This window comes from Phocoena phocoena, chromosome 3, assembly GCF_963924675.1.
Source record: "Phocoena phocoena chromosome 3, mPhoPho1.1, whole genome shotgun sequence".
Taxonomy (NCBI): domain Eukaryota; kingdom Metazoa; phylum Chordata; class Mammalia; order Artiodactyla; family Phocoenidae; genus Phocoena; species Phocoena phocoena.
In genome coordinates this window covers 132724192-133218062 of record NC_089221.1, presented here as the reverse complement: position 1 = coordinate 133218062, position 493871 = coordinate 132724192, and the positions used below count along the sequence as shown (strand labels likewise).

Sequence of the window (493871 nt, the reverse complement as noted above, 5' to 3'; positions counted from 1 at the left end):
AATTTAGTGGCATTTAATACATTTACAATGTTGTGCAACCATCACCATTGTCTAGCTCTAGAGCATTTTCATCACCCCAAAAGGAAACCCTGTACCCATTAAACAGTCACATCCCATTCCCCCTTCTCTTTAGCTCCTGGCAACCAGCAGTCTACTTTCTGGCTATATGGATTTGTCTGTTTGGACATTTTATATAAATGGAATCATATGTGGTTCTTTGTGACTGGCTTCTTTCACTTAACATACCAATTTCAAGGTTGGTCCATGTTGTATCATGTATCCGTACTTTATATGGCTGTGTAATATTGCATTGTATGCATATACTACATTTTGTTTCTCTGTCAGTTAATGGACGCCTAGGTTGTTTACATCTTCTGGCTATCATGAATAATGATAACTATCAATTTTTTGTGTACAAGTTTTATTTGAATCATTCTTTAATTCTTTTTGGAATGTACCTAGGATTTGTATGGTCAGTATATGTTGAAAGTATTGAGGAGCCACCAAACTGTTTTCCCCAGTGGCTGCACCATTTTACATTCCCTTGAGCTGCGCCTGACGGCACCAATATCTTCACAACTTCACTTACACCTGTTATTTTCTATTTCTTTGAGCATAGTCATTCTAGTGGGTATGAAGTGATATTGCATTGTGGTTTTGATTTGCATATCCTTAATGACTGTGATGTTTAGCATCCTTTTATGTGCTTATTGGCAACTTTATTATTTTCTTAGAGAAATGTCTATTCAAGTGTTTACCCATTTTAAAATAAGGTTGGTGGTTTGTTGATTTTGAGCTGTAGGTATTGTTTAAATATTCTGGGTACTAAGCCCTTATTAGATTTATGATTTATAAACATTTCTTCCTGTTTTTTGGGTTGTCTTACCACTTTCTTGATAGTGTCCTTTGCATAAATGTTTTTAATTTTGATGAAGTTTATGCTTTTGGTGGCATAGAATTAGAAATATTTTGCTAAGAATTTTTGCATCTATCATCCTGAAAGGGATTTGTCTATAACTATTTTTCTTGTAAATTCCTTGTTATAGTTTGGAAATATAATAGGTTGTGCTGGCCTCAAAAAAAAAAAAGTGAAGTTACTTTCCTATCATTAATATTTTCTAGAAAGTTTTGCAAAATATTGGAGTTATTTCTTCCTTGGATGTTTAGAATTCACTGGTGAAAACTTCTGGGCCTTGAGAGTTCTTGGTAGGGAGCTTTCACATAATGGATTCAATTTCTTTAAAAGATATTTAGTTATTCAAAATTTCTATTTCTTTTTGTCTGCTTTGGTAAATTGCATTTTTGAGGAATTTCCCATTTCATCCAGATAGTCAAATTTATTGGTATAAAGTCATTCATAATATCCTCTGGTGACGTTTTTCATGTCTGAAGACTCTGTAGTAATAACCCGTTTTTCTTTAAATATTGTTAATTTGTGTTTTCTCTCTTTTTTCTTTAATTAATTTTGTAAGGGGTTATCAATTTATTAATCTTTTCAGAGAAAAAACTTTTCTGATTTTTTTCTGTGTATGTTTGTATCTACTGATTTCTGTTTTTATCTTTGTGTCTGTCTGAAGTTTGATTTGCTTTTCTTACTCTAACTTCTTGAGGTAGATGCTTACATATTTAGATTTCTGGATTTCTTCTTTTCTATTATACACCATTAAGATTATACATTTCTGGGGCTTCCCTGGTGGCGCAGTGGTTGAGAGTCTGCCCGCCGATGCAGGGGACACAGGTTCGTGCTCCGTTCCGGGAAGATCCCACATGCCGCGGAGCGGCTGGGCCCGTGAGCCATGGCCGTTGAGCCTGTGTGTCTGGAGCCTGTGCTCCGCAACGGGAGAGGCCACAACAGTGAAAGGCCCGCGTACCGCAAAAGATAAATAAATAAAATAAAATAAAATTGGTTTAAAAAAAAAAAAAGATCATACATTTCTGTATAAATACTATTTTACCTATAGCCAACCACTCTCAAACTTTTTAAATCATAATTTTATTGAGAGATAAATCACAAAGCACAAGATTCACACTTTGGAAGTGTACAGTTTAGTAGCTTTTAGTACATTCACAGTTGTGCAACAATCACCACCATCTAATTCCAGGATATTTTAATTACCTCAAAAAGAAGCATATACATTAGCATATACATTAGCAGTCTCTCTTCTTTCTTCTTTCCCCCAACCTCTATCAACCACTGACTAACTTAGCTTCTGTTTCTATAGATTTGCCTATTTGGGACATTTCATATAAATGGAATCACAATATTTGGCTTTTTGTGTCTTGCTTCTTTCTGTTAGCATAATGTTATCATCATTCATCCATGTTGTAGTATGTATCAGTAATTCATTCTGTTTTATTGCCAAATAATATTCCCTTGTACAAATATATATCACATATTTTGAGAAACTGCCACAGTGTTTTCCAAGGTGCCATCCCACCAGCAACATATGAGGGTTCCAATTTCTCCACGTCATTACCAGTACTTGCTATTGTCTATCTGTTATAGCCATTCTATTAGGTGTGAAATGGTATCTCATTGTGGGTTTTGGTTTACATTTCTTTAATGGCTAATGATATTGAACATATTTTCAAGTGCTTACTGTTCATTTTTATATCTTGTTCAGAAAAATGTTTATTTAGCCATTTTGTAATTGAATCATCTATTCTTTGCTCCTTTTTTTTCTACTTTCTTGCCTTTTTTTTTTTTTTATCCTCCTACGGTAACTTTTTTTCTTCTATGAGTTCATCATTTGGTAGCTTTTCCAGAAAGGTCTTCTAGAGCAGGGGCCCCCAACCTCCAGTCCGTGGACCAGTACTGGTCCGCGGCCTGTTAGGAACCGGGCCGCACAGCAGGAGATGAGAGGCAGGCGAAGGAACGAAGCTTCATCTGCCATTCTCCATCGCTCCCCATCGCTCCCCATTGCTCCCCATGGCTCGCATTACCACCCAAATCATGCCCCCTGACCCCGTCCGTGTGAAAATTTTCTTCATGAAACTGGTCCCTGATGCCAAAAAAATTGGAGACCACTGTTCTAGAGGGTTTCCCATCATCCTATATGTATATAAACAAACACACGCATACATACACATACACATACATAGTGTGTGTGTACATTTTCTCCTTCTCTATGTCTAATGATAGTTTAACTGTGTAAACCATTTTATCTTGATAATTATGTTCCACCAGCACTTTAAATGACACAAGCTGATTGTGTTTATCTCAGTGTTATCTCCTTGTGGGTTATAACACTTTTTTCCCTTCTCAGATAGCTTTTAAGATTTTCTCTTTATACATAATTTCTGCAGTTTTATTTAAATGTCTATAAATTTATTTTTATTTATCTTGCTCAGTACTCTGAGTGTATGTTAAAATTGATAACTCTTGTTAATCTTTTACTAGAAAATCCTTAGTGTATCTTCTTTAATATTCCTTCTCCAACAAATTTTCTATCCTTCTGACACTCCAATTAAGTGTATATTTGTACTTCTGCATCTAATCTCCATCCCTCTTAATACTTTAAGAATTACTCCTTCTTCGTGCTGTACTCTAGCTGAATTCTTTAATATCCAGTTTGCTGCCTCTCTTTTTGACTGTGTCCATTCCAGAGTTTATCTTTTCCATTAACTTTTTATTTCAGTCGGTGACTAATTTCTATTTCCAAAAGTTCTACCTGATACTTTCATAGAAGTCTTTTCGTTTTAGCTTCATATCTGTTTTTCCATTTTAAGGATGTTTTTGTTTTGAAGATAATTACTTATATGAAAATCTTTTCCAGACTATTCTATAATATTAATTCATCTATAATATTAATTCATTTTAAGTTGTTGGCTTATTGCTTACCTATTTACTCTTTGTGTTTTTTTTGTTTTTTTGTTTTTTGCACGGTATGCGGGCCTCTCACTGCTGTGGCCTCTCCCGTTGCAGAGCACAGGCTCTGGACATGCAGGCTCAGCGGCCATGGCTCACGGGCCCAGCCGCTCCATGGCATGTGGGATCTTCCCGGACCGGGGCACGAACCCGCGTCCCCTGCATCGGCAGGCAGACTCTCAACCACTGCGCCACCAGGGAAGCCCCCTATTTACTCTTGGTTTCATTCATATGTTTTGATTCCCCACCCTCCGCCCCCCACCTCAGCTTCAGATTTCTGTTTTGGTGGTTTTCTTTGACTGAAATGATTTTTTTATCTGAGTTGTCTAGGACCTGAGTCTAGAACTAAGTGTTACATTACTTGCTAAGTCTTCTCCCCGAGAGCAACATCAGGGAAATTTTGGATACTTCCAGGTGCTTGTAATGAGGCTGTATCTAATTCTCTTTATGCTGTAGGCAGGAAGCTTCTCATTACCTCTTATGCTGCAAGCTTTCCCCCTCTTCTTTCATCCTTCCTTCCTTAGTTTTAAGCAGTGAGGGTATTGCCCACAGACAGCCTCTGTCTGCTTCTGGTCCTGGGCATCAGCAACTCCAAAGCTTTAGCCTCCCATGCTTTGAATTTCCATCAGTTTCTGCTTTACGCTATATTTATCTTGTTTTAGGTATCACTTGAAATGTGTTTAGAGCAGAGTGTGGGCATTAAAATGTAAGCTCAGTACATCACCTTGACTGGATGTTGAAGCATAGGAATCTTGGCTGGAGTGGGGGATTCTGGTCCCTGGAGTCCAGCCTCCAATCCCTGGTATGGCGTAACGTGTTTTTGGAAATTTTGGCCTCTCCTTGGCATGGTGTAGTGTGAGGGGTCTGCTACGAGTGATCTCCGACTTCTGTTCACTTCTTATTAACCTCACAGAATCTCTGTACTCTCCCTTCTTGTTGGCCTCCAAGGCTCTCCCTGTACCCTTTGTTTCTTTCATTAGAGTCCTTGATGGTCAATTAAAGAAGCCATCCTTAGTACCTAAAAAGAGTGTTCTGTCCTGGAGGGAAAGATAATATTCATACTCTTCCATCAGGTAAAAGACAGTCATTACGTTCTGTATGTCTAATTCACAGAAGAAAATGAAGAAGAGCAAAGTAGTTGAATGTTCAGTCTTTCTAAGTAATGAAATTAATGACCTGCTGCACCTTTCTAAGAACTTTGTTTCCTCTGCTGGAGTGCCCTTCTCCTAGTTCTCTGTGTGCCTGATTTCTCATGAAATCTCAGCTCAGATATCACCTTCCTCAGGGAGGAGTTTAATTCTGTTACTACTATTACTGTTACTATTTCCAGTGTCTGGAAATTATCTGTATTACATATTTTTGCATTGCCCCTTCCCACTAGATTATAAACTCCATGACGATGGAGGCCATGCCTGTCTTGTTGATTATAATCCCCAAACACCTTGAAGCATGGCCAGCACTTAGCACATATTCATTAATTACTTGGCCAGTGAATGGATGGGCTAGTCCTGTCCCATTCAGAACTGGCCACTCTGATGAGAAATAGCATACAGAGCACTATGTGAGATCACTAGACGGGAGGGCTAGTGGAGATCATTCAATGGACACCTTCATTTTACAGAGGAAGGAGGCAAGACTCAAGGCTTGTCACAGTCACATAACTAACAAATGTCCAGACGGGAAACAAGGTTGATGTGCCACATTGTGAAGGAGCAGTGGTACTTGGGCCTGGAACCCCTTGCACATGGTTGGTGCTCAGTAAATATAAATGCACTGAAGAGACTCTAGATCTTCCTCTGCTGGGCATGTAAACTGGGATAGTCACTGAGTCTTTCTGGGACTCAGTTTCCCCATTTGCAAGATGAAATATGTGTCCTGCTTATTTTATAAAGTTACTGTGACAGTTAAGTTGGATAATTTAAAAGGATTATTTGGCAATTCATGTGAAGACCATGTTTGGCAGAGGCAGGAAAAAAAAAGCTTAAAAGAAAGGTCACTGCCTTCATGCCAACGGTACTCATTGTATAGACAAAGAAAGATTGATGTCCAAAGAGAAACAAGAGCTAAAGAAAGAGTCAAAGGCAAGGAGAAAGTATGAGGAAAGGCTGGTGGTATAAACTTAACATTGTGGTGAAGGACTTGGGCATGGACCCCTTTCTGTTTCTCTGTGGCAATGTTTTTGTAACTCAGAATCTTGATAGAGTTGTCAGAGGAATGAAATCAGTAGTGCAAATTTTGAAACATATGTCAGAGATCTGTCTGGGATACTGTGAAATCATCAAAATGGAAAACAAAGACTGAGGAGTCGTAGGTGCTTTGGTTTAATTTACCCATTATTTATTGGTAACAGTTCCTGTTTCCTGGAGTCATGTGGATGTCATGGGGCAGGCTGGGTGCCTGAGCCACATGGAGGTCTGGAAGGAAATAAGATGGGTAAGTGGGTGCTGTGTAGCCATCATCATGGTCTTAAGAGTGTGGACTCAGGACTGGATGGGGTCAAAATGGAGAAATAGCCACTGGAAAACCTGATTTGACTACTAGGAGGTCAGTGGTGACCTTTTTAGAGATCAACATCATATTAGACCTAGGGACAAAAATTAGATTGAAGACTATAAGTGTGCAAACTGAAGAAGTGAGTGTAGACTGTTTTCAAGAATTTGGGTGGTGAATTTTCTTGAGGTGGGCAGGGTTGAGAGAACACATTTGGGTCTGTACGTGACACAGGAGAGATTTGACTGTGTTGGCAGGCAAAATATAGCAAGGTGTAGGAGAAAAAGGAAGAGGCTCAAGAGAAGGAATATTTTTCCTTCAAGGAAAAGAGTAAACTATACACACAATATTAAGGAAATCTAATGAAAAGAACTGAGTGGGAATGGATAAGATTATTGAGATCAGAATTCACTGGCATTCTTTATGAGGGAACCTGGTCTTAGACACCGGTCTAGCTCAGACACAGGTCTAGTTGACAGCCAAACCAATGACCTTCCTCTGTATCTATACCCATCACTCTAAGTTTATCTCTTTTCTTATTAAGAAATATAATTTTATTAGAGAATACCTATTTGGCTAGAGAGGGAAAGATTAAGGAATATAAACTAGTTGGGTCAGATTATAGTGTATAACAGATAATTCACTTTTAAAGAGTAGAGAAGAACCCCTGTGGTAACTGTCTGTAGTACTGGGGAAGGGATTAATTATCAGGTTCTGAGCACCTTGGTGGGTTATCTATGATGGAGTCTATTACAGAGAGGAGAAGTCAGATGTTGAAGGAGGAATCATGAATTGCAGTATCATGGGAGCTAAGGAAGGTGGGTTATGAAGCCTAGAAATCATGGGAGGGATGGATTCAAGATGTATTAAGGCTGTATGAAACCACTTGAAATCAGAGAATATAAGGTCTAACTTGACAAACAAACCTAGAATGTTGAGGCAGGAGGAATTTGGGGGAGTTTGAGGGATGAGAGTAAATGAAGAGAGCAGTGATGAGAAAGAGCCTCCAGGACTGGACTGTATCAATTATTACCCTCACAATTTAAGGTAGCTATAAATTTCAAGTTGTGGTAAAAGTTTTCTCTGGGTTCCCCCTTCAAATCTCTTAAAAAGGGGAAGGGTTGGGCCCTTCCTCACCTGGTCCTTACTTGAAGTCCAGCAGGGGAGCCAAGTTCCTACATTCTTGGTGCCCAAATAAGGCTTAGATGTGTGGTCTGTTCTCTGATGTCAGATCCATAGTCGAGCTCTGTAACCATCACAGGGCCCAGAAGAACATTTTCAAAGATCTCATGAAAAAATGAGAATATGTGAAATGGAAGGAGAGACCACCTTAAATCCCCAGGGTTCTCTGTGTTCAGAGGTTTTTTCAAATTTGACCCGTTGGTAGACTTGAAGAAATGAACTGAAAATTGAAAATTAATAATTTCTTTGGCTAAGCTTGAAACTGATTTCTGTTTGTCCATTTTACAAAATTAGCTATTAAAAAGTCACTATACTTAAAGTTTAGGAAAACAGAAATAAGCAACCATATTCATATCACCTTAACAATGAAACTTAAAATTATTAGTGGTTCCTTTTCATCTTTAACAATACATATATATGTTTTCACAGCTGCAGTTAGCTTTCGTGTAATTATAGGTCTTTTTGACTTATTTTAAACACGTGATATTGTCCTGTGGTTTCCAAAATTATTTTAACGTTTACAATATTCCATTGATTGAACGTGCCATGATTTATTTACCCATCGCCCCTACTGTTGGGAAAAAGGCAAATTCCAAATTTAAAAAAGAATAACACTGCAGTAAACAATTTTGGGTCATACATTTTCCTTCTTGTCGATTATTTGTGGGGTCAAAGTATGTGTTATTAATTCTGTTTTACAGAAAAAGAGCGGATACTAGTCTCTTTTGAAAAAGTTTATTATACAAACATGAACACAAAAATGATAAGAGAACTATAGCTACAGTATCACCATCCAAATAAATCAGCTTGCTTCGTTTTCAGTTTCCCTAGAAGTCTTGATTCAGATGCATACATCATTTTACACACTCAACATTATAATTTTGCTTTACTGTAAAATCCTCACAACCCTTTGAAAGACAGCATGCTAGTCCATAAAGTTGAACTAACCATGATCTAAGTAGCCTTCCCTTTCAACTGGTTAGGTAGTGCTGCTAATTTTTCCCATCTTTAAATCCTGTTGCAATGTTTATCACTGTCACTAACAACTTTTTCCTATTCAAATGTTGTTGCTTGGATGAATTTTGAAGATGGAATTACTGGGCCAAAGGGTATGAAGATTTTTATGACTCTTTAAAACTACTGACCGATTACTTTCTGAAAACATACACCAGTGTCCACTCCACTGCACCAGTGCAGAGATGTGTATTTGTCTTACCTTTCCTTTTTGATAGACAAGGTAGGCAAGTTCCTTTGTTTTTCTTGAAAAGCAGTTATTCATTCTGTGTTACATCTTCCAGTGTCTTAGAATGGAAAAAAGAGTGTATATTTTTGTTTGTGTGGATTACATGCTTATTATTGGGTCATTTATTTAGTGATGTCTTGATGGTTTTCTTATTAATTTGCATGAGTTCCTATGAGTGCATACTTTTTAACCATTTCTCTTATTTACTGCTACTATTTTAAAAAGAGCTCTCTGTGTGGCATGGTGTGAGAGAAGCGAGAACTTAGAGAATCGCCTGTTTGAATGTCTTTCCTCTTGGCAATTTCTTTTGTCATTGTTCCTCAAATCATAGGTAGGTTGCTGGTCAATTTCCTTTTTTTTTTTTTTTTTAATCTTTTCCACAGCTCTTCCATATTATGTTGTAATTGGCCTTTTTACATTTCTGTCCATCTCTAGACTCTTGAGATATTCACGGGCAAGGAGTGTGTGTTACTCATTTAGAAGAGAATAAACATTCATTAGACACTAGATGAACAAAAATATTTAACTCTGATCCACTGGAGGTATTTTAAGGTGGAATCTGAAACTTCTCGCCAAAACAACGGCCGATCAGTCCTCCTAGTAACTATCAAATAATCAGTACTTTTTCTATTGGTTCGTAATGGCATTCTACCTACCTGCTTCCCTGGCACCATGTACACCTCATTATTGTTTATTTCATATCCGCAGCTATTTGTTTCATTGTCACGTTTGCCCACTTGTGAGCTGAAGGAATGCAGGGATCACCGTCTGGTTCTTGCTCTCTGTTCTGAGGTACTTAAGAATAAATGGTAGATTCAAGTGATACATTGATATAAAACAAATTTGTAAATACACTTGCGTCTATTTCTGGGTTTTCTGGTCTGTTCGACCATTTCCACTTAGGTGCCTGGCACTTGGCTAGGCTTAGGTGATAAAATAATGAGGAAGCCGTGCCTTTGTTCTTGAGCCCTCATTCTAGTGGCGTGAGCAGAAGAATTGATAGGTTGCTTCAGTACAATGTAAGCCGTGATAGATGTATGTCCAGGGTTCCCTAAGAGTACAGAGAAAGGGCTGCTTACTCTGTCGAGAATGCAAGTCAGAGAAACCTTCCGGGAGGGAAGATGTCTGAGCCAGATCTTAGAGGGTGAGCAGTGGTAAGCCAGACAAAGAAAGGAGAGGGTGTTTTCGAGGTAGGGAAATAATGCCAAGTACAATTGATCTGTATTTTTGTTTTTGAAACATTACTATCTTCATTATTGCTATGTTGTGCTTTTAAACAGTCTGTTAGGTTTTTATCATTTTAGTGGCTTTTTGTATGGAATATTCCTTGCCTTTTTAAAAAAAATTATTTTGCCTAATAAAATTTAGAATTATTTTGTTTACTTCTTAGAAAATTTCTGTTGGGATTTTGTTAAACGTGCAAATTAACTTGAAGGAAATAAAAGTCAATTTTAGTTTGTTCAGCTAAGAGTTTGTCTCTTCATTTTATAGTTATCTCTCAAAAATTTACATTTTTTAGCATAGGTTACAGCAGATCTCATGATAGGTTTTCTTTATGCATAAATTTATGAATGCATGCATGTGCATTATATGTAAAACATATGAGTTAATGTCATAAAAGGCATGTTTTGAATAGAATTTCCTAAATAAAACTATTTTACTTAAGAAACAAGCACAGGTGTTTGCGTTGTTAATTTGGGCTAATTTCACATTGTACGTGATTGAGGTTTTCTGTTTTTCTTATAAGGAAATATCACGTTGCTATAACATTTAAAATTTTATATGCGTCTCAAACTTTTGTTCTCATGTTTTTCGATATTTATCAGCAGTTTTGTCTCAGATTTTTGCTTTCTACTTTTTAAGATGTAAAATTTAGAATTATTTAGGCCACCTTATATTTATTTCTGATATTTGCTCTTTCGTTGATTATTCTGAAATCTTAAGTTGAATGCTTTGTTCATTTATCTATGGTAAGTTTAAATGCTTTTATCATGACAGAAGACTGCTTTGGCCAAATTGCATAATTTGTAGTGTTTTTAATTCTTTAAATAGGCTGGGTTCCTTTCTCAAATCACTAATTACTTAGGGAAGTGTTTTTCAATCTGAAATTCCTGGGGTTTTATGTTAATATAAAACATACCATCCATTTCTACTTTCAGAGAATATAGTCGGAAAAGTTTTCTTTAATGTTTTCATTTTGAGATTATATTTCTTTCTTTTATATGATCATGGGACAAAGAGAAGTTTCTTTGATGCCATGTGTAGGGGTGTGTGTGTGATTATTTTTAATGCTTTTCCAACTTGTAAGTTATAAGATAAAGAGCAATTACGTTTGTCAATTTTTTCCTTATTCTTCAAAGTTGTGGATTTTTGGCTTTTGTTACTCTCCTGTTCAGTATAATGGTTTAATTATGTATAATCAGCAAGACAGGAACTTCATCATTATATATTATTAAGCGTAATCTCCCCTAATACTTTTTACCATGAAGTCTACTTTAAAATATTGATTTTCTTTTTATTCAAGCTTCATAGGTTAATTTTTGCCCACCAAGTCTTTCAATGCAATTCTTGACTTGGTCTTTTAATAGATTAAAACAGATGGTTTAATGTTATACTTTCTACCTTGATTTAATATCTATTATCCTAGACATTGCCATTCCAAAATCTTACTTCCAATTGAAATATACCATAATTTGGAAGATCCTGTTCTCACATTTTATATACCCATTTTACATTCTAACAGGTTCCTTGTAATATCTCACAAGGATTCTATCATTATGTTTAATTACTTATGCCACGCAGTCTCGAAGGCTGATCTGCTCTTTCTCCATTGATGGGTTAGGAGGGTCTTCGGTGGGGGCTGTACATTGATCCTGAACCACAAACGTTTAGTGTTATTGAGGATAATTAAAATCAGCATCCACAGACTAAAATTAACCTGTCATTGGACTTAATTGGAGAAGCTAATTCATACATGCTACTCGCAAGCTTTTTCTGAAATGTGTTTATTTCTCTGCACTCTGACCCCCATTCCCCAGCTCTGTATCCTGGGCTCTTTTCCTTGGATAAAGTGGGGCTTGGTTGCTAATTGAACTACAGAGTTTTTACATCTTTTTCAAAGGAGTCAAGTTGGAGGAAATGTAAAAGTTGCTGATTTACACCTACTTGCCTGTTAGAAAAAATTTCCTTCCATGGAGGAAAATGAATACAGCTCTTTTTTAGTTGACTGGTGTTTCATCTGTTTTCTAATTTTGTAGTAACAATTATGTCAATTAGTTTGACTCATCAGTAACAGGCTTTCCCTCTCATTAGTGTTTATCATTTTAGCTCTGCTTCCACATGTTTTTTACCAATGCATCTTGAAAGGTGATCTCTCTGATTTCATTCTCTGATTTAGATTTTTTTGGGTAAGTTTTCCCCAAAAATGAAACCATGTAATAAAATTATGGCATCTTTGGAGATAAATTGCACCCTGCCTGTGAATAAAATTTTTGTCATAGCCTTTTACCTTTGAGGATTCTGTAATGTTGCTTCAGCGTCATTTGTAGTCAGGAGCTAAATGTGACAGGATGTAGCCTACGGTGAAAATACAATTGAGAAGGCACACAGGTTGTGTCGTGTACTGGAGATGTAAAATTAGTCTTCGATTTCCTAGATGAGGAAATGATCTCTCTACCTTATCACATAATTATGAGAATCTATTGAGGTATGTCATTACTCCTTTATAAACTTCAAAAATGAATAACAGCATTCTGGAGTCCCAGGCTGATAGGTAAGTAGGTAAATCATAGTATCAATACAATGTAGGATTATAAAAGAAATGAGAACAAATTAATGGAGGGTTCAAGGGAGAATGATAAGGGTGATAAGAGAAAAGATGATATGAGAATGGGATCTTGAAGGATGATATCCTGTGATAGGGTGGTGCTACGTGGAAGGGCATTCTAGGTGGACGGAATAGTATGTGCAAAAACATGACACTCTGGAAGGCCAGGAGAGGTGAGAGGCTGAAATGGAGGATTGAGTGTGGTGTATTCTGCCATGATAGGGGATTAGGGTTAGGGTATTGTGTGGAAGAGGATGAAAACTGGACCAGGGACGGGCAACGGGCTTAAAAGGTGGCTCATTCATAGGCTGACCAGGAATGCTAAGGTAGCCTGATTAAAACTATTTTACCTGATAAGAGCAAGCAGATTGGCTTCTTCACTGATTTAGAGACAGGAGTGGTAAACTATAGCAAAAGGAGCCTGTCCAGGTCTTTAGGAAAGCAGTAGAGGATGGCTGTTCCCTTACCTTCACCAAGTGCTGGGGACTCCCCAATTCCAGGCCATGTATTACCTTATAATAAGCTCTCTTTTATAAAGCAGCCTGTGTGACTCTCTTCCCAAGAACCACAGTGGCTTAACTAACATGCTAGGCCACTGATCAAAGAGATGCAGAAGAGAAGTTAACCTGAAAATTTATTTCTGCGGCAGAGTCAATAGGAGTAACTGATTTATCAACTGTGAAAGTGGAATTCCCTAAAGAAGTGGACAAGGGTGCTTTCCTTCTTACCAATCATTATTTTTATTAATATATTTTACAAGACTGCAGTTGAAATAATATTAAATACAAATTTTTTTATACAGAAAGTGTAATAAAGTTAAAATAGTTCCTTGTAATTCATAGCATTATTGCAATGCTTACAAAATTTTTGCATAGAGTGTGCAAGGATTGATGTTATTCAGAACAAAACTAAAAAGCTCTTCTTACATCACACCCAAACCCAGAGAAAAACAACCAAAGCAAATAAAAAAATAATCCAAAGGCTGAACTCAAGTGCTTTATGGGAATGGGGTTCCTTTTTCAAAAGCTCCGAGCAAATGGGACTTGTATGACCTTATTTTTATTGTGTAAAGCACCAGAACCTGGCTTCTCCAGGAGTGCATTTAGCCAGTGCAATGATGGACGGTCCCCTACCTTTCCCTTCTCAAACACGACCTCTTTAAGAAATGTGTCTCTGCTTCTTCGTGGCCTCAAAAAGAGAGGAACTTGATTGGGGAGGTGATTAACAGATGGAAAACTCTGTTCCCCCCATCACCAAACACTGGATATAAATTCGGTTAGTTTTGTGTCCACCCCACATTCAGGTTTGCCGACTCTTCCTTCAACTTTGCCAGGATCTCTCCTCTCTGCTAGGGAGCCTGATTGCTGGCTCTGGTGATGTTAGTTCCATGAGACCCTTTAAAGGTAGCCCTTCCTGATTTGCCATCTGGACACATATACCAGTAAAAGAAAATCCCCGAAAGACTTCCCCTGAAGCAGGAGATTTGACGTTTTTTAGCTCATGCCATTACTAAGGTTTAAGGGGTGGCTGAGCTACAGGAGCATGACAGGACCCTGGGTGGGACTGGGGTTGACTGTGTTAGGAGCAGTGAGGGGCTGTGTCCACAGCCCTCTAGGGGATCAGACATGTGCTGTTGTGAAAGCACAGAAAAGCCAGGTTGGACCCCACCCTCTGCTGCTGTGGTCACTCAGCTCTGGATGGGGGCAGGTGGACAGCAGGACCTGCAGGAGGGTCTACTGGTTTAACCTGTTTGGATGGTCCTCGGCTGAGTTAATTCCTCAAAACGATTTTCTCTTTTAACTCTTAGAGATCAAACCCTGATCCCTTGGCTTAGAAGATGAAAGTGCCCTAAAGCCACCAAGTTGTAAGGAACTTCAGATGCACTCATCTTCTCCCTCAGTCGTTGGAATGCCACAAACCTCTTTTCTGAAACTAGGACACCAAGTGTCAAATGTACAGGTTCAAGGTTAAAGGGCGCCACTGTTGCAACAAGAATTGGCAGGTGGGTCTCATTTCCAACTCAGATCAATTGATAGTGATGGCCTGAGTGCTTTGGTGAGAAAAATTCTGCACATGGGGAGGGTGATAGGCCATTCATGATGACTGACAAGGTATGAGGTATGGGACTCAAATGATTATCCCACAGTGGCCAGCTTGGGTCTCGAATGCCTAATGCTAATTGAATTCTTTCTAGTCTTATTTTCTTGTAGGGAAATAGGGATGATCGAGTTCCTTTCTATTTATTTGATTCTTTCCTGGAGTCTTGCCACAACTAAAAGTAGGGAAGAATAATAACCAAATGGCATCAAAGACCTCACTTAAAATAAGACATTTGTCTCTCGAAGTGAGGTATAGTGGAAGGAGAGGTATGTGAGCAGAAATGCTGATTTGTTTAGCCGCAACTATAGATCACTGAGTATTAAAGTTTTCTCTTAAATGTAAGGCTGACAGCCCAGGCATCTTCAAATTTGTAAGGACAAGAAGCCTGATTTACTTAACAAGAATCATAGACCAAACTATTGTTTTTTTTTTTTTTTTTTGGTTCCAGATTCTATTCCTCAGGCAGATCTTCTATATTTTCACTGTAGGTATCTCTCTTTCAGTACTATATGCTGGCACAGATGAGAAACGATAGAAAGAAGGGAGATAAAAGTTTTATAGCCTGATCCACCCAAGAAGGACTCTTCTAAAAACTGGTAGGAGCTCGAAAAATAGTTTGACACGTTGGTGACTTCACAGCATAGTGGCCTGGAGTTAGACCTGCATTCCAGCTCTGCCTTTTTCTGGCTTTGAGTAAGTTTCCCAGCTTACATAAAATCTACTCTGCACTCCTAGACTCGCCTAGTAGTCGCACTTCTTCCACTGTCCCACTTCTTCTACTTCTCCAAACTTACTCTGGCTTTGAGTAAGTTTCCCAGCCTTTCTAAGCCTCAGTTTCCACATCTGTAGATTGGAACTATCATGGAATCTAACTCAAAGGATTGCTTTGAGGATGAAATAAGTGAATGTGCATAAAACACTTAGCACAGTGGCTAGTACATAGTTAAGTGCTCAATGAATATTAGTTAATAAAATATTATAATTGGAGAAATAGAATCCAACTCTTGCCATGTCTTAGTGGAGGCTTTGCGTCCAAGGAGACCTCTTCGACCTTATGCAGAATTCATGGGTGTGATTCTTTTTGAGGAGAAGTTTCAGAACTTTGCTCAGACTCTCAAAAGAACCTATGACCCCCAAAATGTTAGGACCTCATGAATTACATGAATATGGGGACCAAAGAAGCACCAACGTCTTCTTTGTCAACGAATATCATCTTCCCGCCCTCAGACAGTCCTTTGCTATACTGCTGCTATGTAACCTCATGGATCAGCTTGGGATTTAGAAAATCGGAGCTCTCTTTGGTTTAACCAAAATAACCCAAATGGAGAAGTAGAAGAAGTGGGACAGTGGAAGAAGTGCGACTACTAGGCGAGTCTAGGAGTGCAGAGTAGATTTTATGTAAGACACACGTTTCCTTCTCTCTTCTCCCAAAGAGGGCAGCCTCATTTTATTTATCTGACCTTAGCTGATGTTCAGCGATGAAGCAAATCCCTTCAGTCCCTAGTGAGGGTGTCCAAACGCCTCATGAGGCATTTTGGAACACTATTCTGGTTTCCCATTGCGACAGCTGGATTTGGACTCTAAAAATACTTCTTGTCTATAGCAACTTTTCCTCTGTTTGGTTGCAAACCTCACGGAAGTGGAACTGATATCACTACTTGTTGGGCAGAAGTTAAGGAGACAGCATTGCTGTTGGTACGTTTGAGACTGTTTACTGATGGATTTAATAACATCGTTAATGCTGTTCCGACATCACACCTCCTGTCAGCTCTTTTTTTTTCAAGGGAAGATGCTAACTTCCTACTCTGTTAGTATCTATAAAAGAAAGGGGGGGGGGCATAAAACCAAAGAAACTAGCCCATGGAGCATGGGTCACCCCACATGGGATGTTTTCTTTTATCCTTGTGCTCTAACAATGCTCAAAGGAGGACCTCCCACAACTAATTCTTTTCCCTTTGCCATTCAGACCTGTCTTGAGAAATTTCAAGGACTCTATTATGAAGAAAGCTTTTAAGAACCACAGAAATCACATTGCTTTTGAAAGTGCTAATGCATGCGGTGTGCCTTGCCGGCTGAAGCAGCGGCTTCAGAGTGCTTTATCCCTTATCAGTGGTTTAGCTTTGTGAATGAGAAATTCAGAGGCAACTGTGTAATTTTAAATTCTGATTACCACAAAGAAAGAGATGCATCTGGCATCCCAGTGCAGTAGCTTTGACTATTTTTATTTATTTATTTACTTTTGGCTGTGCTGGGTCTTCGTTTCTGTGTGAGGGCTTGCTCTAGTTGTGGCAAGTGGGGGCCACTCTTCATGGCGGTGCGCGGGCCTCTCACTATCGCAGCCTCTCTTGTTGCGGAGCACAGGCTCCAGACGCGCAGGCTCGGTAGTTGTGGCTCACAGGCCCAGTTGCTCCACGGCATGTGGGACCCTCCAGACCAGGGCTCGAACCCGTGTCCCCTGCATTAGCAGGCAGATTCTCAACCACTGCGCCACCAGGGAAGCCCCAGCTTTGACTATTTTAATGGAAATGCGTTGGGACTAGGGGAGCCTTCCAAGGAGGAGAAAGTGATGAAAGACCAAAAGAAAGACATTTTCTCTTTGAGATAAAAGGCCTGTTTTCTATGGTTGTTTCTTTTATTATGACTTTTTCCCCCCACCTGCTACTGGGGCGCCATGCAAATGTATCATTCCAGGAACTGCTTTGTTACCCTTTTTGTGCCTAAGATTTCCTGGAGCAGAGGAAAGAGAGGAAAGGGGTTTTGTTTACAACTCAAATTAGATTTTCACCTTTCAGAGAGCCTTAAAAAATACGGATCAAGTGCTCAGACGGATATTTACCTCCTTGGTCTAAACATCAGGCTACCTTTTGCCTAAAATAAACAAATGCAAGATACTGTCATGTAGCTCTTCCTGTGAAAGGCCAATTTAATCCTCTTTTAGTTGAAAATAGATAAAATGCTGAAGGACTCCTTTAACTAATGTTGATTAGGGTCTGGTAAATGGTATTTTTATTTAAAAAACAAAAACAAAAAAAAAAACACCTTTCCTCCCTAACAGGAATACTCATACTTACAAAGAATCATTCGTAACTGATGCTATTTTAACAATATTAAATATGAGTATAAAGCTTTAGATTAGCAATAGGGATGCTGAGTGAAGGGACAAATCTCTGGTAGGAACCTGCCTTACCACACAGAGGCAGTGATGCTGGAATTCAAAATAGATCTTTTTTTTTTTTTTGTAAATCTCCTACACCAAAGAACAAAGACCCAGATCCTTGGAAACAACATCAAACTGGCATTAATCTGGTCCCCCCCTCCACAAATCCCAGCAACAGATTCATGAAATAATTCTACATTTTTTTGTCCTACATATTTTCAGATGTTTCTTTGAATATTTCTAATTATTTGTTGGTCCCACCAACCCTTCAGGCCTCATGTGGTTGTAGTCCTCTGTGGGTGTGAATAACCGAGGTGATGGATGCCAAAAAGATATGTTAAGTCAAAAATATTCTTCACGGGACCATGGAATGGGCATCTTTCTGGAATATGGGAAGGTGAGACGAAAACCTCTAGGCGGAGATTGCAGAAATAGTCTCTTCAGGAAAGAGACTCTAAATCAAAGGACCCCTGCTTCACTTCTTGTCACACAACGATGCTGACTGAAGGAACCCCTTATATTTATATAGGAAGGGTTCTAGGAAGAACCTTTTGGAGGATCACAGCTTTCCTCTTCCACTAAACCCTTCCCTAATTCCGTCTTCCCTGTTTCCAAGAATCCTGTGAGCCTGTGTCTCAGACAAGTGGATCTCTTTTACATGCAGTGTAAGGCAGACCATCTTTTCTATAACCACATATTTATATACCCAAGCATGCATGGAAATGTAGTGCTGTCGTCTGCTTTCTCTCCTGCTGTGTCCAACACAAATAAGGCTACAAATGACCTCTATGTCAGGAGTCAGCAAACTTTTACTAAAGAACCAATTAGTAACTATTTTATGTTTTGTGGGCCAAGAGGTCTCTGGCACAGATATTCAACCCTGCTGGTCCAGTATGCAATCAGCCATACATAACAAGTAAGTGGACGGATGTGGCTGTGTTATAATCAAACTTTATTCACAAAATCAGGTGATGAGTCCCATTTGGTTTCGGGACCAGAGTTTGTTGACCCCTGTGCTAGAGTCAAGCCTCAAGCAATCTTTGGTCTATGGTGCTGGATATACAATGGAAATGATCCAAGGGAAAACTGACCTAAAGCAAGTTAAAAGCCAATTCAAGTTTATAGGCTCTGTCTCTTGGGTGACAGAAAGATACAGCTTTGTATCAAGTTTCCACCTGGACTGATGTCACCAAAAGGGCTTTTGAAAATCTCTTAAGACTAAACTTTAACAACTTATTGAGCAGATATCCAGTAGAAGTAGGTGCTAAACATATTTGGAGATCAACTTTTAATTTATAAAGTTTTCTGAAGAATATTAATGTACTGGAACTTCTAGAATATTGAAAATTCATGTAAACTCTGTTATGCCACCCACTGCTTAATATACTAAGAGATGTGATTTTCTAGAAGATATTGTATATAAGATTAGAAAGGATCTCATTTTTATAAATCAAAGGTATCACACTTTAATGTAAAAGAGATTTTTTTTCCTCCAGAATTCAGGTAAAGCTGTTTCTCATGACCATGGACAGGTATTCTAGTTGGAGGAAGTTGGGAGAAAAAAAATGTACATTGAAGGACTTAATATGTAATTACTGAATTCTAAAGTCTGAACTGAAATACATAATTTAATCCACGCCGAACTTCCTGCTCATTACCTGATATACCGTAGTCACTTAGCACGAATGAAAATCAGAATTTTCTATCATGTCTGTCCCCATAGGTGCTTGATTTCTATCCTTGGTTGCTATTGTTTTTATTCTATTTGTGATCTGAGTATATTTAGGATTAATTTTTGCAAGTGGCATCACACCAGTCTTTTTTTTTGGCATAAACTTTCCAAGGGGCTGATCTCAGACTTTCATTTAATGATTAGAACAAAATTAGATGAAAGAGGTTCAGGGAACCTTCCGTTTCTTTGTCATCCTTAGAATATGTACTTGAGGTGATAAAATGCAAAGATGGTCTGTCTGCTTAAAAAACAAACAAACAAAACAAACAAACACCTTCGTCTTCAGGTATTTAGCCACAAAGGACCTTAGAGGTACTACTGTTGATCTGAAAGATACGGGGTAGATGCTCCCAGTCGCCAAGGAGGGCCTTTCCTGGCTTGGAGAAACTCTGGGGTGTGGTACATGCAGATTCTGGCGGTGTGATCCTACAGGATATAAGTACTACTGAGCCAGAGCAATTGCATATCTCTTTATGGTTTTCCTTTTTAGACCCTAGTGCTACACACTAAGCAATCTCACGGTCTCACCCTTGAGCAACCCAATTCTTCTGTACGGATATTAAGCAGGAGTGACTGGAGGGACCCTGGGGTCCGGGAGCCAGCAGGGCTACTGGTCAGGCTGGAACCATCCCTCCTCCCCCCCCCACTTCTAAGTGACCAAGCAACACACAGCTTGCTTTTACCTTCCACATGTGCAAAACTCAGCCCGATGCTTGAGTGTCATCTCAAAAATACCAAACCTCTTATTCATTTCCTATGGCACATCTCCCCACTGCTTGTGGAGTAAGAAAAAGCAGAACCCTGTTGAAGAAAAAAACAACAACAAACAAATGCCATTCAGGCCCACAAATATGACCTCGTTTAGGACTGTGGGGCTACTGCTTGCCAAGTGGTATCCAGGATGGCTGAAAGCAGTTACGTCTCCCTTCCAGGCTCCTAGGCGTCCACATCTGTCAGCCACTTGGTTTGCCTACTAGCTTTTAAGATGCCCCAGTCATTGTGAAACCCTTCCCCTCCAATCACTCAAAATAAACTACAGGTAACACAAGATAAATATTGGATGTGCTTCTCCTTGCTGAGTGCATTGTCGTAAGGCATAGGCACGTATCCCCCTCTTTGAACAGAGATAGTGTAATCCCCTGTCCCAGCACAAGAGCTGGCCAGGGTGACCCTGGAGCACGATGATGAAAGTGGGGTGATGGGAGGTAGCTGATGGCGGGAATTAGGGAGCTGCTTCCGCATACGGGGGAGTGGGTACCGCTGGGTCCCCCGGCGACCCAGTGATTCTAATAAAGACACTTGACTCAGTCTATATTAATTTTCAGCGAGCATTTCTGGGGGCATGTGGTACTTTAGATCTGTGATTCTTGGGTCACTGTTCTTAGAGAAGACAACGGTCAACTGAGGAAAATGAATATCCCCATACTGAAAAGATATATAAGAAGATTGCAGGCAGAGAGTTTGTGCATACCTTTAGAAATGAAACGCATGCCTCTAAATTACCTACCAGTCCCCAGAAACGTATTTTAAAATAATTTGGTTTCCTTCGCCACTCTTTGATTTCCGTCTCCAAATAGCTCCTCTTGGGGGTAGGGGTTCCACTCTTAAAGATCTGGATTGACGTGATCATTTTGGGTAGGAGTCTGTTGGATAAAGTCAACAGGAGTGAGGATGTAACAGGTTTTGAGCCATTTTTTCACTTCAAACAGAGACCTATTTCCCATTTATTCTTAGTCTGTCAGGCCACCGAGGAGCTTCTAGCCGACCGAGGAGCAACTGTTTTCCTATTTTGTGCTGACTTACAGCTCCTGTTTTGACTGTGGGATAATACGTGAGTTTGAAGGAAGTAATAAGCTCACAGGAGTTGGGTGAGCCTTTCAAACTTTGCTAAAATCCATCCTCCTAATTCATCCAACCACAAGAGCCCAATACATTTGGATGCAAAAGTAGCACAGCCATGTTGAGTTCCTCTGTCTGACTTCTACGGCACTGCCCCATGCCTAACTTGAAGGGGGAGAAGTTGGCCAGCTGCACAAAAGCTAATAAAGTGTCTGCTTTTACTACAAGGGTCTCAGCCCTTGTAGCGTGACTTGCAAATTCCCGCCATCACTGCCTTGTAATGACACTAGAGGAAAAGACAGGCTGTTACTCACACGTGTAGGCGAATATTCACTAAATGTCGATACACTGTGTGATTCTGCAGGGTCTGGGGAATATTGGGCCCCAATTAGTGTTTTGATTTTTATCATGTATGTGGTGGGGTTGGGATGGCAATGACAGTGGATATCACAGGGTCACCCATGGTTCCTTTTGTACTGAAACCTCATTTTATACAGAGGATATATATATTTATTTATATATATTTATATATATTTATATCACCCACACACGCAAACTCACACACACACACACACACACACACACACACACACACACACACAAAAGGTCTTTGATAGGCTTTCTGTGTTCTAGTAAAAATAGCTGGCAGCCAGGGTCTAAAGCCGAAAAAGGCCTGGATGCTGCCGACAATGTCCACTATGCATCGTCTCTCACAGGCAGACGCTCGTGTTTATCTGACAAGTGGAACCGGTTCCTGCCTGGGACAGGAATAATCTCCCATTGGCGCAGACACAGATCTCGAAGACCTTCTGCCTTGTTCCTGTGGGCGTGTAGGATCCATGAGGCAGTCTCGGTAGTTTGATTTTCGCAGCATCTAACTTAATCTAAAGAGAAGAAACAGGAAGGAAGAGTTAGAGCCTGTCATTTATCCACTTGACATTCCGAAACAGGGGATGAATGTTCAGTTGAAATCAAACGAGCACCTACTATGTGTTTAGAATTGTTGGCACTGGGAATTCAGGGATGAACAAGACAGATAAAGTCTCTACCCTCCCAGAAGCTTGTATTCTAGCCAGACAGCGTTGCACTGGCAATGTCATGTATATATTAGCATTTCGTAAAAGTGTATCATGTAGAACGTGAAGGGATTCCTAGAGTGAAGTAAACTTGGAAATGACAGGGTAACAATCTTCTTTACTATGGGACTTCTCAGACCCTAAATACATCTATGTGCACGGTGGGCCTTCAAGAATATGCAGTACTTCCAGTCTTAAATGATGGTCAAGATTATAACTGATTCCTCCAGGGTCCACATTCTGATAGCTGTTAAACCGTATCTGTGATGTAGTTGCTACTTCTAAATGTATGTGGTTTGGAGTCTGCAGCTGTCTACAGAGACAGTTTTGATAACTGAAAGCTCTATCTGACTAGCTCTTTTGAAACAAATATAGCATATTAGCACATGCCAAACCAATCAAAAGGCAGGCTTGGTATACAGAGGCAGGTGGAGACTGATAACCTGTTAGTAGGTATGGAAGGTGGAACAGAGTTTTGCTTTAAAAACACATTTTTTCTCTTTTAAATAAAATCTTAAGTAGAAAAAATCACTTATGAACACGATAAAGCCACTTTCAAAAGTTTGCATTCGAGTCATATTTTCTTTGGGGATTTGGCTTACCTCGCTTGTGAAAACACGAACAGCTATTCTGTTCACCAAGGCGGGACTGTGTTGGGCTAAGAGAATGAATGTTTGCAGTCTCTCATCTCTTAGCCTCTTGCCACCTACTTAAGTTTTGGCTTGTTCTGATTTGGGATAGCTGTTAGATCTGACTTTTCCATTTTCAGTGAAAGTAGAAACATACAATGTACACTTAGAAACGTCTACCAGGGCTTCCCTGGTGGCGCAGTGGTTGAGAGTCCGCCTGCCGACGCAGGGGACGCGGGTTCCTGCCCCGGTCCGGGAAGATCCCACGTGCCGCAGAGCGGCTGGGCCCGTGAGCCATGGCCGCTGAGCCTGCGCGTCCGGAGCCTGTGCTCCGCGGCGGGAGAGGCCACAACAGTTGAGAGGCCTGCATACCGCAAAAGAAAAAAAAAAAAAAAAAAAGAAAATGTCTACCAGTAAACTAAGTTCCTCTTTAAACAGACGTGTGTGATATACAGTTTAATTATACCAGCCAACTAAATCTTACTTTAAGGTGATGAGAGAGTTTGGAAATAACATTCATTTTTACAGATGTCCTTATAGTTCTGTTCTTGCGATACACACTATTACCTCAACACTTTTACAGATAATGAATTCTAACTTTTATGCGTTGTGGGTTTGGCTTATCATCATGCCGTTCAACATATTTGTTCCAGAAATAAAACCTTCCGATTGGCTCTTTTTGCTGTCACACTGTAGGATCATTACACTGTAGGATAAACTTCAGAGGCAAAGGGAGTGATGCGTCTTAGGAAACACTGGGTCGTTGGAGCTGTGTCTCTCTGGGCTTCTGTTCCTCTCATGCTTACCTCTCCATCTTTGGACTCCAGTCTCAGCTCTGTTCTGCAGGTGGCTTCCATGTTGCCAGCTTCTGCATTTATTTCTACTCCTTTTGGGGCCTCCATCACCAGAGACCGGGTGGGGGACTCCAACCTGAAATATGCACAAGAGTAAGATTAAAGATCCCATTTCACTGTTTTAGTAAAGTTAGGAGGAAGTTGGTGCTCTGAGCATGGAGACAACATTTCAGCATCTGATCAGGGAATTCTAGCTTTGCATGCCTGATCAGCTTTATGAGGGTGGACATAACGTATCTGGGCTTTATCTTCACTGCATATCACAAAGATTGTACGGAAGGTGTTCTAGGATCCTGGCTTCATTCTGTCTTGCACCCAGACAATTATTGCTTCATTAACCAAATTCTTACATAAGTGCTGTTTATTTCTAGAGTAAGGCAATCTCAGGTCTAAACTGAGCTTCCTGAAATTAGCAGATATTCTTTCCACGTTGCCCTGCTTTCTTTGTCTTCCTGGAAGCAGAATTGGATAGAGGTTAAGAAAATAGGCCTAGGGGGCTTCCCTGGGCTTCCCTGGTGGCGCAGTGGTTGAGAGTCCGCCTGCCGATGCAGGGCACACGGGTTCGTGCCCCGCTCCGGGAAGATCCCACATGCCGCGGAGCGGCTGGGCCCGTGAGCCATGGCCGCTGAGCCTGCGCGTCCGGAGCCTGTGCTCCCCAACGGGAGAGGCCACAACGGTGAGAAGCCCACATACAGCAGAAAAAAAAAAAAAAAAAAAGGAAAATAGACCTAGGAGTTGTACATGGCTAACTCAAACCATGGGGCTGCCACTGTATGACCTTGGGCAAGCCCTTCTTCCCTCCTCTCTTTTCCAAGATTTCTCAAAGCCTCAGTTTCTTCATCTCTAAAGTGCTTGAAATGGTGCCTGGCACATTGGAAATGTATAATTAATATGTGTTAAATATTACTATTACTGCTGTTACTGTCGTTATCGTAAAGAAATCGTAAAGAAATCTCAGGCCTTACTCAAATAGGCAATTGTCAAAAGAAAACTCAGAACAGGTAAGTTAGAGGAAAGTGATTTGACTACAGAGGGACAGCGTGAAGAATAGATGTTTTTTGGTGATAGAACTGTTCTGTATCTTGATTGCGGTGGTGGTTATGTGCCTCCATGTGTTTATGCAAACTTACATAATTATACCTCCCAAGAGTGAATTTTATTGTATGTAAATTAAGTAAGTTGAGAGAAGGAGACTCAGCCACATTCTATGCTAATTATTAGGGCAAAAAGAGGATAATGCTTCACAGAAAGAGTTTTGCCTAACTCATTTTGTGCAAAAAATATGAACTAAAACCCAACCATCCTCTAAATATTCCAGATTTTAATACTATCACCAAATTGAACTGAATGAAGATCTCCTTCTCTGTTATAAAGAAAGTATCCCAACTTAGGAAGCATGGACCTCAGGAGTGGCCGCCAAGCCACTCTAAATCAGACCACTTTTCTGCATTTTATTTCTCCACTCCTAACTTTCAGACACTTTGAACGTGTTTAAAAGGAACATCATCTTCTCTGCCAACTGCTGACTCCATGTTCTGCTTCGACCAGCCCCCACGGGTAGGACACACCCTCATGGGCATCAGTAAGCGGCGGGCAGAGCAAGGTGATCTGTGGGGCGCCACCCGGAGCCATCCCAAGCTACATTCCACAGGTGCCAAGACAGGGCTCTTCCCCACTTCCCAGGTCTGGGTCCCTGAGGTGTGCTTCAGAGAGCAGGCTTCTCCACTGATTTTTGTGCTCCCCCTGCAGTGGCTCATCCAGAGTCTAAAAGAGAAACAACAGGTGTCTAGTCCTAAGCAAAGGATTGGCTTGAGCTTCTCTTTCACTCCTTCTTTCCATTCGGACCTCACCCCTTTGTGTGTGGCAAAAATCCCCTATCCTGCCATCTCGTCCTCACAAGACCTTCGCCAAGCTGGTGCTGAGCCAGGTGTGGTTCTACCTCGAACTGTGGTTGACTTCCTTTGCCTGTGGTTCTTCTCACTATAACGTCAGCTCAAGGAAGGGGGTCTTGTTGCTAGAGTGGCAGGGAATGATGTCTGTACAGCACAGCCTTGTCTAGGACCTTAATCCAACGCATCAAGCTCTTCCTATAGCTCACGTCTAAAATCTGAAGATGGTTTTCCGCCATTTTCTTTGCTTCTCTCCTATAAGGTCTGGCTGACTCACATCCCTTATCCTAGTGTTGTCTAACACCTTCTGTTTTCACTGCTATTGAGACCTTTCCCCTCAGGGCATAAGCTTCCCTTCTGACAGTACTGCCAGCTCTCTTCCACATTTGTTCACCCTCTTCTCCAGGGCACTGCCATCCTCCACCTTCCCCAGGGGAGAGCCCTCACGCCATCTTCTCTGTTCCCCTTCTTCCCTCCCTCTCTCCCTCCCTCCGTCACTGCATCAGTTAACGCAGTTTTTAACTCACGACTTCTCCCTACGTAATATATTAGTTCATCTCTAACCTGGACTGTTGAAACCTCCCAAGTTTTGTCTCTGATTCTTCCTTTTTTTCCCCTAATGTACTTGACACATAAAGTGAAGTCAGTTGTGTGTACTTCACACACACCTGAAGTCAGCTTTGAATATGTCACTTCTCTTACCAAAACCGCCACACATTTCTAAGAAAAGATAGGAACTCTTAGACTTAGTTGCCCATTTAGAGCTTGATCTGACCTACTTTGTTAGTCTTATTTCTTGCCATAAACATCAGCTATGCTTTATTGAATACTCACTAGGTGATGGACACTGTGGAACGTGCCTTATATGTGTTCTCTCATTTAATCCCCACAAAAATCCTATGCCTTTGGCACTCCTTCAGTCCTGATTGTACAAGCAAGGACGCTAAGGTAAATGACTTGCTCAGGGTTGCACACCTAGTGAAAGGGCAAAACTAAGATTCAAACCCAAGCGTGTGGTCCAGTATTCCGTATCACTTCCAGAAAAACTGGCTTCCTTTCCTGTCTCTCATATCTTCACGCCATTCTTCGTAATTAAATGTCAAATCTCTCTTCATGGAATATGTACTTGTAGTTCCCAAACTAGCCTCCATAAATAAGGGTAAGGTGGTGGTACTACATATGGCTCAGTGAGACATACTTCCTTCCCTGCAACAGTCCTTACAACTTACTGAAAAGGTTGACATCAAATTCAGGATATGGTGAATGTGTTCATACTTGGTATGTAGCCTTCAAAGTGGATGATTCATACAAAAAGATAGTTGAGAGGGAAAAACTCAAAATAGAAAAAAAATGTTTGGAGCTGGGAGAACTTTATCAGATGGAGTGTTGGCATTTCTGTCATATGAATTCACTTTATTCTTGCCACCTCCCATGGGCTTTGAAATCAGCAGGAGGGCTCCCAGGCCAGAGAAGTGGACTCAGAAATAACTGCTTCCTTTTCCCCCCTCACAGCCTTGGAAGTACCAGGATGACAAGGAAGGGCGCTACTCTGAAACTGTCTCCCAGTGTGAGAGGCTAAGATAAGGTAGAAATGAGAATTTCCTGGCAGCAGGGACAAAACGGTAACTGGCTTTGTGTTTCATACCTCATCTTAACGCCCTTTGTCCTTCAGGCAGACTTAATAGTTTGTTCACATGCTAAATCTTTCCACTGCAAAAAAAAAAGCTCCTACAAGAGCCCTGTGGGGCCTGCAAAGAGCAGACAAAGCACTCTTGCAGTGAAGTCAGTCAATTTCTGACCATAGATTAACAACCAAAACACCACTGCTTAGATGGTATTGAGCAAGGAAAATGGAGGGAGGCTTCCTCCTGATTTGGGGGGCGCTGGTGACAATTGAGGGTCCTGCTGGCTCTTGGAAATGAATACTGCTCCCGTTAGGAGCACATGTGACTCCCGTCTGGGAGGACTGAAGGATCTGAGAATGGAAGAAAGTCTAGGAAAGGAGGTCCAAGGCTGGGCCATGCCCTCCAGAACAGGGGTTCTCAAACAGGAGCAGCAGAATCCCCTGGAGGGCTTGTTAAAACTTAGGTTGCCGGGCTCCACCCCTGAGTTTGATACAGTAGGTTAAGGGTGTTGCCTGAATGCCTGCACTTGCGACAAGTCACGGGTGATGCTGAAGCTGCTAGTTTGGGGACCACACTTTGAGAACCACTGCTCTAAAACAACGTCGTCATATCAGATGCCCACAAAGACTGGAAAGGTGATGTCAGTGAGTGACCCATAAGAAAGCTATAAGGAAAACGGGAGTCTCTGCACAGTCATATATGGCAAGTGATGGAGATGCTCTGGACAGGAGGCAGCTGCTGTTCAAACCTGGCCGATTACTGCCCGGGTTTCTGATGAAAAAACATTTTATTCCAAATCATTACATTTTTGGAATTGATGCAAAAGATTTCTCTAAATAGAAATATGTTATAAAGGATGACATTGACATGAATCTTGTATAGTCACCATCCCTTTTTTTTTTTTTTTTTTTTTTTGCGGTACGCGGGCCTCTCACTGCTGTGGCCTCTCCCGCTGCGGAGCACAGGCTCCGGACACGCAGGCTCAGCGGCCATGGCTCACGGGCCCAGCCGCTCCGCGGCATGTGGGATCCTCCCAGACCGGGGCACGAACCCGCGTCCCCTGCATCGGCAGGCGGACTCTCAACCACTGCGCCACCAGGGAAGCCCCATCCTTTTTTTTAAAAAAAAGAAAATTCTTAGCTTTGTAATTCCCTGAGCTCTTCCTAATCCTAACCACTTCCTTCTCTCAAGAGTAACTACTACTATGAATTTTGTTTACTGTTTTCTTGCTTTTCTTTATAATATTATATTACTACATTTGCCTCCTTAAATGATAAATTGTTTACTACCATGTGTTTTTGGGCTTTATGCACAGAATAATTCCACTCATGTATTCTTCAGTGATTTACTTATTTTTGGCCTCAACATTCTGTTCCTGAGATGCATCCATGCTGTAGCACAGCTGTAATTTATCCTATTCCCCTGGGGTTATCACACATCACGATTTCTTTGTCCATCCTTTTGTTGGACATTTGGCTTGATACCAAGTTTTTGTTTCTACGAAGTCATCTCTGCACATTCTTGTATGTGGATCCTGGTGTTCACTCGTAAATTTTCTTTAGGACACATAGGTGAAGAGTGGAATTGCTAGCTCCTAAGGTATGCTTATCTACAGCTTTATTACTTTCCCACTAGTAATGTATAGAGTTCTGTTTTTTTCTACTTTCTTGCTAGCATTTGATATTGTTTATTATGAGCTGAGTGTGAAATGGGATGCTACTGTCTTTTAAATTTGCATTTCCCAGATGAGTAATGGAGTTAAGGCTCTTTTCATTTGTTGGTAAGCCATTTGGGATTCTTCTTCAGTGAAATGTCTTTTGTCTCTTTTAATTTTTTTTGATTTTGTATGTATGAATTATAGTCATGCTTTTTCTCTTCTGAAAAATAATTGTTTAGAAGTTCTATGTATTGATAATTTCCTTTTTTGAGGCCGTAGTTTATCTTTTCACTCTATGCTTAGCATTTTGGGGTGAAAAAGTTTTATATTTTAATGTCAACAAATTTATTATCTTTTCCTCTAGGGTTTGTGCTTTCTGTGTCTTGTCTGAGAAATCCTTCCTTACACTGAAACCATAAAGTTCTTCAATATTGTTTTTAAAACTTTTATGTTTTGCTTTTTCTAAGTCTCTAATTCTTGGGTATTCATTTTTGTGTGTAGTCTGAGGTTGGGGTCAAAACAGATGCAGATGAAGGATCTCAACATCATATATTGAAAAGCCCATATTTAGCTCTGTCATAAATGATGTTTCCATACACTTATGGGCCTCTTTCAGGGTTTTCTGGTCTGTTTCGTTATTCTATTCATCTATCCCTGTGACAATAATTAATTAAATATTTTAGCTTACTATGATTTTTAAATTCTTTACATTTCATAAGGCAAGTTCTCTTGCCTTGTTCTTCCAGACTGTCCTAGCTATTCTTGGTCTTCCAAATAAATGTCAGAATCAACTGAAGTTTCAACTGAAGGAAGACCTGTTGGAATTTTGATTGGATTTACGTTCACTTCATGATCATTCCATCTGTCACTAGTTTGTTATGTTTTCTTGGATGTATTTCAAAAAAGTTAGTCTTCTCTATGTGGATTCAGCATATCTCTTGTGGCTGCTGAAAATGGTATTTCGGTAAAAATGTATTTCTCTTACACCTATTTCGTTTTCCTGTTGTATTGAGATTCAGGTTTTTGTTTGTTGTTTTGGGTATGTTGATCTTGCAGTTAACACCTAGGTAAATTATCTTATTTTTCACAATTTGTACGCAGGTTGATTTAGGTTTTCTTGGTAGGCAGTAATTATTTTGACAGTTTTATGTCTTTTGATTTCTTATACTTCTTATTTCTTTTACTTTTCATACTGTTCTGTCTAGGACTGTCCAATACAGTGTTGACTAAAAGTAAGGAAACAGCAATCTTGCCTTTTCCTGAACTGATAGCGGTAGCAGTCACCTGAGCCCTGGGGCTTTGGTTTAAAAGACACACACGTACTTGTACACACAGGGGTTTGGAAATACGAGTTGGCTGGTCAACTTGAGCATGTTACTGACATGGGGGTTTTGGGGTTATTTTCTGGTGGGACTAGCATGTCACTAAAGCAGGCCTTCTGATATATTAAAAAAAATTTTTTTAAAGCAAAACAGAAGTTTAGGTTTTAATCATATTTGTAGGGTTTCTAAGTCTTTGTTTTACAGAATTGCCTGTTTGCTTCAGCTGTCTCCTTCCCATCTCTGCTGTTGGAGGAGATGAGGACAGGTCTGGAGTAAAAACACTTGTAATTTTGTGTCCTGGTGTCTATTCTCTAAGTGTGAAATATTTCCTTCCTTTGTTAAGATTCCTTAGGAGTTTTTTTTTTTCCTTTTATGATAAAAACAAACCCCACCTTTGTCCCTTAAAAAAAAAAAAAATTATCATTCAGATTCTTTCATTCTACGGTTTTTATTTTTTCCCAAAATACTTTTTATTGTGATGACAGAGTTCCCTTCTATTCTTATCTTGCTAAGAGTTTCTATCATTCATTGCTATGAATTTTATCAAGTACCATTTTATTCTTCATATATTGAGATAATATACTTCTCCTTAATATATTAATGTGGTGAATTATATTAATTTTCCAATAATAACCCACTCCTAAATTTTTTGGTATTAGTTCGACATTGTCATTACGTATCATCTTTCCTATCAATTTCTGAAACTTAATTTTTTTTAGGATTTTGCACCTGTGTTCGTAAGTGAGTTTATCCTGTAATTTTTCTGTCTTACAATATATTTGTCAGGTTCTATCAGTTTTCTATATTTTGGAATTTTTAATGAAAGATTAGAATTATTTACTCCTTGAATATTTAAATCATTCATAAACCTTCTGGGCATGGAATGACACCTTATTTCCATTTAAAAAATAATTATAGGATTATACAGGTTTTATGTTTCTTCTCAGGTTGATTTCGGTGAGTTATGTCTTCTTAGTATTTTTCTATTTCATAGAAAGGTTTAAACTTCTTGGCAAAAGCTTTTCATAATATTTTCACTTAAAAAAATGTCCCCAACATTTGTAGTTATGTCTTTTGTTGTTCCAAATATTTTTATTCATGTCTTCTTTTCCTCTTTAGCAGTACTGTCAATTATTCATCTTTTCAAAGAGCTAACTTTTGCTTTTGTCAATCCTGTGTTATGTTTATTTCTTGTCCTTAAATTTTCCCTGTCTTTTGTTCTAAATAGAACAACTGCAGAATTATCCTAATCTAAGTTCTAAAATGTGTTGCCACCTTAGTTACTTAAAATGTTCTGCCTTCTTAGTTAATATATTCATTTAAGGACGTGTATTTTTTTGGCAGCATCCCAAAGGAGTATTAATATAGATGTAAATGTTTTGTAATTTTAGCATAATTTCTCCTGTGGTAAGTTTTACAGAAGGATTTTCCTTAATTTCTAAATATGTAAGATTTTCTAGGATTTATTTCTAGTGTATATTTTATTCATCAGTTTTAAACTGATAATGTTATGATAGTTAAAAAACATTCTCTTAAAAAAAATCAATGATTTAAAAATGGAGGCTAGGTTTTTGGCCCAGTATATGTCAATTTTTAAAATATTCATGCCTGTCTGAAAAGAGTGTGTGTTCTGCAGTTGTTGGTGCCATGTTCTATGTGTGTCTGTTAACTCAAGATATTTAATTGTTCTGTTCAAATTTATATATATATCTGCCTGATCTATCAGTTACTAAAAGAGGTATTTTATTAAACACATATCAGCTTAGAATTGTTCTGTCTTCCTGATTGTCTTTTCTTATCAATGTGTATAATGATCCTATTTCTTATAATGTTTTTGCCTTGAAATCCATTTTGCCTATTAGTATAGTTGTTCTCACTCTGTATTTTCCTTGAACGCATTTTTCTACTCTTTTAAGTATCATCCATTCTGTATGGTTATATTTTAGATGTGTCTCTCATGTAATTGGATTACTTGTTTATTTCAGATGACTTTTTACTGAGGAAAAATTTACATACAGTGAAATGCACAGATCCTTTAATTTTATTAAGAAATAAACATTGTATATATTTAAGGTGTACAACATGATGTTTTTTTTGTTTTTGTTTTTGTTTTTTATTTTTTAAACATCTTTATTGGGGTATAATTGCTTTACAGCAACATGATGTTTTGATGCATGTATACATTGTGAAATGATTCCCCAAATTAAGGTAATTAACCTGTTCATCACCGCACATATTTACCTTTACCCTCCATGTGTTAAGAACATTTAAGATCTACTCTTTTAGCAAATTTCAAATATATAATACATTGTTATTTATTAACTATAGTCACCACCACGCTGGACGTTAGCTCTCCAGAACTCATTCAGCTTATAACTGCACGTTTGTACCCTTTATCCTGTTTCCTGTTGGTAGAGATTTGGCTGTTTTGAGTTTGGGGCTATTTTGCACACGTCTTTATGAGGATAAAGTTTTCATTTCTCTAAAATAAGGAGCTATGAATAGAACTACTAAGTTGTAGCATAGGTGTGTCTTTAATAAACGTGGTAAGGCAGTATCTAAAATAATCCTCAATGATCCTTGACTTCTGGTATGCATGCTCTTAGGTGATTCTCTCTCCTAGATGTGGGCTGGATATAGTGGCTTGCTTCTATACAAGTAAAACATTGCAAGAGTGATAGGATGCCACTCACGAGACTAGGTTTTAAAAAGACTGTGGCTTCCATCTTGGGTTCCTGCTCTCATTCCCTCACTCAAAGGGATGCCAGCTGCCATGCTGGGAACTGCCCTATGGAGATGTCTGAGAAACTGAGGGATCCCATTAGCCCATGAGGAACTAAGGCCCTCATTCCAATAATCTACAGGAAGCTGAGTCTTGCCAACAACCACTGCAGTGCATTTATAGACAGATCTTCCCCAAGACAAGCATTTGAAAAGATCACAGCCCTGGCCAACAGCTTAAGTGCAACCTGATAATTGATCCTGAGTGAGAGGCATCACTAAATCGCACCCAGATTTCTGACCCACAGGAACTGAGAGATAACAAATGTCTGGTTTTTTAAGCTGCTGTAGACTAATACAATAAGAAAACTGACACACTGTTTTCCAAGGTAGTTGTGCAGTTTTACATTCCTGGCACCAATATTGATGTAATTAAAACTATTCCAGTAGCTATAAAATGGTTCTTCATTACAGTTTTCACTTCCCTGATGACTAATGAGGTCGAGCAGCTTTTCACATGCTTATTGGCTATTCAAAGATGTTCTTTTGGGAGGGATCTATTTAAATCTTTTGTCCAACTTTTTTTCTTTTAACAATTGGGTTATTTGTATTTTTGTTACTGATCTGCTGTATATTCTAGGTAAAAAATTTTGTGTGTATACATATCTCTGAAATTTCAGATATATTTTCAGAAAATTCAGATATAAATATCTCTGTGTGTATACATATACCTGAAATCTATCTATATATCTATCTATATCAAGTATTTTCTCCCAATCCATGACTTACCTCATTTTTAAAGTGTCTTTTGATGAATGTCAATTTATCATATATTTTATGTTTAGTATTTCTGTACCTTCCCTAATAAACCATCACCTACCCCAAGGTTACAAAGATAGTCTCTCATGTCTTTGCTAGAAGCTTTATAGTTTTAGCTTTACATTTAGATTTATGATCCATCTTGATTAGTTTTTTTTTTGTTTGTTTGTTTTTTTCTGCGGTACGCCGGCCATTCACTGTTCTGACCTCTCGTGTTGCGGAGCACGGGCTCCGGACACACAGGCTCAGCGGCCATGGCTCACGGGCCCAGCCGCTCCGCGGCATGTGGGACCTTCCCGGACCGGGGCACGAACCCATGTGCCCTGCATCGGCAGGCAGACTCTCAACCACTGCGCCACCAGGGAAGCCCCATCTTGATTAGTTTTTAAGAATAGAGTTGAGGTTCACTTTTTTACCAGTAGGTTTATTGACTTGTTCCAGCACCATTTATTGAATAAATAATCCTTTCCCTATTGAATAGCACTGGTGCTTTTCTTGAAAATCAATTAACCATGTACATACAGATCTATTTCTAAACTCTCTATTTGCCTAGCCTCATGCTAATACCGGACTGTCTTGGTTACCATAACTTTATAAGAAGTCAGAATCAGCTAGAGCAACTCCTTTAGCTTTTGCAAAAGGAAAACAGATTGGTTTAGCTCTTCTAGATGTTTTCCTTTTCCATATAAGTCTTAAAAGCCTGCAGGGAATTTGATTGGGATTGTGTGAATCCATAGATCAATTCTGAGGAAAGTCAATACCTTCACAATATTAAGTCTTTAATGGATTTTCTTTTAATAGGTAACAGTTCAAATATACTATTTTTGATTTATCTGTACTGTTAGGTACTTTGGTTCTGTGTTTTTTAACCTGGGAAGATTGTTGTTTATTCCGTGTTTATTTACATATTATATCCATGTATTGTCCACTTTACTTATTCCTTCTGTCATCATACACCTCCCTTTTTTCTTAAAATCAAGAAAGTTTTTGACATGTTCTTTTAGTGAGGGTTTGCTGGGGCAAATCCTCAGTTTTCTTTTTCTGGAGTAATTTTTTAATTTGCCCTCTCTTGTAAAAGGGCTTTTCTCTGGATGCAGAATGCTGTGCTGACAGTTATTTTCTCTCAGGGACTGAAGATATTATTCCTCTGTATTCTGGTTCTCACTGTTGTGGTTAAGAAGTCAGCTCTCAGTCTAACTTCAATTCTAGAACTTCTTTTTTCTTCTATTCTCTCTTGATGCTTTTGATTTTTGATGTTCTGAAATGTCATTCGATATGCCTAGATGTAGATTTCATTTTATTTACTCTACCTGAGGTTTTTTTTTTTTTTGGACTCTCTAAATTTGTACTTTTGTGTCTTTCATCACTTCTGGACAACACTCAGCTGATATGTCTTCGAAAATTGTTTTTGGTCCATTCTCTCTCTTTTCATGCTGAAACTTAGATTAGACATTCTCATCCTAGCATTCCTGTTCCAGAACTCCTGTTATTCTGCCTCTCTTTTTTCTGGATGATTCTGTAGGTATAGTCTCATGTTCGTTTAATTTTTCTTTGTATTATTTTTCATCACATCCATTGGAGTTTTCCTTTTTGAGATTATGTTTTCATTTCTAGAAATTCCTTATTGTGCATTTTCTAATTTGTCAGCCATTTTTATATTCCTTTGGTTTTTACTCTTTCAATTCTCTTTTGTTTCTCAACTCATAGTAAACATATTATGTTATATTCTTTCTCTGCTAATTCCCATATCGGAAGCCTCTGTGCATATAAACTGGCTGCCTTGTTTCCATGCTTCTCTCTTGCTCCTGGTGCCTTGTTTCTGAGTATGCTTCATATTTCTTGCCTCTGTGGGTTCATATCTCTTGGGTCTTTATTTGCTGAACTTATTTGAGACCTACTTTTAGGGTGATTTTTTTTCTAGAGAGGGTTTGTGTCTGTTTCCATCAGTCACTGGTGCCACCTTCAGCCTGGGTCAAGTGTAAACTAATTTCTTTGCTGGATGTCTTAGGACCAACCAGGTAATATGAATTCAGGCTACAGACAGAGGGAGGGCCAGTTTGAAGTTACCAGGCCTTGGAGAAATTTTTTTCTTTTCCTTCCATTCAGTGCTGAGGTTCAAGACAGGCTATTTCCCTTGTAGTCCTCTGGGTGGAAAGGGCAGAGGAGGGCAAGACCAGGTAGGTACATTCTATTTCATCCATACACTGAAGGTTTGGTACACTGGGGTCCCAATTACATCTGTGGGATCTTTAGATAGACTACCTGTTTTCAGTGAGCCCTGAGATTTGCTTTGTTCCCATGACCCAACAGACCATAAAACTGAAGCTGAATTTCATCTAGTTTAGCAAAATCTGTAAAGTTACAGCTGGCCTCAATGCTCAGGTTACTTCTCTGGGTTCCTATGGTATTTTACCTCTTGGACTAATCATAACTAATTTCCAGCTCATTGATGCGTTTAAAATATTTTTACCAATTTTTTGTTCTTTTCAAGGAAAACAGTTGGTCAGGATACTCAGACTATTGTACCGCTGTTCTCTAGAGGTCCAGGTTTCTGATTTTTCAAAAGATGGATTTGGAAATTGTACAGTAAAATCAACTCACCTTTAAACTTGGGCAAATTATTATTTTTTTTCATTTCTCATGTCAAGAGGGAGTATGGTTTCTCAATGTTTCTTTTTTTTAAATTCTTATTTTATATTGGAGTATACTTGATTAACAATGTTGTGTTAGTTTCAGGTGTACAGCAAAAGTGATTCAGTTATACATATATATGTATCTATTCTTTTTCAAATTCTTTTCCCATTCAGGTTATTAGAGTATTGAGCAGAGTTCCCTGTGCTATACAGTAGGTCCTTGTTGGTTATCTATTTTAAATACAGCGATGCGTACATGTCAATCCCAAACTGCCAATCTATCCCTTCCCCCCACCCATTCTCCCTGGTAATCATAAGTTCATTCTCTCAGTCTCCGAGTCTGTTTCTGTTCTGTAAATAAGTTCATTTGTATCTTTTTTTTTTTTTTTAGATTCCACATATAAGCGATTTCATGTATTTGTCTTTCTCTGACTTACTTAGTATGATAATCTCCATATCCATCCATGTTGCTGCAAATGGCATTATTTCATTCATTTAAATGGCTGAGTAGTATTCCATTGTATATATGTACCACATCTTTATTCATTCATCTCTCGATGGACACTTAGATTGTTTCCATGTCTTAGCTATTGTAAATAGTGCTGCAATGAACACGGGGGGCGGGGGGGTGTACGTATCTTTTTGAATTATGGTTTATCTGGTTATATGCCCAGGAATGGGATTGCTGGATCATATGATAACCCTATTTTTAGTTTTTTAAGGAACCTCCATACTGTTCTCCATAATAGTTGTACCCATTTACATTCCCACCAACAGAGTAGGAAGGTTCCCTTTTCTCCACACCCTCTCCAGCATTTATTGTTTGTAGACTTCTTGATGATGTCCATTCTGACCAGGGTGAGGTGATACCTCATTATAGTTTTGATTCGGATTTCTCTAATAATTAGTGATGTTGAGCATCTTTGCATGTGCCTTTTGGCCATCTGTTTGTCTTCTTTGGAGAAATGTCTATTTAGATCTTCTGCCCATTTTTTGATTGGGTTCTTTGTTTTTTTGATATAGAGCTGCATGAGCTGTTTGTATATTTTGGAGATTAATCTCTTGTCAGTTGCATATTTGCAAATATTTTCTCCCATTCTGTGGGCTGTCTTTTTGTTGTGTTTATGGTTTCATTTGATGTGCAAAAGCTTTTGAGTTTAATTAGGTCCCATTTGTTTATTTTTGTCTTTATTTCCATTATTCTGGGAGAAGGATTGAAAAGATATTGCTGCAATTTATGTCAAAGAGCGTTCTGCCTATGTTTTCCTCTAAGAGTTTTATAGTATCCAGTCTTACATTTAGATCTTTAATCCACTTTGAGTTCATTTTGTAAATGGTGTTAAAGAATGTTCTAATTTCATTCTTCTACATGTAGCTGTCCAGTGTTCCCAGCACTGTTTATTGAAGAGACTGTCTTTTCTCCAATGTATATTCTTGCCTCCTTTGTCATGGATTAATTGACCATAGGTACATAGGTTTATTTCTGGGCTTTCTATCCTGTTCCACTGATCTATATTTCTGTTTTTTGTGCCAGTACCATACTGTTTGGATGGCTGTGGCTTTGTAGTGTAGTCTGAAGTCAGGGACCCTGATTCCTCCAGCTCTGCTTGTCTTTCTCAAGATTGCTTGGGCTATTCAGGTTCTTCTGTGTCTTCATAGAAGTTTGAAGATTTTTTGTTCTAGTTCTGTGAAAAATGCCATTGGTAATTTGATAGGGATTGCACTGAACCTGTAGCTTGCCTTGGGTAGTATAGTCAGTTTGACAATATGGATTCTTCCAATCCAAGAACATGGTATATCATCTTTCCATCTGTTTGTGTCATCTTAGATTTCTTTCATCAGTGTCTTACAGTTTTTAGAGTACAGGTCTTTTGCCTCCTAGGTTTATTCCTAGGTATTTTATTCTTTTTGATGCGACGGTAAGTGGGACTGTTTCTTTAATTTCCCTTTCTGATTTTTTGTCATTTGTGTATAGCAATGCAAGAGATTTCTGTGTATTAATTTTGTATCCTTCAACTTTATGAAATTCACTGATGAGCTCTAGTAGTTTCCTGGTAGCGTCTTTAGGATTTTCGATGTATAGAATCATGTCATCTGCAAACAGTGACAGTTTTACTTCTTCGTTTCCAATTTGGATTCCTTTTATTTCTTTTTCTTCTCTGATTGCTGGGACTTCCAAAACTATGTTGAATAATAGTGGCGAGAGTGGATATCCTTGTCTCGTTCCTGATCTTACAGGAAATGCTTTCAGCTTTTCACCATTGAGAATGATGGTTGCTGTGGGTTTGTCACATCTGGCCTTTATTGTGTTCAGGTAGCTTCTCTCTATGCCCACTTTCTGGAGAGTTTTTTTTTATCAAAAATGGTGTTAAATTTTATCAAAAGCTTTTTCTGCATCTACTGAGATGATCATATGGTTTTTTTTCTTTAATTTGTTGATGTGGTGTATCACACTGATTGATCTGCAGATACTGAAGAATCCTTGCATCCCTGGGATAAATCCCACATGATCATGGTTCATGATCCTTTTAATGGATTTGGGTTCAGTTTGCTAGTATTTTATTGAGGATTTTTGCATCTATGTTCATCAATGATATTGGTCTGTAATTTTCTTTTTTTGTACTATCTTTCTCTGGTTCTGGCATCAGGGTGATGGTGGCCTCATAAAATGAGTTTGGGGAGTGTTCCTTCCTCTGCAAGTTTTTGGAATAGTTTCAGGGTAGGTGTTAACTCTTCTGTAAATGTTTCATAGAATTCACCTGTGAAGCTATCTGGTCCTGGACTTTTGTTTGTTGGGAGTTCTTAAATCACAGTTTCAATTTCAGAACTTGTGATTGGTTTGTTCATATTTTCTGTTTCTTCCTGGTTGAATCTTGGGAGATTGTACCTTTCTACGAATTTGTCCATTTCTTCTAGGCTGTCCATTTTATTGGCATATAGTTAGTGGCTTGTAGTACTCTCTTATGATCCTTTGTATTTCTCTGGTGTCCACCGTAACTTCTTTTTCATTTCTAATTTTATGGATTTGAGCCCTCTCCCTTTTTTTCTTGATGAGTCTGGCTAAAGGTTTATCAACTTTCTTTATCTTTTCAAAGCACCAGCTTTTAGTTTCACTGATCTCTTTTTCTTCGTCTCTATTTCATTTATTTTTTCCTCTGATCTTTATGATTTCTTTTCTTCTACAACTTTGGGTTTTGTTTATTCTTTCTCTCATTGCTTTAGCTGTAAGGTTAGGTTGTTATTTGAGGTTTTTCTTGTTTCCTGAGGTAAGACTGTATTGCTGTAAACTTCCCTCTTAGAACTGCTGTTGCTGTGTCCCATAGGTTTTGGATCATCGGGCTTTTGTTTTTGTTTGTCTCTAGGTATTTTTTCATTTCCTCTTTGATTTTTTCAGTGATCTGTTGGTTGTTTAGTAGCATACTGTTTAGCCTCCACGTGTTTGTGTTTTTACAGTTTTTTTCTTGTAGCTGATTTCTAATGTCATAGCATTGTAGTTGGAACAGATGTTTGAGATGATTTCGGTTTTCATAAATTTACTGAGGCTCACTTTGTGGCCCATCATGTGATCCATCCTGGAGAATGTTCCATATGCACTTTAATGTGTATTCTGCTGCTTTTGAATGGAATGCTCTATAAATATCAGTTAAGTCCATCTCATTTTATATGTCATTTAAGGCCTGTGTTTCCTTATTGATTTTCTGTCTGGATGATCTGTCCATTGATAAAAGTGGGGTGTTAAAGTCCCCCACTATTATTGTGTTGCTGTTGATTTCCCCTTTTATGGCTGTTAACATTCGTCTTATATATTGAAGTGCTCCTAGGTTGGGTGCAGTCATATTTACAACTGTTATATCTTCTTGGATTGATCCCTTGATCATTATGTAGTGTCCCTCTTTGTCTCTTCTAATAGTCCTTATTTTAAAGTCTATTTTGTCTGATATGTGTATCGCTACTCCAGGTTTCTTTTGACTTCCATTTGCATGGAATACTTTTTTCCATCCGCTCACTTTCAGTCTGTATGTGTACCTAGATCTGAAGTGGGTCTCTTGTAGACAGCATATATATGGGTCTTGTTTTTGTATCCATTTAGCCAGTCTATGTCTTTTGGTTGGAGCATTTAATCCATTTACTTTTAAGGTAATTATTGATATATATGTTCTTATTGCCATTTTATTAATTGTTTTGGATTTGTTTTTGTAGGTCTTTTTTCTTCCCTTCCTCTTTTGTTGTCTTGTGATTTGATGACTAACTTTAGTTATGTGTTTGGATTGCTTTTTCTTTTTTGTGTGTATCTATGGTAGTTTTTTGGTTTGTGGGTACCATGAGGTTTTGATATAGCAGTCTATATATAAACAAGATTGTTTTAAGTCGCTGGTCTTTTAATTTCCAATATCCTGCATTTGTGCTCTGCTCTTTGAACAATTGCTGGTTTTGCTATGATATTTGTGTGTGGATGATTGCCTGCCTTTACTCTGTGTTGCCTTGACCAGTGAGCTTTTCCATTTGTAATTTTCTTGTTTCTAGTTGGGACCTTTTCTTTTCCACCTAGAGAAGTTCCTTTAGCCTTTGTTGCAAAGCTGGTCTGGTAGTGCAGAATTCTCTCAGCTTTTGCTTGTCCATCAAATCTGAATGAGAGCCTTACTCGGTAGAGTATTCTGGGTTGTAGGTTTTTCCCTTTCATCACTTTAAATATATCCTGCCACTCCATTCTGGCCTGAAGAATTTCTGTTGAGAAATCAGCTCATAACCTTATGGGAATTCCCTTGTATGATATTTGTTGCTTTTAATATTTTTTCTTTGTCTTTAATTTTTGTTGGTTTGATTAATCTGTGGCTTGACATGTTCCTCCTTGGGTTTATGTTGTATGGGACTCTTTGTGCTTCCTGGACTTGGGTGAATGTTTCCTTTCCCATATTAGGGAAGTTTTCAGCTATTATCTCTTTAAATATTTTCTCAGGTCCTTTCTCTCTCTTCTCCTTCTGGGACCCCTATAATGCAAATGTCAGTACGTTTAATGTTGTCCCAGAGGTCTCCTAGACCGTCCTCAGTTCTTTTCATTCTTTTTTCTTTATTCTGTACCACGGCAGTGATTTCCACCATTCTGTCTTCCAGGTCACTTTTTCATTCTTCTACCCCAGTTATTCTGCTATCGATTCCTTCTAGTGTATTTTTCATTCCAGTTATTGTATGTTGATCTGTTTGTTTTATATTTAGTTCTTCTAGGTCTTTGTTAAACATCTCTTGTATCTTCTCGATCTATGCCTCCATTCTTTTTCTAAGATCTTGGATCATCTTTACTATCATTACTCTGAATTCTTTTTCAGGTAGATTGCCTATCTCCACTTTACTTAGTTCTTCTGGCGTTTTATCTTGTTCCTTCATCTGGGACATACTCCTCTGCTGTCTCATTTTGTCTAATTTTCTGTGATTGCAAGTTTCCATTCCACGTGCTGCAGGGTTTTACTTCTGCTGCTGCTGTCTGCCCCCTGGTGGACGAGGCTGTCTAAGAGGCTTGTGCAGGCTTCCTGGTGGGACTGGTACCTGCCCACTGGTGGGTGGAGCTGGGTCTTGTTCCAGTGGTGGGCAGGGCCATGGCAAGGGGTGTGTTTATCAGGCGGCTGTGTTGGCAACTTATTATTACTTTAAACTATGAATAGGCCAACTTTCTGAGAGCCAGATCTGGCCTAAGAGTTGCCCGTTTTCCATCAGGATTCAGTCAGATAAAGAGAGCCTCTATGAGTGAGATGTATACAGGTTCATTAAAGCAACAGAACCTCATACGGTTATGGGAGTGAGATGTATACAGGTTCATTAAAGCAACAGAACCTCATACGGTTATGGGAGCTGGGTAAATAGTCTGTGTAAGGCTGTTGTCTTTGTGTTTGATGCTGCAGTCTGGAGTCAGCAGGGCAGGCAGCTGGACGGGAAGATGGGTGTGAAATGAGGAGAGTGAGGATGAGTGAGAATCCACCAGGGTGAACTGGTAGCAGTGACGGTCTCTGCCTCAGTGAAGGCAAAGCTGCTGTCCTTCTTCATGAAACTAAGCATGTACCTGGCTCAGGCAATGGAAGAGAGAAAGAACCTAGGTTGCCCACACTAACAAGGGGAGCCAACAGGTGATCTCCAACAGCCTGGTCCTCTGCACTGACCTTCCAATGCCAAAGGAGTATGACTGCCACTTTACTCCCACCTTCCAATCCTCACGCAGCCTCCTTAACTCAGTGAAGGGAATTTTCAGGAAATATCATTCCAGCTTAGCTAAGTCCATATGATACATATCTATCCCTATCATCCTGTTTTAAATGACTGTTTTGACTTGAATACACTGTACTCAGTGGAACCAACTCCAACTTCCAGTAAAGACTGGTTGAAATAAAATAAGCACCTGCAAAAAGTAAGGGAAAACTTGGGCTTTTCTAATTTTATAGGATTTACTTTTTTTTTTTTTTAACATCTTTATTGGAGTATAATTGCTTTACAATGGTGTGTAAGTTTCTGCTGTATAACAGAGTGAACCGGCTATATGTGTACATATATCTCCTCGCTCTTGCGTCTCCCTCCCATCCTCCCTATCCCACCCCTCTAGGTGGACACAAAGCACCAAGCTGACCTCCCTGGGCTATGTGGCTGCTTCCCACTAGCTATCTTTTTTACATTTGGTAGTGTATCTATGTCCATGCCACTCTCTCACTTTGTCCCAGCTTACCTTCCCCCTCCCCGTGTCCTCAAGTCCATTCTCTACGTCTGCATCTTTAATCCTGTCCTGCCCCTAGGTTCTTTAGAACCTTACACAGAAATAAACTCAAAATGGATTAAAGACCTAAATGTAAGGCCAGACACTATAAAACTCTTAGAAGAAAACACAGGCAGAACACTCTATGACATAATAAATCACAGCAAGATCCTTTTTGACCCACCTCTTAGAAAAATGGAAATAAGAACAAAAATAAACAAATGGGACCTAATGAAACTTAAAAGCTTTTGCACAGCAAAGGAAACCATACACAAGACGAAAAGACAACCCTCAGAATGGGAGAAAATATTTGCAAATGAAGCAAATGGCAAAGGATTAATCTCCAAAATTTACAAGCAGCTCATGCAGCTCAATATCAAAGAAACAAACCAATCCAAACTGGGCAGAAGATCTAAACAGACATTTCTCCAAAGAAGATATACAGATGGCCAACAAACACATGAAAGGATGCTCAACATCACTAATCATTAGAGAAATACAAATCAAAACTACAATGAGGTGTTACCTCACACTGGTCAGTGTGGCCATCATCAAAAAAATCTATAAACAACAAATGCTGGACAAGCAAGTGTTACTTTGAAATTCAAGCCCCTCATATCTGCAGTAGGTATTTAAATTTTATGAATGAAGCTGATTTTTTAGAGATTTTAAAAAACTGACATATTGTTGATTTACCATGTTGTGTTAATTTCTGCTGTACAGCAAAGTGATTCGGTTATACATATATATACACTTTTTCATATTCATTTCCATTATGGTTTATCACAGGATATTGAATATAGTTCCCTGGGCTACACCGTAGGAGCTGTTGTTATCCATTCTATAAATAATTATTTGCATCTGCCAACCCCAACCTCCCAGTCTGTCCCTCCCCCATTTCCTCTCTTCCTCAGCAACCACAAGTCTGTACTCAGTATCTGCTCTAGAGGACAGCATATCATTGCTTAGATTCTGAGAGAAATGGCCTTCAAATGAGAATATCTAATCCATTTCTTAAATCCTTAGAGCAGAACCCTAGAATACTCCGGTTAGATTTTTTTCAGCTCAGGATTTAAAGATAGATCGAATATGCCTAGAGATCAGAAAAGCAGTGATATTCTCTCACCTAGAGCAAAACCATTTTGAAGTTTGCTTTTATGAAGGCAAGCCAGACCATCACAAAATATTCTTTTGCATCAACCCTTCTTTCCCAGGGTAGATCTTGTTGATTTATTTAATAAACATATTATACTAGGCTAAGGGGACACAGAGAGGTGGCCTACACCCCAGAATGGTACAGTCTTTAGGAATTGGCTCATTTATTTATTTATCAAACACTTATAGAAATCCTGGTATATGCAAAATGTTGGTGTTAATTGTAAACAAGATAGACCTGATCCTTATCCTAGGGAGTTTATCTGCTATTGAGGGTAAGATATATTAAGCAATTGTTTGTATATGGTGGTGAGGAGTCCCTGATGGAGAAGTACAGGGGATTATAAAAATTTGTGACTGGGGCCTGGGCCATGGGAAGAGTTGGGGTCTGGGAATGCTTATGGTGACATGGGAAAGATGACTGTCCCAAGCAGAGGGGGCAGCATGCCTGAAGTGTTTGATTTTAGGAGGAAAATAGTTTTGTGGGTTAAAAGGAATTGAAAGAAGGTTGACAGAGAATGTGGTATTAATAAGAAGAGGTTAGTCAGAATATGTTGCAGAATACGGTAAGACTAGAAAGGAGTTAAAATGGAGAAGTGCTGTAGAGGGGCAAGAAGATAATGGGTAGCATGATCTGATGTCCACACTGCAAAGATTACTGCCTTGGTTATTATTTTTTTGTCACCTTGACTGGGTCCATGGGGTGCTCGGACTTTTGGTCAAACATTCTGGGTGTGTCTGTAAGGGTGTTTCTGGATGAGATTAACATTTGAATCAGTGGGTTCAGTAAAGTAGACTGCCCTCCCTAATGTGGGTGGGCCTCATCCAATCCACTGAAGACCTAAAGAGAACAAGCATGCCAGGTAAGAGGGAATTTCTCCTGCCCTCAGACTGTAACTTACACCATTGGCTCTCCTGAGTCTCCAGGTTGCTGACTGTACATCTTGAGCCCCCATAATCTTGTGATATACTTCTCAGCCCCCATAATCATGTGAACCAACTCCTTATAATAAGTATTTTAATCTAGATGGATATATATTTCCTACTGGTTCTCTTTATCTCGAGAACCTTGACTAATACAATGTATAATACATTGTGTGTTATACAACCCGGACTAATACATTGTATACAATACATATAAATTTTATTCTATAGTATTTACTTATTATTTATATGTTACTTATGTATTTGACTACAGAGTAGAGAGTGGAAGAGAGGGTGCAAGAGGATTGCCAGAAAAGGAGCTAGGAGTCTGTGGTTATGCAGGTGGGAGAAAACTCATTCCATCACGAAACCCAAGTCAGCATCAAGGATGATTTCCAGTGTTGTGGATTTTGTGAGTGGTAGACTGCATGGGTCAGCCACTGAGATAGGGAAGAGTATAAACAGAACACTTACAGAGTGTACTGTGAGTTGAGTTTTAGAGAAGTTGATTTGGAGGTGTTTGAGAACGTCAAGTGGAAATGTGGCCATACAGGGCTAGAGATAGGAAAGTGGGAGGCATATTCGATCATGGTTGGTGCTGTATTTCTGTACTGCTGTGGCAATGGTACTGTTGTCTGTACAATCTAGAAGACATATTTGAAAACATAGTCCGAGTCCATGGAGTGGCAGCTGACTTGGCTCGGCCAAGTCACGATGTTGGTGGTATCCTCTGAAATCATCTCTTTCTACAGCTGGGGACAAAGAAAAGTCCTGACCACAGTCCAAAGTGCCCAGAATCTGTTGGCTGTCCTCTGAGGTGGCTTCCCAAGTCCAGTGTGGCCCAGGGAATACGACAAGGAGGAAAACTGGTTGTGTCTCCTAGCTTAATGAAACCCTGGAGAGATGTTTCCTCTATCAAGCCACTGTTTCCTGGCACATTTCTGCATGCATGTGAAACCTCTTCTTCTCCGCTCACATTCCATTTCAAGGACCTGTGGAACATGGGGCGGTGATACTCGGGACTGTCATGAATCAGAAACCTCCTCAAAACTTTAAATGCTATCACAAGGTCTGTTTTTAAAACTCAGAGAATAATTTATTTGCTGTTGGCATTATCAGTTTGTTCTCTCTGTGTCAAGCTCATTGTTTGTTGATTGCTTTTGTTGAAACAGTGATTACTTATCCAGATTTCTCGCTTTCATTTCCTTCATCATAAGAATGTACAGGAATCACTTCCAAACCTAGACAAGTTTTTAGATCATGTTTTTGCTCCCATCCTCAAAGAATGGAGACAATGGCTTTTGCTACTTTGTTACCTTCAAAATATCATAAAAACCGAGTAATATATGCAGTAACTGAAATAGAAGGTTAGCACCTGTCCTTCTTAGGAAATAGCAGGTTCACACTGACACCGACACCTAAGATGACTGTTTGAGGAAAAATATGACACAAAGTTATAATAGAAAGGAAAACAATTTAGAAAAAACGGGTGGGAGAGGCTGTAAACGTCGTGGTGCTTTGGTCCATTAAAGTAGCTGCTTTTAGGGAGTTCTTGGATTGGCTGAGGTCGGGGGCTAGGAAATTTCAATTTGGTTGGAACCACATGGGGAGCTTTCAAAGCTTGGGTCACATCCCATACAAACTAAATCAGAATGCTGGGGCATCTATATGGTGATGGTTGAAAAGCACTGACTTAGCAGATCTATGTGTGAGTTGTAGATAGACAACCTTTTCTGTGGAACCCTACCATCCTACTGATGGGAACAGAATAGCAACTCAACTTGTGACCAGGGCAGCTAGTTGATAAACGAAAATCTGCAGTGCCTACTTAAGGGGTCCATTGTACTGTCCGGGCCAACTGCATTTCTGTGTTGCTGATCCAGTGATATTAAAGCTATAAAACTTTGGTGGGATTCTTTTTACAAATTTATTTATCTATTTATTTTTGGCTGTGTTGGGTCTTTGTTGCTGCGTGTGGGCTGTCTCTAGTTGTGGCGAGCGGGGGCTTCCCTTCGTTGTGGTGTGTGGGCTTCTCACTGCGGTGGCTTCTCCTCTTGCGGAGCAGGGCTCTAGGTGCGTGGGCTTCAGTAGTTGCGGCACGGGGGCTTAGTTGCTCTGTGGCATGTGGGATCTTCCAGGACCAAGGATCGATCCCGTGTCCCCTGAATTGGCAGGTGGATTCTTAACCACTGTGCCACCAGGTAAGTCCCTCGGTGGGATTCTTTACTCAGAAAGTGTGTATACTTATCGAACACTTTCTTCACTGATCTGAAGTTCATTAGCTCTCACTGAATCTCGAAGAGCTCAAAGGTGAATTCCTCTTTCAAGAAGAGTGCTTTAAAAATTGCTCCTATATTTTAGCTGGGCTGTTTGAGAAACACTAGTGAACCGACAGCCATTCTGAAGAACCTGATTTGTATCAGTGTAATGGGCCATTTAAAGTAATGCTGAGCGAGCTTTTGATGCTAGACAACTTTCGGAGCATGGTATTGGGTACCATCATGTTAAACAACGTGGCTCATTCTGTTTTCAACTTGAAAATTCATAATGTGACGTCTGACGTCAGTTTCCTGCCAAGCCCTGTGACTCATCCCGTATTTCTGAGTTGGGCTTTTACACAGCCTGATTCAAAGGAACCTCAGAGGCCTCAAACGAAAGCCCAGTTTCAAGATTCAGCGACATAGTGACATTCACATACCATCAGTGAGTGCCTATTTTCAGCCCTGCACGTTGGGTGCTTTTCATGTATTTTATCCCATCTGGTATTCACTACCAGCCCCAGGGAGGTTCAGAGAGGTTAAATGTCATGCTCCAGGCCACGTACCTAGACAGCTGTAGATCAAACCCAAGCATCCCGATTCCTAGCCAGTATGTTTTATAATATTCCATGGTTTGGGGCAGTGAAAATTAGTTCCATGTACTGGGTGGAAGTCTCATCCTGTAACTTGCTGTGTAATCTTGAGCTTCCACAGTAGTACTCCACATTTATCAAGACAAGCATCCTAGTTATTCTGAGGTTTCCTTTGTCCAGGCTAATGACGATCTTCAACGAGACCTTCCTGTGGACTTGAGCAACCTCTCTGTGTCCCCTGGACACCTGGTAGGTCCACCTGTTTCCATCCTCTAATCTGCTTCTTGGTATGTCTGTTCCCTTCTCGTCCTTCAAGTCTCACTTAAATGCCACCCTTTTAGAGAGGTCTTCCCTGACCACCCCTTCTATCCATCACTCAGCAACGTTCCTGCATGCCACTGAACACAATGTGTAATTACTAGTCTCTTTCCCTCTTTTAATCTCTCTCTTCCTCTAGAATAAACTGTGTAAGGGCGGTAATTACACTAGATTTATGCCCAGCACCGAGGATGTTACCTGGTATTCAGAAGGTATTTGTTGAATCAATGTCCCTCTTAGATTCCACTGCCTAGCATTGAATACAGGGCTCCTGTTCTGTTCTGAGTAAGATCTAGGCCTAAAGAAAACTCTCCCCTTACCTTCTTGGTATGATTCTGGACAGTTTATTACTGCAGTCTAATTACATTAAATTGGACATCACGTTAGTGTTATCTCTTACTGAGATTAGACCAAACCCAATGTTATACATTTATATCTATCATCTATCTGTATCTCCCTTAGTTTGTAGCCCATTTTGCTAGTAGCTAACCTCATTCTGTATTTGTGCTGTTAGGGCCATAGTTTGCTCCATGTAATATGTTCCTTTTAGATTGCTCATGAAGGCCATAGCTTCCCCCTCTTGAATATTTTAGTCTAACTTTCTTGGGTGGGAATGGCAGATAATGGTTTAAAGCTTGGGCTCCAGAGTCAGGATTTTGAGTCCAAGCACCTCCATCTGCTGGATGTTTGACTTGGGAAAAGTCGCTAAGCCTTCTTGAGGCTCAGCTATGTCTCGTGTTCTAGAGGGATAACAGTATCCCCCTCACGAGACTGTTAGGAAGCTGGAATGTGGAAATGTAGATGAAGCCTTCATCAGGTACCTTGGATGTGGTGATAGTTTCTATTACTGTACTCATTCCCACTCCTAAACTGATTAGAATGGATGATTTCTTTTTTCCCTTCTCTAATCCCCTCTGGCTTTTGTAACATTTCATTATCCACAAGAGGCATCCTGATTTACACAGTGGCCACATGCAGACACTGCAAAAAGCCTGAATGTCAAAAATTTCAAAGGTAAGTGGCCTTAGAAGTCCATTCGTCCTCCACACACTGTTTTTACTGTTACCAGATTTACTAAAATGTCAGTGGCTTTGTGAGGGGAAACTCTTGACAGGTTCTGGGTAGAACAGAGGTGAAAACTGATCACAAACAAACATGCTTAGTAGTCTAACAAACATGGACTTCTGAATGGTGATTAGACGCTTGGATTTTGTAGCAAACCGTGTTTCTCAGAACCTGAGGTTTCCAAGGTGACTGCATATAAAACTACAGACATCGTAATTGCTCTGTCCAGAGGAACACCCTCACTAGTCCGTTCTGTACCCTACCCTCTCCGAACTATTACATTCTTCGCACTTGGAGATTCTTTCTCAAGCGAGATAAAAACTAAATAATTGACTGGAATATCAAAGAATGATGAACATTTCCATGCGATTAATGAGAGTAATCACTTTCAAGTCTTTTCAGTAAGACGTAATGCTCTCAGAACATTTAATGACCCATGCAGCTAACCTGACTCCAAGTGTACAGACAGCTAGGTCGTCAATTATTTTAATTAAGAATAAGAAATGTTAGTTATTTAGGTTTCTCCTTTAAATGAAATTGCTAGCTTTGATCAGAGTTGGAAGTCAGTTCAACCGCATGGCGCTAACTTGCCATGCGGCCCCGGGGACCTGCTCTCCTTTACACAATGAGGAGGCTGCGGTAGCGAATGGAAGGGTGCCTCTCCCAATGCCAAATATACCTCATGACAGATTTTGGAAGATGAAGAGCCAGTGAGTGTGTTGCCTGCCCTATGATTATAATGAAAGAGATCTCCTGCCCTGAGTGAGGTGGTCATGATCTCTTCATCCTCAGTGCTAACACTCGGTAGACATCTTAAAGACTACCCTGCATCTGTTTCTTTATAGGTTATACAGGAACCTCTCTCTGTGGGGACCAAAACAGGTGAGCTACAGAGTTCTAAGAAGGTGGAAAAGTGGAAATTAATGTCTCATATGTGAATAACTGTGCTTAATTCAAGTTTAATTTTGTAAAAGCTATTTTATACAAAATCATAGCTAAAAATTATTGCATACTTACTATGTACCAGGCACCGCACTCAGTAAAACAATTCTAGAAGCAAGTCATTACACTATTAATATTGTTAATGATCCCCGTTTTCAAGTAAGCCTAAGGTCACATCGCTAGGAGGAAGCAGCAGAGAGGATGTTCCAACCACAGCTCTAGCTGCAGAACGCCTACTTCTAGACGCCACCCTAAAACTGCCATTATTTACTGGCAATGAGCAAATGTTAGAGTAACAGGATGAAGTGTCAGGGCTCAAGGGGAAAAGTAAATTACAGTCAAAACTTAAGGAGCACCATATTTGTGTTGAAAGACATTTTGGATAACGTTTTACATTATTACAGGGATGTATCCATGTAAAACGAAAGTGAGTGGTTTTCTATTGGGTATTAATTGAATATTTCTATCTTGGGTCCAGCCCTAAAATAAAGAATTTAGTTAATATCTAGTTTATATACTTTGCAATTTTTCACAACCCACTTTAGGATCCTCTTTTAGTGAAGATGATACCATAGGAAGCTGGAAATAGTTTTGAAAGCAAAATGGAGAGAGGCCAGTGGTTCTGTCTTGGGCTCAGCGTAGTTAGCGGCGGGATTACCTGTGAGCCAGTGGCTAAGCAAGCCGGAGGGTATGTTTTGAGAGTGATTTGTGCATGTTTAATAATAATGATTACTAGGTACTGAGCCCCTACTGTGTTTTTGGACTTTCACATGGTCCAGGGAAAAAGTCCTCAGGACTTGCTACACAGTAGGTGGTAGAACCCCTCTTAAACAGATGAAGTTCAGTAAGATAGAGTGACTTGCCCAAGGCTACCCAGGTACTGACTCACAGAGGTGGGACTCAGGTAACCAGGACCATGTGGCTTCAAAGTAGCCCTCTCAAAGCCTTCCACTGAATTATCAATTATCCTAGAGGATTCATACTTTCCCGTGGGGCACCGGACCCACTAAAAGGCCAGTGTCTCTTTGCAATCCCTTGTGTTTATCTTCGAAAGTAATACGATTTAGTGTGCTTTGCAGCATAAAATATCCCGATTTAATGGAAAAATAGTGATTTAGTTAAATTATTTGATTTCTACCTTAACATCTTTAGGCAAAATATTCTCCGGGAAGGTGTGTCAGGTTTGTCCTATGGGCTTCTGGATCCTAATTCGAGAAGCAGAGCAAGGAAACGCAGAACCTGGGGCCTGACCTCCACGTGGTAGCTGTGTGATCTCGGGTAAGAGCTCACCTTCCTCATCTATAAAATAAAGGTAATGAGGATTCTAATAAATAGTCACATTACAGAGCTATGTTTATAGAACACAGATCTGGACGATTCTATCACGGTACAGTTGTCACAGAAGGCAGAGAAAAGCTCTCAAACACGGCTTGATCATCGGAGATGTAGAATGAAAATTATTTCATTCACTTCCCTGCTGCCATTGTTTTGCTATTTCAGATGGTTCCCTGTTAAAAGCATGATATTATTTCAATCTGGAGATTGAAATCTTTTCCATATTTTGAAATATTTCAAAATATTTTGGGGATTTTTTTTTTCTCTTCAACAAACTGAGATGAAGAACTAAGTGGAATGGTTTTACTCTGTAAAGTATCGCACAGAGTCGTAAAACTCTCGAAATAACTGTTGCTGTGTTTTCACTTCAGAGCCTTTAGTTGGGGCGAGTGAGAAGTTCCTCTTTAGTCATGGCTACAGCTAGTGTTGAGAAGGGTGCACCTTTCACCGTTTTTCATGTGCTTGTTAATTTTACCACATAAACGCTCGTACAAACTACCGCTGCCTTTAGAGTGCAACGTAACTAAAAGCTCACCCTGGAACTCAGGATGTCTCCTTAAAACATCAGGGTAGCAAGACACTGAGAGAGATGGTACTCATAATCGTGGCACGAATTATAATATTCATTGAGTGCTTCCTGTATACCAAGAAGTTGCTTCACGTCTTTACGTGTATGAACCCATTAAATGCTTGCTACAATCCTAAGACCTATGTCTGTCAGCATGTCCATTTAGCCACAGTGACAGACCTCACAGCCCAGTCTCTTAGGCCTTTGCTCCAACGCACTGCTAGAATAAACCAGGGTCTTGCTGTAAGGCAAATCATTAGAACTTTTAAGGCATGTGGCCACAAAGAGAAGGTCTTGATCCCACAGGAAAGATGACAGTATAATATAATGGGCTATTCTTTCCTCAGAGTCACAACAAAGTAAGCATAAGCAGAAACTTCTTAGAAAAATCCAAGAATGATATATAGTATAGTCCATATTTTGATGTAAAGTAAATTACATGGTGCAGATCTCTCTGCTAACAATAGTCTTTATCCAGATTATTTATTACAAGGCATTAAAATAAATCTTTTCTTCAATTACTTTCTAATGAAATGTACCAATTACCTTTTGAATGGTGACACATGGCTGCAATCTATTCCCGTGGTGGTAAATCTTAGTTACTTATACAAGGTTTCAAGGGCCCCCTCCTGAACTACATTAATTGCTCATGTAAACAAAGGTAGAGGATTATTATCACATTTATCAATAAATCCTGAACTTCATCGCAATGTAGTTCCCTGGGTTAGACAACATTAATCATCAGGTACTTTCCAACAGTTACGGTACAAACCTATTATAAAAGGGATGTTTCTGCAACCCAGCTGATTTTACAGCAGGTTATTAATTTGGTTGAATCCTGGGGTAATCGGGGGAGAAGTCACATAGCACATAGCCGTTATGCACAGTGAAGTTGAAAACCTAATGCTCTTAAGCAACTGGTGGGCCATCTGTTGGCTAACAAATGAATAACAAGCGCTATTTCAAAGAGCCTTGTTTGGGGGCTGCTGATGAAGAACTAGGCTTCTTCCAAGGCCAAGTCTTTGAAGTGGCTCCACCTCTTACGATAACTTTGTCCTTATGGGCTATTATTTTAGTAGGGAATTAGGAGGGGAGACAGGAAGAAAGTACCATTACTGTGAGAAGTCCAGTTTCTGTGCAAAGGAAAATCTATCGACCTTGGTTGACTGCTTCCTTCCTATTCTATGATACCAGGTAATCATGAGTTTCAGAACAGACCTCAGTATTTGCCAGGAAGTCATTTTTCCTGCTTTCTTAAAACCTCCTGCAAGCTTTGGTTTACTCACTGCTATCTGACGATAATATTGGTACAGACCTTATAGGAGTTGGGGGAGGATTAAATGAGATACTGAATGTAAAACAAGTAGAACAGTGCCTGGAACATTTTGAATTCAAAGATGTAAGCTATTTAATGGAGCCAGGTCACTTAATGTTCGTGAGAAAAGAACAGGTAAAAGTTTTTATCTCCTCACAACTACCTTCTGTGTTTTTACTTTGGAAAGAAACGTCTGTAAAAGACAGAAGGAGATGTGTCAAGGCAGATACATTGATTACCTTCCCTGTTTGCCACTGAGGTAGGTAATTTATACATATAATCTTATTTATAGTCCATGACTTAAAATGTATAATATCGATTGATACTGTTTATAAAGTAACTGGGACAGAGAAAAAACGGATTTACCTTATCGAATATGCAAGTAAGCAGCAGAGACAGGATGCAAACTCAAATCAAACTTCAAAGTTCGTATTCTTTGCAGGGTGCTTAAGAACTTAATTAAGTTCTAGCACCTATGTACCTGGAAATACCAATAATCTGACATTATTTTGTCAATCTCTGCTGAATTTTTACCAACATTTTGAATCACTCTAAGAACTTAAGGGTTCTTGAGTCGTGTATGGCTTAAAGAATTGACTAGAGGATAGTATTGGTCTAGCTACATTCTATCACATCGGCCTTTACCTGTGTTAGTCAAATATTGAGCCCTGGCTGTTCTACAGAAACTTGCGGAGGCCTGGCTATGTACTAGGCATTGTGCTAAGTGCTGAGAATATAATCAAGTACTGTTTAAGAGGTTCTATTACTCTCCCTGTTTTGCATTTGAGGAAATTGAGGCACAGAAAGGTTAAGCAACTTGCCCACGTTCACATAGCTAAGAGTAGCGAGACTTGAATTGGAACCCAAGCACTCTGGGTCTATAATTGGTGCTCTTTGTACCACCTCTCCTGGAGGAGACAGACACACCTGTAAACTGAAATACAGAAGAAAGAACATTTATTGTAAGAAAGAGAGGTAGAGGATATGAGCTGGGAGTGGGGAGCTTAAGAAAGTCTCCCAAGGAGAAAGTAACAGGAGATGGGAAGGCAGCTTCTCCAGGCAGAGCAGGCATAAGGAGTTTGTTATGCAAGGAGAATAGGGTGGAGGTGAAACATGGGCTAAAGAGGTGAGAAAATGCCTTCAGGACCTTGTGGACCAAGGAAAGGGGTGTGGAATCTGTCCTCTGAAGGGCCTTTAACAGGGAGTGACATGGTGGGAGTGTGTTTGGATAGACCCTCTGACTTAAAATATTGCAGGGGGGTGATGGCAGGCAGGTTAAGGGGCTGGCCTGTGGCACTCTCAGGAAAGATGAGCGTCTTCCAGGGCAGCTGTATCAGGGTCTGAGGCTCACCACCCTCACAGGTCTTTGAAAAAGCAATAAGGATGGAAAGCTGTCTAAAATATTGTCAGGTATAGCCACCTTCAAGACGGATTACATAAAAGTAATACTTAGGCACGAAACAAGATCAAACAGTGACACAGATACAATCGAGAAGTGTAAAATTCTTGGGAGGTGACTAGAACTTGAAAAGGAAATATGAAGATCCAGTACTGGCTTTTAATTAGATGCCAGGAAAGTGACTGACAGAAAGAATAAGATTAATAATTAACCAAGGAGAAATATGGATGTACAGATTAATAACCATCAAGATAACTGAGTTGATTGCAAAGTAGAGAGCTTTTTTTTTTCTTCAAAGACAGATTGGATGAGCATTAATTATACTTTACTGCAGACATGGTAGTCAAGTGGTCAGGCTTACCTCTGTGCTTTCTCAGAAATGCTGCTACCACAGCCTCTGCAGTGGGCTGTAGGAAAGCGCCCTGTACTGACACGTTTGCACTAGGAGGGGGGCGCACTTGGCCAAGATGTGTCAATAGGATTTTTTTTCCCCTGGAGACTTGGAGTTGATTGTGGGACTAGCCAGTCTCTGTTTGTTTGTTTCACCTACAACAGAAGCAGGGAACGCTCATGTACAGAAAAAGGGGTAACTGCCTTACTTCCCGATGGAGCCCATCAGGCCCACGTGCCTTTTGATTCTATCTGATATTCCTCTTTCTTTATAACCAATTCATTCCGTGCTAAGACATCTTTAATCAGATGCCCAAATGGTTCTAAGACCATCTATTAGTGAATCACAGGAGCTAAGAATAGGGAATTTCTAGCCCAGCCTTCCTTGGATAAATTATGCAACGCTCCTTAATCAAGTTTGAGACCCTTCTTTGCAATAGCCAAAGTCATTCTTAGTGTCATCATTCTAGATAATTCCTTAGAATTCCAGACTCATTATTTATCGACACCTGCAATTATTGTTTCATCTCAGACAGACATCCAGTTTCCTCCCCAGGTCTGGCTCGGTTACAGTGCTTGCGGTCCCAGCGAGCGGCACTGCCACTCTTAATCACTACCTAGGATGCATTCTCGATACTGCAGAAGACCTGTGGAGCACTGCATGAAAGGCTTATTAAAAATGAGCACCCTAGCAGAAAAATCTTAAGAGTACTTCTGTTGCACTACGACACACACAAAAGACAAATTCTCAGCAAAGCTCACTGGGAGATCTCAAGCTGGAGGAGGAGATGTAAGGAGAGAGATTTCTCAAGTCAAGTCTCTCCATATCCTTCCTGAAGGATGGGCTTGGGTTGATTACTCTGTTCAGGGTGAGGTCTTATAAGTTTTCAGAAAGCCACAAGTGGGGGCTTAACCAATATTTATACCCTCTAAAACTAACACTTTAAAATGCCAGCATAGAGGATGGGCTCGAGATGGCAGAGGAGTAGGATGGGGAGCTCACCTTCTTTCTCCCACTAAAATATTTAGAAATACACCTATGAGAGGAACGATTCACACAGAACGTCTACTGAATACTGACAGAAGACCTCAGACTTCCGAAAGGGCAAGAAAACCTCCATGTACCTGGGTAGGACAAAGAAAAAGAAAGGAATCCGGTTGGGACCTGCACCCCAGGGAGGGAGCTGTGAAGGAGGAAAGGTTCCTGCACCTTGGGAAGTCTCCTCACCGACGGGGAGAGCACAGCAACGGGTTTGCAGAGGGCAAAACGAAGAGTAACCTGCTCCCCAGCCTAAGATGCTTCTCTGCTGGTGCCGGTGGGGGCCGGGTGCTAAAGCTCACGCTTCGGAGGTCAGACCCAGGGAGAGGACTGGCCGCACGGAGAAAGCCTGAAGAGACTGGACCGTGTGCCCTCAGAAGCAGCCTGGGCTGGCCAGAGAGGCAAGGCACCATTACTGGGGGGAAGCGGGGGCATGAGGAGAGGGGCGGGATCATCATAAGAGCTTCCTTCCCTGTGAGCCCTCCCAGGCAACAAGACGCCGCCTACAGTAGCTCCAGGGACAGGCACAAGTCACTACTGTGAGAGACTGTGAGGAGGCACCAAGCCCAGCCCCCGCTGTCTCAGGAGCACATGGACTGCAGCCACCCCTAGGAGACCTGTGAGCAGAGGAACTCCTAGAGCATTTGGCTTTGAAGGCCAGCAGGGCTTGAGTGCAGGAGCTCCACAGGACAGGGGGTAACAGACTCCTCTCTTGGAGGGTGCGCAAAAGGTTTCACATACACTGAGACCCAGCACAGGGCAGTAACTCCATAGGAGCCTGGGCTGGACCTACCTATGAGTCTTGGAAGGTCTCCTGGGGATGCGGGGGTTGGCTATGGCTCACTGCGGGGGCTAGGACAATGGTGGCAGAGACCACAGGGAATATTTGATCAGTATAAGCTGTCCTGGAGGTTGCCATCTTGGCGACAGAACAGGATAGAAAGTCCAGAGATAAACTCACACACCTAGGGTCACCTTATCTTTGACAAAGGAGGCAAGGATATACAATGGAGAAAAGACAGCCTCTTCAATAAGTGGTGCTGGGAAAACTGGACAGCTACGTGCAAAAGAATGAAATAGAACACTCCCTAACACCATCCACAAAAATAAACTCCAAATGGATTAAAGACCTAAATGTAAGGCCACACACTATGAAATCTCCTAGAGGAAAAGATAGGCAGAATGCTCTGACCTAAATCACAAGATCTTTTTGAACCCACCTTCTGGAGTAATGGAAATAGAAACAAAAATAAACAAATAGGACCTAATGAAACGTAAAAGCTTTTGCACAGCAAAGGAAACCAAACCATAAACAAAATGGGACAAAATATTTGCAAATGATGCAACTGACAAGGGATTAATCTCCAAAATGTACGAACAGCACATGTAGCTTGATATCAAAAAAACAAACAACCCAATCAAAAAAAGGGCAGATCTCAAGAGACATTCCTCCAAAGAAGGTATACATACAGATGGCCAAAAAGCACATGAACAGCTGCTCAACATCACTAATCATTAGAGAAATGCACATCAAGACTACAATGAGGTATCACCTCACACCAGTCAGAATGGCTGTCATTAAAAAGTCTACAAACAATAAATGCTGGAGAAGGTGTGGGGAAAAGGGAGCCCTCCTACACTGTTGGTGGGAATGTAAATTGGTACAAGCACTATGGAGAACAGTATGGAGGTTCCTTAAAAAACTACAAATAGGATTACCATATGATCCGGCAGTCCCACTCCTGGGCCTATAGCTGGAGAAAACCATCACTCGAAAAGATACACGCACCCCAGGGTTCACAGCAGCACTATTTACAATAGCCAAGACGTGGAAGCAACCTAAACGTCCGTTGACGACAGAGGAATGGATAAAGATGGGGTACATACAATGGAATGTTACTCAGCCATAGAAAAGAATGAAATAATGCCATTTGCAGCAACATCGTTGGACCTAGATATTGTCACACTGAGTGAAGTCAGTCAGACAGAGAAACACATGTCATATGATAGCGCTTATATGTGGAATCTAATTAAAAAGGGTACGAATAAACTTCTTTATAAAACAGAAACAGACTTACAGATACTGAAAACGAACTTATGGTTACCAGAGGGGAGACGTGGTGGGGAGGGATAAATCAGGAGCTTGGGATGAACATACACACACCACTATACATAAGATAGAGAGCCAGCCTCAATATTCTGTGATAACCTATATGGGAAAAGAATCTGAAAAAGAGTGGACATATGTATATGTATAACTGAATCACCTGAAACCAACACAACATCGTAAACCAACTATACTCCAATAAAATTATTTTAAAAAATACAGTGCCATTAACTTACATGTTTGAAAAAAACGTGCTTTCTCTTCCTTGCCTCTCACTCAAATTCAAACAGGATACCTATTGGTTTTATCTTCTAGATCTCTTAAAATCTGTCATCTTGTTACTACACCCATTGCTATCACTCTGCTCCAAGTCACTGAAATCTTTCCTGTGAACCATTGCAATAATTTCCTAACTCTGTCTTCACCATGGTCCCCTCCAGTCCATTCTCTACATTAAACCCATTCTCTTCTAAATATAAACAAGATCGTTTTATACACACACACACACACACACACACACACCTGGCTTAAAACATTTCAGTGGACCCTCACTCCTTCTATGCCAAAGATGGAAACTCTTTACATGACCCACAAATCCTTACATTATCTACATTCTCCCGACCCCTCAAGTTTCATCGCTGACCTCAATCCTCCATACTACCTTCCTGTCATCGTCTGTAACTATTACAATTTTATATTTCTTCGTGAAGTTATTTAATTTTCCCCTTCCTAGAATATTAAGTGGAAAATGAGATTTTTTCCTTTCTTGTTTTGTTCACTGCTATATCCCTTTGGCAGGGTGGTGCTAGCAGCTTCTAGGTCCACAGGAAATATTTGTTGAATGAATAAGTGAAGGAATGTTCACCACTGCAACCCTAACACCTAGCTCAATGACTGGAATGTGCAGACACTGAGTAAAAAGGTAGAGGAGCAGGATTGAGATTACAGTTCAGTGGGATGCCTGTGAATGACTCCCTCATATTATTGCCTCTTGACTTCAGATAATCATAGTGCCCCTTTGCTTTCACTCCTTGTAGTAGTCGTGCAGGACATATCACTTAAAAATATAATTTCATCCACCTCTGATCTTCCCACGAACCCGTGTCCCCCGCATCGGCAGGCGGACTCTCAACCACTGCGCCACCAGGGAAGCCCCCATTCGCTTTTATAGCGCTGGCATTAAAGGAGCTTTTAATCCTCCTAAGCAAAAGGCTATTTGAAACTTCGCTTCAAGTAGGTATATTCTCTTTCTTTAACGTTTAATTTACTAGCAGGTAAAGCCTATGCAAAAAGCTTTCATTCTCAGTGTGGATAGATTTGTGATTCAGAGGCTGACTGAACACTTAGCAGGCAAGATGGAGGAAAGAAGATGGCTAGTCCCCTCCACAAAGGGAACTGGATCAGTTTGTTCTGTATAGCCCCAGGGCTTAGTCAGAGAATCAGGGGTTGGAAGTAGAGAGATTTCGTTGGTTGTAGTGTAAAACGTTCCATTAATGGGATGGGCTGCCTTAGGATGTAGTGAGGCCGAAGAAAGGCTAATTGTCAGGGAAGTTATAAGAATCATTCCAGAACTGGATGTAACGCTGGATAAGATGACCTCCATGCTTCCTTCTCGGAGGTTCTACGTTTGGTATAAAAGGTTGCATTTTAAGCTGGGGAAGAGGCAGTAAAACACAGTATGATAAGGGGAGCCGAACAGCCACAGAAGAATTTACTGTGGTAAATTCTCAGCCTGTAGCCCAGAACACAGACTACGCCCAAAGCCCAGAGTAGGGGGCTGTATAGATTTTGTGACAACACTGTCATCGGGGCTTTGATTTCAGTCGTGACAGGACAAAAATGATTAATGTGTGAGTGTTCACTGCTTTCCCTTCTCTCCATGTCAGCCCCCAAGTAAACTTGGCCTTGCCTGCCCTGTTCTCTTCCCAAAGAATTTGTCTTTGTTGCTTTTTTTTTTCCTTCTAGAACTTTCAGAATGGGGAGACAAAACTTAAGAGGAATTTGATCTACCTAATAAAATCCAGACAAAGAGGGGTGCCAACCACCGTGTGGGCTGTGGTGTTGGCAGAGTGGGTTTGGAAACAGAGGTGTGGAACAGCTGCCCCATGAGGTGCACCAAGAGGAGAAGAGGGGGGGGTAACAATATGAGACGCTAACACCATGAGATGGGTCCCCGTTATGTCCTTTGAGAAACGTAAGTAAAGAATAGAATTTCTTCTCAGTTACCTTTGCCTATCCAATGCGATCCCACTCTAGGAATAAACTATAGTACGTTCAAGCCTTATAAGGATTACTCAGTCATTCAAACAATAATAATCAGTTGCTTCTGTGATCAGTCACTCCTGTTTTTCAAGTGTCTACTACTTTTGTGATCAACGGCTCCTGTTCTTTGGGAGTCCAGTTTGGGAGATGCTGGGATCAAATGAGAAAGTGATAGGCTTCTTTTTCTTTACTAATGACCTTGCTTCTGTTTCACTAAGAAAAAGACATCAGAAGAGAACTTCCATATGTTCCCACCACCTAATCGACCTGCATCTATACTTTGTTTTCTCTCCCTCCACTAGGCACGGACTCTCCAAGCGTCCAGGGTTAGATCTTCTCTCCCTTAAGCACTCTCTCTTCTCTTCTGTTCCGTCCCCTTCCTTTCTCTTCTACATCATTTTCATCAACACACAGACTTGCTGCATTATCTCTGTTGAACCCAAATACCCCTCCAGCTACTGCTTAATATCTCTCCCTTTGATATCACAACCTTCAAAGATTTGATTATTTTTACTCTATTTCCATCATGGAGACAAACCCAATGGCCCAGTATCAGTCTCACTAGCCAATCTGGGCAGTAATGGACACTGTTCATCACTCCTTCCATCTTGAAACTTACAAGGCTGAGCTTCTGGGACACCTCTCTCTCTCAATTCTTCTCTTATCCTACTGGTAGTTCCTCTTTATTTCCCTGACCTCAATCAATACTCACTACCCAGGTGATTTTACCCAGTTTCCTGGCCTAGAAAAATTTTACCCAGTTTCCTGGCCATCTCTACCTGGATGACTCCCTCACTGACATCCGTCTGGGCTCTGCCCTGAACTCCAGACTTGTATCTCTAACTACCTACTGAATTTCTCCATCTGGATAGCCACAGGCATCTCAAACTTAACACGTTCCACCTAAATTCCTAACTTCTGCTGCCCCAGCCCCCACGCCTGTGACCCTATTGCAACTTACCCTATCCCTGTTGACTGCAACCTCATTTTTCCAGTTGCTGAGGCCAAAATCATTGGGGGTTATCACTGATTGCTTTCTCTTAGACTCACACAGTATTATATGAGAAAATGCCACCGTCTCTGCTTTCAATGTATATTTGTAATCCAAACACTTCTCGAAAGGTCTAGTGCTACCACCTTGGTGTGAGCTACCATCTTATCTTCCCTGGGTTTTGCAAGAACCTATCTAACTGGTCTCCTTGCTTTTTTCCTCACAGAAGCCAAAATTCTTTAAAGATGGCACACTGGAGCCAAAGCAATCCTTAGAAGGCGGGCCTCATGAACAAAAGGTACCTTTGAGTGAATTACAAAAGAAACCTTTCTTTCGAAGAATGGACTTTTGGGTCAGTGTGCTGCAGGGTGCCCTTTACTGGATCCCCTTTAATTCTTGAAAGCCCTGATTTCACTGCTGGGCTCAAAACCCACAAGTGGTCACCATGCCACCCAGAGTAAACACGCCAGTCTTCACAACCATACAGAATGCCTTACAGCACCTGGCCACCTGCTGCCTCTGCCCCCTCCTTGCTGGATAGTCCTATCTTTGCTCCCTCTGTTTTGGCCACATCAGTTACCTTGCTGTTTGCTAACCACACAAAGCTTGCTTCCACTTCAGGACCACTCTCCCGCTTAGAGACCTTATGAGGATGGCCATGACTAGTGGATGTTCTGAGAATTCTCCTTTCATCTGTAAGAACCATTTAAAATCCTGGCTCCTGGCTATCTCCTCCTTGCATCTTAACACTACTAAAACGTTCGCTTATAAACATCAACACCATCTTCCACTAACTAACTGTGCACTTAGGTGCTGCGACCTGCAGTGTTTCGTGTTCGCTCGTAATTTAATAAGGGCATATACGACGTGCTAGGTTCACCAAACAGCAGTGTTAGATGGAATCCTACCTTCGTGCAGGTTACAGTCTCAGACAGTTAATTTTATGTGTCGATTTGCTTAGGCCAAGGCACCCAGATACTTGCTCAAGCATTATTCTTTACGTTGCCGTGAAGGTATTTTTTAGACGAGGGTTAACGTATCGGTGGACACTGAGCAAAGGAGACGACTAGCCATAATGTGGGTGGGCCTCATCTCATTAGTCAAAGGCCTTAATCGAAGAAAACAATGGACCTCCCTGGAAGCAGAGAGAATTCTGCCAGCAGACTGCCTTTGGACTCAGACTGCAACTCTTCCCTGGGTCTCCAGTCTGTCGGCCTACCGTGCAGATTTTGAACTTGCCAAGCCTCCGCCACCGGGCGAACCAATTCCTAAAAATAAACCTCTCTTTATACCGTGTACCCGTCCTCTTGGTTCTGCTTCTCTGGAGAAAGGCAACCCATACACAGTCTAATGGGAAAGATCCCTTCAAAAGTCACGACGGTCAATTAAAAATTATGACGACAAATACTACTAAGGAGAATTGCGCAGGGTTAAAGAAGTCTGCATTAGGGAGATTTGCCCTAGTTAGGGACGTCAGAGAAGGTTTCCCTAAAGGGGTGGCCCTTGAGTTGTGGTGTCAAGGATAAGGAGAGTCAGGAGGTGAAGGAGGGGCAGGAAAGAGGACTATACGCAAGAGTTGGTGAAGACTTGTGGCCTTCCTCCTTTTAATCTTTCTAGCACTTGGGGATAGATACTAGTTTCACCCCTATTTTATACATGAAAAAGCACACAGAGGCGAAACACCTTGTCCAAAGCCACGTGGGTAGGATGTGGCAGCGCTGGAATTGGGGACTAACCTTGGAACTGGGGGACTAACCTAACTCCAAGCCTGTTCTCTGAACCACCATGCAGATTCGGGAGAGGTAGGGAAACATCCACATTGTACCGTTTTCCGACTCATCCCCTAATGGATGCAGCTTGAAAGGTTGTGTTATTTCCAGTTCATTCACTTATTCCTCATGTCTACTCCAAACATAAACACTGGGTCTTGTGGGCATTGAGAGATGAACGCGACAGGGAATTTAGGGAGACAGATGTGTCTGTGTTACAACACGGCTTGCACAGGCAGGAACCACCTTTGCAAGAGGAACAGGGAAGGCGTCACGGAGGAAGTGCCTTTGAGCTGCATTTTGGAAGATGCTGTTTTGATTGTCCCCGAGATTCGTTTCAATCAGATACGGTGAGCCACGCAGATACAGAAATGGTTGTCATGAAGGAAGATGCTTGTTATATTCACAGGTCCCTAGAAACGGGAGGCATGACATGCCACGCAGGGGTGCCAAGTGGGGAAGCATAAGAGTCGGTCGGGAGGCAGAGGGAGTGAAGGAGAAACATGGGCAAGAGTCTCTACTGGGGTTTCCATGGGAAGAAATGGGCAAGACGGGAGGGGTGGCTAGTGTGAAAAATCTCAGCAGGTCCCTGGGGGATGGGAGCTGTCTCTAGTTCTCTGGCACCCGGCCCTTGGGTGATGGCAGCAGGCAAAGAGTAGTCCAGAATATAAGAGTCTGACAAAGGAAGGGGGTGGGGGGCAGGTATGGACTCTAGATTGGTCGCTTTGCACGGGAAAGGTGTGCTTGCAGGCAGGTGAGCTACATCCTATCTCTAGGAATTAGTTAACCCTGGGAGGGGTGGTCCTTCCCAGCAAGGCCCAGGGATGTCAAAGCATCAGAATACAGAAAAGACAGACAGGGTTAATGCAGATGCAGAGGACCAGGCACTGCAGGGAGGGCTGCATCCTGCACAGAGCCATTGAAGCATAAAGGAGCCTGGTGGTTTGGGGGAATGACAGAGCAGGATATAGTCAGAGGAAAACATGCACGAGGTTGGGTGGGAGCTGGAATTGGAGTGAAATACCTTGATGAGGAACCTAGATTTTTTTTTTTTCTCCCGGTAATGAGGTACCATTAAAGGCTGCACAATTAGACTTATTAATTAAGAGACAGAGTGCGTGTCTTTGAGGCATCGCCTATAAAGTGACTCATTGGTAACCAGCCCAGCTTTTCCTAGCACAGCTTTAACTGGAACTCCTTCGAACGGGTATATTGGCTCTCAGCCTGACACCCAGGTAAATGCTTTCGATGTTTTCCTTCCTAAAATATCCACTGTATTAATTTCACACATGAGGGGAAATCGTATTAAATCTCACTACATAATTAGCCAAACCACAAATACATTTTCAGAAAGAAAGATGACTCATATCGTTTCCGAATTAAACCTTGAAAGGTTTAATTAATAAAAAGCACAATTTGGAGGGAACTCATTTAGGAGGAGTTGGGGCTTAGCTTCCCGGAGGCGTGTGCTCAGAGCATCCCTGCTCTCCCTCCATCCAGGGTGGAGGGGCAGCTGCTGGAATGGTACAAACAGCTCTGTGTAGAGAGATGGCCTGTGTTTTCCTCACCCATGACACACCGTCTCAGAGACAATGAGGGAGCTGCTTAATGATAAGGAGCTGCCTTTACAGGAAACAACTTAAAACCTCCTGTTACTTCAGTGCAGACACAGAGGACACACCGGCAGACCGGCAAGCCAGCAAAGGAACGTGCAACTTGGATGGAGAGGTTCCTCCGTGTCCAGCTCTGTGCTGGCCACTTTGCAGGAACACTGGCAGTGATTCCTTACAGCCCCCATGTGAGACAGGTGGTGTTAGTCCCATGTTTCAGATAGGGGCGAGACAGGTGGTGTTAGTCCCATGTTTCAAATAGGGGCGCTGAGGCACAGAGGTGTGAGGCAGAGCTGGGGCACTGACTTCAGGCCTGTCACTTCATCACACTCAAGTTCCCTCCGGAAATCGGGCAGAAACCAGGGAGCCCTGGGGCAGAAAACCAGCATTTGAATCCCAGCTGTGAGACCTGCAGCCTCAGTTTTGCATCCCTAGAAAGGGGATAATAATATCTTGCAAGGTAGTTGTGAGGTCTGAATAAAATAATGCATGTGAACCTGACACGGGTGAGCACGCCATAGGTACCGGTTACCGTACATCTTTCTTCTACCTGGGCGGTCATCATCAACATCTAGTGGGTCCCTTTGATGTCAGGGTATTTAGAAGCACGGTGGGGTAGCTCAGAGACCAATCTGAACTGAAGGGAGTTCAAGGTTGGAGGCTATGTTGCAAATATTTCTAGTTCAGAAGAGTATATTACAGAAATGATATTAGAACCGACACTGTTTTCTTCTAAACATGTTGTCAGTGTCCTACTTAAAACCATGCAAAAGCTTCCTAAATGCATTTAAGCATAAGTTTTAAAATCCTTACCTTGGCTACCTCTGAGGCCCTGCAGGATTTGGCCCGCCTACCTCATCTCGTACTGCTCTTGCTTTGCTAAGTAGTAAAGCAAAGCACCACTTTGGCGCCGTGGCCCCCCCCAACTTCCGTATCTCAGATGAGTACTCCATCTATGCCAGGCACTGTGCAAAGGACTGATACATGGATTACCTCATTTAATTCTCACAGCCCCCTGATGAGGTGGGTGCTAGTGTTATCTGTGCTTTACAGTTGTGGAAACTGAGGCCCTGACAGTTTAACTACTGGCCTAAGACACCACAGTTAATGAGTGGCAGGGTGGTAATTCAAACCCAGGCATTATTGCATCACAGTCCAAACGCTTAAACTTTACTCTCTGGCATCCCCAAAGTTTGAGCTTGCCGAGCTCCCATAGCCGCTCCAAGTAGATGTTTATTGGGTGAGGCCAGACTGATGAGGAAGTGGCAACACAGATTAGGCACTCAGGCTCTAGAGAAGCCAGCATGACGCGCAAGCCAAGTCTGGGCCCCTGAAGGAGACAATGCGTAAATCCTAAACATGCAAGCATGACGCGTCCATCACTCTTTCTGGCTGCTCCCTGCATAAACCTCATTGAGTTTGAAATCTGACTTCACCAACCAAATCGCCCTTCACTGATGAGCTTCTACCAGCTTTAAAGGCTATAATCTCCTGTCCTTTCCATTTCTTTTAGTCAGTCGATTTATGATGATTCCACTGAACCTAATCTTCATTATTCATCTTATCTATCTCCGACATCCCAATTCCCATTATTACTTCCTAATTATTTTTATGTCCAAGACAAGTGACAGGCAATACGAGGAATGACCAGACACGTTAGAAAGAATGTAACATGCAGCTTTGCCACCATGCAGGTTGAGTGGCTGTGTACCAAATGTCAACTTTCACAGCTCAGTGAGCTCTTTCCTGGGCCTGTCAACAGTGGACTCTAAGAAATACAACCTCCGTTTCTCTAGTCAGCAGTAGCAAAGCATAGACGTCCAGCCCCAAGTATTCACAGATGCATATACAGTTCTCATGAGCCTGACACCAATTACCTGAGATGAACTTAGATAAGTGACCAAGAAAAACAAATAACGTCATTGAAAGGGTGCACAGTCTTCATCAAAGATTTGTGCGCTGAATGGCTTGATTTGTAAAAAACAAAACAAAGATGTGCTTCAAGCAAACATCTGGAAGGGCTACTTGATATAGTCAATAAAAGACGGTATGAAAGCTCCTTGAAGCAAGTCTCACTAGATTAATATACACAGTCGATTCTCATTATTCATGACAGTTTCGTTCTGTAGAGTCGCCGTGAACGCTGAAATAACAAACACTGAACCACTGCTCCTAGGGGAAATACAGGATAGGTTCCTGCAAGCCTCCTGTCATAACAGTTTGGTCCACTGATCGATACCTCATCTTGTTTTATGTTTAAAGACACTTTATTTAATATATATTGTTGACTCATTAGCATTAAACTCATGGATAGCACTATAACTCACGCCTGATGAAGTTTATCTGACATATGTATTTTCTCCGTAAGGCACATCACAGCCTTCTGTACTTAGGAATACTAGATAGCACTTCAGCACTATGTTTGGGGACCAACTTACACAGGAAAAAAAAAAAAGGTGGCAGTAAAGAGAGTACAAAAAGGACACATGTTGCTAGCACGAGAGCTGACATAGTAAGGCAGAGACTCCTCTAGTTCAACCTCAGTTGGAAACATGTGCATCTGAGTGACTTAAAATTTTCACCACCCTGTGCACATCCATGAAATCAACAGCAGGTATTAACTTTTGAGTTACGAATAAATTTTAGTGAGTAGGCAAATTCACAAATAGGGGATCCAAGAATAACGAGGATCGGCTTTTAAGATTAATCTCAATCTTAAACTTTAATTAATCTCAAGCTTTAAGATTCCTTTCATATATGTTGGCGTGAGGAGGTAACTAGAGCAATGATTTGACAGGATTCAGGACCCACACCCTGATCTTCTATGAGTGGTGCAGTGACTTAGCTCCTTGAGCTAAACTGGTGAAGGGATTAGCCTACGGCCAGCATGCGATGCAGGTCCTGTTGCTTAGCTGAGAAAATACTAGAGGTTGGTTAAGGTAGCCAAGTGCTTGTGGACATTTTGGGGAGTCTCTCCTAGCTCACAATGGCCCCCTCTCCCTTTTAACTGCCTGGTGACCCCTAATCATAACAACTGAGCCTGTATTTCTACATTCATCCAGCCAACACTTATTGAGTACCTACTGTGTGGGGGCAATGTCTAGATGATGGGAATATAGAGGTGAACAAGCTCCTCATGAAACTTACATTCAAGTCTGGGGTAATAAACAAGTAAACAAGATAGTTTCCCATTATTTTAAATGCTGTGAAGGAAGCAGTGAGGGGATAGAGTGGAAAACCAGGCTACTGTGGAAAAAGGGATGGGGATGTGTATTCAAAGGAACCCATGAAAGGGCACGCCAGCCTAAGGGATGGGCACGTGCAAAAACAAGGACGTGGTGTGTACCATGACGACACAGGCTCATCCCACCACATGGAAGGAGGAGCAGGGAGAGCCCCTTGAGCATTGCATGCTGGGCCTTAGCTTCTGTGAGATACCCAGTAACCTTATAATACCTTTTTTTTTTCTTTATTTTTCTTAACATGAGTCTGTCTAGTTTCTTATATTTGCATTCAACACTTTCCACATATTAGGAAAGTTGACTGGAACAGGTAAGTGGGAACATTATGTTGGCTGGGAAAATAAACTTTATCAAAAATGAGTTGATAAATAATGACTATCTTATTTGTCTCCCATAACACTCGCGAGTACCAACAGCTCATTTTAAACGTCTCTTGAGATCTGCCAGACCTGTAGTGTTACCTCCTCCTGTGACAACTGGCCAGACTATTAGGCTATCACACCTCTGCAGAGATACTTATTTATGATGTATTTCACTTTGGGGAGTTTCAGGAAGTCATTAAAATATAAAACCTGATTTTAAAAAATGCATATACTGGGCTTCCCTGGTGGTGCAGTGGTTAAGAATCCGCCTGCCAATGCAGGGGACACGGGTTCGAGCCCTGGTCCGGGAAGATCCCACATGCTGCAGAGCAACTAAGCCCATGCGCTGCAACTACTGAGCCTGTGATCTAGAGCCCACGAGCCACAACTGCTGAAGCCTGTGCGCCTAGGTCCTGTGCTCCGCAACAAGAGAAGCCACTGCAATGAGAAGCCAGCGCACCACAACAAAGAGTAGCCTCTGCCCGCCACAACTAGAGAAAGCCTGCACGCAGCAGCGAAGACCCAGCACAGCCAAGAGTAAATAAATAAAAATTTAAAAAAATTTTTAAAAAAATGCATGTACTGGATTAAAGCTAAAATAGTAGCTTCTAGGACTCCCTCACTGAGCAAAGCCAGGTCAGGGCCTGGGGACAACCTTTTGCTGAAGTCTCAAGGTCGCTTTGCACAGGAAAGGTGGTAAAGTACAAGAGGTAAAGTACAGCAATTACGATGCTAACCGAAAGGGTCATCCTCTAACAAAATAAAAGTACTTCGAAACTGAGTTATTTGTAGTGAGGTGGATGGCCCTAGAGTCTGTTATACAGAGTGAAGTAAGTCAGAAAGAGAAAAACAAATACCGTGTGCTAACACATACATATGGGTTCAAAAAGAAAAATGGTTCTGAAGAACCTAGGGGCAGGACAGGAATAAAGACGCAGACATAGAGAATGGACTTGAGGACACGTTGAGGGGGAAGGGTAAGCTGGGACAAAGTAAGAGAGTGGCATGGATTTATATATACACTACCTAATGTAAAATAGATAGCTAGTGAGAAGCAGCCGCATAGCACAGGGAGATCAGCTCGGTGCTTTGTGACCACCTAGAGGGGTGGGATAGGGAGGGTGGGAGGGAGACGCAAGAGGGAGGGGATATGGGGATATATGGATACGTATAGCTGATTCACTTTGTTATACAGCAGAAGCTAACACAACATTGTAAAGCAATTATACTCCAATAAAGATGTTTGGAAAAAAATTTTTTAGATAAATAAATAATAAATAAATGGAGGCAGTAGTCCTTCAAAAAAAAAAGATTATAAGAGGAAAGAAATAACTGCTTATTATAAAATATGAACTAATATTCATAAACAAGGAACACATATTTCACGTTCAGTTTGTTGTGTTCTTTTTGATCTTTCATTTGATTGTGTTCATTTTGTCTTTACTCTTAAGTTATCTGGAATAACCCATAACACCTGTTATCTAGAATAACCATGAAATTTTTCTTGTTAAAAAAGACGGGTCCTCATTGTAAGATCTGATAGTGCACTAAAATATGTAAAATTCTCTCTTTCCTGAGAGTAATAATTAAAATACATAAATGAAGAGGATGTGAATCTAAGGAAATACTTTTATTGAACAGAATAAGTGTGAAACAAGATAATGTGTTCCTTGACACGTTGGGTGGCAAAGATTTATAATGTACTCTTCAGTACCACCCAAGTCTGCAGACAGGAATGGATGGGAGGACCAGTGAAAACAAATATTAATTTCTCCCCCCAAATATCTGGCCTTTGATGAAAAGATGCTGTACCAAGAGCCTAAAGTTTGTGTGTTTTGTTTAATCTATGACTATATATATATATTATATATGTATATATATATCTGTGATAGAATAGTATTCTGATATAATAATGATTGTGCGTTTCTGGAACACATGCTACCTCCTGTTGTTTTGTAACCCTTTTTCCTATTTAGGTAACAGGTACAGTATTCTATACAAACTACTTCAAATAAGGAATGACACGGCAGTATGCAGGCCTAAGACAGTCAAGTTCTTAGCTTTTGGATCTCAAAAGGATTAGTCTGAGTATAAACAATGGGTCTCAAAGACCAGTTGAAGAGTCAAAGTAACTATCACCAGACTGAATCAACAATATCCTGGATAAAGGAAGAAAGGGGTAAGTCACAAGAGAAGGACAGACAATGAGGAATTCCTGAGAATGTTCCCTTGTACCTATTTCATGCCCCAGCAAAGTCCAAGTGCAGGAAGGGGCAGACCATTGAAACCTCTGAGCAATACGTTCTACCTCCTAAGGGCAGCAGGAAGGTGACACAGAGAATGGACAAAGTGAACGTCTTACTGCCAGGATTAGGGGGTGTTCTAATATCCTGCCAGCACCAGTGACTGAGGATCAGGAAAAATAAAGTCATCTTGGCAGATGTCAGTGTAGGTGAAGGATGACAAGGACCCAACTGCCACTACCCAGAAGGCTTGTCATGATATTAGTACTCCTCCCATAATTGAGACATAAAACCAAAATGAGAATGGTGGAAGATAGTGATATCCTGAATTAAATAACAGATTTAGGCTATCCATAAGAATAGATGTTCAACATAAGTGAAAAAAAAGTCCATTTGCTTTTTATTCCAGGTTGGAAACTGTACCTGCTACACATACATATAATTTGAGATTATATATCCAGAAGACAGATAATTTACTATACTACTGTATCTTTCATTGAAATGGGAAAAAAAATAAGGGTTTAAGTATATCCTTCAGGTGACTTTTACTTTAAAATTTCTGACCGAATTGAATATGATTGCACCAGGTTGATTAACTGGAGTACTTTAGTAAACATAGTTGAACTCACTGTGAATAAAAACAAGGTACTACAAAATAGTCGTGAAGGGCAAGACCTAAGTCACATCACTACTGAAGGACTGGCTAAGACACAAAATCAAATATTAGAGTTATTTAAACTAAAGTAATAAGGGACTATTCAATACCTGTGATCACAGAGTCATGACGAAAGAACTATGCAATGTCTAGGCAGAAACGATGCAAGCTACTCACACACAGCTCATTACCAACACTCAAAATACTGAGTTTTTCCTAATTAGTACAGGCTATATCTCTCTGACCTTCAGGGGGCAGGGGCGTACAATGATATTTTTATTTTTATATATTTATTTATTTAGTGTGTGTGTGTGTGTGTGTGTGTGTCACTTATGCCTTAGATGTGGACTTTATTTTATTTTTTAGCATCTTTATTGGAGTATAATTGCTTTACAATGTTGTATTAGTTTCTGCTGTTTAAAAAAATGAATCAGATCTATGTATACATATATCCCCACATCCCCTCCCTCTTGCTTCTCCTTCCCACCCTCCCTATCCCACTCCTCTAGGTGGTCACAAAGCACCAAGCTTATCTCCCTGTGCTACATAGCTGCTTCCCACTGGCTATCTATTTTACACTTGGTAGTGTATATATGTCAATGTTACTCTATCACTTTGGCCCAGCTTACCCTTCCCCCTCAACATGTCCTCAAGTCTATTCTCTACATCTGCATCTTTATTCCTGTCCCACCTCTAGGTTCATCAGAACGATTTCTTTTGTTTTTTAGAATCCATATATGTGTTAGCATACAGTATTTGTTTTTCTCTTTCTGACTTACTTCACTATGTATGACAGACTCTAGGTCCATCCACCTCGCTACAAATAACTCAATTTTATTTCTTTTTATGGCTGAATAATATTGCATTCTATATATGTGCTACATCTTCTTTATCCATTCGTCTATGGAAACATAGATTGCTTCCATATTCTGACTACTGTAAATAGTGCTGCAATGAACACTGTGGTTTGTACATGACTCTTTTTGAACTATGGTTTCTTCAGGGTATATGCCCAGTAGTGGCATTGCTGGGTCATATGGTAGTTCTATTTGTAGTTTTTTAAGGAAACTCCATACTGTTCTCCACAGTGGCTGTATCAATTTACATTCCCACCAACAGTGAAAGAGGGTTCCCTTTTCTCCACACCCTCTCCAGCATTTGTTGTTTGTAGATTTTTTTGATGATGGCCATTCTGACTGGTGTGAGGTGATACCTCATTGTAGTTTTGATTTGCATTTCTCTAATGATTAGTGACGCTGAGAATGCTTTCATGTGTTTGTTGGCAATCTGTACATCTTCTTTGGAGAAATGTCTATTTAGGTCTTCTGCCCACTTTTGGATTGGGTTGTTTGTTATTTTAATATTGAGCTGCCATGAGCTGCTTGTATATTTTGGAGATTAATCCTTTGTCAGTTGCTTCGTTAGCAAATATTTTCTCCTATTCTGACGGTTGTCTTTTCATCTTGTTTAGGGTTTCCTTTGCTGTGGAAGTTTCATTAGGTCCCATTTGTTTATTTTTGTTTTTATTTCCATTTCTCTAGGAGGTGGGACAAAAAGGATATTGCTGTGATTTATGTCAAAGAGCGTTCTTCCCATGTTTTCCTCTAAGAGTTTTATAGTGTCTGGCCTTACATTTAGGTCTTTAATCCATTTTGAGTTTGTATGCCACAGCAATCAGAGAAGAAACAGATGGAAATAGGGGAGTGTGCAGAGTTTCTGATCAGCTGTAAATCTTATGGGGATTCCCTTGTATGTTATTCATTGCTTTTCCCTTGCTGCTGTTAATATTTGTTCTTTGTATTTAATTTTTGATAGTTTGATTAATATGTTTCTTGGCGTGTTTCTCCTTGGATTTAACCTGTATGGACTCTTTGCGTTTCCTGGACTTGATTGACTATTTCCTTTCCCATGTTATGTAAATTTTCATCTATAATCTCTTCAAATATTTTCTCAGACCCTTTCTTTTTCTCCTCTTCTTCCGGGACCCCTATAATCCGAATGTTGGTGTGTTTAATGTTGTCCCAAAGGTCTCTGAGACTGTCCTCAATTCTTTTCGTTCTTTTTTCTTTATTCTGCTCTACAGTAGTTATTTCCACTATTTTATATTCCAGGTCACTTATCCCTTCTTCTGCCTCAGTTATTCTGCTATGGATTCCTTCTAGAGAATTTTAAATTTCATTTCTTTTGTTGTTCATCAGTGTTTGTTTGCTCTTTAGTTCTTCTAGGTCCTTGTTCAATGTTTCTTGTATTTTCTCCATTCTATTTCCAAGATATTGGATCATGTTTACTATCATTACTCTGAATTCTTTTTCAGGTAGACTGCCTATTTCCTCTTCATTTGTTTGGCCTGGTGGGTGTTTACCTTGCTGCTTCATCTGCTGCATATGTCTCTGTCTTCCCATTTTGCTTAACCTACTGTTTGGGGTCTTGTTTTTGCAGGCTGCAGGTTCGTAGTTCCTATTGTTTTTGGTGTCTGCCCCTAGTGGGTAAGTTTGGTTCAGTGGCTTGTGTAGGCTTCCTGGTGGAGGGGATTTGTGCCTGTGTTCTGGTGGGCAGGGCTGCGTCTGGTGGTGTGTTTTGGAGTGTCTGTGAACTTAGTAATACTTTAGGCAGCCTCTCTGCTAATGGGCGGGGCTGTGTTCCTGTCTTGCTAGTTGATTGGCATGGGGCCTCCAGCAGTGGACTTTGCTGGCAGTTGGGTGGAGCTGGGTCTTAGCATGAGACAGAGATCTCTGGGAGAGCTCTCGCTGATTGATATTATGTGGGGCCGGGATGTCTCTGGTGGTCTAATTTCCTGAACTCGGCTCTCCCACCTCAGAGGCTCAGGCCTGACACCAGGCCAGAGCACCAAGACCCTGTCAGCCACATGGCTCAGAAAAAAAAAGGGAGAAAAAAAGAAAGAAGAAAAGGGAGAAAAAAAGAAAGAAAAAACAATTTTAAAAAATTTAAATAAAATAATTAAAATAAAAAATTTTTAAAATTAGTAAAATGAAAAAAAAAAAAAAAAAAGTAGAGAGCAACCAAACCAATAAACAAATCCACCAGTGACAACAAGCGCTAAAAACTATACTAAGAGCTTCCCTGGTGGCGCAGTGGTTGAGAGTCCGCCTGCCGATGCAGGGGACATGGGTTCATGCCCTGGTCCGGGAAGATCCCACATGCCGCGGAGCGGCTGGGCCAATGAGCCATGGCCACTGAGCCTGTGCGTCCGGAGCCTGTGCTCCGCAACGGGAGAGGCCACGACAGTGAGAGGCCTGTGTACCACAAAAAACAAAACAAACAAACAAAAAACTATACTAAGATAAACATAAAAATCAGAAACAAGTCAGTTGCAGACAGAAAACCCCAAGTCTATTGTTGTTCCCAAAGTCTGCTACCTCAATTTTGGGTTGATTCATTGTCTACTCAGGTATTCCACAGATATAGGGTACCTCAAGTTGATTGACTGTGGGGATTTAATCTGCTGCTCCTGAGGCTACATGGAGAAATTTCCATTTCTCTTCTTTGTTCGCACAGCTCTTGGGGTCCAGCTTCGGTTTTGTCCCCATCTCTGCATGTAGGTTGCCCTTAGGTTTCTGTTCCTGCCCAGTCAGGATGGGGTTAAAGCAGCAGCTGATTAGGGGGCTCTGGCTCACTCATGCTGGGGGTAGGGAGGGGTACAACAGTTATGACTGGAATGCGGGGCGAGCCTGCAGCGGCAGAGGCCAGCGTGACACTGTAACAGCCTGAGGCGCACCGTGTGTTCTCTCCTGGGGAACTTGTCCCTGGATCATGGGACCCTGGCAGTGGTGGGCTGTACAGGCTCCCAGAGGGGGTTGTGGAGGAGGTGTGTGGATAGTGACCTGTGCTTGCACACAGGATTCTTTGTGGCTGCAGCAGCAGTGTTAGCGTTTCATGCCTGTCTCTGGGGTCCGAGCTGATAGCCACAGCTTGCACCCGTCTCTGGAGCTCGTTCAGGTGGTGCTCTGCCTTCTGTGGGCAGACAGGGAAGGAATCCCCTCTCCTCACACACCCCGAAACAATGGTCTCTTGCCTCTTAGGCAGGTCCAGAGTTTTTACTGGACTCCCTCCCAGCTAGATGTGGCTCACTAGCCCCTTCAGGCTGTGTTCACGCAGCCAACCCCAGTCCTCTCCCTGGGATCTGACCTCCAAAGCCCGAGCCTCGGCTCCCAGCCTCTACCCGCCCCAGCGGGTGAGCAGATGAGCCTCTCGGGCTGGTGAGTGCTGGTCGGCACCGATCCTCTGTGCAGGAATCTCTCCGCTTTGCCCTCTGCACCCCTGTTGCTGTGCTCTCCTCCGTGGCTCTGAAGCTTCCCCTCAGCCCAGCCCCTGTCTCTGCCAGCAAAGGGGCTTCCTAGTGTGTGGAAACGTTTCCTCCTTCACAGCTCTCTCCCAGTGGTACAGGTCCCATCCCTCTTCTTTTGTCTCTGTTTTTTCTTTTTTCTTTTGCCCTACCCAGGTACATGGGGATTTTCTTGCCTTTTGGGAAGTCTGAGGTCTTCTGCCAGCATTCAGTAGGTGTTCTGTAGGAGTTGTTCCACATGTAGATGTATTTCTGGTGTATTTGTGGGAAGGAAACTGATCTCCACGTCTTATTCCTCCGCCATCCTGAAGGTGCCCCCCCCTACAAAGCTATGTTTAAACTGAGAGCATAATCACATTTAAGCGGCTGCAATACCCTTTTAATTATTTGGATTTGTATCAGTGGGTTTAGGCTAAGTTATGCCACAGTAACAAGGACCCAGAATTTCAATGGCTAACAAAAACAATTTGCTGATCTTGTGGCAGAAGGGAAGAGAGAAAATGGCAGAACCAAGCAATGGCTCTTAAAGTTTCTGCTCGGAAGTAGCATCTGTCCCTTTTACTCATACTTCGTTGGTCAACTCAAATCATGTGATTCCTGACACGGGCAGGGCAGTGTAAATCTCCAAGAAATGTTTATGAATAGTTTCTATATTTGAACATTTAAAAGAGGGACCTTTAGGGACTTTCCTGGTGGCACAGTGGTTGGGAATCCGCCAATGCAGGGGACATGGGTTCGAGCCCTGGTCCGGGAAGATCCCACATGCCGTGGAGCAACTAAACCCGTGCACCACAACTACTGAGGCCACACGCCTAGAGCCCGCGCTCCGCAACAGGAGAAGCCACCGCAATGAGAAGCCCGTGCACTGCAACGAAGAGTACTGCCCGCTCGCTGCAACTAGAGAAAGCCCACGCACAGCAACGAAGACCCAATGCAGCCAAAAATAACTAACTAAATTAATTAATTAAAAAAAGAAAGGACTCCTAGTCTTTTTTTTTTTTTTAAAGACCTTTAGGTTAACAAGAGACATATATTGTTTTTGTGTGTCCCCCGTTCATCTAGTTACAATAAGTAGAATTTCTTTGGGGATCCACCCCTTCCATATATTCAGGTAATATGGTTTGAGTGGATCTATCTATCTTTACCTCCAACTCCAGGGAGAGTCACATGACCCATCCCTGGCCAATCTGAGCATTGTACTCCCTTGGCATTACTGGTTCAGGAATAAGTATGTGATCTAAGTCAGGCTGCTAGGGTTTAATTCCGGGAATCTTATTGGAAATTCTGAGAAAAGATTATATCTTTTTTTTCCTTGAGTAAATTAAAGGATGGAATGGAAGCCCAGGAGGCATCTTGACAGAATTATGGGAGAGCCTTCTGGAGAACGGAATCCACACAGGGGAAACCAGAACTCAGAAATACAAAGAGTAAAGTGGATACTGGGTTCTATCATTTGAGTGCTTGGATCTAGAAATGTCTGGGCATACCACCCCCTGGACTGTTCAGTTATGTGAGCCAGTCATTACCATCCCCACATCCTTGAGAAAAATATGCTTGAATTAGGCGTTCTTTCACTTGCAACCAAAGTTCTTACTAATACACTTGTCCACATGGTAGACATACTTCATTTCTCCCTCTGTGGTATAAGATAATGGTCTAAGAAGGAGAGATGGGTCAGAGTCATAGGGTACCATATAATTCTAAATAAATCACAAAAGCTGTACAAAGCCATGGTTTGCAATGGTGGGAGAAGATTATAAAATCCATACTGGCATGGATCTTGTCTCATCTTTATCTCATTATTTTATGTTCCTTTACTCCTGTGCTTCATTATACTAAGAATTCCCTATTTCTGTGTCCTCAAGATCCAACACTGTACGTGGCACAAACTAGGTACATAACAAACGGTTGAACAAAGAAATGAGAGAATATTCCTTATTAAAATTGTTGCCTACCATAGTACAAAATGTGATTAAAGTCATATCCTTTTATTTCAATCAGTTTTTGCAACATGAGCTATTGACTTCTTTAGATATTAAAAAGTGACACTCTTCAGAAAATTTTCCAAATAACAGCTGTTAAATGACTTAGATAAATATGTGGAGGGTCTGAAATTCCAGGCAGAGGGAATAAATTGAGTAAAGTAAAAAAAAAAAGATAAAAGTATGGACAAACTCAGAGGCATATATTTCATGTTACAGAATCACTCCGTATAGATTTTAAAGCAATATTTTTCCTGTTTAAAACATTATTTAAATAACCAACATTATCTCATAGTTGTCAGTAGCTGAAGAGTCTGAGATTTCTCCTGACTTGCAAGCTAATAAGGTAGCCTGAAAAACACATGATACTCCTTGTCAGAGACAAGGGACCTTCACTGATGGCACAGCAAGGAGCACAAGCATTGTCATCCCACTGTCGATTTCCCTTACCCAAAATCCCATGGGTGGCAGGGGGGGCAACATACATGGGTCCGGACGGACGTGTGCAAATGCAGTGGCTTGTGTTACAGGAGAGGAACCCTGAACTTAAGGAACCCAAATCATTTTTAATGGGCAGCAACTTGCCTGTCCTTTGCTCTGGGGCGGGGGGGGGAGATAGTTATTATACTGGAGAGTAAGCCTGGCTGCCCTATGTTCTAGAGGAGACATTTTCTTCATTTCCTAAAGCTCTTCACCATATAAACATCCTTGAGAAGAGAGTTTGGAACAAAAGGAAGCTAGTGCCTCACTCACAAGACACGCAGAAACACAAGAGACCCAAGAGAATTGTCTCCCACCAGCAGTAACAGAAAACCTAAATTAAAATAGGACAGTCTGACTTTTTCTTTTTTGCGGTACGTGGGCCTCTCACTGCTGTGGCCTCTCCTGTTGCGGAGCACAGGCTCCAGACGCGCAGGCTCAGCGGCCATGGCTCACGGGCCCAGCCGCTCCGCGGCATGTGGGATCTTCCCAGACCGGGGCACAAACCTGCGTCCCCTGCATCGGCAGGCAGACCCTCAACCACTGCGCCACCAGGGAAGCCCTACAGTCTGACTTATTAAACTGTGGATATTTAATTTCCCTTCAAAAAGAACTCCTACCATATCAGAAAGAGAAGCTGTATAAAGTCAATTTGACTCTGGAGCTTCCTGAAGGATAAGATGCAAAACCCTTATTGCTTTTTTTTTTTTTTAAACTGAGAATCATTTTCCAAAGAAAGTTAGATTCTTTTGGCTTTGGTTTCACTAGGTTGAGTCTCAAAACATTTCTTCCTGAGTTTGTTTGGGGATGACTTAGGGAGGGAAAAAATGGGGTAGCCAGGAGTAATATAGAGGTTTTTCTTGGCTAGGAGATGAGAGTATATTTGACCACTCATAGGGATAATTCAGAGGGAAAAAGTTGAAGATACAGGGAATAGGTGGTCAATTGTTGGACTAATATCATCGAATAGGTGCAAGGGGATGGGATCCACTGCAGGAGCAGAGGGGCTGCTTTAATGAGAAGCATGGACCGTTGATCCCGGTAACTGGAGGAAGGTAGGTGAAAAACGCACATGTAGATGTAGTGGTTGAAATGTGTGGACATTCTCTTTTGATTGCATCTATTTTTTTTTATATGAAAAAGGAAGCAAAGCCATCAGAAGAGAGGGAGGCGTAGTGAGGGGGCTATGAAAGGTCTTAAGAGAAAGGAGTGGTATGCAGTAACTCTAGGACTATGATAGGGAACAGACTAAAGACATGTCCGAGGGTTTCTGCTCTGTACTTATAACCCAGCTGAGGTTAGGACTCATGACCTTAGAGACAGACTGGTTAATGTGACTGTATATTCTTCTCTGGCAGAGGGTATGCTGCCTTGGGGAAGAAAGAGGGTGGGCAGAGAATCAGATTAACCAAGGATGGCACATAGCTGGGGTGCAGGCAATGGTTAAGCCCACCCTGCACATTCCAACCAGACTGGACTTCTCTCATTCCTTCAGCCTCTCTTGTCGCGGGATCTTCCTCTGTTCCCCTACTTAACACTGCCCCCTACTGTTCATTTAGCTAATTACCACTTAAATAGCAATTCCTCAGGGAAGTCTTCACTGACCCTCAGACTAGACTGTAATAGGCTTCTTGGCCGTTCTCACTTCCCTCTTCCATGACAGATGCCCCTTTGTCGTTATTTGTTCAATCTATGTCTTTCATACGTGACATGGCTTTCCCCAGGGTCAGGGACACGTTTGCCTCCCCTACCCGTCTTACTTGGTGGCTGGGAGAGCATGGTCACATGCAGCGCAGTCACAGGATTCATACATCCGATGCAAACACTGTCATGAGAACTAAACTCTCTGCTTCTTGGGCTCCAGGATGCCAAGACCCAGGACTGACAGTGGCAGCCAGTCACTGAAGCCATAGTAAGAACGACCAAAAAAGAGGTGGTTAACTTCTTCTCTATAATTTTCAAAAACAAATGTGTATGTGGCTTCAATCAAGTAAGATATAAATTTCAATTGAGCAAACGTTTATGGAGCTTTCACAAGGTGCCCAGGACCTATGCTATTGTCTCATTTAGCTCATAAAACAAACATCTTTTTATGTGTTAAGACTATAGGGACTTAATAGTAAAAGAAACCTTCAGGTGAATAGGAACATTACACCCACACTCTGATTCACAGATAGGAACTTAAGTTACTTAAATGCAGAATGACTTGCCTGCCCAAATATATGCATTTAGGCAGCCCTTTGCTCCTTGTTTTAACTCAGTGGCTATCAAACCTTAGACTGCGTTAGAATTATTGTACAGGGTTGCACATAAAAAACCATGTACTACAGATACACTTTAAGAGATTTCCAAAGGTAATTTTTTATAACTATGATTCGTTCTCTCAGCCCTGCTGACTTGAGAACCTCTTTCCCTTACACTTTGCTCTTCCTTAGGTATAAGAGCTCAATAAATATGTGTGGAATGAGAAAAATAAATATCTCAATTAGAGTAGTTTGCTTTCTGCCCGAGCTACTGAACAAAATTATTATTGGGAAGTTATTAGGTACCATGAGGTTACAAAGGTGGAGTGCACAGCGTTCTGGGAACAGGTGGACAAGCACGTAAATTACAAGACAACAGTGCAGGCTTCATACAAAGATACAGCGATTCTGGGGGAAGTCCAGGGATGGGTGATGCTTCTAGTTAAGTAGGAGTTAACCTGATAAAGGGAATCAGGGGGTGAGACTATGTGTATGCCTGGTGAAGGAGTAACAGGTTCAAAAGCACAGGGTTTAAGAAAACTAAAACCAGCCATTGCAGTTCCTCTAGGAATTGTTGAGGACGAAATTCATTGAAGGAAAAAAAACGTGGATTTCCCTAAAGTTCTTTCATTCAGAAAAAGCCTTCATATTCTTCCCGAGCTTGAAGATGTCTGTGTGCATCCAGAAGAATGAGACCCAAATGTTTTTCTGCAGTTGGAAGCAGTTGGTGACCATAAAGTAATGACCTTACGGTCCTAAAAGAAAGTTTGAGGCCCTTGTTCTTAATTACTGGGAAGGCCATTTCATGCCAATCTTATGTTCAGCTCACGTGCACAAGATGTGCTGTAAACTAGGCAGGTGAGTCTGACTGAGATGTGGATTGTGGGAAATGCTGAAATGTCCTTGGTCACCTGAGAAGTACTCTTGAATGTTTCTGATTAGCTCTGTCCCCTGTATCTCATGGCCACTTTGAAGAAACAGGTTCTAGTGCCGACTCGTCCTTTAAGAAGTAAAAGTTGGTGATTATAGCTCTTGAAGAGTCAGTACCAATTTTATTCCTTTTTTGGTTTGCTAAACTGAGAGCTGGCCCTAATGCAAGACACTCTTACGTGCAAGGATATCTCTTGATTATAGTGCAAGGTAATTCAGAAACATCAAGAACAATGGTCTTTCGTCTGTGAAACAACAGCCAATTGCTTTTAGAGATCAGGCAGAGATTCCAATTAGCAGCTTGATGAGCTAGGTAATTTCAAGCTTTACAAAGAGAAAGAAATTAACTGAAATCACAATTGGAGTCATCAAATTCTGCATGTGGGTACTGACAGTAAAGAAATGGCCCTTTCTTCCAAATTAATTGATCTGTGTGATTTTGTGTCATCTAATGGTAGTCACTAGCTGTTGTAGTAGGAACAGAGGGCGTGGCAAAGCAAGGTGACCAAGAGGCGTAGATAGGACTCCCAAGGAGTTTTTACATATGAAAATGGAGTGTCTCAATATCTAGACAACTATGGAGCCATTTTCCATGCATTACTGTCTCTGCTTAGCAATACTTTACTCCTAAGTCTATTTAACTAGGAATGAGTTCAGAGTCCTTCATTTCAAATCCAAGTAGAGTCATAAGATGCCATACCTGTTAGTGTAAGGTATTGGCAAGACCAACAATCTTGGTAACTGTAGCTCATTCTCTTCTTGACTTTTACATGCAAATATATTACTCTTAGAACCTTTCAAAAACTTTCTTTGGTTTTATTTTTAAACTACTACTTATTAAATATTTCTTACATACCAAGTGATGCACCAAATGCTTTGCACACACTTTCTCATTTAATCCTAATAATATAATGAATCAGATAATTCTGACCTACCTTTTGTATAGATAGAGAAATAAGGTTTATCGAGGTTAAGTAACTTTCCCAAGGGCACCCAGCTGGTCAGGAGCAGAGTCATGAGTCCGAGGCTGGTGTGCCTCCAAACTGTGCCCTTTAGGACTCTGTTCCTCTGAAACAAACTTTCTATGCCATCATCAGTTGTCTCTTGAGGTAATGAGTAATTGTCGCCAGGGATGCACAAAGAACAAGCTGAATACCATGTGTTCAGAGAACTGCAGAAGGGATTCCTGCATTAAGTAGGAGGTTGCACCAGGTGGCCCCTGAGTCAACTTCCAACTGATTGTTACATACTGATAAAAGGTTGATATATTTTCAAAGCTGGGCTTGGGATGCTGAGTTGGTGGTCATGTTAGACCACTGTAGGTGCCATTAGGGAGGGAGCAGATGGACAGGAAAGAGGTGGTCATCCAGAAAATTCTTCATTTTTTCAACACGTTAACCCTGCTCCTGGCCTGCTTAAAAATGGTTGGTTCTTATGAATCACTATGTCGTACACCTGTAACTTATATAATATTGTACAGCAACTATACTTCGATTAAAAAAACTGTCGGTCCTGCAGATTAACTCTCATTCAATTTGGTCTTGTACTGGTGAGTGATTTCATGCCTTGAAAGAAAGTGTGGGGCATCCCATTTGAGTTGCAGTGATGTCTCTCAATTATCCTACACATATGCCATCCTGCTGTTCCTGTGTTAGAATACAGCACCTCCACCAAGTTGAAAGCTGTTCTCTAATTTACAGACAAGCAGGAAGAACAGCGGGATAGAACTAGGTCAATTATAATAGCAAATGTGCATGAGCCACTATCCCCAGGGAAAGCCTTCATTACACACCACTCAAAAAAAATTAAGATTCTGAAAAAATGAAATGACTGATCTGAATGGTAACATCCCCACCTGTCTCTTTCTCCTCACCTCAGAGTTGAAAAACACCTTCTTTATATTGTACCTTTCATCCGATTTTATCTCATAATAGGAAAATCCTAAACTGTATGTTAATGGGTGGATCATCCATCCATGCATGCATGCACTCATCCATCCACCAATCTACTCCGTATTATTTTCCAGGCACTGTTCTGAGCACTAGGAATATAACAGTGAACATGATGAAAGTGACTCCTGCTTTCACAAAGCTCACAGTCTGGTAAGGAGGCAATTATGATACAGAATGAAACAGGCTGTGATAAGGAGATTTCATGACATAGTACGAGCACATGGCAGAGGCTCGTAACTTGCATTCGACTGGTCAAGGAAAACGTCATGGAAACAGCTAATGTCTGAACTGTTTCCCAAAGGGTGAGTTGGAATTCTCTAGGTCAAGTATGTATATATAACATTTACAGGAGAGGAGCAGAGTGACAGAGTTTTGCAGTATAGGAAACGTGAAGAAGTCAACGAAGTACAGTGTGCGGGAAACGGAACATCTCATAGGAGCTTCCACTGACCTCCTCAGACACACAGTCACGGGTCCCGGAGAGCTGGGCCATTTCTTCTTTTATTTTTTTAATCTAAGTATTTTTTTAGACAGCTTTATTTAGACATAATTCACATACCATACATAATTCACTGATTTAAAGTATACAATTCAATGGCTTTTATTATATTCACTGAGTTGTATGACCATCACCATCATCCCTTTTAGAATATTTTCATCACCCAAAAAGAAACCCCATGCTCCTTAGCCATCTACCCCATAAGGCAATCGGTTTTTAAAACTGCATGTAGCCTTCAGGTATAAAAAAGGCACAACTTGCAATTGCTATCTAATAGGTCCAGATTACCAACAGCCAGAAACCTAAACTTCTGGAATCAAGGATGGCTTTCCATGTCTGCTGCAGTGGTGAAATCTGTGTGCGGGTATATGTGCGTGGAGGGTCGGGGCCAGGGGAGGGAAGAGGGTTCCAAGAGGCCCTAGAATAATGAGTCAGAAGCTTCGCTTTTAGCTCTAGAATAGGCTCTTGAAAGCAGAGGTTTTTAATTACAAGAGCTGATCTTTTGAGAGAGGGTTTCGTTTTCTGTTTGTTGCCTTCTTAAGCCAAAGATGTGAAGTTTTGTCACTCTGGTAGAATAGGAGCTAAAATTAGATATTAAGTTGCTACATAAAAAAAAACGATTTTATATCTTGCACATTTGAGTTGTAGTTGAAATGTGTACACATTACATGCCACAAAATGCTTGGGCATGTGGTAAATGCTCAATATTTTATCTATCAACCAATAACTGTTGCAACGACTACATTAGACAACATGTTTGGAGTGTGCTAGCAGAGGTCTGCAAACTATAGCCTATGGGCCAAATCTGACTCACCACCTGTTTTTATAAATAAAGTTTTATTGGAACACAGTCATGCCCACTTGTTTCACACTGTCTATGGCTGCTTTTGATCTACAATAACACAGCTGAGTAGTTGCAACAAAGATCATATGTCCCTCAAAACCTAAAATATTTACTCTCTTGCCCCTTATAGAAAATGTTTGCCAACTCCTGGTTTATAGTTTTAACTGTTTTAGGATATAACGCACACACAATCTGTCTCTCTAACGCACACGCACACACTGTATTAGTTAGGTTTTTCCAGAGAAACAGAACCAAAAACATGTATATATATGTATAGATAGATAAATAGATAGATAGGTAGACTGACTGATTTATTTTAAGGAATTGGCTTATGAGATTATGGACAGTGAGAAGTCCACACTCTGCAGGGTAGACCAGAAGGCTGGAGAAGAGTTGCCATACAAGTCCAAAGGTAGTCTGCTGGCAGAATTCTCTCTTCTTCTGGGGAAGTTAGTCTTTTTCTATTAATGCCTTTGACTTATTAGATGAGGTTTACCCACTGAATGGATGGTAAGCTGTTTTATTCGTCTACTGATTTAAATGTTAATCCCAACTAAAAAAAACATACCTTCACAGAAACATTTAAAATAATGTATCTGGGTACTGTGGCCCAGTCAACTTGACACATAAAATTAACTAACTACACACACACACACACACACACACACACACACACACACACACACAGAGCAATGTCCTCTGAAACCAAGGAGAGTACACCCTGCTCTCTGTATGTCTTCTAATGATTTCACGCAACTCATTTTGATTAGTTTGCCGTTAAATCAGTCAATTGGAATAGACAAATCCCGCATGATACTCCTATCCTCAGTGCTCTGAGAAACAATATATTTTGTTACAACAATTCATAGTTGTTCCCTGAGAATGATAAACGTAAATACTTCACATTTCACACCCTGGTCATTTTGGTATAGCACCAGGCAAGAAAAGGCTAAATCCAAGTGGATTTTTATTGAAATAGGCTGGCATAAAAGATGACACATTCCTTTATTCTCTGTGGGAAAACCAGACAGGCCTAAGTAATAAAATGTATCATATCTATCTTCAATTATAGCTCAGTGGGGAGGGAGAATAATGCAGTCTGAAAGTCTTTAGACCTCGCAGAATGATGCTTTAATTAAATAAACACGTATTTATTTTTGTATTTAGGAAATAGCTTTAAAAACAAAGTATTGGGGTCTGATTTAAGGGAAGAGGCTGAAATGTAAAAACCTTTGTTAATAAGGTTTTTGTCCTATTCTGTCCTCACTTTTGTAGAATAGGTATAGCAATACATGCTCTATCTCTCACAGGGTTAGTGTGAAAAGCAAATTATATTTAGGAGAGAATTTTGAAAATTATAAAAGACTATGCCAATAGATGATGATAAAACAAGTGTCCAGAACACTCTCGTTGGCCACAGTTCAGATTTGAGTATCAGGAGCCAGAAAGTTAAAAACAAAAAAAACAACCTCAGTGAATGCTGAAAACCAAGGCACAGCAAAGGTAGGGAGATGTAATTCAACAGAACACAGGACTCCAATGCTCTCACCTCATCTCCCAGATCCAGAGTCAGCATTTCCTCTGAAAATTACAGTGACCTGGGTGAAAAAGTTAGCTCTGCAGTTTGGACTCCAAAGCTCCCAAAGCTGGAAAACTTTAATTAGACAACATGTTGCAACCTTAGCCATCTGGGATGTTACCAGACAACCAGACAACCATGGAATCTCCGAGACCTTCGAGTTCAAAAAGTCCAGCTTATAACTGCAAAAGTCTCCAGGGACCAGGCAGGGAATGTAAGAGTGAAATATGTCAGAAGTCACTGCAAGTACACTGAGAAATGGCAACCGGCCCTCAGACTGTCAGGGAGACAATAAGGAGTGGTGGTGACTGGGGAGAACAAGAGACCATATATCCTTTCTGAAGGCAGTGGCTCTTTTGGAGATTCCAAATTCCTTCCATTTAAAATAGGGGTCCATGGGGCTTCCCTGGTGGCACAGTGGTTGAGAATCTGCCTGCTAATGCAGGGGACACGGGTTCGGGCTCTGGTGTGGGAAGATCCCACATGCCGCGGAGCAACTGGGCCCGTGAGCCACAACTACTGAGCCTGCGCGTCTGGAGCCTGTGCTCCGCAACAAGAGAGGCCGCGATAGTGAGAGGCCCGCGCACCGCGATGAAGAGTGGCTCCCGCTCGACACAACTAAAAAGCCCTCGTATGGAAACGAAGACCCAACACGGCCAAAAATAAATAAATAAAATAAAATAAAATAAAATAAAATAGGGGTCCAGAAAAGATGGGAAGTGTCCCAATGTTTCATTATTGGCAGCTGATTCAAATTAATGCAACAATAACAACAACAGCACAATCCATATGCCAAAGCACACATCCACGTGCTGTCAACTGAAATTGCTGATAGTCTACCCTTCTGATTTTATTAGCAAGGAAACAAGATCAGCGAGACCTGACGGGGGTGGAGGTGGCCACCAGCCAGTTAGAGGTCAAGTCCTCCCGCCTCCCCCTCCTTGCATTATCATACTATGCTGGCAGATGTACTGGTGTATCCGGCATGTGGATTTTTCGACCTAAAGGTCTAACTGCCTCCAACCGTTCGTGAAGTTAGGAATGTTTTCTCGTTCTCATTTCCAGCTTCCCACCCATTTCTCAAGGTAGAAATGAAACCACTGCAAAAGATCCTAAAGATGGTTTTGAGATCATATCATGCACTTCTTCTCTAAAGTCTGGGGATAAAGGACACGCTGGCAGTCAGAGCACGTAATAACATTTCTTGCCTTATTTCCATGGTCATAAATATTAGCTCTAAACTCACATGTTCCCCTCCAGGTGTCTCTTCGTGGTTTCTGTCAGGCTAGCCAACCTTCACGTAGTTACTGGACTTGGGTTTCAATGACAACTTTAGAAAAAGTGAAATCTACCGAAGGGAACATCAGAGTTATGTTGAATAAGGTAGAGGAAGCTCAGACATCTTGGAAGTCATGTTTCACTAAAACAGCAAATTATTTCCTCAGTTGCCCTCCCCTTCGGTCTGACTGGCCTCAGATCCATCACTTAGCACACGTGTGCCTCAGCCGGCCTTGTGATAACAAGGTCCTACAGGGCTCAGACAAAGAGAGGTGACTATGCTGAGTATGGTGTCTGACACATGGCTGGCACGTGGCAACTGCTGGCTGAACCTGAGGGTATGCATACATTATAAATCATGTCTTCAAGCTCGTACATACCAATGCCATAGGCTTATTAGATTACAATGTACTTAACTGAAGGTCTTGTTTTAATCAACCATTTATAGACCCTTTCAAAAAGAGCTCAGTCTGACTGTGCCTTAATATTGCACACTGAAAATAACACCAAACAATTTAAAAGCATTTACTGTATAACAACAGAGGCATCCTAGGTAGGGTCAGAAACTGTTCCAAAAAAGGCTTGTGAATGCTATGACGTCTGGGATTTCCTTCTTAATAATGCGGGGAAAGCAAAGTGAAGATTGGCTATGAGTTGATAATTGTTGAAGCTGGGTATAGGTACGTGGGGGCTCATTATACCATTCTCGTCTGTATATGTTTAAAATATTGCATAATAAAAGGTAAAAAAAAAAAGCCCATGTATAGTGGAATCAGATGTTCATGTGGTTCAAAATCTAATCCCCCCCCCCCGCCATTGTATCACACTGCACATACAGGGAGAGCAAATTTCTAGCACTTGTGCCATGTGTTCCCACACTCTCACCCATGCAGACATTAATAGTCAATCATGAGACTCCTCATCTCAGGACTCTGGGCAGCTACTGTCAATTAGGAAGTTGGTAAATGAGAAGAAAACTCTTTCCCACCAAGGTCCAGTAAACCAGGAAGGTCATTATTGCACTTAACAGCATTTTCTTTGAGGACCTTGTAGGGTCGTGGCATGATTAGTGTTCAGGGTTGCAAACATTGATATTTCAGGAAATTGGGCTGAATATGGGAATTTTCCTTACAGTGAGCATCTCGTTTGATTTTCATATAGCTACAAATCTCGTTACCTAGTCACAAGTTGAGATTCTAGCATATTAATGTCAACTCCACACATCAAAATTTCCTTTTCATCATTATATATTAACAGCCTCCCTTTTAACAGTCTAACACAGCTCATGTAATTTTTGATGTGTACTTTTATCTGACCTGCATTATCTATATGGATGATGAAGAGCAGATGAAGCTCAGTGCTACCATATATTCATTTTCTACTTTTATTCTTGTCCAGTCCATTTAGCACACACAGGTGCTCAGGCACGTTCTGTTTCTGTTGCTGAGATCCACAGAAGTCTAGCCTAGACATCAGTAAACTGCAGCCCACTGCTCAAATCTGACTTGACATCTGTGTTTGTGTGGCAGACAGGCTAAGAATGGGTTTTAAGTTTTAAATGGTTAAAATGAAAGCTAAAGAAGAGTAATATTTAATGAAGTGAAAATCATATAAAATTCGGATATCACTGTCCAACAGTAATGTTTTTTTGGGGGAGCCCATTTGTTCTCAAACTTTCTATGGCCGTTTTCAAGCGATAATGGCAGAGTTCCGTAACGGTGACAGAGACCACGTGGCCTGCATAGCCTAAAATGTTTACTATCTGACCCTTTACAGAAAGTTTCCTGACCCTTAGTTTAGCTCAACTCTGTGCAATAGGACTTCCTGCCATGATGGGAATGCTCTCTGTCTGTGTGGTCCAACAGAGCAGCCATATGTAGCTACTGAGTACTTGAAATGCGCTTCATGTGACTGAGGAACTGAATTTTTAATTTTAGTTAATTTAAATTTAAATAGTCACATGTACCTGGCCAAGAGTACAGTTCTTGTCTGTCTATAATGGCAATTTGGGTCCAAACTTGACCTTCGAAGAGTATAGTATCCTGCCACGTCCTTAACCTTCTGATTTTACCATTCATCCTATTTTTCTCCAAACCACTGACTTTCAAGTTACCAAATGCAGGGTACCATTCCTTTTGTCCCTTTTTTTTTTTGCAGGGTACCATTCTTGATCTTCACGTTGCTTGGCATTTTTTTCCCCACATTAAACACATATTTTCTCCTTCCTGTGCTTCGGAAATTTCTTCCTATCTCGATTTATTGCAGGCTCTTCTTCCTCCTTGTAAAAGTAGGCATTTACTAATGACTTGGCCATGTTTTCTATTTGTAACTGTTTTCCAGACAATAACTCTTACTCTTGTGGCATCAACTGTCACGACGAAGCAGATGGCTTTCGTATCTGAGCAGCATTCTCACAAGTATAAATGCTTGCTGTGCGTCTCTATGTAAATAACTTACCAACACATAAACGCAAGCTTATCTTTTGCCACCCCCTCTCATCCCCCTGAGCAATCTCTTTTTTCTTCACTTCTCAGAAAAACTTCCAGTGGCAAGGCTCATACACTTGGAGTCAACTTTTAGTTTTCTTTCCTTTATCCCCAGCTGTATTCAAGGAGTTGCCATCCTTTCGTCCTCTCTACACATGTCTATCCCATTCATCCACCGTCTCTAGCCTCACTGCTATTTCAGCATCAACTGTTTTGTTTTAATCACAATTTTTAAATAATAAAACAAAAACAAAAGAGGGTGCTGATTAAGAGCAAGGTCTCAAGCCAGGCTGCCTGCGTTGGAATCTCAGCTCTACCCTTTACTATCTCTGTGACCTTTGGTTAGTTACCTCACCTCCCTGTTCCTTGGTCCCGTCATCTGTAGAACAGGGTTAATATAGTACTAACTTCACAAGAGTGAGAAATATGAAGACTAAGTGAATTAATATTTGTAAAGCATTTAGGACCATGCCTGGCAGATAGTATGTTTTAAATATGCATTTAAATAAGAATGTCATATTTTTGAAACATGAAAATTATATTCTGAACATGATAACAGCTGTTTGATACGATGAAAGGGACGGTAATCTTTTACCAAGATATCACAGACAACTACAAGCAATGAGCCAACTTCCACATCCAGTTTGCTTCTCCAGGCTGCCATGAAGAACAGCAAGCGTTTGGTACCTCTATCAGATAGTTCTAGATATTTGGACAAAGGAAGGCTTTCAGTGGTGACTATTTCCGATGCTTAAGACACAGAACCGATTTTTTTTTTTTTTAGTTTGATGACTTTTAAATTGAAGTACAGTTGACTTACAACATTCTATGAGTTTCAGGTGTACAACATTTTTATAGATATTCCATTTAAAGTTATTACAAAATAATGGCTGTTTTTCCCTTACTGTACAATATATCCTTATTACTTATTTATTTTATACATAGTAGTTTGTATCTCTTAATCCCCTTCCCCTATTTTGCCCCTTCCCTCTCCCTGCTGGACGTGGAATTGATTTGAATTATCTCTTGAGTTTTGAATCATCTTCCCACCATATTTCCTACCTCCTGCTTCTCTACTCAGAATCTCTCCTACACATCAAGTTGGAGTATCCTTTCCAAAAACAGCTCTGAGGACTTCAACCAACTGCCAACAGAAAGGAAGAAACCCCCAATTCTCGGTCTGGATGGTGGGGCCTCCCATGTGCCTACTTCATTCCCCATTTCAGTCTCATTCTCTCCTTCGTCTAGGGATTATACTTCACACTTCCCTCTCCTTGGAGACCCGAATTTCACCATCCCTTCATGACCAAATCAAGTGCCACCTTTCCTATAACTCTGCCCTCAAATTTCCTTGCCTCTTCTGAGCCTTCTGAATATAATGCCTGTCCCTCAAATTCCTTTCTGGGATGGTTACTGCTCTTCCTGGACGATTTCTTCCTTTGGTACAGAGGCTGAGATTTTGAGAGTTTGGGGAATTCTACTGTACCCTGAATCTAGAAGGCTATCAATAAATGTGTGTCATTTTGTCCCAAAGAAGCTGAGGAGAGCTATATGCCTGACACTTTAAAAACCCTTTATATTTGGTGGACTAATTTTAGATTTCAAGAAAAGTTGTAAAGAATAATACAGATACTTCCTACATACCCTTCAGCCACCTTCCCCTAATATCGACATCTTACATAACCAAGTGTCCAGACTAAGAAATTAACATTGGTTCAATACAATTAACTGAACTATAGTCTTTGGTTTTGCCAGTTTCTCCCTATGTCCTTTTCCTATTCAGGAGCCAATGTAGGAGACTACATTGCATTTAGTGCCTTGTTTTGAGGTCTAGATGAACATATTGTATGACTGTGTTATGAAGGGGAGGATGTAGTATTTGCGAATGGATAGAAAATCCAAATGTGAGTCATGTTTTGAAGCACCATGTGTGTGATTTTGAAAGAAGAACAAACTCTGAGCTTCGGTGTTTCTACCTGTACAGGAATATGGTAGAACTGGTAGGCTGGCTTGGCTTCCCAGAATCCATTTTCCTTTCCCTACAGAACCTTGAGCTCCTTTTGGGATTTTCTTCTCACTACATACAGTTCAGTGGAGCTGTAATCTGGGGCCCACACTCCCTGAGACAAGGGGTGGGCATGGAGACCAGGACAGTTGGGCATGCCTGCCTGGAATATGCCTCTTAAGCAGAAGGACAAAGAGGTGGAAACCAGGTGGAGTTTGTCCATCCTAGTAGTGGCTTCCTGATCCTACTCTTCCAGGTCCCAGGATTTCTACTTCCTGGCCTTCTCACACCACCTTAGTTCTTTCTTGTCTTTGGGCCTCATTTTCTAGCCTCCTGTTGATTTTGGAAGCTCCTTGAAATCCCTTCCAAAAAACCCTCTTTTAGGTAAATAAGGCAAAATGTGTTTCTCTTGTTTACTACTGGAGAACCCTAAGTAAGAGGACAGGTACAGCAGGTGCTGCTTTTGCTGTAAAGATCAAATAAGCTAATATCTATGAAAATCCATTACCACCAGTGACTCCTTTGAATATGTTAGTTAATAAATCTATGTAGATAAAATCCATTAGGTCACCTTTTCATTCAGCATAGATTTAAATACCAAATATTTACATGGGCCAGCCACTCTGCTAAAAATAACAAGCGTTTAAAAATAATTATCAAGGTGATTCAATGTTGAAGCGTTCTGCGGTTCCTCCTGTTCTGCAACAAGATGGGAGGTGTGTGTGTGTGGGTGGTGGGGGCGGTGGGGGCATCAGGAAGGGGTGGGAGTAGATGTCAGCATAACTCCTCCAGCATCCTATAGTGGGTGAATCTCTCTCTCTCTTCTGGTCACTAATGTGCTAAAGTGCATATCTGGGAATTAGTCCCGCGATACGGTGGGTATGACCTCTCCTCTCTCCAGCAGGCAGCAACACAGTGATCAGCCTGGGAGAAGCATGACTGACGGTCACGGGCACTAGGTGAATGGCACGTTTCCCTGGCGCTGGAACCAGGCTTGAATTCCTAACAGCATAACTTGTCAGCGAATAGCGATTTACGTCGTCAGCTGATGCAGAGGGAAAGGAGGGTCAGCGAATGGAAGTGTTGTATATTTTCCTGGCTGAGGCTGCCAGGATAACAGTGACACTTTGGGTTCATTCAAAGTTGAGGAAAAAGAGTCTGATTGCTCTTCAGTTCAGTGACAGAACGCCAGCATATGCTGAATTTTCTACCTCCGGTCACTAGCTCCCCTCCCTCCTTCTCTATGTCCTGTTGCATGACCCTTACTAAATCGTTTTCAAAGAGGAAAAGAAAATCACAGGGAATGAAAAGATGCAAAGGAAAGTTTGTTCCACTTGAATGTCTGTCTTTATAATTCTGATCTCCAGACTGCCTCAATCCAGAACAGAGACCACGTCTCCGTCGTGGAGACCCTCCATTTGCTCAAAATGCCAGCTCCTCTGGTTGGGTAGCAGGGGACACTGAGATGCTACAGCCATATCAACTGTTACTACCGTGGGGCTTAGCTTTCTGGAATTTTGTCACCATCTTCCTCAGCCTCTGGCCTGCCCTACCTTTTCTATTAATCTGCCTTCTCACTTTGTCATGTTAGTGTATTTCTCCAAATCCATTATTTGTGTGCCGGGACCCGAGGGATTGTTGCACTGTCTGGTGAGGTGTGAGTGTCTCTGGAGCTGCTGATTGCTGAAGCAGGTGCCCCTGACGGACGGCCACTGTGTGAAGAGATGCTCCAGCATGGGAGAGCTTTGAAGAATGGATTGCCCCCGGAGGGAATCAGACAAGTTAATAAATCACAGACGCAGTTGTAAAATCCTGACAGAGGCTCACAAGGAGAAGGAGAAATGGTCAGTTTTAAGGACTGGCCTTGGGAAGTCCTCAAGATCAAATTCCCTGTGGCTGTGGCTTTGGCTTTGCCCATAGGATTCCCCAAAGCAAAGTGGATCAGGGATTCAAGCAGAACCATCCCCAATTACGCAAAGGAGTGAAACTGGTGACATTGAAGCACCATGATCAAATCATTAGATGAATCTAAAGCAAATTTAACCATCAGCCACAGCTTTGTCCCCTGGACATTTATCATCTTGTTAGCAACTGGGGAAACTTTGTACCAAGGACTGTGGCTGTTCGGTGTTCAGCAGGGATCCTGTTCCAGTATGAAGGCTGGGACCCACAGTGGATTAGATACTAGCCTGCCTAGAGGGACTATCCATCAGGGCCATCAGGGTTCTACTCCAACTGAGGTAGTGTCTGTGCTAATTACACCAACAACCCTGGCTTCTATCGGGACTGGAGGGCAAATGAGGGAAAAGGTTGGAAAGCAGTACCTTGTAGGTGACTATTATGGTCCTAACATTCTCTGGTCACGTGCCTTATGAAGGTGCTGAGAGAAAAGTGGACCATATGAGGAACAGTCTAGCCTAGTGGTCTTTGCATTTAGACAAACCTAAGTTCAAATGGCAAGGCAAGCCCTGTGTCATCAAAGAACACCAGCCCAGCGTGACTTCACTTCAATGAACACATGTTAAGTAGCTGCTGTTGGACAGAGGTTACTGCCAAGACACTAAAGGAAATGACAGTATCTCCGTTGTCTTCCCAACTGTACTATAACCTTCTTGATGAGGCATGCGTACACAAAGGAAACTGAGGAATGGGTCCAAGGCAGCACATAAGCCAGCTGGAGGTTCCGTGGATGCTGAAATAGTGAAATCCCTCGGAGCTACAGAGCAAAGCAAAGCAAAGCAAAGCAAAGATATTCAAGGCGGCCCTTTTCAGTGTTCTCCAACTATTCCATGGTATGCTTTATCAAGGGCTTGGGGACCTGCTAAAGCACCCTGCACAGCACTGTACCTAAGCCCATTTCCCTGCAGCAGAGTGGCCTAGCGACAAAGATCTAGAAACAGAACAGAATAACACCAACGACTTTCCACGTCACATCTACCTCCCTCAGTTTTTCCTCTGCCGTCTTCCATCTCTCGATTTTCACTGCCTTTCACAGGCATAGTTCTAACTTGTTTTGGTAACAGCTGTGCTTGGCCAAGTAGCCCATGAGAGTTCTTATCCGGCCCACCTTCTCCCCGCTGGAGCGCCAGAACAGGTGACCCCACCTACTTCCTTTCAGCATCTTCCCTCCGTTTTAAGGGCTTTTCAAAATTCCACTTGCAGGGTTTGACCACACCTACTCCTTTGAGAGACACTTTTTTTTTTCCTTCCTGGCTTCTGTAACTTAACTCCTTTGTCAGCTCCTTTTCTTCCTTCTGGTCCTGGTGCGTGTCTGTCTTTTCACTTTTTGTTCTCTTGAGATGCCATCCACGGTAGCCCCGCCTCCTCTCTTTCGCACCCTGTTCTATTGCTTCCTGGGTACTTTTATTCATCTGGCTCTCAATTACTTCAAAGAAAATGAAAAACTCCAATTATTCAGCCTTAAGCCCCAACCGTGCCCTACAAGCTTCCTATTTCTCTAGTGACATATTTCCCTATGATTCTTTTAGGCTTTACATCTTAAAATGATGTTATTCATTCAATAAATACCAGTATGTGCCAGGGGCTGGCGAGTGTGAAGGAGGCATGGACTGTCCCTGTCTTTCCTCAGCCTACCAGGGGGAAAGGAATGTCTCAGCAAGGAAACACAATGCAGAGGAATAATTGCTATGATTGTATTAAAGATAAACTAGCTTGAGGGTTCCAAGAAGCCTTACAGGAGGAGATGATGCCTAAACTCAGACCCAAACAATAAGGGACAGTTATGCAAAAGGAGGATACAGAAGTGTTCCAGGCAGAGGGTTACTGAAAGATCAAGGGAGCAGAGAAAGAATTCGAGAAACTGGAAATAATTTACCTTAGCTGGACTCTATACGGCAGGAAGACAAAATAGAGGTCAGGACATGAAAGACTATTTAGTCCCCATCAAAAGTACCTGTGGCAGCAGAAGCAAGAAGAACTACAATCCTGCAGCCTGTGGAACAAAAACCACATTCACAGAAAGACAGACAAGATGAAAAGGCAGAGGGCTAGGTACCAGATGAAGGAACAAGATAAAACCCCAGAAAAAAAAAAACTAAATGAAGTGCAGATAGGCAACCTTCCAGAAAAAGAATTCAGAATAATGATAGTGAAGGTGATCCAGGACCTCGGAAAAGGAATGGAGGCAAAGATTGAGAAGATGCAAGCAATGTTTAACAAAGACCTAGAAGACTTAAAGAACAAACAAACAGAGATGAGCAATACAATAACTGAAATGAGAACTACACTAGAAGGAATCAACAGCAGAAGACCTCAGGCAGAAGAACGGATAAGTGACCTGGAAGACAGAATGGTGGAATTCACTGCTGCAGAACAGAATAAAGAAAAAAGAATGAGAAGAAATGAAGACAGCCTAAGAGACCTCTGGGACAACATTAAATGCAACAATATTCGCATTATAGGGGTCCCAGAAGGAGAAGAGAGAGAGAGAAAAGACCAGAGAAAATATTTCAAGAGATTATAGTCGAAAACTTCCCTAACATGGAAAAGGAAATAGCCACCCAAGTCCAGGAAGTGCGGAGAGTCCCATACAGGATAAACCCAAGGAGAAACACGCTGAGACACATAGTAATCAAACTGGCAAAAATTAAAGACAAAGAAAAATCATTGAAAGCAGCAAGGGAAAAATGACAAATAACATACAAGGGAACTCCCATAAGGTTAACAGCTGATTTCTCAGCAGAAACTCTACAAGCTGGAAGGGAGTGGCATGATATACTTAAAGTGATGAAAGGGAAGAACCTACAACCAAGATTACTCTACCCAGCAAGGATCTCATTCAGATTCGATGGAGAAATCAAAAGCTTTACAGACTAGCAACAGCTAAGAGAATTCAGCACCACCAAACCAGCTCTACAACACATGCTAAGGAACTTCTCTAAGTGGGAAACACAAGAGAAGAAAAGGACCTACAAAAACAAACCCAAAACAATAAAGAAAATGGTCATAGGAACATACATATCAATAATTACCTTAAACGTCAATGGATTAAATGCTCCAACCAAAAGACACAGGCTTGCTGAATGGATACAAAAACAAGACCCATATATATGCTGTCTACAAGAGACCCACTTCAGACCTAGGGACACATACAGACTGAAAGTGAGGGCATGGAAAAACATGTTCCATGCAAATGGAAATCAAAAGAAAGCTGGAGTGGCAATAAATACTCATATCAGATAAAATAGGCTTTAAAATAAAGAAGGTTACAAGAGACAAGGAAGGACATTACATAATGATCAAGGGATCAATCCAAGAAGAAGATATAACAATTATAAATATATATGCACCCAACATAGAAGCACATCAATACATAAGGCAACTGCTAACAGCTATAAAAGAGGAAATCGACAGTAACACAATAATAGTGGGGGACTTTAACACCTCACTTACACCAATGGACAGATCATCCAAAATGAAAATAAATAAGGAAACAGAAGCTTTAAATGACACAACAGACTTGATAGATTTAATTGATATTTATACGACATTCCATCCAAAACCAGCAGATTACACTTTCTTCTCAAGTGTTCATGGAACATTCTCCAGGATAGATCACATCTTGGGTTACAAATCAAGCCTCAGTAAATTTAAGAAAACTGAAATCATACCAAGCATCTTTTGTGACTACAACGCTATGAGATTAGAAATCAATTACAGGGAAAAAAAACGTAAAAAACACAAACACATGGAGGCTACACAATACATTACTAAATAACCAAGAGATCACTGAAGAAATCAAAGAGGACATCAAAAAATACCTAGAGACAAATGACAATGAAAACACGATGATGCAAAACCTATGGCATGCAGCAAAAGCAGTTCTAAGAGGGAAGTTTATACAAGCGTACCTCAAGAAATAAGAAAAATCTCAAACAAACAATATAACATTACACCTAAAGGAACTAGAGAGAGAAGAACAAACAAAACCCAAAGTTAGCAGAAGGAAAGAAATCATAAAGATCAGAGCAGAAACAAATGAAACAGAAACAAAGAAAACAATAGCAAAGACCAATAAAAGTAAAAGCTGGTCCTTTGAGGAGATAAACAAAATTAATAAACCATTAGCCACACTCATCAAGAAAAAGAGGGAGATGACTCAAATCAATAAAATTAGAAATGAAAAAGGAGTGTTACAACAAACACCGCAGAAACACAAAGCATCCTAAGAGACTACTACAAGCAACTCTATGCCAATAAAATGGACAACGTGGAAGAAATGGACATATTCTTACAAAGGTATAACCTTCCGAGACTGAACCAGGAGGAAATAGAAAATATGAACAGACCAAGCTCAAGTAATGAAATTGAAACTGTGATTAAAAATCTTCCAACAAACAAAAGTCCAGGACCAGGTGGCTTCACACGTGAATTCTATCAAACATTTAGAGAAGCACTAACACCCATCCTTCTCAAACTCTTCCAAAAAATTGCAGAGGAAGGTACACTCCCAAACTCATTCTATGAGGCCACCATCACCCTGATACTAAAACCAGACATGAGAAAAAAAGAAAATTACAGACCAATATCACTCATGAATATAAATGCAAAAATCCTCAACAAAATACTAGCAAACAGAATCCAACAGCACATTAACAGGATCATACACCATGGTCAAGTGGGATTTATCCTAGGGATGCAAGGATTCTTCGATATACGCAAATCAATCAATGTGATACACCATATTCACAAATTGAAGAAGAAAAACCATATGATCATCTCAATAGATACAGAAAAAGCTTTTGACAAAATTCAACACCCAATTATGATAAAAGCTCTCCAGAAAGTGGGCACAGAGGGAACCTACCTCAACATAATAAAGGCCATATATGACAAACCCACAGCAAACATCATCCTCAATGGTGAAAAACTGAAAGCATTTCCTCTAAGATCAGGAACAAGACAAGGATGTCCACTCTCACCATTATTATTCAACATAGTTTTGGAAGTCCTAGCCACGGCAATCAGAGAAGAAAAAGAAATAAAAGGAATACAAGTTGGAAAAGAAGTAGTAAAACTGTCACTGTTTGCAGATGACATGATACTATACATAGAGAATCCTAAAAATGCCACCAGAAAACTACTAGAGCTAATCAATGAATTTGGTAAAGTAGCAGGATACAAAATTAATGCACAGAAATCTCTTGCATTCCTATGCACTAATGATGAAAAATCTGAAAGAGAAATTAAGGAACACTCCCATTTACCATTGCAACAAAAAGAATAAAATACCTAGGAATAAACCTACCTACGGAGACAAAAGACCTCTATGCAGAAAACTATAAGACACTGATGAAAGAAATTAAAGATGATACCAACAGATGGAGAGATATACCATATTCTTGGATTGGAAGAATTAATATTGTGAAAATGACTATACTATCCAAAGCAATCTACAGATTCCATGTAATCCCTATCAAATTACCAATGGCATTTTTTACGGAACTAGAACAAAAAGTCTTAAAATTTGTATGGAGACACAGAGGACCCCAAATAGCCAAAGCAGTGTTGAGGGAAAAAAACGGAGCGGGAGGAATCAGACTCCCTGACTTCAGACTATACTACAAAGCTACAGTAATCAAGACAACATGGTACTGGCACAAAAACAGAAACACAGATCAATGGAGCAAGATAGAAAGCACAGAGATAAACCCATGCACCTATGGTCAACTAATCTATGACAAAGGAGGCAAGGATATACAGTGGAGAAAAGACAGTCTCTTCAATAAGTGGTGCTGGGAAAACTGGACAGCTACATGTGAAAGAATCAAATTAGAACACTCCCTAATACCATACAGAAAAATAAACTCAAAATGGATTCAAGACCTAAATGTAAGACCGGAGACTATAAAACTCTTAGAGGAAAACATAGGAAGAACACTCATTGACATAAATCACAGCAAGATCATTTTTGATCCACCTCCTAGAGTAATGGAAATAAAAACAAAAATAAACAAACGGGACCTAGTGAACCTTCAAGGCTTTGGCACAGCAAAGGAAACCATAAACAAGACGAAAAGACAACCCTCAGAATGGGAGAAAATATTTGCAAACGAGTCAACGGACAAAGGATTAGTCTCCAAAATATATAAACAGCTCATGCAGGTCAGTATGAAAGAAACAAACAACCCAATCCAAAAATGGGCAGAGGACCTAAACAGACATTTTTCCAAAGAAGACATACAGATGGCCAAGAAGCACATGAAAAGGTACTCAACATCACTAATTATTAGAGAAATGCAAATCAAAGCTACAGTGAGGTATCCCCTCACACCAGTTAGAATGGGCATCATCAGAAAATCTGCAAATAACAAATGCTGGAGAGAGTGTGGAGAAAAGGGAACCCTCTTGCTCTGTTGGTGAGAATGTAAATTGATACAGCCACTATGGAGAACAGTATGGAGGTTCCTTAAAAAACTAAAAATAGAATTACCATATGGTTCAGCAATCCCAGTAATGGGCATATACCCAGAGAAAACCATAATTCAAAAAGACACATGCACCCCAATGTTCACTGCAGCACTGTTTACAATAGCCAGGACATGGAAGCAACCTAAATGCCCATCGACAGACGAATGGATAAAGAAGTTGTGGTACATATATACAATGGAATATTACTCAGCCATAAAAACGATCGAAATTGGGTCATTTGTTGAGACATGGATGGATGTAGAGACTATCATACAGAGTGAAGAAAGTCAGAAAGAGAAAAACAAATATCATATATTAACGCATGTATGTGGAACCTAGAAAAATGGTACACATTAACCAGTTTGCAGGGCAGAAGTTGAGACACAGATGTAGAGAGCAAATGTATGGACACCAAGGGGGGAAAGCCACGGGGGGGTGGGGGGGGCATGGTGGTGTGATGAATTGGGCGATTGGGATTGACATGTATACACTGATGTGTATAAATTTGATGACTAATAAGAACCTGTTGTGTAAAAAAACAAAATAAAATTCAAAAATTAAAAAAAAAACTAGTTAAAAAAAAAGTACCTATGGCCATGACGCCATGGAAGTCTACAGTATTAGGCTTTCTTTCTTGTCACAGCATTTGCACTTCATCATCTCCCCCACCCTTTTTACCTAGAATGCCATCACCCTTTCTTGTGCTAACCTTGATGGTCTGAACTCTAGTGTAGCCTATGAAGTGCTCTAACTGGTATTTTAACTAGTACTCTCGTGTAGACCATTAAGTACTCTAACCAGAACATAGTTTGGCAAGTCATAATGTCCTACCTTGGAATTTACTTATGCATCCATCCAATATTTATTAATGACCTACTGTGTGCCAAGCCCTGCGCACACGGTAGTAAACAAAACAAAGTTTATCCCTGGGTTATGAATCTTACACGTTTGTGCAGGACACAATTAACTACTAAACAAATGAGTTGCGATTCACTGCACTGTCATTTTTACTGTTTGGTCTCTTCTTTCTGTGCCGTGTCACTGACTCCATCTTAAAACTCTCTAAAGTTTCCCTTGAATGAGGATAATTAAATGTCTCTATGTGCCTGCACTTTGGTTTGCTTACCAAACTTCACAGAAAGCCTTACGGAATGAATGCATTCTGATTTTTCTTTTACAGATAAGGCAAGTGAGCATCCAAGAGGGTAGGTGATGTGCTGCCGCTCACATGACTAGTAAGTGGCAGAGCCAGAGTCTCAACTCACGTCTACGTGAGTCCAAAGCTCGGGGTCCTGTGTAGGTGCTTAGATGATGACCAAGTGCTGACTTTGTGGTTCTTGTTAATTAAATTCCCAGGGAGTAGGGTTCTGGGGTTGAGTAGAGACCTTTAGAACTATGTCAGGCACAATGAAGGTGACAGTGGTGCTCTCACCAGCAAAATATAATTGTGTCTGCAGGATACCCATCTCCTCTCAGAGTTAACCATCCTAGTTGGCTCTGATTTAATCTCATTTGTTTATCTCTCATTCCACTAGTATTCATTGAATAACTACTGTGTGTTAGGCACCGTGTTAGACACTAGGCATAAAAAAGAGAGAAAATCGTTCTGCCTTCACAGTTCTTCTGGCTAATCAGGAATGCAAACATAAATAAAACACGCCTACAAGTGAAAGTGCAATAGGACATGGAAATGAATGCTATGGAGGAGAAATGTGGGGCTGTAAGAGCTCAGGGCACGAGGTGGAGCCTGAGGAAGTGATGCTTAAGCTCCATACAGAATTTAATTAGGCAAAAGGGAGGGAATCTATGAAGTCTTTGATGGAAAGTTCTGTATCTGTTTCACTAGCTCAAAGAGCTTATCAACTCATTACAGTCTTACAGAATGAACAGTCCTACCTTCAGATATTTCCCATGATCCAGTGTGGTTCCCTTGGTAGAACTACACATCTTGATAAATTGGGCATTAGTCCCTTTAAAACTTTTCCTTGGCTGTCACTCACTCAGATACCCCCACTTCCTGCTCTTAGAGAAACATGGCTTTCCCTTCTTTTATCACAGTTTTTGGTGCCTCCCTTCTGCACTGAAATGCATCAACTGTTTTAATAGTTTTGCTTTCTTGGGGATTCCAAGTTAAGCTTCCCATGTAAATGGCACATGGGGAAGGGAAACACTGACATCACCTTTGTCAATCATCCGTCAGCCCACTGTGCTCGTGGACACATCCTCTGTCGATGCTCTGGAGACCCTCGGCGCTGATTCTGCACCCAAAGTCATTATTAAGTGCTCTCAAGTGTTAAACTAAGCTTCCCCCAGTCCTTGACCCCTAATACCTCAAAGCCACAAAGAACCCAGCCACTGCTGATCAAATGATGTCCTCTGTTTCTCTTCACAGGTGGACACGCTGGTTTCTCCCCACATTTCCAATTAATTTTCTTCCTAGTGCTTTAATGTCTTTTACCCGTACTGCATTCTTTTTCTTTAACTTTCTCACTGTGTTCAACTGTAAATCAGCTATTGTATAGCCTGAAGATACTGCTTTTTTGGCAGGAGCTGAAAAGATTTTTGTACTTACGCAGTTTGATTTGGGAGGACAAGGGTAAAGCAAAAGTCAACAATTTTTTTTGTTTGTTTTTTACTGTTCTACCATGAGTGTTTTCTAAAGAATCCCTTTCTTGCTACTTGCCCACAGTAGAAGCTATCCAACATCTAGTTTTCTACATATGTCTTCTATAATTTTATTTGAGAAATATTCAGAGGCCTATCACAACCTACGAGAAAACATAGCATTTTATTTCTCAATAACAAGGGATCTACAAACTTACTACTCATGTCTTTATGCCACTATAGCCACGGCACTACATCTTTTTTTTTTTTTTTAATTCAACTGACATTCTACATTATCCTTTCCCTTTTTAAAATTAGATATCCTCGGGCTTCCCTGGTAGAGCAGTGGTTGAGAGTCTGCCTGCCGATGCAGGGGACACGGGTTCGTGCCCCGGTCCGGGAAGATCCCACATGCCGCGGAGCGGCTGAGCCCGTGAGCCATGGCCACTGAGCCTGCGCGTCCAGAGCCTGTGCTCCGCAACGGGAGAGGCCACAACAGTGAGAGGCCCGTGTACCGCAAAAAAAAAAAAAAAATTAGATATCCTCAAATGTGTGAGCAACATGTTTCATATCTGATTTTCAGTAACTAATGTCTTGGGACAGGTGCCAGATAGACAACACACCAGACAGAGGACCAGGCAATGTGGCTTAGGGAATTCGTGGAACAAGAATATTTACAAGCCTATTCTTGTAAATATTCTTGTAGAGAGAGAGTGACCTGACTCAAGGCACAGAGCTAAGTGGAGTGCTCGGCCCTGCAAACGAAGTCTCCTAAATCCCAGGCCTGGGCAGTTGTTAGTACTAGACTATCTCCTACAGCGTTTCATCTGTACTTTCTACTCACTCACCTGCCAGCCTGGTATCACAACCATTGGAATCTTGACATTAGAGTCAGGTACTCCTAGCTCTGCTCCTTGTTACCAAGGACTTAAGCCCTCAGAGTTTCCATTTTCTCATTTGCAAAATGGGGATGCTATGAGCAAAGTAAGAAAATCTGGGTTGAAATGCATTTGTAAATATATTACAATATATATTACATATATTACAATATGTTCAAGCTATAATTGAATTTTAGCTTGTTTCCCTCTCTCAAAACGTTCATAAAATCTTCCATATACACCAGAGCTTTGCATGAGTAAGTCTTTTTGGTGAAAATTAAATTAAAAAAAAATACTGTGATCCAAGTTCCATCTAATGTGCTATACACAGACAACTCGAGCAGAAAGGCAAGATGCTCTTTCAGGGACTCATACATCGTTATCTAGGTCATGCACGTGTGTATGTGTGTGTGTGGAGGGGTGATTCACATCCTAGGTATCATTAATTTGTGCACTTATAATTTTCTAGTACATGCCGTAAGTGTCTTGTTCTTAAAAAATCACTATATTATGACAATTTTCTGATAGATGGAAGTGACCCAAGGAAGGGGTGTCTCTTTCTAATTTGCACAAAAGGGGTATACGGTCTAGTGGTGGTTGTTAGTCTTAAACTGAACACATTCACAGAATAAAAAGCCAAAGTCGGAGGTGATCACGAAACTAGAAGGTGGTCTGTAGGAAGGACATTACTTTTTGTTCAATCTGGCAAAAAGAGTTTTGCATCAGTCACTATTAGGTAGATATTAGGGGACAGAATAATCTCAGCTGGCATCTAAGTAACATTGGAACAAAGCAGTACTAGGTCCATCAACAGAAATCTATGCAAATGCTACTTTCTCCACTGGTCTTTCCACTGTTCCTTAGTAGAAACACAGACTCGCTTGTGCTTTTACATGAATAAGAGCTGGAATAAACATCGATGTGTGCAGCGTTGCACTGGCATCCACAGCATTACCCAGGGGTGTAATCAACGCTGTAATGAGGCAATTGTGGGTTGCCCAGGTGTGGAAGACAGTGAAGTGTCTTTCTCCCACCTCCAATTAAAACGTGAATAGGGCATAAACTACTCACTCTGTCCATTTTCTGCATTTGGAGGAGAGAGACAGAATTCTCAACTGCTTGCACACACTTCTCTTTCATTGCTAGGTTTACAAGCAATCACATCACTCCACACAAACTATAATCTCCTCTTTGTTACCTCTGCTCCCTTCAGACAAACATGATTCACTGAGGAAATGATAATGAACACTTACTTTTGATGTAGCGGCTGCCTGTTCTGTAGAGATGTGAGTGTGCCAAGATGGGAGATGGATGCTGCATTAAGGCAGGCAGAGTAAATTCCACTTCTAGATGATGTGTGTACCCTGCAGTTTGCTGTTTACTTCTTTATACTCATCTAAAACCTCTAATGATCTTTTCTGGCATGGTGGTACGTAGAATCTCAACTATTAGAAGGTCAACTGTGAACAGTGATCTAATAACAATTATCTTAAGAACTTAACTCCAGTAACTTATAATCACTGACGTTTTCTTTTCATTCATTCGCTTACTCAACCCACCCATCCTTCCATCTCTCCAGACACCCACTTATTCAACTTTTACTGAGTATCCACTGATGTGCAAGGCACTGCTTCAGAGTTTACAATAACTGGTGTGTATATGGCCATGAGGGTGTGTGACATGGTACCCATCCTCTTGGAACCCAATTTTTTTTTTCTTTTTTTTTGGCGGTACGCGGGCCTCTCACTGTTGTGGCCTCTCCCGTTGCGGAGCACAGGCTCCGAACGTGCAAGCTCAGTGGCCATGGCTCACGGTCCTAGCCGCTCCGCGGCATGTGGGATCTTCCTGGACCGGGGCACAAACCCGTGTCCCCTGCATCGGCAGATGGACTCTCAACCACTGCGCCATCAGGGAAGCCCGGAACCCAATTTTTAACTGTTGCTACACCCTGGAATCACCAGGCATGTTCTTGTAAGCAGGTCCTTTGCCTCCTTCCTTTTTAATCATCCCTGTTTTCTTTAGACCTTAATCATAAAGATGAGGTCATTAGGCAACAGTTAACTTAGCTCCGGATTTCTGATTTACTGAATACATGCAACACCTTACCTAACCTGTTGATTCCTTTCCTGGATTAGAAAGAGTAAGAAATGAAGAATTAAGTAGTTAAACAATGACTGACTCTCTACCCCTAGCTTCCCCTTAGTAAATCCGCAGGCAGAGCATGCGGGCAAGAGAACATCCAATTGCAGGTGGACCACGTGGGCAAGACAGCATCCCAAGGAAGATGGGGAGAAATCAGCAGGTCTGCACGCAATGGAAAAATGACGAAGCATCTGACCTCCTGCCTTAATGATGAACGGAGATGGTTTCCCCTTTTCCCTTTAAAGATTGTCATGGCTGAGCAGAATCTTCGGAGCTGGTCTCTGGACATTAAGTCCACCATCTCTCCAGATTGCTGGCTTTTCTGAATAAAGTACTTTCTTCTCTGCCAAAGCTTGCCCTTCGATTTATTGGCTGTTGAGCTGCAAGTGGCCGAACCTGCGTTCGGTTACACTCTAAACAATACCAACATCTGGGCTGTGGTTCTAATATGAGACTCACTGGCTTAGCGTTTCCAACCCAGTAAGGGAGATAAACAGCAAACAAGTGAACAAATGATGCCAGAGGCCACAGAGAGCAGTGTTTCATGCTTTCCGGTTGGCTCTAGCAAATCTCCATTCTGAGATTAGGCCCAAAGGTTAGCAGGCTGTGACTGAAAAGTAAACCTTATTCATCTGTTTTCGTGCATTTTCTCATACTGTGGTTGTGTTTGTAATAACAGACGTTTCCCTGTGGCAAAACATCAGTAAGGCAGTGGCCAGAAAGCTGAATTTTGGGGCTCGTCCTGCTACTGAAGGGGGACAGACATACCATCACAAAATATGCCTCTCTGGCCTAAGGATTATTTTTAGCTGGTTATTGTTAAGCAACAGCAGACAGGAAAAGCTCTGAAAACCAAGTAGAAGTTATCCTTTTGTAACAGACATTTAGATTTATAAAGGAAATCCCCATTTGTAAGGGTCATCCCTCCCTGTACCAGGAAGAGGAGGATGCTCAGATCAGCATTTTGACCTGTGTGCTATTCATCCTCTAGACCTCATTCAGAGAGTCTTGGCGAGTGACACCAGCCCTTTGGAAAATCCTCCTGGGGTTTGCTTTTCACGGTCATAGGGGTGTCTAACTAACTGTTATTACCAAAGAGAATTATTTCTATTCTACTACAAAAGCCACAGCAGCCACTATATCTTTACAGGTAAATCTTGCCCAGCAATAGGTTGCAGACAGGAAGCAAAGGTTCACTAGCAGCAGCCTGTGGTTGTGAGATAAAAATCCATCCAGACGCAGGGGACACGGGTTTGTGCCCCGGTCCGGGAAGATGCCGCAGAGCAGCTGGGCCCGTGAGCCATGGCCGCTGAGCCTGCGCGTCCGGAGCCTGTGCTCTGCAACGGGAGAGGCCACAGTAGTGAGAGGCCTGCGTACCGCAAAAAAAAAAAAAAAAATCCATCCAATCCACATTAAAAATAAGCACTTGTTGTGGCCTTCAGGGGGAAGAAAACAACATAACTCTTAATGGTATACTGCAATGGAGGATCAAAAACTTTAAGGATATACATACATATATATATATGTATGTATGTATATATATATAAAGGGCAAGAGTCAATGTGAAAATTAGAAAAGAAAAAAACCAAAATCTCATAAGAGTTTAATTGTGATTTCACTTTCTTGCTAGGATTATGAAAGAGCCATTGATTCCTGGTGGCAGCCGGCAAATGGGATGAAAGGTCCCCAGATGAGGCTTCTTGTTTCTGGGATTTTCTGCTTGGTCAGGTCTTCCAGGGAAGCTGGTCTAAGCCACTTTCTCCCTCCTACGAATATGGCTGAAGGAGCCAGGAGGGAGAGAGTATTTGGTCACTACAGTTAGAATTACACTACAGTTAGAATTAGTGGATTTTAAAAATATTTTGATACTTAAATGTTATTATTTTCCCTTTTAAACCGCATTTTCACAACTGTCACTCACCGCACTGCAATTAAATTCAGAAAAAGATCCAAAGCTCTTTGTATGTGTTTTTAAAACACTAATCTTTTCATCCATAACCATAATGGTTTCCACTTCATCTTGTCTGTGTAATGCTTAAGTCTCAGTTTTCTCTTCCTAAGGACAAAGTTCGCTTCTCTCATGGCTGAATATAGACTGCAAATGCCTTCGAGATAAGAAAAGTTCAAAAGCAGGGTTAGAGTTCACTTTTAAAATTGGCCAATTTCATCAACTCATACTTGTTTCACTGTTGTCTTGACTGTATTGATTGGTACAAAATAGGCTATTAACCTGCTGACCATAATCTGTGAGGCATATGATATAGCAAAACCACCCTATCATTGGACAGACTCCTTGGCCATAATCAAGAATGAGTAATAGGGCTTCCCTGGTGGCGCAGTGGTTGAGAGTCCGCCTGCCGATGCAGGGGATATGGGTTCGTGCCCTGGTCCAGGAAGATCCCACATGCCGTGGAGCGGCTGGGCCCATGAGCCATGGCCACTGGGCCTGTGCGTCCGGAGCCTGTGCTCCACAACGGGAGAGGCCACAACAGTGAGAGGCCCGCGTTCCGCAAAAAAAAAAAAAAGAATGAGTAATAATTGGTTGCTTCAACAACAGAGGCCCCAGAGCTAACATTTAAGTCCTAGGTTCTACGTGATGTGGGAAGTAGTTCATATACGTCATGCTATTCACGGCTCACAAGTCCTGCTCAGTTGGTACTGTTTTTATCCGCCTGCTCATAAATGAGGAAACGGCGACAGAGAGAGGTTTTAAAAGCTTGCCCAGAGGCACACGCTGGCAGGTGGCAAAACCAGGATCCAGGGTCTGGCGGTCTGACTTGAAAGTTTTGCTCCTAACCTTGACTCCATGCTGCCACCAGTGTCAGAGACTCTGATAAACCTCAAAATCTGACTGAGCCCTGAGAAAGGACAGGATCTTTTCATTATGCCAAACAGCCAAGTGTTATATTCTAACCCTTCAGTCTCCCCGTCTGTACAACAGGAGTGAAGTCCATCCCTCTCATCACAGTTAAGGGAGTTTTGGAGAGGGTATTTGTGAAAGCACTTTGAAATTTACAAAGCATGGAAAGAATCTGAATTGTTCTTCAAACACCCACAGTGCAAGGAAAAGTGAAAAGGAATCCATCAATACTGGTCACAGATTCTAACCTTCAACTACTCTATGAATAGAACTTTTCGAGAAATTTCAACTTAATGAGAGGTCCCTGGTAAAATCATATCCGTGAACAGCACTTAGAAGCCCGAATCTTTGTATCTTCCTATTAGAGCAGATCTGAAAGGTGGTTTAGTTAAAACCTTCCCTCCTTCTGATGCCTGACACACCTCTATAGCAGTCCTGACTGGACAGTTCCCCTTACCTTGAGTCTCTCAGTGACAGGAAGTTCATGGCTCTCAAGGGAGGTAATTCAGACAATTCGAAAACACTTCTTTATGGTGCATTATCTTACTCTTGGTTCTGCTGCCCTCACTTCTTAGCCATTCTGGGTCATTAGAGTAAAGAGCAAAATTATCTTTCTGTAGGAATATCGCCCCTCACACAAAGAGAGGGTGGTTGTGCCTTCACCGGTTCACTTAACGTAGTCACTGCCTGGCTCAAGCTGTGGGGTTATCATGTGACAGGAGGCAAAACCCTCCATGCATCATTCACTGAGAACTGACTTCTAGCTTTAGAATGAGCCACTGAAATACTGAATGTAGCATAATAGCTCCTCGGGTGCCAAGAGGAGGATGGATTCAATCCATTGTGGTTGTGTATCTCCCAAATGGTCCTCACAGAGCAGCCCAGCCATTCGCAGGGGCGGGTAATCAGAAGCCCAGGGCCTCCCGCTCTCCATTTTAATCTCACTCATCACGCACAGTTTATATACATTTGCATTCAAATGCTGAAGGGCATTTTCCTCATTTCCCAAAGAGCTTTCCATGGGGACCACAGAGAGAACCATAAATGAACAGACAGATGCATCATGTTAAAAAGGCTGTCTACGTTTTCCTTTAATCAGTACACAGTCAATATTCTCCATCATGAATAACTAATGAGTTTCTCAACTCCCTTCCTCAGATGTCATTGCAAAAATTTATCCGCGGAATGTCATCTGCACTTAATGAAGGGACAAGCAACATAATTAAGTTTTAAGCTATTTCTTCAGCATGAAGCTGCCATGAAGTGTGAAATGACTATTAATTCACATTTTTAAGACCCTGCATTTATTAGCATCTATTTTTTATTCAAGTTAGGGGTATGCGCTTGGATTGCCAAAGGATTTCAAATTCGTCTGGGCTTTGTTATTCCAGAGTGAGTGTGTCTGAACTCAGACGCCAGGCAAGGAAAATCATCATTAATGAGTCAGGCTGTATTTTTGAAAAAAATCCAAAGACCTGGAAACTAATCTTCCTTTGTGAATAGGAAGCAATGATGAAATGCAAAACTGGGTGAAAGAGGACTTGATTCCTCTATGAATTATGATAACCATGGTTGAGGAAATGAATAGGGATTGTAGGTCAGAGGCTTCACGTTAAAGCAAAGTTCTACTGGAGTGTGACTATAGCAGAACGCTTGGGCAAGACAGAAATCTAAAGTTTTGAAACTGCTTGTAAAAGAAAGAAGAAGAGATTATTCTCTTTTGGAAATGACTTAGGATGAATAGAAGAAAGAAAGAAAAGGGATAAATAAGCATATGGCCAAAATTAGACACTCCAGGAGACTTTAATGGCTCTCCTTTACAAACAAATGTCAAAGAGTCAGTTACTCATCATTTTGCTGGCTGAGCACACACTTCTGGAGGAAATGAACTTGTGATGATTCACCTAACCTAAACCCCTCTGTGGGCAATGGCAAATGTGGAAGACATCTGAGCCAGTGCATCCAAAAATGAAGATGTGCAGGGGCTATGTACAGGGGCTAACAGGGAGACCAGTATGATCCTGGGGTGTGCCAAAAAGGATTTCCTTAGGAAGTGAACTTTAATCTGAGAGTTAAAAGATGAATAGGATGATTCAGAAAGAGTAGAGAAGAATGTTTCAAGAAAGGGGAATAGCAAGGCTCTAACTGTGGCCTCTATGGCACTGTAGAGGAAACCAAGGGAGAATGGCTGCAGCCTGCAAATTGAGGAGGCTTCTGATTAAACAGTGAACTCAACACATATGTCTACCTCTGCTTCTTCCTGACATGCTAACACAACTACAGTAAATGGACCAAAAAAGACCCACACCCACAAAGATAAAGAAAAAGAAAAGCAGTGAATGGGAGCAGAATATACCATCCCAAAATATGCCTCTTTGGCATAAGGATTATTTTAGGCTGATTACTTTTAAGAAATAGCAGACATGGGAGAAGCTCTGAAAAACAAGCAGATGTTACTCTTTTGTAAGAGACATTTACATTTACAAGGAAAATCTCCATTTGTAAGGGGTTTCCCTCTCTGTACCAGGTAGAGAAGGAAGACTAAGTTTCTAGAAACTCTCATCAATGCAGAAGGCAATGACTTAAATCTGCAGAATAACCTTACCTTTGCTTACTGTGCTTTTCCTGATAACTTCCCATAACTGGCCTCTTCCCCCGTACCCCATCCTCAAATCTTTTGCTTTTCCGCTGGAGATGATATTTAAGGTGTTGGCTTGGGCCATTTCAGGGAGTTACTCAGTCTTCCTGGGTATCTCCCATGTATACAGGAGGTATACACATCATTGAACATTTTTTTCTGTATTAATCTGTCTTTTATTACAGGGGTGTCTCAGCCAAGAATCTAGAAAGATAGAGGAAAAATTATTTTTCCTTTCCCATAGTTTTGGCAACCCAGATAGAACTTTCTGAGATACCACACTTGTTCTGGAGCTTACAGATGAGATCCTGGAAAACTTGCAATAGTGACAGAAAGCTAAGAATTTTTACCAAAGTCAGGTCTCCTGGATTTTGCTCTGCAGTACTCTGTAGGTTGAGAGAGGAAGGTAAAAATTTCTTGTCCCTTTTCAAGTTTAGATTAGCAGGAGAAAATATATGTGTGAATAAGTTCCTTCGGTGTAGCAACTTTGGTAAAGATTTACTATGAGAACTCTTGTTTTCTACTGTTCCTTTTCCTCCCAGAGGTGGTCATTTTTTTTCTCTTGTCTCTGTCTTTTGTGCCTCTTGTCACAAGGAGGAGAACCACAGGTATGAGGAGATTTTCCTTTCATCTTGTTCTGTGTCCTGAGAGCCTGGCTTTGTGACCAGTGAGAATATTCCCCCTGGTCTTCACCAGCCAGAGGATGCATGTCCAGGCATGCCTCTGGAGAACAGCCAAATAGATTGTGAATCCAAGAAGCAGCATTCTCTTGGTTCAACTTTGCTACTGAAACCGAGCAGGAACCTGTGGGCACACCACCCACCCCAACACTAGTGCAGCGATGGGGCAAGGTCCTGGTTCCTTCTGAAGGAATATACCTCATAGTATCTTTGAGTTCTTCTGCAGGAACTAAGTTTCCCCGCACAGGTAGAGCTGAGCACAAGATTCCTGGAGCACCGCACTGTTACCTCACTACCAACCAATCAGAAGAAAGTTCCACACCCTGCAGCCTGCGCCTCAAATTTTGCCTATTTAAAAACTTCTCCCCTAAAACCATCAAGGAATTCAGGGTTTCTGAGCACAAGCCACCCATTCTCCTTCCTTGGCCCTGCACTAAACATATCTCTGCTCCAAACTCTGACATTTCAGTTTGTTTGGCCTCACTGTGCGTCGGGCACACAAACTTGTGTTCGACAACACCGGTTCTCAGGGGGGTCTGTCATAACGGGTCCTGGTCCATAAGGGGCCTTTGCTGTTTCAACTTTTGCTGCTTTGTTAGTATAAACAGGTCCCATTCCAGTGGCGTCTGGCTGGTGTCACAGATTAGCAGGTCTGGGACTGGAGGCTTCTCACGTCCTTGTGAGAAACCAGAGACACTGTTTTCACTACACCATTCTTATCTGCCTGTGGCAATGAAAGTCTTGGCAGAGGGAGAAACAAAAATAACAAAAGGTTGGAAGGAGAGGAAAGGGTAATGGGAGATGAGAGGCTGGGCCCATCATGCAGGGCCAGATCAGCCACTTTAAGGTGGTACGTGAGTGTTTTTATCTTCAAGTCAGTGGGAGCCAATGAAGGATAGCAGACAAAGGAGTGACCTTTAACACAACTTGGCACATAATTCAAGGCCAGAAGTCAGGCAAATTTATTTAGTTCTTTCTGAGATGGTCTTCCTTTCATTTATATTATAGTTGGTTCTTGAACAACACAAGTTTGAACTGTACAGGTCCACTTATACGTGGATAGTTTTCAACAGTAAATACTACAGCACTACACGGTCTATGGTTGGTTGAATCTGCAGATGCGGAGGACCAAATATAAGTTATGCACAGATTAACCCCTCCATTGTTCAATGGTCAACTGTATGTTTTAACAAACCATGGAAAATTCTGGACTAAGAATCTTCTGGCTGGTTTTATTTTTTTTAATTTACTTCTAGTTCCCAACTTATTTCAGGTAAAAACTGTCAGCTTGTTCCTCTAAACTCCCATTACTCTTTGTGTTGAAAAGGTTATAATTGGAATAAAATAAGGCTGGCTTCAAGCCAGGATCATGAAGGGTGTAATTAAACAAGATTTTCTGTCTATCCACCGAGCAGGGCAATCCCACGGGGCGGGGGGGGGGGGGGGGGGGAAGAGAGATTCTAAAGCAATTGCGTGTTTTTCAAGAATAATAGAACAATCTACCCCACACGTTTTACACAATACATGGCAGCTGCTGACATTTTAATCAAGATAGAAACAATAATAAAGTCAAGATGCTCCGTGTTCGGGCAGAAGGGAGCCCCAACTCTGGAATTTGGGCAGATATACACACATGCCCATTCTGCTCTAAACAGCTGGAAGGTTAGCACTTCTTTCATGATGTCCTGCCTGCCCTGACAACATGGATAAAAGTGCAATTTTATACACCCCTGCCAGTTATGATTTTACCTGCTGAATGATTTTCTTTTCACATTTTAAACCCTTAAGTTAAACAATTAATCGAAAGGATATAATTTTAATTTTTAAATAAAAGCCACTTGTCTTAGATAATGTTAACAACGTGTCGAGTTGCCTCTCTCAAATTCAGACAAAAACGGGCCGGCCGTTAATGGACCATCAGGTGCCTCACTGAACAAGGCTGATGGCTCTAGCTTTTGTAGATAGTCCAGTAATGATTTTGAGAGGGAGGCTTGTGAAATGTTTTGGTTATTAAGGCATTTCCCCCAATAACTTATTGGTTTAAAAAGATTAAAAATCCAGGACCACTTTTGGGGAGTATGTTGAGAGCATCAGATCTGGACTACAATTCCAATCAATGCTCACTCAAAACTCGCAGAGAAATGAACACTGATCGCAGGCATCCGATGATGGATTCTGAAAGCACCTTTTCCTTTTGCTCATACCCAGTGGTCCCTGCAAGACAGAGGGCAAGACTCACAGACTTGGAAGCTTGGCAAAGTCATGTAAGATGCCTTGTGACTGGAGTGATACCCTGTATTGCAAGCTGGCCAATGTACAAACCATGCTCATCCACGAAAACAAATGGCATTTCTTTATTGTTTTTACCTGACTTAATTTTTCTCTCAAACTTATCCTTATGGATTGTTGGGGAAAAAAAGAAATCTATTCTGGCATCCTCTCTGTAATTGAAAAGTTTCAACTTTCCCATTAGGATAAATAATTAGTCCAAATTTTCCTCTCCCTCTTTCAGATATCATTATGGATATGGCAGAAGGAGGCTTATGTGACCACGTGGTGACAGGAACAGAGCAAGTTTAGATTCCGGGAGATGTTGTTTTGACCTGCATCAGGCTAGACCCCCACGACCAAGTCCTCATTGAATAGACTCTCTCTGGGCTCCAGCAGTATCCACTGAATCGGGACTGAATGCTGTTGGTAGACCCTGAGACCTGGGCAGGTCTCCCATTCCACCAAACTGGATTGTGTTCTTTGGAGCCCTCAGCCCCCCTGCAGGGACGCTCCCCAGGACCAGCCAGCCTGCACCATCAGTTATCTATGTGCATTCCTCAACACACCACATGGACACTTCTACAAACTGCCTTCCCTCCTCCCCCACCCCTGGAATTAACAGAGATTCCAGAGTGTTGACCCAGGTCCTCTTTTCCTCTCCTTCCAGGGGGTTGTGAAACCACCCTACAAGTTGGTTTCCTCCTAGACTCCCAAATGAAAATGTACAATGACTCTTTGCTTTTTGCCTTTCCTTAAAATCTACTTAATTGGTTTCTTCCCTCCATGACCCAGAGAAGAAAGGTCATCAGGACATATATTTCACCACCTGCTTTTCCTACATTTCCTGTCTTCTTCTTCCCACAATTCACCAGAGACCAGAACAGAGGAGATCTCTACTTCCTCTTCCTGTCTGAATGGGACTTCCCCTATGTCCTAGCCTCAGCTTTCCCTGTGATGTTATCTGCCATCTTATCATTCTCTGGTCTCTAATGGTAGAATCATAATGTACAGAGGAGATGCATACAGACTCATGGGTTTAATATCTTTAAGCTGTAATTTCTATTACATGTGCAAAATAAGAGCTTTTGATAAACAAGGCAAAGGGAAAGGTGGTGATAACTCAAATATGGAAGTATCACTTTTCCTCTACCTCTTGTGCTTCTCCTTATATTTACTAATAGAACCATGGTGAAAGGCACCCGGGGGGGAAAGGTTGGAGATAAGGTAGAAAAGGGAAATACAGAGATAAATTCAAACTCTAGTACTGATACTAACAGAAAAAAAAAAAAGAGAATAATGATGGCATGTTGGAATATAGGAGGAAGAGGAAGAAAAGGCACATACATATGTATTGACTGGGCAAGATGTAATAGTTTTGGGAATTCAAACAGGACAATATTAAAGTCAAGTGGGCCTCATTAAGTCCTAGCCTGTGGCTTTCAGATCTTATTTTTTTTTCTCAGCAGGCACTATTAAATGTGTGAAGAGAAGAGTTGTAAGGTAGTCACTAGCATTTTTGGCAAAATGAGAAAATGGAGGCAATACAATGACATGTTAATATAGTTAAATGAGATTGTCTTGTATTCAATTATGAGACTGTCTTTTATTCTATATTATGTCTTCTTATATCCTTTCTCTTATATAAAATGCAGTTAATAGTAGATGGAAGTACTCAATGATTTTTTTCCTTTTGTCTTTAATTGAGAAATAATTGTTCGTCACCATGATTTGATGGAAACTTTTTAGGGGTTAAAGAAATATTAAACTCTGGGAACTCCCATCCCATCTGAGTTCTTGTGTCCCTGTGAGAGAGAAAGCTGCTTGCCTGTCCTCCCAATAGCTAACATGTGTTGAATTAGTATTCAGTGAGCTTTTCCTCCATTCTAGGCACTGGACCTAGGAGAGCTTAAGACACTTGCCCGAGTTCACAAAGCAGACAGGCATGGGTACCAAATTCAAAGCCAGAGCAGGGTACCTTCAAAGCACAAGCTCTTGACCAACAGGGACACTGCTTCACCATTATTCTATTTTTTAAGGCCATGGAGTAAGTAACTGCTATTATTTGGTCCACTACATTTTTTTTTTCATTTCTCCTTTGAATCACTTCAATATTTGTGCTATATGATCAAACAATTCTAAATCTCATACATGCAAAACAAAACTAAAAAAACGTAGTCTAAGTATTTGGAGTTGGGGGTGGAAGAGAGGGAAGAAAATTACAGAACATGTCTGCAAAATGTTTAAAAGGGAGATAGTTTAAAGATTACTTCTACGATGGTACTCCCCCTTTCACCATGTACCATAGCTAAAAGCTCAATACACAGCTTCTTGCCTCTTCTCTCCCTTCCCCCACTCCCACCTGTTCTTTCTCTGTTTTTCTGTCTTTGTGTGTGTGTCTCTCTCTTTACCTGTGTGTGTACATTTTTAGAAATCAGACTGTCGATCCATTATTTTTGGTATCGTGAATTTTGAAGAGGACAAAGAAGTGGAGGAGGATTGCCAAGCCTCCAATTAAATGAGCCCTGAAGCTCTGACAGACTATTCTTGCCACTTAAATTTATAAACCACTGAGAGCCAATAAACACTTAGCTGGCTATAGACATTTTAAAATACAAGTAAAGAATGAATAAATTCATTTTTGTCAACTTGTGGGAGGCTTGTCTAATCCCTGTTTCCCTATAAGACACACAAACTGTAAATTCCAATATTTCCAAAGGAGCCAGATTGAGTACCTACCCGGTTAAAAAAAAATTTGCAAAATGTTCAAGTGCATTATTGGGAGTAACAGATGTGTCATCATTTTTCAACTTTATCATTAAAACCCTGGTAATATTATGGAGAAAAGTAAACAGTAACAAAGTAATACCTTATTTATTTGGGGCTGTAGAATGGGTTTGCTATCAGTGAATCTTTCAGTTCTGAATTGAATTACATACCGATTTCTTTTTTTAAATAAATAAATTTATTTATTTATTTATGGCTGCACTGGGTCTTCATTGCTGTGCGCGGGCTTTCTCTACTTGCGGCGAGTGGGGGTTACTCTTCGTTGTGGCGTGCGGGCTTCTCATTGTGGTGGCTTCTCTTGTTGTGGAGCACGGGCTCTAGGCGCTCAGGCTTCAGTAGTTGTGGCACGTGGGCTCAGTAGTTGTGGCTCGTGGGCTCTAGAGCGCAGGCTCAGTAGTTGTGGTGCACGGGCTTAGTTGCTCCACGGCATGCGGGATCTTCCCAGGCCAGGGCTCGAACCTGTGTCCCCTGCATTGGCAGGCAGATTCCTAACCACTGTGCCTAACCACTGTGCCACCAGGGAAGCCCACATACTGATTTTTGCAGCTTGTAACTATCTTTAGTCTTTTGCGACCATATTTGAAACTGCCTTCACACAGTTTTTTAAAGAACACAACTGTCATGAGGAAATTACAATCCCTCATGTTTGTCAATAACACAGTAACATTCTTGGGAGCTAGAGAAATGTGTTGGGGTACTTTCCCCTACATTAAATGGCTGTAGAGAACCACACTTTTTGAATTCTGAGGTGTACTTTTGGGTTTTATCTTATTTCTTCTTGCAACTTAAATGTCACTTCCTTTGGGCAGCCTTATTTAACTCTCTTAGGTAAGTTTTGTAATTCTCTGTGTTTCCTCTGATTTGGTTCATACATCTATCCTACATTTCATTACCTTGTATTTTGAGGTTCCTTTCTGTCTTATTCTCCTTAACTATAAATTATTTGAGTACTCATTTAGCTCTACATCTCAAGTATTTATCACATGCCTTGACTCTTAATAAAGTGTCAAAAAAATACTTGGTATAAACAAAATGAAAAGAATGGGAGAAAATATTTGCAAACAAAGCGACTGACAACGGATTACCCCTCCAAAATATACAAACAGCTCATACAGCTCAATATCAAAAAAACAAACAAACCAATCAGAAAAATGGGCAGAAGATCTAAATAGATATTTCTCCAAGGGAAACATACAGATGGCCAAAAGGCACATGAAAAGATGCTCAACATCGCTAATTATTAGAGAAATGCAAATCAAAACTACAATGAGGAATCACCTCACACCAGTCAGAATGGCTGTCATCAAAATGTCTACAAACAATAAATGCTGAAAAGGCTGCGGAGAAAAGGGAACCTTCCCTGCACTGTTGGTGGGAATGTAAATTGGTAAAACCACTATGGAGAACAGTATGTAGGTTCCTCAAAAAACTAAAAATAGAACTACCATATGACCCAGCAATCCCACTCCTAGGCATATACCCAGAGAAAGCCATAGCTCAAAAAGACACATGCACCCCAAGGTTCATTGCAGCTGTATTTACAATAGCCAGGACATGGAAGCAACCTAAGTCAACAGAGGAATGGATGAAGAAGATGTGGTACATATACACAATGGAATATTACTCAGCCATAGAAAAGAATGAAATAATGCCATCTGCAGCAACATGGATGGACCTAGAGATGATCATACTAAGTGAAGTAAGTCAGACAGAGAAAGACAAATATCATATGATATTACTGATATGTGGAATCTAAAAAACATGATACAAATGAACTTCCTTTCAAAACAAGACTCACAGACTTTGAAAACCAAGTTATGGTTACCAAGTTGGGGGTGGGGAATAAATTAGGAGTTTGGGATTAACATATCCACACCACTATGCATAAAATAGTTAATTAACAAGGATCTACTGTACAGCACAGGGAACTCTACTCAATGTTCTGTAATAACCTATATGGGAAAAGAATCTGAAAAAAAACACTTGGGAAACAGCTCCCTATAGACAATGAAATGGAAAATCAGGTCACCACCCTTGTTATAATTGAAGATAGAGTAAAAGCGTATCAGCACGGCTGCTGATGAAGAATTCTTTTATGAAGACCTTCTGGCTTCTTGCTTTTTTGTGGTTCCTTCCAAGCTTTTAGTGATATTTAGGGGAACACAGTTGGCTGTCTGGGTACACTGGTCCATATAACCTTCTTCGTTTCTTTTACAACTGTCGTGGCATACATCTGGGAAACATGATTTCACAGTCCATTTCCTATTCTGGTAGGATCAGAATCCTACAAGGAAACTTCACAGTTGAAAAGAATGCTTAGAGCAAGGTAGTCATTCAAAGGTAGTCTCTGTTCTTACAGAAAATACCTATGTCCAACTGAATGGCCTATTTCCAGTCCCAGATCAGGCACAGCCTGAGATCAGGGATTTTTCTCCATTTGTCTTATATAGACTTTGGGGAAAAAAAAAAACAAAAACAAAAAAACAACTGTGTGAACATTTAAAATATTCAAATTTTAAGTCATGAATTTATTCAAATCCAGTTTCTATTCAAAGTTAGTTTTTCTTATTAGAGGGATGGGGGTAGTGCCTGGTACATTTTTAAGTATAGCCTTGAATCTAGAGCCATACGTCATGATTTCAGAATTGCCCTGCAGCGGCAGAGTCTAGAAATACGCCTGAGTTGGGTGTTGGGCGCAGACCTTACCAACACTCCTTGTTTGTCTGGAGAGAAACAACCCTCCTTTGTGATTTTCAGCTCAACCCTGGATTATTTACAAATGTCTTAAGCAAATACGGCAAATATAGTAACTATAGTAACTAATAAGAAAAGCAGTGAACCAAAATGCTCAGAGAGGTAGCTACCATTCCTTTAGCTGGGAGCTGAGATATTCCAGGAAGACACGTCAGAGGCCTAAAATTTGCTTCTCATTAACAAACGAGCAAACAGAAAACAAACAAAAAAACCCTCCAGCAGCCAAGAAAGGGGTTTGAGGAAACAAAAATTATCCCCAAAGAGGTGGTCTCTAAAATAGATGTCATTTTTCTCATGTTTGATTGATTGAGTAGCTGAGGGACATGGATGGATCCTTAAGTTTTACCTGTTTATCTGAGAAGTCAGTCTAAGTAGAAATAAGGGCAGCACAAAAAGACTTTAGTATGTAATTCGTAAGTTGGTCTTTTGTTTGCCCCTGTTCGGATTGTGTTGATGAGTAATAGCCTGAAGTGAGTCAGGAGCCTAGAATGTGATGACTTAGCTTCTCTAGCCCTCTGGACCTTTTTTTAAATGGTGCTTTGTGGCAGAATCTCTGACCAAAAAAGCCTTTTTTTCTTAGATCCCATATATATGTGTTAGCATATATGTTTTTCTCTTTCTGACTTACTTCACTCTGTATGACAGACTCTAGGTCCATCCATCTCACTACAAATAACTCAATTTCGTTTCTTTTTATGGCTGAGTAATATTCCATTGCATATATGTGCCACATCTTCTTTATCCACTCATCTGTCGATGGACACTTAGGTTGCTTCCATGTCCTGCCTATTGTAAATGGAGCTGCAATGAACATTGTGGTACATGATCGAGTTCAGCTCCTTTTAGACATCACGTATCTTTGGGCTGATCAGCACAAATCATTCACTAGTTCTGTAAAAAACAACCCCCCTCCCCCCCAGATAAAACCCCCTGCTCCTAAAGAGGACTGCGAAAAGACAGGGAACTGGGCCACTCATTAGCCTGCTTGAAAGAGTTCTTACAACACAGCCACAAGGATTCAGTGCATTCTCAGAGAATGAGCTCTCTCAGGGACCTAAAATGCACATTTCCTTGGGTGGATTTGCTTAAAAGATTCCAGCTTTAGCACATTAATATGAAACCCAGGATCTAACTGACAGAGAGTCAGGCAACTTCTGGCCTCTGGAAGACCCGGTGAAAATGGTTATTTCAGTAACATGTAAAACGTCACAGTGTGGTATGTAATTTAAAAAATATAGCCCACTGTATACGGGATTTTGCTAAGAAAAGGTTCTCACTCCCCACCGATTATCCTCTTCCTTTTGCCCGACTTATTTCCCTATACTCATAAAGACTTACAGGCCTGGCAGGAATGCTATGGTTTTGTAATGAGGTGATATATTCTCCACTTACTGAGGACATGTTTCTGTTTAGGGAAATGCAAGCTCCAACGTGGCTGCTGCTGTTTTCGCAAAACAGAGATCTCGGGGCTGGTTGTGAAAGAGGAGGTATGACTTGTGCGATACAGGTGCGTTTGCTTACAGTTGATGTCTTTATGCAAGAGTTATTCAGGGATGTTTATGAGGATTTATGATTGGCCTTAATTAAAAGAACTGTGAGAAATGAAGAAAGCCAATATTCACTGAATTCTTCATGGCTCTAATTCCATAGTGAAAATTAAAGTTATATTTGTATCATCATACCATTTTATATGTGTTTCATTTGGAGGGCTGGGGATAGCTCTTTAGTGGCAGGAATGGTGTTTAGGCTACACCTCTGTCTATTTGTCCGTCAGTATGTCTATTGTTCCTTTTTGCTTTCCATAAGTTGTTGGTAAGTACACGGCATCGCAGAGCCCTTTTCTGCTAAAAGCAGCAGGCTTATGGATATCTGATTAACATCAGTACATGGAATACACACAGAAGGTAGCTCTAGCACTGTATCATTCCAGAAAATGGGGAGCTTGTTAGATAGAAAAAAAAAAAAAAAAAGTATTGTATTTACAGCTCAGCTTCTTTTAAACACCACTTTTCTTTGGGCCGATCAGCGCAAATTACCGATTAGTTCTCTAACTGGAGAGGATTTTGGTACCACAAAACACATCAGGAAATACACACTGCAAATGAATGAATCCTAAATCTCACAACTCCAAGACTGGCAACCACTTCCTCCAAACTTTCAACTTTAAGTCCTCAGAGAAAATCTTCTCTTAGTTGTAGCTTATCTTCACGTCCTTTCTAATCTCTCCCAGTTCGCACACTCATGATACTGTTACATCACAGATATTCAAAATGGATCATCAACCAGTTGCACAAAGAGAGCAAAGAGCCACTTAATCAATGCAAACCATACTCAGAAGTTTACCTTAGTTCCTTGAAGGGATCTGCCCTGACATTAGGTGTCTCTATAGATTTAGGGAACACTGTGCCCTCTGCTCCTGTAAACAAAAGAAAAAAGCAAACAGAGGTTGGAGAGTTGGAGGTGTCACTGGGAGGCACAGTCAGCACAATGAATGGAGCTAAATGCAGTGAATCCTTCATACAACCCAGTACACAGGTATTCTGCCACTGGCTCTAGGGCAGGTCTCCGTGCTAGGAGAGCGTTCAATCAACTCATGCAAACAGGCTTTGAAAAAACAAGGAACTCTTTTGAATGTGTTCTTGCTGAGATCAGAGTGAGGCCATGAGGCAAATTCCATGTTGGCTTAAAAAAAAAAACAAAACAAGATGCCTAGAAATGGCATGGTCTGACTCGTGTCTCTCATAAACTATTAACAGTCACCCAACTGGAAGTGTTTTGAAAACCAGCAGCTGAAGTTCTCTTACTGCAGCATGGGGCACAAATCACATAACACATACAACATCTAAGAAATGGGTTAGACGGTAGAGAATACTGTAAGACTGTAAGGTATTTGCCTAAGGACAATTAGGCCAAAGTTTTTCAGTAAATCAAGTTTTACACGATAATCTTGAAAACTTAGAACAGGATGAGGGATCATTTGAAGTTCAGTGCTTCTACAATTAGAGTATTAACATTGATCCCCGACCCAGTCTAGACATTTAGCTCTTGACTTTGCTATAGGCTTTTATCTTTACAACTTGTCAACATCAGCTGAACCCCTCCAGCCGTAAAGATTGTGATTATCTAATTTGTCTGCTCCCAAAGTGTCTTCAAATCATTTAAGCCTCAGTTTATCACAGACAATTGCACTGGATATTTGTTTTTCAATTAAACTTAGCCAGGCATTATCCTGAAGTAAAGGTGTTTATTTTTATATGCTCAGTGTGCTTCTTTGATGCTGTAAGAAGGGATGGAATAATATCTTGCATTCATGTGTGAATTTCTAGAATCCTCCTGCATTGGTATAATGTCTAGAAATCCTCTACTAACCACTGTTATTCCAAATCCAGGTTTATCCCGACATACTAATGACTCTAGGAAAATGAAGTGATTTTTTTTGTAGCAACTATGGAAATATTTAATCTTTCTGATATGAGTAATAGACCACTGTAAGTAAAATCAGAATTCTTTTTCTGCCTTAACATAATATATGGTCACTGAAAGAATATTCTGGTGAATAATAACTATTATTCTCAGCTAACATTTTTGAGTGACTACCACATTGCTGGATACCATCATAGATATATCTCATTTATTCCCTGCAACAACCCCATAAAACTGACAGTTCCAGTTGGCACAGAGACACTCCACGTGGGGACCTTTAAGATCATTTTCTGCCCGTAGACACTTTTACTTTCCAAGATCCCAAATCACATCATTTCAAAATGTACCCAGAGCCCCGTTAAATACAGTTTTTGGTGTAAATTTCATAAGAATGTTCACTGTTTTACTAAGTATATATTATTTATTTTGCTCTAGTGATTGACACTTTACTGTGTTCTTGATAACTGTGATGCTTAATTGTACATGTCAACTTGACAGGATCAGAAGGTGCCCAGATATCTGGCTAAACATTATTTCTGGATGTGTCTGTGAGGGTGATTCCAGATGAGATTAGCATTTGAATAGGTGCGCTGAATAAAGCAGTTTGCTCTCTCCAATGTAAGTGGGCATCACCCTATCAGATGAGGGCCTGAATACAACAAAAAAGTGGAGGAAGGAAGTATTCCGCCCTTCCTGCCTCACCCTGTGAGCTGGGACATTGATCTTTTCCTGCTGTCCATGGTCCTGGTTCTCAGGCCTGCAGACCTAGACTGGAATCAACACCATTGACTCCCCTTGTTTTTAGGCATTTGGACTCAGACTAACTTACACCACTGGCCTTCCTAAGTCCCCATTTCACAGACAGCTGAGTGTGGGATTTCTCAGCCTCTATAATTGCGTGAGCCAATTTCTTACGATAAATCTCTTTCTCTGTATAGACCTTATTGGTTCGGTTTCTCTGGAGAACTCTGACTAATACAGTAACTGAGTAAGAATGGGGTGGATTACAAATTATAATGTAGTTTTTGTTACATATGTACTACATTTGGTTTTGCAGAATATCCACTTTCCCCTCTCCAACATTTTTGGGATCCTTTGAGGAGCACCTAGGTCAAAGGCACTGTGGAGGCTGCCAAGTGGATAAAACAGGCTTGCCGAAGTCACAGGACAGGGACTGACACATCGGAAGGTGGCTCTAAGCTGTGTGAAACCCAAGACCATGCCCTCAGCCATCTCCCAGTGCCATCTTGTCTGTCACTGAGCAACTCCCATCTGCAGCTACTGTAGTTAACAGGGACTTCTCTTTGACATTCTTAGAGATGCTTAGTTCTTAGCCACTTGAGCTCTATTTAAAAATATCTATAGCTACATATTTAAAGGAACAATTATATATCTCAATAAGGAGAGGAGAGTTATTTCTGTTTATTTACATTGTCTCTACTCTCTAGTGTCAGCTCAGATTTCCTCTTCCTCTACCGAGAATTCCATGAAAGCTGCAACAGAAAGAGCATTACCTCTTTCCAAATCAGCCGTAATTGTTTGACTCACCCAAATGACAATGAGTATTGCCCATGGACAGCTTTCATTATTTGAATTGTTTCTAGAATGCTGTAACACTTAATGTTTCACCTCTTTCTCACGCCCACTCTTTCCATCATTTTGTAAGATCTCTGAAGTCGAAGAAGATCTGTTTTGCAACTCTGGTGACTGTACCAAGTAGGTGCACACAGTAGGACATAGATTATACTTATTCAGAACAGTTGTCCAAAAATGAGGAATGACCGGCTCTTATGAAAGATGAACCTCAAAAGCTCGGGCCATTTTCTTTATCCCATCCAAACTCTGTACTGAGCCTGTTTCTTTATTTGTCAGATACAATGAGAAAACTTCATCTGCTACTTTACTTCTTACTTCTGGCTATACTAGGCTCAAGAGGGAACTGCTCTACTGCAGCTGGGGGCGCTGAGCTCTGCCACCCTTTGAAAGCAAGGCCAAGGGGGGAAAAGGGTGACAATAAAGTCATCCAGCACATTACAGACGCTCACTATCTGTGTTTGTGGAAAGAACATGGTCTCCTTTGAACACCTGAGCTCGGATCCTCAGCTCTCTGACCTGCAAGCGCGTTTGCTGTGCTCCTGGCTAGGAGTGCGTCTTGCTCTCTGTCCTGTCCTCGTTGTCTAGCACAGCGCAGGCACTCAACAAATACTTGTAAGATGACTACGTAACACTCATTAGGCACTGAGCACACACTATTTGGGATTTACCTCGCAGACATTCATCTTATCTCTTCAACTAGATCGTAAGCTCTGTGTGGGCAGGGGCAAGGTCTTATATAGAATATAACCAGATTTGACTTTAGGTTCCCAAGACTCCTCCTGGACTCAATTCAACTAGTACTACCACTTCTATGGGAGCACTAATTTACTGCTATAAAACTCCTCATACCTCACATATTAAATGAATGTCTAAAATCACACCCCGGTGCATTTTAACTACGCCACTAAAATAGAGGAGTATGCTTATAAAGGAATGCTATTGGGGCTGAAGAGAAATATCTCTTTAAAGTAGAATAAGATCAGAAGGCTTGTGTTCTCTTCCCCAGACCAAGGAACCTGCTTAACCTACAGGTAAGAGAACTGGGGCTAAAGACGTGTGGGGCTCATGGTCCTATGGCCAGTGGGCACTAGAGCTGAGATTCACATCCGGGCATCTGACTAAAGAACCCACATTTAGACCCAGTGCCCTAGTGCCTTGTTTTCTCAGTGCCAGGCCAAAGTGGCACTCATTAAATGACAAGCAAGCAAAATCCAGAGGGGATGGGCTCTGACAGGTGGAGGAGATGGGTAACTGACAGGCTCTGGTTGTGGATGAAAGTGAAGGGCAAGACACTCATGTTCCTTTAGCTTCCATCGTCCAACCAGATGCCCTTTGATTGTTTTTTTGCTGGACTTTGGCCACAGGGGTCCACATGTCCCATACATACTGGAGGACAGACTCATGCCTGTGACTTCTCAGGGGAACTTATCAAAATCTCTCAGTAGCTGAGTGACCTTGGGCATGAATCTCTCTGACACTCAGTTTCCTTCTCTGAAAAGAAGAGATATGAGTAGTACCCTCGTCTCCCAGGGATTTTGGAGACTAAATGAGATCTCTGGTACATAGCAATCATCAAATGACAATTAATAAAATACTACTACTAGTACTAAAATGTTCATGAACCCTATTCTTTCTTCCTCTTATTTGGGTCCTCTATGACTCTTAAAAAATAACATTTTAAAAGCACTTACTACAAAGTAGAAACTATTGAAACTGTCTTCATTTGATCATGAAAATAACCCTGTGAGGGAGGGACTATTAATTTCTGTTATTACGGTTGTGGAGTATGAGATTCAGAGAAGTCAAGAAACTTTTCTATGGTCACACAGTGAAGAGGGGGAGCCAGGGTTTGAACTCTAGCATTTCAGCTCTGAAACTGATGCCCTTGACCCTACTCTAGACCCTCATTCAGCAGATTAAGTAACTCTCTACTTGTTGATCTTTTTATGAAACATGAACAAATACCCATGTTTATAGCCTCAGGTAATAGCTGCTAAATCCCCTATCACTCCTCTTCTAAAAACTATCCCCATATACAATGAAATGAGATATTAATACATTTCAAAAAGACTATTTCTTTCCAAGTCCTAACAGATTTCTGATTTCCACACCATTTTTCACTTTCCCAAAAGCTGCAGAGTGGACAATCATTCATCAGGATGAATTCCCCCATCCCATCCTCTATCCATTCTTAGATAATAAATTATTCTCAATTTTATTATTTCAAAAAGGTTTCTATTAAAGCCATGCCTACTGATTCCTTCTTTTAACACAATATAACTTACTGGCAATAAATGTTCATAAACAGTTTGTGTGAAAAAATCCATAAAGCCATTTCAGCTTTAAGTTCCATTTAATGTCCCTCAGAAACGATTTCATCAATGTGTTTCCATTAGCTGGTTCTCTGCCCAGTAACTTAATTCCACACAATCAATCAGGGACTTATAAAACATGTGACAGGATCTCTGTAAAGTGTTTTGAATCATCATAAAGATCAGCTCAATGGCTCTTTTTCCCGACTAGCACAGGTAGGAAGTAAACGCGTCAAAAAATCTCTAATGCACTTTGTTGCCATAGTAATAAAAAAGCCAGTTTCTCCTCTCTAGAAAGTATGCTCAAGTTCAGAGGTCAGTTTGGTCATGCTTTTCCCTCAGAGTGTCCTGGATGTCAAGAGCCCTGAAATCCAGTCATATCTCTGTGATGTTGGGCAAATCACATAACTCTCTCTGGCCCTTGACTTCCTTCACTGTAAAATGAGGGATGGGATGAGAAGTGTCAGAGCTAAAGTGTTTTCTCCCCAAATTTAAAATTTCATAAGGTAACAATCTAATCTAAACAGAAGATTATCTTTAGCCACCTCCAATCCCTGCCAGGAAAACAGAGCAACCCTGGGATATCAAAGGAAAATGTTAAAAATGTTCTCAGTGTTTAAGGAAGAAGCAAATTAAAGCAGACAGACGTTTGTCCAATTCAAATTACAATTAATTGGTAGAAATAATCACCAGAAAATAAACCTCATAAGCGATAAAATGGTGAAGAACAAAATTTACTGTAGATGAGAATAACTAAAAAAAACCAAAAACCTGGTTTGTAACTCTTTATGATCTGGGGAAATTCAATTTTATAAAAATAAGAAACATTAAAGTGCCTAAATCTGTACCTGTTGAAAATAGCCATGGACTAAATACTGGAAGAAAAATTTAGATATGCAAATTATGATACAGGAAAATTGGACTCCAGAGAAACATAAGACACAAAAGAAAAAATTACCATGATAGAAGTTATAATTAGTAACACTGGAGTTTAAGAAATTTATGATAAATCAAATCTTTTTTGTACACAGAAAAGAACTACTCTTACAGACACTAATTTCAAGAAAAGCTTTTAAAAAGGGCGGACATGGTTTAAGACTACTGTTTAGAAAACTGATGAAGGAATTAAACTAGCTGAATGGAGTTTGCTCTGGTAAATTATTTCTAGACATACATTCATTAACATGGGCATAATTATGATTAATGCTTTTGTATAAATGAAAATAGACTAAAAATCATCTTTGGGTTAAAACCATGGAGCTAAAATGTTTAATAGGTTCCATATGTGAGTTAAAATATCTGATGACCATTGTTTGAAGTCAACGTTCTAAGTTTTCCAATTCTTGTTCCTTGGGTAGATATATCCTGAATGACAGTCCTTAATAACAACCATATTTTATTTGATAAGATAAGGTTCTATTTTCATACCAATATTAGATTATAAAACAGAGAAAGGATGTCAATCTAAAAAATGGTGATAAGAAAATGGGAGAAGGAAGCACATGGAAGCAACCTAAGTGTCCATCGACAGATGAGTGGATAAAGAAGATGTGGCACATATATACAATGGAATATTACTCAGCCATAAAAAGAAACGAAATTGAGTTATTTGTAGTGAGGTGGATGGACCTAGGGTCTGTCATACATAGTGAAGTAAGTCAGAAAGAGAAAAACAAATACCATATGCTAACACATATATATGGAATCAAAAAAAAAAAACTGGTTCTGAAGAACCTAGGGGCAGGACAGGAATAAAGACGCAGATGTACAGAATGGACTTGAGGACACGGGGAGGGAGAAGGGTAAGCTGGGACGAAGTGAGAGAGTGGCATGGACATATATACACTACCAAACGTAAAATAGATAGCTAGTGGGAAGCAGCCGCGTAGCACAGGGAGATCAGCTCGGTGCTTTGTGACCAGCTGGCAGGGTGGGATAGGGAGGGTGGGAGGGAGACACAAGAGGGAGGGGATATGGGGATATATGTATACGTATAGCTGATTCACTTTGTTATACAGAAGAAACTAACACAACAATGTAAAGCAAATATACTTCAATAAAGATGTTAAAGAAAAGAAAATGGGAGAAGGAATGATTCAATTTCCTGAAATATCAGAGAACTGGGAAACCAAAGACCTGATTTTTTGTGCTGATTTTGCATAAGCTTATAGCTGACTGCTGGCCATTTGCCCTCAGGTCTTATTTCCCCATTTGTTGTACAAAGCGGGGTTGGGGATTAGATGGTCCATGAGGCCACCTCCAGCCCTAATGTTTTCGGAACCTCCAGATAACCTGGTTGGATGAACCCAACGGACCAGGAGAGGAGCACGGTAGGTTTGATAAACCCAAAGTTAAATGTGTTTAACAAATACGTATTGAGCAGCGGACTGTAGAGGTGAACCAGAGAGACATGGAGCTTATAGACCAGTAGAATGTAGTACTCTCCAGTAGGGTACACTGGCTAGTTCAAAGAATCAGTAATGAAATAAACTCAGAAATAACATACAATAGTGACAAATGGTGATACAGACTTGAAAGGAAAATCAAACATATCTTTGAAAGTATAATACTTGGGGTCATAGATTGGTCTGTCAGGTATGTTTCCCTGAAAAAGTGAAGTTTTCCTGATATTTGTTAAGTGATTAGGAACAACCTAGTTAAGGGGGGGGGAAGGAACGGTAGAAGAGATTATGCAAAGGTGGCAGGGTTGGGAAGCTGAGGTCAATAAAGAAGATTGGTGTGGCCAGACCATATTTAGCAAGGGTGAGCATTGTGGGATGAGACTGGAGAGGTGGGTTGGCCCAGGTAATGCAGAGCCAAGGTGAAGGTTTTTTTTCTTTTGGCCGTGCCACACGGCGTGCGGGATCTTAGTTCCCTCACCAGGGATCAAACCCACGCCCCCCTGCAGTGGAAGAACGGAGTCTTACCCACCGGACTGCCAGGGAAGTCCCACAGTGAGGGTATTAAGCAGACCCGAGCAAACTGGCATTTTTCAAAGATTACTGTGGCGGCATGTTACGGTCTGCATATTTGTGTCCCCCTAAAAGTCACATGCTCCAACTGTAACCTTCACCAGAAGCAAACCATGCTGGTGCCCTGATCTCACACCTCCCAGTCTCCAGAATAGTGAGAAATAAATGTCTGCTGTTTAAGCTACCCAGTCTGTGGTATCTGTTACAGCAGCCTGAGCTGTCTCAGACACTGTATTGTGGAAAAGACACTTGAAGAGGGCAAAGATAAATGAGGCGAAGCAGAGGAGACATGATGACAGCTTGGACTAAAGAACTGGCAGCCAGGACGGAGAAGTGCAGGTGGGTTAGGAAATATGTTAAGAGGAAAACCAGTGGGATCTAGTGATGTGCTGGACAAGAGGGAGACAGAGAATGACCACAGGGCCCATGGGAAGATCTGAAATTGGGGTCAAAGCCAAGTGATTAATACCCAAAGCTAGCTGTGCCCATGGCAACCTTACATTTCTCCAATAAAATCTAGCTTCTTTGACATTTTAATTTCAATTGAAATTGCCTTTACTCAATACGAGAAGCCGCTATGAATCCAGCTCTGTTTTTCCTGTGAAGGTACAGGCAACATGACAAAGAAAAGTTTTAAGTCTCTCACAGTGTTTACAAGCATTTTTTTTTTTTTTTTTTGTGGTACACGGGCCTCTCACTGCTGTGGCCTCTCCCGTTGCGGAGCACAGGCTCCGGACGCGCAGGCTAAGTGGCCATGGCTCACGGGCCCAGCCGCTCCGCGGCACGTGGGATCCTCCCGGACCGGGGCACGAACCCGTGTCCCCTGCATCGGCAGGCGGACTCTCAACCACTGCGCCACCAGGGAAGCCCTACAAGCATTTTTAAAAAACACTATGAATAATGTAATAATTCTATGAATAATGAACATTGTCTTCTGTGAAAGATAATTTTCAGCTCAACACAGCTCATATGCTAGAAATGATTAAGCTTAGTGAGGAAGGCAAGTCAAAAGCCAACAAGACAGGCTGAAAGCTGGGCCTCTTGTGTCAAACTGTTAGCCAAGTTGTGAATGCAAGGGAAAAATTATTGAAGGAAATTAAAAATGGTACTCTAGTGAACACGCGAATGATAAGAAAGTTAAACGGACTTATTGGTGATATGGAGAAAGTTCTAGTGTTCTGGAGAGAAGACCGAAGCAGTCCCAACGTTCCCTTAAACCAAAGACTAATCCAGAGCAATCCTCTTCAATTCTATGAAGGCTGAGAGAGGTGACGAAGTTGGAGAAGAAAAGCTTGAAGCTAGCAGAGGTTGGTTCATGAGGTTTAAGGAAAGAAGGTTTAAGGAAAGAGGTTTAAGGAAAGAAGCCGTCTCCACAACACAGAAGTGCAAGGTGGAGCAGCAAGTGCTGATGTAGAAACTGCAGCAAGTTATCCAGAAGATCTAGCTGAGGTCATTCACGAAGATGGCTACATTAGACGACAGATTTTCAGTGTAAATGAAACAGGCCTTATATTGGAAGATGCCATCTAGGACTTTCACAGCTAGAGAGAAGTCAACACCTGACTTCAAAGCTTAAAGGACAGGCTGACTCTCTTAGGGGTTAATGCAGCTGGTGACTTTAAGCTGAAGCCAATGCTCATTTCCCGTTCTTAAAATTTTAGGGCCCTTAAGAATTTTGCTAAATCTACTCTGCCTGTGTTCTACAAAAGGAACAACAAAGCCTGGACGACAGCACATCTGTTTACAACATGGTGTACTGAATATTTTAAGTTCACTGGTGAGACCTACTCCTTTCAAAATATTACTGCTTATTGACAATGCACCTGGTCACCCAAGAGCTCTGATGAAGATGTACAATGAGATTTATCTTGTTTTCATGGCTGCTAACACAACATCCCTTCTGTGGCCCCTGGAACAAGAATTAATTTTGACTTTCAAGTCTTACCACTTAAGAAATACATTTCATAAGACTATAGCTGCCATAGACGGTGATTCCTCTGATGGATCTGAGCAAAGAAAATTGAAAACCTCTGGAAAGAGTTTACCATTCTAGATGCCATTAAGAACATTCATGGTTCACGGGAAGAGGTCAAAATATCAGTATTAACAGGAATTTGGAAGAAGTTGATTCTAACTCTCACGGATGAAGGGTTCAAGACTTCAGTGGAGGGAGTCACTGCAGATGTAGAGGAAATATCAAGAGAACCAGAATTAGAAGTGGAGCTGGAAGACGTGACTGAATTGCTGCAATCTCATGATAAAACTTTAATGGATGAGGAGTTGCTTCTTATGGATGAGCAAAGAAAGTGGTTTCTTGAGATGGGATCTGCTCCTGGCGAAGATGCTGTGGAGATGGTTAAAATGGCAACAGAGGATTTAGAATATTACATAAACTTAGGTGATAAAGCAGCGGCAGGATTTTAGAGGACTGACCCCAATTTTGAAAGAGTTCTACTGTGGATAATATGCTATCAAACAGCACTGCACGCTACAGAGAAATCCTTCGTGAAAGGAAGAGTCCATCGGTGAGGCAAACTTCATTGTTGTCTTATTTTAAGAAATTGCCTCAGCCACGCCAGCCTTCAGCCACCACCACCCCGATGAGTCAGAGGGTCTTGCCTCAATGTTGATGGCTACTATCAGCGAAAAGATTATGACTCAGGGAAGGCTCAGATGATGGTCAGCATTTTTTTTAGCAATAAAGTATTATTTAAATTTAGGTAAGTATACTGTTTTTTGTTGACATAGTAACGCTATTGCACACTTAATACACTACAGTATCCTGTAAACATAACCTTTATATGCACTGGGAAAGAAAAAAATTCGTGTGACTTGCTTTATAGCAAGATTCGCTTTATTGTGGTGGTTTGGAACTGAACCCATACTACCTCCAAGGTGTGCCAGTACACTCTGCAGAACGCATTATAGGAGGTCAAGAGCAAACGCATAGAAATCAGTTAGAAGACTATTTCAGTAGGTCACGTGAGAAATGATGATGGCCTAGAGTAAAGAACTTACGGTGAAAAAAATGGGAAGGATGAACTTGAGAGTGATCGAGGTGGTAGGATTAGAAGAACTTAGTGATATGAGGGGTGGATGAGTAAGAGGCGTCCAGGTTTTGGTTGCAAGTTTAATTTCGGCTCTGTTGAATTTAAGGTATCTATGGAGTTCCCAGATTAAGATGCTTATGGAGGCAACTGGATGTACAGGTATATTGCTCAAGGTAGAGTTCTAAACCACTGGTATATAAACTTAAAATCACTGGGATACAGATGATCATCGAAACCAAGAGAATATGTGAAATTATCCAAGAAATGGTTACAGTGATGTCAACAGACAGCCAAGGTCAGAATTTTAAGGGATTCCAACATTTCAAGTTTGGGTATGGGAGGATGAGACATCAAAGGAAACTGAAAAGAAGAGGCTAGAGGGACAGAAAGAAGACCAGAAATGGTGTAACATAGGAAGTCAGGAGTGACAAGTATTCCAAGAAGGTGGGAGGAGTTACGTACTTGCTTAATTGGTACTTAGAGTTAAGAAGAGGAATTTAAATGTCCATGGAATCTAGTAACATGGGGGTCATTTACATCATAAGAGCCATTCTATGAAGAGCTGGAGGTGGACTCGTGGGCAGAGGAGAAAGTGGGATGTGGAGAAATGGTTACAGCAAGAGTTCCCACTTGGTGACGAGAGAAGTATAGTTAAGACACCTGAGTATTAGATATTGGATATTAGATATTGAAGACCCAGCTATGGTTAGTAACCAAAATTGATAGGGGTACCAGTCTGCTCAATGGCAGATCTATCTATCTATCTATCTATCTATTATTATGTATTAGAAAAGATGATGTCGATGACAATGATAGAAGGCCAGAATGACAAAAAAAAATCTTTGAATAATTTGAATCTTAACAATGGAGAAGAAGAAAATAAGACGCGTTTCCTTTCAAGTATTCTAACAGTGTAACTGAACCGACCATACCATCAAGGTGCACACTTTAAATAATTGTGTAGAATGTGAAACCGCAGCGCAATTTAAGATTCATGTACAGAAATATTCTGGCAAGATATGAAAAGACAAGTAGTTTAATTAAACAAACTCTACTCTAGAAACCAACAGACCAGAGCTCATGCCTGGTATATCATTAAGCCAAAACTGGAAAAAATAAAAGGGAGCAGCCAAGCGGCAAGCAACCTCATTTCAGTTTCTTATGACTACATTATTTTTGATAGTAAATAAAACCACACAATAAAACAAATAATCTCAACTCACTGGTTTTGTATTACATTGAGGGGACACCAGAATAAGGCAACCTCTGAGTTAGGACAGTACATGGACAACAGAGCATCAGCCACAGGCTGAGAAGCCTTCTTGATGTGAAATGCAGAGCTGGGCATGAGAGGGACTCCTTGGCTCTCAGAAACGAGGTACTGTGTGTCCCATGAATGGGATGAATGTGGCACTCCACTCACAGTCACCTCCAGGTCTCTGTGGGACCGGTAGCCACAATCAGGCCAACAGTGAGGGGAGAAAGGGAGAGAACGGATATGAACTGTGTGACCAAGTGAAGGAAAGCCTGCCCTTCCACTTGGAAATAAGGGTAAGAAGGGAGACTTGAACACACTGCTTCCTCTGTCCAGATCTCAGTTCTCAGTTGCCTCTCACAGTGTGAGACCAATCACGACTCAGAGAGTCAATGGATGCCTGTGAGACCTAAGAAAACAACATGTACATGATTTTAAGGGTTTCCTGGTCATTGAAAAAGAAGTAGAACACTTTGTTCCTGTTGCCAAGTGGGTTGGGGGTGATGCTTTCCTATGAAGAAGGGAAATGAAACATTAACTGAGGACGATGAAGAAACACTGTCTAAAAAATAATTGGAGAAACAGAGTCATTTTCAGGTGATGGAGAGGATGAGGACTTGAAAAGCAAAACCAGGAAGCTGAAATCTTTTTTTTTTTTTTTTTTTTTTTTGTGGTACGCGGGCCTCTCACTGTCGTGGCCTCTCCCGTTGTGGAGCACAGGCTCCGGACGTGCAGGCACAGCGGCCATGGCTCACGGGCCCAGCCGCTCCGCGGCATGTGGGATCTTCCCGGACCGGGGCACGAACCCGCGTCCCCTGCGTCGGCAGGCGGACTCTCAACCACTGCGCCACCAGGGAAGCCCAGGAAGTTGAAATCTTAATGAAAGTGCTGAACATCTGAAGGCATTAAAACACTAGACTGATTAAACTTCAGAATACAATCTTACTATGAAAGCAAGCCTCAAAATGGACACACTATACAGGTGACTCTCATGGTAATTTTGACCGTGTGACTTTAACCCATCCACTGACTTTATCACTACTATGGCCAGCGTGTTACTTTATCAACACCCATTTTCCCCTGCCAACAAAATACCAGTATTTCATGGAAGCAAAATGCCCAGCTAAATAATCACTTTCCCAGACTCCCTTGAAGCTAGGGGTGGCCATGACACGATTTTGTCTAATGAGATGTAGTAGAAGTCTACTAGGGTGGGGTGTTGGGCAAGCTTTGACTGTCCTAGTAGGAAAGTACAGATGCAGCTGGTTCCACTCTTCTTTCTACCTGAATATCAACATCATATCTGGAATTGTAAGAGCCATCTCCCTCCCATGAGACCAAGACCAATAGAATTTCAGATATGTTGCCCCAGACCACTAAGCCACCAGCAACTGTCAAGTCCCTACTTATTATTTGTTTGAGAATCCTTACGAGAATCCTGTTACTCACCCCTAAGGTTCAATACTATTTTACCCAAGACCGATGAGGGAGAAGCAAACTGACCCTTTGAGAGGGTCAGACTCTTCACCTAGATCTTTTTTTGCTATAAACCAAAGGACCAGAAGTTGGAAACCACTGTTACTGTACCTTCATACCATACTGAAGTATCTTTTCACGGATTGCTGGGTGGGGTTGCATTCTCCCACTCCCTCGCCTTCACTCATGATGTTCTCAGCCAGAAAGTACTTTGTTTTCCTTTTCAGTGTATCACACCCTTAGACCCAGCTCAAATGCCATCTCCACGATGAAGCTTTCCCTGGTCCTCTCTTAGTTATCACTAATTGCTCCTTCTTTTGTGCTTCCATAATGCACACCTAATATCTGGGGTGAGCGCTCATTTCCCTCTATCTTGTGAGATGGTTCATTGAGTGTGCTTTGCCCTCATTCTGATGTCAGCTACTTAAAGTCAAGAACAATGTCCAGAGAGTCTTTGGCTTTTCTAGATAAGTGGCTACAGAAAATTTAAAGGTTTCGAATTTAATTTCACTTAAGCAGGAAAAGCTGCAGAATGAAAAAGAAGCTTTTGGAGGAAAGATGGATGAGCTGGTTAGTATCAGCTATACTATACTGTGATAGCCTTACAGTTTTTTGTCCAGCAAAGGAAATGGCTACATGGTCTCAGTGGGGCAGGCTGCTACTAGCTCTTCTTTCTATTGGCTCTCTCTCGTAACCTCTCCAATTTACTGCATTCAGTGCAACTTCCCAGAGCCCACCTGTGGCAGGTTTCTTGTCTGGTTTACACCCTGTAATGAGCTCCCGTTTCCTACAACAGGAAGCCCAACTTTTTAACATGACGTGATCAGGCTTAACCCCCCTCTTTAGCTTTGTCTGAGGCTTGATAATTTTTTTAAAGTATTGATTTATGTTTGCTATCCCCATATTTTTGTCTTCCCTACATTTCAAGCACATAGCCAGGCCCTTTGCACAGCTTTGCTGTTTGTTTGCACAAAGTAAAATGTCCTCTTTGTGGTATACAGTTTCATGAGTTTCGACAAATATATAGAGTCCTGTATCTACCACCATCTGCAAATACAGCACAATCTCCTCACTCTAAATCCCTCTGGGCTCCCTTTTTGGAGGCAATCTCTCTCTCAAGCCATAATGCCTGGCTCTCACTGTTCTTGGGCCCTGTAGTGGTACCTTTTTTAGGATGTCATATTAACGGAATTATTCAGTAGAGAGTTTGGGGTTTGGCTTTAACTTAGCAAAATTAATTTGAGTTTCATTTTGGAAGGTTTTCAGTGGGTCAAAGGCAGAGCTGCCTTAAGTCAGCAGCTATTCCTGCCTTTTGCATAGGCCTAAACTTAGTAAGAGTGTGCTGGCTCTCCTACAGTGGGGGGGGGGAAAGAGAGGAGTGCCTTCGAAGGAAGCCAAGGCGGGGAGGCAGATTTTGCCCCTGATTTATAAGAATTGAGAGATCTAAGGTCCTTTGAAGGCCAGAGTCACCCCTAGGGAGATGGCACACTCTCAGAAGGGACAGCGGGGTCACGTCCCTTGAAGGCAGGACCCCCTGCACAGGGGCCCAGAGCCTCAGCAAAGATTCCTCGACTTTCTCTATGGCATGAAAGTTGAGAGTCGACATACTTTCAATGACTACACAGGAAAATGAAAATATCAGAGGTGAGCTTAATGGACCAAGGATTAGTAGGCTTGCCCATATTTTCTTGATACCATATATGCTTCTTCAACTCCTAAGCAACCCAGTAATGACAGAGATGGAATTTCCTACCAGACTATTGCAGGAGTTCAGAGTCATGTTTAGAAAAGAAAAGTCCTATCAGGAGCTGACATCTATTAAGTGCTTACTCTTTGCCAGGCACTTTTCCAAGCACTTCACTTGGACTGACTCATTTAACTCTCACTGTACCCCTATGAGGTACACGATATCACCTCCCTATTTTTAGATGACAAAACTGAAGTGCAGAAAGGGTTCGCAGAGGGTGAGTGTGGGGACCAGAATCTGAATTCAGACAAACATGAGCAGAGCCCATGTTCTTAACTCCTTGCTGAACCTGTTATGCCTTCCATCATGAGTTTGGTAATTAAGAGTCATACTCCCCAGATCTCCCCCTCCAGGAACAGACCACCCCAGAGTAGTAACGTTCGGTGAGCCACATCCTACTCATAGCCACTTCTCTGCTGAAGGGTCATCTAGGTGGTCCTCTTCGAAATGCTACCTGGCTACACCTGGCTACTCAGACGCTAGCTTGAGAACTGAAACTGAGCAACGGAGAGGGCAATGTCGGTGAGTGACAGACACAAGACAATGACAACCAACATTTACTGAGAATTTAGAATCATGCTAAGTGCTTTTATGGACATAGTCTTTTTCATCTTCCTGGCAATCCTATGAGTTGGGAAATACAGGCAGGTTCAGTAATAACTTATGCACTGTTACAAAACTACTTAGTAATAGAGCTAGGAGAAGAACTCAAACAAACTAACCTCCCAGCTCACATTTTTAACCATCAAACATAGATTTGGGGCTGGCAGCCATGTTGAAAGGTGAACAAGGAGTAGCATCTCAATGAGAAAATGTGACAAAGCAGAGCAGAGAAAAAAGAGGTCATGTGGCCCCAAGGGGCAGAGGGAACACTGGCATTCTAGAAGTTTCCCTGCTGATCTCATAATACTTGACTGAAAGTAGATAAGCAGCCTTAAGTGAGCTTGGCATCTTCAAAGAGAAAATACAACTGAGTAGGCAGTTCTCCAGTAAATGGAGGTTTTCCCTTTCCTTTCCTTTTTGACATTAAACCCAAGCCATGGCAACCATAACAGTCTTGATTTCCCATTTCCCTCTGCCTCCAGTGTTTCGTAACAGGCATCAAAACCTGGACTGGTATTCAACTTGGATTAGGGAATATAACTATGGAAAAAAGGGCAGTAAAAAAAAATGAAGTTTCTTCTTCAACTGTGTTCATCATTGCAAATCTTCAAGACTTACCAACAAACAAAGTCTGGAGAAGGAACTTCAAAAGAAGACACCACATGTGCCAATGAGCAAGGGAAGAGTTGAATGGTGACAATGTCTTACTCTGTTTAACATTCTCTCACTCTCCTTTCGATATCAGAGCAATTATTTGCTTTGGGGAAACCAGCTAGGGCTGATAATCACATGTCCCTCCCCACCACCTCCAAACATACAGAAGGGAACGTGATCCAGGCTGACCAATCAGAATATCTGATTCCACAGAAAGAGAGTTTGCTCTAAGAGCGTGTGACCTAAGTAGGGCCAATCCATTCTTTTCAAGGATTGCTATGGCTGCCTAGACAACGGTGTTCCCGTCTCTTTCTTTCTGAGATGATGTCCACTAAGGAGTTGCCTGAAGGAAACCTGGGCAGGGGGAGAGATGTTAAAGGCACCAGAGTCTGTCTTACCTGAAATTTTTAACTATCTACTGAGTGAGCACATTCCTATCTTTTGTATTTTTTTAAAAAATATATTTTAAGCCTGATTAATTTTGTTTTCTGTCACAATTGGAAGCACCCTGAATAATGTGTAATCTTCCTCGTGGGGTGGGGGAGTCAATGTCATGACTGTCCCTAACGAGCCACATCACTAAAGCAAGGAGAAGAAAGTATTCTCTGGAGCCCACAAACAAGTCTGTCTTTGGAGAGAGATCATTATTCCTGTACGACTCCACTTCAAACACCTGCTCAATACAAAATGGAAATCCACCGGGCAACCAAGTCAGTCAATTTTCACTACCAGACAAGAGTTGTGAAAGCCAGTATGCTCGAAAAGTGTCCTTCTGGTGTGACTTGGTGTCAGATGCCTTTGAGGGCATTTAGCATCTCTCTCTATTTAACAAGCCAGGAGCCAGTGCATTTTGTGAGTTTTGTATAGCTTCTTCCTCTACTCCTATAAACGGTGCCAATGTCACACAGTAAGATAAGAAACAGCGTCTATGAGGTCTAAATTAGTTCCAAAGAGTATGTTCTTGGATGTTCAACTGATTTTCTTTTAAAGAAGAAGGGAAGAAAAAAAAGAAAAAGCAAGTGACAAAACCCAAATCTGTAGAGCTTTAGAGCTCGATTTGGGTATTTGCTAAGTGTACTATGCACTGCTTTGTCAATCAAATGACAGTTAATCAATACTCGTCTGATGCCAGCTGATTCTTCTTTTTACCTAAACAGTATTAAAGGTATGCTACCTATGAATATATTTTATCCCAGGCTGTAAATCTATATGCTTTAAAGTAAATACATTATTATCTCTTTTTAAATGGAATGCACTGCATATACAAGGAGATAAAGATGAATTACCAAGTTGTCCTGAAAAATGCCTTTCTGATGCATTATGAAAATGTTTCAGCTTTCAAGGCAATAGTAAATAGATCAGACATTTCCCATCATTTTATATTATGATCTATATCCCAGTCTCTGGGAGAACCCATTAACACCCGGAATATCTTAGAGTGCCCTTTTTGGGCTGGTGCAGGTGAATTTTTCTTTTCATTTCTCCTCTGTTTGCTTATACCTTCATTTCTTCCCTCAGTCAATATTTATTTAGTGCCTGATGTGGGCTAGGCAATGTCCTAGGTACCAGAAATAATAATGGTGAGCAACAGTAATAATATCTACGGACCCCAACAATTTGCCCTATTTTCCAATTTGTCCTCAGCCAACTAGGTCAATACACACCTAGGGTCGAGCCTTCCTATCCCGCACCATCTCAGCCTGTTCATACATACCAGAGCTGGATTGAAACAACAATGACCTAATCCCTGAATATCACTTTATGGGGACTTTCACATATACTTTTAAATTCTTAAAAACACCCATATGTAAGGAGCAGAGGAGATGAACATAAGCGACTCATTTAAGGTCAAGCACCTGACAAGCCCAGGACTATATCATACTACAGATACCTGATGGCTATGATAATATCTACCTCCCAGATTGCTGTAGAGATTCAATGAATTAACACAGGTATAGCACTCAGAACAGGGCCTGGCGCACAGTAAGAATGCAATAAATGCTGTCATGATGACGGTACCCTTGTTTAGAAACAGACATAAAGCCACTGCCACAGTCAATTTGCCTGTCCATTTGTGGGTTGGAGCATCCACTGGTCCATCCGTCCACCATTTACTGTGTATGAGGAATGGCAAAACTGCTGAGATTCCGTGTTGAACAAGCCAAAGCTTCCATACCTCTCAGTCTACAGACAGATTTTTCAGTCTTTGGCATTTGTATTTGTTATCAGGTTTCACCCACTACAATGGCAGAGGTGAATAGCTGTGACAGGGATCCCGTGGTCCACAAACCTAAAATATTTGCTATCTGGCTCTTTACAGAAAAAAAGAGTCCTGGCCTAGATTCCTATATCTTTGCATTCTTGTAGTTGTTCTCTCATCATCCCTTGGAATTTAAGAAATAAACAGTGATGGTTTACTTATGTGGGCCAATCAGCTTGTTTATATTTGATGATATGCCCAAAATGCAGAAAAGAACTTTATGATTCTGGCCTTACTGATTTTCCCAGTGGACTTCTTTCTATTGCCCTCTATAGGTGGCTGGATAACCTTGCAAAAATACTCTTCCAAAGCATGAACTCACTCTTCTGTGGTCCTACCGCTCTCTTCCTTTTTACTCTCTCCTTATTATGTCCCAAATGTTTTCAGCTATCCTTGGATCCCTTATGATATCATGTTTGGCCCAATTTTTTGCATTATGTGAACTCACTAGGCAGAGAATACCATTCTTGTGTTTCTTGGCTAGAATTCTTCTTTTTAACAGCATTACTTTGGCTTTTACTGCTGAAGTCTATGCTGCTTGATATGTTGTTGGGCAGTTAGAATTTTTCTTTTTTACATATTATTTTGCACGAGTATTTTAAATATGTAACTGTTGACTTATAGGAAACATTCAAGGTTCTAACGAGAACAATGATTGACTCTTACGTGAATCCAGGCACATTTAGTGTATTATGTTGTTCAATCATTGTTAACAGCCCAAGTTAGGTACTGTTATCATCTCCATCTGCAGATGAGGAAACTGAGGTTTTGAGAGGGGGAATTAATGTTTAAAAAGATAAAATATAGTCTATTTATTGAGAATTTAGTATATCTGAGGAACTGTGGTAAGCTCTACATGTAGGTCTTATTTAATTCCCAACATGACTATCTAGGAAAGCAGTACTGATGCTTCCATTAGGCACAAAAGGCTCAGTCAGGTTGCTGACTTGCTTAGGATCCCACCGCAAGTAAGCGGGGGCAGCAGGACTCAATACTGAAATCTGACTGAGGTCAGGAAGCTGCGTTCTGGGGATTCTCACTTAAAACCTATCCTGTGGTTCACTCACAAGGACATCCATCTCCTCCCTCTACCTCCCCCCTGAGTCAGATGTGGTACCTACATGCAGCTCCCTCACTGAGCAATGACCTTAAAATGTTCTGGGTATTTCCTGTCTGTGGTTTGGCGATCAGAACGGTAGAAGGAAAAGACAAAATATGTCATGGCGATGCTTTCAAATCAAATGAGTATCAGCTTTAAGCTCTCAAGGATACCTAATTCTAATGATTTCTTTACTATCTCTTATTTTACAAATGAACCCTAGTCCCAGTACTGATCAGTAATGGAAGATGAATATTGGAACTTCTGTCCATTAATAAATATATGCTCTAAATGAGAAGTTGTCAATGGGCTACTGAAGTTGACTAAAGACATTCCCAAGAGATACCCTTCAGATCTTTAAGGTACAAGGAATTTCAGACCCTACATTTTGATAACTGAACCAAGTCACTCTGGGCTCTTGACACTTCATCTTTGTAGGTGAAGGGATATAGTCTTTCCATATTGCACATTTTGCTTCTATACTTTACCAAGCAAAAATACAGCTTTAATTTATAGTACTGTGGATACTACAAGTTGGGTCTTTTAACTCACTGCTTAGTTTTCTTTTTTCTTTTTCTATTATATGTTGCAGCATAGTTCTGGTTAATGTGTTTGAATATTGGTGCAGGGTCTTCCTGGACCAGGGATGGAACCCGTGCCTCCTGCATTGGCAGGCAGATTCCCAATCACTGTGCCACCAGGGAAGTCCCACTTTTAGTCTTTGAAAACTGCCCCTTATATAAGTAGGTCCCATTAAAGTCAGATAAGTAAGCTAAATATATAAGACGAACGGCAAGACTGCCATCTAGGTCTGCTAAACTCGCTCTATACATTTTTTTTTTTTTTTTTTTGCGGTACACGGGCCTCTCACTGTTGTGGCCTCTCCCGTTGCGAAGCACAGGCTCCAGACGCGCAGGCTCAGCAGCCATGGCTCACGGGCCCAGCCGCTCCGCGGCACGTGGGATCCTCCCAGACCGGGGCACGAACCAGCGTCCCCTGCATCGGCAGGCGGACTCTCAACCACTGCGCCACCAGGGAAGCCTATCTATACATTTTTATAGCTCTCAAAAAGTCCCAACCCAAGGTCCAATTTTAGGGACACTGGACACTAATAAATCAATAAGCCCAGTCTCATTTTTCTGAATCTTCTTACTCAGGCAATGCAAAAACTCCTTCCAGATTTTCATGACAAATGGAAACAGCTCAAGGAGGAGGCTCACTAAATGGATGACACTGGCATCCCCCCTAATCCATTAGAGCAAAGAACTTTCAGAGACCCAGGGACCCCATAGAAACCACCCTCCCACCAGGCAATTGATCATAACTTCAAGATTGGGCCAAATCAGCCCGAAAGGAAGAAAAGAAAATGCTACCAATTTCAGCACATCTCAGAATTATAAAGAAACGGATCCAACTATGAGCTGTTATGAGTGCTACTGTAGTAGTCTTCAAGGCATGCATCTAATATACAACTTAGCATTTGCCATTTTAAATGCCTGGGATGACAGGTGCAGCCTATCTTTTGCCCCGATAAGAGAAGGTTTTTGTACTGAGGAAACAATACTCGTTCTCAGTGGAAAGGGACTTGGGGGGAAGCACCACAAACAAGTGATTTAATAAATGTAAAAGATATAAAGCGGAGCTAAATGCACATGAGGTCCTTAACAAATGTCAGTAAAGTCATGAATGCCTTTTTAGGTCTATCTCAACTATAAGATTATATAAATAAGGGAATGGATATCCATCCTATATAACAGGTATAATATATGCTGTATCGACAAGTAATGGAACTTCCCATGAGGAACGTCTTGCCCAGGCTGCTACATTCCTAACTTCATGGACAAAAGGAGGGCATCACGCTGCTCCAAATGGGAGGCAGAGATTCAAACCTCTACTCATGTCACTTCTGTTTTCCCCACTCCAAACAGCCATCTCCTGCAGAGCTGTCACCTTGAATTCTTTGCTTCTGCCACTACTTTAGGGTCAAGCCCCAGGCTGGAGAGACAGCAGGGTCACCCTTAACCAGTGACTGACATTCACTGTGTACCTGCTGTGTGTATGGCCTGACGTCAGGCACTACAGAGGCGGAAAGAACGGAAGCTACAACCTTGAGAAATCAGAAAGAAGGACATACAACCTTCTGAGGGGATGAAGGGCAGAGAACCAGAGACACTCGAGTTTATTTATAGAGGGACTTCACTCAATGTTCTGTACACCTTCCCTCTGGTCCATGGCTTCTCAAACTTGGTATTATTAACATCTGGGCCAGGTAATTCTTTGTTGTGGGAGCTGTCTTGTGCATTGTAGGATGGTAAGCAGCATCCCTGTCCTCTAGCCATTATGTGCCAGTAGCAGGGCCCCCACCCCCTTCACTTCTAGTTGTGACAATCAAAGATATCTGTAGACATTTGTATACATTTCCACTGGGGGGCAGAATCGTCCCTGTTGAGAACCGCTATCTGGTCCCAGTGCACCGTAACATCCTCATCCTAACAGCTCCAAGCTAACCCCATCCTCAGAATTTAACCACAGAGCTAGCTCCATGTGAAAAAGGAGGCCCTTTCATCTGTTCCAAGATATTAAACATGAAATGATATAGACACACCTCAGAGTTTGGAGTCACGTCTTATACTTGTTATACTCCACCTGAATCCCCAACTTAACATAGAGATTGCACATAATACGTGCAACAACTGTTTTTTAGATGTTGATACCTATCTAATACTGGCTTTGTTTGGTAATCTTGGGCATTTTGTATAATGGGTTAAAAATACAGTTCTGAGAAGAGATCTTCAGCAGCCCGACAAAAGCCTCCCTGGCAGAAAAAAGGAGAAGAACTCTTGCTTTCGGATGACCATCCAACATGAGTACCAGGCAAGTGTTCAGAGATCACAGTCCATCTCTCAGAACTTTCTGCATCACCCGCAGGGGTGCTTGCGGGGGTCATACTCCCAAGCAGGGTCTAACCACTGTTATCGTGAGGTGTGGGTGACTGTATCTCACCTGAGTCAAGGTCTGACCTCAGGGCAGAAGCACACACTAGCTGAGAAACTTTGGGCAAGCTGTTTTACCTCCACAGGCTTCAATCTCTTCTTAATCTCTAAGATGGAGATTTAGAAATTTCCTTTCCTTTCTTTTTTTTTTTTTCTCTCCATCCTAAGTACCTTTAAGGATGGTTCAGACAATCAAATAAGATGCCAGCAAATATTCAGATCTAACTCAGTACTACTATGCAGAGGGTGACTATACATTCAGTTTTCTAGGATTTCATGAGCCCTTGTGCATTAGCCCACCTGTGATTTGTGGTAGCACAGACATTCCCCCAGACTCATTTACATAATTGTTCTGTCTGAGAATCACGGAAGGAAAGAAGGAAGGGAGAGCAGGACAAAGATGGAGACAGAACGAGGAAAGGAATTGTCTTAAACACCAGTCAGTTCAGCTGCTCTCCCACAGTTCTTTTTTTTTTTTTTTTTGCGGTACGTGGGCCTCTCACTGTTGTGGCCTCTCCCGTTGCGGAGCACAGGCTCTGGACGCTCAGGCTCAGTGGCCATGGCTCACGGGTGCAGCCGCTCCGTGGCATGTGGGATCTTCCCGGACTGGGGCATGAACCCGTGTCCCCTGCATCGGCAGGCGGACTCTCAACCACTGCGCCACCAGGGAAGCCCACACAGTTCATTTTTTATCCCTCCATTGTTCAGGTGACAGGACGAAGGTTTTATTTTTAATTTTTTTTAACATCTTTATTGGAGTATAATTACTTTACAATGGTGTGTTAGTTTCTGCTTTATAACAAACTGAATCAGTCATACATATACATATGTTCCCATATCTCTTCCCTCTCACGTCTCCCTCCCTCCCACCCTCCCTATCCCACCCAACTAGGTCGTCATGGAAGCAACCTAAGTGTCCATCAACAGATGAATGGATAAAGAAGATGTGGCACATATATACAATGGAATATTACTCAGCCATAAAAAGAAACGAAACTGAGTTATTTGTAGTGAGGTGGATGGACCTAGAGTCTGTCATACAGAGTGAAGTAAGTCAGAAAGAGAAAAACAAATACCGTATGCTAACACATATATATGGAATCTAAGAAAAAAAAAAAGGACGAAGGTTTTGAACTCGTGTTCAGTTACCAGGCTGGACCACAAGAGTAACAGTGGTCTTCTATGTTATCTTCTTCCAGCAGGAAGCGCTTCTCCTGCCTTTCCTAACTTCACCCAATGAAATCCTTCAAGGGCTAACTCAAATCTCCACTTCTCAGTGAAGGCCTTTCTTTGGAATTTCTGTGCCCCCAATGCTCTGGGCACTTTTAGGGTACACTTCTCTGGTGCATTTCTCACATCTCATCCTCCAGCATAAGTTCCCAAAGGCAGGTAGAGACCATGCCTTAAAAATCCAATGCCCTGGCACCTTCCATTGGTTCACTAGAAATCTTTGATCAGAATATGCTAAGGAGAGACATATTTTCAGAGTCCTGGGAGAAAGAGTTAGGCCAGAGGAACTTGTTCATGCAAGGATGCCCTCATTAAACATAGAGTTGAAGCACTAGAGCCTGAAAACTCCCCAATAGCCAATCAGCTAGACAGATAGGAAGTCGAGAGGGAAAGTCATTTTCCTTGGCAGCTGAGACGCATTTAACAGCCAAAGGAGAAAAGCACATTACCTTTATCCATAGCTCATAGGCACCCTGCATACTAATTGCATATCAGCTCTCTCCTTTGTTTGGTTAAATGCAGTCTCTTCCACAAGCCCATGATACGACAACTTTAAATGGGCTCTGACCTCTGATCAGCTCCCACCAAGCAGTTTAGCGGGAAGAAATGCACTGTGTCCAGATATCATCAGCCGTGCCTGTGCTCTTTCCAAGCGGCATAATCCTGTCCTTTGTCATATGCACAGCCTGTTTCCTTTGGGCTGAGAGTGAAAAAGAGCAATGGGAACTGTCTGTGAGCACTGTAAGCCCTGTAGAGCAGGCTCATGACTTCCCTTTTGGATCAAACTACCAACCACAGACCTCATGGGTGCATTTGGTCCCAAGACTAGCAGATTTGTCCAACCTACCCCTCACCGGTTGACTGTCCTCACAGCACCCTGTAAATCACAAATCAGATCTTGTCACTCCCCAGTTTGAAGCCCTTCAGTGTCTCCCCACTACTCTTAAATCTATATCTCAATATGATACACACTATATTATGGTTTTATAATATATACATACACACACCTCCATAAGTATCCAGGTATTTGTAATAGTCATCTATATTTTGTATAACTTATATAATGTGTATACATATAACATATACACATATATGACATACATAACGAATACATATACCATACATACATATGACACATATATAGGTAAGATAATGTGAATCATATCTCAACAAAGTTGTTATAAAAAAACAAAATATATGTTCTAGAGTCTGACTATCTGGGTTTGCATCTCTCTTCTGCCACGTAACTTGCTACATAACCTTGGGAAACTTGCCTCTCTATCTGTCAGTCTGTTCATATGTAAAGTGAGAATAATAAAACGTATCTCAGAGGGCTATCGTGAGAACTGAGCTAACACGTAAAGAGATTTGAACAGTAGTCGGTACAGAGTGAGCATTTAATAAACTGTTAATTTATTAACATTTATAGCCTGTCTCTTTTCATGTCTGGGCACTCTGTTCCTTGACCTCTACCCTCTGGCTGTGTTGAACTTTTACACTTTTCCAGAAAGGTCATGCTTCCCCAGGATTTTGTAGATGCTCCAAGTCCCTTTTCCTTGATTAACTCCTATTTATCTTGCCAGCCTCAACTTAACCATCATTTCCTTAAGGAAGATTTTCCTTACTTGCAAAATTAGGTGAAAATCTCCTAATTTTATGTTTCTATACATCTTGTACTTCTCCCATAAGACACATTCTTCTCACGTAAACGTTTAAAACATCTGTCTTTCTTGCTTGGCTGCATATTCCAGAAAGACAGGGGCCCTGGGGGTCCCTCTGGTCTGCGCAGCAGTTGGCCAGAATAACCACTCAACTAATATTGGCTGCATGCGATTGAATTTCTTTCTGTAATTCTGTCATTTTTGTAGTGAGAACTGCTTACACGGTGGCTTGAATAATGCCAAGAACCTTCCTGCTGAAGTCACTTCCTTTCTTTTTTGACCCGTGAAAGTTCCTGCATCATAAATAACTTCTAAGTGTCCAACTCTACTTAACTTTTCTCTTTGGCTTACAGAATAAAAATCCTAGCAAATATTTCCATGAACATTGCAGCCACATCCCGTCCGGGACACTGCCAAAAGGAGAAGATCCCTGGGAGGCTCTCACGGAAACCTGAGACGTTGTCTTAACTCGGGCTTTTGGAGAAGAAAGCAAATCCTGTTTACTCTATGCTGATAATGACAAGCCCTTCCCCAAAGCTAAATCCAAATGTGCTTATTTGCTGGAAAAAAAAACCAGTGGCGGCCCATCCCACTTCCTCTGTCCCGTAGAGCTGGGCTCCTGCTTCCCGTGACCCTGCTGTCTGGGGGCTGTGCTCACTCCCCCATGTCTGCGAAGTCTATCTCCATCCCCACCCATCACACTTCCCCTCGACTTCTCCTCTGGGGAGTTCGGCAGGTCACCTCCACGAGCTTGGTCTCCTACCCCCGTCTCCAGCACAAACTGCAGCCAAGGGTTATCTTACTTTTTTTTTGTTTAACTTTTTAAAAACCATTTTCGCTGCTATTGAATGTTTCACTGGGTATGTGCTTTAATACCCTTACTAGACTATCACCGACTTGGGATCAAGGAACTTTTGTGCTGCGTCCTTCCATCCCTGCACTGAACTTCGATCGGTGATAGCTGCACGAATGCTGTTCAATAGGAATTTATAGGAGGGACGGGCATCCATACACTGGGCACTTATGCTGTGCTTAATTAGCACCATGCCAAGGACTTGACGTATATCGTGTAGGTACTCTTATCACACTCATAATGCAGATGAGCAACTTGAGGCTTTCCAAGATTTAGGCACTTGCCTAAGGTTGTACCGCTAGAGCCAGAAGTGGAATCCAGTCGGTCTGCCTTCAAAGCCCCCACCCAGGTAACCATTATGCTGTCCGATACTACTGTCCCTCAAAGAAGAAACTTAGGCATTTGCTTCCATCTTGTGTCCTGAAGGGTTCTGGATATTTTCTCCTCTGTCTCTCCTTATTTCTTTTGTTTATATTCACCCTCGCCACCTTTCCCCACTACTCCTTGGGAAGACAGGGTGCCGAAGCAGTTGAGATTCAAAGACTGGTAAAGCTTAGAGCAAGGTGGGAGGAAAAGCACAACACAAGTATGTTTTGTGCTCTTTCCTCCCACTCAAATGAGCAGAATTAAACTCAAGTCCCTTCCTTAGAGGAGAATAAAGTTAATTTCCTTCCTTATTCTGCATACTGAGAGTTTCTTATTCACACTGTCATCTCATTCAATTCCTAGTGTCATCGTGGAATACCAACATTCCACTTGGCCTCTGCTGGGAAGAAAGAAAAAAAATCCAACGCAGGTGACTTCTGGTTGCATAAGAATATTCTACAACAGTGAATATGATTAACGAGAAAGGAGACAATAGAGCCAAACTCTCGGGCAAGCCTCTTGCCACTGAAGATGGCCTGGTAGAAGTTAGTTTATCTCCTTGTCTGAAAATACTCTGTCTTTGGCATTAACCGAGAAGAAGACAACTTTGAGGATAAAAACAAGCCAACAGATGCTTGAAAGCGTATTAGCTGTGGCTTGATAGAGAAATTAAAGTCGTCTCGGTTCCACAGACAAAAAAACCAAACATGGCCCTCCCTTAGTAAGTGCTGGAATTGGTTCTCCTGCATGCAGCCAAGTAGTGAACCTCATCAACTCTTCAATCAAACTAGAAAGCTGATAAATGTCCCCAACTGCCTTTTTACCTCCTCTCCCCATCCCCACGTGCACATGAGGAAGACAATGGCTCAGCAACGGGGGAGGTTGGCTAAGGCAACACTGCTGGGACAGCGGGGGGGATGTTGACGCAGAATGATTAATCCATCACGCTGATATGAAATCACATCTCCCTCCTGCCCAAGGGAAAAGCGCCTGGGGCCCGGCAAATGCATCCTCCTCCCGCATCAGGGATCAACCCCTAAGCGTGGGGGGAGAAGCTGAGCCAAGGCAGCTTAAGACCCCCGCGCACGTGGGTGGGTGAACACGTGGAACCAGGTGGCGGAATCACCCAGGCTTTGGGACTGGCTCTGGGGGAATGATGAGAGTTGTACCTCCAGCAGCCTTTCCGATGAGACTCCATTATTATTTCTCTATTGTAAAATTGTGCTTTTTCTCATTTAGTATCTCTGGTTTATTCAGGTTGGAACTGTTCATCTGAGACTCTTTTATATGTGGCTTTCTCGCTACATTATTTATGAGAAATGTATCTTTATGATCTAATACAGTATTCCTGTATGCCTATAAATAACAAACCGACTTTGGGATGAGGTGCCAGAAGAACTGTACGACCGGCAGTTCTCTATGTAAATAGCTGAATCCCCAGCAGATGATCTCTGCTAAGGATAACAGAGAGAAGGAGGGCCCTGGCAAGTTTCGGGGTTCCTCTGATTTGTTACCCAAATGTTACTGTTAGGTCGGTAGGCCCTTCTCTCCCAAGGAGCTGAACTATTCAGTTTTTACCATCACAGAAGAGGAGGTATGTTCCACTTTTTACTATAATCCTGTAGCCTCTCTCATGCTTCCTTCTACTCACTGATGAGATACTTCAGAAAGGAGGAGAAACAGGAGAAGAAGATGGAGGCAAAGAAATAGGAAAAGGGGAAAGTTTGTTTATTTAGCACCCACATACACGGACTAAATGATCTGAGTAGCGTAGCCAACTTCAGGTAGCTGGTAGGTACGGCAGAACCCAGTTATGCCACATTCTAAAGCTTCTGAGTTCCTTCTCGTGGAGAAAGGCAGAGTGGATTAGAACAAGTGTAAGAACACAGGATGAGGCCCTCAAATTCTAAGGATGCCTCCAGCAAGGCAGCCGTGGCCCCAGTAAGCCAGCCCTGAGCCTCCATCAGAGAAAGAAATGGCCTGGACCCGGGAGCTGTTTCAGTGATGCTCTATTTGAAGAGCTTCTCTAAGTTCTCGCTCCCGGATGCCCTATTAGGCCATCACCTCTCTGGCGTTCACCTGTTCAATCTGTGTCAATGGTTCTCTGACCCTTCTGCTCAGCTGCTCAGTGGGGCATCTCTTGTGGGCCTTTTCTTGGGCTGGCATTTCCCACCAAACACTTGGCCTCTCCCTTAGAGAGGTGCTCAAGGAGCAAGATCCAGTGCATTCACAACTGAACTATTCATCTTCAGTCCTAAACTTGCTGTTGCCCCTATACATTTCTGTTAACTGTGCCACAGCTGTCTGACGGACAAGGTGCACAAGACCAGAAGCAGCCCAGCTTCCCTCCCTCTTGACTTTCCACGTCCAATGAGTTGCCAAGATTCGTCAGTTCTCCTTCAAGATGATCGTTCCCATTTGTTCTCTCTCTCTCTCTATCCTAGTTTAGGACTTCATGAATCCTCAACAAAGATATTATAATAATCTCTTAACTTAGATGCGAGGTCTCACTCCCTCTGTTTCTCTGTACTATCCAGATTGGTTATCAAACATTCCAAGGTTCAAAAATTTCAATCCCTTCATGCAACAAATATTAGTGAGCACTTACTAGGGACCAGGCATCATTCTAGACTCTGAAAAACAAAAGTTCCTGTTGTCATGAAGTTTACATTTTAATGAGGTGGACAAGATGCAAATAAACACACATATACACAACACGCTATGTCATGTTGTGATAAGTGCTCTTAAGAGGAATAAAGCAGGTAAAAGTACAGCCCAGGAATCAACAAACACTTCCTGTAAAGTGCCAAATAATAAATATTTTAGGCTTTGTGGGCCACATGATCTGTCTCAACTACTGAACTCTGCTGTTGTAGTGTGAAAGCAACCATAGACAATACACGTGAGCCTGGCTGTGTTCCAGTGCAACATTATTTACAAAACCAAGCGGTGGTAGTGGTGTGACGTGGCCCACAGGCCATACTCTGCCAACTCCTGGTATAGACTTGATAGCAGGAACATGCTCTTTTTTTAAGGGAATCTAAGAATACCTCTTTGATGAAGTGATATTTAAGCCATAAAGAAAGAGATCCTTTATGCATAGACTGTGAAAGAGGATTCCATGCAGAGGGAAGCATAAGTACTAACGACGGGTGGTGAAAACATGCTTGGTGATGAAGCAAGGAAGCCAGGGTATCTGGGCCTAAGCAAGAAAGGGGGACAGAGCTCACAGAGTATCTTCCATGGACACCCTTCATAATGCCTGGGTTCCACTGTTGCATGTACAACAGTCATGAGTTTTCATGATGGTGCCTTTGATTATTATAATGAAAATATAATGAATATTTGCTATTTTTCTTTGCCCAGCACCCAGTCCCCCTCCCAGTAATACCACCTCAGTTTTCCTTTTGAGAACTGACCCCTTCTTTATCTCACTCCCAGGCACTTCCCACCGTAGCTCCAGCAGTGGAATATGAGCCAGGCCATGCTAACCAGCAGATTCCAACATCCGGGTCATGATGACTCATTCAAGGATGGGCATATGGCCCAAGTCAGTCCAGTCAGAGTACAAACAAGGACTTTGTTGGATTTATATTCGGAAGGTAAGCCCTCTTCCTGTTCACCAGCAGAGGTGAGGACCAAATACAAGATTGGGAAACAGAGCTAAGAGATGGTAAGAGAAAGACAGAGACTGAATTTTGGTCACATTATTCGAGCCACTGAATCTAGCCTGAAGCTGGCTACCACTGAACTTTTCTACCACACAAGGCAATAAATCTCCCCACCTCTGGCTTTGAGTTGGATTCACAGAAATCACAACCAAATGAATCCTGACAGATAAACAAGTGCTATTCCATTTGCCAAGAAAGCACTCTCATGTGTTTTTTTTTCCCCCAATCCATACTCAAGACCTAGTTCAAATACTCCCGCCATTTACAAAGCTTTCAAAATTCTCTCTGGGATACCACCCTACCACATCTAGAATCTGTAATTCTGGAGTCACTTTGCTTCTATCCTTCTAAGAAGCTTGTTTTCTGCTTGGGCTCTCACATATTGGCACGTGTGTTTCATCTCCCTGATAAGATACCTCCCTGAAAGAGTAGGAACATTCACCACTTCATCTCTATATCTCCATGACTCCAATAACAGTAAAGATATCTTATATATAAATGTATGTGTATACACGTACATTTACACACACATATACACACGTGTGTATACACGTATACACACGCGCACACACACACACACACACACACATATATTTAATGAATAAACACTACTAAGAACACCCTACTCTTTTCATCGTAATTATCAATTACCAGGCTGCAGTACAGAGTTTCATCAAAAACTAATTCAAAAGGCTAAATGCATCAGACCACATTTAAATTTCTATAAATCTTATGTTAATTTAAATGGCTTTAGACTTAATTAAAAATGTTCTTCAGTTGATAGTAATGTAACTTGGATAATTAGCATCAAGTGGCATCTAGAGGACATATTTAAAAAACTAATCTAGAGTATAAAGAGACCTAATTAACAGTCAGAATAACATTTTATAATTATGCTTTGTTTATAGGGGCTATAATGTCCAATTCATTGTTCAATGAAACTGGTCACTAATGAAGATCAAAATTATGTTCTCCCTGGCGTCTCCATGAAGATGCCTCTTAGATGCGCTGGCTTTTATGATGCCTACTTTTGCTGCTTTTTAAAGGCCACTGCTGACTGGTACTTAATACCTTTGTTCTGTAATTAAAGTTAAACTATACCAAGCCTCATCCTGCACGCTAATTTTACACCTTTTTGGTTATTAAATGAACGGGCTTGGCTATAAACTTAAATTCTCTTGTGTAAGACCTAAATAGATACCTTTGTAATACGGAAAACCTAAGGTTGACAAAGACATTGATGCCCGTGGGAAGAAAGACAGGGCCTGGTACCTGAATGAAAGCAAGGCCCTGAAGCCTAGGGGCACGGAGGCCCCATGTGGAGAGTTAGGGAAGTAGGTGCTGGAGAGGTGGGGAGTGTGACAGGGCGATTGGTAAGTTCAGCTGCAAGTGATGAAGTGAAAGTGATGGAGAGACATCCACGCAGAGAAGTCCAGGTTTTTGGAAATGTGGAACTACAAATGAGAAGACAGTTCAAGGCAAATACAGATTTGAGGGTCACCTGAAAAGGGCAATTATTGAAACTGTACCTAAGTATGGGATTTTCCATAGAAACGTGAAAAAAGAAAACTAAGGACTGACCCAGGGGCAAGTCCATATGTGGCGCCGGGAGTGAATCCACGTCCCTGAGTAAGTGAAAGAAGAGGTAGTGAAGGAAGTGGAGGAACAGTTACAGATGTGGGAAAACGGTGGGAAGAGCCGCGTCTCTAGAAGCCAGAAATGAGGGGAATAAGTGGACAACTGTGGTCCAGTTCTCTTTGCCGCTCAGTATGATGCAACGTGCTACGGAGTTCAGGGAAGGTGAAGCTCACTGTGACAGAGGTCATCAGGCACAGTGGGTAAGACTGCCTGGATTCAGATCCTGACTCTGCCAGTGTCCCTCTGTGGAACTGAGGACAAAGTTCACGGCACTCTGTGCCCCAGTTTGCCCCTCTATAAATCACGGTGATGAGCCAGCTTCCTCTAAGATTGTGCTGTGGATCAAATGCATTCACTCATGGCAAGAGACCGGCATCTTGCACAGAATAAGCCCTCTGTGTGTGTTTGCTCTATTTATACTTTAGCTTTTCTGGAGCAAAGTGGAAAAAGCTGAACCTGAACTCAAATGAGAGCTACCAGCAAAGTGGTGGCAAAACGATTGAGCTGTGACTGTCTTAGCCTAGTGGTCCCCAACCTTTTTGGCACCAGGAACCGGTTTCATGGAAGACAATTTTCCACGGACTGGGGAGGGGGGCGATAGTTCAGGTGGTAATGCGAGCGATGGGGCACGGCAGATGAAGCTTGGCTCACTTCCTGCTCTACAGCCTGGTTCCTAGTAGGCTGCGGACTGGTAGCGGTCCGCAGCCCGGGGGTTGGAGACCCCTGCTTTAGCCTACATCAGAATCACCTACAGCTTACTGGCCCTATTCCTGAGTTTCTGATCAACAGGTCTAGGGTGGAGCTTGAGAATTTGCATGTCGAACAAGTAGACCATAGCTGATGCTCCTAATTTAAGGACCATGCTCTGAGAACCAGTCTTTGAGTGGAAGGAAAGACCCTACAATTTTGGGAATTCAACCCAGGCCTTCAATCCCTATCTTCAAAAGGTGTTTTCTCTTCTGACCCTAGCTGTGTTCAGGATATCTACCAGTCCAAACTGAACTGATATCTGAACACTCCTACAAGTCCTAAGCCAATTTCTGAGTACCTTCTTCTGTGAACATACAAGGGCTAGGTACAATTTTAGAACTTGATGGGTTCCCTGAAGTCCAAGTGGAACAGCAAAAACCATCACCGACACAACAGTCAGCACGTAGAGTGCTGACCTTGTACCAATCACTGTGCTGATAACCAGTACATATACTGTACCATCTACTTCTCCGAACTCCTGAGAGAGTCAGGCATTATTACACCACGTCACAGAGTAGAAGGAAGCCTAGAAAGGTAAAGTGACACATCCCAAGGCACTGGCTGACAAATGACAGAAACCGGGATTAAACCTGTTCTCTCGACCACTCAACTACACAGCTCTTGCCTGCTCTTTTTACCCCAGGAAACATGTGCATTATGAAACGTCAGCAACTGCTGTCTGCCTACATGATTCCTCCATATCTTTTCCAGGATAAAAGTTTCCAGATAATCGAACTGTTCTTTATGAGGTATGGCTACTAGTCCTTTAGCCAGACTACTCAAGGTCCTCGGAGTGTGCCCAAGGTAGTCATTATCCTGAAAACTGAATAGGTGGGTGTGGTTATCCAGAGAGGAATATAAACAATCATTCTGAGCCCATGGGTTAAGCAACTGTTTCCAAGAGACATTATCTCCTTAGGGTTATTATTATCTTCTACTGCTTGTTCTTACTCAGCTATCAGCTAAAATTACTGATTTATTTACAGATGTTTCTTACTGCATTCATTCATTCTTACTTCCATTCTTTATTGTATTCCTCTCTCTTTGTTTTGTACGTGTAGAAACTAAAGCTTAAAGAGAAAAATAGACTTGGATAGGGTCACTCAGATCGTAAATGCTTGAGCAAAGATTCAAACCCAGCTACGTTAGATTCCACCACGAAATACGCAACCAGATTCCAGCCTCCCAAGAGTGTGAGCAGTCTGATGACTCAAAAAGACAAACTTCTCATTAAGCTGAAAATGAAATTGCCGAAACTTCTCCTTCCACACCATATGGCTGAATCCCAGATGACAGGAAGCTCATTTCTGCAACACACTAGGCTCACTCCACTGAGTAGGTTGATGTGAGATTTGTGGGGTGGTCATTTCCTCTTCTTTTCAGCATTGGTAGCAGCATTGGTGTTTATTATGATGCTTCCTTTCTACATTTTTACACAAAAAAGCAAATGCTTCTGATGATGGATAGAGACAGATTTTATCCTAAATCATTCTGTAAGTGAAACATCACAAGCACAAGAAACAACAGCAGCAAAATTATCCACCTGCCTTCAAGCGACCAAATGCTACAATCGTCTTCCAATCCTTAGTTTATGTCATGATGGGGAGGGGGGGGAAGTTCTTACATGATACCATCATAGAGTTTTGTACACTAGGATGAAACCACAGTGTTTGGACATCTAACATATCTGTATCTTTGCAAAGTCAGATCTTAAAGCAGTGAGGTGACTCACGAAGCCCCAAAGACTGATGGGAAGTGCCAAACACCATTTGTACAAAATGATCTCGGCATGAGATACCATCACTTTTTCCCCTGGCCAGTTATTTTAGAACTGGTAGAGCAAAAGACTCTTGACTAAGAGGATAGCTTAATGTTTCTGCATTTTTTCCCCCCAAAACTTAGAACTAACGTAGAAAGTGCCATTTCTACGAATAATAGAGAAAAACATTCATTGTGAGAGTTGGCAAAGGTCTTAGAACTACATTTATGTGTAGCCATGTGCACTGAGGGTGGAGTCCATAGGCAAGGATTTGAACATCAGTCTCACTACTTACTGGGACTTGATCTTGGCAAGTTTCTTCACCTCTTCAAGCCTTAGTGTACTCATCTAAAAATGGGACCAATTTGAGGAGGCAGCAAAGTATAGTGCTTTAATGTGACGCAGTCTGTATTCAAATACCTGGCTGGGAATCCTGGCTCTCACCCTTTACTATGGCTCACCTCTCCCTATAGCTCAGTTCCGTCATCTGTAAAATGGGGATGATAAAAACGGTGCCTGCCTCACAAGGTGTTGGTGAGGTCTAAATGCAATAATGCATATAAAGCATGCTACTTGGATCATGCAAGTGGTCAGTAGACTTCACCTTTTTTTCTTTTAAAGACTATCTACTTAAGGGGTTTTAAAAATGAGTTCTAAGAGGTCTCCCAAGGACAGAGTGGGAGGGAAGAAAGAAGCTATACAGCTTAACCTTTATGCCTTAAAACCCCATCCACAACCCAGAGCAGTGCTGTTCCTTTTTTTTTTTTTTTTTTTTTTTTTAATTTCGGTACGCAGGCCTCTCACTGGTGTGGCCTCTCCCGTTGCGGAGCACAGGCTCCGGACGCGTAGGCTCAGCGGCCATGGCTCACGGGCCCAGCCGTTCCGCGGCATCTGGGATCTTCCCGGACCGGGGCACGAACCCCTGTCCCCTGCATCGGCAGGCGAACTTTCAACTGCTGCGCCACCAGGGAAGCCCAGTGCTGTTCTTTTACACATTTTATTGATTGGGGTTTGGTATGAAATTTTATTTTTAAAAGTTTCTGTTGCTAAGTTTTAAAAAATTGTTTGAAACTTCTGCTCTCGACAACTCTCATTTTACAGATAGGAAAAAGCAAGGCCCTGAAAGACAAAGGAATTGTTCCATCCCAGTGAGCACCTCACCAGCGATTAGACCGCCCCTGGCTCGCTGCCTCTGCACCCGGCCCTCCCATACCATTGAGCTCTGTCAGGATGGCCACTGCCATCTTCTGACTCTGCTGAGCCTGGTGCTGGTCAGAACGATGCTGAAGTTTTGACACTGACAGAGGAAAGCATAATGGGGCCAGTAAGAGTGATAGGGGAGTCAGGGGTAAATACAGGTGGGAGAGTAGAGGGTGAGTGTGTGTGTGGGGTATGTGCGTGTGCGTGCATGTTCACGTGTGTTACTGTGTTAGGCACTCAAGATGCACTAAGTATGAGAGGCTGGTGGAATATGTAGATGAAAAGGAAGACCTAGAACTCAGGGAAGATGCCAGGCCTGGAGATGGAAACTTAGGAATCACCTACAAAGAAAGTTAGATATGAATGTGTATTATATCAGATAGAGAGACAGACAGACAGGCCAGACAAGCTGATGGACTGAGGGTGGAGGTGATGAACAGAGGGAAGACAGCACTAATAGAGAAGAAAGAAGATGCACGGTGCAACTAATAATGTAGACAGCAAATAATAAGTTCAAGTACAAATAACATAATAATTTAATAACATCTAGCACTTAGTGAACACTTCCTATTTTTTAGCCAACTTACTAACCACTTTCCATAGATTATTTCATTCAATCCTTCCAGTCTCAGAAGGTAGATACTTCTATTACCCCCATTTTACAGATGAGCAAAACATAGGTGTAGAGAGGTTAGCTAGCTTGCTTTAGGTCACACAGCTATTAAAGGACAGAGATAGCATTAAAAATATAGTGGGTTAATTCCAGAGTCTGAGCTTTTAACTGGTACTCAGAGAGCAAGAGAAGGAAAAGCAGGGTTAGTATTAATAGCAGCAGCACTGAACGAGTACTGTTTTGTGCTCGGCACTGTGGTAAGCGTGTATAAGATGATCTAACACAATCTGATTGAGCCCTAGGGAGAACTAGAGGAGGTAGATGTTCTTAGCCCAATCGAGCAGAAAAGGAAACTGGTTCAGTGCTGTTGGTAATTTGTCTAAAATCACACAGCTAGTAGGTGACAGAGCCGGATGAAAAGCTAGGTTAGCTCCAGTACCAGAACTCTTAAACCACCCTGCTAGACCATGTCGGTGTACAGCCAAATTCAATGATTCCAATAGTGGAACCAACAGAGAAATTCCTGTTTTTACAAATAAATTCTTGGGTCCTTACAACAGAACTTCTAATTCAGTTAAGTCACGCTTGGATCTGTGAACCTGAACTTTTCAGAAGTTCCCTACATGCTTCTTAACTTACAACCAGGTTTAGTAATCCCTATAACAACGTATACAAGTCTTGACTGCTTACTGAAGGACTGCCAACCTGTGAGGATTTCAGTACATTTCTTGGTATGAGCACACGTCCCCACCCGAAGCTTGATGATGGCAGACGTGCCACAAAGACTCATGATTTGAGAAACTTTTAAGGTGGGGCCTGGGAGGTTCATTGTCCTTGCTTTGAGAGAGTAAAATTACCTTTACAGGTAATTAGCCAAAATCACTCTTCTAGACACCATTTAACTTTTCCTCTAAAATGTACACAGTAGCATTAAACCAGTTCAATGACTGAAGTTTACTTACCTAAAACTCTTAATCTCTCAGCTCCTACTACCACTTCATTGCTATCTGCAGAGAAGAGCAATTTTCCAGAAACTGTCTTTACCTCGAACTTTTTGCCATAAGCTTCTACAGCTTTTGGCCCTAGAAGGGGGAGAGAGGGAATACGTTAGTTCCGTTGCATTCAATTATAAAGAGCTTTTCACAGAACAGATACATCTGGCAAGACTGTACTGGACTTTAATGTAAATGGATTGGTTTTCAGCAGCTAGCTGTGACAAGCAGCCTCATGACTAGCCATATCTTGTCAATCACTTTTAATCATACGCTCTCCAGCTATGATTGTAAAAACCATTACGTCCTTCCTCCAAACCAACGCTTGAGTGAGATTTCCCTCAGCTAACCAGCAAATTACTTTCAAATACTTGTAGATTTTGGCTTGCATTTATGAAAGCACAAAATACTCACCACCTCTTTTTTTTTTTTTTTTTTTTTAGCGGTACGCAGGCCTCTCACTGTTGCGGCCTCTCCTGTTGCAGAGCGCAGGCTCAGTGGCCATGGCTCACGGGCCCAGCCGCTCCGTGGCATGCGGGATCTTCCCGGACCGGGGCACGAACCCACGTCCCCTGCATCAGCAGGCGGACTCTCAACCACTGCGCCACCAGGGAAGCCCCTACTCACCACCTCTTGAAGGATCGGCATATCTTTGGCCAGCCCTAACTGTTGGAAAGGGCACCTTTATATTCAGCTGAAATCTGCCTCACTCTTTCTACCCTTGACTCGCTGGCTGCATTTGACACCAGACAAGTATATAAGTCATTTCTTGACAGAAGAGGCTATAACATCTTGTAATTAATTGCCTTGAAAGTTACTGAATCTTTCATGATAGAATTTCATTCAATAAAAAATAAATTTTAGAGGTTTTATCATCTCACAACAGATACTCTTCTTGAAGCTGAGGCTATAGTAGCGGCAAAAGGAAGACAAAGTCCCTGATCCCTTAGCACACCTGCTGATAGAGACAGACAGACATTTAAACATGTGTTAATAAGTCAACTAGAAAACTGCAGAGAGTTTTAGGTATTATGGAAAACGTAGAACAGGTTAGTGTGTTAGAATTCTTAAAACAACAACAACATAGAGCTACCTAACTACCCGAAGTTCCGAAGGCTCCAAAAAGCTAGACCACAGAAATGCATCAGAATAACCTGGGGGTGTCATCATTCTCAATGATAATAGCTGAGATCAAAAAGGAATTTATCTGTTGGCTGGAAATTCACATAGAAAAATATTTGAGGGCAGAGTCCAGAAAGCTTATATTTTTTCCAAAACTGCCCAGGAGATTCTGATATAACTGTCCCTCAGTATCTGTGGGGGATTAGGTCCAGGATACCCCTCGGATATCGAAATCCATGGATGTTCAAGTCCCTTATATAAAACGGTGTGATACTCGCATACAACTTATGCATATTCTCCTGTATACTTTATTTATTTTTATAAATTTAATTAATTAATTAATTTTTGGCTGCGTTGGGTCCTTGTTGATGCACACGGGCTTTCTCTAGTTGTGGTGAGTGGGGGCTACTCTTCGTTGCGGTGTGCAGGCTTCTCATTGTGGTGGCTTCTCTTGTTGCGGAGCATGGGCTCTAGGCGCTTGGGCTTCAGTAGTTGTGACACTCAGGCTCAGGAGTTGTGGCTCGTGGGCTCTAGAGTGCAGGCTCAGTAGTTGTGGCACATGGGCTTAGCTGCTCTGCAGCATGTGGGATCTTCCTGGACCAGGGCTCAAACCCGTGTCCCCTGCATTGGCAGGTGGATTCTCAACCACTGTGCCACCAGGGAAGCCCCTCCTGTATACTTTAAATTATCTAATTACTTATGATACCTAATACAATGTATGCTGTGTAAATAGTTGCAAATACAATATAAATACTATGTGAACAGTTGCCAGCATGGGACAAATTCAAGTTTTGCTTTTTGGATCTTTCTGGAACTTTTTTCCCCCAAATGTTTCTACCTGTAGTTGGTTGAATACAGGAATGTGGAACTCGTGGATATGGAGGGCCGACTGTATAGCATTTTTGTTTCCTTCTAGTTATTTTTCAAGACAGTGTCACTTATTAGTAAAAAGTAGTAGTGAAAGGGCCCTCAGTGCCTTAAAGGCAAAGATCACTAGGAACACACTTGGAGTTGAACAAGTTGGGTTTTTAACTCATTGCCGTGAGAGAGAACGCACACCCGTGGGGAACCATAGGGCTTCTCAACAAGAAGAAAGAATTTATTACAGGATCTGGCCTTATAATAGGTTATTTGGAGGCAGGGTTTAAGGAGGCAAGGTTTCATTCTGGATTACAGGCTGTCAGGTACTGGGAGTAATTTTACGATTAGCATCTTAGTAAATCTTATCTAGAGTAGGGAAGACCAGAACAACGCCAAACTGTAATGGATAAACAAACAGTAGTCATTCATATTATAGGGGGATAGGGGGAAGTCTGGTGATTCCTGTGGTTTGGATAAAAGTTTCTATTTTTCATCTACGTTCAGACATGATCAGGGTTGCACTTGCTTTTTGTTTTTACTCCATCCTTCATGGCCACGAGTGGCCTTGTCTGGTGTTGATGTTCTGTGAAATTATTTATGTCCACACAGAACACCAACGCTTGGCTGATAGAGCCCGGCCAGCCCCTGGATGTCTGGGGCCGCGTTCCTCTTTGGCAAGGCTATCCCACTAAGAATCAGAAGACAAAAATTACGTCCCAACTCTCTCATTTTCTGGTAATGTGACTTTGGGCAAATCATTTGATCTTTCTGAACCTCATTTTCTGCATCTGTAAAACTGTGCTACTACCATCGATTCTATCTATCGCATAGAAAGGTTAAAAGGACTGAATTATACTGTGCTTATAAAGAGAAATTTGTAGGCAGAAAAGAGTTGTGAAATGTAGGGGACTGAGCTTGTGATTATCATCGCCATTGGGATCATAACCATCGCCATTTTCCTAATGTAATGGTCACAACACATTGAAATGAACAAATGGTGACCATCTCTGAGTGAACTTCCCTCATTCGCATCAGCATGTCACAATTCAGCAAAACTGATCTCTTGCCAGTGCATCCACACTGGCCCTCTGACAAAAAGCAGCACACTGGAAAGGCTCTTTAATGAGTGGGGGATGGAAACAGCAGACAGAGCACACATTTGCAAATGGTATGGGACCTGGACACTGCCTTCTTTGACTTGACTGCCTTCACGCTGTACGTGAGAACAAGTGAAAGCAAAGCCAAGGGCTCCCTCAAGGTCACCAAGCGAGCTAATGGCAGATCTGCATCCGGAACTGTGACCTAGGAATTATTCCATAGCAGAAAAGGGATGTTTATTTGTCTAGAAAGGAAAAGGATGCTGGGGCAATTGGGAGAGGAACTTTTGGAGGATGAGAGGAACTAGGAAGCTGGAGACAAGGAAGAGAGAAATCCTGAAAGAAGAGACAGGTACAGTGAGGGCTTGGGATTAGGTTGCTTAGGGAGGGCTAAGATGTAGCTGTCTTCTTGGTCACAAGAAACCTTCAGTAAAATCTGTATTACTTGGCAATGCTTTGCGGTTGTTACCTTTTCTTTTTGGGGGGAGACCGGAGATCAGGAGGTCTACTGCTAATGAATGAATGGACGAATGAGTGAATGAATGAACGATCTCAGGATGGCCATGGGGTGAGCACAATCTGCCCACTCTGGATCTAGTCAGATATGGCGGTATGACTTGTGGACACAAATGCTTGGGCTTTGCTTTCGTGGACTTGGGCAATACCATGAGACACACCCCTGAGGCGTCAAGAACACTGGTCTGTGTGTAAACTAAGCTTACTCTGAACTTACGAATGGTGTGTGAGATACAGGAGCGTGTACTGAAGAGACTGCAGCCATCAGAGAACACAAGACACCATTAAGTTATCTTGCTTTTCAAGGCTTCTGAGAATACTACATGGACTTTACCAGGGACGGAACCATTTGGGTATATAAAGCTCAGTAGTTGGTAGTTTTAGCCAAAACCCCACAGAGCAACTGCTGGCTCCATGGTGCAGATGGCTTGTCCTTTCGTTGATTTCACCTGGGGCTGCCAAAGCTCCTTGGACATGATGAAATCTTTAAAAAAAAAAAAAAAAAAAAAAAAAACCGATTCTACAAAGAAATGTAAATGGAGCTGGAGACCTGCGTTTGCTCAGGAGGTCTCTTGGTGAGTTCACTTCCTCTCCAGGATGGAAAAGATCGTTATTTGTAGCCTGAAACTAATCTTTAATTAATCCCTTTCTGTGCACAGCAGTGTACGTGTGAAGCACCTCCTTATTTAATCTCCATCAGGATGCACTGGCCATCTCTCAGTCCTGCCAATGCCATGAATCTGGGAGCTAGAAGGACCTGGGGGCCATGCAGTCTAATATCTTTCCTCAACTCCCTTGATCCTGGGGCCCTTGCCCGCTCTGGCTAGATGTCGTATAAGACTTGTACAACTTTCCTCCTTGCAGGTCAGAGGGTTCCCTGTTTGGACCTACTACTGAGATGATACTAAATCAGCAGCAGCAGGAGTCAGGTATGCCTGTGTCGCCTGGCCTGGGAACTTAACCATCATTTAAAACATTGTTTCCTGTGAAAAGATTACCTGAATCGCTAACACCGGAATTTCTTCTGGGCTTTTGAGACATGATCATTAGGTAATAAGCAGGAGAACTCTTGAATCCTCAGGACTGCCATAGTAAACCCGGCCGCTTAGGCAAAATGATTTGCTGTCAGCTAAGTCCACCACTAAGTGTAACGGGCCTTAGGATACTTTCTCCTGGAACTGCTCTGTGCTTTCCACCATGTGCATCAATGTAAAAGGAGAACCCCGAAGGGAAACTTCAGGGGTGATCGTGCATGGGTGTACGTACTGGGAATTCTATTTGAACGCATGTACTATCCTCTCTAGAAGGCATCTTGAAAGGCTGCTGCCGGCTGGTGTTAGGACGGCTTTCTGCCCATCTCGTTTAATATTAGCTACCTTGTGCCTTACTTTAAGAGGTAGGGATGGGGTCTCAGCTCCAGGGGCCTGCCCTGGTCAGGGGAGACAGAAAGAAGATGGGGAAACAGAGAGGCAGTAGAGAGGAGAGAACAACAGAAGAAGAAAAGGAGAGAGAGAAAGAGGAAAGAGGCGAGAGAGAAGGGGGAGGCAGAGGGAGACAAAGGGAGATGCACAGAGGGGGAGGGAAGAGGGGGTGAAGGAGGAGAAAAGGGGGAGTCGGAAGAGAGAAGCAAAAGGAGGAGGTGGGGGGAGAAGGAGGGGGACAGAAAGACTTTTCCTGAGTAACAGTCATTCGTCCGGTTCCAGCTTTATCGAAACAAAATCTCTGAAGTCAGCCAAATCTCCCACTGCAAATAAATGGCAAATGATCAGGCTAAATAAGTCCCTTTTGAACGCGGGAATCTGGGAGCTGGAGGTCGGATTTATTTCCCTCCTGGAGGCAATTTTCACGCACACTGCTTAAATCATTGCTTACTGAAGCTGTTTATTTAATTATTTAGCATCGTGACTGCCGGCCACATGTTAGAGCAGCGAGGCCGCTGAGCTGGGCGCGCGCTGGAAGAGCAATTTTATGGATTACGGGCTCTGCCACAGCTGTTCCTCCAGTGGGAGCCAGTCCAGGTCACCCACCAGCTGTGGCTCTCCAGACATACACATCTGGTGGCGGGAGAGTGAGGCTCTTTCCCCAGCAGGACTCCGGGCACAAAGGCACCTGCCTCCCCGCGGCATTGGGATTAGTGGGGCTCCAGATGTTTTAGTGCCAGTAATGTTTCAGGACATTTGGGCCACTGGCTTCTCGAAATGTCCATCTGTATACATTTCTTTCAGCCCTGAAGCCAAACAAATGGCATCTTCTGTCTGCCAGTGTAACAATGCCGTTCAGACATAGCCCCCCTTTCCCCTTCTGCCGTGGAGGTGCATAACAGCTCCTATTTACCGCTGCTCATAACCTACAGAGGGGGCACCGGTCATACCGCCCAGCGTGTTACCGCAACCATGAGGCCCATGTTCATCATTACAGTCATTATGGTGAATAACCGACTCTTGTTTAAATTTCAGGACTGTACAGCTTAAACCCCACTGGGTGTTTTCCACGGCTGTTAGGAGCAGATCTGCGCTATGAAAAGGAACTACACAAACATATGCAGTCAGGGTACATCTGCATCTCGCAATTGAGCTAGGTTCAAAGTCAGCACGTACGGCCAACGTGGCATGGATTCAAACTATCCCTACAAATCCCTTTTACAATCCATAAAGTATCACGTGCACGGTTCTGTGTATACTGTGCTCTCTTCCAGTTAATACAACACAGCCAGCTTTTCCTCTGGCACTGGAGCAGAGAGCTTTCCTGTGGTTGAGCACCAGCTGAAGCAGCTGGTGTTTAGGGGCCATGCTACGTGAAAAACAGTTTATTCTTCTTCCCCACCGCCGAAACGAGTATCATCAGATTTGCCTAAGTTAAACGTGTGTATAGGATGAGACTCTGCCCTTGAGTAGCATCAGGGAACACATGCTTTGTTCTCTTTTCCGACAGTGTAAAATGTGCGAGCAGACTTTCCCTTCTTTAGATACATCACGTGGTGTTTCATTCAACCTTCCATTGTATGTTTTTTGAGCGCTTACCGTGGACCAGACACTGCTAAGTTCTTTCTTTTCTTACCTGTTATCAGCCGAGTTAGGACTTTAGTCTGTTCGTTGAGGATGTTCACTGTAACATTTCTGGCAGATTTGAAGTACAGGGCGTTACCCTGTAATAAGAAAATTAGAGAAACATGTGAAAATGGCAGCAGATTTATTTTTCATTATAGGTTGTTACAAGATATTGAGTATAGTTCTCTGTGCTATACAGTAGGTCTTACTGTTTATATATTTTATATATGGTAGCAGCAGATTTCTAAACAAAACTGTAATCCCCACTCTCCATGGGGCTGAGCTGATCTTAGCCAAGTTCTAATTGATGTATCTTTCTTTGAAAATTCTAAATGTTTAATGATCCCCACATACATGATAATTAATTGGCATTCAATCAGAATGGATTTTCCCCAAAGAGACACACAGATAGACAGACACACTCCAAAGAGATTTCATACATACACACACACACACACACACACACACACACACACACACACACACACATTTGCTGAATCAAAGACAACAAGGACACAGAGCCCTTTAGATCTTACTGTAGATGTTAGTTAGCTCTGGTACACGGAATGATCAGGAGTGAATGATAATCTCCTACTCTCACCCTTTCTAGTTCACAATTTCTCCAAAGAACTATGAAGAGTCCTTAGTGGAGAGGAAAATGCTTGTGGAAAACACTCCAGGTTTTCCCCTCCAGCAGGTCCACTGGCTGTGACAATCCAGGTGCTCCTCAGAAAGATGGAAATCTTTTTGTAGAATGTTTGCCACGCATGGATACAAAACCCAGGAGGATCCAGCATCTCCAAGGTGGCCTCTGCCTCCCCTTTCTTCCTTTTCTTTCTCCAGATTTCTTTTCCTCCAGGCATCCTCTGCCTTCAACCCATCTCCCTTTAATAAAAAAGGGCACCTGATCCCCCTTCCACATGGTGGCAGACATTTCTGAGAATGACTCGGAACAGAGGCTGGCACACTTTTTCTATAAAGGGCCTGATAATAAATATTTTAGGTTTTGTGGGACATATCATCTGTGTGTTAACTATTCAAATCTTCTGCTTTAGTGCAAATGAGCCACAGACAATACACAGACAAACAGGGAGGGCTGTATTCCAGTAAAACTTTCTTCGTGGATAATGACATTTTGATTTCATATCATTTTAAACTTAATATAATCTTATTTTGCCATAAAATATTACTCTTCCTCCCCCTGTCTTTCCCCCACCAAACATTTAGAAATGTAGAAACTATCTCAGTTCACTGGCCAGATGAGAACAGGCAGAGGGCTGGATGTAGCCCATAGGCCATATTTTGCCAACCCCCAGCTTAGACATTCTTCCTTTCTTGGAGTAAACTAAAGCCATAAACAAAAGGACGAATCTCTGACAAAACGTGTCAGTAACCAGATGGTTATTAGGAAGAAGAATGTAGGTGGTCATCCTTGTCTTTCCAAACCCTCGTTACCACATGGCATGTACCTGCCTGAAAATTCAGTTAAACCACTATGAATTGAGTCCCAAATACAGAAAAACCTTTGCGCCATGAGTTGTCAGGAAAATGAAGATAGGAAAGACCCTCTTACCCTTCAAAGTCTTACATTCCAGTGGGGACAGTGACGCAGCACACACACCTACAATACCAGGCAGAGGACCGTAAGGGTGGTAAGAGAGCAGCAGTGTGCGGGAACCTTCCTGAAGGGTGAGACTGTTCCTGGCTTAAGGCTGTGGAGTGAGACGCAAAGGGGATGATTATGTGGAGCTGAACCTGGAACAGAATGTAGATAGGCTTTTCCGAAGATGGAATGAGAAAACGAGGACGGTTGTGGGCTGACTGTCTTATGTCTTTTTTCTTCGAAAACAGGTGATTCATGGGCCCAGCCCAGGGCCTGCAGACGGTGGAGTGGCAGAGCTGTGCTGACGGGCAGCTCGGGCCAAGGTCTGAGGTAGTTTTCACAAGCGGAGAAGACGGATGGGGCGGCCACCACCAAGGCGTTTTCCACACACTGATGGTCTAGAGCCACGGTCCCTCTCACCCGAGGTTAACTGATGAAATGGATAAACGGATAACTGACCCGCTCAAGCCCTGAGAAACCAGTTAACCTTGGGTGAGAGCTCTTGTCCTGTTGTTGAGAAGAGAGGGAACTTCTGCCACATCTAGGCAACCACTGATTCACTGTGCCCCTCCCCCCCCCGTAGCTTGAAATTAAAATTTTGCCTGATGAATAAAGGTTTTTTAGTTCTGTTTTGGTTTTTGCTTATTACTTGGATCAGGGAAGAAGAAATACATTGAATCTAATATTGACACAGTTTTTTTTTTTTTTTCTCCCATCCATTAGGAAACAGATATTAACCTAAAATAGTTTCTTTGCCATTGTTTCTGGCAGGGCTTAACTGTGCTACTTCAAACTTACGAACAATTCAAGCAATGTGAGAATTCAGAGCCTGGAACCTGCCTAGGAGGATATAGGTTTCTAGAAGTTAAAGCACTAACTCTTCATATATTGAGCAACCTGGCACTGCAGAGAGAGGGGTGACCCGGAATCAGACAACTGGATAAACTCCATGGCCACTGACCAGTGTGCGACCTCGAGCAAATCACTTAATCATTCTGTGGTTCATTCTCTGCAACATCGATAGCAGCAGCAGCTCAGGGCTGACATAACTGAGCCCTCTCTGTGAGCCACGCACACAGTAGGAGCCCTGGAGTCAAGCTACCTAGTTTCCAATCTCCACTCTACCACCTCCCAGTTGGGTGGCTTTGGGCAAGTAACTTAAGTGTTGTAAGCCTCAGTTTCTTGATATGTGATGTTGCACATATTATTATTAAATTATTAAAAGACACATCTTATTAAAATTATTAAATTCTCTATGTAATGAGCTGTGTTCCAGGCACACAGTTAAGTCCTCTGTAGTTGGTAGGGTTAGGGGAGGGGGCAGACAGGGCAGGTTAGTGACAGAGGCAGGAGGAGGGGGAGGGGGAAAGAGAGGAAGAGGAGGGGGGAGGAGGAAAGAAGGGAGGAGGAAAAGGTTGACCTTTCTTTGTATTACCTAATCCTTATAACCTATCTGTGAACTAAGTCAGGGGTATCCTCTACACCCAATATTCCGTTTCCAGATTTCAAAGGATCTCCCTTTAGTGGCCGGTTCACTATTATCTTTCAAATCCCAGTATCTTCAAACGTATCTGCCTGCCCTTAATAGTCACAAAATTCTATTGAGAGAAAAAAAAAAAAAATCTCTACAGCTTTGATCAAGGTTTGTAGCAAGAGATAAAATAAAGCCAGCCATTCCCTTTTATTGCTAGATCAAAAGATTAACATATAGCATTAATTGGTCTACGATACTTAACACGCTGGGAAACAGTCTTTGCTACATGAGGGTTTAAACAAAGAGCCTCATTCTAGCCTGGGACATCTTGCTATAAACCTCCCATACACAGTACCTGAAAACAGAAAGATCACCAGGAAAAAAGCACAAACCACCAGTTAACAAACTCTGACTCAGCTGGGTCAGGGCCATTTTATTTGGCTCTCTGGCTCGCTTTACTGAGGTTAAACCAGGAAGCAGCAGCCAAGCGAAGCATCGTCTGTGGTCTCTGTGGTATCGGAACCAGTAGGGGAAACACTTTCTGAGGAGAGGCTAAATTCTGCTCTCTCAGCTGCTTCTCTTTCCTGTCTCCCTCCCACTCACCACTGCAGCCTCTGGGCCTGGGGAGGTTAGTTTCTGCCACAGGACACCCTGCTCTGGGGCCAGTGACTCTCGCTAAATGACTTCAAGGCAACCATCCGAGGACAAGGGGCTTATGGGGAACCCGAGGGAGGCTCAGCCCCGCCTGGCGGAAATGAAGGAGTCTGGCAAACCCGAGGGTGTTTGATGATGATTATCAGAGCTCTGGGCCGGAGCAAGTCAGTCTGTGGCCAGTCAGTCCAGATTCTCCTGGACACGGGGTGAGGCTGCTTGGGACATGAGGAAGGGGGACACACACCATTTCTCCCACTTTGGGAGATCAGGACACTCCACATCAGGACTCTCCCCAAACAACTAAAGCATGCAGCATTTGGATGGAGAAGAACCCCCATCGTATCTGTTTCTCTAGAGCAGAACATGCAGAACAGAATCACACATTTTCTTGATGACGCAAGACCACTGCAATGAACATCATTTATCCCACAATGCTTTCCAGGGACTACTGTGTGCATGTGGCTGTTTGAACACTAAATGGCTCCATCATGCTGACATTTAAAATCAGTGTATCTGATTTTTTGAAATGTATTATTTGTTCTCATATGAAGGCAGTCCACATAAACATCAAATACTACAAAGCTTATATTGAAGAGCAGTGGTTCATACCTCTCACCACCTTGAAAGCAAGAGCTTTCAACTTGCCAGGATTCTCCTTCAGGTACTTCCCTACCCATGGCCCAAAATATACTCTGTGCTATCGCTCATCTATCAACTTTAGACGTTATCCACTGAATGTCTCCAATGGTATGGACTCTTCCATGCAATTTTGGTCAAATCAATATTCAGAATCTACATTATTATGATTATGCATGATATTGTCCACAGCGGAGCGAAGTCATGTTCTTTGATTACATTTCCTTTTTCTTTCTTGTACACTTTTTTTTTCTTTTCGTAGAGTCAATAAATGCTTCATTTAAAAAAAATGCTTTATTTTCTACGTTTGTTTTTTTCCTCCTGATGTTGAATCCTTTTTCTTTAGGTTCTATATTCTGGGAAATAACCTCAGCTTTAAGTTCCAATATTTCTGCTGATTTTTAAAAAAAATTTTACTACAGTACTTGTAATTTTCTTATTTTTTGAAACTTCATTTTATACCATCCCTTCTATGTTTGACTGACACACTACCCTCTCTTAGACGAAATAAAAATGCTCTTTGGAAACTCTGGGTTTCTGGAAGAGTAAACCTTGCCACAGGGAATTGGGGAACTGGCTAATTCAATGGAAAACCTCCAAATGTCAGTATCTGTGGGCAGTCAGTAACTGTGGGCTAGTTTCATCAAAGAGGAATTCTCTAAATTCCTAAACTCTCTAAACTCTTTCTGACATTTCATTGTTAGTGCAAAGAAATGCAACAGATTTCTGTATGTTAATCTTGTATCCTGCTACCACGCTAAATTCGTTTATCAGTTCTAGTAGTTTCTGTGTGGAGTCTTTCGGGTTTTCTCTCTATATAGTATCACATCATCTGCATATACTGACAATTTTACATTTTATTTTTATTTTTTTAACATCTTTATTGGAGTATAATTGCTTTACAATGGTGTGTTAGTTTCTGTTTTATAACAAAGTGAATTAGCTATACATATACATATATCCCCATATCTACCCCCTCTTGCGTCTCCCTCCCACCCTCCCTATCCCACCCTGCCAGCTGGTCACAAAGCACCGAGCTGATCTCCCTGTGCTACGCGGCTGCTTCCCACTAGCTATCTATTTTACATTTGGTAGTGTATATATGTGCATGCCACTTTCTCATTTCGTCCCAGCTTACTCTTCCCCCTCCCCGTGTCCTCAAGTCCATTCTCTAAGTCTGCATCTTTATTCCTGTCCTGCCCTTAGGTTCTTCAGAACCATTTTATTTTTTTTAGATTCTATATATATGTGTTAGCATACGGTATCTGTTTTTCTCTTTCTGACACTTCACTCTGTATGACAGACTCTAGATCCATCCACCTCACTATAAATAAAATGAATACATTTTGTTTCTTTTTCTTGCCTGACTGCTGGGTCTAGGACTAGTAATACTGTGTTGAATAGAAGCAGTGAGAGTGGGCATCCTTATCATGTCCCAGATTTTAGCATGAAGGCTTTCCGCTTTTCACCACTGAGTATTATGTTGGCTGTGGGTTTGTCATAAATAGCTTTTATTATGTTGAGATACGTTCCCTCTATACCCACTTTGGTAAGAGTTTTTATCATGAATGAATACTGAATTTTGTCAAATGCTTTTCCTGTACCTATTGAGATGATCAGGTGATTTTTGTCTTTTCATTTGTTGATGTAATGTGTCACACTGATTGATTTGCATAGGTTGAACTATCCTTGTGACCCTGGGATGAATCCAACTTGACTGTGCTGTATGATCTTTTTAATGTGATGTTGGATTTTGTTGCTAATACTTTGTTGAGAATTTTTGCATCTATTGGGTTGGCCAAAACGTTCGTTCAGGTTTTTCCATAACATTCTATGGAATAATCTGAACGAACGTTTTGGCCAACCCAATACATTCATCAAAGATATTTGCCTGTGATTTTCTTTTTTGTAGTGTCTTTGCCTGGTTTTGATATCAGGGTGATGGCTTCATAGAATGACTTTGGGAGTACTTCCTCTTCTTCAATCTTTTGGAAGAGTTTGAGAAGGAACGGTGTAAGTTCTTCCCCAGTGAAGCCATCTGGTTCTGGATTTTTGTTTTCAGGCAGTTTTTTTGTTTTTAATGACAAATTCTATTTCATTTCTAGTGATCAGTCTATTTCTTCTTTGTTTAGTTTCAGTGGACTGTATGTTTCTAGAAACTTGCTCATTTCTTCTAGGTTGTCAAATTTGTTGGCATAAAATTGATCATAGTATTCTCTTACAGGTTTTTGTTGTTGTATTTCTGTGTTATTAGTTGTTATTTCTCCTCTTTCATTTCCTATTTTGTTTATTTGGGTTCTCTCTGTTTTCTTCTTGGTGAGGCTGGCCAGAGGTTTGTTGATTTTGTTTACCCTTTCAAAAAATCAGCTCTTGGTTTGGTTGGTTTTATTCTATTTTTTTAAATCTCTATTTTATTTATTTTCTCTTTGATCTTTATCATTTCCTTCCTTCTACTGACTTTAGGTTTTGTTTGCTCTTCTTTTTTTAAATTCTTTTAGGTGGTTGGTTAGGTTGTTTGAGATTCTTCTTGCTTTTTGAGGAAGGCCTGTATCACTATGAACTTCCCTCGTAGTACCGCTTTTGCTGCAACCCACAGATTTTTGTTTGGTTGTGTTTTTATTGTCATTTGCCTCAAGGTATTTTTAAATTTCCTCTTTGAATTTCATCATTGACCCACTGGTTTTCCAGTAGCATGTTGTTTAGTCTCTAAATAATCTTTTTTTTCCTCATTTCTTTTTCTATGGTTGATTTCTAGTTTCATGCCACTGTGGTCAGAAAAGATGCTTGAAATAATTTCTCTCCTCTTAAATTTTTTGAGCCTTGTTTTTTGTCCTAGTATGTGATCTATAGTAGAGAACTTCCGTATGCATTTGAAAAGAATATGTATTATGGGGTGCTTTTTTTTGATATAATGTCCTGAAAATATTAATTAAGTCTAACTGTTTCATTGTGTCATTTAGGATCTCTGTTGCCTTACTGATTTTCTGTCTAGAACATCTCTCCATAGATGTGAGTGGGCTGTTAAAGTCTCCTACTATTTTTGTGTTCCCATCAATTTCTCCCTTCAGGCTTGTTAGTATTTGTTTTATGTATTTAGGTGCTCCTATAGTGGGTGCTATATGTCAATGACTGTAATGCCCTATTCTCATATTGATCCTTTTATCATTATATAGTGTCCTTTTTTATCTTTATGGTCTTTGTTTTAAAGTCTATTTTGTCTGATATGAGTATTGTTAACCCTGCTTTCTTGTCATTTCCATTTGCATGAAATATCTTTTTCCATCCCTTCACTTTCAATCTACGTGTGTCCTTTGCCCTAAAGTGGGTCTCTTGTAGGCAGAATATTATTATCCAATCTGCCACTTTATGGCTTTTGATAGGAGCACCTAGTCCATTGACATTTAAGATAATTATTGATAGGTATGTGTTTATTGCCATTTTGAACCCAGTTTTCCAGTTGATTTTGTATTTCTTCTTTGTTCCTTTCTTTTTGTTTTTCCTTTTGTGGTTTGATGGTTTTCTTCTGTACTATACTTGAGTTCTCTTCTTTCTAGTTTTTGTGAATCTGTTGTATGTTTTCGATTTGTAGTTTTGTTTTTCAAGTATGTTAACCCATTATTATATTTACTTGCTTTAGACTGATAGTAATATAGGCTCAAACACATTTTTTTAAATATCCACATTTTCTTACTACCCTCCCCAGCATTTTAGGATTTTTATTTCCTCTTTAACAACTTCATGTTTACCCTTTTGCTGTTCATTGTTAATGAACAGCAAATCAGTTAATCAAAACAGTTAATCATCAAAACAGCTAATTATCACTTTCACACACAAAATTTTTTTTAAACCTATGTACTGACTCATTTAAGTGATTTATTTTCCAGTTGCAATTTTCTCTCTCCTACAGATTTTTGCCTCCTTTCTATTTAGAGAAGGCTTTTCAATACTTCTGGATGGTTTAACTTTGTAGATAACAATCCTCCTATCTTCTGCTAGGCTGGGAAGAGGTACTTCCTAGCTGGGTCAATTGGGGATGGGATCTGGGTATAGATGCTGAGTTTAACTGGCATTTATGCAGATCTTCCAACCAGTCCTTTATGTCAGCCTCACTCCAGAGTGCATCATGACTGTTGTTGGCCCTAGGCACTGTGCCTCAAGTGCTTTGTGGGTAAGTAACCCTGTTCCATTCATTCTGGACAGTGGCTCTCAATTCATCAGGGACATCTATTTCCAGAGCCTTTCTGGGGCTCTGTATCATGGATCCTCTCTCACTCTATTTATTTATTTATTTTGCTTCCTTCACTGCACATTTGTAGACTCCAGCTCTGCCAGGTCAGCCCCCTCTCATCGACCCACTTTCCATCAGCCCTTTCCATCGTTTTTTTCTCTTTCTCTATGCCCATGTAAGTTTATTCCTTTTCAGTTTTCTTTTCCATTTACTGTCTTTTTGAATGGGGTTTCTGAATGAAGCAGACTTATCATTTTTCACTGCCATCAATCTGTCTATCTCTAGAGCCACCTCTTACTTCTGCCTTCCTAAGTGGAAAAAGCAGGTTAAACTTGTGTGTAATTCAAGAGCAAATAGTGTCTAGTCCAGGACCCAAGAGCTTCTCTTACGCATTTTGTATATACTGAGTGTCTAGAACATGTTATATATTGTCCTTGGCCCTGGAGAATAGGAAAGGTACGTACGACCTTTGTGTTGGAGTAGCTCCTTGACCAGCAGGAGACTGAGTCAATGGAAAATAACCATGACAACAAGGCAACATTCCTTCCATCAAGATCTATGCTCTCCCGGTATGAAGGGCACAGGTTTTAATATTTGCTTTTGATGCCAGCCGCATCAACACAGCCTGTTCTGAAGTTACTTATCTTCATATATTTTCTTTGCCCTCTGAGGAGCTAAGAGTCTGATCTGGGAATGTAGATAACGAGAGAAAACCCCAAGACAGCACGTAAACAACTTCCACAGTCAGGGAAGGCTTTCAACTCTCAGTGGGAATGAAGCTCAGAGAAGGAAGGGATCAGCAGGGCTGGAATCCTGAGCCATCTTGCCACAGGAGAATTTTGCTGGCTTCTGCCTTATCCTCCTAACAAAAAGGCACAGCAATTCACAATAGCATAGTATCCACCTAATGCTGACTGAGAACACAGGGGAGCCCGGCCTGTGGAGTAACAGTTTAGAGTGTGAGCTTTGGAGTCAGATTTGGGCTTGAATCATAACTCTACTTTTAGTAACTGTGTGGTGTTGGGTAAATCATTTATACTCTTTGAGACTCACTTTCTATATTTACAAAATGAAGTTAAAGGCTACCTAACGGTGTGGATATGAGGATTAAAAAAGACAGTATATGTCAAGGGCCTAGCACAGTGGCTACCAAAATGCTACATAAACTATGACAAGGAAACAGACAAAACCTATAGCAGGAGGGCTTCTTGGAAAACAACTGATTCTAGGACAGGGGCAAGAAATATGAAAGATGTGCCTGGAACATCTTGCGGTGCCAGAAAGGAATGAAGTGTTCAAAAACAAATAAAAAAACAAACAGAAAAACACCCCACAATTATGGGGGAGCATGTCAAAGGGACATAGGAGACAAACTTAAAGAGCTCCCAATGGCCAAGCTGGAACAATGTGAACAACAAAATAAATACTGTAGCACTGAATTATAACCCAAGACATGAAATAAATATCCATGAGTCCATTCTGATATACATAAATGATTAAATAGATAAATGGAACAGAAAAGAAAACAAACCTCCTATGTAGAAGAATTCCAAACAATTTTCATAGTTAATTCTCTACTCCTTAAAGATGGATTGCACATAGTGACTTCCTTTTGAAGAATACAGCATGAAATAGGGAATAGGAACATCATAGTGGAGAAATCTGACAAACACCCCTTCAGCCAGGTGATGAAGGTCAACATTAACAGTGATAAATCATGTTGATAGTATACACCCTTGAAAAATGTGAAGAGAGGGACACTTTACCTCTGTGGTCTTCCTCTTAAAAACCCATCACCCCCGTCTAATTATGAGAAAAACATTAGACAAATCTTAATTGAGGGTCATTTTGCAAAACACCTGACCAGTACTCCTCAAAATGGTAAGGGCTTCAAAACCAAGGAGAGTCTGAGAAACTGTCACAGCCAAGTAGAACCTAAAGAAACAAATAAACATAATGTGGTATCCTGGATGAGATCCTTGGATATTAAAAGGACATTACATAAAAACTAAAAGGATATATTTTAGTTAGTAATAATGTGTCAGTATTGGTTCATTAACTGTGACAAAAGTACCATACCAATGTTCTATACTAGTAACAGAGGAGACTGGCTATGAGATATACAAGAATGCTCTGCATCATCTTTACAACTTGTCTGTATATTTAAACCTTTCAAAAAAATTTTTCAGTGTTTTTTTTTGGAAAGCTATATTAGGCTGCCAAATTCCAAGATCTAGAACTTTAGGAAGAGACCTCAGAAAGGCACTCATCTCTGCGAAGGCAGGAAGCTTAATACATCATGGACATGTGATTTCGCTCTGGGGTGGATCATGTTACTAGAAAATTCTCCCCTAAACAAATTTATTTCCATGGGATTCTATCTTTAGGAATACTAAAATAAACAAGAGTGCACGGGCCTCTCTCAGCCAGTTCTCTATGCACGGCTCCTTATACGCTATCATTCTCCCCTGGTCAGCTTCCAGAAAACAGGGTAGTCAGAAGTTGCCAGCTTCTTTGTGGTAGGAATCACAATGTACTGGCTGTAGTGATCAATGTTCACTAAATAATATTCTTTTTTTTTTTTAGTTGAAGTATAGTTGATTTACAATGTTGTGTTAATTTCTGCTGTACAGCAAAGTGATTCAGTTATACATACACATACATTCTTTTCTGTATTCTTTTCCATTATGGTTTATCACAAGATATTGAGTATACTTCCCTGTGACATACAGTAGGACCTTATTGTTTACCTATTCTATATATATCAGTTTGCACCTGCTAACCCTAAACTTCCAATCCTTCCCTCCCCCCTGCCCCCTTGGCAACCACAAGTCTGTTCTCTATGTCTGTGAGTCTACTTCTAATAGTAACTCTTGATATGACTAGAAAAATCAAACCGACACAAACTTGTATTTGTCATTAGAATCATCCCAAAAGGTAGTTTGTAAGCTTATCCTCAGCAGGCATCCAATGTCTCCATTACCATTATTATTGTAAATAGGATGCTTTAGTTGTCTCTGAATTGATCCTCCGGACGCGCAGGCTCAGCGGCCATGGCTCACGGGCCCAGCCGCTCCGCGGCATGTGGGATCTTCCCGGACCGGGGCACGAACCCGCGTCCCCTGCATCGGCAGGCGGACTCTCAACCACTGCGCCACCAGGGAAGCCCCCTGAATTGATCCTTTTAAAAACATGACAAAGGGCTTCCCTGGTGGCACAGTGGTTAAGAATCCGCCCGCCAATGCAGGGGACACGGATTCGAGCCCTGGTCCGGGAAGATCCTACATGCCACGGAGCAACTAAGCCCACGCGCCACAACTATGACCTGACACAGCCAAATAAATAAATAAATATTTTTAAAAAAATCTGGAAGGGGACGGCCAGCTTTCCTAGTGTCTGGCACATTCCTGGCACACTCACTAGGCTTTCAATCAATATTTGCTGAATAACTGAATACTCAGATCAAATTAAGAGTCAACTGAGAGTGAGAGTTGTCAACAAAAGAAGTAAATAAATGAAGGCTGACATCAACTCTCAAAGAGAGTTTTCAAAAGGCAAGCCATTAAGCATGGCTGATGTGATAGTGTAAACACAGAAAACTGAGAGTGCTGGGAGGAGGCAGTATAGACCTGTAGTCAACAAATACTTGTTCACCACCTACTGAGTGCAAGGAACCGTAGGTGATACAAATGAGAGTTGAGATGTTGAGACTTCACACGACAGGGAGAGAAGCAGGGGCACACATCGTTATCCCCAATTCTTGCTGACCTAAGGGTTAAATTAAGCCCGTTCCCCGGGCTTGTAGCACCCATCTGGCACGTGGTATGGAATATGCCCTCTTTCAATTGTCATTTGTTCATTCCATTAACATTTTAAAGATATCTTCTAGGCATAAAGCACTGTGCTATGTACTGAGCAGGTAGCCTCTGCTCTCCTGGAGCTTACCACCCCTAGTAGGGAGGATGGACATGAAGTTAAGAGTTCCGTAAAAGATTATATAATTGCGATTACAACGAGTACAATGAACAGGAAGTAGAAGTTGAAATGAGCACACGTGCAAGGAAAACCTGTCCTAATCTGAGCAGTCAACAAAGGTCTTCCTAAGGGAGAGGCATTTTGGCTGAGATCATAGGTGTGAATGGGAATTAACTAAACCAGAGGAGAAAGAACTTTTCAGACAGTGACAGACATGTATACCAGCCCTGAGGCAGGAGGGAGCTTGGTATATTTAAGGGACAGAGAGAAAGGAAAATGTAGATGGAGCTTAAAGATCAACGGGGAGAGGGAAAACATGTCCCCCAAGTCTGCCATCAGCTTTGCTAACTCAGCCCATGCTGTCCTCTGATAAATGGGAATGTTTGACTTTGATGTAAGAAAACTCATTTGTTTCTCCTTAAGGATGGTTCCTTGGGGTTTCATAAAGAAATCCTTTCCTGCCTTAGTTCTTTTTTCATATTCTTTTCTACTCACATTTGAGTTTCACTTCTCATACTAAGTCTTCATTGCCGTTGGAATCTACTTTTGTATACAGTTTAGGTGGGAATACAAATGGAAGTCATTTTCCTTAACGCTCTCTACCAAGAGATTGTTATTTTCCCTGCCAATACGTGGTGCCACCACTATCCTATACTACTCTCCAAATATACACGAGTCTGTGTCAGAGCCTTCTAGTCTGTTCTACCATCTGTCTGTTCTGGCGTCAATACTGTACTCTTCTATTTCTATGGTCTATGGTACATCTAAATATCTGATAGATCCATCTTCCTTCTTTGCTCTCAGATGCCATTTAAACGATACTGGACTTTCTCCAGAAGTGGGAAGTCATCAAAGGGTTTTAAGCAGCGCCGTAACTGGAGCTGATTTTCATCTAAACATGGTCACTCTGGCTACCTTGTGAGGACTGACAAGAAAGAGGCAACGCTTGATGGGAGAAACCAGGTGAGAAACTACTGCTGTCATCCAGGTGAGAAAGGATGGCAGCTAGAACTGCAGTGGGAGTAGGGAAGATGAGCAGAAAGGTTAAACATATCTATCTTAGAATTGGTGACTGATTGGGGTTGGTAACAAGGAAGGGGAAGAGTCCAGGATGGCTCTTATGTTTCTTGGCAACTGGAGAGGTTGTAGGCCATTTACTGAGACAGAGAACAGTGGGGGAGAGAGAGAATATTTGAGGGGAGAGTCTGGTAGGAGGGAGGTTGGGGACTTAAGAACTCAGCTTGGGACATGCTAAGTATGAACTGCTTCAGAGTCTGATACACTGAGGTGTAGAGTTGGCATTTCTTTCCACCCTACATCCTATCTTTTAAGTTCCACTGCACATCCACAATGAATACTAAAAGCTCCTTTAGAAAAATGTTCACAAACTATCTCAGCTGACAAAACTCACACAGAAATCTGTGCATTTTCATGTTGATTCTTTCTGGCAGCTTAAATTTTGCTTTCTATTTTCTCTAGAAATCATCATTGGGGATCCTGTGAGAGGGAGACATATAATGCAATCGTTAACTTAAAGGTAACATCTCACGTCAAATTTCTCATAGTTTGAAGGTTACAAAGAATTGAACAAAACTTCTCAGGAAGGGAAGAGTCAGCGGTTCTTCTGGTCTGTGTGTATGGGTATGTGTGTGGGTGTGTCCAAAGGCTGGTGGAGGGGAGGGGTTCTAATTACATATACAATAAACAAGTTAGCAGGAGACATAAAATTATGAATTAATTTAATTTGCTACTCAAGGTTCCTGAAATGTAGCTATCTCCATAGGAGAAAAGAAAATGCTGATACATTTTCCTCTTTGGGGGTAAGGTCAGATCTGAGGGTCAATTGGGATACCTTGGCTAAGAATGACTTCTTCCACATTCCAACCAAAGAGCCCAAAGGGACATATTGTAACCTGGACTCAATTCTGAGGGAGTATAGCTATTACAGAGATTGCTTTGGGGATGCGTAAAGGGGCAGATGTTTTATACCTGCATGGCTGACGAAGCCAAGGTCAGAGCTCAACTGGTTACCCTTTTATGCACCCAACACAGGGCTAGAAATTGTAACAGCAGTGTAAGAGGTAATCCAGAGCCTTTGCTGTATTTGGAAAGATACCATTAAGATTCAAGTAAGAATCCAAAACCAATATGACATCAGAGACAGACTGTGAAGGGTCACCTGACAATGTCCAATGCACTCTCCTAACATTATCTCAGGTGACAATTTCATCTTCACAGTACATAACACGATGCTAGCTTCAGTAACTGACTGAAGCTCCTTTCTGGTACTTCCTAGTGTTCTGCAGAAAAATTTTCCATAATAGGTGAGTAGCCATTCTTCAAAATAAAATAAAAACCTGCACCAAAAAGGTTCTGTGGGGGGGAAAAAAACTCAGGAAATTCAACATTACTTCCTCTACCTTTTAGCTGCAGAGTACTTGTTAGTCTATCATCAGCTCTAACAAGTCCCCCATCAACATAATCTGCTTACTGTTGTGTACCTATAGGAGTTTTAAAATCTACTTAATCCTATAACTTTTTTTTTCTTAAAATACATGTTGACAGAAAACATGGGAGGACCCATGTGGGGAAACGGTATGTTACTAGTTGCTTTACAAACATATGTTAGGACTTAGATATCTCTCACTTTATCTCTGTAAAAACCAACAAACGGCTTCTTAGCAGAGAAGCTGACACATGATAGACTCTCAATAATGCCTGCTAGATTGGTTAATGTTGATAGTCCTAGTGAACAGGTGTTCTGGCCACTTTATAGATGAGAAGACAGGCTAGGTGTGGGGCATGACTTGCCCAGGCTTGCATGCCGGTAAATGGCAGAAGGAGAGAACTCAGGGCTGTAGACTTGAGGACTTTCCCCCTGTTCTATTGCTGTGGGAGGTGTAGCCTAAGCAGAAAGTGTAAGAGTTGTAATTAAAGAAAGTCTTCAGTACTGGCTGGCATAGTTAGGGCAATCTTCATGGAGGGGAAGGGAGACATGACCAGGGTTCTGAGAAAGCCAATAAATACAAAGATCCCACAGTGCAAGGAAGCAGCTCCATCTTTTCCACAAGAGGTCAAGCTGATTCCAATATGACAGCATTAAAACCCAACAAGCACCAAGGTTAGGATAAGTTTTTCTCACAGAAGTTTGTTTTTCCTAACACAGAAAGCAACAGGTAAAAACTCTTCCACTCCTGTTCTTTGCTACAGAAACTCTGGAGGCCAAACTTGCCTGGCTTTGGGTCATATTTGCAAACAGGTCTCTTCCACACGTGGTGTCCTTGCAGTGGCCCAAGAGCATCCCCAGACCTAGGAGCGCAAGTCCGGCTTTGTGACGCAGACGTAGAGAATGGACTTGAGGACACGGGGAGGGGGGAAGGGGAAGCTGGGACGAAGTGAGAGAGTGACATGGACATATATACACTACCAAATGTAAAACAGATAGCTAGTGGGAAGCAGCCGCATAGCACAGGGAGATCAGCTCGGTGCTTTGTGAACACCGAGAGGGTTGGGATAGGGAGGGTGGGAGATGCGAGAGGGAGGGGATACGGGGATATATGTATAGCTGATTCACTTTGTTATAAAGCAGAAACTAACACAGCATTGTAAAGCAATTAACTCCAATAAAGATGTTAAAAAACAAAATAAAGAAAAAACAAGTCCAGCTTTGTGGCTGTCCCCACACATTCCTTAGCTCTGTTTGTAAGTTCTTCCCTCCAACAATGGGGCCTTTTGCTTTGGATCTTGGCCTTTCACAGAACGGTGCATGGCCCGCTAAGAAGGCAAAAAGCATCTCTGAGGACCAGTCCGGGTAAAGATGATGTGAGCCCTTCAGAGAGAAGCGAGCGCAAGGGGGGCTGGCGTCGCTGACGTGGATAGAAAGCCAGTTGCCGCTTACGCCCAGTTTATGTAGTAGGAGAGTTGCGATGTGATTTGTGTTGGAAGATATATGCCCAGCCCGATGCTGATGGACTCGACGGAGGCTTTGCCTCTTAACAAATCAGTCCCAGTGACACAGAAACAATCCAACCACCTCCAGACTCCTAAACCCTGGGTCACTCGAGCCTTTCCTTGTGCTGTGCTATTGTGGTTGTGTCTGGCTTTGGGGCTACACAGCCCTCGGCTGAGACCTAGCTTTGACATTTCTGAGCTAGGAGCCCTAGACCACACAGCCTGGGTCTTCTCAACTGGAAAAATGGGGCTAATTACGTGAAAAATGGGGATAATAACAGTAGCTCCCTTACAGAGCTGGAAGGATTAACTAAAATAGCACAGGTAAGGAATTTAGCATCATGCTTGTACCTTTAAATATATATATATATTTAAAAGGGTATTAGAGGTCACTGATGTTGATGGCTGATGAGCTCTGTCAGCCCCAACATACTGCCAGAGTTATGAGGACGTGAAACATTTCTGCTTGTCCATGGTGCTTAAGAGCCTCATTTTAGGAAGATGAGCTGACCATGGCTCTTCTATTCACCAGTGCGGTGAACGCAAGTGTGCCACTTAACCTCTCTGTGTCTGAGTCACCTCACCTATACAGTGGAGGGAGAAAAGTACCCACCTCATAGGTTGCTGTGACTAGTAAAATAACATACGCAAGACATACAGCACAGTGCCTAGTAAACAGTAAGAACTCAACGTGTAGAAACAGTAAGGACAAGAAGAGTGTCCTGCATAGCATGTGTGTCTAGGCAGAGTAGGTGATTCTCTGGAGTGATTAAGGAGGGTGGAAGGCACCTGGACCACAAAAGGGGTCTGAAGGGCCCATGGTTGAGACTGCTCCTACCATGTAAGCCTGCCTCACCAGCTGTCACGGAGAACTAGGCTAGTGGAGAATGGAGACAGGGTAGCTAACTGTTGATTCAAAGGGAGGACATGAACACTAATTCCATATGGGATCTGAGACCAGGTCCGTCTGGACGGGTAATTCACGAAGGGTAGGCAGAAAAGGAAAGGGAGCATTAAAACAAAATATTTCGTACTTGAGGCACTGTTTGCACTTTGTATTCATCTAATTATCAGATTTACAGAACGGTTAAGCAGTAATAATCCCCAGGTCACATGGAACCTGACTTAGAACCCAGGCTCGTAATCTAGACGCAGTGTTGGGACCTTCACGTCATACTCCCTGAGTCCTTACAGCTCTTAAGAAGCGGCAGATAATATGTGATTTTAATTTTCTTCCTCAAAAAAAAAAAAAAAAGGAAGAAATGAGCATGCATTATTTTCACAACCATATAAAAATCATGAATATACAATATGTTCATAATCAGGAATATCGTGAATATAAAATATAAAAATGTATTATTGGGAACGAAAATTGGTGCAGTAACTATGGAAAACAGTTTGTCAGCCCCTCAGTAAGCGAAACATAGAATTACCATATCATCCAGCCATTCTACTCCTTGGTATAGACCCCAAAACACTGGAAACAGATGTTAAAAAAACAAACAAACAAAAACATTACACAAATGTTCATGGTAGCACTGCTTACAATAACCAAAGGGTGGAAATAATCCGGATGCCCAGCAACAGATAAATGGATTAAAAAAACGTGGTGTGTATATATATATATATATTCATTTTGATTTTGATTTTATTTTTTATACAGCAGGTTCTTATTAGTTATCCATTTTATACATATTAGTGTATATATGTCAATCCGTATCTCCCAATTCATCACACCACCAACCCCCTCCCCTGCCACTTTCCCCCCTTGGTATCCATACATTCGTCCTCTACATCTGTGTCTCTATTTCTGCCCTGCAAACCGGTTCCTCTGTACCATTTAAAATGAGGTATATTTATATAATGAAATGTCTTTCAGCCATGAAAAGGAATGGAATGCCGATACATGCCACAACATGGATGAACCCTGAAAACATTATACTAAGTAAAAGAAGCCAGACATAAAAGGCCACAGGCTCTATGATTCCATTTATGTGAAACATCCAGAACAGGTACAGAAAGCAGATTAGTGGTTGCCAGGAGGTGGGGGAGAGGGAACCGGGGAGTGACTGCTTAATGGATGCAGGATTTTTGTTTGGAGTAATAAAAAAAGATTGTGACCTAGACGGCCTCTGGTTGCATAACACTGTGAAGGTACTTAATGACATCGAATCGCACACTTTTAATTGATGCAAAAAGTAAATTTTATTTTATGTGTATTTTCCCACAAAACAAAACCAAAAAACGGACAACCTTGTGCATGGACTAGAAAAAGAAATCACTGAGTGGAATATGGGCTATAGACAAAGGCCTGCAGCCAGGAAGGTCTAGAAGGAGGGTCTACTGATTGCGTAGTAAGATCAGGCAAAGTAAAGAGAACCTCAAGAGTTCTCTGTGAGGTAGAGAACGTCCTGCTGGGAGGTTTTTAAATGGAGGAGCACCCTGTGGGGCCCTCCTGAGTACAAACCCTATTTGTATCCCCAATTTCTTGTTTGTAGGCAATAGACTTCATTCAATCTCCTTGACCTTCCCAGAGTTCCAAAGGGCAGATTCAAACAGTTGCTTATCAGGGAAGGGAGGGGATGCAGAAACAAAGGAGGAACAGTCAGGGAACAACAGTGCAGCTGTGGGGCAGGGTCCTGGTTCCTTCTCAAGAAATATACATAACAATACCTTTGAGTTCTTCTGCAGGAACTAAGGCCCCTACTGAGGTGGAGGATGGTAACTTCAGGCTGAGCACAAGATTCCTGTTGTACCACCCTGTTCCCTCACCACCAACCAATCCACCAACCAATCGCAAGAAATCTGCACAGTGGAAGATAAGGAAGACTCTGACCTCCTCCCCCAATGATTCTCCCTTTAGAAGCTTTCACGGTCAAGCAGAATATTTGGAGTTAGCTTTTGGACAGGAGTCCACCCTCTCCCCAGGTGCTGGCCGCCTGAATAAAGCACCCTTGCCCTTCCTACCAGCACTTGTCTCGAGTATTAGCTTTCGAGCAGCAAGCAGCTGAACCTGAGTTTGGTAACAGTTTGTGTGTTGGCACTGGGGAAGAGCAGGAGTGTGTGCTGGGGAGGTTAGTGGATAAAGTAGACCAATGTCTCTATCATATATAAGAGGGAAGATATAATTACTTAATAAGTATACGTGTTATAAATTAAAGTGGTCATTGAACAAACTGAAATACAATCCATGGTCTGAAACCAACAGAAGAGAAAGAGAAGGAATAGAAAAAAAATTCATCCACCAGAAGGAAAGATAAAACATTTTTTAAAATAAATTAAAAAGCAAAGGAACAGACTAGTAGAGAAGAAACACAAACCAAGATGGTAGAAGTAAAAAAATATCCATAATATATATAGAGTCAAAGTAAATGCTCTTTATAAAAGAAACATTTAAGTACAGTTGATTCACTTTACTGTATAGTAGAAACTAACACAACATTGTAAAGCAACTATACTCGAAGAAAAATCAATTAAAAGAAAGAAACGTTTAAGACAAAACCACATGGAAAGGTTGAAAATAAAGATATGCAAAAAGATATTCCACGCAAATACTTACGAAGAGAAGGCTGGCGCAGCAATTAACATCAGACAAGTACTATTATTTAAGGCAAAAGGTATTAATGCCTAAGTAGAAACTACACGTAAAATAAACCCTGGGCTTCCCTGGTGGCGCAGTGGTTGAGAGTCCGCCTGCCGATGCAGGGGACACGAGTTCGTGCCCCGGTCTGGGAGGATCCCACATGCAGCGGAGCGGCTGGGCCCGTGAGCCATGGCCGCTGAGCCTGCGCGTCCGGAGCCTGTGCTCCGCAACGGGAGAGGCCACGGCGGTGAGAGGCCCGCGTATTGCCAAAAAAAAAAAAAAACTCTAACAAGAAGTTATACAAATCATGACTAGACACTTAACTAACAATGCAGCTTAAAAACATTAATTAAAAGTTGTCAGAAGTGTGAGGGAAATTTGGCAAACCCTAGCATGAGATCTGAACAAAAATCTATTAGAAAATTACAGACTCTGCTGACCAAATAACATCAAGGATGTGAATGATATGAACTAACAATATTCAACTAGGTTGAACTGATGGACATGTAAACTCCGCAACCAACAAATTGAGGCTCTCCATAATTTTCAAACACACTAAAGCATTTACAAAAGTTGACACGGTGCTAGTTCACAAAGGAATTTCAAACAACCAGTGCCATACAAAACATATTTTCCGACTGCAGTGCAATTAAATTGTAAATCAAGTAAGACAGATAATTAACAAAAAATCTATCTTGGACATATAAAAATAGCTGCTGTAGTTCATATTGATTTCCCTGCTTCCACTCTTGCCCTCCTCAAGTCTATTATCCCAAAACAGATTAATCCTTTTACAATTCAACACAGATTATGTCACTCCCGTGAGAAGGAAAAAATCCTCCAATGGCTCTCTGTCACAACTAGGCTTAAATTCAAACTCCTTACTACAAGACTCTATGTGATCTGGTCTCTTATTATCTCTCCAATCTTTATTCCTTACCAGGCCCCTCTCCCCACTGTTATTTCTACTCTAGGCTGGGACACTGGCCTTTTTTTCTTCTTCCCCGCCTGGGGCATTTGCATTTCCTGTTCCTTGCACCTGGAAATGTCCTCTCCCAGATATGCACCTGGCTAACACAGTAACCTCTTCATTCTCTATATCCTTTAAAGACAGAGCAGAAAAGCTTTCTTTTTCTCCATTTACCTTAGCACAACATAAATGTATTATGTAATTATTTGACTGTGTTTTTTTTAATGACTCCTCCTACTACAACAGAAGATCCCTGAGGGCAGGGACTTCGTTTTGTTCACCACTGTGTCCCCAGTGCCTAAAACAGTGTCTCATACAAGGTAGATAACGAAAAACGACTGTCGTATGAGTGAAAATCAAAGTCAACTTGAGCTTGTTGAACTGATTGCCAGAAAAGTCTATACGATTTAGATGGTAGTACCAAAAACAATGAAGAGTGGGAAGATGGCCCTGCTTTACTATGTATAGTCAGAGCACATCTGGAATACTGTGTTCAGTCTAGACCCTACACATTAAAGGAGACAGAAAAAGGTGAACAACCAAGATGGTAAATACGGCATGGCCATAAAGTCTGTAAACGTTGGTGTACATACGTAAAAACGGCTCCACGGTATTTTATTACAATGCATGATGTGTTATGTGATATGTTCGATGTGTTGTTTCTCGTTAGCAACACATAGTTCAATGAACTGAGAAACTGCAGTAAATGTGGTGTATTAACAAATTTTCCTCAACTGTGCATAGCATCTATGATGCATTGCCTAACACGATTCTTGTCTATTATGGAACAAACTTGCACTTTTAGCATGTCAGAAGGGTTCAGATCTGGCACACAGGCAGCCCCCTACACGTGTCCACATGTCCCAAGCAGGTCTAGAGATGATCAGCCAAGCAGACCCTCACCACTCTGGTGTGGAATGGTGGGAACACTCTGAGCAAACTTCTAGCCAGTCAAGTACGGGTATTAACTGGTCACGCATGTATTCAAATATGTCAACTAGTCACTGATGTTTCCAGACTTTCCGGTCACCCTATATATTCTACCGTGCTTTTCAATGTTTCAGTGGGGGAAGAAAAGGGGCTGGGGCCACGTGATGGCTATGATAAGGACTCTGGAACTAGACTTACCCGAGCTTGAATTCTGTCCCTACTTCACGGAAGCTCTATATAAACTTGGACACATTACTTAATTCCTCCATTGCTCAGGTTCTCTCTCCATAAAATAGAAATAAAAGTGATCCTATTCTATAGGTTATTATGAGGATTAGATAATGTCAGAAGAGCAATGAGAACCATGCCTAGCAGATAGCATGCTGCAAATCTATGTTAGCCACTGCTGTTGGCATGGCTAATCAACATCATAGTAACATTATCATCACCCAGCACCTATCACTCACTGACCACAATCTCTGGGCTGCTTAGTTAAACATTTCAGAAGAATATTGAATTTGTCTCGTGGAAGGGTCTACATGTTCCAATAAGTTTTATATCTTGCTTTGGACAAATGACCAATTCTGAGCTTATTTTGTTAATCATAACACAATGTATGATGCTATACCAATGGCTGTGTGATGGTTTGTTTGCTTTATTTTTGGTTATTTTCCGCCCACGCCGCGTGGCATGTGTGATCTTAGTTCCCCAACCAGGGATCAAACCCATGCCCCCTGAAGTGGAAGCGCAGAGTCTTAACCACTGGACTGCCAGGGAAGGTCCTGTGATGGTTAGTTTTATGTGTCAACTTGGAGGGTGTTTTTGGATGAGATTTGTGTTTAAATCAGCGGACTTTGAGTAAAGTATGTTGCTATGTATAATGTGGGTTTGCCTCATCCAATTAGGTGAAGTCCTGAATAGAACAAAAGGCTGACCTTCCCCAGCAAGAGGGAATTCTGTAGCAGATGACCTTTAGACTTGAACTGCACTATGACCTCTAGCCTGCCAGTGCACTTTGGGTACCTTGGACTTGTCGGCCTCTATAACGTCCTGAGCAAATTCCTTAAAATTATCTATCTATCCATCCATCCACCCATCCATACACACACACACACACACACACACACACACACAGCTAGTTTTATTTCTCTGGAGAACCCTGACTAATATAGGCAGTCAAAATAGTGAAAGAGCAGAAGTGGGTGAATACTACTGCAGAATTATTTCATATGAGAAAAGATATGAAGAACGGAGGGAGTCCAGCCAAGAGAAGGCTAGCTTAGATGTAAGAGCTGTCTTCAAAGAATCAAAGGGCTACCATGGGGAAGAGAGACTGAATTTGATCTGGATGGCTCTGAAGAGAGGGATAATTTGTGGGTGAACCACATATACAGAGAGATGTCAAGCTGATGAGAGGAGAACTTTCTAACCGCCAAGCTGTTCCGAACAATGGAACGAGAGGAAGACACCTTGTTTCCCAAGGTTTGAGACTCAGTAGTATTCAAGATGATTTTAGGTGGCATGGAGCATAGCATTACATAGGAGAGAGTCACTGCCTGTCAATTCTCTTCTACCTTTCATGATGTTGGACATACTATCTCATTTTGAGCCTGCAATGACATTAATATCTCTGCAACACTTCCACATTTTCATTTTTACCAAAGGCAGAGTTGGCCTCAAGCTTACTACCTTGCTATTTGTAGTTATTTTTTACATCTGCCTTCTAACCATGGGAAATCACACTGGTTTTTCACATAGAGTAGTATTTAATTTCTCTTTTAAAGCATCAAAGAAACACAGGAGTCCTGTAAAAAGAAAATATTAAGTAAAACTAGTAAGGAGGACACATTGTTATGCCAGGGGTACGCAGATGACTAAAGTGTGGGTGACACAGGATAGAGGGTGTTTAAGGAAAGGCTAGAGGACCACAGACCACCCAGTGGATTCAGCCCAGGTTGGCTGTGGGGACTGGAGAAGCTTTAGGATAAGTTTCATCCATCCCGAGGTTTGATGAATCTATAATATGCTGGGCCCTTTAAAGCTGGTATGACCATATTCCAATAATAAAATAGTCTACCATCTAAAACAGGTAAAGTAAACCATGTAAGTGACTTTCAGAAGTAAACACCAGAAATATCTTCATTTTGGTAGATATCTATTAGCTTTTTAAAACTGAGTTTATGCACATTTCATTGGAAAAAAATAGTCTGAATAAAACATGAAAAGAAAATTTAAGTTTTCACTTCTTTTGATTCATGCAGTTTGGTCAACGAACATGTGTAGGACCATAATGATGGACGGATCTATGAGTTGAAAGAGAATAATCCAGCACTGGCAGGTTTTTTACTTTAACTATTGAAATTGAAATGACTTTCACTTATAATTAGTTTTATACATTCTTTGAAGAACTGTCAAATCACATTTCCCCAAGGTTAATATCTGAACAAATCTATTACTTACTGTGGAAAGTAAAATTTTCACAGAACCCAAATACAACCCAAAAAGCAAACTGTTGTGCAAACAAAATGATCAGCTTAATTTAGGACAAATGAAACGTAATAAATGAGATGAAAATGTATGGTAGGAAACACTCCACATTTATGATTCTATGGAAGAAATGTCAACAGAAATTTCTGCTCTGTGAACTGTGAGATTGTCCTGTTAATTTAGACAAATCAGTTCTGAGTCACTGAGCCTTCGGATCTCCCTTCTTTAGAGTCTAGGAGCACAGAAGAGAATTTCTACTTTTCAGTTTCTTTTTGATTATAAAATGATGTGATTTCTAAAATTCAAGGAGTTAATGTGTTATAAGATTCTTTTTTTTTTTTTTTTTTCCGGTACACGGGCCTCTCACTGTTGTGGCCTCTCCCGTTGCGGAGCACAGGCTTCGGATGCGTAGGCTCAGCGGCCACGGCTCACGGGCCTAGCCGCTCTGCGGCATGTGGGACCTTCCCGGACTGGGGCACGAACCCGTGTTCCCTGCATCGGCAAGTGGACTCTCAACCACTGTGCCACCAGGGAAGCCCTAAAAGATTCTTAAAATGTGTTTTGATTCATCAACAGATGAATGGATAAACAAAATGTGGTATATACACCCGATGGAATATTATTCAGCCTTAAAAAGGAATTCAATTCTGACACATGCTACTACACAGATGAACTTTGAGGAATTTATGTTAAATGAATTAAGCCAGTCACAAAAGGACAAATACTGTATGATTCTACCTACATGAGATACTTAGAAAAGTCAAATTCATCGAGACAGAAAGTAGAGTGGTGGGGGCCAGGTGGGGAGAGAGGGGAATGGGGGGGTTAGTGTTTATAGTGGGTACAGAGTTTCAGTTTTGCAAGATGAAAAGAGCTTTGGAGATGGACAGTGGAGATGGTTGGACAAAACTGTGACCGTGCTTAACTTGAACTGTACACGTAAAAGTAGGTTATTTTAAGTGTGTTTTACCACAATTAAAAACATTTTTAAATGCATTGTGACCTTGGGAGAGTAAAAAAAAAAAAGTGTTTTGATATAATTGTTCATTCTTGTTCTTATTTTCCGATAAATCAATTCACCAACCAGCCAACAAACCAGCATCTCAAAGGACAAAGTTCTGCTACCATCAAGCATCATCTTTACCTTCCTCTTTCTTTGATAAAGATTCCAGACAGGGAAGACACTGAGTATGGTAAATCTCTTTTTGACTCTGTCTGAAAACCTTGAGGGAGTGAGGACAGAACAGTCTCGAGATTCTCTAGAGAAACTCTTCTCACTGCACTGACCCTATGCTCAGAGCGTAGCTCCAGAGGCAGACGGACCAGGTTCGACTCTCAACTGCAACACTTTGGAAACGTGAGACCTTGGGTATATTGCTCAGTCTCTCTGTGCCTCAGATCATGTGTCAAAAACAGTTACTAATTATTCCTATCTCATAGGGTTGATGGGTAATTTTCACAGCGCCTGTATCAGAGTCAGTGTTAATAACTGTCTGTCATCACCATCTTCCTCCTGTTAATAGCTCTTTAAGGGAATTAGGTAAATATTGTTACTATACTCCAAGAAATTAAAGGCAGGTGGAAAGAAGGATCTCTGCCTGATATTCAGAAACTGATCCCTTCTTACCTCCCATGGCTCAGATCAGCATCACCTGTTCCCTGGAATTCCGAACAGCCTCTATCTGGTCTCCTTGCTTTGATCTTTGCTTCCCCTCCCCACTCTCTCACCACTGCTGTCCTAACAGCAACTGCAGTGGTCCTTTTGAAAATCTAAGTCAGATGATGTGTTTCCTTTGCTCAGAATCTTTCAGTGTCTCCTCCTTTCCCTCAGAGTAAAAGCTAAAGCCTTTACGAGCCTCGTAAAGCCTTTACGAGGGCCTGCTAGGTCCTACTTGGGTCTGGTCCCCATGACTTGTCTGACCTCATTTCTTACTGCTGTACCCATCCTTGGTCACTGCCTCAGTCACACTGGCCTCCTTGGTGTTCCTCAACATGAAACACATAATCCTGCCTCAGGGCTTTTGCACCACAGCCTGGAAACTTCTCCCAACAAATATCCTCATAGCTAATTCCCTCACCCACTTCATGTCTTTGCCCAAATGGCAACTTCTCAGGAGGCCTTCCCTGACCACCCAACTTAATTCCACAGCCTCGCCCACTCACCCTGGAGTCCTATACATCATGCTATATTTTTCTTTTTTCCTCACAATAACTATTACCTTCTCACATAGTACATAATTTACTTACTACATTTACTGGGTTTTTAAGTTTTTCTCTTTAAATTAAAAAAAATTGAGGTAGAGTTAATTTACATTATTGTATAAGTTTCAGGTGTAGAACACAGTGATTCACAGTTTTTAAAGTTTATACTCCATTTATAGTTATTATAAAATATTGGCTATATTCCCTGTGTTGTACAAAATTTTATGTTTCCCCCACTAGAAATTAAACTCCAGACGTACAGGATCTTGGTCTGCTTTGGTCTCTAATGTAACAGCTCCTGGTACATAGCAGGTGCTCAGGAGATATTTGTCAAATGGAAGAATAGATATCATTTATTTATTTATCAAGCGCCTGACATGTACAACATACGTGCTTGGGGCTCTGCATGAGTTATCTTATTTAATCTTCCTGACGACCCTTTAATACGATTAATACTGACCCTATTTGTAAAAAGAAGGTAGCTGAAATTCAATGAAAGACGTGAAGTAACTTATCCAAGATCATGGATGTGGGACCTGGAATTCAGACCCAAGTCCTTAACTCTAAATGTAGCATTCCTTCCATAATACCACATCTTAGTATGTCAATGAAAAAAATAACGTGGCCCATTTGTAGGTTGCACCCCTACTGGAAGGACTGACCTGAGGATCCTGCCCAGATACTGGAAAACCACTTATGCCCATTCAGTACCATTAGGTTGATTCTTTATACCTTCAGAGAAGCAGGTGACACTAACCCCTACCTTAACAGGAACAGTTCTGATCTATGCTTCTAACCCATCAAAACTGAGTTATCCAAGCCTGAACAGTCAGAAGAACCTTCCTAAGAGTTTCTTTGCTTTGCTTATTGGACTAACATAAGGCTGGATACATTTCAGACAGTCTCTTGCTACTGTCTTGCTCATTAATTCCTTTCAAATGAAGAACGTTTCTTTGTTTTTCAGGAAAGGATGAATATTTCTCTCAAAGCTTAAACATGGCTTGAACCAATCCTGGAAGAATCTTCAGAAAGCCAGACCCGGAAGCGTCCTCCAAGATCATCTCTTCTGACTTCCTTATTTGCAGAGGGGGAAAACTCAGGGCCAGAGCTGAGAAATGGCCCACAGTGTAGGAGAAGAATCAGCTCTTGTCAGGAGAAGGACATCGTGTTCTACATGCCGGCGGGAGTTACAAAATGGAACATCTGTTCACATTTTCTTTGATTCAGTCTTGTCCTAAATTAAGACTGGCTTTTACCTGTGCATTTCTCCCTTCCACATGGAGTGAATTCTAATTAACATGGTTGTTATGGAACCTCCATGGCTGATAAATAATTGCACTAGCAGTTATTATTATTGAGTATATACTCTGTGCTAAAGTTAGAGCTTTATATATGTCGGACCATTTCAATCCAACAACAATCTCATTAAGTATGAACATTATTATTCCTCATCTGTTTTTCAGATGAGGAAACCAAAGATCAAGTATGTTGACTGATCTAAGTTCATCCAGACGACCACAGGCAGAAGGCAAATTTAAATTGGTCGAAAAATTGTCTAACTCCAAAACCAGCATTCATAACTACCTTACTACACTGTATTGTTTCTTATTAAAATTCAGTTAAACTTTGTTTTCTGTTATAAAGTCTTTCAATTTTATAGATTCCGTGAGCCTCCTCCATCATGGCATAAATACAGCCCACAGTTTCATTAATGCCACCACCATATGGAAACTCATGTCAGCACTTAGCAGGATTTCTGGGTGTAGCCCAAAGTAACTTTGAGAAATCGGAGGATTTTTCTCCAGATTCCTCTCTTCAACTGGCTGATGCAACAGTATTTAAATTTAATTACATTCCACTGAGAATATGGGCTTTTCCACTTCCAAGGGGTTCTGTAACTGCTCTAAAGCTGAGAATTTGGCGGGGGCGGGAAAGGGAAGCAGTTCTGGCAGAGGAAAGAAAAATTACATTACAGCGTGTTTGCTTCCATCAAGGGATATAAGAGGAAACTTACATCTGGCTCATTCCTTTGCCAAATTCTTTAATTGTTTAGTAATTTGCGAAAAAAGAAAAAACAAAGGTGATGAAAGAAAACTGATAGAAATAACTAATCATAAATAAAACAAGCTCATAGCAGAATCCTAACTCCATCACCATGGCATTGCACATTTATATTTCTCAACTCTGACCTCTATGACCACTGGAGGTGTTTAATGACAATTTCTGACAGTGACCTCTTTACTCTCCTATTGGAGAGAACAATATGAAGATACCCATCATTTTTACCTCCTAGGATTGATAAATATCATTAGACAGAAAATTACACTGCTTTAAAATAACGCAGTGTTCTCATTACCTTTAGAATCTAGAGTCTAAAATCCTCTCGAGACATATTCGGGAAGGAAAATTTCCTTGTACGGGTCCAGGTCTCTAATACACAAGGTTAGAGGGTACACACGTTTCCTGTGGAGGTACAGGAACTCAGCATCTTGCCTAATGACCACTGTTACTGAGGTCTGTGCAAAACCTTTCATTTGTCCCAGTGCCCCAGAGGTGTACTCATCGTTATTCTCACTTCACAGATGAAGAAACTGAGGAGAATCAGGTAACTCACTCCAGGTCTCACAGCTACAAAGTAGCAAATTTGAAACACTTTATTCCTGAGCCTGTGTTTTAAATTATTTTTCTATTCTGCCTCTCGTGGAAATCTGCCACCATAGCTTTTTTTAAAGTCAGAAGTAGCCTCAATCTCTATCTAGACAGCACTTACTATTTTGTTTTTGTTTTCAGTGCTCCAACACGTACTAAACCCAAGTCCCCCTTTGCAAACTTACTAGTATCAATGAGACTCTGACGCCTTGCCCGCGTATATCTTTGCTGCATTGCACGGAGTGAAGAAGCCACCACGCAGAGGCTGAGCCCAGGGAAGAGGACGGTGGCAGATGAGGGAATCCCAGCCTGCTGGCTTCATGATGGAAAACCTCCCGGTCTGAGAGATTGAGGGGTGCTTTTGAAAACGGATCAGTGTCACTGAGGCTGGAGGCTAAAACCCTCATCTTCCTTCCACTAGAAATAGACCTACCTTCACACACTCCTCTGGATAACTAAACAAAATCTAGATGGGCCTCTGCTTTCCTCTGTATGTAACCTCCACTCTCATGGAAAAGCTAATGTTTATTGAGTTGTTACTATACCCCAGGCACTGTCAAACACTTTATGCCATCTCACTTAATCCCACAGCCACTGGATGAAGTTAATACTATGACCATCCCATTTTACCAGTCAGAAAACTAAAACAGAGATGGGAAAGGGGCCTGCCTGAGATCACCTAACTAGCAAATAGCAGAGCTGGGATTCAAATCACCTCTGTCAGATTCCAGAACAGAAGCTCTTAGCCCTGTCCTCTGCATAGCAAATGGCCTTGGCACTTCATCCACCAAATGTCTTGTCTTGCCTTCCAGGTACTGCCAGTCCTTTTCACCCAGCTGAACGCTAATGAGTACAGAACTTTTTCTCAGGTTTTCTCAACAATCTGAGCTTTTGTTTGTTTGTTTGGTTGGTTGGTTGGTTTTAGTTTAGTTTTGTTTTTAACTAGGGCCATCTGCAAGTATAGTCAGAAATGGTGTCTGGAGGCACACTGAAGATCTGGAAAGTTTTCTGCGCACAAAACTGGACTCCTTGGCTGGTATCTGACATTCCTAAGATACAACCTCATTTCATTCATTTAGGGTTTTGTTCTCCCATCATAAACAAGTACCAGGAAGGGCAGTGGTCCTCAGTGATGATCAATCTCTGACCTCCTCTGTGACTGAGCTATACACGTCCTTTCCCAAGTGGCAGATTTAGGCTCAGTGTACTAGATTATGAAATACTTAAGGATCATCAAGACATCTGATCCACTTTCTATCCCCCGTGATTAGTGCAGTCAGTCTGATACAGAGTAGGAGACCAAAAAATTGGCTCTTTGTATAAAGGATATCTTCATGGATTCTTGCAAGTAATAACTCAGAAGTGTGACAAAACTAATGGTGACATGATAGGGAACTGACTTTTGATTAAAAGAAATGATGAGTCACCAGTAATGGCCATGGTATGTCGAATACTTAGTACGAGTCAGGTGCTGTGCTGAAACTTTGCATGGATGATACAGCTTTGTCCTCCACAACAATGTAGGAGGGAGGTTATGTTGCTATTTCCACCTTACAGGTGAGGAAGCTGAAGCAGGAGAGAGAAAGTAACTTGACCAAAGACTAAGAGCTTGTAAGTGGTGGAAATGGAGCTTCACATCAACAGATTGGAGTCTAGAGACCACACACTTAACCGCTATCCCAAACAGCCTTTAAAAGAGAGTTAAATAATATCTTCTTTTTAATTAATAACTCATTCAATCCATTCTTTCAACATCTTTTTCAAGTGCATTCTTCACTCTAGGTACTGTTATTAGGCACTAAGAATACAAATAAGGCAGCCTCCTTCCTCAGAACAGTAATATTTCCTTTATTTTATGAACATCTATCTATAACAGGACATAATGTGAGAATTCTCACAGGCTTACAGGAAACAGCAGGCACAGAAATTATTTAGTTTAGATATTAAGTTACTAAAAATAATAAGATATATGCAGTAATTGAGACCTGTCTTCAGTATTAGATGAGGCCAGGAAAAGACCATTATGCCCAGCTTGATAGGGAGTACAGGGGAAGCATTACAGAAGGCTTCCTGGAGGTGGTGATATTCTGTTTTAAGTTAACGTTTTCAAATCTAAAATGGTCATGTACTTAACACGAAAGTCATACAAATCTACTGACAACAGAAAATCATCTAATAATATTCTAGTACAAGGGCAAGAAAACTGTAAAGGGTTAGATGGTAAACATTCTGGGCTCTGCAGGCCATATAATCTCTGTCATAACTCTTTAGTTCAGCTCTGCTGTGAAAGCAGTCAGAGTCAATACATAAAGGAATGGGTGTGGCTGTGTTCCAATAGAACTTTATTTATAAAAACAGACCACCAGCTGGATTTGGACCAGGGTCTGTACTTTGCTGACTCCTGTACTAGTGTGAAAAATCATAACCAACAATAGCAGCGTTAGTTTTAACTCCCCCTGAATTTATGAATACCCATAGGGCCAGAAGTACTTACTGGTGCAGAAATCTGGTAAATCCTATCAGCTTCTGATCCTAGCATGCAACTTGCCTAATTATGACTAACACCCCCCATCTTTATCTGAAAGAAAACATTCTGCGAACAACAGATGGTGCTGCTACGGAGTCTTCAACATCCTGCTCAGCTGCAGATGTAACTATGTGGTTGCAGGCTGGAAATGATCAACCAACTGATGGCTTCCTGGGAAAATATTTAGAAGATAGAAATATTCTGCAGATGGGAATTTCAGAGCCACAGTTGATTTTTTCAAATAAAGAGTACCCACTAGTTAAAAAAAAAAAAAGAAAAAAAAAAGGGAAAATCAAAGGCACTCATCCTCCACAGCCAGAAAATCATTAAAAGTGGGGAAAGCACTGGCAATTAAGAGTAGACACACTAAGACCGCATTATCAATGTCCTCTTAATTCTGTGACATTATGTCTCTAAACAATAGAAATTATTACGTAGTAGGACATATGGCTCTGTATTTGTAAATATGGTCCTTTGGTGTATAACCTATAACCACCATTACAAAAAAGTGGCTATTTCCTGTAAGCCTGCAAAAATATTCACATTATGTCCTCATTTATGTAGTTTTCCATCAAAAAAGAAAATGTTTAAGAAAGGTCCAATGTATGTCTCAACCAAGCCAAAAGTAAAATTATATAATTTGACTTCACATTGGTTCTTACCCTACTTTAAACTAGCTTGGGTCTAAAGATTCTTGTCCTGTTCATTTCACAAACATTTATCTAGCACAGACTCCAGCAAAACGGAGGAGCTACAGGGATGCAAAAATTAATTAAATAAAGTTTCCAACCCACGAGGATCTCAGCATTAGTTGGAAGCCATTTTAAGCCATTGCTAACCATGGATGATTTCCCTGGTTTGTAGATTCTACTGTACACAGAGGGATACAGTGAAGGAAGAAAAACTCCAGAATATGGCAGTACGAGAGTAACAAGGATGGGTAGATCTGAGTTGGATATTGGGATAGTGGGAGTCTAGAAAATCACAGGAAAGGATAACTTCTAAAAAAAGGATCCTTCAAGGAAGAGACTATATCAGATGGGATAGGGAGGGTGGAAGGGAGACGCAAGAGGGAGGACATATGGGGATATGTGTATATGTATAGCTGATTCACTTTGTTATAAAGCAGAAACTAACACACCATTGTAAAGCAATTATACTCCAATAAAGATGTTAAAAAAAAAAAAGGGAGAGACTATGACAAAAATGATATGGAAGCTTTTAGGTGACAAATAACCATGAGCAATTTAATCTTCTTAAGGTATCCCCTGCTCTACTAGGGAACACACTAAGATTGACTGGGCTTAGCTTATTTGGAGGGAGGTAAATGAGTTTATGGAGCCTGATCCTGGGCCCATTCCTGGCATCTGTTTATTTTTTTCCCTCATCATCTGTATCAGAAAGTGTTTAGGTATCACACATTCAAGTCACTGTTCAGGCAAATAAACACACATACGAGCTGTGATCATTGACTTAAGAAATGGGAATTTACAGGCAGGAAAGATGAATCTTCAAAAGGACAAATGCCTAAAGCTTAAGAGATTTTGGAAAACAATTCCATTGATAACAGAATTTTTTAAACTCTTAGGAATAAATTTAACCAAAGAAGTGTAAGACATGTACACTGAAAATTACATATCACTGTTGAAAGAAATTAAAGATCTAAATAAATGGAAAAACATCTTGTGTTGAGGGATTGGAAGACATGATACTGTTAACATGGCGATATTCCCCTAACTGATCAAGAGATTCAGTGCAATCCCCACTGAAATTCCAAATGATATTTTATCGGACATAGACACGCTGATCTTAAAATTCATGTGGAAAGGCAATGGATTCTAAATAGCCGAAACAATCCTGAAAAAGAACAAGTTTGGAGGCCTCATACTTACTGATTTCAAAACTTACTATGATACTACAGAAATCAAGTGTGGTGTTGGTATAAGAACAGACATAGAGACCAATGGAATAGAATCAAGAGTCCAGAAATAAACCCACACATTTACAGCTGATTTTCAACAAGGACACCCAAATCATTCAGTGGGGGAAAAATAGTCTTTTGAACAAATGGTGCCAGGATAACTGGGTGTCCACAGGCAAAAGAATGAAGTTGCCCCCCTGCCTCATGCCATATTAAAAAATTAACTAAAAATGGACAGAAGGTCTAAATGTAAGAGCTAAAACTACCAAATATGACAATAACATCTGGGTATAAATATGAATGACCTGCGATTAAGCTTTTTAGATAGGAAACCAGAAACACACAAAGAAAAAAATAGGTAAGTTGGACTTCATCAAAATATAAAGACATCTTTTGGTGCCAAAGGACCCTATCAAGAAAGTGAAGACAACTCACAGAATGAGAGTAAATATTTGCAAGTTACATACCTTAAAAGGGTCTAGTATCCAGATTACATACAGAACTTTTATAACTAAACAATAAAATGATAAATAATCCAATTAAAAAGTGGACAACGGATTTGAATGCACATTTCTCTAAAGAAGATATACAAATGGCTAATAAGTACATGAAAAGATGGTCAACATCATTGGTCATCCGGGAAATGCATATAGAAACCACAGCGAGATAATACTTCAAACTCATTAGAATGGCTATAATAGAAACAAAAAACAGGAAACATTAAGTAGTGGTGAGGACACGAAGTAATTAGAACACTTTTCATTGCTGGTAGGAATGTAAAATGGTGTAGTCACTGTTGAAAACAGTTTGGCAGGTACATAAAACTACCATATGACTGAGCAATCCCACTCCTAGGTACACACCCAAGAAAACTGAAAACATATGTTCATGCAAAAACTTGGACACGAATATTCATAGCAATATTATTCATAATAACCAAGACACGAAACAACTCAAATGTCTATGAACCAATGAACAAATAAACAAAATGTGATACATCCAAATAACAGAATATTTAATTCAGTCACAAAAAGGAATAAAGTACGGGTACATGCCACAATGTGGATGAACCTTGAAAACATGATGGTAAGTGAAAAACGTCAGACACAATAAGCCACATATTACATAAGATCCCATTTATATAAAATGTAAATTGGCAAATCTATAGGTACAGAAAGCAGATCAGGGATTGTCGGGGATGGTGGTAGGGAAGAGAGAATGAACAGTGACTGCCGATGGGTGTGGGGTTTCTTTCTGGGGTGATGGCAGTGTTCTGAAATAGACAGTGGTAATTGTTACACATGTAACATGTAGTGAATATATTAAAAACCATTGCAGCATATGCTTTGAAAACTAAAATTTTATGTTATGTGAATTATAGCTCTGTAGAAAGAAGAATTATGAAGGTATGAATGGGAATTTACAGGCAGAAAAGATGAATCTTCAAAAGGAGAAACATCTAAACCTTAAGAGATTTTGAAAAATAATTCCATTGGTAAGAGAATTTTAAAAAACCCTTAGGAATAAATTTAACCAAAGAGGTGTAAGACATGTACACTAAAAATTACAAAACACTGTTGAAAGAAATTAAAGATCAAAGTAAATGGAAAAACATCTTGTGTTCATGGATTGGAAGACTTGACACTGTGAATATGGCAGTATTCACCTACCTGATCAACAGATTCAATGCAATCCCTACTGCAAGTCCAACTGATCATGACTTGTCTTCAAAGGGATAAAATCAGGGGACCTTTTTCAAAGTATGCTAACAAGTGATTTTAGGGTATATGAATGAAGATATACATTTGTATGGCTTGGTATCCTTTAAGGGGCAATGAGCTAAATAAGAAATTCAGTTTGTTAAGGGTTTAGATGATTTATAGGTGAAAGAGGATTCTGAAAAAACAATCTAAAAGTATTCTGAGCTGATGACAAACACAGAGGATGGCTGTGCTCTACTGTAAAGTGGCCTATATTATTATTAGTGTTATTATTATCATTAATGATATTATTGCTATCTCAGAAATAACAGATGGAGATACTCCAGGTTGACTCCAGGAGAAAATTCTTATTTTTTAATGAGCTGATCCTTATTCTTAGTAGGTCAGGTGCTTTTCCCCATTCACAGGGCCTCCAAACCCATACTTGAACCATATATGGTTAAAAAAAAAAAAAAAAAAAAAAAAAAAGTCTTCTGTTTACACTTGATTCTACTAAAAGATGAATGAGTAACAGAAGCATGCTTGCTTTGAGTTAGTTAATCAGAAATAAAAATACAGAATGTGAGATCCTACTAGGGTACGGATGGCAAACGGGAAACTGTGGTACCACCAGTTCTCTACCCTGTGCCTAAAGCAGACATTGCTAATCGATAAACACCCACTTTCTCTACTGGGCTCAGATTCAGTTTCCCAATTTCTCTTAACACAGTACTCCATGCAGACAGGACTAAGCTATTTGAATTGGAAACCGAGAGAAAACCCATTTACACATTTGTCCTACAGGCTCTCACCCAGATGCCATCAGGGGAATGACGAGGAAAGTATAAGGTTCGAGAGAAACATACACTTATCTGTCTGTAGCATGAATTCTAGTTGATTCTCAATACTGAATGGCAAATCCACAGAGGGGAAGATCTGCTTACAGCTGTCCATGCTGTGGACAAAGGCCTGGGCAGTGCATCAGGGATGCCACCCCTTAGAGGGAAACAGGCCAAATCAAATGCCTCCATGACAGGTCATTCATTCCTGTTAGTCAGGAAAGGCTTTATGGTGAGATACTTTCATCAGCCTTTTGAAGAATGGGAAAAAGTTGGTAGAAGTTATGAGGAAAAGTAAAATGTAGGAAAGCATGGAATAGAAAAACGAGGAAATGGTGAATTCTGGATCAAGGGGTGTAACAGCAAGTATTGCTGGAGACGGTGCTAGACTAGGAGAGGTATCTCTTAGAACCAGATGTCACTGCAACGTGATTAACCTAACAAACGTGGAACAAGCAGAATTGTGTATGCTTTCTTTCTTTCTTCCTTCCTCTTTCTTTCCTTCTTCATTCCCTTTTCTCCTTCATTCTTTCCATTTCACACTTCTTTCATTTCACATTCTTTCCGTTCATTCAATGACTATCAAGTTTTCACTGTGGGTCAGGCATTAAACATAAAGAATACAGAGACTTCCCTGGTGGCGCAGTGGTTAAGAATCCGCCTGCCAATGCAGGGGACACAGGTTCGTGCTCTGGTCCGGGAAGATCCCAAACGCCGCGGAGCAACTGAGCCCGTGTGCCACAACTACTGAGCCCGCGAGCCACAACTACTGAGCCACGTGCCATGACTACTGAAGCCCGTGCACCTAGAGCCCTGCTCCGCAACAAGAGAAGCCACTGCAATGAGCAGTCTGTGCACCTCAATGAAGAGTAGCCCCCACTCGCCACAACTAGAGAAAGCCTGCGTCCAGCTACTAGAGAAAGCCTGCGTCCAGCAACGAAGACCCAAGGCAGCCAAAAATAAATTAAAAAAAAGAAAGAAGATAAAGAATACAAAACAGAAAAGCCCCTGCCCAATTCCCATGGACAAACACATTTGTCAAAAAGAATAGACTTGAGTGTAATGAGACAGAAAGAAACAAGTAATTAACATGTCCAGCAGTGATCAGTGCTAAGGAGAAAAATACAACAAGGTTTAAGTGTTAGGAGTGGCAAATTTTTCATTGGAATGATACTCTGATGTCCTGAGAATGTGGGCAGAGATCTGGATAAGGGGAGAGGATGAGACAGATATCTGAGCTGAAAACCTCCCAGGCAGCAAGAGCAGTAAAAGCACAAAGGCCCTGAGTTGGAGGATGCGTGTGTTACTGGGGCGCGGGAGGCGAGGGTTTTGGTGACTGTGGAGACAAGGTCAGAAGAGATCTGGAGCCGTGATCATGTTCAGGTATGAGGAACAAGGATAATAGCCAAGGACAGAAGGAATACTGGAAGAGCAAGACAGTCGTGTCATGAAGGGACTAAGCGACATGCCCCTCTTGAAATCCGCCTCTCTCTATCTCAGAACTGTTTACTTCATTGGAACAAAGGAGATGACCTACAAAGGCAGAAAAAACAAAGTGAAAAATTCAGTGCCGTTTCTGTGTAGCTCAACACCACATTAGAAAACATACTTAAATTTCTTTTAAGTATGCCTGGTTCTTACATTTCTATTTGCTAATAAAGGACCATCTTTAGTCCACAGAGGAAAAGTCCTCCAGCAGGTCCTGGTTTGACCCTTAACTCAGAGGGAACCACAGGCCAAGAGAGGGGGCTCAGGGAGAGGGTATCTAATAATGATGTTTTATTTCAAATGACTCCTCCACAACTGAAGCCACTTGTCTGCACAAGCGAACCAGTAAAATTAAGTCATAAACCTCCATCCACTGACTCTGGGAGCAGGAGTGCTTGGTGATGTATCTTTGGATAGAGGCGTCTGAGGATAAATCAATGGACATAAAGTCAGCTCTCCTGGGGTTGCCAGCGTGTCCCAGGTTCGCAGTGCACAGGCGTAAGTGGTGGCAGGGAGGCTGGGGGTGGGAGGGGAGCAAAGCCAGCCTGTATCTCATCACCAAACCCTCCAGAGTGTGAAACAACTCTACCTCGCATAGACACCAGCATCTCTTCCCTTTTTGCTCAAAGCTAGAAAGCCCTTACCCTGGAATGCCCATTTCCCTAGCTCTACACAACCAGATCCTCCCTGTTCCTTAAAGACTGGATCAAATCCCACTTCCTCCCGCCAGGGCTTCCCCATTTACTCAGGTAAGAAATACAGTTTATCTGTACTTCTCTTAGCAGCCATGTACTTGTAACCTTGAAGTATGGTTATGAGAGGTAGCAAGGCGGTAATGAGCTTTAACAAAGACTCACTGGTTTTAAACTCTGGATTCACCTCTTTCTAACTCTGTATATCAGCTTTTACTTACTTCTTCTGTACCTCTATTTCCCCCCTCTGTGGAACTGGTCTCATAATGGTAGAAGCCGCATGGGGCTTGCTGTGAATGAGTTAATGTATGTAGAGTATTTGGGATGGTGCCTGTTTTCTAGTAAGGGCTCAGTACGCTTTGTTTTTATGATGATGATAATGGTTATTTGTGTTGTTTTCACTTGCCTATGAGGCAGTAAATGTCTTGGAGGCAGTGATTACTTCTTGTCCACCTCTGAAGTAGAGTTACTTGCCAGAAAGGGTTTGGGCACCACAGTCAGAATTAGACAAGAATTTCAGTTCACCCACCTATTAGCTCTGAGTTTAGGCAACGGCATGGAAAGCCAAGAGCTTGAGAGGCTGTTAATGAACACTCAGTATTTAAACAGAGTACCTAAAAATCATGTAACCAAAGAGAAACTGATGTCCCCATTAACAGTAGACACAGTAAACGTGGCATAGTGCAACGAGGTGGTTAAGTGAATTAGACAAGATAACCCACACCCTTCTATCTAGTATAGCCTATTCCCTGTTCATTTACTGGAGTAGAACACATGCCTTGTAAGTGCTAAGTCCTTCTAGGTCCCTATCCCCTACCTTACCTGGGAATCTCTGTACAGGCACCAAAACAAGTCCATGCCCTGCACAGAGCAGGTGCTTGAGAAAAGTGTGTTTGATGGAATGGACGAATATTTGTAGACAAGTATGCTAAACAGCAGAACCACATTTTTAAATGGTTTATAAAATACAGGGCTATAAAATACCACCATGTTTGTATCTAGGCTGACAATCTGAGCTTATCCTGCTCTGATGATGGACATACTCTACACTCTGTTTTACTGAAACAAACAAACAAACAGGGCTTCCCTGGTGGCGCAGTGGTTGAGAGTCCGCCTGCAGATGCAGGGGACACGGGTTCGTGCCCCGGTCCGGGAAAATCCCACATGCCGCGGAGCAGCTGGGCCCGTGAGCCATGGCCGCTGAGCCTGCACGTCCGGAGCCTGTGCTCCACAACAGGAGAGGCCACAACAGTGAGAGGCCCGCGCGTACCGCAAAAAACTAACAAACAAACAAACATGCAACAGATGTTTTTTCCTTTAGTACCAATCTGTTATCAAAGATGACACTGTATTTTGGGCAAGGTAAATATTTAAATGCTCATGGAATATTGAACATTTCTAAAAACATGGAACGTATTTCCCAGATTTAAGTTGATATTTTAAAAAATTGTGGACATTGTCTATTGTTATAGGAAAGGGAATGAGTAGTGGGAAGAGACAGATGGTCAAAATAACTTCCCGTCTGAATTGGCAACTTTTGTAAATTGGCGGGACCTTATATAGCTCAGGGCTGAGCTAAATTTTAAAGTTCTGTAATGCTTACCCAGATATAGGGTATTTTAGAGTGCTATTTAAAGTTCTTCTAGGATGCTTGGAGCAGCCGTCCCCTCCTGCAAGCACACAGGCACCTGCCCTGCTCTTCCAGAGCCCCCTTTACTCCCCCCTCCTCACTCCTTTTACTTCTCCCAGTTCAGTAACAGGCACCTCACCTACCATCACCAGTGACGGGTCATTATGCTCCCTGACACCCATCACTTGATTCAGTGCTGTGTGTGCACTGCCTTATTTAACCCTTTCACCAGCCTTATGAGGAAGGCTTTACTCTCCCAATCTTACAAATAAGGAAAACAAAACAGAAAGGAAAAGTGAATCGGCCAAGATCACACGCCCAGCAGGCGGCTGAGCCAGCTCTGTTTCCAAGCAAGACTAAATCTCTCACACCTTTGCCTTAATTATCAACATCCAATTTCCTCCAAGATTACGGTCTTTGGCCCTCTGTGCTCTTTTCTCTTTGCACACATGCTCAGTACATTCCTCCTTTGAGAGTTTTCACGATCTGGCTTATATTCAATTCAGTATTCTCACTGACCCAAACACTAAATCTATGTGAATGGTGACTGGCTCAAAATGCATGAGGCATTACCCTGAACTCACTGTATTCCACACTTGCCTGATTATCTTTTTTCCTTCCAAAGACTGTATGGGGGCTAATATGGTTAAGAATGCAATATCCACTCTACAAAACAGATCTTATCTATGTGGTCAGAGAGGCTCAAGGAACGGGGTGTAGGGCAGGGTACTAAGTTAGTTTGGGCCAGGAATACATGAAGAGAGGATTTCCGATGGTTCCTGGGAAAGAAGCATTGCTAATCTTTAGTGCATCTGGCCGTTTGTCTACTTCTGGGCACAAATAAGGAAGTGGTTAGACACAGTTACTGCTGATAGCCATCTCACAGCCCGGAGGGGAACCAGCCCAATGCGATGGGTGACAGGCCAAAGCCCAGAAAGAATTGAGTCCATGATGACCCTGAAAGCTACTGCATCAATCAAACCTGGAGTGTGACTTATCTCAAGACCACATGTCAAGTGAGCTAATAGGTTTCCCTCTTGTTCAAGTCAGTTTAAGTCTGCATATTTGATACTTGCAGCCCAAAGCATCGTAACTGACAGAGATTTTAGTCTTCTTCCATTTACATAGACTGGAGTCCTTGAAGACAATTTTCGATCCTCTCACTCTTTTGTTGGTGTAAAAATCCTATCAACATTGCCGCCACCTTTTAGCACAGTGATTCCTCATTATAAAACACCTCTGGAACAGTGGTTCTCCCCCAGGGTCATTTTGTCCCCCAGGGGGGCATCTGGCATTGTTGGGAGGTATTTTGATTATCACAACTGAGGAGGAGGGAGTGTTAGCCTCTAGTGGGTAGAGGTTAAGGATGCTGCTAACCATCCTACAACACACAAGACAGCCCCACAACAGTGACTTATCCATCCCCAAATGTCAACAATGCTGAGGTTGAGAAACTTTCTCTGGAAGGATGTGTAAGACATTGGTAATTATAATTCCTTCTCTGGAGGGGAAATGGGTAGCTGAAGCAGAAGGGGGACCAAAATGTGAAACTATTACTTTAAAATAAATCATTAAATTAATTATAAAATATTTATAAAGGGGGGGACATTTTTTAAATCAAAGAATTGGGACACAAATGCAATTTTTCTTGTTTGAAATCCAACGTATTTCTTCCTGCATGACAATGCCTTACTATATCCAGTCACCTGTCCTGGGATTACACCAAAGGCCCTGCTCATCTCACCTCCCAGATGACTCTCCACTAAACCTCATTTTCTCCTTGCTATTTCTTTGCTCAATAACTAATGATGGCTACTAGGGTTCACTGTAACAAGTGCAGATACTTTTCATGCCCTTCAGATCCTGGCTCCATTCCTGACTATTCCATATTTTTTCTACCTGACATCATATGTCACAAATTTTCAAAGTCTAGACAAAATTCCATTTATTCCATAAAGTTTTCTCTAATTACCTGAGCCCATGAAAATCTCCATTTTTGCCTTCTATCACATTTAGTGCCATAGAATTCAATGAAATAAAATAATTTGAAAACTGTTCAGCACCTGGACTTCCTTCATAGACAGTAAAGTCCACAATGGAGGTTAAAGGACTCTATTTTATATTGTTCTTCCACTGTCCACAGAATCTACCACAGTAGTAGACACAATGGTGTTCAAAATACTTGCTAATAAAACACACACATATATATACATGCCCATTGGCCTGCCAACTAAGAAGGCAAACTTAATTTTATAAATAGAGATACAAAAGAGGAAAAGACTTAATTTGGAAAATGAGTTCTATAAAATTAAATGTGTTTCTTTACTACAGAGCATCTCAGACTATGCCGATGCTAATATCGAAGAGGGGAAGAGAGTATGCTTTGTTTTCCAAATGTATATCTCTCAGACATTTTGGAAGGATACTCATCCTTGACAGATAGTTTAGAAACGCTGCTCTAGACTAATGCATCCATTTTTCAAATGAAGAAACTGACGCCTGCATGACACATTTGCTAATTAGTTACAGAACCAGGAGCGGAAGCCAGGTTTCCTGCAGTGAACTCCCTCTTCATTCCATTTACTCTGTAACCTCAACACTCCTTCAGCATCCCCCAGGGTTGGACTCCCCAACCCATACTTGCAAGCTTCTGCCTCCAAACAACCGTGTGACAAGCTGGGCATGTGTGATTCCCATTTGCTAGATGATAAAACTGAGGCCTCAGAGAGGCTTAGTGTCTTGGTCACAGCCACGGTTGCCGTGGCAAAGCTGGGATAGGAACCCTGAGGCTCCTGACTCCACGTTAACCTACTCCTCTTGGTGCATTCCTCTTTCTTTTCACCGTAGCCATGGACATGACTTGTTGATAAAGACTGAGTGTGGGCAAGTATAATCTGCTGCCCCTGGCATTCAGTTCAAACTCACAGAAGTCTCTTTATATTATTATGTATTTCATTTCATGGGATATACATACTTAAAAATTTACTACCTAGAATAATGGGATATTAAAGCAAGGAGACGTTTGAAGAACTATCTGGTCCAACCTCTTTATTTCAGTCAAATACCCTGACATGCTTAAAAGGACACAAAACTCAGTGGCACAGCCAGAGTTTGAATCGGTCACCCAGTCATAAGATGACTTAGACTTCTTCCCTTACCAGCTGTGTGACCTTAGGCAAGTCACTTCATCTTGCTAATATGTTTCCTTTCCTAAAAAGTGAGACTACTCATATCTAGCTCTGAGTGTTAACATTAAGGAAAACAAAGTAAAGGCTAGTTAACATGGTCAGTGATAACAGTAATTATTATAGTTATTCCTATTATTACTTTTATGTGCATACATGTTGAAGCTCATAATGCAGAATAATATTAATAATTATCACTATCACTTCCTGATAAAACATCCCAACGCCCATATTTATGGAGAAAATGTTGTCCTTGTCTAGTGCAGTTACTTTTTCTTTCACCTTTGAAAAAGCTGCTTTTTACCCTTTTGGCCAAGAGTAAAACCACTGTGACCTTTCTTTTTGTTTTGCTAGTTCATTTGCTGCTGCCAACATGCTAGCACTGGTCTTATTTCAAACTCAGTGGAAACAAAACTCAAATGTCTTCATGGGCCAAACAATAGTGAGTGGTGATACTTAGAACTGATGGGACTATACACATTTACCTAAAAACCTTCAAATTCAACATTTTGAAGACACAGGGATGGCGAACACTGCCTATGAGGGCCTCCCGTAGGGGCTGAACCCGAGATGCCCAAAAAGGCAAAGCAAGTTATTTTTACTTTTCACCCTAGATAAATGTCCTTTTCTTTTCTCCCAGACTCTTTCTTTTCTCCCAAACTAGACTCTTCCTTCAGTATCCAGACAACTGTTATCACTATACTGTCCTGTTCCCAATCTGTAGTGGGTGGTTATAATTCAGAAAATTCTACTTTTAGGGAATGAAAAGAGGGCTTCCTTGTCATCCACAGCTCACCCCTCATCTGCAACCCTCTGGAGCTCTCACTGTGGATCGTTTGGAAGGCTCAGACTGAGAAATGTGGGATGCAGGAGACCCATGGCCAGACGTTCCAAACTTGCAGGGAAAGAAAGGACTGGAAATTGAATTTCACAATCTGGCAGTTCTCAAATATTTCTCTTAATTTAATGAGAGGTAAACTGATATCCGGGTAGGATGAGTGGCCCATCCAAGGTCCCCCAGGAAATTACTCACAGAACTGAGGATCAGAAAGCCAGCCTTAACTAGGCTAGCTCTTTAATGCAAGTTATTCAAATTGCTTCCCCTGACTAGGGAGAGGAAGGATAATGACGCGACCTGCCTGTTGCCTCTCTCTGACACGCTTGCTAATGCCTCCTAGACTGGTGGATATCACTTAGCCTAAGTAACCAACTCCTTGTTAACTTGAATCTGAGGTCCCCCTCCTTACTTCAGAAAGAGATTTAATTCAGAAAATCCCTATTCACTGGAATACACCCAGCTGAGCTTTCCAAGCTGCTTCCTGAAGAGATGCTGTTAATCTCTTAAATCCTTTAACAACAAAATTGCGGTGGGAATGAAGCCAGTCCACCCACAGGGTCTACCAGATTTTGTGGAAGTTTTCCTACTATCACAGAATGATCACTTCAGTGGCCACTTTTTGACGCTCTTGTCCTAAGAGTAAAGCCATAGAAACAGGGTCAGCTAGTACTGCTTCAGAGCACCAAAGAGTATCTCTGGGTCCCCCTGGATATGACAGACATCACCTACCATAAGGTCAGAGTAAGCACTTCCTGTGTGTCTAGCACTTGGCCCAGCCTCTTACTTTTATTATTCCATTTAATCCTCACAACAAACCTGTATGTTAGGTATTATTACTATCATCTCTAGTTTTCAGAGAGGGGCATCTGTGGTTCAAGGTAGGTAGTGAATTGCCCGAGGTAAAGATGCCCAAACCCGAAATGGATTAGACCCAGAGCACATGCCTTCCTCAACAGCGCCATGTTGTCTGAAGTCTCCAGATTAATACTGTAATTCAAGAGTCCTCTTTTACTGAAACGTTTGTAAGAAAGACCTGAAGTTGCATGATACTTAAAACTGAGTAGCACTTAGCAAGCATTTGTTGAATGAAGGAATGGATTCTCTTGCATCCTTTCTTCATCTAGATCCGTGGTTGTCAGTGGGGACATTTGGCAGATGTTTTCAGACTGTCATGACTGGTATTTATGTGGGTTGCTACTCACATCTACTGGGTAAAGACCAGTGATCCTACAGGGCACAGAAGAGCCTTTTCCAGCCCAAAATGTCAACAGTGCTGAGGCTTAGAAACCCTGGTCTAGATAAAGCCAGCCAGGGTTCCTGCTGATATCATAAAAGCAGTTTCTGCCTGGAGAGGTTTTTTAGAACCAGAATCCCCTTTGGTTTCTAGATCCATGACCTGGCCTTGCCATCATCTGGACTTTAGGCTTGTGTCTACCTGCATACCTGCTTCTATTTTCTTGAATTCACATACCTAGGTTACATGGCCTGCAAGTTCTAATCTCAAAAGACCGGGGAATAGTACCCGGCTTTCCTGTTTCAGATTTCTTGTTCTGTAGTTGCCCCTGATTTGCTGTGATACTCTGGACAATTCTTTATTTTATGCCAGTGCAAGGCTGCCAAGCAGAAGACATGAGGTGGGTTGTTATTACAAGGAGACAATACAAACAAAAGGTTAAGGCTTGCTTGAAACGCAGAGTGCCTAAGTGGGAATGCTGGTTGTGTACCTTATTAGCTTGAAGACAAGTTACTCCATATCTCTGAGGCTCACTATACTGTTTTCTTACCTGTAATAAAGGGATAATAATAGTTCCTACTTCACTGGGTTGCTAGGAGCATTATGTGAATATGTATAAGGCATACATACTACCTGACAGGATATGAAAGAGTACTTAATTTTTTCCAGAAAGCTGACTGCACTCATATAAACTGGTTCCAGAAAGTCAGGTCATACTCATATAATGCAGATAAATCATTCTGATAAACTCTTGCAGTTAGATGTAGAAATCAAAGGTGACCATGTGTAATACATCCATTGCAAACTAAACCACCTTGAAAGGCAAGACAGTTATTGTATGTAGGTGAAATGGTTGTATTAAGACAAAAAGGAGTGGCAGAGGTTGTGTCAATCTAGGGAATGATATATTTTGCCCCAAAACATTAAAAAATTACATCCTTTGCTCCCTCCCCAAACACACATATTTACATATGTATGTGTGTACACATACATGCACACACACACACACACACACACCCTGCAAATTGGACCTGTTGTTTTACAATCTGTAAACGCCTCCCCAGAGTTTTAATAACTTAGTCTATGAAGGCGTCCTCTTTTCCATATAAGCTCCATGTAGTTCTTTGTCCAAGGTAAAGATGCTCAAATTCTAAGTGTATTAGACTCAGAACAATATGCCCCAGAGCATGCTATAAACAAAGACATACAAAGCTAAATACAACAGAAGTCATCTTTCCAAACACATCATGTAATCCTCTGACCAGCTGAGTATACAGGGGATTCTCTCCCTTCCTCTCAACTCTTCCAACACCGACGATTTGGAACGTCTGTTAGCATCTTTTAGCGTGGCTTATATTTAAATTTTCAAATATTTTGGGGATTCGGGAGAACGCATGCTTTATGCCAACAAGTTTCTTGGAGAGGGAGGAAATAAATTTTTTCTAACTTTGCCATTAATATTCTAATTTTTTTTTTTTTTTTTGCGGTACACGGGCCTCTCACTGTGGTGGCCTCTCCGGTTGCGGAGCACAGGCTCCGGATGTGCAGGCCCAGCAGCCACGGCTCACGGGCCCAGCCGCTCCGCGGCATGTGGGATCCTCCCGGACTGGGGCACGAACCCGTGTCCCCTGCATCGGCAGGCGGACTCCCAACCACTGCGCCACCAGGGAAGCTTCTGTCTACTGTTTTGATCAACCCATCTTGAAATACGCTACATATTTTAGGTTCATAGCCTTTGAAACCTTTGGCATTTCAGTAAAGGCAAATGTTTGCACTGATGATTCAAATCTATTACTTAACCAGTATGTAATGAATATTCAACAGATGCCTAGCATAATGCTAGTCACTTTTCAAGGAATAAAGTATTGAGCTCTATGGCATTATCTTAGCTCTCGGAAATAGCACGCTATTATAGAAAGAGATGAGACTTCAGAAAGAAATAGATCTGGTTCAATTGCTGTCTCCCTTATTTGCCAACTCTATGACCTTTGGTGAGTTATTTAACTTCCCTAAGGCTTTTCCTTGTATGTAAAATGTGTATGTCATAATATTTACTTTATAGGATTGCTATCAAGTAGATTAAATAGTATATGCAAGTTTAGCATAATCCCTGACATACTTTAGGGGCTCCATACACGTTAGGTCTCATTTCCTTTTCCTTCTTGTGATGCATTCCTCCACCACCCTCCATCCATGCTAAGGACTTACTTTATGATCTTGGCAAGACTAACACGTTTTTTTAAAAGATGCATTCCAACAGAAATCCAAGAATCATCATCGATTTCTCTCTCTCTTCCTCTTCCTGCTCCCAAGAGTTGTCTCAGCAGCTCCAGCCAACTGTACCTCCAAAACACTTTCCCAGTCTCTTACCTCTCCATCTTCCCCACCACCATCCCATTCGGAATTGCCATCATCTGTCACTCAAACCCCTGAGCAGGTCCCTCTGTGATCTCCTGGCTCCCACTGCTGTTCCCTAATATGGTCCATTTATTTTTTAACACATCAGTCACAAAAAAACCCAATATATATTCTCTCCCACCTTAAGTTTTTTCCCTGACTTCCTAGCTCATTTGGGATAGAACCCCAGGCCATCAATATTACCTATTCAGACACGCTTGTAGGTGTTGTACTCAACACGCTGTACTGGAGTACAAGTTGTGCTCAGCCTGTACAACTCTCTCCTTTCCTTACTCCTCCAACTGTGTTAGCCTTCTTTCTGCTCCCCTTCAGCATATCAGCCTTTCTGCCTTAGAAACTCTACATTCACATCCCTTTGGTTTAAAACATCCTCCTCCCTGCTCTTGCCATGGCTAGCTTCTTTAGGTCTTAGAAACAGCTTCTACAATAACAATATCTAAATTAGACTTTCCTCTGTAATTTCTCGCCATCTCATCTCATTTTGTTTTCCTCATAAATCTTAAAACAATTGCTACTTACTTGTTTTTTGTTGTCTATCCCCTACCCCCCCCTCCGCCGCTGGATTACTGACTCCATAGAAACAGGAAAATATTTCTCTTTTGAAAAATTGTACCCCTAGCTCATAGTATCCTGCCTATCACACTGGGGATGCTCAATACAACTTTGTTGAAGAAGTAAATAACTGACTGCCTTCGAATTTATGCCTGACCACCATGCGGACAGCAAGGCAACTGGGTAAATACTATACTTATTCATCACTGCTTCTACCATGGAGAACGTGGCCATCAGGATTTGATGTGCACTTTGGAATGTGGTGAGACAAAGAAGCCAACGGTGATGCAAAGTAAGGATCAATAAATGCCTGTTAAATTAATCAGGAGTTTAAGGTCTCCACCAAGGCACGGGAGAATTTAAGGTTCAGGATTCTCATGTAAATATTCAGGGAGGAATAGAAGTAAAATTCCTATTTAATGATGTGGTTTAGCTAGGATTATACATACAAAAGGGAAGACATCTTTTGGAAGACACTGAAGTTCTGCCACAGATATAAATATGGAGAAAAGCGAATCAAAACAAAAAACATCTGGGATATCAACTGCCTCCCCCAGAGAGAAAGTTGTAATTCTTACTCTCCCTTAAATAACTTGCTATTAAATACAGAGAGAAATCATCAATAAGATAAATGATGAATAATAATAGCTTCTACATTCGAGTATGTAGCATGCCCTAGGGACTGTGCTAAGTGCTGTACATACATTATTTCTACCTTACTTCTAGCCATAGCAAATTTGGGATAATTAGACAGTATAACATCATGGTCAAGCATATGGACTTTGGAGTCAGGGAGTCTAGGGTTCAAGTCCTAACTGCCTGAAAAGCTTTGGACAAATTAAAACCCTCTCAGAACCCATTTGTTTCCATCCCTAAAAAAAGAATTGGCAATCATTCGTAGTTTGAGGAGGTGCTGTGTATGTAAACTAGAAAATCTATTATTCACTTAATGTTGTGCACAGTGCTTATAAGGTTCCTGACCCCATGAGCTCATACTCCCATTTTACAACTGAGGAAAATATCACTTTGACAGGTTCGGCATTGTCCGAGACCCATGTGGTCCCAAAGACTGTGGTTTTTCCAGTATACCGGTTGCCCTTCCGATGAAATCCATCTTTTGAACTGTGTCCGAGCTGAAACTCATATACAGAGGGAGAACCAAGACTGCCAAGTCCAGCAGGCACACTTCCCTTTTCCCTACAGCTCTCAGAAGCACCGCTCAGCACACAAAGGTCAGACACAGATATGCGCACAGTAAGTGGTGTATTCTTTGCCATGATTTTACAAACACAAGGCACCCTCTGACAGGGTCTTTCGAAAGGCTCTGCCAAAGGGCCAAAAACTGCTATTTTGAATTCTGAATCCCCAGTAGCCCTTTCCCATAATGCATACTCCCATTGATTTTAATATATGAAACTGTTAGCTGTTATCCATAACTTGATTGGAATGAAATTCCAATTACGAATTACTTAGAAAAGAATTAAGAATGGAACAGAGGGAGGAGGAACCAAGATGGGGGAGTAGAAGGACGTGCTCTCACTCCCTCTTGCGAGAACACCAGAATCACCAACTAGCTGCTGGACAATCATCGACAGGAAGACACTGGAACTCACCAAAAAAGATACCCCACATCCAAAGGCAAAGGAGAAGCCACAATGAGATGGTAGGAGGGGTGCAATCACAGTAAAATCAAATCCCATAACCTCTGGGTGGGTGACTTACAGACTGGAGAACACTTATACCACAGAAGTCCGCCCACTGGAGTGAAGGTTCTGAGCCCCCCACGTCAGGCTTCCCAACCTGGGGGTCTGGCAATGGGAGGAAGAATTCCTAGAGAATCAGACTTTGAAGCCTAGTGGGAATTGATTGCAGGACTTTGACAGAACTGCGAGAAACAGACTCCACTCTTGCAGGGCACGCACAAAGTAGTGTGCGCATCGGGACCCAGGGGAAGGAGCAGTGACCCCAGGGGAGACTGAACCAGACCTACCTGCTACTGTTGGAGGGTCTCCTGCGGTGGGGGGGGGGGGGGGGTGCTGTGGCTCACCGTGGGGACAAGGACACTGGCAGCAGAAGTTCTGGGAAGTACTCCTTGGCGTGAGCCCTCCCAGAGTCTGTCATTAGCCCCACCAAAGAGCCCAGGTAGGTTCCAGTGTTGGGTCGCCTCAGGCTAAACAACCAACAGGGAGGGAACCCAGTCCCACCCATCAGCAGACAAGCAGATTAAAGTTTTACTGAGCTCTGCTCACCAGAGCAACAGCCAGCTCTACCCACTACCAGTCCCTCCCATCAGGAAATTTGTACAGGCCTCTTAGATAGCCTCATCCACCAGAGGGCAGACAGCAGAAGCCAGAATAACTATAATCCTGCAGCCTGTGGAACAAAAACCACATTCACAGAAAGACGGACAAGATGAAAAGGCAGAGGGCTAGGTACCAGATGAAGGAACAAGATAAAACCCCAGAAAAACAACTAAATTAAGTGGAGATAGGCAACCTTCCAGAAAAAGAATTCAGAATAATGATAGTGAACATGATCCAGGACCTCGGAAAAACAATGGAGGCAAAGACTGAGAAGATGCAAGAAATGTTTAACAAAGACCTAGAAGAATTAAAGGACAAACAGAGATGAACAATGCAATAACTGAAATGAAAACTACACTAGAAGGAATAAATAGCAGAATAACTGAGGCAGAAGAACAGATAAGAGACCTGGAAGACAGAATGGTGGAATTCACTGCTGCAGATCAGAATAAAGAAAAAAGAATGAAAAGAAACGAAGAGAGCCTAAAAGACCTCTGGGACAACATTAAATGCAAGAACATTCACATTATAGGGGTCCCAGAAGGAAAAGAGAGAGAGAAAGGACCAGAGAAAATATATGAAGAGATTATAGTCAAAAACTTCCCTAACATGGTAAAGGAAATAGCCACCCAAGTCCAGGAAGTGCGGAGAGTCCCATACAGGATAAACCCAAGGAGAAACACGCTGAGACACATAGTAATCAAATTGGCAAAAATTAAAGACAAAGAAAAATCATTGAAAGCAGCAAGGGAAGAACAACAAATAATATACAAGGGAACTCCCATAAGGTTAACAGCTGATTACTCAGCAGAAACTCAACAAGCCAGAAGGGAGTGGCATGATATACTTAAAGTGATGAAAGGGAAGAACTTACAACCAAGATTACTCTACCCGGCAAGGATCTCATTCAGATTCGATGGAGAAATCAAAAGCTTTACAGACAAGCAAAAGCTAAGAGAATTCAGCACCGCCAAACCAGCTCTACAACACATGCTAAGGAACTTCTCTAAGTGGGAAACACAAGAGAAGAAAAGGATCTACAAAAACAAACCCAAAACAATTAAGAAAAGGGTCATAGGAACATACCTATGGATAATTACCTTAAACGTGAATGGATTAAATGTTCCAGCCAAAAGACACAGGCTTCCTGAACGGATACAAAAACAAGACCCATATATATGCTGTCTACAACAGACCCACTTCAGACATAGGGACACATACAGACTGAAACTGAGGGCATGGAAAAACATGTTCCATGCAAATGGAAATCAAAAGAAAGCTAGAGTAGCGATACTCATATCAGATAAAATAGACTTTAAAATAAAGAATGTTACAAGAGACAAAGAAGGACACTACATAATGATCAAGGGAACAATCCAATAAGAAGATATAACAATTATAAATATATATGCATCTAACATAGGAGCACCTCAATACATAAGACAACGGCCAACAACTCTAAAAGAGGAAATCGACAGTAACACAATAATAGTGTCTGACTTTAACACCTCACTTACACCAATGGACAGATCATCCAAAATGAAAATAAATAAGGAAACAGAAGCTTTAAATGACACAATAGACCAGATAGATTTAAATGATATCTACAGGACATTCCAGCCAAAAACAGCAGATTACACTTTCTTCTCAAGTGCGCACGGAACATTCTCCAGGGTAGATCACATCTTGGGTCACAAATCAAGCCTCAGTAAATTTAAGAAAACTCAAATCATATCAAGCATCTTTTCTGACCACAACGCCATGAGATCAGAAATGAATTACAGGGAAAAAACCGTAAAAAACACAAACACATGGAGGCTAAACAATATGTTACTAAATAACCAAGAGATCACTGAAGAAATCAAAGAGGACATCAAAAAATACCTAGAGACAAATGACAACGAAAATACGACGACCCAAAACCTATGGGATGCAGCAAAAGCAGTTCTAAGAGGTAAGTTTATGGCTATACAAGCCTGCCTTAAGAAACAAAAAAATCTCAAGTAACCAATCTAACCTTACACCTAAAGGAACTAGAGAAAGAAGAACAAACAAAACCCAAAGTTAGAAGTAGGAAAGAAATCATAAAGATCAGAGCAGAAATAATGAAATAGAAACAAAGAAAACAATAGCAAAGATGAATAAAACTAAAAGCTGGTTCTTTGAGAAGATAAAACAAATTGATAAACCATTAGCCAGACTCATCAAGAAAAAGAGGGAGATGACTCAAATCAATAAAATTAGAAATGAAAAAGGAGAAGTTACAACAGACACCACAGAAATACAAAGCATCCTAAGAGACTACTACAAGCAACTCTATGCCAATAAAATGGACAATGTGGAAGAAATGGACAAATTCTTAGAAAGGTATAACCTTCCAAGACTGAACCAGGAAGAAACAGAAAATATGAACAGACAAATCACAAGCAATGAAATTGAAACTGTGGTTAAAAATCTTCCAACAAACAAAAGTCCAGGACCAGATGGCTTCACAGGTGAATTCTATCAAACATTTCGAGAAGCGCTAACACCCATCCTTCTCAAAATCTTCTCCAAAACTGCGGAGGAAGGAACACTCCCAAACTCATTCTATGAGGCCACCATCACCCTGTTACCAAAACCAGACAAAGATACTACAAAAAAAGAAAATTACATACCAATATCACTCATGAATATAAATGCAAAAATCCTTAACAAAATACTAGCAAACAGAATCCAACAACACATTAATAAAAGGATCATACACCATGATCAAGTGGGATTTATTCCAGGGATGCAAGGATTCTTCAATATACGCAAATCAATCAATGTGATACACCATATTAACAAACAGAAGAATAAAAACCATATGATCATCTCAATAGATGCAGAAAAAGCTTTTGACAAAATTCAACACCCATTTATGATAAAAACTCTCCAAAAAGTGGGCATAGAGGGAATCTACCTCAACATAATAAAGGCCATATACGACAAACCCACAGCAAACATCATTCTCAATGGTGAAAAAATGAAAGCATTTCCTCTAAGATCAGGAACGAGGCAAGGATATCCACTCTCACCACTATTATTCAACATAGTTTTGGAAGCCCTAGCCACGGGTATCAGAGAAGAAAAACAAATAAAAGGAATACAAATTGGAAAAGAAGAAGTAAAACTGTCACTGTTTGCAGATGACATGATACTATACATAGAGAATCCTAAAAATGCCACCAGAAAACTACTAGAGCTAATCAATGAATTTGGCAAATTTCCAGGATACAAAATTAATGCACAGAAATCTCTTGCATTCCTATACACTAATGATGAAAAATCTGAAAGAGAAATTAAGGGAACACTCCCATTTACCACTGCAACAAAAAGAATAAAATACCTAGGAATAAACCTACCTAGGGATACAAAAGACTTGTATGCAGAAAACTATAAGACACGGATGAAAGAAATTGAAGATGATACCAACAGATGGAGAGATATACCATGTTCTTGGATTGGAAGAATCAACATTGTGAAAATGACTCTACTACCCAAATCAATCTACAGATTCCATTTGTGACCCAAGATGTGATCTACCACTGGCATTTTTCACAGAAGTAGAAAAAAAAATTTCACAATTTGTATGGAAACACAATAGACCCCGATTGCCGAAGCAATCTTGAGAATGAAAAACGGAGCTGGAGGAATCAGGCTCCCTGACTTCAGACTACACTACAAAGCTACAGTAATCAAGACAATAAGGTACTGGCACAAAAAGAGAAACATAGTTCAATGGAACAAGATAGAAAGCACAGAGATAAACCCACACACCTATGGTCAACTAATTTATGACAAAGGAGGCAAGGATATACAATGGAGAAAAGACAGTCTCTTCAATAAGTGATGCTGGGAAAACTGGACAGGTACATGTAAAAGAATGAAATTAGAACGCTCCCTAACACCATACACAAAAATAAACTCAAAATGGATTTGAGACCTAAATGTAAGACTGAACAGTATAAAACTCTTAGAGGAAAACATATGAAGAACACTCTTTGACAGAAATCACAGCAAGATCTTTTTTGATCCACCTCCTAGAGTAATGGAAATAAAAACAGAAATAAAAAAATGGAACCTACTGAAGCTTCAAAGCTTTTGCACAGCAAAGGAAACCATAAACAAGACAAAAAGAGAACGCTAAGAATGGGAGAAAATATTTGCAAATGAATCAACGGACAAAGACTAATCTCCAAAATATATAAACAGCTCATGCAGCTCAATATTAAAGAAACAAACAACCGAATCCAAGAACGGGCAGAAGACCTAAATAGACATTTCTCCAAAGAAGATATACAGATGGCCAAGAAGCACATTTAAAGCTGCTCAACATCACTAATTAGTAGAGAAATGTCAATCAAAACTACAATGAGGTACCACCTCACACTGGTTGGAATGGGCATCATCAGAAAACCTACAAACAACAAATGCTGGAGAGGGTGTGGAGAAAAGGGAAGCCTCTTGCACTGTTGGTGGGAATGTAAATTGATACAGCCACTATGGAGAAGAGTATGGAGATTCCTTAAAAAACTAAAAATAGAATTACCATATGGTCCAGCAATCCCACTACTGGGCATATACCTAGAGAAAACCATAATTCAAAAAGACACATGCACCCCAATGTTCACTGCAGCACTATTTACAATAGCCAGGTCATGGAAGCAACCTAAATGCCCATCGACAGACGAATGGATAAAGAAGCTGTGGTACATATATACAGTGGAATATCACTCAGCCATAAAAAGGAACGAAATGAGTCATTTGTTGAGACGTGGATGGACCTAGAGACTGTCATACAGAGTGAAGTAAGTCAGAAAGAGAAAAACAAATATCGTATATTTACACATGTATGTGGAACCTAGAAAACTGGTACAGATGAACCGGTTTGCAGGGCGTAAGTTGAGACACAGATATAGAGAACAAACGTATTGACACCAAGGGGGGAAAACGGCGGTGGGGTGGGGATGGTGGTGTGCTGAATTGGGCGATTGGGATTGACATGTATACACTGATGTGTATAAAATTGATGACTAATAAAAACCTGCAGTATAAAAAAACAACCAGCAAATTTAAAAAAAAAACTAATACTAAACTTTCTTTGGGTTATTTGTGTGGAACTATGTTAACATAAATGTTTCAGATATTACATGACATTTCTAAAAAAAAAAAAAAGAATGGAACAGAGAAATGTGCAAAGATGAAGGGATAGCGAAAACCTTGCAAAATTGGGCCAGGTCAAGACATCCCAGGAAACGACACACCTCTCTCCCAAACTCCTTCCTTCCCTCCCCCTCCTCCATTCCTTCTCTCTCTCTCTCCTTACCTACTTCCATCTATTCAATAATAATTTATTGAGCACCTGCTCCATGCCATACAATGTAGCCAAATGTTTAATACAACGCTATACAAACAGAATAGCTCAGAGACTTCTTTTTTAAGTGTTACCTAACAAGCAGTACAGGGCAAGAAGAAAGGAAGGTGGCTTATTTCACATTAATGCCACAAACACTAAGTGTCTGCTCTGTATAAGATACTGCGAGCAGAGAACCCACAGAGAACAGAGATGAGCAACTGAAATGGCAATGAACTCACAGGAGTATCTCCAATCGATCACGAGAGGGAAGTCTCTAGGTATAGGACATAAAAGTCATTCTGGGTCCTCTTCCTCAAATACTCCAAAATAACAGAGTCAGGAAAGTAAGGCATCAAAAGAAAAAAAACAAACGCAAAAGCAGAACATATTCAATTCGAAATTCTGACCAGTTTCATTGGAAGCAACATCTTTTCATTGCAGCTTTTCTCATCTTCTCTTCAAATACTTGCCTTCTTCCTTTAAAAAAATAAAGTGAATTGCTCCAAATGACATCACCATAGTATCCAATGGAAGCGCCTTCAGCCAAACACTTAGCTTACCTCACTTAATGTTTGTTTTTAACACCCTGGGGCTCTGAGAAAGATTTATTAGCCAAGACATCTTCTGAAAGAAGCTCAGCAGCAAGGAAAAATATATCATCTCTCCTTTAGTTAACTCTTGCTGTAAGGAAAGTCAGTGTGTTTCTCCAGGCCCAGAGCAGTGAGATGGCAAGGAAAGTCATAAAAGCAGAATCTCTCTTCCAGCCAAGCGGTGTCCTTTTTTTCCTTTCTACTCACTTGAGTAGCCTGAGAGGGTATAAACATTTTCTTGCTTTCAGCATGGAGTTAAGAACTTTATAGACAAGATAGGGTAGGACTGGTTAAGGCAGCACTCCGAACCATTTTACCCTGAATGTCAGCCAATCACAGAAGTGTTCAGGAGGACAGTAAAAACAAGGTTTCCATCAGGCACTGAGATGTGATTGATGAAAAATTCCAAAGTAAGGTATCACATCAAAATATGCAGAATTGACAGGGGAAATAACCAAGAACATCCTTACCGGTTTCAAGGAGATGTAATAAGGATCAAGCATGGGGAGGTGAGGGGATGTGTGAGTATATATTTTTAGTAGAGGGGAGGGGTCTGCTACTTTCTAATCTCAAGCCCAGTGAGAAGAGGCATCAATGAATCCACTCTGAGATCCTGACATGTGTTTCCTGTCTCCGAAGCCATCACAGATTTCCCAGCAGGGAATCTAGAGGGTACTGCAGGCAGGAGAGGGCTACTAATTCAGAAATACCATGTGTGCTCTCAGAGTTTGCCTAGGAAGGGATGGATGACTGTTTTTCACAAAACAGAGGTGTGCCAAGTGGGAAAGAGAGCTGTCCTGGAGACATCAGAAGTCCTGCTGAAGGGGGCTTCCTGGGAGGCAAGACGTTTTCATGTGGAATGGAAGGAGGGATGAAGCATTCTGTCCAGGAATGGAATGCTTTGCCTCCCTTTTCTATAGGATTTGTAGGAGATGTATCACACCTCCAGGGCCAGGAATCTCCAAAGACTCAAGAAAATGCTTCATGAGGGAAGAAGTCAGTTTAACTATTTACCAGTCCCAGAGGGCACAAAGGCACCCAGCCGAGTAACAAATATTCCAACCTCTACCATAACCCCTACCCTGGTAGGGTCTTAAACTCTAGCCAGCAGCTAGCACCTCATGAGATGAGAGCAGAGACAGCTGAAATAAATCCAACCCCTACTCCCAAAGGTATGGAGTCACCAACTAAATGCTGTATATAGGGAAAACAAATAATTAACTTTGAGGTTTGAAGTGATAAATATCTCACATGAGACATCTAAAATTTCTGAAGTGACCTGTACTTTGTCCCTTAAATACCATCACACTGTTAACTTTTAAGTGGGCCAAAAAATCCACTAGGAATTGCCCAAGTATTTATGGGGGAGAGATAGGGGAAGACCATTCCCAACTCAAATTTCAAAGGAATAGTGAAGACAAAAATAAAGATGCATTTGATCATGAGTTGTGCTTACTGAACATACAAGTTACATATTTATTCAACACGTATTTGTTGAATGCCAATCACTGTGATAGACAATGAATACAAATAAGTCTTACAATAGGACTCCTGCGACAGAACTACAACAGAACTCTGTACTCCTGTACAGAGTTTGCAAAGCAATGGGATAGAACGAGGACTTCCTTGACATAATCTGTTCTCAAGACAGATTGATACAGAGATAGAAAGCACATGCTTTGGGGTAGTTCATACCTGGATTTGAATTCCTATCGCTCCTTAGATGAGCTGGAGAAAATTACCTAACTATTTTACACTTCAGTTCTCCTCGCCTACAAAATGGAGATAATGTAATCTACCTTTTAAGATTGCCAAGAGGATTTAAGGAAAATGTACAGAAAGCACACAGTATACTTGACTCAAAAACTAGTAGGGGACATTACCAACAAGATAGCGATATGAGTAGTAAGCCTTTAGAATGAAACATAAAATAAACGGATATTGCCATTAAATATCTCCATCATAAAAGTTAAAATGAAAGATTCAACAGAAAGTATTAATTCTTCTTAAATGATTTACGTCTCCCTACTCATCTTTCTAATACTTGATAAAAATCCCCACTCGGTTGTCTGTAATATTTTTATTTCCTGGGCTTTTATTATATAATAAATAATATATTATACAATCAGTGCCATATAATCTAGGATTCACTCATCTCATTTCCTATGCTTTAATTGTCTGTTTTGTACAAAGTTTCATCTCCCAAATTATATTGTAAGAGCTCACTGAAGATAGGGCAGGCAATAATACGCTGCTTATTTGCTAGAATGTTTTAGATCTTCAACAGATATATGACAGAACTGAATAGAAAAGACGTAAGTTTTAAGACGTGCCAATGTGTAAAAATGCAGGCTATTCCGAGCTGCCACTGGAAGCCCAAACACAAACAGGGCGGTCTTTGTCATTGCTTCGTAAACTGGGAAACACTCTCAGGGTCAAAGCAGAAATCCTTCTTGATGCCTGCAAATCACCTCCGATGAGAAACTTCTGGCCTTGAGGTTCCACACACTATGACAAAGACAGGCAGGTACAGAACAAACTTTCTCCAACAATGCTTCAAGTTGAATTTCAACATGGAATCTCATTGAGTCTGCCGACGGCATTCTGAAAAGAATTTCATTAAATGTTGCTAACATATCATAAGCTCCCTTAAATGGAAGGGTAATGGCTCATAACATTTGTAAGCTTTTTAATTTCATGGAATTTGAGCAGCATAATCAGGACCTATTAAAGTCAATCAACTGTGCCAAGTTGGGCTACCTACCTTTGCTTTTGTTTGTATTTTCCTTGTGGGTACACCCTGTGGACCAAGAGGCAGCAGTCCCAGTATCATTCTTTAAGGCTAATGCTGGTGTGTGATGTCCTGAACCTCCTCTGATGAAACCATCACAGCAGCATTTGCATGCCTGGGATGAATAGACACCTCTTGGGAAATGGCTTTTGGCTTCTGGGAAAGAGAGATTTCCCTTTCTATTTGCTTCGGCTCAGAAGGTGCAATTTTGGTAGGATTCAAAATCAGTCATCTGACAAATGTAACTGGAATTAATAAATAGAGATGACTATAAGAAACTTTATTTATATTTTCAGTGACACAGTGGTGCCCAAACTATTAATCCTTCAAGACCAGTCTCCAGGTTTCTTCTACCATGAAACCTTTAATTACAGTAGTGGCCATTTATAAGGGCTAAATTCCAGGCACTGTTCTAGGCACAATGTATATGTTTTCTCATTTAATTTTCAAAACAATTCTATGATGCTTTCAGCTATCCCAGATTATGTATAAAGAAACTAAAGTTTGAGACATAAAGTAATATGGCCCAAGTCACAAATCTAGTCAGTAGCAGAGCCAAGCTTTAAACCCAGTTTTAGTCTGACTCTAAATCATGGGTACTTTTCTTTCTTTCTTTTTTTTTGGCCACACCATGAGGGATGTGGGATCTTAGTTCTCCAACCAGAGATCCAACTCGTGCCCCCTGCATTGGGAGCACAGAGTCTTAACCACTGGACCGCCAGGGAAGTCCCTGGATACTTTTCTACTATGCTATGTTGCCTTCACAATCACGCTGATGCAAGTCTTTCCGTGGGAATGCAGATATCTAGAGAGAGCTTTTTCATATGGGGACAAGAGGGTACCAGGCAGGGTGATGATCCAGGATAGCTGAAGGCCAGAGAGTCAAACAGGGAGAACTCACCCCACAGTCAAGGGAGAAAGCGCACATCAAAGTTGGAAAAGCAGAACTGAGGGTAACAAACCACCTTAGGAGAAGGCCACACACAGAAGGCTGATTTAGAGTGAGGACAGCTGGGAACAGAATGGAGTAGAGGATGGGCTATGGCAAGCAGTGTTACACTAAGACTGAGAACACATGGAAAAGTTAGGGTTCTACTTTTGAGCCCTGCTGGCTGAACAGGCAGGGCACATCTGATGGCTTGATGGAGTTGGGTAGGACCGGATAAGCTCATCATATAAATCTTTACTGTAAAAAACCCAGAATGATGGGCATATAGATGGTGTCCAAATATAGTGTCTGCATTTAATTATAACTTATACAAATGATCAGGAAAACATTCAGCTATTCCCTAGGCTGCCATTAATGACTACTGGACCAAGAAAATACACTAATTAATAGTGTATGACATGCACATACATGCACACACTCTGAATGACATGCACATCTACGATGATACCTGAAGGAGATGAAAGAAAAGTGTTCATCTTAAAAGAGGAAGAAAATTTTATCCAGGACGACTTGCTGCATTATGGGTATTACCGTATTTTTAACAATATTGCTGAGAAATGAAAAAAACAGTTCAAGAGATAAGAATGGTAGTGGGATCTTGTACATAACATATTTAAAGAACTTGTAAAAGAAGCTGAATTTAGAATGAAGAAGACAGAATCCTTTCTTCAAAGGGGTTCCCAGAGGTAAATAAGCCCCGATGTCCTAAGGCATACATTATACATAATGAGCTAACGTCTCTTTTATGAATCTACAATGGTACTGGATATTTGGAGAACTGGAAGAATTAAGAAAATGGTCACTCATATTTTCCATGTTCTGTAGTTTCAGATAAGGAACCAGAGTTAACAAAGGCCGGGTCTTTGGAAATTCGGTATTTCTATAGGTTTTTATTACTTCATATTAGCTCCACTTTGGTGGGCTTAGAATGAGAAACCAGTAACTTGTAGTCTGAAGTTCTGCACAAAATCATATCTGCAGAGCCTAAGATCTCTGGAATATCATGATATTTTTCTGGAGTCAGACTTCATTAGCACATGGATCTTTGATTATTTCCAGATAGATACTGTAATACAATTCTAACAGAAAGCATGACCAGAGAAAAGTAATGGTGTAGTGGGAGATGGTACAGTTTAGGGGATCTGTGGTTGGAATGGGGAAAAATTGGCCTCTACAGGAAGCTGTGATTGTGTGAGGCCTATGCAACTATAGAACAGAGCGGGGTGGGGAATGGCCAGAGAAGTAGCAATTGGCAAAAAAAAAAAAAGAAAGGAAGTAAGATGCTCTCTTCATGAAACTAGTAAGGGTCTTACATGTTTCTTTGGGTTGAAGGGAAAGCAAGTTAGACAAACAGCACAGACCGACACATAAATACTGTCTACTGTCCTGAGATAATACAGCATTCCAGTAAAGAATGTGTGTCAACATGAGTTGGAATATTAGATGCATGTTTTTCCTTAACCCTTCTACTTCACTGCTTCTCTCTAAATGGAAGATCAAAATGATAGGTCCTTTCTAGTTATACTCTAAGGAATGAATGAAATAACTTTACATGAGAACTGTGGCTATTAGCTATTACAACATGAGGGTTTAATTTCATATTATTTTGATTCAAATTCAGCAAATATTTCTGAGCAATTACTATGAGCAAGGCCCTCTATTAGGTGATTTAGAACCTACTAGTTCACTTGATCTCCATAACAACAAACCCTTTAAGATGATTTAAAGATATTCCATATTAGAACAGCCAAACCCTCAGGCACTTAGCAACACTTTAACGTTTTCTAAACATTCCCCATTTCCTGGTTGCCATTTGCTAGTTATCTCAGGAAAAGAATGGTCCAGGCATCTTCAGAGCATCTTTTCTTCCTCTCCTTGGCTTAGCCTCACTGGTTCTCCTGACCATTACATTTACTCTACCAGGTTGTGCACATAAAGCCAGGGATACTGTACTTTGTGGTGACGTAAGGACTTTACAAGGGTAATTTTAAAGACACGTGCGCTTTTGGCCATAAGGGCCAAATTTAAAAATCAAAACCATGTAACATTACCATAAGTCAACATTGCTGGATCCCTCAGGATCATGAGCCCCGTGTTGAGCTGTGGTGGAAGGAACCCTAATAGAAACAGTCCCCGTTTCCTTCACCCACTAAGAGCGAGCAACTGACCTGCACAATCCAAGACATGTTGGCATCGGCCACCTTTTTATACTAACTCGGTTGTAACGTAGTCTCATTGTGTTTTCTTTTCATTAAACTTCTTCCTGTACCTCCCTAACCAGAGTGCTGCTAAGATACGGTCAAAGAAACACTTTGTGATTTAGCAAACTCTCTGTGGCAGCCATGGAAAGCATGGGGGTACATTCCACATCTCAGAAAACTCAGACGGTAAGACCAGTCCAAAAAATTCAAGACTGCTATAAAATAAATGAAAAACCTTGGTTTGTTAATAACTATAGTCAGAAACAAACATGGGGACTATATATCCATCCAGTGATATGACTACTTATGCATTAACAGCTTAAAAATAAAGCCTGCTCCATTTCTCATCTATTAATGAGCTACGACCTAAGGAAAATTCATCTTCCCATACAATTCCTCTATTTTTTAAGGTAACTGCCTGAGCCTTAACTGAGGCCTAAAAGCAATCTACACAGCTTGTTAGTAGAAAACTGCAATTACCGTACCATCTGTACTTGTCTGTTACTGTAGAGAGATGCTACTTTTTATTTCCATGATTCTGATGTTACAAAATGGAAGCTGTGGCTTACTAGGTGGAGAAATCTACCATACCGCACCAAGCAAGGAAAGAAACTGGGTAATGTCCTTGTCTTATTCTTTCCACATGGCGATTTTCATCACCATCTCCCTCTCCCTCTTCAACTCCCTCCAAAATGCAAAAAGTACAAAATGCAAAATATTTATCGGTCTTAAAAGTCTCATTTACTTTGTGGACCACGTGGTATTTGCCTGGAGGCAGAATCATTGCCGATTAAAAACAGAATCATTCATGGAGATGGAAAGTCCCACACTCATAATTTAGGCAACTGCCATTTAAAACATCGCTGGTAATAAATTACAGAGCAATGCGTCAAAAGGCTATGCTCAGCTGTTGGTGGAGATCACAAAATTAAAGATTGCTTATAAAAATTAAATTTGCTTATAATTTCACATGTCAAGGAAGTTTTTTTTTTCTGCCTCTGAAATAACATCTCCTGAGAAATCATCAGTGTTTTTTTGACAATGAGCAAGTTTTTTGTTTTTAAATTAAGACTAACTACAACACACCCACAGCAATTACAAAGTGCTGGGTGCAGCGAGTTTCCAGGAGATGAGTATTTTTTGACTGAAGCATTAAGAAAATCTTTTTTTTTTTTTTTGCCAAGGCTTTAGGAGTGAAGAACAACAAAATATTTAAGAATGTATTAAAATGCCCTTCTTCCTTAAAGCTATAGATTCTCTCTCCATTACTCTCCCCCAATACTCAACAAGTATTATTGGCTGTAGGGGCCACCTAACCAAAGTATTCCTACTTACTCTTACCATTTAAGGAACATAAACCAAATGACAATAGACTCTGGTATGTACTTTTGCTTCTTCAATGTTATTTATGAAATAAGCGAGAAGCAGTCTCACATCACATAGTGGATGTTCCATAAACCAAAAGAGTGAGAGGATGCTGACATGCCATAGTGATGATGAAGAGAATCTCAAAGATGTGAAGGGCTGGAAAGTGCTAATTTTGTTATCTTCACCTTTCCTGTCTGTAACACACAGCTCCATATTCTGGAGTTTCCATTAGCCTGTGGATGGCACAAATAAAGTCTTAGAGCAGCACAAAAGAGCAAGGTAGGGAAAGATGGGCTTTCAGTACCTTTAGTACCACTTTTACCTCTTCCACCTTTTCTGTCCTGTTCCCCCATGGTCTCCCACCACACAGGTACTCACGCCATCCTCTACATAACACAATACTTAGTATGAGGCTGATAAAGAAACTTATTCAATCTAAAGCTCCTATAAAAGAGAAATTTGTCTTTATCTCCCCACCTGAGAGGCTCTTAGAGAATCTTTGAGTTAGAAGAATCCTAAGAGAACAGTCATTTATTCAAAGAGCCAAGCAATCAACGATGACAACAACAATTTGCTTTCCTTCCATATGAGAGGCACTAGTTAGAAACCAGGGAAACAGTGATAAAGCAAATAATAACAAATTTTAATAATCAAAAATTATCATACTGAAATTTTATATAGTGCTTTATACTCAAAGCAATATTCTACAAACAGTAACACGTACCTAATAAATTTTACGTCATTATGTAAAATAAATTAACTCTTACAATCCTGTTACACGCTTATGAGGTAGTGCTGCTATTAGGCCCATTTTACAGATGAGGAAAATGAAGCACAGAAAAGTTCAAGTAATTTGCTTGAGGCAACACAGATAGTAAATGGTGGAGCCAAGATTTAAATCCAGGGAGGTGGCATTCCAGAGCCTGCTCTTATACATCACTTAATAACTGCCTTTCTCGGTCCCTGCCATCATGGAGATCATGCAGTAATAATGGGAAGCAAACAGGTAAGTACATAAATATTTAGTCATTTAATATATACATATGATATATAAATAGAAATTAATATACCTAAGTAATATGACATGATATAATATAGTGGCAGAAAATAAAGCTACTAGGTAAGGGATATATTTTCAGTGGGTGGGCAAGGAAGCTGTCCGTCAGAAGATGCCATGTGAGCAGAGGCCTGGATGGAGCGAGGCTAGGTTTTCATCCAGCCTGGTGTTTTCGGACTGTGGTGCATGGGCCCCCCACCCAGGGCCTGGGCATCCCGTGGCTGATGACAGGGAGACTCTGGGTGGGCAGGGCAATGGGCTGCAGCACCCCAGCCCCTGCCCAACCACAGGAGCTCAGCTTCCATCTGGTCCAGATTTAGGGTTCCAAGTAAAATCTGACTCCAAAAAGATTCCATGGCTTTAAAAACAATGTTGTAGAAAACCACTAAGCATGCCCAACCTCTTTACGTCAGACACACGGAGAGCCAAGAGGAACGACTTGCTCCAGAGCTGGTGCTGATCCCAGCAGGACAAGAAGAGCATCCAGATTCCCCAACTTGGAATCTAGTGTACTTTCTGGAATACTGAACTGTCAGCTGTGACACTCCTCCCATTCAGTACATTGTGTTAATCTCTAGAAGGTATAGACAAAAGGTTTTATCCAAGTGACTGTGCCTCTCTGTCTGGAAACTTCATAACCAAACTCCAGGCTTATCAGAAATTGCACGCATGATCTTGCCTGTCTCCTGTATTTATTACAGTGCCCCTACCTCTGCCTCTTATTCTACTTTATATTTTTCTTGATCTTAACCTATTATATCTTTTCTTACTCTGTCCCTGTACATATTTCTTACAAGCTACTGTACTTCAAATCCTTTGTGGAAATGTCTATGTGCATAAGGGGAAGGAGTACTTGCAGTAGGGGTCTGGCATGAATACAAATTTCTGAATCTTCAAATAACTGAGATTCTAATGGTGGAACTTTGGTCACCACAGCAGACAAGAAAATGTGGGGTGCAGTCGACTTGCCCAATGGCCCTCAAACAATATAATTAGACATTCTCAACCTCATTTGAAGTTCAGACCTACCTCTTCTATGAAAACTCCAGCTGATAGAGTTACAACTGAGATTTAACCAAAGTCCTCAGTAACTCGTCTACTTCCAGCATGATAAGAAAAGCACACACAGTCAATTTTTCCAAAATTAAAGAAAGAACAAAAAAACCATCAGCCCATTTTAATTCTAAGGCAACCAAAAACCTCTGAATCACTATCTCTGTTTCCCAGGATAAACAAACAAAAGGACCAAAGGATTAAACACTGGCCTATTCAAAGTTTGTGTGTCTGGTTTTTTCTTTTTAACAACAAAAAAAAGAAAAAAGCAAGCAGCTGCTTCACCCTGTTGTCCATGATAAATGATGACACGTAAAAAGACAAATAGATTTCAGGAATGGCAATCTGCTTCACAGTACAGATGGGCTTATAGATGACCCTTCCAATTTTTAATAATCTCCATAATTTATGTGTGAGCTAAGAAATGCAAAGATGCCTAGTGCGCCCCTCTGACTCAGTACAAATCACTTTTATTTACTTGGGCAATACTTCATGGTCCAGTTAACTTCTTAATTAAAGACAGCAGGATGCTCGTGTTCCATGCAAGTGGCATGGAAAACACTGCTTTGTGCGCAGTGGGTTCAGCTGGGAGTTGAAGCTGAGGAGAAGACACCATGGCTTTCGGTTGGTTTCTAAACCAACCAGAGACACGGCTCCTCTCGTTGTAACTAAATTGTCAATGGAGCCTCTTCAGACAAAACTTCTGCTTGTCTGCTATCCTACGTTACTTTATTTTGCCTCATGCCCAATCCAAAACTTCAACTTTCTTCTCCTTGTCTGCTTCTTCCCCAGTCATGCTCTGTTATGGTTAAAGGAAGAAAGACAAAAAAGAGGCGTGTTCTAGGAGACTCAGGCCCACCCTGGTGGGCCAGAAACTCAGCCTCCAGAAGCTCTGAGACTGCTATCTCTTGCCATTGAGCTTGTACACTATGTCAAAACCCACAGGAGCCAGACGACTAGGAGAAATTGGTGTAAAAGAGAGAGACACAGGAAGTGAGAAGTGAGTCATGAGTGACTACGAATCCTAAGAAGTCAACCTAATTTCTGGACTCCTGCATGATGAGATGGATACATTCTCAATACCATAAGCCAGGGGCTGTGCACCCCCAAGGGATTTCAGGGGCCCATTATATAAACAAGCTACACAGGTGGGGTATGAGACAGTGGTGACTGATGGATGCTGTGGCACAATGAGGAACAAATATGCATCTAAAGGAGGCACTGTCTACTTAGCTCCAGTCCTTATGAATATCAAACCACTCTGCCAGATTTTCTGGAGGTTTTTTGGTGAGAATCAAAAAATATAGATTTTTTAAAAATGTCAAATCTTCACATATTTAAATATTAGAAACGAATTCACATTCAAAGGAAAACAATGTGTGAGGCACATAAACTGTATCTTTAGGCCGGATTCAGTTTGCAACTTCTGTCATAAGCCTTCATCTCAATAGTTAACCTCACAGTGCATAAGCTGGGTCATTTAAATTACGTCGTTTAACCCTCACAGTAACTTGATAAAGTAGAGAATATCATCTCAGTGATTAGGTCAGCCATCATTAAGCTTGGTCCTCCTGCATTGTCCACTGTTGTTTCCAGTTTCCTTTTTTTAATGCTTGTGAACTCTCTCAGGAACTTAACATGCTTTGCAGTAAGTTATTCCCCATGAGAGGGAAATGGCCATGTATAACTCCACCTATAATACTAAAGACAGCGTCATGAGAAAATTAATTACCACATACACTGTGTGTTGATGTGGAAGAAAACACTGCAATCCTGGATTTCAGTTCTGACTTTGCTGGGCATAACTTGGGTAAGTTCAACGTCCTTTCCGGGCCTGAGGGCCCCATACATTAAATGAAGTCACTGGTCTAACTGAATTCTTAGGGACTTTCAACTTCCAGCATAGATATGGCTTGCTAATTCAGGCTGATAGAATAAGTCTCAATTCACATCATACTAAAATCAAACTGGAATTTTAAAACTCAGCTTTCCATAAAACAAAGAGATGATAGAAACGTGAAAATCCATGGTGAGAATGACCAGCTCAGAGTTGCAACAAGCATATAGCAGTTTCTCAACTTTCATAAACATTGACAAAATGGGATACCCTCAAAATCCATTTTATAGGTGGAATTCAGGCTTTTCTAGGAACCAACACTCAGACTAGTGTTTATAAAGCACTGGCATATGTGTGTATTAATCTTTAAATATTTTATTATAGTGTGCTTTTTCTTTTGGTATTATAAAATGAGTGAAAACGTCACTCCTGGATCAAAGGGTATAAACATTTTAAGGTACATAAGATATATCGAAAACTATTTTTTTCAGAAAGACTACCAGTAATCTATGAGTGCCAGAGCCAGCAAAATTTTTAAGCAGAAGAATGAGAAAAAAAGTTGAACATTAGAAGAGTGTAACTCAGTGAAAGAAAAACTGAAAACTAAAAGCTATTGAATATGAAATGGGTTTCCTAAGAGATTTTCACTGAATTTATGATTAAGTTTGTGAGTTTATTATTAAGAAGACATGCAAGAAGAGGATGCAAGACCATTTGGTTCAAAGGACGTTCAAACATCAGATGAGATGTGCACTACGTGATGATGATGTAGACAGTGAAAAGTACTGTCCTTGAAATCAAATCATCATCTACCATCATCAACATCATCGTCATCAAGACATGGGGGTGAGAGTGGGAATGACCATTTCTGGAACACTCATTTCATGTCAAGTTCTGTATTAAGCACTTAAACACTATCTTACTTATTTACAACCACCTGTGATAGAGGTATTAATATCATCTCAGTTGCATAGGTAAGAAAACAAGATTTACCAAGTTAAGAAATTGTTCAAAGATCACTCATCGGTCAAACAGTAGCACTGGTTGCCACCCAGATCCAGTGATACAGCACATGAGCTTGACCATGGTATTATACTGTCTCTTGGTATAGACAACTTCTAAGAACCCCATTTACATATGATTTCATTATTCTATACACAGCTTTTTGGTAGGTAGAACATCTTAAAATATGTGAGTTTTTATAGACTAAAAAGTTTGAAAGACATAACTTAAATTTTGTATAATAATTTTGTTTTATTCTGTTAAAGTAAACTCATTTTTGTATCCCTCCTACAACTTTTCTTTCTACTCTCTTCTCTCCTAAACTTCTAAGTTCAATATAGCAATGGGCTAGAACCCCTATACCCACCCCACGTATAGCTTGAGGGGAGTATGGAGATAAATGCACTGTGCAACTTCCCCATTTCTGTAGGCCTGGCACTAGTATGTGCTCAATAAGTGCTGCTTTCCCTTCTCTTGTCACTTCACATTAAGTTACGCAAAAGCACCATCTAGTTCCAGCATCATGGGAAGCAAGGGAAGATGCCTCTCTGAAGAAGCAGGGATCTGCTACTTTTGTCCAAAATGATATTTTGGGATGAAAGGTCTCCTAGCACTCATGCATTCAATCTATCTACTAGTAGCTTCTGTCAGAAATCTGTAGTTGTATTTTGCAAGTATAAAGATGCCTACCACACTGAAATGGGATTTAAATATAGAGTTTTATGGCATTAAATCCCTTAACTTTACAAATTTCTGTGCTAACGCATTCAAGTAGAATTACTAGGGACAGGGTGGTCTTTGGATGTAATGGTAGAATATTTAATTTAGTGTGTCGTTTTCAATCTATTTCCTGAGTGGCATGATACTTTACCACTTAGAAGCTATGCATCCATGTAGTTAAAGCTAGAGAATCCCAGGGCTTTCATTCAATTCCCAGATGGGAGTTTTTATAGAGATGAACATTTTCTCATTAATTTATCTTCCTAAGAGACCGCTATCACACTAATCAATTTGTAGTGACTTTACCAAGTTTGCAACCTTCAATAATGAAATGGATACTGTATTGAACATGGTGTGGATTGCTTAAACAATCTCAGCTCCTCTCGGATCAATGAAACACAAAACCAAAATGAAGTCAAGTATTGCTTCATTAGTTATCCTCACTTAGAAGAGCTGTGTAATCTTGTTCACTGGACGCTGATCTCTTTTCAATGGGAAAAAGAGAAGGAGACACCCCATGAAAGAGAAACAGCTGTGATCCATGGCAAAGTGATAGTGCAGATAATTCTATAGAGAAGAGTCTTCCAGAGGTGGCATGTAAGCAATGGTCAGGTAACGTCAGAAAACAACAACAACAAAACGGTAAGCTGAAGATGCCAGAGTAGCGAATAGAAAGCTACTACATGTGAGGTTCTCATAAGCATCATATGAGGCTATGATTCAAGAAGCATGGCAAATTCTACTGGTTACCTGCTCACCAATCATTCCCTCTACCGTCATTGCTCCCAGAACCCCAATTTTGTTCAGCAGACAATAATCCCTGTGTTTGAGGGAAGGAGAGCCCTACAGACTAAATCCCTAGCTTCTAATCTTGTTCTCTCGCCTTAGTGAGAAGTTTGGATTTTATTCTAGGTATAATGGGAAGTTAACAGAGAATCCTTTGCAAAGGGGTGGAGAGACTTCATATTTGAAAAGGCTACTTTGGTTACAATTTGGACGATGAGGCTAAGAGTGAAGGGCAGCAGAGACAGAAGAGGTTATAGCAATGGTGCAGGTGAGAGAGGACGGTGGCTTGAACTGGGGGGTGACGTGATGGAGAAGAGTGGATGGATATGGGCACATGTTTCAGGTAGAGGCCACAAGACTTTCTGGTGGATTTTAACATATATGCATATGTGCATGCCTTCTTTTCTTCATTTAGAACACATTTATTTTGTTATCAGAAACATATAAGGCTAAAAGCTTCACGCATTTGCCATTTATTTTTTGAAAGGAAAAATACTTTCTGAAGAACAATGAAAAAATAGTGAATTTTAACCCTTTAATTTTCTTTAAACAAGGATTTGAAAGCCTTGGATTTAACTCACTGCTTTTTCGATATTAAAGTAAGCTTTTCATGATCATCATTACTTTTTAAGCTTCTAATCAAGTGTATCTTTGACTTGGGATCAGATGACTACTGATTTTCAGATAGGCTGGCTGACATATTTTCTAAGAGTCCAATTCCTGCATATGGGCCTAAGAGATATACCAGGTACCCTTTTTCAAGTCTTCTAAGACACGTGTCTCAATTCCTTTATATGACTATGATTCTCCACCAAGGAAACGTATTTCGGGATATTTTACTTGACACATATCAACTATTCTACCCCTGATCTTAAAATCTGCTCTCTTGTACCACATGAAATCTAGCCTGAGCATTTACACACTTATGGAAATATCGCTAATATAGGTTAGAGGGGTTGGCAAACTACAGCCTGCAGCCTATTTTTCTGTGGCCCTTGAGATAAAAATGGGTTTTACATTTTTAAAGAATTATAAAAAAGAAGAAAAATAAAAGCTGAAAATATTTACGGAGAAAGATCCAACACCATAAGAAAGAAATGACCAGTCCAAATTAGTGAGATAAACTAGTTTAATACTAGTTTATACTAATACTCTTGGTACTTTAAGCCAATATGCTATGGGTTCCCCATTAAATTTCATAATCACTGATTGGGTAGCTGAAATAATTTGCTCTTCTTGCTGATTTTAACATCATGTCTCCCTCCCTTTCACCAGGCACAGAAGAAAGTAAACTTATTGGCAATTCAGTAGTTGCACTCAGTTTCATGCAATTCAGTAGTTTAGATAGCACTCAGATAAAATTACCCACTGCATCAAGTTGCTGAATTTCATTAATTGCATTAATCGATGCACACAATAGAAATGATGCTTTGGGGAACTTCCATGTTACTCTTTGCTCACAGGTGGACGCGAACCAGTTCCAGGCAGAGCAAATACATTAATAATACTTTTCAACCAGCATACTTCACCACCCCACCAAAAAGCAAAACTGAAAGCCAAAGAACAACCAACCCAAAAATATACTCAAAAACAAAAATTAATTTTGATAATACTGGTTAATAAAATCAAGGTGTCTAGGAATCACTTCCATCATGACTTTAAAAAAAACAACAGAATGAGAGAAGGAGCTTTGGTAGGAGGCTGTGGGTTAACAGAGAAGCTTTAGAATTGGATTTCCTGAGTTGAAATCCTTGCTCCACTGATTCATAAGAATGTGGCTTTGGACAAACTACTTCTCTAAGCCTCAGTTCTTCAATGTGTAAAATGAATGCAACAATAATCACCACCCCAGTGGACTCATCTATGAATTATATTAGATAATGATAATCCATCAAAGCAGCAAAGTGCATGGGGCAGAGCACACACTCTAGTGTGATCATTTAGATACCATTCTGAGCATAGTTGTAATATATTAAATTGATTCTAATCAACCTTGGCTACATTGTCCAAATCCTTCATAAAAAATAATTTTCTAGCTCTTTAGGACTATTTCTAAAGATGCCTTTGAACTACTTGACAATTAAAAGCAATAGCAAGACTTTCTTGGATTTGTATAGTACTGAAGGCATTTCCACATTTATTTTGTTTTCTTTGCAGCACAATCTAGAAAGCTTGTTAATAAAGGTTATCACCTTCTATTTGGCAGGGATGGAAAGATGCTCAGAGAGGTCATCTCATTTGCTACAGTACCATGGTGGTGATTACACTCAAGATTTCATATTCCAAAGCATCTCACTTACCTGCATTGCCACCCCTGCCCCCAACCTTCTGTACTCAGCCAACAGCAAGATAATTTCCCCCAGATTTAGATTCCAGAGAAAGAACAATTCCTTCTTCTTGCAACAGAAACTTACTGGTCGGGACTGGATTTCTTTGGCGTAAAGAGGCTGCAAGAATTCGGAGTCTCCTTCTAGCTTTAGACCTTTTTCTGTGATTCTCAAGTTTCCCATTCCATCCTGAAAGAGAGGCACGGAGATAACATGGAAAATTCGATTAGCCCAAATTTCAAAATACCTTAGGTTTTCAAAAATTGAAACAAAATTATTGCCTTCTTGTTTTCTTTTTTGAGAAGGCAGAATGAGGGGGCTCCAAATGAAGACATGATATACTAGGAGGCATTTTTCAGTGTGATTATGAATAATCCTCTTTGTTCACTTCTTCTGAGAAAATCTATTCCAAGCAATCTTGGAAAACTGAGCAAATTCTCCAAAGAAGCAAAATATAAGTAATGCCCTCTAGTCATTCACCAGCACAGATGAAGGAGGCCCTTTTGACTAGGGAGTGGCGAGAGACTGGAGGCAGATGAGTGGGGAAAAGAGAAAAAGATGATCTCCCAGGTTAAAGTAAAAGATCTGATTTCTGAAACTATGCAGAAATGACAAACTGGCAGCCTGTCGGTCTAATTCAACCTCTGGACATGGTGTCTTTGGCCCACAAAATATTTAAGGAGCCAAATTATTTACTAATATTTTATTATGCAAATATTAAAATACATACCAAAGGATATGAAAATAGAAAGGATAGCAAACACCTAAGTAGTTGTCATTCATCTTTAACAATTATCAATTTATGGCTACTCTTATTTACTATAGCTACTACACCCATCTCCTTTGGTTAAATATAACCATAATGCCATTACCACACCAAAAAAATAAATAAAATAGTTAATAAATATTATCAAATACCCAGTGTCAATGTTCGAATCTCAATAGTTTTCTCTCTATATCGGCTTGTTTGAATCAAGTTCCCTATTGCAACTGGTTGATACGTAAAATACTAGGTCATCTCCTTAAATCTCCTCAGTCAATTTCTCACATCCACACACATAAACATGCTTTATTTGATAAATAAAACATCATTTTTCCAATAGCACTTCCCACAGTTTAGATTTGCTGAACATTCCCATAATTTCATGTCACGTGTTCTCTGTCCCCTGTATTTTGTGTAAGTCAACAGATCAAGAAGCTTGATAAGATTCAGGCTCAGTTTTCTAGAAAGAATACATCCTAGAATGGAATATATTAGTTTTCTATTGCTACCATCACAAATAAACACAAACTCAACAGCTTAAGACAGCACAAGTTTATTATCTGTATGTTAGAAGTCAGACCCAGGGCTCAAAGGGGGAAAATCAAGGTGCCAGCGGGGCTGCTACACTCCTTTCAGGAGGCTCTAAGGCAGAACCTATTTCTTGACATTTTCTGGCTTCTAGAGGCTGCCCACATTCCTGGGCTTGTGGCGCCTTCCATATTCAAGGCAGCAATGGTCGGTTGAATCTTTCTCACATCCAGTCACTCTGACAATGAACCATCTGCCTCCCTCTTTCACTTTTAAGGACCCTTAAATTTCACTGGGAACACCAAGATAATCTCTCTATTTTAAGATCACCTGATTAGCAACCATTATTCCATCAAAACCTTAATTTCCCTTTGCCAAGTAATGTAACATGTTCACGGGTTCTGAGATGAGGACATTGATGTTTTTGGAGTAGGGGGCATTTTTCTGCCTACCACATGCTCGATCAGGATGCACTGAACATCTTTTGCTGTGATATCACCAGCCACTGGTGATCTCTGCCTACAGGATCTGTTATCTCACTAGAGATTTCAAACTGGTGATAAAGTAATTATTTCTTCTTAATTTATTAGCTGGGATATTCTATCAAGAGAAATTGCATGTCATCAACTATATGTTTACCCTAAACTATAGTTTATATAGGAACTTGATAGATGATTGATTTTTCCTCCTTTATTGATTAATAAAGGGTCTTTGGGTCTTTGTTGCTGTGAGTGGGATTTCTCTAGTTGCCTTGAGCGGGGGCTACTCTTTGTTGCGGTGCGCGAGCTTCTCATCGCTGTGGCTTCTCTTGTTGTGGAGCACGGGCTCTAGGTGCGCGGGCTTCGGTAGTTGTGGCTCGCGGTCTCTAGAGGGCAGGCTCAGTAGTTGTGGCGCCTGGGCTTAGTTACTCTGTGGCATGTGGGATCTTTCCAGACCAGGGCTTGAACCCAAGTCCCCTGCGCTGGCAGGCAGATTCTTAACCACTGTGCCACCAGGGAAGCCCTTTTGTTGTTGTTGTTGGGGGGATGGGAGAACGCTTTATCAGAGGAAGTAGAGTGCAGGCAGCAACTCGGGCACTTGGTCTGGACGCAGACCAAGTTGAAGACTTGGTCTTCAACATATTGAACTGGTTACCTAGTATTCTCCAAAGATAACCCATAAGGTTTTCATTTTTAAAAATATCATTATGAACATTTTGATTTGTTCATTCCAGTGCAGTTTTTATTCCTACTGAAGTTCTAACTGTTCTACTCCTGCTCAGTGGGGGCCTCTTCAAGTCCTTTTATTATGACCCAGTAGTCTTTAACAGCCCTCTTGCTTCTGGCACGACAAGAAGTTCCAGGGTTATCTTACACATGTCCTGCCCCAGGCCTGGAACTAGCCATTTCTTATAAGAACTTGGGTTCATTTTAGTGGGAAATGGTACTTAGAGACCACAAGCTGAGAGCTTTGGGTGCTCCTTGCTACTGAATTGGCCCTTGTTTATGTGAACAGAGCTAGAAAATGAATTGTATGTATGTTTTAAATGGAATATACCATAAGTTCACATGAAATTTCAATTCAGACTCAGGCCTTGAAGGTTTTCATTTAGCCTCATGGATCTTACAATGTTATTACCTTTCTTCCATACCAAAAAATCCCTGTTTTTAATAACACCAATATGACTACTCATTTGATTTAACCCACAAGACGCAAAGAGCAGTGTCAGAAAAACCAATGCCACTACCATACTAACAGTATGATTAAGAAAAACAATTTAAAATTTGTCTTTAAAAAAAAATCTTGAGTATGTACTATTAGGAAGGTATAGTCAAATGGCTGAGTTTTAAAGTCATTTGAAATAATTCTGTTCTGAATGGTCATGCCACCAACCTCATATCCAGTTAGGTTCAATTGTTTCATCCACCCCCTCCCCACCACTTCAGTGTTTCATGACTCCTTTTTTAAAGTCTTATGTTTTGTTATAAGTTTGCAAACTATTTAGATGGAACCAAAGTCAAATCTATAAAACAAGATATATTCAACAAAGTCTAGATTCTGTCCTTGTTTCCCCATGTTTTTTAAAAAATTAATTAATTTATTTTTGGGGTCTGCGTTGCTGTGTGCGGGCTTTCTCTAGTTGTGGCGAGCAGGGGCTACTCTTCGTTGCGGTGTGTGGGCTTCTCATCGTGGTGGCTTCTCTTGTTGCAGAGCACGGGCTCTAGGCACGTGGGCTTCAGTAGTTGTGGTGCGCGGGCTCAGTAGTTGTGGCTTGCGGGCTCTAGAGCGCAGGCTCAGTAGTTGTGGCGCACGGGCTTAGTTGCTCCGTGGCATGTGGGGTCTTCCTTGACCAGGACTCGAACCTGGGTCCCCTGCACTGGCAGGAAGATTCTTAACCACTGCACCACCAGGGAAGTCCCATCCCCATGTTTTTTCTTCTCCAAATAAGGGTGTGTGTTTGTGTGTGTGTGTGTGTGTGTGTGCGTATCTGTATCAGTAAGGGTTCTCCAGAGAAACAGAGCTAATAATATGTCTGTGTATGTATGTATGTACACACACATGCATGCACACACATTTATTCATTCATTTTACGCAAGTGGCTTAGGAAATTAGGGAGGCTGACAAATCCCCAGATCTGCAGTCAGCAAGCTGGGGAATCAGTTTAATTAAATGAATCATATATTATATATATATGTGTGTATATATATATGATCTAAAATATATATAAATATATAAAGCAATATAAAATATAATAAATATATAAAATACATTAAAAAATTTATTCCTACATTTTCCCCAAAACATTTGAAACTGAAAAGATCTGAATGAAAAATCCAGGCTTTCAGCATCTCATGACAACTGAAAGCCACGGTCAGTCTGAGCCTGCCTTCTCACATGGCCGCCATTGGCTGGAGGTAAGTAGCACCCTGAACCATATGCTCTCCAGCTCACCACAGTTTTCACCCAGCCTATTTCACTAATCTACATTTTCTCAGACTCCTGAAGCTTCTCACTTGAGTCTATCATGTCTTCTCTCCAGCACTGCCATGTGCTCTGTACCTCAATACATTCAGTACAGACACAACATGGCTGGGGCGGGGGAGGGGCTTTGAATGACCAAGTGGAGAATGAGCATTTTCCTCCATTTTTCCTTTATAACAGCACTTCAGCCTACGGATGAGAACAGAACTTTCCAGTCAATATTGTTGTTTCATGGATAGCAGGCCATCTATATATTTCTATTTTTGTTACTTGTGGGGACATTTCTGCCAAGAGAGCCCTAAACTGGGCATTTAAACCTAGTGTGAGGGGCAGTATGCTGGAGGGCATGTCCATATCACACTAGCAGCAGGTAGTACCCACAACAGTGGGAAAAATATTCACCCAGCACCCCCCCCACACACAAAGGCTATATCAATTATTATGTTTTGGGTTATTCTTGATGATTTCCATTAGTTGGACCAGCAGATCTTTCCACAGAAATGTAACAAAGAAGAACAAACTTGACTACATATCGAATCTACTCCTTTAGCTCTAACCCTTGTGCTCTGTTGCCTGTGCTTAGTCCTGCTGGCTCTGCACCTTTGTAAAAGAATGTTGCCTATAGCCTGAAATATATGGGATAGCCCATTCTCAAGGCTCTGATCTCTAAAGCTATAACACTTTTCCATTCTTATAAAAAGTTACAGAACAGAAAATAACAAGTGTCTTGAGAGAGCTGTATAGGAACATTGTGACCAGACCCACATGGACAGCTGCAAGGACAAAGGATTCCTGCATCAAAGAGTTTGCAACAAGCAGCCACACTCCCTTCTCTTTTAGTATAAAATAAGCTTGCATTTTAACTCAGGTAAGAGGGTTCTTTGGGACGCTAGTCCACCATCTTTGACTGGCTTTCCAAATAAAGTCACTATTTCTTGCCCCAACAACTCCTCTCTCAATTTCTTGGCCTATCGTGTGGTGGCAGTACAAGCTTGGACTCAGTAACAGAAACACATCCTACTTACATCTATAAGTAAACTAAACTGGTTTATTTTTTGTGATGTGTGTTTATCAAACAAACAAGAACCCCTAAATTTTTTAAATAAAAGATTATATTTGGGGTAATTAGCAACCTGATTTCAAATAAATCTCCTTCCCCTCTTACAGTACACACATGAATCCCCGATTCTTAGTATTTATTGATGACTTAACTATGTGCTGATTACGTACTATATTCTGTGCTTTTCATGCTTTCATCTCATTTTCTTTATTGTTACTGAAACTACCATGCTACTTCTTGAATTTAATCGTAAGGAAATAATCATATAAACGTGGAAGTATCTGCCTATAGAGTTGTTCATCACCGTGTCATTTTATAGAATAAAAAAAATGAAAACTTAGGACCTAAAAGTTTCATGTAGAAAGGGTAAATATGCTATAATGGAATATGATATAGCTTTTGCAGAGGAACATTTAAGAACATAGGTGAATATTCATAATCCATTATTAAGTGAAAAAAACAATTAACAAATGAATATATATGTATATGTCATGGCACTCTTACATAACTATATATACATATTCATATACATACTCACATACAATCATACACGCACTTAACAGGAAAAATTCTAAAGGAAATTTCCTAGGAGAAAAATTCTACAAAAACATAATCTTAAATGTTACGGTTAACTATTTTTGCATGCCTAAAATATGAGTGCTTTTTATTTTCTTCTTTTTGCTTTATCTGTACTTTATAATTTTCTATAATCACCTTTTATATTTTAAAAAGTTATAAAACATTTTCACTGATTTCTTTTAAAAATCAACCTTTATCAAAAATCTAAATTATGTCATATACTAAATGCTATACTTATATTATCTCATGTCATCTCCTCAATGATCCTATGAGATACTCATTATTTTCCTTATTTTACACATGAGAAAATTTACTGGTAAGTAACTCAATTATACAGCTAGTTAATGACAGAATCAGAAATTTAAACCCAACACTTTCTAATTCAGACTATATACTCTTACTCATTATTCTAACCCAATCTAATGTATGCAAAAATAATATATTTAAGCTACCTGCTGTATTTCTTTCTTTTTTTTTTTTATCATCTTTATTGGGGTATAATTGCTTTACAATGGTGTGTTAGTCTCTGCTTTATAACAAAGTGAATCAGCCATACATATACATATGTTCCCATATGTCTTCCTACCTGCTGTATTTCTTAATGCCACTTTGATTTTCACTTATTTGGTCAGTGTGCTCAGCGATTACAGAGAGGATGATCTCTAACCCCAAGACTAACTCCATCCATTCTTATGGTCAAACACCTTTGTCCCACCTTCCCAGAGTCTAAAGGCTTTTTATTACAACCCAATTGCCTCCCATGCCCGGGACCATGAGCAGAATGAATCACCTGCTATTTCTGGAAAGCCGACTGTGTGCTTAAGTACGTGCTGTGAACCATGGGGAGGGAGAAAGAGGGACGGTCCCTCCAGCCTGTCCTCTGAGCTGTTTGTAACACAGGTGGCAGATAGCCAATAATAATCAAGGCGATACAAGCAGCAACATTTGAGAAATGCTCATCTAATCCAACAGTCAATTAACTCCTTTGTAATAGTAATTTAACCTTTGCTTCAAAACCATTTTTTTAAGAAACTCACTACCAATTTACCAGATGCCTTTCATTTCTTCCATTTATAGACTCTTTCCACTCTTGTGCCTCATCACTTCATTTTTCCACTTTCCGTCCCAGCCCCTAGGTCTGCCCAAAGTATGTGGTGGGAAAGGTCTTTCAAATAGTGTCAGTTATTATGATTAGCCTCTATTTCCAAAATATAATATAATGCAGACTAGAGTAGCCAACTAAATATGTTCTTACATTAGAATCTCTTTTATAGCTCTGGAACAATCACACACTGGATTGTATTCACATTGAAACAGCTTGAGAACAGCCTTATTTGAAACGATTCCACCTTTAAGTGCATAAGAAGCTGTGGGTATTATTAAGATAGTAGTTTTAGGTCAGTTTTGAAACTTCCCTCCCAGTAAGATGCAGAAGAGGCATTTAGAAGATTCACAGTCATTCCCAAGGTAATTAGAAAGAAACAGACCATGTTTTTCTCTTCAAATGGTAAAATTTTACTCTTCAAGGCAAGCATGAAGACTAGCAGCTGGCTTGACTGAGCCAGCACTGTTCAGCCAATGGTCCCAAAGTCTACAAAGTACACTTGGGACAGAAGTGGGAAACCAGGGACCCACTGTCATCCCAGTGAGGGCAGGATCTCTGCTGTCCTGTATAGTGCCTACCCCCAGCCCAGCACACAGGAGTTTTCACATACATACAAGGAGCAAATCCCATTATTTTGCAAGGCCAAAGTTAGAGGGATCCCCTGTAAGGTCTTCTGGGGGAGACAGGGCCTGGGGGCGGGGGCAGGGGCAGAGGTGGGTGGAATCTAGGGAATTCCACACTCTGGGCTGGTCCAAGGATGATGGCATTTGCTCTTTATTCTTTATCTGGGCCAGACTGTCTGGTTAGTTGTTTCAAATGGCCAGTTTTATGCAAGATGAGTCTAGAATAAATAGAGATTTCAGAGTGGCAGGACGATAGACTGAAATATTAATTTGTTTCTTTCTTCATATCTCTCAGGCCGGACCCCAGCCCCTTCCATCACCATTTCAAATAGGTTTTTGGGCTTTGTGGCTTAGAGATTTTGAGAGCAAAGAAGCAGAGGCAGCCTGAAAGCCATGAGGTTTCTTATCTTTTGTGAAAGGTAACTCTCATTAAATGGACTGTGCCAGGCATGTAGGGCAGGAAGTCAAGAAGAAGAGGAGCTATATTTCAACTGGGGATGCACAAGAGACCTGTGGTTACCATGAGTTCTAGACACTACTGCCCTGCCAGTGTCCCTAGGAGGGGTTAGGACCACAGAGGGAAATGGCTGCAGGGCTCCAGCCTCTCCAAATTTTTCCTTTTCCAGGAGTGGCAGAGAGATCCCTTTTCTAGACCTAAAGGGACCACAGGTCTCCCAGCCATTGCCAATGAGAGACAGTGACTACCGCTCCCAAGGGCCTTCCCATTAGTGCTGGGCAAAACACTGAGGCGTCCAAAAAATCCTGAGTGCTGTGGGATGCCCTGCTGGCCCTTGTGGGATAAGGCTGAGAATGAGTATTATGTTCATTTAAAGAAAGTGTTATTTCTTCCTCCTCTCATTTTCCTGCTGCATCAGCATGGAACAGGTTTTTAATTCCATCAGCATATTTTCAAGCTTGAAGTAATGCCAGGTTCTATTTTAGTAAGCAGGTCTCAACATGAGCTCTTGCTGGAGCAGTTTCAACGGAAGGCATTACTTGGTTTTGATCAGAGTGAAACAACTGTATCTATACACAGACTGCTTTAGCAGGTAAGCTTCAGAAGGGATGGGATTTTTGTTGGCTATACTCTCAGCTCCTACAACATTGCCTGGCTCATACTACGTGCTCAGCAAATAATTGTGAAGTGTTAGAATGTCTTCATTCCAAATAAAGCTGCATTTTCAAAGGGGTACCTGTGGGAATTACAAAGATGTTAAAACCTAGATCCAGCCCTTGAGCGGATTCCAAAATATTACAGCAAGTGTTCTCAACCAGGGTGATATAGTCCCCCCACGGGTGAAAACTGGTGATTGGGGGAGGGTGAAAAAAAATCGTACTCTTTTTGTGTATAAAGCACAAGTATGCTTCTGTATAGAGTACATACACAGCATATTTGGAGAATTAAAATTTCATGGCAGGGGTGTGGACCAATTAGGGGAAAAATGTTCTAAAAATGCTCTCAGGGGAAGGGGTGGCAATAATGAAAAAAAAGAAGTTGAGAAATATTCCATCAGAATGTTATAGATTTTGAGACTGCTCCAACTTTTCTATACTAAAGGTCTTTAATCTATAAATAGGCACCTCCGCCATTCCCATATTGAACCATTGTCTCTGTAGCTCCTCAGCATGGTAGCAGCACAGGTAAAGAGCAACCTCCTTAACGTAATATTTAACACCTCCTTCACCTGGCACCTGCCACTTCTCCAGCCTCGTTTCTTGTCAGTCTCCCCTCACTCTGTCACAAAGCAGGCTAGCAGTTTCCCCAAATCCTTTCCCATTTTGAGTCTTCACAAATGTCCCTCCCTTGGCCAGCAATGCTCTTCCCAACTTTTCTGGCCCTTTCTCCAGTCCTTTGGTTCTGGTCAGATGTCTTTTATGGGTCTGGGGTCCTTCTCTGAGGTGTCCTCACACTTTACGAGCACCTCTGTCATAGCATTTATCACATGGCAGTACAACGATCCACTGACATCCGTGTCCTTCCTCTCGACTTCAAATTCCTTGAGATGAGGGATAGTGCATCACTTATTATTCAACCTTGCGGGCCAAGTACACTAACTGTAACTAAGTGTCTGAGTGTAAGAGCAAAAAAGCAATAAGCTAGAGATTGTTCAGAAAGTGTAACTTAATGCAAATTAAAAACAATGATACAGCTACCATTTCCATAAGCACTAGGCAGAGCACTTGACTGACACATCCATGAATCCTCATGGTAACTCTAGAGGGTAGGCACTGGTAGCCCCATTCCACAGTTGAGAAAATTGCTGTTCGGACACCCCGATGGTCTAACTGCAAAACTTAAGTCCTTCACTACCACACTCCATGCTGCACAGTTAAGCTACAACCGTTTGCCCAGCCCTGTGTTACATGTGAAGTGACAAGGAATGAAGATAGAATCCCTGCCTTCTAGGAGCTTCTCATCTAAAGGACAAAACACGAGTAACACACACAGTGGCAAGGATGTGGAGATACAGGAACTCTCATATAGCACTACTGGGAACACAGCGTGGTGCAGGCACTTTGAGAAAGGGTTTGTTGAAAAGTTAAACACAGAGTTACCATATGACTCAGAAACTCCACTCTTAGCTATCTGCTCAAGATAAATAAAAACCTATGCTCACGCAAAGACTTGAATATAAGTGTCCGTTATAGCAACATTCTTAATAGCCAAAAAGCAAAAACAACCCAGATGCCCACCAACTGGGGAATATACAAAATATTCTGTATTTGTGCAATGGAATACTATTTAGCAATAAAAACGAAACAAAATGATCCATGCTGCGACACAGATAAACCTCAAAAACATTATGCTAAGTGAACGAAGCCAGACACAAAAAGCCACTATTGTAGGAGTCTGCTTGTATATAATGTCCAGCGAGGCAAACTGATAGAGGTAGAAAGTAGATTAGTGGTAGTCTTGGATTAGGAGTGAGGAGTGACTGTAAAAAGGCCTAAGGAATTTTACTGAGATGACAGAACTGCTCAAAAGTTGGAATGTGGTGATAGTGGCCAAACCAGTAAATCTACCAAAAATCAGTGAAATCACACTTACAAGTGTGAATCTTAAAGTGTGTAAATTTAAGCTTAACAAGTTTGTTTTTTTAAAAAAAAGAGTAATAGACATGCACTGATGTCCCCAGAAAAGAGAAATCCAGTTCAGGAGACATGACATTATGTGCTTTGGAATTCCTGAAATCAGTAAAGACGATGGGTTCAGAGATGTGTGCTGGGGGAAGAGGTAGCAGGTTGGAGAGGGACCTGGTAAGAGACAACTCTATTATTTGTCCATGCCTGGTGTGGAGTGATAAGAGGAGGATGCTGGCAAGCGTTCTGTTCCCATCAAGGACCACGCCTGGGGAAGGAGTAGTGTGAAGGAAGACAGAGCTGCGTTAGACCCAGGAAGTCTTTTGTGATCAAGTCAACTACACTGAGGGATAGTTTAGGAAGGTAACTACTCATCTTTTCCAGGGAGCATTAAAAATCGGGCCATCATCAGAGCTGGGTGACAATACAACAGTAAGGACCAGATGAGCCCTCAGTGTCTGGGTCACAGCTTCTGATCCTTTGTGTCAGTTGTTGTATAATCTCAACTTTATTCATATGTTCATCCTTTTACCACTGATGTCAACTTATATAGTTTTTCTTTCTTCTTATTATTACTTCCCAGTTATCACAAAGCTAAAGCTCAAAGATTGGTTAGAATAGAGCGTGTGTGTGTGTGTGTGTGTGTGTGTGTGTCTGTGTGTCTGTGGGTGTGAGAAACGGGGGGGATATAAGACACATGTATCTTGTCAGATTGCTTTGCTGCCTCAGTGGGTGAGAATTGTGATTTCTCCCTTATGTTTTATAACATCTCATAAAGTTGCTTTTAATGACTTATAGATCCAAGGCCATGGTATTTGAAGCATTCTATATTTCCTGGATGCCAGTAGTTAATATATGGATGGGCATTTTTAGCTCTATAATTTTCCTGGGGATGAGTCAGTTGGCCCAAGAGGGGGAATTCCTCCCCCACACATACACACAGGGAATAAGCCTAATTCTCTATTTCTAAATGATTTTATTCCTACTTGTCCTTTAGGGCATATCTCTCAGTTTCTTTGAGAAGTCTTCCTTGCTATTCCTCAATCCTTTAGAAACTACCTTTCCTCAGTAACTGGAACACACAGATACATACACACAGCATATGGTATACTGGCTAAGAATATGAATTCTAGAATCAGATTGCATAGTTAGAATTCTGGCTTGACCACTGAATTTGCTGGTACCCTTTCTAAGTCTCAGTCTCCTTATATGAACACTTAGAAGATAACTGTACCTTCTAAATAGAGGATTAAATCAGACAATTCCTGTGTATCCATCAAAAGAGGTTAGGTTATACCATGGTAACAACAACAAAATCCCAGTGGCTTCAAATTATAAAGATTTCTTTCTCATTCAAGCTACACGTCCACATTAGTTTAATGGTGAAGTCAATGAGGGATATAGGCTGACAGAGCAGCCACCGCTTTGAACACTCTGCTGCTCTCTATGTCTTCGGGCCCATGTATGACTATATCTCCCAACACGCTTATGAGGGGTTTGCCCACGAGATATGCTGTAGCTTGTGAAATGTGGGCATAAGTCAATTCGGAGCAGATGCTGTAACAGCCAGGGCATGCTCCACCATGCTCTCTTATTATTATTTTTCCCTCTCTCTCTAGATTGCAAGCTTCTAGCAGCAGGAATACTACCTTAGCTGTCTTATGATCCCAATTACCTGTCATAATCCCTGACACAGAGTAGGTAGACAGTAAATTTTGACTGACTAGATAAAAACTCTTCTGTCAGCTGTCAAGAACTGCAAGTAAGATTACAAATGAAGTCAAGTCTGGCTGAAAAGTCAATAAGCCCTGGGTAGCACTCACCCAGGTTAGTACTGTGCTTGCTGGCCATCTAGGAAAACAGCGAGATCAACATGGGGATTGCTGTGTACCTGGAGACATGGGTTAAAGATTGCCCTTAAAGAATGTTTGCAAGGAAATGTAAGCACATTCCATGGAATCGTGAGAAGAGCACAGCACCTGGGCTTAGCCTTGACCCTTCCACTAGTCCTCAGTGCAGACTTGGATAAGCCTAGCCGTTCTGCATCTGTTTCCTCCCACTTCATGATGGGTAGATGGACAGTATGATCATTAAGGTCTTGTCCACTTTAAAAAGTCTTATTCTATGATGCACAGGAAGAGGATGCTCTCTGGACTACAAATCACAGCTGTCACTGGGAACCAGTGTCCGAAACCCAGAGAGGCTGCAATTAGCGTGTCTTGTGTGACTTGCAGTTCTGCTAGACATTCTTGCAAACACTCTTACAAATCGCTCCAAATGTACACCCAGATTCGGGGAGGATTTGGGCATAAAAACCAATGCCAGCACACTGTTCTGAAACAGAAACTGGTAAGGAACCTTTAAAAAGAGACATCGTCAGAGAATTTATCGATTGACGGGAAGAAAAAGAGAGATGGATAATCAAGTACCAGTTGCTACATCCCCTGTCCCAGGTGAAAAATGTGAGCTTATGAAGCCTGAGCTACTGTTGATAAAGGAGGGGACTCATTTATCTTAAGCAGACACATAAAGGAAAATAAGTGAAATATGATTAGACCTACGTCAAGCATTCGGATTAAACGCCTACCGCGGCAATCCCTGCTGCTCCGTGAGCACTCCTCGCCAGTAAAGCCTGATTAAGACACTGGCCTGAGCGATATTAAAAACACATGCTGTGGGCTTCCCTGGTGGCGCCGTGGTTGAGAGTCCGCCTGCCGATGCAGGGGACACGGGTTCGTGCCCCGGTGCGGGAGGATCCCACATGCTGCGGAGCGGCTGCGCCCGTGAGCCATGGCCGCTGAGCCTGCGTGTCCGGAGCCTGTGCTCCGCAGTGGGAGAGGTCACAACAGTGAGAGGCCTGCATACCGCACAAACAAAAGCAAAAACAAAATCCACATGCTGTGAAAATCCCTTCCAAAATAGATCCTTTCACCAGGGTATACACCCTGAGGGAGGTACCTGTACTGCCTTCCCTCTATTTTCATTAGGACAAGTTGTCAGTTGTACACGACGGTGTCTTTTATGAGACTTCAAGTTATAGCTTCAAAGAGTCCAGTGCCTTTTTGATACTTGTGAGAAAGCTTTCGAGGGATAAGTTCAGAAACAGGAAGGCTAATACGTGCTGTCCCGGCACTAGAGCTGTGTTACCTATCAATTTGGCCCTTCTGTTCAACCTTTCATGTCTGAATCAGCCTTCCAAAGGATGGCAGCGGATGTATTCCTAGTCTTCCAGATATGTGGCCAGTTTCCACAATTACCCTTTACTTTAAGGAGAAGCAGCAGTCATCCAGGGGTGGTGTCTCTGGCTACTTCCCTTGCGTGCACCCCTAAGGCCTAATATTCTTCCCACGTTTCATGTACGTGTTCTCAAAACAGTGGAACAACTGAATACAGCATAGGGAATCGCTGAACGCTCAGAGAATCCTGTCTGCTCAGTCAACAAAGGCTGCACTTTTCTTTTTACTCAGAGGACTACACAAGCCAGAGCTATGAAGTACTGTGAAGAGGAAAGAGGCAGCACAAGATAGTAGAGGGTGAGGAGGGAGGGGAATGCAAATTTTCAATAGGAGGTCCAAGATGTCTCTGAGAAAAAACCCAAATGAAGTGAGGGAGCCAGCCATGGGAAGATCTGAGGATAGAGAGAATGAGACTGGCAAGTTGAGGAACACCAAGAAAGCCACTATGACTATGGTGGAGTCATACTTACCTCTACATAAGATGGAGAGAAGTAGGAACTGAATCCACACAGGTTGGAAGGGACCAGATCTTACAGAAGATGCCACTAAGGAGTCTGGATACTTATTCTTTATCTGATCAGTGCCAAAGGATGTATTAAGGAAGGAATGTTTGGGAACTTATATTTTAATTTAGATAAATTCCAACAAGACGTCCATGAAAGGACTAGACACAACTTTGATGAATTCGCTACCTCAAATTAGTTTCAAACTTTTTCTTAAAAAAGAACTTGCTGATAATAGATTCTGTGATTTTTATACAACTTAAATCATTTTTTTTCTTGGAATGTACTCCCCAGTTTCTTTGCCTAGACAAATTCAGAGATCACAGTGATAAAGACCATGAGTTTCAGAATCAGAAAGACCCACTGTTGAGTTCAGGTCCCATCACTTATTAGTCAACAGACCTTCCCTGAACTTTTTACATCCGTATAATAAGGATCACGTTATCCCTCCTTAAGGACTGTGTGTGTGTATTTGATATGCTTAATCACAGAGCCTGGAACACTGTAAAATACTCAACACCACCCTATACTGAACCATGCATCACCCAATCCCTTGGCTCCCACATCCATCCCCTCCTTCCTTCCTTTTCCTGACTGCCTTCTCTGATTTCCTATGGCAGCCACACTCTTCAACACACAATTTCACTTACTTGATTTGGTATGTTTGGAGAGGCTTGGGTAAGAGGAGGAGAAAGAGGGTCAATAATGGAGCTGCCAGTGTCGAGAGGATGGAGAATGAAGGAGACAAGGGGCAGTTATGAAGAAGCTAAAGGAGTCTGCCACTAAATTTGTCTCATACAGTTCCTAGTACAAAGTGAAGGATTAGAGCTCACCCAACATCTTGAAGCTAGTAATCCAGGAGGAAAGGAAAGGAGGAAGGATGTTTTAGGGTTTGCCAAAACTGAGTCTGCCTTCCTCTCTGGTCAAGAAAGTACTTTAATAATTTCAACTGTAAAGAATTGAATCATCAAATCTTAAGGGGCTGAAGCAGGTTAAAGGGATTTTATTTACCTGTTATTCCCTTTTAATTACCATGCCAGTATTACTCACACCCCCATCCATCCCTTAAGAAGGGTATCTTGAATAGTCCGAGCAGTTTCAGAGACCCAGAATCGGGGTAATTCTCTGGGCAAGAAGAGCAGACAGCAGAACAGATTAAAAACCCATCGCAAACCCAATCACAACCATTTTTTAAACCTCATTTGGGATAGTAGTTGTGATGGTTAATTTTATGTGTCACCTTGACTGGGCAACAGGGTGACCAGATATGTGGTCAAACACTACTCTGGGTGTGTTTGTGAGAGTGTTTCTGGATGAGATTAACATTTGAATAGGTAGACCTAGTAAAGCAGATTTCCCTCCCTAACGTGGGCAGCCCCGCTCCAATCAGTTGAAGGCCTGAATAGCACAAAAGAGCTGACTATTTCTCTAGTAAGTGGGAATTTTTCCACATTTAAACTGAAGCATGGCTCTTCTTAGATCCGGAGCCTTCTGGCCTTCGGACTGGAAGCACATTATTGGTGCTCCTGCGTTTCCAGCTTGCCAACTGCAGACCTTGAGACAGGTCAGCCTCCATAATCACATGAGCCAATTCCTTATTATCAATCTCGTTATACGTATCTATGTTCACACATCCTATTCGTCCTGTTTCTCAGGAGAATCTTGGCTAATAATAGAGAAGTGTATCCCCAAATTCAGTTTATAGAAAGATAAGTGTATCAAAAAAGCAAGTGAGCATGACTCTGAATTAAAAGAAACTTTCAAAAAGGATCCATCCACATTACATAATCTCCACAGCCACCACACACGCCCTAAAGATGTGACCACACCACGCTCTTGGAGAGACGTAAGACTTTCTTAGCCCTTGCCTGGGAACAACAGTTACCACTGTCATAGACTGTTAATCACTTCTGCTTCCCATGAGAGGGAAGCCCCATTATATAACAGTATTAAGAGTTATCAGGTACCCAGTTAGAACTTCACTTTGGCTCTCTCCCAGAGTACGATGCCAGGTTTAAGATTCTAATGTGAAAGGGAAAGAATGGGCTGTGTCACAACTACAAACAGCTTATGGTAATCTTGACCTTGATGGGAATTCTGGGCTATCACAGGTACTGGGAAATTAACCCCTTAACAGAACGTAACCTTATGGGGAATAGTTCCGTAAGAGTTTATAATTACTGCAGCCAACTAGAAGTAGGGTGCTTCCTCACGTTCTGTTTTTGTTCTATGCGCTTATAGAAGGATCTTGAGAGATTTGCCTTTATTTTATTCATGGCTCTCTCTAAGACATTTGGGTATAAGGAAGACATAGAAAAAAAGATTCACTCTTTCCTATATTCTCTACAGCCCAAGTATGTCAGAGAGGTTAACAAGCAAGAGAGCGCCTTCTCTTATACTCAAAACATGGCAGAACAAAAGAGATGCATAAAATACGAATAGAAAGAACACAGTATCTCTCAGGCCATGTTCAACAGGTATAGCAGAGGAGACATCAAGTTAACGAGAAACCATTCGTCTAAAGAGCTCTTGTTCCTCAGGAACAACAGATATATGCATTACGGTAACACTTATTGCACTTGTAAAACTCTGTATTAGGAACATGTTTTTTTCCTAAAGGTTACGTGACAGATACTCCTCATTCACTTTCCTCACACTTTCAATTCTGGCTCAAATCCAATTATTCAAGAGATATGAACTGGCCAGTGGGAACACTTCCATCAACAATTTCAGAATTAAAATCTAATTTAACCAAGATGACCCCTGGTAATTTCCAAACTCAGGTAAAAGGAACCCCTTCAACATAAACCAACTTGTGTTATTCATTCCATCCAGAGTGTGCTAGGAAAATTCTCCCACCATTTTTTATCATCTAAGCCACCATTTTTTTAAATCATATAATACCTTATAATGGGCGAGCTCTAAAAAAAAAAAAGAGTATACTGTGCCACCATAACTAATATATGTCTGAGAATGAGATCTAGTCCAGGAACATACAAAAGCCATTTCAGAGTGGTTGAATAAGAGGGAACGTGAATAGCTTGAAAAAATACACAGCCTAACAAGTAATCATGCAATGAAGATGTTAGGTTAGGGAGTAACAATATTTTCTTTCTTAACTTCAGATTTTATTTATTTTTTAACATCTTTTTTGGAGTATAATTGCTTTGCAATGGTGTGTTAGTCTCTGCTGCATAAAAAAGTGAATCAGCTATACATATACATACATCACCATATCGCCTCCCTCCTGTGTCTCCCTCCCACCCTCCCTACCCCACCCCTCTAGGTGGTCACAAAGCACTGAGCTGTTCTCCCTGTGCTATGCAGCTGCTTCCCACTAGCTATCTATTCTACATTTGGTAGTGTACACATGTCCATGTCACTCTCTCACTTCATCCCAGCTTACACTTCCCCTTCCCCATATCCTCAAGTCCATTCTCTACATCTGCATCTTTATTCCTGTCCTGCCCATAGGTTCTTCAAAACTTTTTTTTCTTTCTTTTAGATTCCACATATATGTGTTAGCATACGGTATTCGTTTTTCTGACTTACTTCACTCTGTATGACAGACTCTAGGCCCATCCACCTCACTACAAATAACTCAATTTTGTTTCTTTTTATGGCTGGGTAATATTGCATTATATATATATATGTGCATCTTCTTTAACCATTCATCTGTCGATGGACACTTAAGTTGCTTCCATGTCCCGGCTACTGTAAATAGAGCTGCAATGAACATTGCGGTGCATGTGTCTTTTTGAATTATGGTTTTCTCAGGGTATATGCCCAGTAGTGGGATTGCTGGGTCATATGGTAGTTCTATTTTTAGTTTTTTAAGGAACCTCCATACGTTCTCCATAGTGGCTGTATCAATTTACATTCCCAGCAACAGTGCAAGAGGGTTCGCTTTACTCCACAACCTCTCCAGCATTTACTATTTGTATATATATTTTTTAAATTTATTTATTTACTTATTTATTTTTGGCTGTGTTTGGTCTTCGTTTCTGTGCGAGGGCTTTCTCTAGCTGCGGCAAGCGGGGGCCACTCTACATTGTGGTGCGCGGGTCCCCCACTATCGTGGCCTCTCCTGTTGTGGACCACACGCTCCAGATGCGCAGGCTCAGCAATTGTGGCCCACGGGTCCAGCTGCTCCGCGGCATACGGGATCCTCCCAGACCAGGGTTCGAACCCACGACCCCTGCACGGGCAGGCAGATTCCCAACCACTGCACCACCAGGGAAGCCCTGTTTATACATTTTTTGATGATGGCCATTCTGACTGGTGTGAGGTGATAACTCACTGTACTTTTGATTTGCATTTCTCTAATGATTAGTGATGCTGAGCATCCCTGCATGTGTTTGTTGGCAATCTATATATCTTCTTTGGAGAAATGTCTATTGAGGTCTTTAGCCCATTTTTGGATTGCATTATTTGTTTTTTTTTGATATTGAACTGCATGAGCTGCTTGTATATTTTGGAGATTAATCCTTTGTCAGTTGCTTCATTTGCAAATATTTTCTCCCATTCTGAGGGTTGTCTTTTTGTCTTGTTTATGGTTTCCTTTGCTATGCAAAAGCTTTGAAGTTTCATTAGGCCCCATTTGTTTATTTTTGGTTTTATTTCCATTTCTCTAGGAGCTGGGTCAAAAAGGATCTTGCTGTGATTTACGTCATAGAGCATTCTGCCTATGTTTTCCTCGAAGAGTTTTACAGTGTCTGGCCTTACATTTATGCCTTTAATCCATTTTGAGTTTATTTTTGTGTATGATGTTAGGGAGTGTCCTAATTTCATTCTTTTACATGTAGCTGTCCAGTTTTCCCAGCACCACTTATTGAAGAGGCTGTCTTTTCTCCATTGTATATTCTTGCCTCCTTTATCAATGATAAGGTGACCATAGGTGCATGGGTTTACCTCTGGGCTTTCTATCCTGTTCCATTAATCTATATTTCTGTTTTGGTGCCAGTACTATACTGTGTTGATTACTGTAGCTTTGTACTATAGTCTGAAGTCAGGGAGCCTGATCCCTCAAGCTCTGTTTTTCGTTCTCAAGATTGCTTTGGCTATTCGGAGTCTTTTGTGTTTCCTTACAAATTGTGAAATTTTTTGTTCTAGTTCTGTGAAAAATGCCAGTGCTAGTTCGATAGGGATTGCATGGAATCTGTAGATTGCTTTGGGTAGTCTAGTCATTTTCACAATGTTGATTCTTCCAAAGTACATGGTATATCTCTCCATCTGTTTGTATCGTATTTAATTTTTTTCATCAGTATCTTATAGTTCTCTGCATACAGGTCTTTTGTCTCCTTAGGTAGGTTTATTCCTAGATATTTTATTCTTTTCGTTGCAGTGGTAAATGGGAGTGTTTCCTTAATTTCTCTTTCAGATTCTTCATCATTAGTGTATAGGAATGCCAGAGATTTCTGTGTATTAATTTTGTACCCTGCTACTTTACCAAATTCCTTGATTAGCTCTAGTAGTTTCTGGTAGCATCTTTAGGATTCTCTATGTATAGTATCGTGTCACCTGCAAACAGTGACAGCTTTACTTCTTCTTTTCCGATTTGGATTCCTTTTATTTCTTTTTCTTCTCTGATTGCTGTGCCTAAAACTCCCCAAAGTATGTTGAAAAATAGTGGTGAGAGTGGGCAACCTTGTCTTGTTCCTGATCTTAGAGGAAATGGTTTCAGGTTTTCACCATTGAGAATGATGTTGGCTGTGGGTTTGTCATATATGGCCTTTACTATGTTGAGGCAAGTTTCCTCTATGCCTACTCTTTGGAGGTTTTTTATCATAAATGGGTGCTGTATTTTGTCAAATGCTTTTTCTGCATCTATTGAGATGATCATATGGTTTTTCTCCTTCAATTTGTTAATATGGTGTATCACATTGATTGATTTGCGTATACTGAAGAATCCTTGCATTCCTAGGATAAATCCCACTTGATCATGGTGTATGATCCTTTTAATGTGCTGTTGGATTCTGTTTGCTAGTATTTTGTTGAGGATTTTTGTATCTATGTTCATCAGTGATATTGGCCTGTAATTGTCTTTCCTTGTGACATCTTTATCTGGTTTTGGTATCAGGGTGCTGGTGGCCTCGTAGAATGAGTTTGGGAGTGTTCCTCCTTCTGCTAAATTTTGGAGGAGTTTGAGAAGGACAGGTGTTAGCTCTTCTGTAAATGTTTGACAGAATTCCCCTGTGAAGCCATCTGGTCCTGGGCTTTTGTATGTTGGAAGATTTTTAATCACAGCTTCAATTCCATTGCTCGTGATTGATCTGTTTATATTTTCTATTTCTTCCTGGTTCAGCCTTGGAAGGTTGTGATTTTCTAAGAATTTGTCCATTTCTGCGAGGCTGTCCACTTTATTGGCGTGTAGCTGCTTGCAGTAATCTCTCATGATCCTTTGTATTTCTGCAGTGTCAGTTCTTCTCCTTTTTCATTTCTAATTCTGTTGATTTGAGTCTTCTCCCTTCTTTTCTTGATGAGTCTGGCTAGTGGTTTATCAATATTGTTTATCTCCTCACAGAATCAGCTTTTATTTTTATTGATCTTTGCTCTTGTTTCCTTGATTTCTTTTTCATTTATTTCTGATATCATCTTTATGATTTCTTTACTTCTGCTAACTTCAGGATTTTTGTGTTCTTCTTTCTCTCATTGCTTTAGCTATAAAGTTAGGTTGTCTATTTGAGATGTTTCTTGAGGTAGGATTGTATTGCTATAAACGTCCTGCTTAGAACTGCTTTTGCTGCATCCCGTAGGTTTTGGGCCATCGTGTTTTCACTGTCATCTGTTTATAGGTATTTTTTGATTTCCTCTTTGATTTCTTCAGTGATCTCTTGGTTATTTAGTAGCATATTGTTTAGCCTCCATGTGTTTGTATTTTTTACAGAATTTTTTCTGTAATTGATATCTAGTCTCATAGCATTGTGATCAGAAAAGATACTTGGTATGATTTCCATTTTCTTAAATTTACCAAGGCTTGATTTGTGACCCCAGATATGATCTATCCTGGAGAATATTCCATGAGCACTTGAGAAGAGAGTGTAATCTGCTGTTTTTGCATGGAATGCCCTAGAAATATCAAGTAAGTCCATCATGTGTAATGTGTCATTTAAAGCTTGTGTTTCCTTATTTATTTTCATTGGGGATGATCTGGCCATTGGTGAAACAGGGGTGTTGAAGTCCCCAACTATCATTGTGTTACTGTTAATTTCCCCTTTTATGGCTGTTAGCATTTGCCTTATGTATTCAGGTGCTCCTATGTTGGGTGCATAAATATTTACAATTGTTATATCTTCTTCTTGGATTGATCCCTTGATTGTTATGTAATGTCCTTCTTTGTCTCTTGTAATAGTCTTGATTTTAAAGTGTATTTTGTCTGATATGAGAATTACTACTCCAGCTTTCTTTTGATTTCCATTTGCATGGGATATCTTTTTCCATCCCCTCACTTTCAGCATATATGTGTCCGTAGGTCTTAAGTGGGTCTGTTGTAGACAGTATATATATGGATCTTGTTTTTGTATCCATTCAGCCAGTCTATGTCTTTTGGTTGGAGTATTTAATGCATTTACATTTAAGGTAGTTATCGATATGTTTGTTCCTATTACCATTTTCTTAATTGTTTTGGGTTTGTTATTGTCAGTCTTTTCCTTCTGTTGTGTTTCCTGCCTAGAGAAGTTCCTTTAGCATTTGTTGTAAAGCTGGTTTGGTGGTGCTGAATTCTCTTAGCTCTTGCTTGTCTGTAAAGCTTGTAATTTCTCTGTCAAATCTGAATGAGATCCTTGCTGGGTAGAGTAATCTCGGTTGTAGGTTTTCCCCTTTCATCACTTTAAATATGTCCTGCCATTCCCATTTGACTTGCAGAGTTTCTGCTGAAAGATCAGCTGTTAACCTTATGGTGATTCCCTTGTATGTTATTTGCCGTTTTTCCCTTGCTACCTTTAATGTTTTCTCTGTATTTAATTTTTGACAGTTTGATTAATATGTGTCTTGGCGTATTTCTCCTTGGATTTATCCTGTATGGGACTCTCTGTGCTTCCTGGACTTAATTGACTAGCTCCTTTCCCATATTAGGGAACTTTTCAACTATAATCTCTGCAAATATTTTCTCAGTCCGTTTTATTTCCTCTATTTTTCTTCTGGAACCCCTAGAATTCGAATGTTGGCGCATTTAATGTTGTCCCAGACATCTCTGAGATTTCCCTCAGTTCTTTTCATTCATTTTTCTTTATTGTGCTCTGCAGTAGTTATTTCCACTATTTTATCTTCCAGGTCACTTATCTGTTCATCTGCCTCAGTTATTCTGCTATTGATTCCTTCTATGGAAGTTTTAATTTCATATATTGTGTTGTTCATCATTGTTTGTTTGCTCTTTAATTCTTCTAGGTCCTAGGTAAATGCTTCTTCTATTTTCTCCATTCTATTTCGAAGATTTTGGATCATCTTTACTATCATTACTCTCATGTCTTTTTCAGGTAGACTGCCTATTTCCTCTTCCATTTCTTTGGTCTGGTGGGTTTTGCCCTGTCAGCCACGTGGCAGGCCGCTTGCTGTCCGTCCAATGCTTAGGCTCTTTTCACAGTGTCATATGGCTGCTCTGATGTAGAAAAGGAGCATGGAGATACCTTGGCTTCTAATATCTTGCTGGTACTTCCCAATAAGAATCTGCTTGATACTTGAGTATGCTGCTTGCTCTGTGTCAGTTACTGTTCTAAGCCTTTTGGCCTCTTGTGGGTTTGGTGGTTGGCAGTCTACCAGAGTTACTCAGTGTAGAGGTGGGCATTTATCCAAACTAACTGATGCAGGGTCAGCTCTCCAAGATCTCTGCATTGTTCGGTTGAGAAAGGAAGGTAACATTTTACACTGTCCTTTTCATTCCCAATCCAGACTCTTGTGAATATGGTTTTGAGGTGCCCATGGGTTGTTGATCCTCCTTCTCCCAGGGACAGCTATTTCCTTCTTGCTTGTGTCTTAAAACTGGGCTTGACTTTCCACCTCCCTGAGCACACAGATGCTCAGTTCCTGCATATATGGGCAGGCAGCTCCACCATCAGGTTAACTTCAGATTTTAAAATGTCTGTTTTTATGGAGCAGGGCAGTAACAACTTTAGTATCAAAAAGACTCATTCTCGTATGCCAGTTCTACTCTTTATCACCTATGTGACCTAAGGAAATTGCTTAAAATTTTGCACCTCAGTTTGCTCTTGTATAAAAAATCAAAAAGCTACCACGGTGGATGGTAGTGAGTATTTATCAAATATTTAAGTCACCTGCCATAGTAAGTGGCAAGCTGTAGATGTTTTATCAATGTTACTTCCCCTCTTTTAGTTGAAAGTAGAAAGAGGGTTTGGTCTTAACCTGCTCCATCTTTTTAGGAAAAAAAAAATCCTTCTTTATGGGTAGAGATTCTCAAGGCTAGGAGTATTTCAGATTTTCCTCTTCTTTCATAATAATGTCACGGGCTACAGAATGAGTTCTTTAATGGATTCAGACTAAAGCTCATGGACTTATATCCATTAGGTCCAGACTTGACATGTGGGACTCCCCTGACTTAGTTTCTGTATGTTGGAAAAACCTGGTTTCTGGGATGTCAATTTCAGACTAGTGGAAGTATTCACAAAGTTTCTTTCTGTTGCCATAGATTTAAGCTTTCAAATCCTGCAAAATAACATCCTGGCAGAGAAAGCCATTCTAACTGGCATCAGGTTACTCCCTCTCTCACCTGGATTTAGCTCCAAAGTCTGGGTTATAGTACTCTAAGCTCTGTCTGATGTGGGTAAAAATGTTAGTGGAGATGCCCCATAGCTGGTTCTAATCTCCTGGATGATGTCCACTTTGCAAACTTGAAATAGAGAAACACTATAATGAATAACAGCGTTTTACTGCAATTCAATACCTAGAAATGTGCTTGCTGTATCCATTATTTTTTTTTTAAAGGAAGATCAAAACCAGACATTTAAACAACCTGGTTAGCGTGGCAGGTAGAGAAGAGCTCATCTCAGTTTAAATGGATGAAGTGGCCTTCAGCTCTTATTTTGAGGGTCACAACAACATACTTTACTTGCCAGACATCATGTCTGAAGTACTGGGCTTTACAGAAGCTACTGCTCTCAGGAGAGAGGTTAAGAAATACAGAAGAAAAGGGGGAACCTGAACTTCCCTCTGGGGTTGACTACACATAGAAATGAAGCTGCAAGATTCCTATACTTCCCCCTCCTTTCAGCTGTTGGTGGGCAAAGACGAAAGAAGAGAGGTAACATGAACCACCTTTGTGAGCATCAGGAGTCTGTAAGCATTTAAGATGGGCATACTGTGTCAACTGCAATTTGTATCAATTCTCTTTCCTCAACCTCAGGGTGATCCCTTTTCCCTCACAGTCAGACATCGAACATTTGTTGTCTTCTAAAATGTCACCGGGACGATTCCTGTTAAATATCAAGCACGTATGTAAGAAAAGGAAGAATTCTGTTGAAGGCTAGTCCAAGGGCTTGGAGGCAAAGTCAGAAGAACACAACTTCACAGCAGCCACACTGGCCTTCTTGCTTGTGCTCTGAACACATCGAACAGGTTCAACCCCAAGACCTTTGTACTTGTTCCCCCTGCCTGGAATGATCTCCCCCAAACTCTTGACACTGCTGGCTTCTTCACTTCATTCAGGTCTTTCTCACACATGACATCCTTCATGAGGCCTTTCCTGACCATGCCATGCAACAGAGTACCCCTCGCTTCATCTATGCCCATGCACTGCTCAATATCTGACATTCCACTTTTATTTACTTGTGCATGACTGGTGCCCCAGCTAGATCGCAGCTCCATGGAGAGAGGGACAATGCTTTGTTTATTGTTGGAACAATGCCTGACATATAATAGGAGGTCAGTCAAATTTTTTTAAATAAATGCACGAACCCTGACAAATCACTAAAACCAAGTCATTGTGTATGAGCTGATCACAAACCCTAGGACTCCTCTCCCTCACCTTGCCTTTAAAAATGCTTTGCTGAAACCCATCAGGGAGTTTGGGACTTTTGAGCATTAGCTGTCCTGGACTCCTTGTCCTGTGCTTTACAATCAACGCTGCATTTTCTTTCACCACAACCTGGTGTCAGTAGATTGGCTTTACCGTACACGGGCGAGCGGACCCAACTTTTGGTTTGATAACCTATCTACATTTAAAACTAAAGCATTTTAGAGCAAAAGGAACATTAGAGATCACGTAAGCTAACTTAGCCATTTTAACAGAAAAAGAAATGGAGGCTAAGGCTCTGGTGTGACTTGCCCACAGTCACACAAGTAGTTACTGGCAGGACTACAGCCATGATTTAATCTCCTGACCCCTCACACAGTGCTCTTTCCACTTCACCTTTCCGTTAGTATTGAACAATACCCAAATCAGTCAGACCTTCGGAAAGTCAGTGTGGAACAGAACAATACAAAACGTCAAGCAATGAATTACAACAGGGACCTTACCTCACTCCAGAGTTGTGTTTGCAGAATCCTAAAAGTTTAGGTCATCAGAAAGAACGTCCCAGATATTTAAAAAATCTCAATATTCTTCCAATTATTTAGAATTTATTTTAGAGCCAGAAGGCCTTAGCAATCATTAGCTACAATTCTCTAATATTACAGATGATGAAATACATCACAGAGAGGTTACTTTCCCAGTATCACACAGCTGGTCAGAATGAAGACCCAATGATTTAGTAAAATAATTTTTATACTATTCTGTACAAGTGGTTGCAACTGTCTGAGAATATGTGTTCCAGGAATGCTTTGAAGAAACTCCTTATCATTCTAATCAAACCAAACGGACCTGCTAGCAGAAAACAGTACAGAGGTAGCCAAGGACACCTAGCATCCAGAAAAAGCACTCTAGAGGTGATGTCACTCTATAACAACTGAAAAACAATTCTATTTTTCATCCAACAAGTGAAATATACCTAGGTCAAAGGCAGTTCTCCAAACCAGTGTTTAATATGGGGTTCAAAGCACTGTGGGGACTTGCCTATAGTCTGACCTAGAGTAGACAACCTAACAAATTCCTGTTGGGTGGATAGATGGATAAGTGAATGAACAGAATAAATAAAAGGCCTATGGAAGGGCCAAGCGTATAGCTTTGATTCATGAAGCTGAGAGTTAAAACAAACACTGGACATGACAAAAGACCAGCACCCAAAGACCCCAAGCTAGGCACCTTCAAGAGTGCCTCCAACCCAGGGGTTCAAGTTGAATCAATGGTTCAAATAAAGAAATAAGGTTTCTAAATTAATAAAAATTTATATGGTGGGTGTGAAGGGGTTGGGGGAAGGGAACAAATGAAAATCTTGCTGGGGTAATCTAACCATCCTTCTTAGGGAATGAACAGACTGCAAAAGTTACACTTTAGACCAGGTTTTCTGAAATCACTTTAACTGGTCTCTTTAACTAGTCTCTGGCTATAGAGTTCTGGATAAATAAGCAAGCCTGTCCCAACTTTTGTGCTATTTGAATATACCTGGTAACCATCAAACCAAGACTGGAGCAAAAAGCAGTTGTGGTGTAAACTACTGTGGATGAGCCAGAAGGTTCAGAGTAGGTCAACTAGATGGTGATGTCAGGAGTGGATACTTAGACTGACTGAGACAATCCTCTAAGAATCGGTTTCCGTCAAATTCTAGAGGCCACTCACATCATACGTGGGTACAAATGTTAGTAAAACTCCAGGCCCAAACTCCATCTAGCTGTCACTGAAGGTCTGTAAAAGACTACTCAAGATACGAACACCTCCAGTCCAAGTTTTTAACAGAAATGCATTTATCCTTTTGCTCAGTGGCATCTGCAGGAAGTCAACCCTTCCCCACGCACCCTCTTTTCCTGGGAAACGCTCCTCCTATTCACCTGCACAACCCTTCTGCTAGTTCACCAGGCCCAAATGCCAGTACTCTTTCTGCCTTGTCCCCACCCTATTTAACTCCGGTGAGCACTGAAGGAACAAGAGCAGGCTTCTATGACAAGGTCTTCTGCTTACTGTTTTATGGCCCTCAACCAATGGTTCTCAACCAGGGGTGATTTTGCTCCCTAAGTGGGCAGTTGGAAATGTCTGGAAACAGTTCTGATTGTCACAATTGGAGAGAGGGGGAGCTAACAGCACTTAGTGGGCAGAGGCCAGGGCTGCTGCTAAACATACTATGATGCACAGGACAACCTCCTACAATAAAGTAGCGCTGAGGTTGAGAAACTCTGTCCTAGACCATTCAAACGTTGTAGGTCTCCATTTTCCAACTGACTAAAGGGATAATACTACCTTCTCTGCCTAACTCACTATCTTGTAGGGAAGAGAGACTGGTAACATGCATGTAAGTGTTTTGGAAAGTATTTTATAAATTTACTTTTCTTTTTATCTCTTGATACCTCTTCAAATGATACAAAGAGGATTAAAAGCACTTACAATCTCACTCATTTACAATATTATCTTTGTATTTGACTTTAGAGAGGATATGTATTCTAAAGAGAACACAGAGTTTCTTATTTACCAAAGTCTAGTGAGCAAGCATTACTGTCCCTGTTTTGAGATAAAATAATTGGCGGAAGGAACATCTGACACTTTCATCAAGAAAACAACAATGAGAGGTATAGTTACTTTGTTCACTGATTTGACAATCATTATTTGATGATAATATGTGTAAAACACAATGAAAAAATATTACCAATCCCTTACGATATACCAGACAATGAGCTAAATACTCAATATACACTGACTGCTTGTAACAACCCCTGAGGCAGGTCCCATTATTATCCACATATGTAGATGATGAAACTAAGTCTCAGAAACAAGTTATTTGCCCCAGGACAAATAACTCGTAAATGATGAAGCTGAAGTTTGAAATCAAGTGTGTCGAAGTCTAATGGCTGGACTCTTAAGCACTATGCCACACTGTGTTTGGCACTGAATGCATGTTCTAGGGGTTGGGAGTAGAAAAACAAAAAGGCAAATCAGCCACAAAGGCTGCCCTCATTAGCTAGCTGTCTCCTGGAGGAGATGAGACCTGAACATGAAGGGAGACAGAAGTAAGTGTCAAAGATGGACCAAGTTTAGAATCCAGAGTGGGATTCTAAAATTTAGAGCATAAGGCATGTGCATTCAAAGTACTGAAATCAGAACTAGGGAGAAAATAAAGCAATGGAAAGGAGGTGCCCAGGCAAAGTGGGTTCCTCAGGTGGAGAACAATGCTTGACTACTTTGAGTACTTATAGAACTGCTCTCAACTCTGACAGGTCAGTCTATACTGATTAGAGCACTGTGATGATAAGACCAGAGCCTCTGGGTCACCTCATCCATGGATAAGTTTCTTTTGCCACAATCCATGGCCATAGATTCAACCAAGGATGGCAAATGTGGTCGTGATTGATGCCACCCCTCCTCTGAAATGCAGAGCAAATGCCATAAATAGGCCATGGCACTGATTCCTGTGTTGTTGGGGAAAGCCTCAGAGTCCTTCTCAACCCTCTGCTCCAGGTCTTAATGGAGGTGATGGCATACAAAATGAAAATTATTTCATCTTTCTAGCTTTTTTTCTACCTGTATGTTATACCTCACCCACAAAATACATTTGTAGGTGGGATATAAACAGCATTAGGCAAAGCAGGGGGTCTGAACATCATGGAGGCCCTGAGACATGACAGTTAATATGAAGGTCAAAAGAGAGGTCCAAATCCTTTTAGCAGAAGGTGATTTTACATTAAATTCAACAAGAGAGTTTACTATAACAGGACTAGATTTTCCTCCAAGTTTCCTGGCAGCCATGGCAAAAAGGGAAATGCTATTAGGTATTATCATTGTCATCTTTTGAAAAAAGGGAAGGCTAGAATTAGTTACGAGACATCCTTTTTTTTTTTCCTTTGGTGGAGGGGCACACAATCACACAAGAATGTTGCTGCATAATTCTTCATGTAAGGATAATGAAGTAATGTAATATATAGGTCATGTGTTTTAGAAAAAATGATCTGTGTTGATGATAATAGAGATCAATGCAGGGTAGCTGCATTGTGACATGTGCTTTTGGCCCTGAGGAGGCCATGTATGAGACTGTATGTATGTCTCACTTCAAATTCATCCCCAACACTGGATAAAACAGCTCAAGAGCGTGCTTTTGGAAGGTGGGCCTGTAGGGTCAGGAAACATTATTTTTAAAATATTATTCATAGACTTTCTAGCACAGCCTCTTGATACCTAGCACAGTGCTCTTTCAAATGGACAAGAGTGAAGTTAATCCCTAAAGTCAATGCATAAAGAGAAATTAAGTCCAAAAAGTAAAAATACCCTTGAAAAATCTCTTAAATTGCCCATAAAATATGGAATACACAGCATTTATACAGGATGCCATACATATCTGCATAAAATTTTATGATGCTTACAGTAATGTACATTATAAAGATTACATAAGAAAGTATTAAGAACATTACTTTTTTAGAATATTCTTTTAATTTATTTATTTAGGTATCATTGAGCACATTATTCTTAATTACAAGAGAGTCTGCATGGTGGAAGTGGCGTGATTTAAAAGCACATTTGAAATAATTTCTCTGTATAGACAGGTCTAAGTCATATACGTAATCTGGAATTTTTGAATAGCCACATTACAAATTGAAAAGAAACATGGGATACTAAATTTAAGAATATTTTATTTAATCGACTATATCTGAAATACTATCATTTCATCATGTAACCTACTGTTGTTTTTTTTTTTTTTTGGTGCTAAGACTTCAAAATCTGATGTATATTTTATGTTTACAGCACATCTTGATGTAGATAAGCTATATTTCAAACTCTCCATAGCTTTACATGTGGCCCATGGTTATCATATTTACTGTTTCAGACAAGTGCAGATTTAAGCCTTTTCTACCTCTGGCATTTCTTTCAGAATTTTAATTTCTGAAAACTTCCAACAAGAACCCCAGTCACTGTGATCATTCGGGCTGCGGTGACCTGCACAATCTCTTTCACCTCACAGTACTGGAATCTAATACTTCCATCCCTTGGATTGGGTCCTGGCTCAGAGAGAGACTGATATTTCAGGCACCACAGCAGCCATGATTTCCCCAGTTCAGCATCTCATTAAAACCTCAATAGTCAGACGGCTAGGCATGGCAGTGGGAAAGGAGGAAGTTTCTACCTTCAGGGGCCTGGGACTAGATGACCTGCTCTGTGGGCTGTGTGGCTCCTGAGTCACCAGGCACAGTGGCCCCAGCAGGAGGCCCAAGCAGGTGGTATGCGGGATAAATCGAGATTAAAGAGGCAAAAGGAAGCACAGGGCCTCTTCACAGACTTGCTAGTAGAGACCAAGGGGATTAGAGAAAGCTGAACTTGGATCCCCACCCTGGGTTCTGCATCCAGGTTTGCCACTTCCCCCCAGGTGCTTTTAGGAAATACACCTCTTTAGCAGTCTTTTTAAATAACTTGACTTTGGAAGGGATCTGAACTTCACTGTAGCACCATTCCATTCTTCTTCTTCTCTAAATTCCCGTGAGGGCAGGTACTATTATTATCTCCCTCTTTTGACAGATGCAGATAAGAAAACCCCAGGCTCATGTAGATCAAGAGACACATAATAGAAGAAGTTTCAAACTACGTGACAGCAGATGTAGTTTTCTGGATGCAGGTAGTGTTTTAAATAAAACATAAAACAAAACAAAAACCAAGCCATTCAGATTGTGGGTTTCTCTGGAAAACTCGTAAGATTTAGCAAAAAGGCTCAAATTCCTAATTGATTACAATTGGCTAAAGCTGAGTAGCCATTTTCCTTTTCACGTGGTCAAGAGGCTCCAGGCTCAGGTCATCAACGTTCCCTGACCACTAACAGTCTATCCCTGACTCTCTTTATCCATTTGTTACTGGCCGGTCCTTACAGGTTTTAAAGATTAAGGCTTTAGCTTAATGCATCAGAATTTAAGAATGTGTACATTTTTTTAAGTGGAGGAAACTTTAGGCTATAGGAATAAGGGCCTCACAGTGAAATTTCAAACACCAATATTCTAGGTGAGAGAAAAATACTTATTTTTGTTATGGTTCTTCCCTTTACTTCAATACTATATCCATTATCCTAATATTCTCCCCAGCATTATGGAATCCATTCTATTATGATGTATTCGATTTGTCAAATGACCAAACCGATGCTGAAAGAGATTTAGAGATATGTTCAAAACCAGGCTCATAAGGGCTTCCCTGGTGGTGCAGTGGTTGAGAGTCCACCTGCCGATGCAGGGGACACGGGTTCGTGCCCCGGTCCGGGAAGAGCCCACATGCCGCGGAGCGGCTGGGCCCGTGAGCCATGGCCGCTGAGCCTGCGCGTCCGGAGCCTGTGCTCCGCAACGGGAGAGGCCACAACAGTGAGAGGCCCGCGTACCGCAAAAAAAACAACAAAACAACCAGGTTCATATAACACTATTAGTGGAAGGGCTGGAATTAGCTCCTAAAGCTATCTTTCTATTACTTGACAGTATTCCTCTCACCCAATTCTCAGGGAATATTGTGACATTTTACATACATAGTGTTTTGTAGGTATGGCCTTTCAAAGCAATAAAATCTTAGTGTTAATACCTAATGGGCCTCTTAAATCTTGAGCAACTTCCTTAACCTTCTCAGATTTAGCTTTCGGAATTTCCTAAAAAGCACAACTGATTTTCAGTAGTGGAAATTGCGAGGAGAGTAAAGCACCCAGCATTATTCCTGGGACAAGAGTACAGTTTCAGAAAATGTTGATTTTGTTCTCTCTCCCCTCCAATCTAGTTAACTAAATAAGCTAGTAGAGAAGTTATGGTAATAATCCACCTACCTTACCTGGTAGAAGCCGTGCAGTTTGGGTAGAACTGACTCCTCTCAGTTCCAAGGGAAGATTCTGACTGACTCAAACTGGTCAGGGTCATCTGATTCCCCTTGCATAGTGATTGGCTCATATTGGGCTTGAGAAATAAGTTGGTCCAATCAGAGTGAAGCCCAAGGTTTTTAAGCAAAGTGGGGGAGGGGAGAGAAGCTCTTTTATGCCGTAAATGTGTGGTATGCAAATGTGATGCCTGGAACAGCTGCTTCCATTTTGCTATCATGTGTGAAACCATTTGAGGAGACGCCAACTAAAGAGGACCACTGAGGGAAAAACTGAGGGAATCCCAGAAGAACGGAATCAAAATTTTAATCAAAGCCTTACTTTCTCTGGATGTTTCTATTACCTATCAGTCAAGTACATTCTCTCTAATTCCAGCAGAGTGTTGTGTACAGTTGAAAGCACTCTTAGGGTGCCTCCCTACTGACTGCCAAGAGTATTTGTGTCAGCAACTTGGCTTGCTGTTGCTTCAGCCATCCCAGTGGGGGTAGAGAAGAAGTGTCAGGCAAGATAGCTGGAAGGCTGGCCCTTCCAGCCACAGGTGCTTCTGCTAGGCCACTACACTCATCAAAACAGCAGCTGGTGGTGTCTGCTTTGGTTTCAAGTTATGGCAGCTTCATACATTTGGGTCAGAGTAGGTTACTACTTCATGGAGAGCACTGGGAAAAGCAAGAGACCAGATTCTGGCACTTAATATAATATCAGTCAGTGACCTACGAGTGGGTGGTTTGCATGAACTGTGCCTTCCACCTTCTCTAGAAGAACACAATTAGACAAAGGAAGAGGAGGAGTGAAGCCATGCCAAGACTTTTGGAAAAGCCAGGGCTGTTTCTGAGTGCCTTTTCTGTCTTGTCTATTTTTACGCCATTGTGTTGGGGTGAAAAGGGAGCTGCAGGGGTTCTTGGAGTTGTGAGCTTGAGTAAGATACTACAATGGATGTAAGCAAAAAGAGTGCATCCTCCTCAGGTCTTAGTGCTTTAAAGTCAAAGGCAGGGGTCCCCAAATCAATTGCCCAAAGAGGCTGGGTGGGTGAATTTAATGAATGAAATGGACCCACAGGTGGAAGCCTGGAGAGAGTGCAGACCCTGACAGGGACATAGCTGCTTAGCTCCATCATGCATTTTTTAAGAAGAATCTTTAAATTTGTTTTTTTTTTTTTTTTTTTTTTTTTTGCGGTACGCGGGCCTCTCACTGTTGTGGCCTCTCCCGTTGCGGAGCACAGGCTCCGGACGCGCAGGCTCAGCAGCCATGGCTCACGGGCCCAGCTGCTCCACGGCATGCGGGATCTTCCCGGACCGGGGCACGAGCCCGTGTCCCCTGCATCGGCAGGCGGACTCTCAACCACTGCGCCACCAGGGAAGCCCTAAATTTGTTTTTTTAATGTAAAATTTTATTAAACTTTTTTCTCTCTCTCTCTCCACGCTGAGAAGATCGAATAAAACACTTGAGTGGGGGGGGCGGGGATTTGACTCTCAGGCTGAAGATCATTGAGGAGCTGGCTGGATTACCAGAAAGGACTAACAGGTGGCAGCTCTTTGCTCCCAAGGATGGCAAGTGGAGAGCGACTGAGCAAGATGCGGAAGGTGGTTGGAGGACTGCAGTTCCTGTGAATGGCTTGAACACAGATACCTCAGGGGACAGGTTTCCAATGAGTGGCTACATAGATCCCTCTCAGGACTGAAACTCACCTCACTAGTCTTGGGAGCCTCCACAAAATTTCTGTGGCTGAGAGTAGCAGTGAGGGAGCGGAGCTGCCTGCACAGCTACCTGATCTCATAAGGACCTCGCTGGAAGAGGGTTGACATCACTAATGACCATCCTCAGGGCCTGTGGCTGAAGCCACCTCCTGGCTTGAGGAAGGGAGCCCACTCATATTCCTGATATACGTATGTTGCTCATCAATCTCAGTGAGGGTCCACTCATAAATTAAAGAAAGAGGTATAACAAAAATAAAGAAATCTGGTATGCCATGGAGTAGTCATAGCTGTTACGATAGAAACAGTTATTTCCACCTGATGGTTGAGATGAGGATTAAAATTGCTGTTCAACACTCAAAGTTCACAGAGATAGTAAAGGGCAACATTTACAGTTGAACCCTAGACTCCAGTCTCAAGTCTCCACTGATCCATGCTGCCTCTCCCAGCATTCCCTGTAGTTCCCCGTTTCCTATTCTTTATTCTTTTGTACACTCTCTAGATGGTGGTGGCAGTTTGATCCAGAGATTCCAAGAGCATTTGATTAAAATACTACTTTTTTCTCTACTATCTGTTAACTGTCTACAGAAATGATTATTCCAGAGAACAGTCTTTGAGAAATACTGCATTATGCAGCTAGTGACATAGAAAATATGTGATTTAAAGGTAAATTTTCACTTCCCATTTTACCTCCATTACGATTAGTTCCGTTCATTAAAAGAAAATTTAGATGAAGTGTCTATGGCTATATATATCCACATTTTTTGGTTGCTCTTAAATATTTTTAAACTGCGACCTATGAAATCCTGAGTCCAGGTATTATATAATCAGAACCACTTTCCAAAAGAGCTTTTTCAAATTGTGAAATACTATGTGCTCTAATATGTGTACCCAAATTGCTGCAAAGTTGCTTAATCTTTGGAGGTGACTGAGTGATGACACCAAAGGCCAATGCCACTGAAAGAAGCACTTTTTCCTTTTATTTCCTGAGAGAAGGGGGCCTGCCACACCATGCAAGGCAACATGGAGAAGCACTAGGTTTGGTCAGGGAAAAAAGCAGGAGTGAAGGGGTAGCCCAGGCCAGAGCCTTTATTGGGTTTTCCCTAGGAAAGATAAGGTAAAGTAGAGTAAACAGTTTAGGATTGGCTATTTGCATAATTCCAGTGGGCTTTGGGTTATAGGGGTGGCCTCAGTTTGTCTGATACCTGACTCTGTGATGCTTTCGGGCAGGGGAAATATTGAACTGGTGTGTAAGAGTCAGATAAGGAGGTGGTAGGGACTATAGACTTGGGATTGCATGTGAAAGTTGTGCTCCTAGGCAAGTTGTTGTTATATCATTATAAATGACAGTTGATCCTTGAACAACATGGGTTTGAACTGCAACTGCACCGGTCCACTTATATGTGGCTTTTTTTTTTTTTTTTCAATAAATACATACTACAGTACTACATGAGTCACCATTGTTGGGTCTGCAGAGGCAGAACCATGGGTAGGGAGGGCCGACCAGAATTATAGGCAGATGTTCAACTGTACAGGGGTTGGTGCCCCTAACTCTGGTGTCGTTCAAGGGTCTGTAAATAGCCTTGGGAGGGACAGTCTCTTCCTGGGTCTGTAAGGCCCCCAAATGTCAGACCATCAAGAATAGAGAAAATAAGAAACTATAGTTAATATCATTGGTTCTGTAATAAATGGTTGCCAAACAGACAAATACACAAATCGAAAAACACACATTTAGAAAATCATGGCCATCAGCCTGGAAGAGGCAGTTGTCAGTATCAAGGCAACAGCTAGTGAGAGATCCCTACAAAGTCCTCCTGAGATAAAGTCCCCATAACACAGGCCAAGGGCAGAGAACACTGGCACCAACAAAAATAGTACTGGTCAAGGAAGACTCTTCTCTCCTTTTCCCTCTTTTCCCTGGAATTACCGAAATGAGATTGTTTTTGTGACTTGATTTGTCCAGATGACTCATTATCTGAGAGTGACCAGAAAAGCCATGGGGCCTGCCCTACATTCATCCAAGGTCAGGGGAGACACTGGGTATACTGAGTGGGTTCTAATGGGTTATATTGCATTTGGGAGAATAACCTTGCTGTTTGATAGCATCTTATGAGTCTCACTTGCTTTGTTCAATGTACTGGCTCCACCATAGTATAACACAAAAACATATACATACTAAACAAATGCCATATTCTGTTGGTTCCATTCTACTCAATGGGGCTCAACAGTACTGAAGGATTCCTTAAAAGTAAAAACAGAATACAGAAAGAACTGAGTCCAACACACTCTCTCAAACTACTTTTCAGCTCATTAGCACTGATGATTGTATGGGTTTCCTTTCTTTTCTTTCTATTTCTTTTTTTTCTTCTTAAGTTCACTGAATTAACACTCCATGTCTAAAATTGCTGTTGCTTGCAGTTCAAGGACATTGGAAGTTCCAAAAAACCTTCTTGTAGGGCCTTAAAATATATTTCTCTAAAAAAAGAAATCCCTGCTGAGATCACAGTACTAAGATCTATTTTGGGACAAAGCTGTTACTTAGATTGGTGACACCTACTGGCCTGGATATATATTTTTAAAACAAAAGGATTTAGTTTACCTATCAGACAGTACTTGACTGGGATTCCCAGAGTCATCGTTATATGAAGCTGCCAGGATGGGTTCCTCCCTAGGGTGACAATTTTCCCCTACAACAATCCTGCTGAAGAAGTTGGGGATTTCCTATTCACTGCGTTCCAATTCCCCCATGTACAACATTTAGCCACAGAAGCATTACAATATGCCCTATTTTCTTGAAAGCATTTTTCTTTTTTTCCAGCTTAAGATATGCTTCTTTTATGCCCTAATCTCAAAATTAATTCCAACCGCCTCTCTTTAAAAGTTTTAAACTTTAACTCTCCTTATGGCCATGTTTGAGTACGATGATTACACCAGAATTTCGTTTTTCTGGATGTTAGGGGTAAGAAATAATGATTACTGCATTGTTTATCTCTTCTAATCACTCCCTTTCTCAGCTCTTCCATCACCTTTATTCTGCTTCCACTTCGGCTATGCACACCCGGTTCATATCTGGAATGCTTTCTTTTCGCTATCGTATGGATTTTATGAATTTTTCAAAGATTAACTCAAAACCATTTTTTACTGTGTTAAAATGCAAACCACAGAAATGTAACTGGAAGGTGCCAACAGATGGGCAGACCTGCATAACCCTGCAAACCCTGCGTCGTCTTCCTGTACCCCAAGTTCAAGAACCAGCCACACAGGGGACTACTTGGAAGTGATCCAGTTCCTGGACTGGTTTGCTGATAAATCCCATGGAGACCTGGGCTAGCCAAGCCTTCTCTGGCATTTAGTGACGAGGAAGAGGCCACAGCTGACTGCTGCCTTCAGGCCGCGCAAATCACAGCAAAGCAAATGGATTGCCTCTCTGCTTTCTCACGCTCACTCAGATCCCTGGGCATGTTCACCTTCAAGCCCCAGTGCATCCTACTCCAAGAAATGTGCTACCCCTTCTGCACATCTTTCTTTTCTCCTTCCTTCTGCCTTTCTCATGTTTGGCCACTTCCTCCACCAAGTGCTTCATTGCTCCTCTTTCTATGCCCCCAGCCCAATCCTCTAGGATTCAAACAGGTCTACTCATAAGTGACATACTGAGTCGGGTGCCTGAAGCTGCCAAAGAAATACACACTCTTGCAGAGGCCTTCAGGAGTTGTTTGCAGCTCTGCTATTTTGGGGACTGTTTGCTTTGTTACAGCAGGACTTGCTAAAAGTGTTGGCTTGGGGGAGGGACTGGAAGAAAATGGGAGTCACAGAGTATCTTGTCTCCTCCTATTTTCTGGATGGATTGAAGTCCTTTTGGAGAGACGGGCTAGAGGAATAAGGTGATAGAACTAGTCAGAACAGATTTCTAAATCAGATATGGGCTGCTTTGTGGCCCCTAAGAAAAAAAAAGAAGGCACAGAGCAGCAAAGAGATTTTTCTTCCTCTTCCATGTGGATTCCCAGATGTGCTCTGACCTCTTCTGATACCACCAGCCTTGGGAGAGCTCATACCCCACCATCATGCTGAAGACATGCCATGACACAGGAGGGACACCTCCAAATGGGGTTGTGGGCCAGGCAAGTCAGCTCAGTCAAGAAGGAATACAGTCGGGGCAACAGTGGCTGCAGTTGAAAGGCTGATTTGTGGGGACAAGGGAGGGAACTGTTTGTGGATGGTTAACTGATGGGGATACTGTGAAGAGAGGCTAGCTTGCAGTAATTAAGGCATAGAGAAACTGTGCCCAATATATTATTGGTATAAAAAGGAAGAAGGGGGCTTGCTGTATTCTCAGAGGCAGGTGGAACCTGGCACATTTTGCAAGTTAATGGTGTGGGAAAATCATAGCGAATAGCTATCATTTATTTAGCACTTACTGCATACCAATCACTACACTACAGTCTTTCTCTACATGCATTAGCTTGTTTCATCTTTATAACAACTCTCTAGTATCAGCACTATTATTATCATCAGTATTTTGTAGTCGGAGAAACTGACTTGGAGCAGTTTAGAAAAGTCCTGAGGTCAAATAGTTTGGAAGTACTGAAACCCTGAGACCCAGTGTGTGTATATCAAGTTAATGCTACCCTAACAGCACAATAAAACTAGGCCAAATGGACTCTGGGCACACACTGAGCATCCCTCCTTCCTTATATCCTGAGTTATGAGGTTCCCTTCCTACTCGTTACCCCAATTTTCCTTAAAAAAAATCTCAAATTGGAGAGGACACATCTCTAAACTGGTTTCTGCTTCAATCAGGACCCAAGTTAAATGTTTCCTTTCAAACCCAGCTGGCTGCTCTTTCTGTGACCACTTGGAGCAGCTCCCGCCCCACCAGAGAGCTGCTGGCAGGGCTGGGGTGGCCCATGTTCAGGACTCTCTGGCTGGCTGCTGGCAAATGCTGTGTCAAAGAAATGACACAGGCTGCCATGGCAGCGCTGAGTCCGTCCAGGATGCCTAGACGAAAGGAGTGTCTGCAGCCAGGCCTCAGGTTTAGAGCCAGGATGAGCACAAAAGCACACAGGAAAAAAAAAAAAAAAAAAAAAAAGCACACAGGGCAGCCTCCAGAGTATTTGAGGGAGATCCTGACACACGGTGCTTGCACGAGGCTGAAACATTTCCAAGAAGAGTTAGCTGGGACCACTGAATTCCACAGTGACTAGCACACAGTTTTTCCACCTTGTACTATGGACATTTGGGGCCTGAGAGTTCTTGGTGGCAGGGGCTGTGCTGTGTCCTGTACTCTGTAGGGTGTCTGGCAGCATCCCTGGCCTCAACCCACTAAACAGCTACCACGTACCGCTCCCCCATCCCTCCCCTAACTGAGATGACCAAAAATAGATTTGGACATTGCCAAATATCCCTTGGGGGACAAAATGACCCCCATGTGAGAACCAGTGCACTTTCTGATCTTGACAAAATCATGGTGTGATAGGGAGAGCTGAGTTAGATTAGAAGTCAGGAGTTGTGAGTTCCAGCCTCCATGTAGCTCTCGCTAGCTAAAAGACCCTGGGAAAGTCACTGTTGCTCTCTGGGCCTCAGTTTTCACATCTGAAAACTGAAGGAGCTGGGAAAAATCTGGGGTTGTTCCTAGAATGTGTATGAAGTTTCTAATACAAAAAAACAACAAAAAATATCTACCCACAGTTGAAAACTGGTGTCCGAAAGATTCAAACTCATCTAGTTTATTTATTTATTTATTTTTGGCGGTACGCAGGCCTCTCACTGCTGTGGCCTTTCCCGCTGCGGAGCACAGGCTCCGGACGCGCAGGCTCAGCGGCCATGGCTCACGGGCCCAGCCACTCCGTGGCATGTGGGATCCTCCCGGACCGGGGCACGAACCCGCGTCCCCTGCATCAGCAGGCAAACTCTCAACCACTGCGCCACCAGGGAAGCTGTAGTTTATTTATTAAACAGCTTATTTCTTAGCACATAGCACTCAAAGCCTTGTGGATATGACAGAAATGGTTCAAATGTGATATAGATCAGTGTTTCTTACAAGGTGGTCAGCAGACCGCTACCTGGAATGCTACTTAAAAATAGATTCCTCAGCTCAAGGCCAATTCTAATGAGTATCTACAAGATAACGCCTGAAACTCTGTAATTTAATAAAGTCCCTGGGTAATTCTTGTGCATATTAAAGTTTGAGAAGCACTGATGTAGGTGATACTCCCAAGGAATTTACCATTATTTGGACAGAAAAAAACTGTAAAAACCTAAAAACAAAAAAAACTTTAAGTAAAGGTGCTAATAAGCGCTGCGAAGTTTCTGATAAGGGGAGGAAACGGCAGAAACAGTCACTCAAATCTTCAATGAGATCTTAGTTGGGTCTTCCTAGTTGGAATTATCCAATTTAAGCACTGAGTAAGCGAAGTTCATGATACTAGATGACTTTATTTGAATCCTACCATTTCCTTTTCTTTTTTTATTACAAGAACACTTATATACAGTGAAATGCAGAGATTATAAATTTGTAATTTAACACATTTTGACAAACATACAGACACATGAAGCTACCATCTCAGTGAAAACTCTCACTCCCAAAGTCCCCTGGTTTAACTTTCAGTCAATTCCTACAAACAAACAATGTTCTGATTTCTGTCACATAGATTAGTTTTGCCTGTTCTTAAAATTCTTATAAATGGAATCATCCATTATATACTATTTTGTGTCTGGTTTCTTACACTCAACTTAGTATTTTTTTACAGTCATCTGCATTGTTATGTTTGTCAGAAGTTCGGTATTTTTTTTTTAATTACTGAGTATATAGATATACAACAATAAATCCATTCTTTTGTTGATGAATATTTGATTATTTCTGCTTTTCAGTTATTATGAAAAAGCTGCTATAAATATTATTTTAAAAGCACCTTGTGAACATGTATTTTAATTTCTCTTAGCTACTTAGAAGTAGAATTTCTGGGTATAGAGTACGAATATTTTTAACTTTATAGGAAAATACAAAACAATTCTGCTACGTGGTTGTGATATTTACATTCTCAGCACCATGTGATAGTTCTACTTACTGCATACCCTTAACAAATGGTGTAATCAATCTTTTAATTTTAGCCACCTAGGATGTGTGGGATACTATCTCATTGGTGTTCTAATTTGGATATCCCTAGTGACTAATGATGTTAAGGACCTTTCCGTGTGTTTACTGGCTATTCATAAACCTTCTTTTGTGCAACATTTATTTAAGTCTTTTACCTATGTTTTCTTGAGTTGTCTTTTATTGTTAACCGTAGCCATTCTTTATATATTATTGATATAAACCCTTTCTAAAATAAATGTATTGAAAATATTTTATCTAAGTCTCACGCTTGCTCTTTCATTTTCTTAATGGTGTCTTCTGATAGGTGGAAGTTTTTATTTTGATGGAGTCCAATTAATCATTTACTCTTGTATGTTGGGTACTTTTTATGTCCTAAGAAATCTTTACCTTTGTATGTTTTCTTCTAGAAGTTTAACAGTTTTAGCTTTTAATTTTCAGTCTATGATCCACTTCAAATTAACTTTGTGTGTACTACAAGGTAGGGACTGAAGTTACTTTTTTAAAAAAAAATAAGTTTGTTTTTTCAGTACCATTTGTAGAAAAAACTTTCTTTTCTCCAATCAAATTGCCTTGACACCCTTGTCAAAAACCTACTGACTGTTTATGTGTTGACTATATACGATTGAGTCAATTTTTTTGTTTTCTATTCTGTACTATCATTCAATTTGTCAATTGTTTTGCTAACATTATACTGTCTTGATTCTGTAGTTTTATTTCAAATTAGGTAATATGAGCTCTTCAACTTTTTTCTTTTTCAAGATTGTCTTGGCAATTCTTACTCCTATGCATTTTCATATAAATTTCAAAAATGTGTCAGTTTCTATAAACAAACACAAAAAAAGCCTGTCATTCTGATTGTGATTGCATTGAAACCACTTATCAACTTGAGGAGAAATGGAGAAATGGCATTACAATAATATTGAGTTTTCCAGTCCATGAATATGGTATATCTCTATTTAATTATGTCTTTTAAAAATCTCTCTCTTCTAAAGAATAGTCTCTCTTTCATCCCATGCAGGTCCTACTGTGTTTGTCTATCATACTGATACTCATACCTTAACAATGGGCAAGAAGTCACCCACTTAATATCACCCAATTAATTCCCTCTGAGGAATTTAAATTTGAAGAGCTGAGCTCTTCAGATTCAGTATCCAGAAAATGAGGTTTAGGGTTTTTTACTGAGCTCCCCAGAAATAATCTAGCTCCTGCATTTCTGTAGACTTAAGTTGTTAAGCTTTTCTTTTAATTTAGTAATTTACCCAATATCCTTCAAACACGTCCTTAAGTAAGGCAAACTGTTGCTTCTTACACTAGAGTAAAAAAACTCTAATGCAACATTTAACATTGCTACGGATGAACACAATTTGAATCAAATTAATCCTTATTATGATTGTTTTGAGATACTCTATGTTGGTTCATGTTCAAATGTTTTGATACAATACAAATTTGTAACTTGGCAAAAATGTCTTTTTGAGAAAATTCAGAGCAAAAGAAATGATAGAAAAAACCCTCAAAACATCAGTCACTTTATGAGTTGTATAGTAATCATTCAGTTAATTAGAGGCATAGCCTGTGGAATAAATCTTCTATTTTAATATTCTTTTCAAATAATATCCCAGAAGTGAGCTGAGAAGTTCATGGTGAGCATACAAGTATTTTCGTATTTCCTCTTTCTTACAAGGTGCTCAAGAAATAAATGAATTTGAATTTGGAGAGAGCTTGTTCACATCCAGCAAGAGGCTATTTCCCCATATACACCAATTTCTTTTCCATAGGCTCTCAGCTCCCTAGCCTGGCTTGGAAGTACTGTATGTAATTTATAGGTAACTCCCTGGTAAAAGCTGATTACTTCAGAAAATATGCCTCTCTTTATAACCAGCATACTTTCTGAATTTATTAAACCAATATGAACTTGGGAGACTCCAGAACTAGCGGCATTAGAGACCTCTGCTTGAACTGCCATGTCCCTACTTCTCTGAAAGTGTTTTTCTACAGAGCTGGCACTCACAGCATCTCTCCTTACAGCAAGTGAGTCAAGTGCTGGTTACTAGCAAATAGCTAATAGAATCACTTCTGTTTTTGCAGCTGCTTTCAGTCCCCACCAAAAGGATGTCTCTGTGTCACTTGATACTAACCCATGAAAGGACTGAACCAATTAAGAAACCAGGCATAATTATGAATTATTCTGGGGTTATGGAGAGGACTAAATGGCATAATACACATAAGCTACTCTTTAGAAAATTATCTGCAAAATGATAAATACATATTAGCTACTGCATGTTCTTTTTGTTTTACCATAACTGGGTGATCACTACCAAGAATCATTAAGGAATAAGTTATTTCACATATATTGATTTTCCCAAGTATTGAAACTCACATCTTTAATTTCATCCTTTCATGTGAAAATCAATTCTTTAGTATCTGGAAATCTCACTAAAATATATTACCATACAGTTTTGGCTATCTCCTTAAATATGGTACACTAATTTAAGGGGACAAGCTCTTGATAACTTGGATTATCATCATAAGCAATTATAATTCAGGCTACAAAAGGTGTCCTCAAAGCATATGGACTGTGTGTCAAATGACATGGCTTGTAAAGCCATTTGGGTTGTGGATCCCTCTGAGAAGCGAATAAAAGCTATGAACCTTTACTCCAGAAAAATGCACATATGGACAAAATATAAAAACGAAGAAACAAGCTCTGGTACACACAGTTTTAGGAAGATTCATGTGCTCTTATAGGTCACCACATGTCTAAGACCCCCCCCCAAAACACATGCCTCACACTAAGCAATAATGATGGTGATAAGGAGGAAGGGGATAAACCTCTACAATATGCCAGCAGTTTGCCCTATGCTAGGCAGTATGCCAAGCTTCATATGCATTACCATATTTAATATTCCCAACAGCCTTAGGAAGTATATTCCATTTATGCCCATTTTTCAGATGAGGACTCTCAAGATCAGAAAAATGTGCTAACGATTGAACAGAGGGAAGTTTTAAATTCTAGAGCCCAAAGTTTTAGTGCCTATGCCTTCTAGGCCCTCCCTTCTCTGCTGCCATTATTCCCAGGAGTGATTATTCCTACTTCTAACAGCAATTAAAATGTAACCATTCATTGAGCACCTTTTCATGTCTATCAATGATATAGGGTCTTCACACGTAAAATCTCAGTTAATCCTCTCAGTTGCCATGCACAGTGTATAAATAGGTATTTTTAACCCTACTTTGATCATCACAAAAACTGAGACTTAAATGAAAACAACCTTCCTAGCACCGTAGAGAAAATAAGTAGCAGACTCTGGATTTGGGTCCAAATTTACTCCTACTAATAGGGAAGAACAAACCTGATTCCATATTAGATCTGTTTCTTTTGCTTTAACCTTTGCGCTTTGCAGCCTGTGCTGAGTCATGCTGGCTCTGCACCTTCTGTAAAAGAATGTTGCCTATAGCCTGAAATATACAGGAGAGCCTATTCTCCTGCTCTGACCTTTACTAGTCCATTCATATAGAGATAAAAAGTTGCACAACAGAGAATAACACTTGTCTTGTTGGAGGTTTACAGGAACGTCATGACGTAACCTATGCGGACAGCTGTAAGAACAAAGGATTCCTATGCCCAAAAGTCTGCAACAACCAAGCATGCCCCTCGTCACCTTGACTTTAAAAGTGTTTTGCTGAAACCCTTTGGAGGTTTCGGGGTTTTGGGGGCAGAAGCCACCTGTCTCCTTGCATGGCCTGCAATACACCTTTCTCTGCTCCAAACTCTGACGTTTCAGTTTGTTTGGCCTCATTGTGCGTTGGGCACAGGAACTTGCATTCTGTAACACTACAGGCTATGTCTTTCTCTTTCCTCTTACTTCTAGGAGTCACTATTTTATATACACAGCCAACCAATTTAGCTATTTGTTTCCTAGGCCAAAGTTAATGAGAACTAAAGTTCTGGCTTCCGGAGACTGAAGAGGACTTTCCTCTCCAGTCATGTACAGACCTTTAATGCATGGGGTCATGCCCACCCCTTCAGGGGCTCACAGTTCTTTGTACTGAGCTGAGGCTTAGTCTTTGGGAAGATCTTTTTGCTCCCCCTACATAATTATTAAATATCATCTGTCTTTAGGCAACTGCCTGATTGGGCCCAGGAATCACAGGGAGAGACCTTCTACAGCTTCAAATTTCAACTCAGAGTTGCGGAGCATAACTAGGTACATTGCCACGTGCAATTTCTGTTTATGGATTTGTGTAATACACATGTTGATCCTCCACAGAGATTGTTTGCTTTATGAGTGTTTCATTTTTCCATACAAGGTGGTCTCTGAGAACATCAAGGTGTGACCACAGCATTCTGTTATCTCATGCTTGACTTCTTTTTTTTAAATTTTTATTTATTTATTTATTTTTTGGTACGCGGGCCTCTCACTGCTGTGGCCTCTCCCGTTGTGGAGCACAGGCTCTGGACGCGCAGACTCAGCGGCCATGGCTCACGGGCCCAGCCGCTCCATGGCATGTGGGATCTTCCCGGACCGGGGCACGAACCCGCGTCCCCTGCATCGGCAGGCGGACTCTCAACCACTGCGCCACCAGGGAAGCCGGACTTATTTCTTTCGTACAGTGCAGAAAAATGTGATGACTTGTTCTCATGAGATGAATCCTGAATAACTGAGACTTTAAGGGGTTCTTCTGTTTGGCTATCTGGAATACCCCAAAGGCTATCACTTATCTCTTCTCCCTCTTGTTCACATTCTCTAAGGGATGGTTTATGGAAAAGTCAGTGCATAAAATTAAAATTCATTTCAATAACAGCAATAATTATTAGTTTAAGTCAGGAGTCAATAAACTAAGGCCTAGGAACCAAATCCAGCCTGCTGCCTGTTGTAAATAAAGTTTTATTGGCGTATAGCCATGCCCATTGGTATATATGTTATCTATGAATGCTTTCACAATATAGTAGCAGATTCAAGCAGTTACAAAAAAACAGACCACCTTGGCCTGCAGAACTTAAAACATTTATTATCTGGCTCTAGGCAGAAAACATGTGCCAACCCCCAACATGCTTCCCAGTGTCAGTCACTGTGCTAAGTGGTTTATATACACTAGGGTCCATTGTGACTTTGTGGCGTCCTAGGCACTTTTGCCTTTGTTGCCCCTTTTTTCATAAAAAGCATTCAAAATTATACTTGATGACTGCATTGTTATGAACATAAACATATTAAAATATCTTCTCTGGCTTTAAATTTCATTTTTTCTTCTCATTTTAAAAGAAATTAAAATATTCTTATGGCGCTCCAAAGTATCACAGGCACCACACCGACTGGAAGGAAATCAGCAGCGCTGCCTACATCATAAGATTTATACTCCTCAGCAGCCCCTCTTCCAAACAGGAGGAAACCAAATCTTACAGCATCTGAAGTTCTTCATGTAAGACCACACAGCTAGTGAGATCCCAGACGCAGGTCCTGCCTGGCCCAGGAGGGTTAACTCTTAACCAAACTCTTAATTTGCCATACATTTTCTCTGTCTTGCCTCATCCTGAAGTGACTGTGGGAAGAGTTAGGTAAATGACTCCAGAACCACCAGAAATGAAAGAAAAGCTTTTCCATGAAAGCACTCAGGCTAACTGACTGCCTTATGGTCCTCATTATTCTTAAAGCTAGTAGGCAGTTTAATTAGTGTTTGTCAAGTGTTCTGAAAATAACTAGTTGTGGACAAGGGTAAAATATATTTATTTCTTGGAATGTTTTCTCTCCCTAGAGTCTTTACCAAGAGTCTAGATGAAATGACTGACTTTGTCATTTACTCCTCTCTTGTAGTTCCCCACCCAGTTAAGGAAACACTGAATTTTTTTACTTGTATCTGTTCACTAAAATATATGACTTGGCGGTTTCACTCTCAGAAAATATTGAAAAATAATTTAAGCTGCCTTCCTGTGTTATCTACAACTTGTGTAGGACATTGCTGGCTGCAGAAAAAGCTCGGGAGGCTGCACAGAAATGAGAGATTGGAAAGACATTGTCCCAAAGTGAAAGGAGTAAGTATATTACTTTCTTTTTCTTTACAAACACACACAAACTAAGAGCTTCTGAAACAAAAAGAAAATGTCGCTTAGCATGCAAGCCTGAGCATTTAGAGGGGCAAGTACAAGGGACTGACCACCTGCTGTAGAAAGTGTTAGGGCTCAGCCAGTCTTGTCACTGCAAACACTAACCAGTATCTGAGTGCCATCATCTCAAGGATCCCAGAAATGTCCTCTCCCCAGAATCCCTCTCCATCCAACTTCTCTGAATTATTTGTTTTTGGATCAAGGCTTTGAACTGATTATATTGGTGCCAGCTTGAGGGTAAGGTTGTGAGAGTATGGGTCAGGTCACAGCTAACTTTTTTTTTTTTCGGTACGCGGGCCTCTCACTGTTGTGGCCTCTCCCGTTGCAGAGCACAGGCTCCGGACATGCAGGCTCAGCGACCATGGCTCACGGGACCAGCCGCTCCGCGGCATGTGGGATCCTCCCGGACCGGGGCACGAACCCGCGTCCCCTGCATCGGCAGGCGGACTCTCAACCACTGTGCCACCAGGGAAACCCACAGTTAACTTTTGATGTGGGTTATAGAGAGAAAGAAGAGAGAGCAATCTTAGAGATATGGGACAAATGGGAAAGGTGAAGAGATGCTCATGGAGCCCTCTGGGGGAAAATAGCTTGAACACTTCATGACTCAGGGAATAAGAGTTACAGAAGGAAAGATGGCAACATAGTGTACGTTTGTATTTAAGGAAATGTCTAGACATAAAATTTCCCAGTTTCACAATGTTCCTATGAATGTTACCACCACTAATTGTAGCAAGTTGCCTCCCAAGTTTTTCCTAAGTTGACATGCTGCATCAATTCCTTCCACTAGGATACAGAAGTATCCTTTACTGTCTCCATTCTCAAAATACGTTAGGTAGACCAGCAGTATCAGCATCACCTGGCTCCAACCCAGACCTACTGAATTAGCATCTGCATTTTCACTGGCTCTCCAGTGACTGACATACACCTTACAGTTTGGGAAGCACTGTCTAAGGACACACTTGAAGCACTGACCTGTTAAAAGGTAGGTGGGGGCTTCCTTGGTGGCGCAGTGGTTGAGAGTCCACCTGCCGATGCAGGGGACACGGGTTCGTGCCCCGGTCCGGGAAGATCCCACGTGCCGCGGAGCGGCTGGGTCCGTGAGCCATGGCCATTGAGCCTGCGCGTCCGGAGCCTGTGCTCCGCAACGGGAGAGGCCACAACAGTGAGAAGCCCGCGTACCACCAAAAAAAAAAAAAAAAACAAAGGTGGGTGATTTCCTAGAGAGGATCCTACAGGTAGTAACCCTGACTCCTTCTGATAAACATATCGCTTCCTGGTCACAGCACTGTGGGTGAGCACCCAGTAACATCCAATTTATTCTCAAGTTGCAGCTAAGATACTGGAGACTCTGCTTTAAATACAGCTCAACAAATGTAAAATGTGCAGAATGACCTTTTCCCACATAGCATTTCAGTTCAACTGCAGAAAAATGCTATAATTAATGTTAGAGCCAGGGAATTGTTGGAACTTTGACTTTAAAAAAATCAATAGCAATACAAAGGACTTTAATTATTTGGGGGCCAAAACACCTCTGCTATACTCTGCCTACTCCTAAATGTCGTTACATTATTTGACAAATATAACATGGAACATTCATGAACTGTGATGTGCTGTACAAGCCCTGCTTGCTCAGTGGGAAAAGATAGCTGGGGGAGGAATTAAAGCATTATTCCCAGTTTGCTTCTAAAAAAAGGGATCTGGTTAATCAAGTACTCCTTCCTGCCACTGCTTTGATTTCTACAAGAGTATTTAAGAATGCAACCAAGAAAAAATTCCCTATATTTCTGTATATGTCTATTCTCAAAATGCTTTTGTGTATAAAATGGTGGTTGGGAACATAGATTCAAATCTGGTTCTTCCACTTACCAGTCGTACGATCTGGGGGAAACTATACCAATTTTCTTAGTTATTTTAAATAAGACTACGTATAAAGTGTTTAGCGCAGTACCTAGCACATAATCAGGGTAGCTAAAATTTACCTACCATCACCATCCCCTGCTAAGCAGTGTTTATGACACTCATTTTGGGTGGAGGAAGTGAAACAGACAAGTTGAATGACTCATGTAAGGTCACGTGCTTTGGGGATGTGGAAAACAAAGATCTCATTTCTTCCTTGTTGTTCCCTCTAGTAAACACTCCACTGACCTCAATGCAAACCACACCATCTCCATGCAAACGCATCCCAAGAAATATACAGTTCAGGTGAAAAATTATACCTCAAAGCCTAATGGTCATTGACCCTTATTACAAATTGGTCATTTGCTAGAGAACCAAGAACTGTATATCGGCCCCTCAAGAGAACTTCCTTGGGAAAAGTTAACACCTTTTCTTTGCTGCTGTTAATCATGTGTTACTCTGATGATTCCCAGGGATGGTCACATTTTTCCAAAGTGCGAATCTTTCCAAGTATACGGAAGCATTTGAAAGAAGAGAGAATGGGCTTACTTCAAGGCTAATTTTTCTCAAAAATAATAAACTCTTGATGAATCAGGATATAATTAATCAGAATTCATATTAATCAAAATTGTCTATTCTGAACAATTCTGCATAAGCTCATAGCCTAAAAGTTACATTATAGCCTTCTTTCCTTTGAGAATATTACTGTAAAAATAAAGAAAAGGGTCTATATTCTGAACACTTGTGTTTTATTCATCAAAAATTCCTCACTACTGTCTCTGCTGCCACCCCTACACCCAGCCACTCAAAGTCCACTTAATCTCCCTTTATGCAGAATTCTAACAAGCATAGTTATCTGATTTCTAAACACAGTGGAAAAGATACTACATTAGAATTAAAGGGACCAAAATTGTATCTGCCCGTCTCAAATTCAGTAAACTTAATTCATTTCCTCTCTTTGGGTCTTGATTTTCCTAACAGTAACTAAGGATGGTTAAACTAAATAATCTCCGTGGTTTCTTTCAATTCTGAAGTTAGGTAATCCTATGAATTTCAGCATCTTAAGTAGGGTAGGAAAGAGAGCAGATAAAGGGAAAATATACACATACACAGTCTAAGTTAACTCTGAAATTTTTTTCTTAATTGTCCCTTAAAGCCAGGAGCTGGACTCTCAGAAATATAAAAGTTTAGAATTGGCTTGTTTTATTTCTATCTGCATTCTGGCTGTATCCATGGGAGTACAAGGGGCAAGGTCTCATTTGAACACGGGGAAGAATATAGAACATTTGGTCATTTCCCTCTTCTCACCCCCTCCTCTCACAACCCTGTCTCTCTCCCTCTGTGGCATATAATTGAACATGGCTATATAAAATTTATGCATGACACTATTCTATTATATGCAGCTTTTCATATATTTCGTCCTTCACCCATAGTCTACCCATGGCTTACATCTGTAATATCTGTAAAATCTATATAGGTAGGAAGCTCTAGGTCTCAAGGTATGATTAGGGTTTAAACATTCTTGATTTAGCATAGAGCTCTAAGGACAATGCAAAATTGATTTATCCAGGAATGAAGGAGATAAAAAGTGCACTTGGTCAATCACAAAGGCTATTTTCAAAAGAAGAAAGTCAAATGAGTAAGTGTAGGATTCCCACTCCATGACTCCCTCCCAAAGGTTTATTGCTCCTTGAGTAATATTGCCATAAAGCTCTTGAGATTTAATTGTTTGAAATAAGATTGTGAAAATTAACTTCAGAGTAGTGTCCTTGTCTTTCCTGGGGCATCAGAGGGCAAAGGACCAAGAAAAAAAGAGTGAAAACATATGACAAAAATAAATTCCTAACAATATCTCATATATGAAAAATAATTTGTAGGATGGAGGCTTTCTTTCCTAAGAAAATTGGATTGGATTTCATTACAGCTGTCTTGGTCAAAAATTAAAATTGTTTTCTTTTAGCTGGTTGGTTGTCCTATTAAAGTTTACTCTCATTTAATAGTAATAGAAAGCTCTTCTTATTTTCTTTCTTCCAGAATTTCTAGTAATGCTATCCTGTTACAGAAACTCCTATGAGAATTGGATGTTCACTTTGACATTTGTTGGGTTAACTAGACAAGAAAGACCAGATACATCAAATTACCTAATAATATGTAATTTTTCTTTACTATTAAAATATGTTTTTGAGAATGCAATGCACATGCTATTTATTCTGACATTTTCATACGCTTCTTAGAACTGACATTATGAAGTGGAATAGCTGTCATAAGAAATGAATAATCTGGAGACTGGCAAAATCTCACATTGAAAGGTAAAAGCCTAGTTAAAAAACAAACAGAGAAACAAAAAAACCCACCTGTTTTTGTGAGTCCTTCCCAAACTATGCCCTGGAAACACTTTCTCTATGAGATGCTCTGGAAAAATAAAATCTGTATCTCTATATATCTACCCACCTACCTACCTACCTATTACTCATCCTCCTACCTATCTATCTGTTTATATATTTGTGTGTAAATATCCAACACATTTAATTAATTTCCTTCTTTCTGTGGCCAGATCATCTTGGGAAATGCTATGTACTCTATTAACTTCTTAGAGAATGACAAAGCTATGGTAGTTTGCTCAAGATTCTGAGAAGCCTGTAATCAAAAAGTAATCAGTTTAATTTTATTTATCCCAGTGTTTATGAAAACTTATTTGGCTAGGGAACTCCTTTTCATAAGCCATCTTTTAACATCCTATAGAGCACACTGCAGGAAGTGCTATCATGAACTACTTCTTAATTTGAAATCTGGGGCTGTGGTGTCCTTGACTGAGCAATCCTTTGGCTTAATCATTTCAAACTATGGAATGAACAGACTTAGAGATAATAATCCCCAGAACAGCTATTCACTCATTCAGTAATACTGTCCCCACACATTCTGGTTAAGACTCTCCACACCATACCCTTCTGATCTGTATGTGGCATGTATTATTGAGACTGTACCCCTTACCTTTCCCATTCTTCAGAGTCCTGGTCATATCCCATTTCTTCTGTGAATTCTATTGCAATGCCTATGATCGAATGGATCTTTCCCTTCTTTGAGCTCCAAAAGCATTTAGGATCTCCACAATTATGAAAATGATTTCTAAATATTTTAATATGTCTGGGTCTTGATTTGATGCCTAATTTTTTTAAGCTCTTACAAGGCAGGGACTCTATTTCCTATATTTCAGACTCATAGCCCTAATGTGGTCTTGGTCCAATAAATCATTGTCCACTTGACTTACGCAGCAACACTGTACTCTTATAACTTATGTCATCCCGGACTGCCCCGCAGATGAGAGCAGGTGTCCCCTCCTTGAAATGCAGCAATCAACACTGCATTTCCTAGTCCGTATTTATAAACAGGAAATTAACTGCCTTCCATCATTGTCCTAACTGACCTTCAGCTTAGGCTTGAAAAGAAAGACCTCAGTAAAATAAGAGGCTTTACTGATGGTATCAATCCATTAGTGGTGCCTTTGGTTTCATTATAATGGTGCCATAGGCAATAAAGAAACATATTTCGATAGTCTGGGTGGTAGGGGTCAGTTCAGCATCTCTAAAAAAGGTTCCCATGTAAATGAGCAGGGAAACTTTCAGGCCAACACTTATTTCTTGCTTGAGTTCAAATCTCCAGGGAACACAAAAAAGCAATCCAAGCTAACTTGTGAGGGAAACAGAAGTAGCTAAATGTCTACAATTGGACTTAGGCCTTTCCAAATCAGTTTAGTTAACCCTGGAAAATTGCCTCACTAAAAAAAAAAGCTGTCAACATGTTAACCGGCCTTTTCTAATTCTCAATGTACTGATAGAGCATTAAATGCATTATATCTACTTCTTTAAGTCTCTAAGTACTTATCACCTTGTTAATTAATATTAACGAACAGTTCTTTAGAACAGACATTGCTAGGAGAAGACATGAAAAATATAAGATCTTTATAGAAACACAAAGGGCTCTTAGTTTCTTTTTCTGCAAAATGGAACCATGGAGCTAGAGGTTTCTGAGACTCAGGGAAGCTAAACAATCCCTCCAAGGACACACAGGCGAAATGGGAAAGAGCTGCCACTTCTCTTGACTCTCACTTAGCTCAATGTTTCTTAAATTAAGAGACGACATTTTTAAACAAACTCTCCAAGTGATTCTCATGCACATGGAGGTTTGAGAACATTACTTTAAGGAATGAGAATGATGACGAGAGTAAAACAGACTATAAACTCTCCAATTAGTAAGCTTTCTTCTAGAAAATAGAACACTTGGGCGCAGGAAACTTGTCTTCTGTCTATATGTTCAAGCATTCAGAATAGTGTGAGACATATAATCTGTAAACAATTATATACATATGAAATGGTGGACAGGAGAAAGGGAGAACAGGAAGACAGGAGGGAGAGAGACAGGGAAAAAAAGAGTATTTCATTCAGAGTGCTTGGACAGGTTCATTTTTTTTTTTTTCTTGAGTGTAGCATCCAATCACGAATCCTCTCCACTTTTATATGCTACCTTTTGAATGGAAAAATAAGGTAATCTCAATATTTTTTAAAAGAGTTTTATTATTCAGGTTGAATACCATCAAAAAAAAAAAAAAGCCACTACCTTTAGCCTCTAATAATCTCCTACTAAAATCAGTATCTTCCTAAGTGGTTTCAAGGTTTGAGGGAAAGGAAGAAACTAAAATTTACTGAAAACCTACTATGTGCCCATCACAGAGTTAAACCCTTTACATAGGCTCTCTCGTGTTATATTCAAAATACCCTTCAGGAGAAACCACCATCGTCTCTATCTTACAAGTGAAGGTGATAAAGATGATGATGGTAATGATGATGATGACTGAACTCTTCAAAGGTAACTGGGTTTATCCTTTATGTAAGTCATCTCATTTAATTCATACAACATCTGCCTGAAGGTAAAATTTAAGTTACATATTATAAGTAAAAACCTGAGGATTAGAGATAATAATCAAAGCGCCAAAGGTCAACCAGCTAGGCTGTAGAAGAGCCTGGAATGAATTCAAGGTCTAACTCCATCACTTGAACACACATACCCCAAATGAGAAAACAAGGTTAGAGGGGTTCAGTGGCCTCTTATCTCCCAAGCTTCCAAATGGGGAAGGCAAGTCTCCCAAACAACCATGAATAGGGCATGAGGGACATTTACGCTTTCCTTTCCTTACCCAAGAGACTCATAAGGAAAGGATTCTGCTTTCGAATCTTCTGAGGTTACTCTGTGCGCAAGGCTCAGACACCACTGGGCAGGCAGCTTTAAAGACATGACAGTGGGGTTAAAATAGAAAGAATTTTAGTTTGCTTCTGTGTTTTTCTTAGTGTGAGCCAAAAACAATGGTATAAATTTTGTGCCCAAGTGAATACCCCAACATACCCAAAGGTCCCATTTAGGGACATGATATTTGATGCATTTTTAAATAATGTGTCAAATATTTACTTTTGTTCTTTTCATTGAAATGATTTCTTATTAAGCTTTTTAAAGTTGTAAAAGAAATTAAAATTTCTGTGTATAAAATTCTGTGTATATATTGCATGTTTAATCAGTAAATGTCAAGCCAGCATTTTATACATGCCAGATATTATTTTTAGGGGACCAAAGGTATAACAATAGTGACTAACTTGAAGAAACAGAGCAGATTTTTTTTTAAAAGGCTATTTTCAGAACTATTTGTATGAATAAAGAAAAATAAGCTGTCCATATTGAAATCTTTACTCTTTATAATAAATACAGCTTCTGAAGAGAGTATAATAGTTAAACACAGATTTTGCACACATGGGAAAGCAAATAAGAAAGTTAGCAGAGGGCTTCCCTGGTGGCACAATGGTTAAGAATCTGCCTGCCAATGCAGATTGGGGACATGGGTTTGAGCCCTGGTCTGGGAAGATCCCATATGCTGTGGAGCAACTAAGCCCATGCGCCACAACTACTGAGCCTGCGCTCTAGAGCCCATGAGCCACAACTACTGAGTCCACGTGCCATAACTACTGAAGCCTGTGTGCCTAGAGCTCGTGCTCTGCAACAAGAGAAGCCACTGCAATGAGAAGCCTGCGCACCACAACGAAGGGCAGCCCCCGCTCACCACAACTAGAGAAAAGCTTGCACCCAGCAACGAAGACCCAACGGAGCTGAAAATAAAATAAATAAATTTAAAAAACCAAAAACATAATTCTCAAAAAAAAAAAACAAGTTAGCAGAACAAATGTGCTTTTGGTCTGTGTTCCAGTCAAATGTCGATAACTAAACGACACCCAAAGCCAGAAACTAAAAATATTTCCTCTGGCAGAGGCTTCTTCAGTCAAGATATGTTCACTGAATCCAAATTACTTTTGGATTAATATAATTTCTTATTACAATATATAAAATACAATTTTGTCTATATTCTAACCAACAAAGCAAACATAATTACTAAAAGTGTTTTCATTCAAAATTTGAATTAATGGGGGCTTCCCTGGTGGCGCAGTGGTTGAGAGTCCGCCTGCCAATGCAGAGGACGCGGGTTCGTGCCCCGGTCCGGGAGGATCCCACATGCCGCGGAGCGGCTGGGCCCGTGAGCCATGGCCGCTGGGCCTGTGCGTCCGGAGCCTGTGCTCCGCAACGGGAGAGGCCGCGGCAGTGAGAGGCCCGCGTACCCCCCCCAAAAAAAAAAAAAAAAAAATTTGAATTAATGAATGAAACTTGCCAAGTGTACTCATTTCCCAGGGCTGTCTTAGGTAAGACAGTAAGGGAAAATAAGGTACAATAAGAAAGTAAGGGAAACTGGATGCCTAAAAACAACAGAAATGTATTATTTCGACATTGTGGGGTGGGGGGTGGGGGTGGCTAGAAGTCCAAAATCAAGGTGTGATCAGGACCCTGCTCCCTCTGAAACCTCTAGGGGAGAACCCTTCCTTGCCTCTTCTGGCTTCCTGTAACCCTAGGATCTCTCTTTTGCTTAACAGTTCATTCCTCAATTTATTTCCTTTTGCATTTTACACTTCAGCAGCAAAGAGGGACCCTGCTGCACCTTTCACACTTTGCATGGAAATCTCTGCACCTAAATATCTAAGTTCGTCCCCTGTATGTTCTCCTCTCCTCCCAACAGCAGAACATAACTCAGAAACGTTCTCTGCCACTTTTGACAAGGATCATCTTTCCTCCAGGGCCCAGTAACTTGTCCCTCATTTCTAAGACCTTACCAGATGCACCTTCAATGTTCACGTTTCTAGCAACATTCTGCTCCTGATAATGCAGGTATTCCCTAGGACAAGAGAAACTTTCTCTGCAGCTCCTCTCTCTTCCTTCTGAGCCCTCACCAGAATCGCCTTTAATACCCATATGACTATGAACAATCTCTTCAACGCAGTCTAGGCTTGTTCTATCAAGTGCCTCAAAACTCTTGCAGCTTCTATTCCTTACCTGATTTCAAAGCCACTTCTGCAGTTTTACATATTTGTAGCTCCACTTTCTGGGACCAAATATGTATTAGTTTCATAGGGCTGCCAGAGTTTGCTCTGTTGCACCTCTATAAACAGGGTGGCTAAGAACAACAGAGATTTGCACAGTTCTAGAGACTAGAAGTCCAATATAAAGTGTCACCAGGGCTGTGCTCCCTCTGAAACTCAGTAGAATCTTTCTCTGCTTCTGGTGGTGGGCCTAACCCTTGGCACTCCCTGACCTCCGGTTGCATCGGTCTAATCTCTGCCTCTGTTGTCACATGGCATTCTCCCTGTGCACCTCTGTCATCATACAGCATACTTCTCTTCTTAAAAGGACACAAGCTTGAGCACCCTTGGCCCCACCATGACCACACCCTGGCCGAATTCAGATATTCAGACTCCACCTTTACTTTCACCTACATTCACAGCCCCAAAAGATGGGCATATCTAAGCTAGCATGAAGAGGACCTTCAACATGGCGGAGAAGTAAGACGTGGAGATCACATTCCTCCCCACAAATACATCAAAAATACATCTACATGTGGAACAACTCCCATAAAACACTTACTGAAGACTGGCAGAAAACTCAGACTTCCCGAAAGCTGTGTGGCTGACAGGGTCTTGGTGCTCTGGGCAGGTGTCAGGCCTGAGCCTCTGAGGTAGGAGAGCCGAGTTCAGGACATTGGACCACCAGAGACCTCTTGGCCCCATGTAATATCAACCAGCAAGAGCTCTCCCAGAGATCTCTGTCTCAAAGCTAAGACCCAGCTCCACTCAAAGACCAGCAGCCTTCAGTGCTGGACACCCCATGCCAAACAACTAGCAAGACAGGAACACACACCCATAAGCAGAGAGGCTGCCTAGAATAATAATAAGTTCACAGATGCCTCAAAACACCCCACCAGACATGGTCCTGCCCACCAGAAAGACAAGATCCAGCCTCAACCACCAGAACACAGGCACCAATCCACTCTACAAGGAAGCCTACACAAGCCACTGAACCAATCTTACCCACTGAGGGCAAACACCAAAAACAATGGGAACTACGAACCTGCAGCCTACAAAACAGACTGCAAACACAGTAAGTTAAGCAAAACGGGAAGACAGAGAAATACGCAGCAGATGAATAAGCAAAGTAAAAACCCACCAGACCAAACAAATGAAGAGGAAATAGGCTGTCTACCTGAAAAAGAATTCAGAACGATAGTAAAGATGATCCAGAATTTTCAAAATAGAATGGAGAAAATATAAGGAACGTTTAACAACAACACAGAAGAACTAAAGACCAAACAAACAATGATGCACAAAACAATAACTGAAATTAAAAATTCTCTACAAGGAATCAATAGCAGAATAACTGAAGCAAAAGAACACATAAGTGACCTGAAAGAGAAAATAGTGGAAATAACTACCACAGAGCAGAATAAAGATAAAAGAATGAAAAGAATTGAGGATAGTCTCAGAGACCTCTGGGACAATATTAAATGCACCAACATTCGAATTATAGGGGTCCCAGAAGAAGAGAAAAAGAAAGGGACTGAGAAAACACTTGAAGAGATGATAGTTGAAAATTTTCCTAATATGCGTAAGGAAATAGTCAATCAACTCCAGGAAGCACAGAGAGTCCCACAGAGGATAAATCCAAGGAGAAACATGCCAAGACACATATTAAGCAAACTATCAAAAATTAAATAAAAAGAAAACATATTAAAAGCAGCAAGGGAAAAGCAACAAATAACATACAAGGGAATCCCCGTAAGGTTAACAGCTGATCTTTCAGCAGAAACCCTGCAAGTCAAAAGGGAGTGGCAGGACATATTTAAAGTGATGAAAGGGAAAAACCTACAACCAAGATTATTCTACCCAGCAAGGATCTCATTCAGATTCAATGGGGAAATTAAAACCTTTACAATCAAATGTTAAGAGAATTCACCACCTCCAAACCAGCTTTACCACAAATGCTAAAGGTATTTCTCTAGGCAGGAAACACAAGACAAGGAAAAGACCTACAAAAACAAACCCAAGACAATTAAGAAAATAGTAATAGGAGCATATCGATAATTACCTTAAATGTAAATGTATTAAATGCTCCCACCAAAAGACAGAGACTGGCTGAATGGATATAAAAACAAGACCTGTATATATGCTGTCTACAAGAGACCCACTTCAGACCTAGGGACACATACAGACTGAAAGTGAGGGGAGGGAAAAAGATATTCCATGCAAATGGAAATCAAAAGTTAACTGGAGTAGCAATTCTCATATCAGACAAAATAGACTTTAAAATAAAGACTATGACAAGAGACAAAGAAGGATACGATATAATGATTAAGGAGTCAATCCAAGAAGAAGATAGAACAATGGTAAATATTTATTCACCAACATAATACATAAGGAAAATGCTAACAGCCATAAAAGGGGAAATCGACAGTAACACAATCATAGTAGCGGACTTCAACAACCTACTTTCACCAATGGACAGATCCTCCACAATGAAAATAAATAAGGAAACACAAGCTTTAAATGACACATTAAACAAGATGGACTTAAATGATATTTATAGGACATTCCATCCGAAAAACAACAGAATACACTCTCTTCTCAAGTGCTCATGGAACATTCTCCAGGATAGATCATATCTTGGGTCACAAATCAAGCCTTGGTAAATTAAAAAAAACTGAAATCATATGAAGTATCTCTTCTGACCACAAACCTATGAGACTAGATATCAATTACAGGAAAAAAACTGTAAAAAATACAAACACATGGATGCTAAACAATATGCTACTAAATAACCAAGAGATCACTGAAGAAATCAAAAAGGAAATAAAAAATACCTAGAAACAAATGACAATGAAAACATGACAATCCAAATCCTATGGGATACAGCAAAAGCAGTTCTAAAAGGGAAGTTTATAGCAATACAATCCTACCTCAAGAAACAAGAAACACCTCAAATAAACAACCTAACCCTACACCTAAAGCAATTAGAGAAAGAAGAACAAAGAAACCCCAAAGTTAACAGCAGGAAAGAAATCATGAAAATCAGATCAGAAATAAATGAAAAAGAAATGAAGGAAACGATAGCAAACATCAATAAAACTAAAAGCTGGTTCTTTGAGAAGATAAACAAAATTGATAACTCATTAGCCAGACTCATCAAGAAAAAAAGGGCGAAGACTCAAAGCAACAGAATTACACATGAAAAAGGAGAAGTAACAAATGACACTGCAGAAATACAAAGGATCATGAGAGATTACTACAAGCAACTCTATGCCAATAAAATGGACAACCTGGAAGAAATGGACAAATTCTTAGAAAAGCACAACCTTCCGAGACTGAACCAGGAAGTAATAGAAAATATGAACAGACCAATCACAAGCACTGAAATTGAAACTGTGATTAAAAATCTTCCAACAAACAAAAGCCTAGGACCAGATGGTTTCACAGGTGATTTCTATCAAACATTTAGAGAAGAGCTAACACCTATCCTTCTCAAACTGTTCCAAAATATAGTAGAGGGAGGAAACACTCCTAAACTTATTCTACGAGGCCACCATCACCCTGATACCAAAACCAGACAAAGATACAACAAAAAAAGAAAACTACAGGCCAATACAACTGATGAATATAGATGCAAAAATCCTCAACAAAATACTAGCAAACAGAATCCAACAACACATTAAAAGGATCATACACCATGATTAAGTGGGCTTAAAGTAATGCACCAACATTCGAATTATAGGGGTCCCAGAAGACCCCTATAATCCCAGGAATGCAAGGATTTTTCAGTAAACACAAATCAATCAATGTGATAAACCATATTAACAAATTGAAGGAGAAAAACCATATGATCATCTCAATAGATTCAGAAAAAGGTTTCGACAAAATTCAACACCCATTTATGATAAAAACCCTTCAGTGGGCTTCCCTGGTGGCTCAGTGGTTGAGAGTCCACCTGCCGATGCAGGGGACACGGGTTCGTGCCCCAGTCCGGGAAGATCCCACATGCCGCGGAGCGGCTGGGCCTGTGGGTCATGGCCACTGAGCCTGCGTGTCCGGAGCCTGTGCTCCACAACGGGAGAGGCCACAACAGTGAGAGGCCCGTGTACTGCAAAAAAAAAAAAAAAAAAAAAAAAAAAACCCTTCAGAAAGTAGGCATAGAGGGAACTTAGCTCAACATAATAAAGGCCATATATGACAAACCCACACCCAACATCATTCTCAATGGTGAAAAACTGAAACCATTTCCTCTAAGATCAGGAACAAGACAAGGTTGCCCACTCTCACCATCACCACTATTATTCAACATAGTTTTGGAAGTTTTAGCCACAGCAATCAGAGAAGAAAAAGAAATAAAAGGAATCCAAATTGGAAAAGAAGAAGTAAAGCTGTCACTGTTTGCAGATGACATGATACTATACATAGAGAATCCTAAAGATGCTACCAGAAAACTACTAGAGCTAATCAAGGAATTTGGTAAAGTAGCAGGATACAAAATTAATGCACAGAAATCTCTGGCATTCCTATACACTAATGATGAAGAATCTGAAAGAGAAATTAAGGAAACACTCCCGTTTACCACTGCAATGAAAAGAATAAAATATCTAGGAATAAACCTACCTAAGGAGACCAAAAACCTGTATGCAGAAAACTATAAGATACTGATGAAAAAAATTAAAGATGATACAAACAGATGGAGAGATATACCATGTCCTTGGATTAGAAGAATCAACATTGTGAAAATGACTATACTACACAAAGCAATCTACAGATTCAATGAAATCCCTATCAAACTACCAATGGCATTTTTCACAGAACTAGAACAAAAAATCTCACAATTCGTATGGAAACACAAAAGACCCCGAATAGCCAAAACATTCTTGAGAAAGAAAAACAGAGCTGGAGGAATCAGGCTCCCTGACTTCAGAATATACTACAAAGCTACAGTAATCAAGACAGTATGGTACTGGCACAAAAACAGAAAGATAGATCAATGGAACAGGATAGAAAGCCCAGAGATAAACCCACGCACCTATGGTCACCTTATCTTTGATAAAGGAGGCAAGAATATACAATGGAGAAAAGACAGCCTCTTCAATAAGTGGTGCTGGGAAAACTGGACAGCTACATGTAAAAGAATGGAATCATAACACTCTCTAACACCATACACAAAAATAAACTCAAAATGGATTAAAGACCTAAATGTAAGGCCAGGCACTATTAAACTCTTAGAGGAAAACATAGGCAGAACACTCCATGACATAAATCACAGCAAGATCTTTTTTGATCCACCTCCTAGAGAAACGGAAATAAAAACAAAAATAAACAAATGGGACCTAATAAAAGCTTTTTCACCGCAAAGGAAACCATAAACAAGATAAAAAGTCAACCCTCAGAATGGGAGAAAATATTTGCAAATGAAGCAACTGACACAGGATCAATCTCCAAAATTTACAAGCAGCTCATGCAGCCCACTATCAAAAAAACAAACAACCTAATCCAAAAATGTGCAGAAGACCTAAATAGAGATTTCTCCAGAAGACCTAAACAGAGATTTCTCCAGAGAAGATATACAGATTGTCAACAAACAAATCAAAGAATGCTCAACATCATTAATCATTAGAGAAATGCAAATCAAAACTACAATGAGATATCATCTTACACTGGTCAGAATGGCCATCATCAAAAAAATCTACAAACAATAAATGCTGGAGAGGGTGTGGAGAAAAGGGAATCCTCTTGCACTGTTTTTGTGAATGTAAATTGATGCAGCCACTATGGAGAATAGTATAGAGGTTCCTTAAAAAACTAAAAATAGAACTACCATACCACCCAGCAATCCCACTACTGGGCATACACCCTGAGAAAAGCATAATTCAAAAAGAGTCATGTACCACAATGTTCTTTGCAGCTCTATTTACAATAGCCAGGACATGGAAGCAACCTAAGTGTCCAACAACATATGAATGGATAAAGAAGATGTGGCACATATATACAATGGAATATTAGTCTGCCATAAAAGGAAACAAAATTGAGTTATTTGTAGTGAGGTGGATGGACCTAGAGTCTGTCATACAGAGTGAAGTAAGTCAGAAAGACAAAAACAGATACCGTATGTTAACACATATATGGATTCTAAAAAAAAAAAAAAAAATTCATGAAGAACCTAGGGGCAAGACGGGAATAAAGACGCAGAGCTACTAGAGAATGGACTTGAGGACACAGGAGGGGGAAGGGTAGGATGGGACAAAGCGAGAGAGTGGCATGGACATATATACACTACCAAATGTAAAATGGATAGCTAGTGAGAAGCAGCCGCATAGCACAGGGAGATCAACTCAGTGCTTTGTGACCAGCTAGAAGGGTGGGATAGGGAAGGTGGGAGGGAGACGCAAGAGGGAAGAGGTATGGGGATCTATGTATGTGTATAGCTGATTCACTTTGTTATAAAGCAGAAACTAACACACCATTGTAAACCGATTATACTCCAATAAAGATGTTAAAAAAAAAAGTCAGCTATTATGAAGCTTGAAGCTCTCACCTTCATAGCTCCCGCTGTTGTGGTGCATTTTTTTTTTTTTTTACAACATCTCTACTGGAGTACAGCTGCTGCACAATGCTGTTAGCCTCTGCTGCAGAACGAAGTGAGTCAGCTACATGCACACACACACCCCCATACCCACTCCCCACATGCCCCCCACCCTCCCTGTCCCACCGCTCTAGGTGGTCACAAAGCATCGAGCTGATCTCCCCGTGCTATGCGGCTGCTTCCCACTAGCCATCTATTTGACACACTCCTCTTAATTAGTTTTCATTTTAAAAGCAATTGAAATTCTACCTGATAGTTAAATTAAGTGATGGGAAAATGAATGCCAGTGCTTTGTGAGCAATGATAGGGATTTCCCCTATCCCCTCAAATAATAATAGAAAACAACTAGAATACTGTTTTTCCTAATCTCTTAATCTGGAACATAAAAATTCTTTCCAAGAGGCTTCACAGTCAATCCAAGCGATCTTTCAGGGAACGTCTCAGCTTGCTCTGTATTCTTCCTTGTTATCTGACTTATTTACATTTAAAGGAATGATGCAGAGTGAATTCTGGATGACTTTCTAATACAGCTTTAAGAATTCTCTTTCTGAATCAGATGTCCTGGCGTCAGCAGCTCTATTCTCATCTAATTCTCTAAACTAATTTCCAAGCAATGTGAGATGTTTTAAGATATATTAAGTGTTTCCCCTCCAGTGTGCAAAGCACAGTGCCCAAGAGCCCAGGCAGCGTTCAAATACCTGTCTACATCTCAATGCACTGCACCTGGGTTCCCAATGATGGTGCAGACGTGAAAAATGGACTGTTTTGGACAATCAGAGCAGCCAAGGTGCTAGCAAAGGTGGAAAATCCAATCTCCGGGAAAAATGGGCAACCGAATTGCAGCCCACTGAAGCTTTCTGAGAGTAATAAGACAATGATGTTGATATATAGTAGCAACTGTTTACAGGGCTCATTGGACCAGCTGCCAGGGTGTGAAGGCTAGTGAAAAGAGGGCGCTCACAATAAGTTTGCTCCCAGATGCTCCCACCCTCCTTCCCATCTGGAGAACACACACTTTCAGGCTTTCAGAACATAAAAATAAATATAACCGTCCATCTTTACAAATCTAAACAATTCCAGCCTCGGACACACAGAGTTTATAGCAAGCCCAGCTTTGGAGAAATTCTGAAGTTAGTTTCTTTTTCATTCTTTTGGTCTTCCTAATTCCCGCCTCGTGGAGGATTCTCAGGCCACCTCCTTATCCTTATTTGCCTAACCACCTTCACTTCATTCCTTTATTCACTCGTTCATTCATTCAGTTTGCCAACATATATTGAATACGCCTGGTGTTCCTGGAGATTCAGTGGTGAGGAAATTCAGACTGAGTTCTCCCCTTACAAAGCTTCCAAGCTCACGGTGCAGTGTGAAACAAACATGACCCAAATGACCTGACAAATGAAGATAAACCAAACATTGAGAAGAAGTAACGAAACCCGCTGCATTGTGTGTCATAAACTTATCTGGTCCCAGAACTCTAAAAGAGTAAAACCTACTCAATCCTATTGAACTGATCTTCTGAAGGACACACCACTAGGCAGTGCAGACTCCATCGTAAAAAAGGGACCAAACGTTCTGAGAGCTGTGCTAAAGCCCTTACAGAAAAGCAACGTAAGGGCTAGGCACCTTCTCGCCTACTTTAAGCATTCCTGTGAATGAGGTTATCCCTGCTGAAATATATCACCACGGGCCATTGCCTGTCCACAGAATGGGCAACTGCCAAGACTGTAAGTTTGTGTATCTGCAGAAATGTCCCGAAAAGTAATTTCCAGGCAATGTGAGATGTTTTAAGATATTTTAAGTCTTTCCAGCTCATGCTGCTGTACTCTGTGAAACGACAGGATTGTCAAAGATGCCCCGTGGAGAGCTTGCTGCTGTTCAGTGCCGTACCGTCGACCACACTAATAAAGAAATTAAATAACTGCTTTCCGTCATCATGCTCTGATTAAGAAATCAATATACTCCATCCCCAATAGAGTGTTCTAATTAATGCGATCTCATTTTACTTTGTGAAAACTCAGGCAGGCAGGTGGTCACATTGAAACTGATGTCTTATGCAACAAGTACAGCACAGGGCTCAGTCAGTGCACAGAGCAGGAAAGTGAATGGGACGCATCTGGGGGTGTGATGAATTAGCATACGTGTTTGAACCGTTGAAACCGTTCAATGATATCTGTGCTGCAGGAAGTTCTGGGTTCCAGTCACTGGGGGGCTTCACACAGAGAAAAGGATGACTAACCTTGAGGATGCTGTTGAATGGCATTTTACAAAGGTAAAATAGAGCAGGCATCAAAAGTACAGACTTAGATCCAGACAGACCTGTGTCTGGATTCTATCTTCTGAGATTGAAAACTGGTTTGACCTTGAGCAAACTTGCTTAATCTCACTGACCCTCATATCCCTCTCCTTTAAACTAGATATTAAAAATAGGGTTAAAGAAAACAACCAACCTGATTAAAAAATGGGCCAAAGACCTTAACAGACACCTCACCAAAGAAGACACACACACACACACACACACACATTAAAAATAAGCATATGAAAAGATGCTCCACATCATATGTCATCAGGGAAATGCAACTTAAAACACCAATAAGATATCACTACACACGCATTACAATGGTCAAAATCTGGAACACTGACAGGTCCAAATGCTGGTGAGGATGTGAAGCAACATTCATTGCTAGTGGGAATGCAAAACGGTAGAGCCAATTTTTAAGACAGTGCAGTCGTTTCTTGCCAAACTAAACATCCTCTTACCATAGGAAACAGCAATGTTGCTTCCTGGTGTTTACCCAAGGGAGTTGTAAACTTATGTCCACACACACACAAAATACCTGCCCATGGATGTTTTTAGCAGCTTTATTCATAATGGCCAAAACTTGGAAGCAACCAAGATGTTCTTCAGTAGATGAATGGATAAGTAAACTGTGGTACATTTAGACAATTGAATATTATTTAGTGCTAAAAGGAAATGAGCTATCAAACCATGAAAAGACATAGAGGAAGAACATTACATACCAATTACTAAGTGAAAGAAGCTAATCTGAAAAGGCTACATACCATATGATTCCAACTCTATGGCACTTTGGAAAAAGCAAAACTGTGGAGACAGTGAAAAGATCAGTGGTTGCCAGAGTTTGGAGGTGGGAAGAGAGGAGGCATGAATACAAGGAGCACAGGATTTTTAGGGCAGAGAAAATACTTGATAGATACATGTCATTGTGCGTTTGTTCAAACTCACAGACGGTACAACACCCAGAGTGAACTGTAATGTTAACTGTGAACCTTGGGTGATTATGATGTCTCAGTGGAGGTTCATCAGTTGTAACAAATGTATCACTCTGATGGGGGATGTTGACAGTGGCGATATGCATTCAGGGCGGCAGGGAATGTAAGGGGAAATCTCTGTACCTTCCACTCAGTTTCACTGTGAACCTTAAACAGTTTTAAAAAATAAGGTCTTAAAAAACACTGTCTATACCTCATAGGGCAGCAATGCAAATTAAATATGATAATGTAGACAAAACATTTAGCATGATACCTGACATATGGTAAGTACTCAGTAACAAATAGTGATTATTATTTAACATTTTAGTAATATTATTACTATTTTTTTATAGCACCCAGGTTCCCCATTAATGTATTTATATTTTATGAGGCATGCCAAGATTACCAGAGAAAGATGAGTTTCGATTAAGGCAACATGACCATAGCAGGACTAGAAAATTTGGTTAGGGGATTCAGGAAGTATAAATTATTCCTGGTCACACTGCTAGGTTCTTAGACTATCAAATAAGCACTCATTCGTGCGTTATATTGCATTAGAGTGAATATCACAGAAATTTCCATTTCAGTGTGTCCAGAATGGTCAGATCCTGGCGATTTTATATGGTTCTATTTCTATGGGGACAATATGACCCAAATCATACCTCTCCATCTTATACTTTAAGGAAAGACTTGATGGCAGTTAGAAGTAGTGTAAATTCATGTCATAAAAATATTTATCTCTGTAATTCTATAGGACTCCCAATAAAATGCTGTTAAATTCTCTGTGGACTTCTTAAAATTACTTTGTTCCATCTCTAGAGTTCTGTTTGTATCTGTTCAATACCCTCCTGTGTCCTGAGCACCCTGGGCACAGTACCTATGGTCTCTATCATCTCTTGCAGAGACCAGGGCTCAAGTGCTAGGTCTGCCACTGTTTGAGGCATGACCTTAAGATATCTGCTTAATTTGCCTAGGTCTCTGTTTCCCTATCTATAAAATAAAGGTGTTGGAGTGGAGGGCTTTTAGATCTCTTCCAACCCTAAAATTCCATGATTCTATAGCTGGGCTCTAATGCGAGGGGCCTGGGATTCACATTCTTTCCCACATTATCTCATCCTCAGAAAATCATTCCATTCCAAGAATTTTACCAAGGGCTAATTTGCACAATTATTCCTACCCAGCTGGCCTTCTCCGGGACCCAGCTCTTTGGGCCAGTGAAGGGAAACAGAACTCCAGCCATCTGTCCACTTCTCCTACATACTGTATTTCTGAATGGTTGCCTAGAATATGTTTGATTAGGACAGTAAACCTGTTGGCGGAAATCACAAAATACACTGCAAAACCAAGATGAAAGGGACTTTTGAATACGATTTGATTTCTTCTGCAATCCTGAAGCTGGCCAAATGTGGCTTCTCCTTCTTCTTCACCTTATAATAACAGTGCTGCCCCAGTTGTCTTCAGCCATCAAATCCCTCCCCACACCTTCAGGTCCATCAGAATTTTCATTCCTACAGTGAGTTTCTCTTACCCTCTTGGCTCACAGCAACTGCCTTTGGGACTTACTTTGTCTTATGGCAGCTTCCCCCAAACATCCTTACCTTCTCCTGTGTCTGCAGAGGACACTGAGTTTTGAGGCTGAGCATCTATTCTGCCTTCTTTGGACAAAAGGAAGACCATTTTGCTTTGGGGGCAACATCTTCTGTGCCTGTATTTCCTGAGCTTCTGGGGGTGGAGCTCAGGACCTCGGCGGAGCCAATTCATCCACTTACCAAGTCTCTCTCTTGGCACCAACCATGTGCTAGGCGCTGAGGATGCTGGTCTAGAATGACAAGGCCCCTGCTTTTTCGGAGCTTATATTTGCTTTAGAACTACTAGAGTTGGAAACTGTGTTTTTACAACTTACTGTCCCTAGCAACTGACATACTACATGGCACACACTATGTAACCCCCAAAATTTGGTTAAGGAATTAATAAATAAAAGTATCTCAAGAGCATGTGATGGTGAAAACATAACATGTGCGTGCGCACACGTGTGCATGTGTGCGTGCATATGGGAATGTGACATTATGGAGTTTTCACTGTGTTAGGACTGCTCCCACAGTTTTACACGAATAAGTCCCCTTAATCCTTACAGGAATCCTATGTGATTGATACTATGATGACGTCAGTTTGCAGAGAAGGAAAGCAAAGCACAAAGAGATCAAGGGACTTGTCCCAAGGTCACCGAGGCAGTAGACAGTAGTGGGAGGACTTAAACTCAGCAGTCTAGCTCCTTAGACCTCACTTCTTATCATGCTACTGTATTGCCTCTTTCCCATCATGGACTCCAGACTGAGGGAAGTGATGGTACAATAAAGGTGGGAAGTTAGAGTTTTACTTCTCCCTTCCCATGTGAAAGGTGATATTTTTTATTTTCTAATTTTTTTTCTCATCCTCAAATCAAATGAATGCACTTCAAGATAAATTCCTATTTTGTAATCATTTTGACTTTACGGTTCTCATTTTACCAGGAAGATGGAAGGCCAAGATCTAGAGATTTTTAGTTGGGGCCAAATATAGTCATTCTGATAAAAATATGAAAAGGAAAAACCAACACTGGAGACCAAAACACATCAGTGCATTATACAAACACACTCGCACAACACACGACGATGAAAACTGAGATATTTGCCACCTCCGGATGGAGCCCATTAAGATCTTTCTAAAATCCTCTGGATCAGAGAAGTCAAAGTGAAGAACTGGAAAGCAGCAGAGTTTCTAGAGTGACCTTTTAAGCTAGGGCCTATCAGTGGCAAAGGAAATTCATCAGTTAGCATTCCATGCAGCCCTGTTTACAGTCTGCAGCAACGCTCATTGGGCTATTATGGAGAACGCTAATGCTCTCAATTACACCTAAATTGAGATAAAGCAGTAACCTAGTTACTGTAAAAGTGGTTTTATCTACAGACAGCGATTTCATCTTTAATATGCAACCACCATCTGTAAAACTCCTTAGCCCCATCTATCCCATTTACGCCTTTATTATCCTCTTGTAAAAACACACGGAGCATTCTTAGTTATAGATGCAAAATGAGTTCTTTCTGTAACCATTTTTTAAGCTTAAAAATGTTGATGTAATTACAGTGGATAGATACATTTTCGGGCTGAATGTGCTTCATCCATTATATACTATAATGAAATTAACCACAATCTCTATAGAAAGGAAAAGCGATTTAGGATAGTTGAAGAGGAGGACCATTCTCTGATGGGAACACTTGTTTGGGTGGCAGGAATCTCTGGAGGAGGGGGTAGAGGTGGGGGAGGCACAGAAAGATTCCCATGCTCGGGACAGTCAACCTTTTCAACTAAATCATCTCTCAGAAGGAAGCAAGTCTCTGAGCACGAGGCCAGCTGTGCTCTGTCAACTGGCATCGTTGGAGGCTCCGTTTGGAAAAAGTTCAAACTGTCTCTTGTATCACAACACATCTGGTAGCCTAACTACAGTCTAAGCTCAGTATTTCAGCAGAGGCAGACTGTCTATCCCCAAAGATAGAAATGTTATTTTCTGAGCAGGGTTCTCGGGCTCTTGAGGATATATACAAAGCCTGACAGTCATTCCTTGAATGATGATTAGTTGAGAGCTAGAAGGAAAAGCAAACACACACACACACACACACACACACACACACACACACACACACACACCAGCTAGAAGGAAAAGCAAACACACACACACACACACAAACACACACATACAGAAAAAGTTTTGAAAACCTGGTGGGACATCCCAAATCAGCAAGAATCAGTTTTTTAAAGGTAACCTTCAGAAGGCAGATAATCTCAACCAGCTGAGATTCTTATTGATCAAGGTAGAAGATTTCTGTAGCTAGATGAGGAACTAGAAAGATTACCTAATTCAGGGTTGGCAGATGCAAGTCAAGGAAGCCACAACTTCCCCTCCGCCTTACCAATGGCAGACATGATCATCTGTGGCATCTTTTCTCACTGGGCCCTCACTCAGTGTTCCATACTACACATGGCACATGGGATGAAATCTAGATGCCATGGCATGCCAAGTCACCCCCTCCTTTTTACAGCTTCAGGAACTGAATCCCAGAAAAGTTTTGTGACTCTCACAATGACACACAGCAAGTTAGTGCCAGAGACTAGAATGGATCCTGTGTTCCCCCTCCCTGGTCCTGGAGTCTTTACAAGAGTGTTATTTACATGCAATCAGCAGTACCTAGTAAAACATGAACCTGAAAACAAAACTGCAAGAGACGGGCAAGAGCTCAGCCTCTAGTCAGCCCAATCCAACCTCTAACACTAACAGTTCCCGACAATGGGGATGGAGATGCAGTCTACTAACTCCTGGGGTGGGACCAATGCAGAACTCTACACGTTGCTGTGGCTGACTCATGTTGGCAAAACTGTTTCCAACAAGAATGTAGCCATGCATTCTACCAAGGGTCTGTGAAATTATTATTACCCTTTACAGGATTAATCTCAAATTTGAGCATATATTAAAAGCAAATAAGCCACAAAGATGGAAAGAAGGCTACCTGCATGGAAACATAATCCCCCCTAAAGTAGATCCACTTCGTCTTTTGCTTGAACACAAGCTGTCTGCGTCCCTAAAAAAAAACAAACATAAAGCAATGCCAACTACATACTGAAATTGTTTTATTTGTTCTTCTGTTTACTACCTGTCACCACCACTAGGAACGTTTTCTGTCTTATTCTCTATCATATCCCCAACACGTGGCATTGTACTTGATACAAGGTAAGGATTTAAACTCCGTTTATTAACTTATAATACAATTCAGAGCATTTATAATAGAAGCCAAAGGACTTTTACCCGGATGAATAACTAGAAAATGAGGGCTTATTAAGCAAGATTATAAATGATAGTCATAAAGGTGCTTGAAAACTTGGGGACTCTCTCGTAACATATCATGGAAAGAGAAAGGAGAAGGCTGCAAAGCTGCAGGTATAACGTAGGCTGAAAAATACTCTTGTATCCGTACTTGTGAATTTTATCCTACGGTGCATATGCATTGCTGTTGAAAAATGAAACAATTTAACAATTACCTGAAGAATTTTTTCACTCCAATCTTCCCATTGCAGTTATGAAAACAGACTTCCAGAGATGCAGAGATATTTGGAAGCTCCAGAGATGGGGTATGGTAGAGGTTTAAAACAGGGTACTCCAATTCCATTTCAATGCTTTGTATGCTATTAGCCTGACTCCTAGGGTTAAGAGCATCTTTAGAATTCTTACTGTTTAACGCAATCACACCTGCAGAATACACTCAACTGATCAGCATAAATTTCATTAGCTCAGAGAATAAAGAAACACAATACACCATTTCTGAGAAGAATTACACTCAATCACCCCCGCCTCTGAAGAAACAATGCTGCTGCCACCGTTTGAGCTAAATCTAGTGTTTTGTCCTAGTGAACCCTGTTAAATTGTTCCTGCCACCCCAGAAAGTGCACCATTATTTGGGGCTAAAGCGGACTGCCAGATTTGGAAGCTTCCAACTCTCACACACAACCTGCTAGCTCCCTCCTTGGATAAGGAGTTAATTTCACAGTGAGGAAAGTGCTCTTCTGACAGTGCACGGAGTCACAAGAGTCCTTCCTTCCGTCCAAATCAGCCATTTGCAACTTGGGTGACTGTCAACAATTTACCCATTTGCAGCACTCAGAGAGTGCATGAAATTAACCCCAAGGCCTAATGCCGTCCTAGTAATGAATTGCACGGGATTGAGGTGAGGAAACCGCCTTGGCTGGATTCCACAAACGTTTCTAGGGGAACTGTCCCTGCATTTACACAGGTGACCAATAGGTCTCTCATTATACAACCCATGGGGAAAGACTGAGCTACATGGCAGTGGTAAATTGTGATTGCAAACGCAGGCTTATCTGTGCAATCATATTTCAATTAGTCACATTAAAAGAAGAACTGTTGCGGAGATGATGCAGAAGCACTGAATGTGGGAATAATCATTCGTTTTGGTTTTGTACCATAACATACCCAACAATTGCATTTATCAAGTATGCACTATGTACCACATGCTGTATTAAGCTATTTACAAACTGTCCTTATGAAGGAGAGTATTACCATCTTTGCTTTACAGACAAGAAAACTAAGAGAGGTTTATTAACTTGCTTAAGGACACGCAGCTAGCAAGTAAGTGATGGATTCAAATTCAGGTCTGTTTGCCTCCAAAGCTATACCTATGACCAGCATGCTATACTTGTTAGAGGTTCATTTCCTATATTCTCAGAGTGGCTTTACTATGTTCAGAGTAGGTGGCGGATGATGTGTTGACTTGAAAGATACTCCTGCAGATGTCCTGCAAAAGACATTCCACTCCCAACAAAACTTGTATTGACCCCTCCTACTACAGGGCCCGAAATCCTAGGATTAAAGTTTCAATCCTTTAGGTTAAGAGTTTAATAGCTGCAAAAAGCCCATTAAAATGTTAATGTATCTCGATATGACACCAAAAGCACATGCAAGAAAAGAGTCAGTGATTTGTACTTTACCAGAATTAAAAATTATTGTGCTTCAAAAGACACCATCGGGAAAGTAAAACGATGATTCATAAACTGGGAGGAAATATTTGCAAATCATATATCTGATTAAGGTCTAGTATCTAGAATATATAAAGACTTCTTACAACACTAAAAAGACAACCTGGGGCTTCCCTGGTGGCGCAGTGGTTGGGAGTCTGCCTGCCGATGCAGGGGACACGGGTTCGTGCCCCAGTCCGGGAGGATCCCACATGCCGTGGAGCGGCTGGGCCCGTGAGCCATGACCGCTGAGCCTGAGCGTCCGGAGCCTGTGCTCTGCAACAGGAGAGGCCACAACGGTGAGGGGCCCGCGTACCGCAAAAAAAAAAAAAAAAAAAAAAAGACAACCTGATTTTTAAAATGGGTGGCTGGCGGAAATGATTGTAAAAGATATTCCTCCAAAGAGGATGTATCAAATGGCCAATAAACACATGAAATGCTGTTCAACATCATTAATCTTAAACATCATCAGTCTTTAGGGAAATGTAAACCAAAACTACAATGAGATATCACTTCACACACAGTAGGATGGCAATAATAAAAAAGATGAATGATGCGTGTTGGTGAGGATGTGGGAAAACTGGAACCCTTTTACGTTGCTGGTGGGAATGAAACATGGTACAGCCACTATGGAAAAGAGTTTGACAGTTTCTCAAAATGTTAAAATTAGAGTTACCATAGGATCCATCAATTGCACTCAATACCCCAGAAAATTGAAAACACATACCCACACAAAAATTTGCAAACAAATTATTCATAGCAGCATTATTCCTAATAGCCATAAGGTGGAAACAAGCCATGTGTCCATCAACCGATAAATGGATAAACAAAATGTGGCATTAGTCATAAGAAGGAATAGTATCCAGCCATAAAAAGGAATGACGTACTGATCTGTGCTATAACATGAATGAAGCGCCATGCTAGGTTTAGAAAACCAGACACGAAAGACTACTTAGTATATGATTCCATTTCTATGAAGTATATGAAAGAGCAAATGAAGAGAAACAGATGCAGGTTGGTGGGTGCTGGGACTGAGGGAACAGAGAGTGACTGCTTACTGGGTGCAGGGTTTCCTTTTTGGGATGAGGATAACGTTCTGGGGCAGGGGGATGGCAGTTGCACGACATTTTGCATATACTAGATACCACTGAATTGTTAACTTTAAAATGCTTAATTTTAGTTTATGTGAATTTTACGTCAACAAAAAGGGCAACTCATGTTCTGCAGGATGGGTCTTCTGTGAGTTCTGGGCCTCAAAAGACTGAGTGGAAGGCACGGAAGGCAAATCTTGCTCATTTCTATCTCTTCCCAAGCAATCTGATACAACCAGGCAAGGTATTCAAGAAGGATGCAGACATAAAGGATTCCTGGCTAATTAAGTGTAGCATCCTACACGGTGAGCTCTTAGTTTAATCAACATTTTACTGTTCTTCACTTTTCAAAAGCTCCTGCCAAACAGCTTAAAATGGGACGCCAGAAAGACTCACCCATGGATTATCATTGGGGCTGTAAAGTATATCACCCCCAAATAGGGATGAAAATAAGTTCTTGGTAGCTAAAATTTCTTCTTTTCATGCATAAAGCAAAGATATACATATAACATATAAGCAGATATATAGTATATCTATCGCAGTAACACTTCCTGGTTGGGAGGGCGTGATGATGAATACACACATAAGCAGGATCCACAAGGGGACAATAATGAAAAAAGGATTGGGAAACACTACCCTAGATCAAGATAGAAAACCAGGAAGAATCCATTCGTCTTGAGAAAGGGGCGAGCCTCCCCAAGGAGGATTCTTCAAGTAAATAATAGGTGTAAACCGCCCAGGTGAATCTCAAATATGTCTTGAAGACAATGTCTTAACAGTGGTTAAGAGAACAGGCTCCCCGGGTGTTCCACTTACTAGCTGCATGACAGTGAGTCACTAATAACCTCTCTGAACCTAAGTTTCCTCCAGTGGAAAGAAGAATGGGGAAGGGTGCCCATCTCATTGGGTTACTGTATTAAATGGGTTTATACCTTGAAGGTACTTGGGACGGTGCCTGAAGCAGCCTACCTTCTCTAGAAAGCAGAGTCAGCTGCTGTTCCTTAGTTTCCACCACCCGCGGAAAGAGGGCCCAGAGGTTAGGAGCGGGGCCTGTGTAGGCAGATGGCCTGGGCTTGAGTATTCACTCTGACTTTGGGCAACTTACTTAACACTTCTTGTCCTCAATGAAGGAGATAAAAGTAACCCCCTTAGGGTTATTGAAAGATTAAATCAGGAGTCAATTCCTGGAAAGCTTAAACAGTGTCTGCCACCTAAGACGCATTCAATAAATGTAAGTTGTTATGACCGTTATTATTACTGTGATTTCCACGGTAGCTATTATTATTATGAGCCTATTCAGCTGTCATAATTAAACGAGGTGCTATAAAGGGTACAAAAGACTTTTTAAAATGTAGAGAATGGGACACCATTTGATGAGGGTTTCCCGTGAGGAATGGAGAAGACAAATGACATGGTAGAAGAGGACTAATTGCTAAGTATTGCACTAGAGATTACAGTACTCCAGAATTATATAAAGAGGGGAGCAACAGCGCGAGCTGGAGGAGTGAAAGAAAGCTTCCTGGGAGGGGTAGGAGTTGAGGGGAACTTTCCTTTCTGTCATTCAGAAGTATCAACGCCTCTCCAGCTATGGTCGCCTTGCTGTTACCCATGAAAACTATCTTTTGAACAAGATTTTTGCAACCTTTACTTCCTTCCCCACAGGCTTCCCTCCCTCGCTGCAAACTGCCCACCTGAAAGCACACAGAAAACGGAGCCAAAGTCCACCTCACAGAATAATAGGTCCTGAAGCTACAGTGACTGCCAGAGAACGCCAGCTCTCGGAGCAGAAGCATATGGTGAAAACTGCTGGAAAGGCAGTGGTAATTTTTATAGCAGGTTATTACTACAAACCTCCTGTGAGAGGCCAATTCACAGCTTGTCCTCAACACTACATTAACTCATTTATGGTTTTCCAAAAATGCTCGATTTCCTACTGTCCCTAAATCTGACAAATATGCTCTCCTAATTCAAAACCCTCACGGAGATCCTTAAGCTCCCACTCGAGTGTGCTACCATTTGCAGGTTGCAAAGCCAGCCTTCCTGATGCGATGCGTCCTCTAGGTAGCACGCTTAGGCATAAGGTGCCGGTCCCTCTAAATGTAATTTTCTTTAGGCTGCCAGGTTTCTCAGAGCTCCTCTGCTTCAAACCTAGGAAATGTACAGCTAGCAACAATCTGGAGTGCTTATTCAAACACCCCCTTGTAACGAGTCCAAAGAGATGATTCCAAAACTTTAACTAGGTTATCATTTCCAGAAGTTAAAAAAATACATTGTGTGTTTATACACACACACCTATTTTTACTCATATATCTCTAGCTATATCTATCTATACATCTCTATATGTCTATATATATCTATATATACCTATCTCTCTATGTATACGTGTGTGTGTGTGTGTGTGTGTGTGTGTGTCTGTGTGTCTGTGTGTATGGAGAGACGATAGCTAATGTCACTCTTGGAAGTGGAATATACGTACCTCCTGCATTTCCCTGAATTGCCCCTCCGTCTCTGGTCCAGATTTAAACATCTACTGGTAAAATTGGGATTTCCCTTTGTTTCTAGATAAATATCAATCATTTCCATCTGTTACCAGGACTTTGTTTTCTTAAGCATGATGTAAAATTTAGACGCTAATGCAACAGTTTGCATGGTTCAATCACAGCAATGAAACAGCCTTTATATGCTATAAAATTTGCCAGACATACAAAGAAACTTTAATTTCTCCCTTAGCAACCTTTGTGTCATCTGTCATTTCTTAAAAATAACCAAATAGCTCTGGGCATGATATTCACATAGAAGACTGTCAAATGTGCCTTGCCAGACACAATACTGCAAAGGACTTAAGAGGACTCTTTCATTTAACTTCACTTAAATTTGACTATAAAAATTTCTTCCCGAAGTTCGGGAATAGTCCTCTTTGGCGTGTAATGGGAGATCAGAGAACCCAACTAAAATAATGAGGTTGCTGTATCCCAAAGTGTGGAGCCTGGATGACTGATTATATGTAAGATGACATGAAAGGATGGCATTTAAAATAATACTTTAAAATAGATATGAGAAAAAACGAGTACATCAAACTTGAGATGCCATAAATACTACCATTCAGGGTGAATCCAACTTATAAAAGCTCATTCAAAGGAAAATGTTTGGTATTTGACTATAGCAAAAATCGTGATGCCTGAACGGGAGTGAATAAAATACGGAACACAGTGGAATAAGTGGCAGTTCAAACCACGATGTGCTCCCATTCCATGAAACTCGACTTCCCAATTGTTTGTTACAGCTCGAAAGCAACAGCACCCTGACATTTTGATAAGAACCTCTCCATAAACCATGGCTGCCTTGCTTAGCTATAAAGGAGGAATCTCTAGGAGGGATGGATGTTAGTTATCTGGGAACTATCACAACTTTCGTAAGTTTCTAATTCTTTATAAAATGGGAGAGCGTTTACATCTCTCCTTGAGAGGTACAGCAACAAAGAACAGTTTGCTCCTTCACCGGTTAAACCACAGCAGTGGGAGCACAGTGTAAAGGGAAAGGTGATGAACTTCAGTGAAAGCATGGGCTCTGATGCAGCCTCTGCCATCAATGTGCTCTGTGATCTTAGGCAAGTCTCTTTCAATCTGCTATCTCAGCCACAGTGGTGGATTGGAGGATCTTCAAAGAACCTTTTAACTTTCAGAATTTTATTACTTCTAAATAAGCTTCTGCGGCATCAGAGATAAGAAATGGGATCATACGCTAGCAAAGCTAGAAGTGGAAGTCTTTAGGAATGTTCTTGCTACATGACCTCACTACTTATTTCTTATGATCAGGATTCACTTATTTATTAATTCATTCATTCCATAAATGCCTAGTGAGTACTTTACGTGCATGTCCATTCTTAGAGGAGCTGTGAGAGGATAAGACCATGCTTTCAGACCTTATCACGTATAGGAATCATCTAAGAAACTTGCTAAAATGCACTTTAAACCTCTTCCCCTCTAACTCTGGGGAACAACCAACAAATTTGAATTTTTTACAAACAGTCCAGGTGATTTGGATATGAGTGGTGTCGGGATCACATTTTGAGACACTGTATTCTAGCGAGAGAGGCAGGAAATCAGGCAGATTAAATCTGAGTGACAGCTGCCATGATACATATAGGCTTATGGTGCTGGGGTGGGCACACGGGAGGGGTTCTTACCTGGTGTGGGAGCCTGGGATGGCTACTTATTATTTCTTCTAAGTATTCATCTTCCAGTGCTTATCTTCAAATAAGCACTGGAAGATGAACAGAATTGCACCTCAGGAGGAAAACTGAAGGCTTTTGGACAGAAAATACCTTAGGCAAATAATGGGAGCCAAGGGTCTCCCTCTCAAACCACAGAGAATTCCCCAAAGACTTAAATTGAACAATGTTTCCCACCTCAAGCATCTTCAGGAATATCTGTAGGATTAATAAATGGACGGAGGAATGGATAAATTAATTCATAAAGCAGTTCATAACCCATGGATGTTAGCATAATTGGACTCTGGTGACACATGCTGGTAACAGGACATAGAACTTGGAAAGGAATGCCTATATCAGCATATCCCCTGCCAAAGACATATTCAAGATCATACACAGAAAATCATTTTAGTACTTGATGTAGCAAGAGCTGATATCTAAACAGCACTCATTAATTCCAGCCCTTTCACATGTATCGTCCTATGCCAAGAAGTAAAGTCAAATTATATCTGTCCGTCATATAGATTTTTCATTTTCCTCACCATTACAGGTACAGCTAGATCATAATCTTTCGAGATAAACGTCTCTCTGTAAAAATGTCTGTGGATGTCCTTAGCCTAGTGACAAAGAGGGGAAATACCTCTTGCAATACTTAATTCACATGTTACACTCCATCGACTACACAGGGAGTGTGGTGTCCAAGGCACAAATTAAAAGGTGCTAAGCTGTGTGGCTTTGAGCAAGTGATAGAGCCTCTCTGTGTGTCATTTTTCTTCTTGAAAAGAGAATGGCCTGAATCAGATAATCCCCAAGAACTGTTTCGATTCTGACAGTCGATGAATCAAAGTAAAAGAACATTTCTAGAGGAATTAATTTATCCTCTGGGGATAAAATGAGATAAGCATTTCCTTTTATTATACATTGCTCTGCGGATGATCTCTCCTTTACAAGAATCAGATCTGAAGAAAAAAGACCACGTGACACCCTTTAAGTGTAACCCGACTGTTTTCTAAAGAGATACAGTAAATTGAGGAATGATTTTTTAAAGCCGAGATGACTTCCTTGGCAGCTATAATTTTACCTCCTCAATGACTGAGCCAATTTTCTCCTCCAGCTCTTACACACCTTTAATGAATACATGTTTCTTTGATTAAATTAACATTTTTGTCTAGCTAATTAGCCTGAAAAACCTATGCTGAACTGATCCGGTAGCAACTTCATTACCGCTCATTGGTGCATGTTTGCGACCCATCACTGTCAGCTCAATCGCCTAATGATTAGGGGGACATTAAGTTTGGCTAATTTGGCTTTCTGTGGCCATCATCACGTTCCCGGTGATGAGCCAATTCCCACCCTGAATCGACCCTGCTTGACAGTGACAGATGTTTTAATCTCAGGCTCATTCATTACTGTCCATCAGCGTGGCTGGCCAGGTTTGCAGCAAATACCTTGATTCGAAACCAAAACGAATTAAATACTATCTTTGTAATTTACCTTATATAGTTACCCTTTCCTAAGTGGGCCAATATGACAAGAGCTGAAAAATAAAGACTTAAATGAGATTGGAGAAAGAGGGAGTTCCTGCACTGCTGAAATGCATTTCCGTCTGCATGTTTAATCAATGGTGTGAGTCTGTGGGGAGCCGTCCCTCTGCCCTAAATGCAATGTTCAGAAATGAGCATCTCAGTTTTGCCTGTTACATACCAGCCAGGTTGTGGGATTCACTGCTTTCTTAGATCTATGATGTTTTAAGATTATGTACATATAGCATTGCTAGGATGCCACTGGATTTCATTATCAGTGTAATCACCACTTGGAGACCAACCCTTTTACACTGCCTTTCCAAGTGGTTCTGATGGTGTTGGTTCCACCCTCAGCTACAAGGGTGGGATCGTGGCCTGGGCATAGTCAATGAGCATTAAGCATCTCCTGGTACCAGTGAATGGTTTAAAACCCAGCGTGTTACCCAACTGAGGCCAATCACAGGCAATAAGACTTAAATCTGGGCATCTCATTTTGAGCTCTATCAGAAACTGTCCCTGTCTTTCCTGAGATATTTGGCACGCAGAAACAGCAAGGTCAGTGACTGCTATGTCCACCTTGTAACCAAAAGGGGAGATGCTTTTGAGAAAGGGGCTTCCATGAAGGAAAAAGGAGCCTGAAAGCTGGCCAGGGAGAAAGGAACTTGTGTTAGCATTGTTTCAGCGCTTTTATGCAGCTTCCCACGTTGACAGACTTCCTCCCAGAGTTTTCAGTTTTATGCCGATAAAAGACCTTTGTGCCCAAAGACACATGCAACTAAAGGAGCCATATCTGATATCAGCCCTTCTAAAATGTTCAAATCACTTCTACACCTGTTGTCCTATTTGATCTCCACAATAATACTGTACAGTTGGTAGCGCAGGGAAGGTTAGCCTCGTTTCAGAAACAACAGCACCAAGGCATAAACGCTCACTTGCCAAGCCAGTGCTGAGCTGGGGATTAAGGTGGGTCAGTTGCCAACTTGGTCCTTCGTTCTCCTGCTTAGTTCATGGTGATTTGTTTCTCCATCCTGGTTTGCCCGGGATCACCGCGAGAATAGTGTTTGGGGGAGGGTAGTAAAGCACATGGTAGGAAGACATGGCTTTGGCATCTGCTCGGATTAAATCCCTGTCCCACCATTTACTAATTAGGTAGCATCTGGCAAGTTTAACATCTGCACGCATTGGTGTCCGCATCTATGATGAGGATAGTGGATGCTGAGTGCTTAGCATGTGGCCAGTAGTTCTTCTTTCTCAACCAGAAAAGAGACACCATTTATTTTCTAAATTGACTGCAACTTAGAAATTAAACCAACTTTTTTTTTTTGCGGTACGCGGGCTTCTCACTGTTGTGGCCTCTCCCGTTGCGGAGCACAGGCTCCGGACGTGCAGGCCCAGAGGCCATGGCTCACGGGCCCAGCCGCTCCACGGCGTGTGGGATCTTCCCGGACCGGGGCACGAACCCGTGTCCCCTGCATCGGCAGGCGGACTCAACCACTGCGCCACCAGGGAAGCCCTAAACCAACTTTTTATGTGTTGTTTTAGAAATGTTTTAGCTTTTGCTCTCTGTGGTTCAAGATACACATCATCTAAGTAGACTAAGAAAAGTGGTCCTTACTCAGGATTGTAGCAACGGCTATGCCCTGTACTTATGTCAATTTTATTTAAGGTTATTCCCAGAAACTGCTTCCAAAATAAGAAATAACAGGTCAAGCTATTTTCAGCAAAGCAACAGACTGTCAAGTCTGGTGTGTCTAATTACTAGGGACAAGCCTAAATTAATGGCAGAGATACCTGTCAATTTTTGAAAGCAGCTGAAAAACGAGATGGCTTTCGAGGAAGACTGGGGTACGTCTTGGCTCTTTTTCTCTTTAGCTCAGTGACCTGGAGCAAGTTACTTAACTCCTCTAAGCCTCAGCGTCCTCATTTTAAAAAGGGAATGTTCTCATCTGCTTTCCTGCCATTGTGTGCACTGGCAAGTAATGAAAATAAGTGTTCAGAAAAGAGTTAACACGGCTGGGCCTGACTGCTATCCTTTAACAGGCCAGCTTGTAAGGATGGCCCTTGGCTGGCATCTGCGAACTTCAATCTGAGGGGCTTCCCACCATTCCCAGAACTGATAAGAATGGCTCGCTGTTTCCAAACTGTATAAACAGCACGGTTTATGCTGTACAGCTGCTTTCCTTCTGGAATTCTGGTGCCTCCCAGGCACAGGCTGCCTACGTGACCAGCCCCAGTAAAAGCCCTGCACGCGGTCTCTAATGAGCTTCCCTGTTTGGCAACATTTCACAAGGGTTGTCACAGCTCGTTGCTGGGAGAATGAAGTGCGTCTGGTGCGACTCCGCTGCGACAGGACTCTGGACGTGTGCACTGGTTTCCTCTGGACTTCCCCTTGTGCACATTTTTGCTTTGTGGATTGCACTTGGTATCATTTTCTGAATTAACTTCCAGCCATGAGTGTGACTATACGCGGAGTCCTTCCTGGGAGTTCTCTTAGAGCCTTACCGAACCTGAGGACGGTTTTGGGGACCCCCAACGTATAAAACATCCAGCATATGAAAAACACGTAATAAACAGATGTAGTTATCACTGTCATCCTCTTCATATACTGATGTGATTGCTCTGAACGAAACCACAGGCAACAGTGATATCAGTGTGGTAAGACTGAGAATTTGGAATGCTTTCGTATTTCGGTTCCTGTTTGACAGGAATGGGTGAACAGTGTATACCCCAAGTAAATCCTCTCATGTTACCTTAAGGGTTTATGTGTGACGGCAGTCACTGTTGTGTTACTTGTGGAGAGCTGGAGGCCATTTGGGTTCTTATCAATGGGAGAATACAGAAGTAAAATGCTTGGTGCACATCACCGGCCATCGTGTTAACTGAGAAGGATTGTAGGAACGAGCGGCAACAGCTGAGTGAAAAGACTATGAAAAATCAGACACAGCATAATACTGTTCGTGTAAATTAAAGATACGTGCATATAAAACAATATGTGTTTTGTAAGAACACGTGCAGAAAAAGATACTCAATAAATGCATTAGAAAGATTTTCTATGGTGGGGGGAAGGGTGGTGGACGTAGGATACGAGAATGAAAGGAAGTAAATACAAACTGAAGAGGAGAACCTTGTACAGATCCATAATAAAAACGGGTCACGACCTGAACAGTGTGATTAACTCAACATTCTCCACCTGCGATCCAAAAGAAATCTATTTCGCACTCTAATTAGAATGACAGTGATGATGATGACGACGATAATAATCCTATCAGCTAAGGTTAATTGAGTGACATGGAGCAGGTACACACTTTTCATATATTACTCTACGTAATCCTCACTACAATTCTATGAGAAATGTACTGTGAATATCCCCACTTTATGGATGAGGAAACTGAGGCACAGAAGAGTAAAGCAACCTGCCAAGTTTCCACAGTTAGGTGGCTCTTAGAGTCAAGATGCAAACCCCGCTTGGAGTAGAACCAGGGAGTTAATATAAGGATGCTGAGATTCAGCCTGTGCCTAGGTGACCCCTATGTCTTGGGGCTCTCCCCTTGAGAGGCTGTCCTCCCTCTCTCTTCCCCAACTCTTAAACATTATTTTTTAGCACATGTATACTAAGGGCCAGGTGCTATTCCAGAAAGAGAGAGAGAAAATCCTCACAATCTAAACTGTGACATTCAAAAAGGAAATGATGTAAGATGCTAGGCACGCCTGCACATCCAAAGTACCTGAGACACTAGGAGACCCGTACTCTTTGCCTGTGTGATAGCTCCTGGTTCAACTGCTTTTAAGGACCTTTGTGAAATGGACTTAACGTACTCTTGCTAAGACTAATCCTGCGTTATGAGTTTGGTGTTTGAGTCAGGTCAATCCGTTTGTGGGTGAATGCTGCCGGCCTCCCAGTTTTCATGACTTGCAGATTTCTTAGTCTCGACTAGCACACAATTTCCTTTAATCCTCCTAGCACCCTACAGAAGGACACGTTAGCCTCACTTTACATCAGTGGTTCTCAACCGGAGCAAGGGGGTCATTGACTCCACAGGGGACAGGTGGCAATGTCTGAAGATATCTTTGCTTATCACAACTGGGCAGGGGGCTGTGCTACTGAAATCTAGTGGGGTAGAGGCTAGGGATGCTGCCTAACATCCTACACACACAGGATAACCCTTACAATAAAGAATTACCTGGCCCAAAATATCAATAATGCTGTTGTTGAGATCCTCTGCTTTATACATAAGGAAATCAAAGAAATCATATACTATGATATTCATGAATTTGGAGATATGAGAACATACTGTGTTATCTTGCTTACGAAGATGAAGGATCTAGGTGCACGTTCGCTTTCAGTGACTCTATTTCACGTGTGGATTCCTTTACACAGCTGCTGTGAAGCTGCTGCCATCATTCTATTTGAAGGGAAGGTGGGAAAGCAAAAGTGGATCCCTTCGACAGGTGCCTGTTTGAAAACAGGCTAGACTTTGATGTCTGAGAAAGAGGAACCAAAGACAGAAAAAAAAAAAAATAACGACTTTGCTATTGGGTCACATCATTCTGACAGAAACGGACGGATTAGATTCCATATTTGGGGAGCGAACTGCAAAATTGTGTTTCAGATGCCGTGTTTCTGCCTTACACAGCTTGATTTTTATTTTTACTTAGGTTCCTACTCACTGCAAACAGGTCCCCCATGTGAGCAGTTCTAAGTCCTCAAAAAGCAACTGGAATGGGAAAAAGAGGTCCGGTGATAAGCTCAAGACATGAACTATCAACCCTGGCCGCTGGGCAATACGTTTAACTTTCTGACCTTCGTTGGGAACCACATCAGTGAAGTGCTGATAAAACACTCTCAGCGTGGAAGGTGTAAGTCTAAGCACTTCATGGACTCCCTGGCCCAGCATAATATGAGGCTGTATTTATCTCTGTAATTTCTGAAGGGCACTCACTGTGATTTCACATTTATCTCAGGTGCTGGGCCAGGTAAAGGCTTGCTCATTGGGTGTTAGGATTTATCCTCGAACCAGAGCCTAATCAGAAAACTCTCCAAAGGCAAGAAAGAGCAAGTGACGGAACTCCCCGGGTTCTGTAAGGAGCATCTGTGATTTCATAACGAGCCTTTTCTAGCCACAACTGAGAACCTCAAGTGCATACTGCTTAAGACTCTCGTTTACTTAAGGGCCACCTAAGTAATTCAAACTCTATGGCTATTGAGAAGTGACCTGTCTGCTCACGTGGTCTCTCACTCTCTCCTTCAGACTACGTCTCCACTTGGGAGGCTCTTGCACAGGTATGAAGATGATGCCAGGGGACTATAAGATCACATGTGTGGCTTGCGTTTCTTTTGTCCCAGGGATAGTCCTGCTGACCTGTGTTTGTAAAGTCCATTGACTGTGGTGAAGAAAGCTGTCAGCAGTTGTGAAATTAAAAAAAAAGGTAATCGCTTGGGGTACCAAACACCAAGGGCAATATAATGAGGATGGGAAAAATGTAACTTTAACGAGTACCAGAATCCCTCCAAACAAGATGGGTACGTGTATGTGAGTGGATGCTCAGGAGACTGCTGTGCGTGGCCAGGTAGGCTTCAGGCGATTGGACTAATGGAGAGAAGGGCTTAGCAATACGGGGACGGAAGACTGTGCAGAGATATGGAACCAGTTAGAAGTTTCATGGGAGGATGGGGCACAGCCAAAGGCCTTCTAACAAGACAATATATTTAAATTTTAAGGAACTTGTGATGCAAGCTACTTCCGTCATCCCAAATCACATATAATAGTTTGCTGGACCCATAGCCTTGTGTCGGTGGAATTCTGGGGATGGATGGTTTGGAAAGTGACCAGTTTACAGACCGGGTTGGTTTATCAGTGAGAACACCCATAAACTGCACTAATATAGCAAAGGCAAGAATTTGGAACAAGAAATGGAAAGAATAAAGGTAAATCTCTTTCCTCCATGAATTCATGAAGATACCAACAGGGCTGCTGAATTACTCCAGGCGTGCCTAATAGGAGGTTTATGTCTCTTTTTTTTGCAGTACACGGGCCTCTCACTGTTGTGGCCTCTCCCGTTGCGGAGCACAGGCTCCGGACGTGCAGGCTCAGCGGCCATGGCTCACAGGCCTAGCCGCTCCGCGGCATGTGGGATCCTCCTGGACTGGGGCACGAACCCGTGTCCCCTGCATCGGCAGGCAGACTCCCAACCACTGCGCCACCAGGGAAGCCCTTATGTCTCATTTTAATAGCAAATGGTAGTTTGCCTCAGCAGACGCCTGGGATACAATAAAAGTACTAATTGCAGTTAAGCCTTATTAGAGGATAAGCTTCATAAGGGAAAGGATATGGCCTGAGTTTTAAAAAATCTGCAGTCCCAACCATTTGTGCAGTACCAGGCACATAGCAGAGGCTCACTAAATATTTGTGTATGGATAAAACAATTTCTCAATTGATGGATGAAGAAACCAGTGCTAATCTGAGATCGGCAGCTCTTCCAAAGTTAGAGAGTTTGTAGATTCAGCGTCAGGATGCAAATCCACGCTGTCAAAGTGTTACTCTTCCTGCCGTGCCACCCAAAGTTCTGCAACGTGGTTATTACGATGGTTCAACTGAGCTGACGTAGGAGAGAACCCATGAATATACTATGTAATCTAAGCTGGGTCATTACCCTCTTTATGAATAACAGCTTAGAGGGCTTGAGAGAAATTAGGCCATTTCGATTCCAAATCCCCCTGTGCACTTTCTTTGTGCCTCTTTGTAACAGTTTTCTGTAAAATGTCCCATTGGGACCATGTTGTTATTATTATTTTTTTAACAATTTTCAGGCTCTACTGAACTGAGCATTTGATTTAGGGGAAATAACAGGTTTGAAAGAAAGACATCGGGAAACAAACATAACAGATGCTTATTTGAGGACCCCTGATTGAGCTGAATTGAAAGCCCCTGTCTAGATCCTAAAAGCCATAAATGTCCATTGACTAGAACTGAATCATAACCACTTGGAAGCATGGATCACCAAAAGACAGCCATTTCAGACTCATAATATCCCAAACGGCTCTCCATCTTGTCAACACTACTGAAGAGGAACACAATTCTTACAGCGGGAAGGAGCTTTCATTTTTAAGAGATACTACCCGGAGCTTGTAACTAACTGTCTTGGCAATTACACAGCAAAGAATCTCTCTAAAAAGCCACCATGGAAATACCACACTGATCTCTTATCTGGGCAGAAACCTGACCACCGTTGCCCGGCCATGCTGGGAAGAGGCAGAATAAGTTTCTTTGTAAGAGAGAAATTGAAATTAGAAATTGGCTTCAGCTGAAATCGTTTTTTTTTTTTTACGTAACTTGTATAGAAATATCAGGCAAAGAAACAGCCCTGTGAAATTCACACAAAATTAGTAACTTGCGTTCGTTGGAACATTATGGAGCATTCTTCCAATATTCTCTAACCTCCTAATGGGCTGGGCTTACTAAAAATGCCATAAGAACAAATTTCAATTGTTACTTCCCTCATGGTTCACATATATATTATCCACTTCACATTCAAAATAGCTTCCCTTCCATTTATGACATACTCAACATTTTTATATGTAAAATCACGTGGTAGGAACTAACTGGACATTTTTCATCTGAATCCATTCAAACCATAGAGATCGGTCCATCAGTGCTCTGAACTCAAACTGAAGTAGGATATAAGTAATACCTAGAGAAGGAAGACTTGGGTTTCGGAAGAAAAAAAAGATGGTCAAGCTGAGGGCAAAATCGAAGAAAATGTTTTTGCAATGTTACCATGGGAAGAGGTTGAGGAAGCTAAAGCCGGATACACCAGGGCCAAGGGACTGTCTTCAAGTGTTTGGGAGGGAAGAGACTGAGGTGGAGGATGGGGGTAGAGCACGTCACACGAGTTCTACAATCTTAACAGAACTAAGAGTTCTGTTGTCTCATGGTGTGGAGATACCCCGGGCAAGGATGAAAAAAACAGTCCATTGTATTAGCCTACAAATTCATTCTCAGTGCTTAGCCTGCATTCACATAAACACACACTCACCTTGGCAACTATGACTTGTGGAAATAGAAAAAAAACATTCTGCTCTGTAACTATGGAAAGGAGCTAGGTCTTAGCCATAGAAATATGTTTAAACGATGTTTCAGTAAAAGACCAAGATCATGGCTCAAGACAGTGCTCTGTGTTCTCTTGTCCCCTTGGGAAACCAATACATGTGGCAAGTGATAGCCACCAATCCCCATCTGCCCTTGCATCTCAAGGACCAGCCAGTTGCTTACCCACCACCGTCTCACCCTTATGGCTTGCCAGCAACTAGAAGGACAATTTTATCACATACTTAGAATCGATACATGAATAGCATCCAGATGCCATTCTGAGAGGCAGTGTTCCTGTTTCACAAAAACTATAAATCTGATTCTTAAAAAGAAAGTGATGGAGGTGCTGGTGTCAGGGACTAAATAAAGATCCATAAGTTTTCTCACCAACAGAATCTCAGTTCCTAAACTTCCTTTTGTGGCTATGCTCCGGAGAACAGAAGGTAGGATATTGAAAACTCTCTGTAGACATGTAATCTGGGGCCATAATATTGCCGGTAACAAATTCTCATTCTTTTAGTTAAGACACATACATCTCTTGCTGTTTAAGGGGAAAGTAATTGAGATTGTTACTTCTATTTTAGTTGAATCCACAAACGAAAAAGGGTACGTACGTGGTCAAATACTCAAATGTGCATATAATTTTGTGAGTGATAAAATGCCTGAATTCTGTAGGGGGTTGTAAAACACCCCCAAGAGTACATTGAGATATGCCTCTTAATTGTAGTAAGTAATTGTAGTAAGCTAACAAAGTAGGTTAATAAACTTCACTTCCATTCTGAAGCACCCACGTGACAGTGCATCTTTAGAAACACAATGGGAACAGGATGCTGAAATCAATATATATCAGAGAAGAGAGGTCAATACTAGATTTCATTCTGAATGGGAAAATAAATGATAATGCCAAATGTACACTAGTCTAACAGTAGACCAGAGGGCTCAAGGGAAAGCTGAAATGTGAAACTTTCACTGGCAATGAGCTTACCATGGCACTAATCATTTTTAGCGGTTGAAGCTCTTAGGTTGGAGGTGGTAGCAGATTTTAGTTTGTGCCTTTATTTTTTGAATACCCTGTGCTTAACTACTTTCTGTTTTGGAGTATACCCCATTTATATGTTAAGACGGGGCTTATGGAAGGCTTTATGGAAGATGAAGGGGTCAAGTCCTCCCTTACCAGTTCCAGGCAGTAAAGGCATAAGTGCAGGAACTAGAATCGGATGACTAGAAATCTTCTTCCTGGCACTGTGACATCCTATGAGGTCCCTCAAAGACATAGAACTGTTCGAATTCACTCCAGGTGATGGTGGTAGAGGCATGCCTCCAGCAGCAGGGACGGTATTCTGCAAATGAGGCTCGGGGTACTTCCTACTCTGTGGCAGTTAGAATGGCCAACAGGACCCTGTCCGGTCAACCAAGTGCCTCCCACACTCTTCACTGATTCTGTGAGCCCCTAATAGCCTTTTGATTAGGATCGGCATCGATTTATGTTGTTTGCAGCCACAAATATCTTAACTGATGCTGACTTATCCCATGAAGTTGGAACTCATTTACATACGACCTTTCATTTGAAAGCACAATCACATCCATTACTACACTGAGCACTGTGATGGGTGTCAGAAGACCTCCAGGATATCAGTAATTGATTATCAGAAGGTCAAACAAAGCTTTTCATCTTTCTGAACCTTAGTTTTTCCATCTGAAAACCTGGATATAAGATTTAGCATGCGTGATTTCTGAGATCTCTGAGTCTACAATCTTGTTTGATCCTCATAACTGTCTTTCATGTTGACAAGTCAATGGGCAGAAGTCACCCAATCCCTGTCTTGCATTTTTCCATCCATTCCATGCTTCTCAGAGGGGAGAGGATTAGAAATACTTCTGATGCTCCTGGAACAACTAAGACAAAGGGTGAGGGCAAGAAATCATAAGGTGAAATTGACACTTAAGCTCTAGACCAGCAATAGTTCAATTTCTTAATATTTACTGCTGGGAACTGAATTGTGTTCCTCCCAAATTCATATGCTGAAGCCCTAACACCTGCCCCATCCCTCCTGCACTGGAGATAGGGCATTTAAGGAGGTGACTAAGGTTAAATGAAGTCAAGAATAGAGCCCTGACCATATGGAACCTGTGCCCTTATTAAAAAAAAGAAAAAGAAGAGGAAATACCAGAAACTCTTTGCTCCTCCCCCATCATGTAGGGACACAGCAAGAAGGCTGCTATTTGCATCCAGGAAGAGAGTCTTCACAAGAAAGTGAACCCCGCTGGACCTTAATCTTGGACTTCCAGCCTCCAGAACTGTGAGCAGGTAAATTTCTGTTAAGTCACCCAGACAGTGGTATTTTGTTATGGCAGCCTGAATAGACTACGACAACGCCCAAGACACTCTCTGAAAATTGCTTGAAAATATTAAGCAAACTTCATATAATTCATTTGCTTTCCCCATTTCCCTGTGAGGTATTCTTGTCAGCATTATCCCAAAGTATTTATATAGTGTCCTGCATTTTGAAGCACCCACGATCATTTATTAATGACTAGACAGGTATGCTCCTGCCTTGCTGCTTGGGATATTACCTTCAAAAGTGAAATAAGGATGGAAATAAACTTGTGGCATTTGGAACAAGGATAAAAACAGAGAAACTGAGGATTTTCCTTGGGGAATGAGATGAAGGAATTCAACTGAAACGTTTGCAGCATCACTGCGTTATAAACGTGCAATGTGTTGTGGAAACAGTTTTTCTCAAATAGTTTTGTTCCCTAAAATGAGTTTTTAAAAAAGGATTGTTTTCTCCTGCCCTTTCTTTTACTTCATGCCACTACAGAATAATTTCCTTAGCAAAGAAAATCTCAGAACATGATATGGAAATGAAACTGCATTTGACCTAGAGCCAAAAGTGTGCATTCTTCAAACTCACTAATAGTATAAGAAGAAAAAGAATAAAACAATCGGGTGCTATTCTTCACTCTTTTAAATGACTAAATTTTTAAAGGAACACGTAGTTCTTGCTGGTAAAGTTTTGGTGTCATTAGTGTGCTCTAAGATTGCAGATAGCGCTGCAAATTTGCCTGAAGTTTTGGATCTGCCTGAGGCTGAGAACTTAACTGTAAGTGACTTTCTCACAAGATCAACAGGATAAAGGAGAGCAGAAACATGGAAGAAAGTTTTCCCAAGATCACATGGCAAGTTAAGTGACTCCTATATTCCTAGCACATAGCACAGGACCTGTCATATTGTGGGGCCCTTATCAGATATTTGTGAGTGAGCAAACAAAGAAATTTAGATGTTAAAGCATTTTATCCCCCCTAGACGTTTCTCCAGGGTAGTTAAAAGGAGGAGAAGCTTATATGCCCAGTGAAATTCATTGGGGAGTTCACTATGACTATGGAGAGACAATGGAATAATCATAGTTTCTCTAAAATAGAAAAATGGTTTAACTAATTTTTTTCTAGCAATTTGATGAACCATCAGGCACATATTCCCTAAATATGTATTTGTCAGTCCATGATTCTATATTTGAAAATCCAAACCCTATTTTAGTTGAAAGTTTTCAGGAGGCTTTTCTCTAATTAAGAGTAAATTAAAAACCATAGATTGGCTTCCTTTAACTGCTTTCTGAAATCCAGGGACTACAGACTTCACTGATACAGGAATGTTACAAGGTGGGGGAAATGTTTGACCTGGTCTTCTGGAGTCGAGCAGACGGCAGGCCATTCAGTACTTAACAGTTGAGTTTCTGCTTCCATGTTTGTTAAAGTAAGATCTAACCTGGGCTACATATTATTTTTCTCGTTCCGTCAACTGGACCTGGATGATGAATCTCAAATGCAAATCATGTGCATTTATTTCATCTCAAGTCCAGTCAAGGATCTGAACCTTAGAAAATACTCAGGCTGATTAACAGTTGAATCATGAAATTAGAGAACCTCAGGATCACGTGAGACCTACAGAGTCAGTCATTCCCAACCACTGATCCAGCGCTCACATCCCATCATCACCACCGTCATTAGGCAAGAGAGATAACCATGCAGACAGACTTTGGGACAATCTACTTTCTCCTTTCAGTTGTGTTTATTAATACCATACGATAGAAAAAAAGTCAGGGCACATTCTAATCTAGCACAATATCATGCAGAAGAAGTCCAATGCTCTGATAATGCAAAATTCAGCTGGCACAGAAATACCAGACCAGTTAGAGCCCTGAGGTTTTCTTATATTGGAAAATCTGCACTCCCTAAGGATTTGCATGAAGGTTCATCTTCTTCTAGAATATGACATCAGAGTATAACTCAAGCTGGACCTTCACTTTAGATACGCTTCCAGACTAAAAACTTGCTCATGATTGAGGGTAATTACACACTGTTTTTGAATACATTTAATTAGTTTAATTCTATACTTCTTGGTGCTGCCTCCAAAGAATACAAGGCCAGCAACTGCTCTAAAGGCACAGTAAAAATATAAACATCACTTGTTTGGAATGAGCCACCCAGAATTAGTGCAAAGTCTGATTTTTTCCTTTAAATAGGGAAGTATCTTCACTGTGTTTCTGGTTATAAAGGCTACTGTTGCTCATTATAACAAGTGCTGGTAAAATCACTCCATTATTCCATTCCTAAAATATCATCAACATTAAACAATCTGGTATACATCCTTCCAAATATTTAATTGTTACTTAATAACACATTATTTCACACTCTCCATAGTTTATAACACAAAAAAGCCTGCAAACTACAGCCTGTGGGTCCACTGACTGTTTCTGGAAGTAAGAGTCATATCGGAATACCGCAACACTCATTTGTTTATGTACTGCCTACGGCTGCTTTCATACTAACACAGCAGAGACCTGGAGTTATGACAGAAATCATATGGCTTCAAAGCCGAAAATATTCACTGCCTTTTTTTTTTTTTTTTTTTTACAGGAGAAGTATGCCAACCCCTCCTGTATACCCTTTCCTTCCTGTCAATGTTATATCAAGAATATTCTTTTATGATAATTTTGTCTTATCTACCTCATTCTTTTGAAAAGATACACATTACTGAATTGTATAGAATTTTCATAAATGAACGGATACCCTATTGATGGGCATTTAAATTATTTTTATGGGTTGGGTTTGTAAGTTTCAAGAAACAGGGATTCAATGAAACATCTGAAAGTGGTGCTTGGTAGAAATGTACAAGAAACTTGCCTTAGAAAACTATACTAAAATGTTTGTGGAACCATTTGCTAATGAGTTTTCCCTTGAGTGCTTGGAGGTAGTTTAATACTGAATATCACTAAGTATCTTACGTATTCTCCCAGCAATCCTGGCAGTAGGGAAAGGGCTGTCAGGACACCGCATTACCACGTTATACTCTTACCAAGGAAATGGGCTGCGATGCAAAGTTTGAAATTCAGCCTTTTGAAAGACCAGAAATTTTGCATTACCTAAATTCAAATGAATGGTTTTCTCTCTTATGCAGCACCATTGTAAGGAAAGCAGCCCATGTGACTCTCATCTTCGAAGCCTAAGTACTGTGTCCTCCATTTCAAAGTCCCAAGCTTTTTGTTGAGGTATTTGCTTCGATTAAAAAGGCTTCCTTTCCCCACTTTTCTAGCCTCAGTCCTAGGAGGCTAACCTGTAAGAAATCCATTTTGAATGTCCTGCCAGCAAAGGCAATGTCCGTTTTACATGAGGAGAAGGCTCAAGACCCAGGTAAATGCTAGTGATGTAACTCAGCAGTTGCTCTAAGAAATTCAAAGTTTCAACTGTGAAAAAACATCCTTCAACTTCTGGGAGATGCTCTGTCCGACTCTCTGAGTTTAAAAGGTGAAGTGCCTTCTTAGTCTAAAATAAGGTGTTATGTTTGGTCTTCTTTGTGCTCTGCGTGTCTATTCAATGGCTAAGTTGAGGTGTCCCAGATGTATAAGGCTATTTCCTTCTCATCTCTTGGGTTTTAGCTTAAATGTCACCCCTTTCCAAGAAGCCTTCCTCGATTGTCCAATTCAAACAGAGGCCTCCCCTGAACCTTTATTCTCCATCTCAGCACCTGTTGGTTTTAGTTACATCATTTATCACAACGTGCAATTATTTATTTCCTCATTCACATGTTTTTCTATCTATCACATGAACTTCATGAGAGCAAGAATCGGGCCTGTCTGGTCTATTCTAGCTTCCCCTATGATTTGCATCACCTGACATATAATAGGTGATTACTAAATATGCTACAGTAAAAAATACTAGGATGTGGAATTTCTCTGTATGGCCATTAAGTTCATCAGCTCTGGAAACAGACTGCCCACATTTGAACACTGACACCTCTGTTTATAACATGAGGCTTCAGTCAAAAGTAACTTCCCATCCCTGTGCCTCCTCATTAGCAAAAGGAAAACTAATAACAGAACTTAATCCATAGGATTCTTTGGAGTTTGAATTAGTTAAGTAGGCACAAAGAATGTCCTCAAAAAATATCTATCCTTTGTTGCTATTTCTATAATTGTGTTATTTTCCAATTTATAAACATGAGTAGAAAAAAAACTATTATATTCTTTGTGTGCACATAGAACTACAGTTTTTGGAAGCTCTTTTATACATGAAGGCTAATTGTATGCTTAAGAAATTCTTGTAAGTGTGGTCAACTGAGTGTCTCGCTAATCATTTCGAGCGGAAATGATGAGGAAGCTAAAGGCCATCACACTGTCACACCCAGGTGGGATGTGGCCAAGTTGGGTGCTACCCTGACCTCTATCCAGACCACCATTTCAACATTCTGTTTCCCTAAGTCACTTTAAAAGAGCGAACATAAAACACAAAGGTGAAGGAAACATTCTACCAAGGTCCACCTGTGAATGCATGACTAAAAAGTATTAGCCAAACTCCAAACTGCCGTATTGAATTCTCCCCTCCAGGGAACTTAGAAATTGATCGGTTCGTGAAAATTCAGAGTAAAGGGAAAAGGGTAATATTCACACGTTTTTTGCTGGCTGTCAGGTCAGAAATAACAAAAACAGCCCTAACTCACAATTTTATCAAGTTTTCCTTCTGTGAAGCGAGAATAGCAAAATAATCAACTTCAAAAAAACAACTTTACAACCAGCCCGAGCGGGCATGAGAAGATTTTTGCAAGGTCTGTGGCACATGCATCAATAATTTTGGCAGTGTTCTCTTTGGGAGGCACCCAAACACCTCTGAAACTGAAGAATAGTAGTATTAAATGTCTACTCTGTCCCAGGAGCTGTGCTAGGCCTCTTCATACAATCTCTCTCATCTCGCAATAGTCCTGGTAGGCACATACTGTCACCCCTGCTTTATGGACTGAGAAACAAAGACTCAGAGAGGTTAACTGACTCTCCACAGGTCTCAACGAACGCACACAACAGGATGAGCCGGGATCTGAGCCCAGTCCTGCCTGGCTCCAAAGCACCTTGTTCCTTCCACTGAACAGAACTGTCCCTGCTTCATTTCTCAACACACAATGTCAGAACTTGACAAACTTGAGCCTACTTTCAACTGCCGTGCTTCATCTGATCCCTACTTCCACTTACCCCAGAAGGGCTGCCTGCCTGTTTTTGCAGTTTACAAAGAGAGTGGGGAAGGAAATGACTCACGAGCTCATTTCTGCAAAGCAGATGGAACCTCTTGGAGAAAAAGGTTCTGTGTGGGAGCCAAGAAATAAATGGGGCAACCTAAGAATCAGATGGTGCATAAGACGCAAATTCCATGAAAATCAATCTAGAAAATCATCAGTAAGAGTTTATTAAGCTTTCAGTGTGTAGCTGCTCAACATCCATCTAAGCATTACAGAAGAAACATAGGCAACAAAGAAAAAGTCATCAAGAAAATAAGTAAATAAATAAACACGCACACGCACGCACACACACAACGAATACCATTTTAAAACAACACAAGGACTGTAAAATCATTTGCTAATATGATGTGTTTATACACTAAATGTGTCAGAGTTCCAATTACAGACGGGCACAGTAAGGTGTAGATTAGTAGCAATCTTAAAATCCCTCTTATGTTTTCATCTCATGAAGTCAGACTGGATCTGGTCCTGGGAGAACAAGAGGGTTTGGTCAAGAAGGAGGAAGAGGGTATTGGGATTCCAGAAAGGAGGAGTTGGAAAAAACTGCAGGACAGAGGCTGGGAAAAAATGAGGTCCCTTCCATGGGTCAAGCAGTTTACGTAAGGAGATAACCAGAAAGTAAGACAGCGATGGCAGCTGCAAGGGCAGGCTGAGGCTGACCTGTGGATGAGCTTGACTGTCCGTCAAGACTTTCAGAATTTCATTCCCTGGGTTAAAGACAGCGGGGGTCGGGGGATGATATAATATCAACTATTATCATTTACTGAGCGTGAACTCTGCACTAGGTACTAAGCTATGGGCTGGATAGTCTTCATTCCTTCAACAGCCCTGCACGGTATCTATGACTACTGTGATCTTTAAGTTGAGGGAATGAACCTCAGAGAGGTTCGGAAGCCAGACCAAAGTCACCTAGCTAATTAGTAGCAGAATAAGGATTCAAGCTAAGGGCTGACAACTCCAAAGCCTATACTCTTCCAAAACCTTCACAACTGCACAGTATTCAGACTGATCTAGTATTTGTGCCTGGAGTCTATAGAGTACCACATGGGGGGGAAGCTGGAGGAAGGCATACTAATAGAATTAAAAATGGGATGACTGGGCTTCCCTGGTGGCGCAGTGGTTGAGAGCCCGCCTGCCGATGCAGGGGACACGGGTTTGTGCCCTGGTCCTGGAAGATCCCACATGCCGTGGAGCGGCTGGGCCCGTGAGCCATGGCTGCTAAGCCTGCGCGTCCAGAGCCTGTGCTCCGCAACGGGAGAGGCCACAACAGTGAGAGGCCCGCGTACCGCAAAAATAATAAAAAAAAAAAAGGGATGACTGCCTCTTATTCCAGTGAACAAACAAACAAACAAAAAAACAAAACAAAAAACACAACCTATCTGGGGTCTGGAGTGGTATGGAGCAGTTAATAGCCAACATGTATGGGCTACTTAGTACATGAATAGATAGGACTATTATTTCATTTAATCTTCACAATAACCCTTGGAAGTAAAACATTATTATTATTATTAATTATTCCTATTACAGATGAGGGAACCAAAGCTTAGACAAATTAAGTAGTTTGTCAAAGGCCACAAAACTATTAAGAGGCTGGGCATAAAGTCAACACAACGAAACTGTTTTCAGAATGGGAGGCATGGGGAAGGGGGAGGCAAGGAAAACTCAGCAAATGAGGACTCAGCGGGGCCTGGTGGCTGGCTGGGCGTAAGTAAATAAAAGCTATGCTAACTCAAAGTTTATGCTATGCTCTGAAGCTTGGGAGACCAAAAGAAGTGTGTTATCTTTAATAAAAACAGGAAGGACACACCCAATTGGACAAGACAGAACAACACTGAGTAGTTTCAAAACAAGAATTTGCCCACTGCAGGGTAAAATATTACAGTGACATCAAAGGCAAAGAAAAATGAACAACAGCTATTGGATTTAGGTATGAGGTCATGGGTCATCCAAAGACAGAGGAAGGAAGAATGGCATCTGTAATGGGTTAAGGGGTGGATGAATAGGTGATGAGGCAGTGGAGACAGAGAAAAAGGGTTTTCTCTTGCAATGTAGTCAAAGTGAGAAAGTAATCATGGCTTTAGGACTCAGAGAGTCAAGGAAAGTTCATTTCTTTCTAAAGGATAAAGGAATATTAAGTATGTTTTTAGGTATTTTTTTATATTGGCACTGTGTAATGATGTTTGTCTTCTTACTGCCAAGAGAATACAAACTCCATTCATTGGGGAGAAACTCTGAGATGGCAGAGGCCAGAGATGTAAGCAACAGAGAGGCCCCGTTATCTACGGGTGTGGACATGGAGGCTTGGAGAACACAGCAACTCACCTAAAATCACCTTCTGCAAGCAGCAAACCTGACCCTGGGGCTCTCAATGTTCACTGTACTTCTTCCCTAGACAGAGTGGTCTTACCCTTGGAAAAGAGGGACACAGCTTCCTTTGCTATGGAAAGGAAGAGAATGACTAAAGACAGAAAGATGCTTTGTGGACACAAAGAAGCGGTGATGACAGGAAGAAGGGGAACAAAGAGGAAGCTGGCACAGGACCAGGGGTGCCGAGCAAACGAAAACCAACATGATTCCTGCTCAGGAAACTGATGAGGTAAAACGAAGCTTCCAGGGTTGCTTTGGTTGTAAGTCTTGTAGTACAAGTCTGGAGCATGCAGGGGTGGCTGCATTATTTGTTTTTACTGGCTGCCTCCTACCTCTTGGGAAATGCTTAAATCATCGAGAAACCTTCATACTTAAAGATGAAAGGATAAGAAGGTTAAGGGGCCAGTGATGAACTTTTGTTAGGCCGTGGTATGATTTTATAATCGCAAATTACATATTCAGTGCTGATATAAAGTAAATATTACCTTGTACAGCTTCTCTTTCCCCACATCACCATCCCTGAGGTGGACATTTATACTCCCCAAATCATGTATTAAATGTCACCACTCTCTGCTTCAAGGGAAAGATCTTTCTTTTCCACGTGTGTTCTATATGATGCCATAAGGTGGTAAGTTTGTGAAAATGAGATTTGGTAGTGGAATATCTTAAAACCATTCCTCTAAATGCTCCACAATGGCATAGAGCAGATTTCATCCAATATTTATAAAATAAGTGCAATTAAACATCAATGATACAATAAAACCCCTGTGTGACCGAGAAAGAAACAGACTTATTCTCCTCCCTCCTTTATTTCCCCCACTCTGTGGAACTCTGTTAGATTTTTTTTCCTTGCAATTCTCCTTTCCCCTTCAATGAAACAAAAGCTGAATTCAAGGCCCTCCTAATGAGGTCATTACTGGCTTTACCATAGAAAAGTTAATTCAGAGTAGATTAGAATTTCTCTTAGATGTTTCTTTCCTTCCATCCCCATTTCCTTTTGCTATTATTTTAATTGCTCATTTATTAAGCTCAGGTGTGTCTAACAGGCACTGAGGCACTGAGAATATACATTAAGATAAAGAGAACACGATCCCGGCCTCACTGAGGTTCACAGACCAACGACAGAGACAGATTTGAACAAATAGTGTCAGGAAGACGTGAGAACTTTCCCAGAGTTAATGCAGAAGGAGCTGTGGGGTGCCAGGTAGCAACACAGCATGGAGGTCAAGAGAAGGACCTTGACATTATGGGCACAGGCTTTGGATGAAAACAGCCCCAGGCTTAATTAAGCCCTGGCTTAGGAGCTATAAAAACTTGGGCAGGTAATGTAACCTCCTTAGATTGTGGTTTCATCTTTTGTAAAAACAGGGATAACGTCCGCCTCATCGGGCTGCCGAGAGCATTATGGGAGATAACTCGTTTAAAGTGCTCAGTACAGGGAAAACCCTCAGTAAACGTCTGTGAAAGTCTACGGCTCAGGGGAGTCTGCGTGGAAGTGATACTGGACTGGAGGCTTGAAGGATAAACGGAGAAATCATTGGATGAATAGGATTGGGGAAGAGGCAGTGGGAAAGTTCGCTCCGGAAGAGGCCACCACGGGGCACAGGACAGCTGCCAGCAGGTGAGTAAAAGTGAATCAGAAGCTGCACAGGGACAGCAGTGGGGATGAGGCTGGAAGGGACCGAGAGCCTCACGTGCCCTGAGATGCTGGATGTTTCCCTGAGGTGGAGAAGCCACTGAATGGTTCCCGTGCTACCGGCCCAGGAATTATAACAGGACGCCTCCAGAAAGGACACCACCACTGACAACCCTCTTCCCTGCTGTCTCCAAGGTCTCTGGCTCTTGGGTTATTTCTTGCCTTACAAAGAATTCCTAACAAGCTGACCATGGGCTGGACACATTACGGTCATTCAATCTTTAATGCCACGGACCAGCTACTGCTCAAATTATTTCTCTCTCTGAAAGAGGGATGTATGCCCAGGGGTCCTTTTTGTTTTCTTTAGCAAAAATGGGGCCAAATATAGCAGGTGATGTCTAAACACAGGAATGGATAAAGAATCAAAAGGTGAGTTGATTGGCTTTACTTACTAGTACATTTTGGTCCCCGACTTGTAAAAGCAATCAATCCAAACTTATATGGGAGCATCCCCTGTGTAACAGGCACAAGGGGAGTCTCAGTGGGGGACGCAGGAGGCAGACATCATGGTCCTGTCTGCAGGCCTCTAGCTGAGGAGGCAAGACAAAAAGTGGGGAACTTTACACAGGATTCAAAACTACCAGGACAAGAAAATAAAAGTTACTACTCAGGCACAGATATTAAGAACTCACTGTTGAAAGGAAGGAGATTTCTCAGGGGGAGAAAGGAGATCTCTCAGGGAAAGGAAATACCTAGAAACCCTTGGGAAGAAGTTGATTTGAAGTAAGTTTTGGAGAAGGGAAACATTTAATGACAAGGGGAGAAAGGACATTTTCAATCTGTGATTTCTAGACTTGGTGATTTCACTGTTGACTAAAATTGCCAAACAAACCGTATAAGGCAGGTGAGAGTTGCAAGGATTTGTAAACTTTGTATTTCTCCAAAGTAAAACCATTTCATTAAACATAGAAAAACCTCCTCTCTACTAGCACCACTGTTTCAAAAAAAGCAAGAATATTCTAATATACGCAATGAAAGGAAAGCAAGCCCAGAATAAAAGTCAAATAGTCATTTTCTATTGCTGTGTAATGGATTACTACCATGAGTTTGGGGCTTAAATTAACACCTATTTATTATCTCATGTTTTCTGGAGGTCAGAAGTCCAGGCACAGAGTTGGATTTGCTTTCCAGGATCGCAGAGGCTTACATCAAAGTTTCAACTGGGCTGCGTCCTTTTCTGGACCTCAGATCATTTTCAAGTTCAGGTGACTGGGGGGAGAATTCAGCATTTTGCAGCTGTAGAACTGAGGCTTCCGTTCTCTTTCTGGCTGACTGCCGGGGCGCTGCTCATAGGTCCTACAAGCTACTCAGTTCTTTGCTATGTGGTCCCCTCCATCTCCTCTTATGCACTTTCAATTTCTGACTTCCTCAGTCTTCGATCGCTGTACTTGAATGTAAAGGTCTCATGTGATCCAGATAATCTCCCTTTTGATTTACTCAGAGCCAACTGGTTAGTAACTTGGATTACATCTGCAAAATCCCTTAGGTCATGTAACGTAACGTAACATAACACAATCACGGGGGTAATACCTCATCATATTTACAAGTTCCTCTCTCACTGAAATGGAGGAAATTATATAAGGTGTGAATATCAGAGGGTGAGGATCTTGGGGGGAAACGGGTTTCTACTTCTAAGAAAGGAAGCAATGATTTTATATCAAGATATTACAAAAGTTAGCTTTAAAAAGTCTTAGAGAAAGGTTTTATATTGTTGTATAAAACCTATTTTTACATAAGTAAAAGAAAAAATGTACAAATCTAAAAAAAGAGGAGATATATGTATAGCTTTGCTCTACAGTAGAAACAAACACAACATTGTAAAGCAACTATACTCTAATAAAAATTAATGAAAAAATAAACAGCTCATAGAACTCAACATCATAAAAACAAACAACCTGGTTAAAAAATGGGCAGAAGAACTGAATAGACATTTTTCCAAAGAGGAAATGCAGATGGCCAACAGGCACATGAAAAGATGCTCAATATCGCTAGTCAGCAGGGAAATGCAAATCAAAACCACAGTGAGATACCACCTCACACCTCTCAGAAAGGCTATCTTCAGAAAGAACACAAACAACAAATGTTGGTGAGGATGTGGAGAAAAGGGAGCCCTCCCTCCTACACTGTTGGTGGGAATGTACCTTGGTGCAGCCACTGTGGAAAAGAGGACGGAGGGCTCTCAAAAACTAAAACTAGAATTACCATATGACCTAGCAATTCCCCTTCTGGGTATATGTCTGAGAAAACCAAAAGCACTAATTTGAAAAGATACATGCACCCCAGAGTTCATAGCAGCATTATTTACAACTGCCAAGATATGGAAGCAACCTAAGCGTTCATCAACAGATGAATGGACAAAGATGTGAGATATATATACACACACATAATGGAACACTGCACCTGCCATCTGCAATGCCATCTGCAACAACATGGATGGACTTGGAGGGCATTACGCTGAGTGAAATAAAGACAAATAAAAGACAGAAATAAAGACAGAAAAAGACAAATACTATTTGATATCACTTATATGTGAAATCTAAAAAATACAACAAACTACTGAAGAGAAAAGAAACTGACTCACAGATACAGAGAACTACTGGTTACCAGTGATGGTGGGGAGGGGCAGTATAGGGGTGGGGGCGTGGGGAGCAGAAACTATTGGGCATACAAGATAGGCTCAGGGATGCATTGCACAACATGGGGAATACAGCCAATATTTTGTGATAACTGTAAATGGAAAGTGACCTTTGAAAAATAAATAAATTCTGCCAACAACAATGTGGAAAAAAGCCTGGAGTGGATATTTCCCCAGTTGATCCTTCAGATGAGACCCCAGCCCTGGCAGATACACAGTTGCAGTTTTGTGAGACACCATGAAGCAGAGGACCCATGTAAGCCACAACAACTGTTAAATAATAAATGCGTGTTTTAAGTCAAAAAAATATAATTTATTTCAAATTAAAAAAAAAAAAATATATATACAATCTACCACTGCCTTCTGAGGGAGGGTGCAGATGGAAGAGCCCTTTGTGGGGCAAGCTGGGGTGATCATGCTGTTCTGTATGATTTGGGGAGTGGGAGGAGGGGAAATTTAAGATGAAAGAGGGGAAATGCAGGAGGGAAAAACATAGAAAGAAGATCCTGGATGTACTAGGGGAGAAAGGCAGAGGAGTGGGGACAGTCCCCAATGTGATTTGACTTAGGAGGGAAGACATAGCTGATGAAAATGTCAAGGTCTTTGCTGCAGGAGATGCTCTTGCTCTGGCTCCCCCTATGAAATCTTCAGTAGAATCTACAATCCTCTCTAAGACTCTCCGTGTGTCTGCAATTTCCTTGACAAATGCAAAGAAGTGCTAAGTTCTGCATCAAAGATGGTGTGGGTCAAACACACAGAAGTGCAGATGAAGACAAAAACACTTCACACACTTACACACAGGTAAGTTGAAGGCAGTGGAAGCAACATTCTTAATACAATTTGAGCTCAATTTTGAATTTTCGGAGAAAATGAGAGATGGTAGGAAATCTTAAGCCCTTCCCCTCTAAGTACTTTTCCATCTTCGCCCCAAGGATCTGTAAGAACAAACCCTTCAAAGAACAGAAGTTTAAGTGCAAAGACTATAGATGAACATGGAGAACTGGATCAGTCTCTATGAAGCAGCAAGGGATTCATCTGAGAGCGCTGACCGTGGGGATCGCAGTTCTAGATATGGACACAAAGACAGGGGAGCAAGAGAGCCAAGGTCTCTTGCAGCCAAGTGAACATCCGACAGAGGGCTTTGCAAACATTCCTTAGTCTATCGTTATGTATTCCTTATCACTAGCTCTGAAGGGAGGTCATTACAACCACCTCAGTGAGTCGGAAAATACAGGGAATTGTGGAGGTTAAATGACCTGCCTGGGGCTGCCGTGCAATAGGGAGCAAAGTTGAGATTAGAACTTGCCAGTGCCTATGCCCCGGGCCTTTGAAAAACCTTAACAGAGATCAAGTTCTCAAAAACCAGCAGCTTTCTCTCTGGGGTAGGGCAATAGGACTATGGAAAACTGTACCAGGGCTGGAGGAACTGTGATTCGGTGGGATGCATTAGAGGCCGCCTGATCCCGCGCTCGAAACCTCTTGTCTCAGTTTCTTATTCTGAGAGCTGAAATGCAGTGCCCTGGCTTTTCTTTACCAGACACAATGGATGGAAGAATGAACAGGGGCAAGTGTGGGGTGGGAGCGTATTTCTTCAAAGAATGAAATACAGAATTACCATGTGATCCGGCAGTTCCACAACCAGGGATATACCCAAAAGAATGGAAAGCAGGAACTCAGACATTTGTACACAAATACTCATAGCAAATTATGGCCAATAGCCAAAAGGTGGAGATGACTCGAGTGTCCATTGATGGATGAATGGATAAATGAACACAGTCTATGCACACAGTGGAATACTACTCAGCCTTAAAAAGGAATGGAATGCCAACACATGCTATCACGTGGATGAACCTTGAAGACATTATGCTACGTCACAAAAGGGGAAATACTGTATTATTTCACTTACATGAGGTTCCTAGAGTAGTCAAATTTATAGGGATAGAAAGCAGCATGGTGGTTGCTGTGCACCGGGAAATGGTTAAGATGGTAAATTCTGTGTTGTGTATTTTATCACAATTTTTTAAAAGGGGGAAGAGAAGACCGTGACTACTGATTTCCTATGTATAATATAATCTCCAGTAGACTGTAGGGCCTAAGAAGGCAGAGATCACGTTTTGCTTATTATCATGTCACCAGTGCACAGTGAACAGCGTCACACACAGTAGGTTCTAGATAAATATTTAAGTAAGTAAACCAACACTGGCGCACTACTGTGGAGTGATACCACCCGTGGTTCCTTCTGTCACAGTGCTGTGCTTTCAGACATTTGAATCACCGTCTCTTAGCCTGATTCAGAGATCCCCTCTCTAGACTAGGCAGCTCTCTGCAGCTGCGCTAACAAGGGCCCAGCCCAGCTTCCCCACCTTTCAGTCCTATCAACCCATAAAAGAACGCATTTGGATAGGACAGACTCTAAATTATTGAATGAATACAGAATAGGTCATCGATACCAAGAGCTACGTATCGCAACAGTATACAATAGAGCACTTTTAATTATTCAAAAAATTTAAAGATATCCAACGGATTCCAGTCCTGCCTGGTCATTAGCATCAAGTAGGGAGTTTGGTAAAAATATATATTCTCTGGTATCACCCTCCTGACACATGATTTAGTTAGTCTAGGATGGGCCCTGGGAATCTGGATATTTTAAAATTTTATTTTATTGAAGTATAGTTAATTTACAATGTTGTGTTAATTTCTGGTGTCCACCAAAGTGATTCAGTTACATATATATATATACATATCTCCTTTTTCATATTCTTTTCCATTATAGTTTATCACAGGATATGGAATACAGTTCCCTGTGCTAAACAGTGGGACTTTTTTTTATCCATTCTATATATAATGCTTTGCATCTGCTAATCCCAAACTCCCAATCCATCCCTCCCCCACCAGGAATCTGGCTTTTTGTCTGCCCGTTTGCTTAAGCGGCTGTACAAATAAGTTGAAAAACCTCTGCCCTAATGACCCGATGAGTATGTCTCGCTTCCCAAATGATAAACTCCACGAGGGCAAGACATATGCCTTCTATCTTTTGTATACCACCTAGAGCATCTAGGAGATTAGTAAGTGCTGAGGTGACTGATCCATCTCCCGGTAAACATAAAAACAGCACGCAGTGTTGCCCTCCTCTACAGCCACCTCTGCCCTTCCACCATCTCAAAACCCACAGACCCAAATGCAGCTCTTCAATCTAATGCAGTAAAATATATGAATATAAATATTTATAAACATGTTGCCTTTTAGAGCAATATTAGCAAGGGCTGATTATCCCTTTACGTCCCCATCTGTTCTTTCAGATACTTGGAATTCAGCAGACTTATGAATAAGACATTTCAAATCACAGGAGAGTCCAAGAGGCAAAAAGCTGTAAGTTGCCAGGGCCAAGCAGTGTGTGTTTAAACTAGAACAGCCACAGAGAAGAAGCATCAGAGTTGCTTTAAACAATAATAATGCCTGTGATTTGAGTTATAAAACAGTACTTTTCCAGGCAATATAGGTTGTGCTCAAGCCCATTTTTAAAAAATACATTTATTTTATGTATTTATTTATTTTTGGCTGTGTTGGGTCTTTGTTGCTGCGTGCGGGCTTTCTCTAGTTGAAGTGAGCAGGGGCTACTCTTTGTTGTGGTGCGTGGGCTTCTCATTGCGGTGGTTTCTCTTGTTGCGCAGCACGGGCTCTAGGGCACGCGGGCTTCAGCAGTTGTGGCTCGTGGGCTTTAGAGCGCAGGCTCAGTAGTTGTGGCGCACGGGCTTTGTTGCTCCATGGCATGTGGGATCTTCCAGGACCAGAGCTTGAACCTGTGTCTCCTTCATTAGCAGGCAGATTCTTAACCACTGTGCCACCAGAAAGTCCCTCAAGCCCATTCTATAACTAGAAAGAATAGGTACTATTTTTTGATATTTCCTCCCGCAAATTCTGATATCCCGCCCTTATTATTTTGGAATGATGTCTAAATTTTACCAGCAGCGACACATCATTTGTGCTCAAAATAGGTCTCTGCCCAGATGTCCCTTTTACAATGTGAGTACGTTAATTTATAATTCATTGACTCTTGAGTGTGAACTAGGTCAGCATAACTTAAAGTCAGACAAAACTCTAGGTTTAAGATGACCTTTAGTCAAACACTTTTGGGAAATGGTGAAAACAGTATCTTTTCTCCGAGAGTCAAAAACACATCTCTACAGTGGTTCTCAGAGTGTAGTCACTGGACCAGTCACATTGGCATCACTTGGGAACTTGTTAAAAATGCAAATTCTCAGGCCTACTAAGCAGAAACTCTGGGCGTGGAGTCCAGTTAAGATCTGTGTCGTAACAGTCCTCCAGCTGAGGCTGATGCTCATGAGAGTTTGAGATCCACTGTATTAGAAGGCCTGCCATAATGAAACATGCTTATTTAAAGCCGTATTAGCCAAACACAACTGCCCCCAGACCCCTTTTCCATGTAACACCTATCAAGTCCCATGAAATCTATAGTTGATGAGATACACATCAGAGCTAACCTAAATGGGAAAAGAATCTGAAAAAGAATAGATATATGTATATGTATAACTGAATCACTTTGCTGTACACCCGAAACTAACACAACATTGTAAATCAACTATACTCCAATACAAAAAAAAATTGTCACACCAGATTCTGAAAAATCAAAATATATTAATTGCACAATTGGCAACATACAATGACAAGAACAACTATTTATTGCATGATACTATGTGCTAGACCCCAAGAATACCATGGCAGATCTGACAGACATAATCCCTTCCTCCTCAAGATGTACTGTCTAGTACGGAAGACAGATCAACAATGAACATGTGGGGAAAGTTATATATGAAGTCTGCACACTGTGTAAGAACATGTGAGGGCAAATGAACAGGGACAACGGACAACTCAACATGACTTGGGTCATTAATTTGCTTTGCAAGCTATTCTCATCCTCCTCTTGTCTTCACTGCCTTGGCCAAGGGGACTAAAGCAGCTGCCCCAAGCAGATATAATCTGACTACTTCACTCAGACACACTTTCAGGAAGTCCCAAGATAACAAGGGCTTTAGAAAGGTCATGGTCATCAATGAAGCCGGTGCTACAGTCTGAATGTTTGGGTCTTCAAAATCCATATGTTGAAGTCCTAACCTCCTAAACCATATGGTATTCATAGGTGGGGCCTTGGAGAAGCTCTGGTCATGAGGTGCTTAAGTCTTTTATGAAGGAGACTACGGTCTTATAAAAGAGACTCTGCAGATATCCCTTGCCCCTTCCACCACGGAAGGACACAGTGAGAGAAGATGGCTGTCTGCATTCTGGGAACAGTGCTTTCACCAGATACTAAATCTGCTGGTGCCATGATCCTGGACTTCCCAGCCTCCAAAACTGTGAGAGATAAATTTCTGCCATTTATAAGTTACCCATGCTGTGGTATTTTGTTATAGCAGCCCAAACAGACTAAGACAGCTGGCCAGTGGAGCTGCCATACACGTGCTCACAAAAGGCTTGTTTCCTCTTAGGTTGCTGTTACCCACTGGATCTTCTGAACTTCCAAAGTCAGGCCTCTGGCACCATGGGCCTGCTGCTTGGAATGTAGCTAAGGTTTGGGGAACTGGTGAAAGAGAATGATATTGCTGCTGCAAAGACAACAATAGCCTGGATTTGCACCTTGAGAAATCTATAGCCAAGTAACATTGCCAAGTACAGTGAGCTCCTTTAAAACAGGGGATTTTGTCAGTTGTGTTCACTGATATATTCCCAGGCTCTAGAACAGTGCCTGCCTGACACACAGTAGGTGTCAACGAAATATTTGTCTTTTGTGGTTCGGCAAGCCCTCTGTGTCAATCTTGTGCTGACCCATGTATTAGTAAGAGGAGGCTAATTGTTAAAACAGTGTCAAAATATATAAAAGCTCAAAGACAACAGAGGAGAGCTATCCAATAGACCTTTCCACAATAACGGAAATGTTTTTTACCTGTGTTGTCCGACATGACAGCCACTAGTCACATGCAGATACTGAGGACTTGAAATGTGGCTAGCGTGACTGTTGATCAGATGTTCAGGCTGTTGGCGCTGAAACATTCCCTGAGACAGGACTTCTTGTGCTAAACAGGTTCCCAAACTGACCTGGAGGGAGGCCTGCTCTGTCTCACCACATCCTTCACTCCAGTTTTTCAGTTTCTCTGTTCCTTGAAATCAAACTTAACTGCATTTTCTCTTACAGCCTGGCTGGATGATGATACTAATCCAATTAACACTTCCATGTGAACAAGAATACCCACAATCCTACCACTGGATACTGTCAAGTCTCTTAGATGTCACAGCTGCATGTTAAACTCAGAACTTTAATGACTGAGCAGAAGGAATGACTGATAAGGGAACTTCAGGCAGGGCCTTTGGGGAGATATTAACCTAACTCGTAGTGCCAGCTCTCAATAGTCCTGGAACACTTGTAAAAAGGGGTTAAAAAGATTTGGATGTTGGTTGAAAAGAGTAAGGGCACCGTGTTAATGAATCCTTCCTCTGCCAGCGACAGGATAGTTTCCAAGCTAGGCCTCCACAGGCAGGAGAGTAGGAGAATAAAAGATCCCTTTGCCCAGAAATTCATCAAAGGAACTCCTGCCCTTGGTTAGGAGCTGTCAGAGATCACTTCACCCTGCCTCACTGGAACTCAGCATTTGAAATGTCAGGCACTTTCCTAGCAATGACTGATGCACTCTTTTGGGGGAGGCTTCCATATTGCTGGCTAACTTATCTCGTGTTTGAGTCTTGTCTCTCCGTAGACTCTCAGCTGCTAGCGGAAACCTACCTCATTCAAGCATGTGAATCCCTGAAGCCCTGAGTACCATGTCTGGGGAGCCATGACTCACAGTGAAGATACACCTGTTCAGTCTGGCCAGCAGGGCCCACACAGATATTCTGGACAATCTGAGTTCTGGTCTAGCTGTGTAGCCTTAAGCAAATCACTTTCCCTCTCTGAACTTTGGATTTATCTTCTAAAAAGAGAGCTTGGCAAACTACAGTCTGTGGGCCAGTTCAAAGTTGTGGTCTATTTTTGCACAACTTGTGAGCGAAGGATTTTTTTTTACATTTTTAAGGGTCTGTAAAAAACAAAACAAAGAAAAATATGCAACTGAAACCATGTAGGGGCCTCATAAGCCTACATTTTTTTACTATCTGGCCCTTTACAGAAAAAGTTAGCCAACCCCTACTCTAAAATGAAGACAATAGACTAGAACAAATACTTTGGTTCTTTTAAATTTTGCCCCCCACCCTCCAAAGGAACCATCTCTCTAAAGAATTTACAAGTCCAGATAGCAAATAGATAACACAAGTGCCAAGCCACCTACGGTGACGGTGACGGTGATGCAAGGGTGGGAGCTTGGCCAATATCCTTTCCTCCAGACTCCTTAGCAAACCCGTCAGGCTCCTACAGTACAGTTTGAAAGCCTCAGACAAAAATGATACGTAAATCCTCTTTTTCTTTTTGGCCCAGGCATTCTTTGTTTTGGGGAGGCAATAGAGCTTAGTGGTTAGTGCTTAGGAGTGGGAGTCAGAGTATTTGGGCTGAGTCCTAGCTTTATCTCTTATTATCTATAGGTATTGGTCAATTACTTAACCTCTCTAAACGTCAATTACCTCAAAATAGGAACCACAAGAGTAACCTACCTCTAGGGCTGCAGTAAAGGTTAAATCGAATAATGCGTGGACAGCATTTAGCAGGTCTGGCAACCTACAAAGATATCAATCAGTAGAAGCTCTCATGACTACTGTGAGAATGTTCTCTTCCTTTCTTTGTCTCTCACACACGCCTGCCTCTTGCAACAGCTTTAACAATGCGGTTCAGAGGTCAACAAGTCCCATATCATAAAGTACCTACCACGCTCCACATGGAGGGACACTCAATAGATATTAACCAATCAATACCGTTGGCAAAGGGCTGAGCATCCCACAGTTGAGAAGCTCAACAAGGGGGTGAAATATTTTCCCTGAATTTCACTCCATCACCCTGCTTCCCTAAGCCCAAAGCCCTCCAGATACCCTCCTTGCTGCCATAATAAAAACACACACAAAACCACACATATAAATAAAATGTTGTGCTGCTCATGAGAGGCAAGCCAGCAGTTTTCTCATCCTGCCAGTGACAAGTTTATGAGCTCTACAACTGCAGTCGAAATATTTTTTGCTATTTTCATGATTTTCTTGGCTTCCGTCCCAAGGAATTAATCGTTTTTCCAGCACTGGGGAGAAGCTGAGAAATCGCAGGCATGACTGAATGACATGATAGTGTATTCTCTTCACCCGCGCCGAATCTCTCTCTGTGCATGAAACTAAATCGTTCCAGGGGAAAATGTCTTGCTGTGGTTGGGGAAGTATGGAAGCATAATTCCTCCACAGCTCTTGCTTCCTGGGAAGTGGCCAGGTAGTTGGACTTCAGTTCTTTTGAGTTTCACAAATTCCAGGTGAAGAAAGATGAACATACTCAAGGTCTTGCGGATATGCCTAAATTAAAGTCATGATGTCATTGGGTTGGCAGGAAATAGTTGCTCTGGAGGACCCACAAAGGTTATGTATGACTGAGAAGAGATACTCCTGTGACCCAGTCTGGAATCAGCAAATTTGACCTAGAAGAGACTCATCATCTAGTCAGTCTCCTCCTCACTTTGCAAGTGAGGAAGCTGTAAACCCACGGGCTTTGGAGACAGACACACGTGGATGTGAGACTCTGCCTCTCCTTACCAAATCACCTAACCTCTCTACCATCCAGTTCCTCTCTGCAAATGCTACCTTCTTCACAGAAGTATTAAGAGGATGAGAGACACAGTTTAGCCCAAGGCTCAATACATGATGAAAGACTGAATATACAAATAGACAGTGGCCAGACCATATACACAAAGACAGCTGTGACCCACAATCAAGACAAGCTGCCCAGGAAACCAACCCCCTATTTACAATAACCCACTCTGGAAGCCAGCCCCGCTGTAAATCAGATTTGTAAGAAGTCAGATTGTTATCTCTAGTGACAATGAAGGAGGCTAAACAATTACTTCTTTAACAATCAGCCCCACATGGCCAGGACTTGATCAGCGGACAGCTTCCCTAACTGTGTTCCCACTTCCAACTTAGAACAAACCAAAGAAAGCCAAATAAGCTCCCCTAACCAATCACACACATGCCCAGCTTTCAGCTAGTCTGCCTACAACTTCCTCATGCCAACAGTCTCCAAAGCAGGGATATCAGAAGCTTTCCTACTTCTCTGCCTGCCTTTGAGTCTCTGCCAAAACACAAGTGATGGTGGCCAACTCCCTTGCTGTCGCAAGCTTTGAATTAACAGCCTTTGCTTGTTTCCATTTGGTCTTCCTTTACTTCCACAATGTACACACACCTACCCTGCACATTGCCTGCACAATCACACACATGTCTTCATACAGTAAATAAAGAAAAGATAAACATCTTGAAAGACAGTGTTGCGATTTTCAATCCATTGATAAAGCCAATGAACAAAGAGGTCATCCCCACAGTGTGATTACTCAAGCTTGTTCTATCCAAAGAGAATTCTAAAAAGACTAAGTTTGCATTGTGTTGATCTTCCAAGAGCTTACCCAACCGTTCCCTGATTTGCTCACTAACTTTATGAATGGAGCAGAGGTAGAGCTCACTGCTACACTGAGCACAGAAGGCACAAAGCCAGGGCCCGTAAAAATGGTTTCTTTTTTTTTTAATCATAAGGAAAAAGATGAGCTTTTAGGTGAAAGAAAATAATTTATACATATTATTTGCATACTGGTTTTTATACCACACTGTTGCAGAATATAATTTTAATACATTTTGTGGACGAAGGAGCCCACAAAGGCAAAAGTTCCTGGAGTCTGCAAAAGTCATAGTACGGGGCTTCCCTGGTGGCACAGTGGTTGAGAGTTCGCCTGCCGATACAGGGGACATGGGTTCGTGCCCCGGTCCGGGAAGATCCCACATGCCGCGGAGCGGCTGGGCCCGTGAGCCATGGCCGCTGAGCCTGCGTGTCCGGAGCCTGTGCTCCGCAACGGGAGAAGCCACAACAGTGAGAGGCCCGCGTACCGCCAAAAACAACAACAACAAAAAGTCATAGTATGGCCCGGATCAGAGGAAATATTTGTCCTTTGTGGATAAGTAAAGCAATGATCACTATCACTTATTTCAGGCTCACCGCCCACCCATAATCTCTCTTCCACATCCTGGTAATTCTCAAATTGGTCTTCCAGCTATCTTCTGCTATGCCGACACTTTCCATTCATTCCTTCTGCAGGCATGAAAGCTAATATGTTCAATAAAGAAGAGCTCATTACCCAACTTGGGGAAAAAATCATTTATAAACTTTATTGGCCTCCCACACTATTAGGATCACAATCTGGTCTTAATTTATAATTCTGTTTCACCCACTACTGCCTCGTCCAGAAGTTCCTCACGCTTGGTCCAGGCAGGACCACATCATACCTGCCAAGATGCTCCTCTGCCTAGGGAAAGCCAGTTTATTCTGCTAAGATCCTGCTTCACAAATCGTATTCTCAGTGAAATCCTCTCAAGTGTCCAATATGAGACGTTCCCTCATCTTACTCCCAAAGCACCACTAGATCAGAAATGACTGTAATTAGATATATGTTCTTAGAATATGGTCTCTTTGAGGGCAGGAATCAGATCTTATCTGTTTAGTTTCTGAGTGCCAAGAACTGACACTTATTAAGTGACATGCCCAGAATGCAAAACTCACCAGCAGCAAAGTTGCTATTAGAAGGTAAGTCAACAGTTTCCCGGTTTTGCCTTCTTTTAGTTCATCCCACATCTTAATAATATCCAGCTACACCAGGGAGGCAGATGAATGCTCTGGATGTCAGGAATTGAAGTAAAACAGCGCAGTGCTAATGAATATTTAAAAACAGTCTCTCCAGGGAAAAAACAAAACAAAAACAAAAACAACCCTCTTGATTCATAGCATTTGCCAATTGCTGTGGTGTAAATATCCCCACCATGGCCAATTTCAAGTTATTACCTATTATGCTGACTTCACTACACAAAGAGTTGAGAAGAGAGGCCTGGGGTACACCATTATGTAGTATTTCCACCACACAGCTGCCATAGTCTAAACAACCTCCAGAACATAAATAACCACATAATGCAATAAAAATAATTAAGAAGTGATGATTGTTTGAGTACTTATTATTACCTTTAATTAATTAATTTAACTGTAAATTTATAAATAAATTTACTTTTAATAATGGGTGTGATTCAATTGGCAAAATTCCTGAAAATTTAACAATTGGCTCTTGTGGACCAGTACAAGCTGTCTCCAGTGCTCCACAGAGAGCAAGAAGCAGGGTTGGATGTAGCCTAGAGGGCTGCTGTGAAAATAAATACCCAGAACACTTGAGAGTTTACATCAACAACAGAGTAAAGGTACTGCTTAGATTATATTTCATTACTTAGACAGGTCTTCCCTGTCCCTGCCCTGTGCTTGGCTGTAACATGTCCCCTTTATCCTATGTGTGCAGTGCCTCCCTCTCCCACCAGACCGTAGGCTCTAAGAGGTGGAAGACCTTATCTATTCCTCACTGCTATACTTCTGCTGTCAGGTTCTCAATAAGCATCCGTTGAATGTGTGGATGGAGATATGTGACCATCTTGTTGCCACTCTGTCACTTTTACATGGAAATGATGGGGGCAATGCTGCAAGACAGATGTCAAGGGACACAGGGTTTGAAACAGGAACCATAAAAGGGTAGGGAGATCAGCTGGATGCTTTGTGTCCACCTAGAGAGGTGGGATAGGGAAGGTGGGAGGGAGGGAGACGCAAGAGGGAAGAGATATGGGAGCATATGTATATGTATAACTGATTCACTTTGTTATAAAGCAGAAACTAACACACCATTGTAAAGCAATTATACTCCAATAAAGATGTTTAAAAAAAAAAGGGTTAAGTCTTCACTCAGTGTGACCTAATGTTGCTTGCATTTGAGAAATCCCTGAGAATACACTCAGTGTTAGTGTGCTAAAAGGACCAAGGTTGCAAATAGGGGTCAATTGCTTTTTCGAATAGTTTATACAATGTACTAAATGTTAACTATGAACTACAAAGAAGCACAGCGAATAACAACTTAATAAGCAAACTAAAGCAATATTGCACAGAAGAGTATCTTATTCTTGTCCACAGTTTAAGAAAAAAGTGTCACTAAAGAACATATGAAACTTGAATTCTTTTTTTGCCCTGTGTAATTTCAAAAAAAATAATAGTCACAAGCAGAGATACAGCACTACTATGTGCCACGCACTGTTAATGCATTTAGTCATATAACAACCCTCCAATGTATGGATTGCTATTATCATAAGGAAACTTGGGATACAAGGAATTTATTTTCTTTTTAATTTTTTTTACATCTTTATTGGAGTATAACTGCTTTACAATGGTGTGCTAATTTCTGCTTTATAACAAAGTGAATCAGCTATACGTATACATATGTTCCCATATCTCTTCCCTCTTGCGTCTCCCTCCCTCCCACCCTCCCTATCCCACCCCTCCAGGCGGTCACAAAGCACCGAGCTGATCTCCCTGTGCTATGGGGCTGCTTCCCACTAGCTATCTATTTTACGTTTGGTAGTGTGTATATGTCCATGCCACTCTCTTGCTTTGTCACAGCTTACCCTTCCCCCTCCCCATATGCTCAAGTCCATTCTCTAGTAGGTCTGTGTCTTTATTCCTGTCTTATCCCTAGATTCTTCATGACATTTTTTTCCTTAAATTCCATATGTGTTAGCATACGGTATTTGTCTTTCTCTTTCTGACTTACTTCACGCTGTATGACAGACTCTAGGTCCATCCACCTCATTACAAATAGCTCAATTTCATTTCTTTTTAAGGCTGAGTAATATTCCATTGTATATATGTGCCACATCATCTTTATCCATTCATCCAATGATGGACACTTAGGTTGTTTCCATCTCCTGGCTATTGTAAACAGAGATGCAATGAACATTTTGGTACATGACTCTTTTTGAATTATGGTTTTCTCAGGGTATATGCCCAGTAGTGGGATTGCTGGGTCATATGGTAGTCCTATTTGTAGTTTTTTAAGGACCCTCCATACAGTTCTCCATAGTGGCTGTACCAATTCACATTCCCACCAGCAGTGCAAGAGTGTTCCCTTTTCTCCACACCCTCTCCATCATTTATTGTTTCTAGATTTTTTGCTGATGGCCATTCTGACTGGTGTGAGATGATATCTCATTGTAGTTTTGATTTGCATTTCTCTAATGATTAATGATGTTGAGCATTCTTTCATGTGTTTGTTGGCAGTCTGGATATCTTCTTTTTTTTTTTTTTTTTTTTTTTTTTTATGCGTTACGCGGGCCTCTCACTGTTGTGGCCTCTCCCGTTGCGGAGGACAGGCTCCGGACGCGCAGGCTCAGCGGCCATGGCTCACGGGCCCAGCCGCTCCGCGGCATGTGGGATCCTCCCAGACCGGGGCACGAACCCGTGTCCCCTGCATCGGCAGGCGGACTCTCAACCACTGCGCCACCAGGGAAGCCCTGGATATCTTCTTTGGAGAAATGTCTATTTAGGCCTTCTGCCCATTTTTGGATTGGGTTGTTTGTTTTTTTGTTATTGAGCTGCATGCGCTGCTTGTAAATTTTGGAGATTAATCCTTTGTCAGTTGGTTCATTTGCAAATATTTTCTCCCATTCTGAGGGTTGGCTTTTCGTCTTGTTTATGGTTTCCTTCACTGTGCAAAAGCTTTGAAGTTTCATTAGGTCCCATTTGTTTATTTTTGTTTTTATTTCCATTTCTCTGGGAGGTGGGTCAAAAAGGATCTTGCGGTGATTTATGTCATAGAATGTTCATCCTATGTTTTCCTCTAAGAGTTTGATAGTTTCTGGCCTTACATTTAGGTCTTTAATCCATTTTGAGCTTATTTTTGTGTATGGTGTTAGGGAGTGATCTAATCTCATACTTTTACATGTACCTGTCCAGTTTTCCCAGCACCACTTATTGAAGAGGCTGTCCTTTCTCCACTGTACATTCCTGCCTTCTTTATCAAAGATAAGTTGACCATATGTGTGTGGGTTTATCTCTGGGCTTTCTATCCTGTTCCACTGAGCTATATTTCTGTTTTTGTGCCAGTACCATACTGTCTTGATTACTGTAGCTTTGTAGTATAGTCTGAAGTCAGAGAGCCTGATTCCTCCAGCTCCGTCTTTCGTTCTCAAGATTGCTTTAGCTATCTGGGGTCTTTTGTGTTTCCATACAAATTGTGAAATTTTTCGTTCTAGTTCTGTGAAAAATACCAGTGGTAGTTTGATAGGGATTGCATTGAATCTGTAGATTGCTTTGGGTAGTCTAGTCATTTTCACAATGTTCATTCTTCCAATCCAAGAACATGGTATATCTCTCCATCTATTTGTATCATCTTTAATTTCTTTCATCAGTGTCTTATAATTTTCTGCATACAGGTCTTTTGTCTCCTTAGGTAGGTTTATTCCTAGATATTTTATTATTTTTGTTGCAATGATAAATGGGAGTGTTTTCTTGATTTCACTTTCAGATTTTTCATCATTATTGTATAGTAATGCCAGAGATTTCTGTGCATTAATTTTGGAGATACAAGGAATTTAAATAACTTGCCCAAGGTCACATAGTTTAGAAAGCAATGGCAGTCTGGCTCCAGAGTATCTGCTCTTAATCATTGGGCTATAGTACAGCTGACAAACAATGTCCAGAATGTCTTGAATGTCTTTGGAGCTTTATCCTTCTGGAGTCAGTCCCAGTTGTCATAAGCAAGAGCTTTAATCTTCTTAGAAGATCTCTGGGGGTAGACATCCAGTCTCTGGATGAGATGAGGAATAACCCAAGTTTAGGGACATATGAATGTCTTTCTTAACCAGTGGAACAAGGATCAGGAATTCCTGCCATCTGCCTGCCTTTGGGTAAACGTTTTAGGACATCATTTCAAATGGAGATATGTCTTGTAGGAGGAAGAGTCTGCTAAGCCTCTCAGGTTAGGTAGCCAACAGATGGACCATGAGAATAAGACACAAGGGAAGCTTATCTTTGAAGAGGTTTGGGGAGAAAAAGCTTCAGAAATTTGTGCCTCTTCAAACATTTGAATGTCTGTGTACGCATATTTGTGAGAGGGTGGTGGGAGGGAATCTACAAGGAGGGAAATGTGACAGGCTCACTCTAGAGAAGGATCTTACGTTCCTTCCTCTCCCATGCCCATCACAAAGTCAAACCAACATTTCAGGTATGCGCATGTGATGCCATTTTAGTAGATGCACAAGTAACTGATTTTTTTTAAAGGCATGTGTTTTTTAAAATTTCTTTAAATTTTTAAAAATTTATTTATTTTATTTTATTTATTTTTGGCTGTGTTGGGTCTTCACTGCTGTGCAGGCTTTCTCTAGTTGCGGCAGTCGGGGGTTACTCTTCGTTGTGGTGCACGGGCTTCTAATTGCGGGGGCTTCTCTTGTTGTGGAGCACGGGCTCTAGGTGTGCAGGCTTCAGTAGTTGTGGCTCATGGGCTCAGTAGTTGTGGCACACAGGCTTAGTTGCTCTGCGGCACGTGGGATCTTCCTGGACCAAGGCTCGAACGCGTGTCTCCTGCACTGGCAGGCGGATTCTTAACCACTGTGGCACCAGGGAAGCCCCAAATAACTGATTTTTATGAGGCTAGTGTTGGGACCTTCTGGTTTCAATATTGCGTATTTCAAAATAATATCTATATTAGGTTTTCACTTTCAGAAATATTTAGGGAGATATTTAAAATACAAATGGATCTCCATCATTCTTTTTCAGTTGCTAAAAGTTATAGATTAATAAAATCATGGAAGGTCACCAAGAATGGGAATGAGGAAAATTTAGAAGTTAAACTTATTTGGTTAAGAAAAAGCAGGGCTTTTTTGAAGAAGTTGGAGGAACTGGTCTAATTAACTGATCTAAACTCTTAGCTGTATTTTAATGTAGCCCATGGATGGATTCTGGCACAATGAGGCGTTCAGACTGCCAAATCCAAGATCAATTTGTAGGAGAAACAGCAATCAGTCATTAATTGATTTCTGATTCTATTCAGCTTTAAATTAAAGGACACCTCCAGGCCCTTGCAAATAAAATAATGATCAGTGATTGGGCACATCTGATAGCAATTTGATTGCTGTCCGTATCACACTACTGGATTTGCCAAAGGCCTGCCACCTGGTCCTTGAATGAATCTGCCCACTGTATTTAATCCTTCGATTGCCTCTCTGTTAATGAACCAGGGTCCATGGCACAGGCAGAAGTGTTCAAGGAAACTATCATCAGAAGGCTTTTTAAAAGAGCAAATGGTTCCTGTACTCACATCTTGAATATCTCTATAGTCACCTCACCTCTCTATCACACAGTTGCTTCTGATAGTAATTCAGAATCACAGGTTGGTGGTGCTGTCAACAAAAAGTAGCTTCACACCAAAATTTAAATATGACTTCTTTGCAGACTCAGAATGTGAAATCCAACTTATATAGCTCTTACATAGCTAAATAAACCACCAATATCCACTGATCCTGCAAAGATGACTTCGCACAGCTTCATACCTTTGAGTCTTACTTAGAATCTCCCTTCTTTCTCTCCTTTTCTAAGAAGAGCGAGTCAGAATGGAAAGGGCAGAGCTGTAGTTAAAGGAATCTTTGCTCTGAGATATCGAAACGGACTAGGTCAGTTTTAGATTGTAATATGAATGGGTGCAGTGGGAAATTAATGTGCTCCACCATTTTGTATATTTGCTTCATGCCAAACTCAATGCTCATTTCTCCTTCACCATGTGCATTTTCCCAAATAAGGACAGTTTTCTTGGGATTGTTTTGGGGCACCATTTTTGGTTACAGAACATGTATTTTCTTTCTAACATCTCAGAAAATTATTTAGCGACCATACTGTATGCCAAACAAGAATTCTGCTCTTATAAAGCAATGTCAGGCTTCAACATCTTCATCTGCTAAGGCAGAGTTAGCAAAGAATATTTCGTCTTCAGCTGGGCCCTGTTAATCCTTCAACTCAGCTCACAGGTGCAATACATCATGTCTGGAGGCCCTCTGGTATTATATAACCTCCCATGCATAACTTGAATTAGCAAGGAACTGACTTATTTATACAGCAATTAAAAATATGTTTAGCATTCCCGGAGGTGCCACCCCTCCCCATTATTTAAGCTAAAGCACGTTAATCATCTGGCAGGGTGTAGAACAATAGAGACAGCAGATGTTTCTGTACCCAACGCTTAACACAACACATGGAAACAGAATCTGAATTTCCACAACCTTGACCTATCACCACACATTGGTTATACTTACACTTAAAAAAAGCATGCTCTTTTTTTTTTTTTTTTTTTGCGGTTTGTGGGCATCTCACTGTTGTGGCCTCTCCCGTTGCGGAGCACAGGCTCCGGATGCGCAGGCTCAGCGGCCATGGGTCACGGGCCTAGATGCTCCGTGGCACGTGGGATCCTCCCGGACTGGGGCACGAACCTGTGTCCCCTGCATCGGCAGGCGGACTTTCAACCATTGCGCCACCAAGGAAGCCCAGCATGCTCTGTTTTCTAAACAACACCATTTGGAGTCTTCCCCTACCTAAACGCGTGAAGCTCGTGTGCTTTCATGTTACCCACTTCACAGTAAGATCATTTGTTACTGAGCATGAACAAGAGGAAAGAGGAAGATGAGCTCATTCCCAGAGGTGTTCTTGATTTGAAAGAGTCTATGCCTGACGGGTCTTCAATGCTGTGAGATCCCAGAATCTGTTAGACAGTTCGGAATGGTCATTCCTGACTGCTCATAGATGGCATTATTTTCAAAGCACACTTTTAACTGCTGTGTACTTCTCCAAACATAGCAAAAACAAGAAACAATGGATAAACATACCTCAACTTGGTTGACCATTCTGAAATACTTTTTTGGGTGTGCTAAAAATACTCAGATGAGCCGAAGAGTGTCTCGGCTGATCCCAAGGTAATGCCAATCAAGTACCGGGCAAGCAACACTGCATTATGGGAGCACCGCATCCCTCTGGTATCTAGAGCATTCTCAAGTCAGAGATAGGGAAGGAGCCCTGGACAGCTCAGCAGCAGCAAAATACCACCCACATTTGTATGGGGCTTTGTGTTTCAGAAAACATTTCCACATACTTCATTTCACATAGGCACATAACAACATGTATCAGGGGTGATTATGACACCTTCATGTACAGTTGAAGATACTTAATTTCCTGAATTTTATGTGACTTTTTAAACAAGGCACATTTAATAAGTTGCAGTCAAACTCAGATATCTATACTTAAGTCTATCAAAGGTGATAATGTGGATGATGATGGTAACAACTGTTTGTATGGATTGTATTTTCACTATGTGCTATGTAACATCTGTATTAAACTTTTAAATATGTTCACTCGTTTAATCCTCACCACTCTGTCTTATGGATGGAAAAATTTAGACTCAACAGGTCGCGGAATTTTCCCTGAGTCACACAGTCAGAAGCGAGAAGGTAATCCCCACCAGTACAGCTGCAGAGCCCACGCTCTTTACCGTGGCCACCACATGGTCCCCCAGGTCACACTGCTGTCCTGACAATCAGATTTAACAGGGGGCCTTCAGTGCTTCAAGAATAATCATGAATGTATAAACTAAGGAGAGACAAATAACTGTTTATTACTAACACAGGCTGGAAGACTTTGTGACCAATTTTGTACCTAATAGGATAAGAAAAATTTCAGTCGTCATTACCTGCTAGAAGGTTTTCTGGCTTTAAGGATTTGGAGTTCACACAGACTCTAACGGGTCGTATACTTGTGGTGGGCATATCACTTACTCTCCCTAAATTTCCGCTTCTCCTCCATCATACAATGGCGGTACTAATGGAAAAGACCTGTAGGTAGTTTGGGCAACAGTAGGAGATCATCCGTGTAAACTTAGCACAGCGCCTGGTAATTGTCAAGTGCTCAGTGAATGGGAATTTCGATAATTTTAAAAAGTTTAACAATGCATCTAAATCCATTGGTCTGAGTATGTAAAGCTCTGGTTCTTTGCTCAAGGTATTTTCTCCCTCAGCCTGGAAGACCCAGTCCACCTCTGTTCCCACCTTATAAGCATCGGTCAAAGTCCTTTCCTTTTTGCAGACCCAGATACGATCTCACCTCCTCCAAGGACAGTTTTCCGACAGCCCAAGTTGAACCCCTTTGCTCACTCTGATATTTCCAAACACTTTTATGAACTTCTTCCAGACCCTGGCCCAAGTATGTTGTGAAAATGAAACACCAATAATAATTATTCAATTTAAAGTAACTTTCCCCCCAGTGGTTTTAATTTTGACTTCAAATGTAGCATCCTTTGAGGAACTATTACTTTATAGTCACTGCTTCCCCTACCCCTCTTCTCTGTTTTCTTTATTCTTCCCTGTTCTAGGCTCCAGACCACCCACACTTGAGACTGACTTGGGTCATAAACAGAAAATGGATGTGCAGGGACCCCTGCTTCAAAGCCTTGACCAACAAGCTACCATGGAATCCTGCTGCCTGTTGTCTAGAGAGGTATCAAGACTTTAAATTTAGGGGGTGACCCAATCCCCCCATTTTACAGGTAGAGGGAGTGACGGTAGAAAGGAGAGGAGACTTGCCAAGGGCTGGCAACTAGCCAAGTTGGAAGCAGAGCTCAGGTCTTCAAATTCCTGGGTTTCTTGTTCTTTCCACTGCAGGTCACTATCTGAGTGCAGATCCTTGACTAGCCAGACTTTTGCAGGGGCTTCTGGTATTTTTAATAGCCTACCTTTCTGGCTGGATTCCTGAACCCTCTCACCAGGAACCGAAAGGCATTCTGTCGGCCCAGAGTTACAATGTGTTTTCTCTCCCTGCCTTCCGACCTTGCCCTACCTGCCAGCTACCCTGCCTGGATCCCCACCCTGACTTCTCTTCCTACCTCACCTTACAATTCCAGCCCCACCTCTGGGTCACTGGTTTTTCAATGCTTACAAGCCTGTCTACTCCTGCCTGACTTATTGTCCAGGCCAGATACCTTCTCTAATCACCCAAAGCCTAGAGTGACAAAGTTTGCACAGAACATGGCACAGTTTGTCTTTATAGTCTTATATTAGACAACATTAGCCTAGAATCCAGAATTCTTGGACTCCCTGAGAATCTATTACCTTAAAGCACATCTGATGCCACTGACTATAATAGTTGAGGAAAAAAAGCCAAACCTGGGCATTTTGTTAAGATATGACCTTTTAAATTCTGTATTTATTAAGGGATCCTTTTTAGTGTTTTTCTCCATAGATTAAGACCCCGAAGATGTTACTGTCTCTTAGAATTTAACACTTTTTTTAACCTATTTGTGCATTTATTCAATTACTAAACACATGTTAACTGTTCTATCTCTGCCGTCCCAAATAGTGTCTGGCATCCAAGAGAAGCTCAGTAAACAAGATAAGATCCTGATTCTCATGGAATTCCTATCCTAGTGGCAAAGGGCCAAGTCACCAAGCAGTTACACTACAGTGTGATAAAGGCTTTGATAGGAAACATCTATGATGATATAAAAGCATTCAGGAGGGGAATCTAACTTAGATATAAGGGGTCAAGGAAGGCTTCCTCGGAGAAAGGACATCTATGCTAAAAGATAGGGGAAAGATAAGAGCTAGGGAAGTAAAGAAAGAGTCAAGCAGAGCAGTGTTCCCAGAAGAGAGATCGTATACTCAAAGGCTTGGAGGTAAGGAAGAACATGGTCCATTTGGGTACTGGAAGCATCCACTCCCCTTGGTCCCTCTTCTTTGCCTCTTTCTGTGTTCTATTGCAGGTACATATATTTAACTTATATAGATTCAACAGCATTTACTTGACCCAACAACTCAACTTCAGCCACTAAATATGTACACAGAGACAGGCATATGAATGCACGCACACACATACACGCACACGCATGCACGCACACACACGTGCACACACACACACACACACATAAAACAGCATGGATTCTACAGCAAACACAAGAGAGAGGAGATGTGACACTCACATAATCTCAGTCCCCACATCTTTCTCACACACTGAATGTCTGCCAGATTTGTACTACTCTCTGGCATTTAATGATAGATGTATTTTTTCATATGACTACCCCCAAACATAAGCTCATTACTACACCCGGCATCTGGTGCTTAATCCAGAAAACCATGATCTGCTTTAATACTGGAGGAATAAACTAGCCGTTTCAGATTCCTGGAGAGGTGACATATAAGTTTCTAATGCGAAGGGAGTTCCAAGGGGTCATTTTGAGCACATCTGTGTTTTGCATTATGGACCCTGGATCAATTTCACTTTCGACTCCAATGAAAGATTCCCTTTTAAAGACAAGAGAATCAAGGTTGCTAAGAGGAACAGTGACTCGTCAAAGCCCCGCATAAGACCAAGGCGGAACAGCCCCAGGAATCCTGTTTTTCCAAAACACCCCAAGAGTCATATCTCTCATCTTGATGAATTCCAGGGCCAACACACAGTTTCTTGGCTCCAAGTGCCATGACCGTATCACAGTTAACCTTTCAGATTCCACGTGTTTTTTTTTTTTTTACTACAATACCAGTCTTTTGAAGTAGGTGACACTCATGAATGTTTATCAACTCTACAAAACATCCTGACAAAAATGCCTGGTGGACTTGTTACCTACAGGGAGGTAGGTAACTTGTTACCTACAGCAACTTGCTGGTTGCTCAGAATGCAATCAATTATACTAAATGCAGCTATGTGCCATGAACAGAGTACCTTAGTCTTAGTTACTAGAATGCCTTCATCAACGAGAGATTAAAATCTAAGAGGAGTTTTTCCTCTTAAAATGATACTATAATCTTTGAAAGTCCATAAAACTTCTTAGGTAAATCACCAGTTCTAGCAACCTCAAGTTAGATCAGAGAAATTTGCTTTTGTTTACAGGCTTTAGTGAACAGAATTTGGAAAGTTGACTAACTAAACACAAGTGTTAATATATTCCCAACTGGATTTAGAAAATGTTATACTCCAATTATTACAAGTCACATTGAGTGTTCCTAATTTTTTTTTTTTTTTAATGCGGTACGCGGGCCTCTCACCGCTGTGGCCTCTCCCGCTGCGGAGCACAGGCTCCGGACGCGCAGGCAAAGCGGCCATGGCCCACGGGCCCAGCTGCTCCGCGGCACGTGGGATCTTCCCGGACCGAGGCACGGACCCGTGTCCCCTGCAACGGCAGGCGGACTCCCAACCACTGCACCACCAGGGAAGCCCCGAGTGTTCCTAATTTTTATTACTCTTTGTTGTTAACTCCCCGTCACAGCTCTTGAAAACCACAATTTTTAGGTTTTACTGTTGAGTAACAACCTACTGGTATGTGAGTGAAAATGAGAAACATTTAGTAAAATTTAGCCTTGATGTGCAAGAGAATCTCAAGACACAAAAGTGACCTTCCTATTACTCCATTAAACCTGGCCCTCAGCTTTGTCCTGCTTCTTACGTTTGTATATATCTTGATAGGCTTTTTACTTTTGTTTCTGACAAAAAAGCAACACGAGAGAGCTCACGCAAGTCTTTGAAGCCTGCAAATCAATTCTGTCATCTTTTTGTTGGCTCCTTTCTGCAGAGGAAAGTTGAGGACTGAGAAGGGCATGAAAACGTGTGAGATGAGCATCTAAAAAGTATTGAGTAAATACCTAAAGAATGACCAACAAGCACCATGTTGCCTAAGAGCATAGGTTTTAGAATGACACACCCCTGGGTTTGATTCCTGCTTCACTATTATTACTTATGTAACATGACATTCCATTTTTTGGCTGTGCCACGTGGCATGTAGAATAGTAGTTCCCCGACCAGGGGTTGAACCTGTACCCCCTGCAGTGGAAGCGTGGAGTCTTAACCACTGGATTGCCAGGGAAGTCCCTAACATGACATTCCTGACCCTTTGGCTTAACAGCTGCAAAGTAAGCATAAAAACCATGCATACTTTATCAAGTTGTGAGAGTTGAAAGAGAGAATATAAAAATAATGCTTATGATAATAAAACACATACACTGAACGCTTACTGTGTGCTGTTTTACACAGATTATCTCATTCCGTCTGTAACAGCGAAGAACAAACCTGACTCCATATTGGATCTATTTCTTTAGCTCTAAACTTTGTGCTCTGTTGTCTGTGCTTAGTCATGCTGGCTCTGCCCCTTTGTAAAAGAATGTTGCCTATAGCCTGAAATATACATGATAACCCATTCTCTAAGGCTCTACCTCCCAGGCTTGACCTTTAAAGGTATAATACTTTTTCATTGGTGTAGAGATAAAAAGTTGCAGAAGAGAAAATAACACTTGTCTTGTTGGAGGTTTACAGGAACGCTGTGATCAGACCTACATGTACAGCTGCAAGTACAAAGAATTCCAGCACCAAGACGTTTGCAACAACCAACCACACAATCCTCCCCTCTTAGTGTAAAAGAAGTCTGAATTCTAACTCAGGTAAGGTGGTTCTTTGGGACGCTGGCCCACCATCTTGTCCATCTGCTGGCTCTCTGAATAAAGTCGTTATTCCTTGCCCCAACACTTCGTCTCTCTAGTCTTTCTATTTATTGACTGGTCATGTGGTAAGCAGTATGAGCCTGGACTAGGTAACAAGTCCTTCTAACAACTATAGGAGGAATACACTATTATTCCACTTTATGGATGAGAAAACTGAGGCAGAGAGGGTTTAAGTAACTTAGCCAAAGTCCAAGAGGCTTAAATGGCAGAGCTGGGATCTACTCCCAAGCAGACTGCCTCTAGAACCACAATCCTAACTATGATCTGAACTTCCTTAACTGTAAGTACCAAACTCTTCACAGATCCCTTTCAGCTCTAAGATGCTGATTCTATGACTTCTATAACAAAGCAGGCCTTTTAATACAGACACTGACAGCTTAACTAGTTGTGGCATATAGCAGCAAAAAATGTTAAAAAATACTTCTTGATGATAAATACATAGACGTATCCTTCCTTACATGAAGGCATTTATCTGTCTGAACAAAGCACTACACTCACATTGGGACCTAATGCTTACGGGTGAATTGTAATTAAATTTTTCTGCCATGCCCTGTGCCCAGCCCCCCAAACACCAATTCCAAGGTAGAGATGGATATTCGCATTCTGTGTGAAAGCTGAAGACTGATTTGATTTTCCTTGCCCAAAGAGTGAAAAATGATACTCCAACTTGATTCCGACTCTCAGAGGACACCTATTCTCTGCACCAGGAACCTTCAGTTTCCATTTATCTGTGAGGTTTCTATCCATGTGGGGTGTGTGTGTGTGTGTGTGTGTGTGTGTGTGTGTGTGTGTGTGTGTGTGTGTGTGTGTGTGTTTTAACCCAGATGAGAGGAGTGTTCAAGCTAGCTTTGCTTTGCAGCCCGCTGTTTTCTCACTTCATAGCCTCATGACTTTTATTCAGAGACCCTCAGAACTGCTACAAAGTTGTAGGCAATTCACCATCCTGATTACCTTGGCTTCCACCCTGGCTTCTTTTGATACCTCCAGCTCAATTCTTCCTGAGATTTTTGTGTCTGTGGTTTCTCAACTGCCTTTATTTTTAGCTGATATCATGGGAGAGAAAGACAAGAGAGTATTTGGAGAATTTTATTATTTACTCTCAGTTTATTCTGTAACCTGTATCACTGAAACTGCACCTCAAATCCCAGTGACGCAGCTCATGCAAGGCTGGAAAAGTGCACTGCTTCTTCTTGTGGGAGGCAAAGGCCACTCCACCACAGCCCTTTGCTTTGCTTTGCCCTCACATGCTTTCTCAAACTTTAAGATTGGAACAACAACCTCAACCTGTCTATATACAATTCTAGGCTCTGTACTATATACTTTCTTTATAGTAATTTCTTTGATTCACACAAAACTCTTGTGAGATTACTACTACTATTGCCATTTTACAGATGAGAAACTGAGGTTCAGAGACGTTTAGAGATATATTTAATACCACATGGCTAGAAAGTGGTCAAAATGGTATTAAACCCACATCAATCTTAACTTCTACACCATATATTCTACTACTTGCTTCTCAGGTGTCAGCACTACAAAACACAAATAAAAAAATAAACCTTATCATCTTAGAAATCACAAAGCTCCATAAAAGTTACTTCCTAAGATTTTCTTTAAATGAATGAATGAGTGTCTGAAGAGCACACGTCTCAAGCTTTTATAAACTTAGCCTGATCAACTGTAAGCTAGACAAAGAAGGTTGTGTTTATATTTTTTTAAATAAGAAAAGTAAATATAAAATATAAATCATGTGCTGATCAAGTTAGGGCTCTCTAAGATTTGGTTAAGTAGGATAGCATTTTTTAATATGTAGATGTGATTTGGGTAAAGTCAATGTATCAATAGAATACTAACTTCTTTACTATTGCAGCAATTCCTCTGATACCCAGAGGGAACACAGATGAGTCCATAGGATCCTGGAAAGATGGTCTAAAGCAGATATTTGCCGTTGTGATATCCTCTGAGAATAAAATTAAAGGGCTGGGTTCAAGCTCCAACCACCAACAGCTGTAGGGAATACGCAAGCCCACAGATGTGGCACCTGGAATGGGCTCTAGACCTGGGTTAGACGAAACTTTGTAACTCTTTGCTTTTGTTCAAACAGGAAAATGATGTAAAACAATACTAGATACATTAAGCCTAAAATAAGCTCTTCCAATGGACCATTTATCATTTGCACCCAGGATTTGCTTTTTTCTTTGTATCTAAGATAATGGCCTCAATTCTGAAGGAATCTGCTAAATAAGAAACCAATGTCATCCTGGATTGCTCTTTTCCTTCCCCCCCTTCAAAACCAGCACCCTATTCAGCATCACATCCTGCCAACTCTAAAAATAATTCCTCCCTACTTTGTCATCAGCCTGGTCCACATCATTATCGTCTCACACCTGGATTATTGTAATAGCCTCCTAGCTCATCCCTATTTCTCCCCTGCCATTCTGCACTGCATTCTCATCACAGCAGCCATAGCCATGCTGATAAATAAGAAATCTGGCCACGCCTCTTTTGCTGAAGAAGTGGCTTCCTTTGTCACTCAGAATAAAAGCTCAGACCTTGCTCTGCTTTACAGACACTCCATGATTTGGCTCCTGCTAACTCTCTGATCTTGTCCCTAATATTCTATCACCACACTGTCTGAGCCACACAGGACACTCCTTTCTGTTTCTTGAACATGCTATTCACATACCACCTCAGGGCCTTTGCACATGTTGGTCCCTCTGATGCAATGCTCTTTGCCCAGACATCAGCATACCTAACTTCCCCTCTTCTTGGAGGTCTTTACTGGAAGTCACCTAAATGAGGCTTTTCCTGTACTATGTAAATTTCAACTCCATTCCACCACTGACCTTTTCTAACCCATATCTGGTTTTCCTCCTTAGCAAGTATCCATATCTAAAATACCACCTGTGGGCTTCCCTGGTGGCGCAATGCATAAGAGTCCGCCTGCCAATGCAGGGGACATGGGTTCGAGCCCTGGTCTGGGAAGATCCCACGTGCGGCGGAGCAACTAAGCCCATGTGCTACAACTACTGAGCCTGTGCTCTAGAGTCCATGTGCCACAACTACTGAAGCCCCCGTGCCTAGAGCCCGTGCTCCGCAACAAGAGAAGCCACCGCAATGAGAAGCCCTTCTCACCGCAATGAGAAGCCCTTGTACCGCAACGAAGAGTAGCCCCCACTCGCCACGACTAGAGACAGCCCGTGTGCAGCAACGAAGACCCAACACAGCCAAAAATAAATAAAAATAAATAAATTTAAAAAATAAATACAATGTGTTTCTTTTTGTCTTTCTTAATGTCAGATATCACATCAGAATGCAAGCTTTATTTAGGGCACATTTTTTTTGTCTTTTGTTTTGCATCTTCAGAACCTAGAATAGTGCCTGGCACATGACAGGTACTCTTAATAACTGAATGTTAAAAGAATAACTGAATAAAATAATTAACGTACAGGCTTGTGGGCGAATAAATAAGTATATGGAATGGAAGTAGATGAAAACACTTGGCACAAAGTACGCACTTGAGGACTTAATGGATTAAAAAACGAATGAATTATAAATCGGTAGTATCTGGGATAGTGGTATTACAGGTGATTCTTATTTTATTCTTTAGGGTTATCTATATTTTATCATATTTATATATGATAAAGTATAAATTATTTTTCACTTGTATAGAACTTTAATTTATAAGATTTTCCCACATACCACATCTTGTTTTACCCTCAGGGTGGTACACCAAATAGATTAAATTCCCTTTTTACACGGGAAGAACTGATGCCAAGAGAAAATAAACTGATTATCACAGAGCTCACAGCTAGCAAGTGACAAAGACTGAAAAGTAAGAAGGGATTGATTCTTTTGTTTATGTGAAGTGATGGGAAAATAATAGGCAAAGTCTTTTTTGAAAACAAGTAGCCTTACGTGGAGCAACTAAGCCTGTGTGCCACAAATACTGAGGCTACATGCCACAACTACTGAAGCCCGCATGCCTACAAGAGAGGCCAGCGCAATAAGAAGCCCACACAGGGCAATGAAGAGTAGCCCCTGATCGCCACAACTAGAGAGTGCCCACACGCAGCAACAAAGAGCCAACGCAGACAAAAAAAAAAAAAAAAAATTAAATTAAATTAAATCTTAAAAAAAAAGAAAAAAAGGAAAACAAGTAGGCTTATATCAATTTCTACACACTAGGAGCTCATTGATGTCCTAGTAAAAATGTTAGCGAGGTCTAGACTTGAAGCTGGATTTATATAATGCTGGACACAAAACTGAAAGACCATTCATTAATTTAAATTGTGGTAAAATACACTTAACATAAAATTTAATCTTTTTAAGTAATATATGTTCAGTAGTATTAAGTACATTCACACTGTTGTACAGCCATCACCACTATCTGCTTCCAGAGATCTTTTCACCTTGTAAAACTGAAACTCTGTACCCAATAAACGATAACTATATTTCCGCCCCCTTCCTAACTGCTGGTAACCACCATTCTACCTTCCTTCAGTTATGAATTTGACCATGCTAGGTACCCCATGTAAGCAGAACCAGATAGATCTGTCCTTGTGTGACAGGCTTATTTCACTTGGCATAATATTATCAAGGTTCATCCATGTTGCAGTATGTCAGAATCTCTTTCCTTCTTAAGGCTGAATAATATACTACTGTACGTATATAGAACTTTTTTTTTTTTTTTTTTTTTTTTTTTTTGCGGTACGCGGGCCTCTCACTGTTGTGGCCTCTCCCGTTGCGGAGCACAGGCTCTGGACGCGCAGGCCCAGCGCTCATGGCTCACGGGCCCAGCCGCTCCGTGGCATGTGGGATCTTCCCGGACCGGGTCACGAACCCATGTCCCCTGCATCGGCAGGCGGACTCTCAACCACTGCGCCACCAGGGAAGCCCATATATAGAACACTTTTTTATCCATTGATCTGTCAGTGGGCACTTGGGTTGCTTCCACCTTTTGGCTATTGTAAATAGTGCTACTATGAACACTGGTGTACAAATATCTGTTTGAGTCCCTGCTTTCACTCCTTTGGGGTAATATGCCTAGAAGTGAAATTGTAGGATCGTATAGTAATTAAAAATTAATTTTTATAACAGAGAATGAGGGTACCTAATAGACATTATTGCCAAAGAGGTGCTTAAACCTACACTTCACTGGGGTTGAACACAGGAACACATCGATACACACTATTTCCATCCCAAAGTGCATTCAGGCCTTATTTTCAGTGAGAACACACATTCGTGTATCCCACCATTCCTGAATGTCTGCCATGCACTCGGCTCTGGGAATTCAATACTGATCAAGACAGAAAGAGTCCTTGCCTTCATGGAGCTTACCACCATTTAGAGAAGGGAGGCAGATATTATTAAATAAATCATAGCAAATCATTACTTTATGACTGTGTTATGTGCTGTAATGAGATGTGTTGTAAAAGGCTGGTCTTTGGTTTGTGGTGGTGGGTACACAGAGGAGCCATCTCCAAGAATCAGGGTAAGTTTTACAATGTAAATGGGATTTCAGCACCCATTAAATATCAAGTTTATTTTGCAGTGTAAACAACCAATGTTGAGCATCACTAGATTACTCCCTCCAAATTTTAAAACCATACTCCAAAGATTCAGAATAACATTGGCAATATTCAGATGCTCATCAGAAGAATTAATTAAACTAATTAACTTAAAGTTTAATTAAATAGTAGCTATTAACTTCATTATCCCCATAACACTGATTTATTTTTTAAAGTAGTGGTTTGGGGCTTTCCTGGTGGTACAGTGGTTGAGAGTCCGCCTGCCAATGCAGGGCACGCGGGTTCGTGCCCCGGTCCGGGAAGATTCCACATGCCGCGGAGCGGCTGGGCCCGTGAGCCATGGCAGCTGAGCCTGCGCGTCCGGAGCCTGTGCTCCGCAACGGGAGAGGCCACAACAGTGAGAGGCCCACGTACCACAAAAAAAAAAAAAAAAAAAAGTAGCGGTTTGGGATTTTACATATAATTATTTTCTTCTGTAATGTTTTATCTTCTATTGCAGTAGTTTAAAGATGTGTATACCTTATGAGAAATAGTTGGGAAAGTGAGCTTTATCTTTTTTTCTTTTTGTCATTATTTTTCAATGATTTTCAGTTTCGGTTCTCATCTCATACCTGGCCAATATGTGACCAAAGTAAAACCTGGAGATTCAAAGGCCACACAGTTCCTGTAACAAAGAACAAACCTGACTCCATATTGAATCTATTCCTTTACCAGTAAGCTTTGTGCTCTGTTGCCTGTGCCTAGTCCTGCTGGCTCTCCACCTCTGTAAAAGAATGTTGCCTATAGCCTGAAATATACAGGATAGCCCATTCTCAAGGCTCTGACCTTTCAAGATATAACACTTTTCCGTTCATATAGAGATAAAAAACTGCATAATAGAGAGTAACATTTGTCTTGTTGTAGGTTTATAGGAACACTGAGACCAGACCTAGGTGGACAGCTATAAGAACAAAGGATCAAGGGTTCCAGCACCAAGAGATATGCAACAATCACAAATTATATATGCATAAATGCAGGTCTGTAGAGACAGCTAGTTTTTCCACTAAAAACGTAGGTTCACTTTTCCTATTTTGGAGCTGCTATTTGGAAGCAGCTACCCAGCCAGGAATAGCACAGCCAGCTTTCTTCCACAGTCACGGTCTGGTGGCTGGATTCTCATCAGTGGAACACATGTGTAAATAATATAAGCCAGTCTCAGGCAAATTTCCCTCACAATTCTTTGCGCTCACTCGCTCCCCTTTTGCTGGGTGGAGGCAACACCCAAGGTGATTTGGGAAGCCGTTGCAATAAAAATGGCGACATTTCCTTCAGCCTGGGTCCTTAAGTAACTGTAAGGACCAGAGCACTCATCCCACTCTGCACTGTATTCCAGGTGAGTGAGAAACAAACAATTTTGTTATTCACTAACATGGGGTTTATCTGTTTAATGTTCTAGATTTTGTATCTCACAGCAAGGCACTGCTGTGAAGTCATGGATCTTATATCTATGATTGTATATACAGGCTAAATCAGGAATATTTTAAATCTAGATCTTACACTTTTGGTTATAAAATATTACAGTCATTTTCAGTGTTCCAAGAGAAAGTTGAGTAGCCCACAATTAAACAATAAAAGAGGAATAAATTTTTAAAGTAAAATAAATATTGTGAAAATGTAGAACAGGATTTCCCATATTAAATGATGTAGGTAGTTGAGGACACTGGTCAGATGATTGCTAAATTAGACAAATTCTGGGTTAAACAAATAATGAGGTTTCCTTACGGTATAAGTATGTAAGCGCTCAGAGCCTTTTATAAGCCAAAGCACTGTGTAAATCTCCAAGGAGCAAACGGAATGAGCGGGGGGTGAGTACTAGCTTTTCCCCAACTTTGAACTCAAAATCTTTATTTCCTATAGTATTTCCTGGAGCACGCCTTTTATGAAGCACACTTGGGAGAATGCGAACACAGCATGCCTTTAGTCTCAAGAGGGATATTACAGAAGAGGGACCATCCTGTGTTCTCTCAAAGTTTCTGAGTGACTATAATGGGGACTAGGGGACCACAGATAACATTCCTAATACTTTAGAAACTGCTTAAACATGGAAAGGATATTACTGGGACAGTGGATAAAGTCTGAATATGAACTGTGGGTTAGACAATAGAATGGGAGCAATTTTAATAGAATTGGAGCAGGTTGATTATTTTACTCTGCTTATGTAAGAAAATATCTTTTTTCTTAATAAATAGACACAGAAATATTTAAAAGGAGAGGGACATGAGTATCTTCACTTGACTCTCAAACTGTTTTTTTCTGAAAAGCACGTAGGGGGTCGAGAGAAGCAAAGGGGGAGGGAAAGGAAGAAAGAGAGAGGAAAAGAATGGGAGGGACGAGGTGGGGAAGTGATAAGAAACTTTGCCTGCCACTGTGCTATAAATTTGGTATTTTACACATACATGAACACGTACACATAAAGGTTTCCAGAAAAGAGTGTGAAGAGTGATGTCCTATAGTATGTGGGTTCAGTATTCATTTTGGCTGTGCTTCATTTCAAACACGCCATGCATGGTTATTTAAAATTGGCCTTCTCAGACATGAATGCCACCAGCAGGAAAATCTGTGAGTTTAGACTTAAAATGGCTCTTATACCGGATGTAGTCACTGTTTGGTGGGCAAAAAGAGCGTTGCTTGCTTCGTGTTATTTATTCATACAGGAGGCTTCTACTTTAAGAAACAACCCAGACTTTAAAAAATATATAATTTTGTTTGTTTTTAGCAAAAATCAGAGTCTCTCTCTCTTTTTCTATCCGTGAATAGGCCAACCACTGAAAAACAAAGGTCACAAACAATTTGCTAGGTTTCTGTTGCTTTAGGAGGAGAATGAAAACTCAATAGCTGCTGATCAAGAAAAGCACTGACTGGAGAGGGCGTGGAGAAAACGGAACCCTCTTGCACTGTTGGTGGGAATGTAAATTGATACAGCCACTATGGAGAACAGTATGGAGGTTCCCTAAAAAACTAGAAATAGAGTTACCATATGATCCTGCAATGCCACTACTGGGCATATACCCTGAGAAAACCATAATTCAAAAAGACACCCCAATGCACCCCAATGTTGCAGCACTATTTACAATAGCCAGGACATGGAAGCAACCTAAGTGTCCATCAACAGATGAATGGATAAAGAAGATGTGGCACATATATACAATGGAATATTACTCAGCCATAAAAAGGAACGAAATTGAGTTATTTGTAGTGAGGTGGATGGATCTAGAGTGTGTCATACAGAGTGAAGTAAGTCAGAAAGAGAAAAACAAATACCATACGCTAACACATATATATGGAATCTAAAAAAGAAAAAGTTTCTGATGAACCTAGGGACAGGACAGGCATAAAGACACAGACGTAGAGAATGGACTTGAGGACACGGGGAGGGGGAAGGGTAAACTGGGATGAAGTGAGAGAGTGGCATGGACTTATATATACACTACCTAATGTAAAATAGATAGCTAGTGGGAAGCAGCCGCAGAGCACAGGGAGATCAGCTCGGTGCTTTGTGTCCACCTAGAGGTGTGGGATAGGGAGGGTGGGAGGGAGACACCAGAGGGAGGGGATATGGGGATATATGTATACGTATAGCTGATTCACTTTGTTATAAAGCAGAAACTAACACAACATTGTAAAGCAATTACACTCCAATAAAGATGTTTTAAAAAAGAAAAGCATTCATATTTGGCCACCCAGTCAAGGTGACTGGCAGTAATTACCCCACAGATTACTTTTGCTTTGGTCATTTATCACTTCTTCCACAGATTTGAAGATCTCCAAGTGCCAATTATTGTTACCAAGCCAGGCATGGGTGGGCTTGTTCCAAAGACATCTTCTGTGATACTGTTTCTGGGCAAGGAAGCCACTGAGAGTCAAAAAGAGATTTCAGGCTAGGCAGTGAAATGAACAACCTGAACCCTGAGGTCGCTGATGGGCCCTTTTGCATTATGAACAGTTCCTTGCCTCCTGAGGTCTTTGTCCACTCTTCCTCTCACATCATTATTCTCCACATGGTACCATTTGCATCATAGTTTCTGCCTGTCACAAACAAAAATAAAAGGTCGGGTGGCACCACATCTCCTCCAGCTTCTATTCAGTTTCTCTAGTCTCCTTCTCAGCAAAGCATCCTGAAAGAGGTTATCTAAGCTCTTGGTTTCTACTTTCTCACCAATACAAAACAGTCTGAGTGGTCTTTTCCATGCCTACCTCTCCACATTGACCACTGGGAGATGCGTTCTTCTTGACAGCCACAGACATAACACAAACCCAAACAAAAACATCCACAAAAGGATGACACCTCTTGGCCTCAGTTAACAACAGCCCACCCCCACTTTCTGTGCTTCATTTTACTGTTTAAATGGCTTTAAGATATCTGAAGTGGGGCTTCCCTGGTGGCGCAGTGGTTAAGAGTCCGCCTGCCGATGCAGGGGACACGGGTTTGTGCCCCGGTCCGGGAACATCCCACATGCCGCGGGGCGGCTAGGCCCGTGAGCCATGGCCGCTGAGCCTGCGCGTCTGGAGCCTGTGCTCCGCAATGGGAGAGGCCACAGCACAAGAGGCCTGCGTACCGCAAAACAAACAAACAAAAAGATATCTGAAGTGAAGAGGGAGTCTTCTGATTACAACTGCTGTCCACTCATTTTCTTTCAGTACTGAAATTCTGTGAATCTTAAACATTATAGTCAGAGTCATGGCAATTTCTGGAAATTTAAAGGACTTTTGCTCACTGTGGCAGTCTCTAAAATTAGGCCTAATTTCTTCTGGACAGTAAATGCTTTCACAGAGATGGGAAAAAATTCCTGGTGAATTTCCAAAGTGAAAAGTGTAATAGGCTCTTGTTAAATTAATTCTTAAATGGAGTGATTTTTCCAAATACAGACTAGCCTTGGGCGGTCTTAATGCATTACTTACTTTTAAGTGATTAAAGGTAACTCCTACCAGATCAATAGAAGGAGAGATGCTAAAGAGGAAACATTAAGACTAAAATTAGCACTGACTAAGGATAGATATAAAAATAATATGAGATCATGTTTTTCTTTAAAACTCCCGCAGAATTATTGGAGGTTAAAGAAAAAGAAATGGGAAATTGGAAATATAATTGAATTGGCAAGTGTCCTCCCTTACAGGTATCTGTGAGAGGAAATTATCTTCTGTAAATCATCTGAAAGACATGAACACTAACACCAACATAAATGAATTCTACTTTAATGTCTGGACAACTAAATTACGATTGACTGCTAACTGTGCATTTAAACACCAAATAACTCTAATGATTAAGAATCGCTATTCCATCCCTCTGGGCTGGTACAAGAAGATGCAAATCACTGCATTTCTCTACATTTTATGAAGTGCCATCTTCATTAGGGTATCTCAGGCTGAAAACACGAGGGTAAAGAATGATACATGACTGAAATCTTTCTAGACTTCCCTAAAGGGAACAGAATGAGGACACACAAAAGCCCCATTCAAAGATCTTGAAGCTTGAAAGAGATGCACCAAAACTTAACAAAATAAACTTCAATACCCAATGAGTAGTAAACTGCAGGTATTCAGTACCCTGACAAAATGCTGAATGCTGTTTGAAAGTTTCAAAATATTTAGTTCATAGGAGACAAAGTTAAGACCCACAGTTCTGAGGTAACAAGCTAAAATAGCCCTGTGTTTCCCCAAAGCAGGCATTTTTCGGGTCAATTGTTATCCCCATGTCCAAGGAATAAAATTATTGGTTGATGTGTATACATCACTGACAAGAAATATATACAAAATAGTCCATAAGAAAATATTAACTGTGATGATCTATACTACTATCAGTCCCGAGGAGCCAAAATTGAGGAGGTGGCAAAATCTAAAAGCAACTGAAGACAGCTTCTTGGAGAAGGTAAATCACATGAGCCCTGACTAATAGCTTCTTAATGAACTGAAGGGAGTGGTGAGATGACAGGTGAGAACAATATGAAAAATCACCCATTTTTGATGATTATAGACCTTCTTTCCTCATTACATCACATATCTGTTAAAAGTAAATATGTCAAAGTAAATCAAGCAACTCAAATAATGGATAAACACACCATAAAGATACTACAATGGTGTACATAAATCCCACTGTGCCATATCTTTTGAACATTCTTCAATGATACATTTCCTACATTTCACCATGTTCTTTAATTTTTCTCTTTTCCATTGTAACTTCACACAATCAGCTAACTAAGTTCAAAAACAGCCCAGTAGGGACTTCCCTGGTGGCACAGTGGTTAAGAATCCACCTGCCAATGCAGTGGATGGGTTTGAGCCCTGGTCCAGGAAGATCCCACATGCCGCAGAGCAGCTAAGCCTGTACGCCACATCTACTGAGCCTGCACTCTAGAGCCCACAAGCCACAGCTACTGAAGCCAGCTCTCCACAACTACTGAAGCCTGCGTGCCTAGAGCCCATGCTCCACAACAAGAGAAGCCGCCACAATGAGAAGCCCATGCACCACAACGAAGAGTAGCCCCCACTCGCCACAACTAGAGAAAGCCCATGTGCAGCAATGAAGACCCAATGCAGGCAATAAAGAAATTAATTAATTGTCTTTGAAAAAAGGCCCCGATAAAGAATACAAGTTCACCACTGTCAACACACCTACAGTGCCCAACTGTGCCTCAAAGGTCTTGAGACCTTGGCTGCCCGTCATTCATACTAGCTGTTTTATTTTCTAAGTATTGAGAGAATTAAAGACAGCGTATTTTTACAATGATGGTGCAAAACTGATGGGGACATGAAATTGGCAGTCACCATAAAATAACTTGAAATCTTAGTCGGTGGCTATACGAAAGTCAAAATTCAACATATGAAAGATATGTTAGTATAATCAACATGTCTTTTATCTTTTTTTCTATAAAAGTCAATGATATGGTTTCCTTTGCTGTGTAAAAGCTTTTAAATGTAACTAAGTCCCCTTTGTTTATTTTTGCTTCTATATTCATTACTCTAGAAGGTGGATCAAAAAGATCTTGCTGCAATTTATGTCAGAGAGTGTTCTGCCTATGTTGTCCTCTTAGAGTTTTATAGTATCCAGCCTTACATTTAGGTCTTTAAAACATTCTGAGTTTATTCTTGTGTATGGTGTTAGGGAGTGTTCTAATTTCATTCTTTTGCATGTAGCTGTCCAGTTTTCCTAGCACCACTTATTGAAGAGGCTGTCTTTTCTCCATTGTATATTCTTGCCTCCTTTATTAAAGATAAGGTGACCATATGTGTGTGGGTTTATCTCTGGACTTTCTGTCCTGTACCATTGATCTATATTTCTGTTTTTGTGCCAGAACCATACTGTTTTGATGACTGTAGCTTTGTAGTACAGTCTGAAGTCAGGGAGCCTAACTCCTCCAGTTCCGTGTTTCTTTCTCAAGATTGCTTTGCCTATTTGGGGTCTTTTGTGTTTCCATAAAAATAGTAAACTTTTTTGTTCTAATTCTGTGAAAAATGACGTTGGTAATTTTATAGGAATTGCAGTGAATCTGTAGATTGTCTTGAGTAGTATAGTCATTTTGACAATATGGATTCTTCCATTCCAAGAACATGGTGTATCTCTCCATCTGTGTCATCTTTGATTTCTTTCATCAGTATCTTATAGTTTTCTGAGCACAGGTCTTTTGCCTCCTTAGGTAGGTTTATTCCTAGGTATTTTTTCTTTTTTTGATGCGATGGTAAATGGGATTGTTTCCTAAATTTCTCTTTCTGATCTTTCATTGTTAGTGTATAGGAATGCAAGAGATTTCTGTATATTAATTTTGTATCCTGCAACTTTCCCAAATTCATTGATGAGCTCTAGTAATTTTCTGGTAGCATCTTTAGGATTTTCTATGTATAGTATCATGTCATCTGCAAACAGTGACAGCTTTAATTCTTCTTTTCTGATTTGGACTCCTTTTCTTTCTTTTTCTTCTCTGACTTCCATGGCTAGGACTGCCAAAACTATGTTGAATGAAAGTGGTGAGAGTAGACATCCTTGTCTCGTTCCTGATCTTAGAGGAAATGCTTTCAGTTTTTCACCATTGAGAATGATGTTTGCTGTGGGTTTGTCATATATGGCCTTTATTATGTTGGAACCTCAGTAAGTTCCCTCTGTGCCTACTTTCTGGAGAGTTTTTATCGTAAATGGGTGTTGAATTCTGTCAAAAGCTTTTTCTGCATCTATGCAGAAAAGAGATGATCATATGGCTTTTTTCTTCAGTTTGTTAATATGGTGTATCACATTGATTGGTTTGTGTATATTGAAGAATCCTTGCATCCCTGGGATAAATCCCACTTGAGCATGGTGTATGATGATTTTAATGTTTGGAAACCATACACAATGTGAAAAGACAACCCACAGAATGGGAGAAAATATTTGCAAACAAAGCAACTGACATGGGATTAATCTCCAAAATACACAAACAGCTCACACAGCTCAATATCCCACCACCCCCCAAAAAAATGAAAAAATGGGTGGAAGATCTAGATAGACATTTCTCCAAAGAAGACATACAGATGGCCAAAAAGCACATGAAAATATGGTCAATATCACTAATTATTAGAGAAATGCAAATCAAAACTACAATGAGGTATCACCTTACACTGGTCAGAATGGCCATCATCAAAAAATCTGCAAACAGTAAGTACTGGAGAGGGTGTGGAGAAAAGGGAACCCTCCTACACTGTTGGTGAGAATGTAAACTGGTATAACTGCTATCGAGAACAGTATGGAGGTTCCTTAAAAAACTAAAAATAGAGCTACTATATGATCCTGTAATCCCACTCCTGGGCATATATGCAGAGAAAACCATGATTCCAAAGATACATACACCCCAATGTTCATAGCAGCACTATCTACAATAGCCAGGACAGGGAAGCAACCTAAATGTCCATCAACAGAGGAATGGACAAAGAAGACGTGGTACATATATACAATGGAATATTACTCAGCCATAATAAAGAACAAGATAATGCCATTTAGAGCAACATGGATGGACCTAGATATTGTCATACTGAGGGAAGTAAGTCAGACAGAAGAACACATATCATATGATATTGCTTATATGTGGAATCTAAAAAAATGGTACAAATGAGCTTATTTACAAAAGAGATATAGAGTCACAAATGTAGAGAACAAATTTATGGTTACCAGGGGGAAAAGTGGGGAGAGGGATAAATTGGGAGATTGGGATTGACATATACACACTACTATATATAAAATAGATAACTAATAAGGTCCTACTGTATAGCACAGGTAACTCTTCTCAACACTCTGTAATGACCTATATGGGAAAAGAATCTAAAAAAGAGTGGATATATGTATATGTATAACTGATTCACTTTGCTGTACAGCAGAAACTAACAGCATTTTAAATCAACTACACTCCAATAAAATATTTTTTAAAAGAATACATAGAAGTATAAGTAAGCATGATTCTAGGTATTCTTTAAAAGAAATATTAATTCTTAAATTTCTAGCAACTATTTTAAACATTACAAAGTAAATAACTATTTAAATAATGCTACTGTAAAATGCTTGTCTAGGATTCCAATACACATCAATCAATAAAATGTTCCCACATTAAAAAAAAAAAAAAAGTTCAATGATAGACTAAGCATAGGGCCCAAAGGCATGGAGATCACAGGGGCACAATACATCATCCGAAGGGGATGGAGGAACATTCCTTGGAGAATGTGAAAAGCTGGACAAGAGGGGCAGGTTGATTAGGGAGCCTTCCAAGTTAGGCAGAGGAATTTTGTGTTCATACAGTTGGCGATCAGGAACTGATGACCATTTGAGGAGAGGAGTAACACAGTAAAGCAGCACTTAAAAAGGATTAGTTGGGCAAGGCCAAGCCTGCAGAGGCCAATAGGAATTAGATGAGATTAAAGAGGGCCTGAATGACAGTGGTTGAAGTCAAAATGCAGGAGGAAGGCAAGAAAGACAGGGGAAACATTTAAAAGGAGATAAATTTTCTAGTGCTAGGAGAGACAAAATGCTGACTCAGAGTCAGCGCTACAAACCTTGGGTTCTGGAGGCACTTCGTTAGAGACCAAAAAAGGAGACTGGAGTCCTGATTCCAGGCTCACCTCCCCGCTTCCCTACAGGAACAATTTCAACAGCAGGGATGTGATACACCTGACGATTCCGTCTCTCTCTTCTCTCCTGCCTGTAGCTCTCATCCTGGATAAAAATGGGCTCCAAGGGGAAACCTTAACTCAAGCCAAACATGTCCTAGATTCACAGCCCTTCTCCTTTTCCACCCCTTACAAGCAACATGAAAGGAATTAACAGTGTTTCCCTATATCAACTCTAAAAATATTTGTCTTAGTATATAATAATCAATTTACATTGTAAAAATATTCCCCAAAACAAACATGTTCCAGTATAAGTAAAAAAAAAAAAAAAAAAAAAAAAAATCTGTTTTTGTGTGATGCAAACAGCAGAGGACCATCTGTTTGAATTGATCTTTCCTGCTTGAAATAATCTCCAGGCATGACAATATAGGCATTGTTCTCTATATTTAGCAGAAAGGCAAGAAAATGAATTGAAAGTATTTGTAGTTGTAGGTTTCCTAAATAAGGGAAAAACATGCTCAGGGACTAGGGTAGGGTAAAAATAGAAATCTAAACTGGTAACTTTATGTCATTAAAAAAAAATCATTGTTTTTTTCTTCCTCCAGTACATGAATCATCCACTTGAGGTTTGCAAGTAGGGGAAAAAATACAATAAATCCTCTATTGGCCTTCCACTGAATATTAGGAAGTAGAATCCAATTATTTTTAAATACATACCGGTTTGCTGACTACATTAATATTCCACTTTCTCATCACTCTTGTTCCGTTGGTTCACAAAATCTACCCACTCCTTTTTTTGTTTTTGTTTTGGTTTCTATTAATGTCATAAAATGATCTCTCTTTAAGAAGTCCAAAAATAAAAAGGCATCATGCATCCACCTGCACTCCCTCTTGGAATGTGTATGTTTCAGCCTTGTGGATTTCATACCGACAACCCCATGCAGGTGACAAAAGGGTTCACATGTCAACATTTACTGGAAACTTATTTTCAGTTTTATAACATACTAATAAATGAATAAAATGCACAAATCATTCATCAGGCACTGGTGTGCAGCGAATAGTTGTATGTTCTTCATGAAATATTATGCAAACTCTGAAAGCACTCTTACACAGGCAGGTTACTTCACCTCTCCAAGCCTCAGTTTCCTTATCCTTTATCTTGTGATAACAGCGTTTACTTCCTAGGCTTCTTTCAAGGTAGCTCTTAACTGTGTTTGGCACACAAGGAATGCTCCACGTTCTTCATTAGCAACCCTCTGTTAGAGAGTTATCCTCAATCCCATAGTGCCCACCCCCCCAGCAATCCTGTTTCTCACCAGCCTCTTTGCTTTTCCTGGCATTGCCAACCAGGGGTCTCCTGCCATAGAGCAGTGCTTCCTGAGTCCTGTTTCTAACAAATCATTATTCTCCCAAGGTCACTGAGCAGAATCTACAATCTTAATCTTGGAGGCAGGTTTCTGGAGAATGACTCACCTTTAAGGAAGGCACCCTCTGAGAGCACCTGACTCAAACTGTGAAATGCTGAATCATTAACAATTTAAATCAGAAAAGAATTTAACCAAGTTACACAAACCTGTAATATAGCTCCTGTGACTGGGGTCATTAGGACCATTTTGGTGTCATTCGGGCCAAACTAATGACTATGAAGAGAAGGCACCTGAAAACAAGTAGACGGATTTGGCTTTTCTATTTCCATTTTAAAACCTATTTGGAATTTCTCTGCTATGTCATCCTAGGTTGACATTTTTTTCCATATCAATCCATTCTAATTAGTCAAATAGTTTTTAACCTCCAAAGTCTATTAAAAATACCTTTGCACACTGACCAGAGTTTGCAGAGCAGAAAAGCTAATGTTAGAAACACAGAACCTGTTTTTTTAGATGACTATCAGATGTCTATAAGGGCTAACAGTGCCAACAGAGATGAGTGGAGTGGATGGGGGTGGAAAGGACTGTGGGGAAACACAAGGCACATGCACCTCCCCTAAAGGCTTCCCATATTAACAACAAGCAACAAAAACAACAACAAATTACAACACCCTGAAGGCCCAATAACACACTTGGCTAGCCAGTTTGGTCAACTACCAGCACATAATTCCTGATCTAACCCAAACTTTTCATTTCACAAACAGAAAATTTAACCCAGAGGAATCTAAGTGGACTGTCTTAGGCCACATTAGATACAGATCTGCCAAGGGGATCTCTTGACTCCTAATCCAAAGCCCCCAACTTCCTCTTCGATTTACTCCTGTGTCCTTAGGTGGCATAAGGAAATAAAATATCACAAACCCAAGTCTCTATGGAGCATCAACTATGCTCACAACTCAGTTCTAAGGCCTTGGGGCAGGGTGGCCGGGTAAAGAAATCATCAATTTATAGCCTTTGTCATGAAGCAGGTAATATTCTGTTACCTCTTTTGTTAAACCTAAACCCTCTCTCCTACCCACAGCCACCCACAAACACTTAAGACCTGGGAGCTAGAAGGAGTCCCAGGCGATAAGCTGGTCTACCCCGCTGCCTTAGGCAGATGAAGTGTTTCTGCCATTTCAGAAATGATGCTCCAGAGGCCCCGAAAGAATGAGAAAATTTCTGTGGGCAAAAGAGAAGCCTGTCCTCTTGCTTTTTAGGAGAGAGGTTTTCCCTGGAAGAGACAATTCATATGGGAAAACAAAAAAAAAATAAATATAATTATGTACTAAAGCATATAGTACAGATTATTCATGTGGAAGCCACTGAAGAGAAATCCCAGTTTTGGGTCAGTAAAAGCTGGAATGAGTCTTAGTGCTTCCTGAGAAGCTCCTTATTAAAAAAAAAAAAAAAAAAGAGTGTTTAAAGTGCCAAAGAACTAAGAACAATTGTTTCCACATAAGGGTACACATTCCACAGCATTTCTGAAGGTCAAACTTCGCTCAGATAAGCCATGCTATTTATCCCTGGCACAACGCTCACACTGCGTCACCCAGCCCAAGTGGCACCACCAGAAACTATTTAGTTTATAACAGCAACCACAGTAGAGTGGAACACACCAGACACTATTGCCGCGGTGGCTCCACCACGGCCGAGCCTGCCTCTAACTATCCTACCCGGTTGTGGTTACGACCAGTCACCAGGGCTGCTGCACAGCAAATCCGGGGGCGGGGGGCGGGCATCCATACTGTATGAGGAAGCCATGCAGAATGTCTAAATGACCCTCCCTCATCAAAGATCTATGACTAAATGGTGTTCTGCGTATTCAGATATGCCATGAAGCTACATGATTGTTTCCATGTTACAGTTAGCAATTTAATTAGACTGAGGAGTCTTTTAAATTAATCTGAATAACCTTCATGCTTGTTTGTCAGTTTAGTGCTTTCTGTCTGTGGCTTTTGAATTACAATTTCTTCCCCGCCTGCCCCAGGTTTAGAAGAAATACACACTGAAGATGTTTTTTTTAACATTCTTAAGTTCACGTCTTGCTTACTGTCAAAGTGAAGACAGAAATGGTAGTTTTTAAAATTGTGCCTATGTAATACACAGAATTTTGCCCAAATTTACATCTTCCTGTCCCCTCCCTACATCCCCTATCTACTGCTTTTGGGCCTTTGTAGATGTACTCTGACATCTTGGATACAAGTTTTTAGATTATTTAAATATTACATCTTTTTTTACCTGCTTATAATTGTATCTTATAATTTTCAGAAAACATTTAGAAATATTTCACCTGTAAATGGTTTTAACGCTTACCCATCAGTTATTTTATATCACAACTCTCTCATTTAGGGGTTCTTCATTTGTATTTAGTTTTAAGTTGGCTGGATCAAACACAGAAGTTACGAAGTACGTTTCGTGAAGTCTGAACTTCAGAAAGAACTAGTCAGAAAGCATCTCAGTTTTCTTCTTATAAGGTAAACAACTCATCTGACTATACATTCTTGGGATTCATGTTTACCTTCCGAAATGTCTAGATATTCCATTGTTTTCTGCTTTACTCTAAAAGAGAAGCCTTTGATCAGCACGATTTTTGTTCTTCTGTTAAGATTTTTCTGTTTTTACACTGGAAATATCTATTTTGCCTGGATGTATTTGGGTGGGGCTGTCTTTTATTTTATCTGGCTCTCAGTGAAACCTTTAAATATGTCCAGCTAAGAAAAACATTCCTCAGTTATGTCTTCGATATGTTAGTCTCAGTTCTCGTCTGCTCCTCGGGAATTTCTCCGGTTCTTGGAATAAACTTCTGTAACCTATTCTGTATCCACTACGTAATAATCTTTATTTTATTTGACTTTGTCACTTTTCTTCCTTGTTCATTCTGGGAAAACACTTCATTTTTATTCTTCACTTAGCTGGTTTACTTTTTCTCAGTTTGAATTCTTTGCTGACTCTGCAGTGGGTTTTAATTTCACTATCGCCCTTTTACTGCCCTTACAGTGTTTTCTATGTCATTTTCCCTGATTCTACGACCTTTTTGTCTCTGCCTGACCTGTCCTTACACATTTCCGTTCTTCTGCCACAGAGAAATCACAGTGACCTTTCCCCCTTTTACCACCACCTGCCCCTCAGTTTTCTAAATCCCTCTGATTTGTAAAGTACATCATTTGCAGCAGGGTGCTTTTTCTCACATCATCAGGGTGATGTTCCTATTCTTTATCATGTAGTTTCTTCCAGAGGCTCCATATTGCCTGATTTCACACTAAGGGGAAAGACCTAACTGGGTGCGATGCTGCTCCCGGGTATACACTCTGTCCCCATGGACACTGACTGAACGCCCTTCTCACATCCGCTTCAACTTTCCTTCAGGTGACGGGAAGGTTCTCATCTCTCACGCTCTGCAGAAGAAATTCATAAAGGGCAAATTTTTCCAGTTTGCCTGGTTACTCACGAATCCTTGGGCCTTCTCTTGCTTAAAGAGCTTTCTACATGGGAACTGCATCTCCCACAGGATGCCTTGGCTCTTTCCTATTTCTGGAGGTTGTTTTTGGGGATTGTAGCCTCTTACTAGTTTGTGTGTAGGTCTATGTATATATGTCTGTGTGTATATACATAGCTGCATGCATACATATATATGTATGTATGTGTGTGTACACATGTATGTGTATGGGTATGTATAAACATGTATATATGTCTATATACATGTGTGTATTTGTGCACATATGTATGCATTTGTGTCTTATGTACATATGCATGTGTAATTGTGTGTGTGTGTATTCCCTGTGGGGTCAGAGAACTGAGAGCAGACTGACTCAAAAACAGCATCCACAAAGAAAATAAGAGGAAATGTTCATCTTTCCAGTTGCTGCTGATACTGGATTTTGCATCCAGGGCACAAATACAGGTCCAAAATTAAAGCATCTCCCAAGAAACTCCTAATAAGGGGAGGAATTCTCTATTTCTGATGACTTAACATACAGTATCTTTAATTGTGTCCTTTAATGCAGTTCCATAAACTTTAAAGGTTCATGAAAATTTCTCCAAGAGTTTGGTGAGAGAGATTGACAGTCACCCCTAGTTTGATAATGGAATAATTCCTCATTTTTTGTTTTATCTTAGACATTTTAAGTAGATAGTTAAGAGAAGCTAAGGAAGACGCAGGTTTTTTTTTGTTTTGTTTTGTTTTTTTTGCGGTATGGGGCCTCTCACTGTTGCGGCCTCTCGCGTTGCGGAGCACAAGCTCCGGATCCGCAGGCCCAGTGGCCATGGCTCACGGGCCCAGCCGCTCCATGGCATGTGGGATCCTCCCAGACCGGGGCACGAACCCGTGTCCCCTACATCGGCAGGCGGACTCTCAACCACTGCGCCACCAGGGAAGCCCCGAAGATGCACTTTTTAAACCACAAGTCCCTCTTCTACATTTCCCCCTTCCAGATGTTTACAACTCCAAAGATAAAAGCTACCTGAGATATAACTCAAAGGTCCTGTGTACCTTTGAGACTCTCCATTTTATCAGCATGGACCAGGATGCCCAGAGGAGACGAGTAGTGTACCCAAGGTCCCAAAGCTTGTAACGAAGCCCAGACCATAACTCAAGTGTCCTGACTTTAATAATGATGAGACTCCACATGGTTCTGGAAAGAGTGGTAATGATAGCTATTTAGGAAAAGCTACCAAGTACGTGTGTACTTGTGCTTTACCAATCCTTAGGGAGAAGGAATAGTGACCCTTGCTATTCTTGAAGCACTGTCCTGTCACTAACAATAGCTACTTCCCATTTCTTATCCTCTGAAGTGAGCAAAACCCCGACAAAGGTAGGGAGGGTGTCTTCATACCCACAGGGGAAAACGACCTTCCTAGAGTCTGTGTACAAGACTAAAAAGGTACTGAACCTCCACAGATCCTCTGAAAGTCATGCACATCCTGGATTTCTCTTTTCTTCAACTGCTTATGGCTAACTGCAGCCTAAAGACAGAACAAAGGTTTTCCAATTCATGCAACTGCCAGACATTTTTCCTTCCAGCTCTAAGCCAGGCACAGTCCCCAAAGCCAATTTTGCAAAGTGCCACATTCTTTTGAAATATTCCATGGATTTCATTATGCATTTTAAAAAAAAATGTAGCCCTGAAGCTAATAATAAGATAGTCACTGAACACATGTTCCTTTTGAATTGGTTCTATAATACTGGTTGTTAATGAACCTTAGAGAAATACAGCAAGGAATAGCACTTTTCAGATTCGAAATTCACATACACCGACCATCTTGAAGCGAAAGTCACTCTAAAGTCAAGAGGCTCCCCGGGCTTCTGCTGTTATCATCGCAGAAAAATGCAGTAAATTCAGCTCTGTGAGATGCACCTGTGATTACCTTCCAACCATCCCCGTCACTTCACTTGGGATGACCCTCATTTTTATTCTGCTTTCATACCTCTCTGCACAGGCCTTGGGTACTAGGCATGGGACTTGTGACTCATGTCCAAGCGAACGATAATAATCATGCCTTCTGGCCACAGTTACTGGTCCAGAGATGGGCATGTGACACCATTCAGGCCAGTGAGACAGATGGCAAGTTTTGCAGGGTGTTCCTGGGAAAGAAGCTTCTGGGTCTTCTGAAAGAGCTCCAAAATCAATAACCACTCCGTTACAGAAAATGAAGAAGGAAGAGAGAGAAAGAGAGAATTTCACCATCCTCAATGTATATGTAAGACTTTTTAAGGAAATAATGAGGGATCTAATAAGAAAGTTTACTTTCCAGTCAAGTGAGAAGGCTATGTTTTTAGGGAATAATTCTTTAAGATTAAAAATGGCTTTCTAAAGACTTCTGCAAAGGGAATAGATTCTGCAGCAAGAGAATCAGCCTCAGTGTATGGTAAAGTCATCATTCTTCTCAGGAAGAGAAATCCTGGAAATATCAGGAGATTTAAAACATAATAGCTACTCTTTTTGACACGTCGCTGATCGATGTAATTTGAACTGTCATTCAAATAGACTAAAAAAGCCCAGGTAACTTTATGAGAACTAGTGGGCTTAGGAGAATGTTATCAAAATCATTTTTCTAATTTTTCTTTTGGGCTTCCATCAAAACAAAAGCAATGCTATTCTAGTGCACTGTTTTCATTGCATTTTCAAAATATGAAACATGAGTTGCCGAGGTAATCACTGACTTCCATGATAAAAGTCATAAATCAAAGGAGAGAGTAACACTTTTAGAATTATGCAAGTTGATTTAGCATTACCAGGGATGCCTAGAAACATAGATAACCTGAAAGCTGACGTTTAGAGGTCAGCAGAGAAAAGATTACTGTCTGCATGGAAAAGCTATTTATGCAATTAACTGAAATTAATTATGCTTGTATAAATTTCATAAACTATTTATAGATATGGATTTTTGGCTAATTAAGCTTTAATTTGGTTGAGAAAACTAAACCATAGAAGCTTTGATGAGAAATCCCTGGTCACCCACTGAAAGGAAAGAGGTAAAATCATAGTTTTTAGGAAACATCTGGAGAAATAAACAATTTAGGAAAGCTGCAAAGACAGAACTTATACTCAATTATCCAAGATGTAAAGCCATCGTTTGAGGTTAGGCTGTCCTTCATTTTCTCAAGAGTACCCCTTAATTAAATGCAAATAATCAGAAACAGCAATTAATAGACTGTTAGCATTCCCCTGATTAGATAGTGGAGCCCATTTACAATACTTTAAGGTTGCTGTGGACTCTGCAATCAGCCAAATGGAATGTATATTCATAAATTGCTCTCCAGTGTGTTCCTTATTGAGAAGTCTTCTATGATGGTGCCATCTCAGAGGCTGGCCAATGACGTTAGCAGCCATCACGCCATCACCAATATTTCCAGGGCATCTGGACAATCAATCTTCCGGACAGACAGTGGGTACTGCCTCTGAATAGACCAGCCAAAGGCACAGGGCTTCCAAAACGGCGAGACTTCTGAACCACCTTGAGTAAGCATCAAATCATTCAAATCAGGAACAAGCCATTAAAGGTCAAATGGCCTCTCGTAGATGACATGGGGCAGAGCAGGGGCCCAAGTGCAAGTGTGTTGTTCCTTCATTGCCTCTCTCAAGGGTGCACCTTCCTACAGTGAATACTGAAGAGTGACTCCGTCTTCCTACGTCCATAGGGGACTGCCTACTCCATGCCTTCTCCCCATCAGGGCCTTTGAACTCGCCTCTCCCAATGCCTGGAATCTCCCTCAGCTCTTCACGGCTGTCACAATCCATGCTTCAGGCTTTTACTAAACTTCACCTCGCCAGAGATGCATATGCTGATCTGGGTCTGAAGCAAGCCATGGCCAATTACAAAGTATCACATCTCTCTCTTTATTTCCTTCAAAGGACATATCAGAATACATAATTATTTTGTTTGTTTAGTAGTTTGCTTCTTTATAGGCTGTCTCATCCTCTGACATGGTTATCGTTTCCTGTGTTTCACACAGTTCTGTTTCAAGTTGAATCAGCAATAATGTGTATAGAAAAAAATATTGGAGTGACTGTAATTCTTGTAGCAATGATGATTTTTCAGCCACACCCACATTAAATATGCTTTTAAGACTCCATTAGTCATTTCTTTGAAAGTGAGCTTATGACTCTGTGCTGAATTTTAGCAAATGAATCCTCTTCTCCTCTTTGTAAGGTGACTCTCCAAGTGTTCAAGTTGACAATAATAATAGTAAGCATTTGTGGGTGTCTACCACGCTCTACTTTCTGGTTAGTGCCAATCTTTAACACAACTTCCGAATCCCATTACTACAAACAAGTAAAGCAAAGCTCAAAGGAGTTAAGCTCCTTTTCCAATAGCACTTGGCCCACCAGCAGCAGAGCTGAGGTTTGAACCCAGGTCTGCCTTCTCTGAAGCCTGTAAACCACACCTCCGCTTTCTCTAACATCACTTTTTTTTTTACACATCAGGATCCTTCCAAAGCATCAGTTGGCAGCATGGCTTCAGAACAACTCTGGACAATGAGAGTGTGATGGGAAATGAGCCAAGAAGCTGGGCAGTCGACTGGGAGGATTTGCTCCCATGTAATTAAGTCTGCGGATGTGAGGCGTCTGAACCTCTCTAAGCTCAGTAAGTGATTCGTCCAATGTGAGAGAAGAGAATCAATAAGGTCCATTAGAAAACACAAAGAGAAGACAACTTCTCAATATACTGTGTAGGAGGCATACCACCAGCTGGGAGTAAGAAGTATTTATCCTAATGTTTGGATACTTAGAAGGTTCTAGAAATCAGTGGAGGGATACTATAGACCATCAGCTTTCTTCATGTGCCCTTGCTGTTGACTCTTTGAACCATCCCAATAATGCCACAAGCATGGGGACTGGAGGCTCTGAGGAACAGTGACGCCTCAGCCTGCAGAGTATCACGGGAGGGTGTATGGCACGGTTGTTAGGAGTTCTGGCTCAGTTTTCCTTCGTAGCCCAGCTTCATTTACTGAAACCGTAGGAAAAGTGACTTGACCACTCTTTTAAGCCTCAGTTCACTCATCTGGGAAAGGGAGAGAACTACAGGAACCATCTTCTAGGTTTGTATAGGGATGAAATAATATGCCCACTGTTAGTTGCTCAGTACCATGCCTGGCACAGGATAAGCTCTCAATACAAGTCATCCTACTAATGACAATAATCTATTTGCAAATCCTGCAGTTAACGTACCTACGAGCAGCCAAGTTCTGTCTGCGCCAATGAAAAAAGCAGAAGACTTATTCTAAACAACCTCCCTTTTTCTAATGCAGAAAGTGCTTGTAATTAAGTGTGAGGAATTACAGTCTGTATTTATCCTTCAGATGAGGTCCCTAATTCAACCACAGTGTAGTCAAATGGTCTTTAAAGAAAGCAACTATCATGATACACCCTTACTTCTTTTCTATTTATGATTTTTCGTCTCTTTTCCTTTTAGCTCATTATTTTTACTTTTTTGAATCTCACAAGTATTACGTAAGTATATTCTCCTTGCAAAAGGTCAATAGAAAATGGTAAAGCAAGGGAAAGTTGCCTTCTGCTGGCCTCTCCCATCTGTCCTCCCATCCCACCTCCCCCCACCCCCCACCCAACTCCTCTCCCAAAGGAAGCTACTATCATCAGATGTTCTAGGAATCCACATCCAACATTACCGGATTGCCATCATCTCTTTTTCTGTTGTTCAGTTTCACTTTTAGCGGTTATACAATCATCTTGTCTTGGAAGCCCCCTCTTTGACTATGCCAAATCACCCCTCTATGCGTTCATACAGCATCCACTCAGCATAGTGGCATTTTTACATTTATTTGTTTGATCACGTGATCAAGCTTCCCCACCAGACGCCAAGCTCTCGGAGGAGGGACCGCATTTACTTTCGTTCTCTGCTGTATCTCCAGTACCCAGTACAGTGGCTGGCCCACAGGAAGAAATCAACACACATTTGTTGAGTAAATGACTGTTACTCATTCATTAGGCTGTCACAGATAGTAACTAGACTAACAAGAGATTTGCAGAGTTGAAGATTTCAAACGGAAACCAGTCACTTAACTGGGACCAGAAAATTATTTTCCAAAAACCACCGCAAAAGTCAGAAGCCCAAGGCTCTCCACCAGTGAATGAACAAGACACAAATTATCTCTGCTCTCGTGGAACCCTCCTTGCCAACAACGGCAGTGCAGGTTTCAATTAAGAATATATAAAATTGCTTATGTGAGCCATAAACCATTCACTTCTAAAATAGCAACCAATTATGTATGGCATGAAATTGGTTTAACCCAATGAGTGACCCGAATGATCATTTCCCTCTATTTTTGGATTTTAGGAAGAGTACTTTTTTTTAATCTTGGAGTTAAGAGAATTGTTAGAGAGAGAAAACGTGCTTACTTAATGTGGCCGATCACAGTCAGTGTATTAATGGTCAAAACTCCCTGCCGTTGGGCAACCCAAATATGACGGCTAGCTAAGGGACGAAAATGTGCCGAGTCTTTTACCACACATCCATAGGCCCTGGCTCAATGACCTCCTTGAGTCCGCAAAAGGTATTTGCTGCTGCGCTCCGCTGCTCACTGTTCATTCTTATTTTTTCTAAAACGGGAGGTTGACTGTAGTACTTATTAGGCATGAGACCTTAAACAGATCACTGATGCCCAGCTGCCCCTTCAGTCAAAAGTGTAAAATTAAATTACCCCTGCTGTATCTTTCCCATGGGGATGCTTGTAGAGAATCACAAAATGCAGTAGATGTGAACCAACTTTCTAAGGTGCCAAGAACGTTTACAAACCTAAGGGATGTTATGTGGATAGAATGAAGTTCTTTTTTCTTTTATTGTGTCTCTCGGTAAGTTGTAGGCACCTAAAAATGCTTGTTGAAATTAAGTGATGATTATGCCCACATTGGTGATGATAATGATTTTATGGATTTTTTTTGGCGGTACGCAGGCCTCTCACTGCTGTGGCCTCTCCCGTTGTGGAGCACAGGCTCCGGATGCGCAGGCTCGGCGGCCATGGCTCACGGGCCCAGGCGCTCCGCGGCACGTGGGATCTTCCCAGACCGGGGCACGAACCCGTGTCCCCTGCATCGGCAGGTGGATTCTCAACCACTGCGCCACCAGGGAAGCCCTGGATTTTTTAATTGTTAGATTTTGCGGCGGGAACCACACATCAGGGCTCCATCACAGTGTCTGCTCACATTAGGTTCTTAGTAAGTGGCTATTAAATGACTCAGTGCTCTACACCGTATTGTTTTCCACTGAAAAAGGCTTAAGCTGACCCCAAGTTCCACTCACTAACTCCTCCTGTAACAATAAACACAGAGCATCTACTATTAGCAAATCCATTGTTAGGAGATGCTAAGAAGTTTTCCACTTAATAAAGCTGGCCGATAATTAAAGGCTGACTAATACGCGTACTTTTATGTATACTACAAGCATTCCAGTTAGGAGGTTTCTCTATTAAATACAGAAAGGCTATGATCCTACTGAGGGTTGTTTTTCGTATTCTTTAAATCCTTATTTATCAAAGCAACTCCTTATTTAGTTAGATGATTTCACATGTGGCTTAGGAAAGGCAGGAAAGTAATTCAAAAGGCAACCAAACCATGATTCTTATAACACAGGTGCTGGTTCTGTAGTTAGTGTGACTCCTTAAAGTATTCAAGGAACTAAAACTGCTTGAAGTAGTCAAACACTGAACCAGTACTGAAGTAGCTTTAAAACGTCCACTCCTTGTTATTCCTAGCTACACAATGACCAGCAGTGCCACTGAAAATTCTGCAGGTAAATACATTACTGGTTATGACACATTTATTTTATTTTTTGACAGTAAACATTTCTGAATAAAGTTAAAAGCATAAATTTTCGAGTTCGACATATTTGTACACGTGCATGTATATGTACACGTAATATGTCCTTGTATAAGCAGTATGTATGCAGACATAAAAACTAGATACTAACCCTATTACTTACTAGCTGAAGAAGTTGGGGAGGTTAATCACGCTCTGGGCTTTAGTTTCCTCATAGCTAAATGGGAGATAACAGCACCCTGCCTCACAGGGTCACTGCGAGGAAAGAAGAGAGAACTCAGGTAGGCCCTCAGCACTGCGCTCAGTACGTGTGGTGTGTGCATGGTCAGTAGCAGTTGGTGGTGGTGGGGGTGTGGCACATAGTACAGATCGTCCTCAACTTACAACAGGGTCACATTCCGAAAACCTCACCATCTGTTGCAAATATCTTAAGTCGAAAATGCGTTTAATACACCTAAGCTACCAAACATCACAGCTTAGCCTCGCCAAACTTAAATGTGCTCAGAACACTTACGCTAGCCTACAGTGGGGCACACTCATCTAACACGAAACCTGTTTTATAATAGAGTATGGAATAGCTCATGTAATTTAGTGGATACTGCACTAAAAGTGACAAGCAGAACGGGTGCAAGTCTATACAGGGTGTTCGCCCTTGTGGTGGCATGGTTGACTGGGAGCTGTAAGCTGCAGGTCAGTGTTACCAGACAGGACCGTACCACACATCTCTAGCCTAGGAAAGGCTCAAAGTTAAAAACTGGATCTACTGCATTCACATCACTCTTGCAACATCATAAACTTGAAGAATCGTAATTTGAACCATCCTAAGTTGGGGACCATCTGTACTTTCCAACGATGGCCAGAACCCTATCTCTGCATTCGTTTCCAGAAGCCACCGTACAAATTACCACAAACTGATCGCTTAAAACAAAAGAAATTCATTCTCTCACATTTCTGGATGCCAGAAGTCTGAAATCAAGGTGTCAGCTGGGCTCCACTCCCTCTGGAGGCTCTAGAGGGGAATTCCTTCTTTGCCTTTTCCATCTTCCAGAGGCTGTGGGCATTCCTCATGGCCACATCACTGCAACCTCTGCCTCTGTGGTCATACTGCCTGCTCCTCTTCTGTCTGTGTCAAATATTTCTCTGCCTGACTCTTATAAAGACACCTGTCATTGGATTTAGGGTCTGCCTAAATAATCCAGGATGATATCCTCATCTCAAGATCCTTAACCTAGTAAAGGTGAAAGAAGGTAACGTTCACAGGTTCCAGGGATTAAGCTGAAGACTTATCTTTTGGGGCCCACCATTCAACCCACAACAATCTCCCATCCTACAAGCTCCTCTAGAACCTTGCAACTCCCCCATATAGAGGGGATTCTGTGTGCCTTCCCCCTGAATCTAGACAGGATTTTGTGTCTGCCTTCACTAACAGAGTGATGTAGGAATGATGCTACCTGACTTCTAAGTCTAGGTCACAACAGCATTAGGCACTTCTACCTCATTTAAGTGGAACATGCATCCTGGAATCCAGCTACCATGAGAACAGGAAGCCCACATTAGCCCACATGGAGAAGCCACGTGTAGGTGTTCTGGCCTGCAGAGGTCACGGTTCACAGGCAGCATCAACTGCCCACACATAAGTAAGGAAGACTCTAGATGATTCTAGCCCCTGCTGTTGAGTCAACCCCAGCCTTGGAGTCTCCCTAGCTCAGGTGCCAGACATCATGGGGGCAGAGGGAAGCCATTTCCACTGAGCTCTGCCCCAACTGAAGAGTCCTGAGCAAAATAAATTATTACTGTTATATTTAGCTGCTAAGTTTTGGGGTGGCTTGCTGCATAGCAATAGATAATGAGACTAATTACTCATTAAATAATTGAATGGGTTAAGATGAGAAAGTAAAAAAACAGCACATGAGATATACTTCCTGGTATTTAGCATCTTGGATTTTTGTCTAACTAAATATAGTGTGGGCACACATAAATACACACACACTTTTAGAAGAAAAAGCGACTCAGTCTCTCATTCTGAGTCCAAGAGTATAAGAGGATCCCTTAATTAGAAACTATACAAGCTGTAGAGGACCATTTGTAGAGCATCATTTGGTCAAACTGCATATTTTACAGGTTTGAAGAATAAGGCTCAGAAGCGGTCCCTGACCCTTCCTGCTCAATACAGCTCTTCACCCATCAAAGGTCCACCTTGCTCCTCACTGGGAAGATGAAAAATCTATCACAGCCTCACTACGTACTGGAGGAGAAATACTGAAAAGAGGAGAGGAGGAAGAGAACGGGTATGAGGAAAAGGAACAAAGCTGCTAGAAATGTAGTTATTTGCGGCCATCTGTTCATCAGATTATGAGAACCTTTCTGTTAAATTGAGGGTTTTTTGGGGGACTTGAGGTTTTTACGGTGCTTTTTCCCACCTTAAGCCTACGGCTCCAGGTCTTAAAAACTGTCCAGGGCATGGAAAGAAAGGGCACAAATTGTTGTATAGAGGGAAATGAAAAACTTCTCTGTCCATGTTGACGTTGCACGCTCTCCAAGACCTATCTAAGAGGTAGGCTTGCGGATTCGAGACCTGTTTTGTAACAAAGACCTTTCTGCAATGGTGGAAATGTTTTCTATCTGCTCCGATGATGATGGTGGCTACTAACCCCATGTAGCTATTGACTGTGTGCGACATAGCTTGTGTGACTCAGGAACTGAATTTTTCATGTGACTTAATTTTAATACCATATTAGACAATCAGTTCTAGACAAAGTATTTACAAAGCCACTCTAAACTTAAGAAATTCTAACTAGTGACACAGGCAACCCAACTGACTTGAAACTTCATATTCATGACTGTGTCTCTTTCTACAGTCTGAATAAGGTCATGTCTGCTGTGGAAGGACTGATCCTTAAGTTCACAGTGGTAATATGCCTCTTAGGATTCAGAACTTCTCTCCTATTATTGCTTAATGTCTCAGTAAGAGTGCAGAAATCCCGAAGATGTGGTCACAACTTCCGATTTCTGAGAGCCACTCAGAGTTCACAGCTGCATGACCCAAAATACCTAAAAATTCCATGTGTGAGCAGCTAAGTGTGATGAAAAAAGACAGAAATACTTTCAGGGAGATTTTCTGACATTATTTTTCTCGATTCTAGAATCACAAAAAAAATGAATTTTTTTTTTCAGTACCAATAAGTGTTCATTCATTGTATTTTCCCAAGGAAAAGAAAGGGAAGGGAAAAGGGTCAGCATGTGTGTTACAAAATGATAGCAAATGGGAAAGGAAGTAACTGGCACAGCAAAATCAACCATCAGATAAACACTGCTCAGATGGGGTCGCCAAAGCCCAAGGGGGCTCAGTCTCCTGCAGTAATGAGGGGAAGGGATGAGGGAAAGGTGCATGCTTTTCTACCCTCCCTCCTTCCCCATAAATTCAAGATTTCACACAAAGCTTTGGTTTCTAGCAGTAAACATGGAATTACATTCGTCCATCTCCTATTAAACAATCTTGTGGCCACTTCAACTTAAGTTTCTTGCACCTGCATATAAGTTCCTGAGTGACTTGCCTAAACATTCATCTTTCCTTTTGTGGTCTCCCAACCCCACTTTCTATATGGAAGGCCCCTTCATTGCTCCTCTCTACCCTAGGATTAGAGATTAAAGTAGGTTTTAATCCATCCAAAGACAGCAGTCTGTTTGGCATGAAGCACATCATGGCTCAGGAGACTGGGAACAAGGGATGGAGAGTTCTTAGCTTCTTCAGGATTTCTGCACAAATCATTTAATCACAGACACCCCACAAATTAAACATATAGGTGTATGGACTATTTTTGGGGGGGGCACGAAGGGGGAAAGAAGAGGGGGTACGAATACAGTTTTTAGGACAGAAGATCTTATTCGAAATGGAAAACAGGGGAAGGGGAACACAAAAGAAAGTGTGGTTCAAGACCTCCCACTTCAAGAAGGGGGGGGCCCCCAAGCTATGTTTCAGATCTTTTTGGCTGCTGCAGACCTTTTGTCAAAGATGCTTTGGCTATTTTTCTCAATATAAAAAGAAGTTTGTAAACAATAAAATCCCAAAAGAACATGGAGAAGACCAACACATTATATTTACACAAACTAGGCCACCTAGCAATCACCAAATCAGCTACTTGTGAAGTCCTACGAAGCCCAGACAAATACAATAGCTAGAGGGGGGCAGCAATTGGGGGAGACAAGAACCCAGGATCAGACACACATCACCCAATGCGTTCTATTGCATTTGCCCCATTACAACACAGTGAGGTAGGTTTGCAGTGATCTCACAGCACATAAACGACACCCCCTTTTCTCCTTTAGCTACCATGACACTAATTACTGCTGCAGCAGGGCAGGACACTGGCTCTGGGAACCACCAAGAAGCCATCGCTGATGGTCTCTCTGCAAGCCAAGGAGGAAAAGCCCAGAATTGTTAAAGATTAAAGATCTTGCCCTTCCTTCATATATCCATCTCTGGGCAGCTCAAGATGGGTACAGAGGAATCGTTCTTAAAACCTGTCCTTACCAGCTCACAGTTTTTACAAAAACATACACAATATACCCTGTTGTGTGTGTTAGGCCTAGCCCAATCCAGTGAAGGATGGACCTGGTGTGTAAAGCGAGTCCTGTGCCCTGGGATTAGAGGTCTGGAACAGGAATCCTTTATCACACATACAGATGACCTCTGCCTAATCTTGGCTTCCCCTCTCTGCACCTTTCACCTGGCCCAGCCTCTCCTAACCTCTCTGTACCACTTTTTCCTGTTCAGACCAATTTCCAATCTTTCAGTAGAAGGAGACCAAGCCATGGGGCAACCCAGTTAAAACCTAGTCTCCCATGAAACACTGAAGATGGAGGGGTTTCAAGAGGACACTGTGGCAGAAAAGCCAGCTCTAGTTGGCAAAAATGAGGAGTTCAATAGGCTATACGCTCCAAATAGTTGTTCTCTCTGGTGATACAGCAACAGAAAGTATCCCTGCTGTGCAGACCCGGAGCTGCTGCCGACTTATCCCTGAGATTGCTCACGTACCTGAGAACACAGTGCGGGAATGAGGGCACTCATTAAATTAGATTAAAATACACAAAAATACAAAACATTTCTATTACGAAAAACAAAGTTAAAATGCACAAGATATGTCATTCACACACAGCTAGTGCAGTTGGCATCCTGGAGAAAGTGGGACCCAAGGTACAGTCATCCAAGGGAGCAAATAAATAAAACTGCATTGGCCCAGAAAGGGGTGGGAGTGGGCTTAGAAGCAGCAGGTCTGCAGCTGTTCCCTCAGCCACCCCTTCTGCCTATCATCACAGCCCACTGCTTGGGACAGTGGTCAGCACTCTATCCCAGGAGGGGGTTATGAGGAGACAGGATGTGGAAAAACCCTGGCTTACCCCTGAGATATTTCCTCCTACAGAAGGTAGTGGCTTGTGGGTTGGGTCCATCAATCTGGTCTTATGCTTAATCTTTTCACTCTGGCATGGGAAATATTATTCCATATCCTTTAAAACAACTTCCCTATCCAGGCTACTTTCAGAAGCTGGAGATTCTGGGGGTGGAGACTCAGATAAAGCATGCAGGAAGAATTACCCCCCAAAGCCCTCACGTGCATTTGGATAGAGCATGATTGGAGTTTCTTTGCCTCACCCCTTCCCTCCACCAAGAGGGAAGAGGGGGTGACGCTGTAGATCCCAGCCTGAGATATACGGCAGTGCCAGCTGCCCCGTACCCACACTATCCCCCCTTTCTCCACTCTGCTGATTGATGCCTGTTCTTCAAAACTTTCTCATCACGAACGGATAACCCCCATCCACTGTGGCTCAATTCTGGGTCTCTGGGAGCATGGCAGGGCTATGGATCTCTTCTTCCTCCTCCTGAAAGTAGGCTGGCTTTCCCTGGGAGCTGGGAGCTTGCTGGGCCTTCAGGGGACGCGAGGCTACCATATGGTTGATGCTCTGGCAGAACTGGCACTCTTTGGGCTGGGGTGGTCGTTTGCATTCCTTGGCATGATGGCCTAGACCTCCACAGGTGTAGCACCTATCTCCCTTTGATCTGCGTTTCTGCATGTTCTTCCCTTTGGGCCACCTCTCACTCCCAATACAGGGCACCCCACCAGGGCCGGTGACTCGGATAGATTCCAGGCCCTTGGCAGACTTCTTAGAGGTGAACTCTACGGCCTCACCCTCCTTCAGGCTCCGGAAGCCCTCCATGTGCAGCTTGCTCTGGTGCACAAAGACGACATCCAGACATCCACCGGGGGCTCGAGTGTGACCCCCGCGCGGGCAGTCATGGGCAGGAAGCCGAATCGCATGCGCACGTTGAACCACTTGCAGATGCCGGCTCCGCACAGCGGCTGTGGCTCCTCGGCCGCCCGGGCCGCGTCCTCCTGCGCCTCCTCCGACCACCTGCAAACTGCTGGTCTGACACAGAGCTCATGGTAGTCGGCTGAGCCCGCGCGGCCCCGGGCCCCTGGTCGGCGGGCTGCTGGCCCCAGAGAAGTCCGGAGGCAAAGGGCAAAAAATGAATTTTGAGTGTATGAAAAGGATAGTAAGTGGGAAAGGTCATGAATGTTATCCAAATAGACTAACGTTGCATAGTGATTTATTTATAATTGGCGCTCAAGTTTCCCAGTGTGACCTCTCAAAGAGTGTCTACAATTTGCATCCCGTTGAACTCGACTAGCGTCAGCCCCCCACTCTCCTCCTTCCCCACCCTGTCCTTTCTCTCCAGAGGCCGGGCTCTCAACACCGGAACCACAGTGTCTGAGGCATCCCATCAGAGTTTAACACCCATGCTTCCAGGCTACAGTCACCACTCAAGAGGGTTTCTCCATCCTTTAAGACTCAACCCAAGGAGTCTTCCAAGGCCTTTTAGCTTTAGCTAATTTCTTCTTTCACACTCCCTTAAAAGATTTGTCATTTGGGGGGACGTATTATTTTTTTCTTCCTAGTAAATTATGATCTATTAAAGTAGAGGATTTTCTTTCTTATAATCTTTAATGACCAGACAAACCAGTGTACTGACAGTGTGCTTAAGAAATACCAACTGAACTGCAGCAAATGTGCCCAATAAATTGTACAACTTTGTAACAAGCTTGGTTCATAGCATTTTGCAGCAATTATAAGGACCAAAATCATCCTTGAGGATTTGCATTCTTGCAAAAGGTATAAAACACAGTAAGCGTCAAACGAAACAGGACATGACAGAGCTGTATCCCAGGACTATTCATGGAACAGAGTGGATCTCTGTCCTTTGTTTTTCTGCATTACAATGTTCATGCCGGCTTAAAAAATAACATTTTTGGCCATTTTTCAGTTTGATGAATTTGAGCTAATGGATGAAAAAGTGACTGTCAGAGACAGAGCACTGAGAGATGGAAAGCACAGTGTTCTCAATATGAAAAGCCTTTCCAAGTGACGCTGGCATCCGAGCTGAAGCAAATGCTACTCACACACACAACATATTCATTAACAGTGTTGAGTGAAAAGTATAACTAAAGCCATAATATCATTTTCTCCCATTTGCTGAGCAAATCTGTATATTAACTAGGATGATGTCTCCTGCTTCTCTTCCATTTCACACTCCTGACTCATGTAATTAAAATACAGCAGGCCGTTGATACACAGGAAGGAGTGTCTGTATTAAAAATACCTTTTCATAATCAAATTTAAGCACTCATCTTATTTATGATCTGTCTACCTTAATAAATCTACTAATACTTCATTTGGAAAGCCATATAAAGCTCTATTAACCCATCTTTACACACTTTAATTTAAAGTGACGAGCTATTCATAATTTTTTCCCATTCATTTATTCAATAAATATTCTAAATATCTACTACATGCTAAGCAACATATTTAAAGCTGTGGATATAAAAATGAATAGTTTAAGGTTACAGTCCCTGTAGGGGAAACAGACAGGAAAATAAAATAACGCCATACTGCACGTCCCCCCGCTGCAGGACACCACGTACAGCAAATACAAAAGAGGGAGTCTTCACCTTAACCTGGGAGGACTTCTGAGAAAACATAAGAAATAAGAGAAAAGCTTAAAAAGGGCAATGTTTATCAAAGATCAAGTGCAGGTGTGATTTTCAAGTGACTTTCTGACCTAGCGGGAGGGAAGTTCTGGCCTGGCTGCTCAACGAACGGGACTCTGACTCCATGACTTCGCCCACCCAGGACACAGATGATAAGGCATCACACATGACATATAAGCAAGTACACGGTGGTGTGCACAGTCTGCTGAGCCAGTGCAGTTCCCTCTCCGGGATTTCACCTGGGTAACAACAGACTGGGGCAGGTAGAGGTGGGAGCTGAAGGGGAAAGTCATTACAGAGAAAAGGTCAAAGGCACATGCATGTGGAAGATGTAAGGAAGCAGGAAACCTGAATAAACAGAGGAGGTAACTGGTAGCACCACAAAGGTAGAGGGATCTTGGTCTGCCAACAGAAACAAATGTTCCAGGGCAAGACCAAGGCCACATGGTCCAGGAAAGCCAGAAGGTAGGCATCCCCAGAGCTGCTTTTGGTTCCTGACAGTGAGGCTGTGAGGTCCACTCATGCACCCAGGAGACCCCCTTTCCTGTTCCCTCTGCATGTGTATCCTCACTCCCCTCTACTTGAGTTAGTTTGACTGGGTAACGGTTCCTCGAGCCTTCTCCAAACAGATGATGTATTAGTGTTCTGAGTTATGGAACACACCGCCCATTCTCCCTGGCTTTTACTGTTTTACAATGTGTCCAATTTACAAATATTAGAACGCCTTCCTCTGACCCTCAGTGGATCTTTATCTTACTTTAGGGTAAATAAATCATGTTTTAGACATTGCACTGAACAAATTCAATTCGTCTTCGTGAAAAATAGCACTTGGAAAATGGGCAACACAGTGTACTGATTAAGAGCGTGGGCTTGGGGCTTCCCTGGTGGCACAGTGGTTGAGAGTCCGCCTGCTCATGCAGGGGACACGGGTTCGTGCCCGGGCCCGGGAAGATCCCACATGCCGCGGAGCGGCTGGGCCCGTGAGCCAAGGCCGCTGAGCCTGCGCGTCTGGAGCCTGTGCTCCGCAACGGGAGAGGCCACAACAGTGACAGGCCCGCGTACTGCAAAAAAAAAAAAAGTGTGGGCTCAAGCGCCAGACTCGCTGCTACCCTATCCCAGCTTCATCACTCACTAACGGCGTGACCTTGGACAAGTTACTGCACTTCGTGGAGCCTCCTACTCCCCATCTGTAAAATATGGGTAACAGTGGTACCTACCTCATAGGGTTTTTATGGGGATTATAGGATTATACAGGAAAATTTTAAAATTCTGTACAAGTTTTTATTAAACACATGGACATTCATTTCTTAAATAATCACAAATACAGGGGTTTGAAGTTTGTAATTTTGATGAATGGCAAGAGAAAGAGAAGTTAGGGGATCTATTAAACACAGGTATAGCTAGCTATAATTTATCAAGGACCTATCATGTGCCCAGCACTGACCAAGTACTTGACATCCATCATCTCATGAATGTGGTCTGCACAAAACTGTCAAATGTGTTTGACAATTCACAAACACATATTGAAAGCCGACTGCATACCAGGCACTGGGTCATGCCTACAAAGATGAATAGAACGTAATCCCTGCTCCTGAGAAGTTCCCGGCATGACTGGAGTGCTGAAGCTGGGTCAGGCAACCTCGCATCTACTTTGGTTCAAGCATCTGCAAAATGAGGATGTGTGAGCAGGTGACTCCTTAGGTTCCTACTTCATCTAATGATGAATAATTTCACACTCACTGGACTAAGAGATCATGCCACCTATTGAAAATCCCCAAGCCTTTTAAGTTTTTCCACTCAGTGACCACTTGTGCTAAATGATAGTGTAGACGATCAATACTGCAGTATTTGGGGAGGTCTTCTGAGGCCAAGGTATCTGGATTGGGCTGCTGGAATGCTTTGTCAGAAGCATCAGCCTTCTAGAGAGTGAGATCTCACACGGTCAAGGTGAAGTTCAAAAGACAAAACTGTAGTGTTCAAACAGGAAGATGCCTTGCAGTCCTCAAGGACACCTGCTTCAAAGCATTCATTTCTTTACTGAGCCCCAGAGGGAAAAGGTGATGTAGTTCATGGCCCACTAGGTGTCCAGTTCCTTGACACTTGTGCTAGGGCTTTCTGCACTGCCCAACGATATGTCACACAGATTAATAAACCAGCCTTCACACTCAGACTGCTTGGATTCAAATCCCTACCCTGCCACTTTTTAGCCTTGTGATCCCAAATCCAGTTATTGAGCCTCTCTCCTCCCTGTGAAGTTGCTATCATGATAATACCTAGCCACATAAGGATTAAGTTACATAATACTTACACGTTGCTACGGCATAGAGTCTGGTGCAAAATGAGCCTTCAGTAAATGATGATGATGATGATGGTGATGGTGATGATGATGACGATAATGGCAAACACTAACATAAGGCACTTACTGTGTGCCAAGCTCCATTTCTAAGCACTTTACATGCATCACCTCATTTATTCTTCATAACAATCCTATGAACAGGTAGGTATTGCTGTTACTCCCAGTATACTGCAGCACAGAAAGGTTGTGAAATATGCCAAAGTAAGTAGCAGAACCTAGAGCATGCATCCAGAGTCTGAGCTCCTAACCACTGCCATGTGGTATGGGGTCTCCCATGACTTTCTGTTGCCGGCACAGACTCTTCCTACGGGTGAGTGGCTGCTATACGTACATGCCTAACGTGCATTAACTCATGGCGTCTACACACCAACCTATGCCACAGATTGTATTATTAAGTTTATATTAAATGTTTACATAAACATAACAAGGGGCTAAAACAAACGGTGAAGGCAGTGAAGGGAGAGGGGCATCGGCTGTAGTGCAAAGAGAACTGAGTTAAGGACTGAACAGCCAGCACTACTGCAAACTACTCCAGGCAGGAAATGTCAGTGGATGTCTCGGCTGGGAGGGAAATGTGTGATCGGAGGACACAGGGTGGGTAACGAAGATGATGAACCATTCTGGCAGCTTCAGAGTTTTGTTGAAAAGCCCGGTCATTGTAGCAGTTAGCAGGAGCAGGTAAAGTGTGGTGGAAAGGGATGGGCTTTGAAGTCAAGCACCCGTTCTTTGACTTACTAGCTCTGTCTTCTAGGAAGTCACTCAACTTCTCTGAGCCTTGGGTTTTATTCTACTAAAATGGAGATTATAATACCTAATTTGTAGGGTTGTTTGGAAAATTAAAAGAGAGATTTTTTAACTGCCAAGCACAGTGACTGGCACAGAACACACTTAATAAATTCTAGTCCTCTTGTAAAGTACAGTGTGTGATAAACTAGGACCGGTGTTTATAACACAGGAAAACCAAACACTCCTTCAAGTAGGGAAAAATAATAGAGAAGAGTAGGAGAGAATACTGCTGTCCTGCTTAATAATGAACACCATAATAAGCTGCTGAAAGCAGAGGAGAGAAAATTCATTTTTCTTCTGATTTACATTTGGGACAAAGAAAACTTGGTTGGATGTTTTTCCAGATTGTTATAATGTAAGGACTCTTCCAGCATATACCCCTGGGGATGGCAGAAAATGTAAGTCTGACAGAAAAGAACATTCTGGATGTCCGATCTGGGATAAATTGCCAAGTCTTCAGAAACACTTTCAGATGACGTCACTGTCTTGGTTCGTCATTACTCAGAGGGTTTGATTACAGTGTGAGCTTTTCCAAATTATCAAACATTCCAGGTGTACAAAATAATCAGTTTCCTATTGACAATCCTTGCATAAAGCGCTTAACTGTTGTCACACTGATTTCCCATGTTCGTTCACCCCACCATCACCAACGTAACATTGGTTAATACCTCATTCTTTCCCAAGATCTTCACTATCAGTAAATTATTATTTGTGGAAAAGAATTATAATTCTAAAAGAATGTGTATTATACTGCAATTGACAGAGAATATGCTTTTAACGTACAGGGAAAGACCAATTTTCTGACACTTCAGCTCTGTTTGCTTCAAAGCATTACTGCTATAAAGCACCAATTACGGCTAACCATGGCATTATTCTCACTTTAGTAAGTAGTTGGTTTCGTAAAGCTTTAAGAACTCTCAACTTTGGCAATCAATTTAGTTAACTACAGGAAATGGCCTATTTCATAGAGATTATGACCTTAATATCATACTGCTCCCCAAGCTCCCATACATTCAGAGCGAACTGTCACTCAGTACACATTTACATAGACCTCTCACTATTAAGCCTGACAGATAAAGCACACTCGAGAAGCCATATCTGTGTCCTATCACGGTTGTCAGGGTTTGACTTCATATTCTCCACCACATCCACCCTCAAATCTTTCGGGTTCTATACATTAACTTTACCCCAAACTAGCTAAAAATAACAAAAAGAGCCCCAAACAGGGAATTAGGGGGATTCACGAGTCCCAGCTAAGTTCCAGTGGGAAGGTAATGAATTCTATCCTGTTTTATTTTGGTCCTACCATCCAACCATCTCACCAGCCAGAACCCGGGGGTATTCCAGAGTGTCTTCCAAACCCTCAACTCTTATATCCAAGCAGTAGTTGAGGTGTGTTGCTTCCATCTTTTAAATGTTTTTTGAATCTTTACTCTCCATTCTACTGCCCTAACTTCAGTCTTCTCCTATTTTATATTACAATACAGAAGGTTTTATACTTTAAGGCTTTTGAAATACAAAATAAAAACATCACAGAACATGCATATCGACAAAAGACAACTATGCTTCTTTGGATTTAAGACCAAACAGACTCAGGACACCTTTTAGAGGCCCAAACTCTGAGAAACTTTCTCCATTATGTTGCATCCTCACCCGAGCAAGTATCTAGACTACAAATCTGATCACATCTTTCTCTCTCTGCTGCTTAAAATACTTCTCTGAAGTTTGCTTGTCTATAAAGTAAGTCCAAGTTCAAAAAGTGTTTACCTACTCTGATTCAGAAGTGGAAGCTAACGTGCTCCAAGAGTCTAGAACACACTGTCTTAGACCCCTACAATCCCATGGAAATTGACCTGTATCATCTTCCAAACTTAATACTGCAATACAGAAGCTCAGTTTCCTAGCGTTTACTCCAACTATTAAAAAGTGAGCCTTTCTCCATCATTAAAAAGCCTACAAATAATAAATGTTGGAGAGGGTGTGGAGAAAAGGAAACCCTCCTACACTGTGGGTGGGAATGTAAGTTGGTACAGACACTATGGAGAACAGTATGGAGGTCCAGCAAAAAATTAAAAATAGGGTCACCATATGATCCAGCCACTCCTGGGCATATATCCAGACAAAACTATAAGTCAAAAAGATACGTGTGCCCCTATGTTCATAGCAGCACTATTTAAAATAGCTAAGACATGGAAACAACCTAAATGTCCACTGACAGATGAATGGATAAATAAGATGTACATATATACAATGGAATACTACCAAACCTTAGAAAAGAATGAAAGAATGTCATTTGCAGCAACATGGATGGACCTAGAGATTATAATACTAAGTGAAGTCAGAAAGAGAAAGACAAATACCATATATTATCACTTATATGTGGAATTTAAAATATGACGGAAATGAACCTATCTATGAAACAGGAAAAGACGCACAGACATAGAGAACAGACTTGTGGTTGACAAGGGGAAGGGAGTCGGGGACGGATGGATTGGAGTTAGCAGATGCAAACTAGTATAAACAGAATGTATATAGAATAGATACAAAACAAGGTCCTACTGTATAGCATAGGGAACTATATTCATATCCTGTGATAAACCACAATGGAAAAGAATATAAAAAAGAACATATATATACGTATAACTGAATCTCTTTGCTCTACTGCAGAAATTAACACAACACTGTAAATCAACCATACTTCAATTAAAAAAAATGAGCCATTCTGATGCACTGTTTCTAACCATGGTTTACAGAATCCTCAGGAGTCAAGTACCAATAGCACCTCCCATGAGTGATGAATGGAGGCCCACGGAAAAGAGATGCAGCCCTTGCTATTCTCAAAGTTCACTCTGCCTGGGAAACACGCATAAAAAGTATTATCTGGAGTGATCAGTATAATAATAAATACATTAATGGGGCTACAGAAGCATGAAGGAGGGGTTGTACCAGGCACAAAAGATGGAGAAAAGCAGCCCAAGAAGAAGAAATGGCCTGAGCAAAGGCAAGAAAGTCTATCTATGCACAGGGTGTTAAGGATAAAAATAAGCTTTATAATTCAGGAAAGGCATATATTTGGATTTTCTATTCTATTGTGAATTTTCACATGAAAACCTTACTCTTAATTGTGTTATGGTCACGTTTCCTTATCAAACAGCAGTTCTTTTTACTGCCAATGTAATTGCTTACGTCTGCCATCACAAGGGGAAAAGCAAGTGTTTTCAGGGCAGCAGATTCCTGCCCACTGTGCCATCACTAATAAGAGAAATTATAATATTTGTACTGTTATAATCTCCAGAAAAGCTCTAGAGAAAAACCTCAGTGTAACTCCAGAGATCATTTTGCCAGGATGCTCTTTTCATTTGAACTTCAACAAGTAAATGTCCAATCTGCAGAGTGGTCCTAAGTGCAAGAAATTCTTCAAAGAAGCATAACCACAAATTCTTTTAAAAAAAATGTAACATGGCTGCACTCTCGTTTCCGTCCTACCCAAGCAGTAGGAAAGAGAACTGCCATCCTGAAAATTGAGGAAATGCCTCATGAACCATAGTAATGAGCTACCAGGTAGAAACAGACAGTGAAAACTCTTAGATAATCCCCAAAGACTAATTTTACTCTGATGTTTCAAACCCTACCTCACAAAAACTTTCTTAATCACCATTAAAATATGGAAAAACTTACTACTTTGGACTCTATCACATCTTTCTCCTTGGATTATTTACTCAAAGTACTCGTAAGTTACAGATTACAGAAACACAGTTATCAAAATAGAAGGAAAGCATACACGATGGATCATAAAGGAAGGAAAATGCCGCAAAAGTGGATTACCAGCCTCCGAAGAATTGAGATCTAAAAGAAGTCAATCCCCACGTGTAATCTGAACAGCAATGTTTTTTCACCAAGATACCAGCGTACAGGTTATTTGAATCCTATTGCCATCGCTTTCCGCATTTCTTTTTCTTGCCCCATGCTTTCCCTTCCCCCAAGGAAAGCTAAAGAAAACCCTGTGGTTTTACTTACAATCGTGAAGTTCATGACTTTGAGAATCCAGATGGTCATGGCCAAGTTCACCAGTATTAAAATCATCAGGAGTAGGACAAAGAAATACAGGCATCTTTTCCGCCAGCCATAAATCCCCACTTTGTATACCTGTGGTCCCTCGGAGCTGGGCATGGTGCTCCGGTGGTGGGTGTACTGTTCCTGAGGCATCTGAAATAAATGAGGCGAGAGAGAAGCACTCATATTAAACTGCTCAGAGAGAGAGAGAGGAAAAAAAAAAGAATGGAAAAAATCAACTGATGAAGAGAGATGGCTGACTACTGTCTATGTTTCCACCCTCCTGACAACTCTAAAAAAATCTGTTTCCCCTGGACAAAAGGGGCTCCTCTGGAGGCTTGCGTGAGCTCTCCCGTTTCACGCAGACATCTCTCATGATACGCACTGAGACAGCCACATATATATATCACAGGAGGAGAGGGACCATTTTCCAAATGATTCTTAGAATTCCAACATCTTTGTGAGGGAGCCACTCAAAGTCCTCAGGGTAAAATTTAGAATTCACCTGAGAAAATAAATTAACCCCAGCAGTTCTTCATGGTGGTATAATACTACTACTTAGCAACTGATTTGGGGGAGGGGGGAGGTAAAGTTATCTCAAATGCAATCATTCTGTATTGCCAAAAAGTTAGTGGCAAAAGTAACAAATTTGATCTTCCCTCCATTCCAGAGTTCAAAGGGGTGCTGATGGGCACATAGATTAAGCCTCACTTGACTCAGGGATCTTCAAAAGGTGATAGATAGCCTGTGCTTAAATGCTTCCCTTGACAGAGATCTCACTACCCTTTTCAAGTGGTCCTTATGAGTTAGACAATTCTAATTGCTATCAACACATTTATTTAATAAACGTAAAAGAGGCTCAAAGTCAAGTAAGGCGTGAACGTGCCTTCCAGGAGCTTGCAGGCTAATGGGGAGAACAAACTAGTTAAACAGTGATAATAGCAGAGTGAGATAAATTAGAAAAAAATATCTGCCAATGTTAAGTAATATTCGAATCCCCTTTAAAGTAAGGAAGCTTTCCCAAACCCCCGCTGTTGACACAAATTATCTTTATACTGGCACTGCTAATTAGGTACCAACACAAATCTAAGTAAACTTATCACTTCTATAAAATTCTCCAACCAAAACAAATTTTAAAATTAAATACAAACAAAGCTGCCAACGCGTATCATTCAAAATAACTGCCTCCTGAGAAGAATGATGACTGGCAAAACTAAACAGCATAATGTGGTACCAAGGACTTTAGCACAGCATCTTCTGAGCATCCCTACTCTGCCATGAGCCATGTGACAACATGGCCTCTACCGCTTTTCTCCTTTCAAATGACTGCACAAGCTTTATTTTGGGATTTTTACTTCATCTGGCCCTCACGTAGGCAGACTGCATTCTCTAGGAATAAGGCCTGTCTCTGCTTATTTTCATCCTAGTCAATAGCACTTACATTAGTGATATATGGTGCCAAAGTGACCATGGTGACAAACAAAATGTAGGCCCTAAAATCATATCCTTGGTTATGAGGTCACCTTCCAGATGGTTCAGAATATACTTATTGTACGGTTTTTAGATAATCACTAAAATGCACACATAAAATCTAAAAATCCCCCAGAGGACTCATGGCCTTTAGGCATCAGTGGAATTCCATTTGAAAAACCAAGTAAATTCTTACTTAAGGTCAACTCAAATGCTCAGTGAAGATCTACATACATCTATGTCATTGTGAACACTCCCCTAGCACCAAAATCAGGCCCTAATATGAGTATGTGTTCAAACATACGTGAGTGGAATGAATACGTGAAAAAAATGAATGCATAAATGATGAATGAATGAATGATTTCCCATCCACTATGAAATCTGCTGCCATCTGGGTGTGTACAAAAGTCCAAGCCAAACACCAGGGGGAACTTCTTGTTTGTATTCTTGCAAATTTCCACTTCAGTCTCCCAAAGCCCTGGCTTCCCAACCAAGCACTGAGCATCACACTATGAAGGGATCTCAGTTGTATTACTCAGCCCCTTACAATTCTGCAGACCAGAGCTGTGTTGTGACAACACGGGAACACAGCAATGTCATCTCTCACTGACCTTTTCACACACCAAGATCAATAAGAAGGGAAAATAAATGTCTTACAAGTCTGAAGGAAATTAGGCCTTTCTTTTCCATTAAGTCATATTCTGTAAATTAAGGAAATAATCACAAAATCTTAGAATCCTATCTGCAAGGTCCTTTGATTCTAATCAATTAATTCTATGAGTCAGCTGACTTAAGACTAGAGAAGCTGACACACTTGTGCACGGCTCCAGGGTTTGTGGCAGGGCAAGGACAAGAATTGTAGTCTTTGACCCTTGCAGGTGTGAAGAACAGTGAGAAATTCTTGACAAATGAGTGTACAGAAGCTAGCGATAATGCCAGCACACCAGGTGCCTTTTCTCTGACATTTATCCCAACCGATGGGGGCATTACATAATTTAGCTATAAGATGGAAATGACATGGTCAATAAATATTTATCAGGCTGTGGATATGGACATCATACGTGTGATTTTTTTTTCATACACAGATTTGAACTTGACAGAGGCAATGATTATCTCCACTCGGATTTTGCGATCCTGATGTACATCAGAGGAACCTGTGGAGCTTTTAAACCATCTACACTCAGGTTAATTAAACAATAATCACAAGGAATTTTTTAAAAAGTCCCCCAGATAATCCTAAAGTGTAGACAAGGTTGCATACCACTGATCTAGAATAATGTCTCAACCCTGACTATGCAGCAGAACCCCAAACAAACTTTTAACAGATACAAAATCAAATTCTGAGCTCTACAATGGAACTGGAAAGCTCTCCAGGTCATTCCAGGCATTAGGGACAGCTTATCTTAAAATGCCTTTTTTGCTGTTGCTGTTATTAAGCCAGATACCTCCCTGGCTGCTGCTGCTTTTTTTAAAATTGACTTCTATTGAAGTATAGTTGATTTACAATGTTGTGTTAGTTTCTGTTGCACAGGAAAATGAATCAGTTATACCTTTTTTTTTTTTTTCATAATACAACCATTTCAAGGCAAAAATCTTGAAATAAATTTTAGAGTATAAAGCAGACCAGCAGAGCTCCTTTGCTTAAAGCAAGAGTGAGGGCTTGGCCACCCCTGAAGCACTTCTACAGAACCTTCGGATTCTTAGAAACCACTGACTTTTTCCCCCCATGTTAACTGACCAGCTGAGGAGCTCAAAGACAGTAAGGGGAAGTAGTGACCTTTCAAGCCACACAGTGAATTAGAAGCTGAGCGGGGACCAGAACCCAGATCCTCTGATACATGGTGTAGTGCCTGATTCTGTATGTCATGAGGGCTCTTGCACCGGCGCCATACTTCCTGCCTACTTTAAGGAACCACATCAAACAAAACATTCCAGTCTGCAATTCAAGGAAGGAAGGAAAGACAGAAGGAGGGAGGGAGGGAGGAAGGAGGCCATGTTGTACAAATGATTATAATACACAGGGTTGACATCACTTATATGTGGAATCTAAAAAAAAAAAAAAACGGTACAAATGAACTTATTTACAAAACAGAAATAGAGTCACAGATGTAGAAAACTAACTTAGGGTTACCGGGGGCGGTGGGGGGGAAAGGGATAAATTGGGAGATTGGGATTGATATATACACACTACTGTATATAAAATAGATAACTAATAAGGAACTAGTGTAAAGTAAAGTAATCTATTACTCAGTAGTCTGTAATAACCTATATGGGAAAAGAATCTAAGAAAGAGTGGATATATGTGTACGTATAGCTAATTCACTTTGCTGTACACCTGAAACTAACACAACATTGTAAGTCAACTATACTCCAATAAAATTATTTTAAAAAAAAAGAAAAAAGAATACAAAGTGTTGCCAGCCAAACAATATGGTAACAGATACATCTGTTATAAATAATCCTGCTTAGAAAAAGAAAATTTAGATAAGCTGAGTACATTAATTTTTCTAGTCAAAAACAGAAACATGTTGAAATAAGAAAAACTTAAGAGGAAAGACAGACTCCAATCTGTGTTTCTTTTTGGTCCTTCCTGGGAGAAATCTGCTGTATAGGGAATAAAGTTGAAGTTTCAGGTCCTCCCTCATCCAAGTCCCTTCCATAGCCCTGGAAGGGGCCCTAGTAGTGTATTAACAGCCATCATACATTTTTGTAAAACTCAACTAAAGTCAGATGAAAAAGACCCTTTTTCACCTTCCCCTTATGTTGCGTGGTTTTGGAGGATTTACATGCATCTTGAAGGTCCGAATAAGAGGAAGTTGAATTGGGGGCTCACATAGTTTGGGTGCAGTGGTATGTATTTACATGGTTTGCAGACACCTCCCTGTAGAGGTACATTATGCTAACTCCCCTCGTATAAGAATGTCTTCCAGGAATTCTCCTTCCATCCTTGGCTCCAACTCACCAAGCATGCTGTCATGAAGGTATATGACCAAAGGACACATTGCCATGTAAACATGTCCTATGATGGCCAGCACCAGAAATACGTGGATACTAGATGAGCCAGAAGCTAGGTGGAAATTTTTTTTCTAATCATCAGTTACGTAAAATTTCAAGTGTAGAATTCAATTCTCATTGACACCCAGTCAAAACAAATTCTCTCCTGTCAAGAATATACTCAATGCAGCACAGAAAATAAATGTTCCCCACAGTTTTTCTTTTCTTATGGAAATCATGGAAAAGAGAATTAATCAGAATTCTTGTGTTTTCAAGTTGTGTGCACCGTGTGACTGAATTCTGTACATAAAATTACATGTTTTATGCTTCACAACTATCAATAATTTAAAAAAAAGTTTTATTGAAATCAGCATAGGAGACAATTATCTTTCTATTGTCTACAGAGAAAATGGTAGCACCTTCATATGAAGAGGCAATCAAAGGATATGCCACCAAAAACTGTAGGAGAAGTATGTCAGATAGTTAATTAATATTATTTTTTCTGGATTTTATGATAGGTCAGCTTTTAAAAATTAATAATTTAATTTCCTCATTCTAAGTACATAGTCATGGTTTCTTAACTTGAGTTTGTATTTCTAATTTTTTCAGTTTTTCCTTAAAACAGCCCCACAAATTGTTCAAGCTTCGGGCTTCACCAAACCTGGAGAGTCCTCTGGTCCCTCCCATAAAGAACCCCAAGTGTACAACAAAACCTCAGTGGAACATCCTCATAAGACGTCACTGCCTAGCTGAGCTCAATGAGAGGTACACTTATCTGTGTTCCACTGGGAGGGATTTTCAGACTTTTGAATGTGTCAGATCCACCCTGGCAAACAATAAGTGCAATAAATGCAGATTCCTAGGCGTCACGCCAAGGAATAATTCAGTAAGTCTGGCGTGCATCTGAGAAATCTGTATTTTTAACGAGCTCCAAAACCGATTCTGGATATAAAAGGACCACGTTTTAAGAACGCGAATTTACATCCAACACAAAAAAACATCCTTGGGCCATCTTTGCCTCTACTTGTGTTATTTCTCACAGGATTACCCATCTTCCTCCCGTAACCTAAATGTATGCTTTGCCATCCCTCACTTTTTCACTGCATTCCTACCCTGGAGCTTTCATTTCCATTAACCTCTTGCAGCAGTATATTGAATATGATGCTCTTTGCAGCCTTTGGTGCTTGGTTTTTAAATCTCTTTGGCATTAAACAGAATCTTAGCTTACCTTTATAATCCTCTCCACATGTTGCGTAACTTCACTCTTATTAATGCTCAGGTTTCCAGGTCCTCGGCAAATGCTGTAAACCTCATACTCTCATCTATCTACCGAAATGGCCCATTCAAAAATCACTAGTGATGTCCCTGATCAAAATTCAATGCACTCTTCTTAACACCCATTTTCCTTGCGTGTTTGGTCATTGCCAACTTCCCCTCCTCGCCTGGAAGTTTTGTCCTTCTTTGATATTCATGACACTTCCGGCTTCTTCCCTCTATCTTTGATTACTGTCTGTCTTTCCAAACTCTCCTCTCTGCCTCTTTCTCCCAAGTTCACATTATGAGTTAGCGTTCTCTTGTTCCCATCTCAGAGACAATGTCCAGTGTCATACTTTCATTTTGTACTTCTATGAGAATTAAACTCAACTTACCACTTTTACTCCAGTTTCCATCTCAAATTGGACCTATCTAAATGTCTTTCATCCGTCTACTCCCTCATCAAATAATTACTGATGGTCAATCAAATTCCATATACCGCGGGAAGGGTCTCAAGATACCACAAGGAAGAAGAGTTAACTTGTCTTTATGAAGCTCACAGGCTGGGTGGTGGGGGACTATGTGCAGTAAATGCTTAGTAACAAAATGAAACATGTGAAGTATCTACACTGAAACATATCTGGTAATGTTCAAGAGAGCATCACAGGATGAAAAGTATTTTATATACACTCATCTAGAGAGAACTTTCTATGGATGTAACATTTATGCTGAGACTTGAAGGACGAGAAAAAGACAGTAAGGTGAGGGTAGGGGCAAAAAAAAAAAAAAAACAAAGAAACTATCTCAGGCAGAAGAAGGAAAGCAAAGGCAAGTGTCCCAACGCAGACGAGGCCTGTGGGACTGGCTGTAATGAGTGAAGCAGAGATGGGAGTGAGATGAGGCTGAAAAGTTGACTCGAGTCAGATGATGCTGGGCCTTGGAGATTATAGTAAGAAGTTCAGATGTTACTGAAAAGTCATTGAAAACCCATGGCAGAATCTGAAACAAGGGAGTCATAATCTGATTTATAAGAGTATAGCAATGCCTAGACCACAATAGGTGCAGAATAAATATTTGTCTTTTGATGTGATTGACGCTCTTATTTTCCCCCTCCCTCTATACCAATCATGCATCAAAGCATTCTCAAAAATTGAATAATTTAGCAAAAGTGAACCTTGATCAGTATAATATACTCCCCAAGAGGCCTACTTTTATCTGTGGCGGTGCACCAGGCATGTAAATTTGAAAACAGAATCTTTCTAAGCAAATACACTCTCTTCTTAAGAATCACAAGACAACAGTATTTTCCATCAGTCATTGGGAACTTCTTACAGTGTCACGCAACATATTTACAGTGATATATGTCACCTCTCTGAATATATCCCAAACTCTTCCAAGTACTTAAAACTTCTTTGAACCCTAGTAGCACCTAAACGATGCATGTGTGTGTGTATGCATCTATGTATTTACGCATGTGTATGTATAATTATACACATATACACACACAATTGCATATATTTGTTCAGTGAATGAATGAAAATCAAGCCAATGATAAACTGCAGAGCATATCCTCCGGTAATAAGTAAACAGCTATAAGATCAGAAGCAAAGGAATGAAAACTTACACAACGTGCCTCCGTTTCCTAAGGCACATGCAACTATGATATACTGATATTAAGTAGGCTTAACTACAAAGCATTACTCTGCTCCTTCATGAGGCTCTTTTCAGTGTTCACCTGTTCATAAACAAATCCAGTTGACTTAAAGATAATCTGTTTTTTTGCACACAAAATGCAATAGGATTATATTTCCCAGAGAACCAATGTAGTGAAACTTTCTGTTGCTTTGCCATTAATACGGAGGAACCACCAATTATCAAGGCAATGTCATAATATAATAATCACCCATAACCATGGCTAATTAAATAGTTGCCAAGTATGACACACATGGGATTTCCAAAGAAGGTCGTGCTGGATGGGCATTTTAAAAGCATGGCTTTGAGCTGTAACCTCATGGTCTCACGCATCCAAAGCTTCATACCTGGGATCATGTAGCATTACAGAATCAAGGCCTTGACACTAACTTAATGTGACAATCTCAAGGAGAGGATCCATTTTTATGACTTGGACCTGTGAAAAACTTCCTCCTAGGTTGTGTGGCCTGGTTTCACTTCTGTCACTGCTCACACCACCAAGACCTCAGTGACTCTGCTACCTGAAGGTTTTTCCAACGGCCTCACAAATGTCCAAATTCAGTCACAGAAGCCATACGATTTGTACAAAGCCCATGCTCTCTATAACGTGTTTACAAAGATCCTTGAGCCTAGCCCAGCCAGAGTGGTACCTGGACCCTGTAGCTGTTGCCCCTCTAATTTAGGAAGTCACATTAAATGCCCAGCTTAAGGCTCTCCCACACTGACCTTCAAAATGTTAAATCCCACTACTTTGACACGACTTTGACATCTTGACACAGAAACCAGCCTCATCATACTCAAGTGGTCATACCCATGTTCACTCCCCTTCCTAAATCTGGTAGGTACCAAATAGTTACTGGAAGATCTTCTAGTGCCCTCCTTCCTACATTTTATCAGTTGATAACAGGATGATGGAAGGTCTTGGGGTAGAAACATACACAGCTGGCACATTTCATGAGGCTGAACACCTATTCTAGAATAATACTGTGAGAAACCATCACTTTCTGTCTGCGCTGTGTTTTTGTTTCAGCTGGATTCTTCTTCAGGAGAAGAACACATGTTTTCTTTATTTCCTCCCCAAATAAAAGAGATATCTAGAAACAGTTACAGGACCTGCATTATCAGTCTGCTGTGCAAGAATGCATTATGTTTTGAGGGATGATTAAAAAACAATCAGTAAACCTTCCAAAGACACATCAATGCTATCAAGTTTCCTGATGATTTTTCTCTGGAGCCTATAAAATTTTATGGGCCATGATCCACTCTACTAATAGGGCTGAGGACAAGGAAGCATTGGCAGGCATTTTATTAAGGCTTGCTAGACTCTTCTACCCACTAGGCTTCATAATGTCTTATTCCGTAAGGGGACTTACGGGAGTGACGACTGCAATTCTCTGTACAGTTACATACCGTGGGGCAAAGAAACGTGGCAAAGCACAGACTTGGCTGTGGAGGAAACCCCGATCTCAATCTTTTTTTTAAACAGAAAAAAAAATCTTTGACCGTCTACTATGTGCCAGGTACCACAGCAGATCCTGGGTATATCTAGGTCTTCAAAAGGAAGAGTAAGATATTTCTGTTTTCATCAAGCTTGTATATTAATGAGAGACATGGACAGTAAACAAGTAAATGGATGAAACCATTAGAACTAAAGTTAGGTGGGAGGAAGGAAACAAAGAAGGTTCCATGACAGAGAGTAGAGGGTGAACCACACTGGTCATGGAAGGCCATTCTGACCCAATGACAATTAAGGCGAGACCTAGAGGTAGAACAAGTTTTCCAGCAGAGGACAGAGCAAGCATTTCGGCCTTAAGAGCATCCTCCAGTTAAGCAGGATGGCCAGCAGGGTGGGCACTGAATGAGCTCAGAGGAAAGGGTAAAGGAGGGCTTTGCAGAGAGAAGCTGTGGACTAAATATACTTTGCCTTCTATGTTATGAAGAGTACAGAATTAACACGGCTAATAAATACATCCACTTACTTAGAAATAAGACAAGTGATACAAATCAAGTGAGCTAGGGTTTGTTAACGCTGCTGCGGCACCTTACAACTTCCAGAACATTTAAAAGTAAACATGAATTACATCACTGTTTACAACTGTAACCAGTTTATATAAATAGCAGGAATAAGTTCTCTCCCACGTTCATTACAGTTTCTAGAGTTTGTTGTAAATCTAAGTCATTCTGGATTATCTTGGCACGTAAATAGTTTTCCATTACCAGGTTAATTTTGAGGTCTCAGATTTCAAATTACCTGCTTTTCAAGGGTCGTTTTCATGCACCCATCCATACAAGGCTTCAGTCTTGGATAGCTAACGTTTGGCACAATTTCGACAATGGTAATAAACTCCTCACTTTTAGCTCTGATATAACAATCATCCAGAAAAGTAAATGCCTATTTGTATGAAATGGTCCAGGAATGGCATGTTCTGTTTAAACAAATATTTGGACTAATTTAAAAGTGAGGTATTTCATCTTTTAGTTTTTTAAGAATTGGAATATGTAAGTGTTGAAGAGTTTTTACTGCAAAAAATTAGACAAGTGCATGCATTTAAAAGAGCTGAAGAAGATACAGTTAAGAAAACCTTTTTCATTCACACTTTCAGCCTTTCTCCATAGAGGCAACTATTACCAGCCTTCTTCTTAACCCTAAAGAAATGTTCAATACACATACAGCCTTTATCCAATATACACATTCAAAGCATACATGCGCACATGAAAATTTTTCTTTTTCACAGAAAGAAGGGCATATTTTCACTCCTTATTGTTCTTCATCTAAGTTGGTCCATTTACATAGCTCAGTGATAGTCCCACAAAAAATACAGAAATCTGTTTCTTTTTAAAGTTAGTTTTAAATTGTATGTGCACATGATATTTAACTTAATCAACTCTTTAGTGGTGAACACAGGTTGTTTCCACTAATTTTCTGATACCAATGCTCATTTAAACAAATGAATACTTACGGGTATTACCACGTGCTGACACTAGTCATTCAGTGGTAAAAGACAGATTCCCTGCCTCTTGGACCTTACATTTTAGTGGAGGAAATGATAAACAGACAAACAAACATCTAGTGTGTCATACTTATTCTTGGGATAAGTCTTATGAATAAAAAAGTAAAGCCAGAGAAGGGGACAGGCAATGACCAGGGAGGCTCCTGTCTGTAGGACGGTCATGGAAAGCCTCTGTGTGGTGGAGATATTTGAGAAAAAGTCATGAACGAGCAAGACAGTAAAGCATGAGGACATCTGGGAGTAGCACTCCAGTCAGAGGAAACAGCACCAGCAAGTGCAAAGGCCCTGAGGTAGGGGCTCACTTGGCATGTTCAAAGAACAGTGTGGCTAGATCACAGCATACAAGGGGGAGAGTGTTTGAAAATAAGCTTGGAAGTGCAGGCAGAAGGAATGCACATTGGGTCTTATACGCCACAGTAAAACCATAAGTAAGACACTGATTGTGACAGTAACTATCAGAGAACCAAGGTGCAGGAGTGATCAGATTTTCACTTTGGAATCACTCTCACTGTTCTGTAAGGAATAGACTGCAGGGGCCAAGAGTGCCCGTAGAGAAACCAGGGGCCTGTGACTCCTGAAGTCACCCAAAGAGAGGTGACAGTAGCCCAGATTTGGGTAGAGATTGAGTGAGAAGGTGGCCAGTTGCTGTATTTGGAATCTGTCTGGAAAGTAGAGCTAACAGGATTCGCTGATTCCCTAGACCTAGGGTGTGTGCAGGACAGGAGTCAAGGAGAATGCCAGCGTTCTGGCATGAGCAGCAGGGCGAATGATGGTGCTATTTATCAGGATGGGGAACACTGAGAGGATAGTGGCTCATGGGGCAGGAGGCAAATGGAGTGTGAGGAGAGGAGAGAGAGAGCTCTGTTAAATCACACTGATTTTGAAATGCACAGAAGAATCCATGGGGGTGGTGTCACAAAGGCACATAGAAATGAATCTGGAATTCAGGGGGAAGACGGCTTAGAAATGAAATGTGTAAATCTTCTGCATATGAGTATTATTTAAAGCCACAGGATTGGGGCATATAAGTTTCACATATGTCTAAACAGAGCGCTCAGAGAAGCCATGAGACGCTGAATTGCTAGGTTAAGGTATGCATGAGTGTGTGTGTGTGTGTGTGTGTGTGTGTGTGTGTGTGTGTGTGTGTGTGTTTTATAGATGTTGTTATCAAAGTTCTCCTCCAAAGTTCAATATGTCTTCTATTTATAAACTCAAAATATTTATCTCTGATGAATTAGAAGATATTTCAATATAATTATAAACATTAATTCTCACTGTCCTAGAGATTTAGATGTGTGAGGTGTCAGCTGAAGTCATTTCAGACAGAAATATCTTTGTGAAACACACATACATATTTGTTCTAGGCATTTTCAGATACATTAGCTCATACATTCCTGACAGCACTCTGGGGGATCAATCTTATTAAAACTATTTCATAAATTAAGATACCGAGGTACTAAGGAATGAAGGGATGTTCTCAAGGGTTCCTAAGTAGTAAGTTGGTTAGGGTCTGGACTCAAATTCAGGCCCAATTTTCCTTCCAGTAGACACAGAATGAGGCAAAGACTCAGCTTTCGCTGAATAAGATGCAAGGTATTTACCACAATGTTCATTGAAGCACTGTTTACAATAGCCAGGACATGGAAGCAACCTAAGTGTCCATCGACAGATGAATGGATAAAGAAGATGTGGCACATATATACAATGGAATATTACTCAGCCATAAAAGGAAACAAAATTGAGTTATTTGTAGTGAGGTGGATGGACCTAGAGTCTGTCATACAGAGTGAAGTAAGTCAGAAAGGTAAAAACAAATATATATGCTAACACATATATATGGGATCTAAAAAAAAAAAAAAGGGTTCTGAAGAACCTAGGGGCAGAACAGGAATGAAAACACAGACCAGACGTAGAGAATGGACTTGAGGACACAGGAAGGGAAAAGGGTAAGCTGGGACGAAGTGAGAGAGTGGCATGGACATATATACACTACCAAATGTAAAATAGATAGCTAGTGGGAAGCAGCCGCATAGCACAGGGAGATCAGCTCGGTGCCTTGTGACCACCTAGAGGGGTGGGATAGGGAGGGTGGGAGGGAGACGCAAGAGGGAGGAGATATGGGGATATATGTATACGTATAGCTGATTTACTTTGTTATACAGCAGAAACTAACACAACATTGTAAAGCAATTATATTCCAATAAAGATGTTAAAAAAAAAAGATGCAAGGTATTTAGAATGACCATTTAGGTATATTTAGTATGAGATGCATTTAAAAAGGGCATATACACTGCTACCACCTGATAACTCTGTTTTCCTCAGGTCCTCTCATGGCACTATTACAGGCATTTGGACACATCAAAGAGCAAAGCCACCGGTCCGTAATCTCATGGCAGTGACAGGAGGCAGCGATGGGAGAGACAGATAATCAACATGAAAATTATGTTTGAAACTTCTGTCATAAGACAATGGGGGTTACAAGAGGGGGTAAAAGAGCAAAAAAACAAAAAAGACAGGGAAAGGCAGATCAGCGGTGGTAGCAGGTGAAGAGCTGGGCAGGTTCCACGTATAAGAGCATGAAAGAGGCTGACCTCATGGAGAAAGTACAATAATATCTGAGCAGACTGGAAGGAACCTGGAGAGTCAGGGAGATCTGGCTTTGTGTAACACTCAGACATCATTCTAAACGCGGTCCTTGACACTGTAAGTTGAAAACCAGGAAAGAATGTAAACTGAACACCCTGAACAGGAAAAATAATTTCAAACACTGAGAGCAAATTTAATAGTGTCACTTTCACATGCAAAGGGCACTGCATCTACCCACTGTGGCCTCGTCTATAACCAGCTTTCTGAATAGGAGCGACAGATTGTTTTCAGCTACCCTATGTTGTACAAAACCGGGGCTTCTTACATCCCCATGGATGATTCTGCCCAGAACCAGATGATGACAATCGCAGTCGGGCCTCTACAGTGCTTCTGTGACTTGGGGACCAAGCTGTGTAATAAAATAATAATGAACATGACTCAAACACTTAAGATCAGAGAATGAGACACAAAGCTTGAAGAGGACATGGACAATATCAAGTCATGATTTAACAGATGAGAAAACTAGGTTCAGGGAGACTTTAGTGCCAAGACCAAAGTCCGCTAAAACTGAAAAACAGCATGTTTCCCACGAATTCCAGGCTTCAGTCTTTTCAACTGAAACTCCTGTTTGACACTACTCTCATCAACCACCATACACATGCCTTTTGAACAATTCCCAAAGGCAAATCACAACAAAACCACGTTTCCTAACACAAAGAATACCGAACTGTTGATAAATACTTGCGTAGTGGTTACCATGTGCCAGACCCTGTTCTAAACACTATACTGAACTTATTTAATTGTCACAGACATATAATTATGAGGCAGGTGCTAGTACTATCCTGATTTTACAGTTGAGGCAACTGAGAAACAGAAAGGTTAAGCAACCTACCCGAAGTCGTTCAGCTTGTTAAAGACATAGCAAGAATTTGAACCCAGAGTGCCTGGGTGAAAACTCTGTTCCAATTCTTGTGTTAAATGTTTCCAGATATGTGTACATACTTAGTCAGAATAGTGTGATTACTAATTAGGAACTTGTTTTGGTAACAGTTTTAGCTAGAATTTCTCAACATGGATAGTAATTTTAAGACAATTCTTCATATACTTATTGAGGGACTACTATATTTCAGCCAGGGTGCATGTTACTCTAAGTATAGGCATTTTTTCCCAGGTAATAAACCATCTTTGATATGTCTCTGAAACCCATACATTTTTACAGCATCATGAAAAACAGTTACAACAAATTAAGCACATCCTTCTATAGTGATTCAATAGTTCCATAAAATTAGCATGGATCCAGTAGATTCTCCTTTCACAACTGTGTTTGGCAAAGATCTTTAGCTGTTACCTGTGCTCTCAAACGCTTGCAGGGAAATCTGTGGTCTGAAGGGAAAATCTCTTCATCTCATTTTTAGTCAAGTTATTTCTTTCTTTCTATCTATCTATCTACCTACCTACCTACCTACCTACCTATTTATTTATTTGCGGTACGCGGGCCTCTCACTGTTGCGGCCTCTCCCGTTGCGGAGCACAGGCTCCGGACGTGCAGGCTCAGCGGCCGTGGCTCACAGGCCCAGCCGCTCTGCGGCATGTGGGATCCTCCCGGACCGGGGCACGAACCCGTGTCCCCTGCATTGGCAGGCGGACTCTCAACCACTGTGCCACCAGGGAAGCCCTATTTCTTTTTTTTTTTTAAATTAAAGTGTCCAGAAAGCAGGAAAACAATAACAGCTAAAAGTTATTATGCACTTTGCATGCCTTCACATATGTCTGTATGTACACATGAACATATGTATATGTTTACTGAGTTATAAGTTACTCCTACTGAAATACACAGATATTCACTACACAGCTCGAGTTTTACAAATCTGTACATCTGTGTAAAAAATATTCAGTCAAGATAGGGAACCTTTCCATCACCCTAGAAAGTTCCCTCATGCCCCTTCCTCATCAATCCCCATCCCCAAAGGCAGTGACTGTTTTGATTTCTAGCACATTTGAAAATTTTAATCCTAAGTACAATTCTATGAGGCGCTGATTCCAAGGAACATCTAACTCTGAAACCCATGCTCTTGGCCACCATACTGTTCTACTGCATTTCTTCCTAGTGGACACTTAGCCCATCTCAACAGTGTCCTCTGAGAGAATTCAGTCATGATGTCCTAACTTCTCTCTTATGCATCTAGAATGGTACTATACGTACCACCCTTGGAAGAATTGAAAAAATGGTCACTCGAATCATTTTCTATATCCTGTGGTTCAGATGAGACACCCTATTGAGAGCTTACTGATATCAGATTAGGCAGGTGGGGGACACTGAATGAAGCGGACATGTGCCCTCTTAAAGCAACAGGCGCTGCCCAAATCCCCCCAACTGCTACACTACGAGAAATCAGACCAGGGATACCCTTCTGCAGTTTTTTCTAGATAATCGAGATATCTAAATGTGTACATAACATCTCAGTACATGTAAATGCTTTGTAACTAAGTCGATTTTTAAAAAACACTTCATGCGTCAAAATGTGTCCACAGGCCAGCCCTGGATTGCCAGTTTGTGACCAGGTGTTTGCATCCACGGCTTGGGAAACACCAGGATTAGCTTCATCAGCAACAGAAAGGAGCCCACAAACCTCTGAAGGTCACAGCCAACCCAGGAGGTAAGGTCTATCATCGCATGGTAAAAGTTCTGCTGTCCAGACTCTGGTCTACTGCCAACCCTCCTGCCCACTGAGGGAAGCCGATGACTTTGGTAAACATCTTGAACAAATATAAGAGAAAAAAGAAACTGGCAACAGGAAGAGGGCATGGAATAAAAACACAGAAGGAAAGAGCTAGAAGGAGTAGAGAACACTAGAGAGGAGAGAAGACAACTACAGGTAAGAAAAGGAAGCAAAGGACAGGCATCTCTAGGCTTGAAGCACGTTCTTTCATTGACTACACTGGCCCAGGACCACAAACCCAGTTGGAGTGGAGACAACAGCGTGGTGTGGAATGACTTGCTTGGAGCAAGGAGCTCTCTCTGATGTTTATTTACTTACTTATCTATTTACTCTGAGCTTTATGAGAATAGTTTCAGTGCTTAAATATTTTGAACCTTGTACAGGAATTCCGAAATATATTATTTAGAAGTCAGGGAAATCACTAGAGAGTCCGATCCTGTCACCTTGGCAAAGGACTGTGGTCTGAACAAGGAGGAAATTTCTAATCTCTGGCAAAATGGTTTTTATCAGGAAACTGTGCTCACTGTAATAGGTGCCACTGCATTACTGGTTAAAAAGAAGAATAAAGCCATCGCTTCCATATCCACCTATGCACCCGGAGCTCCATTAGGACAACCACCAGCAAAGATTTTGAGCAAATCAATCTCACAGGATTTATACACTTAGTGAACCGTGGTGACACGTCCCTCCCCCAGTCCTGCAGACCTGTTCAATAGGCCACAGCTTACATGGCTTCCTTTACAGAAGGCAGTTCACACTTGACAAAAGGAATCTGAAACCATAAGAAACATGACCACCTTTCTGTGTGGCAGCAAAGGTGAAAGAAAAAGGACAGTGGAATCTTCAGAGAAATTAAGGCAACAAAGAAAAAGTAACCTGGATCACTCAGCATAAAACCCTCCTCTGCTGACTGTCTCAGTGTTTCATTTTATCATTTGATCTGCCTATTTCATTCTTTGTCAGTTTGCCTCATGCTGAGATAATGTTAAGCATATACATCTGACATACTTAAGTCCTTACTGTGTGCAAGGCACCATGCTAAGGGCAGTCTAAGCACAAGCTCACAACATACTACGAGGTAGATGCTACCATGTTCATTTTAAAGATGATACAATTGTGGCTCACCAAGAGGATGTAACTCATCCAAGGTCACACAGCCAGGGTCACAGTCCAGGTCTGTATGCCTCACAGACTGGGCTCACTTCACAATGTAATCACTCTCCTTCTGCTACAAGATCATCCCACCCTTCTCTCTTCTTTCTTACTGGGCTGCTTCTCACTTACAATCACCCTCTGCCCCTTTGGGTCACAGATGTAGAGTGTCCTGTTAATGGAACACGCCCTTGCCAGATGAGTGGAATTGAATTCAGGGAACAGTATTTTTGTCAGGAGGAGGTTACCTGGAGTGTGTTCAGAGAAGGGTAAAAAGAAAAGTGCAGGAAAAGATAAGGGAGAGACGAAACAGTTCAAGACATTCATAAAGAAAGGGGAGAGCTTGAGAATAACAAAAAGCATAGAAAATGAGAAAGAGAAGACACTTTACAGGCATCTCATCCTATTTTACAGATGGAAAGACTGAGAGCCAGCTCTTAGTGGACCCAGAGCCTATCCCAAGACTTCTGACCCCTGCTACCCTTACTCCCTCTCTTCCCCTCACTTCTGTACCAGGTCCTCCTACCACTCTCAAATGTGCCTTAAGAGAATATGACAATGGCCATGGGTTACAAAGTACAGAGATGCAAATTTGGCCCAATCTGAGGGGCTGGAGATGAGAAACAATGCCCCAAGCTGCCTCGCAGCACAGTGGGGTTCTCCATCACTGAACGAATTACTGACACATCTGGCTGACATCTGTCAGTGATGCTATAAATGGCACTGCTGTAGTAAATAATGATTTAGCTCCAACAGTATTAAACCAACTCAGTTCTGTGGACCAGTGTCTGGTTGGCTTCAACAGAATCACTTGGGGAGTTTTTAAAAATAGAGGGATTCCCCGACTCTAATCTCAGAAATTCTGATTCAGGAGGTTTTGAGAAACCATGCAACCAGGTGATTTCTGAGGGACCTTCTAGTACTAAGACTCCATTACGTTACTTTCTCTAGCATGGCTTCCAAAGTATCACTCAGCTTTCATTATTAAGCCACCACACATAACAAGTAGTCCACTCCAGACTCAGAGTCAAGGAACAAGAAGCACTGCCGTTGTCTCTGAACGCCTATGTTCTCTAGACAGGTAACCCATCTTTTCTAGTCTCAGTGTTCACTTCTTTAAAATAGAAGCAATGGACTCTTAGAACAGTGCTAGAACTCTTGATCTGGATCTGTGGGCTCCTATTCCATACCCAGAGGACCTCTACCCATCCTGGTAATGAAACTGCATGGGGCCAGTAGGCACATGACCCAGTTCTGGGTGTGGATTCTGAGAAGTGACGGGAACTTTATGTGGGACGGTGTCCCTTCCTGATTAAAGGGGCAAAGCCTCATGAGGAGAAGTATTTTCCCCCTTCATGTCCTGCCACCTTTGTCCTGACTTGAACATGGCACATGGAGATGAACAAATGGACAGTGGAGCAGGAAGGAAACTGGTCTTTAGGGACGTCGCTCAGCTGCCACAACAGTCCTGGACTGTCCAGGTGTGGTCTACATCTATATGCACAAAAGGTAAGGCTTTATACTTTCCGACTCTATGAGCACGATTTCTATTACTTGCAGCCAAATGCAATCTTTACTGATACAGCATTAAAACTCTCTTTTCAAATGAAATCTCTTGCAAAATCCCAATATATGAAACAAATAAAAGTGGCTGTGCTATTTAGAAAAATGGATGGAGTGTTTCCAGAGCCATTCCTTCCTATTTCCTGCAGAGGTTCTTCCATGGAACCAGAACTGGCCAAAATCGGTACCTCTTAAGGTGGTGTCTCCAAGGCAGCAGGGATTCTCAGATTTTCTCAGGACTCTGAGAGTTCTCTGCCAAATTTGTTCTTGTGCTTTTCTTTCTCTTTTCTTTTGATGTACTTATTTTATTTACCCAAATTTTGTCCTAGGAAACGCAGATCCAATTCATGACCTATGGCTACTACCATGCAGTTCTGGTGCCTGCATTTGTATTCAGTGTACAATCATGTTGGCAATAAGTGATTCGATTCTAATTGTCATGAATAGAAAAAGGAGCAGAGTGTAATATAATACAAAATGAAACATTCCTTCAAGGTGCAGATCAAGGGACATCATGGCATGCAAATGAAGGTACATTTGAAGAGAAAAAAAGTCATGGAAGAATCAAGTCTATATCCAGGATATAAGAGTATGAGTGTCTAGAACCAAAATAATCTCCAGATAACTGTCAGTCCCATGTTCATGGTGAGGCCTTATTAAATTCCAGTAAAGCATCTTCTACCTAAAATAACAATGTTGATCATCTGAATACTATTACTTTACTTTGCATTTAATTCATAAATTTATTTTAGTCTTATAGATGCTAAAGAATGATTAAAATAGAGAGGTAATTACCTAGGTGGGTATTTTTGGTTTGTACATATTTAAATTGCAGTATAATAAAAGCAGTTAAATCAACAATGGGGGCGTGGATCTTTTCCCTCACCCTGTTAAAAGGAGTCTTTATATTACCCCACTCAAGAAATTCTGGACTACAGGATGGCCCTAATCCCTTCCAGATGGTCAAATCCATAATTCCATGAACCTCCTCACCTTATGAAATTAATATTAAATACTTCCACCAACAATGCCCCTGAAGGTTTTTAAAAATTAAAAAAAGAAATAAAATTAAATAAATTCATGCATTAAAATAAAGCACATGTATCATTCTATATTCCTTTTCAAATGTTTGTCTTAAGGATGAAGTGTATGTGGGCAGGGCCTAGAACAAGCTATGCTCACTGCCATCCCTCCCCCATCTCCACCTGGTCCCTTCACTCATCACTCCCAGCAGAATATCTCTGGATGGAACAAATATGGGTTAAAAATAAGGCCTCAGGAGCCTGCTCCCTCCTCAGCTGAGTGATACTTTGGAAGCCATGCTAGAGAAAGTAACGTAATGGAGTCTTAGTACTAGAAGGTCCCTCAGAAATCACCTGGTTGCATGGTTTCTCAAAACCTCCTGAATCAGAATTTCTGAGATTAGAGTCGGGGAATCCCTCTATTTTTAAAAACTCCCCAAGTGATTCTGTTGAAGCCAACTTACGAAATCTGAACCCTTGGGCGATGCCATTCTTACAAAATGTGCTTTCTGATGTCTTCCAGAAGGCACAGTGGGGCAGACTGACCGTGGGGTCTTCTATTGTGAAGAGGGTAAACCCATTCTCCTCACTGAGGCCATGGTTTAGCCACACACTTCAAGGTGAACCAATCAGTGCCCGCTGGGCTTTGCTATTCGAGTATGTATGTTTCATTCCTGTGCACAGATCTCCCTCTGCCGCTGCTGCCCAGTTTGTGGTGTGGCCACTCCTCCCTCCCTGTAGCCTGTACCTCTGCCTTGGATTTCTTCTTCTCTACCCTCCCACACCCCTCTTTGTTTTTCCTTTTTAAATGTCCAAGGAACTTGATTTTCCCCTCGTATACTTCTAAAACAGGGCAACTATAGACTTTCTTCCAAGTTTCAGGCAATGCTGTTCGTACCCCTGCAACCTGAAGTTGCTATTTCACGCCTGCTCTGCTCAAGGCTCAACTCACACTAAATTTAGAGGAGTATGAAATTAGAGCTCACAGTCTCCTTTTTCACTGGCAGTATGTTTGGCTGTGGTTCATGTTGTTTCCCAATCTCTTGGCATCTTGCTCACTCCATAGGCAACCCAAGTGTAGTCACTGTCTGTCCTATCTTATCCCATGTCCAACAGTTCCCAAACCCTCTTCATCCCAACCCAACGCAAAGATGACATTCACGAAGAAAATATTTGCGTGCCATCTCTCAGAATAAGAATTCCTGCTTCCAGTCACTTACTTCCTAATTCCCTCCTCCAAGTGCAAAACTGTGGAGAAAATAAAATTGCTGGCTGAGAGGGCTGACTTGCCACCAACAAAACACAATGCCTGCGCACTTATCGTAGGTCTTACGCAGACAAAGATATGAAAAAGTCCAGCCCCCCAACTCTTTATTCACCCATTCATCTAACTCTCGACCATCAGCTACTTGTTGAGAGATTTTAGAAGCAAAGTCAATGCACACCTATTTTATTGAGGTCCACCCTGAGAGTTCTAGCCACTCTTCTGCTATTCAAGAAGTAGCCAAGAACCCATTCATTCATCTGTTTCCCCAGCCAGACTCTTGGCCAAGGCCCCTTTAGAAAACACCATTGCTGTCGGTGATGGTTCTGCCAGTAATCACAAAGCCGTAGTGAGATTGAGTCAGCTCTTTCAGAACTGAACAGTGCTCTTAAGTGCAATTATATTATGCTATGTAGTTTCTAAATGTTAAGTATAGAATAAGATATAGCTTTTGGGGGAGGGGTAAAAATCTGTATTGCATTATAGTTGATATGTATGAAAAAGAATTATCCAAAATTTGATTTTTAAAAAAAAATCACTCTTTTCAGTAAGGTGTAAAATAACATCAATTGATCCATGAAATAAAATTCACATTATTATATGTCTGTCTTTTAACAATGATTTTGAGTAAATTACTGTTTTCTTTGACTCTTTAGTTGTCTATACTTCATAAAACACAGAAGTATTTTTTTTTTGAGGGAAGAACTACCAGTTACTTCTGCAATTCAGAAAAAAAATTGAAAATTATTCTAGAAACAGAATTACAAATGTTGTATCCAGCATATTTCTAGGCAAATATATCACGGAGCTCCTTAATGACAGTCAAAAATCCCACATAATAATAAAAGATGCCAGGAACTCATATACACGTATCTGTTCCTACATTCTGAAAGTGTGATCCAAAATAGAAACTTCAAACGCCGATTTCCTCTAAAATGAGAGCCATTTTCTGCTAAAAACGTCCCTCTCCAAATTCTCATAAAGCAAAGAACACAGACACTTTCATCTAAAATTATATTTCCTGCCAACGAACTGCCCTTCCCCACAGAAAAGTTGCAGACTGCTGGAGCAGGGTGACAATACAAGAGTTCACATACTTTTCTTTTTCACAGTCGTGTTGCCAGCTTAACCCTAACTTTCCAAAGCGTACGGCCGAAAATCACCTCTTGAAGGGGGCTGAGGGAGGAAAAGATGACAGACAACCCCACACCAAATGTTGAAGTGATGGAGTTCTAACTTGTTCATACATATACACACAACCTCCCCACGCCCCCCCCCCCCCATACACACACAGACACACAGAGTACTTGCAAACAAACAGCAGGCTTAGAAAGCGAAGAGAAAGCCTGCAAAAAATGCAAGAACTGAGCAGTTCCCTACCTCTCCTCTGCTTCACAAAGCGGCTGAAGAGAATCCCCTGCGATCCAGGCGCGTGTGGAGAGGCTGGAAGGGGGCGGCCGCTCGGCCTGCAGAGGCTGAGCAGGCCCAGCCTGTGTTCAGAAGCTGCCCCAGTCAGATTTTCCAACTGCAGAGTTGCAGCCAAGTCCCTGCCCATGCCTGAAGAATTTCCTGAACAGCATTCCCGTGCTTTTTCGGACTGCTTTGAAACCGTACTCTGCCTGTACTTCAATACGCCTTTGTCAGGCCAACTCCCACCTACTGGGCCGGCTTCAGCTCTCAATGGGAAACACGTGTGTCAAACACAGACTCGCTCCCCTGCCCCAGCGCCCATGGGGGCTGCTGGGCTCACACAACCACAAAGGCAATGGCTTCTAGAACTAAAACTGATTTCTCAGTCATTCTCCACGCGGCCTCTGCTCTGTGGTGCTCGATGCTGGAGCTGAGTCTCCTTCCCCTGCTCCACGCCGCCCTTTGCCAACTTCCTCCTTGTGCTGACAGCCCCCAGCTGACCCCTGTTAGCCCCTCACCCCAACCCAACTCTTGCCAGTCCTGATAACGAGCCTATTACAGCTGAGAGATGGGAATTCTCATTTGATCTTCCTCCCTGCCAGTGCCTCTGTCTTTGCTCAAAGGATCAATTGCTAGAGGGGGAACAATATTTTTAGCATTTCCAGATTGGTTCAGTACTTCTGAGTTGTTCCCTCAACCTGATGTGTGCATCTCTTACTGCCGCCACTAAAAATAATGCAATTATTTTTCAGGCACTTTTGTGGCTCTCTGCTCTCTAAGCGCGCTGGTCCCCAAATGTAACATTTTGCAGGCTGTTGCAATGTGTGCTGTGGTTACAGGAAATAGAAAGGAGAAAAGAAGGTAACTTTAATCAGAATGTGTCGTAATTCTCTGCACCTGTGATTACTTCTGGATGACCCTCCATCAAGATGTCCCATGTACATGCTGCTAGTCTACCTTTGAGATTTCCTCTTTCCATAAAACGCAGAGGAAATTTCTAAAGATACAAAGAGGACACCCCTCTTCTCCTACACTGACAGCCCCCTCTCTAAAGAGCCAAAGCTAAGTTGTCAAGGTAACATTGTAGAAAACGATGATTTAAAGAGAAAGCCTCATTTATTTTGAGTTTTATTCTTTTTTGTTTGGGGGGTATTAATATTTTACTTCCAAAATCATACCCCGCTAGCAACTTATTTTAAAGAACTGGCTTGCCAGATTTTAAAAGTACTGTGTATTCCTGAGGGACTGCTGTAAATAATAGATGTGGTAGAATCCGGAGTTTAGCATCAAACTGCAATGGGTCCTTTCAGGAGGATTCATTTTTGCCTTGGGAAGCAGTGTGTCTGTCTGTGGGGAAGGGAGCATGGGCACCTCTAAGGTCAGGACACAATTATAGAATCAAAGAACTTTAGAGGAGGAGGGAACCCCAGAGACCATCCAATCCAAATTGTTTCAACCCTTTATTTTACAAAGGGAAATGGAGGTCCACACAGATGAGATGTTCAGAGGTGCAAAGACTCTTAATGTTAGAACTGATGCCAGAAAGCAAGATTTGGGTGAATTTTCCATGTGCTTTCTCTTTCCCAGCATCATTTGGGAAAGGCCATATCATCTAACCTTCACAAGAGAAGGCTTATAATCAGATGGCCTGGGTCTAATCTTAGCTCTCTTACTGGCTGTGAATTCTGATTAGTTCACTTGACCTCTCTGGACCTCAGTTTCCTCACCTGTAAAATGGGGGTAATAACAGAATCCAGCTCACAGAATTTGGTGAGATAATCCATGCAAAGTGCTTATTATAGTGCCTATAAATTTTGGTTTACTTTTCCTTTTATTGAATCCAGCAAAAACCAGACCCTTTCTCTCACCAAAAAGCAAAACTGTACTCTCGCATCTAGTTTGAGTTCCTAGAATCAACTATCTGATTGGCTAATTAAGTTTTCTGCCAAGTTACCTTTACACAATAGGGGCCTACCCCCTTAAACATAGACAGGTGTCCTAATGCTTTATTGGAACATTAGCCAACCACACAGCTATTTTTCATTTATTCACTACACCTAACACTGAAGTCTCTCCTCGAGATTAACTCACCAGCAAGGTAAACAGTCAGACCAAATCTGCAGTCAGTTACATGAGGCTCAACAAAGTGCCATTTAGAGAGAACTGGAGCTTCTGCCAAACCTTAAGAGCTCAAGATTACCATTCTAAAAATAGAAGACCATTAACAATTGCAATTTCCAGGTTTGGCAACTGCAATGTCCTAAACTAACAGCAACAATTACAAAATAAAAATCCTGTAGGTCAAGGAAGAAGTCTTACTGAGGAAACAGTGGCTACAAATTCTAAAGAATCAGATTTTTATCTGGGTTTCCAGAGCCTTCCTTTCAGAGGCAATCATAGCAAGTGGTTAATGAACCACACGCTACTTATTAATCATGTTGGGGTGCCCAGGTTCTTTTGGGAAAACAAAGGAGGGGTAGCTCTTAATTTTAAGTGGTTTATAAATGCTTTGGTAAACAAAAAAACAACAGCAAAGAAAAAAACAAACATAAAACAATTGGAAAAACAAGGTCAGATTTTATATAAAGGCAGAAAAATGGTGATGTAATCCAAAGGACGCTGCTTTGATGTCTCTCCATAAACTAGCTACATGGCTCATTTCAGCGTGGATATTTGAAGAGGGATACCTCCGTATAGACTCAATTCATTACTACTAGCTGGAAAATCCTAAAAAGTTACTTACGTCTTCTAATGTTAAGAAAAATTATCCACAACTTGAAAATCAGACCAAAAGGTAGTCACATTCTATCAAAGTCATGCGTGGCAATTGTTTAACATGCCCTCTCAAGAATTATTTAAGGGAAATGTGCTTTGTCTGATTCACTGTTGACAACTGAATAAAGATCCCAAACATAGTAAAGTTAAAAGTTACCTTGGAGAGTTTTGCCTGTTAAAGATACACAGTATTTCTCAGGATTGACATATACATACTACTATATTTAAAAGAGATAACCAACAAGGACCTACTGTATAGCACAGGGAACTCTGCTCAATATTCTGTAATAACCTAAATAGAAAAAGAATTTGAAATAGAATATATATATATATATATACAGACACACATATGTATAACTGAATCACTTTGCTGTACACCTGAAACTAACACAACACTGTAATCAGCTATACTCCAATATAAAATAAAAATTCTAAAAAAAGAAGAAAAAATAAATCATTGATAAAATGCTGAAAAAATAAAATATAATCCCAAATGTTATAGTCTATTGCCCTGTAGGACATTTACTGGTTTTGTATCTAGTCTAGCGATCTTTTGTTAACATTCTTTATTAATGTACCTAAGAACAAGGAGCTCCTTAAATGGTCTCAGAATCAGTCTTACCATCATACTGATTTCCTCATAGTTAATGAGTCAAATAAAATCTTCGACATACTTTCATTTTATATCGATATTTGTAGGACCCATGTATTTAACTTCAAAAAGTTACAGCTTGACACTGTTTCACTTTCTTCATCTGTATAATGAGTATTATAAGTCTTAACTGAGATAACACATATTAAACCACTCAGCAAAGTGTATGGCACACCGTAAGTGCTCAGACTATATCGGTACTGCTGTTATTTAATACTATCTATTTGGTTTTCAGTTTTGTAAAGGACTCTAGACTACACTAGATCACTAGACTAGTCTCCTTCCTCCTATACCTTTTAATCCTTGCCATTAGATTCTGAATCGTCTCTACAATGGCCACTCCGGCTGGAATTCTTTTATAGATATTGATCTCTCTGCTTTTCAGAGATTTCTACTTCTAATGTTCTAAAACTAACAACTGAAGTATATCTCCCTGTAGCACATTCAGATGCTGCAGCTGCTGATCATAAAGGTCAGTTAGAAATTCTGATCATAAGGATTGCATGAAAGAGAAAACTTCATTCTAAAGCAGGATATAAACTCCACAGAGACATGGCTTTTTGTCTGCATCATCTCCTGCCTTTTTGCCAATATCTAGGATGAGTAAGTACTTGGCCTTCATATTTAAACTTTGAATAAATAAAACCTTTTGACTTATTTGAAAACAGGATGCTAAATCGTCCTTTTTTAAAGAGTTATTTTGATTACAATTTAAACACATCCATTACTTTAGGAGACGGATCCAAAAAAATATTGCTGCAACTTATGTTAAAGAGTGTTCTGCCTGTGTTTTCCTCTAGGAGTTTTTTTAGTGTCCAGTCTTACATTTAGGTCTTTAATCCATTATGAGTTTAATTTTGTGTATTGCATTAGATAATGTTCTAATATCATTCTTTTACATGTAACTGTCCAGTTTTTCCAGTACCACTTATTGAAGAGACTGTCTTTTCTCCACTGTATGTTCTTGCATCCTTTGTCATAGAATAATTGGCCATAAGTGTGTGGGTTTATTTCTGGGCTTTCTATCCTGTTCCATTGACCTATAATGCCTGTTTTTGTGCCAGTACCATACTGTTTTGATGACTATAGCTTTGTAATATACTCTGAAGTCAGGGAGCCTGATTCCTCCAGATCTGTTCTTCTCTCTCAAGATCGCTTAGGCTATTTGGGGTCTTTTGTGTTTCCATATACCTTTTAAAATTATTTGTTCTAGTTCTATGAAAAATGCCATTGGTATTTTAATAGGGATTGCATTGACTCTGTAGATTGCCTTGGGTAGTATGGTCATTTTAACAATACTGATTCTTCCAATCCAAGGACATGGTATATCTTTCCATCTGTTTATGTCATCTTCAATTTCTTTCATTAGTGTCTTACAGTTTTCAGAGTACAGGTCTTTTGCCTCCTTGGGAAGGTTTATTCTTAGGTATTTTATTCTTTTCGACGTGATGGTAAATGGGATTGTTTCCTTAATTTCTAGTTCTTACAGTTCATTGTTAGTGTTTAGAAATGCAACAGATTCCTGTATATTAATTTTGTATCCTGCAACTTATTTGAAAAGCTTTTTCAGAGCAAAGGAAACCATCAACAAAATGAAAAGATAACCTACTGAATGGGAGAAAATATTTGCAAATGATATGACTAATAAGGGATTAATATCCAACATATATGAACAGCTCATACAACTCAGTAACAAAAAACTCCAACAACCGAATTTTAAAAAGGGCAGAAGAACTGAATAGACATTTTTCCAAAGAATACATACAGATGGCCAAGAGGCACATGAAAAGATTCTCAACATCACTAATTATCAGAGAAATGCAAATCAAAACTACAATGAGATATCACTTCACACCTGTCACAATGGTTATCATCAAAAAACCCCAAAAAACAAATAACAAATGTTGGCAAGTATGTGGAGAAAAGGGAACCCTTGTACACTGTTGGTGGAAATGCAAAATGGTGTGCCCACTGTGGAAAACAGTATGGAGGTTTCTCCAAAAATAATAATAGAACTACCATATGAACCAGCAATTCCACTCCTGGGTATATAAACAAAAAAACCAAAAACACTAATTTGAAAAGATACATGCACTCCAATGTTCATAGCAGCATTATCTAAAATTGCAAAGATATGAAAGCAACCTAAACATCCACCAACAGATGAATGAATGAAGATGATGTGATATATAGATACACACACACAACTGACCACTACTCACTCAGCCATAAAAAGGAACAAAATTTTGCCATTTTCAGCAACATGGGTGGACTTGGAGGAGGACATTATGCTTTGTGAAATAAGTCAGACAGAGAAAGACAAATATTGTATGATATAATTTATATGTAGAATCTAAAAAATACAACAAACTAGTGAATATAACAAAAAAGAAAGAAACCGACTCACAGATATAGAGAAGTAATGGTTACTAGTTGGGGGGAGGAGCAATATAGGGGTAGGGGAATCGGGAGGCACAAAATATTGGGTGTACAATAGGCTGAAGGATGTATTGTACAACATGGGGAACACAGACAATATTTTGTAGTAACTGTAAATGGAAAGTGACATTGAAAAATTGTACAAAAATTTAAAAAATTAATATTTTTCCAAAAAATTTAAAAGAAAAGAAACACATCTGGTACCAGTGGATCATTTATCCTCATTATGGCTTAGATTCCTTGGCTTAGATTCCTGGTTTGGTTTCTTCTAGGAATGGTTCAGTTTGGCTAATTTCTTCTTAAAATTTGGTGCTGAGAGGTGAACAAACTTTGCAGGTGTGCTAATTTGGGCGCAGAGGAACAACTCCCTCTCACATTTAGAAAGAACACTTCTATTAATGCGATTCATGATAATATTAGGTTTGGCCACAGTCACTGTGAGTCACACTGTGAAGCCAGTTTCAAATGCCTCTCTCTCATAGGTACTCTTATTAAGCTACATCTCCTGTATGGTTTATTTACATATGAAATTCTCCAGTCTAGATTTATGTAAGCATCATCTGAAGGGAGCTTTTAAAATAACCAGAGCTAGGAGCCCACCCTAGAGATTTTGATTCTATTGGAATGGGATGGGCGTAATGGTAATTTTGTTTTCAGCTCCACCCACCCCCAACCAAAATGATTCTAACATGAGCCAGACTTAAGAATCACTAAGTTACAGTGATAGCTTAACTTTTAAAACATAAATCTAATTGTGTCACTCTGTCCGCTCAAATCCTTAGATGGCTTACCATTGCTTGAAAGGGAAAGACGGCCACCATCACTAAGACTTGAAAGGCCTGGCTTGATCTGGTCCCTCGTCTACCTCTTCAGTCTCATCTGCTGCCAGTCTCGCTTCTTCCAGTGCTTCAAAGAAATCATGTATCTTTTCACTTGAGAATCTACAAAAAAGCTACTCTCTCCTGAAAATACATTGCTTTTTCCTGGATGCTACCTCCACTCTTACGTTTTCTTCTACTTAACTCCTATTCAACCTTCAAATTCATACTCTGTTATCACTTTTTCTTTCTTTTTTTTTTTTTTTGTTATCACTTTTTCTAGGATTCAGGTATCTGAACCCCAGAACCAACAATCCCCTATTATATATACCCCCAAACTAGCACTCATGATAGACTTGACTATATATTTATTTGTATTTTTATTTGATTGATGTTAATCTTTCTTGATAGAAAATGAATATTCTCCATGAGGCCTGAAACTACGTTTGCTTGCTCACTACTGTATCCTAGTTCCTTGCACCACGCCTAGCTTGTAGGAAGTGTACAAAAGATATTTTTAAGTAAGTGAATGCAGTTTTTCTTTTTTTAATTCAAGTGCAGGAACATGCATGTAACACCATTTTTTAAAAAACAATCTTGAGTTTTCAAACTTAATTTAATCCTTCTGACATGTTAAAATAATGTATTGTACTCAGAATACAGAGTTCTCCTATAAGATGTAAACATTTTCAGAAACTAATAAGCCATTCACATGTTTATCTAAAAGACCATGAGAAATTACCAAGTCAGGTGCCTGGCAAAGCCTGTAAGGCCTGAGGTACAAGGTAGTGTTACCAAGTCCCAGCTCGTACTGCTAACCACATGATTGGCCAAAAAACGAGAGATGAGGTGTTGGGGCAAGGAACTGACTTTATTCAGAAAACCAGCAGACCAAGAAGATGACGGACTAGTGTCCCAAAGAACGATCTTACCCAAAGTAGAGTCCAAACTTGTTTTGTACTAAAAGGGAAGGGAGTGTGGCAGGTTGTTACAAACTTTTGGTGCCAGAATCCTTTGTTCTTGCTGCTGTTCTCTTAGGTCTGGTGAAAATATTCCTCTAAACCTCCAACAAGACAAAGGTTGTTCTCTGTTCTCAAACTTTCTGTCTCTACAGTAATGGAAAAATGTTATACCTTTAAAGGGCAGAACCTTGAGAATGGGCTACCATGTATGTTCTAGGCTGTAGGCAACATTCTTCTACAAAGGGGCAGAGCCAGCATGACTAAGCACAGGCGACAGAGCACAAGGGTTAGAGCTAAATAAATAGATCCAATATGGAGTCAGGTTTGTTCTTCTCTGTTACAGTAGAATGCTTAGGATTATTGCGTACAGGATTTGCTGTGCTGGTCACTTGAGAGGGCAGGCTGAGTGGAGATGTAGTCATATATACAGAGGCACAAAGTAGTTATGGCACAAGCCTAAAGAGACGCATTCGTCGGGACCCCTTTGGTTACAGCAGTCAGAACTCATTCAAATCAGCCTAAAGAAAAAAACGTGGAGGTTCCTAAATCATATTACTCTAACCCCAAGTGGATCTTATGGTGGGATGGAATGTAGCACTTAAAATATAATCAAGGCTCTATCTCCTTCTTGTCCAGGCTTCATTCTCAGTTTTTCTCTCTCCATTGGATAGTAAGCTGTCCACAGGTGGTCCCAAGCTCACTTTCCCAGGGAAAATAAAAGATCTTTTCCAGAAATGATGGTAGGTATTCCAGCTTGAGCCACATGTTTACCCTGAACAAATTCCTCTGACCAGGGGTAGGAGACCCTCCTGTGGGCTGTATCTGGCTCATAGAACAACACTGGCAACTAAAGGGAAGGAATCAACTCCATCTCCACCAAATGAACTGAGTAGGCTAGCTAAGGAATTGAGAAAAAGTAGTAGGCAAACAAAAGTTCATTGTAAACTATGGATGATAGGGCACTCAAGATATATTCATAATCTTGCCAAAAGAATATTCTTTAAGAAATATTAAGAGGCAATATTTAACCAAAGGATAGAAAAAGTATTTGCTATATACAAGCCCAAACCAGCTGAATTAAACTAATGGCAGACAATTAGAACTGTAACATTATGCCAACCTTTCATTTAAGGGTTCATTTCACAAATCATACTTGATGGGAAATGACATTCACCCTGCTTTGGCTCTTCAAAACAGAGAGAGCAAATCCAATCCTGCTTTTCAATGGCCAAGGGCAAAATTATCTGGTTGGCTTTGAAGAGACTTTTATTTGGAGGGAATCTGGACCAGGAAGTTTGGCTCAGGGACAAATCAATGACCCACAGTTTTCAAAAATCGCCATTAGCCAGACACAATGTCTAAGCTGAAGTCATTTTCTGTTTGGAAATTCAAATATATGCATAGTACACAGTGTAGGATTCTCAAGCTAAGTCATTACTTTGAGGAGGAACTGACACATTTGATAGTTTAATGTGACTAGTAATGAAACACATTGTAAATATATCTTTTCTAAAGAAATTAATTGAACAGTGCAAAGCAAATACTGGTATAGATTGTTCCAGGCATTCTTTCCTTTAAGCACAAAACATCGATCAAGTCTTCCAAAATTTCATTCTGGTTCACAATTTCTCACTGTATTACAGCTTGCTGAAAGTAAAACTCTTGAAATATATGTTTATTGGGATATAAAATTTATTGATCAATAAAAAGGGTCCAGATTCCATGATAGGCACTCCATGATAGGCAGAAATAAATAAAACCTGTACTTGAAAAAAATGATAGCATCACTCATCTTTATTTTTACAATCACATCAGTGCTCAATGATACAAAATACAACAGTTGGATTCAGGAATCCCAAGCTAATTATAAGCCCTCTGAACAAGTAGTGTTGCTTCAAATGAAAGGCCAAGTCTCAAAACCTGACAAATGTACACCAAAAAAATTAAAAGCTGACAAGGAAAGAAAATATATTTCAAATCATTTGTTCTTCAAAAGGAGTTCATTTATACATGTGACAGAGACATAGTTGAGCAAATCCACAACTATGGTGTGTGGCATATAATAGATGCTTAATAAATGTTTAACATAATGAACATTGCTAGTAATAAGAAATATTCCATCATTGCCAGACAAATAGAAGCTGAGGAAGTTTATCACCACTAGGCCTGCCTTATAAGAAATAATAAATGGAGTTTTTCAAGTTGCAATGAAAGGATGCTAAGTAACAACATGAAAAATAAAAGTATAAAAATCACTGGTAAAGATAAACATATGGTCAAATTCAGAATACTCTAACACTGTAATGGTAGTACATAAGTCCCTTTTAACTCTAGTTTCAAAGTTAAAAGACAAATGTATTAAAAATAACTACAGCTACTATAATTTGTTAATGGATAAACAATATTGAAAAATGCAAAGTGTGATATCAAAAGAATGAAATGGGGGAGGGAGAAGTAGAAGTGTAGAGTGATTTTGTATGCAATTAGAGTTAAGTAGTTATCAGCTTAAAATAGACCATTATAACTGTAAGATATTTTATGTAAGCTTCATGGTAACCACAAAATTAAAAACCCTAAAGACACAGAGGCTGAAAGTGAAGGGATGGTAAAAGATAGTCCATGCAAATGGTAACCAAAAGACAGTTGAAGCAATACTCATATCAGACAAAATGGACTTTCAGTCACAATCCATCACGGGAGACAAAAAGGTCATTGTAAATGATAAAGAGATCTATTTATCAACAGGATATAACAATTGTAAATATACATGCACTCAACATTGGAGCCCCTAAATACATAAAGCTAGTATTAACAGAACTAAAGGGAGAAATAGGCAGCAATACAGTAGTAGTAGGGGGCTTCAATACCTCACTTTCAACAATGGATATATCATCCAGACAAAAAGATTAATAAGGAAACAGCAGTTTTGAAAAACATTATAGACCAAATGGCCCTAACACACATACACAGAACATTCCAAATAATAGCAGCAGAATACATGTTCTTCTCAGGTGTACACAGAAAAATCCCCAGGATAGGTCATATGTTGGGCGACAAAACACATTTTAGCAAATTTAAGAAGACTGAAATCATATCAAGTATCTTTTCTGAGCACAATGTTATGAAACTAAAAATCAATGATACGAGAAAAGCTGAAAAATTCACAAATATGTGACTCTTGAACAACAAATGGGTCAAGAAAGGAAACAAAAGGGGAACCAAAAAGCATCTTGAGACAAACAACAATGAAACACAACACACTAAAACTTATGGAAGGCAGCAAAGCAGTTCTAAGAGAAAATTTTACAGTGATAAATGTCTACATCAGGGGAAAAAAATCTCAAGTAAACAACCTAATTTTATACTCGAGTTACTAGAAAAAGAAGAACAAACTGAGCCCAAAGCAGAAGAAGGGAAATAACGAAGATTAGAAAAGAAATAAATAGAGAGCAGAAAAACAATAGAAAAGAACAACAAAACTGAGAGTTGTTTTTTCTTGAAAAGATAAATAAAACTGACAAAACTTTTGCTAGACTAACAAAGAAAAAAATAGAGGGGACACAAATAACTAAAATTATAAATCAAAAAGGAGACATTACAACTGATACCACAGATATACAAAGGATCATAAGAGACTACTATGAATAATTATATGCCAACAAATTGGACAACCTAGAAGAGAGAAATAATTCCTAGAAACATAAAATCTACCAAGACTGAATCACAAAGAAAGAGAAAATCTGAACAAAGTAATTACTAGTAAGGAGATTGAAGCAGTAATCAAAAACCTTGAACAAAGAAAATTCCAGGACCAGATGGCTTCAGGAGTGAATTCTACCAAACAATCAGAGAAGAATAAATGCCAATCCTTTTCAAACTCTTCCATACAATTGAAGAAGAGGAAACAATTCCAAACACATTTTACAAGGCTAGCATTACCCTCATACCAAAGGCAAATAAGGACACTACAAGAAAAGAAAATTACAGCCCAGCATCCCTGATAAACACAGATGCAAAAATCCTCAACAAAATACTAGCAAACTGAATTTAAGAGCACATTAAAAGGATCATACACCAGGATCAAGTAGGATTTGATGCTGAGACGCAAGAATAGTTTGACGTATGCAAATAAATGAAACTTAGGCACCATATTAACAGAAAAATGGGCAAAAAACATATAATAATCTCAATTGATAAAAGGAAAAGCATCTGATGAAAATTCAGCATGCTTTCATGATCAAAACACTCAATAAACTAAGTATAGAAGCAATGTGAGGAATGCACCTCCACATAATAAAGACCATATATGTCTAATCCACAGCTAACATCACACTAAATAGTGAAAAGCTGAAAGATCAGGAACAAGTCAAGGATGCTCACTCCAATTCAATATATCACTGAGAGTACTAGCCAGAGCAATCAGGCAAGAAAAATAAATAAAAGGCATCTAAATTGGAAAGGAAAAAGTTAAGCAGATTTTTATTTTAAAATAAAAGTCTCCATATGCAGGTAATGTGATTTTTATATACAGAAAACCCTAAAGATTTCACCAAAAAATTCAGTTAAATTGCACTATACAAAAATCAATATACAAACACCAACTGCATTTATATACACTAACAAATTATCAGAAAAAGGAATTTTAAAAAGTACTTAGAAATACATTTTATCAAGGAGGAATAAAAGATCTGTGCACTGAAAAATATAAACATTCATGAAAGAAACTGAAGAAGACACAACTAAATGGAAAAATCCCAATCCCATGTTCACAGATATGAAGAAGACTGTTAAAATGTCCATCCTAACCAAAGCAACCTACAGATTCAATGAAGGCCATATCAAAATTCTAAAGCCATTTTCCTAGAAATTGAAAAAATAATCCTAATATTTACAGGGAACCACAAAAGGCCCCAAATAACCACAGCAGTCCTGAGAAAGAAGAGCAGAGCTCGAAGTGTCACACTTCTGGATTTCAAACTAACTACAGAACTACAGTAATCAAAATAGTGTGGTGCTAGGATAAAAATAGATATACAGAAAAATGAAAGAGAATAGAGAGCCTAGAAATAAGTCCACACTTATATAGTCAATTAATCCTTGACAAGAGTGCCAAGAATACACCATGGGGAAAGTATAGTCTCTTTAATAAATGGTGCTGTGAAAATTGAATATCCACATGCAGAGAAATGAAATTGGAGCCTTCTCTTTGACTATACACAAAAAATTAACTCAAAATGTATTAAAGACAAATTTAAGACCTGAGACTATAAAATTCCCAGAAGAAAACATAAGGAAAAATCCTCCTTGACAATGGTCTTTGATTTCACATATCTGACACCAAAAGCCCAGGTAACAAAAGCAAAAACAAACAAGTAGGACTACATCAAACTAAACAGCTTCTGCACAAAAGAAACCATAAATAAAATGAAAAGGCAAGCTATGGAATGGGAGAAAATATTTACAAGTCATATATCTAATAGAGAGTTACTATACAAAATATATAAGGAACTCATACAACTTAATAGCAAAACAAAACCAAAATAACCCAAATAACACTATTAAAAATGGGCAAAGGACCTGAATAGATATTTTTCCAAAGAAAAAATACAAATGGCCAACAAGTATATGAAAGATGCTCAACATCACTAATCATCAGGGAAATGCAAATCAAAACCACAATGAGTTATCACCTCACACCTGTCAGGATGGCTATTATGAAAAAAGAAAAGGGCTGACAAGAATTTGGAAGGGTGTGGAGAAAAGGGTGCCCTTGTACATTGTTAGTGGGGACATAAAATGGTACAGCTATTACAGAAATAAGTGTGGAGCTTCAATAAAAGTTTAGAAATAGAGCTACCATGTGATCCAGCTATCCCACCTGAGTATATACGTCCAAAGGAAATTAAATCAGAATCTCAAAGAGATATTTACACTCCTGTATTCATTGCACGGTTGTTCACGATAGCTACATATGGAAATTACCTAAGTGTCCAGAGATGGATAAATGGACAAAGGAAACATGATATGAGTGTGTGTAAATACATACATATGGAATATTATTCAGCCAAAAAAAAGAAGAACATCCTGCCATTTATGATATGGATGAACCTGAAGGACATTATGCTAAGAGAAATAAGCCAGACACAGAAAGACAAATATTATGTGATCTCTTCTATATGTGCAATCTACAAAAGTCAAACACTCAGAAACAGAGAGTGGAATGGTAGTTGCCAGGGCTTGGGGATGGGGGAAAATGGGGAGATAATAGTCAAAGTACACAAACTGTCAGTCATAAGGTGAGTAAGTCCTGAGGATCTGATAGACAGCATGGTGACTACAGTTAACAATATTGTATTGTATACTTGAAATTTGCTAAGAGAATAGATATTAAGTGTTCTCTCTCTCTACACACACACACACACACACACACACACACACACACACACATACACACACATTGTGAAATGATAACATATATTATCATGTTGTATACCTTAAATACATACAATTGTTTTTTTGGCTGTACCACGCAGCATGTGAGATCTTAGTTCCCTGACCAGAGACGGTACCCGCACCCCCTGCAGTAGAAGTGCTGAGTCTTAACCACTGGATCACCAGGGAAGTCCCAAATATATACTAGTTATTGTCAATTATACTTCAATAAATCTGGAAAAAATAAAGCACAAACGACATCAACAGGCTAAAAGATATTCTGGTATCATTTTTGCAGTAGATTGAAGATGAGAGAATTTTACATAATTATTAAAGTTCACAAATGGTGTGCTATTCTGATCTAGAATGAGACAGTAGGTCATCAAGGTAAACTTTTCATTATTTCCATGAAAAAGTGAGACCTGAAGTGACATGGCCAGAGTCCCATAGAGAGGTAGTATAGGAGCTGGACAACAGATTCATATTTTCTGATATCTATGTTGCCTCCTGGGGCCAGTAACTGTGATTGCAGGATATGACTTATTGTATCACTTCTTCACTCACTTGGGTGTTTTCTGCTGGGAATCACTTCCTTAAATACGATTATTGTTCTAACATGCATTGTCTGGTTATCCACTTTTCCCCTTACCTTCTCTTAAGCAATCAGGAATTTCTTTTTTAGTATTTCTGTGTATATGTTAGTAAAAACTAAATAGAGATAGATAAGACTAATTAAAAAAATTAAAGCACAGGTCCAAAGAAAAATGTTACCATTTAAGTTAAATACAAGAAAAATTGTCATATATACGTTTAATCCTGCCCTTAACAAAGCAAGTACTCATTAAGTATCTGCTGGAATGTATGGAAGTCAAACATTTTGTAACCTCAGTGGATCACATCACAGGGTTCAATGGCAAGGCGATTTCCCCCAATGCTTCCATCTTGATCAACTTCAACAGTCTTTTAATATCCTGAGCCTCATCTTTTGTAATTAGCAGAAACTGTTAAAAGTAACATACTGGGTTCAATCTGGCTGAACGGCATTATTATCCTATCTTAGAGCATAGCATGGAGTGCTGATGTAATAGATTCCTAGGAACAGACTTCACGTAAAATGTACTCAGTGGCTGTAGTGACATACATTGCTGCTCACTCCCAAAATCAGGAAGCAAGGAGAAGCATAAACACTAAATGGATGAGAAGAGAAATGCAAAAATCAGCATAAAAAGACAGATTGGTTACCTGACCAGCATATTCAACTCTAACTATACTATGCTGGCACATCTAATGGAAAGAATGTAGCATCCAAAAGCTCATCCATGGATGCAAAGAAAGGAGAGTCACAATAGGGAAAAAGTAGACAGAGTTCACTCAAGCACTGAAAGAAGGATTCTTAGCCTTGGACTCCACTCTTGGCTGTTCCATGCAAGGCATTAGCGAAACAGTAGATATAACAGATGGGGTTCATTACTCTCAAGGTGTTTATGGTCTTCGTTGGGAAGACTCTGAGTACCTCTGGTACCACTGACAAGACTGTCTCTGTTGGGATGAATTAGCCTGATGCTGTTAAGAGATTCTTTTTATCAAACTCTTTTTGTTTTGATTTCAAGTACATTAATTATCTTTCTCATTAAGTTCCCTCTTCATATGTAGATCTTCCTAAAGGGAGAGTAGATGTAGCTACCTCTATCCACGCAACATTTATTTATCACTGTAAATTTAAAAACCGGTGTTTCTAATGTAGAAATCAATCTCACGAAGTTAGTTAGTGTCAGTCTGCTACTGAGAAATAAAACCTCTCTTGTTGAGCTGATAGAATCACCTTCTCAGACCAACGTTAAGACTCTATGAAAAGGGACTTGCCCATGAATAATCACTATAACAATGATAAATTTCCAGATCTAGGGTGTAGAATAATAAATTGGCAAGCGTTTATAGCTAGAGAAATGGGTCAATCCTTTAACCACTCCATCTAACATATTTATAAGAGATCATGCAAGCTAAGCCACTTCATTTAATCCTCTCTCACTGAGATATTCACATCAATATTTTATTTTATAGAAACACTTAGAGATTCTATTATTAGATGAGCTACAACAGCACTGAAGCTCAGTGTAAACGGTGAAGTCAAACTCGAGTTTGTAGTAACATAATTAGTACCAATAAAATCTCCACTTTTAAGGAGCCTAAGTCAAAATATAAAACATTTCCACATTGAATATATGTATTGGGGCTCTGAAGACATTTTTGGAGTTCACTGCATTCCAAGACTTCTCATGAGTACTTTACTTGATTTTGAAACTGTAGCCTTTTAGTTTTAATGCATGAACTTGAAGGTATTCTTTATATCCAAGTATGGAAAATTGAATGAGGGGAAAATTTTTTAAATACTTGCCATCATGTTTGTGATTTGCAGGGGTTAGAATCTCTTTGCTCTGTGATGGAACTTGATAGATCTGGATTATTATCCTGGCACTGTTAACTCTTAGCCAGGAAAACATACTTAAACCCTCTTATCCTGAGTCCTCATATGTAAAGTGGGAGAAACAGCAGCCATCCCATGAGACTGTACAAGGGTTTAACAAAATAATCTGAGTAAAAGTAGTTTTAACATACATAGCAATAGCTAACAGTCACGGAGTACTTACTGAGCTCTTACATAGTAAGTGCTCAGCTATTACCAGGTACTGATAAATTCTGCACCAGGATTGTTATTTTTTTGAGTCATTCCATAAGTTTGTATTTAAATACATTTAGAACATCGGTATTCTTTGGTAGCAAGAGTCTACTTTTCAAAGTGAACCAGTCTACTGTTATTTTTGACACAAACTTTTAAACTGCTATGTTAATTGATACCTTGAATACCACATCCTAGAAGTTCAGTCGAAATAAACTCACCAATAAGCGACCTACCTCTAGACTTAGCCTTTTGTTTATGTTTAATTTATATTTTTGACTAAACTGGCTTTTTCCCTAAAAACTCTTTGTTGTCCCTAATTATGGGAAACGAGACATCTCACCTCACTAACTCAATGATTACTGAACTGCAATTTCTGGAGAGTTTCAGAAACTGTTAACCAAGATTTCCAGGATGTACAAAAAAATGTTAGACTAGATGCCTAAATATTTACAAGAAAAAAAAAATCAGGATGCCATGGCCTGTGTTGGATTTCTTGGGCATATTTTCACAGAAGCCAAATTGAACAGCATTTACAAATTCAAGAAAGGGCTGCATCAGCAGAGAAAACATACATCTGAATGCAGAGTCTACATTTAGGAATGAAAAAACTATTCTTAGACTTATTAAATGGAGAGAGCTACTATCCTAACAGCCTATGTTCCCAGTACCCCGAAATGTTATTAACCAACTGTAAACGTCATTTATTTATTTTTTGATTTTTGTTTCTTTTCTTTCTTTCTTTTTTTTTTTTTTTGCAGTACAAGGGCCTCTCACTGCTGTGGCCTCTCCCATTGTGGAGCACAGGCTCCGGACGCGCAGGTTCAGTGGCCATGGCTCACGGATCCAGCTGGTCCGTGGCATGTGGGATCCTCCCGGACTGGGGCATGAACCCGTGTCCCCTGCAGCGGCAGGCGGACTCTCAACCACTGCGCCACCAGGGAAGCCCTATTTTTTTATTTTTAAAATTAATTAATTAATATATTTATTTTTGGCTGCATTGGGTCTTTGTTGCGGTGCATGGGCTTCTTGTGATGGCTTCTCTTTGTTGCAGAGCATGGGTTCTAGGCACACGGGCTTCAGAAGTTGTTGCTCATGGGCTCTAAAGCACAGGCTCAGTAGTTGTGACGCACAGGCTTAGTTGCTCCGCGGCATGTGGGATCTTCCCGGACCAGGACTTGAACCCGTGTCCTCTGCACTGGCAGGCGGATTCTTAACCACTGCGGCACCAGGGAAGCCCTGTAAACATCATTTAAATAACAACATCCTGCAGCTCTTAAGACTCAGGTAGCTTCACTACCTCAAATCTGATTGCTCACAGCCATTCTGAAGTACTCTGGACTCCAGGAAACTTGACCTTATAAGACACTATGTTTTGTAACAAGAACTGGAGAAGATGCAGACTCTTTTCATTAACATTATATTTACATATAATCCTAGCAGCCAACATTTATTGTGTCTACTGTGCGCCAGGTGCTCTCTTCATCTTCCAAAAACTCTGTGTGGTTAGTATCATCTCACGGATTGGCACACATTTAGTATCTCTCTTCATCTCACAAAACCTCTGCGTGGTTAGTATCATCTCATCGACTGGCACACATTCTTCTGTAAAGGGCCACAGAGTGAATATATTAGGCTTTGCAGGCTGCACAGTCTGTTGCAATTTCTCAGTTCTGCAGTTATAGCTGAGAGCAGTGGCAGACAATGCATGAGTCAATGGGTGTGTCTCATTCGAAGAAAACTTTCTAAGAACACTGAAATGTGAATTACATACATTTTTGTGCCTCATAAAATACTATTTTTCCTTTGTTTCACTTTTTTATTTGTTTTCAAATACTTAAAAACGTAAAAACGATTCTTAGCTCATGAGTCATAAAAATAGGTGGCAGGCCAGATATAGCCCAGGGGGCCATAGTCTGCCAACCTCTACACTATCTAAATATTTCAGGGCAGGGAAGTGAAGCTCAGGGAGACACAGCTCCTAAAAAGTACAGAGCCAGTTCTGACTCTCAGGCCCATTCTCCTTTTGATTCCTGTGTTTCTGTGTCGTGGTTTATACTCAGTGCAAAGGTTAAATTCTTCCTGTAGCCAAGAACTTAAAATGAGTGACAAATAAGTGGATTTTCCCTGAGTTGATAGGTTCCTTCTTTTCTTGTTGTTTTTTTAATTATTTATTTATTTATTAACAACTCGATTGGACTATAATTGCTTTACAATGGTGTGTTAGTTTCTGCTCTATAACAAAGTGAATGAGCTATACATATATATAAATCCCCATATCTCTTCACTTTGGCATCTCCCTCCCACTCTCCCTATCACACCCCTCTAGGTGGACACAAAGCACAGAGCTTTGCTATGTGCTGCTTCCCACTAGCTATCTATTTTACATTTGGTAGTGTACATATGTCTATGCCACTCTCTCACTTCATCCCAGCTTACCCTTCGCCCTGCTCGTGTCCTCAAGTCCATTCTCTTTGTCTGCGTCTTTATTCCTGTTCTGCCCCTAGGTTCTTCAGAACCATTTTTTTTTCTTTTAGATTCCATATATATGTGTTAGCATACAGTATTTGTTTTTCTCTTTCTGACTTACTTCACTCTGTATGACAGACTCTAGATCCATGCAACTCACTACAAATAACTCAATTTCATTTCTTTTAATGGCTAAGTAATATTCCATTGCATATATGTGCCACATCTTCTTTATCCATTGATCTGTCAATGGACACTTAGGTTGCTTCCATGTCATGGCTATTGTAAATACAGCTGCAATAAACACTGTGGTACATGGCTATTTTTGAATTATGGTTTTCTCAAGGTATATGCCCAGTAGTGGGATTGCTGGGTTGTATGGTAGTTTTAGTTTTCGTTTTTTGAGGAACCTCCATACTGTTCTCCATAGTGGCTGTATCAATTTACATTCCCACGAACAGTGCAAGAGGGTTCTGTTTTCTCCACACCCTTTTCAGCATTTATTGTTTGTAAAATTTTGATGACAGCCATTATGACCAGTGTGAGGTGATACCTCAGTGTAGTTTTGATTTGCATTTCTCTAATGTTTAGTGATGTTGAACATCCTTTCATATGTTTCTTAGCAATCTGTATCTCTGCTTTGGAGAAATGTCTATTTAGGTCTTCTGCCCATTTTTGGATTGGGTTGTTTTTTTGATATTGAGCTGCATGAGCTGCTTGTATATTTTGGAGATTAATCCGTTGTCAGTTGCTTCATTTGTGAATATTTTCTCCCATTCTAAGGGTTGCCTTTTCATCTTTATGGTTTCCTTTGCTGTGCAAAAGCTTTCAAGTTTCATTAGGTCCTATTTGTTTATTTTTGTTTTTATTTCCATTTCTCTATGAGGTAGGTCAAAAAGGATCTTGCTGTGATTTATGTCATGGAGTGTTCTGCCTATGTTTTCCTATAAGAATTTTATAGTGACTGGCCTTTCATTTAGGTCTTCAACCCTTTTGAGCTTATTTTTGTATATGGTGATAGGGAGTGTTCTAATTTCATTCTTTTACAAGTAGCTGTCCACTTTTCCCAGCACCACTTATTGAAGACGCTTTCTTTTCTCCATTGTATATTCTTGCCTCCTTTATCAAAGATAAGGTGACCATATTTGCATGGGTTTATCTCTGGGATTTCTATCCTGTTCCATTGATCTATATTTCTGTTTCTGTGCCAGTACCATACTGTCTTGATTACTGTAGCTTTGTAGTATTGTCTGAGGTCAGGGAGCCTGATTCCTCCAGCTCCATTTTTCTTTCTCAAGATTGCTTTGGCTATTCAGTGTCTTTTGTGTTTCCATACAAATTGTGAAATTTTTTATTCTAGTTCTGTGAAAAATGCCATTGGTAGTTTGATAGGGATTACATTGAATCCGTAGATTGCTTAGGGTAGTATAGTCATTTTCACAAAGTTGATTCTTCCAATCCAAGAACATGCTATATCTCTTCATCTGTTTCTATCATCTTTAATTTCTTTCATCATTGTCTTACAGTTTTCTGCATATAGGTCTTTTGTCTCCCCAGGTAGGTTTATTCCTAGGTATTTTATTCTTTTTGTTGCATTGGTAAATGGGAGTGTTTCCTAAAATTCTCTTTCAGAATTTTCACCATTAGTGTCTAGGAGTGCAAGAGATTTCTGTGCATTAATTTTGTATCCTGCAACTTTACCAAATTCATTGATTAGCTCCAGTAGTTTTCTGGTAGCGTCTTTAGGATTCTCTATGTATAGTATCACGTCATCTGCTAACAATGACAGTTTTATTTCATCTTTTCCAATCTGGATTTCTTTTATTTCTTTTTTTTCTTTGATGGCTGTGGGTATAACTTCCAAAACTATGTTGAATCACAGTGCTGAGAGTGGGCAACCTTGTCTTGTTCCTGATCTTAGAGGAAATGGTTTCACTTTTTCACCATTAAGAACAATGTTGGCTGTGGGTTTGTCATATATGGCCTTTATTATGTTGAGGTACCTTCCCTCTATGTCTACTTTCTGCAGGGTTTTTATGATAAATGGGTATTGAATTTTGTCAAAAGCTTTTCTTCATCTATTGAGATGATAATATGGTTTTCTCCTTCAACTTGTTAATATAGTTTATTACACTGATTGATTTCCATATATTGAAGAATCCTTGCATTTCTGGGATAAACCCCACTTGATCTTGGCGTATGATCCTTTTAATGTGCTGTTGTATTCTGTTTGCTAGTATTTTGTTGAAGATTTTTGCATCTATGTTCATCAGTGATATTGGCCTATAGTTTTCGTGTTTTCTGGCATCTTTGTCTGGTTTTGGTTATCAGGGTGATGGTGACGTTGTGGAATAAGCTTTGGAGTGTTCCTCCCTCTGCTATATTTTGGAAGAGTTTGAGAAGGATAGGTGTTAGCTCTTTTCCAAATGTTTGATAGAATTCACCTGTGAAGCTATTTGGTCCTGGCCTTCTGTTTGTTGGAAGATTTTTAATCACAGTCTCAATTTCAGTGCTTGTGATTGATCCGTTGATATTTACTATTTCTTCATGGTTCAGTCTCGGAAGTTTGTGGTTTTCTAAGAATTTGTCCATTTCTTCCAGGTTGTCCATTTTATTGGCATAGAGCTGCTTGTAGTAATTTCTCATGATCCTTTGTATTTCTGCAGTGTCATTTGTTACTTCTCCTTTTTCATGTGTAATTCTGTTGCTTTGAGTCTTCTCCCTTTTTCTCTTGATGAGTCTGGCTAATGAGTTATCAATTTTGGTTATCTTCTCAAAGAACCAGTTTTTAGTTTTATTGATCTTCGCTGTCGTTTCCTTCATTTCTTTTTCATTTATTTCTATCTGATCTTTATATCTTTCCTTCTGCTAATTTGGGAGTTTTTTGTTCTTGTTTCCCTAATTGCTTTAGGTGTAAGGTTAGGTTGTTTATTTGAGATGTTTGTTGTTTCTTGAGGTATGATTGTATTGCTATAAACTTCCCTCTTGTAACTGCTTTTGCTGCAACCCATAGGTTTTGCGTGGTCATCTTTTCATTGTCATTTGTTTCTAGGTATTTTTTGATTTCCTCTTTGATTTCTTTAGTGATCTCTTGGTTATTTAGTAGTGTATTGTTTAGCCTCCATGTGTTTGTATTTTTTACAGATTTTATCCTGTAATTGATGTCTAGTCTCATAGCACTGTGATCAGAAAGGATACCTGATACAATTTCAAATTTCTTAAATTTACCAAGGCTTACTCTTATTCAACATAGTTTTGGAAGTTTTAGCCACAGCAATCAGAGAAGAAAAGGAAATAAAAGGAATCCAAATCGGAAAAGAAGAAGTAAAGCTGTCACTGTTTGCAGATGACATGATACTATACATAGAGAATCCTAAAGATGCTACCAGAAAAGTACTAGAGCTAATCAATGAATTTGGTAAAGTAGCAGGATACAAAATTAATGCACAGAAATCTCTGGCATTCCTATATACTAATGATGAAAAATCTGAAAGTGAAATCAAGAAAACACTCCCATTTACCATTGCAACAAAAAGAATAAAATATCTAGGAATAAACCTACCTAAGGATACGAAAGACCTGTATGCAGAAAATTATAAGACACTGATGAAAGAAATTAAAGATGATACAAATAGATGGAGAGATATACCATGTTCTTGGATGGGAAGAATCAACATTGTGAAAATGACTCTACTACCCAAAGCAATCTACAGATTCAATGCAATCCCTATCAAACTACCACTGGCATTTTTCACAGAACTAGAACAAAAAATTTCGCAATTTGTATGGAAACACAAAAGACCCCGAATAGCCAAAGCAATCTTGAGAACGAAAAAAGGAGCTGGAGGAATAAGGCTCCCTGACTTCAGACTATATTACAAAGCAACAGTAATCAAGACAGTATGGTACTGGCACAAAAACAGAAAGATAGATCAGTGGAACAGGATAGAAAGCCCAGAGATAAACCCACGCACATATGGACACCTTATCTTTGATAAAGGAGGCAGGAATGTACAGTGGAGAAAGGACAGCCTCTTCAATAAATGGTGCTGGGAAAACTGGACAGGTACATGTAAAAGTATGAGATTAGATCACTCCCTAACACCATACACAAAAATAAGCTCAAAATGGATTAAAGACCTAAATGTAAGGCCAGAAACTATCAAACTCTTAGAAGAAAACATAGGAAGAACACTCTATGACATAAATCACAGCAAGATCCTTTCTGACCCACCTCCTAGAGTAATGGAAATAAAAACAAAAATAAACAAATGGGACCTAATGAAACTTCAAAGCTTTTGCACAGCAAAGGAAACCATAACCAAGACCAAAAGACAACCCTCAGAATGGGAGAAAACATTTGCAAATGAAGCAACTGACAAAGGATTAATCTCCAAAATTTACAAGCAGCTCATGCAGCTCAATAACAAAAAAACAAACAACCCCATCCAAAAATGGGCAGAAGACCTAAATAGACATTTCTCCAAAGAAGATATACAGAATGCCAACAAACACATGAAAGGATGCTCAACATCATTAATCATTAGAGAAATGCAAATCAAAACTACAATGAGATATCATCTCACACCAGTCAGAATGGCCATCATCAAAAAATCTAGAAACAATAAATGCTGGAGAGGGTGTGGAGAAAAGGGGACACTCTTGCACTGCTGGTGGGAATGTGAATTGGTTCAGCCACTGTGGAGAACAGTATGGAGGTTCCTTAAAAAACTACAAATAGAATTACCATATGACCCAGCAATCCCACTACTTGGCATATACCCTGAGAAAACCAAAATTCAAAAAGAGTCATGTACCAAAATGTTCATTGCAGCTCTATTTACAATAGCCAGGACATGGAAACAACCTAAGCGCCCATCATCGGATGAATGGATAAAGAAGATGTGGCACATATACACAATGGAATATTACTCAGCCTTAAAAAGAAATGAAATTGAGCTATTTGTAATGAGATGGATAGACCTAGAGTCTGTCATACAGAGTGAAGTAAGTCAGAAAGAAAAAGACAAATACCGTATGCTAACACATATATATGGAATTTAAGGGAAAAAAATGTCATGAAGAACCTAGGGGTAAGATAGGAATAAAGACACAGACCTACTGGAGAACGGACTTAAGGATATGGGGAGGGGGAAGGGTGAGTTTTGACAGGGCGAGAGAGAGTCATGGACATATACACACTAACAAACGTAGTAAGGTAGATAGCTGGGGGGAAGCAGCCGCAAGGCACAGGGATATTAGCTCGGTGCTTTGTGACAGCCTGGAAGGGTGGGATGGGGAGAGTGGGAGGGAGGGAGACGCAAGAGGGAAGACATATGGGAACATATGTATATGTATAGCTGATTCACTTTGTTGTAAAGCAGAAACTAACACACCATTGTAAAGCAATTATACCCCAATAAAGATGTTTAAAAAAAAAAAAAAATTTACCAAGGCTTGATTTATGACTCAAGATATGATCTAACCTGCAGAATGTTCCATGAGCACCTGAGAAGAAAGTATATTCTGTTGTTTTTGGATGGAATGTCCAATAAATATCAATTAAGTCCATCTTTTTTAATGGATCATTTAAAGCTTGTGTTTCATTATTTATTTTCATTTTGGATCACCTGTCCTTTGGTGAAAGTGGGGTGCTAATGTCTCCTATTATGATTGTGTTACTGTCGATTTCCCCGTTAATGACTGTTAGCATTTGCCAATGTATTGAGTTGCTCCTCTGTTGGGGGCATAAATATTTACACTTGTTATATCTTCTTGGATTGATCCCTTGATCATTATGGAGGGTCCTTCTTTGTCTCCTATAATATTCTTTATTTTAAAGTGTATTTTGTCTGATATGAGAACTGCTACTGCAGCTTTCTTTTCATTTCCATTTGCATGGAATATCTTTTTCCACCCCATCACCTTCAGTGTGTATGTGTCCCTAGGTCTGAAGTGGGTCTCTTGTAAACAGCATATGTACTGGTCTTGTTTTTGTATCCATTCAGCCAGTCTATGTCTTTTGGGTGGAGCATTTGATCTATTTACATTTAAGGTAGTTATCGATATGTAGGTTCCTATACCATTTTCTTAAGTGTTTTGGGTTTGTTACTGTAAGTCTTTTCCTTCGCTTCTGTGTCCTGCCTAGAGAAGTTCCTTTAGCATTTGTTGTAGAGCTGGTTTGGTGGTGCTGAAATCTCGTAGCGTTTGCTTGTCTGTAAAGGTTTTAATTTCTCTGTCGAATCTGAATGAGATCCTTGCTGGTAGAGTAATCTTGGTTGTAGGTTTTTCCCTTTCATCACTTTAAATATGTCCTGCCACTCCCTTCTGGCTTGCAGAGTTTCTGCTGAACGATCAGCTGTTAACCTTATGGGTGTTCCCATGTATGTTAATTGTTGTTTTTCCCTTGCTGCTTTTAATATTTTTCTTTGTATTTAATTTTTGATAGTTTGATTAATATGTGTCTTGGTATGTTTGTCCTTGGATTTATCCTGTATGAGACTCTCTGTGCTTCCTGGACTTGATTGAATATTTTCTTACCCATATTAGGGAAGTATTGAACTACAATCTCTTCACATATTTTCTCAGTCCCTTTTTTTTTTCTTCTTCTTCTTCTTCTGGGACCCCTATAATTCAAATGTTGGTGCGTTTAATGTTGTCCCAGAGGTCTCTGAGATTGTCTTCAATTCTTTTCATTCATTTTTCTTTATTCTGCTCTGTGGTAGTTATTTCCACTATTTTATCTTATAGGTCACTTATCTGTTCTTCTGCCTCAGTTATTCTGCTATTGATTCGTTCTAGAGAATTTTTAATTTCATGTATGGTGTTGTTCATCATTGTTATTTTGCTCTTTAGTTCTTCTATGTCCTTGTTAAACGTTTCTTGTATTTTCTCCATTCTATTTCCAAGATTTTGGATCATCTTTACTATCATTACTCTGAATTCTTTTTCAGGTAGACTGCCTATTTTCTCTTCATTTTTTTGGTCTGCTGGGTTTTTACCTTGCTCCTTCATGTGATGTGTATATCTCTGTCTTCTCATATTGCTTACCTTAATGTGTTTGGGGTCTCCGTTTCACAGCCTGCAGGTTCTTATTTCCCCTTGTTTTTGGTGTCTACTCCCTGTGGGTAAGGTTGGTTCAGTTGGTTGTGTAGGCTTCCTGGTGGAGGGGAGTGGTGCCTGTTTTCTGGTGGATGCAGCTGGATCTTCTCTTTCTGGTGGGCAGGACCACGTCCGGTGTTGTGTTTTGGGCTTTCTGTGAACTTATTATGATTTTAGGCAGGCTCTCTGCTAATGGGTGGGGTTGTGTTCCTGTCTTGCTAGTTGTTTGTCATAGGGTGTCTAGCACTGTAGCTTGCCACTCATTGAGTGGAGCTGGGTCTTAGCATTGAGATGGAGATCTCTGGGAGAGCTTACGCTGTTTGATATTTCATGGTGCCAGGAGGCCTCTGGTGGACCAGTGTCCTGAACTTAGCTCTCCCACTTTGGAGGCTCAGGTGTGACACCCAGCGAGAGCACCAAGACCATGTCAGACACATGGCTCAGAAGAAAAGGGAGAAAAAGAAAGAAAGAAAGAAAGAAAGAAGAAATAAATAAATAAAATAAAATAAAGTTATTAAAGTAGAAAAAAATATTAAAAATAAAAAAAGTAATTAAAAAAAGAGAGAATGAAAGAGAGCAACCAAAGAAACAAAAATCCACCAACAAGCACTAAAAACTGCACTAAAAAACAACAACAAAAAAACTGGACAGTCAGAACCCTAGGACAAATGGCAAAAGCAAAGCTATACAGACAAAATCACACAAAGAAGCACACACATACACACTCACAAAAAGAGAAAAAGGGGAAAAAAGTATATATATATATATATAAAATAACTAAAGTAGGAGAGCAACCAAATCAATAAACAAATCTACCAGTGATAATAAGCTCTAAATACTAAAGTAAGATAAACATAAAAGCAGAAACAAATTAGATGCCGAAAGCAAACCCCAAGCCTACAGTTGCTCTCAAAGTTCTTTGCCTCAATTTTGGAATGATTCATTGTCTATTCAGGTATTCCACAGATGCAGGGTACAGCAAGATGATTATGGAGATTTAATCCGCTGCTCCTGAGGCTGCTGGGAGAAATTTCCCTTTCTCTTCTTTGTTTGTACAGCTCCTGGGGTTCAGCTTTGGATTTGGCCCTACCGCTGTTTTTGCTCAGACAGGACGGGGTTAAAGGAGCACCTGATTAGGGGGCTCTGGCTCACTCAGGCCGGGAGGTGGGACGGGTATGGAATGCAGGGCGAGCCAGCGTGATGTTGCAACAGCCTGAGGCGCCGTGTGTTCTCCCAGGGAAGTTGTCCCTGGATCATGGGACCCTGGCAGTGATGGGCTGCACAGACTCCTAGGAGGGGAGGTGTGGATAGTTACCTGTGCTTGCCCACAGGCTGCTTGATGGCTGCAGCAGCAGCCTTAGTGTCTCATGCCCATCTCTGGTGTCTGCATTGAGAGCCACAGCTCACGCCCGTGTCTGGTGCTCATTTAGGTGGTGATCTGAAACTTCTTTCCTTGTGCACCCTGAAACAATGGTCTCTTGCCTCTTAGGCAGTCCCAGACTTTTCCTCGGACTCCCTCCTGGCTAGCTGTGGTCCACTAGCCCCCTTCAGGCTGTGTTCACGCAGCCAACCCCAGTCCTCTCCCTGGGGTCTGACCTCCGAAGCCTGAGCCTCAGCTCCCAGCCCTCACTCGCCCTGGTGGGTGAGCAGACAAGCCTCTTGGGCTGGTGAGTGCTGTTCTGCACTGATCCTCTGTGCGGGAATCTCTCCACTTTGCCCCCTGCACCCCTGTTGCTACGCTCTCCTCTGTGGCTCTGAGGCTTCCCCTGCCAACCACCCCCTGTCTCCGCCAGTGAAGGGGCTTCCTAGTATGTGGAAACTTTTCCTCCTTCACAGCTCACCCCCAGAGGTGCAGGTCCTGTCCCTATTCTTTTGTCTCTGTTTTTTCTTTTGACCTATGCAGGTACATGTGGTGTTTCTTTCCTTTTGGGGAAGTCTGAGTTCTTCTGCCAGCATTCAGTAGGTGTTCTGTAGGAGTTGTTCCACATGTAGATGTGGTTTTGATGTATTTGTGGGGAGGAAGGTGATCTGCACGTCTTTCTCCTCTGCCAACTTGAAGGCACTCCCCCGTTTCTTCTTCAAGTAAAACTAAATTCAACTATAGTCTATTACCTTCAGTGGAACTTTTTATCTCATCTGGAAGGGCAGCAGTTCCGGCAAATCAAAACTAATAAATTATGCCTATAATTACTCATTGGCCCCTTAATGAAAACAAGTTAGTTTCTGTATTACTATTTATTTATTTATTCTAGAATTGGCAAATGACCTTTTTTTGTTGTTAAAAACTCTAGAGACGGCTGAAGCCAACTTCTGGAGAAAAGGTAAGAGATAAAGCCAGGAAGGGAAGGTGGAGGAAATCAAGTATAAATTACATTCCATATTAAAATTCTCTTTGAAATTTGAGTCTTTTAAAATTTAAGAGATATGTCCTTATAGCTTCCAAAATAAAAGCTATGAGTATTTCCAATCAGAAACTTCAAGCACCATGAGTCAAACACTAACCATTATTATTTGCAAAATGGGTGTGAGATCAGTCAACAAATTTTCAAGGAAGAGAAGTGGAGGGAAGGGAAAATGGAGGAGGAAAAGGAGAAGTAACAGATGCCTCAGCCATAGGGGCAAGTTTAGACACACATGGATATGGGACATTGCTTAGAACAGATGAGAGGGGAAAGAAACATGAAAACAAATCTGGTTGGAAGAGAGGAGATCTCAAGAGCTTTGTAAATAAATTAAGCTTGAAATGAGTGAAAGAATAAAACAGTAGTTCCTTAGCCAGTATCTATGAGGAAAAGGATCTCAGAAAATCCTCTTCTAGGGCTAGTTAAGTTACTATAGATAAACAAGGAAATGGTAATAATTCCAATTAATTTTTTTAAGAGTTAACTCTTCACCAGCTACTGCGTTTTCCATTATAATTTAATCTGTAGGACACCCTTATGAGGTAAGTGCTGGAATTATCTGTTTCATAAATGAGGAATCTGGGGTACAGAGAAGTTAAGTGACTGCCCCAAATCAAACAGTGGATAAGAAATAAAGATAGGATTAAATCAGGCCTGCCTAATGATGAAGTCTGTGTCCTTACTGTTATGCTAAACTGCTTCCTGTTCCTTTTAATAAATATAAAATTGAAGTAGAGTGGTGTCACAACTTAATATTTTATATGAGTAATGGACTAATGTAATTTTAGTAGCACTTTGTAATTTATAAAATGCATTTGCACACACAATGTTTCACTTGCATTTCACAATATCCCTATGTGGTAGCTTAGGATTATCTCCTAAGTATATCAATGGGAAAATTTATGATCAAAGAAGTGACTTGTTCTAGGTCACAGGGCTGGAAGTGTCAGGGTGGTGGACGGGAGACAGCTGCCTCTATCTATTTATCTGGGAACTCTGGCCTTGCCACTTACTAAATGAATGTGTTTGGACAAACAAAACCTTTCCAACTCCAGTATCCACACCTGAGAAATGGGGATAGAATTTTAACTTTTCCGAGTCTTTCTCAGAAAAAAAATAATTAACCTGCATGAATGCCTTTGATACATGTAGGCATGCAAGAAAGGCACATTTCCTTCACCTGCCTGTGATACTGGGTACCTCAGAAAACACCCTGAGTATATGCATATCAAACTTAATATATACAACGTTTATTTATCAATTATACCTCAATAAACCTGGGGGAGAAAACCAACTGGGAACAGTCCTGAATCAGAGTTGTAAGATCTGGGATCTTTTCTCAACCATGCTCTTAGGCAGCTGTGACACGGTACTGAAACTTCACATCCATCTGTAACCACACGTTGGTAAACTGGCTGGCAGGGAGGGGGTGGTGCTATGTGACAGCAATGTGGTGTTGGGAAGACAGATGCTCAACCAGTTCTTGCCAAGAAGTAAGAGCTGGCTCCAGATACTACTGAGTAAAACTATAAGATTAGATCAGTGTTTTTCAAAAGTTTTCTGAAAGGAGAAACTTTTTATTTATTTTTTTGGCCTGTTGTTGCAAAGCATGAAGTGAGTTAAAGAATAAAACACTAGGAGAGGGGCTTCCCTGGTGGCACAGTGGTTGAGAGTCCACCTGCCGATGCAGGGGACACGGGTTCGTGCCCCGGTCCGGGAAGATCCCACATGCCGCGGAGCGGCTGGGCCCGTGAGCCTGCGCGTCCAGAGCCTGTGCTCCGCAACGGGAGAGGCCACGACAGTGAGAGCCCCGAGTAAAAAAACAAAAAAAAAAACACTAGGAGAGCAGGTTTCTCAAAGAGTTCTCATAGCAAAAAAGAATGAAACGATAGAAAGGGAAACCTGAGAATGGTTTGGGAAGCTAGCTAATTATATGGTATGAAATAAAATCCTTGATGCTGGATTTTTCAGAGATTTGTATCCAATATGTATTGTGAACTTGCAAGAGGAGACTAACATAGAGCACATTTTCTAAGCCTATATGACCACTGCCTCTTTTTTAATGGAGCATTTTATAGGGCTAACGTTCGACAGAACACATTTTGGAAACTTCCAATGCAGAAGAAATAAGGTGAGTTAACAGGAACTCTCCTTGTTTTAATCAGTGCAATCTCATCAAGTAATTACCTGAAGCTAATAATGTGACCACCCTGTGCTAGAAAGCCATGGAGACAGGAAAAAGCAAAGGAAAGGAAAGGAAAGGAAAGGAAAGGGGAGGGGAGGGGAGGGGAGGGGAGGGGAGGGGAGGGGAGGGGAGGGGAGGGGAGGGGAGGGAAGGAAAGAAAGAAAGAAAGAAAGAAAGAAAGAAAGAAAGAAAGAAAGAAAGAAAGAAAAAAAAAGAAAGGAAGAAAGAAAACTGTCTACAGGGCTTTTTCTGCAGGACAGAAAAATGGACATGTCATGCAAAGGAATAATTGTGTAAGATCAGAAAGTGGGATCCTAGGGGCCAGTTTCTATATCCAACCAAGGTAATCAAGGAATGACAGAAGTGAAGCATGAAACAAATTTCCTGGAGCAGATGCTGGAAACCTGAAAAATGTTTGAGAAAAAAAGTGGACTAAAGACATGCTTATTGCAGAATCTAAGTTTATCTTCTACTCATCTATGGCAAAGAACTAAGGGCATTTCTTTCTTTCTTTCTTTCTTTTTTTTTGTGGTATGCGGGCCTCTCACTGTTGTGGCCTCTCCCGTTGCGGAGCACAGGCTCCGGACGCGCAGGCTCAGTGGCCGTGGCTCACGGGCGCAGCTGCTCCAACGGCATGTGGGATCTTCCTGGACCGGGGCACGAAACCATGTCCCCTGAATCGTCAGGCGGACTCTCAACCACTGTGCCACCAGGGAAGCCCAGGGCATTTCTTTTGATCTTCAGTTCCATGAAATCACTATCGCAGTGACGTTGCCAGTTCGTATTTTTTACTATGTTGGAGATACAGTGAGTCTCAGGAATAAAAAAAAAGCCTCCTTTGTTCTCCTCTGGACAAACCCTGAACATAACAATGCTCTTCAGGGTATACCACATCATACTTATTGTAAAAAATAAACACTCAGAATAGGCCACACAAAACAGAGAAACTGCCAAATAAAGTTAATTTCAGGCAGGCAAAGAAATGTTTCTTCCGTTCTGTGATCCAGTAGGGAACAGAAAACAGCCCTAACGGTACACACAGAATCATGTAAAAACTCTTAGCTGCATTATGTTAGATGCTTTATGTGCCAAATGATGGCCTCCGAACTCTTGATTTCCTTAGGTCTTTGACAGCTAGTCAGAAAACACAGGGGAAGAGAATTCAGTGGCAGAAAAGCTCCCAGCAGCTCTTTGATCCAACTGACTGTTTCCAAACTATTTCCTGTCATGACAACTTCCCTGGCATATGCCTGTATTTAAAAGTTGTTCTGAAGCACACGACTATCAAGATCCACCTTGTTTAACTTTTAAGCTTTAGTTTCTCTTAGTCTTCATGTAATATTTTAATAATTTATTTTAACTCAACTTCACATGTCTGCAAATCAAGACGACCACCACCATCATACATGGTGCAGACACAGGGCCTGGAGTAGGGCATGTAAAATCTCTAATCCTTATAAAATCTCTAACCCTTAAAACAATACCAACCACTCCAATAAAGACGTTAAAACAAACAAACAAACAAACAAAAACAATACCAACAAAGAGGATGCATATATGCCTGCATGCATGCACACACAAAGACACAAGTGCACTTATATCCTTGGCTGTGGGGATGGTGTATGTGTATATGCATAAAACTAAGGTTCCAAGAAGGTAAGTCACATGTTCAAAGGCATCTGGCTGGTAAGAAAGCGTCAGAATCCAGAATCATACCGGGGTCCCTCAGAGCTCACCACCTACTGTCTTTCCCCCAAGCCAGACTGCCTCAGTTGTTCACTACCTCTCTCTGAAGATGTTAGTCTTCACCTTTTTTCTCTTTGTGTCTATCCTTTCAGACCTTTTCCCCATTCCTTTCTAACTCTCTCTTAGCTGTATTTCTAAACCTTCTTACTATCCTCTAGTTCATAGTTTCTTAGTGAGATCCTGACATAAAACATTAATATATGTTGAAGGGAAAGAAAAATAAGAAGCTATAGAAAAATATCTCAAATCATTGAGCATGATCATCTTTGGGGAATGGTGTGAAGGACTTCCACTTTCTATGTTATTTATTAAATAAGTTAATATTTGTAAATTCTTAGAACAGAGATTAAACATATTCTTTTTAAAGGCCCATTTGCATTAGAACCACCTTTTGGTCAAATGGGTAACTCCCAGGCTCTAGCCCAAGCCTGGTGAATAGAATTACCTGGGTACAGCACAGAAATCTACATTTTAATCAAGCTCCCCAAGAGATTGTTTTGCACAGCAAAGTTTGAAAACCTCTATTATAGTTATTATAAAAGCCCGAGTACAATGTGTAAATTGAAAATGCTTCTCTTCATACACTATGGCCAAGCCTCCTCCACTTTATTTTTCTTCATTTCACTTTTTCCCTGAGAATGTGCTATGTGTTTACCCTCAGCTGTATTTTCCTTCTAGAATGTAAAATCCACGAAGCATAGGTTTTTTTCTCTTTTCTTAACTGCTCTTGCTTTCTCCATTAGTACCTATTAAGTGAGTGATAAATGTTTGTTGAATAAATAAATGAAGGAAATGGGACCATTCTATGTTTAACCTCTCTCCCCAACAGATATCTACTGTTGGGTCCTGTGAGCTCACTAAATACTCCTTCATTTTTATCACCCTTCTTCTATGTAATACTATCAGCTCAAAAGCATTGCACATCCTTTCTTGACTTTCATCCTTACAAAATGCCCTCAGAAGTTACACATGCATACATATGAATGAACAATTCAGGAAACCAAAGCTCATAATCATTCAATTAGCAATCCATTCCCTAAATGAAAGAATCAACCTGGTAGAACTCAACACTGTTCATTCCACGGGTAACGCTTTCCTCACAATACCAAACAGATTTTCATCATAACCAACTACTTCGTTGTGGTTGAGCTGTGGTCTCAAAGCGGGGTCCCCCACCATCAGCATCACTTGAGAATGTCAGAAAGTCAAAAACTCAGACACAACTCCAGACCTACTGGGTCAGAAACTCCGGGGGGGGGGGGGCCCAACTATTTGTTTTAACGTACGCTCCAGGTGATTTTGGTGCAGGCTCAAGTTTGAAGAGCACTGAGTTGGGACAATAAACTGCTGTTAAAATGGAAAAGGTATTTCTCAGGATGAGCAATGGTCACCAATAATCAACACAGGGAAAGAAATTCATGAGATGAGCATGTATCACAATGGTAGGAGACAATGGAGTAACAGGCTTGGCATGGTCTCTGTCCTGTGGGGAATGGTTTAAAAAAAAAAAAAAAAAGCTAGGAAGAATGGAAGCCAGAACAAGTAAGTGTCAACAAATATTAAAGAAGGAGGCATGAGACTGATCTGTCCATCATGTTGAACCAGAGTAGAACTCAATTTGGGGCCAAGAAATACAACTCAGTTTTTCAGTTTCCACATACCACTTATGAATGAAATGCTTGCGTGGCTCTTGCTTCAGGACCAATGAAGACCATCTTCTCTTTAATGGATTACACAATCATGGAGAAACACTACCTACCTCCCCTATGACCACCACGTGTGAATTTGCTCCTAGTTATTTAAATGTCCCTCTTACATACAAAGTTTTCTGGGGAATAATTTAAGGAATATAGATCTACAGAGTCTGTTATTGGGTATAATGGAAAGTGTTCCATTTCATCTTTCTAGCAACAGTAATTTAATCACCCAGAATAATTTTTGAAGTATATAAATGGGCTAAGAATTTCCAATGATACCATGTACATTCATCTTCAAAAGGAATATGTTTCCTTTACTTAAGGTATTTACCAGTTGGATAATTACTTTTATTAAAATTAAATATTTTAAATTTTAACTATTCAACTGAATATCTCAGACAATATAGACAGATACAAGGCATAATAATTTCTCTCTTGAAAAGAAGGAAATTTCCTATTCCTTTCTAAAAGAAAATAGTTTTAAGAATGCATATAAGCCAGACTTAGAGAATCAGAGTAAAGGATAAAAACACCCCTTGGCTCAAACCAGTAATTATTCAATTAAGTATCTAATAGTATGCAACCATATTAAAACTAATTGAGTCACTCCTCCTTGTTCATTCTATAAGGCAGTTAAATACACACAGCTGCTTTACAATTTTCTCTGCTACCAAGGGTAGAAAATATTATTTAACCAGGGCAGCCACGATTATGTATCTAAGCCATTCATTTATTCATTTGCTCATTTAGCAAAAGTTTGGTGCCTACTGCAACCCAGGGACCATGCAAACTATGGAGAATATGATGTTCCATAAAATAAAAAGCCCTTCTCCTTACACAGATACTACAAACACTATAGCTCTATTTTGTGTTGCTTCAGAAAAGAAAGTCACAATAAACAAATCAAAGTGTATTAGATTATGCCTTCTAAACATTCATTCTGCCTTCCTCTTACAGGAGAATTCTCATTTTGCTTGGAAAGCCAGCCCTTCCCCGTTTCCAGTTTACCTGGTTTGACTGGGCCTGACTGCACCCCTTGCTGCTGGAAATGGTCCCATAACCAAGGGCTAGTCTATCAGCATATTCTCGTCACTGATGATTGGTTCATATCTGGGATATGACCTGAACCATGTTAATGAGACTCACTTGTGGAATTTATGTTAGAACTACTGGAAAACAGAAGCTTTATCTGCTGAAATTGCTAGATTTTTAGATGATGTAAGCCTGGAACTCTTAGAGTTACTACAGTGAGAAAGCCTAAGGTAGAATAAGGAAATCAAGCATGAGAAAAACAAAAGGTGTGGATGACATCATTTGATCCATTTCCTGGATCTAGCCATGCCTGAAGCTGGACTTACCTCTAGATTTAAATTAGAAGGTACACATACCCACTCCATATCATTCTTCCTGCCTTACTTTTTTTAATCTGACATTCTACATATTTTACATTTTTATTTTCTGTTAGGGTCCTTCCCCTGCCCTCCACCTCCCCACCAACAGACTATAATGTTCACAAAGACCTGTTTTTCCTAGGGAGGAGGTCTATTTTGTTCACCACTGCATAGAACAGGACCTAGCACACAGCAGTCACTCAATAATTATTTTTCAAAAAATAAATAGGAACCATTTTGTTCCTAACCTTCCTTTCTATTATTACCATTACCCCCTTTCCCACACCTGCACACAGGAGACCCACTCACTAATCCTGCTACTCATTGACCCCAAATCCTCTTAGGATCATCATTCCTAGCATTCAATTTATAAATTTTTTTCAAATTTTTTCCTTGATCTTAATTATCACAAAAAGACATTAGAAATCAGTAGCCAGATTTTTATTTTGCATAAATCATGAAAACCAGCCTTATAAGAGTTAAATTAATAACCTAACCTATTCCCTAAATGAGTATGCTGGAATTACAGGTTGACATTTATATTCCTAAATGTAACACCCTCCAAAATACCAACATGTAAGTGCCTGTCCCTCTCCCCCGCATCTATTTTTCTATCAACATCACCCAGATAGTCTCTAGAATTCTGTACGTACTCAATAAATGTCTGATGTATGCTGAATGTTGAATAGAGGTAAGATAATTGGTTAAAATTTCACTTTGTAACACTATATTGAGTTTTCACTAACGCCTATGTCTTTAATTCTGGGAACTGCCTCCTAATTAAACCATCTCGCTCTATGGTTTGCTCTAATAATGACTTTTGATTCCAATTAATACAATGCATTGGGAAAACTAATTCACTGTAAAAATTCCTCTGCATTAAAGGCAAAAAGGGTGGAGGAGATTGGGTCCAAATGCTACTGGCAGGAACTGTATTCTTAATTCTATTTTCCCTAACACTGAAACGTACGCCCTCTGCGGATTGCCTGTGCTTGTACTAACTATGTAAATGTATCTATGATTGATTTTTAAAGCAGCACACCAGGGTATATTCAGCCCCTGAACAAGAAAAATATCATCCAACTGTAAATATCCAGTGGAGCAGTAAAACTGTTTCTTCTCTGCTCTGTGTAATTGCAGAAGCCAGGGAGAGAAGGAATGTTTTCCCAAATCTGGCTTCCCATTTGACTGAATAAATGTCAACTTGAAAAACAGGAAACAAAAATGCCATTATGAGGTCTTCTGAAATATAAAATATCCAAAAGGCTCTGTAGCTCAGGACTTGGCACTTTCCAGCTTAAATCTGCAGGTGAAGGTTTTAAAAGTTTCCATTCTAATTGCACATTGTTATGTGTGTGCTCTTATTCCCAAATCAGACACACTCGATGGGTTTCCAGTGATAATGGCGTTTGATGCCTATTAATACAGCACTGTGGAAAAACCAATCTGTTGGATGAGCAGTTCTCAGCATCACAAGAGGCAAACTGGGGGTACAAGGCTGTTGCCAGTTGTTGGCCGATGTTTTTTTCTTTTTTCATTCTCTTTCAAACACGAACAAAAGTGTTCACTGCTGAAGTCTGTATATAGTAGTCAATGGGATATCTCATCTTATCGGGGAGGAAGGAAAGACTGGACAGTGCATTAGAGAACATTCCAGCAGTAAAATATTTTTCAACAAAGGAAGAAAAATCCTTATTATGTATACTATTCAATAGTATTCATTAGTATATTAACTCAGGCTCCAGCCACTTCACGGAGTAGTAGATTCCTACGCGGGTTATTTAGGGGTTAGCCATCGTGAATCGGTCCCGCTGGGGCCATCACTTTTGCCTGAATGTGCAGCTACACCCTCCTCTTTGTAACTTTTTGGAGATTCCCATCCAGGAGAAGTAATATAGGAGGTACACCCTCTTTACTCTCATCACTTCCTACCACCATTTTCCCCAACGATAAGATGACTTACAAAATACCATGGAATGGTCCTTCCTCATGAAAAACACTCCAGGATACTTGCACTTTCCAACACTTTCTCAGAGGAGAAGGGATTCTGGTGCATATGAGAAGCAAAACCCAACTACAGCATCCTTCCCTACTCCCCGTTTTTGTTTTTTATAAAGGTGTAGGTGAATTTGATACATGAAACTATTTCATTTTCCATCTTTTATACTTTAAAGCTCTTGAATACATTTTTCTTATTTGTTGGTCTTCTGCATCTCTTCATTTGTGAACTCTCTATTCATATATCTTGTCCACTTCATCACTGGATTATTTGGGGGAAGTATTTCTTATGATGTCATGTTAACAAGTAGGGAAAGAGCAGAGATCTAATTTGGGAGACATATGAAGAAGTATCTATTGGATATATGTTCTAGGTGTTAGATATGATAACAACATGATCTAAATTTTAAATACAAGCTATTAATTGAATATTTAAAATTTCATTAATAGAGTCTACAGCTCTATTTGATTTCCCACATGGAATTTTTAATTTACATTTTGTAAAGGCTAGAGAATTGAACACTCTGGACAATGTTGCAGGTTTCTGGATATTTAAAAGAACTTAGGACCCTGTGCGTTTCCTACCCTGCCCATAATAGACCATCATCACTGATACAGGCAAGCCCTCTCTAGCTACACGCAGAAGCCTAAGCCAATAAACATGTTTCTAGCTCAGGTTTTCTTAGCCTCGGCATTATGGACATGTTGGACTGGATAATTATTTGTTGTGGGGGTATCCTGTGTGTCTGAATGATGTTTAGCAGCACATCTGGCCTCTTCCCACTAAATAACTTAGCACCACCTCAGCTGTGATAATTAACTCCAGACGTTGCCAGATGTCCCCCCAAGGACAAAACTGCCTCCATTTGAAAACCACTGGTCTAATTTACACAGAGAAATCTTTAATAGTCTCCAGACAAAATTGCCTCCAGTCGAAAATGACTAATCTGGTTTATACAAAGAAATTTTTGATAATTTTTAAGATGGAAACTCAGTCTCTGCCATGGGAAGCCATTTTTCCCAATGCAAAAATCAAAACAAAACAAAAACCACACACACACACACAAATCAAAGGCAAGCAATTTGACCATGGAAAGGAACACTAAAGTAGAATGTTGTGTCTATACCACTGATAACTTTTGAAAAGTTAACTATATTACACAGTGTGTTCTGTGGTTATACTTCTATGGAAAAAGTAAGTAAAAGGAGCAACCTACAATTTTCAAGAATATAGATTTGAAAGGTACTGTGAAACCACCACAAAACGACTGCATCAAGAATTACTTCACTGATAGCCTCATCCACCACAGGGCAGACAGCAGAAGCAAGAAGAACTACAATCCTGCAGCCTGTGGAACAAAAACCACATTCACAGAAAGATAGACAAGATGAAAAGGCAGAGGGCTATATACCAGATGAAGGAACAAGATAAAACCCCAGAAAAACAACTAAATGAAATGGAGATAGGCAATATTCCAGAAAAATAATTCAGAATAATAATAGTGAAGATGATCCAGGACCTCAGAAAAAGAATGGAGGCAAAGATCGAGAAGATGCAAGAAATGTTTAACAAAGATCTAGAAGAATTAAAGAACAAACAAACAGAGATGAACAATACAATAACTGAAATGAAAACTACACTAGAAGGAATCAATAGCAGAATAACTGAGGCAGAAGAACGGATAAGTGACGAGGAAGACAAAATGGTGGAATTGACTGCTGTGGAACATAATAAAGAAAAAAGAATGAAAAGAAATGAAGACAGCCTAAGAGACCTCTGGGACAACATTAAAGGAAACAACATTCGCATTATAGAGTTCCCTAAAGGAGAAGAGAGAGAGAAAGGACCCGAGAAAATATTTGAAGAGATTGTAGTCAAAAACTTCCCTAACATGGGAAAGGAAATAGCCACCAAAGTCCAGGACACGCAGAGAGTCCCATACAAGATGAACCGAAGGAGAAACATGCCGAGAAACATGGTAATCAAACTAGCAAAAATCAAAGACAAAGAAAACTTATTGAAAGCAGCAAGGGAAAAACAACAAATAACATACAAGGGAACTCCCATAAGATTAACAGCTGATTTCTCAGCAGAAACTCTACAAGCCAGAAGGCAGTGGCATGATATACTTAAAGTGATGAAAGGGAAAAACCTACAACCAAGATTACTCTACCCGGCAAGGATCTCATTCACTTTCGATGGAGAAATCAAAAGCTTTACAGACAAGCAAAAGCTAAGAGAATTCAGCACCACCAAACCAGCTCTACAACAAATGCTAAAGGAACCTCTCTAAGTGGGAAACACAAGAGAAGAAAACGACCTACAGAAACAAACCCAAATCAATTAAGAAAATGGTCATAGGAAGATACATATCAATAATTACCTTAAACGTGAATGGATTAAATGTTCCAACCAAAAGACACAGGCTCACTGAATGGATACAAAAACAAAACCCATATATACGCTGTCTACAAGAGACACAATTCAGACCTAGGGACAAATACAGACTGAAAGTGGGGGCATGGAAAAAGATATTCCATGCAAATGGAAATCAGAAGAAAGCTGGAGTACCAATACTCATATCAGATAAAACAGACTTTGAAATAAAGAATGTTACAAGAGACGAGGAAGGACACTAGGTATGATCAAGGGATCAATCCAACAAGAAGATATAACAATTATAAATATATACGCACCCAACATAGGAGCACCTCAATACAAAAGGCAACTACTAACAGCTATAAAAGAGGAAATCAACAGTAACACAATAATAGTGGGGGACCTTAACACCTCACTTACACCAATGGACAGATCATCCAAAATGAAAATTAATAAGGAAACACAAGCTTTAAATGACACAATAGATCAGATAGATTTGTTTGATATTTGTAGGACATTCCATCCAAAAACAGCAGATTACACTTTCTTCTCAAGTGTGCACGGAACATTCTCCAGGACAGATCACATCTTGGGTCATAAATCAAGCCTCAGTAAATTTAAGAAAATTGAAATCATATCAAGCATCTTTCCTGACCACAGCCCTTTGAGATTAGAAATCAATTACAGGGAAAAAATGTAAAAAATACAAACACATGGAGGCTAAACAATACGTTACTAAATAACCAAGAGATCACTGAAGAAATCAAAGAAGAAATCAAAAAATACCTAGACAAAAATGACAATGAAAACACGGCGATCCAAGACGTACAGGATGCAGGAAAAGCAGTTCTAAGAGGGAAGTTTATAGCAATACAAGTCTACCTCAAGAAACAAGAAAAATCTCAAATAAACAATCCAATGTTACACCTAAAGGAACTAGAGAAAGAAGAACAAACAAAACCCAAAGGTAGCGGAAGGAAAGAAATAAAAAATATCAGAGCAGAAATAAATGAAATAGAAACAAAGAAAACAATAGCAAATATCAATAAAACTAAAAGCTGGTTCTTTGAGAAGATAAACAAGATTGATAAACCATTAGCCAGACTCATAAAGAAAAACAGGGAGAGGACTCATATCAAAATTAGAAGTGAAAAAGGAGAAGTTACAACAGGCACTGCAGAAATACAAAGTATCCTAAGAGACTACTACAAGCAACTCTATGCCAATAAAATGGACAACCTGAAAGAAATGGACAAATTCTTAGAAAGGTATAACCATCCAAGACTGAACCAGGAAGAAATAGAAAATATGAACAGACCAATCACAAGTACTGAAATTGAAACTGTGATTAAAAATCTTCCAACAAACAAAAGTCCAGGACCAGGTGGCTTCACACGTGAATTCTATCAAACATTTAGAGAAGAGGTAACACCCATCCTTCCCAAACTCTTCCAAAAAGTTGCAGAGAAAGGAACACTCCCAAACATTTTCTATGAGGCCACCATCACCCTGATACCAAAACCAGACAAAGATACGAGAAAAAAAGAAAATTACAGACCAGTATCACTGATTAATATAGATGCAAAAATCCTCAACAAAATACTAGCAAACAGAATCCAACAACACATAAAAAGTATCATACAATGATCAAGTGGGATTTATCCCAGGGATGCAAGGATTCTTCAATATACGCAAATCAATCAGTGTGACACACCATATTAACAAATTGAAGATTAAAAACCACATGATCATCTCAATAGATGCAGAAAAGGCTTTTGACAAAATTCAACACCCATTTATGATAAAAACTCTCTAGAAAGTGGGCATAGAGGGAATCTACTTCAACATAATCAAGGCCATACACGACAAAGCCACAGCAAACATCATTCTCAATGGTAAAAAACTGAAAGCATTTCCTCTAAGATCAAGAACAATACAAGGATGTCCACTCTCACCACTATTATTCAACATAGTTTGGAAGTCCTAGCCACAGCAATCAGGGAAGAAAAAGAAATAAAATGAATAGAAATTGGAAAAGAAGAAGTAAAACTGTCACTGTTTGCAGATGATATGATACTAAACATAGAGAATCCTAAAGGTGCAACCAGAAAACTACTAGAGCTGATAAGTGAATTTGGTAAAGTTGCAGGATACAAAACTAATGCACAGAAATCTCTTGCAGTCCTATACACTAAAGATGAAAAATCTGAAAGAGAAACTAAGGAAATACTCCCATTTACCACTGAAGCAAAACGTACCCAGGGAGACAAAAGACCTGTATGCAGAAAACTATACGATACTGATGAAAGAAATTAAAGATGATACCAACAGATGGAGAGATATACCATGTTCTTGGATTGGAAGAATCAATATTGTGAAAATGACTAGACTATCCAAAGCAACCTACAGACTGAATGCAATCCCTATCAAATTACCAATGGCATTTTTTACAGAACTAGAACAAAAAATCTTAAAATTTGTATGGACACACAAAAAACCCCAAATAGCCAAAGCAGTCTTGAGGGAAAAAAATGGAGCTGGAGGAATCAGACTCCCTGACTTCAGACTATACTACAAAGCTACAGTAATCAAGACAATGGTACTGGCACAAAAACAGAAATATAGACCAATTGAACAGGGTAGAAAGCCCAGAGAGAAACCAACGCACCTGTGGTCAACTAATCTATGACAAAGGAGGCAAGGATACACAGTAGAGAAAAGACAGTCTTTTCAATAAGTGGTGCTGGGAAAACTGGACAGATACATGTAAAAGAATGAAATTAGAACACTCCCTAACACCATACACAAAAATAAACTCAAAATGGATTAGAGACCTAAATGTAAGGCCAGTAACTATAAAATTCTTATAGGAGGGGGACCTTGAAGATGGCGGAAGAGTAAGACGCGGAGATCGCCTTCCTCCCCACGGATACACCAGAAATACATCCACACGTGGAACAACTCCTACAGAACTCCTACTGAAGGCTGGCAGAAGACCTCAGACCTCCCAAAAGGCAAGAAACTCCCCACGTAACTGGGTAGGGCAAAAGAAAAAAACAGAGACAAAAGAATAAGGACGGCACCTGCACCAGTGGGAGGGAGCTGTGAAGGAGGAAAAGTTTCCACACACTAGGAAGCCCCTCCGCGGGCGGAGACTGCGGGAGGCAGAGGGGGGAGTTTCGGGACCGCGGAATAGTGCACAGCGACGGGTGCGGAGGGCAAAGCGGGGAGATTCCTACACAGACGATCGGTGCCGACCAGCACTCACCAACCCGAGAGGCTTGTCTGCTCACCCGCCGGGGCGGGCGGGGCTGCGAGCTGAGGCTCGGGTTTTGGTTTTGGACTGAGCTCAGGGAGAGGACTGGGGTTGGCGGCTTGAACATAGCCTGAAGGCGTTAGTGCACCACGCCTAGCCGGGAGGGAGTTCGGGGAAAAGCCTGCACCGGCCGAAGAGGCAAGAGACTTTTTCTTCCCTCTTTGTTTCCTGGTGCGCGAGGAGAGGGGTTTAAGAGCGCTGCTTAAAGGAACTCCAGAGACGGGCGCGAGCCGCGGCTAAAAGCGCGAACCCCAGAGACGGGCGCGAGCCGCGGCTGAGGGCGCGAGCCCCCGAGACGGGCGCGAGCCGCGGCTGAAAGCGCAAACCCCAGAGACGGGCGCGAGCCGCGGCTAAAACCGCGGACCCCAGAGACGGGCGGGAGACGCTAAGGCTGCTGCGGCCGCCACCAAGGGGCCTGTGTGCGAGCACAGGTCACTCTCCACACCCCTCTTCCGCGGAGCCTGTGCAGCCCGCCACTGCCAGGTTCCCGGGATCCAGGGACAACTTCCCCGGGACAACGCACGGCGGGCCTCAGGCTGGTGCAACGTCACGCCGGCCTCTGCCGCAACGTCACGCTGCCTCTGCCGCCGCAGGCCGGCCCCGCACGCAGTGCCCCTCCTTCCCCCATCCCCCAACCCCCGGCCTGAGTGAGCCGGAGGCCCCTAATCACAGGCTCCTTTAACCCCGTCCTGTCTGAGCGAAAAAACAGACGCCCTCCAGCGACCTACACGCAGAGGCAGGGCCAAATCCAAAGCTGAGCTCCTGTGAGCTGTGAGAACAAAGAAGAGAAAGGGAAATCTCTCCCAGCAGCCACAGAAGCAGCGGATTAAAGCTCCACAATCAACTTGATATACCCTGCATCTGTGGAATACCTGAATAGACAAGGAATGATCCCAAATTGAAGAGGTGGAATTTAGGAGCGAGATCTATGATTTTTTTCCCTTTTCCTCTTTTTGTGAATGTGTACGTGTATGCTTCTGTGTGACATCTAGTCTGTATACTCTAGCTTCCACCATTTGTCCTAGGGCTCTATCCGTCCATGACTTTTTTTAAAAAAATTCTTTTTCTTAATAATTAAGTTTAATTGTAATAACTTTATTATACTTTACCTTCGTTCTTTCTTTCTTTCCTTCCTTCCCTCCCTCCTTTAGACAACGAATCACCCCAAATTGAGGAGGTGGTCTCAGGGAGCAGGATTTATGATTTTTCCCCCTTTACCTCTTTTTGTGAAGGTGTATGTGTATGCTTCTGTGTAAGATTTTCTCTGTATAGCTTTGCTTCCAACATTTGTCCTAAGGTTCTATCCGTCCCTTTTTTTTTCTAAATATTTTTTAATTCAATAACTATATTATACTTTATTTTATTTTTACTGTATCATCTTTCTTTCTGTCTTTTTTCCTTCTTTCCCTCCTTCCTTCCTTCCTCCCTCCCTCCCTCCCTCCTTTCTTTCCTTCTTTGCTTCTTTCTTCCTTCCTTCCTTTCCTCCTTTCCCTCTTTCTTTACTCATACTTCTACTAATTCTCCCTACTTTTTCTCCCTTTTATTCTGAGCTGTGTGGATGAAAGGCTCTTGGTGCTCCAGCCAGGAGTCAGGGCTCTGCCTCTGAGGTAGGAGAGCCAACTTCAGGACACTGGTCAACAAGAGACCTCCCAGCTCCACATAATATTAAATGGTGGAAATCTCCCAGAGACCTCCATCTTAACACCAGCACCCAGCTTCACTCAACGACCAGCAAGCCACAGTGCTGGACAACCTATGCCAAACAACTAGCAAAACAGGAACACAACCCCACCCATTAGCAGAGAGGCTGCCTAAAATCATAATAAGGCCACAGACACCCCAAAACACACCACCAGACGTGAACCTGCCCACTAGACAGACAAGATCCAGCCTCATCCAGCACAACACAGGCACTAGTCCCCTCCACCAGGAAGCCTACACAACCCACTGAAACAACCTTAGCCACTGGAGACAGACATCAAAAACAACGGGAACTACGAACCTGCAGCCTGCAAAAAGGAGACCCCAAACACAGTAAGATAAGCAAAATGAGAAGACAGAAAAACACACAGCAGATGAAGGAGCAAGATAAAAACCCACCAGACCTAACAAATGAAGAGGAAATAGGCAATCTACCTGAAAGAGAATTCAGAATAATGATAGTAAGGATGATCCGAAATCTTGGAAGTAGAATGGACAAAATGCAAGAAACAGTTAACAAGGACCTACAAGAACTAAAGATGAAACAAGCAACGATGAACAATGCAATAAATGAAATTAAAATCACTCTAGATAGGATCAATAGCAGAATAACTGAGGCAGAAGAACGGATAAGTGACCTGGAAGATAAAGTAGTGGAAATAACTACTGCAGAGCAGAATAAAGAAAAAAGAATGAAAAGAACTGAGGACAGTCTCAGAGACCTCTGGGACAACATGAAACGCACCAACATTCGAATTATAGGGGTTCCAGAAGAAGAAGAAAGAAAGAAAGGGACTGAGAAAATATTTGAAGAGATTATAGTTGAAAACTTCCCTAATATGGGAAAGGAAATAGTTAATCAAGTCCAGGAAGCACAGAGGGTCCCATACAGGATAAATACAAGGAGAAACACGCCAAGACACATATTAATCAAACTGTCAAAAATTAAATACAAAGAAAGCATATTAAAAGCAGCAAGGGAAAAACAACAAATAACACACAAGGGAATCCCCATAAGGTTAACAGCTGATCTCTCAGCAGAAACCCTACAAGCCAGAAGGGAGTGGCAGGACATACTGAAAGTGAGGAAGGAGAATAGCCTGCAACCAAGACTACTCTACCCAGCAAGGATCTCATTCACATTTGATGGAGAAATTAAAACCTTTACAGACAAGCAAAAGCTGAGAGAGTTCAGCACCACCAAACCAGCTTTACAACAAATGCTAAAGGAACTTCTCTAGACACGAAACACAAGAGAAGGAAATGACCTATAGTAGCGAACCCAAAACAATATATAAAATGGAAATAGGAACATACATATCAATAATTACCTTAAATGTAAATGGACTAAATGCTCCCACCAAAAGACACAGATTGGCTGAATGGATACAAAAACAAGACCCTTATATATGCTGTCTACAAGAGACCCACTTCAGAACTAGAGACACATACAGACTGAAAGTAAGGGGATGGAAAAAGATATTTCATGCAAATGGAAACCAAAAGAAAGCTGGAGTAGCAATTCTCATATCAGACAAAATAGACTTTAAAATAAGGACTATTAAAAGGGACAAAGAAGGACACTACATAATGATCAAGGGATCGATCCAAGAAGAAGATATAACAATTGTAAATATTTATGCACCCAACATAGGAGCACCTCAATACATAAGGCAAATACTAACAACCATAAAAGGGGAGATCAACAGTAACACATTCATAGTAGGGGACTTTAACACCCCACTTTCACCCATGGACAGATCATCCAAAATGAAAAGAAATAAGGAAACACAAGCTTTAAATGATACATTAAACAAGATGGACTTAATTGATATTTATAGGACACTCCATCCAAAAACAACAGAATACACATTTTTCTCAAGTGCTCATGGAACATTCTCCAGGATAGATCATATCTTGGGTCACAAATCAAGCCTTGGTAAATTTAAGAAAACTGAAATTGTATCAAGTATCTTTTCCGACCACAACGCCATGAGACTAGATATCAATTACAGGAAAAGATCTGTAAAAAATACAAACACATGGAGGCTAAACAATACACTACTTAATAATGAAGTGATCACTGAAGAAATCAAAGAGGAAATAAAAAAAATACCTAGAAACAAATGACAATAGAGACACAACGACCCAAAACCTATGGGATGCAGCAAAAGCAGTTCTAAGGGGGAAGTTTATAGCAATACAAGCCCACCTTAAGAAGCAGGAAACATCTCGAATAAACAACCTAACCTTGCACCTCAAGCAATTAGAGAAAGAAGAACAAAAAAACCTCAAAGCTAGCAGAAGGAAAGAAATCATAAAAATCAGATCAGAAATAAATGAAAAAGAAATGAAGGAGATGATAGCAAAGATCAATAAAACTAAAAGCTGGTTCTTTGAGAAGATAAACAAAATAGATAAACCGCTAGCCAGACTCATCAAGAAAAAAAGGGAGAAGACTCAAATCAATAGAATTAGAAATGAAAAAGGAGAAGTAACAACTGACACTGCAGAAATAAAAAAAATCATGAGAGATTACTACAAGCAACTCTATGCCAATAAAATGGACAATCTGGAAGAAATGGACAAATTCTTAGAAATGCACAACCTGCCAAGACTGAATCAGGAAGAAATAGAAAATATGAACAGACCAATCACAAGCACTGAAATTGAAACTGTGATTAAAAACCTTCCAACAAACAAAAGCCCAGGACCAGATGGCTTCACAGGTGAATTCTATCAAACGTTTAGAGAAGAGCTAACACCTATCCTTCTCAAACTCTTCCAAAATATAGCAGAGGGAGGAACACTCCCAAATTCCTTCTACGAAGCCACCATCACCTTGATACCAAAACCAGACAAGGATGTCACAAAGAAAGAAAACTACAGGCCAATATCACTGATGAACATAGATGCAAAAATCCTCAACAAAATACTAGCAAACAGAATCCAACAGCACATTAAAAGGATCATACACCATGATCAAGTGGGGTTTATTCCAGGAATGCAAGGATTCTTCAATATACGCAAATCTATCAATGTGATAAACCATATTAACAAATTGAAGGAGAAAAACCATATGATCATCTCAATAGATGCAGAGAAAGCTTTCGACAAAATTCAACACCAATTTATGATAAAAACCCTCCAGAAAGTAGGCATAGAGGGAACTTTCCTAAACATAATAAAAGCCATATATGACAAGCCCACAGCAAACATCATCCTCAATGGTGAAAAACTGAAAGCATTTCCACTAAGATCAGGAACAAGACAAGGTTGCCCACTCTCACCACTCTTATTCAACATAGTTTTGGAAGTTTTAGCCACAGCAATCAGAGAAGAAAAGGAAATAAAAGGAATCCAAATCGGAAAAGAAGAAGTAAAGCTGTCACTGTTTGCAGATGACATGATACTATACATAGAGAATCCTAAAGATGCTACCAGAAAAGTACTAGAGCTAATCAATGAATTTGGTAAAGTAGCAGGATACAAAATTAATGCACAGAAATCTCTGGCATTCCTATATACTAATGATGAAAAATCTGAAAGTGAAATCAAGAAAACACTCCCATTTACCATTGCAACAAAAAGAATAAAATATCTAGGAATAAACCTACCTAAGGATACGAAAGACCTGTATGCAGAAAATTATAAGACACTGATGAAAGAAATTAAAGATGATACAAATAGATGGAGAGATATACCATGTTCTTGGATGGGAAGAATCAACATTGTGAAAATGACTCTACTACCCAAAGCAATCTACAGATTCAATGCAATCCCTATCAAACTACCACTGGCATTTTTCACAGAACTAGAACAAAAAATTTCGCAATTTGTATGGAAACACAAAAGACCCGAATAGCCAAAGCAATCTTGAGAACGAAAAAAGGAGCTGGAGGAATAAGGCTCCCTGACTTCAGACTATATTACAAAGCAACAGTAATCAAGACAGTATGGTACTGGCACAAAAACAGAAAGATAGATCAGTGGAACAGGATAGAAAGCCCAGAGATAAACCCACGCACATATGGACACCTTATCTTTGATAAAGGAGGCAGGAATGTACAGTGGAGAAAGGACAGCCTCTTCAATAAATGGTGCTGGGAAAACTGGACAGGTACATGTAAAAGTATGAGATTAGATCACTCCCTAACACCATACACAAAAATAAGCTCAAAATGGATTAAAGACCTAAATGTAAGGCCAGAAACTATCAAACTCTTAGAAGAAAACATAGGAAGAACACTCTATGACATAAATCACAGCAAGATCCTTTCTGACCCACCTCCTAGAGTAATGGAAATAAAAACAAAAATAAACAAATGGGACCTAATGAAACTTCAAAGCTTTTGCACAGCAAAGGAAACCATAACCAAGACCAAAAGACAACCCTCAGAATGGGAGAAAACATTTGCAAATGAAGCAACTGACAAAGGATTAATCTCCAAAATTTACAAGCAGCTCATGCAGCTCAATAACAAAAAAACAAACAACCCCATCCAAAAATGGGCAGAAGACCTAAATAGACATTTCTCCAAAGAAGATATACAGAATGCCAACAAACACATGAAAGAATGCTCAACATCATTAATCATTAGAGAAATGCAAATCAAAACTACAATGAGATATCATCTCACACCAGTCAGAATGGCCATCATCAAAAAATCTAGAAACAATAAATGCTGGAGAGGGTGTGGAGAAAAGGGGGACACTCTTGCACTGCTGGTGGGAATGTGAATTGGTTCAGCCACTGTGGAGAACAGTATGGAGGTTCCTTAAAAAACTACAAATAGAATTACCATATGACCCAGCAATCCCACTACTTGGCATATACCCTGAGAAAACCAAAATTCAAAGAGAGTCATGTACCAAAATGTTCATTGCAGCTCTATTTACAATAGCCAGGACATGGAAACAACCTAAGCGCCCATCATCGGATGAATGGATAAAGAAGATGTGGCACATATACACAATGGAATATTACTCAGCCTTAAAAAGAAATGAAATTGAGCTATTTGTAATGAGATGGATAGACCTAGAATCTGTCATACAGAGTGAAGTAAGTCAGAAAGAAAAAGACAAATACCGTATGCTAACACATATATATGGAATTTAAGGGAAAAAAATGTCATGAAGAACCTAGGGGTAAGATAGGAATAAAGACGCAGACCTACTGGAGAACGGACTTGAGGATATGGGGAGGGGGAAGGGTGAGTTTTGACAGGGCGAGAGAGAGTCATGGACATATACACACTAACAAACGTAGTAAGGTAGATAGCTGGGGGGAAGCAGCCGCAAGGCACAGGGATATTAGCTCGGTGCTTTGTGACAGCCTGGAAGGGTGGGATGGGGAGAGTGGGAGGGAGGGAGACGCAAGAGGGAAGACATATGGGAACATATGTATATGTATAGCTGATTCACTTTGTTGTAAAGCAGAAACTAACACACCATTGTAAAGCAATTATACCCCAATAAAGATGTTTAAAAAAAAAAAAAAAATTCTTATAGGAAAACATAGGCAGAACACTCCATGACAGAAATCACAGCAAGATCCTTTTTGACCTACCTCCTAGAGAAATGGAAATAAAACCAAAAATAAACAAGTGGGACCTAAGGAAACTTCAAAGCTTTTGCACAGCAAAGGAAACCATAAACAACACGAAAAGACAACCCTCAGAAAGGGATAAAATATTTGCAAGTGCATCATCGGACAAAGGATTAATCTCCAAAATATACAAATAGCTCATGCAGCTCAATATCAAAAAAACAAACAACCCAATCGAAAAATGGGCAGAAGACCTAAATGGACATTTCTCCAAAGAAGACATACAGGTGGCCAAGAAGCACATGAAAAGCTGCTCAACATCACTAATTATTAGAGAAATGCAAATCAAAACTACAATGAGGTATCACCTCACACCAGTTAGATTGGGCATGATCAGAAAATCTACAAATAGCAAATGCTGGAGAGGGTGTGGAGAAAATGGAACCCTCTTGCATTGTTGGTGGGAATGTAAATTGATACAGCCACTATGCAAAACAGTATGAAGGTTACTTAAAAAACTAAAAATATAATTATCACATGACCCAGCAATGCCACTACTGGGCATATACCCAGAGAAAACCATAATTCAAAAAGACACATGCACCCCAATGTTCACTGCAGCACTATTTACAATAGCCAGGTCATGGAAGCAACCTAAATGCCCATTGACAGACGAATGGATAAAGAAGTTGTGGTACATATATACAATGGAATATTACTCAGCCATAAAAAGAAACAAAATTGGGTCATTTGTAGAGACGTGGATGCATCTATCATACAGAGTGAAGTAAGTCAGAAAGAGAAAAACAAAATATCGTATATTAACGCATATATGTGGAACCTAGAAAAATGTTACAGATGAACCGGTTTGCAAGGCAGAAATTGAGACACAGATGTGGAGAACAAACGTACGGACACCAAGGGGGGAAAGCGGCGGGGGGTGGTGGTGGTGGCGGGATGAATTGGGAGATTGGGATTGACACTGATTGACACTGATGCGTATAAAATGGATGACTAATAAGAAGAAAAAAGAAAAAGAATTACTTCACTAAAATAACAGTGATTCGAATTCCATATCCCACAAGGCTCCCCTTTATTCACTCCTAACTTCCAATCCATCACCAACACTTCTTGGGTTTTGCCTGAAAAAAATATTTTGAGTGCATCCTCCTTGTTTCCATGTCCTTCACCATCTACCAGATGGAGCCCTCACCATTTCTTATGCGGCGAAAGGTTCCTAAGTAGTTTCTTTGAGTTTACCTTTGTTCCATTCCAATCTATATAAGCAAGAGCAGCCAGAGGAACCTTGAAAAACATGTCACTCCAATTATATCAGTCTTGTGTCTTAAACTCTTCACTGATGTCTCATTGCTTGAGAATGAGCCCAAAGTTCATATCATAGTTCAAAGACCCTACAGAAGAAGGGCTCAGACTATACCCAGCCATGTTATTTTCTGCCACCTTTTCCCTTGCTCACTACACATCAGTCACACTGACCTTCTTTCTGTTCCTCTCCCACCTTAGTCTCTTTATACACACTCCTCCCTCTGCCAAAATGTTCTTATTTCTATTCTCATGGCCAGCTCCTTCTCATCTTTAAGTTCCACCTTCAGCATCACCCTCCCTGATATTCTAACCTGATGGTTTCCTCTCTTTTTTCCCCTCTCTTATACCAAGCTATTATTTTCCTTCGTAACACACATCCCAGTTCAGTGTTTCATTGACTACATATACAACTGCATGCTTAACATCCATCTCACAGATCAAATTAAAATTCTATGACATCAGGGACCACATGTGTCTTGTTTGTGTCTGGTAACAACACAGTGCCTCACACACAACACAAATGAGATACAGATAACTGGAGATGCAGAAGATCAACTGCCCCTCAATCACCCTCACATCTCGTAAGCACAATAGGAATAACTAGCTTCCCTGTAAAGCTAAACATACCCCACGAGGCTAAAACCACCTCATTACCCCAAAGAAAAGCAAAGATCCAGACTGCTATTTCTCAAGGTAGAGGCAGGGAGATACATGAGAGCTTGATGGCACAACAACTTGGGGTCTTCCCCGCCTCTTCAAAGGGCAAAACTGATCTATCATTTGTCACCCAGTCTCTTCCGTCCTTCTTTTACTCCCTGGAGTTCTATTACACTGTGGTCAATATTCGGCAGCAAATGCTGCAAAGGGGAACAGGCAAGCTCAGAGAGCCCACAACCCTCTGTGCATTTTTATGTCCTTCATTACAACAAGTGGGCTATTTTTATACCTGTTAGCTGCTAACACTTGGCAAAACCTCAGGCTCAGAATAAAATATGACAAGGGCCAAGAGAGGTAACAATAACAGTGCTTGTACTGCAGCCAGGGTGCCATTAATAATAGCAGGAAGAGGGAGCAAGGGAGATCCAGTTCCAGGGATTAGGAGGGGAAGGAGGCTCCTTGGAACCCAGCAACGACACTGTCCTGGGGTAGATGGTCAGGTAAGGTTACCTGACGAGCCCAGCACTGTGACCCGTCTCACTCTCCACCCCCTAACCCTCTGGCCTGAGATCCTTCAAGATACTGAATCTTAGAATTAGAAAAGTCCCATAGCCTGGCAGGACCTTACACGTCCTAAGGTCAAACCATCATAATGTGTTTATTTCTTACAAATAACATTTTGAAGCTTTACAAAGTTCTTTCACGACAATATATTTGCACATGAGAGAAAAGAGGCATCCACAAGAATGTTCATTGCTTTGTGGATTAATAACAAAAATCTACATGCTTATCATAGAGGGATGTCATGGAAATGTTGGCACATTCATGCCTTGGAATGTTACTACATGACTATCATTAATTTTATACGCCAATAATTGCTAGCTGACGTTGCATGTATAGTGATCAATAGTGATTTTATCATTATTGATACACATCTATGATGCATTGTAAGTGGATTTAAGGTCTGTTTCCATTACTGGAATGTGAGACCATGGGGGCAGAGACTCTATGCCCAAAATAGCTCTGGGCACATAACAGGCACACAATAAATGTTTGTTGAATGCATGAAGAATAAATTAATACTAAGTCACCACTAAAAGAGGACAGTATATCCACACGAACTGACACAGAGAGAATTTTAAAACTGCTTTTATTTGTTTAAAAAAATACAGGCGGTGTGTGGTATATGCCCCCTCTGCAGCACTGAAGGACATACTAGAAAGAGGGGAAATTGATACTGAATGCCCAATTACCACGCACTTCACAAGGTGAACTTATTTACTCAGATGGAAAGTTCAAAACCTTGGCTAAGGTTTTGAAATCCAAAGCCTTTTCTAAAATAAAAGAAATACTGTCACAGTCTTCTTTCAAAATTTTGACCTGCCTTTGAGTGAGCTGTCTGCTACCTAATGATAACACCAAGGTGTCTTTTAGAATAAATTGGACTAACCCAGTAGATGTTGAGCATCCCTGTAAACAGAGAGATTCTGTATTCACACAGACAGACAGAGACACACACACACACATAAGGGGGGTGAGAGGGAGAGGGAGGGAGAAGGAGGGAGAGAAAGAGAGAGAGAGAGAGAGAGAACAAGCAAGTCTGGCACTCTGAGCTGATTGGGACACAGAAGACTACAGAATAAAATGGTTCTGAGTATAGGTTCAACATTCTGGTCAAATTGGGTTGAAACCACTCGATGTAGCTACAGGATCTTGGGCAAGTCATTTATTTCCCCTGAGGGTCAGTGTCACCATCTTAAAGAAGGGACATAATATCTCAAACTAACACAGTACCATTTTAAGAACTGCCTATTTACATAAGGAATTTAGGACGGCACCTGGCTGAATATATGATAGTTATGTGGTTTTGAGGTTCTGACAAGGAGTTTCACGTTCTGAGGGTACACTTAGCATTGATACATTTTCAAGTCATCCTCTGAACCAATCTGGCACCTCAATAATGACATATATTTTACAAAGAAGGGGCCAACATGGGCAGGGGTAAGGACAGCTCTTTCAAACTTATTTTCAGTTGTGAAAAATAATTAAAAGCATGCCAGCTAGAAGAAAATGTTCTGTCCTTCTCAATCCTCACCTCCTTTCCATCCTAGAACCTGGCAACACTGAAGCTAGAACAATGAAATAGGGCCTTTGGTAATGCTACCCAATGAAGAAAAGGAGAGAAACACTCTTTAAAGCATCATATTGTACAAGAGGCAGGCGAGCAGTAGCCAGCATGAAGCACTGTGAAGATCTGAATTTCATTCACTTTATAATCTGGGCTTCTTTTATGTGTAACCACTCTGATAAAAAATATTTTAAGCATATATCTCTACTATATGAATATTTATAAATTATACACATGTACTCTGTACTAATACAGTATATATACACTATAAACTTTTAAAGTACACATTCGAAAGGGATGAGAAAAAGAATCCAATAGAAATCCTGACACTTTATTCTGTACTGATGGGTGGCTTGTGCATATCCTGGAATGGGAGGGTCCCACAGTGAAGAACACTGTTTTGGATAATCCCCTCTGAGACCTTTGCACCCTCAGGATGGGGAGGTTTCCACATCCTCATCCTTGTCTAAGCAGAGGTGGATGAGCTGGGGGAGCAAAGGGTTAAGACAAAATGTCAAATCTGCTCTCACACAAAGTGGCTCAAGTTGTTTTTTGTTTTAGTTGTCAGCGTTTCACAATCAGGACATTTCTTTGACCTAAAGAATTAGCAAGTCCAGAACATCAGGTCCCTGTGTCCACTAGTATCTGGCTGTACCTGAGTGTCGGCCATGTACTACCCTTTAATACAGTCTTTGTCAAACTTGTTTCTCTCACTTGCCAAACCTGCTCTAACTCTGTAAGTATTTGAGTCTGCAACAGCTCATAGACTCTGGGAGCCTTGGGCCATAGGAGAAGAGGAGGAACATGTCTAAAATGGGAGGAATTTCTTGACTTGCCCAGACTCTACATCTATTGGAGAAGCAGGAACATGGCGGTGATGAATGACGTAGAGGCCATCCTGGGTTTTCAGCCACTGTGATCTCTATTCATTTTACTCTGCCAGTGAAACCAGATTAAAGGGCTATGTGAATATTCTTCTTGATCTAGTGTTTGTGCTTGCTCGACTAAGAGCAGGACCTGTTCGTCACAACAGCGTCTCGCAGCGCACTGGAGCCACATGGGAGCCTGAGGCTAAGGAAAATCGTGCCCTCCTAGGAACACTTATTGACAGAACCTCCCATGTTTTGAACGAAGTACAAAACGTTAGTAAAAGCTCTACACTCACACGCGCACAAAATGACTGTATATAAAGTCCCATGCTGCCTAATGATTAACCATTTGGGGGGACCGGGGTGGGTGGGTGGGTATGACAGCCACCCAAGCTGAGGACCACTGATAAACTGTCCTCACTGCTCCATAATGGAGTCATAAGGCAAACAAACAACCTGTTTTTATTTAAAATTTTGCTGTTTTGTTAATCATGAATTGTTGCATTACCTTCGATTTTTAAAAAAAATCTGACTTTGAAATAGGATTTATCTGAATGGCATCCGCTGAAGGTTTTGGCATCACCCCAAGTTTTGTGCCTGGAGTGAATGCCTCATTCCCTCCCCGTGGCTCTAGTCTGCCCTGAGTACCAGGCCTCCCTCTCAAGGTTAGGTTTTTTTTACCTTATTCAAGGGTGGCCCCTAGTATCATCCCCACACTCAGGCCACTGCAGCCCCCTGTGGATGCTGAGGGGCCTCCTGCAAGACATGCTTGGTCCACATTGTATGTGGCCCTGGAATTATGTTCAGTCCCCGGGGAGGACAGAATTGGGTGTCCTCATTTACCTACGCTCCAAACAAGAACATGACAACCTTACAAATGTAGCAGTAGCTCTCACACTAATTTTAGCCATACGGAGTTATTTAAAAAAATTTTTTTTTACCAATTTTTCTCACTCTTCCAAGATCCTGTGATAACCCCCAAGTGACTCATCTCCATTCGCCAGCAGTGAGGACTTTCCCACTTTTAAAAATTCCAAAGCCAAATGTTCAACGTGTCCTGCATAGCAAATATCCAAGACTCCTCTTCTCCCATGGCAGAAGGGGTGCTAAAAATTTTTTTCTCCTAGACGATGAGACCCTTTGAAAGGTCAGAGGAGAAATAAATTTAGCACAGGAAGTAAAATGGAAAGATCCCATTATAGAGTTACACTGGAGCCCGATTAGAAAGTTATGCTGGTGTGGAGACTGCTCTATCGATCCCAAGTGAGAGAAGTCACAGCCAGCAGAGAGCTGACAATGTGCTGGGAGCGAAATTCTCATGTTGTCACCCTTATCTCCCTCTCTCACTAATCTTGGCATTGTTTCCTGTTGATGTGCAAGAAAAATGAGTTCAAGTCAGCCTGCTGGTGTTTTGTTCTTTCTCCAGTATCTGAGGAAAGACAGACTATAAGTCCCCTACATACGAATGAGTTCCAAGAGCGCGTTCGTTAAGTCCAACAAAGTTAGCCTAGGTACCCAACTAACACAATCTGCTATATAGTACAGTACTATAATAGTTTTGTAATACTTTTCACACAAGTAATACATAAAAAACAAACAAAAAATAAAGCAAACATTTTTAGTCTTAAAGCACGGTACCTTGAAAAGTACAGTAGCACAGTACAACAGCTGGCATACAGGGGCTGGCATGGAGTGAACAGGCAAGGAGAGTTACTGACTGGAGGAGGGAGAGGAGGTGGGAGATGCTAGAGTAATACTGTACTCTATCCAGTACTGTACAGTAAAGTACACAAAAGCACAACCACTTGTAGAGGATGCACGCACATGACAATGTGAACTAACTTATGTGACTGGACATGCAAACGCACATTCGCTTCTTTGAAAATTCACAACTTGAAGGTTCATATGTAGGGGACTTACTCTAAACACAACAAGCAGACCAATTATTTTGCATTTGCTCAAGTTAAGAGAATGTTAAGGAAAGAAGGGGATCCTGGGACTGGTCATTGCGGAGGATGGCAGTTGGATAAAAAGAAGGAAATGATCCTCAATGTGTCCTGCTGTCTCCCCTCGCCTCCTTATTACTCCCCTCACTGACCCCACTTCTATTTCTCTCTTTTATGCACATAAATTCATCCTACAGAAGGTATAAGGAAAGAAAATGTCCAATTTCTGCAGGTCAGTCTTTCACCCTCTAAAGCAAAGGCCCACAAACTTTTTTTTTCTGTAAAGCCCTGTATTAAATATGTTGGGCTTTTCAGGTCATACCATCTCTTTGCAACTACTGAAGTTTGCCATTTTACCACTCACAATGAGCAGCTAGAGACAATGCATAAACAAATGAGCATGTCTGTGTTTATAACAAAAATACAACTTTATTTATAAAAGTAGGCTGTGGGCCACAGTTTGCCTTCCCCTGATCTAAAAGGCAACTGCCATTAAATCCCCCTTGGCTCCTGAACATTCAAAACAAAGAAGCAAGCAACAAATCTACTGCCAAGATACAGAAATATACAGTCTTGAGCAGAAAGCAAGAAGACTCAGTTCTTTGCAAGAACAGAAGGCATTCCTCAGCTTTGGAACTAAGTGCACTGTGCTCTTCTCATGGATGTTGTTGTAATGGGGACCTTATCTTTGGATGTCCCCAGGACTCTCATTTGAATGGAAAATTCCAAGACAAGTGGAATTCTGCTTCTGCTAAGAAAGGAAAGCCGAAGTTTCGCATGGGATTTCATCCTTTCTCTTTTAGACATGAGCTTTAAGTCATAAGTTGCCAGAAGTCATACTCTGTTACCAGAGTGATGGCGTGCTGCCTAGGCATGACCCATCTGGAAAATATGGCAACTCATGGGCGTACCCACTGCACCTGTTGCAAAATTTGCCTGGGCCACTGCTGCATTTAGCCAGCTGACTTCAGACTGTGAGTAAGGGGACAGCAGGAATCCATCATGTTCTTGGAATTATGTTCAGTCCCCGGGGAGGGCAGAATTGGGTGTCCTCATTTACCTATGCTCCAAACAAGAACATGACAACCTTACAAATGCAGTAAGTAATTGCATCATGGTCTCTTCACAGAAATAGCTTCCAAGGACTGCTCTCCTTGGCAAATAAAAAGTCACACACACATCTCTTTTATTCTTAAGCTAAAAGGTACTCCAAAGCAGTCGTTTTTAATATTTTCAAATTAGGAAATGACCTCAAAGCTATATACTATGCCAGGGAAAAACAAATACATGCACATTTATATATGATTTTAAAAGGCTCTGAACACCTGCACCCTCGTCCTCCAAGGCCTATGCCTAGATCCCGGCATAAGAAACTCCTGTCTCAGAGAAATGATGACTTTTCTAAGCATCAGGTAAGACCAGAGCAAAGGTGGAGATCAATCCACTTCTCCTCACAAGCTCCAGGATCCCTCCAGACAGGATGGCAGTAGGCCGATCCTCTTCCCACTTGGAAAGGCCATGGAAGCTCAGCCCTAAGTGCCCGAGCTTCCTTGGGAAGGTCATTCACTAATTCCAATTTCCTACCCTTGATGTTCTCCAAAAACATCCTGAAACGGGAAATATCTTTCCCCAAAGCACTTATGCATGGACTCTTCACAGAGATGACAATAAGACTAGTTGTTTATTTTTGTGGAGTCACTTGAGAAGAGTTGAGATGGTTTTCCTTCCTTCCAAAGAGTTACCTCCATTAGAAATTCCTTATCTTAGCTTAATCCATTTTATCAATGCCAGCCAACGGTAGAGGCAACATGTTTAACCTTATTTGAATGTTGCCTGACTTTGGTTGATGTTAAAAAGAAAGTGATTCAGTGTTTACTTTTTTAGATAAAGGCAGTAGGAAGAAAGGAGGTCTGAGTATGGTCTCTCCCACCATCTATATGACCGTGGACCAACACTAACAATAGCTAACATTTCTTGAGTGCTAGGTACTTTATAACAGGGGTCCCCAAACCCAGAGCCGTGGCCTGCTATGAACCGGGCCGCACAGCAGGAGGTGAGCAGCGGGTGAGCACGTGAAGCTTCACCTGCCGCTCCCCATCGCTCACTTTACCACCTGAACTATCCCCACCTGCCCCATCCCTGGAAAAACTGTCTTCCAAGAAACCGGTCCCTGGTGCCAAACAGGTCGGGAACCACTGCTTTATAACGTGCTCTCCTCGTGTGAGGTGACTTAGTCCTTTTCACAGTCCTATACAGTAGGAGAAGGAGACTGAGGCTTAGGGACAGGAAGGGACTTTTCTGTGTGTTATGTAACCAGTAAGTATTGGAAATTCAAGCCCAGGTCCTCAGATAGCAGGCTCTGAAGTCTTATCTGTACCAAACACACTACATGCTGCAGAAGTCTTAACCCGGCCTCCACAAATAACAAATAACTAGGGGACCATGGAGAGATCACTCAATTTGGGGGGCTTCAGCTCTAAAATTTAATGTTGAAACTAGATGACCTCTAAGATACTTATCAGCTAACTTATTTCATAAAGTATGATTTTTTATTACTTTTAAGTCAAGCATTTTTGTGTGTGTGTGTGTGTGTGTGTGTGTGTGTGTGTGTGTGTGGTATTCGGGCCTCTCACTGTTGTGGCCTCTCCCGTTGTGGAGCACAGGCTCCGGACGCGCAGGCTCAGCGGCCATGGCTCACGGGCCCAGCCGCTCCGCGGCATGTGGGATCTTCCCGGACCAGGGCATGAACCCGTGTCCCCTGCATCGGCAGGCGGACTCTCAACCACTGTGCCACCAGGGAAGCCCTTTATTACTTTTAATAGTACTATTGCCTTGGCTTACTTTTTGTATTATTGTGCATTTCAATAATTTACAGGTAAAAACAAACAAAAAAGACAGCTTAAAAGACCAAACTCTAATATGAACTTCTAAATTTGGCTTGGTCCAATTTTTCAGATCTGAATTTTATCATATGCCATTAGGTTTTGTCAGTTTACTGGATGGAGACTCTAGCAGTAGACCTAAACCACTAACAACATGTAGTTATATTCTTGCCAAGCTTTATATCGGGTACTGTCTCTGGAGCTGCCTTCACTGGGGCTAGAGAGAGTGGAGGGAAAAAGGCACCAGAACATATGGCATCACTAGGTAGAGTGCCCCTCTTTGTTCCCAGGGAAGGGAAGTAGAGCTTTGTCTCAGGCTGGCCTCTGACAACCTGCTGCAAAACCTGGAAAGAAGGTGAGGTCAGAAACATTAGGTACAGAGGCCAATCCATTTCCCAGTGAGTTTCATGTCTTGGTTTGCCCTGTAACTGGTGATAACTTTATACATTTCTTCAAATACTTAGGGTAGAGGTGAAGGCTTCAGAGCAGAGCATCAATTTTGAAATGTGACACGATCAGGAAGAAAATCAAGTGATGATGGGTTTTAAGGGAAGCCTTAGAATTTGGGAAGAATGGTGAGAATTCCACTACTCAACAACACGTAGACTTAACAACAGAATGGAACAGAGTTACCTTGATTAAGGAAACTATCATTTGTTAAGTGATTAATCAGGTGCCAGATTACCTGTTACTAAATTAGCTCTGCGCAATGAATCAGGGACATGTGATATTCCCATCTTACTTATGAGGAAATCGAGCTTGAGAGAGCTCGTGACAGGCTGTAGTTTACACAGAGCTGGGCGTAGAATGGAATGAATATTTGCAACAAATGATCAAAGAGACATGGTATGCAGTGCTTCCTGACAATGTTTTGCAGCTTATATTTCATATTTGAATGTCCTGCACAAGTCCAAAACACTTTAACCCCAGTTTGGACCCTGCCATTCGACCCTGAGGATGTTTTGACTCACGTTTGTGAATACACTATTATCATTATACCAACATAGATGACCTTTTTAACTGAGAAAAAAATTTCGTATGAACTATATCAAGCCAATTTAATTTGCTGACCAATATTCTATCCAAAATTATAAAGTAGTTATTTTTTCTGATTTCTTTTTTATTTTGTTAAAATTATTTTCATCACGATCAAGCCTTTCTGAGTAAACGTCATGGAGGGTTTTATTAAACATTTTGAACATAACAAGCATTAACTCTGAGTTTTCTTTTGATTCAAATATTTCTATCAAGCACAATTTTCCAAGGACAAAATTTTACAGATCTAAATGTTATCATATGCCCAATAGTCTTGGTCAGTTTTACTTCCTGATAACTATCCCTATCAATAATATCCTTTATTTATAAGATAAATGCTCAAATGTTTGCTTTCACATACTAGCTGATTCATGAGAAAATTGCAAGCTATTACCCTCAGACTTTCCAGGATTTCTCTTTTGTCAGGAATTAATATATTAGATCACTTATCTAGCAGTTCTGTCTACTTCTGATCCCATTATGCTCGTGCAGTCGGTGATTTGTGAAGCAAAGAAAAATGTTGGGGTAAAAATGGGAAGGTCACTACATTCTCTTTGAGAAATGCATGATATACTACTATAATTAGTAATAAATTTTCTTAATTTCAATGAAGGGAAGAAAGAAAACTTATTTAATAGTCTGGAGATTTTTTCACCAGTGAGAAAGCTCAAACACCAATTTATTTGACTCAAACAGTCAACTGGCAACATAAAGTAGCAATGAGACATCTCAAACCTCAGACATGTGTAACCATTTTCACTTTTCTGTAAGAAAACACATGATGAACAGGCTTAATTGTGTTTAATGTAGTCAGCTTCCCAAAAAAACCGGTAAATCCACTCTCTCTAATTTAGCAATTGGGAATCAAATTATCTTAGACTTTTTCATATCCATC

General features: G+C 40.9%; 1 protein-coding gene and 1 pseudogene across 1 annotated transcript; both read right to left on the bottom strand.

The window, feature by feature from the left end:
• Positions 1-21819: 21819 nt before the first annotated feature.
• Positions 21820-431451, bottom strand: SGCD (sarcoglycan delta). The gene is made up of 8 exons (XM_065873387.1): positions 431415-431451; positions 409271-409459; positions 240193-240294; positions 167386-167473; positions 160703-160822; positions 122903-122975; positions 23949-24072; positions 21820-22321 (listed from the first exon to the last, which is right to left on the bottom strand). Exons 2-8 carry the CDS (start codon positions 409457-409459, stop codon positions 22148-22150), a joined length of 870 nt encoding a protein of 289 aa, XP_065729459.1. The 5' UTR covers positions 431415-431451; the 3' UTR covers positions 21820-22147.
• LOC136119990 (protein lin-28 homolog A pseudogene) lies at positions 399893-400508 on the bottom strand (annotated as a pseudogene).
• Positions 431452-493871: the final 62420 nt, after the last annotated feature.

What these genes read in the sequence shown, in the direction of transcription:
- SGCD (XM_065873387.1), bottom strand. Translation starts at nt 409,459, where the DNA reads ATGCCTCAGGAACAGTACACCCACCACCGGAGCACCATGCCCAGCTCC. An exon ending in AAGAAATCCAGTCCCGACCA is followed by an intron (nt 167,474 to 240,192) that starts GTAAGTTTCTGT and finishes TTCTTATTACAG; the next exon opens with GGTAACGCCCTGTACTTCAA. An exon ending in CCTAACTCGGCTGATAACAG is followed by an intron (nt 160,823 to 167,385) that starts GTAAGAAAAGAA and finishes TCCCCCTTCTAG; the next exon opens with GGCCAAAAGCTGTAGAAGCT.